Raw genomic sequence first — 576,716 nt, forward strand, 5'->3', positions numbered from 1 at the left:
GACTTTCTCGAGGGCTCGGCAGTTCTTCTTGGAGCTCTTGAGTTCGTCGGTGAACCACGGGGCTTTCTTGCTGCCGGGTCTGCAGGGCGGGGTCCTCAGCGGGGCGAGCTCGTCCGCGCAGATGCTGATCCACTTCGTGAGGTTGTCGGCGGCCTGGCTGGGGTTCGCTGAGCTGGCAGGAGGGTGCTGGCTCAGGGAGGTGGCGAGCTGGTCTGCTGTGATCTTGTTCCAGCTTCTGCGGGCGGCCTGTTGCTGGTGGTGGTGGGTCGTCGTTCTCTTGAAGGTGAAGTGGACGCAGCTGTGGTCCGTCCATTGAAGCTCTGTGGCGTGGCTGAAGTCGATGTCTGTGCTGGAAGAGAAGACTGCGTCGAGTGTGTGTCCGGCGAGGTGGGTGGGGGTGGACACCAGTTGCTTGAGTCCAAGATTGGCGAGGTACTCGAGCAGGGTGCTGGTGTTGCGGTCGTTGTTGTTCTCCAGATGGAAGTTGAGGTCCCCCAGGAGGATGTAGTCAGCGGAGGGGAGGGCATGCGGGCTGACGAAGTCGGCGACGTCCTCGCTGAATTGTGTGCGTGGTCCAGGGGGTCGGTAGATCAGGGTGCCTCTGAGGGTGGTGTTCGGGTTGGTGTGGATCTGGAAATGCAGGTGTTCGGCGGTGGTCAGGGTGTTGTCGGTGCTGGTCGTGAGGCGGATGGTGTTCCTGTGGATGATGGCGATGCCTCCTCCCATCTGGTTGGCGTTGCGGTCCCTCCGGACGATCTTGTAGCCCTCTGGGATAGCGATGGCGATGTCGGGAGCTGAAGAGGCGTTCATCCAGGTCTCCGTGAGGAAGGCAACGTCGGGGGCTGTGGCGTCTAGAAGGTTCCAGAGTTCGATGGCGTGTCTGTGGACGGAGCGGGTGTTGAGCAGGATGCACTTGAGGTGGGTGCTGCTGGTGTTCGACTTGGCGGGTGCTGGTGCGAGGCAGGTCCGGATGCAGGTGAATTTGCAGGCGTGGCAGCTGAAAGGTCCGTGGGTACGTCGTGGGGTGGCTTGATGGCAATCTGGGAGTCGGCCGGAGTTAAGTGCGGTGAGGGTGGCGGCGGAGTACGTCAGGCGGGTCGGTCGGGGTCTTCGGGGGCCAGGGGTCCTGGCGCTGGTCGCGATCCGGTCACGGACGGGCGCAGACGGGCTTACCTTTGGCGCGCCTTCGGCGCACAATCGGCGCGCCCGCTGCGCGTGACCGCTGCGCGTTCGCACGGTCGCCATTTAAGGCGAAGTGCGCGGGTGGGCGGATCAGCTGGGAGGCGGGAGCGGGGAGGGAACAGAAGAGAAAAGGGGCGGGGCAAATGGCGGTGGCGGGAAGCGGGAAGCGGGGAGGGAGATCGGAGGGCGGCGAGTTAGGCGGGCAAACAGGAAGGAAATTTAAACACGTCACAGAGGTTGCATGAAATAAAACAGGCACAAATGGAGGGCACAAATAATAGGCAAAACAGGAAGGAAAACGAAGACGATGTCACGGCACAAAAATACAGGCACAAATGGCGGGCAAAACAATGAAAAAACAGCTGACGAAACGATCACACGGCACACGAGAAAACAAGCACAAATTCAGGGCAAAACAGCTGGCGAAAGCCAAGGGGAGCGACCAAGGCGGCAGCGAGGCCGGCGGCGAGGCAGAAGGCAGGCAATGGGGCACACGCAGCAGCTGGTGGCCGTGCGGCGCGGGGGTGTCCCACAAGTGGGTCACACTCACCTGCGTCGCACGGTCGCCATTTAAGGCCAAGTGCGCGGGTGGGCGGATCAGCTGGGAGGCGGGAGCGGGGAGGGAACAGAAGAGAAAAGGGGCGGGGCAAATGGCGGTGGCGGGAAGCGGGAAGCGGGGAGGGAGATCGGAGGGCGGCGAGTTAGGCGGGCAAACAGGAAGGAAACTTAAACACGTCACAGAGGTTGCATGAAATAAAACAGGCACAAATGGAGGGCACAAATAATAGGCAAAACAGGAAGGAAAACGAAGACGATGTCACGGCACAAAAATACAGGTACAAATGGCGGGCAAAACAATGAAAAAACAGCTGACGAAACGATCACACGGCACACGAGAAAACAAGCACAAATTCAGGGCAAAACAGCTGGCGAAAGCCAAGGGGAGCGACCAAGGCGGCAGCGAGGCCGGCGGCGAGGCAGAAGGCAGGCAATGGGGCACACGCAGCAGCTGGTGGCCGTGCGGCGCGGGGGTGTCCCACAAGTTGTCCCACAAATTTCTGATATTTATATGTTTCTCTCATCTTCATTGCTTGATTTTTGCTCCAGAGAAAGTGTCACTCTCAGTCTTTGAAATGTCACTCATAATTAAACTCAAATTATGAAAATGTCACACATAGCAATCTGAAACCATGGCAGCTATGAGCTCTATCAATTTACCCCATCCTGGGAAGCTTAGCTCTCAGCAGAAAGTGTGACAAAGTTTCTTTTAAAAGTACACAGGCAGGCGCACAACGCCCAGAGGACGTTTTGTTGTTTAAACAGCCTATAACTTGCTGGTCCTGACACTAAATATGGTTATAAATAAAAAAGTATGTCTACATTTATAATGTGACTTTTTTGCCTTTGTTCCCTTTTATCATCAATCATGGATCATTCAGGAAACCATAGAACACAAGCAAAAGTGCTTTCTATTTATATTTGAGGTTCAAAGTATGCACAGACAAGTGCTGGCAATGCATCTTTAGGTGCCTGCTCATTTTTGTACCGCCTGGGACATCAAAATAATGAGCTGGCAACCCTAACCATAAAACTGGAAGTTTATTGCAAGATCAGCACATTTATTTCCTCCACCCTGATCCCTGGTTAATGCCATTATAACATAAGTTTAACTTATATCTGAAACCCTACGCCGCCGTCCACAACATGCTGAGTTACTTCAAGTGTCTGGGAATGCATCCTGCATTCAGACAACTCGCTCCTCATACTCGCCCTTCACTTTCACACTCACTCTGCACACACAGAGATCACAATGCCCTCACACTAATCCCGGAGCACTCACACTATTCACTATTGTTAATGCTTTCTAAAGAAGAATTGTTTCTCGTGACTGAGCTAGGGAGCGCTCGAAAAATCTGATAACACTGTCTCCCTTACAGTCACCGTTTTGGCTGAAAATGTTTGCAGAGTATTCAGCTTTGAGAGAAACTGCTATCAAAACCCTCTTGCCTTTCAGCTCGTCCTATTTATGTGAGATTGGGTTCTCAGCAATTGCGTTATTAAAGACTGAGTACCGTTTAAGACTAGATGTGGAGCATAACCTGAGGATGGCAGTAGCAAAAATCCATCCACAGATTGACCGTCTGTGGTGAAAAACATGCACACCCGTCACATTTATGTTGGTGGTGTTATTATTAATCTATGTCATGTGTGGAACAAAGCATCCTAGTAAAAACAATTTGCACACATTTTATCTTGGAAAATTGTGTTTTGAACTGTATAAGAAGCCTCTGTCATTTCACCACACCCACTCACAAACCTGTAGTTTACTAAACATTCTTGTTGTGTAAAACATTATTTGACGGTTATGACTCGTGATATGCGCGTGGCAGTCGATTATGTAGTGTCCCAGATTCCACAAATTTTTATCAGGTGGTGGGGGGGCCCAGCATCTAAAAAAATTCAGCTGGGGGGCTCAACCTACAAAATTTTGAAGACCTCTGCTCTACAAGGAGCTCTAACTTTATTTCAGTGCTGCTTTGCTACAGATGATCATATTCCTCTCCAGTTTCAGTCCTAGATGTGATACAGAGCTATTAACTCAACTTGAAAATGCATGTGTCACCCACAATCAACACCTGCAAGTAGTTCTTGTTCACTCGCATTTATATGGGAATTGCAGGAGACTGGTAATGTGCATGGAGTGACTGAGCCCAAATATATAGCCCTGTTTTGAAGGACTATACACTAGAACAGCAATAATTGGAAGAAGGAGAGGGGGCAGAAGTGGCCATTCTCACAGTGTGCTAGTTCAGGATGAGCACTGGTGGTAGGGTCAGGTGGCTACACACTTCAAACTTCAAGTTGTTGCTGACTGGCACTTGGTGCAGGCTGAAACCAGCCTTGATCAGCACCATTAAGCTAATCAGGTCAGTGGTTGTAAGGAATTGGACTTGCTTGCCTTTTATTAGCAAAGTGTTCATGTATGGGAGGCACAGGAGTACTAGGATACAGAAGCAATTGAAGGTAGGAGAAAGGAAAAAAGGATCTGTGCTGAAGGAAGTCGAAAGTAATAGTTGCTTTGTTGGGTTTGCAGGAGAGTAAGAAGTGTGGACTATTTTAGCAAAATAAGACCTTAATGAAAGCAGTAAACCAGCACCAATGTCGTCCCTAGACAAGTAGTACCAAAACCGGTTCTTATTAGGGTGCTGTAGGCCCACTTTAGAGCTGGTGCAACTTCACATGCTCTATTAAAGTAGTTGCGTGTCCCCCAAATAACGTCTCCCAAGTAGGCCAGGTAAAACCATATAAAATCTTGACACAACCACTGACAACAGTTACATGAGTACCAACGGTTTTATTTGCAAAGTCACTGCATGGCATGAGCTGATCAAAATATAAGGGAATGTATGAAAAAGAGAGAACACATTAGTCTAGTATGCTCTAAAACACTGTTTAATTGTAATTAGCAAATGGGAGAAGCCCCCAATTCCCACTCTCCCTGCAAAGGTATTTTTAAATTATACTTATGTTAAATTCAGCCTATTGTCACCAGTCCAGTGTGTGTTAAATTGCACATTGGCAAAATACTTCTTGAGTGGCGTTCTTTGCTCTATCAGCCGTCTTTCAGCAATATACAGTTCCGACTAATGTTTCGGACACTTTGAATTAGAAAGAACGTTGTAATTGCATTTGAGCCCTGTACTGAAAAATAGTCTTCTTGTCGTGCATTTTACACTTAGAGGTACAGCACAACGTGCTTTCAAACGCACCATTTCCCAGCAAGACTTTCCATAAAGCGCCCTATGAAGTGCTTTTAAACAATATTGTTTCTGACCCAGTAGGATTTAGAATTCACCTTTCCCTACATCTTAAAACAACAAGCATTGGAAATGCAATCAGTCTCACATATGAGTTAGAGCTAATGGCATTTAACTCAGGAGATGGAAACAACTGCAAAATCACCAGCATTCCTTTCCCTGTAGCTTCAGCCAGAATTCTCCTTTCCGGGTTAATAATATATTTCTAACGTCCATAGTCTCAGCATCTAGCATTTTTTCAAGAAGACAAGCGACACATACACTATTAATTGCTATGGTAACTCACTGTCAAAACGTCCTGGTGTCTTGTCATCTGCTACAATCTATTTGCCTTCCATTCGCGCCCTGGTATTACCAGAAGCTTTAATAATACACTGGGTTTCCGCTGCTCTACGAGCTGAAACGTGTGAAGCTTTTTTCTAGTGGTTGAGCAACGGGAGGAGGTAAGTCGTAGAATAGCTTGGTACTCGTACACAAGTGAAATCGGAACTTTTTTAATTTTTATTTAAATTTTACAAGAACAGATACAATCAATACAGCATATGCAATTTATAGGTAGAAAACAGGATGACCAAAATGAAAACGGAGGTGATTAAGGACGGTACTTTAACATACATTTACAGAGCAGCACGTAAAGTAATAGACCATACAGAGACCATTGTGCAAGGGTTCATACACTAGAGGTTGCTACTACCCCGGGGAGACCTATATGTATTGGCGGTATTTCCTTCAAATCTAGTAACTTGCAAGCGACAGAGACGAGTAAGAAAGCGTGATTTAACTTTCTGTGGTACTGACATCCTGGGTAGAGTTGGTGTCATCAGTCGGGTGAGAGAGCAACTATGCGGTAAAGGGGCACCAGATATCACAGGCCGGTGAGGTAAGTGGGAGGAGTTTGGCAAATGTGTATGTTTGCTCCTCCCAGAATACCATGTCATTAATCCAATCCTTGAATTTGGGTGCCCTGCCCCGACCCCATCTACATGTAATTCGTCGTTTAGCCAAGAGGAGGCTGAAGGAGACGAATTTCCGGTGTGTCACAGCTAATTTCTAAGTGTAGCCTAACAAGGCAAGTAGAGGAGAAAATGGGAGTTGCAATTATGTCATTTGTTCTAGGGATGTAAGGACTTGGCGCCAGTACTCTTGTACAGCGCCACAATTCCAGGCAAGGTATAGGACAGTGCCCACCTGCACAACAGAATCTATGTTTAGCTGGAAGAATTTGGCGATATCTGTACCCAGCTCAGTCCGGAAAACGGTATTGAGCAGGGCCTCTGGCATCAATCTCCAAAACCTGGGGGTAGCGATCGAATTGAGTGGGGCAACCGTTATGAGCACTGGGGCGTGATCAGAGTATGTCCTGGCTAGATGGTCGGCTTAAGTGACCCACAGGACAACCTCTCGGTAGACAACCCGGTAGTCTAGACGAGCCCAGGATGAATGTGCTGCTGTGTAATGGGTGCCCTCCCTACCATCTGGATGCATGTGACGCCACACATCCGTGAGTCCATGAGCGGAGAACATGTCCGCCAGTGCTCCTTGTGTCTTAGTGTAATGTGAGGGTAGGAGATTAGCCCTGCCTACAGCGGGATGGAGTGCGGCGTTGAAATCTCCCCCTCAGATGACATGAGTAGAGACTATTTGAAGTATACGCCCCCAGAGTGTCGTGTAGAAGTCTGGATCATCAATGTTTGGCCCATAACAGCACACCAATGCGACCGTTTGGGTACCTAGTGTGCCCCAACGCATGCAACTCCTCCCCAGAGCGTCTTGTTGTGTGCCACCCAGTATCAAAGGGGTATTCTTTTTTACAAGGATCACTGTACCTCTGGAGTAAGTGGAGTATGAGGAGAATAAACGTACGGCGGCCCACTTGCTGGCAAAAGTAAGAGTGCGAGTCGGATCTAGGTGAGTCTCCTGTAACATTGCTATATGAACATGATGCCTATTAAGGTATGCAAGTACTTGTCTGCATAATGTTGCCGCGTGCTCTGAAAAAAAAAGGAAGGGTGCACCTCTGAATATGAAATTCTAAGTCTACATGTTGGAGAAAGAATGTAGTGAAAAACATTGCGAATGAGTCCCAACCCACACCCACCCACAACAGCACCCCAATCGTGCAGGAAACATTTTCTCTACCCAGAATCGAGCAAAACTTTGACATTACAAAGTGGAAACAATTATACATTGAAGACTAGGGGAACACTGGCGTGCAACGATATCCTCCCCTCTCCCATAGCCGCGAAGCTACTTCCCCATGGGGAAATAAGAGGAAGGAGGGAGGTGCTTGGAATAGTTTGGATTGTTAACAGAAAAGAGCAACAAGAGAAAGTGCTCACTAATGAAAGCAAATGACTTGTACAACTTCCATATCAAATTATCTGTCGATGTGTAGCAGTCCAGTGTGTGGCAGTGAGATTATGAACCAAAGAAATTATAATGACAAGAACCACTACTCCCTGCTAGTCGCTCATGTTTCACCAATTGCAAAGCGGCTGGCCTGAAAGGAAGTCCATGGGCGTCAGCATTCCAGTACAACGGGTGTAGAGAAAGTGAGGCAGGTGATTCAGATTATCAATCCGAGCCAAGCGATGGGGATCTTGAGAGGCGCTCCTGGGATTCTCTGGGTGGAGAGTTCTTTCGAACAGCTTGAAGAAAGTCGTCGACCTGCTGCCTGTTGGTAAAGAAGTGCTGCTTGCCTTGGTGTGTGACTCGCAGACAGGCTGGATACAATAATGCATATTCGATTTGCGCCTTGCGAAGTTTTTGCTTAGCCGGTAAGAACTTGCATCTCGACTCCTGGACAGCGGCTGTGAAATCTGGATATATGGTGAACTTGTTGCCTTCAAAGTGAAGATTTTACTTATGTCGGGCCAGTTTCAGAACGGCGTCACGATCAGGGTAGTTGAGAAGGCGAGCAACTATCGGGCGCGGGCTACCTCCCGGGGGAGACCTAGGGCCTAAAGAGCAATGTGCTCATTCCACAATCAGTTGAGTGGAGAAGGCCTCCGCTCCAAAGGTGGTGCACAACATGTGCTCGATGAAGTCCTCCATGCGCCCGGTGTTGGTACTCTCTGGGATCCCAATGACTCGAATGTTGTTGCGCCTACTGCACGCCTCCAAATCTTCATTTTTGGCCACAATTACCTTCAGACGTTTGTCCATTTGTGCCACTTGCTGTTCCACTTGAGTCGTGGCATCTTCATTGTCAGAGATTAGCTGCTCCGCTTCCTTGACTTGTTTACCGTGTTTCTCCACCTTTAAAACTATATAGTCCATGCGATTGTTCATGGAATCCATTATATTTGAAAGGTCCGCGAGGCTGCGTTGCATTGCCAGGAGTTTTTACTTCGTCGACTGGGGTAGGCGGAGGAGCCAATACCCGTTCATCCATGGGTGCCTCTGGTTCGTTGGAGCTGGAGCGTGTGGCCACCTTTTTTGTGTCAAAGAGGAGCTTGGACTGGCGACCATCTGGCTTCCCCATGATGGCAAAAGTGCGAGATGTCGGAGGTGAAGCACCAGAAGAAGTCAGGGTTTGATCCATGTGCAACGATCAACACCAAGGTGAGCTCCCCAGAGAGACTTTCGTGATTGACAAATGCGTAGGAGGTGACCACCAGGGGTTTTGGCCTCACCAGAGTTTAGATTGCGTAGGGAGCGCGAATTACGTGCCTTTTGGCCGCTAGCCCGAGTCCGCAGGAGTTTCCAAGTGGAGAGGCCATTCAACCCCCACGGCGATATCAACGATAAGGAATTGGTCAAAGAGTGGACCAGAAAAGGGAGAGACCGTAGAGTAGTGTGGCACAGGTGAACCAGTTTGTAGGGTGCCTACAATACCTTGCCACTATGGACAGTAGACGTGTGATTCAGGGGAGAAATGCTGCTTGGCCTCTAACAAGTCCTGTAGGTTTATAGTGGATGTCAGGCAGTGATGTCTGTACGTTTTACGCCACATGAGCGACCTCTACTGCTCTGCCCCCCACCGCCGAGTAGTCAGTAGGAGAATGGCAACCACAGTGGCCTGCTCTACCAGAACAGACAATCGTTGTTGGCGTTAAAGCGCTCTTGGCACAGAAACAGTCTCCAGCGCGGCTAGGCAGGAGCGGTACTGTTGCAGCAGCATCGGAGGCTGAGGTCACAGGGAATGCTCTGTGAAGCAGCGGGAGCGTCAGCCAGGGTATTTGATTAGTGTTACAAGTTCAAGAAATAACTTTCAAGGGGCACTGCACAGGTAATTTATTTATTTATTTAAGGGCTTATATAGCGCTGGACTTCGACTCCCGAAGGAGTATCTCTGCGCTTGGTTCGCCTCCGGCTACAGGACAATGCTCTAAAGATATTACAGAGATTTAGGGAGCCTGAAACAGGAATATCTTCAGTAACTTTCTAACATTTAGGAAGTTATTACATTGTCTCAAATTGAGGGGTAATTTATTCCACAGACTAGGACCCAAGAATGATAATGCTCGACCTCCCATTCGTGCTTTTTTGATTGATGGAATCTGCAGCAAGAACTGATTGCTGGAGCGAAGAGTACGACCTGGTTTATACGGAATAAACTTTTCGGCCAGGTACAGAGGAACTGACCCATGGATGCTTTTATAGATGGTACAACAAGTTTTAAATTTAATCCGTTGTCGGATGGGTAGCCAGTGGAGTTTATCCAAGAGGGGCGGGATGAAGTTCTAGGCGGAGCATTAAGGACCAGCCTGGCCTCGGTGTTTTGGGCCACTTGCAGCCTACTAAGCACGTTGTCATTCACTGATAAAAGTAGGCCATTGCAGAAGTCCAAGCAGCTAATTACAAGAGCTTGAACAAGGGTCTTTCTAAAGATGTCGGGAAAGAAAGGGAACACGCGTCTCAGGAGACCAATTACCCGAAAACAGGATCCAGTCGTCTGATTCACGTGTTCCCTTAAAGAGAGACCCTGATCCAGGCATACGCCGAGATTTTTCACTGTCTGCTTGGGACCGGGGACAGGCCCCAAATCCAGAGGCCACCAATCTGGTGCCCACAGAAGTGGGGCCTCCCCAAACAGCATGACCTCGGTTTTCCCCACAATACATTGTAAGAAATTGGAGGCCATCCAGCGAGATACTGCTTTCATCCCCTCTGCAAAAGAATGTTTAATTGCAGGAGTGAGAGTCTGGAATGGGAATAAAAGCTGAGTATCATCGGCGTACGACACTGGAATAAATTCATGTGCTCTCACCAGATTAGCCAGGGGGGCCACATACACGTTAAAAAGTGTGGGGCTCAAACACGAGCCCTGTGGAACCCCCTTAGTAAGGTCCACCGGCGAGGAATGGAAGGAACCCAGGTTGACACTTTGTTAGCGACCTGATAGAAAGCTCTCAAACCATTGCAGGGCCAGACCTCCTACCCCAACCTTCTGCAGACGACTGAGCAGTATTTCATGCGATATGGTGTCGAAGGCTGTGGATAGATCCAACAGCACTAGAATCATGGAGCCCCCCTTATCTTGCGACATTCTGATGGAATCGGTCACAGAGAGGAGCGCCGATTCAGTGCTATAGTTGGGTCTAAATCCTGATTGGGAGTGCTCCAGCCCTCCCAACACCTCGAGGAAATTTGATAAGTAGGTGTTAACATGCTTTTCAGTCATCTTGCTGAGATGAGGCAGAAGGGAAATGGAGCGGAGGTTGGATAAATCTGACCAAGGGAGAGCAGCGTTCTTGCGGATGGGATTTACAATGGGCCTCTTCCATTCTGCGGGTACTCGGCCCTCCTTGAGGGAGAGATTCATTAATGAATACCAGCTCCGAATTCCACGACCTCGGGGGACCGTAAGGGCCGGCCCGTCATGGGATGATAATGAGTGCTGGTCGTGAGCTCCGCCGATCTGCATAGCGCTTCAGGCCGTGGGATTACACCGGGCAATGCATCTGGCTGATGAGTGGGCAGAGCACTGAGGTTCTGTAATTCTCTAGACTGACTCCATTTTATATTGTGCCACCGTTATGTGTTGCCCTCACGTAGGCCTGTGAAGGTAGCCTGGCGAACAAAATGGCCTGGCCTTCTTAGTCCATGTACACATTAACTAAGGTTACTTTTTGACTCTGAAATGAACTGTAAGAAACTGACCTCTTCACCTGAAACTGACCTCGCAAAGCCAATTTCCCTGATCGATCTTTGTCTGAGATTGCCAATCAATGTTCAGGACATCGCTAACTTTTAGTTTCCTTGCACATGCCTTATCTTGTTCATCATCTGTTACTGTTTCTTTTTATGTTTCTTCATTACATGGGTTATGCTTTCAATTATAGGTTTGTCCGGCTTTTGGAGGTTGAATTTGGGACATTCTTAATGATTGACTTTTGGGTTGGGATACTGTACATGTAATCATGCCATGCCCTGCAGTGCCATCTAAATCAGATTACCCTTTGTGAACTATGTAATTATAATGTTTTGCCCATATCCTGCTAAAACCACAAAGGCTACTCGCCTGCTGACCCTCCAGATTTTCCATTTATTTAGGAATGTAATTGGTACAACTCCCTTACATGCCTGGGGCAGGATAAAGATTATATAATATGTGAAGTGAGACCATTCTAGCAGACTGCCTCATTCAGTTGCTTTCCCGGCTCCAGAGAACACATGTCCAAAGAATTTAAGAGAGGATTGATAGAACTCACACTTGCCTTTGTTGAGGGTAAGATTGGCTTCTAGAAGGGCATGACACACTCGATCCAATGCTGTGTCATGTTCCTGGACATTCGATCCATAGACTAAGATATCGTCACTATAGTTCAGTGTGTTTGGTATGTGCTGGATGGTCTGACGGATGGCTTCTTGGAAAATTTCCGCAGCAGAAGAAATACCAAAACTGAGACATTTGTATCGAAATAACTCCAAGTGAGTGGCAAATGTTGTGATGTAGAGCGATTTCTCATGCAGTTCCAGCTGATGGTATCCTTTATTTAAGTCGAGTTTTGAAAACACCCTCGCGCCATTTAATGATGAGATCATGTCACTCAAGTGAGGTCCCGGATGACGCTCCCTTTCGATGGCAGTATTGGGGAGCCTCATGTCCACACATAGGCGCACCTTTTCGGGTGTCCCTTTCTGTGGCACGATGACCACAGGTGACACCCATGGTGTCGAACCGTCTGTTCGTTCAATAATGTCTGTTTGTAATAGCTCTTGAATTTCATCCTCCACTGCTTGTTGAAGGTGAAAAGGTACCCGCCTGGGATGTTGCGCTACAGGGCGTACTTGCTCATTAATGTGTAGTCGAATCAGACATTTGTTCATCTTTCCAAGCCCAGTGAATAACTTGGGGAACTTATGTATAATGTCTGGATCATCGCTGACTCTGTATAAGATCTCAACTAGATGAAGGCGCTCCGCGGTGGGGAGACTGAGGAGACAGTCAGCTTCCGGACCTTCGATTACATGAATGTATGCCGGCACAGAGGTGGTTTTATGTTTGAGCGTCGTTGCAAACTTTCCCAGACAGGGAAGAGGCTTCTTTGACATCCATGTGAACACTATGACGTATGCCGGGCTCAAAGGGGGTGGTGATTTCATTTTGTTATACTCAGTCACAGGGATGTAATTCAGTGATGCCCCACTGTCCAATACAAACTTGGTTGCGTGAGTTCCCACACAGATATCCAGTCAGGGATATTTCTTCAACTGATCTGGATCAGCTACCATGCTGACATACTCATCCGTGTATTCTGATTCCAGGGATGCTGATCTGGACTCTCTAGACGGTGACCTTCTCATCCATTGCGACTTGCGAGAGTCTCTGCTGGAGTGCGAAGAGCCGGAGGATGATTTGGGCCAATCCTGTACTGCTTTCGCATGATGTCGCCTTGTGTCGGGGCGAGAGGACCTGGTTGTTTCATTCATTTTTTCTCTGCGATACTCTCCACACATCGCCTCAAAGTGATTTCGTCTACCACACTTCCAACACTGCTGACCCATTGCCGGACAGCTATCTGTGTGTGGGAAGTCATATCCACACCTATAGCACTTTCGAGGGCGGTCTCGTTTCTTCTCTCCTCTGCCAGACTCTTGGCATCCGTGCCTAGCGTACTGGTGACGGGATGACGGCCTGGATCTTCGCCGTTGATCTCTCGAGTGTCTGCAAGAGTTATTGGCCTGCAAACGACATGCTTGCTCTCGCCTTTTACCACGTCCTGTTTCCATTCTTTTGGCATGCTCCTCTGCTTGGTCATGCACTCGAGTCATTTCTTCGATTTCGTCAAGGTTATGGCTCTTCCGTAGCAGCCGTCTTCTGAGCGTCTCTGATTAACAGCCATCAATTATTCGCAATCTGATGGCGGCTTCCGTTGAAAACGTGTCGAACTCACAGTATCGAGACAGTCGGTGTAGCCTCGCTATGAATGTGCTCATCAATTCCTCCTTTTCTTGACGAGCTTGGTGAAACATGTACCGTTCATAATCCAAATTCCTTTTGTGTAAAAATTTCTTGTTTAACGCATCTCGCACCTTGTCATATGTTCCTGTATCTACTGCCGGCAAGTCCTTGATCACCTTGCTAACTTCTTTCCCAACAAGATTGCTCAGTGTGATCAGTTTGTCCTTATCTCCCGTGATTCTTGATCCCTTGATATAGTCCTCAAAGTCTTCGAACCACTCCTGCCATCTGGGGCCCATGCCTCCTCCAGCTATCAGAGTCAATGGTTCCAGGGATGCAGATGTGACACCCCAGTTGTGATTGGCGTGGTCGCTGCTGCACCTCCATCATTCCGGGGCGGTGAGGTTGTCATTGTGTGATGAGCCTTTGTCCCTTTTTGTTCCTTTGCACGTGCTTGTCGATATCACTCTTGTGGTTGCTCGTGCTTATTTGTTGTTTCACTCTTGTATTTGCTCGTGCTTGTTTGTACTTTCACTCTTGTATTTGCTCGTGCTTGTTTGTTATTTCACTCTTGTATTTGCTTGTTTGTTATATCACTTTTGTATTTGCTCGTGCTTGTTTATTGTTTCACTTTTGTATTTGCTCGTGCTTGTTGATTCTTGGCACTGCCTGACTTCACATAGGGGATGTCTCTCTGGCCGCCTCACTCTAAGATGGCCGCCGGTCTGGAAATCTCGTCCTCCACAAGATTTGGATTCATTCACTTCAGGCTCACATGAATTCACTCGGCACTCACCGGCAGCCGGTTATCATGCAGTATTGCCTCGTTGATGCCTCAGACGCTCCTTGGACACCGGAGCAATCAGGTAGGATCGGGATGGGCTCCCGACCTCGTTTCTTTCTTCACGTGCCGTTTTGCACGCATCCGGGGTGAGCTCCTGACTTTGGCGCGAACCGGCGCTTTTCTCCAGGCACTTCCACGCTGCCTCAGCGACGCCGCACACGCTCTTTGTACACCAGCGCGACCAGGTGGGATCGGGGTGGGCCCCCGATCTCCTTTTCAATCGCGTGTTGTTTTGCACACGTCCGGGGCGATCATCCGATTTTGGTGCGTAACAGCACACCTCCTCAGGCACTTCCAGCGCTCGACCGCGCTGATACAGCAGGGCTCCACGCGACTTCTTGCAGAGCAGTGGCTACTACCGCTGGCCTTTTATCTTTGGCGGCGGCTCCCACAGGGGCACACGTGTCGCGACGGCGACTGCTTCTCGTGCGCTGCTCGGGACAGGACGCTTCTTCTCAGGGGTGGCTGACTGCACCATCCCACCCTCGTCCCCAGCTGTAGTGTCTGGCTTACAATGACGACAGACACTTAGGTTACTCACGAGCTTTATTCTTTGCTTCTTGTCTCGTCCCTGTCCCTACTCTATTTGCCCTCTTCCTGCCGTTACTCCTCATTCTTCCTCTGGCCCCCTAGCTCCGCCCACACCCAACTACTTGACTGCACATTATTACACCTCTGTTATCGAGCTTCCCCTAAGTCAGAAGGCAGTCAACACGGACAACAGGAGGGGAGATGGGAATTTGCAACTTGAATGGCATGCAGAGGGGAGGGTGAGGCTAAAGGCATCACAACACTGGCTAAATGAAAATGATAGGAGCTAAGAGCAGGGAACATGAGCAGGAAATTAACAACAGAAGATAAGGCAAAAGAAAAAGTAGTGCAGAACAGCAATGTATATGGCCTATCGTGAAATAATGCATGTAACTGGGGCAGTCTCCAAGGCGTGACCAAAACAATAGGAGGGACAAATGTAAGCTATTGACCAATGAAAGAAAGGGATTTTTGAAAAGCACATGAAGGAACTAATCAAAAGTGAATGCCCATACACTGGATACAGCATGTCTTGAGAAACAGCACATGAGCTGCCTAAGCCAGACCTAAAAACATTACGGAATCCACCCACCAGCCGCCCCTCTGTCCTAGCTGCCTGAACGCCCGTGAGCACTGGTGATTAGATTACCAACAACCTCATTTTGGTTTTAAAAAGTTTACTAGTAGGGTGAAAACCAGCGTACTTCTGAAACTAGGAAGAAGCAGCAAACCCTGTGTTATTTCGGAACGTCTGAAGAAAGACCACTCCGGTCAACCTCGCCTGCCGCCTACTAAGCCACTATGGTAGGCACACCCCCACTCCTACTGCCGACAGATCACATAAGAGCTTCCAGCACCAGCGCTGACATGTCCTTTAACCCTTTACTGAAACGTCTGACTATTTGTCTCTCCGTGTTTACTTTTTCACGTACTTGCGTCGCTGCTGAACGTGTGACGTCACGCGTACAATGCTTCTGATTGGAGGGGAAACACGACATTCGGAAATATCCCGCGAGCCGCCGTATGCTGCTGAGTGTGCTAGTTCGGTGTCGGAGTTCCTTCAGAAATGGTAATGATGGTATCTGGGGCAGTTCAAGCCGTGTACAGCAGAGGAAAGCGCCGACTTATTAGGACTGTGGGATGAGGCGGTATCTTTTTCGAGGCACGAATTTTATATCTGAATTGTTATTTGAAGGTTCCAAGTATTGACATCGTTTTTAAGTGATCGGTGTTGGGAGTCATTGTATGTGTTTTCGGATTTTATAAAAACACAAAAGAACTCTAACTCTATCAGCCAAGATTGAAACAAATACCATAATGTGCTTTAAGTATCACTGATAGCCAGCTGCGGCTCGTTGGGATTGCTTTGAAGTCTGTTGGAGGTCCAAGCCTGCCAGACAGCGCAACTGTCTGGTTTGCTAAAGACGTCTTGGGGACATTTGGAAAGCTTCCCTGGGAATGCATTCTGCCCATTGCTTTCCATTGGCTATGTGGTTTGTAACTCACATTTGCTTGCGTTCTATTTGCTGACTTTATTTGTTTTAGGCTGCCCAGATGCAGTCCGTTCCTTCTGTGGAACAGTGCCGGTTTACATTTATTTATTTGGTTCTTTCATGATTCCTTTCTGTAAACAGGCCTTTAAATCTTGTTATCGTCACATTTGCGGTAAATTCAGAGACAGAGGTCAAATGTCAGGCTGTCTTCCAGGGACAGTGGTTTTTACTTTTCTTTGAATTCAATGTGAGATGATTTTTTTTTTTTAACCAACTTTATTATTACTATACAGCAAGTACATTCCACATTATAAATAGGGCTCCCGGTTTTATGGTATTTATTTTTTTGCCATTTTCGTCTGCATTTATCCATATTTATTTTTTGGGCATTTTTTCTAAATGTATCCACATTTATTTTTGCTACAAGCAGAAGACGACGCTACAGCTAGTCTTTTTCCACATTTATTTAAATCGACAATGCACACATGCGTTCGGTTGTTATGTGAGGGCACTGCCACTGTCAATGTACAAAAGGAGAGACCTCGGAGGGCAATAGCTGCTTGCATGGATGAGGGAATCCATTTTGAGGAATTTCAATCAATTGCTTGGCTAGGCCTCTGCTGGAGGGGATTAGTGTTCTATTTGGTCGAACTGTAAGGATTAATGTACAGATCTGTAGGTAGCTGTCTTCCCTGCATTGTTTCACACATCAGTCAAAACATCCATGCCAAGCACTCACATTGCGCTGACTAGTTTCCAAGTGATCAGACTTCATTAGTATGGATTGTACAGGTTCCCGGGTTGCACATTGGGGCCATCTCTCCCACCAGGCGCGCAACACCCATTTGGCTCAAAGGACTCCAACCCCCTCTCCCCCCTCGTGTGTGTCAGCCTGGGCTGAGACAGCTTCCCGGGCTGGTGTCCGTCTTCTTGCAGCCGCACCCTAGTACATCACAGGTCTTTAAAAAGACCCATTAACTTGTTAACAAGGCTTTGTTGTTTTTTTCACCCCTTCTTAGTGCTCCTGCATCTCCACTGCCCTCAAACTTTCCTTCACAGCCCTTTGCCCACAGCACGCTCCGGGATGATTCTGCTAACTACTACTCACTTAATGGTATCTATTTTCTTAAAAATAGCCCTGAAAGTATTCAAAAGCTGTGAGACGCTGAAAGTAATAATATGCAACTGAAGTCAGAGATAATTGATATGATTCAAAATCTGGAATCTGTTCTGAGTGGATAATAAAGTTGCACTGCCTAGTTGAATCACAGTGAAAGCAAGGACATGACTATTGAACAATTGGCGCAAGATCACACAGCCAGTGGTATAGCAGCGGTACCTTGGGCCTTAAGCCTTAATGCAGGTTAAAAAAACGCTCCCTCATCCATGTCCGAACTTAAAGTGACACGACAGCCATTAAGGGCATGTGCTAGATAACTCATATGTCTGCCCCCACCCCCGTGTTGTGTGTCAGCCTGAGCTGAGACCGCTTCCCAGGCACACACCCACAGACAGTGTTTGAGCTGCCAGCCGCACCTAAGTACTTCACAGGTCTTTAAAAAGACCATTTACTTGTTAACGAGGCTTAGAGCTCCTGCATCTCCACTGCCCTCAAACTTTCCTTCACAGCCCCTTGGCCACAGCACTCTCCGGGATGATTCTGATAAAGACCGGCATCGCAGCATTGTGCGCATTCCCTGTGTCTGGCATTACACGTGATGTACACGGTCTTGTGCACTGAAGCACGGCAGCGCTGCAAAATTTGCTAGTATTTTGCCGTTCCTAAATATAAATACAGACAAAGGAAATATAGTTTTCCGTCTGTATTTATATGTAAAAATCCGTAAAAACGGGCCACTTCTCTCTTGGCCACCAGACAGGCCACCCAATGAGAATTAGTTCGGCACAGGGCCCTCCCAGTTCCTCCATCAGCCCCAATAGGGCAATATGCTGGATCAATCTAAGGGGGCACCCAAGGACCACCAAAAGCTCCACACACACCCCATCCCAAAAGGAATGCAGTGTCGGGCAGTCCCAGACCATACAGAAGAAATCAGTGGCGGGAAGCTCGCATTGCCTACAAGCGGCTGGGCCTCAGGTAAAATTCGGTGTAGGTGGAGGGGGAGAGAGAGGTCACATGGAGATACTTTACTTGAACCATACGCATACTAGATGAGATTGCCAATTCCAGGGGTGCAAGGCAGGCCTCCCTCCAGTTGTCTTCGTCAAGATCACCCACCCATTTCTGCCTGAGCAGATCAAAGCCATCAGGGGCATGGATATTCAGGGATCGATAAGTGGTAGAGATAGCTTCCTTACCCAAGCGCACTAGGAAAATCTTGGTTTCGAGTGGGATGTATTCAGGAAGTGGAGTGTTGGGGGGAATGTGTGATTGCAGTGCATGCTGCAATTGAAATCAGAAGAACTGTGAATTGGTTAGTGCATAGTGATCCTGAAGGGCACTACATTTTCTCCCTTGTGCACGTCTAATAGATTTGAGATGGCAATATGATCCCAGTGAGTGAACCCCTCAAGGGTGGAAAGATGTTGGAGCCACGTACCTTACCACAGAGGAGTCATCGCAGTCAGGCATCGGCCCTACTGTATAAGACACAAGGCTGTCCTCCAACAGACAAGCAATACGTGGGTGCATGGTGACCATGTTGAGGGTATGTCCCGTATAAAAGGTCAAGAAGTCCCTCAAATCCCAGCTCCACATGGTAGACGGGGTCATCCCAGCACCCATTGGACCACTGATTGATGGGCACCAAGTGCAATACTAGGTAATAGATGTAGTCAACGGACAGCCCGAGGCCCCCGTCAAAGGGAGATTTGCATGCTAAGTGGAAGCCAACTTGATGACGTTTGATAGCACATATGAAGGTTGTACGTTTAGAGTTAAGGGAATAAAACCGCTTATGGACAATGGGATAGGGAAAGATTGCTAAGGTATATAGGTAACGGGGAAGGCATAACACTTTGAAGAGCGCAATGCACCCCATTATATAAAGGGGTAGATTGTTTCATGGACCAAAGTCCCGGTCAAGGGCCTGGGTCAGTCATTGAAATTTGAGGTTCCATGCCAAGTCTGGCAGATGAGACACTTGGATTCCCAAATGCTTGGAGGAATTTCGCCAGATAGGGATTTTAGTGCACCAGTGTCGCCGTCCAGCATCCCACCTCAACCAAATTGGATTTGTTTGAGTTGATTTGGAGGCTTGAGGCTTTGCCATAAAGATGAAGGGTTTCAAAGCATCGGGGCCCGGAAGTCTGATAATCGCTGATGAGCAGAAGAATGTCATCAGCACATAATGCTATGCGGTCCTCAAATGTGTCGCTCCCACTTCCTGTTGCACATCTGTGCATCTCAGTGTATGAGATTCTTCAGGAGCTCTACAGCAAGAGCGAATAGTAAAGCAGAAAGAGGCAGCTCTAGCGCATACCTAGTTGGATAGGAAAGGGAGCAGACAGGAATCCATTCCCACGGACCTAGTCCACAAGTTCTTTATAAAGAAGGCAGACCTTCTTACAGAACGCAGCTCGCAGACCCGCCCACCAGAGGATTGCATCTAGAAAGTCCCAGCAGATTGTGTCAAAGGTCTTAGAAAAATCTATAAGCAGGAGGGCAAGTGTGCCATCTAGAACCTGCGTCTGGGAGAGAGCTGCCTGTACTCTGCAACTACAGTGGTGGGTACTCCTACCTGGCATAAATCCACACTGGTCGGGATGGATAAGGTGTGAAAGAGTGCGGGTCAGTTGGACTACCAAAGCCGTGGCGTAGATCGTAATGTTTGCTTTGATAAGTGAGATGGGGTGATGGGAGGAGCATTGATCTGGGGAAGGCCTTCCTTGGGAAGGACTGCGATAGTGGCACTGTCTAGGTCCGGTGGAAAGGACCCCTGCTGTATCGCAGCGGTGTAAAAATGTAAGAGATGAGGAGTTAAGATATCAGGGAACATTTGTAAGACTTGATGGGGTACCCATCAGGCCTGCGGTTTTCCACTACTGAAGGGCCCTTATAGCAGAGTCTATCTCCTCCATGGTCAATAGCAGGTCTAATTCAAGGGACAAAGACGTTGGAATGAAGGGCACCAGGATGTCTTGGAGGATGGGATTTTCTATCTCTGGCAAGGGTGGTGGGCACAGAGTGTAGAGAGTTTGATAAAAAGATGCAAAGGTTTTGACGATTTTGGGCAATTCATCCTGAATGCCACCGGTTGAGTCTCAAATGGCAGGCACCGCTCTGTAGGTTATACTGTGGGTTGCCAGCCAGTATAAAAATTTATCAGATTTTTCGCCCAATTAGTAGACTCTTTGGGTTGTGGCCCTCCAGCATTGTTTTGCCTTCTCTATGGCGATCTGCCGTAGCTCAGAGCGTGCCAGGGCCAAGAGGCGACGAGTCTCCTCTGTGTTGAAGCGACACGAGCAGGCTTCCAGTTGAAGTATCTGACTATCGAGGTCAGCTATCCATGATTGTTAGCGGGACTCACACTGCGATACATAACGCTTCAGGAGACCTCTCAAGGAAGGCTTGCTCGATGCCCATAGTGTGACCGCCAAGGATACCGAGCCCTCATTGAGCTGGAAGAAGTTTTACAATTCCTCCTCTATGAATGGGACGCACTCAGGAGCCTTCACATGCCAGGCGCTGATTCTCCAAACAGGTCTGCAGGTTTGGGGCAGGCACCCCATTCCATCAACAGAGGTACGTGGTCAGAAATACTGCACGGAAGGAAGCAAATAGATTGCAGAGAAAGGAGGTCTGCAGCCAACTACCATAGCTGGTCAATCCACAACTCCTTATTGTGAGCTGTAGATTGGTGTGTGTAGGCCTGCGCTGCATAGTGCCAGGAGCGTCATGCGTTGCACCGACCCATTGAGTCAGCCCAAATGGATAAACATGCCGATTGGGTGTGTCAGTTTGGGTGTAGGGCAGTGCAGGTGTCCAGGTCGGTGTTGGGGAACGTATTAAAGTCCCCGACTATCACAGTAGTTCCTAGAGGGAGGGTCAGGACAAAGGATCGTAGCGCCTGGAGGGCGGGCTGCAGCAACAAAAGTGATAGGATTTACTTGACAGTCATGGGTGAGTGCTTGAGGAAGATTGTACGATGCACTGTATGATTCTCTATGCCACTCCACTCTACCCTGCACCACTCCACTCTACACGACTTCACTGAAATAATTCACTGCACCACTTCACTTTATGCCTCTGTACTCTACACCACTGCAATCTATGCTGCACCACGCCACTTTATGCAACTCTACTCTGCACCACTCCACAGTGCGCCACTCCACTCGACACCAGGTTACTCAAAACCAGTGCAATCTATGGCACTGCCCTCTGTCAGTCTACTTTGCACCACTGCACTCTACTCTGCAATACTCTACGCCACTGCACTATACACCATTGCACGCTACGTCACTGCACTCTGTTCTACTCTGCACCACTGTACTTCACTCTGCTCTTTGCTACTGTTATATTATGTTAAGTGGACTTGTAAAGCGCATGTACACCAGACTGTTTCATGGCCCTGGAGTCTAGGGAATGCTGCAGCAGTGAGAGGATTAAATTAGTTGTATGCCTGGCGGAAAAGCAAGGTCTTTAACTGTTTTCTAAAAATGTAGCTTAGATTCTGACTCTGAAGCTCTTATTTGGAAGGCCTAACAACAATGCTTAGTATAAAACTAGGTTTCTACCTGCAGCCCTCCAAAACATTAAACCAGACAAATATATTTTGATGGAAAGCTAAAGCAGACTATCCTTGGAGTTTTAGAATAGCCCACTGTCATGTTTCCTGCGAGATTGTTCTGCCAAGTGGGGCAGAAATTTTCACCCTCACTTCGGATGATGCTTTGAAATGTTCCTCATTTAGAAGGACACAATAGTATTGGGAGAAGACTATTATGTTTTGAGTAGCATGGTCAATCAGGCTGGCTTTGCAAACATTCTGAGACAATTATTTTTTATCTTAGTCACTGGACACAACTTCCCCTCCCACTGTGAATCCCTTTTTATGTAACAGTTCTGGTCCTCCATATACTTTAGCAACTGCTGACACAGTCTCTTGCCTTTATCTTTTTGAGCTATTATATCTTTCCACTAGAGTTCTTGTGTAGTAGTGTGCTCCTACACAGATAGCAAAGCACATGAATGAGTGGCATATCAAACTTAAGAGTCTATTTTCCATCAAAAAGTTAATTGACGGCTGCATAAAGGAGCCCACCCTCTCCGGATACACATTTAAATTATTCATTAGTACCAAGCTTTAAGAGCAAGTATGGAAAAAAGGAAAACCTAACACACAAACAATCCTTTAAAGTCCTGAAGAAGTCCACAAGACCTCATCGCAGGGGCTCAAAATATGCCACTGCAAATTAAAGGCTTAAACTTGATATGAAAAGAAAGTGGAATGGGAGTCCAAGATGGGAATTTGCTTGATGCTAATGCAAGCTAGACTATGTGACCCTCCAATAGACCAAGACAAGATGGCTATGCCTAAGTTCTCGAAGGACTAGAACTAATTTAGCAGGATAAGTACAATGTTTAGGTTCCGTGTTCGTTTGCTAGTCGTTGTTCAAAAAAGCTTTCAAAACACTTTTTTAATTGTTTCATCTGTTTCGAAAGCTATACTGATAACATTAGTTATTCATTAATTTATTTTAATGTGCTTTGCAGATCATGTTAGTCTACGATCTAACTGCTTTTCTTCCAACTTGCAGATGGGAAAGTTCACATTAAGCACAAAAATGGGTGGGAGGGGAAAGAAGACCCGTGCAGGTTGGAAGAGTGATGGTCTTTGAAATGTGAGGATCAGCATGAAAAAATCTGTCTTAGGAGTCAGAGTTGTCTTTAAACAACTTTTTCTTAGGTGCTTTTCTGAATGATTGTAAGGTAGGAAGAGATCATAGTAGAGGGTCCAAGGAATTCCAAAGAGGACTCTCATGACTTAATGTTTTCCTCCATGTTGCTTTCTCTTATATAATAGTTTGCAGATCAGACTAACACTGATAGGTCTGAGGTTGCAACCAGGTGTGCACAGGTGGTCAGTTTACAGAGGTAGATAGGACTGTCTCTTCAAAAGAATCTGTAGATGGTCACCAATTTGAGTATATTTCTTTCCTTCAGTGAAAGCCAGTATATTTCTATATGATTGGAGTGGTGATCATCCTTACTCCGGTTTGGGCAGTTTTTCTGTTTCATCAACCTAATTCAGTTCTCAGGGATGTGGAATTCCTATAGCCCAGCGCCAGCGACATATTGTTTGGGGTCAAGGACAACACGGTTTCAGGTGTATTTTATCCTTGGGACAAATAGGCCCAACCCCCTGCAGCACAAACCCTTTGGCTGCCCGTTTGCAGTGTCACATTATGTATCCGGCAGGGGCACTGTCTGTAGGTAAGGTAATATTTTTGTCCACATGTCAATGCTGTTCAAACTTGTGTTTATGGTTCATTAATTGAAGCCTTTATTATTAGGGTGAGCTCTATCAGTAGATTTATTTATTTATTTTTAGAGTTTTCTATAGTGCGAACAAGATCCAGATTAGGGTATCAGAGCACAGATGTTGTAAGCTCCGACTGCACTACTGACATTGGTTCCAGTATAAAAATGTGTACACACGTTTTCCAAGTTTAGAAACATGAGGCTATATATAATGCTCCTTGAATGCTCTCTGATTTGTTGCAAATATTTGCAGAAACTTGAAAGCAAGATTGATGATTCTTTGCTTTCAAAATAAAATGTTCATAAAAAATGAAAGCATGACAAAAAACATTTTGCTGAACTACTGTAAAATTTCAGGTACCATTTCTTTGCAGCATCATTTAGTAACGTGTTGATGCATGCTAGTATTTCCTAAAAATATACATAATGGAAAATCAGTGTAACCAGTTTCAATAAGATTATGGGAAACCAAAATAAACAAGCATTGGCAAAGTCAGTAGGTCTGAAATTGGTGGTCAGCTTTTTAGTTTTGTCAATGTGGGACTTGTTTTGGCATGTTTTTTTGTAAAACCTTATTCATGTGGGAGCTGCCGGGCCCTCGCCATTATAACAAACACTGGCAAAAGCAAAAATGTTTTTGGTCTCATAAAGAACACACTGCCGCAGTAGTTACTAGCACTGAACAAAACTACTTTGTGTGCTTATATGCTCCATGTGAAAGAACACAATGCTGTCACTCACAGTGAAGCCAGCCAATATATAGAGAGACAGAATTTTAATTAACACTTCTTTCCCAACTCTGGAAGAAGGTTTACATTTGCCATGGTCAGTACATTTTCAACATTTCTCTGTGTGGGAAAAGATTTGAGAAGAGTTGTTGAAAACCCTTAAAACATGCAAGTTAGTAGGTTTGCACAGAATCAAAAGGGCATTCTAACCCTGGAACTATTGCTTACCACTACCTTCAGCTCAGTATGTATATCTGCGGAAATGTGGCAACATAAGGGGATTGCCAGTTTTCAGAGAGGCTATATCAGCTCTTATATAATGAGATTGCTGCCATAATTTGTTGACACACTACATGGCACCAAATGGACAAGTGGATTTTGTTACAGGGCAAGTAGATTTGTGAAGCAACCTACCCCATGGACAAGTAGATATTTTATTAAATTCCACACCCCTGAGTTCTACTGAAATACATCTGAATATTGTTGAATTTGTGATCAGAAAATATATATTATGTAGCAATAAAACATATTAAACATTAACAGTCTAATAGCCCAGGCCTCGAAAAATGATACTACACCTGCATGTCATGTAACTTAATAATCTACTCGACCCAACTGTAATGATCTTCACCCGTAAACTGGTTTCAGATTTTGTGATCATCGGCAAATATTTTATTTTACAGTCACCCTTTTTTCAATCTTACATATGACTGCTCCCTCAAATATGTGAGGCCAGTATTTCTGCAGTACAAGCAAAACTCTTTTTTAAAAAATTGAATAGACTAAATGTTTGCTCCATGTTTAATAAAAATCTAGCCCACATATAGGGTACTCATTGTGGTATGATGTTATTGTTTGGAATGATGCGCGTGAATGCATGCGCGTCATCTACAAACAATATGCATGCTGTGTTGAGATTTAAATGTGTGTCGCGTGTTGTGGTTCGCGTACTGTATGAATGTAGATCCTGTGTCTCGTGTGTGTGTTGTGGTTTGAATGGGAACGGCGTGTATTAAGTATGAGGACTGACAATTTAGCGGTATTCTAAAATATACGCTCCTGGAGATCACTTGTAAAATAAAGCTCCGCTTTACCTTTCCGACAGATTCTGTCTTTTCTTTCTTCTGGAGATGGATTAACTATTTTGCAACACTGGCGACGATCGGGAACACGTTCCTACGTGTGTTTACAATGGATTTTTGAAGAATTTTCTGAATTTCGTTCATACCGTGTTTTCATTGGCCACTTACACAGAAGACTTCTCTTTTGGCTTTCCCCATTGGATGTCGTTTTTTCCTTTTTATTGGATGATAGCAGCAATGGATTTCATACGAATATCTTCATTGGATGTTGATCTGTAATGCTGCATCTGTGAGGAATCTGCTTTCTATTTTCAGTTGACCATCAATTCAACAAGGAATTGTAAACAATTCAAGTATATCTACTGTGGGAATATTTACAAGGAGGAAATGCAAATAATCATCACTGCCACGATATGATGAACAGTAAGTGACTTCTGTGATTCGCACACAAAAATTGCGAGTCACATTTCTTTTATATTAAAGGAAGGAAAAACAGTACAAATAACTTAATTTACATTTATTTATTTACATTAATTTGTTTAATATAAATATTTATATAACTATGACGGGGATTCAACCTCCTCCATCTTTTTTAACTATTGAAGGTGATCCTCCAATTGAATGGGACATTTGGGAACCTATGTTTTTAGCTTATGTTGAAGTTCTAGAAGAAGAAGATTGTGGAGCAGAAAGGAAATTAGCTTTATTAAAGCATTGCCTTGGAGGGATTGCACTTAAAGAATTTAAAAGTTTACCTCCATTAAGTGATACTTCCAATTTGAATGTATATCAAATTGCAGCTAAACAACTTTCCATTAGATATGGGAAGAAAATTAATATGGTCATGGAAAGATTTAAATTCTACTCAACGAAACAACAAACAGATGAGTCTATTGACAACTATGTTTCTGCATTGAGAGCATTAGCGGTTACATGTGACTTTGAACACATTAGTTATGACCAAGTACTAAGAGATCAAATTCTCACGTGTACCAACAATAAAAAGATACAACAGAGGTTATGGACAACTTCTGACATGACTTTGAATGCTGCGATTGAGATAGCCAAGTCAATAGAGCACTCTGAGAAATTTGTGGATGAAATTCGATCACAAAACAGCAATAAACCAGTTGTGTTAATTCTTAATAAAGAAAATGACAAATTTAAGGATTCGGATAAGTATAAAAAGACTATTAATCCAAGGAATGATAACCAATACAAGGGTGAAAATAGAAGTAGATGGCAAAAACCTGATCAGAGAATGAATAATTGGCAAAGATCGGATCAAAGGATGAATAACTGGCAAAGACCAGACTCAAGAGTGTACAATATGTATTGCTTTAGATGTGGAAGTGGTTGCCACCTAGGGAACTCAAAGTCATGCCCAGCTTTAGACAAAGTATGTTCAAGATGTGAAAAAAGGGGCATTTTTCAAAAGTCTGTAGATCAGCACCAAGAAAAATCAGTTTAGTTCAAGATCAAGAGCAAGAGAGTTCAAGTGATTGTGAATTTGATGTTAACACTATAATGTGCATAACTAAGGAACCTAAGGTCAAAAAATGTCCTTCTTGTGATATCAATATTGATGGAATATCTACTAAAGTTTTTGTAGACTCTTGCTCATGGTACACTATTCTACCTGATACCTTATTTAGATCCAATTGGCCTAATGTTAATCTAATGCAACCAGATATTACACCAAGTGGCTATACAGGCCATAGATTGCAACTTATTGGTTATTTTATAGCTGAACTTAAATTCAAGAGTCGCTCTACATATGGAAAAGTATATATTACAAAATCTGGTGATTCACTCTTAGGTTGGCCACACCAGGAACAACTTGGAATGAAGCTTGATCCAAATGCTGATCCTCCTCTGATTCTGAGCCAAGTAATTCTGTGCTAAGTAAAGGGAAAGAAGATATGTTGATTTCAGAAATTAAAGGAAAATTCCCTAAGTTATTCTGCAATGATTTAGGGAGATATAAAGGATTTGAACATCGGATAAAAGTACATGCAAATGCCTTGCCCATCCGTCATAAAGTCAGGAATGTTCCTCTTTCATTTAGACTAACATTAAAGGAAATTCTCAATGATATGTGTGAGAAGAAAATAATAGAACCTATTGAGTCATCTCCTTGGGTTTCACCTATTGTGATTTCAATTAAATCGGGGGGAGATCTTCGTGTATGCATAGACCTACGCAGTTTGAATAATGCTATTTGTGTGGATTCACATCCCTTACCTAACCTACATGAAATGGTTTCCACTTTGGACAATGCTAAAGTATTCTCCTGTTTGGATTTAGCAAGTGCGTATCATCAGGTGGTTCTACATGAAGACTCAAGGGACTTAACCGCTTTTATTACACCTGAGGGTTTATATAGATTTTGCAGGATGCCTTTTGGGCTAGCAAGTGCAGCTGCGGTATTTCAAAGGTTGATGAAAGAGACTTTGGCTGGCTTAACTGGAGCAATTGCGTTTCAAGATGACATCCTAGTTTTTGGGATAGATGGGGTTGAACATGACAAAAATGTATTTAAAGTGTTAAATGCTCTGTCAGATAACGGTCTAACACTTCGTGCTTCCAAGTGTAAGTTCAGGAGAGAGGAAGTGGAATATCTTGGACATTGCATTAGTGGAAATGGAATTAAACCTAAAGCTTCACATTTGGAAAACATTAGCAAAGCACCTATTCCTTAAAACAAAGAACAGTTGGTAGCTTTTTTGGGGCTTGTAGAATTTTATGCTAAGTTTATTCAAAACTATGCAACTGTAATTGAACCGTTTAGGATGCTCTTGAAGAAAAATGCTAAATTTGAGTGGACAGATTCTATGACAGTAACTTTCAATGCTGTGAAGTCAATGATTATTAGAGCACCTTGTCTCAAACCATTTGTGATTGGGAAGAAATGTATTGTGATGGTTGATGCAAATAACTGTGGATTGGGTGCTGTGTTGATTCAAGAGGAATGGGGCAAAGAATGGATTGTAGCATATGCTTCAAGGACATTAAGGGAGTCGGAACAACATTATTCTGTAATTGAAAGAGAACTTTTGGCGTGTGTTTGGGGAGCGGAACATTTTCGACCTTTTTTGTGGGGAACAAAACTTATCATTAAATCGGATCAGTGTGCTGCCACAACAGCATTCTTTTGGCATAGTGTTGATACATTACTTTTCAAAATGGCCGGAAATAAAGATGGTCAAAGAGGTTACCAGTGATGCCATTATACAATTCATGGATGATATTTTTTGTAGAGAGGGTATTCCTCAAGAGGTAGTAACGGACAACGGCCCACAGTTTGTTAGTAAACAAATGGAAAGTTATTTTAGTAGGTGTGGTATTTCTCATAAAAAATAGCGGTATTCGATCCAGAGGCCAACGGCCAGATAGAAAGATTCAATAGAGTAGTCAAGGAAGCTATTCAATTAGCTGTCAAAGGTGGCTTATGTTGGAATAAGGCGATACAGTCCATGTTATTGTCTTATAGAACTGCTCCTAATGCAGTTACCTCGTTATCTCCTTTTGAGTTGCTGAGAGGGTGGAAACCCAGTACCAAACTTGTTCCTTGGTGGTTAAAGAACAAGGATAGTGGTCGCATTGATTTTGCAGAGGTTGATTTTGGAGAAATTCACAAGAAAGTTGATGCTTATAAGGAGAAAATGAAGAATGATTTGTCAAAAAAGGAGATAAGAAGTTGTTCCTATTCAAGTAGGAGACTTTGTGAGATTAAAAAAGGGAAGTTATGTACATAAGGGGTTGGCAAAGTGGTCTGATCCAATTGAAGTAATTGAAGTATTTAAGAACGCTGTAAGAGTACTAGATGGAAGTGTTAGGCATTTTAGTAGAGTTTCAAAGTTTAATAATAGCAAGCACTTTTCTGAAGATGATTCATCTAATGTGTTTTTGGATGTTACTACTGATAGTTTAGGGTTATCTGAATCACCTGCTGTGTCGGATAGTTGTGATTCTAATACACAAGAATTATTGAGAAGTTCAAGAAGTCGCAGGGCTCCAGATTGGTTCAGAGACTTCATTCTTACTTTATAAAAAAAAAAAAAAAAAAAGAGGGAGGTGTGTGGTATGATGTTATTGTTTGGAATGACGCGCGTGAATGTCATCTACAAACAATATGCATGCTGTGTTGAGATTTAAATGTGTGAGTGTCGCGTGTTGTGGTTCGCGTGCTGTATGAATGTAGATCCTGTGTCTCATGTGTGTGTTGTGGTTTGAATGGGAACGGCGTGTATTAAGTATGAGGACTGACAGTTTAGCGGTATTCTAAAATATACGCTCCTGGAGATCACTTGTAAAATAAAGCTCCGCTTTACCTTTCCGACTGATTTTTCTGGAGATGGATTAACTATTTTGCAACACTCATGATCCCGGACTTGCCTCTCAGTTTACTAATAGCATTGCCATCAGGGCAAGAGTGTTTCTCAATTCATGTTTAAACACTCACTTTTAATAAATATATTTGGTTGATAGGGAAATTTGTGGTCTCTGATGGAGGCAGCTGGGGTGGACTCGCCACCATTAAACCTTATTAGGCGGTTACACTGGGACACTACTACCAAGACCTGCTATTTGCTACAAGGCATTTGTACACAACAAATAAAGGTAGTCAGAGAGGTCAGACATGGCTGTATAATGGCATCTTTTCAGTTTTTATTCTATATTAATTCCTTAGACAAAGTCCTGAGTGTATGTAGCAATGATACCGCTAGAATCGCCTCTCGTCTAGTCCCAATTCATGTACTAAGGTTTCTTATTTCAATTATCTCGGTATCCTGTTTAAAGCAAATTTGTCATGGGGCAGAATGGCTAACCTGAGAATACAGAAAATGTGAGTAGTGTGTGAATCGATTTTTAGATTTGCAATAAAATTGTGGCATAAGCCAATTAAAAAGATGGTCCAGTTATATAAATGTCTGGGCATGGGAACATATGGGGCTGGCATGTGGGCCAATGAAGCACCAACTAGAATGCAGGCCTTTGAAGATAAGTTCCTCTGCCGTATACTGGCCATCCCTAATTCGACCCCAGGTTAATTGGGTATGGGCTATTTAGAAGGTCACGTTAAAATGTCCCCCCCTCTTACTCTGAGTTCACATTTGGTGTACGCCATGAGCAGGCATTCTGAGCAATTGCCTGAACTTAGACTATTGATACCCTATCTCTTGGCTGGCATATATCTGATTTTACCTTTTTTAATATCCAGATGGCATTGGACCCCACACTAAAGCCATAGCTAAGGAAACATTTCTCACGAGAGATTAGAATCATAAGATGAAGTCTTTTAACTACAGTGATCAACTATTTGCCAATTTCCACATCGTCTGGTATAGAGCAGTATCTAATGTGGGTGGAAAAGCCAGAACACAGGTTTTACCTTCTGCTCAGGTTACATTCAGTTCTATATTTGATTGCTTTCCCCGATTATGGCTCCTGGTTTGAATCCCTTGCAGGTTGCCCATGTTACAATTCGGTGCCTCAAACAGCCCATTTAATGCTTTTTCGCACTTTAAATAGCAGCTTGAGAAGACGCTTCTTTCAATCAATCTTAAAGCACAAGCGCCTTACATCGCACCAAGAGGGGCATATCTTTTATTTAAATTATTAAATACTTCTCCAATTTGTTTTGCTGTTCTTAATTACATTTTGTCTGCAGTAAACCTGAGGAGGAGGTATGCTTCTTAAGAATATCTATTTTATCACTGTTGAGAGTGATGACCCTCAAAATCCAAACTATATAATTAGAACATCTGCTATTCATGTCTGGATATTCTCCATGTGATGCTATAAATCCTTCTGTATAATTTTATATTTTTAAGACTTTTTTTTTTCTTTAATTTGTGCTTGTTGACCCATGGAGTTGTTCTTAAAATCTCCGACTCTGGAAACTATATGATGTAAAATGTATTTTTTAACTTTTGTTTTTATGGTCATTGTTATGACTGAATAAAGACTATTAAAACTAAACTAATACATATATTACTAAAGCATGATGTGGTAGTGCACTGTCATTTATAGACAGTAAATTTCCAAGAAATGGCCAAAAACCTTACCACTACACTGCAGCTTTACCGATAAAACTGAATAGTTTATTAACAATAATCTGAGACCTTTTGGGTTTGTTTCAGAAAACATATTTATCATTTGCACATCACCAAGTAAAGTGTTCTGATTTGCTTTTTATCCTATTAAAATAATTTTTCATCACACAGATGTACAAAAAATAGGTTTTCACAACTACTGAAATATATTTTGAAATATTTTTCCAGTTGACTTATTAGCTATTTAAAATGTGTGTTAGGGAAAACCTGATACCCTACAGCCTTTCATTTCACACTTTGGACAGCAGATCATATAGTTCACTTTACAAAATCCTGGAACTCTGAAGTCAAAGAAGGAAAAGCAACTGTTAAGTGACTTTTAACCTCTGGACGCAGAGAAAATGGGACAAGATAAAAACAAGATTTAAAGGCATCTTTGTTGCTCCTTCACTTTCTGACTGAAGAGAACACCTGTTCTGTGTCAACTACCCAGACCGGGGAGTAGCTCCTAAATATAGCTCGTCCTGATAAAAAGTAACTTGCTATAGCAAGTGGGTGAGTAGATTTTTCGAGGCCTGAATAATTCCATAACAGTTACTCTGTTTTCTTTAGTTTGGTAAAACTATTATCAAAAACACAAAAATATTGTCTGAAAGCAAAAAAAAAAAATGTGGAACCCTAATGATATATATTCTAAGATAGAAGTAGATGTTATAGAAAAGTATTCTCACAGAGACTTTTTATTCTCTTATATAAACATACTTATCACAGTTCTATGAATTTTAATAGCAGGAGTTTAATGTTAGAGTCTTGGAGTTTAAGCAGTCCATTGTATGGGCCTTTGATGAGGGATGCTTCATTTTCATTTGTGAATAGTAATTTTTGATTAGGCATCGCCGTATAGATTTCTGTGTACTCGGTGTGGCAAATTTAACATGTGCTGTGTGTTCCTTTCCCCCCCGTCGCCCCCACTTGCAGTGTTGGTCTCCACCCCTCTCAGCATTTTTGTAAATACACAGCAATAGGGAATTTTTGTTGTGGTATGGCTGAAGAGCATTCTTTTAGGGTTGATTTTGGTTTGACTCCTGCATTCCACATATTGGATGGAAGCACAGGCTTTGGCACACAGAGGCGTTTATGAAGCCTATGGTAGGGTTATCTGCTGCAGTTGCTCAGCTGATGTCCGAGGCAGAATGTGTACTTTTGAATGACATTTTTCCAAAATCCCATTAATCTGCTCTTTAGGCTAGTTTACAGACCGAAATGGAAAAACATATGGAAAGTGAATTAGGCCTTAGCAAGCATTTCCATTTACAGTTTTACACTCCCTCTTACTTTTTAAACTTTATTCTGAGTTTCCTCTGTGAAAATATTTTTAAAACATACCCACACCATTTATTAAAATCCAATTGAGTGGGCGTTTTTGATATACCATAACAGGTTTGCTTTTCCTCTAGTATTGTGTAATGGTTTTTTAGCAGCATTTTACAGTCAAACATTGGCAAAGCCAACATTTCACACTCTCATTATAAAGACGAGACCTATGGCTTTGTCTTGCTTGTTTTCTGCTAGTTGAAGCTCAGTGAATTTATAGACCGCACACCTTGAGGTTTGCAATCTCTTTTCTTCTCCCAATTCTTCTCTCAATTGGAAATCCTTATTTTTTTTCACTTAAAGAGTAAATAACCCCACCCCCACATCCCCCCTGTTGAGATTTTGACATATGCAGAGTGTAAGGAAAGGCCTATTTATTTATTATTATTATTATTATTATTATTATTATTAATATTATATTTAAATTTATATGGCGCAACAGCCACCCGGAGGTTTCCCGGCGCCTACAGACACATGAATAAAGAGGGGAGCAGCAGGTCAAAGCTCAGGCGTTGAATAACCACGTTTTGACGCTTTTCTGAAATTTAACATCATTTTGTTCAAAACGCAATGAGGGTGGAAGCGAATTCGATAGAGGCGGGCCAAGTAGGCAAAAGACCGTTCGCCCATGCGGGCAAGTCAAAACCTAGGGACTACAAACTTTGCCTAACTTGAAGATCTAAGAAGGCGAGAGGGGGTGTACGGTTGAACTAGTGCATTAAGGTATCTAGGGGGGAATACCGGCATTGATTCTGTGCATACAAAGGGCTTTGAATTTAGACCGGTTTTCAATCTTTAGCCAGTGTAGATCCCTGAGAGACCCTGTGATGGGAGCCATTCGAGGTAACTGACAAAGGAGTCTGGCCGTTGAGTTTTGGATCACTTGAAGCCTCCTGATTACATCCTTGTTGGCACCTAGATATAAAAGATTACCGTAATCCAATCTGGATACGATTAAGGCTTGAACCACAGTTTTTTGAGTCATAAGTGACAGCATCCATGGGATTTTTTAAAGCCACTCCAAAATTCCAAAGCAAGTAGATGCAACCTTGACCGCTTGTTGGTGCATGGACAGTTGTTTGTCAACTATAATGCCAAGGTTGCGAACAGATTGCGAAGGTAGGGGAAGGGCACCCATTTGCAGAGGCCAGTGCTGCGGCCCCAGAGAGCTTTGTTTCCGCCGAAAATTAAAAGCTCTGTTTTTTTCCTCCATTCAACTTTAACTTATTAGTATGCATCCATCCAGCAATTGCTTGTAAGCCTGATCGAAGAGAAGAAACCTTCGAAGAGTCTTTGGTAGATAAAGAAAAGATAAATTGGGTGTCATCAACATAGGAATAAAAAGAAAGCCCAGCTTCTTCTGCTAGAGATGGTAGAGGGCTGATGTAAATGTTGAAAAGCAGGCTTAAGATAGAGCCCTGGGGCACTCCATAGGGGGGAGTTATGGGATCTGGAACTGGCTGTTGGGGGGGAAAACCTGAAACATTCGGTTAGTGAGAAAATTCGCCAGCCAGTTCAAAGCAGAGCCAACATTGCCTTTAGATCGTAAAACTTGAAGAAGGGTCTCATGGGATACAGTGTGGAAAGCGGCGCTCAAATCTAGTATTGTGAGGGCCACTGTATCACCCATATCCTATCGTTGGTGGATAGTTTCTGTGACTCCTAAGAGCATTGATTCAGTGGAAAAGCCTGTTCTAAAGCCAGATTGGGATGGGTGCAGAATGTTTTGAGAGTCCACATATAGTTACAATTGACGATTAATGTGTTTTTCTAGAACTTTGGAAAATGCGGGGAGCAGTGAAATAGGGCAGAAGTTCAAGAGAACATCTGGATCAGCATTTGTTTTCTTTACCAAAGGGATGATCGTGGCATGCTTCCAGGTGGCTTGCAGTGCGGCTTCCAAAAAAGAGACATTAAGAAGTTCCATAATAAGACTAAGAATATTGGGGTCCAATTTTTTTAAAACGGACATAGGAAAAGGGTCCTTGGGGGAGCCAGATTTGATACTAGTAAATATATGTTAAATGACACATTATCAAGGGGTAGCCAGCTATGAAGTAAACCCTCAGAATAAGCCTTTTTGTTCAGTATGACAGAAGGCGAGGTGTAGTCGGATAATAAATTATTGGTCTTAGGAGGTTCCTATCCCTTAGTATCAAATTCCGAACACATTTTTCAATCTTGTCCGTGAAGAATAACGCTAGAACTTCACATTGAGTTTCGGTTAATTCTGGAGGCTCGGGTTGGTGCGCAGCACACGACAGTTCTTGCACCATCTTGGACAGAGTTTTAGGATTGTTTTGAGACAACAAGATGTTTATGTATTCAGCGCGCGCAATTCTACAAAGTGCCTGGTAATCTTTGATGGCCCGGTTGTAAACCTGTTTCGCAGCCAGAGCAAAAACTTTTCTCCAGTGTCTCTCCAGCGTTTTGCACTTAGATTTTTCTGATTTGAGCCTATCTGAGAACCATGGGGCAGGAGGTCAATGACTATGAGTTTTATTTCTAGAAAGAGGAAGGCATCTGCCAATGGACGATGTTAGCCAGTCGTGAATAGTGTCAGCGTCAGAGGTGCTAACTGTATTAATAGCCGGCCTAGTGTTCAGGAGGTGAAGATTGAGATCGTCAGCGTTGAGTTTTTTACCGTTTCTAGAACCAGATTTGCCTACTGTGGAGGACGAAGGCACATGCCCTTTCACCTGTTTTTTAAAAAAAAATGTTTAAATCTTTTTATTGAAACAAAACCGCTCCATCAAAAGACACATCAGGTAGTAGGGAAAGTGCAGTGGTATTTACACACTAAATGATTAGAATAAAGCAGCCATCAGTCGACAGAATAATGGTCTACCCCCAAGTCATGCCTCCACAGGTTGTAAGTGGGTCTGCTAATCCGTCCCCCCTCCCCTCCTATCCCCCCCTGCCTGGCCAAGGCCCTCCCCCCTACCTCCCTCCTCCCCGTCCCCCCTACGGAGTGTTCAGACTCTGCTACCAGCCGAGGCACATGGCCTCCCAGGGAGTGGGTGTGTCAAAGATATGTAGTTTGTGGTACCCAGTGGGGGAGACCCCTACGGTGAAGCATCCAGGGTATCCATCCATCCATTCTCCCCTATATCTTCTCCATGCCTGCCATATCTTTTCCCATTTTTTGGGGCATCCTCTACTATTAAAGATGACTTTTTCTGCCCTCTGGCACCAGTCTATATCTCGTTCCCATTCTTCTATTTTCGGTATCAAGTCACTCCCCCAAAGTCTTGCGATGTTTCTCTTGGCCACCATGCTCGCAAAGGCCAACCATATCTTGTCTCATTTGGGCCACGTGATGTCCCCCATGACCCCCAAAACGTGCCATCTAGCCTCCAGCGGTACCTCCGCCCCACCACCTCCTCCATTGTGTCCTTCAGCCTGACCCAATATGTACGGATTTTAGGGCAGTCCCAGAGGATGTGGAAGAATGTGCCCTCTTCCCCACAACCTCTCAGGCAGAAGTGTGATGCTGCGTTTCCCATCTTGAATTGTACCGTTCGAGGGGTATCAGACCTGTGGAGGATGCGCAACTGCACCAACCTGAATCGAGCTCGAATAGCCACCTCCCTAGGACACTGCAGGGCCTCATTCCAGTCATCGTCCTCTAACAAACCAAGGTTGGATTCCCACTTCTCCCTCAGTGGCCCCAGGACATCTGGAATATTATTAATGAGCTTCTTGTAGGTGACTGATATGGCCTTATCAATCATGGGGTCTAACAGTAGCCTGTCCTCGAGAAGGGCATAGTCGGGGACCTGATCCCCCTGTGTCAGATGCATGTATAGGGCGTGTTTGAATTGTTGATAGTGCAGGAATTTGCCATCACCCATTTGGAATTCAGACTGAAGAGTTGTGAACTCCACCACCTGCCCCCTCTTCCAGACGTCCCCCAGCATATCTATACCGATCAGGCTCCACTGGCGCAGGTCGCGGAGTTTCACCACCTCCCTAAGGAAGCCTCCCGCCATCGAAGCAGTTTCGTTGCCCGCTTCCATATTTCCACCACTACCGCAGTCAGGGGAGGCAAGGACTGGTCGCGCCGTGGTTTGGAGTAGAGAGCCGCTAAGTAGGAGCCCGCTCCTAGAGCCATAAGATCCACCCGGTACGTCGGTTCCTCCTGTGGGGCGAACACCCACCCATTGATATTAATCAACTGTGTCGCCCAATAGTATAGGCGGATGTCGGGTACTGCCAGTCCCCCCTCATAGGGACCCCGTTGCAATTTCCGAAGAGCGATCCTCGGACATCCTCCGCCCCATAATAAGGAGCATTGCTCCGCCTCCACTGTTGTAAAGATCTGCTCCGGGATCGGGAAGGGCGAGCTCTGCAGCACATATAGCAGACGGGGCAGGGCCATCATTTTGAATAATACGGCTCTGCCCATGAGGGAGACCGGGAGGGTTCGCCAGTGCTGCACATCACTGTGCAGGCGGTTCAGTTGTGCCTGTACATTGAGCTGGAAAAACTCAGTGGCGGACGGCGTGACCCATATCCCTAAATAACGAAACGCTGCACGCCGAACATGGCCCTCGCAGCCGAGCACAGTGTGCGGCTGAGGTCCCGCCAGAAAATAGCCCAGGGATTTCCTCCAGTTGATACGGTACCCGGAGTATTACCCGAACGTGCGCAACATGACCATTAGTCATTGTATGGACTCCGACGGTCGCTGGGTGTAGAGCAGTATGTCGTCGGCATAAAACGATATGCGTTCCTCCCATCCGCCCCCCATGTCTATGCCCCACACCCCAGGGTCCATCCTCACCCAGTGCGCCAGCGGCTCCAATGCCAGGTCAAAGAGGGTCGGGGACAGGGGGCATCCCTGCCTCGTGCCGCGTCCCAATTGAAATTCCCGTGACATAGCCCCGTTGACCCGGACCCTCGCCAGTGTCCCTGTGTACAGTAGCTTCACCCAGGAGCAGAAGTTGTCCCCGAAGCCCAGCCTCTCCAAGACTGCGTAGATGTATCGCCACTCAATACTATCGAAGGCCATATGGGCGTCGAGAGAGAGCAGTGACGCTGGCACCCCCTAACGCGCGGTCACCATCTGTAGAACCCCGAATAGGCGACGCAGGTTGAGTCTCGTGCTCCTGTGGGGCATAAAGCCCGACTGGTCCGGGTGGATCAGCGATTGGATCACCGCACCCAGGCGCGTGGCCACGATCTTCCCCAAGACCTTTGTCTCGTAGTTAAGGAGGGAGATGGGCCGGTACGAACTGCAGTCCCCCTGTGGTTTCCATGCTTTATGGATCACAACGATCGTGGCCAATCGTAGGTCCCTCGGGAGCTGCCCAATCTCCCGCGCCTCGAGGAACATGCTGCCCATATGGGGTGCCGTGCGGCTGGCCACACATCCAAATGCTTCCACTGGGAACCCGTTGGGTCCGGGGGCTTTCCCTGTTTGCAGGTCCCCCATGGCCTCCTCCACTTACTTGACCGTGATATCTGCTTCCAGCAGATCCCTGTCTGCAGGTTCCAGTACCGGGAGCTGCAGGGGGGGTCAGGAAATCACGACACTCCTGCTCGCCCCTCGCCGTGTGCGACCAATAGACCTCCTCGTAATATCACGCAAAGTCTTCCCAATTGCCGCGCTTGTGGTGCTCACTGACCCATCCGGTCGCTCTATCTTCGGCACCCAACTGCGGTCTCGGTCTCTCCTTTCCAACCAGGCGATCATTTTATTCGCCTTGTCCCCAAGGTCGTACACCCTCCGCTGGGTGGCTAACGCATGCGATCGCGCCTGGTCCGTCAGGATATACTGTATATCTTTGCTTAAGAGGCATACCTTATGCAGCCTGTCTCGCTCCTGATCTAGAGTGAGCCCCGCCCCGCTTTCCAGAGCCATAAGCTCCGACTCCAATTGTTCCACCTGCGCATGTCTGTCCTTACGCCTCCGCCCCACCTCAGCTTGTACAAAATCTCTGGCTACGGTCTTGTATGCCTCCCACACTAACCCGGGGGAGTATACGGAGCCTACATTGTCTTAGAAGTACAGATCTACCCTCTCCTAGAACCTCTCCTGAAAGTCTCTGTCCTTAAATAGAAAGGAGTCAAGCCTAGGTGGGACGCTCCAATCTCGCTGGGGACCCATCAACTGAACCCCCACTGGCGCATGGTCAGAAATCCCTCTGGCCTTATGATGTCCATCTCGAAACAGGTTCATGCAGTCTGCTTGTGTGAATATATAATCGATCCTAGAAGAGGACCCATGGGCTGCGGAGATGTGTGTGTACTGTCTCATGTGTGAGTTATGTGTTCTCCACAGGTCGATCAAACCCAGTGCCTGTACAAAATCCCTGAGGTGGCTCACCCCTCCCCTACCCAGTGTACACGGCGATCTGTCCAGTTCTCTAGCCATCACATCGTTCATGTCCCCACCCATGACCAGCGTCCCCCGAGGCATTTCCAACAGCAGCTTCCCCACATCAGGAAGCGTGGACGCATGCAGCTTCGGAGGTATGTATAGCGAGCAGAAGTTTAAGGTGCGACCCTCCCATTGCACAGACAGTGCCACATATCGACCCAAGGGATCCGACCAGCATCGCCCCAGGACCAATGGTAAGGAGTTCCTAATGAGTATGTCCACTCCCCTGGATCCGGTTGTGAAGCCAGAGTGAGCACGGAGGGTGTAACCAAATCTGTCTAAGGCCCTGCAGTGGTTTCCCAGCAGATGAGTCTCCTGTAGGAGAACAACATCCGGAGCATGTCTGCGGAGGTACAGCAACACAACAGTGCGTTTGATCTTATTCTGCAGGCCGTTCACATTCCAGGATAGGACGTCTGTGTTGCGTCTTAGATGTGTGTGACCCTGCCATTGTCCCTGTCAAATCGAATGGGTAGTGCCCACCTCTCCCCCCACCCACCATTCTCCTGCGTGTGTCGATGGAGTCAAAACCTTCATACAATACAAAAACAGGAAATGACAACCAAAACATTCCACCCCTTTCCCCCCCTGAACAACCCCCCACCCTGCTACCCTGGCCAACCATGCCAGACATCCCCAACAAGCAGAGCGCCTGTAGCCCTTGAAACGATAAACTCAGGGGTGAGCGGTGCAACCAAGTCCAGCATCCAGAGCACCCCCCGACCCCTCATTACAGTCCAATAAGTAGTCCGACGATCATCCCAATCTAAATCAGTGTCCCATATTAGAGAAAAATCCTTCCAGCCCACAAGCATTGCCCCTCAGCCAAATTGGAAGCTAGCAACATTTACAAATACCCGTGCGTGCCGTCTATCAATTCTCGCAAGACTCACTAAGCAGGTCGAGGCCTCCCCCCAGTGTTAGCCAACCTGCAGGGTTGGCATTCATAGTTCCTCCCTACATTACAGGTCTACAAGATCCTACCAGTGCGAATCCATATAGTCCACCTCCTCACTCCAGGTCTGGTGACGCCGAGAGGCTCCTTTTAGCCTGTTGGTGCTGGCTCTCCCGTTGTCGTCGCGCCCTCCCTGTCGACCCCACTGACGAGGCCGGAGACTGGGAAGCTGTGCTCCTCCAGCTACCTTCAAGGTCCTGGCCCCCTCGCTGTTGATTGTGCTCTTCCAGCCAGGCAAGTGCCTCCTCCGGGGTATTGAAGAAGACGGATTTTCCCTCCGCCAAGACCTTAAGCCGCGCCGGTAAGAACATCATGTAGCGGAGGCCACGCTCTCGAAGTTTCCTCTTGACTGCGTCAAACAATCGGTGCTCCTGCTGGACTTTGAGCGTAAAATCAGGGAAGAAGCGTATCGTAGCGTCTTCCACACGCAGATCTCCGTGCTGTCGTGCCGCCTGTAGGATTGCATCCCTGTCCCGATAGTTAAGTATCCGCGCAATGATAGTTCTCGGCGGGGCCCCCGGGCACGGTGGTGGGACTGGTGCCCTGTGCGCTCGCTCTATGACGAAGAACTTAGACAGTCTCTTGGGTTTCAGGGTGTTCAAAATGAGATCCTCAAGGAACAGTTCCATGCTAGCCCCTTCCATTTTTTCTGGCACACCTACCACCCTGAGGGTGTTCCTTCGGGCACTCCCATTCTGGTCCTCCAGCCGTGCCGCCATCTGCCTCTGTTGGTGCGTGAGCTGTTGGACCTGCTGTTGCAACAATTTGGTGGTCCCTTGAAGGTCCGTAATGGCGGCAGCGTTTTGCGTAGCTTTCTCAGATGTTTTGTTCAGGTCCGCCCGCTGAAGCGTCAACTCAATTGACATTTTGTCTATTTTAGACTTGAATGTAGTGCCCAGGGATTGTATGGCCTGCATAATGGAGGAGAGAGATGGCTCCCGGGGCTCTTCAGATGGCCCGGTTTGGGGTAGACTACCACCGCCCGGGTCCGCCGTATAATTATCCATAGTGTTGGATTGGGTCGTTGTAGACTTCTTGTTCCTCATGGCCTCGGGAGATAGCAAACGGTAACCTTCGGGCCCTCCGCTGGTCGCTCGAACCCGATTGTCCCGGCGAGGAGCGGGATCAGCCCTCTTTAGTCCAACACTGCCCACACGCCCCACTCAGCCGGGCACAGTTCACTTGCACCCCGGGCCCCTTTTCTCCGCCGCCGCAGGTCTCCTTCGGTGCCCTGATGTCCAGGGGGTCGCGTGCTGGAGGAGTAGGTCTCGCCGCCCTGTAGACGCTTCTCGCGGCAGGCCAAGTCTGGTCTCCACGTCCCGCACCCTCTGCAGAGGGGGGGCAGCTGGTCACGCTACAGCTGTGCAGGGGAGAGAGCAAAGTCCACACCACTCCAGGACACACCAGCGCCGAGCGGCACTCTTCGCCTCCTCTCTGTGTTCTCACCGCGGCTCACCTGGCACCCGAGGCCGGCGCCACTCCGAGAGGCCCCCACTGTGCACGCCACGTCCGGCCCGCAATTACCAATCTCTGGCTCCTGGGGTCCTGGGCCCGGATTCTCTTTTCTTTTGACACCTCCAGGCAGGATATCGCAGGGGCCCCGGCAGGTATGGGCCCGCCTCCCAGCGTTATAGGCCTTGCCGCCTCACCACAGTTCTTCGCAGCTGGTCGAGCCCGTTCTCCACGTCCCCACTCCCTCGTCAGAAAAGGGGGGGGGGAGTCTGCGCCCGCCGCCGCAATTCAGGGAAGGGAGGGAGGGGGGTCACACACCCTGCCACAAGTAAGGGCCCCCTGGGATCGGGTGTCACCGGTGGCCGTCGTCTCGCGTCCCCGCCTCGGCCCACTTCTCACCCGAGGCCGGTGCTCCACAGATGGGTCTTCTCCGCGTAGGCCGCACACGCCAATCCCCGTTTCTCCGCCTCCCGGGGTCGGATTAAGACCGGGAAGGCAGCTGCAGGCATGGGGGGAGAGGTCTCTCCGATTCCAGCATGGGGCGTCGCCTATCTGCCAGATAACTGACGGATGTTAGGGGTCATCGGGATCGCCACCGGAGCGCCGCGGCCATCTTGGTCGCTGCCAGGCCACGCCCCCGACCTTTCACCTATTTAAGCTTAAAATCAACTAGAAAGTGATCTGACCATAGCAAGGGAAGGGCTGTCTGACAGGTAATATTTGCTAAATTAGAGAAGACAGAATTGAGTTGATGGCCTGCCTTATGAGTAGGGTCAGAGTTATGTAAGATAACGTTTAAGGCAGCTAAGTCGGCAATTAAAGTGGAGCTAATAGAGCAGTTAGGAACATTAGGATGAAGGTTTAAGTCTCTTAAGATAAAAAAATTGGCATTTTCTAGTATGAGGGGAGCAATTAAATCTGGAAGCGCAGCTGCCCAAGCTCCAGCCGGACCCGGGGGGCGATAAATAATTCCTATGCCCCCTCCCGTTTTATTGGCATGATCCAACCTAAAAATAGTGTAGTTGGGGGGTATAGATGTGGCACTATCCGGTCCAGAACTGGTGTTAAGCCAGGTTTCAGGAAGAAAGATGGCATCAGGATGGGTAGTCGAAAGTAAATCATGAATATCTTCTTTGTTTTATTTTATTGTAAATCTTTATTATTAAACAAATCGTCATTATATATTTTGCGACATGAGCAAGAGACTATACATCTACCAATTGTCCGACTTGGGTTACAGTGAATCAATCCACAGTATACAAAACATGACAATTAGGGGGTTACAAGAGTCTCATCGCCATTCAGGGGTGCTGGGGGGATACAGATATTTCCTCTATACGAGTTCCAGGGCCCCATACTTTGCTCCATTTCTCGGGACAACCCCTCGCCACATAGACTGATTTTTCCTGGAACATGCACCAGTCCAAATCTTCCTTCCAATTTCCTAGCATTGGCAGTTGATGAGACCCCCAATTGTGTGCTGTGTTCCTTTTGGCCACCATTACTGCCGGGGTCACCCATTGCTAAGTATAAGAGGTAAGGTCTGTCTGCTCCCAAATGTTTAGGAGGCACCTGCGTGCTTCGGGCTGCAAATCGACCGCGAGTACTGTTGTATTTACTCTCGCTGCTCAGCTCGGAATGTTGGTGTGAGGCCTCCATAGAATGTTCTGAGTGAAGGTCTGTCAGTTGGTGAAGGGCTGAGCGGCAGGAGGCTGCTCCTGGTGGGGCCTTTACTAGTATCTTATCTACCTACCATCTTACCTGAATAAAGATACTTCAAGCAAGTACAAGGACTCTGCATCTTTTCATTACCACATTTTGGCGACAGTTTAGAGAACCTACAGCGTGCATGAATCTACAAAACTAAAGAACCTACTAGGAGAAAAGAAATTCAAGAAGTAGAACAGAAACAGATGATTTAAAGAAACAAGGTAAAAGACTTTCTACTTTTGCATGTGTTTAAGCTAACTGGCACTAGAAGCCCCTACCAGTGACCCCAAAATTGGTCGCCCTTAGACCTAAGTGTGCCAGATTAAGCTGTCTAGCTCAAGGTCAAAAGCCACTGTAATTGTACTGGCACATTATGATTAGAATTTTTATTTGACCTTTAAATTAGTGCTCCGAGTGGGATTAGTTATCATTCCTTTGCCAAATGATACTTTGTAATTGAAACCAGCGCTGCATGTTGAGAGAACCATCACTTCAGTGAAGTTTTACACGCAGAGTTGGTAGTAGTTTGGCTGCCGGGGAGGAAGCTGAAGCGTCAGTGCCTTTAACATGTACAAGAAGGGTGATTCTGCCGTTTACAAAACTTACATTTGAGATTGTTAGACCTGACATCATTGGCTTGAGTCTCTCCTCCATTTTTTCTGTTTGCCTCCACTGTTGACAATGTTTTTGCTGGTGTAATGCTTTGGGCACTGTGCCACTGCTGATCAGTGCCACAGTGCAAGTGCTCCCTATGTTAAATTACTGTATTGATTGAATTCCATGTTTGGCTTATTTGGTTTACTGTCAGTCCCTAGTCTAGTGCACCCGGAGTGCCAGGGCTTGTAAATACAAATGCTGCTCGTGGGCTTGCAGCACGTGTTGTGCCACCCACAAGAGCGGCCTAGTAAAAGTATGTCTGAGGGTCTGCCATTGCCAGACCCCCGTGCAGTCTAGTACTGTCACGCTGACTGCGCAAGTACACCTACTTGCCAGTCCCTAAACCTTCCCATAACTTCATGTTAGTCACCCCTATGGTAGGCCCACGAGCAGGGTGCATTGCAAGGATAAGGTAGGACAAGCCTGACCAAGTTGGCATGTCCTAATAGTGAATTACAGCCATATTCGTTTTTCACTATTGCAAGGTAACCTGCTCTCCATTAGTTAGAATGGGCTGCCAGGATTATTAATGCTATAATCCTAGCTAGCTCGGGGAGCATGGTGCAATGTCGAGTTTGGTATCCCTGGACTCGGGGTTTAATCACGCATCCGTTTGTGTGGATGGTTTTTGGACTCTGGGTTTGAAAATAGCACTTTTAGAAAGTGGCTATTTTCTTGTCTAACTATTTCTGGTTTCTGCTGGTTTGGTGTGTGTGTGACAGGAGCTGGGTGGCTCCAGAGATCTGCTGAGTCAGTGTGGGATGAGTGGGACATTTGCATTGAGAGTAGGGGGAGAGTAGCTTCTGATAGCCTGCCCTGCCTCATACAATGCTGGCTCCACCTCCTGCCAGGCGACTGATGGCTCTGTGCCTGCCAGGGACGATCCTGGCCCCACCTCCTGCCGGGAGGCTGATAGCTCTGCTCCTGCCAGTGACAATACTGGCTCCACCTCCTACTGGGCGGCTGAGGACTCTGCCCTGCACAGTGAATAGGCCAGGTGCTTCTGCCTGGCTACACCCACAACAGACCCAGGATGTTGGGAAATTCCCCTGCATGGACAAAGGGATCAAAGCCAAAAAGGGGTATAAGAGAAGGACCCCTGAACCAAGAATTTAGATCCCTTCTGACAAGGAACCCTGAAACCAAGGACAAGAAGCCTGCTGATCCAAGGACTTGCCTACCCCTTCTGCCAGTGTGCTGTTTGCTGGGGGGAATCCTGCATTGCTTCTTTATTTTTGCCAAGGAACCAGGAGAGAGGAACTGTGTGTGTACTCTCACACTTGCTAAGAAAATCTCCAAGGACTGGAAGAGTGCCAGTCTCCTGCTGAAGTCACAGGGCTAAAAGACTTCACCATTTGCTTAAAGTGCTGTTTGCTGAAACTTGTGAATCCAGCACCTCTGAAAGAATCCAGCAATCTCGACGCCGACGGACGCCGCCGAATCCAGCTCGACATCGTGAGTAACGGCTCCAGTGTCCCGCTTCCTCGACGCCGGGCCCGATCGACGCCAGCAGCAACGCCAGTGAGTAGCGAGTTCGGCTCCAGCTCCAAGTGACCCCGTGTCTGCACCGCTGCTGATCGCATCGACTTCGAGCCCTCTCGACGCCGTGAGCGCTGCTCACTCTTGCAACATCATCGACATCGACGACGCCGTATCCTGCTTCGCCTCGTGAGCGCTGCTCCTGCCCGACATCGATCGACGCCGCTGCAGGTCGCCCAGACTCCGAGGCCGGATCGACGCCGAAGACGCGACGCCGGACATCTCGACGCCGCTGATCATCGTGTGCTTCACTTTTCCAAGGTACTGTGTTGTTGGGGTCTGCTCGACTCCGGGCTCGACGTAGCGCTCCTCGCGGTCGACGCCGAACCTTTGGATTAACTTTGCCTCGACGTCGGGTGACTCCCGTGTGGGTTACATTGTTGCCAAGAACTGTGTTTTAAAGAAGAAGAGTTGCTTTTGTTACTAGAGACGTTGTGCTAAGAAGAAACTACATTTGAACTATTATTTTCCCTTCCAAGAGTATTTATTAAGATTGTGTATATTTTTGTCGTTATTTGGTCTTGTGCTAAGCCTTATAAAAATCCTTATTTTTATAATACTACTGTGTCGTGTCCATTTGTAGTGTATTCACTTTATTACTGTATGTGGTCATAAATGCTTAACCAACAGCCTCTGGGATAAGCCTGTCTGCTCTGCCAAGCTACCAAGGGGGTGAGCAGGGGTTATCTAAGTGTGTGGTCCCCTTGCCCTGACTAGAAAAGGTGTGTCCCTATTTGTCAGAAGTGCATACCTCTGCCAACTAGAGGCAGCCGGTTCTAACAGAGATGAAAATGAAAGAAGATGAAAATGAAAGAAGAGCGAAGAGCTTGTTTTCAAGTGCTGCTCATTTAATTTTCGATATATATTTTTTTCCATACATTTTATTTTAACTGCGCAACTGTGGACTGTTTAACTGTCATGTTTTTGTTTTTTTTAAAGCGTGCACGAGCGCTTGCCTCTTACTCAATGTATCAGCCGCGAGGAAGAGTTCCACTTTCTGACGTCGTGGCTGATCCAATGCCGCTCATCTTGCCTTCCAGCACCGGCGTGCCGATAGCCCCCCGGTGCGGCGTGTGCTGCGTACCGCCATTTTACCGCATTGTGGGAGTGTTCATGGCTTTCAGCCATAAGAAGATCGTAGATGTTTGTGGAGGTGTGCCGGACATCTTTCAAGGATGCAACATTTGGGAGCCATTTGGTGTCCAGTACGAAGCAAAAGCATGTCCGACGATAACTTTATCAACGCTCCACATCTATTTGAGGAGCGTGATGCGACCAATCAAGTGGCGTGTGTTTCCTGTTCTAAAGCAGTTGGGACTGGACTTTGGACACTGACTTTGGCCCTGTGATGCTTCATGTGTTTGTCTTTGGCAATTGGAGTGAGATTTCGCTCACTGGTTGGTCGCATCAAAACTTCGGGTGAGAATCCGCTCACCGGATCATGAGTCTTTTACTAATTTTTTTTAAAAAGTTTAATGGGTTTACTACCTTGGTGCTTAGTGGCACCGTGCCATTGACTAGGTTGAATGTACGTTAATTTCTTTCATTTTAGTGATGGTCATCCCTGTGTGTGTGCTATAGGTGGATACCCTAGCTTAGTTGTCAATGTTATTTGAGCTTAGTGCTCCATTTCCCCCCATATACTAGTGTTTTTATTTCACAGTTTATCGGGGGGTATTGTTAAGTGGAGTTATGGGAGCTGTGTGTCTCAGTTCAGTTTGGAGAGGTCTTGGCAGTTATGTGCTTCAAATTTTTAGGGTGATGAGTACCCTTTTGCGATGAGGTTTTGTGAGCTCATTTGTTTGTCACTCATTATGTAGTATGGGGTTTTACTGCATTTCTCATTACTATGCTGTTATTCGTCCAATGACTGTTTTGGAATGCCAGTCGGTTTTTGTTGATGACTGTTTGGAATGCCAGTCTGTGGATAGGTCACTTCACTTTGTGTGTGGGTGCTTCCTCTTTGTGGTTGTGCGTGAGGTGCTTGCTTAGTGCGCTCATTGCTTTCTATCGTTCATGAGTTGACTAAGTAATTGCTTAAGTCACTCATTACATTGTTTTTAGATGACTGTTTGGAATGCCAGTCTCTTTTTATTGATGACTGTTTGGAATGCCAGTCTGTCAACAGTTCACTTCACCTTGTGTGTGGTTGCATCGTGTTATGGTTGTGCATGGCATGGTACTTTTATTACTTTCTTTTGTTCATGAGATGACTTTCATGTGATTCTAAGTCACTCATTCCATACATGGTGCATGGGGCGGGGGTGGTTTATTACGTCTCTCATTGTGTTGTTGTTTTGCATTCTTTATTGACTGTTAGGTATGCCAGTCTAGGTACAGGTCGTCCTAGTGATGTGCTTTTCGTTGAGGTTTCCCTGTCACGCCGTGAGGGTGCACCCTTTCTGCCTCCGTCTGACCTGGCCAGTCAGTCTTTGGTTTCTTGGGCTTTGATTGTTGTATGTTGGCGTGGTGGCGTGTTGGTCAGTTCCTATTGCCTCTGGGCGGTTTCTCCTTGTGTTTGACGAAGGGAGAAGGTGGTGGTTATTGTCCTGGTTTGTGTGATTTGTGATTATTTGCTGGTTTGCGTGTTTTGCGTGAGAGAATGTTAGTTCCTGACTTCATATTAATTTTCATGTTGCGTGATTTAACTTCTTCTCCGCAACTTCGTTTCCTTTTCTTGTTATTCCAGTAAGGAAAGGAGATGTGCTGTATTTACTCTTGCTACTCAGTTCGGAATGTTGGTGTGAGGCCTTCATAGAATGTTCTGAGTGAAGGTCTGTCAGTTGGTGAAGGGCTGAGCGGCAGGAGGCTGCTCCTGGTGGGGCCTTTACTGGTATCTTACCTACATACCATCTTACCTGAATAAAGATACTACCAGCAAGTACAAGGACTCTGCATTCTTTCATTACCACATTTACCTCTCGGAGAGTATGATGTAAGTCCTCCCAGTATGATTGTATGTGCACATGTGTATGTGTATGTGTATGTCCCTCTTGACCTCCGTGACCAACACAATCTCCTGCCCTTCCGGAAGCTTCTAAAGACTTGGCTGTTCCCGTAACTTTCCCCTCCCGCTCTCGCCTGATCTTCTGTCAGCGCTGGGACGCTCCCGGGCAGCCATGCGCTTTAGAAATCCTCTTACATTTACATTACATTACATTTACACATTCCTATATGATGTGGATAAACGTACCCACCTCCCCACATCTACGTCTGCACTCTACTATCCATTCTGCCCATACGGACCAAACCTGACCCAGTGATGTAAATTCTGTGTAGAATCTTTAGCTGCACCAAACGTAACCTTTCCTGGACTGCCACTTCCTTTGGGAAGGATACCGCTGCTTGCCAGTCTTCGTCACCCATTTTTCCTTAAGGGACTGGAGTGGGTCTTCCATATTGTTTATATCAGTTTTTTGTAGATCAGAGGGATAGAGTTCTTAGGGAGATGGCCGTCCAGTATTCTATCCACGAGGGGGGATGCGTCGGGGGGAGGACTTACTAGTTAGGTGAGTTTGGAGTGCATGCCAGACCTGCAGATATCAATAATAATCACTGCCTGCCAGGTTATATTGCTGTTGAAGAGAGGCAAACTGGAGGACTGCGCCCTTGACCCACAGGTCCTTGATCTGGGAAATACCAATAAGGTCCCATTTATCGAACCCTTTAGTTTGCCAGAGGCTCCCCAGCCTTTTGGACTTCCAGAGAGGAGTCGCCAGTGTGACCCTACGGTCCCATCCCAGGTGTTTGTTGACTTCATGCCATAAGTGAACAGAGTGCGTGGTCGGACCTGTGACGAGGTATTTACGGGGTGTAGAATAGAGTGCTCTACTGTAGTCCCCGCCTGGGAGGAGCCAACTTTCCATGGCGTATCCTGGGTCGTCCGGACGACCATACATCCCCTGGTTTATCGCGGTCAGATTGGCTGCCCAATAATATTTCCTAATGTCCGGGAGACTGCTGCCACCATCGTACCAGTTGAGGGTAAGTTTAGCTAGGGCAATCCAAGGTTTGCCGTCCCATAAGAGAGTTCTTTGTAGAGTTTCTATCTCTTTAAAATATGACTTGGGAACTGGGTCCATTGAGTTCTGGAGGGTGTAGAGAAAACTGGACAGAGCCATCATTTTAAAAAGGACGGCTTTACCCAATAAAGAAAGAGGCAACCTCTGAATTGGTGGTAGGAGATTGCGAGTGAACCGGAGTGTAGCGTTTAATGTAATGAATATTCCGAGGTAGCGAAAACCATCTGTGGCAATCCGTATCAGGCAGCCTTTCGGAAGAATTGGCCGTTTTCCATGCAAGACATAAATCACAGATTTGGACCAGTTTATGGTAAATCAGGATTATCTGCCAAATACTGCGAGGATGTCTAGTAAGCATATCAAAGAGGCCCTCTGGTGGTCAGATACAGCAGTACATCGTCTGCATATAACGATATCCTATCTTCCCAGTCTGGGGACCAACGCATACCGCGGATCATTGGCTCTCTGCAGATCCACGCAGCCAAAGGCTCCAGTGCTAAGGCAAAGATGAGCGGTGATAAGGGACATCCTTGACGCGTTCCACGGCTAAACTCAAATGCCCCTGACTTGCGGTTGTTCATGACGACTTGGGCCATGGGTTTTGAATATAACAACCGGATCCAGCTGACAAACGGGCATCCAAATCCTATTTTGTCTAAAACAGCAAAGAGATACGGCCACTCCACCATGTCAAACGCCATGGTGGCGTCTAGTGACACCAAGACTGCGAGTTCTAAGATGGTTGTAGCTCTGCCCAACACCCCATGGAGCCTGCGTAGGTGTAAGGCGGTGTTACAGGGTGGCATGAAGCCAGATTGGTCAGGGTGCACCAGGGTATCGATCACTTTTACCAGGCGTTTAGCCAGCATTTTAGCTAGGATCTTGGGCTCTGCAATGAGTAGTGATATTGGTCTAAAAGACGAGCAACAGGTTTTAGGCTTACCTTCTTTATGAATGACCACAATGTTGGCAATTCTCTGATCTATAGGAAGTGTCCCTTTATCCCTGCTATCCATAAGCATTGAATGAAGGTAAGGAGCTATCTTGTCTGGTCTCAACTTGTACAACTCGATCGGGATGCCATTAGGGCCCGACACTTTACCGGAATTAATCGCTCGTATAGCTTGAGTCACCTCGTCAATGGAAAAAGCGGACTCCAGGTACTCCCGATTCTCGTCAGTCAGGGTGTGGAGCACAATATCTCGAAGTAGGGCAACATTGTCTCCCCTGCCCCTCTGCTCTGTAGACTTCCTGATAATGGTCGGCAAACCGGTCTGCTTTGCGTTGCAGGTCTGTGATTGGATCGGCTCCCTCTCCAGTTAGTTTGGGCACCAGTCGTGGTGCCCATTCCTTCCTATCCAACCATGCAATCAATTTCCCTGCCTTGTCCCCATGTTCATAGAGTCTACTCTGCATTTCTCTCCCCTGTGCTCTAGCTCTATCTGTTGCTATGCCTTTGAATTTGTCTTGCTTTAAGCTTAGTAGGTGCACCTTTTCAGGGTCACTGTGTGCTCCAGTTCTTCCTCCAGTTTAAGCACTTCGTCCTCCGCCCTCACCAAGCCTTTTTGTTTGTCTTTTTTCTTACCCGTAATAAGGGATATGGCATAGGCTTCCCATAACGTTTGGGCTGATTGCACTGTTCCCTTATTTTCTAGGAAATAATGATCTGTGGTCTGAACTATTTCCTTACGGATGTCAGGGTCACGTAGATACCACAGATTAATGGGAGCAATTCTCCCTACACTAATTTGGCCAAGGACCATTTGCGTCCAGACAGGAGAAGGATCTGATATGCCTCTGACCAGATGGCTGATCTCTCGGATATCACAAGCCTGCGTTGCCGGGAATAGGATATAGTCGATACGGGACAGAGTATGATAGGCCCCGGACCGGAAGGTGTATTGGGCTCTATCTAGGTTTATGTATCCTCCATCCATCTACCAGCCCCAAGGCCTCAAGGAAGTTAGATAGCCACTGCTGCGCGGGTCTAATGTCTTGTGGGGGGTGACGGTCCAGCTCACCGGATACTACAGCGTTAAAATCTCCCCCTAGGATGAGGAGGCCTGGCGGGAATGACAGCAGCACTGCACCTAAGTCTTTATATGTCTCACTCTGAAGGCCGGGGTGAACATATACTGAGAGACACATGATAGTCCGACCTTCCCACAGCCCTAATATTCCCGCGTATCTACCCCGGTTGTCAGACCATGTGGACTGCACCGTGAAAGGGAACGATATTTTGACTAATATGCCCACCTCTCTGGAACCTGTTGTAAAGCCTGCGTGCGCCACTAATTAGTACCCCCCTCTATTCATTGCTTGGCACGTGTTCCCAATCAGATGAGTTTCTTGCAACAGGTTAACGTCTGGGGCCTGCCGTTTGATATACTGATGTACCATGCTACGCTTAATCTTATTGCCCAGCCCATTGACGTTCCAGCTAAGGACTCTAACCCCTACATCCCACTGTGCACCCATCTGAAATTGTATTTGTACATTGCTCCCGCTCTGTCATCATCCAGTGTAGTCGATTGAACTGTTCCTTCAATAAAATTAAATCCAAACAACATGAAAATTTCCTCCCAACCGCCCCCACCCTGCTCCCCTGCACCCTGGGCTTCAAACTGCCCATGATTAAACTTGCAGAGTGCCTGTTGCCCTACCAAATAACTAAAGGTTGAAAAGTGGGGTACATGGTACCCCCCATCCCCTCACTCAAAAATACAATCGCGCAATCTGATATAGATAGCTCAAATTATCACTCAATGATATGCACGGAGAAGGGCCCAGAATGCCTGAATTTACCCACTGGCGTGTTTTCTCTTTAGGTCCCATTCCCGACCCGCTTAGTTCTGCATGGAGGCCCACCCGTAGAACCCCCTCACCTTCCACATCCAACCCCTCCCCTCTACCGGTCTCACCACTGAGTCAAATGTAGCACTGATCAGCGATTCTCTAGCCACTCCGCCGCTGATTCTGGATGCTCAAAAACCCAGGCCCTACTGTCTGCCTCTACTCGAAGCCTGGTTGGAAACAGCATGGCGTACTTGTAGCCTTTACCCCTCAATGTCTTTTTGATCCCCAGAAAGGAGCATCACTGTCTCTGAACTAGCTGAGTGAAGTCTTGGAAGAATGTAATGTCCGTGTTTTCGTACTCCAAGGGTTGTCCTGCCCTGGCGTGTTGGAGTATGACATCCCGGTCTTGGAAGTTGAGTACCCTGGCTAGGATTGGACGAGGGTTGGCCCTGGGTTTAGGCCGACCTCCAGGGACTCTATGGTCTCTCTCGATAACAAAGAACTTTCCTAGCCCATTGGGTTGCAGGTGTTTCAGGATAAGATCTTCCATGAAGAGATCTGTAGACTGCCCCTCTGATTTTTCCGGGACGCCTAAGATCCATACGTTATTGCGTCTCAGGCGTCCTTTATAATCATCCAGCTTGGTTTCTGCTAATCTTCGGAATATTTGTAAGTTTTTGACTTCTTGCTGCATTTGGGAGGCGTCTGCCACCAGACTCGCAGTGGTTAGTTCAACTTGCATGACACGTTTCTCGTTATTCATATCTGCCCGGAGCAGGATAACCTCCACAGTAATGGTATCCATCTTGTGTTCTAGGGAGGTCTTAATATATGCAATCGCTTCCAGGACGCCTTTACGTGTGGTTTCCGGCGTTACTTCTCCCTATGCTGCACCCCTCTTGCCAGCAGGGGAGGAATTGGGCATCGATGTCTTGGGGAAAGTGTACCTGTCAAGCTGGTTCTGCTGCACTGGTTTGTTGCCCCTTGATGACGACATTGTGCCGCTGGCTTTTTCCAGGTATGGCAACAGCGAAACTGCACCCCCAAGGTCGCATGTCACTCCGTTACTCCACCGACCCCACCCCTGCGTTCACGTGGGGGGCCTGCCTCCGAGTGAGCGACCGGGTAAATGGGTTCTAGTAATGTCTATGTCCAGCACGTGCCCTCGTCTGGTGTCCAACAGAGTGTGCTCACGCCGCATTCCGAGGGGGCAGGGTGTGCAGAAGTGGTACTAATTTACACCCCTAGAGGGGCCACTGTGCACGTCCGGCGACAGTGATCTGCATCAGGTCTCACCGGGGGCCACAGGTCAAGCCCGATTTCAGTCTCAATATCTGCGGGCAGACTGCTATCAGGGCAGCTGTCGAAACAGTCAATAAGTTGACTCACCATGGAAGTGACTCTATACAAAAGACGACCGGCACAATGACAAGTGTACTGGTGGCGTTTCAGTTGCAGGTGTTATGTGCCAGCAGATATTGCGAGTATCTCCACACTCAAGATAGGCCTTCACTCAGGCCGTCGCGGAGCACTGTATCAATTGCAGGCGGGTGCACGATTTCGATGGTGTGAGTGTTTTGGCCTCCAGAGGATCACAGGCAATGCGTGGGCCGTTCACACTCCATCCAAGGCGCCACTCCATTTTCCAGGCCTCAGTCGTCCCCCAGGTTGCCGCCACGATTCGCCGCTGTCCAGCTCATGGGATTCACCTCAGCAGCATTATCTTCAATGCAGGGTGGGGGGGGGGGGGTGGGAGGGGGGGGGGGAAACGTGAGTGGACCCCGGTCGGAAGATCGCGGTCCTCGGTGGGGCAAATCGGCCAATTAACAGTAGCACCCGGGCCATTTACCTTCCACCTCAGTACTCTAGGCCCCGGCGCCTACTTTTCGTCTAAGCCCCGGGTGGTCCAGGGTCAGCTCCGGGTCTCCCGCCGATGCCCCACGTCGACCGTAGCAGGGACACACCTCAGATAGACTCCGGCACCAGACTCCCAGCAGCGGGTCCACCAAGATGATCTTTTTTCCCCGCCTCCGCTGCCACTCGAGGCCCCGGTCTCTTCGTCACGTCAAGGCCGCACAGCACACACGGCCAGATCTCAGCCCCCGATCGCTCCTCGAGGTTCGTAGTAGTGAGATCGTGTACCGGATACTTTCTCCTAAACAGACTGCGCAATTAAATTCCGGATGATTGTGGTGGATAGGGATCGGCCTGGCAAATAAAACATTTTGCCAGGCCTAAACCTTCCTTTTTAATAACCCCTAAAGGAGGCACTAAATGCCCATAGGACAGGATGCATGCATTTAAAAAGTACGACATGTGTTCTTAAGATTTACATGCACTGACACTGAAACATCTCCGAAGTTGTTTTTTCACTGTGGCAAGGCTGGCTGTCTCTTAGAAAAGCACTGAGTTACATATAACACCTTATATTGCATAACTTCACTTTGAAATAGCTAAAACCATGTTTCAAGGACTCAAATTGATAGGAATTTAAAATCCAATCTGATGGGCAAGTCGGATTTTGAAAATACCACTTTTAGAAAGTTGGCGATTTCCTGTGTAAAGCATCCGGTGGCATTTTTAGAGTTAATACCCAGCTGTCTCCTGGCAGCCTGCTGGGGGGGGGGGGGGGGTGTATGACTTCCAGGAAAGGGAACAAAAGTGCCTTGCCTGGGAAGAGGTGTGACCTCCTCCTGAGAGGACGGCCCACCCTTAAGCTAGTGCCAGGATACCTTCCTCAGAACATTTCTGGACCTGAGGAAGACAAAAGAAGGACTGCACCTACTGTAACATGTGGGGAGAAACGTGCAGGGCTGGACCTTCTCCCACTTGAACCGTGGACAGAAGAGTTGGCTGGCGTCCTGGTAGGATACAGAGACACACCCGTTGTAAGAACTTCACCTTCCTGAAGGGCCAGGCAGACCAGTTCCAACTGGACTTGCCATGGACCCTGCTGCTGGCTTCACTTGGTCCCTGACCCATAAGTGGTCTTCCTATGGTTCTTGGACCCTTGGATAAATGTCAGTGTCTGCTTCCTACACTTAGAAACGTTTTCAAGGATTTTTGCCATAAGATCCCAGGGGCTACCACTGGTCTGCTGCCCATCTGCAGCTGCCAACATCAAACTGCTTGTCGGACTCAACTTGCTGGTTTGCCCCAGTGAAAAGATACTGACTTCCAAAAACGTTTCTAAGCTTGAAGGTAAAAATCTTCACCAGACAAATATGCCGATGTATCTGGCCGGTGAGGGACCTCTCTTGGCCGCAAATTTCAAATGTATCCTGCTCTCCGCTTTCCCGCCAAAACTCAGTGGCTTCACCAGGACTTGGTCCTACAGCTATCCAGCCTCCTGAAACCCATCTCAACTACATCCTTTTGCTTTGCCCCGCTGAGGATCTTTGGCAGTGTAATTAATTTTTAACAGCGATTTCACAATTTTTTTTAAGCCCTTGGTCATACATGCTGGTTTACTCACTTTAATGCTAGCAAAACCAATAGAAAATGCAAAAACAAGAATTGATGGACAGAATGCAGAACAAAGTCATCCATTCACCCCAGTACAGAGATATGGGCCTAAATCCATCATCTTTTTTTGCTCACCATGCCATTCCAGTTTTAACCCAGCCATATGCAAATCAGTCTTGACCCTGTGCCCAATGGGAACAGTCCAGCCTAAACTGTCAGTCCAGGTCCTCCCTGGAATGTCACAAGCATCCTAGGACAGGTTTCGGGGTTTCACCCCTCATCAGCCAGGATAGCTTAACTCCAGTGGCATGGAGAGCATGGAACTCACGTCTGGGCATACCCAACCAACTCAGAGTGACAAATATAAAAACAAAAATTGATGGACAGAATGCAGAACAAAGTCATACATTCACCCCAGTACAGAGATCTGGGCCTAAATCTGTCATTTTTTTGCTCACCATGCCATTCCAGTTTGGACCCAGCCATATGCAAATCAGTCTTGCCCCTGTGCCCAATGTTTACAGTCTAGCCCGAACTGCCAGGCCAGGTCCTCCCTTGACTGGAAACGAGCATTCTAGGACCAGTTTCGGGGTTTCACCTCTCATCAGCCAGGATAGCTTGACTCCAGTGGCATTGAGAGCACAGGACCCACGTCTGGGCGTCCACGTCCAATAGAAGCATTAGTTTCAGTGTTAGGAAAAGTGTGTTCACAGGCACAGTTTTCCTCCGTCTTTGAACTTGATCTTCTTTGAGGCCACAAACAAAATGGGCAAAAACGTTAGTACTCAAATTAGAACCACTGCAACTCCTTCAGTGAATCACTGGTTCCCGTTCATGGGCTGCCTCCTTTAGTGTCTGTACCTGCAAGGGCATCTCCTCCTTTACGGCTGCACAAAATAACAACATAGTGTTTGGTAAAATAGAGGCCGACTGTGGCAACACCATTTATGGTGCACTTGTTGCTAGCCACAGCCTTGCCATCTACTACACCTAGAGACTTAATGGACATCGTTCCGAGCCAGAGGGTCCTGCATGTTGACTAGCAGTAGCAGTTCGTCCCTTTTTCCAGGGTGCCCATCTAGCGCTCATCTTCATATTTCCCCACTCTTCATTTGGAGATTTTGAAGCGGGAACTGGAAGGTCTTACTAACAAATACTCTAGCGAAAGAGCTGCTCAGAAAAACACTTGAGGGTGTTAGTCCGGATACTTCATGAAAGTGTAGGGCTTCATCTCACTCTAGATTTGTCAACAAATGCATTGAGCAGGATTTTTTTTATCCTTGCCCCAGATTCTCCAGAAGTGCTGCTTGGCTAGATAGTGTCTTCACTTTTAGGATGCATGCGTCCATGGAGAGAAGTACCATTTTGCAGCACTGCCTTTTGATTTGACCTTTGCCCCAATAATATGCAATGAATTGATGGACGGCTTTTGCAGCTAATCTAATAGACAGTGTGTGTGTCACCCATTCCCTGGACGACCAAGTAATTAAGTCACATTATCCTGCAAAGATTGTGGATCATCTGCACAAGATATGCACAATTCATACATTTGTTGCTCTCCAGCCTTATAGACATCCCATCACGACTGCCGTTCAGCAGTGTAGTACAGGACTGAGTTCAATAGAAAGCTTTGTATCCACATGAAGAGTGCCAAACAACTTCCCAAGAGAACCTCCATTTAAACCGAGCAATCCTACTAGAAATTGTTTTCCTCCATCTGTTCGGCCTTGTTACATTATGCATCTGTGTGATAACGAGTGAGAATAATGCAGTGGAGTCGTCCTTCAGAGAATAATGTTGGAGATGTAATCTCAGATGAAGTGTTGCTCTGTTTAATTTTTAAGCAGGGATTTGGAGTCCTGTATCCTCTGACAACATGTGTTTAGGAGTATCTCTCAGTCCAAAATAGCCTCAAATAACATAGGTCATGAATGACTAGTTTCAGGATAAGAATTTGCCTGAAGAATATGTTGATAGTGGAATGGAGGCTTATCAAGAGAGGAGCGAGGGTATCAATCTTTTGGAGTTGTGGGTCATGAGTTTACCAGAGTCCCGCCTCAGTGCAGAGCTGGTTGATGCAGCTTCATAGGGACCAAACGTTACCTCATTTAACGCAAGGAGAGCAGTGTGGTCTCAGACTAGGCAGTAAGATACTTTAGACATGAATGGGGACATTTGCTCGCAATGTCACGATCTATGCATACCATGTATCGGATACGGAGAACACTTAAGTAGGTGTGCTTAGCAGAATAAGCAGAAGTGAGGCTGCACCCACATACAGAAAAGGTATTTCTCCTCTCGAAACACTTCTCACGATTGCCGCTCAGGGCAGATGAATTTGCAACCTGTTCTGTTTATTAGAATGTCCTCTGAATAAATCTGAGGGTGAAGCATGAAACTGTGGCAAAGTGGTTAACTAGTGTTGGAAGTGGAGGTCCCTGTCGCTTACCGGCGCCACCAAATGCTGGAGGCGTGCGTCCCCGACCACTCGCTTCAACGTTAGGCTAAGTAAGGACACCGGTTGAGATAGCCCTGCTGACCCCCTTAGTAGCTTGGCACGAGCAGCCAGGCTTATCTCCAAGGCACAAGTGTTCAGTATGTGCAACCCTGCTCACAGTAATCCCATGATTTCATCACAAATAGACCACACGAGTATTGATAAAATGAGTATAATCTTTAAGCAATTATACAATATGACCACACAATAAAAAATCAATATATAAGAATGGGTAGTATTCTCTCCGGTGGGTTGGTAGGTTCTAATCCCGACCACCATTTCTAACCAACAGTTAAGCTCACTTCTAAACGTTTCCCAAAAGGTTAGGCAAGTCGTATAGAATTACACACGTTGCAAAAGGAAACAATACTGCAATGTGTAACAATAGTCTCTTATACTGTGTAATAGAGAAACAATGCCATACATAGCGCTACAGTGGTTTTCTTCGCAACTGAAGAATTAATGCAATGCGTATCACCACCAGCATGCCCTGTACCAGGAAAAAACAAAGCAATGTATCACGCTACAATCTTGTACGGTGCAATGAAGAAATAATACACTGTGCCACATTGTACTCCGATACTGTGCACTGAAGAAATTATGCAATGCGCCACGTTACAATCAGGTAATATCAAAGGGAGAAATAACGCAGTGTGTAGAGCACCAAGCATAATGTTTGTCAGGCACAAATGAGGTCTGGCGTCATCCGACAGTAGCGTTATTGTAATACAACAGTTTTACGTGCTCTGTTAACAGTGCCCCCGCTATGGATCAAATGATGAGAAACAAAGCACTGCTTGCCACTCTGGCCCCAGGACTGCCCTGTCTTGGGTCAGCACGGGCCGGTATCCGAGCCGAAGAAACAGCTCGCGCAGCTGACTAAAGCGGGAGGCCGAGAGAGTGTCCCTCCGGTCCCGCGCCCCACCCCAGGTTTTGATCCACGTTACCATGGGGGTGCAATTCCCCTCCCCTCTCCTCTCCGAAGTCAGCGGGCCTTGATCCAGGGCTTTGATCCAGAACTCCGTAATGGGCTGCGCACACTCCGGCTGGTGGCTCAGCTCTTCCATTGCTGCCCGTCCGGGTCGCTGCTGATTGACTCCAAGGGCCCCAATAACTTAGCCCTCACTCCGCACACACCGCGTTGCTTTGGACTTCTCCAGAAACTTTTATGATCCTGTATTTCTAAACAGCTCACCTCTGGCCCTTTGGGTTACAAGACACAGCACAAAGCACAGTCTTCTTCAAGCAGGGGGACCCAGCGCCTCCAAGCACAGTAACCAGCCTCTTCCTTAGTTAGAACATCAAACTGCAGACCAGCCCCAGATCACAAAGCAAGGATTGTTCTATCCACAGCAGTCTCTTCAGTTGTTCCTTCATTAGCAGAAGTTCCTCTTGACCACAGAATGGGTCTAAGCCTTTTCAGTCTCGAACCATATCTGTTTCATTCCAACGTTCATGGGCTTCAGCTCTCATAGTTATACCCCTTGATGTCTTTGACGTTTGTACGTGCTCAGGGGTCCCTGACTCCTTCCTAAATCAGTTCTGGGTGTCTCCCTATCAGTGTCAACTCTCTCCCTATGATACTGGGGGCCTGGATACTTAATCACTCAGCAGGAGATGGGGCAATTGGTTTAGAGCACCAGCCCAGGCCTTTTCACCTCCTGGGCTTCTCCTCCCCCTACTATCCAGATGCAGGGCAGCCTGGTGCCATCTCAACCCCTCCCTGGGTCAAGACTTCTCCCAGCTTCTCTCACCTTTCAGTTCCACACAGGCAACCCACATTTGACAAACACTCAGAAATGCTCAGAGCACAGAACTCAACCACTTTCTAAAAGAGTGGTTTATAAACACACAGGGACAAAACCACATTCACAGAAAGATGCATTATGACACTGTGAGTCCATACATACCAAACTTCACCTCTCCATTATAAACTGACAGGAAACTAGGCTAACAAACACAACACCCAGCCTTCCCCATTCTGTCCTATGGGCAGAATGGCCTTTCAGCAGTGAAAAACGAAATGGAGAGTTTTTCACTGTTCGAACATAACACACAACTCAGTTTATGTTCTGCCTTTTACCTTCACTGCACACTGCCCAGGGGTTACCTGGTATCTACCACAGGCGTGCCCCATGTGTATGTAAAAGGGAAAGTCAGGCCTGACAAGTGGTTACATTTGTCAGGACTACATGCTAACTTAGCATTCTGCGCGCAGGCCCTACACTGAAGGCCTGAGTTCCCTTCTCTGCGCACCCTTGCATTACTAGCCCTTGCACACACAGTGCACATCACTAGGCACTTTTACTATTAAGGCAAACCTGCCAATCATGGCCAAACAATCATAGGGAACTCCTGTACTTTGACACTGATTCGCAGTGGCAAAGTACCCAAAGCATCTAAATTGGCATCTCTAGGTCAGGAAAACGGTCTAGGGGGGAAGCAAAATGTTTAGGGAACTTTAACTAAAAAGGCCAAGTCCTACAACTAGGCTGTGCTTTCACTACGGATCCATCAGAAACTGTGTCCAGGTCGACCCCACCTTGCAACCCTTTGGGGAAAACTCTGCCAGTCTGGATTCTTTGCTGGGAATTGTAAGGCGAAGAAGCAGCATAACAAGGGAGAAGAGAAACTAATCTTAAACTACAGGAAGGGTCGAAAGTGCAGTCCATAAAGTGTCATGAAAAGGATGCAAAAGCCCGGGCTGCGAAAGTTAATGTCGAAAGGCAAGCAGGTTTATTAGTTTAAAGCCAGCGCCTACTCTACAAAGGTCTGCTTGGAAGTTCTTACATACTACATACTTGCATACTCTGGCATGACTAGCAGAAAATAAAGATCTGCATCGTAGAGCACTGAAGCAACATCCGCTGCAACAGAAAGAACACAACAATGACTGACCACTTTATCAAAACAGGACATATTCCAAATGTTATTCAGTGGGTCATCATAGAACAGATCGAGGCCACATCTGGAGCAGGGGAAAACCAACTACTGCAAGAAGAGCAACACTGGATCTATCGCTTCTCAACTCATCAAAACGGGTTGAACCACAACATCCCATGGAATGCACTAAATAACTCTTGAAATTAGATATATTTGGTTCTCTGTAATATTCTAAAAAGGGTACAGCAATCTATACCCGGACAGGGGACGCAAATATGTCTGTGGCAATAATCTAATACCTGACATGCACCCCACACATGGTAAGGTTTCACCCAAGTAATGTACATTTGATGCTGAGCACATCAACCCCAAGAAATATCAGTCAAAGGGACGAGCAGCATTCACCATCATTAAACCGGTCCATTTAATTCTTATATATTTAAACCACCCTAGCACGCAGAATGCTGGTACTGTACTCATAACCCAAAAGATGCCTGCGTGAAAGTTGTACACAATTCCGCCAATAACACTCAGCAGCATATGACAATCAGCATATGCTGATACGAACTTGCTACAATGAGTTAACCATAATTTGCACATAATCACTCCCAATGTCAAGCAGCCCTTTGGGCACCCTAAGGCATAGTCTCTTCTCGATTTCAAGTATTCACCATCAATAAACGGAACCATTTTTTTCACTACCCAACACGCAGAATGCTTGTACTGCACTTGTATACCAAAAGATACTTGAGTCATGGCTCTCCCATTTGACGAAATTTGTACACCATTCCGTCAACACACTTAGCTGCATATGACAATAGGCACATGCAGAGACGAACTTACTATTATAATTTGCACATAATCATTTCAAATGTCAGACAGCCCTTTGGGCATGTCCTTGCGCTCTGAGGCATAGTCTGTCCTCGATTCCTAGTGACCACGCCCCCGTGTGATGACGCAATCACTCTCCCTGGGTGATGAGGCGATCACGCGCAGACCGGGAACGGATCGCGGAAGACTGCACATTTAGATGCGGGTCTCCGAAGTGGCCAAACCTACTCGGAATCCCGGACCAAGGCCGCAACCGGTATTAGCAGAGGGCAGTGGACCTTGAAGTAAGTGGAACACCCGGGCTCACATACTGGAAAGCGCGATACGCCGAAAACGGCACCCGGGTACTTACCTAGTAACCCTCTACTTTGTAATTTCAGTATGCGACTACAGGCATTGCTCCCTTTCGGGATTCAAGTCATCTATGGCTAATCTACCATAGTAAGCATTATCTAACAATTTCTGAAGCCATACACCATGCCGTAAATTAGTTGCTGCAGATATTTTTACTGTGGCGCATACAACCTGATAATAAACCGCGATGCACGCATGGGTGTAACATTTTGTCATCACCCCATAGATCGACTAAGGATCAAGTCTGACACTGCGTGTGGCACACACGTGCATGAATTTCTCATGTTTAAACAACTATATGTTTTATGTATCTGTGTTTGTGTTTTGTCCTACTTCCTTTGCAGATGACAACGGCACAATCTAAGGATTATTAAGAGGAAACAACTGGTTTTCCTCTACTTTTCTAAGCGCACCTTAGCGCATGCAACACTTTTTGGGCAATCTGGTCTGGAAGACTCAACCTTGACCAGTTTATACACTTTTTCACACTGTTCCTGACGAAAGCCAGCATATTAAATGACTGGCTGAAACATGTAGACCTACCCTTAGGATATTTGAGTCTAAACCTAAAGCTCTACACATATCCGCATCCCTTTATTTTTTACCCTGTCATAAGGCCCACTATTAAAATTAATTCATAAAAGGGACTCTATAGATAGTTTTAACACCACATTCACTGACCACACTACACAAAAAAGCCCGCTCTGCTGTAGTTCAGGCATCGCAGCACACCCGGGGTGCACTCAGCACCTTGGGTGGGACCCGATGATGAAGCATGCCACCAACTAGGTTGGTGATTGAAGATTTTCTTAAAAAACCTATTGGTTTCTCTCAAACTTGAGGCTTCATACTACAAGCCTGTCCTTTTTGATTACATTTAGGTCATATCGTTACCTAGTGCACAGATCAGTACAGTTCTTTATTGTTTGGTTCAAAACCTCACAGATGAGGTAAATCAACATATTTCCTGTTCAAATCAATTTTTTTTCTTCACAATAAAATACCATTGTTGCAATTAAAAAGACAATCCTTTTATATATATATATGTTTGAAAAACGTATTTTAAGTTAAAATAACTGTCGCTTGCATTTGTAGATGTATAACTAAGTAGCAAATATTTTCTTAGAGATAAACAGAGGGTCAGGAACTTACTTCATGCTCTTTTCCATTTTGGAAAACAGTAAAGTGAATGTGTGAAGTCCTGACTCTGCTTTGCACAGTGGATTTACACATTGTTTTCGACTTAAACCAGACCATTTCCCTACTGTAATTTTCAGCGCTAGCTCCCTTTCTTAACCCCTTCGCCACGGGGGTAATTCCCCCACGACGCGGGCTCGTCATAAGCATGGAAGGGGTTAAAGGAAATAAAAACCTTTGAATCTTATCTTTGTTCGGTTTTACACATTTTCCTGAGGCGTTCTGAAGATTGCAGAGTCCGCTACAAATTTGTATAGTGTGAGATCTCTGTAACCTTCACAATCTGCTACAAAATTAGAATTAGTAATCCTTGACTTTAGTTCATGTTTCACCTGCTGAATGGATTTCCATGTTAAATCTTACCCCCTTTAGTATTTAAATATCATGAGGTTCAATCCATTTTTGAATAATTCTTTAATGTGTTGTCCTTGCTAGAATGGGTACAATACCCGCACTAGATGAATGCATCTAAAGCTTTATTAGCATCTGTTGATCCATATTACAATTGCTGTGCCTCTACTGGGTTTGAATTATGCAAATCATCTATACTCTCCATTATTTTACCTTCACTCCAATTGAAGACTGTTAGCCGTAAGATATCTGTGTTTGGCAGCATCTAGAAGGGTTGAAAGGATCTTTGTATGTATGTATGTATAAACCATTTTATAACGCGCTCCGTTACTTGAGAGTATCCTGGCGCGAGTATGGGAGAGGCAGAAAGCAGAACAGCGGGAAGGCATCTTAAATTACGCTCTTGAATAAATGTGTTTTCAGGTTTTTCTTGAATAGAGCCACAGTTTGCATAGAGCGCAGGTGGAGAGGGAGAGCGTTCCAGGCCCGAGCAACGATCACGGAGATCGATTGGCCACCGAGCCTAGCTCGTTTAAAACGGGGAAGAGACAGTTTGAACAGTGTGGATGATCTAAGGGTACGTGCGGGGGCATAGCAAGTGAATCTCTTTCTCAGATACAGGGGGCCTTGATCATGGATTGCTCTGAACGCGAGCACCAGAGATTTAAACAGTTTGCGCTGCGCAACAGGAAGCCAATGAAGAGTGCGCATCTCAGCGCGTACGCTCTTCCATCTAGGGATGTTATGTAGTAGACGGACAGCCGCATTCTGAATAATTTGCAGGCGTTTCACCAGGTAGGCCGGAATGCCACTGAACAGTGCATTCGCGTAATCCAGCCTTGCCAGTATGAGAGCCCGAGCAACCGTCTCCTTGGCATCCCTAGGGAGCAGAGGGAAGAAATTGCGGAGCATTCTCAACGTGGCATAGCAGGTGCCTGTCAGCTTTTTTATATGGTCCTCGAATCTAAGGTCCTCTGCAAACCAGATGCCAAGGTTTTTTGCAGGTCTCCCCATCTCTTTAGGGCTGGGAATGTTAGGGGGCCAGAGTGTGTTCTTGAACGAGGGGGGAAAGGAGCCATAAAAAAGCACTTCGGATTTGTCCTCATTGCATTTCAGCTGGGCCTGGGTTAGCCAACGAAATACAGAGGACAAACACAGATGTACTGCCGACGTATCCAGATTGTCGTCTGGCCAGGTGAACAGCAGTTGGGTATCATCTGCATACCCTATGATCTTAGCCCCATACTGTTCCGCTAGATAAACCAAGGGGGTGATGTAAACATTGAACAGTAAGGGACTAAGAGTGGATCCCTGAGGGACCCCCGTGAGAAGTGGTTTAGGCTCAGAGGTGTGGGGAGGCATCCAGACCTGCTGAGTCTTGTCGGAAAGAAAAGAGGACAACCAGGCCAGAACAACTCCCCCGATACCAATAGCAGACAGCCTGGCGAGGAGAAGCTCATAGGGGACGGTATCGAACGCGGCAGAGAGGTCCAATAAAATTAGGACCGCTCTGCCGCCTCCGTCTAGACAATCCCGAATCGCCTGTCATCTCCACCAGCGCAGTCTCAGTGCTATAGGCAGCCCTGAAGCCATTGAAGGTTTCTACAAAGTTCTCCAATTGCTGAAGAACCACCTTCTCACAGATTTTCGTGAGTGCTGGCAAAAGGGATATGGGACGATAGTTCCCGGGGACCGTAGCGTCCAGTCCCGGTTTTTTCAGAAGTGGCAGAAGTTTGGCTCGTTTCCAACCTAGAGGCACCTCGCCTGAAGCCAGGGAAAGATTCACTATCTGCGTGATCTCGGTGCAGACCGTGTCCGCCACCTCCGAAAGCACTCGGGCTGGGCACGGATCAGCGGGAGAGCCGGATTTCAGGGACTGGAGGAGAGGCAGAACAGCACACTCAGCAACTTGCACAAAGTTCGTAAGCTGCTGTCCGGAACATAGACATAGTGTGGGACTCATGTCGGCCGCTGAGCAGTCAGCAGGCAGAGCCGCTAGGAGGTCCTGCTGAATCCTCGCTATTTTGCTGATGAAAAAGGTGGACAGATCCTCGCACCATTGCGCAGAGGACGGGAGAGTAACAGCATCAGCAACAGGGGAAACAAAGCTCTTAACAATAGCAAAAATCTCTCTGCTATTGTTATCTGCCTTAGCGATACGCCCTGCATAGTAGTTCCCTTTAGCTACCTTGATGGCTGCGTAATAGTCTTTTTGGGCTAGACGTAGAGCGGATTATATACATACAGAAGAAATACAAAATGTTTTACTACAAAATCAGTAAATCAAATTTAAGCCCCCACCTTGTGCCAAAGTCTTCGCGCTTAGGGGCTCAATATGTGGTAAATGGAAAAGATTTGGGAAAACTACCATCTTGAGAGTCTTTTTGTTAAAACATTATTTTTCCTTTTAAGTGAACTTATTTTGTTTTTTTAAGGTATTGTTTTGAATATGTAAATAGTACATTTGGCCTATGTTGTATTCCTATTGCGGTCTCATCAAAAATGATTAAACTTCCTTTAGGACGAAGCCGGAATCACACTGTGCCTTCACAGTGCCGGCAACGGAACAAATGTGTCTTTAGCACGCAATCGTTGTGCACGCAAGTCATTACAACAACTTGCTTTAGGGGGGCCAAGTGGTGGAGTGGTGTTGGAATTAAAATCCAACACCTTCCCTACTGTTGCGCAAACTGGTGTTGGAATAGTAAGTTAAACTATTCCAATATCCAATGCCCCCCTAAGTCAAGTCGTTAAAATGACTTGTGTGCAGAACAAATGCGTGCTAAAGATGCATTTGTTCAAATGACGCAGTACCTAAGGCATGCAAAGTTCCGTCATACATTTAAAAAATTATCACATTATGGGTGTATTTATAGGGCAAGAAGCTAAATAGGATGGAAATGTTCTAATGTTTTTAAAAAGTAGAGGAAAATCATATGTACAAAGAAAAGAAAATAGCGGTGCCAAGAAGCATCCCTGCCTTAGGCCATTTTTTTGTCTCTCTTCTTTTTGTTAGACCATTAAATTCACTCCCCCCTCCCCCCCGTAGTTTTTTTTTGCTAAAACCCAATTGTTCCAATTGAAAAATGTTCTGAGCTAATATCCATTTTTTCAAATGCTCTAAACGATGCCTTTCACAGCAGACAACAGATACGCTGTCTAGTAGGCGAGACCTAAAAAAGGGGAATAAAAATGTACTTTATAGTCGCCATTGTATTTTTAGCATTCTTGATATTTTTTTAATTATATTATTTAATGTTACATTGAAGAATGTTGTCAAATTATTTGGCGTGCAACTCAAACTCGCTATATTTCCTAAGGAAGAATAAAGATTTGTGACATAATAAATCCATAGATTTTCTGTCATCATAATAGCTTGTCTTTCAATTTTCGTGCTTTAATATCTCAAAACGTTTTACAATGTATTTTCCTGTGGCAGCAATAATAAGAGACATCCCCACGTTATCCTGGTTACACTTATTTTTGCCTTTCCAATATTTTTGTATTTTCCTGCAAAGTTGCTTCATTTCCAGCACTCTTATTGGAAGATAATTTTAATATTGATTTTGGCCACCATGATTCATTTTCGCTATCTGCATATTTCCTCCCAGAACTTTGTTTCATACTATGCAGTATTGCTGTAGTTAATCTTGCCACCACAGATGTACAACATTCCAACCCCTTAATTTCCACGTTCTCATTCACATAATTTAGCATGCCATTAATCACATTACACACATCAGATATTGCCAAATGAGACCAGAATAAAAGGCCTTTGTAGTGATCAATTAATACCATATTTCCGGGAATATTCCAGTCCACACTTAACATTACCTTTATAGAATGTTGATAGTGCACTAGACTGTAATCACTATGGTTTGTTGTAATTATCTTCATATGTTCAAAGCATTTAAATGAATTAATATAGTCAATGATAGTTATTAGCACTGCTCTAATTGTATAATTAGCAGGAGTATCTTCCATCAGGCGGCTGTTGACAATAACAAAACCTGTTTGAAAAGCTTATCTAAAAGTGATGTCCGTTTTACAATTTTTCGAAAATGCCATTCTAGGGGTGTTCCAGGCCTGTTGTGTTTTTGTTCCTGAAAGCTTTTAGGATTTTTAGCAATTAGGTTGCCACAAATAAGAGAACAAAAATTATCTTCCAACAGCTCCTAGGTTAAATCCGATATTGTGATTAACATTTTATTATACTCTTTTCCAGGAAGAACATAAACACAGAAAATGAGTCTCTCAGATCATCATATTGTAACCTAATGTTTAAGGTCAAAATTGTTTCATTATTTATTTCTGTTAACTCATAAAGCTAAGCAAACTCTCTAGACAGAAGAATAGCCAAACCATCATTACAATGACCTTTTCCTTAGATTTTATTTTAGTATTAGAGATGACAACATAATCATACAACTGAAAGCCTGAATCTTGGCCGGTTTCCAGCCGACACTCTATTTAGCTCATATATAAAACCACTTTTAATGATGTGCACAGAGAAGCCTGATGTATATCCATGGGACTAAGGATAAAATCCTGCTAAAACAATTTCATGGGACATTGATTTATTGTATTATTGTTTATAGCAGCTGGCAGCAAAGAACAGGTTTGCGAAACTTCCGTTTTTAGGTCTCGCCTACCGACAGAGCATGCACTGTTGCTGCGAGGGCTATTGTTTACAATAAAAGGCTGGAGCCTGCCCGTTGCTTGCCATTCATTGGCTTTTTCACTCTTCTTTTCTGCTTCCTAATTGGCGAACGCATGCTGGGCGTCCCTTCCATTTCTTTCTGTCAAGCATGGACCAAGCTTAGATTGCTTCCTCTCTATTAATGTCCATTTGCAGCTTGTGCTTTTGTTGATGTACTATTTCTTTTTTCCATCCCAAACACCTCTTCTCAGTGTTGCTTCATCAACCTCCCATCCACCACTTCTGTGTTGCTTCTTCTACCTCCTGCCCACCCCTTCTCTGCGATGCTGCCCCCGTCCCGCCCACCCCTCTTCTGGTTTTTGCTTGCCTGTACCCCCACCCCCCTTTCCCTGTCCTTGCTTGCCCATCCCACTTGGGTAAAAGTGATATGCTGTGACGCCAATGCTGGTTGCATCATAGCGCTCGTTTTTCTAACCTTACTTTTGGCAGTGCTGCTGGATATCATTACTAAAAGATAATGGAAAAGCCACTCGCTCTTGTGTAGACGAGACCTGTTGGGTTTACCAATGCTTGTTGTGTTTACGTTTTTCACAGTACACAGCATATTCACAATCCTGCCATTGTGACCATATTGGGTTTGGTTTAGTTAGATTCTCTTTCTCTTGAACAGTGAAAGTTCCTGTGATGCTTTTTAAATGCTTTTCTTGTGGTGTATGATTCATTGATGGCATTTTAGTGCTAGCAGCAGGGCTGGCAGATACATCCCTCCTTGGTCTGACCTCAGTGCCTCTTAGCACATAGAAGATCCAACCTATTAAATATCATATTGGCAGCAATAGTTGAAGTAAAGGTTACTGTAGAAGCTGATAAATGATATTCGTTTTTTTAGCATTTCGAACAATTTGTATGCCACTCGAATTTAACAGCCTTAATTGTTTGATCATATATAAAATCTCCAAATGTTTTTTTCTATTAATTTATGTTTAGAAGTCATTGAATAGTTCGATAAAATCCAGCACATCCCTGTTACTACCAACAACCATTTCGTCCATACAAAAAACGAGTGAACCTATTCTCCATATAATAGATTTGAGTGATTTTTTGTTATACCGTTCACTGTAGTTCCAGTTTCTTGTAACACGATGATTTGATTCTTCTGGTTTCTTTTAGAGAACTCGGCATTCTGCTCTAATACAGAAGTGTATAGTTGAGCTGTGGCTTTAAGGAAAGAGAGTATCTCTAAATTATATCTTATTGTGTATTGTTGAACATCAGGCGCAATAGTTATATTGGATATCGTATTCTCATCGGATTCTGTTTGTGGCCTGGGAGGGACTTCAAACTTATATTTTTTTAACGTTTCTTATTGATGCGCCTTATTTTGTTTTGTGCCTTTTTTATTACAGTTTGCTTACTAGTGGTGGGAGACAGCTTTTTATTATCAGTTCGTGCCGTTTTCAAAATGGGGTAATCTCAGAATTATCTACTTCTATTTTCTGTACTATAGGGACGCTCACTTAGCTTCGTCTTAGTGTTCTTTACACAAGAACTTAAATAAACTGCCTCGTAAAATTCTTGGACAAAAGTTCCTGATTTGTCTTTAAGTTTCTCGCATTTTCTTGTATTGTTTTTTTTTTTTTGTGTGTTTTCAATTACAGAATGACTTTGTAAAGAATGGTCTGTTGCTTCGGTCAATTGAGTCATAAGGCACACAGTTGTTTCCCTTACAGCTTGTCGCTGGTTCCCTGGCAAATGTTGAATGATCCCTCAATAATTCTCCATTTGGCTTTTTTTTGTTGTTGTGTGCGTCCCCTAGTCCTTAACAGATAGAGCTTTTTGTGTACAAATAGCTATATGGAAGGGGGGTTGATATGTCATTTTTATTATTCAATATATCCCAGGACAGATGTCATCGTTGTTTAATATATGAACCGAATTATCTGCTGATTTCTTCTTCAGCCTTATAATAACACATAACATCCTATTAAATATGTCTGACATTTGTTAATCTAATACACAGCCCCCAGGGTGACAATATGTATTTTCTGGATAAGAATATGAGGGGCTATTTCAAAGTATTTTCATCCAGCGGATCATCATCAATCAAGGTATTATTAATTGGTATTTTAATATATTAACTTGTGAGATGGATCCTTGGATGGAGGACTGTTGGACTTGGCCCGTCTGACAGGTCCACCCCTGAAGTTTTGTGCTCATTATATGTGTCCGGGGAATGGTGATTCCCCTTCTGAGTGTGTGTGTGGTGAGAGAGACCTGCCTACCATAGGAATGCATGGGGAATGTATGTGGCTCGGGTAGTTCCGGGTCCGTGGGGCGTGCCGGGTCGTGTTTGGTATGTATGCGCTCGTGAGGTTGAATGCTACAAGATGATGTATGCGGCAGGTGTGTGACTAGAAGGGAAGTGCCACTTCTAGACTTTGGTGTGTGTGTGCAGTAGGTGTGCTGGCGCCTGATTGGCTGAGGCTGGCCGGGCCTTCCCCCACCAGGCTGGCTCCACCCCCCTGGGGTGCGTCCAGTGTCCCTGGCCTGGCCAGTAACCTGAAACTCCTTATAACCAGTTCTGGCTGGTTCTCTCCCTGCCTGCCCCTTTGGGAGACAAAGGAAGCTCCTGTATAAAAGGAGGGTGGGCCCTCTTCTCTCTCTCTTCTTCTTCCTGCTTGGGACCCTGCCTGGGTCGTGCTGCTGCATGGGCTCAGGGAAGGGAGTGCCCCCCTGGGCCCTGCTCTGCTCCTGAACTACGGACCTCCCGAACTTCCTATGGCTTCTGCTTTCCGTGCCCTAGCCCGTGGGAGCGCTTCCCTGCGGTCCTAGCGCCCTGGGGCGCTTCATCTATGCTCCCAGCGCTCGGGAGCACTCTCTTGCGCCTTGGGGCGCTTCATTCATGCCCTCGCGCTGGGAGCGCTATATCCAACAAGACCGGTGCCCACCCGGCGTCTGCCTCGTGCTACCGAGGCTCTACAACCCCAGCGAGTGCCTACCTCGCTTTATCCCCTCCCTGGCTGCCTTATCGAGGGAGCCGGGCCCTCGTCAATTTCCCCTGTGTGTCACCGCCGCAGCCCGGGACCCCGCGTGAAGCCCGCCCCCGGGCCGCGCTCTGATTGGCTGGCGGCCCGGGCTGAGCTGATGACGTTTCCCCGGGCCGCGCTCTGATTGGCCGGCGGCCCGGGGAGCTGTGGAGAGAGCCGCGAAGGCAGGGGTCGGCGGGAGCCTACTCCGCGCCCCTGCGTCCCACCAGGACCACTGCCGCTTCCCCCCCGGGGCCCCCAGGAGCGAGAGGGAGCCCCGGAGAGCGAGGAGGACCGGCGCGTCTGCCCGTCACCGGTGAGTGCTGCAGGCGGGGAGGCGGGGCGTCGGAGCACATTGTCGGTGCTCGCCCCTCCGGCGCGAGCACGCATGCGCCCCAGGGCCCGAGGGGCCCCCAGTGATGCCGGGTCCCCCGAGGGGGGGGGCCCCGCGAGGCTCCGTCACGGCCCCCTGGGGCCCCCATTGATGCCGGGCCCCCCGAGGGGGGCCCTGCCTGCCACAGTGCTTGTCCTGAGCCCCGAGGAGGCTCCAACGTACCTGGGCCCCGAGAGGCCCCACCACGTGTCCTTACCCCTGGGCCCCGAGAGGCCCCACCATTTGCCCCCGAGCCCCGAGGAGGCTCCAACGTGTCCCTGGCCCTGCCTGGGCCCCGAGAGGCCCCACCACGTGTCCCTGACCCTGCGAGAGGCTCCACCATTGCCCCCCTGTCCCCCCGAGCCTGCAGGGCTGTGTCCAAGTCCCTCAGCGGCCCAGCACTTAGTGGGCCGCTGCCACGTTTAGGTTTGCCCCGGGCCCCTTACAGCCCACTCTGGACATCGAGACTCTCAGGCGCCCTCGCCCAGGAAGGCCATCGGGCCTAGGGGGCGCTACTGACTATTACCAATGGGATGCTGAGAATTCTTATGTGTTGCCCTGCTGATGGGGGCCTCTGTTGTGTTATGTACCTTGCCTCATGTATGTCTATGCTGGTTAGAGTGAGTTCTATTGCTAATCCTATGAGACCCCGGGGCGTGACGTATTCTAATGCTAAGCTCCTGGCGATTATGTGTCTAGTCCTAGTCCGAGGAAACTCCCAGTTGTTATATGTTCTAAATGCCAACTCCATCATGTGCACCTTCCTGGCAGTGGCCCCTTGGCCCTGGCCTGTACCTTTTCCCTTGTAACCCCTGCCGTGCCTCGAGCCCATTGTAAAGTGTATGTTCCTATGTGTCCTTCTTAATACAAAGACTATTTTCATATATACTTGGTGTGGAGTTCCTTTTGTGGGAGGCCTGGGATGTTGCTGTTGGTGGGTGCGTGCGCAAATGCTTCACACATGTCCTCCGAGATAGGCCTGGCTGCCCGCGCCGCGTTACCTAGAGGGCGAGCAGGGGTCGACTTTATATAGGAGTGGCGGTCTCTGACTGGCTGTGGCGCAAGCCCTGGCCGGCCGGGGGTCCCATTTCCTACAAGGACTAACATCCGGAAGAGTATAATCCCTTATCTTTATATTACTAGTCTCTGGGCTTTCGTAAGAATCATACACTACAACTGAGTGAGCTATATTAATTTAATTTCTTCTGGTCTATATTAACTGTTTCTGAAATTATATTAGTGGCTGATTCTACCAAGGTGGAATCTAATAAATTGTTTTACATTATCTTGGGCACAGGGAATCTTTTATATTAGGTTCAAAGGGTACATGTGGACTTGTCTCTGTCCTTGCAGTTATGGCATTCCTCGAGTATGTACGAGGTTTCAGAATGCCTTGCATTTTTGGGGTATAAATGATAAAAATGGGAATTTAATTACTGCCACATTGGCATGCCCTACCCTTCTTTTAATCGCTTTTGATCCTTGGTTGTGAGATGCATTTTTAAATTCAATTTTTATTGAATACAAGTTTTAATGGTAATTTTTTATGTGCTAGAGCTAAAAAAAAATAGGAGCCCCCAACGGCTCAAGAAAAGGATAGTGAGACGACACCTCTTGTTATAAAATTAAGTAAACTGAGAACCAGCTTTTCTGCAGTTTTTACGAACTGGGACATAAGGTGCAAATTGCACAGTAATCAGCAGTTCTTTGATCAATCATTTATAAAGTCATAGATAAAAAGACGTATGGTGCATCTAGTAAGGGTCTCTGTTGGGACGATAGTGTGTTGTGCGGTTTATAAAAAAAAAAAGTGCAAAACATGTATAGCAAGAAAAACGACGGCTATTAAAAGTACTTTGAGAAGCCCTGCCTGCCCTTAAATTATTAACAGTATTAAAAGTGAGTAAGTTCCTTCTCCAGCAGATGGAGCACGAGGACCAATAGCACAGTAATTCTGCAACTCTTCGCTTGTGAAGAGGCTTGCAGTCCAAAAGCTCGAACGTTCAACGAAATGAACCGTAAACAGCGCCGCCTCGCCTCCTTAATTAGCCTTGTATTCCTCGTTCATCTTCTGCTCCGGCATTAAACGATAATGCAGGCAAACCTCACCGTCAAAATGTCCACGTTCATTACCTTATGACCCGTCTCAGCTGCAGACAGTCTTTCACATAAACGCTTATAATAAAGCGAAGCACTAAAGACGCTGGTGCTAGAAAAGTAATATTCCGAAAGAGTTGTGATGTAACTCCATAATTGCAGGCCAGAGCTCGAGGGCCACCCCTAAACGCCCCCTTACTCCCACGGATCTTGCGTGGCCGCAAATGTCTTCCTCTCTGAGCTTTCTCGTCATGAGTCAGTGGCTTCACCAGTTCTTCCCCCACAGTTATCCTTCCTCGTGAAACTCATCCATACAGCCTTCTGCCTTGCCCCGCATCTTTAGCAGTGGAATTCGTTTTGAAGGGTGACGTCAAAGTTCTTCAAGCCCTTGATCGTACATTCTGTGGTAACTTAATACCTTTGAGGTGTGCTAGAATGGTGTCTTGTAGGTCATTGAGCAGGGCGTTGCCTGTCGCTTTTTTCAGGAGGTACCATGCCGTCTTCGATTTCTAGATAACAGGGCACACGCGAGTAGACCGTGTTTACCCAGTATTTTACCCGGCCAAGAGGTTGGCACCACAGAAATATGGTAAACTTGACCCGGCGGGCTGCAGGTTATCTGCTGTCCTTCTGAGCAGCAACATACAGGCCAGGAAAGGGCTTATCAGATTCCAGATTGGTCCATAACAAAGGCCAAAACTTGATGGACCATCAGGCCTACTTTTGTTGGCATGTCCTGGGGGAGTCTTGCATCTAAATGCAATGGAGGGGAAACAAAGGCACGCAGGGTATCACTTCACAGGTACTTAAGATTGTCATGCTTTTACATTTATATAGTGCTTACTACCCCTGACGAGGAGTCCCTTATGACTTTTTTCAGTCCCTGTATGGAACTGAATCCATGCATGCACTGTAAGAATGTCAGATGTATAGGTCTGTCCCAGTATTTATTTACACAATTAACAATTACATTTTACTTTTTTGTTTTATTTCTTTTATAGCGCTATAGTGCTGCGTGTCCAAATGTGGCGTGTCAGAGGGCTTTACATCACATGTTCACATTGTACACCGAAAATAAATCATGTGTGTGTGTGAATCAGTGTACATGTGTTACATAAGACAGTGATGGTTACAAGATGCATGATCTTTATAATTCACTGTTTTATTACAATGATTACAATTTATGAATTACACATAACAAAAGGATCTCTGTTAAAAGCAGTAACCCACTTACCCATTTACTTAAAATAGACATCTTTCATCTGTGTTTTACATAATGTGCTTTGCAGAAGACATATTAACCCTCTGTGCTACTTTAATGTAAAACTGGGACTAGACGAAACACAGATCTCTCCAAGAAATACATGAAGCTCCAGAGTTTTCTTACCATTGTTATTATTTCCTGCGATTCAGCTGGCACACAAAGAACTCTGCAGCAGATGCCTAAACCCCATAAGATATTTTAAAATGCAGACTTTGCAAACAATTAAGCAGAAAACATTTACTGCTAGGTTTCTCCTTGTTGTCAATTTCTTTGTGGAAGGGTTCAAAAAAATTAAATGTATAAGTTGAGGCCCAGATTTTGCGTTAGGGCAGTCACTTTTATGGCACAACACCAGCAAAATCGAATTTGTTACAAATTGTAATGTGCTCAAATGTACTCATAGACCTGCTAAACATATGTGTGAGGTCATAAGATCTGATGTCACTTCTTATGAGGTAATGGGCTATGATGCCACTTCCTGTGATGCCATGTGTGCTGTGATGTCACGCACCATGATGTCAGTTGCATACCGCCTAACTTGGTTAGTATTCCCATGTCGTTTATTTAGAACTTGTGCTCTGCTTCATAATATGATCTTAGAAGTGGAGATCTGTTGTAGGGGGTGAAACTAAGTGATTTTAAGTTGCCTGACAGCCGAGGATTGTAGCATGTAGTTTCATGTCAGATTGCTTAAGTAGGAGAGCGAAAAAAAGGGGTCTGCCTTTTTCACAATCTTACTAAACATTTTCTAGCTCTTCACAATTGCATTAGGAAAGAACAGCAGTCCAGAATAACAACGCTCCCCCCCCTATGGTCTTTTTCAAGATATATGTACCTCTCAGCGGCCGCATCATTTGCACCACCAAAGCTGCTGTCCTCATCAGATAAACTCACTCTAATGCTAGGACTATCATTGAATGCATTAGTTTCAATGCTAGGAATACTGCGCTCACAGGCAAAATTTCCCCCACCTTTGACCTTGTCCAACAGTGACCTAATATGAGGCCACGCTCAAAATGCTCAAAAATGCGGATTCTCAAATTAGAATCACTGCTACTTTCTCCTTCCAGTGTCCGTACCTGCAAGAGCATCTCCTCCTTTGCTGCTGCACAAACTAATAGTGTGGTGTTGGGTAAAATAGAGGCCATCTCTATCAACAACGTTTATGGTGCACTGGTTGCTAGCTTCAACCTTGCCACCTACCACACTTAAGAATTGAGTAACATCGCTCCGGGCCAGAAGGTCCGGCCTGTTGTCTATCAGTCATATTTTATCCCCTTTTCCAGGGATCCCATTTAGTCCCTCCTTTTCATACTTCCCCACTCTACATTTGGAGATTCAGTAGCAGGAACGGGGGGGGGGAGGGTTACTAATAAATCACACTTTAGTGAGAGAGCTGCTCAGGAAACACTTGAGTGAGTTACTCCAGATACTTCATGAAGGGGGAGGTCTTCATCCCACTCTAGATTTCAAAACAAATCATCGAGCAGGAAAAAATAGTTGTTATCCTCGGACAAGATTCTCCAGAAGAGCTACAGGTAGATAGTGTCTTCACCTATCGGATGCAAGCGTTCATGGAAAGAACTACCATAGCTATGTATCCACATTAAAAGAGCCAGACAACTTCCCAAGAGAACTTCAATTCAAACAGATCAATGCTACTAGGGATTGTTTTCCTGCATTGGTTTAGCCTTGCTGCATCATGCATCTGTGCCAGAACGAGTGAATGTATTAGAGTGGAGTCCTCGTTCAGTGAATAATTTTGTATGTATATTGTCAGATGCCAGGTTGGTCGCTTTGAATTTAAGCAGTGATTTGGAGTCCTGATACCATAGCTCCATAACTGCAGGCCAGAACGCAACAGCCACTCCTAAACACCCCCTGCCTGTGATAAGGACCTATGATCCACAGCACCATTAGTGGCAAGACCTGTCCTCTGGTTCCCTGACAGCCAAGGACAGAGCTGCAGGGAATCCCAGCAGCGGGGTGTCAAAGTGGAAGTCCGAGAGTGTTGAGTTGATGCTGTATTGAACCTCTGGTCATGTTGTGAAAAATCCCCCTGCTAATTGCTTAGATGGGCACTGTGATAAAGGTTTTAGCGTCCTGGCTAAAGAGGTGGAAAGGCTTGAGCATCTAGGCATCCCGAAGGTATAACCAGCGTTGTCAATGTCAGTAGGTCTTGCTTATGAGAGCTATTGGCTTTACCAATGTTTTGTTGCCATGTTCTACAGCAGCGCAGAGGCTTTGCAGTGGGGCTAAAACTAATTTAAAAAACTGCAATGACTCAGTGAACGGTAATGTGCTTTTCCAAGTGCACTAGTGCTGGATGCATCATAGTCCTTTTTTGTATTGTGATTTTTAGCCACGCTACTAGAAAGCATGGCTACAAATCATTGCCAAAGTCGAAAATGCCCATGCAGTACAGCCTGACTAAAGGACAATAGCAGAGCAAAAAGCCTCAAAGACCAGCCCTAATGGCTTTGCCAATTCTTGTTAGGTCTTAGCACAACACTCTTGTGATTCCGCATAAATCAGTTAATTCTCCCCGTGCATGGAAAAAAAAAAAATTGACATTTGGCAAAAAATCCTTGCACATAAGGAAAGCATTTGCGCCCATGTCCATGTCTTAGTGAAAATAAATTTGGAAGCAGATAACCTCTGTAGTCCCAATAATAGCAGATAACATCTGTTGTCACAATAAACATTCATTTCAAAGGAGGAAAGGGCTTCTTTGAAGTGCGTGTCGCATATTGAAACATATCTGCAAATGGTAAGAGGTTCACTAAGGAAGACAGGAAAAAATAAAAGTAGTATCTCAATCACAGCGCGATCAGCAGAAGGACAAAAATTTAGCTGAAACAATCAGTACTTGGTCCATGCTCCAGTCTAAAGAAGAGGAAATGAAGCCAGTCTACGCTGGACAATTAGAAGGCAGCAAATAAGAGTGACAATGAAGCCAACAAATGTCTCTTGCAAGTGAGAGTGCATGCACTGTCCTATCGTGTATATTTATAAAGTGCACGTTCACCCAGAAGGGTAACTTGGCACTGAATAACAGATGTTTATTGTTACCCAACTCAATGGTACTCTTTTTATCAACCTCCGAAGGATGAAAGGCTGAGTGGACTGGCAGGGGTTTTGAAACTGTGACCATGAGGTCAAACACAGGTCGGCTTAGTCCACTAAGCCACCAAGCTCAGACGCAAGACCTAAAAATAGGCACGCCACGCTATGGTGATGACTTCCTGAAAAGAGTGACTCTTTGCTACCTTCAGCTTCTCTTATATTTGATCCTTCTGGTGCCCTAGTATTAAAGCTGTAAACTCCATTAGAAGGTCAACCCCTTGATTGATTTGGCATGTGATAAAATCAATGTACAATACATGTGTATATAGTGATACCCAAAGGAATGCGTAGGGAAAGAAAAGCAATACAGACTCTGCTGTTTTATGTAATAATGCCTGAAGGCAGCAGAGCGTGGAAACACAAGGATCAGGCATTATTTACTCACCAGCGGCACGATCCAATACACCTCCGTGAGGCGTCCTCCTCAGGCTGGGGATCACAGGAAAAATACGGTCCTGAGGGGTTTGAACGTGCGTTCCATTTCCCTCTGCCTCCCTCGCCCCCTAGCAGCTGGAGGTCCGCCAGCGCACCTGAAATCAGCCGTGTAGGAGCGGAAATGCTCCCGCGGCTCTCTAAGAAAAGGACGCGGCACTCCGTCCAAACATAGAAAGGAGGCAAGTTTTGGCACGAACCAAAGGCGGCAGTGAAGACCTAATTTGTAAAACTGGGAACGGGGCAATCGCCTCACCACCGCCCCAGCACCGTAGTTACGTGCTAACAAACAAACTCAGCAGCAGTAAAGGGCATATATGAATAGGAAATGCAAACAACAATCAAAGCGGTCTCCTCATCCTGCTTCAACACCCTCCGCATGCTTCGCAGAATGATCCCCGCAGAACCGAGAAGGACAGTCACCCAGACCCTCGTCAGCAGTAGATTAGACTATGGCAACACACTCTACGCAGGAGCTCCAGCCAAACTCCTGAAACGGCTCCAACGTATCCAGAACACCTCCGCACGCCTGATCCTCGACATCCCCCGCCACAGCCACATCACACCCCACCTGAGAGACCTGCACTGGCTCCCCATCCACAATAGGATAACCTTCAAGCTCCTCACCCACGCACACAATGCACTCCACGACACCAGCCTCTACACCCCCACCCCCACCCGCCAGATCCGGTCCACAGACCGCGCCCTCGTCACCGTCCCCCGCACCCAAAGAGTGACCGCCGACGGCAGATCATTCTCCCACCTCGCCGCCAAAACGTGGAACACCCTCCCCATCCACCTACGGCAGACCGAAGACCTCCTAACCTTCAGGAGACTCCTCAAGACCTTTCTCTTCGAACAATAGCAGCATCCCCCCACCCCTAGCGCCTTGAGACCCTCACGGGTATGTAGTGTGCTTTATAAATGCTATGATTGATTGATCAAATCATTAAGTAATGATAACGAAGCAAACAAAGCAATTAAGCCGCATTAACCCGCGATCAACGCAAGTGACGCATTCAATTATATGTAATTAAGGAAAAACACAATGAAAATGTAATCCCACAGAGTATGAAAAAAACACTTAACTCGGCTGCGCAGCAGCGAAGAAAGAGGATGAAGGGCTAGTGAGGACAGACTATGTTGAAGATGAGGTGACCTGATTGGAGGATCCAGGACTGTTCCTAAATGGACACTTTTCTTTTACTACAATTTTCCCAAGGGTTCATGGGAAATGTAGTCTTGTTGTTTTCAATTGGCTGCTGTTAATAAAAGTGAAGAGATAAGGCATAATACTCGCCTCCGAGTCCTTAATAGAATTGAAACTTTCCTTTACGATTGCTAGGACACTTTTCACTCTATTGGGATTTTATTCCTTCTCCCAGATTTCCTTATTAGGCTCTTATTCTGCCAGTGTAACAGATGAGTTCAGTAGTACATCAGCGTTTCGACAGGCCGTTGGTGGCAGTCCCACTGACATACAGGCTATCAGTCCAACCGCCGCATTTGTATGTCGGCAGTCAGAGCACATAGGCTGGGGGGAAAGACCACCGCATCCAACAGGATCCATGATCCCATCTGGGAGACAGTCAGAAATATATCCCTTCAATGGAGGCGGTGCCTGCACAGGCACTGCTGTAGGGATTAGGATGTCCATATCCGACTGCCTTTTCATGGCAGTCCAACCGCCATGAAAGGCAGATGGAAACGGCGTTTGCGGGCCCCACGCATGCCCCCCGTCGGACACTGCTAAGTAGTCCGAGGGGGACATGTAGTGCCCTCCCACACATTTATACACCATGTGCCAGGTGCCTAATGGGGCCTGGCACAAGGTGCATGGATGTGCATAAAGTACTTTTTTTTTCTACTGTCGCTTGCGCCGTGGCCCTTTTCCTGGGCCGCAGCACAAGCCGCAGTAGAAAAAAGTACTTTCCAACCACCTGCACGGTGGTTGGAAAATACGGTATCCTGCCTAGTGTGATGGTGGTCGGCAGTTTGTCTGACCGCCATCGTAATTAGGGCCATAATTCTGTAGGCCTTGCCTGACTAGTTCCCAAACTCTGGTACAGCACCGGTTCTGAGTGTGTAACATCTGTCCAGCGGAGTTATAAGTGGTTTCAAACTGAGTTTTATGCTGCTCAAAGCAGGCAAAATCTCTGTATGAAGCCCAATAAAAAAACGCAGGAATTTCCATTTGTTATTTCTCTACCCCTGATTTAAGGCCACAGGAAAATAATAGGGATTGCTCCGGGACACTCCTTAGGAGGGCCTAAAACGACTGTTGAAATTGATCTTGAAGAGCAGAAGTGAAATAAGTCAGTCATTATATTGCTGTCTGCAATTTTGTTCACTGTACTTCGATGACACTACCCTGTTTCTTTAAATAGCACATAGGTGTAGCAAGACTTTGTATTTATAGACCTTGTTCATATTTACCTTATGAATATTTACTTCATATTATTTTAATAGGGTATGTAGGATGACAGTGTTACTGTAACCACACCATTGCATACTTAACACTGTGGTATTTAAAAAAAATATTAGGTTTTAAACATATTACTAATGCATTAAGGAAAATGGGTTGCATATTTCGGATCAGTTGTATGAAAGATAGTTTCAAAACTACATAGAAACGACTTAGTGTATCGGAGGTTTCTGAAAATAAATATCTTAACTGTAGTTTATACAGATTCATTGATAGAAGGCAGTCCTTGTGTGTATACATTCATATATTTTTTGACATACTGGTGAAAATAAATTAAAATGTTATTTAGAACAAGTTTACGAATGAACACAGAATCTTACATTTATTACTATTGTGCAAATATATTATTACCACACTATAGCATAAATGACAACTCGGATTCATCGCTCAAAGGTCAATTCTAGAATCACATTACTGAAAAAAACCGGGCCATACTCACAAGGCCTAGTTATTGTGAATAAACTTCACTCACTGCATATATTTAACCCCTAGTTCTAGTTAAGCACCTTTGTTTATAACTGCGGAACATGAAAACCTGCATAGCATAAACCATATATGCAGATGCCCAGAGTTTAATATGCTATTTATTACAATTATTGAGGGAGGGAAGGGTTAGCTTTACTCACTCGAGGATTTCCCGAAATTAAAGAATGGCAATAAAGAGGGGGCGTGGCTAGCAGCCGAACATGGCAGCAGCCTAGGAGACGAGCTCCGTGAGTCGAGCGGCCTCTCCTCCGATCCGAGTATTGATCCGTGCACCTACAAGTCTCCAGAAGAGGGACCCGACGCCCGGGGCCGGGCAGGAGCGGAGGCAGAAACTCTGGTAAACATTTAAGCCTGGGTACGAAAGTTCTGGCAGGGCGACACAGCGGCCTGGGGAGTGGCTAAGATCCGGGGACTGTGGTGTCCCAATAAGCTGACAGGAAGTGTCGCCGGACCGGGAGAAGAATCGCCGGAAGTGCCCTATTAATGAGGAGCGGAGGTCGCGGAGAACTGGGGAAGGTGGAGATAGCAGAACGACACGACTGCCCGGGGCATCCTGAAGTGTGACAAGGGGAACGCAATGCAAGCACCGACCGTGACAGCCGGACTGCGGGCTGCGGTGTAAAAACAGTGGGACCGCTGCGAGAGCCGTCGCCGTCATCTGAGGACACATCGATCCGCTAGGAGGGTGAGCTTAGCATTGCCGCGGTGATACTGGACAAGGCATTGAGACGGCTAAGCGGGCGCAGGGGCGAAACGATCAGCTGCTATATTTAAGACTGCCCCCCAGATGCAGGCTTTCAATACCGGACGGAACGCGACGGCAGACACACCATAAATGTACCACGCATGGGAAAGCGCGCTAACGTAGCGCGAAGTGCCGGACAGCAGCCTGGCTCAACTGACTCCTCGCCGCATGGACTCTGCGGACGCTCGGCTGCGGGGGTGATCAGCTGCGCATAGCACCGGCAGCCAGTAAAGAGTCCCCTGGTCCTTTAGCATACGTTGGGACCCACTAGGCACAGTGAAGCGGCAGTGCGGAATACAGCCCTGCGCAGATCGATGGGGGACAATGACCAGGGCGTAGGTGCCCACTGCCTTCAGGAGCAATAGCGCGGGGCGGTATACAGTCCATGCAACACCCCTGGTGTTGACTACAACTGGTGAGCAGCTTGCGAACTGGGGACGCCTCTGAGGAGATTGCAAAGTGACCGGAGAAACGCAAGCGCAGCGTATTATTGCAACATGACCTCTGAGGAACGCTAGGGTCTGGCGGAGGCGCCTGAGCGGCAGTAAAACTCGGAGGCTACTACTGTGCGCAGGTGTCTCCCACAGTGAATTGTTGAAGACACAGTACACGCAAGGTTACCCCCGGCGGACTAAGCTGTGGGAGGCGCCAGAGTGAAGGGTGGTGGCCCAAGCTGAACCTGATCCAAGTAATACGCCTGGCCCTATAACGGTGGGGATTGACTGCTGGTCTGGAGGGAGGTTGTATTGCACTGTAAATCCCCACGGTTCACGCCGCATTGACTGACCATTGTAAAGTGCGCGCTACATCGCAACTCCCTAGTGGGCGACACAAGAATACGGCGAACAGCACCTCAGACGGCACGTGCGACTGTGTGTCACTCCTTCTACATACCCCTCTATACCAACATCCAGGAAACCAAGTGAGACCGTGGGAGAAATAGGCCACAGTAGAAGTTACCATGGCGGGTAAAGGCTCGAAGGGTGGTACAACGCAGACCCGCATTGAGAAATATGCCTGTGATAAGGGCGCCTCCTCCCCGGCAGAAGGAAGAACACCCGCCGGAAAACCAGCAGATGGAGTAGGAGAGAAAAAGGCGACGTTGGACGATGTTATGCGGGCGCTGACGCAGCTTCAGGCGACAGTGGGCTCGATCTCTACTGAGATTACCTTGATAAGAGCGGACTTCCACAAAATGTCGGAAAAGGTGAGCTCTATGGAGGTAGTAACAAAGTCACTGGTAGAGGATGTGTCTGAGCTACAGACCGCAATGGAACGAATGACGGCGGAGAACAAAGCCCTGAAGGAGAGGCTGGATGACCAAGAAGGACGCTCCAGGAGGAACAACATCAGGATCATTGGCGTTCCGGAATCAGAAGGTACTAGGGCGATGGACCTCTATGTGGAAGACCTGATCAAAACGGATCTTCAACCTAAGGGCCTATCCACCTTCTTCTCGGTTGAAAGTGTAGTTTATTTTAATATGATCTAAATAAATTAGCACACTACAGGCGTGGTAAAGGCATATGCATCGTAAAAATTATGGGTGGTATTGGCTATGCGTGGTAACAGTGCATGCGTTGTATTGCATGCATGGTAAAGGTACTGTATGGTTAAAACTGTGTTGTAATGGCTGTTTCGCTTTGTGTTCTGTATAGGTTTATCAGTAAACTGTATGTGTAAAAGTGATGTTCATTTAAATTGAGAATGTTTTGTCTGTAATGGCAGTGCGCTAACTTACCATTCATACTCTACGCCACTCTATTCTACTCTAGTTCATTCTACGCTATTCTATTACACTCTACTATACAACACCCCACCACAAGACACTCCATGCCGCTTCACCCTAGGCCACTCTACTCCACTCTCTGACACTCCACTCTCTGACACTCCATACCACTCCATACCACTCCTTGCCACTACTCTACGACACTCCATACCACTTTACTCCACTCCACTGTAGACCACTCCACTGTAGACCACTCCACTGTAGACCACTCCACTGTAGACCACTCCACTGTAGACCACTCCAATGTAGACCACTCCACTGTACACCACTCCATGGCACACCACTCTACTGCCCCGCCACTCTGCTATCCCTCCACTCTATGCGCCTCAACTCTGACACTCTACTTAACTCGGTGCTACTCCATTCTGTGCCATCATACGCCACTCCACTCTAGGCCACTCTATTCCACTCTACTCCACTCTACCTCGACTCCACCACATGCCACTCCACTCTATGACTCTTCTACACCACTCCACGACACCCTGCTCAACGACACTCCAGTCTACGATGCTTTATTTCACTCTTCTCCACTAAGCAACACTCTCCTTTATGCAACTAACCTTTAGGCATGCTGAACAGCATCCACACTTTTGTACAACATGACCGAAAAACTTTGGCAAAGTCATTAGATCTTGGCTTTGCCAATGCTGGTTTGCTCAGTCAGTGCTGCCAGTGCTTCCTGCTATTGGTGGTCTAACAGTGGCTTCATTAAGATGAGTTTCTGTCATTCCTGGAGGGAAAACACTCTTTTGGTGATTTGATGATGCATCCAATGAGATGGTTGGTTCTCTCTTGCTCGTTGGGGGATTTTGTACTCAATTCTCTCTTTGAGGTTATATAGTGCTTCCAATGCAGTGCTTTTCTGTCTCTCCTGTGGGACATCATAAGGTACATCCTTTGCAGTTTAACAGTTCTTAGTTTATAATACCACTATTGGCACGGGCCTCTTCCATTCTTTTGTAGACTCCATATAATATTTAATTGGTGGGTTATCAATCTTTCTGGTGGGAGGGTCCTCTGCCCCTCATGTTCTATTTTTTATGTATTTATTACTATTGCTATATACAGGCTACACAGCAACAAGTACAGCAAGAATAATTAACAAATACAAAAAGCACTCACTCTGCAAACAAACTCTGTACTCTTCTGGTACATGTCTTCAAACCATTTTATGTATCCTAACAACAACGAAATGTGTAGAAACGGTAGGTCTCATTTAAGTAACTCCATTGGTGGTTTAGCAGTGCTCCATTGGTTTGACATCAACAGCATTTGATGGATATTATATTGTCTACCCTTTTTTGTTTTATAGCACCTAGTCTTACATCCTGCACCAATTCAGCAGCATAATGCACCTCACCACCTCATACTGCATGTAGGCAGGGCAAATGGAATTTTGTAGTCACTGTATTTTTTCAAATGTATGGGTTTACCAGGTTTTCCTCCTAATCTGCCATTTGCTTCATAATTTGCAGATTTCAACATATGGTTCAAAAGTTACTTAAAGTGCACAAAATATGAAGGCGAACAGTCATAAAGCCTTTGTAAAAGTTAACTGGGTCACTTTTCAGTTTCTATAATAAGACCTGTTCCCAGACAGGATCAATATGTACTAAAATGAGAAAATAGAGAAATTATACTGCTTCAGAATGTACTACATTATAGCCACATAATGTTCCCTTTTCTTGCATAATTTTATGAACCTACACACATAATAAAACTCCACTTTGATATATAATTCTACAGGCTCTGCATATAGGCCAAACCACACAGTACACCCTCCATCCATGCACTCAGAACGGCGCCCAGAAGACCAGTGCAAATCCGATATCTTCTGACTTGCCAGTGGTATGAAGTGCTGTTCAAATAACAAAATCAGCCCAACCAGAAGCGCTTTGTGTCTCGCAAGCGGAAAAAAACCCAGTATATCCGCCATCGTCCACAAAAACACCATCCGCATCACGACCAACTTCGACAACACCCCTACCGCCGCTGAGCACCTTCACTTCCAGATACACACCAACCCCAAGACCACCCTCCGAGGTACTCTCATCTACAGACCCCAAGGACCACGCACACAATTCAGCGAAGCCATCACAGACTTATTCAGCCCGCTTGCCCTCACCTCCTCAGACTACATCCTCCTGGGGGACCTCAACTTCCACCTGGAAAACAACAATGACAACACGCCACCACCCTGCTGGACAACCTCTCCAACCTCGGACTCAAGCAACTGGTGAACACCCCTACCCACTATGCCGGCCACAGGCTTGACCCAGTCTTCTCGTCCAGCAACCACATCTCCTTCAGCCACTCCACCGGACTACACTGGAAAGATCACAGCTGCGTCCACTTCAACTTCAGGAAAACCACAACCCACCACCACCCGCAACAGGCTCCCCGAAGATGCTGGAGTAAGATCACCGCCGACCAGCTCACCACCTCCCTGAGCCAGGACCCTCCCACCAACACTACAGACTCCAACGAAGCAGCCCGCAACCTCACACAGTGGCTCACCAACTGCGCCGATGCCCTTGCACCGATGCCCTTGCAGACCCGGCAGCAAGAAAGTCTTGTGGTTCACCAACGACCTCAAAAACTCCATGAAAATCCTGCCGTACCCTCGAATAAGCCTGGCGCCACGACCAGTCGACAGGAAACATGATAGCCCTCAAGAACGCCATCCGCAAACACCACTAGTTGATCTGCACCACCAAAAGGACAGCATTCAGAGAACGACTGGACAACAACACCCACAACAGCAAGGAACTCTTCAGCATCGTTAAAGAGCTCTCCAACCCCAGCAACGACGACATCACACCCTCGCAAGACTCACTCGCCTCGTTCTTCCACCACAAGATCACCGACCTATACAACCGCTTCGGCGCCCAGACCACGCACCCAACCACCGAACCAACGCCCCCCCACCACCACCCTCTGCACCTGGACCTCCGTCAGCACTGAAGACACCACCCACGTGATGAACACCATCCCTTCCGGCTCCCCAGCTGACCCCTGCCCACACCACATCTTTAACAAAGCCGACTCCATCATCGCACCCCAACTCCGGAACATCATCAACAACTCCTTTGCATCTGCCACCTTTCCGGAGAGCTGGAAACATGCAGAGATCCTCGCCCTCCTGAAGAAACCCACTGTGGACCCCACAGACCTCAAGAACTTCCGCCCCATCTCGCTCCTCCCTTTCCCCGCCAAAGTCATCAAGAAGACCGTCAACAAACAGCTAACCGCCTTCCTCGAGACAAACGGCTCCCTCGACCCATCGCAGTCCGGTTTCCGAGCAAACCACAGCACCGAGACCGCCCTCAATGCAGCCACCGACGACATCAGGTCCCTGCTCGACAAGGGGAAACTGCTGCCCTCATCCTCCACGACTTATCAGCCGCATTCGACACAGTCTGCCACCGCACCCTAAGAACTCGCCTCCACCACGCCGGGATCCAAGGAAAAGCTCTGGAATGGATCACCTCCTTTCTCTCCGACAGAACTCAGAGAGTCCGCCTCCCCCCCCCTTCCGCTCAGCGGCCACCAAGATCATATGCAGCGTTCCTTAAGGCTCCTCGCTCAGCCCCACCCTCTTCAACGTCTACATGAGCCCCCTCGCAGCCATCGCACGCCAACACAACCTAAACATCATCTCCTATGCTGACGACACCCAGCTGATCCTCTCCCTCACCAACGACCCCGCCACTGCCAGAGCCAGCCTCCAGGAAGGAATGAAAGACATCGCGGAATGGATGAAGCTCAGCCGTCTGAAACTGAACTCGGACAAGACGGAAGTTCTCATCCTCGGACCGTCCCCCTCCGCCTGGGACGACTTCTGGTGGCCCCCTGCACTGGGCATCGCCCCCAAGCCCACGGACCACGCACACAACCTGGGCTTCATCCTGGACTCCTCCCTCACGATGACCAAGCAAGTCAACGCCGTCTCGTCATCCTGTTCCAACACCCTACGCACGCTCCGAAAGATCTTTCGGTGGATCCCCACTGTAACCAGAAAGACGGTCACCCAGGCCCTCATCACCAGCCGACCGGACTACGGGAACGCCCTCTACGCGGGAACCACAGAAAAGACTCCAGCGCATACAGAACGCCTCTGCACGACTCATCCTGGACATCCCCCGTCACAGCCACCTCTCTGCCCACCAGAGAGACCTGCACTGGCTCCCCGTCAGCAAGTGGATCACGTTCAGGCCCCTCACCCACGCACACAAGGCTCTCCACGACATGGGCCCCAAATACCTCAACAACCGCCTCACGTTCTACACACCCACCCACCCACCCGCCAGCTCCGCTCCGCCAGCCTCGCCCTCGCCACCGTCCCACGGATTCGCAGAACCACCACCGGAGGAAGATCTTTCTCCTACCTGGCGGCCAAGACCTGGAACTCCCTCCCCACCCACCTACGGCTGACCCAGGACCAGCTCTCCTTCAGGAAGCAACTCAAGACCTGGCTCTTCAAGCAGTAGCAGCACCACCACCCCCTCCCAGCGCCTTGAGACCCTTGCGGGTGAGTAGCGCGCTTCACAAATGTGCTTGATTGATTGATATATAAATAGCAATACAATGCATGAAGATCTACTTGCTGTCTGTAAATGTAAAGTGGTGAATATTTTTGGCAATAAGCAAACCTGTGTTTAAAAAGTAGTGTATTGATTTTAAAACATACTATCATGTTGTCATTTGCAAATTAAGGAATCTGCTCAAGAATCTGTGCACTATTAATGTTATCATGTTGAACTCAGGTATGAAATGAAAGGTGATTAGTAGATTAAAAAATGGGAAATTGCAAGTTGTAATCATGTTTTAACTTCATTCTGTAGTGGTCTCCTCACTGCACGATTGCCCTAAAAATAACAAAAAAACATGATCACACATAGAAATATGAAAAGGACATTTTTATTTTAATATTACTTTAAAAAAATCACTTTTATATATTCCGCCTGTCTAGGGAACCATAATTGGTTTATAAAAAGTGAAATGCAATAAAATGTTTCTTTCACATTTCTGTGATTGATTTCTTTTATGTGTCATCATGCTTATAAAAGGTTCACTCAAATTAGAAACCTGTAACAAAGGGTAATACTGTGGCTAAACAAATTGGTGTTAATTGGTACTTAAGTTTAAAAACTCATCAGTTTTCACTAAATAAATAAAACGCGGCTGGTGTTTTTTTGTTCTTTCAAAAGGTCCATTATTTGATGTTCCTGTCTTTGTTTCCTGCTTGTGCGTTTAACCGCCCTGAAACAAGACACGTTTCCATATAATTAAGAAAAATTATATTGAGTTCCCTTGTAGCATCTCTTCAGCCCTCCTACTAATGGAGGATGGTGCCTGGGGGTTAGTAACACCCCTTGAGGCCACGTTTCAAGTGTATGCAAAGGGCAGAAGAGCAAGGCGACGACAGGAACATTCGGTCCACAGGGAACGGGAGACTTCCAACCCTCCCTCAGTTTGAGGCTAAGGAAAGGCGACGTCTTCTCTGCAAAATAAACCCTATGCCAGCGTCCAACCCGGCTTGTGCCCATATGACAATGCTAACGCTACTACAGAACTGCTCCGAAGTCAATGAAACAAAAAAGAACTCCCAAATACTGTGCTTCCCTCCTTAGTACTACTGCTTAACTACTCCTACATGCCAAACTTACGTCATTTGCAAATGCATATTTAAGTTGGTGTGCAGCTCGCTCGTCTTAATATATTCAAGATGTAATGTTGCTCCCGAGTTCCTGTGCTCAGCGGCTAATATATAGTGATGGAATCAAGTTAGTGCGCGTAAATACAATCACTCAGGTCAGACATTTTGGAATATTGATTCTAAAGTAAATTCCGTCACAGTTTTGTTTCAATTTCTCTTTGAATTGGTGACTCCAATACAAGTAACCTTGTTAAAAGAAAATGGAGTTGAAATAATGTTATTTGTTATGTTGCAGTCTAAGAAACGAGGGCTCAGCGTCGAGGAAAAAAGAACACGTATGATGGAGATTTTTTTTGAGACTGTAAGTTTTATGCATGCGCCTTCACTTCTAAACCATACTGTTGGTATCTTGTCTTAAATTTGTCTCCAAGTACAGAGTTTTTGAACATTTATTTAGCATCCTTTTATGGGCACACTCAAAAGTTTAGGTTTCAGTAAACCTCAATGAACCCACATATATTGTCGACAAATGTTTCTGCTCTTCTCACAATCTAGGCTTCTTTAAGGTGTGGGATAAGTGACCTCAAAGTGGGTCTGTGGTTTATACTTTATACTTTCCATTATACACACCACTGGTGTTGGAAGCTTTGTCCAGTATAGTACGGTAAAGTATTGTCAAGCTGAAAATTCTGCCCTTCTGATTATCTACTGATGGTAAAATTACAGTCAGGGGTATTATCTCGAGTTATAATAAAATCGCTGTTAATAATCGACCTTACGTGTAGTTATAATGCCTGACAAAATGGTTTTAATTTACGCCTTTAGTACCATAACATTGCGAGCTGATCTTACAAAGGGCTAGAACTAGCTGTTGCGTCCAGAAGCTCCGATTTGATGTACTTCCACCAACTCACTCCAGTTTCTGACCGACAGTTGTTTTCCTGCCTATGACATTTGTAAGCTGAAAAGAAATAAAGGGAGTAGCCTGCATTTTTAGTTCTGGAACTAATACGTTCTGCCATTTTTATTATGCAAATAAATTACAGCGAAAATGACTAGCTGGTACAGGGGCAGTCACCTCAAAATGGAAATTTACTGATGTTGGTACTTCTTCTGGAACGACCACGTTTGACCAATGTTCCTTGCCTCTTCTACGGAGGTGCCAAACTTTATTCTCACCCATCTCTCCAGATCTTATCTGCCACTCTCTAGTCTCTTTAAATATAGAAAGTCGTTTTTATGCTTGAAATATCAGACACGACTGTTAGTCTCTAGTCATATGCTTAATTCCATGTAACGAAGTGCAGAGAAAAATATTCACAAAATGGGTCGTTGCTTGCTCTTTTTTGGCTTCATATACCTCGAATTTCTGTGTAACAGATCCCGAATTGGCATTTAGCCTCTATCTGCGATTTACCAGCCCAGTTCATTTGTATAATTTTAGCACTGATCTATTTTCCAGCGGAAAACATTGGGTGCCCTCCTCTCTCGAGATAACAAGGGGGGCAGGGGGTAATAGCTGCATGCTTTAGAAACACAGTTCAAAATTGGAGAAGCATTTGCTTAACCTAAAACAAGTTTGGTCGTGGACTTAAATTGCGATGTAATTACTGCTTTGACCATTATCAAATTGACTTCCAGTGATGACAGCTCCCAAAGATTGCTTAATAACTAGTTGTTTTGGCAAGCTATGTCTTTCACAAGGCTCTACTCTGCCCTTTCTGGGTGAATCGTGTAGAATACTGTAAATTCTGGTGCTTTTTAGATCTGGCTTGACAGCACAGCTGGCACATAAGCTTATGTGATCAATAGAAAAAGCTTTAAGAAGAACCACTGAGATAGGGGCTTTGCCTCCTACCATATTGTGGGTGCCTTGCATTTGATTAATCGGATTTTGTGGTGCTCCCACTGAAAAGTAGTGCTTTTATTGCACTTTTAGCTTTTGAGAAAGTTTATGCTCAGTACAGCAAGACTGAGTTAGGTGCTGTGGCGAAACAATGAGAAAAGCAATGGACGTGATATGTTTATTATTAAAGAGTTAAGATAATTGCAGTAGGCCAACTATGGTGAAACTGGTCTTGGTTGCTTGTGTTCCGGTTCCGAAAGAACCTGGCTTGACAGTTTATGCTTGACTGTCCCTACTGGAGCAGGATCGAGGCTGGTTTGCATATATATGGCTGGGTCTAGTCTGAGGTTTTATGGGGGGGGGGGCAGAAAACCAGGGCCTGACCTACCAGGAGCTGAGATTAGTTCAAGCATCCCACCTATCACTTTTTTGTTTACTCCAGTGCAATGTCCAAAGTACGCCAGGCACGTCCGGACTTTTGTTCCCTGCTCACTGAGCTACTGGAACCAAGATGCTCTCAACTGAAGAGACTGAACTAGAGCGAAAACCGGTCTTGGGTTGCTTGTGTTCCAGTTCCAAGAGGACCTGGCATGGAAGTTCAGGATGGACTGTGCTCAGCCCCTATAATGTCTGACCACAGGATTTTGGGGCTTTTGTGACTGTGGCTGACCGGACTGCCGCCGATGAAAGCTAAAGTCTCTCAAGAACACCCCAAAAGCAGTGAAATAGGCCTGTAGTCCCACTGAGTCCATTAAAGGTGCAGGGACCTCGCTGTAGCTTTGCTAACCTAAACCTCTCCAGGGCTAAATCAGCTTTTATCTCCAAACAAGGGGGGGCAGTCAGAGGTAAGGTCCATGACAGTGGCTTGCGTATCTGTGGAAAATCCCAATGTGCAAAGTCAAGGATGATGGCCTACCATGGCATAGGACTCCTACGGGGGAGCCACTTAATAGTGTCCAGGCCTGATTTGATGACCTTCCTTAATAACTCAGAAAAATGAGCCATGATGTCATTTAAGATCGAGGGACAAACAGTTGGGCCATGTTCCATAAGGTACGAGCGTATCTCTCCAAGAGGCAAGTGGTGTTCAAAGATTTTAATGCCATATTTCCGGTAGAGAAATTGTTCTTGTCCCAAGTTTCTAGGCATTTAGATTCTTTGTTCGACAGGATTGTTGGAAAAGTCCCTGACATCTGTCTCAAACAAGCAAGAAGCTTGTTTGACCAATCTAGCTGGAGAGAGATGAGTGGACTGGAAAGGGGAGGTGGGAATCCTTAGGGGCAGATTAGTAGCGCCTTATTTCCAGTCTATTCATTGTGAGTCCAGAAGCCGGTTTCTCCTATGATGTCAGTACCTGCTCCAAAATGGTATCATGGAAGGGAAGTAAACGTTCACGGTTAGGAATGAAGGCAAAAGAACCTCAGTAGGCACATTTGTTTTGATGTCAACGGAGGGGAGCAGTCATTTCAGTACCTCTGCTGCCTTGCTCACCGCTGTAAGGAAGACGCGACTTTAGGACCTGGAGGCCCAAAGGGAACTCCCATCATCACGTCTGGTGAGGTGTCCAGGCCACTAGCCTGCAAATTCAGCTATTTGATCTGGGAAGCCCTGGTCTGGTCCCTCCACAGTCCCTTATAGATTGAGGGGTTTCGAGTTCAAGCCAAACAGCTTGTGAATTGTAGAGCCATTTGGTATTTACACTCCTGTTCCTCCAAGAACCTTTAGGCTATCTCCTCAAACTGTGTTCTTGTATCGGGTTGGACACAGGGGGATCCAGAAGCATTAGAGGTGGAGTCACATTCAGTGATAGCAGACACGAGGACGGTTGGGAAAGCGGTGTCAGTGGCTCGGGAGAGGGAGGAACTGCCATGGCAGAATGGGTTCTATTGCTGGCTCCAGGAGGGGTGGGGGGTTGCTTGCTGAGCGGCATCCGGTGGTGCAATGAAGACTAATGGTGACTCCCAGGATCAAGAGGGCATGTAGACAACTTGCCCTTCAATGAGTGCTTCTTTTCTTTCATGTGTTTTTTCTCTTGCCAGAGGAGTCTGGGGCCCGGGCCATGGAGTCACTGACCCATGCCATTAACAGTTTAACCTCCCGTTCCTGCTTTGTTTCGGGTTTATTCTGTGGAACGTCTTAAAGAGTTCGAGACCTGGTCTGACCTCAAGCACCAGAGACAGAATGCGTGTGGATTGTGATGGACATTTGTCCCTTTAAGTCCCTACAAGGTCTAACAAAATGCAAAAACTCTCTGAGAGCGAGAGAGCTCTAGATCCATATTGAAGACCCAGAAAAAAAGGGATCTGACTTTGTTGCACTTGAATGGGTGCTTTAAGGCTTCGGTGACCGCATTGGGTATCAGTTCTGGTGCCCATACAATGCCAGCAGTCTATTCCGGCATCAAAAAGCTTGATGTTTCCAGATCAAGTCTGACACAAGGGTTTATTTACAGCAGGGAGATGCAGGGTCAGCAGATGGCATCTAATTAGGCAGACTGGCCCTCTTAGCCTAAGTACACCCGTGGTTTTTTCCCCTTACCAGGGATGACTAGTGAGTCTCCTGCAAATCGTGTACAAGTGTGCATGTGTGTGTTTAAAAAAAAAAGCTACAAATTATGAATCACAACAGATTTGTGTGAATATTGTTTAGGGATATTCTAATCCTGACGAAGGCCACTTGACCTAAAGTGGCAACCTATTGATGCCCGTCACATGTAGACCTTATTAGTGACTGGAGGACTATAGAAAGCTTCCAGCATTTAGGTACAGTACTAATGTGTTTTATTAAATGACAAGGTAGGGATACGCCCTAGATAATTTTAGCATATACTCTATCCAAACAATATTAAAAGTTCCCTGAACATGGTTTAGACCATCCATATGTACCATCATTCTGTGTGTGAGACCCAATGATGAAGCATGCCATGAGATATCTGTGGGCGAGGGTCCCTTCATAACCCTGATGCGTTGTCTTAGCAGGGTTACATACCAGATTTGTTCTGTTGTTCTAGTTTCTATTAGGGTACCTTATCCTGTCTGATTAGGACTTGGGGGTTATTCAACTGACAAGGAATCTGCAGGTAGAAGTATCCATCAGAAATGATGGGTTGGAATACTACCCAGAGTGATTACCAGTGGTATAGACTACATGAAAACATTCCTCCCATCACCTTTTGTGTGTCCTGAGTGGTCAAGGGAATGCCCAGACGTGAGTCACTTCCTTGCTATGCCACAGGATCCAAGTTATACCTCACTGACAAGACCTTATAAGGTTGAAACTGGTCTGGGGCTGATTATGTTTCTTTTTGGAGGTGGGCGCATCTGGCTGTTCAGGATGGGCTGTTCCCATGAGGGTCAGTACTGATTTATGTAAGACGGCCCTCTGTTTTGAGTGGCACTATAGGTGAAAAACAATGGGCTGAAATGCTGCTCAGAGTGATTGCTAGTGGCCTAGACTAATTGCAGGCATGCTTTCTTTGGAGCATGATTCTTTTACACCTACACGGTTTTGCACACCAGAGTTCCATCAGGATAGGGTGATTTTCCATACATGCTCATCCTTAATACCTCATGTATTTTGTGGATTTCTAAGTCAACAAAAGGATTATAAAAATTATTTTTCCACGTCCCTACACCTCCTCAGCCAAGGAGGTCTTGCAAAATTAGGACGTCAACGGTGCCTTGCGCTTTTTTCTCGCCCTAAGTGCGTGGGTATGCCCAGACGTGGGTCCCGGGCTCATTGTGCCACTGGAATCACGCTATCCTCGCTGATGAGGGGTGAAACCCTGAAACCGGTCCTAGGATGTGTGTTTCCGGTCCAGGGAAGACCTGGCTTGGCAGTTTGGGATGGGCTGTTCACATAAGGCACAGAGTCAAGACTGGTTTGCATATGGCCAGGTCTAAACTGGGGTGGCATAGTGAGCAAAAGAATGATGGATTTAACCCAGATCTCTTGACTGTGGGTGAACATTTTGATTTGTTCTGCATTCCGTTCATCAGTTGTGTGCCTTTTATCTAAAGTTAGGCATGAGCCGAACCATGGACCTAAACTTGACAGACTTTGTGGACTTTGGGGTAATGATGCTGGCATACCGACTTCTGTGGTCACCATTGCCAGAAAGATAACATCATGCATCTCCATCGCTATGCTGTGCATTGAGCCCATCTGGTTTTGGTGCATTTCATTCGAACCAAGATGATATTGGTGGGATGTTCCAAGCATGTGCCTATCCAGGATTTATAGCTGACGGCTACATAGGCTTATTCACCCACATTCTGCCAACACTACTCTTTGAAGCTTCCTCCCTTATTCTTTATTACTGTGGTATATACCCAAAGTTTGAGGATGGAAAGATTCAGGATAAAAAAATGGAAAAGGTTAGCTTCATTCTGACTCCATTGCTCTCACTATGTAAGTGTTATCTCCTCATCATTCCCCTCTTGCTGAACTCTCAACCATATGACCAGTCAGTTTTCATCAGTTGTCCTATTTTTAAATTAAGTGAACTGCCAACATTGCACATATGTGTGAGATGGAGTTGTTGAGTGCAATGCACATTTGTACATTGAAGCTATATGCAAAGCTTTGCCTTAAAACAGTAAGAAAGAGACTTCTAGCTGCAGATTTCTTACCTCAGAATATTATCCACGGATTAGGCTGGATCCATAAAATCTTGAGAGGTGCCTCTGCAGGCTGGTAGATTGGTTCTGCATTGTCCTCTCCAGATGTAACTTGTGGTGCCTATATAGGTGCCACCACAGTATGCTGACATCAGTTCTTTTCTTTCAGCGTCATTAGCACAGTTTGGGGAGCAGTACCACAGTCATTTTTTTTTTACTGGTTTTTCCAACTTTTTGTGACCATTTTTGCAGCTTTAGATCCCAGTATGTTTTAGGGATGTTTCCTTAAAAAATAGAAACCTCGGAATTTTAAACCTTATGAAGCCTTTCAAGGCAAATGTCTGTGTAGACCCCCTACCTTGTTTGCTTATGGTGGATGGAGCCAGGCCAGCCTAGACTGCAGTACGATGAATCCCAAGGCGGTCCGGAAGCAGGTCTTGAAGCTCCTGGTCACTTGCCACCGGACGACTCTGCATTGCTCCAGGTCACAGTCGCTTGGATGTCTTAGGTCTGCTCTCTGAGTCGCTCCTATCTGTCATTTTTGAGATTTAAATATTCATCAGGTAAGCCCACAAGAAGAAGAAAGCCAAGAAGCTGAAACACTGTTCAACTTCACCTCGCCAGTCCAAGTCATCGGACGAGGCACAGGAACAATGCCACAAATCTAGGCCCCGGTCCCACATGCAACCCGCAGAGCTAGAAGCTGGTTCTGCGCCTTCCTGAATTTTCTGGAGCCGGAGCGATCCTTGACCCACGGAAGAAATTTCATGAGGCCTTGCATCTCATCTTTGGGCAAGCTAAACCCTCTGGAGTGCCTTTGGCCCTATGGGTTCGGAAGGTGCCCCAGCTGAATATCCACCGGCGGGTTTGCCCTCTTCTTCACTTGGGCCTTCTGGATCCGTTCACAAATCCATGACCTTTACCAGAGTCAATTCCAGTGGCTCCGTTCCCAACGCCCGACCCCATCATCATTTCCGACTCCGATACAGAGCTGGACAGTGTCTCCCTCTTTAGCCAGGCCTTGTGGAGAATATGATTGGGATGGATCTGAGGATCCTATGGTGATCCTGACTCCCTTGAGGCACCCTTGCCTGAGTATAACTAGTATGAAAATTGGCTCATGCCAGTGGTCTGGACACCTCACCTGACACACGCCTGGTCTTCTCTCCTAACGTGGCTATAGAGAAAGGGGCCTCATTTGCTATGGTAGTGCGAAGTAGGGCTGATGGCCTGGACCTTATGCTGCTCTCTTTGGCAGTCAAGACCAATGTCTTGATGAAGGTACTTCAATCCAGGGTAGCCCCCACTGAACCTCTTATGGACTTTAATGAAGCAGTCACTGGGACCTGGGCTAAGCCCTATACAGGCGCGCCTGTGCACAGGACGATATTTGCCACTATTGGCCGACTCCTAGCGATCCAGGATTTCTTACCCAGCACCCCAACCCAGACAGCGAGGTCATCCAGGCCTCCATATCCAAAGTTAGCCTTGCATGTTCCTTACCACACCACCATTTAGGGAATCCAAGAAGTTGGACACAATTGGCAAGATAATTTTCTCTTCAGACACCTTTGCAGGGCAGTGAACATGGTTTGATTCTTGTGCTGGCATTCCCACTAGTTTGGGACTCATTTACACATGTGCTGCCCATGGTTTCGGAGGAGGCCTGAGCCATCTTGACCCATGCTATTGCAGATGGCAGAGACACCGCAAAGTACACGATACGCTGCAACTGGACACAACAGACTTGCTAGGTAGAGCAATTGATTTGTCAATGACTCTACATCGCCATGCCTGGCTGAAGTCAACTGGCTCCTCAGGGGATGTCTGTCATCCCTTATGGACATGCCCTTCGATGGTGCTCATCTATTTGGTGATAAGGCAGATTCAGTGCTTGAGCCCTTTAAGGGTAGTAGGGCCTCCACCTAGTTGTTGAGACTGTTCATGGCTCCACACTAGCCTCACTCTCGCTCCTTCCATGGCTACGGTACGGGCTACCAGCTGCGTCTAGTTCCACTCAGCCACCACTCACAGCAGTCTTCTCAGTTCTTTTGTGACCACGGATGCAGCTACCACAAGCCTCTTGTGACCTAAGCACAGATATTTGCCTAGTCCACCACCTCTTCTGCAGTTGCAGCCTCCAAGCCCCTTTAATATGCCTTCACAATATCACGGAAACCAGTCAGCGGCAGGATCAAGCACCACCTATTAGGCTGGCAATCCATAATGTTGAAAAAAAAGTGATACTTGAGATTGTTCTGCTGGGTTATGCCTTTCCATTCACTGAAACCCTGCTACCCGTGCCACCATCCTTAGATTGGCTGATGGAGGAACATCTCTCCCTGCTGCATGAGGAAGTGCAGGCTCTTTTGGTCAGTGGAGCCATCTAGAGGTTGCCGAGATCAGAAGTATGTCGTGCTTGTTATTCCCGCCACTCCCTGGTGCCGGAAAAGGATGAAGCTTCCCTCCTATATTAGCTGCACCCTCTCAACTACTTCCTGAAAAAGGAGAAATTCAAAATGCTCACGCTGGCTCAGGTCCCATCTGCCCTGCATCCTGGAGACTGGATAGTAGTGTTGCACATGCAGGATGCTTAATTTCCATATACCCATTCTGCTGGCCCTAAGACATTACCTGCAGTTCACGGTATGCCAAAAGCACTTTCAGTTTGCTCTGCTCCCCTTTGGCCTCACAATCTCACTTCGGGTGTTCACAAAAGTGATGGTAGTAGTTGCAGTCCATCTGTGAAGGTCAGAAGTTCCAGTCTTCCCCTACCTTAATGGCTGGCTATTAAAGGCGGGCTTGCACCAGGCAGTCGTCGCCCACCTCCAGATTATGGCTGACCACCTGCATTCACTGGGGTTTTCTATCACTGTCACAAAAGTCACACCTGACTCTCTCTCAGACTCTCCCTTTCATCTGAGCCATTCTGGACACAGTACAGCTCCGCGCCTATCCTCCAGAGCGGCGAGTCCAGGATATTGAGGCTATGATTCCAATGTATCAGCCTCTATCCTTGATTTTGGGGAGACTGACTCTGAGGCTGCCGGGTCCTCTGGCCTCCTGCATCTTGCTGGTAGAACATGTCCACTGGTATATGGAGGCTCTGCAGTGGTATCTGAAGTCCCAGTGAGCGCAGCATCATGGGAATCTCTTGGACCTAGCTTAGATATTAGAGCACAACTGCACAAGACCTGCAGTGGTGGCCCAGGACCAAAGATTGGGTCAGTGGCAGACCCCTCTCCCTCCCCACCCAGATCTCACAGTGGTGAGAAATGTCCCTCCTGGATCGGGATGGCCATCTGTTAGAGGTGGAGATCAGAGGACCCTGATCTTCAGCGGAGTCTCATCTCCATATCCTAAAGATGGAGTTGAGAGTGATTCAATTGTCACTGAAGTCCTGCCTCCCCACCATCAAGGGAAGCCTAGTGCAGTTGTTAACTTGCAGCACCCCCGCCATGTAGTTCTGCAACAAACATGGTGGTGGGGTCCTGGATCCAATTCTAGGAGGCTCTGCGCCTTTGGACATGGATGGAAGATTAGGACATTTTCCTGGTCATGCAACACCAGGTAGAGTCTCTGAACACCAAGGCGGGCTAACTCAGTTGTCGATGCCTCATGGATGATGAATGGCGTCTAAATTCGGAGGTCGATCAAGGTGTCTTCAGTGACTGGAGAGAACCTTGGTTAGACCTGCTCACCACCGCCCAGAAAGCTCAATGTCAGCACATCTGCGTGTTCAAGTCTCAAGTGGGGCTTAGGACTCCTGTACGCCTTCCTGCCTATACCAGTCTTGCCTTGAGTTCTGAAGGACATCAGGAGGGACCATGTCCAAGTCATCATTGTGGCTCCAGATTAGGCATGAAGAGTATGCTATCCAGAGATTCTCAGCATGAACATCAGTCCTTCTATTAGACTGCCCCTTTGGAAGGCTCGCCTGTTGTAGCAAGAGGGCAGTGTTCTGCATCCAGTTGAGTCTTGGATCTCCTTCCTGAAGTCTGTGAGGTCGTTTTGGCAGGCAGGGTCCCTCCACTTAGACTGTACATGCCTGCCGTTGGGAAAAGTTTGTGCCTTGGTGCACTGACAAACATGTTGACCCTCTGTCAGCCCCCTTGTCTGAAGTATTACTGTTTGTTTTGCCCTTAGCTCTGCAGGGCCTTGCTCAGGGCACAGTTGTGGGGTATCTTCTGGCCATCTCAGCTTTTTTTTCAGTGATTGGATCAACAGTCCCTGTTCAAACCACATATACAACAGGTCCTCTAAGATATGTTTCCACCTAAACCATGTGTTATGCCTCAATAGGACCTTAAGTTTGTCCTAACTTTCTTAATGTGTTCAACCTTTGAGCCCCTGCACAGTTGCCACTTAGGACTTCTGATGATCAAGACCGTTTTATTGGTGGCCATCTCTTCAACCAGAAGGGTGAGTGAGCTGTAGTCCCTTTCTTTTAACCCTCCGTACACTAATTTCTTCCCAGATAGACTGGTTCTCAGCACCAGTGACACCTTTTCACGTTGGGCAAAGCATCAAGCTGCATACCATATGTGCTTCACTTCACAACTCCAAGGAGGAGAGACTCTATAGCTTGGACCCGAAAAGAGAGTTGTAATTCTGCATCGATCGCACCAAAAAACTCCAGGTTGATGATTAGCTCTTTGTTAGGTTCACGGGAGCGAAGAAGGGAAAAGCCATGTAGGAAGGGACCATCTCCAGATGCATTATACTCTGCATTAAGATCTGCTACATATTGACCTAAAAGCAGCCTCCTAGGGCTTGCTGGCTCATTCCACCAGAGCCAAATCTGGAACTACTGCATTAGCTTGTGGAATCCCCGTTCTGGACATCTCTCAGGATGCATATGTTCACTAAACACTACTGCCTTGACAGTCTGGTTCTTCTTGATGAGCACTTTGCCCATTTGGTCTTCTAGGACTTTTTGATCTGAATTAGTTTGCAGACCCATCTTTTGGGAGTATTGCCTTGGCATGTATTATAAGGGAAGGAATCTGCGGTTCAAAGTCTCTATCAGATGAACAAGTTACTTACCTTTAGTAACACCTTATCTAGTAAGGGCTCTACCCGCAGATTCCTCACAGACCCCCCAACCTCTCAGTTTCTGAGAACAGGTCTTCCTACCTGTAAGGTCCTTGTGACCCTTAATATCTGTATACTGGTAATCCTTCTGGCGTGGCTCTGTGCTTCTAGTGCGGAAAGAGTCACGTAAAGAAAATGAAATCTGAGCACTGAGGTGGCATCTATATAGGCACTATGCGTGTCCCACCCAGTGCGGCCGATGCGGAGCTGATCGGAGCCACCTACCAGCGTGTAGAGGTACTGCTCAACATTTTTGGGATCCAGCCTGACACCTGGAAAATATTCTATGGTAAAGAACCTGCAGCTAGATAGCCTACCCAAAAAGACATTGGTAAAGGTAAGTAACTTGTTCTTCTAGTTCTTCTAGTCCCGCCCCTACATTGCTGGGATGCCTTAAAGTTGATAATGGAAGAGAGTCTATGGACTTCAAGTGGCTGCATAAATGTGACCATAAAACAGTACTTTTCTGTAATTTGACCCTGTCGACTGTTGGAAATTAATAATCAAATAGCTAATGCGGACAATCACAAAAGGGACAACACTTTTCCCCTGTTTTTTCAAATATCTATAAAGTGCACATCTAAATACTTTCCCCACCGAACATTGCTGCTGAAATTTAGTTTTTCCATTGGGTAGTTCTTAGAATAACATTTGAAATGTATGTCTTAGTAAGTAAAATTATAAAATAACCTGAGTGCTTCCCATAATGCTAAATAAACCATGTTTCTTCTTTTTGGAAAATAAATAGCTTCCATTAAATAACCCTCCTGTTTTGCTATCTTTGTTCTAGAAAGATGTTTTTCAGTTAAAAGATTTGGAGAAGATTGCACCCAAAGAAAAAGGAATAAGTAAGTATTGGTAGCTTCTTATTCTGACTAATACATGACAAAACTCCCCTCGATTTTCGAGTGTGAATTCTCATTCTGCAGATTCCAGACTTGAACTGACAACCTAAGTTGAACGTGGATGCGGAAACAAGGGGAGAATCATGTCTGAGAGGAAAACGTTTGCAATCTGAAAAACAATAGTGATGCCGATGCCATTTATATGCAAAACAGTGTCCAACGTGGGACTCTTTTCAGACTACTATAGGCAACCCTCTTACATCAGTTTAGAGCAGCCTCCATTAAATGTGGTATTTCTAAACACCAAGGGCCCGATGTAGGTAAATTCATTTTACCACTTCTTAAATACCGAATCATACCGATTCGGTGTTTAAGAAGTGGTAAAATGGAGGGGGGGGTTGTATGTAGGTATTTCAGATTCGGTAAATACCGAATCGTTGAGATTCGGTATTTACCGATTCTGTAAATACCGATTCGGTAATGCCCATTGATTCCTATGGGCTTTGAAGCCCATAGGAATCAATGGGCATTACCGAATCGGTATTTACCGATTTCGGTAAATACCGATTGCAGCAAGGGTGCAGGGGGTGTCACTTTGACACCCTCTAGCACCCCAAATACAGGCATGTGTGCGTGCCATGTGACGCACAGACATGCCCTAAGGGCATGTCTGTCTGTCACATGGCATAGGTTTGCATGCACACATGTGCATGCACACCTGGATTCGGTATTTTACCACCCAATTGGATTGGGTGGTAAAATACCGAATCTGACAGGCCTTTGGGACTCAGAAGAGTCCCACCTACATATAGAAGTTACCGAATCGGTAAAAATACCGATTTGGTATTTTACCGATTCGGTAAATTTACCGAATCGGTAAAATAGGCCCCCTACATCAAGAAAACCCATTTACCGGTCGGTAATGGCCGAATTGGCCGTTACCGGCCGGTAAATGGCGACCTACATCGGGCCCCAAGTGGTACCTACACACTTTGGTAATCTTTTATATCAACATGAGTGCAAACAACGATCAAGGAAAATATATATACTGACACTGGTTTTCGTGGTACTTATTGTATTATTTGCAAAAAGTTCTATATGCAGATAATAGTATATTGAATAACGTAAGTGCAGGCGACGTAGTACTCAAGTGTGACAACGATCTATCAAAATATACACCTAAGAAACAAGATATAAAAGTTTACTGGTTATGTATTTACAAGGGCGAAAACGTGTATATTCCATATCTGAAAGAAACACATTGGTGATAGATTCCTTACTTTAGAATAAACCCCAGGCGTCAGACTGGATCCGGAAAGCTTTCGTCAGGAGTACCCCTGCGCGCCATAGGCGTCGTCGTATGGCTCCCCGAGCTACTGAGATGCGCCAACGCGCGCTGTTGTCCGTTCTTTCTTTTTCCGCGCCAGCAAGCGCTGATCCGGAGAGAGCTTTACCCCCAGTCAATTTTCGACTGACCTTTTTTGGGACTTTTGTCTGTTTTTTTTTACTTTAACACCTGGTGTGTAGGGATGCTCGGTTTTAGGTCCTGCGTGGCTCGTCTCCGCATGATGTCGGTGACGGATCCGCACCGTGAGTGTCTCTACTGTCTGGGGCACGGCCAGGACTCCGAGTCGTGCCTCGAATGCCGGGCCCTGGCTCCAAAAACTTTGCAGTAGCGGTCCCGAAAGTTGCTGGAGGCCCAGGAGTCTGCTCCGCACCGTTCAAGGTCTCAGTCCTGTGGGGGATTCAGGGACTGGTTGCGGAGCGGCCATCACCATCGTTCGACAAAGTCTTCGCACTCAGGTAAGGCGAAGCACGAAAAGTCGAAGAAGTGATGTTGCTCTTCGCCTTCCCCTAGCCTGTCGCGTGACACGGCTGAGGGTGTGTCTGGCTCAGGCGGAGCCTACGCAGTTGCCGGTGGCCTACCCGCCCTTTCCGGGTCCATCGGCGACTCCGTCCCAGCTGCAGGAGTTCCAGTCAGCCCTGGCACGCGTCTTTGGCCCGTCTGGCCCCGTCGACACGCCTTTGGGCCTGCTGGTCCAGCTAGGGGTCCTCACTCTTCTAAGTTGTCAGCTCTGGCCCCATGTCGTCGACAACTCAGGTCTCGACGCTAAGAGACCCCCCATGGATCCGTGCTTGGATCCCAGCTGATGTCGGCTGGCCTAGTACGACCTCCACCGACTTCTCCGGCGTCGGCTGGCTCCCCGACCAACGCCGTCCCCGGCCTCCACCCCGACGTGGGGACGGTGCTGGACCAGTGTCGATCAACGCTGATTCTGACTCTGATGGGGAATTTCTATCCCTTTCTCCATCCACCTCCATCTTTTCTGCCTGCCCGGCAGGTTGTGGAGGATGGGGAGGACTGGGAGGGGTGGGAGTGCGAGTTAGACCCCGACTGGAAAGAAGAAATGGAGGATGCAGGTAACCTGGAATTTACTACAGAACCTGGCACACTATCTCCTCCTACCGTGGCTACGTAGGAGGGTGGTACATATTCTGTGGTGTTGCGTAGGGCGGCCGCAGCTCTCCACCCCGATATCCCTATGGTGGCTGACCGGACTAACCTCCTAACTGATAAGCGTGGCTCAAATCCACCCGAGTGACTTACCGCACTCACCTATAATCACTATATAGGAAGTCAGCCGGACAGTGGAGAAGAATGAACAAAAGTCTTTATTAGGCCAAACAACACTCATATGAGAGGGCCCTGTCCGACCTCACTCCTAGGAGTGCGAACGAGAAGACTGACTCTCCGCATCACAGCAATACATTATAATGCAGAACAAGCAGTAGGGGTACGCCCCTTATGGAAAATCACCGAAACTCGGAGCAGTGAACAATGCCATCATACAGCAGGCATCTGCACCTGCAAGGGATACATCGCTATCTCTACTCAAGGCCATGGAGCTAGGCTTCGGCGTCTCTGGGCATGAGAACATTACTGATAAAGAGACTTGTTACTTTCGGCCACAGCAAGCCGAGAAAGGAAAACTGCTGTCTTAGTGAATTTCTGTATTCCTGCGGGAGGGGCATATGAGCGAGCAGGGCCCGCAGGCACAGAGGGATACACAAAATGGTGGCACACAGGCTAAGCTAAGAAACTAATATGGTCACACGTACATTTGAATATAAGTAAGGAGCAAACAAAATAATTCAGCATAGGTGCATATACGAACTTCATCAGTTAGCCATATGATGCTAACTCACACATCATCAATGGGTAATTAGGGTATCGAAAAGTGAATTCTATCAGACCCTCCTTTTAGCATCATTGGCTAACTATGGCCTCATTTATTTGCCAAAAGGTAGTGCCGACATCCATTCTAGGGGCAGGACTTTTTCTATACCCTTATTTATTTCTTTAGTCTAGAACATCCTCTGCAATAAACATCAACCAACTTGCATCAGCAGGAATTTCAGTAATCATAGAAGTTGTATATTGACCAGGTAACTTCTTTTTCGGACGTAAATTCGTAGCACACATTGAGCAACATGGAGGGAGGCAATATACACAAAGGCAGCAAGTCAGAATTACACTCACCACACCAACCAAACCCATCAATATTTTCCAACCCCAGGAAGAGAAGGCACCCCAGAGCCACCGCTTTAAGGACCATGTCCCATTATCCTGATGTAGTTCAGTCGCTAATCTATGTAATTTCTGTACTGCCAAGTTAACAGTCGGGGCTGAGTCAGGTATATAAACGCAACAAGACGTCCCGATGACGCGACAGGCCCCGCCCCTATCAGCCAGTATGACGTCAAGCACCATCCTGTTCTGGATCGTAAATAATCTCATAGCCTGAATCTCGACAGATATGTTAGTCGTAATGTCAGCTTCAGTGAGAACTACCTTTTCCATCACCCTGGACAGTCGCCTAATAGCCCTGCTGTTAAATATCGGACCCCAGAAAGGCAGCAAACCCTTAGAAAAATCAGTCCATTGTTGGTACGAGGTGTCCGTCTGATCAACGTCATCTACCTGAAGCTCCTTCCTTTTACGCTGCTCTTGTGGACTGGGGAATCGACGATGAGTTCTGTGATAATCAGAAGGGGCCACATATACAGGAGGAATCATGTAGGCTAGGTAACACACCCCACCCCAACCCTCGGGCAACCATAAGTATCCATTATCTCCGCACACGAAATAGATACTGGGTGGGGCAATCAAAGAGGGGCTGAGAGGCAAACGTATCGATGCAGTCACATTACAGGAGCTATTACCAACTTTGATGGGACCCCTTCCCTCTATACAGAAATATGGAGAAGGACCTACCACAGCCAGGGGTATTAGAGACTTGGCACTATCGTTACCCTTCGGGGGGTGTCTGTAAGACTGAGAGGCATTCAATTTCATGAAACTTTCCCTAACTTTGTCAGTATCATTTGGTATCAGAAACCGGCCCAACTTTTTCTCACATGTCTCTATAAATTTCTGATCAAAACGTCCATCAGTATATATTCGTCCAAGGGAAGATGGAAGTAGAGGGCGTACTCGCATAGTCATTGTCCACCCCCTATTCTGCAGTCGAGGAGTCAAGGAATCTGGCTGCTGGAAATATTTAACAAGACCTATGAGAGTATACCACCCCACACAACTATTCACAGGCGTCAAAGGGAGGGCAAGAAATCTGTCTTTCTTATAGGCAGCAGAAGGCAAGAGCCCACAAACCCAACAATCTGTCAAGTTGGTAGTGGCGTGTGCATGGTGCAAAGTCTTAATAAAAACATTTTCTTTATAACCTTTTCTCAACATTCTTTCACCATAATCGACAGTAATCATATTATGTTCAGGAACGGCAGTGGGTGTGGGTGCAAACACATGAACGGGGTAAGCTTTATCCAGGAAAAACAATATTCCAAGAGTCACTATAAAAGTAATCAGAATAATAATGATGACCACGATCTTTCCTTTTCGGGGAAGAGCCAACCAGGGCGAATCAGGCACAGGTCTCGGAGGAGCCGCAAAGGGCTGCTCCTCATCAGGAATGGGGCGTCCAAAAGGATACATTCTCAAGAACGTTCAAAATCTACCAATAAAACAAAAATGAAAAAAAAAACACTTCTACTAGAAAAATAGTCCCAGACAATCCTCAACCGGCCAGAGGGGTTCTTCAACCCTTAAAAAGGGATCTTCTCCCTGTGTCCTTCAAAGCCTCACAGGCAGGCTTTTACCGTCCATACCTTATTCCAACGTCGCTGTTCAACAATTGAAAACAAGAGAGCACTTAATTCGGGCCCCGCACCACTCTATAGTCTCATAACACACAATCTTCGGCTAAACACCAGGGCTCTTACAAGTCCATCCCTACCACTAAATCTTCGTATTCAGAAAGTTCACTAAGCCCCTCTTCCAGTGTTTAGTCCATCATATTTCAGCACTGTTACTTATTTTCTTCGGGGCCGCAAATTGTATCGAGTGCTCCCTGGCACTTCGGGGTCAGTGAACAAAGCAGGTGTATCCGTGACAGATGCTGAACTCTCTGGTGTCTCTTCACTAGTAGCAACAGGAGTAGTAGAGCTCACTGAATTCTCTATTCCGCTTCGCTCTTCTCCAATCAGTGAAGCATCCGAGAAAGGAGCATACCGTGGTATATTCTCATGCTCTTCGTCAGCAATGCCGTCCTTTACCCACTGGTCATAGGGCAACGGGAGCGGGACCCTCTTCACATGTGAGGCGTGGGTCCACGCCTTCCTTCCTTCCACCCGAAGCGCCGTACGCGTGGTGAGGAGCACCTGGCGCGGCTCCGACCACCTTGGCTCCAGACAGGACTTCCGCTGATATCTTCGGACGACAACCCAGTCCCCTGGGTTGACGGAGTGTCCTGGCCCCTCCGGCAACGGCTTCAGAGTGTCTGCTACCTGCTGATGAATAGAACGAAGATCTTTAGTCAAAGCATACAGATAGTCTATCAACAAAGGATACGGTACTTCTGAAAAACATTTAGGCCTGGGCACTCCCCAGATATTGGCCGGGCGGCCGAATACCACTTCATGGGGGGGGACACCCGTTTTTGAGTTCACTGTTACTCTCGTGGAAAGCAAGGCTAAGGGAAGGGCATCTGGCCAACGGAGACCTGTACTCTCACATATTTTGGCCATTTTTAATTTGAGCGTGCCGTTAAATCGCTCCACAAGTCCTGCTGCCTGAGGGTGTAAAGCTGAATGAAATTTCTGGGAAATCTGTAAGCCTTTGCATATTTGCTTGACTAGTTCTGCATTAAAGGACGTAACATTATCACTCCAGATACTCCTTTATCAACATTTTTGCAGTAGAAATGGCCGTACAATCTTTCGTTGCGTACGCCTCCACCCACCTACTAAAGGCGCATACGACTACAAGGACATATTTTAAGTTGTTGACCCTTTCCATTTCAATGTAATCCATCTGAATCACCTCAAAAGGGAATGAAGGAGGTGCAAAGTTTCCCGTTGGGACAGGAGTACCCTTACCAGGATTATGCCTCAAACACACCATGCACTGTCGAACCAAGTGAGTGGCCACTTTAGAGATATTCTTATTGCTCCACACTGGGTCTAACAATTTACAAATGCCCTTTGCACTAACATGCGCAGGCCCATGCGCCATCGTCACTACTGGAAGAACATATGCATTCGGGAGTAACCATCGTCTCTTATCGGTCACATCTGTCCAACATTCATCCACATCCAATCGTCCCTGCCCATCCTTCCATGCCCTTAATTCATCTTCTGTCGCTTTTCCCTGTATGTTCTTTACACTCTGTACAGTGTCCGAGAACATATGAACATCTGGGACCCATCTAGCTGGTCCTGCCACAAACATTCGTGGTAATTTTTCTCTAGCAGTCTCTTTTGCTGTTTCATCGGCGAAGGCATTGCCTCGTCCTACATCATCCACTATTGTCTTGTGTGCGCTACACTTTATCACAGCCAATCTTTTGGGTAGTGTCAGTGCCGCTAGCAGTCGTAATATCAGTGGGCCATGTTGTATGCGTTGTCCGTGAGAAGTCAGAAATCCCCGTTCTGCCCAAAGTCGCCCATAATTATGAGCCACGCCAAAGGCGTATTGGCTGTCAGTATAAATGTTCACGTCTAATCCCTCACTCAATTCACATGCTCTCAGTAGGGCTATAATCTCAGCAGCTTGGGCAGAATTGTAAGGTATCCTAGAAGTCTCCACTACTGTCTGTAATGTTGTTATTGCATATGCTGCTGTCGATGTACCGTCTGGCAATTTAAAACAGGACCCATCCACATACAACTCCCCGTCTGGTTCGTCCAAGGGCCTGTCTGTCAGATCCACCCTCCCCTTTGTCTCCTCTTCAGTCCTAAACAGACAGTCATGTATGTCATCGTCTTTTGTATCTGTGGGGATAGGTAACAATGTGGCCGGATTCAGTGTTGCGCACCTTTTGATCGTAACATGGGGTGCAAAAAGAGTCATCTCATAACCCGTAAGACGAGCACTAGTTAAGTGCTGCGTCTGTGTCCTGTTCAACAAAATGTCCACAGCATGCGGTACCATGACCGTGAGATCTGATCCCAATACGAGCCCTGCCGATTGTCTTATGGAGACCGCAGCAGCCGCCGTGGCTCTCAGACAACTCGGCAGCGCTCTTGCCACATTGTCAAGCATTGCAGAAAAATAAGCGCAAGGTCTCTGTTTCCCCCCGTAACACTGAGTTAAAACAGACAACGCGCAACCTTCCGCCTCATGTACGTAAAGAACAAAAGGCTTCTGGTAATCAGGTGTTCCAAGAACAGGCGCAGAACATAAAGCCGTTTTTAGTGACTCAAACGCTTCTTGACATGCGGGGGTCCAGGGTAGGGGTTTGCGCACTTCCTTGGTAGTCAGATACAATAGGGGTTTTGTTAGTAACGCATAGTTAGGTATCCACTGGCGACAATACGATGTTATGCCCAAGAACGCGCGCACCTCTCGCTGCTTGTTAGGTACCTTCATGTTATTAATAGCTTTTATGCGCTCTGGCGTCAATCTCCTCCCCACTTTCGAAAGGAGGTGACCGAGGTATGTTACCTCCGTTCGACAGTATTGAAACTTTGGAAGGGACACTTTATGCCCTCTTTTAGCCAAATGGTGGAGCAATTTCACAGTAGCATCCCGACAACCCTTCTCGTCGTCCGATGCTATCAGGATATCATCCACATACTGCAACATGACGTTGCCAGGTGGAAGTTCCAGTTCATCCAATTGTGCCTTCAATGCTTGACTATATATGCTCGGACTCTCAGTGTACCCCTGAGGAATTCTCTTAAAGCGGAAGCTTCGGCCAGCCAATGAGAATCCGAAGAGATAACGGCTGTCTTCATGTACTGGAATACTGAAGAAAGCATTTTTCAAATCTAGGACAGAGAAATATTTCGCAGAGGGGGGATCATTGTCAATATTGTAGTGATGTCCGAGACCACCGGGTACTGTGGCTCCACTACTCTATTTACGTGTCGCAAATCAATCACAAATCTATAAACATCAGGAGTATTATCAGTAGCTTCAGGTGATCGTCTTTTGAGGATGGGTAAAATAGGGCTGTTACATATGTTCGAATCAGTCTCTTCCACTACCCCAGACCGTATTAAATCCTGTATTATTTGTAACAGGGCCTTCTCTCCCTCCCTAGGAATCCTGTACTGTGGAACCCTGGGTAATTTCGCTCCCACCTTCACTCTTATGGTCACCGGGGCAATATCCATTTTACCTACATCTGTATCATTGACAGCCCACAAGCTGTCGGGTATGCCTTGAAATTCAGGTGGTAATGGGTCATCTTTCGAAAAACACTGCAATGGTCGGGCGACATTCGGGCCCAAAGTGAGGTACACGCCATCCGGGGAACAATAGATGGTGGCGTGCAACCTTTTCAATAATAATAATAATAATAAAACATTTATTAAGCGCATGGCTGCACAGCTGTGTATCCCCGCGCTGATTGCTGAAAAAACTCACAGAGAATCAAGCAGAGGAAAGGAATGACAGGATTATTGAGGAAAGAGGTGGGTTTTCAGGTTTGCTCTGAAAAGGGTTTCCGAGGGTTCCATTCTTAAATGAATCGGAAGAGCATTCCAATATTTCACTCCTAGGTAGCGAAAGGAGCGGCCACCAATTTTTGCTCTGTGGACGCGGGGGAGTTTGAAAAGGGACATTCCTGAGGACCTAAGGTCTCTGGTAGGGCGGTGGATGGTCATGAGGCCTCTTAAATAGGTGGGACCCTTGTTGTGGGCTATCTTGTGGGCATAGCAGAGGCTCTTGAATTTTATTCTCTCCCTTACGGGGAGCCAGTGCAGTTTGGACAATGCCGTCTTGGCAGAAGTTCTTTTGGGAAGGCCTAGTACCAAGCGGGCTGCCGCATTTTGTACGCATTGCAGCTGGTGAAGATGTTTTTGGTTGAGGCCTAAAAGGAGGGCATTCCCATAGTCCAGGTGAGGTGTAATAAGTGCATGCACGATAGTTTTCCTGGCTTTGATAGGGATCAGGTCAATGATTTTTCTAAGAATTCTTAATGTGCCAATGCATTTTCCAATGATCTTGTTCACTTGGGATTTTCCTGATAGATCAGAGTCGATCATGATCCCAAGGTTCTTGACCTTCTCAACAGGTCGAGGGCATTCGCCAAGAGATGTGGGCCACCACGCTTGAGACCATAGAGAGGTTTTGTTCCCTATCACTAACACCTCTGTTTTGTCTCCGTTAAGCCGGAGGCAATTACTGTCCATCCACATGGCAACAGCAGCCATGCACTCCGAGAAGTTGGAGGCATACTTCTCGGTATCAGGGGTAAGCTTAAACATAAGCTGAGTGTCATCGGCGTAGCTAACAATGCCAACCCCAAAGTTCTCTATGATCTGAGCCAGGGGTTCCATATAGATGTTGAACAATGTAGGGCTCAAACTAGAGCCCTGTGGAACCCCATAGCTCACAGCCCGAGAAGATGATTTAAAGGGCGGGCAATGAAGCTGGAAAGATCTATTCGTGAGGAAAGATTTAATCCACGCCAATGCATAGTCTTTTACTCCGATATCTGAAAGACGGGACAGCAGCGTGGCATGTAGCACAGTATCGAAAGCGGCGCTTAAGTCAAGCATGACCAACGCTGCTGTTTCACCCTCGTCCACCATCTTGCGGATATATTCCGTGGAAAACAAGACAGCTGTCTCCGTGGAGTAGTTAGGTCTGAAACCGGATTGAGTGGGGTGGAGAATGTTTTCTGCCTCTAAAAACGCCATTAGTTGGATGTTAACTATTTTTTCTATTATTTTGGCGCATTGAGGCAATAGAGATATTGGCCTGAGATTTTGGAATTGGGTGACCGGAATGTTAGGTTTTTTTTTCAGGGGAATGACCTGGGCGTTTTTCCAAGCCTCCGGGACATGGCATTCTTTGAAAGAGAGGGTAATGAGTTGGCTTATTTGATCTATAAGGGTATTGTCCATGATGTCTTTGCATTTATCTAACGGACACACATCATTAGGGGAACCAGAGTGGATGCTGTTGATTATGCTGGACAGTTTTTCTTTGTCGGGAGTGTGAAAATGGGTGAGAATGTTTTTGTGAAGAGGGGGTATTATCTTACCGGATGTGGGGGGAGTGGAGAAAGTGGCATGAATTTTTTCTACTTTATTGACAAAGAAGTCTGCAATTTTTTCGCATAGCTCATTAGAATACGTATCCTGCGTATCCAGGCTCGACGTGTCTGTTAGTTCCTTATAAATCCGAAATAATTCTTTAGAAGGATTTATAGCCTCTTCAATTCTGTTTTGATAGAAGAGACTTTTTTCCTCTCTTATAAGTCTCTGATAAGACTTTAATTCTTGTTTGTAGGTCTCCTTCAGTTCCGTGGAGTAGTTCTTTCTCCATTTTCTTTCAGTCGCTTTACAACGGGCTTTAGCTACCTTTAATTTTTCTGAGAACCACGGTTCAGATTTTGTTCTCCTGGCTGGGGGCTTACAAGTCCAAGGAGCAATTTTGTCAAGTGCCTTACTTAACCATAATTCATAAGAGTTCCAGGTATCTTGTAGGGACTGACCTTGGGGAGGGAGGTGGATTTTTAATTCGTCAATCAGGCGTTCTGGGGTATAGTTTTTCCAGTTGCGCCGCTTGGCATACAGGGGTTTGTGGACAGTATTCTTAGTCCTGGTTTTAGGTATGTTGAACATGATCATGTAGTGGTCTGACCAAATGATTGGGACCGGCGGTTGTATATCAATGCCTTCCCAAGTCGCAAAGATAGGGTCGAGAAGATGGCCATGTTTGTGTGTGGGAGAAGTGGAGAGCAGAGTAATCCCCAAAGCATGAAGGGCAGTCCTCAGTAGTTGGGCTTCCTTAGCATAGGGATCTTCAAAATGAAGATTAAGATCGCCTAGAATCATAAAATTGTTGTATTTGATAGCTAGTTGCGTCGCCGTTTCTATTAGCTGATTGCAAAAAGGAGTGGCATTACCAGGGGGCCGATAAATGAGAAGCCCGGTAATGGTCATACAAGGGGTCACTTTAATGGTGAAAGTGCCGCTTTCACTGTTAGTGATGCCCTTGTTAGTGAGGGTGCATTCCAGTTCTTTTTTAAAGATCATTGCAAGACCTCCACCGCGCTGTATAGGCCTATCAATTCTCAGTAAGCTGTAGTTCAGCGGGACTGTCTCAAGTATTTCGGGGGATGAGGATTCTTCTAGCCAGGTTTCTGTTAAAAACATTACATCAAAGTCATGATTTAATAGTAGGTCGTGAAGTTCCAGTTTGTGTTTGACCATGGATCTACAATTAAGTAGCATCAATTTAAGATTAGATGCAGGGTGGTTAGGGTTGGGATCGTTAACAAAGCGAAAGTTGCATGAGTTGCATTGTGAAAGCAGCGCATTGGGGTCTATGGAGTAATAGCATGATTTAGTAGGGGTCTTACCGATTTCAAGTAGAGTCTCGCGTGTGTAGCGGATTTGCTGGTGTAAGGGCGCCATATCGGGTGCCTGCGCGATGACATTATGACCAGAGTCCCCTGCCCCGCGCCCCGTCTGGTCGCGGACGGGCGCAGACGGGCAGGACTCTGGCTTGACTCCGGCGCGCGATCGGCGCGCACGCAATGCGCGTCCGCTGCGCGGAGCCATGGACGTATGTTTTTAAGCGCTCGAAGCGCGACGTGCAGCGCGAGCCCTCACAAAGATGGCCGCTGCCTGACTCACTGCCAATCTAAAGTCCCACCTGATGCCGGTCTAACAATCGACCGCTTCCCAGGACAGGCAAGAGTTGAATCTAGCTATTGAAAATAGTCCAAGTACAGATCAGCGAGCAGCGCTAATGTGGCAGGTAATTCTATTCTAGAATTTAGTGCGAGGGGGAGGGAGCGGACACACGGGAATAAAGTGAAAATTCAGCACACAATAGTAAAAGCAGCCTCCCGGCTCAAGCCTCAGGAGGATTTTAAAAGCAATCAAGTTCCTGCTCGGATTTCCTGGTTTTAAGCGCTCGAAGCGCGACGTGCAGCGCGAGCCCTCACAAAGATGGCCGCTGCCTGACTCACTGCCAATCTAAAGTCCCACCTGATGCCGGTCTAACAATCGACCGCTTCCCAGGACAGGCAAGAGTTGAATCTAGCTATTGAAAATAGTCCAAGTACAGATCAGCGAGCAGCGCTAATGTGGCAGGTAATTCTATTCTAGAATTTAGTGCGAGGGGGAGGGAGCGGACACACGGGAATAAAGTGAAAATTCAGCACACAATAGTAAAAGCAGCCTCCCGGCTCAAGCCTCAGGAGGATTTTAAAAGCAATCAAGTTCCTGCTCGGATTTCCTGGTTTTAAGCGCTCGAAGCGCGACGTGCAGCGCGAGCCCTCACAAAGATGGCCGCTGCCTGACTCACTGCCAATCTAAAGTCCCACCTGATGCCGGTCTAACAATCAACCGCTTCCCAGGACAGGCAAGAGTTGAATCTAGCTATTGAAAATAGTCCAAGTACAGATCAGCGAGCAGCGCTAATGTGGCAGGTAATTCTATTCTAGAATTTAGTGGGAGGGGGAGGGAGCGGACACACGGGAATAAAGTGAAAATTCAGCACACAATAGTAAAAGCAGCCTCCCGGCTCAAGCCTCAGGAGGATTTTAAAAGCAATGATCTAAGCCCAGCAAATTTTCCCCACAATTCGATGTCAATAGAAACGGTGAATCAACAGTGAAAGGGCCAATCGTTAACGTGAGAGGTTTAGAAATGGGGCTAATCACCGGAGTTCCTGCGAAACCCACAGAGATGTTATTTTTGCCAGACAGAGCCACCCCTGGGACCCGAGAACGAGCCACTGAACTTTTCATTGCACCCGTATCCACTAGAAATTTTTGTTGAGACCCCAATAAGTCTGCTTCGACATAGGGTCCCCTCTGATCAACTTCCATAAGTACTGGTCCCATGCTCTGTCCTACGCTGTCCTAGTTGTGGGAGAACCCTGTCAAATCGTCCACTGAGTAATCATCGTTATAGTACTGACCACCACCCCTCTGCAACTGTTGTCTGTCTGTACCGTTGTCAAAATAATTTCCTCCCGGTCTCCCGCCTCCTTCTGACCGTGTAGCCTGTCTCCCGAAATCGCCACCACCTCTTCCTCGTCCCCTCCCTGGACCAGCGTTCGACTGAAGCAGTGGGCAATCCCTCCACCAATGCCCCTCCTGCTTACACTTTGCGCACTGATTCGGTCCCAGCCTTTCCCTACTCTCACCTCTCCCAAAGCCGCCCCCTCGACTCGGCGCTACACCCCTTCCTCTGCCTCTAGCCACTTGCTGCAACAAAACTCTTGTCTTTAGATCCTTAGCCTTCTTTTCCTGCTTGTCCTTACTTTCATTTTCTCTGTGTTCATAATACTGTGCCATACTGAGAATACCCGAAGGAGAGGACGTTGTCCACGTGCTCTCCGACGCTTGCAGTCTTGCTGAAATTTCAGGCAATAAGTTCATGACAAACCTATTAACAAAAAGCTGTAACCCGCCATCTTGTGACACATCTTGCCCACTAAAATCTATGAACGTTTCCTCAAACCTCGTAAAGAAGTCCGAGACTGCCTCATCCTTTTTCTGCTTGCAGGCCGTCAACTTGTCCCAATCTACCTTTTTCGGGGGAATGAGAGAATGCATATATTTTATTATGCGCCCTGGTAAAGCTAAAATCTCAGCCTTCGGCTTCTCCCCTGGCTTACGCTCCTTATCCCAGTCCTGCAACTCCTGCCACGTACCTCCCAACTCTTCCGCATGATCAGTACCCTTCACTTGCCGCCACACATCAACTGGGACCAAAAGCCCGAAAAACAACTCAACATCAGCTAAAGTCATTACAGTGGAAGACGCGGCTTCTGTTAGCTCTTTGTAGTAGGCAGTCGGGTTCTTTCTAGAATCTGGTAGCTGAGCCTTCAATGATAGTACCTCACTTCTCTTCCATGGCGTATACACCCATTGCTCCTGGAAATGTGCATCTATCCTGTCCCTAGTGACAGCCCTTGTAATAGGATCTACCACCTCGGGAATCTCGGGATGGAAAATAGGGTGCACCTCGCGCATAGGATGTAGACCTGGGAAATGGGGCATGCCTGTAGAGGGTAATTCATTTCTGTATTGTAATAGGGCACGTAAACTACTCATCACTTCCTTCACCCCGGTATTCGTTCTATAGGCTCCGGCCTGTATGTCTCGTAAAACCGCTGGAGCCACACCTCCATACCCCTGTTCCCATAGCGGTATCAGTACATTTGACATATGCCACAAAGCGTGCTGTTGCATCAAGGGCTCAAAATCCTTCATAGTGGACCAAATATCTTCAAACGAATAAATATTATTCCTGGCCCACTGACATGCCTGATTAGCCACCATACTCTTCTCATCTAAACCAACCGTAGAACGCGTAAGCAACTTCCGTACCTGCGAGAGTAATCCACTACCTGCGCCTCGACTCGGCGTTAGCATCTCCTGACTGGGGGTGGTACTAGCTGAAACAGTAGGGAGTGCTAAAGAAAAATGAGAGGGTGCGGGTGAAGTGGTCTGGAGTAATGAAACAAGGGGTGTCGAGGGCGAGAATTGTTGGGGGGCACTTGCTGAAGGACCCGGAACTCCACTACTGGGGGTTGGAACTGGCAAGGAGGGATACAAGGGCTGTGGGGCATAAGGGGGAGGGGGTCGGGTATTCAAAATGTCTTCCATCTCATCTGGGTCGTCCTCTCGCACTACATAACTTTTATTTTCTTTCAACCTACAAAGTCTATCTGAGCGCTCCATACGTAGCGCATTCTCATTTCCAACCTGTTCTCTCGCCTTCTGCGCCATAGTCTGGGTGGACTTCTTATAAGCCTCTTTCTCGTCTCTCAGCTTGCGTTTCCTGGCCTCTTTCTGCCACACTCGCAAAGAATCAAACATACTCTGACGGCTATGCCTAGCAAACAATTTGTCTTGCAAATAATCCAATTTATCTTCATCGAAAGAACCCGTCAAAGGCCATTGTAAATCCACATTATCGGCAGTGTACCGGTGCCACAAAGTACCAAACAAAATCGGACCAATCCATGCTTGACATACATATCAAAGCTTGGAGTGCCTTCAGGGGGTGCAGGTTGGCTCTCGGCCAGTCGAGTATCTGAGGGTCGACAACAACATCCAAAGCATCGTAACTTACTAAAACACGGCATCTCTACTTCAGTGTGAAAGAAACACTTCACCACAGGCTACGTTACCTTGAGTCGCTAGCTCGAGCTCGTTCATACACACATATAGACATACATTAGGAAGCCACACACGCACATATACAATACCTCCAAACACGTGTTACCAAATGGGACAAGGCCCGTCGACCAAGTCCTGGGGAACCTGGACTCTACCGCAGACCGAACAGTACACTAACTGTTCTGAGGGTGGGGAAACGAATCCGCTCCCCGTGCGGCACTACGGATCACTGTGCACTTTACCACGGGAGACCCAGGACTCACCTCCACTGAACCGCCACTCTAGGAGTTCAGGGCAAGCACCGGAGTCCACCCGCAATGAGCCACGCCTTCACCACAGTACCACCCGGTCGGATCTCTACAAACAATACATCTAGATATTTCCCCAACCTCGTCAAGTCTGTCAGAGCGCCTGCTCGCACTCTGAGTTCCCCGGAGCACACTAGCCCCAGGAGCACACCGGCTCCTCAAACCACTGGAGACACTCTAGTCTCCCGGAACACTCCCGTTCCTGCAACAATCACAGGCGGACCACTCACCTTCCGTAGGCGGCACCGACCTCTACCGTTCTCCACCTCCGGCTGCCAGGACCAACACGGTCAGCTTCAAGTTCCGCCTTCTGGACCCCGGCGTAAGATCCGAACCGGGACCTCTCCCGATCAGCAGGGTGGGGCAGCGCTGCGAGAACCAAGCTCGGCATCAGATGGGTACCCGGGCCCACCGTGCCGACCAGCGGGTCCCCGGTCTTCTGCTACCCACTTACGGGTGAGAAAGATCCTTATCGCGGGGTCCCTATTCGGGCGCCATCTGATAAGCGTGGCTCAAATCCACCCGAGTGACTTACCGCACTCACCTATAATCACTATATAGGAAGTCAGCCGGACAGTGGAGAAGAATGAACAAAAGTCTTTATTAGGCCAAACAACACTCATATGAGAGGGCCCTGTCCGACCTCACTCCTAGGAGTGCGAACAAGAGGACTGACTCTCCGCATCACAGCAATACATTATAATGCAGAACAAGCAGTAGGGGTACGCCCCTTATGGAAAATCACCGAAACTCGGAGCAGTGAACAATGCCATCATACAGCAGGCATCTGCACCTGCAAGGGATACATCGCTATCTCTACTCAAGGCCATGGAGCTAGGCTTCGGCGTCTCTGGGCACGAGAACATTACTGATAAAGAGACTTGTTACTTTCGGCCACAGCAAGCCGAGAAACGAAAACTGCTGTCTTAGTGAATTTCTGTATTCCTGCGGGAGGGGCATATGAGCGAGCAGGGCCCGCAGGCACAGAGGGATACACGAAATGGTGGCACACAGGCTAAGCTAAGAAACTAATATGGTCACACGTACATTTGAATATAAGTAAGGAGCAAACAAAATAATTCAGCATAGGTGCATATACGAACTTCATCAGTTAGCCATATGATGCTAACTCACACATCATCAATGGGTAATTAGGGTATCGAAAAGTGAATTCTATCATAACAGAAGTGCTTCGGCCGACGTCTTCTCTACGGAGCCGCTGCTGCCCTTCAATGAAGCACTTTCGGATGTTATTTTGGGCACCTGGTTCAGGCCCAACACAGGGCCTCCTGTGGATAAGAACCGTGACCCCGTGTCATCGACCGGCCCTGGACGACCCCATTTTCCTATCCCAACACCCTACCCCTGAGACCTTGGTTGTCCAATCCTCTGCGTCCCCTAGCGCATTCTCTTCTGCACCTCTGTACAGGGAATCCAAGAAACTGGAACAATTTGGGAAGAAATTTTTTACCTCTGCCAGTTCAGGCCTGCGGTCTGTGAACACCGCATGCCTCTTGGGCCATTATTCCCTTTCTTTCTTGGACACGGTTGCACAGGTGCTGCCTCAGTGTCCGGAGGAGGCCCGAACTGTGCTTTCCCAAGCTATTGCTGAGGGGAGAGATGCAGTCACGTTCACGATTCGTTGTGGCCTTGACACCGCTGACTCGCTGGGCAGAGCGATTTCCTCCACAGAGGCTCTACGCCGCCGCACCTGGCTGAGGACGACTGGCTTTTCCGGGGATGTCCAGAACACTCTGATGGACATGCCCTTTGATGGCACTCGCCGTTTTGGTGACAGGCAGACAGTGCGTTGGAGCGTTTGAAGGACTCATGGCCTACGGCCAAGTCCTTACGCCTTTCGGCCATGCGCACTCCTTCTGCTTTTTGTTCCTTTCGTGGCCAAGGAAGGGGTGCCAAAACATGTTTGTTTTAGAGCCAGAGGCCTGCACAGCAACAGTCTCAGCGCAGCTGCGGATGTGGGACCCGTAGAGGTGGGTCACGGGGCCAGCGGGCGGGTCAGTCCACCACCTTCTCTGCAGGAGGCCAGAAATAGGTTGTGGTTGCTACTCCCACTACTTCCTGGTTCCGAAAAAGGACAAGGGCCTGCGTCCTATTTTAGACCTTTGGAACGTCAATCACTTCTGCCGGAAGGAGAAGTTCAAGATGCTCACACTTGCTCAGGTCTTGTCTGCCCTAGACCCGCAAGATTGGATGGTAGCGTTGGACTTGCCGGACGCTTACTTTCATATCCCCATCCTGCCGGCCCACCGCCAATAACTGCCGTTCATGGTAGGCCACGAGCACTTTCAGTTCACGGTGCTCCCTTTTGGCCTTACCAGCGCCCCTCCGGTGTTCACGAAAGTGATGGCGGTGATCGCAGCTCATCTGCGCAGATCAGGGGTTTCACTCTTCCCCTATCTCGACGACTGTTGAAGGTGGGCTCGCCCCAGGCAGTTGTCTCCCACCTCCAGACTATGACTGATCTCCTGCATTTGCTGGGGGTTCTCCAACAACGTTCTGAAGTCGCACCTGATTCACTCCCAGACGTTACTTTTCATCAGAGCGGTTCTGGATACAGCGCAGTTTCGGGTTTATCCTCCCGAACAGATTCTGGTCTTTCGGCCCTTGTCCTGGGTTTCGGTCAGGATGACCTTGAGGCTGCTGGCCTCATGCCCTCCTGCATCCTGCTGACCAATCATGCTAGATGGCATATATGGGCTCTGCAGTGGGACCTGAAGTTCCAGTGAGCGCAGCATCATGGGAACCTGTCCGAGTACGTCCAGATCTCGGAGGGCAATGCACAACTGTTGTAGTGGTGGCTCACTTACCAGCGTTGGGTCAGCAGCAGATCCCACTCTCTTCCCCAACTGGAGCACATAGTGGTGACGGATGCGTCCCACCTGGGATGGGGCGGCCACATGGGAGAGGCGGAGGTCAGAGGCCTCTGGTCTTCGGCGAAGTCCAGGCTCCATATCAACCTTCTGGCGCTCAGGGCGATTTTACTTGCACTGAAAGCATTCCTTGCCTCTGTCAAAGGGAGAGTCGTGCAGGTGTTCACAGACAACACCACCGCCATGTGGTATTGCAAGAAAGAAGGCGGAGTGGGGTCGTGGACCCTATGTCAGGAGGCTCTGCGCCCCTGGACATTGCTGGAACGTCAAGGCATTTCCTTGACAGTTCAACATCTGGCAGGTTCTTTGAACGCCAGGGTGGATGAACTCAGCTGCAGGTGCATGATGGATCACGAATGGCGTCTTCACTTGGAGGTGGCGCAAGGTCTCTTTCAACAGTGGTGAGAGCCTTGGTTAGATCTATTCGCCACCGAAGAGAACGCACAATGTCATCACTTCTGCGTGTTGGTATTTCCAAGGCGGCACTCGCAAGACGACGCTTTTCATTACGAGTGGAGCTGCGGTCTTGTACGCTTTTCCACCTATACCACTTCTACCCAGAGTGCTGAAGAAGATCAGGCACGACGGGGCCCAAGTCATTCTTGTGGCTCCGGACTAGGCTCGAAGAGTTTGGTATCCCTAGCTTCTCAGTATGAGCATGTATGCCCCGATCTGACTGCCTCTTCGAAAGGGTCTTCTGTCGCAGCAGCAGGGGACGGTCTTCCACCCGAACCTGTCCATCCTCCACCTACATGTGTGGTGATTGAGCGGCGACAGTTGATTCCTTTTGATTTGCCTCCTAAAGTCTGTGATATCATTCTGGCAGCCAGGCGTCCCTTCACTAAATCGGTATAAGCCTGCAGGTGGAACTAATTTGTGGCATGGTGCACAGCAAAGACTGTGGATCCCTTTTCCTGCCCCTCTCTCAGAAGTGCTTTTGTTTCTTCTTTCTCTGGCCCAGCAGGGCTCTGCTCTGGGTACATTTACATCTTTCTGCAATTTCGGCATTTCTCAGGCTCCCTGTTCAGCCCTCTCTTTTCAAGTCCCCTGTTGTAAATAGATTTCTCAAAGGCATTACTCACCTTTTCCCTCCTATTCTGTTTGTAATGCCACAGTGAGACTTGAATCTCGTTCTTACTTATTTGATGTGCGCTCCCGTTGAGCCGCTCCACAACTATCCTCTTCATTTATTAACTTTGAAAACTGCTTTCCTGGTTGCCATCACTTCCGCTAGGCGCATGAGTATGCTCCAGGCGCTTTTCTGTAAGCCTCCTTTTCTGTCAGTCCATCCGGACAAGGTTCTGCTTCACACTTGTCCTTCCTTCTTGCCAAAGGTTGTCACTGGCTTCCACGTCGGGCAAACTATCACCTTGCCCACTTTCTTTTCGTCTCCGCACCCTTCCAGAGAGGAAGAGAGTCTCCACCGTCTGGACCCAAAATGTGTGCTCTCCTTTTTCCTGAATCGCACACAACCGTTCCGGGTGGATGATAAGCTCTTTGTTGGCTACGTGGGCGCCAAGAAAGGCCGGGCTGTAGACAAGAGGACTATCTCCCGCTAGGTCGTCTTGTGTATCAAGGCCTGTTATTCTCTGGCTCAAAAGGAACCTCTGACGGGGTTGTGCACCCATTTTACCAGGGCTACAGCAGCTACTACTGCACTGGGACGTGGTGTCCCCCTGCAACACATCTGTCTGGCATCCACGTGGGCCTCGCTGCACACTTTTATTAAGCATTATTGCCTTGACAATCCAGTTCGGACAGACGGCTTCTTCGGCCATTCTGTTCTCAGTGACTTTCTGGTGTGATCTTTTTTCGCAGACCCACCACCGGGGTTGGTATTGCTGGGGTATCTAGTCTAAGGTAAGGAATCTTATCACTAAGGTGTTTCTTTCAGATGATCAAGTTACTTACCTTCTGTAACAATATATCTGTGAAACATTAGTTAGTGATAGATTTCTTAGCGTCCCACCCATCCTCCCTGTTCTGCGAAATGATTTCTAGGGTTAAGGTCATCCCTTTCAAGGCCCTAGTTTCAATGCACCAGTGGTCAGTATCTTGCATGGCTCTGCGTTCCTGGCGCGGAAAGTCATGTACAGAACTGACGTTCACGTGTGTGGGCGTTTCTAAGTAGCTCCAGTCATCTCGGCGACTACGACGCCAGCGTTGTACCTACCAATGAGCAGGGGTACTGCTGATGAAAGCTTTCCGGATCCAGTCTGACGCCTGGTGGTTATTCTAAGGTAAGGAATCTAATACTAACTAATGTCTCTTACAGATATATCATTATCGAAGGTAAGTAACTTGTTCTACAGCATTTGAAACAGTTATTTCTCAAAACAACCAAGTGAAACCTTTTGTCGTCTGACTTATTACCCGCAAGAGTATTTAAGAGACAGAAACCAAAAGGGGTCGTCAGTCTATTTACACGTCATTTACCAAGTATATATGAACCATATCACACTAACTTACCAAGAGATATCTATCCACTGATCACGGAATAGCTCAACTGGATACTCGTCTAGATGTTCTGTTTGATATATCAGTGGAAAACTATTGTCAAGGAGTAGTGCCAATGTCACCACCACTACCAGTGGGCATTTCTCAATCTGCCTGTGTGTGCTTCTGAAAAAATACACACAGTCAATTTGTCTTACATGGTACAAAAAAATAACACTGAATGATGCATCCTGTGTTCACCGCATCACCATGCACTCCCTCGGTCTAGTGTGCATGTGCCTACACTATGGGGACGCACAGTGGTCAAGTCTCAGAAGAACATTGCATGCGAAGATACCTTGCAGGTAATAAGTCAGACGACTATTGACCTGAGGAGACCCCGAGATTCTACAGGGGTCGAAACGTCGACAAATGGTTTCACTTTTCACTTGGTTGTTTTGAGAAATAACTGTTTTAAATGACGTAATGGAATATACACATGTTTTCCCTTGTAAATACATAACCAGGAGCGTTTATATCCTATGTGTATATTTTAATATATCTGTGTTACACTGCGTCGCCTGCACTTACATTATTCACTATACTATTATCTGCATCATAGCTGCCAAGGTTTCAGATTGCTATGTGTGACACTTTCACAATTTCAGTGTAATTATGAGTGACATTTCAATGACTATGAGTGACACTTTCTCGCGAGCAAAATCAAGCAATGAAGTCGAGGGAAACACATAAATATCAGAAATGACAGCCATTTGAGCAATGAGAAACTCAAAGAAGATCTTAAAACCGCTCCAAAGCACAAGAAATGGAAGCACAATAACCAGAGATAGACTGCGTGACTGCAGTTCTCAGTAACGGGGGGCAGGCAGGCACAGTAGCTGCTCAGAAGAGGATCTTATAGATCTGATCATTCATGACTGTGCAATAGCCTAAAAAGCAAAGTTTACAGCATAGCATATTCACAGTGCTTTCTGTAGCAGACTGGGACCCTGTAGCACTATAACACAGTGGCCACTGTGCCAACCAGTACTGTATTATGTTTCTATCTGGTTAGGCACAAAACGTTTGCAGCGATTGCATTAAAATTGAGCAGCGCCATATCATATTTTATTGTATATTGACAGCTTGGCTTTTGGACTCTGGCGCAGACAGAAATTACCACACATCATTCACACACATACATAATATTCATTCCAACTGTGAAACAAGTTAACCCCTGGCATTTTGGAAGAATAACATGCCTTGGGTGTGTAAACTATCTGGAGTAATTGCACTGACCTAATACATAGCTGTCAAATTTGAGACTGCATATGTGTGACATAGCCATATATTCAGTCTTCTGATGTGTAACATATAAATGTCTTACGTGTAGCAGTTTTAGTGATGCATGTTAGAGAACCAAAAACTGAATCAACAGTTATGCCTATGCAATAAGATATTTTCCACAAATTAGCCCATGCTATGGTATGAAAACTGCCTCAAAACTGCCCAATGTACCTAAAGTGCCTACACAAGATCACCAACCTGCTTTCTTTTGCCAATAGGGTCATGTGGCAGATATATTTGGCATCATAATAAACAATAAAATACATGTTTGGGAGCATGACTATAGTTTAATAAAGTTGAATGTTTATGTCTAGTATACATTTCAGTTAAAACAAATGGTTTGTTAAGCCATAACAGTTAATCAATGACAATGAGTGGTAATCTCAGAGAGCAGCCACCAAAGAAAACTCGGAATCCCTGTGCCACATTCATGAAAGCAACAACTGGTCCATCACCACGGATAAACTGTACAAGGTTACAACATACGCATTTTAAAATGGTAATGATTAACATGGAAAACTAAATCTGAAAGTTTATTTTAAGAATACATGCGTTTGCCAGTTTCAAGAGAAAACTATTCAACGGTGGCGCTGTGCAGAAGGTTAATGATAGATCATCATGTATAGTGGCATTAGTAAAACTGTCAAGTGAACATTTGGCCAGCATAGCGAAATCCTGTTACATCAGCCTACCGGTCTGAGAAAACTGTTGTGCCGTAAATGTTGTGTGTGTCTGCGTGTCACTGACTGGCCACGCTATGTGCAAGTCTGTGTGTGACTTCAAGTGTAGGTGTGACTCTTGTGTGCGTGGAACTTGTAGGAGGTCGGAAGGGAAGCCGAGCACAGATTTGCAAGTTTATTACCACAATAACTCTTCTTTTATGCCCCTCACTGACTCCAGGGCTAGGCATACTCTTATTTGAAATGAATTCAGGGGAGGACAGCTCGAGAACAGCTGCATTTAATGATTTCGCGCGACGCCGGCCTGCTCCCCTCTCTCTGGTGTCTGGCCGACAGCATCAGGCTGCCTCGGACCCTGCCAGCTCTTCACAGAAGTAAGACTACAACTTGAACTTCACAACACATGACTACAACGTACAGTGGCGGCTGCCTGGCCATTTATTACCTACTTGTTCTATCTCTCTGTCTCAGTCACACTGCCGGCGGTGAGCCGCACGGCCCAGGTCTCCAGACTCGAGTCTCCCGCAATCATCAGGAGGATTACGATGCTTGATGCGCGGGCCCATTTGCTGAGACTGTAGTGACAGTCACAGTGAATCACTGCAGGTGACTCAATGGATCATGATGTTGCCGTTAGGGTCTCGTCTCACCCAACCACTTAGGCGGCCGGGCGGTAAATAATAATATTACATTTTGTATGCGCAGGCTGAGGCAGCGAGGCTGTGAGAGTGAGCAACTGAGGAAGCCCGCACGCTCTCACTCTCAGATTCCCCCGCCGACCGTACTAACTTCCTGTTGGCGGCTGGACGACGTGAAGCGGGAGTACCGCACATCTGGATTTAGGACCCGGCCCCCTGGTGACACGTTGGTGATCATCATTGGCTGCACTGTGGAGGCAGCCCGGCCCCTGCGGTGTCATCATGTGCCCGCATTCTGTTTGAGCTGTTTCCAGGGCAACAGGCAGCTCTCCTGGCAGACAAGTGCAACTCGATACATTTGTAGCGCCCGCCGCCGACTCTCAGAGAGCTGCGCAGTCTGATACTTACTGTTTGGGACACAGGCGGCACCTCGTGCTGCAGAGAGCCACAGTGAGTGACGGGCACAGTGACAAGCGCCGTTAGCTCGCCTGGCAGGTGCAAAATGCGTGACATTTCATTTCAGTGCGGTGATGGGGATCACCGCACTGAAATGCGTGGGCGTCACACGTGTTGCGTGACGCTTGGCAGGACCGCTGCATCTAGAGCTTTTTTACAAATAATACAATAATTATCACTGAAGCCAATATCAGTATATATTTTCCTTGCTATTTGTTTGCACTCATGTTTATATGAAAGATTACCAAAGTGTTTAGGTACCACTTTATGTTTAGAAATACCACATTTAATGGAGGTTGCTCCGAATTGATGTAAGAGGGTCTGAAAAGAGTCCCACTGTGAATACTGTTTTTCTTATAAGTAACATTGACCCTGGTCCCCGTGCGCATAGAAGGGTTGTCCTTTTGAGAATACATGTTTATGCCATGTAGACCCCGATGTCTAGACTAGATATATATAGAGAGAGAGAGATGAGTTCTCTATGGTCAGCATAGATGAAGTACAAAATATCTAACAAACGCCATACCTTTTCTTAAAAGCACACATCCCGTGGTTGTTTGCTAATGAAGTGTCCATTTAAACCCATTTATTGTGAATTTGCCTTTAGTAAGCATGGATGGCAAAAAACGAATCTTAACTATTGAGCAGACCTGGCTGCTAGCAACACGTGTTTTTCCACCACTCAAATATCCATATGTTCTAGTAACTACTCATTGTTTTATAAATGGTTTGTAAATGCAGCATTATATTTTTCTTAATGTGTTATGTAGGATATTAGTAGTCTAAATACACGTTCAACTAGCTTGATACATTAATTGTTTAAGAAACTGAATAATACATGTCTGTGAGTGTATGGTGGCTGGACAACGCCACAACCAAGGGAATTGTAATACTACGTCGTATTAATCTGTTTCTCTTATACCTCGATTTTGAAAGCAGAAGAGACGTTTGGAGTGTCGTTATAGCAACAAAGCTCATATTTCAGTTGTTGTTGGCAACAGTTGTGCTCGGCTGTTGCATCAATATTATCTCATGTCTTTTGACTATATAAATGTTAGATGTGGGCGAGGTCACCAAGAAAAGCTCTTTCAACATGTTGATAAATAGACACCATTGTCACATTCCTTTGTCTGAGCGCTGATTATTACTTTGTGTAAATTATAATATATATATCTGTTCTGTTTATTTGCACACTAAAATACTTTGTTAATGGCAAATTAGTTTCTTCTGCTCATAGCAAACATTTAGATGTATGTTTAGAATCATCTCTGAAATACCTTTGAAAACATTTTAGTAAGTTACACAAACCATAACGGATTACCTCACTTGAAGACCATAACTCTCCCACCAAATGCACTGCTTATGAATTCATATGTAATGTAGATGTGACAGAGACTTTACAAATGATTACATCAGTGGCATCATCACTGATGACAGTTTTCATCACCTTAATGTTGACATTATGAATCATGTCAGAATTAGCCATATCTTTCTAATTATGGAAAATTGGTTTTATTCAATGATGTTAGGTTGTACATTTCTGTGATTTATTAGTTTGATATTTAGAGGTTGTAAACTATGCATTTGGTGGGCAGTCTCCACGAAACTTGACATTGTACCGAGTTTTGGAAAGTTCTGTGCCAATTGGTCAAACGGCAATAAAGCAAACCTACAAACATATTACTTGTCCGAGAAACTATTCATTGTAACTACAATACTGGGCAATACATAGAATGTATTGTGGGTAACTTTGTAGCATGGCCTCGAGTTATTTGGTGTATACGGCAGAGTTGTTTGCAAATGTACCCCAAACACTGATTTGTCAATAATAAAGGAGCATATTACCCGTTATGAATTATGTACAGTACAGATTTGTTTTGGGGCAGTTAGTGTGACAAGGGTCTTTTTTTACAACAGTGTAGTTTTTATTAAAATCAATAAAAAATTGAGCTATACCGTTTAGCTGTCTGTAATATAATAAAAAGTATTTACATTTGTGGTTAAGAATGTAGTGTTTCAGAAAAAACATACAGTTAGTTTTGCTAAAAAATACACATTCTATCTGTGGGGTCACATATTGTTAGAGGTGTTGCATGCTCCCTACAACTGTTAATACGTCCTAATTGCAGTTACAATATTCAGGTTTTGATTACTTTTCTTGAAGAGAATCCTTATTAAACATATTCTATTCTATTGTTTAGGATTTATAAAGTGCATGGATACCCATAATGGCTTACCAGCGCTAACAGCTAAAGAATCGGATGCTGCATCTCGGAAATTAGGAAAGAACTGTTGTGCAGCCATACTTTGGAATAATTAGCTGCCCACAAGGGAAACTGGCTACGACCGAACGTCCCTTTGGAAAACATTTATATTTCACTGGAATGATGTTGTACCCAGGAAATATTTTCAATGTATTGTGGAAGTGATATAATTCCGGAGAAATAGGGATTTTGTCCAGTGCTAGGTCTCTGGGATCAAAGTTGCCTTCAAAGGCAGGCAAGGTTAACTCCCTTAAAATATTCTCATCGATTAGATATAAAATAAAACACATTCCCCGTTATCCCTCTCATAGAGTAAATGATGAAGGAAAATAGATGACAGGACTTACTCCTAGGAGAACACCTTCAAAGAACAAGTCTGTGCCACCTACTCAAGAAAAAACATACTCAGATTTGTGAGAACCCCATACCAGAAAGATTTAACCCATGGGTAACCACACTTAGGAAAACCCATGCTCCTAAATGAAACATGAGTGTAAAGTCTTCCTGATTAGCATACTCCCTACTTTTACCATCTGGATCACTGTATATAATATCACCTTTGGATAGCATACAACATTTAATGAGGTTCTGGCTAGATGAGCTAGTGTTCAAATCTGGCTGTACATGATTTTTGAGACTTAACACCACAGAGCCTGCAAAGTCCCAAGTGCTTTGAGTTTCACGTTGATGGAATCACTCTTCAGCAGTTTCTTCACTCTGGGTACCGCAAAGTCAGTGACTCCTTGCTTCATCAAGAAATTTAGGCCTCAGAAAAATATTCTACATTTCGAAGGTCACACTCACCCAATTTAGTCATTGTTTCTACAGAAATAAACCATTGCACAACACCCCCTTACTGGAAATGACCCTCTTTTATGTGGTAATCCCTAAGATTTGCGCCTTCACTACCCTATTTTTGCTGAACACATTTTTGTTTGCAATATGACTGCTTAGTTTACTCCTGCTAACCAGTTTCAAGTGTTTGTGCTCTCCCCTTTAATAAAACATGGTTGAATGGGCATACCTTATTCGCACTGTTAATTTACGTAGTATAAGGTACTATATATACCCAGGGCCTGTAAATTATATGTTGCTAGTGGGCTGCAGCACTCATTGCGCCGCCCACTAAAGTAGCACTGTAAAACATGCCTCAGGCCTGTCACTGCAGCCTATCTGTGAAGTTTTAAAACTGCCATTTCGAATTAGCAAAATAAATGTTTACCCAGGCCTAAACCTACCTTTTCAATACTTATAAGTCACCCTTAAGATAGGCATTGCAGGTTAATAGAGTTGAGTACATGGTAGTTAAAGAGTAGGCCATTTATATTTAAAGTTTCACTGTGGCAAGGCTGGCATCTCTTATAGAACACCGGTTTACCAAATTACATCTAATAAGTACTAAATTCAGTTTGAGAACAGCTGGGGAAATCCTATTTTTGCTGATTTTAATAGTAATTTAAGCACCTCTCTAATGGTGAAGTTAGATTTTAAATTACTGTTTTGAAAGTGCCACTTTTGGAAAGTTGTCATTTTTCGGACTAAGCCAAATGTGCCTTTCTGCCAGTGTCCTAGATCACCTTACTGTTAATGACTTTCCTGTGGTGCGATGTGTATTCCTCCTAGACAGTAAACAAAAGGGCCTTAGGTGTCAGGAAGGTTGTCCTCTCTCTTAAGCAGGTTGGCCTGTGGGGTTGAACCCAGTCCCTTCTGGAGCCAGAGGGCTTTACCCAGCCCCTTCCCAACGTCGAAAGATACCTTCCCTACCACTGGCAAATTAAGCTTATCCCTGGCCAGCCTGCCCTTTATTTCACTGGACAGGTTGTAGCCATACCCAGGGAAAAGGAAAGAACTAGTTTAGGATTAGACAAAGAAGATGTCTCAATTACAGCAATCCACCAGCTAAGAGTGCACAGCGAGCTATTAGGTTCTCTAAGCTGAGTCATGACAGAAGGTAATAAATGTATCATCTGCAACTCAATTCTAGATCTTGGCCTCCTTCATTTGCGAAAACTTCAAATAAACCTTTTGTTGAAAGGAAAGACAAATATTTAGCATCCAGTTACCAAAAGGCCAGACTCATATGCAAGAGTCTAGATGAACTGGGGAAAAAAATCAAATTCTGCTTTCCCACAACCCTCCTTGATCTTGTAAGTTACCATCATGCTGCAACAGGGTAAAAAAAGAGTGATCTTCAGTGATCAAGCCGTCTTGCCATGCCATTTGTGTTTCATGCATGCTAGAACAACCTCACAGATGTTTTCCATGGAAAAGCAACCTTCTTTCAATAATGTAATGCAGAGTTATAGAGTAACCTAATTTCTGAACCTGGCTGCTGTGCTTTTGAATTTGGACACACAAATGTACCTCAAGATTGCATGAACATCTTAAAGGGGGACTCAATGCCTTTCACCAGATCATTCACATTCAAGTAGAAAATACTTTGCATCTGATGTGTGAGGAAGTCATTTGGAGCTGTGATATGAAAGGAGGAAACATTATTCCAGTACAGCATATATTTGTCAAAGTCTGATTCACAGTTCCATAAGGGTTCACTGGGCAGCTGTCACTGTTTGTTTATTATCAGTTCAGCACACTTTGTGCTGAGCATGCAAACTTTAAGCCAATTAACAAGAACTCTACAAACATGAAAAACAGACTACCCTCCCCAATATGTCCAAGTCTCTAAACCAATGAAAGCAATAAACACATTCCAACAGAACATTAACTAAGAGTTAAAAGACAATGAATATATTTTTTAAGGTAATGAAGAACCGGTGCATTCAGCCAACATATCACAGGTATATTCAGTAAAGAACGCTAACTCAATAAAGTGTCCTAACCATACCAACATCCAGCGATAAAAGTTCTGTAAGCTGAATTCAACCATAGAAAGAGCCCTTCACAATCCATTTTTGTGCGTACCAGGAATAAAGAGAAACTTATTTTCCATGGTAAGAAATTCGGGATGCAACCTCCCTTCTCCGATGAGCCTTACACAAAATGTCTAAGTATCGTTGCTGGTTTAAAAAAAACATCCAACCGTAATCCATCAAGTGATGTGAATGTAATTCAAATGATATCAATCCCAATTTTTTTCCAAATCCCTGCTTTCTGGCTGGAAGGTTAGTTGTAAATCTTATTCTAAATAGGGTTTTCTGCTAGCTCATTGGACTAAAATAGTCCTTCAGAAACACTTAACAGTAGTCTCAAATATTTTCCATTAGTGCAACTGTGGTCCGCCTAAGCAGGGTAGCCATGTGGATTGTGTTATGTAAAATAGTTTGGTGGAAAATGAAACAAAGATGTCTGAGCAATGCATAGTGCTTATCTAACAAAGAGAAAAACAGATACTTCACTCTTTCTCGTCAACATCTCTATAGCAGAGATTTGCGGAGACTCTGGCTCAGAACAGATATCCAAGTGATCCCCCTTCTCTGTGGAACCTGTTAGATTAGCTGGGATTTATCTGGTCGCCGTCCCGCTCTTTTTCACACTCTCAATTTTGACTTTCCCATCAGAGGGAAATAGATCATACTTGCAATTTTTGCATCATTCATAAATATCTGTTAAGGATCCGAAGATGTAAAACTTAAATTTCTCCTTCATGGTAATGTCATCTGAATTATTGAACAGTCCATCCTGCTCCGTGAAAAATAAAGAAAGTGGACTTAGGTTGCCAGCCCTTCATCTAGAACCTATTGCCTTATCTCGTCAGCAAAATTAACGGTCAGTCAACTGCCACAGAAATTCCTTCTGGGATTAGAAATTCACCTTGCAGTCTTAACAGTACTGTGTGTCTTTCTCAATTTAGAGCTGCGCTGGCTAGTTACCCACTTTATTTACATTTTCTGTATCATAATACTAAGAAAACCAGGAAACCCAATCAATGGTTGGGGATGTCATTTTCTGTTTTGAAACTCTTGCCTTTCCTCAAGGCCTTGTTTCTTCCATAATTCTGAATATCTGCAATGCATACATGATATGTATTTTGTCTGTGGTTATTTATGATTTCGGCTCCTGGTTCTGAAACAACTGAAGATGATGCAATTCTCTGTTGGGAATCATTGTAAATATGTTATCATTTGACAACCTTAAGTCTTTGACTAAACATCGACCTTCATCTGCTTGGATTACACATTCCAAAGCTAATTAAAACCACTACATGTATTACTCGTAGTCCCTTTATACTCTTTGGCATATCCCTGTAATATAGTTCCCAAGGAGTCATCCACTGGTAAAAAAAATGTTTGGGAGCGGTTTTCTGTAAGTTATCCTTGGTTTATTTTCATCATATATTGGCATTTCAACAGCATTGTATAATTCATTAGTCTCTCCCTCATTATATCCCTCTGTTTCTTAACGACCTTATCTTAAACTCCTTTTAATTTTCCGCACGTGGGTGCACTTGCAGAACACCTACATGAACAGGTCTTTGTCATTGTGCAAGGCTGTTATAAAGTAAATAATAATAATAGTAAAAGAGTTTGTAAAGCGCCTGGTTACACTAGCTAGTGTGTTCCCGCACTGCGGCGGAGGATGCTACATGAGATGCAATAAGAAGAAAGCAGGCTGAAACATAAGATCTCTGTCTGGAAGAGCCATGTTTTCAGTTTTTTCCGAAAGAGTTTTTCAGATTGTTCCATTCAAAGATCCAGGGCAAGCGCGTTCCACTGTTTAGCGGCCAAGTAGCGAAAGGATCGGCCCCCAATTCTCATTCTCTTTATTACTTGGATTTGAACCAGCCCGAGCCCCAAGAGCGTAAGGCCCTGGTAGGAGTATAGGGGGACAGTAGGTTGTATAGGTAATTCGGGCCATTCCTCATCAGGATCCGTTGACTAATACATAGGGCTTTGATTACTATTCTTTCCTTCACTGGGAGCCAGTGTAGAGTAGTTCGGGCATTTTTGGACGAGGCTCTCCTAGGAAGCATCAGGACTCTGGGGGCAGCTGCGTTTTGAACGTATTGTAATCTTTGCATGCTCTTATTACTGGCGCCTATATAGAGTGCATTCCCGTAGTCCAAGCGAGAGGTGACAAGTGCGTGGACTAGGGTTTTCCTGGCAGCTACCTGGAGCTCATCTAAGGTCTTCCGGAGGCCTTTCATTATGCCAAAGCACTGCCAAGCCATAGTCCTGGTGTGGTGATCAAAAGAGAGATTAGAGTCTAGCCACATCCCTAGGTTCTTTTACTCCTCCTTTGGGATGGGGGTGGTACCCAGAGTCTGCGGCCATCATCTTGGTGACCATATCGAGGGAGCCTTACCCACAATTAGGACCTCGGTCTTGCCACCATTCAGCTTTAAGCAGTTGTTAGCCATCCAGACTGCAAGCTCTTGTAGGCATGTGAAGAAGTTAGCGGCAGCTTCTTCCTGAGATTGGGACAGAGATACTACAAGCTGCGTGTCATCCTCATATTACACGACACTGATGCCGTATTTTTCAGTGATTTTTGACAGAGGGGTCATATACAGATTAAAAAGCGTAGGGCTAAGTTTAGAGCCCTCGGGAACTCCCTGACCTAACCTGATATTCTTGGAGTAGTACGGCCCTTGGGATACTTGAAAGCTCCTGTCCTGTAGGAAAGAGCTTAACCATTTCAGAGCCAGGTTGGTCAGTCCACTTTCCTTAAGGCGCTGAAGGAGTATGGGATGGGCCACGGTATCGAATGCAGCGCTAAGGTCCAGCAGGATCAACACCACCGTTTTTTCCTGCATCGACCTGTCTGCGGATGGTTTCAGTGGACAGAAGCAGCTCCGACTCTGTGGAATATGTTGCCCGGAAGCCCGATTGCTTGGGGTGGAGTAGACTGGCCTGGTTCATGTGCATGGTTAACTGAGCATTGACTGTCTTTTCCGCAATCTCGGCGAAAAAAGATAGGAGTGATATTGGTCGAAGATTCTCCAACTGACTGGCGCTAACCCCAGTTTTTTTTTAATGGGGACAGCCACTGCCTCTTTCCACCTTTGGGGGACTACTTCTGCCTCAAAAGAGAGTCTGATGAGGTGCCTAATGTAAGGACCCAGAATGTACATACTCTCCCTCATATTTTTCGGTTTCATAGGATCTCTCGGGGAGCCTGATTTGATGTATAAAGCTATGGATTTGAGGTCGTCCAAGGAGGGAAGGCTAAAACTGGAGAGGCAGGAAGCCTCCTCCATGTTACATACTCCCGTCCTATCAGATTTCTTGCTACGTGCCACCTCCGGGAAGGTTTAGTAGATCCTCTTTACTTTGTCAGAGAAATAATCTGCTATCAAGTTGCATGATTCAACAGAGTCTTTACTAGGGGCGGAGGTTCTAGCAAGGGACGAAAGCTCTTTAAAAATCACAAATAGCTCTCTAGAGGAATTTTCGGCTAGTTCAATCTTCATATTGTAGTACGCAGCTCGCGTTTTCCTTATTAGAGAATGATACTGCTTAAGACAGGTTTTATATGTGGCCTTCCTGTTTTCTGAGAAATCTTCTCTCCACCTATGTTCCAGACGTTTACAGGAGGACTTCACAGCCTTGGTGAACCATGGTGCGGATCTAGACTGTCTCCTTGGAGCACTGGTGGCCCATGGTGCCACCTTGTCAAGCGCCTCACTAATACGTTGATCTAAAGCACTACAGTCCGTTTCAACTTCGCTCCCTCCTGGTGGTCCCCCCTGCTGTAGAGCAAGATTGAACTTGGTTGCCGAGAAACTGGCCCATTTCCTCTGGGGTCTACCTGTGTCTGATTTTAACACAGCTTGGGCTTTAGGAATAACAATTCTAAAGGGAATGACATAATGATCGGTGCATGGGACTGGAATTGGAGTATCAACCCTAAGCTCTCCCCAATTGTCAAAAATAGGGTCAAGTAAGTGTCCATGCTGTTGAGTCGGGAGAGTACATTGTAGCACTAATTGAAGCGTAGCCAGCTCCTGGCGGGGCTCTTGCGCCGGGACATTATCCCTGTTGTCAAAGTTTAAGTTGAGGTCACCCAGCACCAGCACCTTGGCATATCGTAGTGCTAGTTGTATGACATATTCTCTAAGACTGATAACGAATTGTAAAACTGGACCAGGTGGTCAGTATATCAAAAGGCCTTTAATGACATGGGTATTGTCCACTGCAATAGTGAAGAGACCCGCCTCACTGGCCTCTACTGCCACCCTCTCCAGGGAGCATTCTACCGACAGTTTATGGATCATTGCTATCCCACCCCCTCTGCTTATAGGGCGATCCAGTCTTAAGATCTCATAATTCAGGGGGAGGGCCTTGAGGAAATCGGGTGCAGAGTCCTCGTTCAGCCATGTTTCGGTTAATAGCATGATGTCCGGTTGGTTATCCATGAGAAAATCGTAGAGCTCATGTTTATGCTTGCTTAGGGACCTTCAGTTGACCAATGTCATTTGGAAGTTGTGTTCCTTTCCAAATTTCCCCTGGTTAATCATCAGTGCATAGGGAGAGTGATCACATTTTTGCCCCTTGAGACCTATCTGTATACTATGCGCACATAAGTTGGATATGGAGGGGCGCATTGTGTGAAGTTCTTCAGAGGTGTAATTGTAGGCGGTTGAAAAATGGGCAGGGATTCTGGCCCCGGGATCCGGACGGGCGCAGACGGGCTTGCCTTTGGCGCACCGGCGGCGCGCCTGCTGCGCGCGTCTGCTGCGCGTCCTTCCTGGCATACGCCCTAAGTAGTCCCCTCCCGCCTCCACACTAGACCGCTGACTGGGTCTAGACCTGGGAGACCGGAAGCACTACTCCTTCCTTCCCTGCACTTCGTTCAATCGGCACTGAAAACCCCGTGACGGACCGGGGCGTGAGGAGTTGCACAGGATCAAGCAAGTGAGTGGTTTTTAAAGTGCAATTCACAAAACATTCAGCTCTTACAATGCCCAGTTGGTATTACCGCATGTCAAAGCAGCTCCCAACAGACTCTGCCACCATCTGTCTTTGCCGCAGCGTGCACTTCCTAGCATGCGCCCTAAGTAGTCCCCTCCCGCCTTCACACTAGATCGCTGACTGGGTCTAGAACTGGGAGACCGGAAGCACTACTCCTTCCTTCCCTCCCCTCCGTTCAATCGGCACTGAAAACGCAGTGACGGACCGGGGAGGGAGGAGTTGCACAGGATCAAGCAAGTGAGTGGTTTTAAAATTTTTCAAAAGTGCAATTCACAAAACATTCAGCGCTTACAATGCCCACTTGGTATTACCGCACACAAGTAAATACAGCTTTTCCTGTTGCTTAGTCAATTATTGAAGAATCACAGTAAAGATTTCAGTGCTTGTGAGATTTCTACACATATGTGGAGAAGTGTGGCTCAGGGGTTAGAGTGGAGAAGTGTGGCTCAGGGGTTAGAGGCGGCAGACCTGGAGCTTGAGTTCGGCCCGGGACCAGGGTTCAATTCCCCGCCTCGGCGGGTCTTGGGCTCAAAAATTCCACGGACTCGTTAATTCTCGCTCCGGTGCCTTCTCGACTCACGGGTTCACACTCTGCGACTCTGGGCAATAGCTTGCTTAATCTCCACAACGGCCCCTCGCGGTGGGATGCCTGGCTTTCACCTTGTGGATACCCTGCCAGGGTTATCTCACAGGGGAATACCAGGACGGGTTCCCTAAGCAAGCGCTGAGATGCCCCAGGGTAAGTCGTGCGCTATATAAGTCTCATTCATTTCATTTCATTTCATCTTCTCCTTATGGAAACATTTCCATGCACAGCTATTAAATTTCCGTGTGTCATCAGGACTAAACAAGTGAGTTTTTTTTACTACTAATGTATCTTATTGTTATGTGACAAATGTTTTTCACCACTTTGGATAACTATTTGATCCTAAGTGTTATGTAGGAGAAACGTAGTCTGATTGTCTCAGTAGAAGTCTTAATAATATTTTATTTAATCGACCAATAGCATGATCATACACATCATAAAATCTCAAATACATAGTATTACATTTATAGCATCAATACCGATGTCAAACATGATTCAAAACAATGATTTGAAATATGATTGGTCCGACTATCAAATGCACTTAAAACAGATTACAATTTTATACATCTAAAAGGACAGGGATATTAGTTTAAAAAAAACAACACATATATCCAGACTAATTGAACACCGGCACTTATTATGATACAACTTTCGATCTCAGCCACCAAGCATATAACGGGAATGTGGTTATAGAAAAAACAAGCCACTTTGTTGTATCTGACCTGAATATGCGTAAGGCTTCGGAAGGGCGTGAGAAGGAAAGCCATCGACAGGCTGGAATAATCCATGATTTCGTTAGACTTGCATACGCAGGGCAGACGAAAATAAAGTGCTCAGTGGTCTCTGCAGTAGATTTACATAAAGGGCACAGAGAAGATATAGTAGCATTTGCACAACTGTTTTTCCATTCGTTCAGTGGAAGAATCCCTGTCCTAAACTGTAAATAAAGTGCTTGTGCCTGAGGTGGTTCAATATCAATCATATACATATCAAATTTAAAACAACTTTTCACTTAACATTGAAGAGTTAAAGTGCCTCGTGCTACAGTAACAATATCCTTTTTTTTTAACAGGGGGGCCATTTTTTTAGCAATAGACTGAGGCTCCTCCCACATGGCAGCCACACCCAATCTTAAGAGCCACACCCTTACCCTATTGAGCCATGCTTGTTGGCCAGTCTGTCTTTGGGGGGGTTAATAGTTCCACTATTGCTTCATTTACCGGGATCTGGGTATTGTTGGTCCAGATTCTAACCCAGAACATTAGGGCTTTGAGAATCGCAAAATGAGAAATGGACTTTAGACCTAAGCCAAGGCGTTGTGGCAGTATGGGTTTATTGGTCGGAAGATTGAGGGTTACCCTTAGGAATTTGTTTTACGCTACCTCCAGTTGTTTCACATTTTCCAGCCCCATACTTCTGCCCCATACAGGGCCCCACCTAGCCCTTTAGCCCTATGTTTTTAAAGTATGGGAGAGATTGGCCGGAAGATTGAGCGCTTTACCCTTTTTGCTGTGGCGCAGTCCACATGTTGCAGTGCTAGTTCGCTCTTCTGGATTTGGGATGACCATGATAAGTTATCGCTAATTCTAACTCCCAGATAGTCAAAAACCTTGACCTGTTCTAGGAGTTTGGTACACAACATCAGTTTCCCCTTGGTCGATTTGTAGGGGTTAAAAACCATGTATTTTGTTTTAGAGCAATTAATCTCAAGCCCCGATTCTTGCATGCTCTGGCAAACTTGTTCAGGATATTTTGATTGCCTATCATGGTCTTCGAGATGGGCAATGTATTATCTGAGAATAGCAGGGAGGGTATATAGCTACCTGCTAGTCTGGGCTGATTAACTCCTCAATCATATAACTCTTCTATTAATCCATTTATATAGAGTAAAAAGGGTTGGGGCAAGCACACAACCCTGGCGCACCCGTTTTAAAATTTGTACATTGTTAGAGAGGCTACCATCAGACTTCCATCTAACTTTGGCGAAGTTGTCATGGTGCAAACAGACCAGTAGGTGGAGTAGATTGCCTGGTAGTCCTACGTTTCTAAGTGTGGCCCAAAGCTTGTTGCGATCTATGGAGTTGAATGCCATTTTGAGGTCAACAAATACGACATATAAGTGACCCTTCCAGATCTTCACTTCCTTCCAAATCTTCACTTCCTTCCAAATGAGCAACAAAAATCTAAAAACTTGCTCTAGAGTTCTAGTGGATGGCCTAAAGCCTGCCTGCAGGTGTGAGATAATCTTGTTTTCCTCTAGCGAGTTTTGGAGACTTAGCAGAATTACTTTGCAAAAAACTTTTTGGGAGACATCTTTAAGACTTAATGGTCTATAATTTGAAGGGTCCTCTGTGTCTCCTTTTTTAAAAATGGGAATTATTTCAGCCCCTTTCCAGTTTGGAAAAATTTCCCCACCTCGCTGAATGGCATTAAAGACACTGTGAAACAATGGGCCCCAGATATCAGGCTCTGCTTGTACAGGTCTCCTGGAAGTCTATCTAAGCCAGGAGCTTTCCCTGCCTGTAGTAGGTTGATTGCTATCATAATTTTCATTAGGGAAAACCCCTCACCATATTCCTATATTGTCATTGGGATACCTTCCCCTGCTGCTACTACAGTTCCCTTCTCTGGGTCATGGGCCTCATCAATATAAAGCCTATTAAAATATTCTTCCCAAACGTGGTTGTATATAATAATCATCTTCACTGACTTGCTTGATGGAACCCTTAAAGAGCAGGTGCCAGAAAAGCTGGCCACCCTTCTGTTTTGAAGCCTCAGCTAATGTACGTCAGTTTTCAGCCTCCCAGCTTCTCTTGGCCCTATCTTGGGCCCTCTTATACAACGTCCTTCTATTTGTAATGTCAGGTCGTATTCCCTGTTTTACTGCCACTGTTAATTTGTCCCTGGCTAATTTACAATCTTTGTTGTACAATGGGGCGGTATTTCTTTTCAACACGTTAAAATTGGACGGTTTCCTATAATAAGGTTTAATGCTATTGGTTAGTTTTTGGAAGATGGCCACAATGAAATCATCCTCTTTATGGTCTAAGTCACTAAGTGCCATAAGGGTCTGTGACACTTCTTTATACATTTTTTCGAGTATTTTCCCATCTGCCGTGACCTCTTGCCATTTAATTTTCCTAATGTTGTTCATAGTTATAATTGGAGTTGTTGTTCGATGAGTTTCATTTTGTGCAATGTGGAGGCCAGCTAGTTCCATAAGAAGGGCATTATGATCCCTGTCCTCCCGATTTTGATCAGTCATATCCTTAACATATGGCCACAGGTCAAGATCCACCATAATATAGTCTATCCTACTTTTAATGTTCCCCCTCTTGAACGTAAACCTGGCTTCCTTATCTGAGGATGTCTGCCCGTTACAGGCACGCACCCCATGGGCTAAAGTAAGAGAGAGTACCTGATGCCCAACCTTGGTGCATCTTTCAATGGGTGGAATCTGTAGCTTGTTTACTCCCCTTACTTGCTCTTCTTCCTGCACTAGTTCTTGTATATTCTCTACTGGCTCATAAGTTGTGTTAAAGTCGCCATCTAAGATGAGATAGTACTTCTCTCTGCAGGTTTCAAGAAAGTTAACAAGCGTTGTAATTCGTTTCTGAGTGCCTATAATGGCTACTGAACCTATATCATATCGATGCCTAGAATTTCCTGGGAAACTACGTCCAGTAATTTAATTTTACAGTCCATTGAGGACCTGGCCCATATTCGCAGCCCTCCAGCCAGGCGGCCTGCTGTTGACGTCCTGGCCTCAATACTAAATGTAGTGAACCCCACCCTAAACACCCGCTCTGTCGCCCAGGTTTCCTGGAACACATGTACATGGCAGCTATCCACCATTCTACCCCACTCTGCGTCACTTAACTTCGATTTTATCTGGAAAGACTGTTCAGCCCCCTTGCTTCCCTGTAGCGGGCGACTCATTACGGAATTTAAAGGCGTTGGTTATTGGGCTGGTACGCAAATATTTAATTGGGTAAGTAAGATGCTATTCGCTAACTCTTTGTAGATGGTATCACCAGTATTTGTTATTCCCGCTGCTGGGGGGATTGTAGCTACGGAGTAGGGCAGCATTGTTTTTTCGTTCCCTTCATTCAGTCAATCTGGGATGTCCAAATCAGTAGGAGCCTCAGATCTATTACTGATTTCCATTGGGAAGTAAGCCTTTTTATTTAATAGGTTCTGGGCAGCGCGGATATTCAGTGGAGGAGATAACCCGGCTGGCTTAAGATGTTTATAGAAAAAACTGAGTGGCACTAGCTCAATCCCATGTACGGAAACCCACTCAGATAGCTTCCTCCTGCTCTGGAGTAGCTGCCCTGCAAGATCTGGGGATCTGCAATTAATTACTATGCAGTCTCCTTTGCCAACTTTTCGCAAGGGACCAACCCAGCTCACTCTTCGAATAAATAGAATATTGTGGAAGCTGAAATTGGAAAAATCAGTGTTCCGTGATAGCCAATGGCATACTTTGTTCCTCAATTGGGTGGTGGATTCTTTTTGATTACCCATAAGCGGCGGAACTTTGGTTAAGATCACTACATATGGGCAGCATTCTGGGGGGGGGGGGGGTACAGTGTCACATCATTACCGGTTTCTACCCCTCTTGGTAAATTGCCTATTTGTGTGTTAAGTTGTCTAGAGGGTTCAATTCCTTTCACGTTTGATGAAGGGCTACTAGTGTTAAGTCTAGAATGAATGCCAAGATACCCCTACTTAATTGGAGGATGGTTGTGGGCTGTAGCTTTATGTCTAGAAGGGACTTCCCTTGTGTCGTGCCAATTTTCTTGAGAAATGGACACAACAGAGGGTTGTTTTGAATTGCAATGATTAGTTTCTGCCGTGGCATTGTGGTTCCTATGACTTTTGTCCCCCAGTTGTGCTGCAGATTCTGGACATGAGTGGGCATGCTTCCCTATCTCTATTGCTAGGGCAGATGGCGTCTTTTCTATATTTACCACATTACCTCTAGGTTTTCGAGCCTGTTCATAATGGGTGATGGACTATTTAACATTATTCTTTCGAATTCAATCATTAAAACGTAATATCTTGCGGAGATAAAACTGCCAGGACAGGTGGCACAGAATGAGAATGCAATACGACTGATGGTGTGGTGTTATGTTGGAGCTATTACGATCCACAATTGGGGCCTCCTTAGTTTTTCTCTTTGATCTAGTATTAGCTACTAGTAAAGGCTCCAAGTGTTTTTGCTTCCTCTTCCTTTTAGCTGGTGGACAAGGTATAGGAGATACTCGAGGTCGGGCCAGGTGCTCTACTGGGGTGGAAAGTTCCAGTATCGGTTGTTCTACAATGGAGCTCTCTAACACCATATTCTTTGCTTGGGCATTTGAAGAGATATCTTGATTCAAGCCTATGGTTGAGCCCCCATCTAAGGATAGCCGGCATTGCACTACTAATATTTCTATATCTATTGCTTTTGCAACCTGTGTTCGATAAGTCATGGGTAGAATTCTGGAAAGATTTAGGGGTACCCTCCATCTCCCCGGTACGCTTCACTTTCGCCATTGGGCAGACTGGATAAAGTAACACTAAATAGAACTAGTATCAGTACAAATTTTCTAGCAAACTTACTTAACAGAGGGACTGACACCTTTCCAGGCTATCCGAGTCCAAGGGAGAGGGGGAAAAAATAACAAAAAAAAGAATACCAAGAGGGAGGGCCCAGCCCATCTTCCTCTGGGCTCTGACTGATGTAGACGGGCTCTCCCTTGGCCCGGGTGCGGCCCGGGCTCGCCCGAGCATGTCATGCGCTGCGGGAGCCCTGGCCGATCTTTAAACGCCTCCTGGAGCTGGCAGCAACAACAGCAGAGTATCGGGTATGAGCTCCTGCGCTGCTGGAGCCCTGAATGCCTCCTGGCACTGGCAAGGTGCTGGTAGCGGCGTCCTTGACGCAAAGCAGGCTGGGGAATGTGGTTCAGCCTCCCCTTAAGCCCAGCAGGGTAATGGTGGCGGTGATAGGCCGGTAAGCGCTCGGGCTTCCCCTCGGCCGGAAAACAACAGCAGAGGATCAGGTATGAGCTCCCGCGCTGTGGGAGCACTGGACAATTTTTAAACGCCTCCTGGCGCTGGCAAGGTGCTGGCGGCGGCATCCTTTACTCAAAGCAGGCTGGTGAATGTGGTTCAGCCTCCCCTCAAGCCCAGCAGGGTAATGGTAGCGGTGATGGGCCGGTAAGCGCTCGGGCTTCCCCTCGGCCAGAAAACAGCAGAGGATCAGGTATGAGCTCCCCAAGTCTTAATATTAAAGTTGCTGCTTAAACTCCTATTGTTTTGTATGCAATGTTGAAATTATTACATTTGATATTGTGGTATTCTACTTGCAAGTCTTCATTAATAATACATAAATATTATTTTTAACTTTTATATGTTCAATATTATAGCATCAATGTCCGTAAAGGAGATCTTACAAAGCTTAGTTGATGATGCCATGGTGGACACAGAGAGAATTGGAACTTCAAATTACTTTTGGGCTTTTCCAAGTAAAGCCCTTCATGCACGAAAGCGCAAGTTGGAGACCCTAGAAACTCAGGTAATTATAGAATGAGTGATAAGGCATACCTCATTTTAAAACAATGAAGTCAAATGGACTAGATGATATGTTCTTGGCCTTTCTGTTGCTTTTGTGGATTTATTTTTATTTTTCATTGAAAAACATATTTCTTTAGATAATCTATCATGTCATAACCAATGGAAATGTTGGGGGTGGAATTTATTTAATCTTCATTTTTAGTGCAAGGATGTGAAAGGGAGCTATCTGTTTTAATATGTAATAATTGGCCTAAGAATATGCTAGAAGATACAAAACGTTTGGGCAATGAGGTAATTGGAAGGCTGTGGTTGTCCTATCAGTGGGGATAGGAGTTGTTTCAGCAGTAACACTAGGCTACTCTAGGTTTCTAAATGAAGATGTTGTGCATAGATTCCATAAAATAACCTACAGAGTTGAACTGTTGTGAAATTCTAGAGCATGTGAGTTCTGTTTTTTATATGACTTGTCTTTCTATGTTTCATTCTTACACGGGCACCTTTCTTTGGTCCTATACAGTCCAAGCATGTTGGCCATGATAGTACATACATATTTCTCATTCTCTGCATGGTCATACAAACTAAGTAAATATATGCAAACGTTGGCAAAATAAAGCTTTATTAATGGAAAACCTCCCTCATCTCATGTGCCCAAATTAGTTTGGTTTGTTGCAAGAAGGCCAATGTTAGATGATACAAAAACAGTAAGCTACTAAAAATTTTTTTTTAAGTAGTTCACCCTGCAGTACTATGAATGTTGGATGCTGAGAAACTGCTTAACAGAGTAAATACAAGCTTTATCTAAAATAATGTCCGCAATGGCAACTTTTGAAACTACAAATGAATAAGTAGGTGGAACCTACTAAAGGATATTAATTAAAGGGGAGGTACTACGAGTCCCAGAATGCTGGATTTAATCTGAGGCCCACCAGAGGGCGATAAAAGAGACTCAAACCTTCGCTTATCTCTGCCTCATTTCTATGCAATGCCCGTGAACAAGGAGAATGGACTCCAAAACGCGTAGGGCTTTCTGTTAATTATCTGGACACTGCATCGGTTTCCTGAAATAAAAAGCGCTGCATGCAAATGTGGTACTTGCCTGATTCCTGAGTGCGTTCTCGCAGGTGGGGAACCTTTGTGTTGAAAATGAATAAGTATGCATGCTAAAACAGTGAAAAACGACTTTGGTGTTTTTACATTGCCAGGACATGTGAAACTTAATTACACATGTCTTACTTTTTAGACACAGTGTATTGTCTAATTTTGAACTTATGGTAATTGCTAGCTACTCTGTCCCTTAGCCTTCTCCCAAGCTTTGCTCTCAATTCGCTAACCTGCAAATAGATCATCTGCTCCCCAGTATCCTTTAAAGCAATAGCTCTAGCATGTTGCTGCTCTAACTCTATGTACTGCCTATTTTCCTTCCTCACCAGGGTTGCATTTTGCCGATTGTGTTTGATAATATATTGTAGTGTTGCCCCTCTCACATACGCCTTCAAACAATCCCAGACTATAGTACTAGATGCCGTACCTTGATTATTCTCTAGGTATTCCCTAAATATTCCTTGCATATATTCCACATAATCAGAGTTGTTAAGGAGATGTCTAGGTAAAGAAAATTCCCTAGCTTACTATTTCCCCCCAGACTGAAGCTGACATGTCAGCATAACAGGGTTGTGGTACGATGTCATTTTAGGACATACATCTATGGATGCATTTTCTAGCATAGTTTTATTAGTAAAAATCATATCGATTTTGGAATACTGTTTATGCGGATTTGAAAAAAGAGTATAACCTGGAACTGTTGGAAATATTTTCCTCCAAGCATCCTCCAATTGATGTATGTGAAGTAAGTCAAATATGGCTGCCCTCGTCTGAACCATTCTAGCTCGTGCTAGGGTATTCGTGGTGTTGATTTTTTTAATCTAAAATACAATTAAAGTCTCCCATAACTATGAGTTCGCCATGCCCATTCCAGTAATTCAGAGCATAAAAAAGAAATAATCTCCGGGCAGCCGTATTAGGGGCATATACCGTACATACTGTGACCTTGCGCCCAAAAATAAGGAGTTGGGCAATTGCCCATCTCCCTTTAGAATCGGCCATTGTTCGAAATACCTTAACTTTGCATTGCTTGGACTTCAATATGGCTACCCCTCGAATAGAAACCGATTGTGAGGTACACACAACTCCTATCCAAGTTGTTTAAAAAGGGCTCTATCCTTAAAGGCGATATGTGTTTCAGCGAGCCCTAACATTTGAGGTTTGAATACCTTAAATTCTTCCATTACCAATCGTTGTTTACTGACCTGATTAAGCCCTGATACATTCAAACACATGTTCTTAACACACAGCATTTAACAAAATTTGTAAATTCAATCCAGTCTCCTTCGCCCTCGATATGTGCTCCTTACTCCTGTGCTCCATCTGTGCATCTATTGCTAAACTTTGGCTATTTATCCCCCTCCCTCCCTGACACGCCCCCCCACCTCCTAAACCGAAAAAACGAACTCAGACAGCCGACTACCATACTCTACCCTTCCAGATCCCCACCCTTGTGTCTGAAAAAAGGAATCGCCCCCTTCCTTACTGTCCCAAGTTGACAGTATGCAGAAGACGCCACCTTCGCTCCCCCCTCAGAAACCCCAGTGAACCCACCACACCCCGCCCATTCCACCCCTAGTAAGCGTATAGTAGTATCAAAAACAAATCAAAACAGCAAGTCATAGCAGTACTTTGAAAGACTTATAGCTTAAGCAGTCTCTAGTTTAAATTGTTGTCTATTTTCACAAGAATGCACCCTTTACACATCAAATCAATCTTTAGCAGTGGGCTGCCACTTAAAAAGTGCTTGTTTAGCCTCCTGCTCATTGAAAAAGAAATGCGTACGACCATCCTTTATGATCTTTAGACAGGCCGGCTCTTGCAAGAACCTGTGAGCACGCAGCTTTTAAGGGATCCATAAGTTGACGCAGCCGCCATCGCTTGTCCATTGTTTATTTTCACAGGTCAGACCGCACAAATATGGACATAGTATCCATTTTGACAGGTGCTGATGGACGCGCCTTTAAATAAATTGCTTGACGAAGCAAAAAATTACTCTGAAACACTAGGAAAGGCAGTGCAAAATTAGGTCCAGCACGATTGTCTTGGGAAAGAAACAGAGGCAATCTGGTCGGTAAAGGTTTTCTGAAAAAGATTTACGACGAAGGCCGTGGGTCCGAGCCTTCCCTTCCTTCCGGAATACCAAAAATCCTTAAGTTCTGGCGCTGCTGCCTGTTCTCAAGGTCTTCAATCTTGACTTGCATAAGAGTCATTTGAGAATCTTGCGTTTTTACCAAATTCACAGTATGAGTATTGACCTCCTCTACAGCTGCAACTCGTTGTTGAAGATCAATAACCTCGGAAGAGAGCTGTGTGACCTTGGAAGTCACATCTAACAAAGCTTGCTTGATCTCTCTATTATCAGCCTTGGCCTGCTGATAATAGTCTTGAGCTTCGGCTCTGTTAATGACTAGCACCTGCATGATTCTAGAGAGTGAAGGTTTCTCATCAACGCTAGCAGCAGGTGGAGCCTTATTAGTAATTCCTTTTTCTAATGCAGGCATCATTGTGGGAAACAATGTGGGAGATATTGTACCACATTCATCGTGAATACACCCTCAGAGATATTTGCTACCGGTACTGGACGTTCGTCGTCTGTTGAAGCAGATACTATATTTCCAGGATTAGATAACCTAGAGATAATAGCTTTTACCTTATCCTTTGAAGAAACCCATTTCCGCAGAGGGCTCACCCCAGGACTGACATTGGCAGAGTTTACTACTGTTTCCTTGAAATGACCCAGTGTGTCAGTCACTTGCGTTTTTACTCCAACGCCCCGGCCTTTACCTCCTTTACCTGCCCGAACAGTTTTGGGCCTTTTCCTTTCATACCTTTAAACCCCCCCCCCTCCCCCCCGCCGGCGGTGTATTGGGGGAAAGGTTGGTGGTGTGCTGGCCTATCAGCTAGCTGATCAGAGGGCCAACTCATATATTAAACAAATTAAAGGGGCAGATGGTTCAGTTTATAACAGATACACCGATATAGTGGAACAAATCATGCTATTCTATGCTGAGCTCTATAGTGATTCAACATATTTTAGTCAGCAAGCAGCTATGGATTATATACAAAAAAAGTGTAATATCTGTTTTGAATCCACTCCATTCAGAGCCAATGTAAAAAGATGTGGATTTAGTAGAAGTAAACAAAGCAATTAGCGCATTACCTATAGGTAAGGCTGTTGGTGAAGATACTATTCCTCTAGAATTTTACAGAACTTTTAAAGATATACTGGTTCCAGTTCTGCTTGAGTTGTGTAATAAAATAATAAAATAATGCATAACCTGAAACTGCCCCAATTACATTAGGAATCACAAGACTGGCTATATATAGCTGTCAAACTGATGATTTGATTGATCTAAATTACGAGCTACTGTTAAAAAAGCTGGTTGTAAATATGCGTAGTTGGCATAGGTTACCCCTCAGTATAATTGGGAGGTGTAACGCAGTAAAAATGAGCATCCTTCCGAAGTTTTTGTACCTGTTTCATTTTAAGCGGTTAGTAAGTGCTGTAGGCAGTTTTATGTGGGGCTACCGGTGGGCACGGAGAGCTCTTAGGTACATTAAACTATCATACGAATAAGGCGGTTTTAAACTCCCAGACTTTAAAGTATATTTCTGGGCTGCTTTTGTTATTCGAATTCAAACTTTACTCAAGGGGCCTGGTTCCGGAAGGATTTGGCTTTCATACCAGGAGGCTTGTGGTCCAAACACATGGTTTTTATTGTATAAATGGCCGACCCTAACTATTACAAGAGGGTTTGATTTAAGGTAGTTAGACACATTGCTTGGATCTAACAAGATATCTGCAAAGCTTTTACATTGCCTGAGCTGCACGCATATACCAATTTATGCGGAAATCCGAGATTTTCTGATATATTTCATGATTATGTGGGGAGAGGGTAGCAAAGTTGTGGTATAATACAGCTTGGGCAGTTATATTATGGACAAGGATTTCGTTCATTTACATCATTTAAAGAAGAATTTGGGATATTACAGAGTACATTTTTTTAAGTACTTGCAAGTTAGGGATTATTTTACCTGCGGAGAGGGTTTATTAGAATTACCCAGCCCGACAGGTATTATCTGCAATCTTTCAGATTTCTGGCCGGGCTTGTATTGGTAAAGTTCATCAGAAATTGTTAGCGGTCGCTATTGATGACTGCATACAGATCGCAATCAAACTGAGCTCGATCTTTGGAATTGACACAACAGAAGAGGATGTATATTAATCTTTGGCAACTATAAATGCTGCAGTTACCTCAGTCAATTTGAAACTACAGAAACACCGGATTATGTTTACGCTGTATTATACCTCGGAGCTTATCTCTAAGTGGGCTAGGACCCATGTCTCTTTAAAGTCACGTTGCCCGAAGTGTCAAGAATATAGCGCTGATCTCCGCCATATGTTTGTCACATGTCTAAAGTTGAATATGTTCTGGTCTGATGTAACCCATGAGCTTTTAATACTATCAGGCTATGATAATCAAATAACAGAGAAGGAAATTGTATTGGTGGTAATATCAGATCAGGGTAATCTAACAAAATCTTTAATTTCAATTATTATAGCATGTGCTCGTCTATGCATTGCTCGGGCAAGGGTTAAAACAGTGTGTCCAAGTATTGCTGAATTTTGGGTATTATTGAGAGGAATTTATGAAATGGAACTGGCCTTAGCCAAAGCCCGGGCCCACGCTCTTAGGCAAACTTTAAAAGGGTGTGGTTGAGTCTTCAGTGGGACTAAGAAGCGGCATGGTCTCTGACATTTAGTTTGTTATTTTGTGTAATTAATTGATTTAATGTCATCTTCTATTTTTGTCAATGTATGTCTTGCTTTCTGTGCTCTCATGTGTCTTGATTTCGGTTACTTGTGTTGTTTTTTCTGTGCTATTTCTGTTCAAGAGTATTATACTGATGGCTAATAAAAATGTAAAAAATAATTTAAAAAAAAATAGGCACAACCAGTCTGAGCCTTCAGTGCCTACAAGTATTAACAATGAAGGCTTATGCTTGGGAAAATGTGTTTTTGCCAGGTTGAAGTGGCAGTTTAAAACTGCACTTCAGGCTGCAGTGGCAGGCTGTATACATGTTTTACATTGCTATGTTATTGGATGATACAGTGAGTGCTGCAGCTTCTAGTAGCATTTAATATTTAGGCTCTGGGTACATGTAATACCATTTACTATGGGCTTGCAAGTAAATTAAAGTAAATGTTCCGATTAAATGTAGGCCAATCTTACACTGTTTGGAAGAGTGGGCACAAGCACTTTAGCACTGGTTAGCAGGGAAAAAGTGCTCAGAGTCATAATGCCATCAAAAACGGGTTCAGCAACGAATATGTCTTTCCATTCCGCCAAAAAAAATCCCGCATACCATCACTCCGCATTTTAAAGTCCGCAAAAACCATTACTCCTCATGCCATGATTCCGCAAATTTTCACAACGCATATGACTTCACTCCGCATGCAATTATAACGCAAATGCATGTGTGGTGAAGTCATATACTTTGTAAAAGTACTTTATCTTTAAAGATATATATATATATATATATATATATATATATATATATTATATATATATATATATATATATATATATACACACATATATATAATTTTAAATAAAATGAAGAATTAAGTCTTTAAAATTACATTATATTTAGAACTATATTAATAATACACACACACACATATATATATATATATATATATATATATATATATATATATATATATATATATATATATATATATATATATATATATATATACCCTAAAAACGAATTCCACCCTAGTCCCTTTAAATATCCCAGCACCCTTAAACACTAACCCATCCTGACCCTAAAAATACCCCTGTACCCCAAAACCCAAACATACCCCTGAACCCTAAAAATACCCCTGTACCCCAAAAAACAAAACAACCCCTGAACCCTAAAAGTACCCCTGTACCCCAAAACTCCAAACAACCCCTTAACCCCAAAAATACCCCTGTACCCCAAAACCCAAAACAATCCCTGAACCCTAAAAATACCCCTGTACCCCAAAACCCAAACCTACCCCTGAACCCTAAAAATACCCCTGTACCCCAAAACCCAAATCAACCCCTGAACCCTAAAAATACCCCTGTACCCCAAAACCCAAAACAACCCCTGAACCCTAAAAATACCCCTGTACCCCAAAACAACCCCTGAACTCTAAAAATACCCCTGTACCCCAAAACCCAAACCTACCCCTGAACCCTAAAAATACCCCTGTACCCCAAAACCCAAAACAACCCCTGAACCCTAAAAATACCCCTGTACCCCAAAACCCAAAACAACCTCTGAACCCTAAAAATACCCCTGTACCCCAAAACCAAAAACAACCCCTGAACTCTAATACCCCTGTACCCCAAAACCCAAAACAACCCCTGAACCCTAAAAATACCCCTGTACCTCAAAACCCAAAACAACCCCTGAACCCTAAAAATACCCCTGTACCCCAAAACGCAAACCTACCCCTGAACCCTAAAAAAACCCCTATACCCCAAAACACAAAACAACCCCTAAACCCTAAAAATACCCCTGTACCCCAAAACGCAAACCTACCCCTGAACCCTAAAAATACCCCTGTACCCCAAAACGCAAACCTACCCCTGAACCCTAAAAATACCCCTGTACCCCAAAACGCAAACCTACCCCTGAACCCTAAAAATACCCCTGTACCCCTTAACCCTTAAATACCCCTGCACCCCATAACCCAAACCCACCCTTAAAATACCCCTGAACCCAAAAAAAAACATATACTTACCTTACAACTTACCTTAAAACATATACTTTTACCAATCATGCTTTTAAAATGATTTTCGTCATAAAAGCATGCGAGATAAAAGCATATAATATATGAAGGCATGCGGTATGAAAAAATGCGGAGTAAAGGTACCTGCGTACTAATGGTATGAGGAGTGAAAGTATGCGGAGTAAAAAATGCGGAGTGATGGTATTTTACCTTTCAGCAACAGAAGGCAAAAATCTGGGGATGACCCTGCGAAAAGCGCTAGGTGTTACAAGTCCTAAATTAATACTGTGATTAACCATAACCGCCTGAAAGTTTTTGAGGACCTTGTCTTTCAAGTTGATATATATTCTTATTTTAAAGTCATAGATATAGCATATTGCTTCCACTAGTCTGTTCTCAAAGTTCCCTTATCTCATCCTGGGAGCATGAATGAGAAAATGTTTGGCTTGCGTTGCATATATGTACTGTGACAGGTGGTGTTTTTGTGGTTATTACAGAAAGATCTTGCCTTCGTTGTCCAAACTTATGTAGTAGCGTAACAGAACTATATGAAGGAAATGGTGTAGAAAGTGATCTAGGCAGGGAGTTTTAGCAGTTTGGAGGCCTGTAACATGCAAGTGCTGGAATGCTCAGAGTAGTTTATGTGAGGTCCAGGGATGTGTCTGAATTGTGTAAGTGGGATGTGCAGCTAACTGTTTTGGGTGGGTTGTTGGTGCTTGAGTGCTGTGTGAAGGCAGGTTGAGCATGTAGAGTAGGGACTAGGAGGAGGTACTGGACATGACAATAAGAGAGGTGCTCAGCATAGAGAAGGGAGAGTGAGTTTGATATATACAGATTGGTTAACCAGAAAATCTGTTACGACGTACTAGGCTGTTGTAATTGTGACTTTGCTCTTCTGATGTCTTATCCCACCAGTTGACTCAGTTGTATGGAGACAGAAATTATCTATTGGTAGGCACTAGTGTAGTGTTGGTCCACATTGTGGTGCTTTAAAGTTTTGCTTCTCTTAGGCTTGTTGCATCGGTTACTTCAGTTGTTTGGAAACAGTCATGTTTTATAGCAATACAAAATGTCAGATAATCAGGAATAAGTTTTCATAATTTTGATATCTGCATGGAGAATGCTAAACCACCAAGTCAATATCTGGTGTATTTCAGAATGTCGGTGTGAGTGTGGGCATTTAAGCAGAGACTGTGTCTGGTCTTATAGGCTTGCATTTTCCTATAGAGGAAAAGGGGTTCTATTCATGTGTCTAGAGTTTTTCTTAGCAGCCTTTTTTGATTGCTGGGGTTCCTGCTGTAATCTATGAAGAAGATATTCGAAGTACCAGAGGTTAAAGATATTAGCCTTGTCCAGACCTGAGAGCCTGTAACCATAATAGAACCCCCACACCCCAAAAAAAACATTATCCTGAGTTTTTTTCACGCAGCAGAAGGAGGACTTGACAATCTTGTTGGTTTGGGGTTCACACTGGAGGGTGAGTTCAGGGTAACTCCAAGGCATTTCACAAAATGTACCGGCTTGGAGGGCCCCTAGGCTGGGGGCATCATGTGTCCCCCTGATTGATTTCAGAATACGATTAGGAGAAAGCACGGCATATTCTATTTTTCTCATGCTGATGTACCATTTTGTATGAACGCGTGGCAATTTGCTAACTAGAAATGTGATAGGAAGTAGAACTGAACAACATAGCCTATGCAAGTAACTGTGGTTATAGGTTTCTGGAAGGTCATTACACTGATAATTGTCTATCCGATTTAAATTTGATTGAAGTTTCTACGTGGTCTAGTTACACTATAGACCTGTTTACTCTTACATTAGGTTTTGTAACATCATTGTTTTGTAATCCTGAGTGTAGGAAAGTACCCCTTTTGGCATGGTTACGTCCCACTTTTTGCCTGATTCTGATGCATCTTTGACTGAGTGTGCACTGGGTTCCTGCCAACTAGGTTCCCATTGCCTGAGTTCTTTCCCAAAACGGTACCATCGTTTCCACAATTGGCACACCTCTGGCTCACATATAAGCCCCCTGTAAAAGGTATCAGTGGTACAAAGGCCCTTGAGACAAGAAAGGGTCTCTAAGGGCTGCATCATGTATTGTGCCATCCTAAAAGACCCCTCACCAAACGCAGGCATCCTGCCACTGCAGCATGCATGTTTTGGTGCCGATAAAAGTGATAAGTCCACCTTGCACAAATCCCTGTGTGCAAGGCCTACCAGCTATGCAGGAGGCCTAGGTAAGTCACCCCTACAGCAGGCCTAACAACCCTAAGGCAAGGTTCACTATACCTCATGTGAGGGCGTAACTGCATGAGCAGATATGTCAATATAGTGTTTAAGTCAATTCGTAGACATTATAAGTGCAAAGTAAATCCATACTGAGTACACGGGCTGGGAGCTTGTCATTATGAGCTCCACATCTCTTTAATGGCTTCAATGAATTCCAAGATGTTTGGTACCAAACATCTCAGCTCAATAAACCCACACTGATGCCAGTGTTCGACTGATGCCAGTGTTCGATTTTTTAGGAAATGTACCCAGAGGGCACTTCACAGCAGGAGAGGACGTCGGAGGGGTCGGCCTCGGAGGAGGAGGGAGGGAAATCTGGAGGCGACGATTCGGAAACGGGGAGTGCCGGGGGACCGGTGGTTACCCCACAGACTTCGGATGGAGTGTTTAATGAGTGACGTTCCGAAGAATCCGGTAACTCCGGGGCACCTGTTGGGACTGACTCTCCGGTCTTTTGATTTGCTGTCAGGTATGGGGCGGTGAAAGCAGGGTGGGACTGGGGGCGCGGGGTGGGAGCTCTGCTGGCCCTGGTTCGGTGCTCTATCGCCCCCTTGTGGCCCCTAAGGCCTTCTGTGGTAGCGACCACAGATTAGTGTGAGTGTGTGGTTTTGATGGTTTGGAACGGGGCTGAAGCTGGTTTATTAGGTCCTGTCCTGGGGAGTGGGGTTTGGGGTGTTTTGGGGGGAGATTGGGAAGGGGGATGCAACTGCTGCAATGCGGGGTACAATTGTTTGACGGTGGAACTGCACAGAACTATCTACTACGGGGTCGTTACCTAATGTGAAATGTATTACATGGAATGTCCGCGGCATTCAGACGATGGTGAAACGCCACAAGGTGCATGCATACCTGGTGAGGCGGGGAGTGCAGATAGCAATGCTTCAAGAGACTCATTTAACTGAGAAAGAATGTGGAGCTTTGCGGAGGAGATGGCGGGGTCAGGTGTTTGGCACAACCTATTCAGCATTTGCCAGAGGGGCCCTAATCTGGCCGAGAGCAGGGACTCCGTTCGAAGCCACGTCACAGCGGGTTGATCCCGAGGGTAGATATGTGGTGGTGGAGGGGCGGCTTTACGGGAGAGAGGTGGTCCTGTGTAGTGTGTATGCCCCCAATTCTGATCAGGCCCGCTTTTTTGACGGCTTAACAAGTTCGCTGGCTCACCTTTTGTCTGGCCCGGTCTTCTTAGGGGGCGACTTTAACTCGATCACGGATGTGGTCCTGGATAGGTCGCACCCGCCGTTGGTCGACTCCCCAGTGCGCAGGCTGGCGGCTCATAGGAAGGATTGGCAGGAGAAGTGGGGATTGCTTGATGTGTGGAGGGTGCAGCATCCTGAGACAAGGGATTACTCCTACTTTTCTGCAATACACGACCTACATGTTAGATTAGACGCAGTGTTGTGTAGTGGCACTTTGGCAACGACGGTGACGCAGACTGAGTACCTGGCTAGGACCATATCGGATCATAACCCCTTATTGGTATCAGTGCAGTGGCAACGGGCTAGGTCAGCGGTCCCATCGTGGCGGCTTCGGCCGGAGGCGCTAGAGGATCTGGTGTTCAGTGACGTGGTGCAACAGGGCATTGACCGCTACTTTGCGGAGAATGAGGGCTCCGCAACGTCGCGATCGATAGAATGGGATGCGATGAAAGTGGTGGTGAGGGGCGTGTGCATGGGTAGGTTCTCGAATGCGCGGACGGCTGTTCTGAATGATTTAGCGAAAGCTGAAGTGGCGTTGCGAGACCTGGAACGTCAGAGGCCTGAACGGCCGGATCTGCAGGAGAGATTGGTGGAAGCTAAGGAAGTGGTGGCGACTGAGACTGAACGGCTGCGGTGTTATGACTATAAGTTGTATAGCATCAAGGTACATGAGGAACGGGATAAAGTGGGCGCGCTCCTTGCCAAGCTTGCGGATCCTGATCCTAGGGGGTGCCCGATAATGAGTATAAGAGCAGAAGGAGGGGAGGTAGTCTATTCGCAATCAGCTGTGTTAACGTGCTTTCAGTCCTATTACACGGGACTGTATGAATGCCACCTGGAGGCGGGGAGGGATGAGATAGGTGAACACCTGGCCTTGCTCCCGCTGCCCATGCTGGATAGTGAAGATGCTAAGGAACTGGGAGGTCCCATAACGCTAGCGGAAGTGAGAGTGGCTATTAAACAGATGGCCCGGAATAAAACCCCAGGAGTGGACGGTTTGCCAATAGAGTTCTATGCCAAATTTATTGACATCCTAGCGCCGAAACTATTGGTGGTGTACTCGGAGGCCAGGCAACAGGGTTGCCTGCCTGAGTCAATGAGGGAGGCACTAGTGGTGCCACTGTTGAAGCCAGGCAAGGATGCGTTGAGTGTGACATCTTACAGGCCCTTATCGATGCTGACAGTGGACTATAAGATCTTGAGTCGAATCCTGGCCACCAGGTTGGGTTTATCCCGACTAGGAATACCTCCATGAATGTACGACGGCTGGTCCGAATTTTGGATAGTGCCGGGTCTTCGTCTCTTGACTCTGTGGTGCTAGCGGTCGATGTCGAAAAGGCTTTTGATAGCCTTGAATGGCAGTATTTAGATGAGGTGCTGCTGAAGTTCGGAGCTGGGGAGGGATTCCGGAACTGGACGAGGGTCCTTTACACGTCGGCTAGGGCAAGGGTGCGCCTGGGCCCACTGATATCTTCGGCCTACCCGGTTTGTAGGGGGACGAGACAGGGCTGCTCACTGTCCCCCCTGCTGTTCGCATTGGCGATGGAACCGCTGGCAGCGCAGGCGAGGATGGGTACAGTGTATGGAGGGATCACGCAAGGGCCGGAGTCGCATTATATCTCGTTATACGCTGATGACTTGCTGCTGTACTTAGCGGACGCTGAACGGTCTCTGGAGGGAGCGGTAGATATGCTGGTTGGATTCGGGCGGCTGTCGGGCCTTAAGGTGAACTGGACTAAGACCTGCATATTTCCATTGCAGGCAGGTACGCCCTGTCCCCCGTTAGCAAGGGAGGTAGTATGGGAGCCTTCTGGCTTCACATACCTCGGGTGCGAATTTATCATGAGGCAGCTGACCTCCTGGAGGGGAACGTAGGGCGGTGCATGCGTGCGCTGAAGGGCTGCATGGCATTTTGGGCCTCTCTCCCTCTGTCGGTGCTGGGCCGAGTAGCACTGTTCAAGATGGTGGCGCTTCCCCGGCTGCTTTATTACTTTCGAACGCTGCCGGTACGGATTCCACAGCGGGTCTTTAAGGAACTGAAGATGTTGGTGACTGGCTTCCTTTGGGGCGAAGGTCGGCGGAGGGTGGCGTTGGAAACTCTGATCAGGCCTAAGATTGAAGGGGGAATGGCAGTCCCCGATTTTGAGCTGTATTACCTAGCGGCGCAACTGCAGACCCGAACGCAGAATGTGGCTAGAGAATTCAGGGGTCCTGAGTGTGACCGTGGTACTGGTATTCCGAGGTACATCCTTTCTTATATAGTTATGCAACAGAAACTGGATTTGAGGGAGCTTACGGTGGAGGAAAGGACGCTTAGAATGTGCTGGCAACGGAGTCTGAAAAGAGCGAGGAAGGTCCGGCCGTATGCACCGGAGATACCGTTGGGAATGTTGACCGCGCTGCCGCATGGGGGTGACTGGTCCAGGCTTCTGGAATGGGAGGATTTGGGACTGCAGATGGTGGGGGACCTGTACATTGATGGAGCATTGGTTCCCTATCAAGTGCTTCAGGAGCAGTTTGGTTTGCCGGACGGTACCTTTCTATTGCACGCGGCGGTGGTGGCGGCGCTGCAAAAGCATTGGGGAGCAGGGCTTGCCGAGCCGGAAGTGACCATGGCATGCCAGTATGTGGTGATGGCTGCGGGCACGGTTAAAGCGGTGACGTGTCTCCACATGAGAATGCTGAACGAAGGGCTAGCTCCACTGCTGGCCTTGAAGTCGCGATGAGAGGATAGCATAGGCAAGCCCATCCCGGACACGGTCTGGAGTCAGGTCCTGAGGCGGACGTGGAAGGGCACGAGGAACGCACGGTTTCAGCAGGTGCATTTCTTTATAATACATAGGGCGTACTTGACTCCGGAAAGGATAAAACGGTACTTCCAGGTGCATGACGCCGTGTGCCCACGATGCTTGGCGCCCGAGGTTGACTTGGATCACATGTTATGGGGGTGTCCGACACTGGGGGCGTACTGGCAGGAAGTGGGGGTGCTCTTGAATGCGGTAACGGATAGGGAGGTGGACTTTGATATGGCGGCATGTCTCCTGCTTTGGTTCCCGCATACTAAAAAGACGAGAATCACCAGTAAATTTATTGATTTGGGACTTATATTGGCACAAAGAGAGAGAACCTGGCACTGGAAGTCTAGAGAAGGCCCTTCAGTGAGGAGGTGGATGAATGAGCTGTTGAAGTGGGCGGGCTGTGAAAGCATCATTAGAATGCGGCAGGCTACCAGGCTTGGCAAGGAGAGCTGTTTGGACATGGCGAGAGCTTGGGAGATGGTGGTGCAAGCGTTGCGTGATGACATGGTGGGGGATGACGAGGAGGAGTGATGATCCATGCGGCTTCCATGCACTTTTAGCGATTGCGAACGACTCCTGGTAGATAGCGAACCTCTGAGATAGCACGGATTTGGACAGCCCGCATTAGCAGCAGCAGCAGTAGTTGGGGGGGGGGGGGCGTTTTGAGGAGGGTAGTTCGACTTAGCGGCCCGGAGTAGTACGGGAAGGATAGCATGTAGGTTGGACCCAGGGAACCGGGGCTCCCGGGACGGTAGGCAGGTATTATGACACTGATACTGGGGAGGCCCGGGAGGGGGACTCTGGAGCGACTTGACCGGAACGGTGTTGGGCGAGGTATGAGCGGTTGACAGGTTCTCCCTGAAAATTCTGAGTTCGCTTGTTGATGTAGGGGGGGGGAGTTTTAGGGGGGGGTAAAAGCAGATACTAAAAATGATGCTGATCGAATACCTGGGTAAGGAGTACGCGGAAGCATCTTACTGAGAAGGGTACCCTACGGCGCCGCCCAGCCTCCGGGATGTGGGCCGAATGGCTGTGTACAATATATCTGTAACTCTTAAGATTGTGATGCTGCAAGTGTACTGATTGGCGTAATATGTGGTCTTGTTTCTAATTCTGCAATAAAAATATATTTAAAAAAAAAAAAAAATGTACTCAGAGGGCACCTCAGAGGTGCCCCCTGAAAACCTACCAACTCGCTAGTGTGTGCCTGGAGGTTGCCCACCAGCCTGCCATCTCTAGACATGTTTCTGACTGCCTGAGGTGGGAGCCTTTTGCTCTTGTGTGTCAGAAACAAAGCCTGCTTCACACCTACTCCCAAGCAGGAACAGTATAGGAAGGTGGTGAGCCTCAAAAGCTTTCCGTCCTCGTTCTGCTGACCAGGGCCTCTCCAGCTACTGGAGTTGCCTACCCTCTGACCTAGCCCCACTTTTGGCAGCAGAGGAGAAATGTCTACTCTCAGCCAGGAACACCCCTAAGGTGTCCTGTGCTGAGGGGAACCCCTCTCTTTTGAATCCTCCATATTGGTTTGGAGGAGACTAGCAATACGGTTAGGGTTCTGAACCCTTCACAAAGGGAGTGGACATACAAAGGTTTTAGTACCCCTAAAGGTAAGTAGCCCATTGGCTATCACCTACTAATCCCTGTAACACCCTTAAATTGAGTATTTAGGGCCACCCCTGAGCCTTAATCCTCGAATTTACAACGACCTATGAAGAACATGACTAAGAAGAGTGGACCCCTGCATGACAAGGAACTCCAGCGCCTGCAGTGGCCCCAGCCCTGCTAGCTAGTCTGCGTATTCTGAACTTTACAAATTCCCATAACTCGTCCCACTGACCAGAGGCATCCAGAAACCTTGGAGGACTGGCTGCCTTCCATAAAGGCTCCAAATCTCCAGTGAACAGCAGACCTGTCCAGAAGAAACCATCTTTAAAGACCAAGAGCTCTGCTCTGAGGAACCGTGAAACCGCCTACCGGATTCACCTCTGCATCCGACGCCCGAGTCCAAGTGGCCTACCTGTCCGAAGGTTCCCCAGCGACTCCGAGCAAGGGTCCACTGTGGGTTGACCCCTGCCGGATTCCACGTTGACGCCTGTAGCCTCTGCACGACGACCCCCCCACAACTGCGACCTGCACCGGTAAGTCGTTCCAGACGCAAATGTCACCCCTGCACCCAGAGCCCCTGGGCCTTGGGGAGATCAACCAATGGTGTCCCAACGCTCCAGAACATCTCAACTTACCTGTGTACCTATAGGTTTTCTTCGACAGGCCTCCTGGCCTGAGCCTGCAGGTTTCCCTTTGGTTTGCATTGGACGCCTGATGCTGTGTAGGAACTCTGCACCCAGCCTCCCCTGTGCCGCTGGAGATGCAGATTTGCTACTTACCTGGACTTTGCCTGGTGTTGATTCCTTATTATAAATAACAATATTGTAAGTCATTTACGTACCTGCAATTTGTTTGATTGCGTTTCCTCCCATAGGATGATATTGTACTTCTGGATATTACACTGTGTCCACTATTTATCCTGAAAAGTTATTCTATTGCAAAACTTATTTACATGCAACAAAGTATCTTTGGTTCTCTAAAATAAATATACTGAAAGTATTCGTTTTACAAACCATTGGTCTCGGATTTAGTAATTGAGTGTGTCTCATGTATTGCCTGTGTGTGTACAGCAAATGCTTAGCACTACACGCTAATGAGCCTAACTGCTCGCCCACACTAACGCAAAAAACAGCATTAGTATTATCTACTTGAGCCTCTGCAAAGCCTCTGGGGATCCACTGGACTCTGTGCACACTATCTATACTTTACTTTTGTATAGGATATACAAAGACAGCTTCCTACACGGAGTATTTTAATACGTTGCTGTTTGTGTGCTTCAGTAGTGTCAGTAGAGCTGACGGCTCAACCGCTGTAAAGACCCAAATGCCAATGTCCTAATTGAACTGTTTCCTTTTCTTTTTCACGTATTTATGTTTTTTGTGTAATGAAAAATCAATGAAAGTATTTAAAAAAAAGTAGCATTAATGTATACAGACACCAGTCTCATAACCTGCTGACATTACTATACTTAACAAATGCACAGTATTTTTTTTTGTAGTTGCTGTCACTAAACATATTTGAGGGTATGAATATGGAATTATATGCTTAAAGTTTTTAATCTTCCTGTACTACTGAGGTTTCCCTCTCTCCACACTTTTTTTTAGGGGATTTCTGCCAACTATCATACCACAGCGCCGACTACTAAACTACTACAAAAGCCGCGAACCTCCAAAGAAATAATTTATTTTCAGCCAGACCTAAAATTGGGAGCAAAACACACATTGTATTGTGCAGTGGGAAATACCAACTACTGGCTAAGCATCACACATTGTCTTATTCTGCCCTTTATTGAGGAAGTTTCATCCCAGAAATTAAGCAGTACTTTTTGGTTTCACTTATTGAATTTATAAACTGAGAATAATGAAATATTCTCGAAGATAGGCAAGATTAAATATTTGTTTATTTAGTCAAATGCAGACCTCTTTAAAAAATGTTACCAGATGTAGATTGTGTTCTCGACTCGTATGATGAATTTTCAAAATCAGTAGGATTTTAAAATTAGTAGGCTTTTATGGGGTGTAGATGTTAATCTAGAATCTTTCTTTTCTGTTGTACCTCACAGGACTTGTTTCTCGATTTTGTGCACATAAAAATCAAGATCATTAACCATTTGTTCAGTTTGAAAGTCCAGGTCTGAACTATTCCTTGACCATTACTTGAGCTGTATTTATTTGACTGACCAGGCCATTTTTACGTAGTGTTTTTCTATGTAAAGTACGAAAAAGTGAATTTGGGTCTCCGCAGCTTCTGCTTGCATTTTTTAAGGGTTTAAATTAGGACCTGGAGAAATTTACATCACACCAGTGTCATTTGTGGAATAATGCGTTTGCTTGCTATGCGAGACTTTCAAAATTGCATAATTCGACTTCAGTTCTTGGCTAAACAACTTAACAGCATGGGAATTACCAGAACACCAGTGATTGTTGTTGGCGGCAGTTGTGATTTTCGCACCTTTTTATTCTTCATTCTTTCGCGAAAATGTTTCTTCGGCAAAAATGTCCACTAGGATGCATTACGAGGTAAAATATAAGGCTAATGATTACTTTGAGCGCTGCATAATTTCGTGTAATCGTGCTTAATTCTCCCAAAATTTTGCATATTGATGCAACCGGCAAAATGGCGGGAATGGGAATAATGAATTTCACATACCCCTAGTTTAAATGCAAGCAAAGGGGCTGATTGTTGGATTGTTTAGTGGTCTTGGGAATATATATTTTCTGCTGTGTTATTTATGGTAAACGTTTACGTGCTCGGGGTCAGTCTCGCCGAAGGATACACGTTCTTGAGTGCTGTCAAGTGGTAAACTTCAGAAAAGCTGTTTATGCAGCATCCTTATTTGCAAACACACTAAGTTTTGAAGAACTCCGCATTTGCCCTGCGAAATTAGCACATGTAGGTCATCTGCCTCAAAACAAGTGCTGGCTGATTAAGTTGCTGAGAGCAGAGCTTTCAAATAATGTCTTATTCCTAGCACTTATACTTTCTCTTGCACAAGCGCCTGCTTGCCCAGGTTTCATACTTGTTTCAAATTCAAGAGCCAAGCAAGCACTTTGCGAACCTGTCCTGACAAGATCAGAAAGCCCTTTCTCAGCATAGGACGCATCCCAGTAACGTAGAACTGCCCTTACAATCTGCTGACTCGTATAAATATCCAGCGTGCAGCTTCTCCTACACTTTTTACTTGGATCACTCACACTTTCCCTTATTGTTTCGGAAATACTTGGTGAAAGCATAAATGTTTTAATTAAAAAGAAGATTTTCATTTATGCAGCTGCAACAACGTCTCGCATATTAAGTTGAAACACGCTGCTTACGTGCCATGCTGATTCTCTCGAGGATTCATTTGCTCCTAAAATTCAATGTCGGATTAGCTCTTCCGGTAGGGAGACCACGGAGTCATTTGCCAAAGTTCCAGGCCGCCATAGGTCATTTTTTTCCTCCCGCTCTCTCGCCTTACAGTAATTTGCCGTTGGAACCAGGTTTCCACTAGATGATCTCTTGGTAATTTATGGCACACACCTTGGAAATTTGTTAGTGTGGAATGATGGTCCTGTCTCATAAAAGACCCCGCGATCAGTTCACAGTTTTAAAAATACTAGACTACCTGGTAGCTAGCAAAGGTATCTTAATATGGGCAGAACAAGGCCTCTTTCTTGTGACATTGCCAGATGTGTGGCTACGTCTTAAATTTGCTAGAATAGCTGAGCCTTGACAGGACCATGGCTGATGTCACGTTGTTCTGTTAGGTGATGAAATTAACCCTACAAGCATGTCTTTGATATTGCATTACTATGGGCAGTGAAAGTAAAAACTTCATGGAGTTCAAAGGGGGTCCAGTGGTCAGGTAAAAGGCAACCGTTCTATTCAGCGCTGACCTTAAGACAATTATATTGATTAAAGTAATTTACGTCTGTTTAATAGGTTTGCTTTTGATCTTTGGGGTGTTCACTTTCTCCTAGAAGTGCAGGAATATCCGCCTATCATCACCTAGGAAGCAAGCTAGACAGCTGATAGTTGTACATTTGCATTATAGGGATAATGAAAGTGTATACTGTCACACCCTACAGGTGTTCTTAATGAACTCTTAGGAACCGAAACCAAACTTGACTATTTGACTGTGTTTCAGTAGAAAAGATACAATACACCTTCTTGCAGTTCTCTCTGTTGTAGGTAGTAGTCTCACTGCGTCTAATAGAGCTAATAATGCCAGTGTTGCAATCAATCCACTGACCTTCTTCGTTCAGTCATCTGAGATCAACATCACTACTTCTGATGTCTGTTCCAGACACAGCCTTACCTGCAATGCATCCAGGTGTTTTGTCTTTATGAACATTTGTATTTGTTTTTTCAAAGGTGTGATGATTGGGTTTTACTGTGGTAAATCTCCTAGCAAGGCATAGGAGCTTCTTCAGCACCAGAGTAATCGATCGTTTCCTCACTTCCTTATGGGGGATTTCTTGTAAACAGAGGAACTAATGAGAAAATGGAGTTCACTCCTAAGGTTACTGCTAATGAAGGTGATTTTCAAGGATTTTTGTTTTAGGGAGAGGCATTTCTAGGCAGCCGCATAAGTTGTTAACTATAGAGAGCCACCAAAATACCCCTCACAGGCATAAAATGTGAGCAGAATTCTTGTACACAGTAAATGTTGTCAAACAACAGTAAAGGTTCAAGTTCATGTGAAAAATGGTGGCTACCTGGGGTGGATCGTGCTGTATTTTAGAGGAGGCACATATTGGCACGTGTGAGGACACGGTTCAGCGAACCGAAAGAGACAAAAAAATAAAGTAACTAATACTGCATCAAAAACATAGTAGCATCCTTACCACCTTAAATGTACTTAATATATTTTTAGAAAATCCATTCTATTCATTGAAACGTTATATCGCTCATACATTTATTATCATTTAAACAATGACGAACCTTGCAACCCATTTACATTCTGTTTCCAGAGAGTTAGCATTGGCAGAGCCAATAGGATAGGCTTGTATGTGTCCCTTGCTGTAATAGCACCTACATGCATTGTAGTTAATACCCAGGTGTGCACATATGCACGCAGACAGGCAGACCCTCATACTTAAATCAAGTCCACCAGCCTTAATCAACTGTCAATAATTGCACAATGTTAACCTGAACCTTGTTCCCCTTTGAACAGGCACACAAGCTGCCACCGACAGGTCTCAGCATAATTGGACCTCGTCTGTGAGGTATTGCTAGAGTCCTGTGACTTGTCTGGGGTTGCTTGTGTTCCCATTCAGTGGGATCTGGCTTGATAGTTCTGGCTGCAGTCTTGCACTTTGAGCAGGACCAATGTTGATTTACATATGGTCTTCCGATGTCTGGATTGACTTAGTGAGCACAAAACATTTAAATGGAATGGTTCATCCTTTAGAATCCCTGTGATGTTGGAAGAAAAAGACACAAATTGGACATGGATATCTTATGTGGTCAAAAAGTAAAAGGGCCTAAGCGTGAACTACCCCTAATAGACAAAAAAGGCTTAGCACAGGGGGGAGGGACAGGGGGGGGGGGGCGAAGGGGTTAATTCCTGACCATATCTGACACCATGCAGTCTAGCCAGTATAAGAAATAAAGGGAACTAGACATTGTCTAGCCAGCCATTTACCTATATTATCTAGTCAGGCTGTGGTGCAAACTGAATGGGACTGATCCTTTTATTTCCTCCTAAAAACAAGGGTCAGTGTATTGATGAATGCAGCAGAGGTGACCTTGGCCCAAGAAATGTAACATTCAGTCACTGTTAGGCCCTTGAATGTCTGTTTTGGGGAAGACCATACATTCTATACACCTGGTAGCAAGTCCATCTACTTTTCTTGAGGTAGACAGTAGGGGGTAGGTACATAGAGATGCAAAGATGTTGATATAGAGGGGGTAGGGACATAGACATATTAAGACAATTAGATGGCGAGAGGGGGGAAATGAGAATAGTGAGGTCAAGTAATGAGAGAGAGAGACAGAAAGATTATTTGTCTGACCCAGTTCCCTCCAAATGCCTTTAAAAGGGAGAATCCGCGTAAAGAAGGTTACCTGTAAATAATTCGCCTTGGGATCGGAGCCTAGAATGCGAACAGCCTAAAATATCAACTTGAAAGCAATGATTTACTGTACTTGCTGACAAAAGCGATAAATAAAGACTAACAAATGTCGTTTATTCCCGAAGCACGGGCGTGGTAGGCGTGCTTCCTTTGTTTTTCATTGCGTGGCTCAAGACAGCTGCCAGGAGTCTCGGTTTCTGAACAACAGTCTCGTCCCCTCGAGGCGAGCGTTCCTTCCCCTCGCAGACACCTCTGGGCACAGCTGAGACCCAATGGCGTTCCCTCCTGGGGACTCGCGCGCCCCTGCTGCCTGCACCTGTTCAGTGAAGAGAGGGGATTTACAATCCCTGGGCTGCTAATTCTGAACCGCTCCCGGCGGAGAGGCCGCCCTCCCTTTGCAAAGTTGTTTTTACTTAATTACTAGAAATAGATCTGCAGGAGAGAGCAGCGCGTGCGGAGTGAATGACTTTGAATGGAATCATTATGCTTTACTTTTACCATTGAAATGCGTATTTCTGGATAGCTGCTATTGGCAGAAAAGACCGCAGTCGAATGCAACTATTTTTCGCCGCCATGTTAACTAATCTCCTTTGTCCTTCACTGTGTAGTCCCTGATCTCTCAGTTTGATTGCGCCATGTGAATGTGTTATTTTAAAGTGCGAATTTTTTAGAAATATTTTGTTAAAATAGTTTCTGAGAAACGATTCTTACTGATGAGTCAGAGCCCTCATCATTGCCTCTGGGTGTTGAACATTAATGTTGGGTGTGGTTCAGAAGTCCCTGCAAGATAAACCGTAGTAAGAAACAGTTACGAGTAAGCTGCAAAACAAATGCTGTTAATACAGGTAGAAATATATTATTAAGTTGCAATGTTTTGGAAATATGTGGCACTTGTGGACGCCTCATTCATCAGAAGTCTATCTAAGTGCGGGAATACACTGTTTGCACAGCAGGAATCTGCGCTGTTCATGTGAACTGTTGTTTGGGAGTGCCCCATTCAGACTTACTGCCCTGAGTGAGGTCAGGAACTTGCCCGCGCACCTGAGAGCAGTGAAGCTGTCATTAAGCAAAAGTCTTTGTTAGAGTACAACACTTGCCAATCAGCCCTCATCATGATTTGAAGAATTGGTTGAAAAACATCTCATTCCTATTGATGCTCCAAGAGGTATTGTTCTCCCGCACCGTTAGGGCCAATGTGTCGATTCAGCAAAAAAGGAAGGTACATGTTGACATAGGTTTGATTTGACCCCACATCACTTCTAACTGGTATGTCCGAGTCCCTTCTTACCACCCTCACTGACCCCAATTCTGTGTTTTCCTTATTTAACAATTTGGTGATCAATGCACTCCTTTTTGTCTCCCCAAAAATCAAACTTGTGATTGAGTGTAAGGGTATGTAAAGAAAACAATATCTCAACAGGTGTTATTTCTTAGGCTCGTAAATAAAGATGCACATTTAGTTGCAAAGGAACCAAGTAGGGAGTCTCAAAGTTTTAAAGGAGTGCCAGCGGCATATTATAATTAGAATAAGCAAAGTGGAAACATAATATTTAAAACAAACAAAGTGGAAACAGTAGTATCAGCAGTGTTGACAGTAAATGTAGGAGTAACCCGACAAAACTTAGTGCAAATAAGTGCTCGTGACACACATGGTGGACGGCGCAAGTGACACGTGGAACAGCGATGAGCGGCGCAAAGTGAACAATGGTGACAATATTTACAAGGTACTTAAGGTTCACAGGTAGCTAAATACAAAGGATCACACAGGGTTTGGCATTTTGGTGAACCAGAGATTAGCCCCAAAAGTTGCACTGGAAAGTCAATGTGTTTCGACCTGTTACAAGTTAGGGTCATTATTAGGACCCGGTTAACATTTGGATAGTGCTGATATTAGATTGGAAGGTTAATTCACGGGTAGGAGGTGGAGGTACCGAGGTTTCCACTGATTTCAAGGAACCATCAGGAGGTAATTGAGATTGGGCGCAGTGGGCTGCCCGAAAGAGGGAGCGAGCGCTGGATGACCGTCCAGGGGATCTAGGATCGGTGTCCACAGGGGAAGATTATCTGTTGAGTAGATTAGCCCGGTACTGGGATTGCGGTGAGCGACCTGCGGCGATAGTGAAGAACGCCGGGGAAGTCTGAGGTCGGCATGGGTGGGGCAAGTCCAGGAGCTAGGGAGTAGAATTCAGGTTGTATAATGAAGGTGCACAGAGATCAAGGCAACGATCCTCTGGGGGCCGTCTGAGGAGATCGACTGTATATCCGGTAGGGTAAATAACACCTGTTGAGATATTGTTTTCTTTATACACTATTACTACTCAGATTTCAACTGGGTGTACTCCTGTTGTTCGTTCTTATACTGAGTGTAAGTGTAAGCACTGGTTGTCTGACAATTTACCATCAAAGAAGCATACGCTTTCCAGGTTGGGGAGTAAATGGAGAATCTCCTACTTTGAGGAGGATTGAGTTTGCGTTACTTCCCAACATAGATGTGAGAAAAAAGGGGTTCTGTTGCAGTACCCACACCCTCCCCCCCACATACTTTTTGCCTAGCTTTTGATGCAACTTTGACTGTAGAGTACTGGGTCCCTGTAGTCCCGGTTCCCAGTACCAGTGTTCTTTCCCTAAAAACATGTCCACAATTGGTACTTCTGCCCCCGTAAGTGCCTAGTAAGTGAGACCCTAGGTACCCAAGGCCTGGAGACTGAAGAGGGTCCCCTGGGACCCCCTCACTAGGACCATGCCACTGCAGCTGGTATGTCCCTGTGAGGTGAAAAAAATGACCAAGTCGACATGGCACACTCATGGCACACTGCCTGCGTGCCAGGCCAGCTAGCACTGCCTAAGAAATAGGTAAGTCACCCCACTAGCAGGTCTTACCAGCCCTAAGGCAGAGTGAGCTATATCCCAGGTGTGGGCATATCTACATTAGAAGATATGCCCCTTTAGTATTATGATCTATTGCTTAATAGTATAAGTGCCGGGGAAGTCAGAGAGTACAGGGGCTGGGAACTTGGCAATTTGAGTTCCACAGCACTATGATGGCTTCACCGATCCCAGGAATGTTTGGTAAAAAACAGCTCCTTGTAATATATCCACACTGATGCCAGTGTGAGATTTATTGAAACATGTACTTAGAGGGCACCTCGGAGGTGCCCCCTTAAAACCTACTGACCCTGGTGTGGGCACTGACTGGCTTTAGGCAGCCTGCCACACACAGACATGTTTCTGGACCCCTGGGTGGAGAGCCTCTGCTCTCTGGGACTAGAAACAATGCACATCGTGGGCAGAGGTGTCAAACCTCCTCCCCCCATGATTGGCCGGTGCTCGAAGGAGAAGCTTTAAAAGCCTGCTGCCTTTGTAATGCGACCCCAAGGCTCTGCTGCTAGTAGTAAATGGCAGCCCCTGGTTTACACTCCTACTTTGGACAGAGGAGGCGGAGTTAAGCACACTTTTCAGCCACCCCCTATCTTGAAGTTGAGGGGGCCCCTCCAATTAGGGCTAGGTCTTTGCATCCTTCCACAGGAGGGTGGCATAATTGTGGGTGTAGCCACCACAGGTAAGGTGCCTATTGGCCCTACCTGCAACTTCCCAATAACACCCCTAAATTTAGTATTTAGGTGGCTCCCCCAGACCAGGAAACCAGATCTGTGACGACCTAAGATGAAAGAAGACACCTTGCAGCAGAAGCCAGGAAACAACTACCTTGGCCCCAGCCCTACTGGCCTATCTCCAACTTTGACGGCCCGCAACGTGTCTTACAGCCAGGAACCTCTGGGATGACTGCTGCATTTGAAAGAGACTGTAATCTCCCGCGGACAGTGGACCTGTCCAGTGGAAACCTATTCCGGAACCAGGCCGATACAGGTCTCCTGCCCACTCTGCAGCCTATGTCCACAGCTCGAGTCTGAGTGGCTCACCTATGCAGTGAAGTCCCCCCGGAGATCCTGACCTTGTGTCGAGCACTGGCTGACCTTTCCTGCCCTCCACGATGGCGGCTGCATTGTGAATCCAGAGGCTCCCTGACCATGACTGGCTCCAGTAAGAAGACTCCTACGTCGAAAGGTACCCCTGCATCCGAAGGCTCCGGGCCTTGTTGAGCTGAACTGACAGTACCCCTATAACCCCTTACATCCCAACTTACCTTTGCTGTTGCTGGTCTACCTCTTGCAACCTCCGGTGCGACGCCTGCAGCCTCTTTTCTGTCATTAGAATCCTCATTGAAAAGCATTGGGAGCCCGACATCGAATTTGCATCCTGCAACTGGTGGCACCTGTGCTTCTGGTGGTGTATGTTTGGTGCTGCTTTGTGGCACCCGGTGTTTAACCTAACCCCAAAAGCTTGGTCCCTGCAACCGATCTATTTAACCTGCAAGCAGTGTGGCTCCAGGGACCCCTTGTCTATTGGAAAGCATAGGATCAAAATCCAATTTTGTCCTCTCACCCGGCCTCCCCATGGCCGCTGGTGGGGGAGTTTTGCTGCCTACCTGACCCGACCCTTGCTGACTTTTGGCTCCAAAGACTGCATTGTAAGATAAACTCTTACCTGTTTAACTGTGATATTATTTTCCCTAAAGGATGCCATTAGATTGTGTGAAAAAGTGTAAAGTATTTTTTAAGAAAAACATACTTACCTTATTATGAAGACCTGGATCTTAAAATAAAGTACAGACAAAGCGCTTTTTCCCTAAAATTGGTGTGGATCTCCTTTTAGAGTCAATGTTGTGTCTTAAATGTCTTAAATTCCTCTGTGTTAGGCCTAAGGCTGCTCGCCCACACTAGCACTAATATCGCACTTTAAGTTTTACATTGAGCCCTGTACACTTTTGGGAAACCCATGGACTCTGTTCAAGGTATTACCACCTAATGGTAATACCATATACTGAGCCAGCTTCCTACAAGAGGTTATTTAAAAACGTAATAGTCGTGGCAAAAAAATCACTCTGTAGCTAATTCCAACAGACAATTTATTGATATTTAAAGCCCCATTGACTTCCTCATGTGTTAGATCCGTCAGCCTTAGGGTGGTCTTCCCTTAAACTTTTTGCGTTACTCCTCCATATTGTTCTGATAGTTTTTTTGTTGGGATTAGGACTGCTGTGCTGACCTGCTGCCCTTTTGCCTGGATGAGAAGGACTGGACCTGCAACCTGTGCCCAGGACCACCAGAGTGACTCCAGGGACTAGTCTCTTGTAACCAACAGCTGGACTCTGCAACAGTGACTTTTACTCTGCCAAATGGTACCACCACAGTCCTGAAACTTTAGAAATGGACTGAAAGGTGCTCTGCCAGCCCAACTGTAGACCCTGCAGAACCTACGCGTCTCCTCTGCTGCGCAACGCAACCCCGAGCAGAACTGACACATTGCCTCTGCTGCATGGACTTTCTGTCACAATGACTTTGCATCACAGCTTCATTGGAACCGCCACAGCGCGACGCATCCCCGACGTAGGCGCTTAAATCACAAGCCCCTCGTCGACAGCATCCTCGACGACTGCTCAGGACTCCGCATCACAAGACCCACAGCTACTCCAGAACAAGCCTGTGCATGCCACTACCTCCACATAGGACTTCGCATCGCAAGGCCCCTGCTCGATGGCATCCTCCGCAACGACGCAGAGTCTTGCATCACAGCCTCGCAGTTCGCCAGAACTAGTGCTGCGCAAACCGTTTCACACCTGGACCTCGCATCGCCTTGGCTGCACGACCCATCCTTCGACATGGGACCTCGCAGTGTTCCACAGCCAGGACTAAGGTACTTTTGTCCAGTGGTTCTAACTTGGGTCTGTATAGCCTGCACATGCTCCATCGCTGCTGGCCTGAACTTGTGACTTTGCGAGGTCCGGCATGACCAGATATCCACAGTTGGCACTTTGTTCTTTTTGGCGCTATTTTCACTGAATTCTTTAAATTTGCATATCTTCGGTTATACTTATTGGATTTTAGTTTTTTTGGTTTTGATTTATTTATTAAAATGTGCTTTATCTTGCTACTTTGGTGTGAGATTCTTCCTGTGTACCGTTTTCACATTAATACTGTTTGAAGTGTTGCACAAATACTTTACATATTGCCTCGTAGTTAAGCCTGACTGCTCTGTGCCAAGCTACCCAAGGGTTGAGCACAAGTAAATTTAGTGTTTGCTTGTGACTTCAACCTGACAAGGATTGTGGTTGCTGCTTTAGTAGCATTTCACCCGCCCCCCCACCAGTTACCCAATGTCTTACATCATGGAAACGTTCTTCCTAGCTACTCCACCACTCAGGATGCATTCAACTTTAGTGGTGGGGAAGATATTTCCTCCACTACCACCAGTGAACCTTAATGATCACCAACTCCTGTATCCTCCAGAGGATTTGTTTCCTATATACACTTCAGCTCCCTCTCCCACCACTTTTGATGCCACCTATGCTATTTCTCACTTGGTAGCTAAATACTCCTGCCGTTAGAAGCTATGAAGTACATCTTGCCTTCAGACAGTGGGAGATTTACTGCTTCCACATTGTTTTAATTCATTAAAGGGATTAGGCTTCGTCCAGTGCTAGATGTATGTGACCTCATTATGTTGTTTCACATCCAAAAATTCAAGTTGCATAGTTGCTCAGGTGCTGGCACCCTGCTAAGTTCATCTACTGGATTTGCTTTGTGCACCTGCAGGATGTTTATTTCTATGTCTATTTAATTAAAACCCACAGACAATTCCTGAAGTACATCATGTGTCAGCACTACCTACACAAAGCTCTGCCATTTAGCCTTATACAACTATACCAAAATCACCCAATGCAGCTTTTCTTAGTGTTACATCTGTACCGAGATCTGTGCTGAAGGTATTTCCAGGAGCTTACCAGAGAGCACAGTGACAGATGCTTTCCACTAGCTGTTGTCAGTTCTGTTCTTCTTGTTTTTGTTCCTCAGGTGAAATATAGCTTCTTTACAGTCCCTCTGATTGAATGACATGTGTCCTTCCCCAGCTGTTATCAGGGAACTACTTTTTTTCTTTTTGGTCCAACACTTCATGGGAGACTGTTTTCCTGGTCTCTCCTGTGTGCTGCACCTTCCTCGCCCCCCACATCTCTACCCTGCGCTCTTGTTGTTGCTCCCCCTATTCTTTTCAGATCTTCTCTTACTTATTCTGTCACTTTTTTTTCCTCTCGTTCTTTCATGCTCCTGCCGCTCAGTGGCATTGATGTCCTTCCCAACAATTCTCCACAGTTCCTCCATTTATCCCCTCTACCTCCCTATTGTGTTCTTTTCAGCTTGGATATCCTGTACCTTCTTTGCAATGCAAGCGGCTACAGTTCTGTTCATTGGCCTTACCTAAGGGGATTTGAACCCTTACTTAGTATGTTGGCCATGTTATCTCCTTTGCCAAACACCTGGCACAATCAGGACTCAAGTGACCTTTCTCCTCCCTTTTTTAGGGCTCGGCCTACGTCACCACTGCGTCAGCAGTGGGGCGGAGTTCCGAGCCGTATTGTTAAGGGGCTCAGAATAGTGTAGCAAAAATTCCTCAGTGCGCGAGATTTTCAGTAGTTATTTTTGCCATCTGCATGGTAATTGGTCCTCGCGCTGCCGTGTTTGTAGTAGCCTTGACGCTATAGGCCATATATATTTTATGTTCGGCACTTCTGCATTTTCTGTGTGGTTATGCGCAATGGAGTCAATACATTTCAATTAGGAGCTGTCAGGGTGCCGCGGTAATGGAATCCAGATGGTCGGGGCGCGTTCACCATTCTGCAGTTAGTTTGGCTTGATGCAAGAATTCATTCCTTGTTTTTTCAGCCGTGTGCGCGCGCATGCTGGCTCCCTGCCAAAGCTTGTGGGCCTGTGGTAATTGAAGCCAGGTGCCGGCTCGCAGAGGCCTCTGACATAGCCTCTCCCCGCCTGCTCCTCACTGCAGCCCCCACCACTGGAAACGACAGGCTGGGAGCTCACAGAAGCCTCTGACATCGGCTCTCCCAGCCTGCTCGTCCTTTCAGCCCCTACCGCTGGAATTCATATTAAAAGCATGCTTTGATATACATAGATATGCTCACACATCAATGACCATTATTGTGAAGAGGCGTACTTAATAGACCCATTTCACTGACGACCGTATATGTGGACCACTGGTGCCCATGGTCCTTATATAATCACGAGCAATACTGCACTGTAGATACCAAATACATCATAACAGTGTATAGGAATTGGTTTGATTTATGGTGGATGATCCGTCCAGCCAGCAGAGCCTCACTAGGTGGTGGCCATCTTGCACCTAGTGACAAGATGCCCCCAACCCCCACCCCCCCCCTCCGTCAATGACATCCTTAATGACATCACTAATGACATATCAAGTGACATCCTTGATGAAATCAATGATGGCATCATCCGGAGAATGTGAGTGCAGAGTGCGGAGTGCAGATTGTGTGTGCGGAGTGCAGATTGTGAGTGCGGAGTGCAGATTGTGAGTGCGGAGTGCAGAGTGCAGATTGAGAGTGCAGAGTGCAGCTTGAGAGTGCAGAGTGCAGCTTGAGAGTGCAGCTTGAGAGTGCAGCTTGAGAGTGCAGCGTGCAGAGTGCATTTGTGAGTGCAGATTCAGAGTGCAGAGTGCATTTGTGAGTGCAGAGTGCATTTGTGAGTGCAGATTCAGAGTGCAGAGTGCATTTGTGAGTGGAGAGTGCATTTGTGAGTGCAGATTCAGAGTGCATTTGTGAGTGCAGAGTGCATTTGTGAGTGCAGATTCAGAGTGCAGAGTGCATTTGTGAGTGCAGAGTGCATTTGTGAGTGCAGATTCAGAGTGCAGAGTGCATTTGTGAGTGCAGATTCAGAGTGCAGAGTGCATTTGTGAGTGCAGAGTGCATTTGTGAGTGCAGATTCAGAGTGCATTTGTGAGTGCAGAGTGAGTGTAAAGTGACAGTGAGTGCAGAGTGAGTGTAAAGTGACTGCAGAGACAGTGTGTAAGGGTGCAGGGTGCACATTGTGTTAGTGTGCAGAATGAGTGTGCAGGATAAACAGTGTGTGACTATGCAGGGTGACATTGGGAGTGTGCGGGTGATCAGTGTGAATGTGTAGGGGCAGTGTGTGAGTGTGCAGAAAACACCACATACACCACACACACATACCACACACACACACACATATACCACACACACATAACACACACACATAACACACACACAAACCACACACCTCACTCTCAACACCACACACTTGTCACCACTCACCACAACACACTCACCACCACACACTCACCCCCCCAGGCTCACCCCCACAGACTCACCACCACACACTCACCACTACACAGAAAACAACACACACAACAACACACCCCCAGCCGTCAATGAATGCTTTCACCAGGCACAAACACCAACAACCATCAATGTACGCTTTCACCAAAAACAAACACGACCATGCATCAGTGCCGCTAAACACTCACGCACACAACAAATAATGTCAGTGCAACTTTCACTAAACACACACACACACACACACACACACACACCAACAGCTGACAGTGCACCAGCCACTCTTTCAATTGGCACAATCATCAACAGCTGTCAGTGCACCCTTTCACCAACCACACGCATTACCATCCAGCTCTGTACGCTTGACAGCCACACTCACTAACAGCTCTTACTGCACACTACCACCAGTCATACACACCTCAAGCCACCACTACCCGCTTCCACCAAACACACACACCAACAGCCATCACTGCACAATTCCTACAGGCACACACATCCACCACACATCAATGCACACACCAATTGATAACGCATCCACCAATTAATATTGTACCTATCGCACTATGCTGCACTTTACCTTTTAAAGATATTGCGTTAAAGTGCAGCATGCCACCATTGATAACATTCCAATCCAACACACATATCTCCAACACACAGCACATGTTTCCACTCCAAAACACATGCCTAAAACACATTGCCATTTACAATGCCATTATCTCTAACTCAAACAAACCCGAGCCCAAATGCATTCCTAATGCTTGTTCTGACCATGTTTTTGTTGGCCTTAGGACTCTGAGCACTTACCACTGCTAGCCAGTGGTAAAGTCCATGTGCTATCTTCTCTAAACTTGGTATATTTGGTTTACACCTGTTTGACATCTTTAATTTACTTTTAAGTCCCTTGTAAAGTGTTATACCATATACCCAGGGCATGTAAGCTAAATGCGACTAGTGGGTATGCAGCACTGATTGTGCCACCCACATAAGTATCCTTTCAAGCCTGTTTTAAGCCCGCCATTACAAGGCATGTGTGTGCAGTTTACTGCCACTTTGACTTGTCATTTAAAACCCTTTGCTAAGCCTTAAAAACCTGTTTTATTACACTTACCTCACCCCTATGGTAGGCCCTAGGTAGCCCATGGGGCAGGGTGCTATATAAGTAAAAGGTAGGACCTACTTTTAAGTTTTGCGTATCTTTGTAGTGAAAAACCCATACATTCGTTTTTCACTACTGTGAGATCTACATCCGTCATTGGTTAGCATTGGGAATTCCTTAATGTACATTTAAGCGGTAATTCCTGATTAGAAAGGAGTTCTTTGAGCCATGTTTCATATCTTTGGAATGGCAATAATAAATTCTCTTTACTGGTAAAGTTGGATTTCACTTTACTATTTTAGAAATGCCACTTTTAGAAAGTGGGCATTTCTCTGCTTTTAATTTCTGTGTGTCTGCAGCCTGTCTCCAATACACATCTGGGGTAGATAACAGGTTCACTTTGTGCATTCCTTATAATCAGCCACAAACACACGAAGGTTAGGTATGTTTGAGCACTCATCTGCATTTTGATTGCTATTCCTGGTCAGGAAGGGAGGGGGGAGCTGAAACTTACAACTGAATAGGTAGTATCCTATCCCTACACAAAGGGCTGATTGCCCCCTACTGATAGCCTGGAGCTAGGACTGGAGGGGGGGGGGAGGGCCAGTGTGCACTTCAACGACCCCCCTTTGAAGTCACCCCACTTGAAAGGTACAACTGGGCAAAAGAACGGGGCTCTGACCCTACCAAGACAATACACTACTGGGCCTGTGAAGAACTGTGCCAGAAAGGACTGCTGTGCTGCTACAAGGTCTGCTGATCTAGAAGAAGAGCTTTCCTGCTTTGCTCTGCTGCCTGTTGCCTCCTGCTGCTGTCCTTTGCTCTGCTGAGGAAAAGGACTGGAACCATCTTTCTTGAATCCACAGTGACTAAGGGCCTGCTGGCATGTCTCATGTTCTAAAGTTTCAGGGCCATCAAAGACTTTCTCCAACCCTGCAACTGCAGCTGGAATCTGCCATCTGAGAGTCCTGTCTTGCCAAGCAGTGCCAATACAGTCCCGGGCCTTTGGAAGTGCCTTTTTCTGTGCTGATCCAGCAGGCCCCATGCACCAACATCTTTGCCCTGATCGGAACCAACACATTCCCTTCGAAGCTGATGCAGCGGCAGCAGCACGACATCGCCTCAACAGACTGCGTGGCTCAACACCGACAGATTGCACAGGCCGACGGCGCATCACCTTCATCACCAAGGGGTTCTTCGACAAAGTCTTGTTGACTGTGTGGATTGAAACCAGTGCATCGCCTCTATTCACTGGATCGTTGTGATGCCTCGTCACATTGTGTCTTCAACATCACTGCTTCCTCCATCCAAGGTACTTTTTCGGCGATATATGTGTAAGTCCTGTAGCCTGCCTGCCCTCCATCGCGGTCGATCTGAACTTTGAATTCACCCCAGTCTAGCGCGACCAGATGACCCCAATTGGCATTTTATTATTCTAACCAATATAATTGGATTTAATCTTTAGGAATTCATAACTCCGGTTCTACTGATTTAATTTTTTCTCTTTTGTTTTGTTATACGATCTGTTTATTTAACTCTGTGTAGAGTATTTTTGTGTGTGTGTGTGTTTTGCACAAATACTTTACATACTGCCTCTTTAGATTAGCCTGACTGCTCTGTGCCAAGCGACCAGAGGGTGAGCACAGGTTCTCTTTTAGTGTGTATATCTAGCTTAACCTGACTAGAGTGATGCTTTCTGCTTGGACAAGGTGCATACCTATGCCAACCATAAACCACATTTCTAACAGGGACCCATCAGTATAAAAAGAAATGGAGTGGTGGGATCCTTTTCTAGGTCTAACAATCATATTGATCACAATTGGACTGGGATCTCTTTCCACTCTCTGAAGAGGCCTACAGTGAGATGGGACCTTAACACCTTTCTCTGCCACCTTTTCTTCAGGTTTTATGAGCTTAGAACTGTCAGGAGAAATCCACCCTTATGCTCTTTTGGACCGTAAACAGTTTTCCACTGCAGTTGGAGAGAGAAATGCTCACAGCACATCTTTCTTTAGTCCTAACGTTGGTGACTGAAGCACATCTGAAATATATTTATTTAATTTCGCCTAAATTAGATATTCTTCCCCCATTTCTTTCTGCGCCTACAGTTCTCTGTTGATGAAGTGTTGAATAACATTGATGTCATGCTTTTCCATAAAGCTTCGAATGTGACATATGGTAAGCTAGTGACAATGCTGTGGACTACTACCCCTATTGTGTAGCAATGAAAGGCACTTGCCTTTTGTCAGAACATGCTTCTGGCCATTGTTTCTCACATAATCTTCCCCAGTCCATCAGACAGGACACCTTGAGCTTGACAATTAACACACATAAAGATATTGCTACCCTTGGAAAAGAGGGTCCAGAAGAGGGACATAGACAGGCAAGGTGCTCAAGGTAAGGTAGCTCAGCACGTATCGGGAATGCAGAAGGACTCTCTAGACCCTCAAGTTTCTATATCAAAAGCACACAACACATTATAAACAAACTTATAACAACTAGGAATCACTCAAAAGCCCAGACTCCTTGTGATGCTTATCGAGTTTAAGTAGGGAAAAGGCCTGTAAATAGCCCCCACACGGCTATAGCCTGAGAAGTTAAAGGGAAGGGAGCAGTGATCAATCATAACTTTGGTCTTGGAGCCTTTGGTAAGCAAGTAGAAAGTCTTAAAGGGTAACAACTGGTGAGTAGCACAGGACAGTAGGGTGAACCAAGGGGTAGAGAGGAGCTAACCGCCAGATTACCCATAGAAAGGGGAAACAAACAAATGTGTGGAAATGCCAAATGGGTGCAAATTGAGTCTGAAGCAGAGAAAGCTCAACAACGCATGTTGCTATGCTTAGTACCATGTGCTTGGTGTCCCTTTAACTGGCTCTGCTCTCATAGCCTGTAAGAGAAATCAGTAGCTGCCTTCTCTGGCCAGCCTTTGCAGCCCCAGTCATAAAAGGCTTTCCCAGTTTCTATCTACCCACTCCCCAGCACTTCCAGGCCTGTGTACGTTTGTGCCACTGCTGTAACTTGTAAGGACCGTTACAAAAACAATGTTGTAACTGGCTGGGAAGGTTTTATGTAGTCCTGACCCTTGGAGAACCCCAAGTATGAGACTGATTCCTGACCCTTTTAACTACAAACCTAGAACCCCGAGCTAACTCCAGAATCCACAACATTGGTATCTTTGTGAAAAAAGAATGAAGGAATGTGTTGTAAATAAACTGGATACACTTGGTTTGTGCCAACACATACAGCAGTGGTTTATTTTCTGACACTGTTAAATAATTATACCTTGTCATTTGAGATGTCATGAGTGATGTCACTGACCATGTCATTAGTGAAGTAATATGTGAGATCATAAGCAGTGCAGTGCAGTGTAGGGGCGCCAGTTATAATTAATCAGCTAACTATAACGGCTGAATTTCTCTTGTTTTGTTTGAGTAAAATCTGACCCGAACTATAACGTCTCTTTAACCTTTGTTTTTTTTGGTGAATTTCTAAGGTTTTTTAACCAGCTGTCACGTTTGCAGAGTGGTGGAGAAAGGGGGCTGGGTCTCCAACCAGCTCTCAGGAATTCTGCTGCATAGGAGTTACAGGAGGGTTTCTTGACCCCCAAGCTCCCTCTGGAGCCATGGGGACTTTATCCCCCAACTAGTAGTGCACTGAAAGGCACATTTGTCGAGTGGTGGATAAAGAGTGCATGCCTCTGACAACTTCTCAGCAATCCTGCTGTGTAGGACCTACTTGAGGTAACAGGAGGGGTAGGTGGCTCCCAAGGAAGTCATTGGGGGACAACTACCCCTTCTATTACCTCCATTAGGTCCCACACAGCAGGATTGCTGAGTTCTGATAGTAGGCCATGCCCCCTTTCTCCACCACTTTGCAAACGCGCTTCCTAGTACACTGTTTGTTGGGGGATGAATTCCCCTTCACTGTTGAGGGTCCTTAGGTGCCAACTAACCCACCTGTTACCTCCAGTAAGCCCCAATAGGTAGATTGCTGAGAGGTGGTCAGAGGCCACACTCCTTTCTCCACCATTCTGCAAACGCGACTCCTGGTGCACTCCTGCTTGGGGGATGAAGTCCACTTTAGTCCTGAGGTCCTCAGGACACAAGGGGACCTTGGCGCCCCACCAGCAGTGCGCCAAGAGGCGCATTTACATAATGGTGTAAAAAGGGGCGTGGCCTCCGAACACCTTTCAGCAATCGCACTGTGTGGGGCTTACTGGAGTTAACAGGTGGGCTAGTTGGGCCCTAAGGACCTTCAGTAGCAAAGGGAACTTAATCCCCCAACCAAGAGTGTGCCAGGATGCGCTTTTGCAGAGCGGTGGACTTTTTTTTTTTTTTGTATTTTAGAAAGGGGGCTATCACCCTTTTGGGCCCCGGGGACCACATCCTCTGGGGCTTGACCCATTTTTAATTTATTAAATTAAAAAGGGAGGGGGGCCATGGGGCCACCCTCCCTAGGCTGATTTCGCCCAGAGGATCCCATCCCCCGGGGCTTGGCCATTTAAAAAAAAAAAAAGTATTTTATTTTAAGGGAAGGGGGAGGTGCCCCCTCCCTCCCTCCGCAGGCTGATTTTGGCCCTGGTGACCCCATTCATCAGGGCCCGAACATTTTTTTTTTAAAGTAAAAAAAAGGGATGGGACTTGGCCAGGTTGTGGTGGACCGTGGGGGCCTCAAGGCCCCTGCAGTCCCTGAAGGCTGCCAGCCTCCTGCAGGAGCCGGCATTGCTTTTGGACAGAGGGTGTTGCAAACATGCAGCTCCCTCTACCCAAAAGCAATTCTGCTCTGCTTCATGGAAGCTAGAGCATTTTTCAATGCTCTCGCTTCCATGAAGCAGTGTTTGCTATAGCTTGGCTGGAGCAGTGCTCCCGCCAAGCCATTCCAAACTGCAATGTCCCGGCTTGGGCACCCAGGGACATTGCTGGAGCTGGCCCTGGGTGCCATTTACGGCCCCAGCAGGGGAGCTGTGCAGTTCCCCTCCCATCTTTGAAATAGCCCTGTTGAGGTGGTGGTCCGGGGCTGTGCGTGGGGGCTGGAGCCCCCCCCACACATTTTTAAACATAGCCCCAGGGAGGTGGCGTTCCCCAGGGCTGCAGGGGGGGCAACGTGCCCCCCGCATTTCTAAAACTTTGCCCCTAGGGAGGTGGTAGTCCCGAGAGCTGTCGGGTTCCCTGTGGGCCCCAATCACTATTTTTAATATCCCCTGGGACCTGGCCCACCCAGGAGCCTAAAAAAACAAAACACGGGAGCCAGCAATTCATTAAAAAAAATTCATATTAATTCAGCTTGAATCGTGGATCCACCGCAAATCCCGCAGAAAATGTAAACACAAAAATGCTTGTTTGTACCCTGGGGATCCTTGTGGGACACCCTGAACATGCCTTGGGGGTCAGGGTGTTTTAATCCTGCCCTTTTTATGTTTTTTAACCTTTTTTTTTTGTGACTCGGTTCCACCAAGTCACAAGATGAATGCCAACACTTCCAGGTTTGAAGTTTTGTCAGGCAATCGGATCTCAGGCACAAGATCAGGAAGGTTTGCGGATCCACCGCGGCCACAGTTGTATATCTGAGAAATCGTAACATTTCTCATGAACTACTGAACGGATTTACACCATTTTACAAAAGAGTGCTTTCTGAACCAAGAGCTACCTTTTTGCCAAATTTAGTGTAATTCCGTTCAGCAGTTCGGGCTGTAACCGTGTCTAAAGTTTCCTATGGAGGGGGGCGTGGCCAAGCCAAGCAACAAGATGGGCGCCTAATCTGTCGGCTCTGCCGGCAGAGCACAAAATCCGCCAGATATCCGCTTAAAACTACCCAAACTGGTGTTTCAATAACGTAATCCATAATCGGAAGTGCTGCTGAGCAAATTAATACCACCAGCGGCCAGAAAGGAGGTGCGTAGTGGAAGCAGCGAGAGCTGAGCCAATGTGGCAAAGCCCGGAACGGGACGGAGGTGCATCGTGTGGCCTGCTGGCCGAGTGTATCATCTGCAGCATACGCCCATCGGAATAACCGCCTCTGACAACTGGGTGGTTGACCACCAGTAAAAGTTATTGGAAGTTGGTCGAGGATGGCGGAGTAGTTACAGAACTCACATAAGAGCCACACCGAGTCAAGCAGGAAGACGTGGACCGCGGCTGCCACCATCCGATTGCCGCGATTTATTGTAGGACACGTCTGCACTGCAGAGAAAGATGGATGAACTGCAAACACACAATGCGAAACTAGAAGTGCAGTTGGATGACTATGAGGGACGCTCCAGACGCAACAACGTCCGCATAATTGGGGTAGCGGAAGGGCCATCGGCGGACCTTTTCGTGGAAGACCTGATCACTACTTACCTCAAGCCAAAGAGTCTCTCCAACTTCTTCTCAGTGGTACGAGCGCACTGGGTGCCTGGAGGCCGACCGAGACCTGGAGCCCCCCGGCGACCACTTCTTGCCAGGATCTTCAATTTCCGTGACTGTGATGTCATCCTGCAATGTGCCCGCTCCGCCCCGCCAGTGGAATTCCAAAACAGTCGCATCACTTTCTTCCCGGATTTCACCCTCCAGGTGCAGCGACGGCAACAAAGCTTCCTGGAAGTGAAAAAAGTGCTCCGCGACAAGTAATTGAAATATGCTATGATTTTTACGGCCAAGTTGAGGGTGGAATCGGAAAGGAAGTCCTGGCTCTTTACCACCCCGGAGGAGACCTGGGACTGGCTGGACGGCTGGCGTTTGGCGGGCCGCCGCAACAGCCATGCCCTGGTCGTGAGGATGGACAGAGACGCCCGGGTCTCTGGTGGCGGCTCGCCACTACAGGACTTGACTGAGGCAGCGGATGGCACTGAATAACTGGTTTGTATGTTTTCCCTTTGGGGGGTGGAATGATTCCTAATAGACGGAGGGCTGTGAGGATAGAGTCGTCTCCGCCAAATGCGTCAGACTTTCGTCGGCTTGAGTTAGACTGTCTCCGATGGCTTTGTTGAATTGATCTCCTCGGGACGTGCCTGTTCCCCTGTTAACCATGTGGGCATCGTTGGGTGTATATTAGGCCCTTGCAGATGCTCTCAGCATATCCATGTTGGGTTATTAATGTCAATGTCGGAAAAGCAAAATTTGTCAGGGACGGGTGCTCGGTTAGGCTACACGTACCGGTAAGTTCTTGAAAGGGTGGGCGATAGGCCCTTTGCTAGTTTGGGGGGCGGGAGGTTTTGTTACCGCCGAGCAGGGAGGCAGGGAGGGGGGTTGGGGAATGTGTGTTGGGTCTGTGGGGTGGGTGGGGGGGATTGCATGTGTGCTTTGGTATTGTTCTTGTTTAGGCATGTCACATCTGATTGGTCTCAAATGCAAGTTGCAGCAGGTACGGTGTTGTGACGCTCTCCTTGATTAGGAATGTAACGGAATCTTGCCTCATCTGCCCCTTGACATGCTCCTCTTTGGGTTACCTCACACCTTTAAATCGGAGTGATGGGTACCATGAGTAGACAGAAACTCACTTTGCTCTCCTGGAATGTGAATGGGCTGGGGACAGAATAAAGAGAGGGGTGGTTGTCCAATTCCTGAAAAGGTACTTGCCAGATGTTGTGTTCCTACAGGAGACCCACTTGTTGGGCAATGGTTGTAAGGCCCTGTCACGCGGGGGTTTTCAGTTGGCACCTCACTCCGCTTTTGGCTCTGGTTCCCGGGGGGTGGGCATCCTAGTCCGTAAATCCTTCCCCTTGATTATCAATATGGTCTGTACGGAGCCACTGAGTGGATTAGCAGCTCTGTCTGGGATTTGGGAGGGAGGCACCCTTTACTTGGTCTCCGTATGCATTCCACCAGGCCTACATACGCAGGCCTTTATTGATCTCGGCGATCTTCTCCTGGGTCTGCCGGATGGGCGATTATTGATTGGGGGTGACTTCAACTCCATTGTCTCATATTCCCTCGACCGTTTGGCCCCAGAAGGACCTGCCACTATCCCGCAAACGGTTCCATCGTTTTTTGGGTGCTATGGGACTTGTGGATGTCTGGAGGTGCCTGCACCCTGTGGAGCTCCAATACACGCATCTTTCGGGTCCTTATGGCAGCATGTCACGCATTTGTACTGCAGTCTTGGTTTACTGACACTCCTAAAAAGTAAAGGGAGCAATGACAATGCAACTGCAAACATGACAGGTGCCATAAAAACCTTAAAAGTCAAAGCAGAACCTTCTCTGAAGAATTCAGAGTGGAGGACAAAATTGGTACTTTCCTATCCAAACAAACCTGAAGTTCAGCTTATCTGGCACCTGAAAAACACAGTGATCTTGTCAAAGCTACAGGAGAAGAATCGATCTGCAATTGTGATTCAGCAAAGCGTTGCACAGGCTGACTGCCACAAACTGTGACTAATTCACTACTATGACTTCTTTGGAACTGCCCCCGCCAGGCTCCCAGATTACACAGCATTAGAGGACATCATACAGTTCCACATTGTAGGTAAGATTGCTTTTCCTGATTGTTTGTTATTTGAGCTGCATTACAATGATTATTTCTGTGACAGCTATTGAAAGGTCTTCTTGATTTTTAATCTATTATTGTGAAAGGTCAGAAAGTGGTTTGACAACACAACACAAATCCAAAATCAATCCTTTCAGTGTTTCTAGGGAACTTTTAAGTATTGTGTTCAAACCACAGTATGGTGGGCTATTAAGAAAATAGGTTTTATAACCTTTAACGTAAATGAAAATGGGCGTGGGCGGTCACTCGGAAAAATGCGCGAGTTGCTTGGGGTTTGGTAGCTCACGACCATTTTCACTGACCAGAAGTAGCTCTCACTACACAAAAGGTTGGAGACCCCTGGACTATGTGCTCACACTCACACTCACACACCATCTCCACATTGTCATAGATATACGACACTTGGCCAGGGGAATTTCAGATCACTCCCCCGTTCTGTGCAGGCTGGAAGTAGAGGAGCTCACGATTGGCCGTGTGGCAACGATTAATTTGTGGTATCTCACGACCCCCTCCATCAAGGAAAAGGGTTCCGACTGAATCTGACCTGTATTTCCAAGAAAACCTGGGATTTGTGAGCTCATCCGTCTCACTCTGGGAAGCCTGTAAGACTGTTGTTCGGGGGTAGTTTTGGGACAAATCGCTGGACAACGCAAAGAGAGGGCTGCTGATATGACACGTTTAGAGGATGAGATCCTAGAACTGGAACGCAAATTCTAGTTCGGGGGAAGTGAGCCAACGGATCCGTATTAAAACCAAGGAGCTCTCAGACTTAGCCACAGACGCGGCTAAGGCACAATACTGGGCTACCCTTAGCAGGATCTATGATGTGGGCGATAAAGCAGTCAAATTGTTGGCCTGGCTAGTCCGCAGAGATGGGGCACGGCGCGTTGTGGTCGAAATTGCCACTGACCCATATTCCCGTATAACCGCTCCACAAGACATTGCGGACGCATTTGATAGATATTACCACTCCCTGTATACCTCCTGCACAACCCACTCAGAGGAGGAGTCTTCTTCCCTCCTACGCAATATCCTGATGCCAGTTCTTACCGAGGAGGAGAGCTCTGACCTGGACCGAGATATTACAGTAACCGAAGTGGAGAAGGCCATCCATGATCTGCGCCGGGGGAAAGCATTGGGCCCCAACGGGATCCCCATAGAATTATTTAAGCTAACGGCAGGCATGACCGCACCTTTTATCGCCGCCATGTATCGGAAAAAGTAAAGAGAGAGGAATTCTTCCCGAGGATCATAGACTGGCCAACATCATTGTCATCCAGAAAGCGGGTAAACCCGCCAACTTGTGTTCCTCCTACAGGCCCATCTCGCTGCTTAACTGCGAGGTCAAGATCCTTGCAAAAGTCCTTGCCACTTGTCTTTTACAAGTTCTTCCCAACCTGATACACCCGGATCAGTCCGGGTTCATGCCGGCGAGAAACAAATCTCTGAACCTCCGCCGACTGCACGCAATACCTTGCAGGGCAGATACGATCCGAGAGGATGCCATGGTGGTATCTCTGGACGCCTCTTCAGCCTTCGACACCATTGAATGTCCCTACATGTTTGCTGTGCTTCGCAAACTAGGACTTGGCCCGGATTTCATTAAATGTGTGCGACTCCTATATTGTCAACCGTTGGCACAAGTGGTTGTTAATAACCGGAAATCCCCTGTCTTTTCTCTTGGCAGGGGCACCAGGCTCCTCTTTGCCTTAGCCTTGGAACCTCTGGCAGCGTGGATCCTTTAGGACCCCGCCCTTATGGGCCTTAAATGGACATACGGGTGGGAGGACCGTATTTCATTGTATGCTGACGATAACCTGCTTTATCTCGCTTCCCCTGCAGCGTCTCTCAATGTGGTAATGGACTTATTCCAAATTTTTGGCAGGTTTGCTGGCTGCATAATAAACTGGTCCAAATCGGTGCTCTACATTCTTAGTGGGAAGCGACCTCGCCTTCCCTGGGGTTGCCAGTTGACGGAGGCCGTAGAAGGCTTAAAGTATCTAGGAATCTGGGTATCCAAAATCCTGTCGCGATGTTATGACTCTAACCTTTGGCCATGTCTTAAATCGGACGTCCAGTACTGGAAATTGCTCCCCTTGACCCTCCTGGGACGTGCGGCCCTATTCAAGATGATGTCCCACCCCGACTTTTGTACATGCTACAAAATACACCCCTTCCGGTCATGGCGCTATACTTCAGAGAACTGGAGGGCACAGTGCGGGATCTGCAATGGGAGGGTAAACCCCCCCGCATCGCCACACATAAACTCACACTGGGGTGGTTTGATGGGGGCATTGGGCTCCCAGACATGAAAAGATACTACTGGGCCTTGCAGCTCGCTTCCATTAACCAATGCAGTTATAGACGGCATAATGACCCGGCATTTCGGATCGATGGTTGGCTCCTCCCTGGGGGTGGGTTTGAGGGAGCGTTTTATACAAAATCTCAGAAAACCGTCTTGTCCAGCCCAACCAAACATGCCGTGCAAGTATGGAAGGATGTTACTAAAAGCCTGGGTTGGCAGGGCAAGCTCACTCAAGCTACGCCGCTTTGGCATTACGACCAGCTGGGTCGGCTGTTGCCCTCCTTGGGTTTTGACAAATGGGATATCATTGGTATCTCCAGAATTGGGGACCTTTGGAAATCGGGCGATGTCATCCCCTTCTCCCAATTACGTCAAGAGTTTGAAATTACCAACTCTGAACAGTTCCGGTAGCTCCAAATCAGGCACGCTTTGCTCGCAGTTCTCCCTAAAGGTACGGTCCTCCCTGATTCCTCCCCTCTGGAGGACAGGATCCTAAATGGTGACTTGCCAGAAAAAGCCATATCTCTCATATATAAGAAGCTTCTTAACAACATGACCGATCCCCTGACCCGCCTAAGAGGTAAATGGGACCATGATGTCGCTGGCTAGGAGGATGAGGAGTGGCGGGCCGCAGTGGCTTCTCCCCATTAAGTTGCCATTTCCTCCAGACTCCGATTGGTCCAGCTTAAAAACCTCCATAGGACGTATTTGTCCGGACCCTCGTTGGTCCATATGGGCTACGCCCAAGACAGTGGATGTGCACGACAATGCAGGTAAGAGGGCACCTTCAGCCATACACTCTGGGAATCTGTGACTATTCAGAAATTCTGGGAGGGAGTGGTACTCATGATGGAGGAACTATTAGGGCAGCAGATGCAGTGCAACATAAAATTGATTTTGTTGAACAAATGGCACCCCACTGACCTTACTGTTGTGTGGCGTTTAGAGCTCTGAGTACATTTTCCAGATTCATGCCCTTATATAGGTACAATTCACATTGCCCTTATATAGGCATAGAAATCAATCCCTTATTTAGGCATAGCCCATGCTACCCAAATACAGGCATGGCTACTTCCACCCGTACCAAACTTCACAACGATTTCTTGGAAAATTGGCTTAAGCTGTTAGGGATCTTCCCCTTGCTTGAATATTGATTTGTCCAACATCTCATGCACTTTAAAAAGAACAACTATTCCCTAGGGGTTCTTTCCTAACATTCATATGCCTGACTTTACGTCAAACTATGGCATTCCTAAACACCTTCAAGGTATAAATATACCTTCACTTGCTATAGCAAACCATGGTGGTTCGGAGCAGTTTGACGATCTATCTTCCCGGCGCAGCTCGCTACAGCAAGTGCCGAAGGAAGCGGACCCTCCAGCTGACGCACTGATCAAGAGGCTGCCCTTCTCTCGGCGAGCATCCAGCTCCAGTGTTTCCAAACTTCCCTTGTGGGGTGTTGGGAAATCGAGTCCCGAGATTGAGATACCAGACCTCCTTCATTCTAACCAAGATATGGAGCTGATTAGAACCTAGAGAAACCTTTGGTAGATTCTTGGCAAAAACAACTGAACCTATGCTACTCAATACTTACTTCTTCCCGCGTACTTGACTTAGGTTAGGTACATTGAGGTAGGCGTATTTAGAAGCACCAGTTGAGTATTTTAGCCTGTGTATTTATGTATGTATTTTTATATGGCTTAGAAACCATACAATGCTTTTACAGTATTATTTTATAATACTATTCTCGCTGTACGCGTTATACTTTGCAGTCTGCATAACGATTGTAGCAGTTCACTTCTCTTGTATGAGAAAGAAGACTGTTCAATAAACCTTTTTATTGAAAACACCTGTCTCTCTATTTCTCTACAAGCAAAGCATGCACGATTGACTGAGTGAAATACTTATCTATTGTTTCCGCAACTCTGAGAGATGTATTTCTTATTCTTGGGAAACAAAGTTGTCATGTTTATGCAGTTGTCAGAAACTAATCTCTTCTTGTGCATTCGAGAAAGTTTCTAGTGACCTCCGAGTTAGCTGACACTCACTATTAAGTTTAGTATATTCGATAGAGACCTAGTCGACCTCAGTCCTACGTCTAATCTATAGGATATATTATTCAAATGCGCTGAGCCTATTGGGAATATAGGAACTACACTACATGGCGCCCAACGTTTGGTAAGGCACTAATTTAACGCTAGATACTAAAGTCACTCAGTCTTGCTTTTCTCAGAGACCCTTTTTTCCGTAAATGTTCCAACAGACGTTTGGAGTGGGTAAGAGGATAATATCCGCCATAGCTGAGTAGGACGAAAATCCTATGTATTAGTTTTTGGTTGTTCAACGTTCAAGGATACAGTGTTCCAAAAGATTGCGCACCTTATTTTTGTTTCCTTGAAACTTGCTCTGCAACTTTCATTAAACAAAATGTCACAAAGACCGGTAGAGCTACAGCCAGCAACACCGTACAAGTTTTAAACTTTACAGGTCTCCAAGAGACTGACGCGGATGCCATAAGCATTCCAGAAAATCTAAGGAGAGCCATCACTATGAAGCTTATAAGAAATGGCCTATCAGCAAGGGTGGTAGGGTAGTTTTTGTGATAAATGCACATGAATATCATCAGACAGAGGTATTCTATTCATGGATAATCTTCCCTGAAGCAAATCCAGTAACTAAATTGTTTCACTCCTACAAAGACGATGAAGCTCCAACAGAATACATTCCTTTCGAGGATGTTGAAATTCCACTAACCTACCAAGAGCATGCGCTCTGGTTTAAAGGTGCCCTAAAACATTCACATCACATTACAAGGCTCGGTCCACTAGGTAGACCAGGAGCAACAAAGCTAGCTTTAGCAAACTACAGACCTGACCCTGATATTGAAGCAATGTCAGACGATGAATTACTAAGTAATATACAAAATTTAGTAGAATTATATAGTTAAAGGTCTTTATTAAAAACACACATACTCCTCTCAAAAAGAAGTTGGAGAACACTAAACAAACTTCTAAAGAGAAGCGTTCTCAGTCCTGAGGTAGGTCTCCTCAAAATGAGCCCTCTGAAAGGAGGTATAACCTCAGGAATAGGGATAATTTGAGAAAACCTGATAGATATCAAGATACTGATACACGTTCCTCTCGTACCTTTCAGACTTCCTCACAGAAATCCGAAAGAAGAGGACGATCAGAACAAAAGGAAAAATGTGTGAAGTCCAAAGACGACCAGAACGTTCCAAAAAATAAGAAAACTCAATTCACCAAAAAGAAGGTTGCAGGTCTAAAAATCAGACATGCCGAGGATCTTGAGGACACAACTCAAGAACGGGGAATGGTCTCAAACGATGTTGGACAGCGCAGCAGAAGTCACCACAGCTCGCAATAACTTGAAGGATCATCTGGAGACAGTGGACTTGAATGAGTACATCCAAGTTGAAACTGAAGATACCAGGATTAGTGTCCCACATAAGGTATATGAAGTAACACTCCGGATGGAGGGGAACATAACTAGAAAAATAAGAGCACTCTTTTGGGAGAGACTCTCTCAGGGTTATGACATTCTTTTAGCTGAACACGACTGGCCACCTGAATTTGTCAGGGAGTGCCCACATGGCGAAAACATCATTATGCCAGCTTTCTCCAACCAAATTCCAATTCATAAAAAATAAACCTATGCCAGGAAATGGGCAGTAGCCCTGGCTCCTGCATTATATAAAAATCATGTAGGATGGGATGAGGATTCTCTTCAAAATAAAATCCAGTTAAAAAATCAACCAACTGCACAAAGGCAGTACCCAGTTAAGCAAGAAGCTAAAAAACAAGTCAGGGAGATATTAGATCAACTTGAATACCAAGGGGTGATTGAAAAATGCACCTCGTCCATGAACAATCCTTTGTTTCCTGTCTCCAAACCAGACAATACATATCATCTAGTTTTGGATTACAGACATCTAAACTCTTGTTGCAAAACCTTTGCAGTACAAAATGCACACAGCGCAGCACTAATGAATAACATTGTGCGTAAAAAATATAAAACCACATTAGATATTTCTATCGGTTTCTTCTGTCAAAACATTGCACATGAAAGTAGGTATTTGACCGCTTTCTCAATTATAGGGGCACAGAGTCAATTCTGTTGTCTCCCCCAGGGATTCAAGAATAGTCCAGGGTTATTTTCAGCCAGAGTAACAGAGTTACTACAAACCTATGATGATGAGGCATTATCATATGTCAATGACATCTATCTGACAGACGATGACTTGGATAGGCTCTTGAACAGGGTGAACACCATAATACCTGGCTTCGCCTCCAAAGGGTACAAATTCAATTTCAAGAAATCGAGAATTGCCCACCTCAAGGTCCTTTTTCTAGGATATGAGTTATCAAGTGAAGACAAAAGCCTGGCAGCAAACTTTCTAGAGAAATGTGCGCTGCTCCAATCTCCAAAAAGGCTGAAAAACTTAGTTGATTCTAGGTTTCCTAAATTTCGGAAGAACTTGCATTCTAAACTACGCAAAAAGGGTTAAACATCTCTACAAATTAATCAAACCTGATTTTAAAACAATTAATTGGACTCAAAAACACACAAATTTTGCGTTCAGTCCAAAAAGACATGTTAGCAACAACACATTTACAAACGTGCGTAAACGTATGCAACTTAGTGATCCGAATCATTCCAGGAAGATGCAGATTAACGTACTTAACCTTTAATGAGGGAAAAAAAGTACCAATAGCTTACAAATCACACTTGTACACACAAGCAGAAATGAAATTTACTACTACAGAAAAAATTCTGACAGCGGTTCAAACTGCAGTAGCAAAAGAGAGAGCCCTCGCACAGGGTAAGCGCATAATGGTCGTTACTCCTGTACCTGCCTTAGAGGCTGTGACGAAAGCGAGCATTCCGAATGCAAAAGCTTTACATCCGAGATGGATATAATGGGTTAATTCTCTTGCTGCAACAGACGTTGAATACGTTTTTGACCCTTATTTGAAAACACAAGCATTTCTACAATATGAACAAGAATGTCCTCTGCCTACTGAAATTCTGCCTCTAGAGCAGTATGAATGTATCATTTCTACTGACGGAACAGCACAGCCCGCTTTTGGGGGTAAACAAGCTTATAGTGCTGCGTGCGCGATTGTTAAAGGTCACTGATGCAATGGTAAATTCCAACCTCTGGTCACTAAAACGCAATCTCCAGGAGATTGTACAGCTCAGTGAGCTGAACTACAAGCAATCAAGATGGCGCTTGAAAATACTGATCGCGAATTCCCCACACTTCTAGTGTGCGATTCATATCCTTGCGTTCAATCTTACAATGAATACTTTCATAACTGGATTGAAAACGGTTTCAAAGATGCAAAAGGTGGCACAGTTAAGCATAAGTTGCTATTGGAACAAGTAGTTCAGTTACGACAAGAACTACAAAAGGTTCACATGATACATATACTGAATCATCAACCTGATGGCGTTCACGTTGCAGGGAATTCATTGGCTGACGCCGCGAAGGCAGCTGTGCAAACGGCTTCCGTAGCTGCAATCACTCATTCAAAAACGAAAATAGACGGCAAAATAATGCTAGCTGTCCATGCCACAAGCAAAGGCAGCGGTGCAGCGTTACCTCAAAACTATCCCCTCAAATACTCATACATAATTGGCGCAAACTCTGTTCCTTTTGCTCGAATTCCTGGAGTGGGGGATAGAGTAATTCCAAACAGGAAATGTAGAGTAGCTTTGATACACGAAGCACATTTGGGAGAGGGTCTTGTAGCAGGGTTTCTGTTCTCCCACAGAACTGTGCACAGAGATCTAGAACCTGGGTGAGTTAGGGTGACCCAAAACTCACCTTAGTGTCAGAAATCCCCTTACCGAGCTAGCTACAGTGTCTCATTGGTTCTCATAAACTCCCAATGACTTAGACAATCCAGAACATGAACTTAGGGTACCTCAGGTATCGTGGAACACATGAACACTCTTTCGTTATATAATCATTACAAACCAAAACGGGGAGTCAAAGAACACACGTGCAAGTTTTATTTTTCAATGCAAGGTTCTCAAACGCAGTATCTTATATAATATCAACATACATATTATAAAAATCAGAGTTATCAGCATAGTCACTAGTCCATAATAAGCGAACGGTGATAGCATATTATAATGCAAAATCTATAGAAATTCTGTATCACCTATATTTCGCGCACCCTATTTAGCATACTATATTATATCTAAGAAGGTCTCATTTGGGTTTTTAGCAGGGCGGGCCCATACCTCTAATGGTCAGTAGGAGCAGATCACATCAACAGCTACCAGCTCTCTGTATGCGAAGCATCAAGTGTGTCGATTCATTCCCTGTAACTCTATCTTAAACCTGCGTAGAGCCCAATGTTGGCAGCAACATTATTTGTGTTATGTCTAATGTAGTGCGAGGATCAGGCCTTCAGCAACCTTGTGTTAGGTTATTCTTACAGGGTGCAGTTCTCAGTGTGCAGACAGTTGTACCAAGTGTACCAAGCACAACTGATATCAGAGCAATAACATATTATTCTCAAATAAATCACATCTTTCGTCTAGGTTGAAAGCTACAATAACAATTAGGTGTCGTGTGCAAACTGAAGCCGAAGGAAAATATGCTGTTTAAACATTTAATAAACTCATGCTAACTTAACACAATATATAGAAACGCAGTAACCATATGACACCCCCCGCAATGATCCGAGGACGGTCAAAAATGAGAAAAAAAACTCAAGCCAATACTATAAGAAAGGCAAAACATGAAAGCAGAGTCCAACAATATTGAGCCACGCTAAATGTATGTAGATGTGTATAAAAAATCAATAACAAAAAATATGTATGAATGCCTATAGTGGCCACACAAAATATAAAAATCTTGAACTTGAGGCCAAGTATTAAATCATAGGCCCAGAACATATAAACGTCGAATGTTCGTACAAGAAAGGGCACCATTCAGAATTACTAAAAAGTCACGTGCCATAATAGTGAAAGTCTTCAAAGCCACTCACGGGTGGATAGAATATGCAAAATAGGTAGCCACAGCTTCCAACATGAAATCACTGTCATCATCCGAAAACAGTTCAGCAATCCAATTAAGCAATGGGAAAGAACATACGTGCTCCTCCAACACCGATTCCTCTAGCAACATCAGAGGACAACTCAGTGGGTTCTCGAGAACGCTATGTGCCAGAAAGTCATGTGCCGCTGCGGGTACATCCCACTGACCCATTAGTCCATGCATCGCTGCCACGGCCATAACCCTTTCGCCAGAACAAACCAACTCGTGAGCAACTACGGGGCCCATCAGCTGATCAAAATCGACGTCAGGAGAAGTCGGTAAGCAGAGACACAAATCAATGGCCCAGTCGAAATCACAGCTCAGGCAATGAAACACAGGCTGGACACATGTGAAATAGGAAAATCGAAACGATAATCCAAAAGCCGTGCTTAAAGTCGCAAGCGGTAAGGTGCCATAGTAATCAAGCATCCGGTTGCGAAACAGCGTCAGTAGGGGCTGAGCGGCTTCTTGCGCAGGATGGGCAGCCATTTTTTATAAAGCAAAATATCACCAAAACTCCTGCAGCCAAAGCCAGCAAAACAGGGAATCCGCCAAACAAACTTGCGAATATAGAATGAAAGAACGCAGGGATAATACCAAATACTTTTTCAAACGTAGTCACGAGACCACTGCTAACCAATTTAAAAAAATGTGCGAGTCCAGACGTGGAGGAGGCATTAAAGATTTGATGAACCAGCTCGCAGAAATGAAACGGCAAGTCAGTATTTAAAAGTGCCTGCACCTCTGTGCGTGTGTTAGCTATGTGAAGGACATAAGTTTCACGGGCCGAGCTCAGAGCCACTTCTTTTTGAGACAAAAGAGCTCTTATTCGGCTCAAACCGTTGAACTCCGCTCTCAAGGTTGGGATTCGCGGCCAAATGGAAACATCTGAATTCCCATGCGTGGGGGGATATAACACGTTCTTGCAACACACCACACGTTCTGATACAGTAACCACATAGGCGATACCGACCATTAACCCACAACACTCCTCGTTATTCAAAAGTAAATAACTACCGTTAGACAACAAAGTGAATGTGGGAACTATTGCAGGAACCGGTGTGCCTTTTAAAACACAGGCCAAATTAGGCCGGTCCTGATTACAAGAACCATGCAACTGGATGTGTCTGCATATCAGTGAACGGTCAGGCGACTGTGTGCATTCTTCACCATTCAGATTCAATTTCTGCCCTTCTTTCAGACATTGTACGTGTATGGTAAAGACCATGTCTCATGTAGGAAAGCACTGCCTAGTGGTTCATATCGCCATATCGCAATATATCGCATACAATTTGTAAATTTATACAGAGCAAACGGTAAAGTAAAAATACCATGGATAAGCCATGTAGCAGCAGCTGCCTCAGCTACAGAAAAGGGCAAAGATTCTAATTTTTCAATGTGTAACATAGAAAATGATGCATCTCGCATGGAAAGCATGCGCTACTTTTCAGTCAAATTAAATGGGGCAAAAAGCGATGAGACGTTCATGTAACTCCAAGGCACTCGGCCAGCTTTCAGAGTCTGTAGTGTCCAAGCAAACTGCATAACAGAACGCAATTGATTTTGACCATGATATAGTACGGACACTTCATCATGCACAATGTCAACAACAGAAGAGACAATATTGTTCAACGTGTAAATTCGGGAAGAAAGCGTGTTAATACTGTTATCGACAACTGCAAGTACTTTTTCCAAATTTGCTTGGTCAATTGCCCTTAGGCGCTTAGCAGCCTCAATTTGAGAAACTTTCCAAATTTCATTGTAAACTGCATAAATCCACCGTTTAGATCTACCCTTAGCCGGGCCTTTTATAAAATCATTTAAATCCACATTTTCAGTTAACTGGGACAGATGTAGTTTAACTGCAGATAACGTGGAATGTTGTAACCAATTCTGACACAGTTTCCCCACAGAGTAAGTGGTGACAGTATAATCAGTTTCAAAACGGGGATCCGGTCTGACTAGTGTGAACCCTTCAGCCAACCCCAGAAAGCGACGTTGGCAAGAATCAGCACTTCTTTGCCACAACAGCCAACCCTTTGGATCCAAACTAGATACATTAAAGGACGAATTGTGTATTAGAGACTGTATCTCACTAATAGACAAATCAGAAAAATTACCCCATCCTGAATATTCTTCTAATTCGGGGATAATTGGTGTATTCAATTTTTTAGAAGTAGCCAATCCAAAGCATGTTGTTTGGGAAATGGTAGAATTTAGAAACAACATGTGATTCGGGATGAGACATGCACGGTGCAAAGCCTCAGTGCCTTGTACCTGCCAATCTTTGGTACCCCAAACCGATTTAAGGTCAATTATTCCCTTCCAGAACTCGTAGCCATCTACAGCCAACTTGTCTAGAAAGGACTTCGAATACAGCAACTTTGTATCGATAAGTCTAACTTTGGACATGGACTTTTGTGTCATTTTAAAATAAAACGACTCGGGATTAGATTGATTAAAGTCTGTAAAATAAGTGTATTTTTTCAGAAATGTATCGGAGCTGCCTCCCACTGGAGCAGGGCAGTGTTCCCACTGTGTATAATTAACAGCAACCCTCCTGGAGTTTGTCTTATGTAAAAAATGATTACCATAATGTTGAAAACAAAACAAATCACCATAATTAATAGAATCTAAATACAGATCCTCAGCATCAAAGGCAGCATAAAATTTCAAATCAGAGAACAATGCTTCTACGGCCTGAATATCCCAATCATCAGAACGTATATTTTGTTTAATCACATCTCCCATGTTTACTCTAAGCACATTTGGAACATTAATCACTTCAGAAGGCCCATGTATTTGAAATCTAACCGCATCCCACACAATCCCATCAAGGACAGGCCAAGCAGTAATGTTAACTGTATTTAAGTTTCGTTTCAGTCTGTGCGCTGAATGTGAAGAGGAAAGAGGGGCCAATGTTCCATTAAGGTACCGAATTCCTGTTCTTTCTTTAACATAGAGACCATCGATCAGGCGGAAAAAATAAAACACAAAACCAATTGACATAAAAAGGTAAAATGAAAACAGGATCAACCAGGATCAACCAAATGTATGTCCAAGGGGGAATCAAAAAATGTTTCTTAAATAAGGTGGCATATTTTGCAATAGTTGAGGGTTTCTTTGAAAGTTCCGAAACAGAGTCAAAAGAGAATCTGGACTGGTCGGCAAATCAGGCATTGATAAATAAGCAGGATAGGTGTAGTTCAGCTCATCAATGTTAGTAACAGGAATAGTATTTAATAAACGACTGGAAATAGCAGGCATCTCGAGGGACACCTCCGGTTCTGCACCAGAAGTAATAGCCAGCACAGAATGCCTCACCATGGAAGGACAGGATACAGCCGGTGCCATGCTATTAAGGATCGGCCACCCTGTGTGTCTTGACATTGTCAATAGAAATAAATCTGTTTTCCTTACGACCTGGAAGTGGTGGTAAAACGACTGTTCTTGTGCCCTTCACTCCAAGAACTCGAACCGGTGCACGATATGAGGGACCAAACTCTTTCTTGTTATCGATCTTCTCTCAAACCAGTTCTCCAACTTGGGGTAGCCAGCCAACTACCGGGATCTGCAACGCATCATCCGATGTGGAGGGCAAATGTTCCTTAGCTAGACTGTCTCTGGTCTTTTGTAGATCCTGTAAAACATTGCAATGTTCATCTACGTCAAAGGCCGTGGCCTGGGCTTTGCAGTCTAGACCGTCGAGGTCAGGGACGTACATCTTGATACCAAAGAGCATTTCGTACGGGGTCCGCCCACCCAGAGACCTTCTAGGGAGATTATTAAGCGCACGCTGCACGCCATTGAGGTGGGCCAGCCAGTTTCTGCCAGTGCCTATAACTCGAGCTGTCAAAGATTGCTTTAAGTCACGGTTCATTCGTTCCACTACACTATTACCCTCGGGTCTGTACGGACTCGAAAATTTGACTTGGACCCCCAACGAAACCATAGCATCCTTATACGCCTTAGAGGTGAAAGCCGTACCCTGATCCGAATGGAAGGTACCACAGCCAAAAATCCCTATAAAGACTCGCAAATCCTTGATGACAGTTCGTGAATCAGCGCTCCGATGTGGCCATACCCACACAAAGCGTGTGCATGAATCAACTGCTACTAAGATGTACTTGTACGCAGTATCAGAAGAAAATGGACCGCAGTGATCCAAATAAACGCATCCAAGCGGTTTATTCGAGATGTACAACTGTGTCTGAGGCGGACGCGCAGCAGTTGAAGGCTTAATCTGCTGGCAAATGTCACATTGAAGGACATAATTGCGCGTCTGTTTGTACAGTCCCCGCCACCAGAACCTCTGTTGTAGCTGAGTTACAGTGGCTGAGACGCCCGCATGCGCAGACGCCACACCTTCATGAGCCGCTGTAATCAAAGCAGCTCTGCGATCCGAGCTGGGAACTAGACGTTCGCCAACATCAGGAATTTTCACATAAGGAACCTTATCGGGACTTAAGTGGTATGTGTATTTAGAAGGGAACCCCGCAGGATATTTACCTCCCTTCTCGGTGGCAGCAACAGCCGCCAAGATGTCATCATCTATCTTGCTTTTGGACCTCGTGACTGCTGCAACTAAGTATTTTGATACCGCTGACTTCGCTGCTTCATCAGCAAGCAAATTACCAACAGCGTGGACCCCCATGCGCTGATGGCCGAGAGTATGAATCACAAACACGAGTGGCAACTTCTCTTTAAGTTCCGCCACTCGGACCCAGATCATTTTATGTTTTTATTGTGCTACCTTTGGAATCACGAAATTCATTCTGAATCCAAAAGAACAAGTTCTCATTGTAAGACTGGACACAGTAGTAAGAGTCACTTACGATCAAAGTCGTCACACTAGGATCTGCGTTCTCCAATGCAAGCATCAGAGCACGAAGCTCTGCTAATTGTGCGGTGCAGTCTCCAAGCGTCTGCGTGTGCACGACACTGGACTTGAACTCATCGTTCACCATGGCACCGACCACAATGGCGCATGCGGAAACGTAGGCATATTTAGAGCCATGTGCAACCTGCGCCGAACCATCAGTGTAAATGATGCAATGGAAATCCTCCAACGGCCGCATTGCTAAAGGAGCAGGATGAACAAATTCATACTGTAAATACTCCTGCGACCGTAAAGTGGCGTCAAAAATAAACGTGACATCCTGGGATGTCAAGGATGCAGCCCACTGAATCCACCTAGGATGCAAAGCTTTGGAATTAGGTACACTGGCTTTCGTAACTGCCTCCAAGGCAGGACACGGGGTAACAACCAACATGCGTTTTCCTTGTGACAGGGCACGTTCTTTAAGAATTGCCATCTGCACAGCCGTTAAAACTTTCTCCACAGTGGAAAAACGCAGTTCAGCCGAAGTGTACAAGTGCGACTTGTAAGCTATAGGTACTGTATCTCCTTCATTAAAAGTTAGGTACGTGAAACCTACCGCTCCAGGGATAATTCTTATCACCAGGTTGGTCTGGTTATCACGAGTCTGTAAGTATTCAGAAGCGATCAAATCAGCCTGCAAAGACTGCAGAATGGCTGAATGCTCAGGCAGCCAGCATGATTTGGAAAAGAAGATGGTTGTATCAAAGCATATAAAGGCTTGATACGCTGGGCATATTCCGGAATGTAAGTCCTTCCGAAATTCAAAAAGCCCAGTAAAGACTGTAATTTTTTCAGTGTTGTCGGAGAACGCAACTGTGCGCATTTTTCCAGGAAGTGAGGTGCCAACCCCTTTCCCTCGTTGTTAAGCTCGTAGCCGAGAAACAACACTGTGTACTCTGCAATGTGCGACTTTGCAAAGTTAAACTTGTAACCTATGTCTGCAAAGTTACAAATTATGCTATTTACTCGACACAGATGCTCCCAAAGATCGTCGTCTGTGAGATAAATGTCATCCACATACGAACAAGCAACTGGGTCGATGCCCTCCAGAAGAGAGACAATGCGGGCGGAGAATACTCCAGGACTATTCTTATAGCCCATTGGGAGACGCCGAAACATTTTTTGCACACCGCCGCATGTAAAGCTGGTCCATTGGGAACTTAGACCGTCTAATCTATGGGCATAAAAACCATTGGAAATGTCAAGCGTGGCTTTGAACCGTTTACGCTCAAGACTATTCACTAAAGCAGAGCCATGAGTATTCTGTACTGCGCAGTTACGGCAATGCGAGTTCAAATGCCTATAATCCAAAACCAAACGATATGAGCCGTCCGGCTTGTTCACAGTAAAAAGGGGGTTATTCATTGGTGACACACACGTTTCAATTACACCTTGATATTCCAATTGTTCAAGGATAGCCGCGACTGAAGCTTTGGCTTCACGCCGTATGGGATATTGAGGTTGAGGCTGCGGCTGAGACCGCAAAGGAATCTCGTGGCTTGGAGACAATTTATCCCAGCCACACTGATTGCGGTACACAGCCGGCGCAAGCGCCAGAGCCCACTCTTCTGCAAAATGCAGCGCTTCCACTCTCGATACAGTGTGCGCGAAACTGGGGAGGATCACCTCCTCCCCTCGCAGAGCTGCGATAACAAAAGGTGGGGGCCAGTCAGCCTCCGAAAGCAAAATGTCATACGTAGACGAAAGATTTTCCCAAAATACCCCTTTTACAGTTCGCTGCATGTCACCTTCGATTAACAGGACAATTTCAAAAAGACGTTCAGGGGGAGCAACATGCGTATCAGCAGTTTCAATTACAACATAAGTGTCAGTCGCTGTCACCTTCAACAGTGGACGGAGGGCCTCTCTCACTATGGTAATCTCCGCCGCGCTGTCCAGCAAGGTCAGAGCCCACGTCAGATTCCGAAGCCGCGTTCTCACTATCTGGGGCATATCGATGCGCTGTCAGGGCGGCGACTTTCTTCGTGGCAAACTGTGGTCTCTTGGGCGTAGTGCCTTCCTGCTGATCTCCACCGTTACGCGGGCGGGGCTGACCACGTCCTTGCTGGCCACCCCGGCCCCTGCCGCCCCCTCCACCACCGGTTGACGGAGCCGATGAGTCCTGAAAGGAACGAGGAGAGCGTTGGTCAGAAGCCTGAAACCTTTCAGGTGATTTAATCATCGCGCGATCGCGCAAATCATAAACTCGATCCGACTGCGCAGGCAACGGAGACACAGGAGCAGAAACCTGTGTTTGTTGTTGTTGTTGCTTACCCTGATTCTGCTTTTTAGGCCAATTCTGTTTCTTGGACTTTTGTTGACCACTAGTTTCCGAAGACTGACCCTGTGGCTGCTTTTTCTCTTTATCAGAAAAAGCTTTAAGACCCTTTGCATTGCGGCCAACCGTTTTATAAGCCGCCACAATTATCCTTGCTAACTGACGGGGTTTCTCGGCATCGGGAATTAACGCCAAAGCGTTAGCCACCTGAAAGTTCACTGCATCCCCCTTGACATTCGCAAGGATCAGATCGCAAACTATATCAAAGGTGCCACACAGGCGCATACCCAACTCAACCGCTGACTCCGGTCCGTGATCATCCTGAACACGTTTAAGGACCGCTCCCAGATTGGTCACAGACGGGGTGCCATAGCACCTCGAATAGACCGCTGCAAAAGTCTTACCCCAGGTCTCACAGTCAACAAGTTCAGGTGCCAAATCTTTCGGTAAAATAAGTGTAAGAATCCTGTGTTTGTCTCCAGGATTCGTATTGGGAAACGCAGCTTCCAGCTGGCCGAATTTCTCTGCAAGCCAGAACGGAAAATCATCCTTGTCCTGAGGCTTTTTGCCCATCACGGAATTCACCATGACAGGATTGATTTTCAAACCAGCCTGCTCTGCACGAAGCTGCACACCCCTAGGGGCCGCGTCCTGAACATTACGGCTCGTGTAATGAACAAGCGCTCTAATCACTGCCACTGCGACTTCATGAAGCCGCCGCAGATCAGCCACGTTACAAGTGGCGCGATTAGGGTGAGGAGTGAATCCAGCCAAAGCGGGCCAAGGTGTGCCCGGAATGGACAAAGGACCCAACCTCGGAGCGGTTAAAGCGTGTGGTAGGGCGCCACCAAACCAAACTCCATGCTGCCAAGCGTCAATAGGAACCTCCAGTGCCCTGTACGGAGCATACGCAGCCGGTACAGCCGAAGCAGTGTATGAATGGAACACTCCAGAATTAGCGTCCACTGCCGGAAATGTCACCCACGAATAAAACAGTTCGTATGGGTAAGCATGTTCCGCACTCACCACCAGAACCACAGCCAAGCCTTCTACAGGGACATTAAACGCCCGCAAATGGTCACGCACCGCAATGCGACTATGCTGCGGGATGTCCACGGCTTGTGCCATGTCAGCACAGGAGATTGAAAAAACAAAGATTACTTTGTAGCACAACTGGGTAGTAATTCAAGGAAACCGTTTTTAGATAGAATCAAGCTTGAAAAGACCTATTTCAAAAATAGGTAGGTTTTTCCGACACTGCCGTTTACCGGAAACGGGAATGAAGGTGTTAAGGATTGAATGATATACTACTCGAGTGTCATGATATAAGGCCAACAACGTATGGGCGCCATGTAACAGGGTTTCTGTTCTCCCACAGAACTGTGCACAGAGATCTAGAACCTGGGTGAGTTAGGGTGACCCAAAACTCACCTTAGTGTCAGAAATCCCCTTACCGAGGTAGCTACAGTGTCTCATTGGTTCTCATAAACTCCCAATGACTTAGACAATCCAGAACATGAACTTAGGGTACCTCAGGTATCGTGGAACACATAAACACTCTTTCGTTATATAATCATTACAAACCAAAACGGGGAATCAAAGAACACACGTGCAAGTTTTATTTTTCAATGCAAGGTTCTCAAACGCAGTATCTTATATAATATCAACATACATATTATAAAAATCAGAGTTATCAGCATAGTCACTAGTCCATAATAAGCGAACGGTGATAGCATATTATAATGCAAAATCTATAGAAATTCTGTATCACCTATATTTCGCGCACCCTATTTAGCATACTATATTATATCTAAGAAGGTCTCATTTGGGTTTTTAGCAGGGCGGGCCCATACCTCTAATGGTCAGTAGGAGCAGATCACATCAACAGCTACCAGCTCTCTGCATGCGAAGCATCAAGTGTGTCGATTCATTCCCTGTAACTCTATCTTAAACCTGCGTAGAGCCCAATGTTGGCAGCAACATTATTTGTGTTATGTCTAATGTAGTGCGAGGATCAGGCCTTCAGCAACCTTGTGTTAGGTTATTCTTAGAGGGTGCAGTTCTCAGTGTGCAGACAGTTGTACCAAGTGTACCAAGCACAACTGATATCAGAGCAATAACATAATATTCTCAAATAAATCACATCTTTCGTCTAGGTTGAAAGCTACAATAACAATTAGGTGTCGTGTGCAAACTGAAGCCGAAGGAAAATATGCTGTTTAAGCATTTAATAAACTCATGCTAACTTAACACAATATATAGAAACGCAGTAACCATATGACAGTCTGATACATCAGGGGATCGCTAAATCTATACTAGTATTAAAAGAGACGTACTGGTGGCCAGGGATGAATGGTCACATTCACACATTTGCAACAAACTGCCATAACTGCAACAGAGATCGCAGCAGAGAATGCCCCCAGATACCCGACTATAGCATAGCCAGCCCAGTACAGACACCATTGTTAGACAGTATTAGACTTTCTACACGGAGACGTCCCTATGGACAAATGCGGTCCCACAAATATTAAGAGTAGATTCATTTGGATGTGGCCTCAGCGCTCAGTTAACGCTCAAACTGTTATAAAAGATTTGCGAGTCTTTAGTGGCACATACGCAGTCTGCACGCTACATTCTGACCAGGGTCCTGCGTTTAGCTCTCGAGCTTACAAAGAAGCCATGGCCAATATGGGCGTTGCATCGGAGACTCTAGTCCATTCCATCCGGAGTGAAATTCAGTAGTGGAGAGAAAAAAACAGGACATAAAGCCATCTATAACAGCTAGGGTATTAGGTTCAGGTGATGGGTGGGTCAAACATCTAATAAGTGTCCAATGTAGTCTTAACAATCTGCCAAGAAGTTCTCTAGGGGGTATCACTCCATATGAAATCCTTTTTGGAACTAAAATGATTGTGCCGGACCTCGATTGTCACACTTCAGTAGTAGAACAAAAACCCTTTGATATCAAAGATCGTTTGGCTGTTTTGCAGGACTTAAATGAAATAAGATCCAGACAAAGTAACGTACTCCTGAAGCCAACAACCACTGAAGAGAAACCATTGGTCCAAGCAAGACCTGTCTGGATTCCAAAGATTGGGGATCTAGTCGGAGAAAAGATTGCGGACAAGAATGAATTTGGGCCTTCTTACAGACAACCAGTACCTGTCCTAGCCATCCACGCATCAAGAACCGTATTACTGCCACCCCTTGCTGGTAAAAAGGAGAACAGGTTTGTGTCCATCGACCTGGTCAAACCACACCATGTGGCCGATCATAAGCAGTAGGCCAAGTGGACTCCAAAGATGTAGCAGACGCCCGATTCTGGCTACTATCCCAGAGGTTCAAACTGAGAGACTCATCACCTTTGAAGAATCTGTAGTGCGAAAAGAAGGACTATGCAATAAGCCATGGAACTTGTACCTCTTGAGACCCAAATAACAGTTCGTCAAGAAACGCCTGTCTACAATGAAATAGCAACTGACTATACAAATGTAACAAGTGATCAAGTGGTTCCAGCGATTACATCGAATCCTGAAGCAATCCCTACAATTGACAGAACCGCTTCTGGCTATTTCATTAACTTTGATATGTTTTCCAGGGAACCTGAAACAACGCCAGTAAAAAGAACTTTTAAAAAACAAGCAACAGAACTTTTTCGTCAACTGGAAAATACTTATCTGGTTTCACCATGGATTGAACTTTGGATTGTGTTGGGTGTACTTTTTCTTCTACTTTCGTTGACTCTTGTATTTACTTTGGGAATGCTGATAAATGGAAGATATGATAAAAAGGAAACAGCAAGTAAGAACATCAACTTACTCCTCAAGCCACACAAATCATCTCATTGTGAACAAAGAGACTTGTCATCAGTGAATATCACAGCCGTTCCTATACCTGGTGGTATAGCTTGGGACAGAACTGAATATCACATTCTTGGTCTGGCAGAGATTTTGACGATTCCACACCAATTCAAAATTTCCTTGAGTGACTTTGTTTCATCTAGTACCTTTTCTGATGATTGGGACTTCGAGACTGTTAATAATATGATGTCAGACTTAGAAATGTCAGCAAAGTTTACAAATCATGAATACTTAGAGGGTTTATCAGATTATGAACAAATGTATTGTTATAATCACTATGGTCATAATTTTTGCACAAATCTGCAAATCCTAGAAATGTATTTACTTATAACCAATGGGAACATTGTCCTACGCCACCAAAGGGTAGCTCAAAAACATTTAATGGCAACTTTCCATACTTTTCAGGGTATATTGTTTCAAATCCAGAATCATTTTACTTTTAAAATGCTAATAGGACAGGAATGAAAAGTATGATGACAAATACAAAGCAAATTTATTCTGTGGCCTTTTATGCTCCGCTGTCTACATTAGGTTTTGACTTTTGGAAAGACACCATTGAGACAAAAACTGTCTGGGGCACAAAAGACTAGCAGGTGCAGGGATTAGAAGCTTCATTTAGAGCCTACATCATCCCAGAGCAAATAATGTTTTTGAATGACACTGTTCAGCAGACTCTTTCTTGGGTTAGCCAAGATAAAAAATGTAAACAAACTGTCCATACCTACACCTGATAGCAGTAACACTTCAGTGGGGAGGTTGACGTACATACTATTTTGCTTCACATCCTGATTGGAAGAAATGGTTAATCTGGCCCACAGACACAAACAACTGTCAAGATAGATTCCTGAATAAGACACAAGGGTTCACATTCACGAGGCCAGATCCAAGATATGTTCAAAGACAGCCTCCAGGGATAGTAACATCATACAGTGTAGGGAAACTGTGCCTTGAATGGCTACACAAGTCTACACTAAAGGAAGTAAAAGAACACTTATCTTTACTTAAAGACAGTGCTGACCTGAGGGACTTCTTACAAGGATGCGTCATAAACGTTTTATATACGCTGGTATCTATGCCATGTATAATGAAGCATGGAAGATTACGCAAGCAGAGACTGCAGAACGAATACGAGAGATTGATTGTATTAATGTAGAGAAATCTCTCTCTGTAGTTGACAATGGGTTAACAACTCTGTCATCCAGGATATATTCTTTGGACCGCATAGTATCCTCTGCCATAGACATAATGGAACAGGACTTGGTCATGTTGCAACATGGTCAGTCGCAATTATGTTCTATAATGCTATTAGGCTGAACGTTACAATATCTTCGTTCAGGCTATGTGCCTTCGTGTTTAATCAACACTACGTCACTGTTTTCTGAATTTAATCTCACCGATAAACAAATCAAATTGGCACAGAGAGGAGCAGACTATACGGTGCTTAGCATTGAAAAACTGAAAAGATTGCCATTTACAGTCGCTGAAAAAACAGCCATTTAATGGATAATACACGGTACAATCACTCTGCCTGTTACATTTTTCCATTTTCAGTATTGCTTAAAACGTATACCAGCAGGCCTATATGAAAGGTTGGGTAAAGAATGCATCAAGACATCCTGCAAATTACCTTACACACACAGATGTTGGAGTGGAGGAAAGAAGTGTTTCTTAGTGGTAATAATTGTGAAAACGCACTAAGCGGTTCTCTCCTATGTCAGGGTATAAACGTTCACGGGGCCTGCGATGGTTCCTCTAACAATTTATCCTGCCACCTACAAGGTTCCCCAGCTGCAGTGATTGAGCCAATTTGTAGGCAACTTTCTAACGGAAGTTACCTCATGTTGAATGATCACAGCTGCTGTGGCATGTTGCCAGGGTTACCCTATCTCGTAACTGTGTCAGCCAGGGTCATTTGCTGTATGCAAGTATTGTTTCCAAATACCAAGACAGACCGGGAGTCGCCGTTATGGCCTTCACTGAACATCTCTTCTATACGAATTGATACTTTAAGCAGAATGAAAGCCATTCTTTTGCAAAAAACGGTGCCATTGACTTCGGCCTAAGAAACGTATGATCTGCAAGTCGCAAGGACTTCTGCAGAGATGCACACCCTATTAACTACAAACTGCCCTGTACATTTCTCAGAAATGTTAGGTCGTATCTTAAACATGTCTGATACGAGTGGCAGTGTACATGTATTTAAGACAATTTTTTCGGGACTGCTAGCACCTTTTGAAGCAGTCTTAGGCATATTTCCAAACTTCGTGCACTCTGTGTTTGGCGGACTGCCTCTCATTTTTGAACTTAAAGCAGGGATACTATTTGTGCTCCTTTTGCACCGATATGGCAAGCCAAATCACCAGCGATACCCAGTTCACCTTGGAGAACACTCTTCTGGCGATGAAGTGTCGTGAGCGCATAGTCCAAATTTTGGGATTAACTCGTTTAAGTGAATGAAATACCACATGGTTTATGTCATTCAGACCAATCGGGCAAGATTGCATCTTACCTGTTCTATGATGCCTGCTATGTGGAGAAGAATGCGTGTTAGACATCTTTCTCACACTCCCATCAGTCATGCCAACGGATGTTGATGCTTTGCTGGACCCGGTAAAGGCCCATGCGCTGTGTTGTCCACAGTGGCTACCAATTCTGATGACTGCATTCATTGACCTCTCACAGACGCAAAATGCTGACGGCGAGGTACAAGAGGGTAGCGGCACACAGGTATCCAATTTGAACATTGCTAACATGACCAACGCGGACGGCAATGCTTCACATCTGTGTAAAATTAATCTTAACGAGGTAATCCAACTTTCACCTACAACGGTAGACAAATTCTTTTCAGACTTAGAAGATTTTATGTTTTCTCCAAACAATAACACTGACTTTTGAATTGGCACACAGTGTTCTGAGAGACTGTGAATTCGACCTTCATTTTTTCAAAACAAGTTTCTAACTTTGGAACTCTATTTTTTCTATGATCAAACTTTTGTTTTTCCAAATTTGTACTTTTTCATTTTTGGCACAAAGTAATCTGCTTAAAGTAGAACTTTTTATAGAGAACTAGAATTCTTTGAAAAACGTCCAAGAGACAATACTTGACCTTGTCCACATTCAAACAGTTTTATAAGCTGCTTGACTTTTTCGTCTGTAATTAAGAGCCATTTCATAAATGTATTTTCGTGATTCATTCGGATAGCATTTTAAAATGTCAAGCTATATGCTTTGAATGACACATTGCTTTAAATGCGTACAGCACATATGCTTTTCGTGTACAACCAGTACCAATGCATTTTTATGTATTTTGGGTGGGGTTTTAACACATCAGGTTTACATATGTTTTAATGTGTTTAGAACTTAGTAATGTCGAACATAAGAAAGTGGAGTCGGTGTTGTGTGGCGTTTAGAGCTCAGAGTGAATTTTCCCGATTCATGCCCTTATATAGGCATAGAAATCAATCCCTTATTTAGGCATAGCCCATGCTACCCAAATACAGGCATGGCTACTTCCACCGGTGCCAAAACTCACAACGATTTCTTGGAAAATCGGCTTAAGCAGTTAGGGAACTTCACCTTGCTTGAATATTGATTTGTCCAAGAACTTATGTACTTTGCAAAGAACAACTATTCCCTAGGGGTTCTTTCCTGAGGTTCATATGCCCGACTTTACGTCAAACTATGGCATTCCTAAACACCTTCAAGGTATAAATATACCTTCACTTGCTATAGCAAACCACGGTGGTTCGGAGCAGTTTGACTATTTACTTGCCCGACGCTGCTCGCTACAGCAAGTGCCGAAGGAAGCCGACCCTCTAGCTGACGCACTGATCAAGAGGTTGAGCTTCTCTCGCCAAGAATCCAGCTCCAGTGTTTCCAAGCTCCCCTTGCGGGGTGTTGGGAAATCGAGTCCTGAGACTGAGATACCAGACCTCCTTCATTTTAACCAAGGTATGGAGCGGATTAGAACCTAGCGAAACCTTTGGTAGATTCTTGGCAAAAACAACTAAACCTATGCTACACAATACTTACTTACTTCCCACGTACTAGACTTAGGTTAGGTACATTGGGGTAGGCGTATTTAGAAGTACCAGTTGAGTATTTTAGCCTGTGTATTTATGTATGTATTTTTATATGGCTTAGAAACCATACAATGCTTTTACAGTATTATTTTATAATACTATTCTCGCTGTATGCATTATACTCTGCAGTCTGCATAACGATTGTAGCAGTTCACTTCTCTTGTATGAGAAAGAAGACTGTTCAATAAACCTTTTTATTGAAAACGCCCGTATCTCTATTTCTCTACAAACTCTGTTGAAGCGAAGCATGCACGATTGGCTGAGTGAAATACTTATCTATTGTTTCCGCAACTCTTGAGAGATATATTTCTTATTCTTGGGAAACAAAGTTGTTATATTTTTGCAGTTGTCCGAAACTAATCCCTTCTTGTGTATTTGAGAAAGTTTCTAGTGACCTCTGAGTTAGCAGGCACTCACTATTAAGTTTAGTATATTCGATAGAGACCTAGTTGACCTCAGTCCTACGTCTAATCTATGGGATATATTATATCAATGCGCAGAGCCTATTGGGAATATAAGAACTACACTACATTACGTCCAAGGAGAGGATCTGGGTCACTTTGGGTTTCATGGTGGCCAAGCGGAATATCGCACAATTGTGGAGAGCTCCGAACCCACCGCGTATTGCTGACTGGGCCAGGCATATTGATTGGTGTATGATGACAGAGATACCTATTTATGTTTCCAGGGGATGCCCGAAGAAGTGGTCGCAAATATGGGGGCCTTGGAACACCTTCCGGGGGTAGATATGTGTACCACTGAGGAGCCGAAATGATATTGTTGCTAATGTTGGATAGTGTGGCATTCCCGAGGACATTCATATTGTTCTGTGGTAAAGGAGTTTTTAATGTCTTATCACACTGTGTGTTATTGCTTACCTGTGAAGTGCTGTGGCCTAATTGTCTACATCACAGGTGTATCACCCTAGGCACAAGCATAATGTGCTGGAAATCAGCTCTATTAAATGATATTGTTCATTCAGTAGTTCGATTAATCAAAGTTCTTTTATTCTTATATCCACATGTTAATTTACATTTAATTCTTATTTGATCATGTTAGGCGTAAATATAAATCATTCCTCATTCCAATGCATTTCGGTGCATTCGGCACCTTCATCAGGGAACGCCTGAAAATTAAACAAATAACATACTTTGTAATCATAAGGTTCCATTCTATCTCACTTGATAACTTCTATCGTTAACGTGCAAATTAAATGCTATACTTTCTCTTCGGTATTTCTATGTATACTCCCTTAATATATGAGATATGCATCCAGTGTGACACCCGCTATGTTTGTGACCTTCAAGTTCTAACTGTCGGTTAGTATATGATGCTGCTAAATCATCCTCTGTTCGTTTTGCTAACCGTTACGCTGCTAGCTGCTGCCCACACGGGCGTTCTATTGTTAAATTATACGTTCGATTTTTACGCTTGACCAGCAGTTAGTAAGTATCTGCGCCCGGTGTTCGCCTCTCACCTTAATCCCAGCTCTTAGAATCTCTGCTACGCGAAGCCCCTCCGCTCCGCTAGCTTCAACGCTGTTAGTTCAAACGCGAGTCTCGCGCATGCGCACATTAAAGGTGTCTCAGCTTTTTTTAAATTTATTTTTTTATTAAAAGGCTGCTTAAGGCTAACACGTTGAGCGCTATCACTAGTGACATGCTCCTCAGGCTCTGTACATTCGCTTGCGGCGCATCAATCTCGCGGGTCCTGCACTATAAAAACTAGCAACTGTAATGTATGCCTACATCCATGGTCTCATTGCGTGGCAAATTCTGTTTCTAAGATATTGCTGAACAATTACTGATAAATTCACAATACAAAATAAACTCTCAACATTACAAATAGCATGTAAATTCCACTCTTTCATTTAGCCCATTCGGCTTAAGGCTACACAAGTGATAGATCCAATGATTTTCCCTCTGTAAGAGGGTTTTTTGTTCAAGGGTCCTTCTTTTTTAGGAACTATTTCCAACACGCAGGCCCTCAATTGGCTTACGTTGTGCTTTTTATCCATAAAATGCGCTGCCACTGTTGATTTCATTAGCCCTGTTCTTATATTGCTTTTATGTTCGTTCAAACGAGTCTTAAGTTTCCTTTCTGTGTGGCCTACTTAACCGTATCCACATGGGCATTTCAACAAGTATACAGTGTTGGTTGTATCACATTTTGCATTGAGGTTTAAGGGAATTTTGTAACCTTTCATCAGGTGAGTAATACTTGCACCCTTCATGATGTTATGGCAATTACCACAATTTAAACATGGTACTGTTCCTTTGAATGTCTGTTTGTTTATCGCGTGTTTGGGAGTTTTCAATAGTTCACCTATGTTTTTCCCTCTGGTGAACGCGAACAGTAGTTCCTTCTGAAATATTCCTTTGAAGTCTGGTTCCAATTTAACCATTTGCCAGTTTTTACGGATGATTCTTTTGAAATCCGCGCTTACGTTGGAATATTTACTTACACACGTAATTCTTTGTTCCTTAATTTTTGGTTTTGTTGTAAACAAATAACATACTTTGTAATCATAAGGTTCCATTCTATCTCACTTGATCACTTCTATCGTTAACGTGCAAATTAAATGCTATACTTTCTCTTCGGCATTTCTATGTATACTCCCTTAATATGAGTTATGCATCGAGTGTGACACCCGCTATGTTTGTGACCTTCAAGTTCTAACCGTAGGTTAGTATATGATGCTGCTAAATCACATGGAACATAAGTAAGGATGTTATACCATTTTTGGATGTAGAGATCACAAAAACAGGCAAAAATTCAACACCAACATATATCGCAAACCCACAGACAGAAATAATCTTTTACAATATAAAAGTCACCATCCTCAATCATTGAAAACGCATCTACCCTACTCTCAATTTCTTAGGGTCAAAAGGTTGGTATCTGAAGAAAAAAGTTGTCAACAACAGCTAGACACAATGGCCAAAAGGTTTGAGTCCCAAGGATATCCGGAAAAAATAATCAAAGAATCAAGGGAAAGAACTCAAAGAAAAACTAGGTCTGAGTTGCTTACAACGAAACCAAAAATTAAGGAACAAAGAATTACGTGTGTAAGTAAATATTCCAACGTAAGCGCGGATTTCAAAAGAATCATCCGTAAAAACTGGCAAATGGTTAAATTGGAACCAGACTTCAAAGGAATATTTCAGAAGGAACCACTGTTCGCATTCACCAGAGGGAAAAGCATAGGTGAACTATTGAAAACTCCCAAACACACGATAAACAAACAGACATTCAAAGGAACAGTACCATGTTTAAATTGTGGTAATTGCCATAACATCATGAAGGGTGCAAGTATTACTCACCCGATGAAAGGTTACAAAATTCCCTTAAACCTCAATGCAACATGTGATACAACCAACACCGTATACTTGTTGAAATGCCCATGTGGATATGGTTATGTAGGCCACACAGAAAGGAAACTTAAGACTCGTTTGAACGAACATAAAAGCAATATAAGAACAGGGCTAATGAAATCAACAGTGGCAGCGCATTCTATGGATAAAAAGCACAACGTAAGCCAATTGAGGGCCTGCGTGTTGGAAATAGTTCCTAAAAAGGAAGGACCCTTGAACAAAAAGACCCTCTTACAGAGGGAAAATCATTGGATCTATCACTTGTGTAGCCTTAAGCCGAATGGGCTAAATGAAAGAGTGGAATTTACATGCTATTTGTAATGTTGAGAGTTTATTTTGTATTGTGAATTTATCAGTAATTGTTCAGCAATATCTTAGAAACAGAATTTGCCACACAATGAGACCATGGATGTAGGCATACATTACAGTTGCTAGTTTTTATAGTGCAGGCCCCGCGAGATTGATGCGCGGCAAGCGAATGTACAGAGCCTGAGGAGCATGTCACTAGTGATAGCGCTCAACGTGTTAATAAAGTTAGCCTTAAGCAGCCTTTTAATAAAAAAAAAAAAGCCGAGACACCTTTAATGTGCGCGTGCGCGAGACTCGCGTTTGAACTAACAGCGTTGAAGCTAGCGGAGCGGAGGGGCTTCGCGTAGCAGAGATTCTAAGAGCTGGGATTAAGGTGAGAGGCGAACACCGGGCGCAGATACTTACTAACGGCTGGTCGAGCGTAAAAATCGAACGTATAATTTAACAATAGAACGCCCGTGTGGGCAGCAGCTAGCAGCGTAACGGTTAGCAAAACGAACAGAGGATGATTTAGCAGCATCATATACTAACCGACGGTTAGAACTTGAAGGTCACAAACATAGCGGGTGTCACACCTGATGCATATCTCATGTATTAAGGGAGTATACATAGAAATGCCGAAGAGAAAGTATAGCATTTAATTTGCACGTTAACAATAGAAGTTATCAAGTGAGATAGAATGGAACCTTATGATTACAAAGTATGTTATTTGTTTAATTTTCAGGCGTTCCCTGATGAAGGTGCCGAATTCACCGAAATGCTTGGAATGAGGAATGATTTATATTTACGCCTAACATGATCAAATAAGAATTAAATGTGAATTAACATGTGGATATAAGAATAAAAGAACTTTGAATAATCGAACTACTGAATGAACAATATCATTTAATAGAGCTGATTTCCAGCACATTATGCTTGTGCTTAGGGTGATACACCTGTGATGTAACAGGCGTGCTACCAGTGGAGCAATCACATACACCTCAGGAGGGAGGTGATACCCCAGAGCACAGTTTAAAACAAATATAAAAATCAAGGAGCGGTGCACAACCCATTGTCTAGAAGCTAATTGTCTACATGCCAACATTTTTCAATAAAAAGAGTTTAAAAAAAGTTTCCTATGGAAATTAACATGGAGAAAAAGCGTTTTGGGACCTCCGCTTTGTCTCGGACCCCCGCTTGATGGATCACCCCGAAACTTTCAACACAACAGTTGAAGTGAGTGGGCCAATTATTTTGGAAATTTTGCAAGGATTCTTTAAACGGCTCCAAAGTTATCGGCAAATCAAAAAAACGCTTTTCTTATGGAAAATAGATCCTAACTATAACTAATATATATATATATATATATATCACAAACTGTATGGTATGAAATACTACGGGCTTTTATGCATCATGAGCACTGGAGAGACAGATGTCAAGGGAAGGGCCTCTCCAACGTTTGTACGAGGTCTAACACAGGAGAAAAGTATCCATCGCCTTCTAGTGATCAGTTGTCAGAGTTGTGACGTGATACTTCTTCAAATATGGTACTGAAATGAAAATGAAATACCAGCATTTTTAAAGCGCACAGCTACCTCCAGAAAAGTGTCCCGGCCCCGGCGCTGAGGGCCGTTTGGAAGATTAAGCGAGCTATTGCCCAGACTCACCTTCTCACTCCTGTTTGGTTTGAGTGAGTATCCACACAAACGTTAGCACTGAGGCTCCTACAGTCCAGAAATGAGTAAACTCCTTGTGTGATACAGTAATGGGCATGATACACTAAGCAGACTCGCACTATTTATCAATTTCCTCCTTAGACATCTCATCAAGCACACTGTTCCCCTTGTTTTAGTAATTCAGGGATGTTCCTATAATTGTGCCTAACAGATCTTTGCTTTAGATGGATACGATGAGTAAACACTTAAAACACATCCAATATTGGACTCCAAACTCTTACCAAACCACTAACTGGTATATGTATCAGTTGGTCCCATCTCCTACGTAACCTGTTTCAATCCTTCCGGTGTCAAGACCATCTGAGAAGTCCTCTGATGTCATTCTAAAATGCCAAGCTACCTTGTCTTCTCACTTTAGTTACCTTTCCTTTAACTCCTTTTTTTTTTTTTTTAAACTCCATATTTATTGTCATACCCCTGACCTGCTCTGCAGCTTCACCTCGTATAGTACAGCCTTACTCTAGGGTAGCAGAACCCATAACCTGGCAACCAGCACCTTCAATCGTTTTGTCACAGAAATGGTATTCCTTAGTCCTTTGTACCGTCCCATATTGAGTGAACAACCACTCAGTAACGCATCCTCATGGCTCAGTCCCCAGTTTTTATTTTTTTTAAATTATGAATGTACACACAGATTTTTTCCACTGAAAGTCTTGTACACAAGACCTATTCTGTACCACGTTTTTCCTTTATCCCTCCACTATGCCCTTTATTCATGCTAAATACCTCTCCCTAGTTTTTGCTAACTAAAAAACGAATCTGGTGTTGGGTTGCCAGATAGCCCCCCATTTTCCTGTGTTCTCTATTTTGTTACAGACCATCAACTGATTTCGTAGAACTAAATTTATAGGGAAACCAAAATCACAGGTCACCCACATCAACCATATACTCTTCTGTGATCTCACCCGGTGATCTCAGTGGATTAAACATGTATGCTTTTACAGGACATTACTGATCTTTGATGTTAAATGCATATTCGCATCCCAATGAAAAACGTTTACAAGATTTCCACCATCCACCTCTGGAACATGAAGAAGATGTCCATAAAGTGCCGCACTTCTTAGCCCAAAAAAGCAACATTATTTATTTCTTGTACTGCATGTTCTTGATTTAGACTATACCACATAAACAAAACAAATTCCATAACACACAAGCAATTAATTGCTTCTGTATTAAGACACATACAGAAAAACTAGGAACATTCTATCATCTCAGTTAATTTCTACTTTACATCAGTATCCATAATCCCCTCAAAACGTTTTCTTTGCGATTGAACTTAAAGTACCTATAAATGAATTTCATTTGACGATGACAGCATTACGAGCATTCCAGTACAATCATAAAATAACAACATCCAATGTAAAAGGTTTGAAAGATTCTTACTCCAGAGTCTACACTACCTACTTCAATCTTAAGTGTTACAATGTCTAATCCAAAATAATTTCTTGAGCATGCTGGGATATTTAAATTGTAGCAATGTAATTAAATGGACTTGGTAAAAGCAAAAAGAATAGCCTAATGCTTATTATCAGCGACAAACAATACGGTACAACACATCTGCTGTTTTAAATTTTGGAGAATCACGTTTTCCAATATGCACCTTATTTCAGAAATTGTTATACCTTGATTGTAAAATTCAATATTATTTGAATTTCCTGCCTGTTAGACTTGGCATCCTTGGTGTGGTCTCCCCTGACCCTTTGCCTCTACCACCTGTATTTTTGATGGTATGCTGAATTTCGTTTTGCGGGCTTAGAAGTTTTGGGCACTTTGCCACTGCTAATCAGTGTCAGAGTGCAAGTGCTCCCTAGGGAAATCGTTATTATGGTTGGTTATCCATGATTGGCATATTTGATTTACTGGATAGTTTTTAGTAAAGTTAACTGAGTGTGGCACGGCCTGTTGATCAAATGCTACTAGTGGGCCTGCAGCACTGATTGTGCCACTCACATAAGTAGCTTGGAAAAGGTATCTCAGAACTGCCACCGCAGTGTTGGTGTGAAGTTTTGAACTGCCATGTCGACCTGGTAAGTGCACCCACTTGCCAGGACATAACCTTCCCTTTCCTTACATGTAAGCACCCCTGTGTTATTCCCAAAGTACCCCTTTGGGCAAGGTGCAGTGCATGTAAAAGATAAAAAGAACAATTGAAGGACAAAATGCTGCACAGTGTGCTACATTCACCCCAGTTCATAGATATGGGCCTAAATCCATCTTTTTTTTTGCTCCCCATGCCATTCCAGTCTCAACCTGGCCATATGCAAATCCGTTCTGACCCTGCGCCCAATGGGAACAGTCCAGCCTGAACTAACCAGGCCAGGTCCTCCCAGGACTCGAAACAAGCAACCTAGGACTGGTTTGGGGGTTTCACTCCTCATCAGCCAGGATAGCTTGACTCCAGTGGCATGGAGAGCACTGGACCCACGTCTGGGAATACCCGTCCCTCTCGAGGTGACAAATGCAAAAAGAACAATCGATGGACAGAATACAGAACATTGTCATACATTCACCCCAGTACGGAGATCTGGGCCCAAATTCCATCTTTTTGTGCTCCCCTTGCCATTCCAGTATGGACTGTTCCCATGAGACACAGGGTCAAGACTGAGTTGCACATAGCTGGGGCTGAACTGGGGTGGCGAAGTGAGATAAATAACGATGATGGATTCAACTCAGATCTGTGACTGGGTGTGAGGGTCTGAAACGTTTTAGCCCTCCATCCATCATCTCCATGTGTTTTTGCTGTGTATGTGAAAGGTAGCACATGTACTGGTGTTTGTAACATGTCCTGATAGTGAAATACTGTGTACTTCGTTTCTCACTATTGAAAGGCTGCCTGTCCCATAGACTAACATCGGAGTTGCTTTGTAACATCTGATAAGTACAACTTTCCACATGGACAAAACGGAGAAGTGGAGTTGAGGCTCTCTGAACCCAGCATTTTATAACACCTCTTTTAGTAAGATGGTTTTCAAATTGTGTATTTAAAAATGCCACTTTTAGAAAGTAGGCATTTTCTTCTTTAGCTACCCTGCGTGCCTCTGCTGTTTTGTGTATTGACTGTCTGGTTTTGGAGTGACTAGGGCTGGGGATGTGTATTCACTTTAGACAGCCACAATGGGGATAGAGGTGTGTCCTGCCTTTCCTGGGTGACTCATAGCTGATCTGAACAGACATTGGCTGCATTTAGAGTGATGAGAATAGGCTGTGTCCTGAATAGGCTGTGTCTCATTTTCACAATGCTGTCTCCACCTCCTGTGGTCATGCTGGTTTGACTGGTCTCCGAGACACTTGCCACAAAGAGGTCAAAGACAAAATGGGGTATAAGTAATGAACCTTAAACCCTGGAGAATTAGTTCACTTCTGGACTCGAGGGACCTCTGCCAAGGAGAAGAGATGGAGAGCTGTAAGGAGGAGTACTGCCCCTTTGCTATGTGTGACTTTACTTGGTTGACCTTCAGTTGCTTCTTCTGCCAAGGACAGGACAAAGGGTGGAAATGTGCTGTAAACCTGCTTGAAGAAGAATCTCCAAGGGCTTGTGTGTGCTGGCCTCCTGTTCTGAAGTCTCAGTGCCAACTAAGACTTCACCTGCAACTCACTGGCAAACACTTGAACTCCTGTGTGAACTTCAGCATTCAAAAGGGCGCCAATTCCAGTTCCTGGGCTCTGAGAATTGTGTGGGTGGTGCTGCAAAGCAAGAAAAACGACTAGTGATGCCGCGACCTGCACCGAGACCAGGGGCACAACTCGTGAAGTGCACAACGCCCTGTCTGCACTGCAGCTCCGATGACCTTTGACACCTGCAGTTATCGGCCTTCCTGACACCAGTGCTCGGACCAACGCCGTCACCACCAGCATTCCGTTATCGCGTAGCCGATAACCAACAAGGGTGACTTTATGAACTCTTCGACTTTGCATCTCCTCACCGCCGACTTCCCCTGTCCCTGACTCTACACATCGCCTCCTCATGGACACATTGTCTCGCCTCCCCGTGGCAACCAGGGAACCGGCCTAGACCTTGGCACCAGCGCCTCATCTCCACAACACCGTGCTTCATCCAAAGACTTTGTTTCCAAAGTACTGTTGTTTGGGGGTCCGTGTGACTCCGGGCTCAACGCCGCGCACCTCACGTTTAGCGCAGTACTTTGTATTTATGCCTGTCATGACATCGTAATAGCCCTAGGTGGAGCTATTTTGTTTCTATAAGTTCTATTCTTGAAATTCTAAAGTGATATTTTGATACCTGTATGTTAGATTATTTTCGTTTTGGTCTAGTTTGGTTTAGATAAAGATACTTTATTTTTCTAAACTGGTGTGGTGTTCATTTGTAGTGTTTTCACTGTGTTTCTGTGTGTTTTGAGTACAAAGACTTTACAAATTGCCTTTGGGATAAACCTGTCTGCTCTTGCCAGGCTACCAAGGGGGTAAGCAGGGGTTATCTAAAGAATGTATTCCCCTTACACTGACTAGAAGCAAGGGTCTCTACTTGGACAAAGGTAACTACCTCTGCCAATTAGAGACCCCCATTTCTAACACTGCCGTTCCAGAGTAACATTTAAAGTTGTAATTAGCTCAGAAGTCCAGCACTTATTCGAAAACGATTCCAAGCTCTTGCTGTCGTGAACTCCAAGTTATAACCTTGCTCTCTCGATTGGTATGTCATATCTCAAGAGCATGTAAAAGAACTTCTTTCTGGTCAAGAATAAGCCTAGGTCATCTATGGCATCCAAATATGCTATAGCTTCCCTGCTGCACAAGATCTAGGGAATCGCAAGATTTGTTTCTGGTGTCCTGGGATCTGACAGAAAAATGTATATATGCATATATTACCAAGTCAGTAATCTCTAACATATATATTTCTGGGTACACACAAGAAAAGTATTGGAAATGAGCACACAGAACAAATATAGAAGGGTCAAACAATGTCCTGGTGTAGACCAGCCTGCCACCTGACGGACTATGTGCCAGGCATAGCAGAAGTAGCCCATAACAAATGTTGTTCCTCATGTGCATGGTGCACATTCGATAGATGGTGCCTCATGAAAACGTACATGACACAAAGCAGAGCACGTACCCATGAGAGAAGAGAGTATGTTATCTCCTTATGCAGACTACTGCGAAAGTTGGCACTCTTAAAAAGCCACGGAGTATCAGTGCAGTGCAGCCTGCCATATAGTTTGCATGCATGCACAAGCAAGTCCTTTGAAATGCAGGACACATGGCTGTTGAAGTTACTGTCGCTCTGCATTTAAAGTGCATGTGAAGCAAATTCCTGCAGAACCGTGGCCAGAGCAGCCGTCACTCCAGTATGGTTACACTGACGTTTCGCAGAGGAACATTCAGGCCAAATACCACATACAGGTTACAGACCAACCCAATACTGTGCACAGCACCACAACATGGTGTGGTGCAGTTAGACCTCTGCGACCTGATTTGCATAGACAACCGTACACTTAGTAGTAAGTCTACTACTTTCTCAAAATTCACGAACTACGTGCATGGTTTTGCGCCTCCGCACTCTCTATACTTCTCCACCAAGATCTCCACACACATAAGTATAGTTAGTGCGGAGTCGTACAATTCTACACTTAGTTTGTGAATTCCATTTTGTAGTACGTTTTGTACTGCTACAAAACACAGTGTTTTAAATGGGCTGGCACTGAGTACCTGCACTTCTTTAATTCGAAGAGTAGAGTACCTGCACTTTTCAGGAGAAAACAGGTACTCTAAATAGGGAGTACTTGCACTTCTATGTTTCTATTTAAAGTACCGACAAATCATACTAGAATGTGCAGTTTGTGAATCAGGCCCTTGGTGACCTCTTGCCCTCCGTTCAGTAGTGTGTGCTCGGAGACCACGTATGCCAGAGTTTTAGCATGCGGTATTGTTGAATGCACTATGGTGACCAACGCAGTTAGATCAGGTGGCAGTGGGAGATCAGAAGTAAGAAACTGTCTTGAATTTCACCTGTTGCACTTTTTACCCCGTCCTCATCCCCCAACGAAAACGTCTTTGATTCTTATGAAAAACCTAAAGAGTTGTTTTTGTTTAACTTATTTATTGCTACATACACAAAACAACAGAGGAGTCTCTCAGACAGCCCAAGCTGCACACTACCAGTACATTCTGAATGGTCCTTTATCTGGTCCAGAGGTCTGACCCTCCACAAGTAGGGCTGTGGTTTACAAGCTCCAATACAATGCACCTTGAAAATACTACAGTCCGCTCCTGAGCAGTCTCCCTACTTTAAGCCTGGTCCTTCCTCCTAAGGGCAGTGTGCAACAGTCCAAGCCACATTTTTTTACATAAATTGCCAACAAGCAAATGGGAAGCCATTGTAGGTATATTCCAAGTTACAAACGCATGCAATGTTCAGTCAGCATTTATTGGGAAGATTAACATATAGCGTGCAGCCTAGTAGACCATTTGAATGACTGTATTCAGTGATCACCATGTCTGCACATTTATATTATGTCCTAGTACCCCCTAAAATGACTGCCAAACTAGTTAAGTTTAGCTTGGAATAATTTGTGATTTCATTTTTTCTTGTCACTTGTCCAGGCTGATGTTTCACTAGCTCTGAGGTAAACGTACTGGAAATCGGTCAGGATTCCAAATGATTACTCTGCACTCTGAAAACAAGAAGGTTGCTGGTTGATCCCACGTGTGCCGCAATAAGAAATGCAAATGGTTGCTCTCGGTTTCTTTTCTGACAGTCTTCACAGTACCTCTATAGGAATGTTAATTGTACAACAGCATCAATTTGCCTCAATGTTGCTTATAAGGTAGCTGGAGAAGCTCTTATGTTATGTCATTATGTACAGCACACTTCTAACTCGTGAGGGTTTCCAGACGCTTGTGCAGGTGTGTAGCCATGTGGTCCCCATAGAGGTATTCGAAGAGCCAAGTTTTCAATCTCTTGAAGAATTCCATAAGTGAAGAGGAGGCTCTTATGTGTCATGGGAGGTCGTTCCATGTTTTGGGTGCGATGTAGGAGAATGAGCGATGACCTGTTCTGCTTTTGTGAATGTGTGGGGTGTGCGAGTGAGAGTAGGTGTCTGGCAGGCTGATGAAAGTGCATGTTGCTGTTCAGGTATGCTGACCCACTGTTGTGCAAGGCTTTGCATGTATGAAAACTCAGTCGTTGATTTCAGTGGAAGGCCGAACATGGCGCTGCGGTCTGTGCAGTGAATTCTCGGCAGCTGCTTGCTCAAGAAAGAATTATTTCCTGTGAAAGAGGCAGACGCACTGTCCTTAGCAGCCGTCTTGCACCCTAGTTCAATGCTAGGTGACAACCCCTGAACCTAACTGCTTGTGAAAAGCGGTGTCGTGCCAAGGTTTTGAAATGTTGCTTTGGGCATGCCCCATGCAATTAAATCTCGTCTATTCTCTTCATGAGCGTGGGATTGCTGTTTCAGCTGTTGTGCAAACTATAAAAACATTGCATGACGGCATGCTGCAAAAAGCTGCTCGTAATTTCATATTCATGGGTCAGCATGCAATTGAGAACTGTGCACCTTACCTTGAGGCAGCCGAGGAACCAATGCACCATGCCTGAGAGAAAACATGCACTTTGATGGACATGGGTCTTTTGCGATGTGTGGCTAAAAGAGAGAATATGATTCAGAAAAGGGGGTGGTGATGAACAGAGTGTCTGAATCAAGCAGACCACTCTTACCCAGTCCAAAGATCAGGGCTTGATCCATCACCATTATTTATCTCACTGCACCATCCCAGCTCAGAACCTGGCTATATGCAAATCAGTCTGTCCCTGGCCCAGTGCATCATGGGAACAGGGCAGACTAAACTACCAAGCCAATTCTTCACCAGAAAGGAGACAAGCTACCGGGGACCGGTTTCTGGCATTTCAGCCGTCTTCGGCCCGGCTTGCTTGAATCCTGATGGTGCAGTGAGAAAGGGACTCATGTCTGAGTATACCCTGCCACACCTATAGTGGCCAAAAACGATTCAGAAAAGGGGGTGGTGATGAACAGAGTGTCTGAATCAAGCAGACCACTCTTACCCAGTCCAAAGATCAGGGCTTGATCCATCACCGTTATTTATCTCACTGCACCATCCCAGCTCAGAACCTGGCTATATGCAAATCAGTCTGTCCCTGGCCCAGTGCATCATGGGAACAGGGCAGACTAAACTACCAAGCCAATTCTTCACCAGAAAGGAGACAAGCTACCGGGGACCGGTTTCTGGCATTTCAGCCGTCTTCGGCCCGGCTTGCTTGAATCCTGATGGTGCAGTGAGAAAGGGACTCATGTCTGAGTATACCCTGCCACACCTATAGTGGCCAAAAACGATTCAGAAAAGGGGGTGGTGATGAACAGAGTGTCTGAATCAAGCAGACCACTCTTACCCAGTCCAAAGATCAGGGCTTGATCCATCACCGTTATTTATCTCACTGCACCATCCCAGCTCAGAACCTGGCTATATGCAAATCAGTCTGTCCCTGGCCCAGTGCATCATGGGAACAGGGCAGACTAAACTACCAAGCCAATTCTTCACCAGAAAGGAGACAAGCTACCGGGGACCGGTTTCTGGCATTTCAGCCGTCTTCGGCCCGGCTTGCTTGAATCCTGATGGTGCAGTGAGAAAGGGACTCATGTCTGAGTATACCCTGCCACACCTATAGTGGCCAAAAACGATTCAGAAAAGGGGGTGGTGATGAACAGAGTGTCTGAATCAAGCAGACCACTCTTACCCAGTCCAAAGATCAGGGCTTGATCCATCACCGTTATTTATCTCACTGCACCATCCCAGCTCAGAACCTGAAAAGAGAGAATATGCCATCCTGCACTGGCATTATAATACACACTCCTAGTGTGATTTTTTTTTTGTTGCATTTACTCAACCAGACACAGTAGACATGATTTTATGCACTGGAATCAACAGGAAACAATCTTGGTAATAAAACGCAGTTGTGAGTGCTGGACCGCTTGCAACATGCTTCACGTATTTGCCACCACCACATAGGTGAAGTTTGAATTAAGTGAGATTGAGCAGGCTTAATCAATTTCTTTATTCATTCGTCAATTTGGCCCTGTCACATCCATATCTGATAGAGAATTCTAGCTGAAGATTCCTTACACACACGCACTCATATATTTTTCACTGAAACAATGAAAAGTTACATTAACGTTTTAGTTAGGTGTGATAAAAGTTTCTCTTTTTATTTATTTATTTATTTTTAAAAGGAGGAAATTCACAGAAAAAAACAAAGGTTAAAGTAAAGTTATAGTTTGGTGAATTTGTCAAGAACAACATTAACGGTTTGAACTAAAAAAACTGAAATTTACCATGTCATAAGCAATGCATAGCGGGGCGCAAGTTATAGTTAGCGCTGCTAACTGAAATTGGTGAATTACTGTGTTTTTTTAGTTCAGAAACGTAATGTTGTCACAACAAATTCACCTAACTATAACGTTACTTTAACCCCTTCGATGCTCATGACGGAACGGTTCCGTCATGAGCATCGGTTGAGCTGTGCTCATGACGGAACCGTTCCGTCATGAGCCCGTTGGCTCATTAGAACCTTCAGCACAGCGCGAGAATTCGCGCCGCGCTGAAGGTGTTAACCATTGTTTTTTTTCCAGTGAATTTCTAAGGTTTTATTCAAATAAAAAATAACAACCTTTTATCACACTTATCTAGAACGCTACTTTAACCTTTGTTTTTTTCAGTGAATTTCGAGGGTTTTTTAAATGTGAAGTAATACCTTGTTACCATAAGTAAATGCAGCCCCCTGTATGTGGATTGGCTGCACCCAACACCACCAACCCCATGCTGCGCACCGCCTTTGGGTGTGCGAAGTGGGGGTTTGGCCCTGGCCATAGGACCCAGCCCTGGGGACCCTATCTCCCGGGACCTTTGTTTAAAAATGTATTACGTTGGGAGGTGCGCGGCCCTCCCAGTCCCTGATTCAGTATCAGCCATAGGGGACCTCATCACCCGGGCCACTTATGTAAATAAAGGGGAGAGGGACCTGTGGCCCCACATTTCCCAACCCCCAGGGCCACACTTATATCCCCATCTTCAGGGGCTCGGCGTGCTTGTTTGGGGAGGGAAGCACAAAGCCTATCTCCCTGGGCTGATTTTAGTGTTAGGGATCCCATTAACCGGGGCCAGCGATATTTGTTGGAAGAAGTGACCACCCTTCCTGAGCCGATTTTGGCACCAAGGACCCCCATCCACCATGGCCTAGTGCAATTTTGATCGGGAGGTGGGCATGTGCTTCCCCTCCCAGTCTGGTTTTTGTCCCTAGGACACCTTCCCCTGGGGCCAGCCACAATGTTTATGGGGCGAAGGACAGTGGCCACCCTCGCTGAAATCATTTCGGCCCCAGATAACTCTTCCTTGGGGCCAGCTGCAATTTTTATGAGAAGTGGGGCATGTGGTCCCCCTCCATGGAATGATTTTCTCTTTGGGACCCATCCCCCAGGACCCTTGCACCATTATGAAGGGGCGAGGGGCAAACAGCCCCATCCTCTGGTCCCATTTTGGCACCAGGGAGCCCGTCCACCAGTGCTTGGCTCAACAAAATGTGGGTGCCCTGCTGCCCACCCAGTGTACCCACCACACTGTTACTGGGGGCGGCAAAGGGATACCTATGTACCCCGTGGCCCCAGATGGCACTTCACATCCAGTGGGATGCGGCATTACTCCCGCCCTCAGGTAGCAGGTAATAATATTACTTCCAGTGGGCGGGAGCAAAAGTAAGATCTGTTCAGGCAGAGAAACAGATCTAAAGTCTGCTCCTAGCAGGTGGTAACTTTTTTGAAACTCCCACCAGCTGGGAGCAGATTTAGTGTTTGCGCCTGCTTGGCGGTAGATTTAAAAATGCTAATTTCAAGCTAGAGAAAACACAGGCTTTCTCGCTGCACCGCTGTGGGCAGGGAAACTGCTTTGTCTCGGAAATGGGCTTCCCAGGACATAGCCTGTGACGCCATTAATGACTTGGGGGGCACCTCTCCTCATTTGGTGAAATTTCGGTCTTGGGGCTGGGCTCCCCGGGGACTTTGGAGGCTTGCGGAGGGGGGGATATGTGGCCAACATCCTTATAGAAACTGTGTTGGGACACAGGGGTGGGCTCCACATGGCCTCTAACTGCTCTGGGAGGGGGGAGGCATGTGTCGTCCCCCGATATAAACACAGATCCGGGGCTTTTAATAAATAAATGGAGCCCAGACGCCATTTTTTGGGGGGTACCCCATGAGACTCTCATGAACGAGGTGGCTCTGGGTCCGCCCCCTCCTGCATGGGGCCAACGGGGTTAGGGTATCCCGTAGGGGTGGGTGGAGGTAGCGGATTACCACTATGCGGAATTCCGCGGAGTTGCCAAAAAACTCTGCTGCACTAGTCGAAGTTCCACATTTGGGCGGAGTTTACATCCGCACACTCCAAACCGTGCAGGAATGCAGCAATTCAGTCCTGAAGTGTGCTCACCTTCTAAATCACGCTGGAACAGCACCACACAGTCCTCATGGGCACGGCCATCTTGTTTTTCTGCTCTTTGTTATGGTGCAGAGCCTAATTTTTAATCTCTTGTTAATCTTTGTTATCCTCCTACTTTTCTACACCTACTTTTGACGTTTTACAATAGTGTGCTTCTTTGTGTTTGTGTATTTTACGTTTTTGCTTAGTTTAGCATCTTTCCTTATCTTTCTTCTTTACTTTCCCTTCCTTTCTCGCGTTAGTTTGAATTCTACACCCAGCACCTTGGCAAAGGGGTGGCTTCCATGCTGACGACAACGCCGCCCAGGTGTCCAGCCCCGGGTGATCTTTGAAGAGGAGGAGATGGCAGCACTAGTTGTTTCTGTGCAGCTCCATCTCCCTCTATGCTGGCAGCAGGTGGCAGGCCTGTTACTGGCTACTCCCTGCGGAAGCGTCAGCGGTGCTGGGGGACGGTGCGCCGGTGCCTTTGGCTCCACACTGAGGTTCAGCGTAACGCCCAGCAGATGAGGCACCGCTGGGCTGACATTCTCGACAGGGAGCAGGACCTGCTTGCCCTCCTACGCGTCAAGATTCCGGGACAAGGTAAGTATTATTTGTTGCGTTTGTGTTCTACAATGCTAACCAAAAATCAGATTAGCATGCTGCTCACACTCAGAGGTAAGTTATGTGTTTAGTAGAGTTTACGCTGGTATATTATTGTTATTGTGTGATCCAGTTTCTAGTTTCTGCTATCAGGTACTGCTACCTTATCGCATTCATCAGGCGCTCACTTTGGCTGATTAATAAAGAAGCCATTGCAGACTATTTCTTCTGTCCCTATAGTGAATCACTGAGTAGCACTTTCTCTCTGTGACTTTGTTTATGTAGCTCCTACAGTTCCAGGTTATTTATTTAATTGAATTCACAGCGATGAAGTCAAGGATTCATCTATACATTGCAAAAAAGGAGAGTGAGTTGGCCCATCAAGGGTGTTGAGAAATGGGAATAGAATAAAATCAAAGATCATTAACTGCAATATGTAGTTTTTGTTAAGGAGATTTGGAATATGGATTAATGACCGTTGATAGACTTGACTTGAAAGAAACTACTATTACTATAGGTGATCTGTTTTAGCTACTGCGTTCGCTTTTCATAAATCCTTTTGTGGAGTTTATTATCAGAATCACTAATCTATTTTTATTTATCTTCTTAATTTCTTTCATCAGCACCCAAGGGGAAGAAGAGGGACAATTCCGAAGGTCCGGGGCAAGCTGGTCAGCCGGCACCGACCACCAGCGCTGCTGCAGAGGGATGTACAGATCCCAGTAAGTTCTGTTATGATTGTTGTGGACTTCTTAGGGTAGAACGGTAGAATCTTGGGGTATTTTGTCTATTGGAATGTTGGTACTATCTATCGTGATTCATGAAGATTCAGATAGCAGGCCTAAGTAAGCTAGTATTTTAACTTTTAAAAAAATCACCATGTATGTTTGGACAAAAGGCATTCCTTTTCCTGCTTATGTCTATCTCTACCACTATTCAGTTCATGAGACAGTGGCCATGGTCATCATGGACCACACACCCCTCTTCAGTGTAGTGTGCTACAGACCCGTTCATTTATTGTTACAGTACACCACCAGTTTCCAATGATAGTTCAGCAAGGCTGGAAAAAAAGTATGAGGTCCCACTCTCATTGCATTTGCCACCCAACCCCATAGGTTTTTCATTGAGCGTTATTCCATGCCTGGCTTGTCTAACTTTGTGAACCAACCAATCAAATGCCCAGAGTGATTTTTGGAAGATAAAATCTAACTGAGCTGTAGTGCTGCATTGCTGTTGTATTTGGGGTTATGTATCTGGGATCTAAACCTAGTGTAATGTCTTATATCCTAGACACACAGAACATCATGATGCCAGCTCCAGTGCCACTGCAAGAGGAGACGGTGACGGCTCAGTTCTTGCAGGGGGAGAAGCGGCAGCAGTGCCGGGCACTGGTAAGTCACATATTTCTTGCAATTACTACGCTCACTAGCTATTACCATGGTATTGCTCATGGGCGTCATAAAACATGACTGTGAGGTGAAACACCCCCACCCCCCTCCACAGCCAGTGTTACCAGCCATAGCAATGGTTGAATTATTAAGGACTCTTCTAACTAGCAAAATCTCACATAATCTGCTGTGATGGCTTGAGGGAGACATGAAAGAACAGAAGACAACTTAAAAGAAAGGAAATGGTATATGAGTGAAATGGTGGGTGGGCCATTCTTGGTATGTGCCACATTTAATCATTAGATACCCATGTGAAGGGATTCCAGAACATAAATCATGGTTTCCCATAACAAATTAATTTACACTTATTCAGTTATTTCCCTTGCGAATTGAACCACGAGTGAATAAGCCAAAGATGATGAATCGATTATCAGTGTAGTGGGCCCTTTATTATATGTTTAAAAAAAGCTCTAACCTACCTGTCCCTCTACCCTACCCCCTGCAGTAGAGAAAAAAAAGTTTCCTTTTCTTGGCTCTTGCCCAGTGTTAGAACTGGGGGTCTCTAGTTGGCAGAGGTAGGTGCCACTGTCCAAATAGGGACCCTTGCTTCTAGTCAGGGTAAGACTAGAAGCAAGGGATAACCCCTGCTCACCCCCTAGGTAGCTTGGCACGAGCAGTCAAGGCTTATCAAAGGCAATGTGTAAAGTATTTGTACCAAAACTCACAGTAACACAGTGAAAAGACCACAAACTGACTCCACAACAGTTTAGAAAAATAAAGGTATTTGATCTAAACTACACAAGACCAAAACGACTAAAATTCAACATACACAGTTCAAGAATATGGTTGCAAAAGAGTTCTTAAGGTTAGCGATAAAATTATCCACAGTTGTGTCATGTTTTAGCTACAGTACCTTTGTTAGCGATAAAAAGTTCCAAGCACAGAAGCTGTAGCTGTGAAAAACAAGCGATGCGTTGCTCCTGAGACCCTGGGGAGGCGTTAGCGACAGCCCCGCTGCAGCAGCGGGCATGTTGCGACGAATCCGGTCTGTATGGGGAGGAAAGCCACTTGTATGGATTCCGGTGCGTAGGTTCTGTAGGAAGTTTTCTCCCGCAAAGGCACGATGCGATGATTCTCAGGTGTTGCTAAGACCACTGGGCTAGCCCAGGGGCTGCTGGAGGACTCAATTACCCCTAGCGCCAACATCTTGGAAACCTCTTCCTTGATGCTGGCCCTGACCCTGTCAGCTATCCTGTAAAATGTCTGTTTCACAGGCAGACTATCTCCAGTGTCCACATCATGGACGCACCAATTGGTGACACCTGGGGTCAGGGAGAACAGGGAGGAAAACTGACCCAACACTTGGCGACAGTCCCTCTGATGTTCTGGGGTCAGGGTGGGCGAGAGGACCACACCATCCACTGACCCGTCTTGCTCCTTAGCTGCCAGGAGGTCAGGGAGAGGATCACTATCCTCTTCCACTCCGGCATCTGTAGCCATGAGCATTGGTACTTCAGACCCATCAAAGTGTGGTTTGAGGCGGTTCACATGCAAGACTCTCAGGTAGGTTACTTCGCTCTTGCGCTCCACCACCTCATATGGCCCAGCCCACTTGTCTTGGAGCGCACAAGGATCCACTGGCGCCATCACCCACACTTTCTGCCCAGGTTGAAATTCGACCAGAGTGGTATTCTGGTCGTACCATCTTTTCATTTCTTCCTGGCTAGCTTCCAGGTTCTCCTGAGCGAGCTTCCTGAAGCGTTGTGTCTGGTTGCAGATGGCCAGCACATAGCTGAACACATACTGGGGGGTTTTCCCACAGGATTTCTCCCACCCTTCCTTCACCTGTGTTTGTGGTCCTCTAACAGGGTGGCCAAACAGGAGTTCAAAGGGACTGAACCCTAAGGACTTCTGAGGCATCTCCCTGTAGGCAAACAGGCATGGTAACAAGACGTCCCACTTCCGTCTCATGGGCTCCGCTAGGCCCATAATTATACCTTTCAGGGTGCAGTTGAACCTTTCAACCAACCCATTTCCTTGAGGGTGGTAAGTAGTGGTGAACTTATAAGTTACCCCACACTCCTCCCACAGAGACTTCATGTACCTAGAGATGAAATTGGTACCCCGGTCGGAGACCACCTCTCTGGGGAACCCCACATGGGAAAAGATCCCTATCAATACACGGCCCACCACAGGTGCTGTGATTGTCCTGAGAGGGACTGCTTCCGGGTACCGGGTGGCATGGTCCACCAAGACCAGGATGAACCTGTTGCCTAAGGCTGTCTTGGGGTCCAGGGGCCCCACAATGTCGATGCCCACCCACTCGAAAGGGGTGCTCACCACAGGAAAGGGTTGGAGGGGTGCCTTGCACTTAACTCCAGTCTTGCCACTGGCCTGACATGTTTGGCAAGATCTGCAAAAGGAACCAACGTGCTTCCTCGTCTGGGGCAAGTGGAAGTGGGTGACAAGCCTTTTTAGGGTCTTGTCTGCCCCAGATGTCCTGCGAGAGGCACGTCATGAGCCAGACCCATTAGGAAGTTCCTGAAGCGCGTGGGTACAACCAGCACAGGGGCTGCACCGGGCTCAGCAAACTTAGGCTCGCTATATAACAAGTCATCTTCCCAGTAGATGAAGTGATCTCTGGACGCACCACCTACTGCCTGATCTGCAGCCTGTTGCCGCATACCAATGAGAGAAGGGCACTCTTTCGGCTCCTTGCAGAATTCCTCCCTGGAGCGCCCACCTTCTTGCTGCCAATGGGTCAGCTCGGGCAGGTCGCCCAGTTCGGCCACTTGTTTCCCTGTAAGTTCCAGGGCATCCCCCTCAGGTTCTGCTCCTTCCTGGACCGTGGGAACGGCTGGGGCTGCTTTCCCGCGCCCTCTGCCTCTTCCTCGCCTGGCAGGTCTCTGGGCCACTGTTTCAGGCTCCAGTGCTGCTGAATTACCCCTACTGGCTGCCATAGCACGCGTGGTCACACAGATCCACGCAGGCAAACCCAACATCTCCAAATGAGTTCTGTGTTCTACATCCTTCCATGAAGAACTCTGCAGGTCATTACCTAGCAGACAGTCTACAGGCAAGGCATCACTGGCAACAACTTTCAAGAAACCAGAGACCCCTCCCCATTCAAAGGGAACACGTGCCACTTTGGAGAGGCGCACTGAGCTATCAGCTGCAACTACCGGGCGGAGTACATTGGGGATACACTGCTCTTCAGACACCCACGGATGTCACGCTGGCTCCTGTGTTTCTCAGAGCCTCTAACTCACTCCCATTGATGATCACCTTCTACCCGTATTTCTTAGTGTTAGGGGGCAGTAAGGTTTCCTGGACCATCTCTTGGTCTCCTAGAGAGACAAGGGTCATAACTGCTAGTTTTCCTTCCCCACTAGAAATCAAATCCCCTCCCAAAGCTACACTTGCTAACCCTGGGGCGGGAGCACCAGCGAGTGCTGGGGGTTTCTTGGGGCACCTGTTGATAACATGTCCCACCTCATTGCAGTGAAAGCAGGTAGGGGGACCTCTGTTTTCTCATCTGCCCCTAGGGGGCCATGGCTGCTTGGGTCTGGGGGTTGGGACTCCTTTCCCTGGGAACTATTTTGGGGCCCTTGAGAGAACTCCTTTTGGTTACTCTTGTCCCCCCCACTCTTCTGCTGGGGACCCTGCCCACCTTTGGCTGTGGTACTAGAAGCAGTGCGTTGCAGTAGTCTAACCTCAGTAGGTTAGTCTACTGCAACGCACTGCTTCTAGGAGCCCCTAACATCTTGGTTTTTAAGCTGCAGAGGATTCAGAACATGGCTGCCAAGCTGGCCCTCTCTCGTCCACGCTCAGCGTCATCGTCTTTGGCGCTTTCGGACCTTCATTGGCTGCCTGTTCAGCAACGGATTCATTTCAAGACCTCTTGCCTTGTTTTCAGGGCCTTACATGGGCTGGGGCCAGTGATGTTACAAGATCTCTTCTCCTGGTACTCAGCCTCAAGACCGCTGAGGTCTTCCTCAGCCTTCCTGGTAGTTGTTCCCAGGATTAAAAGGGTGAGGATGGGCGGTCGGTCGTTCAGTTTTGCAGCTGCAAAACTTTGGAACTCCTTATCCCTGCCCCTGCAGAGCTGCCAGGATTTGGCGGCTTTTAAAAAGGGTTTAAAAAGCTATCTCTTCCCAAGAGTAGTGTAGTGCGTAACATCTGTCGGTAATGTTTTGGTCACAGCGCCAGGATACCCTTTTGGGTGACAGTTGCGCTCAATAAATACGTATTACATTACATTACATATTACATTACAATTCCTCTGTGGACCCTGGTACTGGTCCAGCGGTCCGCCTCCTTAGCAAGCTCAATGGGGTCTGTCAGCTTGCTGTCTAAAAGATGCTGGCGCAGCTCTGGAACACAAAGACTACTCAAGTGCTCCCAACTAATTAAATGCAACAACCCCTTATAATCAGTTACTTTGCTGCCCCTCTTCCAACCTCCCAGTGCACGTGAGTACAAATTTACACATTCCATCCAAGTCTCAGACTCTCTCTTCTTGGAGTTTCTAAACTCCATTCATTCTCAATGCAATTTCATAAGAAGTAAACCAGGCATAAATATCCTCACTCCTATTGTAATTCTGTATCAGATCCTTGGAAATATATACTTTACCCCCTGCACTGGCTGTGCGCTGCCACCATTTGAACTGGCATCCACCTTCTTGGCTTTAAGATCCAGTTCTCTAATGCTCAACTCATGAGCCAAAAGCTATTTATTTTCCTCCATGGCATGGGCATTTTTGTACTCTCCTCCACCGCCCTTTCCCTCTCAGCTCTTTGATTCTCTTTTTCCATTTCCAATTGCTTCATTTTCAATTTCAGGACCTCCAAGTCATGGTCCCTTGCTCTTTGATTTTCTTCTAACTCTTCTTGAGTGAAACCCCTACTGGAATGGTTACTGCCAGCCCTTGAGCCTACTCTGCTCACAGGCAGATCTGTGATCTGAAACCCATTCCCTGTACTTGCATCATTTCCCTCTTGTGCCTCCCAATGGGCCTTCAAGATTCTCTGCAGCTCCTCTTTCCTGGCACCGCTTTTTGTGGGGCACCCAAACTCTTGGCAGAATCTCTTAAGATTTTTTGCTTTGTAGGAATACAAATCCTCAATGACAAACTCCAATTCTACTTCTGCCTCCTCACCGAGTGCCTTTCCATTCACAGATATGATGTTTTGAAGACTTACTACAAAATAGAACCAAAAATCAAAAAAACAGTAGTATGCGGTGGCGTAGTGGTCTGCACTCACTAGTGATGTACACCAATCACTGTGGGTCTAGTACAAATACAAGTTCAAATCCCACCGCTGACCAACAATGTTAGAACTGGGGGTCTCTAGTTGGCAGAGGTAGGTACCACTGTCCAAATATGGACCCTTGCTTCTAGTCAGGGTAAGGAGGAAACCCGTTGAGATAACCCCTGCTCACTGCCTTGGTAGCTTGGCACAAGCAGTCAAGGCTTATCAAAGGCAATGTGTAAAGTATTTGTACCAAAACTCACAGTAACACAGTGAAAACACCACAAACTGACTCCACAACACACAGTTCAAGAATATGGTTGCAAAAGAGTTCTTAAGGTTAGCGATAAAATTATCCACAGTTGTCACGTTTTAGCCACAGTACCTTTGTTAGCGATAAAAAGTTCCAAGCAGAGAAGCTGTAGCGATGAAAAACAAGCGATGCGTTGCTCTTGAGACCCTGGGGAGGCGTTAGCGACAGCTCCGCTGCAGTAGCGGGCGTGTTGCGACTAATCCGGTCTGTATGGGGAGGAAGGCCACTTGTATGGATTCCGGTGCGTAGGTTCTGTAGGAAGTTTTCTCCCGCAAAGGCACGATGCGATGATTCTCGGGTGTTGCGACTATCTCCGGGGCGACGATGCGTGGTCCAGCGGCGATATTTCTCTCGCAGCTCCTCAATGCGATGGCTCTGCGACGATTCCCGCAGCGACATGATGTGGTGATTTCACCCAACGATGACAGGCTCTGCGACGATGTTCCAAGCGGCGGAAATCTTCCCACTAACGAAGGGTGCGACGTCTTCAGGCAGCGGCGACAGGCGCTGCGACGATCTCGGTCTTCGCAGCCGGGTTTGCTATAGATTTTCTGTAGCAAAGTCTTTAAAAGCTTGATTTTCAGCTCCCCAACACAGGTACAATTTTCAGAGGCACCACACATGGGCCAAGCACTCCAGGAAGGACATAACTTTCTCAGCAGAGCTCAGGGAAGCTGGGGGTGAAGTCCTTTTGTTCATGGGACTTCAAAACAGGGAGCCAGCTCTTCTCAGGCCCTTGGAGATTCCTTCAAGCAAGGGGACACAGCACACAGCAAAGTCCTTCCCCTCTCCTTGGCAGCAAAGCAACAGCAGGTCAGTTCAGCTGAGCAACAGCAGGACAGTCTTCCTTCTTCAGTTTCAGCTTTTTCCTTGGCAGAGGTTCCTTCTTGATTCCAGGATGATCTAATTTTCTGTAGTCAGGGGTCCTGTACTTACACCCCTAAAAGTCTTTGTTCCCTTTGTGCAGGAGGGCTGAACCAGTTCTGGGTGTTCCTTGAGCACTTTGGTTTCCTGGCTTCTCCTTTCCTTTCAGATTGAGGGGCAGGGTCGTCAGCCGCCCAGCAGGAGGTGGAGCCAGCATTGTGGAAGGCAGGCACAGCCCTATTCAGGCCCAGGGGCTATCTCCTCCCACCACTCAAGTTGCAAATGCAGTCATTCAGCCTCAGGCTGACTCAGCCAGCCTCCTAGGGAATCCCCAGCCCCTGTCACTCTCAAACCAGACAGTCATTTCACAAACCGGCCAAGGCACACACAAAGGTCAGACAAGAGAACAGCAATGTTCTAAACGTCCTATTCTCAAACACAGGAGTTAAAAACCAACTTTCCTAAAAGATGTGTTATTAAATTCTGAGTTCAGGGATACCAGACTTGTATGTCCTATCTTGCTCTTATGGGAAGATATGCTGGTAGCCACTGTAGCCAGCATCCCCCATGATAGCCTATGGAGCAAGATAGCCTTGCAGCAGTGAAAAACGATAATGGCTGTAATTCACTACCAGAGCGTGTCACCTGCACAAGTACATGCTCTACCTTTCACATACACTGCACCCTGCCCAAGGGGGTACCTTGGGCCTTCCATGGGGGTGACCAATGTGCACAGAAAGGGAAGGGTTAGGCCTGGTCAGTGGGGGCACTGACCAGGAGGACATGGCAGTTCACAGACTGCACACAGGCAGCGCGGTGGCAGGCCTGAGACCCCATTTTAGGGCCTCTCATGTGGGTGGCACAGTCAGTGCTGCAGGCCCACTAGTAGCATTTGTCATCACAGCCCTGGCACACCCAGTGCACTTTACTAGGGACTTCTTGGTGATACAAATATACCAATCATGTATATCCAATCACAATAACAATTTACACAGGGAACACTTACACTCTGACCCTAATCAGCAGTGGCAGAGTGTCCAAAGCATCTAAACCAGCAAAAACGAAATCCAGCACAGCATCAAAAATACAGGAGGTAGAGGCAAAAAGATAGGGGGAAACCACACCAAGGATGCCAGGTCTAACACCCAGAACATAAATTTGTTGGAAAACGTGGTGGTGGGCGAAGCCACCGAGTAAAGTGGGAGTAAGTGCATGGTTTGATGTCAAGTTTGGCATATGTGGTACACCGTGACGAATGTGCCAGATAAAATCTATATAATAATCCATTCTTTCACCTGAAGTGCAGTCCATTACATTAATTTTCCTCAATGTCTACTTATGGCAGACAGGATAATATATTAATATCTGCATTTCATACAGGAGGTGTGTGACTGACGTAGTACCTTATTTATTATTCCTCAACCTCTTTGGAGACAGGGTAGAAAGAGAAATGCATTTGGCAAAGAGCAGGGCCATTGGAATTAAATAATTGTCAACTACAGCTGCATCCAGTAGCAAACTAGCAGAGGCGCTGGCTAGCAATGAGCGTGGCTTTCATTATTTTACCACCATACACAACTTGTACTCCATAATTGTGCATAATGCCATACTCATCAATGAGAAGTCATTTATTTTTCAACTCAAAGTGTCTGACTCTGTTTATTATAGTAACTTGAAAAGCCTTAAGAAGAAAAAAATATTCCAATCACTGTTTTTTAATCCTGTGATATTATACTCTGCTAGTCTGCCTGTTACTTTTCCTACGCAGAGTTGCCGCTTTTTAATGTTTGGCAACATGTTTGGGTTAAAGAAAACATAAAATTGGCCTTGTGATTCTCCTAATCATAATCATCACATCAAATAAATTCCAATGGCTCTAGGGGACCAGCAATTTACTGCTACTGTGCCACGCTGTTATTTAAAACAATTGTTTGCAAAGAGCATTATTTACAATTTGTCTTTTTTCTTTTTCTCAGTATAGCTGCTCCTGCTGGTCTAGCTGGACACCTGACAGGTAGGAGAGGGTGACCTGTTTGCAGCTGCAGAGGCTGGAGCGAATCCAGCTTGAATACCGGAAGCTGGAGGCCGACATAGGAGGAGTAGGAGATCAATGCTCAGCTCCCGGGCCCCAGTGCAGCTGGTATCCCACAACCTCCAGCCTCCTGGCCATCCCATTGCCGGCGCGGCTGCCAGCCAACTGCTGGCGCCCCCCACCAGAATAGCAACAGGCCGTTGCTGCGCCGCATCCTGCAGCAGTTGAACACTATCGAGGGCCGACTCACCTCAATGGAGTAGAGCAGGGACCAGCTCCGGACCGACATCCATAATCCTCTCTTCTAACCTGTTTTTATATTTTGTTTTATTGGGAGGGATTTGTTGTTTGTTGGGGCTGGGTGGAGAGGGTGTTTTATGGAGTTGGGCATTGGACTCGAGAGACTTTGAACATTTTGAGTTTTGGGACTAGGGACAATTTTGTTTGGGAGAGGGGTGAGCATGTTGTTTGGGTGGAGAAGGTGGATTGCATTATAAATAAAGGGGCACAATATTTTTCATAATCTAAATTTATGCTTGAAGTAGTTTATTTTACTTTTACTTTGCACTGCTGGCTTCAAGTAGTTTTTACACTGCCAATTTATGTGCTTGTGACTTAAGACTAGAAAATTAGTAGTCTAGGCTTCTACTTCTCTAACAGTCTTGACCATTATGGGGAATGCTGCCAAGATGAGTTGACCTAGGCTATATTGTGTCGAGGGTCTGAACTATCTAGATAAAAAACAGTAGCAGTTAATTAATTTCTTATTACCTTAAATTGCATCCATACTATTTGTCTTACCTGAATACGTGCAGCAATTACAGGGAAAGCATTACAACTTCACGAGCGAGGTCCCACCTCCAGTTCCACCGGGGGGAGATCCAAATGTAGGATTGTTCTGAATGATTGATTGATAATTATCCATCGTAGGCAACTAAATGGAAATGGAAAGACTGAGTAAGTGGGTTGTATATATTTATCAAAGATTTACAAACAATTGACACCACCTGAGTAGTACGTGATGATGAGGAAACAATGAGAATGCCTGATTGTTCTAAAATAGAAAAAAAAGCTATGCTAGTGAGTTTTGGCTAATGTGGAGCTAGCAGTATTATTTGTGAAATTCTGAAGTTATCAAAAATGGTCTCAAAGTCTGGAGTCGACAAGATTAGGCTTTTACGGTTAGTGATGATGATGCTGACGACTGTTCTTTATTCTATATCTAAAAAGCTATGGGTCAATTTTGATGTGTGGATTGGTAATGGGCAGGTGTGTGCTACTGCTTTGAAGATTCTACAGTAAGTAGGTGTTGCTTTCACCACATCCGCCTCACCAAGTGTGTGATCCATTGAGCCACAGCTCAATAAATCACACAGCTCGGGGGAAGAGGGCTAGGGGTTTGATGAATGGATGTGTAATGGGATTTGGGGAAAGGTTTGAAAAAGACAAACACTACAACACAAGGGCATCTGGGCAATCCGCAACAGCACATCATTCGCCATCAGTCTGTTAGAAGGAAACAAAGAAATGAGTATGACAGAGTACAGATACATACTTGGCAAACAGTCCTTCGACCCCAGTCCGAGACCCAATTTACCATATATCCAAATGTTCTGTCTCCTAGGTTAGGGAGTGAACCCACCCACCCACTGTGCTTGGTTAATATGATTGTTAAAAGAAAAATGATACTGTATTGCAAAATTGGGTGGTGCATCTGCATCCTCCCCGGGAATGTTCACTCTTTGTGGCCTCTCTGCACTAGTCCGGTAGGTAAGCAGGAGTGTTGTTGAGCACATCTAGCTTTCGCCTTTCTTTCGTGAAGGAGACTAGAAGAAGGCCTGAGGATTGTATAATGTAATGTAATGTAAGTCGGAATTTATAATGCGCAAACTGTCACTCCGCAAAGAGTATCCTGGCGCTGGTGGATTGGAGGTGAGAGGGGGTCCTAGACGTAGTAGATCTTAGACATGCTAAATCAGTGCTAGACAAAGTGCATCTGAGATGTTCTATATCCATGCCTTCAAGGCCTTCCTGAATAGAGTTTCGGTAGTCTGAAATCTTAGATTGATTGGTAGTGCGTTCCAGGCTTTGGTCCCAAGTACGGCCACAGTTTTTCCTCTTTGTTCTGCATCTAAAAATGGGTGGGTTAAGGAGGTTGGCTGTTGAAGACCTAAGAGTCCTAGTCGTGGTTTAGGGGGAGAACCGTGCTGAGAGGTACTTAGGTCCTACTTTTAGGGTGGCTCTACAGGTGATTAGAAGAATTTTAAAAAGGATTCTCTGTGAGCCGGCAGCCAATGGAGGACTTTGAGTGCTGCTGATGCACAGGCTCTATAGGAAAGTTTCAGGACTAGACGAGCTGCAGCGTTTTGAACAACTTGGAGTTTCTTTATGGTACTTTTGTTGGCTCCTGCAAAAAGACTATTGCAGTAGTCCAGCCGCGAAAGAATCCGGGCCACTGCTACTGATTTCTTTTCCGGAAGTGGAATCGGGTCAAATACATTTTTTAATGATTTGATAAGGCTGAAACAAGTCCCAGCCATGGCCGAAGCGTGCGGAAGGAACAAGAGTGCAGTATCAAACTGTACCCCTAGATTTTTGGCCACCTTGACCCTGTCTGGGGGGATGTAGTTCCTTCTGGCCACCACATGTCCGGCTGGAAAGATACATCTTTCCCGATGGGGAGGATTTCCGTTTTATCGGTGTTGCTTCTAAGGTGGTTATTCTTCATCCACTGGATGACTTTCGATACGCAGCATTTGAGATTCCGTTCGGCATCTATATTGTTGTTATCCAGAAATACAATCATATGAGTATCGTCTGCATATGACGTTACTTCAATCCAGAAGGAGCTTATGAGAGAAATGAGCGGGGTCTTATAAATGTTGAACAACAGTGGGCTCAATGAAGAACCTTGTGAGACTACTGTTAAGTTTCTCTCCATCGAAAGGAAGGTACCCAGGGTCACTGCTTGTCTAAGGTTGGTAAGGAATAATTTGATCCATTCCAGAGCCGTACCTGAAATGCTGCCGTGTTTGAGTCTCTTCAAAAGGATACCATGTGAGATGGTATTGAACGCACCCGACAGATCGAGTAATATCAGGACTGATTTCCTGCCTTTGTCAGTAAGAGTTTTTAATGATTGAAAAACTTCCATAAGAGCGGATTCTGTTGAGTGCTTTAGGCGAAAGCCCGATTGTTGTGGGTGGAGAATATTAGCATCTTCAATGAACTTAGTTAGTTCATTGTGTACAAATTTCTCAGTGATTTTACCTAGTAGGGGAAGTAATGATGGGCCGAAGCTTTGAGAGCTCAGAGGAAAAATATATATATATATATATATATATATATATATTTTTTTTTTTTGGGGGGGTGATTTTACCAGAGCGAGCTTCCACTCATCAGGTACTATGCCCGTACTTAAAGAAGAATTGACTATCTGATTTATGACTGGGTTAACTATGTCAATGATTTTATGGAGAATCATTGGGGGGACAAGCATCTAATGGAAAGCCTGATTTACAGGCTCTGATGGCCTTGTAAGTCTGTTCTAAAGATACAGATGCAAAAGTTTTGATGCAGGAGGTGGTAGCGCCGGGAGCTGATTTATTGATATCATCCCAGTCGTGGATGGGATTGGTAAGGAAGTCCTTTTGAATATTAAGAATTTTTTCTTCAAAATAGTCTGAGATGTCATCACACAGAGCTTGTGAGGGAGGTATTTCATTCTGCAGTGCTCCAGGGTTAGTAAACAACGTTACGATTGAAAAGATGATTTTTTAAAATCTAAGTTGGCCTCCTCTATTTTACTTGAGTGGTACTTTTTTTGTTGTGATTTTGATCTGGAGGTGATAGAGCTTTCTGCTGTATCTATAGGCTGTTCTGTCTTCATTGTTATATGATCTTCTCCACTTACGTTCCTGCTGCTTACATTTAAGGTGTTTTAGTGCTAGATCAGGTGTGAACCAGGGGTCCTTCGGTGTTTTTTAAATTTTCTTATTTTTGCCGCGTGTCTCTGGTGGCATTAGATCATTGCATACAGCGGTAAGCCAGGAGTGGAGGAGACGAGAGTCCCACCCTGGATTTCTTATTAGAACGGGTGTATATACTTGTGCATAGGCAGCTAGCTTAGGATTGTCAGCTAGTTGTGCTCATTTGCGTCTGGCCTGGGAGTCGGGGGTGGTTTCTCCGGACGGCTTTTCTGTGGTATAGTAAGTGAGAGCGGAACAAAAAAGTGATCAGTTCATATTTGCGGGAGAGGAGTGTCTACTGAAAGAGCAGTGAAATTGGTGCAGACCCTGTCCAAAGTATGGCCCGCCTGAATCGTTGGTGCCTCCACTAATTGGTGTAAAGCTATTAATTCTGTATTTTGGAGGAAATTGTCAAATCCTGGCTTAGTTCTACATTCTAGATGAAGATTAAAATCACCTAACACAGTGAAGTGGGCGTATCTGAGCAGTAGATGACTTAAGGAATCCAAGTGAATCTGTGAAGGTTGTGCTCTGACCAGGGGGATGATAGATCAGGGTTCCTGAGAGGGACATGGAGGCATTTAAAGAGATGCAAAAGCCAAGGCTTTCCGTGCCCTTAAAAGTTTCCAGGACAAAATTAGAGCAGTGTAATTTATCACATAGAATAATTGCCAGACCTCCTCCTCTGCCATTATTTCTGTCTTTCCTATAGATTTTATAATTAGGCGGAAGAGTGACTTCCACATCGGGGTTGCACCAGTCTTTCAGCCAGGTCTCAGTAATGAATAGAATGTCAAGTTGGTGATCTATAATTAGATCCCTAACATCTTGGCAATGTTTGCTGAATGATCTGGCATTGATTAGGCCTCCTTTGAATTGGACAATATGTGCTGGGGTGGGAGGAATAGTCCTGTTCATTGAAATGGGAGGACCGTTCGGCAAATAGAGCAAGAACAGGCCCCCCAAATTTTATCAGGTGCGATCTGGCACTGACAGTGCCCCCTGGTATTAAGGCCTTTCAGTGCTTTAGCAGTGTAGACTATTTCTGGTTTAGATCGGGCAGCATTTCCTGGCCATGTCGCGTCCTTGGCGCGGACGGGCGCAGACAGCCATGCCTTTTGGAGCGCCCGCTGCACGCTTCCGCTGCGCGTCCGACCCAGCGTGAAACTAAATAGCTGGCCGGGCGCGGGTTCTGGCCTATCTGCTGGAAGTTGACCCAACCGGAAGTCAGGCCGGCTTAGTGGGGGTGTATCCGCTTTCCTCCTATGCTGTGTGTTGATGAGGTAGTCCTGCAGCTCCCAGTCCCACCCAAAGTTCTGCTCCCATGATACTCCTCCAGTCCTAAGTGATTCTGGGTAACCCCGTACCAGAACAAGACCAGTCTTCATCCTCATCATGAATCGCTAGGACCCAAGCAATATAGACGTGGAGTGCAGTGCACTTCTGTTGAAGAACAAGTAGAGAAAGAAGCAGAATTGCAGTATTTTGCATAGGTTTTTGTTTGATAAGTAAATTGACTGTTCTTGTGTCTGAAGAGCCAGAAAAAAAGGAGAACACCCCTGCAATTTAAGTGTGAAAGGGTTGATCACCACCTACAGGGAAAATAAAATAGGCGCCCATTGCTCAAGCCCCAAACAAAGCAAATCAATCATCAGTTTCCCATATTACAGTTCAATACACACCCTCCCTGAGTGTCTGCCACATCATGAATCATCAATCAACTTAAATCATCACTCACACAATCAATCACTCACTGTTGCAATAGTTGAAGTTACCTCATCCAATCCAAGGCAAGCACAGTCAGTTCAGGTATTGGGTATTTAATCATCTTTGATGCGGGCAACACATTGGAATTTGGTATTGGCAGGCAGTCCTGTACATAATAAATGATTTTATGGGGCAGCCGTTCTAGTACTAAGTGATGCAAAAGGGGATAAGCATTAGGCAAGTGAATGGGGCAGGCATTTTCCCCCAATGTCGTGAAGGAATTGTGGAGACTTCTTCAATGCACACTGGTCTAAATGAAATCCAGCAGTGTATATGTGACTCATAAAAAAATGTAAGGGCAGCATAAATCTAACAAAAATAATAATGTTTCCCTAGCTAATTTTTAAAAATGTTTTTTGCTAAATAAAAAACTAAGGTCAATGAGAAAATGTTAAGTTATTTTGGGGCACTGGCATACTTAGTCCGGGAAGTAAAGTTTGTCCTCAAACTCTGGTGGTTCACCCTGAAGTTGGTCAGCTAACACATTTGATTCAATTTCGGACCAATCACCCTCTTCATCCTCCTGTGCTGCTGTTTCAGGAACAGTGCAAGTGTGTGGTATCAAATGTTGGCTCATTTTGATCACAGTCAATCTCTCCACATTTTGAGGCGAGAGACTGATCTTTCTCACTGTGACGACCGCACCAGCCGCACCGAATACACGTTCAGCAGACACACTAGTGACAGGACAAGTCAGATACTTTATTGCCAGCCTACTGAGCTCTAGCCATTGGTGCATCTTCCCATACCAATACATCAATGGATTTTGATCCACATAGACCTCTTTTCCATCATCCAGATACTCCTGGAACATCCTGTGGAGGGTCATTGGTGCTGCCACTTGCTCTACCTGTTTTGCCATCTCCTCTGCATTGGACTTGAGCCCTGCCAGTTGAAACCAATAAAATGCAGAGATTTGGTCTGGTCCTTCTTTTGCTGGTGTTCTGGTTGATAGTGTTGTTGGCTGCTGTGAGACAAAACTGCCCTCCCTGGAAGTTGAAAGCGGCACCCCAGAACAGCGGGGTGGGACTCGAAGTTCCAGCCGTTCTTCTTCCAAGTCTCTGGCTTGCTCTATAATCCACCTCTTGTATTTTAAATCATCCCATTCAGAAAAAGGGATGAAAGTGGGCAGAATGTTTTTGTACCGTGAATCAAGTAGTGTGGCACATATGTACTCTTTGGACTCAATGATGTCATATTGCAGCCTTATATTAGAAGCCAAGCGCAGGACTAAGCTCTCAACCAAGGCATGTGCTTCTGTGTTTCCATTCACACCTGCAGGGGCGAACCTTTCAGACCCCTTCTTTACCTGGTCTTGTGGGAGATGCAGCAATGGGATAACTTGGCCCATTGTACTGTCCTCCTGGCTAACTTCAGGTGTGAAAACCTCAAAAGGGAATACCATTTGTGTTATTTGACAAGGCCCCATTTGTCCGCATTCATGGTCATAGCTTTCCCAACTGCTTCCCCTCCTCTTTGAATGACATAGTCATTGATTTGTTTGTACTAGTCAAACAGACGTTGCAGAATGTAAAAGGTGGAGTTCCAACGTGTTGGCACCTCCTGTATCAGGGCTTAAACTGGTGCTCTATTATTAGGCTGAATAATCCGCAGCTGCTTCTGGGCTTTAAAAGAATGGCTGAAATGGGTGCAGATTATTCTGCCAGTGGTCAATATGTTTCTGATTATATCTTCCTTTTTGAGGACGTTTTGCACCACCAGGTTGATGCAATGGGCTAAACACAGGACCCTGAAATAGCCTCTATCTGACATGGCCTTGACTATGTTACTTGTGTCAATGATGGAACCTCGTCAGGTCCCACTCTAGGATGCACAGCGAAAAATAAATTTGTGAACAGGTCAGTTCCAACAGCTTTTTCATTGTTATTCCTTTTTAATTTTCTCCAGTTTCATCAGTAATCCACAGTTATTCAAATAGTTTTTAGTTGTATATATAGTTCATCCAAGTTCAATATTTGCCTATCCAGACTTTTCTTCTGAGCATATCGGAATTCACCTTTACTCACTCCACGGCGTAGTTTAAAGTAATCCAATGCATTTCGGGCAACCAGTGCCCTTCCTCAGGGGTAACTACAATGAAAAAGATTACATATCACTAACAAATCCCCATCCCCGACTTATGGATGTAATTCTCGCACCCTACTCCCATCCACAAGTGTAATTTCACATCCATGCATCCAATAATCAAACCCACAAGTGTCACCATTATTTGCAAGAAAAAAAATTAATCAATAAAATGGAATAAGACGCTAACGTGTGCCTTGAATCTGCGCCAAATCAACAAGCTCTGTCCCCAGAACCTTAACTCTAAACTAAACCACTGTGCCTCCCAAAAGAAAAACATTTTCATGCCTAAAACATGTAAAAAAAAAAAGATTTCAAATCTCCTTTACCTGCGTCCATATAACTTACCAGACTTGCCAAATGCCCAAGTGAATGTGCTCAATAAACTGACCTTAATTTTCAAGAGCATTTTAAACACACCACGTGACGAAACTAGATCATGTGACACTAGAAGAAAAAGAACTAAACAACATACTTTGTGCTTCCCCAATACACAAAAAATAAATGGAACATATGAAACAAGAATATCTATACATCGGAATCCCCAAAATGCCATCTTCAAAATCCTCATCATTTACATAAACATATCATTACTGAAAAATAAAATACATGACATCATAATGAAGCAGATCTATAAATATAATGGATGGATTAATAAATGTGCAAGTCAGAAGCCTGCTAATGTAGTCAGTGCATGCAGTTAAACCAGAGTGGTGAACCTACGATATTCTGTTGTTGACTATGTTACTGCCATTGTCCGTTGCAACAAATGCAATCTAAGACCTCTGGGTCGCAGCAATTCATACACCTTGCTGTTAAATTCCTCCAAGATGTTTACAGCTGTATGGGATTTCTCCATGGCGAACATGTCCACTGTTGCATGCAGCTGAATGCTCTTAAAACTTTCTTCAGGACCAAGACCTGAAGATATCTTTTGCTTTACACCTGCAAAAGAGATCCAGTGTGCAGTGATGCACATGTAATCAGTTGCCTGACAGCTGGCCCACATGTCTGTTATCAGGTGGATGGTGTGAACAACACTGCTGCAAAACTTGTCCAACCAACTGCAGCCCATCGTGTTGCAGGGCTGGAACAGCCACTCTGGCAAAATAGGTCCTACTTGGTATCTTCCATTTTGGGCAGATGGCTGCCACAAATTCTAAAAAACCCACTCCTTCCGCAAATGAAAAAGTCCAGCGCTAACATATTTGACAGCTTCCCATTGAACAAACCTGCAGTGGGGTGGTTTTGCTTGTCGGAGCCCTTTTGCCTAAACATGCCCGTAATTGTGGCCTGGATTTTCTTCTTTTCTTGGGGGGTTTATTGAGACGTAGATGCTAGTGGGAGACTCAATGTGAGTTGTTGTTGGGCAATCACTGTATGCCGCGGTGTGTCTATCATCTCACTCTTTAAGTCTTCTTGTGCCATTGTGAAGTAGCTGAGGTGGGTGATTCTGCTGGGGGCGGGGCTGCTTTGCGTGAAGATGTCACCCTCTTCCTCATCATCACCTTTCGCTGTGATTGGACTTTCAGCTGAAGCTCCCCGGCTCTCCCTACCACCACCACCAACACATTCAGCAATATATTTAGGTGCTCCTCCCACTTGATTGTGTGTTTTTTTTCAGATGGGTTGTCTGGCCTCCAGTACCATAATGTGTACCAGGCTTACCTTGACGAACATTTGTGTGGTAAATGGTGCATACTGCAATGTCCTTCCCCTCTTTGCTTACTGTCAAAAAGTCCCCAACTGGGGAGGAGACCTTTTTACCGACCCACTGCCAATGCTTGAAGACAAACTGGAGGTAGGTGGGCATGTCATCGATTGCCTCTCTGCTTCTCCTGAGGCCAGGGTGGGTACAGGTCTCAGCCTGGGCTTTTCAAATATGGGAGCTGGTGGCTGTGCTACCTCTGCCACATCCCTCGGAGCTGGTTGAATAGCAATGTCATTCCTCTGTGTCACCTTCCATCATGACTAACCCTTCATCCTCCTCTTCATCCCCATCCATAAGTCTAGGTCTTTCTGTAACTTTTCTTTTTCCTTGCCTCTCGTGTTGTCTCCTGGTCTCTGTTGGTGCTGCTTGAAGAAGATGGTGCTGCCATATCCTTCCTTTTCCTTGCTGAAGATGTGGGAGCCAATGATTCTAAAAGAGGAGGTTCAACTTCTTGCTCCGAAGGAAGCTCAGCCTCCTGTTCTGTTCCAAAATCAGACATATCCATTGATGGCTGCAGCTGCAGTCCACTTTGCTGTGTTTACTGAAGAGATTGTGTACTACTTTGCGAAAGGGACAAATCCAATTCAACATCGCTACTCGTCGGCGTCAACATGATTGCACTGGATGCCTCAAAGACAGACATGGTCCTGGACTTAGGTTGGGGAGGTGGTGCTGTTGATGGAGTAGTGCTGCTCTCTTCTTGCTCACCAGAGGCCGTACGGCAGGCATAACTTTCCTGAAAAAGGTTGCAGTCGACATTCCAGTGGTGGAAATCTTCTTTTGGTGCTCCCAACTAGCCACTTTGTTTGCAGCACCTTTCTTTGGGGCCATCTTCAGTTGGCAGTGGCTGTCAGTTGGCAGTGGCACTTAGCTTCACGACAAGCTGAAGAGATGACCGTGTGGCGTAGTCAGTCACACATCAAGTCATGCAGAGGCCTTCTGTCAAGCAGTACTGTGGGTGATGTCTCTTTTCTTGTGAACCTAAAAGCAAACCAGCTAGAAAAACATCAGTGAAATGTGGTATTGTTGCAGTTCAAGTAGTAGTACAAACAAACAATATCATTCAGTGTGGTTACTTAAGTTATTATAAATAATTAACAATAGTATACAGTGTTTATTTCTATAATGGAAAACTATACCAACACAACATTTCATGGTGACTGTACACAGGATTAGAAAGAGCAACAACAACAACTAAACAATACAGCTGTAACTGTTTGCTTTGTGTGCTAGCTTGAATCCAGTGGCAAAGTGAGCAAGGGACCCATGTCTGGGCACACCCTGCCAACTTAGGGCGAACAAAGCAAACACAATGAGATTATGGGCGGAGCGCTGAAACAATTCAGACACTCACCCCCAGTCATAGATCTGGGCTGAATCCATCATCATTCTTTAGCTCACTTCGCCACCTCAGTTCAGACACAGCTATATGCAAATCAGTCTTTTGCCCTGTGCCTCATGGTAACAGTCCAGCCCGAACTGCCAAGCCATGTCTTCCCTGGACCAGAAACAAGCATCCTGGGACCGGTGGCTTTATCCTAAAGCATATTATTTGTTTTTATTTATTAAACAGCTATCTCATTGCTCAACCACTGATGCAGGGTCCACTCCCAAGGGCCACTCTGGCTGGACACACAAAATGGCTGCCTGCCATTGCCACATGGTCATCAAAAACAGAGTAAAAAGGCATTGGGAGCAAAGAAGACATGCGGATCTATGGCAAAAGCACACTGGCTACGTACACAAAATGCCCACCGACCAACCACATTGTGGAGCAGCAAGCAATGAGGCATGGACGCAAGAAAATCATAGAAGAACAGCACATGCATTGCAAAAGCACACTGGATGCCTACGCAAAATGGCCACCAGCCACATGGCTAGACAACAATAACCACCAAGGGGGCTTGGCAACAAACAAAGAAAAAATGCTGGCCTCTGGGGTAAGCACACTGGCTGGCTACACACAATGGCCGCCAGCCACATGGTCACATCAACTAGCAAGGGGGCATGGCCACAAACAAAGAAGAAATGCAGGCCTTTATAGAAAGCACACTGGCTGGCTACACAAAATGGCTTCTCATCAATTGGAAAAAGGATCACTTGTCCTGCGTAAACCTAGGTCTGCAGGTTGGTAACTGGGTGTCTCCCAATAAAATGACCCTCATACACGTGTTTTTTAGTTCTTTCTTGTTTTCGTTAGCGGTATATGATGGGTCCCCGCTTCTTTCACACGTGCGTGCGTAATCATAGGGTCAATTCATATGTGTGCACCCTCCACCAGGAGGTTTTACCTTAAGTTTAAGGCAGTAGTGATCGTGGAAAAAAAGGGTGATCGGGAAAGTGGTGAGTGATTTAAAAATAGTCCGGACAACCAGTACTTGAAAATTTAATGAAATCTGGATTCGGGCTATACTAAAAAGTAGTTCGTGCTGCTGTGGAATCAGTTATGGATTCTAGCACACTTTAATGGTCTAATAAAATGGTCGACATGTTTCAGCTCTGATTGACAATTTGTCGGACAGCTTTCTTCAGGACCAGGGGGTGAAAATGGTGAAAAAAGTGAAAGAATAGGTACATTTGTAACCTGATTCTTCAATGTGTTGAGAGGTCACAATGTACCTGTAAAGAAAAAACACACACAACAACAACCAATAGGGAGACGGGGGGAAGAGGGGGAAAAAACAAACAAACTTAGTAATGTACAAATATGTACACATTCAAAATCACTTGATTTCGAAGAAAGAAACTTTAAAATGGCAATACTTAGCGCAGAATCACTCTCATTTCAGGCGTCAACTCATCCATTCTCATGCCTTAACAGCGTGAGGTGATTGTGCTGTACTGTTGAATAGTGCTCTTAGTTGTTACTGATAATAGTTGTCTTCACATTTCTCTTGCATAGTGATGTGGCATGCTTATTATAGACACAGTGTGCTGAAAAAGTGGTTTTGTGGGAAAGAGTGGTATTTTCGTTTTCACGTAATTTACACTAAATATATGTAAAATAAACAGATGAATACTGCACATCTCATTTTCCCGTGTTTTTAAGGTATTTTTGAAGGTGGAAACCCCTTTATGTTCCCTCCGAAACTCTGTTGTGAAAAAGACGGTTTGGAACTTAGACCGATATCTAATTGGGCGTGGACCCATATCGGGTCTTTTGAATAATGCCTACCTCCTTTATAGTAGCGAATTGCTTCATCGGGGAAGGGGGTATTGGAGAGGAAGGTCGCGCTGAAGGAAGAAAAATATAAGTTAATGTGGGCCGCGTTGTACTTGCGCTTTTCGTTTGCCAGATACGCGAAGCCTTCGTCTTCTACCTTGCGCTTTTTCCTCCTCGTCTGCAGCATGTGCTGTCTCTACCACCGTCCACCCGGAAATGGGGACGGCTGCTAGACCGGATGTTTTTAACCGGTATGATGTAGAAATAGAAGAAATCTTTGCAAGTCGATTGTTGTTAAACCGAACTACTTCTGTTTATGTATATTATTATGTGATTACCTTAAAAAAAGGAGTCTTGTTAATCCTGCAGTATTTTGTGAAGGAAGACATATTTTTACACATTTTAGGGAATGTCATGGGGTTATTTTAAACTACGGAAATAGAGATGGTATTTATCTCACAAAAATCGGCAAATTAATTGACAGACTGTTGTTAAAGGGTCTGTAATTGTGAAAAAATGATTATTAGACTGGGGAGTTTAAGTGTGAAGCCAAGTTATTTCATCTGGTAGAATTCAATTGTTTATTAAGGGAAAGCCAAGTTGTAATTGCAGAAAAATGATTATTATGGTGGCAAGTTCAAGTGTGAAAAGCCAAGTTATTCTAGACCTCACAAATTAATCTTGTGTAGTTAAATTATCTATTTAGGGAAAGCCACGGGATAGAATCATTAAGGCCCAGGGTGTCTGTTTTGAGTCTGTGCACCCAGCGCTGTTCTTTCTCGAACAGGATTTTTGCGGCATTTCTATCTACAGTTTCTAGGGTCTCTAAGATGACCCACTGTAGGTCATTGACCGTGTGTCCCAATTCTTTGAAATGTGTGGACATCTTAGTAGTTGTTCTTTTGCAGTTAACATTGCTGCGATGTTCATACAATCGTTGTTTTGCCTTGCGGCAGGTCATGCCGATATATCTCATTTGACATGGACATGTTATCATATATACAACATTGCTGGTATTGCAGTTAGTATGTCTTTTTAATTTCCAAGTCAGATCAGGGAGTAATTGTAGTTCCTTGGTAGGTTTTGTAGTCCCACATGCTGAGCAAGTTCCACAACGGTAATGTCCTGTTACTGGGACAGTGTTCCATAATCCTGGTTGTTCTTTTTTCTTCTTAGGTGGAGGTCTAGTGTGTACTAGCAGGTCTTTTAAGTTCCTGCTTCTTTTGTTTGCAAAACGGGGTTTTGGCCAATCAAGGTTGTTCGATGTAATTATTTTCCAGTTTTTGTTAATTATCTTTTTGACCTTATTTGTGACTGGACTATAAGTAGTGACACATGTTGTCCTGTTGTCCTGTGTCTTTGGGTGTATCTCCAAGAGAGCTTCTCTAGGTTGATTTCGCGCACGTTTTTTGCACGAGAGAATTACTTTTTGGGGATATTCTCGAACTGCAAGTTTGTCACAGAGATCATTTGCTTGGTCCTTGAAGTCACTAGTCACACTGCAGTTTCTCCTAAGACGGAGAAATTGACTGTAAGGAAGATTCTCCCGTAGAGGTCGAGGGTGGAAACTCTTAAAGGACAGTAAGCTGTTTTTGGCTGTGGGTTTAAAAAATGTTTTTGTGTGTAGGGAGTTGTTCTTCGCAAAGATGGTTATATCTAGAAAGTCTATTGTCTCTTTATTGGCAGTGTACGTGAATTTTAGACAGTCCTCTTGGTCATCAAGCCACCGATGGAAGTTGTTAAGGGTCTGGTTGTCTCCTTTCCAAATCAGTATGATATCGTCTATATATCTTTTCCAAAAGATAATATTGTTATGGAAAGGGTTGATTTCATTTTGGATGAACTTGCTCTCAAAATTGCTCACATACAAACCAGCCACGCTGGGGGCAAATGTACTGCCCATTGAAGTACCATGGCGTTGGAGAAAGAGGGTATCTTTGTACAAGAAGAAATTTTCCATCAAGGCTAATCTGCAACATTCTAGTATAAAATGTCTTGGGGTTTTGTGTGGCCAGTCAATACTGAAAAGAATACTCTCTAGAATGTTTAATGTTTTTTGTTGTGGTAGGCTCGTGTAGAGACTCTACATCTAACCCCACCAGGAGCATGGATTCTTCAGAGTATTCAAAGGAGTCAAGTAGATTCAGGAGATCTCTCGTATCTTTGAGGTACGTGGGGTTTTTTTGAACTAGAGGTCTCAAATACTGGTCAGCGAATTCAGACAGCGGTTCCAAAATAGAATTGATTCCGGAGACAATTGGTCGTCCTGGAGGCGGTATCCTTCCTTTGTGTGTTTTGGGTAGGGAGTAGAAGTAAGGTGTTGTTGGTGACTTAGTTACTAAATAGCCCGCTTCTTTTTTAGATAGCCAATTATTGGCTTCAGCTTCCTCAATCATGAGTGATATCGTCTTTTGTAAACGTGCAGTGGGATCTATTGTAAGAACTTCATAAAATTTCGTGTCAGCCAGTAGGTCTGTGCATTGTTTATCATATCCTTCTGTTGTTAGTAGTACTATACCTCCGCCCTTATCCGCCGGTTTGATTACTATCTCTTTGTCATTCCGAAGATCTGTTAGGGCCAGTTGTTCCGCTTTGGTGATGTTTTGGAAAACCTTCTGGGGTTGTTGGTTTAGGTCATCCAGTTCCTTCATTACGGCCAGTTCAAATGTACAGATTTCGATAGGGACCTGGGAATTCAGGGGAAAGAAGTTAGATTTGTTTTTCAAGGTTGTATCTCCTTCTTGGGGTGGTGGTGCTTCATCCTTAAAGAAGGCTTTTAGTTTGAGGGTGCGGCAAAAGTTGGCTATTTCACATTTTGTTTTGAAGATGTCCGTTTTGGGAGTTGGTACATATCCAAGACCTTTGTTTAAGACACTTGTTTGTTCCTCTGTGAGAATTTTGTTCGTAAGGTTTATGATGAGGTCGTTGGACTGGGACCTGTCTTGGCTTTGGTCACACTCCTGGTCTCGACCTGTCTTGTCTGGTCGGACCAGGTTACTCCTTTTTGTTTTGGTCGACGATTGTTTCGGCCATTCCCTAAAAAAGGAATTCCTTGTTGGTAATTCTGACCGCCTTGTGTCTGCATTTGGTGATTCAGAGGTAGCTGGAAATAGGGATTTGGCCATCCTTGGAATAAAGGATTGAAGGGATGGAAGGGCATTCCTTGTCCGCTGTTCTGATAGTATGGAGGGCGTCCTGAAGTATTATAGCCTCTCCTGTATCCTCTTTTATTCCGAAAATTCCCTCTGCCTCGATTTGACTGTTCATCTCCACTCTGGTCTGAACTGTCATTCGATGAGGCACTACCAGAATCTGAATTTGTGGTATTTTCATTGGGTTTATAATCTTTACTGCTGTAAGGATGAATTTGTTCTAGTGAGAACCTCTTGAGTTCCTTCGCTAGTTTTTGTAATTTTGTTTGGATCAAGTATTCTTGACTTTCCTTCATCTCTTTATTGATCTCCTCTAGGCGAGTTTTGTAGATGGTTATATTGACTGTATTATTCAATTTTGTCTCAAGGATTTCTATTTTTACTGTTAGTTCATTTGTTAATCTTGTAGCAGTTTTTATTATTAGGACTAAATAGTCTCTGGTGCACTTCCAGGAGATGGCGGACCAATCTATCCTGAAAGCAAGATCCTTAAGAAAAATCCGAGGTGCATTTGTTACCCATAGCCCTCTTGGTGCTGCATTGACCCGAAGATATTCAGTCATTATTATCCCATGTACGGCCGTGCGTACTTGTTCTTTCTTGGCTTCACTTAACTCATCCCATTCCGCTGTCGAGGATAGAGTCTGGGTGAGGTCACCTTCCATGAGTAGTGGTGGTCTGGCAAGTATTTCATCAATGTCCTCAGAAGTATAACTGAGTCCGAAACTTCCTGCCATGGTGAGCTCGTTAGGCAGGGTGAGTATTTTCAGGGATGAATGGTTATTCAATTCCCTATTTTGCAATCTCCCACAGCTGTGCGCTGCTTGACACGAATAATCAATTTGGGGTGGGGGGGAGAAAGAGATTAGATCCTTTCAGTCTCCTGTTGAATTACGTCTCATCAATTGGAAAAAGGATCACTTGTCCTGCGTAAACCTAGGTCTGCAGGTTGGTAACTGGGTGTCTCCCAATAAAATGACCCTCATACACGTGTTTTTTAGTTCTTTCTTGTTTTCGTTAGTGGTATATGATGGGTCCCCGCTTCTTTCACACGTGCGTGCGTAATCATAGGGTCAATTCATTTGTGTGCACCCTCCACCAGGAGGTTTTACCTTAAGTTTAAGGCAGTAGTGATCGTGGAAAAAAAGGGTGATCGGGAAAGTGGTGAGTGATTTAAAAATAGTCCGGACAACCAGTACTTGAAAATTTATTGAAATCTGGATTCGGGCTATACTTAAACACATTAACTTATATTTTTCTTCCTTCAGCGCGACCTTCCTCTCCAATACCCCCTTCCCCGATGAAGCAATTAGCTACTATAAAGGAGGTAGGCATTATTCAAAAGACCCGATATGGGTCCACGCCCAATTCGATATCGGTCTAAGTTCCAAACCGTCTTTTTCACAACAGAGTTTCGGAGGGAACATAAAGGGGTTTCCACCTTCAAAAATACCTTAAAAACACGGGAAAATGAGATGTGCAGTATTCATCTGTTTATTTTACATATATTTAGTGTAAATTACGTGAAAACGAAAATACCACTCTTTCCCACAAAACCACTTTTTCAGCACACTGTGCCTATAATAAGCATGCCACATCACTATGCAAGAGAAATGTGAAGACAACTATTATCAGTAACAACTAAGAGCACTATTCAACAGTACAGCACAATCACCTCACGCTGTTAAGGCATGAGAATGGATGAGTTGACGCCTGAAATGAGAGTGATTCTGCGCGAAGTATTGCCATTTTAAAGTTTCTTTCTTCGAAATCAAGTGATTTTGAATGTGTACATATTTGTACATTACTAAGTTTGTTTGTTTTTTCCCCCTCTTCCCCCCGTCTCCCTATTGGTTGTTGTTGTGTGTGTTTTTTCTTTACAGGTACATTGTGACCTCTCAACACATTGAAGAATCAGGTTACAAATGTACCTATTCTTTCACTTTTTTCACCATTTTCACCCCCTGGTCCTGAAGAAAGCTGTCCGACAAATTGTCAATCAGAGCTGAAACATGTCGACCATTTTATTAGACCATTAAAATGTGCTAGAATCCATAACTGATTCCACAGCAGCACGAACTACTTTTTAGTATAGCCCGAATCCAGATTTCAATAAATTTTCAAGTACTGGTTGTCCGGACTATTTTTAAATCACTCACCACTTTCCCGATCACCCTTTTTTTCCACGATCACTACTGCCTTAAACTTAAGGTAAAACCTCCTGGTGGAGGGTGCACACAAATGAATTGACCCTATGATTACGCACGCACGTGTGAAAGAAGCGGGGACCCATCATATACCGCTAACGAAAACAAGAAAGAACTAAAAAACACGTGTATGAGGGTCATTTTATTGGGAGACACCCAGTTACCAACCTGCAGACCTAGGTTTACGCAGGACAAGTGATCCTTTTTCCAATTGATGAGACGTAATTCAACAGGAGACTGAAAGGATCTAATCTCTTTCTCCCCCCCCCCCCCCAAATTGATTATTCGTCCCTACACAAAATGGCTGCCAGCCACATAGTCACAACAACAAAAAGCAGGAGGCCTGGAAGACAAAGAACACATGCAGGTCTAGGGTGGATGCCGACTATACACAATGGCCCCTGGCCACATGGCATACTGATTCTTGATCAACAAAGGCAAATGGTGGCCTACCCCAAACACACACACTGGCCGGACAAAAGAGGCACAATAACACAGAGAACACAGCATTAATTCAGCAATGCCAAAAACCAAAATTAACCGGGCTCAAAATGTTCACAACGATGCACATCCTCCAAATGCATTACCCCACCTAAACACTGTTTGCATGGAAAGAACGTGAAAAACCACAAAATATCCACATTTTGTTATTTAATCCAATGCCATCCATGGCCTAAATGATGTTCCACTTCTAAAGACACCACATCAACAGATGATTCATGCACCCATGAACAGTACAGGGTCTACTGGCTGGAAGGCTCATTGGAAAACTAGGCGACATAGTGAATTAATTAAATTAATCAATATTGCAAACTTTTTTAAAAAAACATTGGAGAAGAAAATTTACTGAACTGTTCAACATTTTTCCTTTACACTAGAAGATACATTTAATGCACAAATAAACTAGGCCCTTACTAAAAATACAGGCCATCCACCACAATTAATTAAAAAATCGAATAAAAGTACAAATAAATCCAGGTGCATGCCCCCAGTCAAACAAACAACAACCGTATACACCAGTTTTTCAACTTGTGATATCTCAAAAACAAAGTCCTTAAATTCAATGGCATATTTGCAGCAGTCAAAGAGAGTGATCCTTCCAGCTCCAAATCCCAATGAAAAGTGACCGGAGAGGGACAAAGCACTAGGAGGAACCTGCTGGACAGGAACAGGAAGTGGAGTCTCTGGGGCACTTCCTTATGGCTTAAAAGAAATGGCTTCTTGCACAAAATAAAACCGCTCCAACTGCTAGTATGAGAAGAAAATCCACTCCTAATGCTTCTCAGCTGCATTCTGAAGCAGAAAAGCTGCTTGACCGTTCCGTGTGCTCTCGTGATCGACTCTAGGAATGCTAAATTGGTGCAGTCTCGGCCGGAAGGCGTGTGAGTGAGCGCAAAGTCTAACGGGAGCTCTCTAGCGGTGTGAGAAGTATTGCGCGCATTTGCAAGCGGCCTGGGAGTCTTGGCGCTTGCGGTTGAGAACCAAACGAAAACACGAGTGCGGGAACAGACAAAAAACTCCACTTCGCACCCGAATGGAGGAATTCAGAAATTCTGTGTTCCTCCGCGGAGCGCGGTGTGCCCTAATTCTGCAAACTCCGTGAGCGGAGCTGAGTTTACCGCCTGGGGTTAGTATCATTATCCTGCCTCATATATCTTTTTTTGAAGATCTTCAGGACAGGGGACTTAGGGCCAGATGTACGACGATTGAATTTTGTGACTCGCAAATTGCAACAAATTCCAAGTCACAATTTGCAAGTCGCAAAATTCAATGTACAACAGTGTCTCAGACACTGTTTGCGATTCCCTTTTTTAAATTTTTTTTATTGAGAATTGACTGACACAGTAAAAAAAAGAATGACTTCATTGTACAAAAGATAGATATCATCCGACATTAAGATAAAACACTTAAAACCGCTTGAAGCCTTAAAAGAGAGACATCATAAATACACAATCCTACATTTACAGATTATACAATGATCGAAAAGAGTATACCATTATATACATCTTTATGTATTTCAGCACTATATTATTTACTGCTGCAGCCTAGTGGCCCTCCATTTATCCACGGGTGCCCAGATCTTTAAACCCATCTCCTGTGCTTTTCTGCCCTTAAGCTCGTATAGGGCAGCCTCTAGATTGTGTATGCCTAAAAGTCTGGTCATCCACATCTGGAAAGACGGTGCAACCGTATCTTTCCATGCTGCTGAGATGAGAATGCAGAGTACTGCCACTGATATAAAGACCAGGGCTTCCGTCTCAGCTTCAGCTTACTTTCGCAACCTAAAATCATCAATGTTGGGGATAGACTTATCTTGATGTCTAGCATCCCCTCCCAGAATACCTCAATTTCACTTTTAATCATTGAGTTTTTCACACTGATAAAACATGTGAATAAGATCAGCTGGACCCTCCAGGCACCTGGGACATCTATTATCCTCCCTCTTCCCCCATTCAAACAGTTTAGAGGGTGTATAATATAGATTAAAAAGCATTTTAAAATGTTGCGCTTTTAGATTAGAGGAACATAAGAATCTTTTAGCCAGCTGTAGAGCTCTATCCAGGTCCACATCTGAGACTTCCGATTTTGTGGCCCGTGAGACCTCATTTTTTTCCATATCATCCTGGATTTCCTCCATTAACGTTCTAAATATGCCTTTAGTCCTACGCCCTCCTCTTATCAAGTAATCCAATATGCTACACCTTTTACCTGAATCGATACGTGGCCTCTTTGATTTTATTGTATGGGTGACTGGAGCAAACTTAAAGTCTTGGTTTCCTAGCAGGGGGTATCTCTGTTGAAGATCTTCTAAGGTTCTAACCTCTTCCCCAACCATAATATCCCGAATGTCAGAATACCCTGTCGTTCCTAGTGTTTCCATATACCTTCATTACATAAATTTGGGAACAACCCCGACTTCCACAGGGGTGTATGGTGGTTATACTTAGGAATTCCCAGAGGTTTCTGCACTGCCCTCCAGACCCCCCAAATACTTTCTATTGTCTTGTATCTCATTTTCTTATAATAACATTGCTCTGTCCTTCTCAGTAATACCCCAATTACCTCCCTTCCTAATATGAATTCGTATATTGACGGGGAATTGTCGTTTCTATAGGAAGCATTTGGTTCATTCACGGCAAGGTCAAATGGGACTCCCATTTGAGTTAATAGGCAGGCCCAGTGATAATACCTTATGTTTGGGATCCCCAAACCTCCTTTTTCCTGTGGCAGTGACATCAATTTTAAGAAACGTCTGACCTTTCCGTATTGCCATAGAAAATTCATGAATGTAGCTTCTATTGATTTGATAAGTTTTTCATCTATTATGAAGGGAATAGCCCGAAACATACATAAAATCTTTGGAAACAATCTCATTTTAAGGACGTTGGCGCGCCCTACTATTGACAAATGTTATGTATCCATTCTTTTCAGATCTACCTCCATTGATTTCAATACTGGGGTAAAGTTGTCTCTAATGATGTGATCAGGTTGGGCTTTGATCATTACCCCAAAATATACAGCTGAATCGAAAAATCTCGGATCTGATTTAGCTATATTCTGGGAGCAAATCACTTGGGTTTTCTTCTCATTTGGACGATAACCTGAATACCTCCCAAATGACTTGGTGATGTCAACCAAGGCCCGCAGAGCTGCATCAGGTTCTACGGAGATAACTGCCAAATCATCGGCATATGCCAGGATTTTGGTTTCGAAGACCTTTGTGATGACTGGTTTTATTATTGGGTTGTCCATTATCCGCTGTATCAAGGGATCTATATAGAGCGCAAACAAAATGGGTGAGCTGGGGCACCCCTGCCCTGTCCCCTTTGTTATAAAGATCTTGTCTGAGCTTTCACCCATCATTTGGATCTTAGCAACTGGATCTGAGTACATCGCTTTAATACCATTCTGAATTCTTGGTCCGAACCCTCTTCCCTCCAGCACTCCCCACAGATAATCCCACCTGACACGATTGAATGCTTTCTCCGCATTGAGGAGGATCATTGCCATCCCCCCTCCCCGGCAGCATGGATATCAAACAGAGTGTTTGCTCATCTTATATGGTCCGTAGTGCCCCGGCCTGGAATGAAACCATGCTGCCAGGGAGAGACCAGACTCCCAATGATCCTCCCCAATCGGTTTGTCAGGATTTTTGCATAGATTTTATTATTCGTGTTTATAAGGGATATGGGCCTATAGGAGCCAGGGTTGTCTTTTGCCTTCCCTTTCTTATGGAACACTACTATATTTGTATTTTTCCACGATTCTGGTATTTTGCCCGTATTTATTATAACATTAAATAAGTAAAGAAGCAGTGGGGCTGTTTCCTCTAATACCTTTTTATATACTTCTAGGGGTATGCCGTCTGGGCCTGCCGCCTTACCCAGTGCTAGCTCTTGTATGGCTCCCAGTAATTCATCCATAGGGATATCCTTTTCCAAGGATTCCCTGCCCCCCTGATCCAGTTTAATTCCTGCCTCCCCCAGCTCCCCTGGTGGTATCTCTAGGGTTGACTCTTCCTGATATAGTGTTTGATAATATTTTTTAAAAACATTCAGAATTTCCGAGGGTTCAACATATTCCTGGCCCTGCTCTACAATATGGGTTATTACGTTTTTGGAGGCAGCCTGTCTGATGCGGAGTGTAGCGCCCTTCCCGCCTGTTCACTTGTCTAGTAGAGCCTACCTCTCTGCGCTTGATATTCGGAGGCTGCTTTTTTTGCCATTTGTTTATGTATTTCCCCTTTAATAGAGCTGAATTTTGCTTGACTATCTGTCCCCTCTCTAACCTGCAATATATCTCTCCCATGTCGTTCCTCCGCTTCTACCAGTTTATTCACTAACTGTTCCCTCTCTGAGCGGATTCTTTTCCAAGATTGAGCAGCATAGCTGATGGTCTCCCCCCTTAATGTTGCTTTGTATGTATCCCAGACAGTGTTTTGTGATGCACTAAACCTGTTTGCGTCAAAGTATCCCTGAGACCAGATCTTAATATGTTCCACATAGGCATTGTCTGCTATTAACTTTCTATCAAACGTCCAAGGCCTATGCTTCCTAGCTGGCCTGGGGAAGTCCAGAATCAACGTTAGTGGATTGTGGTCTGAGAGTATTTTTGGTAGTTTCCGAATCTTTGCCTTGCTAAGTTCTGTAGATGAAACCATAAAATAATCTAGTTTAGTGTACTTCTGGAATGGACAGTAGAAGTATGTAAACCCCCGGATTTCCTGGTTCCTTGTTCCCCCACACATCACTTAATCCATGCGATTGCATCATGGAGCAGACAGCATGGAAAACCCTGGGTTTATGACCAGAATATGGAGTTCCCCCCCCAAAATCTGCTGCAATATTCAGAACCCCACAGACCACAATAGGCATTTTTTGCATTTTGCATTTTTTCCCCTCCACGATAGCATCCCCCCACCCCCACCCCTCTCCCCAACCCCATCTCCTCCCCTCCAAACCTCTCCTCCCCCCTGAACCCTGCACCCTCCCTCATGAAGCGCTGAGACATTAGTCTGTGCACGTGATGGTCTGCAGTGAAAACAGTGGGGACTATCTTAAAAATTACTTCAAAACGTGATACCCCTTATTACGTTTAGTTTCCAACAGCTAGCCGTACTTTACCAACCTTACTATACTATAGGGTGGACAAAATAATTCACTGACTGCCTAGAGAGTCCAGATATTCTTGCGCTTTTACTTCCGATGCAAAATATTGTGTCCGCCCTTCATTGATTATCTTCAGTTGCGCCGGATTTATAAGATAGGCTTGCATTTTCTTGTCCTGAAAAGGCTTAATCAGCTGCCTTAGCCTCCAGCGCCTCTCAACCGTCGTGTGGCAATAGTTTGGGCAGACAAAGAATGAGATTCCTTCACTAGACCTCTTCGCGTCTGGTCTCGCTTTTTCAGCGATGGCCTGCCTCAAGATAAAGTTGCCCAGGAAGATTAAGATTGCCCTTGGTTTGTCCCCTTTCTTGCATTACGGCGTATTTTGAAAGGAGTACGATGCGCCCTCTGGATTTCTCCAGACCAGTTCTAGCTGGATAACTCCGGGAATGCCGACTCAAAGAGCTTGATGACATAGGCTCTAACATCCGTCCCTTCTGCTCCCTCGGGTATTCCCAGGACCCTAAGGTTGTTTCTTCTGAGCCTGTTCTCCATGTCCTCTAGCTTCCATTGGATGTCGTTAACTTGGGCTTGTTTAGACTCTACTTTACAAGTAGCCGCGGCAACCTCTGCTTCCGTTGAAACTACCCTCTCCTCTAGGTTCGAGACTGTCCCCCACATTAACACAGGCTTTAGATAATTTCCTGACCACACCCTGCATCTTCCTCATTGCGCTTGGGATTTGCGGCTATTCTGGCACGTTTCCTCCCTATGCGCTAAAACTGCCTGATGAATCACCTCCAAGAGTGGGAGTTGGGTTGTTTCCAAATTAGGGCTGCCCTGGAGTGGCATTGAGGAGGAATGATCCCAACTTAGATCTCGTTGGGGCTGCTCATGTGTTTTTGATAGGGTAGGTCTTATTGCAGTCGCCAGGAACTCTTGTTCATGGTAGCTCTCAGACTCCAAGTTGCTGTCCCCCATATAAGTGCCTCGTTCATCCTCCTCTTCTGACCATTCCGCCCCTTCTGATACGGAGTAGAAGCACTCACTGGGGACCTTCTCTTTCTCTGAGTCCAGAGTACTTTTACTGCTCCCTACGCCCAAGGAGTCTGAGTTTCCAGTCTCTCCCCCTATAGTCAGGTCTCCATTTTTATTCTATAGCGGCTCCAAGAACTTGCTGAGCCTGCAGAGCCTGCGGATCCCTAATAAGTGCCATAACCAAGCCGATCTGCTCTTGGGGGATGCTGACTCCATTCCCCACCTTGCTCATAGCTTCATTGCTAGCGGTTAGCACCCCGCTGTCCGGCCTCATTAGGCTAGCCACCGGCTGATCTGCCGCTCCAGGGGTTGCGTGGGTAATTACCAATGCGGGGAAATCATTGGGGTACATCCGGGGGGGCTTGCATAGCACCAGTACCAGAGTCTGCTTTTTTTCGCCCCGTGCTTGAACCTTCAGCCTCCTGAGCGTTAGCCCCATCCCTCACATTCATGGCCTCCACTGTCTTTGTACCCTTCTCCTTACCGCTTTTTGTAAATATCTCAGCAATTGAGGCTGTAGCCTGGCGGGTCCTGACCGATGTCTGTTTGCTTTTCTCAGCTGGTTCCACCGGAGGCGTCTGCACCCTCCGTGGTGTCTCTCCCTCATCAAGTGCTGCCTCGTCATTTCCAACCTTCTTTCTCGCCGCCGCCACAGCCTTTGTACAGGTAATTACTTTCGAAGCCATGGCGCCCCCGCTCCGCTACTCATTCCGCGAACTCCGCTTCTTGCTCCTTTCCCCAGCCTCTCTCTGAGCCTGCTCCGTCTGCTCCGCCTACCGGCCCTCGCGCAGGTCCAACGGCAGGAAGAGAGGAACGCTCCGATGAGCACTGCTGCCTGACTGAAATGGCTCGGCGGCCCCTGCCAGAACACCTGACAGGTAAGGGCTCCCAGCATCAGGTCTTTTTGCCAAATTCAGCCAATTGTAGACAGTTGGTGTACGGCTGTAGAGACGAGGTTTGTAATACTAAACCAGGTCCTCACTGCAGCGCTGCAAACGGCCACCACTATGCAGCCGCCATCTTACTTGCCCGTCGAAGGCTGCGACTGTTTGCGATTCCCAATGGGGGTCGCAAATTGCATGCCTCATGAATATTAATGAGGCTGTCGCAATTTGCGACCCCATTGGGATTGGCTTGCACTCCCAGGGATGGTGGCCTGCTGGGGTCAGTAGACCACGATGTCTGGGACTGCTTTGCCTGGGACCACTGCCTCGTCTTAAAAAATATTTGCGCATCCAGTCACAAAGCGAAAGAAGTCCCCTGGGGACCCCTTTCCGTTTGCGAGTGCCTTACCACCCTTCTGAGAAGGGTGGTAAACTGCTAGTGTTTTGCGACTGCAATTGCGTTTGCAAAACAATCATAAATTGGGTAAGGACTCGCTATTAGGAAGCGATGCTCCTAATAGCGAGTCACTAACCCTATTTCTCTCTGGATCTCTTGGCGGCGTTCCACGCGGTACACCACACTCTGTTGGTGGACCGCCTGGAAGAAATAGGGGTCAAACATAAGGCACAAGTGCTCCTCAAATCCTTTCTTTCTAACAGAACTCAGATGGTAAAATTAGATACATTTGAGGCGGAAGCTTTTACCCTACCTTACGGAGTTCCCCAGGGATCCTCCCTGAGTCCCACACTTTTTAATATTTACGTTTCTTCACTTGCCCAGCTCATTGAAACTTTTGGGTTTAATCTCACGTCATACGTGGACGATACCCAAATTGTGGTCAATCTTCGACCCAACAAACACTGTGACACCGCTTCGAGGCTGCAGAACTGTATGCATTCGGTGAGTGAATGGATGACACAGAACTGTTTAAAGCTCTACTCCAGTAAAACAGAGGTGGTACTGTTCGGCAACAACCCCTCCTTCTGGTCCCCAAACTGCTGCAAGGATCTGGCTGTGACTTTCTAAAGCAACAATTCCGCTGGTACATTCCCAGAGGAACACTTCGTTCTTCCGAGGCTAAGCTGGTAACAACGACGCACATCAAGAAAGCAAAGTGGGGGTGCAGAAGTTTCATTACCAATGCAGCAAAGGCCTGGAACATGCTTCCTCTATATCTCAGAAGCATGACCAACCTGTTGGCTTTTAGAAAGTCCCTAAAAACGTGGCTCTTTAACAACTGACATATCTCTCCCACGCTTACATTCCACAGGTAGGTTTTCACCATAGCGACGGGACACCTCAGGGTATCAGCTGCGCTCTATAAATCTAGTTAACATTAACATTTTGCGAGATGCTAATAGGTTAGCGACTCGCAATATTGGGTTAAAACATTTGGCTGACCTATTTTGCGGTCGCAAGGGGGCCGAATTCCCGTTTGCAACCGCAAATAACTGTCGTACATCGGACCCCAAGTCCTCGAGTGCAAAAATGGCTGCCAGCAACATTTATCTCATGTTGCTGGCAGCCCATCAGAGCACGCACGAGAGTTTGATTCCCTCTGGAGCGAGATAGCCAAAGGGAAATAAAACTCTCTGGGCCATCAAAATGCTCGATTTTTAAATTTGTGCTCCTGGTTGGGCTTGAAAGAGTCTTGGAGACTCTTACAAGCCCAACCATGCAAATATATATATATATTTTTGGACCCTTAATAGCTCAAAACTACTTAACAAATTTACACCAAATCACAAAAAGCACAATCTGTGGATCAAGTTTTAGCTTCCTGCCAAATTTGGTGTAAATCTGTTCAACAGTTTTTGCTGTAGCCTTGTCTAGAGAAGACTGGAAAATGCATGGGGATTTTGTGTTTTGGAAACCCTTTTTTCTCACCCCACTTAACTAGTCAGCGCTAAACTTTCCAAGAAGGAGTTAAGGTGGATGAACTTTTTTTATTGTTCAAAGTTTTGTGAATTTCCAGGAGCCGGAACAACCCCACCCAGCTTAAAGAGTTCTGTGAGACCATACACCTCATCTTTGGGCAGCCCAACCCCTCTGGTGCGCCCTCAGGACCCCTGAGAACAGGAGGGGCCCCTACTGGTCTTCTGCCAGCATGTTCGCTCTCAGCGTCAGTTGGGCATGGGGATCCACTGACAGAACCGGAGAGGTGCAAGTCAAGCCACTTCGCCAACCCTCTACACATGATTCACTGCCAGCGCCCCTGTTGGGACAAGCCTGCTGCAGGCACCATTCCATCAGCATTCCCGACTTCGATAATGAGCCAGATGAGCATCGTTTGGCACAGGGGTCAGACCGCTTATAGGAGCTAGCAGCTTATTACTATGATAGGCCTGGATTGGGTGGTGAGTAGGAGGGGTCTGTGGATCTTTATGGTAATCAAATATTAGAGGATCCCAAGGACACCTGGTATGAAGATCTGGCGGATGCCAGTAAACTGGACAGCTCCCCAGACACTGGCCTGGTCTCTCCCTCTACCGTGGCTACGGAGGAGGGTGCCTCATTTGCAATGGTGGTGCAGAGGGCGGCTGAGGTCCAGGACCTCATGCTACTCTCAGTGACAGTCAAGACAAACTTCTTGTGGGAGGTGCTTCAGCCGGGTGATGCCCCCACAGAGCTATTACTCCCATTTAATAAAGCCCTTACAGACGTCCTACTCTGGGCCTTGACCATGCCCTACACATGGGCTCCTGTCCTCACCCAACACCCACCCGCAGAGCTTGGTGGTCCTGGCCTCCAGTTCCAAAATTAACCTCCGTACATGCCTTACCACACCACCAGATTGGGAATCCAAAGGGCGGGATAACTTCAGGAAGAAGATGTTCTCTTCTGTCAGCCTGGCATTGTAGTCGGTGAACACCACATGACTGTTGGGCCCCTTCTCCCATATGATGTGGGACTCTGTTGTGCAGGTGCTGCTCATGGTCTTGGAGGAGGCCCGAGCCTCACTCTCTCAAACGATTGCTGAAAGGAGATATGTGTAGGAAGCTGGCTGTGTATATACTATACCAAAATGAGGTATAGTTTGCAGAGTCCAGTGGAACCCAAAGGTAGGCAGAGGTAAATGTAGATAGCACCTTACTCTATTTGTGGTGGCGTGGGCAAGCAGTAAGGCTTTATTACAGGGTAGTGTTAAGCATTTGTTGTACACACTTAGGCAAAAAATTATGTCACACACTCAAAGACTGAACTCAGACCAATTTGAATGTATTCAAATATATTATTTAGTTATATTTATTTTCTAGAACCAAGCATGCAGGTTGAACAACACAAGCAAGCTGAATGAAAATGACTTTGTTACAGGGTTGCAAATACTTTCAAAACAGTGGAAATTATTGTTTGATTACTTTTGATTACTTTTCAGATTACTTTTTCTACTGTGATATGCCTAGATAGCACACTGGGACATTTCCTAGAGAAAAGGTAATTAAAGCAGTTTTTAGATATTTGCCGATCTCATACAAAACCAACTCCACACAGAAGAATTTTCACAAGAAAGCAGTCAATGCAGTCCTATGGTAGGAAATTAGAATATCGGTTTCAAGGTCAGTACTTGGGTTTAGGAGTTGGTTTTCTGGGGTTAGAACCAGGGTTCATCCAAGGTCAAGGGTGCACTCTCAAAGCACCCTCAGCGGCACTAGGACGGCCTGGTGCAGAGTGCTGAGGCCCTATGTTATCCAATGGGGAATAGAGAGCCTCCAGTTGATGGCTGCTCACGAGCAGGCCACAAGGTTGTGGGAGCAAAGCTCCTGGTGTTAGGCTCAGGGCAAAGGGGGATCCAAGTTAGCACCCAAGGTACACTGGCAACGGCGGCTGGGTGCAGGGTGCTGTTTTGGCGTCGGGTGGCCGGTTGTTTTCAATGGCGATTCTCTGGTTGCAACAAAGACTGCAGGCTTGGGGACAAAGATCTTCTGGAGGTGACCACCGGTTGGAGAGGGAAGTTGTAATGCCTGGGGATGCTGCGACAGTCGGTTGGGTCACCCAAGGCCGTGGGACGTAGAGTGCCGGGGGGTCTTTAGGCGTCAGGTTTTCAAACCAGCTACGATCGCGGTCAGGGAGATCCTCCAGAAAGAACCTGCAGGCATCGATTGGAGATGCGAAACAGGTCAGAGATCACCAGATCTCAGGTCTGGATCGGCGGGGAGACCTCCTTGTGGTGTTGGGCCACTCGCTGTTGGCATCGGTTGCAGAGTGGTGCAGACTCGCGGATTTGGCCGGAGCCAGAGTCGGTTGGTGAGCAAATCCGGTGCTCAAAGGATGCAAAGTCTTGAGTTTAGAATGCAGGGCAGGTCCTTCAGATTGATGAGGGCTTCTGGCTGCAGAAACACCGGGATTTCGCTGGAGCAGTATCGAGGTGCGGACAAGCCGGTAGGGCTGAGGCCAAGTCAGTGGGCGTCCTCCTCTTCTTAGTTCAGCACAACTTCTTCTGTCCTTCTCTTCTTCCGGTCAGTTCTTGTCTGAGGAGGCAAGGTTCGGGGTTGCCCCTAAATACTAGATTTAGGGGCATTATAGGTAAGTAAAGGTCTGGACCAATGGGTCCCTTCCTTGGGGTGGGTACACCCCCTATTTTGCCACCCTCCAGTGGGAGGGGGCATATGCCTCTCTCTGGTTGGCCGGGTCTCCCCCATCTGCAAGATGGCAGGGACTGAGTGTTGTGCTTCACTTCACCTACCCCACCTGATGGGTGGGGTTGGCAAAGGTGGGCACACCTCCCTTCCTTACTTGGTTTTCCTGATGATTCTCCCACCCAAAGTGAGGGTTACAACCGGTGGGGGCCAGTTGCTGGAAGCAGCAAATACCTGGGGTAGCTTACAAAGGCGACAAGCCTTTGAAGCTTCCTCTTCGTGGACCCTGCACATCCTGTGGGGAGGAGGTTTGGCACCTCGTCCCAGGATGTGCATTGTTTCAGACTCCAGAGAGCAGTAGGCTTTTGACCCAGGGGTCCAGAAACTGAGTGGCTGGCGAGCAGCCACTCAGCCAGGGCCATAGTTTTAGGTTGTTTTTCAGGGGGCATCTCTAAGATGCCATCTGAGTGCATTTTTCATTAAATCCCACACTGGTATCAGTGTGGGTTTAAGGTGCTGAGGAGTTTGATACCAAACTTCCCAGTTTTCAGTTAAGCCATTATGGTGCTGTGGAGTTCGTAATGACAAACTCACAGCACCATATACTCTTAATGGCATTACTGCACTTACAATGTCTAAGAATTGGCTTAGACACTGTAGGGGTACAGTGCTCATACACCTATACCCTCACCACTGATATAGTGCACCCAGCTGTAGTGTGGCTGACCTATGCCAGGGCAGTGGGTTGTAGGCATGGCATACAGGGATGTGTGCCATGTTGACTCTTCACTTTGTTCTGCACCAAAACACACAGCTTGCACTGGCAGTGTGTGTGTGTAAAGGTACAGGGCCTCTAAGCGTGGCACAATAAGTGCTGCAGCCCTTAGAGGCCTTCCCTGGCCACAGTGCCCTTGTTACCTATGGTACCATTTACAAGGGACTGACATGTGGCCAAAGAGTGCTAATTTGGTTTTGTCTTAATGCAGTTTTAGTGAACGATAATAGGCCCAGGGTACCTGGTTGGCAGGAGCCCAGGCCACACTCAGTCAAAGTAAATTAACAGTTTGGCAAATAGAGGGCACTTTCTTACAGATAGGCAGCTAACTTCTCCATAAGATGTGGGTTAGACATGACAGACTCGCTGGGCAGAGTGATTTCATTGTCAGTGACCTTTAGGTACCACACCTGGTTGAGAACCACTGGCTTTTCGGGGATGTCCAGGCTTCGCTCATGAACATGCACTTTGATGGTTCCTGTCTCTTTGATGAGAAGGCGGACACAGCGCTGGAGTGTTTAAGTACAGTAGGGCTAATCCAGGTCCTTGGGCCTTTCTTCGGCCTTTCGCCCCTTTCGTGGCCACAGAATGGGCTTCCAACTGCGTCTCTATACTCCCAGCTATCATGGCAAGCAGGTTTCATAAACTTTACGTGGCCAAGGACACGGTTCCCACAGACCACGTGAGACAGGTAGCCAGAATTTGTGCCAGTCCACCATCCCCCAGAAGCTGCAGCCTCCAAACTCCTTTAGTTTGCCCGACTGCCATCATGGGAATACAGTGGGGGGTAGGCTATGCCATTTCTATCACCACTTGAGGTCTATAACATCCGACCGTTGGGTTTTGCAGGTTGTTTAAAAGGGCTAATGCCTACCACCTATGAAAAGCTGACTGAGGACCACCTCTCCTTGGTCTGTCAGGAAGTGTTAGCTTTTTTGGCCAAGGGAGCTATAGAGCGGAACCCGTCATCAGAAGTAGATTGTAGATTGTGGTTCAAATTCCTGCTGCTTTCTAGTACCCAAGAAAGACGGAGGCCTTTGTCCTATTCTAGACCTGCGCCTTCTCATCCTTTTCCTGAAAAAGGAGGAATTCAAGTTGCTCACGCAAGTCCTGTCTACCCTGGACCCAGAAGACTGGATGGTAGTATTGGACTTGAAGGCTGCCTAGTTCCACACGTCTGTCCTGCCTCCACATGGATGATACCTGCAGTTCAAGGTGGGACAAGACCACTTTGTTTGCCATTAAAAGCACCCCTTGGATGTTCACTAAGGTGATGGCAGTGGTTGCAGCTCACTTCCAGAGGTTAGGAGTCCCCCCACTCCAATGCCTTGACAATTGGTGGTTGGAAGCGGGCTTGCCACAGGCAGTTGTCTCCCACCTCCACCTATGGCGAACCTTCTGCACTTCATCGTGCTGAAGTCACTCCTGACTCCCTCTCAGATGCTCCTTTTTATTGGAGCCATTCTGGACACAGTGCAGTTTCAGACTTATCCTCCTACGTGGCGAGTCCAGGATATTTAGGCTATGATAGCGATGTTTCAGCCTCTCTCCTGGGTCTTAGTGAGACTGACCCTAAGGCTGTTGGGCCTCATGGCCTCCTGCATGCAGCTTGTGACACATGCCTGTTGATATATGTTGGCTCTACAGTGGGACCTGAAGTCCCAGTGGGCGCAGCATCAGGGTAACTTCTCCCCATGGGCCCAATCTCGGAGCAAACTGCTAAAGACCTGCAGTGGTGGCTGACGAACTGCGATTGGGTCAGTGGCAGACCCTTCTCCCATCCCCAACAAGAGCTGATTGTAGTGACAATGTGTCACTCCTGGGCTGTGGCGGCCTTCTGGGAGAGGTGGAGATTAGTGGACTCTGAGCTCCACATTAATCTGTTGGAGCTTCGAACAATGCGGTTAGCATTGAAAACCTTTTGTCCATCAATCAGGGGAAGGCTGGCACAGGTGTTCATGGACAACACCACTGCCATGTGGGATTGAAACAAACTAGGCAGAGCGTGGTCGTGAACGCTCTGTCAAGAGGCTTTGCATCTCTGGACATGGCTGGAACACCAGGGCATATCCCTAATGGTTCAACACCTGGTTGGCTCTCTGAATGCCAGAGCAGATTAACTCAGCTGTCTATGTCTGGCGGATCACAAATGGCGTCTTCATCTGGAGGTGGTGCAAGGTATCTTCCTACAGCTTCCTACAACTCTTGTCACTGACTATCTGGAAGAACTCCCCAGTCCAAAAGGGGTAATAAAGAGCCTTGGGATGTGGCTAGATTTCAGCCTCACCATGGGTCACCAAGCAAATAAACTGCCAGCTAACTACTTTGGTGCCTTGACGCCACTAAGGAAGGTTTTGAATCTACTAGGAAGTGAGTTCAATTTAAGCCTCCATGTATCCTACATAGATCACTCTTCAAGAGAGGTCCTGTCTTATTAAAAAGCTGGCTACTCATTACATTCCTGGATGGTCACTTTGTTCCTCCTCAGCTCGTTTGTTACAAATTCCCAGGTTTGAGAGATCCCAGTGATGTTGCCGTTCTTTTTCTTACCAGGCCGCCAATCTCTGGAACACCCTTACCTTTGCACTTTGCCAGTGGTCTAATGAGCTTTCCTTTCATAAGGCCTTGAAGACCTGGCTGTGTGGTAGATAGCTTGCTAGTTATGTTGGCTTTTAGTTGACTGACGGAGCACTGGGCGGCCCTAGGGTCGCTATGTGCTACATAAGACTACTAGACTAGGCTACAGAGGGGGATCCTTACTTAGATCTGTTCGCCTCTGCCAAGAATGTGTACTGCCAGTAGTTTTGTATACTGGAGTTTCCAAAGCAGCTCTCGATCAGAGATGCTTTTCATGTCTAGTGGAGCTCAGGCCTCCTGTACGCCTTCCTGCCATTACCAAACCTGCCCAGAGTTCTCTTGAAGATTCAAAACGACCAGTCCCAAGTTATTATTGTTGCTCTGAATTGGGCACCTACCTAGTTTCTGGTGTCCTGACCTGTAAGAATGAGCAGTGTTCCTCCAATCAGGCTCCCTCTTTGGGAGTATCTTCTGTTGCAGCAGAAGACTGGGTTCTGTACCCCAACTTGAAAATGCTTTGCCTTCATGCGTGGAGATTGATCGGTGACAGTCGACTGCTCACCTTCAACCCAAAGTCTGCAATGTTATCTTGGCAGCCAGATTTCCCTCTACCAAGACAGAATATGCAAACCTTTGGAGCACGTTTGTGACATGGTGTGCTTATAAACATGTTGACTCTCTATCCGGTCCCACCCCACCTTCCCAGGGTATTTTATTTAGCCCAGCAGGGCTCATATTAGGGCACGTTAAATGTTTACCTTTCTGCCGTTTCGACATTTCTGCTGTTGCCACATCAGCCATCCATTTTTAAATCCCCAATTGTATATAGTTTTCTGAAATGTCTCAACACATGTTCCCACCAGCACCTTTTATTATGCCCCAGTGGGACCTTAACCTGGACTCCTTTCCTGATTTTTCTTTTGTAAACAAAGTTGTATTGATTTCCATACATCCAAAAAGGAAGTCAAGAAAAGGACATAGGGGGTACGGTTACATCCCCCAGACATTTAGCGAAGACACATTTTACAGCAAGTTAATTAAGACACAGTTATGGTTCCCTAAGATGTCCTTGTCAACTGTCCGGACCAGTCTTCTGAATCTTACCATAAGTGATTTCCAACAATTGAACAGTCCCATCCCCAACTAACCCCCCTCCCTCCCTCTCCACCCTCCCATGAGTGTCATTGAATTGCTGGCTGCCAGAGGTCAGAGGAACTGTTGTCGCAGTGGGGTGAGTTATGAGAGCAGTGGATAGTTGCAGCTGAGGGAAAGCAGGCTTACGTGTCGAGCGCCACCGCTACCCACAAGATTAAGGAGCAAGGTGGGCACATAGCTGTCTGCACATCAGACCATGGCTGCCCCAGGGGCACCTTCAGCTGCATCCTCCTCAACTTCTGCGGGAGATTTGAGTGCTACAATGAGCCTTTCCCAGGCTCGCTCCCTATCCAGCACCTTTTCACTCCCCGTGCAATTCACAATTTGTAACCTAATCACTCCCTCACACTCGGCCCATTTTAGGAACTCTGCTCTCCACTTGGCGATGCTAGGGCCCTGTTTCTCCTTCCAATCTGTGGTGATATTCCTCTTGGCTAGGAGCAGGCCCAGATCTAAAAATGTACTCTGGTACTCCCTTTCCTGATGTGCGCTCCCTTTGAGCCGCCTCACAACTGTCCACTTAGGCCTTTGACCATCAAAATGGCCTTTTGAGTGAGCTATAGGTGCTCTCTGCTCATCTTCCATAATTTACCTTCTACCTGATAAACTCGCTCTTAGAAGTACGGTATCCTTCTTACCAAAGGTGGTTACTCTTTTCCATGTAGGCTGGTCCATCAATTTGCCTGCCTTTTACGCTTTGCCTCATTTTTCTAAAGAAGAGGAGAGACTGTACTGACTGGACCCAAAAAGAGTGTTGTCATTCTACCTTGATCACACTCGGGAGATGATTAAGACTTCGTGGGGAATGGTGGAGCAAATAAATGGAAGACTGCTAAGAAGTCGACCATCTCTTGATGGATTGTTCTCTGCATCAAAATTGTAATTGTAATTTCTATTTGTATAGCGCGTTATCACCAATGGTCTCTAAGCGCTGTGAGAGGGGGTCTGCAGTTGGTTATGATGAGTAGTGGGTACGCTACCGTGTGCTCCAAGCCTCCTGGAAGAGTCTGGTCTTACGTTTTTTTCTGAAAGGCAGCAGGGAGTGTTCCTTTCGAATGTTGTCGGGCTGCTTGTTCCAGATCTGTGGGATGATTGTGGAGAAAGCTCTACCTCCAAGGGAGGCCAGTCGGGAGCGGGGGCAGACCAGGAACCTGGCGTCTAAGGAGCAGAGCGCTCTGCTAGGGATGTAGTTAGCTAGGCTATTTTTGATGTAGCTAGGGGCCTGGCCAAAGATTTATTTGTGTGCAATGCAGGGACTTTTGAACTTTGTCCTTTGCCTGATCGGGAGCCAGTGGAGCTGGCAGAGGAGAGGAGTGGCATGCGTGCGTCGGGGTACTTTGAACACCAGCCTGTCCGCATTGTTCATTACAATCTGAAGTCTGGCCAGTTGTTTTTCTGTAAGTCTTAGGTAAAGCGAGTTCCCGTAGTCCAATCTTGATATTATGAGTGCTACTACCACTCGTTTCAGGGTATCAAAGGTGAGGAGGGGGGGCCAATTTCCGCAGCTGCCTCAGAATGCTTGAGCAGGCGCCCACTATTGCTAACACCTGTTGGATCATGGACAGTTTGTTGTCAATCTGGATGCTAAGGCTTTTGACCGCCACGGCTGGCTCAGGGTATTTGCCTAGCTTTTGTGGCCAGAAGAGACTGCTCCATGAGTTGGTGTCTGTGGTGACGGCCACCACCTCTGTCTTATTGGGGTTGGTTTTTAGGGAGTTGGCCGACATCCAGTTTCGCACTGGCCAAAAAGCAACCCACTGATTGTTTGCTTGCTTGCTCGCTCTATCAGCCAAAGCCACAGTGTTAGCTTGCAGAGTTCCTTTCCTGGATATCTGTCATGCAGCACTGTGGGTTTCCTTACACAGATTTATGAAGCACTACTGCCTACAGCCAGGTCCGGCGTGATGGTCATTTTCCCTGTTCGGTCCTAAAGGACTCCTTACTACACACACATCATTCGTTTTTAAAATTGTTTTGTACTGGGGAAGGTACTTTTTATTGCTTTTGTCAGCCCTCAAATACAGACGTTCTAAGAAAATGCTTGTTATATTTTTTACAAGAACAATCTGTTGCCTCTAATCCTTGCTTCTGGCGTCATGTGTTAATTCTAAAAAGCGAATGCTAAAAGCGCTAGTCTTTTGTAAGATGTCTTAAAAAGTGATATCAAGTGTGTTTTCATAGCGTAAATGTATGCGCATAATTTCTTGTTACAGTCAGAAAATATTCTGGCCTTGTTTTGCATAATTTTAGATTGCTTTTTTGCCTACAGTCAAGGTGGTAAACGTAATTATATTCGGTCTAGAAATAACCCATAAGTGCATAACAAGAGCGTCGTTCTTTCAGCTGAGACAGAAACTCGCAGTGGTTGCAGTAGCAGGGCAGCGTCTTGTTGCTTGAAGGCATTTTAGTAATACAAATTTAATTATACCATAACACAAATGGTTTCCTCGTTGCTTCCAGGCTTCTTAGCGCTCTGTCCCACCGTGTGCGTTTTCAGCACTTCTAGGTCCATTACTTCTAATATTACCTACAAAGCACTTGAGAAATTCGATAGTTTTCATCTTATTGATGCGTGTTTCTCTGCATCTGTTGTGGTTTAAAGTCACCTCCACTACCTCTGAAGACAACTGTGCTTTCCAGGAAAGAGGCGCTGATGCTCTTGGTGTACTGCGAGGGCTTTTTGTTTGATGTCAACGAGGATAGGATTTTAAAACTGGCCAACTAGCACAATAAGAAACTTGGGAGAAAGGCCTGGTTATAGCTTGTCCATTTAATCACAATTCCTAGGCAAACACATGCTTATGCATGGATTGCAATCATGAGTATTGATGTTTAGCACACCTGATAATTATCATGTGTGATAAATTTCGTATTCTTCCTTACATGTCGATAATTCAACCCTGACAGAATTTTTTTAAACATCACTTTATTTAAGATTTTATAGATAAGCAATGACGTTTACAATTTTCATAATCACATACACAAAAATTTCATATCAGTGGATGGGTTTTCACCCCCCCACCCCCCCCCAGTACTTGTGTCCGCCCCCACCCTTTCGTTAACTCAGTCTGGAGCCTCCGCTGCAAAGGGAGTATCATGTCTGTCGATATGAGGTGTCCGCTCCTATCCTGTTGGGCCAGTCCACGATAGGATTCCCAATTATGCCGGATCTATTCCCATTTCCTGGGGCAGCCTCTGCCTTCATTTATATATTACTATTTCAAACTTGCCCGAATTTAACAAGGAAAAAAGCTCGATATTTAGCAGTATATATCAAAATCAACATGTCAGAGTGTTCATGACATCCTCGGAATGATGATTGATATAGGATGCATTTAAGACATTCAGTATATATAAAATTATATTGAAGATTATATGCCCATTGACAAACCAAAAAGGCAAATTATTTCATTGTTTTATTAGAAAGGCTCGATACGAAAGGAATGTAAATACAAAAAGTTACAATTAGGTACAGACGGTACTTTTAGTGCACTTCATTTCGTTTCCGAAAAGTAGGAAGTCTCTTTTAGGTCTTGCCTACGCAGCGCACATGCGCTGCATATGAGGGGACCTTTTGGAATCAATCCGCTTTTTGGGCAAAAAAGTGCACCTTTTGCATTACTTTGTACTGCAACGCGTGCACATTTGGCGTTTCCCTTGTGGGAGTTCGCTTTGGCAGTGGCTGCACCCGCACTTTAGGTTATGATGATTACAGCTAAAGAGCGAGACGGCGATTGTAACAAAAGTCAACAAATAGGAAAAAAAGGCGTGGTCACGATTTTTTGTTTTATTTCCTTACTTTTTTTACAGTCGCTGGCTCGCGCTTTAGCTGTAAACACCATAAGCTAAAGCGCGGGTGCAGCCATTGCTTAAAATGTAAAGAAATAGAAAAAAATATTTTTCTTTACATTTTAAGCAATCGCGGCACCCGCGCTTTAGCTTGCAATGTTTACAGCTAAAGCACAAGGGCAAAAAAGGTCACGCATTTTTTTCATTTTCCCGACAGTTTAGAAAATGCTAGTGCCGATTTGCACCGACATTTTTGGCTAGATAGCTTGCACAGCTGCAACTTTCCATCGACAAAAGCACGGCCTGAAAGTTGTAAAGCTAGTTTTTATCTCCCGTTGTTCGCATAATGTGAAAAGTAACGATTTAAATTCTAAAATGTAGAGCTGACCTTTCTGAATTCAGCAAAATAGGGTGTTGTTTTGAGGCATAAATGTGATTTGAATTTGTAAATGAGATGTATTTCAAGAGATACATGCTAATTAGGGAGCACACATCTCAACCTGAAGTTTTTTGTGTAAACGGTATAAATTCATGTTGTGTGTGCCACCGAGTGTGGAGTATCGCAACAAACGGATCGAGTGCTATCGACTGTACTATTTAATTCACCAAAGAAGCTCATAGTCAGCAAACACATTGGCACGAAAAGTGCGTGCAAATACCTCACAAGCACAACATGAAAACTTTAGTTTCAGGAAATTATGCTCCAACATTGCCAACGGAGGAGTTGTTTCTTTTACCCAAAGTACCATGGACATCTGGTTTGTCAACATTAGCAGAGCTGAGAGCACACCATGGAATAATATAACTCCTTACCACTTATCACGTTTTTACAACTAAAACACGCAAACGCACCTGAGCTTCTCATTGGTAGAAATTTGTAATATACAGTAATCGTGTCCGAGTGAAAGTCACAGAAAGAGGGGCACGGAGAATGAGCGCATAAAAGAGAGACCCTAGTGATTATAGTAAAGGCCTAGGGGGTATAAGAAACTATTGGACTTAAGCCCATCAGATAAAACCAAGAGGTGATCTCCACCTTTAATTTGGGAACAGGACAATTCCTACAATATGAAAAGATATCGAGAGTAGCACAAGACATTTTGGCATCATTCCCGGACGAACACCCCAGTACTAATACACTAAAAGTGATTCTATATATGGCGCAGAGCAGGCAATTGGTGTCCCACCTTTATCGAGCCTTACGAGACGATGTACCTTGTGGGGCTCTGCCAGTTCAGTTAAAATGGGATGCAATGGCTGAGAAGTCTCTGTCAGAGGGAGAATGGGTAAGAGTGCATGACAGGGTTCAGAAAGTAAGCTCCAATGCACGGTTTAAGTTTGTTCAATAAACCTTGTTCACCAGGTATTTCTCTGCCCACGAACATTACACATAATATATCCGGCTCGCACAGATGAATGTCCAAGGTGTAGATCACGGGCAGCAGATTTTCTCCATATGATTTGGGCTTGTTTGACACTACTCTCTTATTGGGACAATGTACTTGCACACCTCCGGATGGCCACACTAGCTTCGGGGACTCTGGAGGTTGCCGGGGAGGGGGAAATGCAACTAGTGCCGGAGAATCATGGTAAGTAATAGCCCAGAGGCGATGGCTAAATTCACAATGGGCAGCCTAAGACAACCATGAATATCCTAACGCCGTTCCTGGCTTGAGGACCTACACGGTTTGTTGGGCGTTACTATGTTGAAAGGTGGCATGGGTCCCTGTGGACAGAATGAAGAGGCACATTAGGAATGCCTATGTATAACCATTGCTAAAAAATCGAATGTAACGTTGTTTCTCTCCCTTTCCATATCCTCATCTGAGAAATGGAGTGCCCTCTGTATATGGAATTGATGGATTGCTGTCCTTCCCTTCTCTCTGCCGAGGGGGAGGGGTTGATGGGTCTGATTTTACTCATGTGTATTCCTTTGAAATGGTGTCTGCGTAACTCCGAAATACCAATAAAGATCATTTATTTTGAAGTACATTTTCTTGCTTAGGCATTTGACACCTGAAAACATTAACAAACATATTTGTAATAATAAAAGTAGTTGTTAAATGTATCTAACTAAACGGGCTACCAAATTTGAATTTTTTATTATCTAAACAACATAAATATTTGCTCCGATGCGGTATTAAATCAATGAAAAAGGCTGCATTCCCTTGCTACGTTTACAGAAACTAGAAATACCAAATTCTTGTGCGTCCACCCTATTCTTCTTCTAACAGATATATAACGATAATTCTAAAACTTGTCAAATACGAACCTCGTTAGAAAATTGAATGTATTGTAACTGTGAGTTTATAGTCAAATAGTTCAACTGAAATGCATGAGATGATATGGGCGTGTGCATATGTGAATGGAAGTATCACATCATATCCTCTTTCCCTCCTTTAGAATTCGGAATGCATCCAGAAGAAAAAGGCCTTACAGCAGAGCATTGAAAAAGCTAAAGTTGGACGCCAAGATACAGTAAATCAGAGCTTCTCTCCTTTGAATTCATGACATTAGACGTAAACTTGTTGTATAGAAATTAATAGAACTCTTTTATCATATGCACAACTCTGTAAAAGTACCTTTCACCGAAAAGACATGGGCGGACAGGTGCTAATATCAGAAATGAACCTCCATATACAAAGCTGAACACAATTCTTTTTTTCTTTTCAGCTAGTAAATTGTCTGTTTTTTTCAGGTTCGCCTAGTTAGGTTCAAATACTTTCACTCGGAAGTGCGGTCTAGCACATGATACCTGAAGAATGGGCATGCATGGTTTTCTGTGATATCATAAAAATATCTGTTATAGTTTCGGGACTCTGAAACTTCATAATTCCCTTATTAATTCTGGGGACCTTTCCATTTTCACGAGATCGTGTCCCCAAAGTCACTATCCTATGTTAGGTTTCAATGTTCATGCTTATCCATCAGGTTAGCTGTGTAAGAGTTGTCTTTGTATTGTCGTTGATTTTCCTCCTCTGAGCATGATGCTAGCAAGAGCCCAGCCTTATACTGTGCCTGTTTTTTATTTTTACTTAATACTCTCGGAATGAACTCTCGGTATATAAAGATTTTTAGGACAGTAGGGTCCCCTCCCCCAAGTGCTCTTGTACCAGTACATGATGAGGTTGCCTCAGTCGTATGTACCAATCCATTTACATAGATCTTTTTTTTGTTTACTAACTGGTTGCCTTCCTATGTATTGCCAAACTATGAGAGGGTGCCCCCTTCCAAGGAGCACGCTTCTCTGACTAATTTAAACTGCTTTTCGGGGTATCAAATTTAAATAGCTTGCAAACCAAACTGTGCATGCATGTCCTTTAGTAAAGCAGGAGACCCACTCCTACGAACAAACTGCACACTTCCTCAGTACCGCGTTTCCTTCGAGAAATCGTTTATGAACGTTCTCTGATTTGTTCTGTGCATTCAGACACGTTATTAACTGTTTGCCTCGTGTGCATCACTTGCCAGCACTTGGAAGGAGTCTGCACGTTGTGTCGAGCACCTATCTTCTCTTCCATCAGTTTTGTTTTTCATGCTGATTGCCAACGGAAGCTGACTTCATATCATGCCTCATTTGTGGGAAGCTGTTTGCAGCAGCTTACCTAATGAAGTCATGCGCTCTTGATGTCAGGATATCGCAAAAGACACGCTTTTATTTCTAAGCAACGAATGCTCTGTATTTTTTGTTCTGGATCTTCCTATGGGTTTTCTGAGAAAAAGCCTCTCCACTAAGCGGGTTAGCGTGGTTGCTGCAGGAACAGACACCTTTCACATGCAATGTGCTAGCACCAGAAAACTTGTTTCTCCTGATTCTGTCCCGTAGTCCTGGTAAAGGGCAATGGTTACTCCAAAGGCCACTAGTGCCCTTGGATTTATCAACTTTCTACCTGTCCTGCTCCTCACACTTTTGCTGATACCGTCCTTGTATCATTTCACTGGGCTGGGTGAATCGCCACTTTCGCCAGTTGTACCAATCATACCTTGCTGTTGCTTGTTCTAAAAGTCTTTTGGGGCTTGATGAGATCCTTCAAAGGCGTCTCCTCCTGCCCGGCTCCACTACAGCAGTTAGAAGGGTGTATGGAGTGCTGTTGAAGGTATCAGGGGGTGCAGAGTCTGGATTGGCCCTCACATGTAGCGGACTGGGCAGCCCTTGCACTATTTTAGCTTTCTTTTTTTTGCCCTTTCATGCTAGCACAAGGTCTGCCAAAAGGGAAAATATGTATAATGGAGTATCTTACTGATCAGTTCTATGGTTGAGTCTGATTTCAGGTTATTAAAATGTGATTGCAGATTGAAAAGCATGTTGGTATTCATAATGGTAGATGGCCTTTAAAACAATAGTCACAAAAAGGTAATATTCTTTCTCCTACTTTAGGCTCTCTACCATGCCTGCCTTGTGGGAACTAATTGCACATCCCATCTGCATGCAAACGTTTTTTTTTTATATGTTATCCCGAAGTTCTTCTTCTAGAGCAGGGTTCTCCAGTGTCGGTCATGGAGGGTCGGATCCATGCCAGATTTTCATGACAACTACAATTTTTTAAATGTGGATATGCTAAAAAATCTGGCATGGATCCAACCCTCCAGGACCAACATTCGAGAACCCTGCTCTAGAGCTACACTTGCACAGTCAAAGACATATTTATAATCTGGGATTCAATCGTCCTATCTGGATAACCTGTGGGGGTTCAGATGCACGTGGTTAGGTTTGATAGGAATTTCTAGACAGAATGTTGCTTATTAATGTTATGGCTATAAATAGCGACATGTGGGCATTTCTTTACAGGCCAAGCAACTTCTGTAGTTTTCCATTTTCTTTAAGTCATTGGATGCTCATTTGAGGTTAACGTGAGCTTCTCAAACTTTCTGCATATATATTAAAGCCTGGGTGCCTATTTCAGAGCTTCTCTTCACATTGACCAGGAGGTTCTCCACAGTGCATATGCCTCTCAGAGGTTTATTGTTGTGCAGTGTGTTCCTTCTAGCAATACCTCCAGTTCGGACAGACTGTCTTAAATTATTAATATTGTCATATCTTCTACTCTTAGTATTGACCTTTGGTCTTCACGGAACAGTTACAGGAAGAGAATTAATAAAGGCCTGGTTTACACACTTTCCTGCCCATTCAAGTGTATCAGCTCGAACAGGCCTGATCCAGGAAAGGTGGGCACGAAGAAATGTTCTTTCTCAATTGAAGGTGCTATAAATTCAAACCTGACACATACTATTTTCTTACAGTGTATTCTACTGTCTCTCATCAGTAGGTGGGGAGTAGGAGCAACATAGGGGTCATGCAGTGGAGTGGAGGCATCACTAGCCAACCCTTTCATTGATCACTTAAAGGTTTGAAAACATTATATCAATTATATTTTCGTAATTGGGAATGGGAAAGAATCTCTCGCCAGTGAATTCACAAATTGATTGAATTAGAGGAATGATTTATTGAAAGTTACTGTCACTATCAGTGTAAGAGAGCTCTCTTTCTTGGACTTCAGGATCTTCACATGGGAAGATACCGTGAAGTCCTAAATCTATTATAATCCCAAAGAGCGTAGCAGTTTCATACTGTTTGACTTCTTTCATTCCTGGTCCTTAACTGAGAATCTACCCCATGGCTTGTTCCTTCGACTAAGGAGAAACTGCACTGAAGAACCCGATTTCAAGAAACATGCCAGCAAATTAACAAACTATTGAACAAGGGGTACCCCATCCAAGCTTTCAATAAAGCTCACAGATTAGCACTCAACAGAGTGGCCAACTCTTACAGTCCTTTGACAAGCGTCCAACGGACAGACTCATTTATGTTGCTACATACAGTCCCCCTATCTAACCTTGTCAAAAAGACAGTGAATAGAACTTGGAGAATACTAGTGTCAGGGACCCTCACTTTTCAAACACCTATATTCTCACTTAAAAGAGGGATGAGTCTATAGGATAGTCTCATATACGACGCCTTGTCAGGGGTAGTAGTACGTCCTATATAAATGCACTTAAAATACTATACAATATATACAAGACAAGATAGGTTAGGATATGTATAAACAAGCACAGACGCACAATCCGATGTAAAAAGCCTTTTACTAAATTCACCAAACATTTCACAGATAAGAGCCACACTGAAAAGAAACTTGGGTGGTATGCTATTGAGAAATGACCCACACACTGGATTTACATAAACTCGAGGTCGCTCAGGTGCGAGCATCTCTGTATGTATTGACTGGGCACACACTACCCGGGTCTCAAGAATGATATCCCCTGGGCCCAGCTGCAACAATGAACTGACATTTTGAGCAAATAGATTGTGTTGTTCTTTCTTCAGAACTTTCTTTAAAATTGCCTTCTATGTCAGTATGATATACTAAATCTGTATCCATCGAAATGGCAGTATTCTTGACAAAAGGTAACCACAATTATTGCGCTCATAATGATGTAATAACTTCCCTCCAACACTATACATAGCTCTCTAGTGTATCAGGCCACGTCCTCCACTTTTGATAACTTACAACTCCCTTACTAAAGAAGACAACTCACAATACTGAATTTGCCCACCTTCTTCGAACTACCGCTGCTGCATTTCTGCATATTTTTCAAAAGCGAGTATATGGGCACCACCCATCCACGGGCTGGTACGCGTGAATTGCTCCATTTCCCATCGAGGAGTGGGGAATATGCAACGTGATGATGTCACAGGCCCATTTGAGCATGCAAGGTCGTGCGCATGCACGCAGCATCCCTAACAGTGGATGCATGAGAGATCTCAAATATTCCTATATTACGGTGGAATGAGGAGAATACTAGGTTAATACTGCCGGCATCATATTTTTAACACAGTAAGTTTTTAACAGCATGCCTGTATGCTGTGTTAGATGTGCCTTGGCAACTGCTGCATCACAATACTCTTAAAGGGGCCGATGGCTACATGGGAAAGCAACTGTCTTGCATGCACGAAACATAGTCTAATACCGTCAAATTACGTGTGATTGGCTCATTTTTCTATCCCTTTGTGGCCTGATTAAAATTATGAGAGGAAATTAGCATGAGCCTCGCATTTGGCATGTACCATGAATTAATTTCAGTATGCATATGTCAGAATGAGTCAGTTACCATCTGGACAACGATGTTTGAGGAAGTGAGTAATTCACTAACCCATCAGAACACTAACTTTTTGCCACATATGGCGATTTGCTTGTTTAAAAGAACGGGTTTGTATGATTTACATATAATAAAGAATGACCAGGGATGGGCAAGTGCAAAATCTACGTCTTGTCATATCTATGGCTAAACATTATCTGTCATAAACAGGAGTGTGGTTACAGAGAGTGACTTCCTCTTCATGGCCATCAAGTTATTTTGACCCTTAAGTTGGGTATGTTGAATGTTGAATGCTGGAGTGAATGTATACCCACGTCCCCCATGTGTACTCTGTGTTTCTGCAGTGACCTCACCATTTATCCCCTTGAAAACATCACTGTTTGTTTTTCTTACTCACGTCAGTGGTGCATGTAGAATCAGAAATTGTTTTATATAGTTGCGTTCTCAAAAGCCTTTTATCGATAGGTTTGCATGATTTGCTACTTTCAACTGATTAAGAGATTAACGTGTTTCTCCCTGTATGCTTGATTGCAAATGCTGACCAAGCAGGGATCTAATTCAGTCCTGATAAAGGCCTTTGACCTGTATGGTCATTCCAGATGGCCAAAACATGTTGGCACTAGGTAATGAATGTATGAGTCATTGACTTTAAGGACATCCCCCATTAAAAAGGTTTTAAACCTATCTAGGCTACACACTTAGTAAATAAATTATTTGGGTTTAACTCGAAAGCAATTTTATTGCTCAGGGTCTGTGCACCGACAAAGCGCTTTGACGCCTCATCGGGGTAGTAAGTGCTATATAAATGCCGTTACAATTACAATCACCTATACAGTAAACATTTATTAAGAACTCCAACAGCATCGATGTCAAGTCTATCCTGGTTGTACATATTTACTAGGATGAGGTAAGGTTACCAATAATGAAGCATCCCACAAAAGAGTGGTGAGGTTTCCTTATCGAGAAATCCCATGGGACTCCAGTTGTTCATTACAATAATATATAGATATGGTTGTTGCATTTTGTGTGATAAGTAGGGACATCAGTCTTCTGTCTCTATACCTATGAAATAATCTATTGACTACTGGACTATGGTGGGTACCCCACCATACTTTTTAGTTTAAAAAATGTTATCCAATTTCAGAATCCACCGGAATGTACACAATGTTTACAGACAACAAAACTATATTTCACTGTTTCAAACTATTTCATTAAGTTAGAAACAACTTAAATATAATAAAAGGTCTATATTCACACATTTACTGAGTCACACAAGGCTGCAGCTAAAAAGCATCATATTTTGTAATATTTTGGGGAGCAATAAACATTGGTTTTAAAAATGTGTTGCATTGTTCAAACCTAATACATATGAATAATACATGTATGATATCTTGCACTGGCCATACACAGTTATCACAAGGGGCATGCTTGACTAAGGATTCGAACCCAGTCCAAACTGTCTCTGCAGTTGGTAATCCACTCATCTTAAAATGTGTGCATGTGTGTAAAACTGGCATATTTAATGCTTGACGATGAATAGACGTGCATAACTCCCATCATTTTTTTTTTTAAATCTGTTTTATTGAAACACTTGACATACAGTTACATTTCTTGTGTGTGTAATTCAAAGGGGAAACAACAATTTGAGTAGCTCGTACAATATCTGAGCGAATGTTGACGACGGTTGAAAACCCAATAAATTCACTCATTAGCAAATAACACCATCAGCTGTCATGGGGACAGTCACTGCATTCACCATAATGGACACTCCATCATTGTATTACAGCTTATTTCGCAGTGTCGATCCTACCAGAATATCGGGCCCTACCCTTCAAGACGGGCAGCCTGCTGGCCAGCTGTACCCCTGCTGCCTACAACCCTCCGGCCAGTGATGTAGCGTGTTGTTCCTCAACAGTGTAAATAACCAACCAGGCCCCGTTCCGGGCGACGTATATGAGTGCCGTGGGCGGCTAGAATGTTCAGAGTGTTGTCGCAGTGTGGTAGAGGGTTGCGGCAGGGGCTGCCATGTGTGCTACAATCTCGTGTTTGGTCGCCGTGTGCAAAAAAGTAAAAAGTTTGCATGAGAAAGGCAGATCCAGCGTGGTCAACTGGGGGGCGACAGTTGCTGCAATTGCCTCTGACCCAACCGGGGGAAATAGGAAAGAAATTGGGGGTGTAATGAACCTTAACTCGGGGAGGGGGGAGGGGGTGCTGCAGTATGGGTCCTGACGTGTTAGGTCCGGGTAGAGTGGCCTCGCAGGGTGCTGGCGTCTAGTGTTCGCGGGGCGGCGGTTCGGGTGTGCATAACTCCCATCATGGTGGTTGATAGTCATTTTATGTTTTGTCATTGAGTGACATTGTTTTGAAAACATTTTATTGGTATAGTCTCCTTTAACAATGGCTTCATTTTAGAACTGTAACGTAATCCACAGCGTCGACATAGCACAACTTGCAGTTTCTCTGAAACAATGACATGTCCACATTTTTTTTATCAAAGACTTTTCAATGTACCAGAAGGAGTGCTGTGAGGACTGAGCTAATGCCAGTCGATATGCGCACATCCATGGTGTAGTCAGCCCACTATCCCAATGCTAGTTCCTTCTATTAAGGTATCAGATCAAACAGCTAAGAAGGCCATTCAAGGAACCCTTCACTCTAGTGATAATTTTAAGTGCCTCCAAAATGTATACACACTGGCCCATGAGGAAAAATAGATGTGATTTTTCATTATAAACTTGCATTAAAGCTTCAACGGTTTGTTGACCCTGTGATGTAAAAGATTAATTAAACCTGAGCGCAAGGATGTTGTTTTTGCCACCTACTTTCGGAGGTTAGAGCACCAAAACAAAGTTCCAGAGATCAGTATTATGCAGATAACTTTGTAGCTATCTCATTTTAGCTTTATTTAATACCCTCTTCCTAGGAATTGATACCAGTGACCGAGAGCCATGATTTTGACATGTGCAGGCAAAACTGTAATGTATAATTCACAGCATAAGCATACAAGACTGAGAGCTCTCGGTGAAGACTTATAGAAGTTAGATTAAGAAGTGCTGCATCATGTGTTTTTAAGCTAGTGGCACGAGGAATAACACCAAGAAGTGAGGCGACCAGTGTACTTTTTCAGTGGTTTCAGGTAAATCTGCAATATTGCCTGAAAACGTCATGGGTGCCAATACACACTCCTACTTCAGTTTATTACGAGGGGGAATTTTTTAAGTGAATTTGTTTTTTGACTCAATCACAACCCCGGCCCAGTTTTTTGCATCATCAATGAAGATTTACATGCCCTTCTGGACAAGAAAATTCCGGGTAGACTGCCTAGAGACGTTGCCTCTTCCCACCTTCTTCCTAGATATTGTTGTTAAGGCCAAGATATTGTCGGACAGTAAATTTCCCAGAAACCAGATTGTTCAAGCAGCTTCAATTACACTTCCTTAGCCTGTAGTTGAAGAATTCTCAAAATAACTTAGACAAATAATTTTCTGTATGTATCGTGCAAAGCTACTGGGTAATAGCAATGTAATATATGTATCATTTCTCATATACAGGCAATAAACTCGCCCACCAGGCAGTGAAATTTTGGTAGTTGACAAACATGACTTGAACTGTTAAACATTCTACAAAACAAATCTTTGCCCAAAGACCAGCAATGTTTTGATAAATGGTATCAAGAAATCCTTTAGGACCTTAAGCCCTAGATGGGTTGCAGAGGCCTATATGTTTTTTTGAATGTCAACGGCCGCCTTACAACTCTATATGGCCATATTACCCTGTCGCCTCTGCCTCATACAGCGAAAAATTAATTGTATGTTTTTATCTCACTGGGATCAGCTTTATGTATAGTTATATGCCTGTTGATGAGGCAACATATGACCAGAAGTCACGCTGATTTCTCGCTATTAATGCCTTATGAATCTTAACTAATATCTTACATGCCTCTTCTTTCGAAGGACGAACCCTGGATATACAAGGTGTTATTATTTTTTGAGAATTTACTGTCTACATGTATGTTTGCTACATGATGAAAACCAATTATACTCTAAGCAGGACCCATCCCAGCTTCCCAATGGATTTTCTAGTCATGTCTCACTTACCTCTCATAGCCATATCGTTAGTTTTGATTAACACCATGTTATACTATCTAATAACGTTCTGCTTGAAGGAGGTTTATGAACCTTATACTTTCTGTCATAATAAAGGTAACATTTTCCGGTCATAGGTTTGTGGTTGCTCACTCAAGTACTAACACATTAAGATGCGAGATATTTTGAAATGAGTAATAGGAGTTCACGCATAATCAATAGTCGAACTAAGGCTAAGTTTGCTCTTGCTCACGATCACACGGATCTCACTATTCCTATATCCAAACGAACCCTCTCACACCTTCTATACTCGGCGGAGATGGATGGGACCGGAAGTTACACAATATATCATATGTGTTTTAAATAGCTTTGGCCAGTAGGCAAGACTGCTAATAGAAAGAGGCCCGAAAGGCCAAACTTCTAAATTGATTGTCATCACCTGCCAGTCGTTTCATAAGCTGGTCCTGTGAATGGTAATTACCTATCATTAAAGAAGTACCTTCTACGTTGGATGGACTCTTACAAGCCAACAGAGCCTTGGGGGCCCTGTCCGCGAGCAGCATGTGGAATTGCGTCGAGCACGGCACCCATTGGCGACGTATGGCACGAGTCTTCTGCACAGGAAAACACACTGGGTCCGCTGCAATGCTAAGATAAGGAGGAGGATGGCACATGGCAATGACACGAGCGACCTTTGACCCTAAAGTCTTCTTTTCTTACTCCCAAAAATATGAGGAATTAAGAGTCAAAGCAGTCTGTTTTTGTTTGTTGAATGGACTTCATCACACAGCTAATTACACTGTTATGTTCTCACTCTCAAGTACTGCCATGCACGGGCACGCGCAGCGTCCACTCCTAAAACAGCCGTGGTTCGTCGGAGAGGGTAAATACTGGCAGTTGGGAGTTTCAAACCACGAGCGTATATTGAAACGAGAACAGAGGGTGCTGGAATGACTCAGAACCATTCACGCCTTCACTGAATCACGTAGCCGCCCCCGGCCACGCTTTTAATTTTACGTGACATTGGAGCAGGGGCATTTATAACAGACTTTATGCTGTAACAAAATGCTGTTTGATTCAGCGCCAAGGGATCATTTGTGCTACATACTCCTGCCCTTGTCATCAGAAGCGCGGCTCACGTCTGCACGCCCACGCACGCTCTCACATGTTCATCTGGTATTGCCACACTTTTTAGTGTTTTGTTTTATTTAACATCTACTGTCAGAAACTGTTCGTTATGTGTGGTGGTAGTAGTTAAATGACCCCCTCCCCGAATGATTTGTTTAGGTTAGGGCCGAAGACAACTTAAATGCGACCTGATGTGTTTTGTGACGTAATAACTTACACACTCCGCTTTGTTTAGTGTTACGCCGAGGTGTGCACTTGTGTAGGGGCCTTTGTATCTAGGCATTGCAAGTCTCCAGTCCCTACGTATCAATTCAGCAGTATTCCCACCAGCAGACCCAGATCTTTCGATGTTTATGGGGCAATCCTTGGCTTTATTAAAAAAATTTTGTGAGGGCTAACAATGGTCCATTCCCCTTGTTTATTCTTCATTTGAGGGGGGTGTTCTCGAATTTCCATTTCTATGCAGTGTATCACTTTGCTATTAAACTGCCCAATTTATTTAGTGTACCACTGCTTCTAGAGCCTTAAATGTCGTCCTAAAAGGGTAATTTTGGGTGTCCGGTTATTAGGCCTTCCCTTCACTTTAGACAGGCAGTTTTATCCACCTCAAGTATGGATGAATTTCGGGGCAGTCCCATGTGAAGTATATGAAGGTGCCACTTGCATCTTGGCATTGTGTGCAAGTAAGGGGTGCTGCCTTTCCCATCTTTCCTAGTATGTTGTGGTGTATAAGGTATCTTCAAAGTAGAAAAACTGTAAGGCAAACACAGACTGGTATGACCAGAGTGTGTGTGTGGCCATCTTACCGTCATCCCATTTACTCTCTTCAGTGAAGCCCAATTCTTCCCAGCTGGTACTTAGGGCTCTGGTGAGGTTGGCCACAAGGGTAGTGTACAGTGGTGACATGACTCCCTTACCTTATCTTATCTTATCTTAAGTGCTATTTGTAAAGCGCGCTGTCGCTGAAGCTTCCTGGCGCTAGAGACAGAGTGAGTGAGGAGGAAGTACGGAATGCGGGAAGCCTAACTGAGGGGGGGGGGGTGCGTTTTTAGCAGTTTCCTGAATTTAAGAAGGGATGTAGAAGATTTGATTGAGAGGGGGAGGAGGTTCCAGAGTGCAGGAGCCAGATAGGAAAAGCGGCGGCCGCCGAATTTTTTAGTTTTGCTTTTGGGGGTGACTAGCAGATCACGGTGGGCTGATCGTAGGTTGCGTGTCGGACAGTGAGGATGGATAAGGGATTTGAGGAACCCGGGGCTGGGGCAGTGAAGGGCTTTGAAGGTGAGACAGGCCACCTTGAAATTAGACCTCTGGTCCACAGGGAGCCAATGGAGGCTGCGGAGCAGAGGCTTGGCTGATAGCCATCTAGGGGATCCGTGAATCAGGTGAGCCGCTTGATTCTGGACAACTTTGAGGCGGTATATCAGAAATAGAGGGAGACCGTGATAAATTGCGTTGGAAAAATCCAGTCGGGAAAGCACCAGTGAAATAACAGTTTGAGTGAGTGCTTCGGGGGGGAGAAGATGACCGACTTTGCGAATCCTCCGGAGTTGGTACATGCTGGAGGATACTACAGCTCCAACTTGGGTTTTGAGGGAGAGTTCGGCGTCGAGGATTATGCCCAGGCTTTTTACAGCTTTAGCTGGAATGGGGGGAGAGCCGAGCTATGGAGGCCAGTACTGTGGGCCCCAAAAGGTATGGCTGAGTCCCGGGAGGAGGAGCTCAGTATTGCCGGGGTTTAGTTTTAATTGATTGTGGTTCATCCAGAGCTGGATGTGAATCATAACCTCATGAAATGTTTTAATGGCGTGAGGAGAGTTGAGGGGGAAGATGAGTTGCAAGTCGTCTGCGTAGTTAAAAACTGTGATATCCCATTTCAGAAGAGATTGGATCAGTGGCCGAAGATATAAGTTGAAAAGGAGCGGGGAAAGGGAAGAGCCCTGGGGGACACCACAGGAAGTGAGGGTCTTGTTGGCAGTGTAAGGACCCATGCGGACTGCCTGTGTTCTTCCAGTAAGGAAGGACTTGATCCACTCATAAGCTGTGCCTTGGATGCCCGCCTGCCCGACACGGTGGAGGAGGATGTTGTGATCCACCGTGTCGAACGCGGCCGACAGATCCAACAGGACAAGGGCCTGGTGACGTCCACAGTCCGCGTTGCTTCTGAGTGTGTCAAGGACTGCCAGGATGACAGCCTCTGTAGAATGGGCAGGTCGGAAGCCCGCCTGATTAGGCTCCAGATGGCAGGAGGATTCGATGAAATTTGACAGGCACCGAGTAACATGGGCCTCCAAGATTTTGGAAAAGTAGGGAAGGAGGGAAATAGGACGATAGTTCGACGGCTCTGCAGGGTCGGCGGCAGGTTTTTTTAGGAGGGGTAGTAAGATGGCCTCCTTGAAAGAGGTAGGAAAGATGCCGCAGCAAAGGGATCTGTTAAGTAGATTTAGAATGTCGTCAGGTAGGTTGAGACATACATTCCGCATAACGGATGGTGGACAGCAGTCATAGGGGGAACCGGATTTGACACGGGTGGCAAGTTCCGCTAGGGAGGTGGAGTTCAGAGCGTGAAGGGTGGAGAGAGTCATGGGGTTTGTGGAGGAAGTATCCAGTGGGGATGACTGGGGAGGGGGTGGAATGGACATTTTAATTTTTATGATCTTTTCCAGAAAGAACAAATTTAAGGTATCGCAGGCCTCCTGAGTAGGGGTCTGAGTCGGGAGGGTTCTGTCATCAGTGGTTAGCTCATTCAGAACTCTGAACACCTCCTTGGATTTGTCTTCTGCCAATGAGATCCTTTTAGAGAAGTGATCTATCTTTGCCGATCTGATGGCTGCCTTGTATTCTTTGCGTGCAGTCAGATAGGATTGTCTGGCTTGGTCTGAGTAGTTGCGTCTCCAGATGCGGTCCCACTGGCGGGTTTTCAGTTTGTGGGCTTTGAGCTCATCAGAAAACCACCTATGAGAATTGCGGTGCCTGGTGCGGGGGAATTTGACTAAGGGAGCAGCTAAATCGCTGGCCGATTCAAGCCAGGAGCCTAGATTTTGTTCTAATTTGTCGATATCGTCGGAGGGATCTATGCGAGAGTCGGCAAGAGCAGTAAGAAAGCACTGAGCATCGTAGGTGCTCCATTTCCGTGACAAGCCACCGGCCATCAATGGGGCAGGGATCTCACCGGCCATTGTTATGGTGGTGTCCACCAAGTGGTGGTCTGACCAGACACAGGGGAATATGTCTGGTGGGGACAGGGCCAGGTTACAAGACCAAATCTGGTCCAAGAAATGTCCCTTGATGTGGGTGGGTTGGGAGACATGTTGAATAAGATTCAGGTTAGTAAGGGTGTCGAAGAGTTCAGTGGCATGAGTGCCAGCGTTGGTGTCATTGAACCAATAATTCAAATCGCCAAACATAGCGAAACAGGAGTGCATTGTTAACAGAGAGGACAGTTGTTCGTTTATAGTGGAAGAAAAAGAGGGCATTGAGTGGGGGGGTCGGTATAGGAGGAGGAGAGTGAGGGGGCCAGAGTCCGTTTGCACACTGAAGAGTAGATACTCCACCTCGGGGAGGGGGGGAGAGTGAGAGGAGGTAGATATCAGACGTTTGGATATAATGGCTGCCACCCCGCCGCCGGGCCGGTCGTCAGGGCGGTCGGTGTGAAGGATGTAATAGTCAGGGGGGAGGGCAGCCAGTATATCAGGAAGGGACTCTGAGGTTAGCCAGGTTTCTGTGAGCAGGAGCAAGTCAGGGTTAGAGTTAGATAACAATACGAAGATGTCCTCAGCGTGTTTCACTAGTGAGCGAGTGTTCAGATATAAGATCCTAATGTGCGTGGAGTTCCTGGTTGGCGAGGCTGAAGGAGCGCGATCGCCGAAAAGGATTTTGTCGGGGTGCATGAGGCCAACAACGGATATGCGACGAAGGGTCGTTGGCGAAGGGGGGGTGACGGTATTTTGTAAGTCTCTGAGAGAGTTAGCCGAATACGTGATGATTTGGCCAGCCTGGCGTGCCCTAGGGCCCGTCCTGGCGCGGACGGGCGCAGACGGGCTTGCCTTAGGCACGCCTTCGGCGCGCAAACGGCGCTCCCGCTGCGCTCGTCCGCTGCGCTTTTAAAGGGGGAGGGTAGAAGGGCGTGGCCTAAAAAGGGGCGTGGCCTCTCTCGTGGCCGGGAATGGCGTGTGTGTTTGGCGGCGCGGCAGCGCTAGGATCCGCTGTGCGTGCCTGACGCAAAAGAAGTGCTCTCACTAGCTGGTGAGTGAATTTAAAAAACAGTTGTTTGTGAGTCAATTGTCTTTTAAGTGGCTACATTCTGGGAGCTGTCAGGCCACGGTCATGTACAAAGGAATTGGGAGTGTAGCATGAAATGTGTTTTAATATCTTCAGTTGAATTAATGTGGTTTCCTTCCTACACATTGCCTAGTTTGGAGATTTCTGTATCATCCCTACCACTAAATACATGTAGCTTTGCGACTTCACAGCGCTAGACTCCGTGCCACAGAGGGGTCTCCTGTGTGAGTTTCCTGTGTCGCCTAAAGTGTTTAGGGCAATGTAGCATACCTTTACTCTAGCTTATGTGACCTCAGGGAGGATATCCACATACATAGTTCCATAATAGTGAGTGCAGACATGTAGTATGAGGAAGAGGACCAACTCCAGGAGATGGGCATGGTTGTCTTACTCCCTAAAAAAACAGTCACTGATTGTAACTACTTGGGATGCCCACTAGTAGAGTTGCATATATGGTAACCCCAACATACCTTCGTATTTGAAATGGGTGCATCTAACAAAGGAGATGCTAATGTGTTTACCTGCCAACTGGTAGCTCCATGTGTCTGATTGCAGTTTTTTGGAAAAAACATTTGGGAGTGGTATATGAGTAATTTTGAAGGGTATAGAGTACTTTTAGCAGAGCAGTTATTTTATACAGCACAGGCCTGGTCATGGGGGTCCTTCTTGCGTGGAAACATAAGATAAAGAAAAAGTCAAGACTCCTCTTGACAAGGCAAAGCAGGTTTACTGTAGAGGCAGGGAGAGCAGCAAGTAAACCGCGCAAGTAAACCGCGCAAGTAAACGCCTGTCTCTCTTTGCTGCACACAGACAGCCACTTAAATAGCAACATGAGCAATGCTCTTTGGAAAAGGGCATATAATAGGTTACTCAGCAGTTCTACGTTTGTTGCAGAAAACATCACATCACCTGTGTCCCTAATCTCTGAAGCTATTTCCTACACATTATTCATTGTAATTCAAACAGTGGTTAAGAAGTCATGTATTTACTTCGTTTTAATGCATGTGTATTTATGTGTGTATTTCATTGCTCCGCTCCCAAGGTTTCTGAACAAATCATGTGTACCCATGGCTAACTCTATTGCCTGCTCCTATTCTTCAATCTTGTTTTCAGTTTACTGAGAACACAGACTGCATGCTTGTTGTGCAGTGATCATAAATTCCTTGAGGCTTACAAACACGGGTTTTCCTTTAACTAGGTCCTTGCTGATCATGCACTTTATTTTCTAGTGAACTTCACCTCTTTTGCATCAGCCTGGAATTTAGGCTGCACTGCTCTTTCACCACATGTAGCTCTGTGACGCTCTATACTGATATCTGCTGTCGCGTAATTTCTCCATGTTTCATTTCTTCTCCAACATTCCCCCCCCTCTAGTTGATATTTCAACTTCTGGCTCTAATCCTTGGTCTGCACTTGTCACTTGGTGAAATGTATTGCCCTGAGCATCTATTGCTCGTGTTGGTGTCCTAATGGTAAACATCCCTCCCGCCTTTGTAATGATCCTTCTACAACATGCTAAAATTAATCTAATACCAAAGCATAGCTACAACAAGGCAGCAAGAACTTGCAACAAGGTCTTTAACAGACCCGACATCCATGATGGTAGTAAAGAAAACCACCTTCTAAGCCAATTATCTGGGGCACCTCCTTAAGCTACCATTTTCTTCTGCAGATTATGCAAAGTTTGTATAGCCTCCGACAAAGTTCCATTGTCCGCATCATCTGCTGGGACATAAGTACAGCAAGCAATCACAGTTTTTGCACATACCCCTCCTTCCATGGCCGTCATAAGGTCAAGTACATACCTGCTTCATTATCATCATTCTCATGATATGCAACTCTTCCTTTATGGCATTAAATCCATCTTTGATGGTATTTATGCATTTCAAAAGTTCCCATTGAGTTATCTGTAAGCATCAGGCAGTTGCTTTTGTCTGAACAAACGGCAGAATACTTCCAGAGACCTGTGCATCATTAAACAATCTGTACTCTTGGGGAACATCATTGCAAGTGGTAGTGCCGTAATTTTCGTCAGCTCATTTCCTTCAGTTATGATGTAACAAAGTCGTTAGATGGTTCATGGGGTGTTCTTGTAATATTGATAGATTAACACCCAACATTGCCAAAACAGGGGCATGTTGAGTGACCAGTGTGCAGAGTCCTCTCTAGTTCAGTGGCAACTGAGCATACAGTAGTTCTTCACACTGTCAATAATAGTCCATGAGGCTGGAGGTGCCTCCCTGCAGGTCAGCTTTATCTATTGTGGCACTGAAGTTGATATTGAAACCTACATTAACGGTGCAGTTTCCTCTGAAACATAAAGAAAGACGTTAATGTCATGACTGTCTGAGGACTTATTTTCCTATCCATCCAAGTGTACTGACCAACATGATCATCCCATATACGCACACACTTTCTTACTGCATCTGTACTATTATCAGTACCGTTCCATGAAGACATGACCCTACAGGAAAATTTGATTTCAGAATGCTGTTGATCAAGGGGATAAACTGATCAAGTAACTCTAAAACCTGGCTTATAAACTATCTGGGGGTAAAGGATTTACTAAATAACTATTACCCTTGGTATAATATAAAAAAAACCTTAAACCTTAGACCATTTGTAGCCATTCTGCTGTGTTAGGATAAACTGTTTTCTTCCTTTGTGCTATCTCATCCTTAATATACTTTGTCTGTAAGGATGCATAAAATTTCTGCTAAAGAGTCATATTTTGTGACATTAACTAGAAACTGTACTACCCTAACATATGTTGGCTACATTCGGGCCTTAAAACTACATCTCAGCAGAGAGGCTAGAGCTGGCTAAACCAACCTCCAGGATGGCTCATCTCCATAGACTCCGTCCCTCTGGCATCTGCACATTCCGTCCTTAAGCTTACCATCTGACTGGGTTCCGAGGGGAGGGGCGTAAATGAAACTGGTTTCTTCTGCCTGTCCTCTCCTCCCTTTGAAGATAATGTTTTACAATCCCTCCCCCTTGCTCTGGCATTCCTATGCCGCTGATCCCTCTCCTCCCAGAATGGTTCTTTCACCCCAGGAATTACTTATCACCTCATCAAAGCAGCCTGGCTAATACACTTAACTCTGACCAACCAGGGCAGATTACTGGAAGGCTGAATTTTGGCTTAGACAAGAAAGTCTTATAACGTCCTATCTGTAAATGTTAATATAAATTCAACAATAGCATATTGTTTATATCATCAATACCATTCTACTAAGTACTTGAATTATAGTTTCTGGGTTTCCTGGCAGGAATTACTAATTAATACCTTTTTGCCATGTTAACTTCTGTGGCTGGGGATCTGCAGTGGGGAAAATTAACTGGGCAATTTCTCCAACACCAGGGCCTATAAAACATATTTTATATGGATCCTGCCTATATCTACAGGATCCCCACCCCTGGAACACCTAGGGAGACGTTAGTAGTTCTGAATATGTGAAAATATTGCAGATCCTCACTCCACAGTGCTCCTAGCAAAAAAGTTAATTTTGGGAAGCACTTTCCTACAATGGGGAAGTGAAATGTGCAATTTCACTAAACCCAAGACAACTAAAACCTATTTTATAAGGGTCCTCCTTATAAGTACCTGCTCCCTACCACTGGGACACCTAGGGGAGACCCAGGGAATACCTAATATGCCAAAATATTGTAGGTTATTGATTTTTAATTGCCCCAAACACCAACGTTGAGTTTGGGCACAATGTACATGTTGAAAGCAGTCCTGCAACACAGGGCTGCTTTTAAACTGACCTCAGGCCTCATCAGTGCACACATGCAAGTGCAAGTGCTGCTGGCCTCTAAACTGCCATGACCTATTATATATTAGGGACTTAAAGATAGTTTTGACCCCCCTTCTCTACTTTGTAGTAGGGCCTTTTAGGGGAGGTCATGCCAATCATAGGGGTACGCTACTCCATAGTGTACCCTAGTGTATGTAGGTGTTTTCGCTGTATTTTAAGTGTGTTTTCTGCAAAGCACTGTCCCTGGGCCTGGTTAGACTGAGACCAGGGACAGTAGGAGTCGGTTACCACCAGTACTAGTCAGCAAAAAATGGGGGTGCCCGGGGCACGGGATGACTTTGAAACACATAGGGGTCGATTCCGATTCACGAAAAACCGCACCGAATAGCTGTTCGGATCATTTTTCCCACACAAATCGTACCCTGCAACGTCCCCCGTACGTACGACGAAGTACGATTCGTACCAGGAGCTGGACTTCGTACGAATCGTACAGAGACCGTACAAATCAATTCACCGTACGAATCTCCCTCGGAACCCGCTGTACGCGACATCTGTACGGTTCGCGGCTGGTTTTTCCGACCCAGCAAGTACGATTTGTGTCGGGTGCGCACCGTACGACCCTTTTTCTACGGGAGCTGAAAACAGCCGTAAAAGCAGAGTTCGCCCCGAAACAGGTACGGAACGGCCCCCCTGGGTACGGTGCTTACAGCCCATGATCGCAGGGGTACGGACCGTACCCCTGCGATCATGGGATGTACGGACCGTACCCATGTAAGCTGGTGTATGGTGCGTACATCCTGAGATCGCAGGGGTACGGTGCGTACACCCCTTGATCGCTGGGGTACGCACCGTACCCCTCGATCTTGAGGTGTATGGACCATACGGTGTGTATGTGATTGTGTGCTTTTCCGTACGAATCGCCTTTACCTGACGTGGACCGTACGAATCGCTTCCTCATACCCCGGTCCAGCTCTTATTCGTCGGCATGTTTACGATTCGTACGGAGAGGGCTCCGGATACGAATCGTACGGACGTTTTTTTTCCAGAATCTGAATCGACCCCTTATTGTATACCACACATTATTTTTCTGTTTGTTCTGTGTCATTTTCTTTTGCAGGTTGTCCCTGGTTGTGTTCTTCATTTCTGTTAGCAATATCAATTATATTTTGTTATTGCTTTATCGTTTTTCATTGTAAGGGAAGGGAATATGTGGGGTTTGTATTATGCATTTCAGCGTGTGTCTGCAATGAAGGGAGTGTGAAATGTAAAGGTGGATTCCGTGGTCAGCAGTTGCTGCTTGGCTCTTGGTGTAGCCGAACGTGTAAACGTGCCTCTGGTACCAATTTCTCTGCGCCGTCCTTCCATTCACTGTTCTGATGTAGTTCATAATTTAGTGTGCTTTTCTTTTCCTCCATAATATTCTGCAGGGTTTTCCTTTCTTCAACCTAATAGAATGCAATTTTGGGCATGTCAAAGTAGTGTGATTTGTCCATTGTGAAACACCTTGCGCCTGGCAGGGAATAACTGCATGTAAATCAGTTGCATAGCTTTAAGTTTCTGCTTTAGCCCTGCAAATGATTTATGTAGCTGTTGGATTTTGAGTATGTAATCTGGAAAAATCGTGAACTTGCATGATTCTTGATGAATAGTTCCTTTCTGACTAGTTGCTCTTATGATCGAATCCAGGTCCATATGATTAAGGATGCAGATGACAGGGGGCCTTGTTGTGAGGGTCTTCGGGGCGAAGGATTGATGTGTTCTCGGTACCACAAATCACCAGGACAATTCTCTGTTGGAACCCATCTTTCTAGTCACGTTGATACAAAGCGGGCTGTTTCATGGATTGCTCGCCGGTCTAGGTTTTTTTTGGTTTTTTTTGCATGTGCTTTCTTTGTAAGTGCTTTTTGTAACTTTATCACATAATTTGTGAACTATTCATCAATAGATTCTTCTGAATAGGATTGTCTGTCTTGCAGTGGAATGGTAGGACTGGTATCAGAATTTACCATGGTATAGATTGTGCAGGAACTTATACAGTTGTAACGTTTGCTGCAAATGCCATCATCTGTGTTAAAATATTTCATGGATTGGTAAAATATTTCATGTATTGTGTTTATATGGATCACTGAAATAATATCGAGTACAAAAATATAGACATACAAAAATATCGAGGATAAAATATAGACTACAAAAATATCGAATTCCTATCTACAAACAGGTAAGTACAAAAATATTGTTTAAGAATAATAATATAGTTAGTCAAAATATCGAATTTTTGTAAATGTCTGAAAAGTAATGAAATATTAAAATAATTAACTAAAAATACTTAAAAATACTTAAATAACCTTAAAATGATAAAATAATTAATTTAAGCTAAAAAACATACAATTTTATTTTTTTAACACACACACACACACACATATATATATATATATATATATATATATATATATATATATATATATATATATATATATATATATATATATTCATATGATATTATTAAAAAACATACAATATTTTTACCATAGGATAGTGGGAGGGTAAAATTTACTATTACCACTCCAGTGAGTGCAACAGTAGGGAAAGCGTTGGATAGCGTAGGGGTCAAAATTACTATTCCCACTCCAGTGAGTGCAACAGTAGGGAAAAGCGTTGGATAGCGTAGAGGTAAAAATTACTGTTCCCACTCCAGTGAGTGCAACAGTAGGGAAAGCGTTGGATAGCGGGATGGTAAAAATTACTATTCCCACTCCAGAGAGTGCAACAGTAGGATACGGTTAAAAATTACTATTCCCACTCTAGTGAGCTTAACAGTAGGAAAAGTAAATATTTAATATATTAATAAAAATAAATTAAATACCAATAACAATAAAAAATAATTAAAAGTAAATACCAATTTAATATAATATAATAATTAATCAATTAAAAAAAATAATTATTAAAATTCGTCAACTATTAATACAAATTAATTTATAATTTACAATTAATTAATTACCAAATAAAATTTAATTACCAATTAATTCAAAATGAATACTAATAAATAAATAAAAACGTTTAATTATTTACAATTAAGTAACTTCCCACCCTATTCCCCTATAAACCCACAACGGAAAATGAATTAATAAAATTCACATAATTATCAATTAATCAATTAATAAAAATTAATTACCATTTAAAAATTAACTATCAAATAAAAATCAACAATTTATTAAAAATAAATACCAATATATAAATTAAGATATTTAATTAATTATAATTAAATTACTTCCCACCCTACACCCCTATAAACCCACAACCCACTACAGAAAAGTTAATAAAATTCACATAATTATCAATTAGTCAATTAATAAAAATTAATTACCAATTAAAAATTAATTAATTGCCAATTAGATATTAATTAACAATTTATTCAAAATAAATACCAATAAATAAATTAAAATATTTCATTAATTACAATTAAATTACTTCCCACCCTATTCCCCTATAAACCCACAACCCGCTACATAACTAAAACGCAAAATTTAATTAAAAAATAATTAATAATTTCTAAAAATGAATATTTTATTTAATATAATTAAATTACTTCCCACCTTATTCCCCTATAAACCCACAACCCGCTACAGAATTAAATTAGCAAAAATTAAATAACATAAAATTCATTACTTAAAATAAATTACACAAAAAATATACACTTTTCACACATATACTAACTTACAAAACACTTAAAAAAATTCGATATTATAAATTCGATATATTTTAATAACCTATATTATATACTTCGATATTTTGACTTTCTATATTTATAAAAATCGATATTACATTACTTACCCTAAATTCGATATTTTTGCTGACTATATTCTGTCCGTTTGATATTTTGTCCATTCTATATTTTGAAGTCGATATTTATGTAATTCGATATTTTTTACTCGATATTTTGTCTGTATACCCTTTATATGTCATAAATATGTTAGTTAGTCAATCAAATAACTACTATAATTGCATGACAAAGGGTGTCTTTGATAATCATTTTGCTTATTGTAGTGTATCGTTTCACATTTAATATTTGTACAATATGACTGAAATTTGAATGTATACGTTTGTATATGTTAAAATGAAAATTGATGGACGAGGAATATAATGATGTTAAAAATATGCTTTCAGCAGTGATGAAAAATTGTTTCTAGGCTAGCATGCAAACCCTGGTGATGGTCCTGGCTAACACAAAAGTCCTGGTGATGGCCCTTTTAATTTATTAACGGGACTAAAACACCAACCTTTGTCGTAACCAATTGAACTATAATTATATGGTCTACTGTACATTTTCCTACAAGAAATGTGCATACAAGCCCAACAATGTCTTTTCAACTATAAACTTTTTGTGTAAGAGGCTTGAGCACCTTTGGCAGAAAAATTATGACCCCTATTGTAATGTGAATTATAAGATGGCACTAAAAGAGTATCCGCTTATTTCTCAGTCCCGACGAGCATATTTCTCACAGAACTCAGTTACTAATAATCCTTTGAGTGAAATCTTTCAAGTTGTAAACACTCTCACGTCACTATATTCTGTTTCACCATCCTCTCTGCCCCCTGAAGATAGTTGAAATGCACTAGCCTCCTTTTTCACTGGAAAAGTAGCTAGAAGCTAGGTGTCACCTGGAGCTGGAATGCGTTTTGACCAGTCAGCCACCAGTGTTGAGCTACAGCAATTCTGTCCAGTGTCTATTACTGAACTGACTTCCCTCTGCCCCATTGTTTAATCTGGATCTCCAGCTGATCTAATTTCCCCCGCCATTCTGGAACAGGGCTGCAAGAATATTCAAACGGTCTGTTAAGTAATTAATCTCTCCCTGTCCTCTCACCGTGTACCCCAACAATGGAAACACGTCATGTTTGTTACTTTGCTAAAAAACGTTACTGGATTTATCGAGACCTGAGAATTATCAGCCCATAAGACTGCTGCCTTTTGGCAAGCTAACTTAAAAACACGTACATAGACGGCTCTCCAATTTCTTGGAGGACAATAGGCTCCTACATGGTACCCAATCAGGCTTCCGCCCCTCTTATAGTACAATGTCAGTCTTGCTGCTTGCCTCCGAATCTGCAAGACGTATTATGGTTGAGCGTAAAACTGCACCCATTCTTATGCTTGACCTCAGTGCCATGTTCAGCACTGTATCCCTCAATATTCTAATCAAGCACTCTGGAACAGTGGCATTAGTGGCAAAGCACTGCGCAGGCTAACTCCAATCCCGCAGGGATGCATCTTCCAGGTGTCGTAAAAACCATTTCAGCCTTCGATTCGCTCCCTGCAGCAAAGAGTGCCTCATGACTCCTCAATGAGCCCAACTCTTATCTGGTCCAACATTAGTAGCCCGATAACCATGGTCCTTAAGTTTAGTTTAGTTTTTAAAATTTGTATAGCTCAACAGCTACCCAACGAGGGTGTCCCCTAAGCCCAATGTCAAGAAACTGGGCATCTGGTTCAATGAGAAACTTTTGTTCGATGCCCAGATCAATACTCTTGTAGGAAAGTGTTTTGGGATATTGAGATCCCTGAAAATAATTCTATGTCAGGACTGGAGGCGAAGATTTTGCCTTCTCTCTTCACTTTAATCAACAGCAGCCATTCAAAACAACAAGTCTATATTTCCCATGAACCCTAGGGAAAACTGTAGTCAAACAAAATGTCCAATCCAGAACAGTCCTGGTTCCTGAAATCAGGTAACACCAGCGTCCACATAGTCTGCCCTCACTGGCCCTTCCTCCTCTTTCTTCGCTGCTGCGCAGCCAAAATAAGTGTTTCTCCTTATCCTGTTTATTGGAGTGTCTGCTCTTTATTGTACCATTTAATAGCTTTGACGGGTACTCATATTTTACACATTGTGTGAGTTGCTGCTTATGCTGTCACAATTTTTATTACCTCAAGTATTTTGTTTGCTCACGATTTTCATTATTACCCTTACTACCTCATGTATTTTTGGTTGCTCACAATTTTTACTACCTCATGTTTTTGTTTGCTCACAATTGTCACTATTACCTTATGTAACGCAACGTATGCTTTTGTAGTCTGCTCTTTTGTAGTGTTTCTCATTATGTTTCATTTCTGTTCCTGATGTGAAGCGCTCTGACGCCCTCGGGTAAAGTCTGCGCTATATAAAAATGCATAAATAAATAAATAAATAAATAAAGTGCCCAGGAAGCGGCCGCGCAGAGCAAGCAGTGTGAGGGCGCGAGGGGGAGGGGCAGACACCCCCCCACCCCCCAAACACAGCGCGAATGCGCTTCACTCCCAAAGCTACTCACTGTGAGAGATGCTGCAAAAGAATCTGTGAAATTCCCTGAAAAAAACAAAGTAGTACAACCTTTAAGTTAAGAGCGATTTAAAGATTTAAGAAAACATCTTTCATAAAAGAGGGCGTTATAAACTTCAGTTAATGGAATAATAACTAGACATTTATTTTATTTATTTATTTGTTTGTGCGTTTTTGTTTAGCGCGGACTTTACCCGAGGGTGTGGGAGCGCTTCACAGTAGGAACAGAACTGATACATGAGAACATTGCAAGTGAAAAATACAAAAGCAAACGTTACATTGAATGAAGCAATCGTGAGCCAACAAAATACAGGTGGTAGCAAACGGTGCATTACAGGAGGAGAGAGTGGCGTGTGCGGGTTACAGAGGCGTGCAGGGTAGACGTGGGGGTATGGTGCTGCAATGTATGGAGGGCCCTCGGGCACAGGAACAAACGTTGCGTGGGCCATGGTGGCACTTGTGCTCAGGGTCGGATTGGGATCACAATTCGGCCCGGACACTGACGAAAAAAGTGGCCCACATTCAAGAGGCGTGGCCCATATTTAAGGGGCGTGGCCCACATTCAAGGGGCGTGCCCTTTCATGAAACACCATTTGCACAGACAAGGAATGAAAGTGGGAGAATACTGTTCTTGCACAGGACACAGGGCCAAGGTGACAATGGCCTACATGCTGAGCAACTAAAAAAAATAGCTAGGCCCCTTTTTGTCACAAAATTATTCCAGCCCTCCAGCACAGGAGCACCTGAAAAGCAGCAAAGCCCCTGCTTTTACTAACCTACTTAGCCCTCCCCAGACCTTCAGCTCCAGAGCACATGAACAGAGGTAAGGCCCCTGCAATTAGTAAATTAATCAGCCCTCCAGGCCTCGGGAAAATGTCCTGGCAGGGGAGCACAAAACACAGCTTTCTGGGTCATCCAAGGTAGCCAGGTAGCCAGGGGGAGGCTGAGGTGAAGCTGGTGCATGGGAAGTGCCTTCCCAGTGTGTTCTGGCAGTTTGAGTATTTACCATTTACTGTAGTATTACCCTTGTACCTGTGTATTGTACCCTTTTGTAACTTGCACACGTCACTTTTCTCTTGTAACACACTGTTTGCTACCTCTCACTTTTGTTTGCTTTAGATACTTGCACAAGTGCCACCATTGCCTGCGTAGCGTTTGTTCTTGTGCTGGAGTGTCTGCCATTAATTGCAGTATTGTACCTCTACTTGTATTTTGTGCGCTTTTGTAGCCTGCACACATATCTCTTTTTCCTCCTGTAGTGTATCGTTTGCTCCTCTTGTGTTTTGGTTGCTCACTATTGTCACTTTTGATTCTTGTAACTTAACGTTTGCTTTTGTAATTTGTCCACTTATAATTTTCTCCTCATGTATTATTGCTGTTCCTAGTGTGAAGCGCTCTGACACCTTCGGGTAAAGTCCGCGCTATATAAAATCGCATAAATAAATAAATAAATAAATATGCTTGGTAATGTACTTGCCCGTTTGGAAATTCTGTCACGCCTTGTGCTGAGACGGTTTATTTGCACAGTTTGCTCCGAGGCGGCGAGTTCTCGCTGGATAATACTTGAGAGACCGTCGCTCCCGCCTCTGATTATTGCTGCTTATTTGCTTTGGTTTTCTGTGTTTCGGACGAGTGCCGCGTCCTAGTGAATTGAGCAGCGGGAACATTTTCGCTCCTACGCGGCTCGTTTGGTGCGCTTGCGGACCTCCCGCCGTCACAGGGCGTGAAAGGCTGTTCGCTATGGCGCGCGCATTCAAACCTTGAAGGGTTTGTTCAGCGCGCTGTAGTTGCGAGCGCTGGTCTGAGGAGGACACCTCGACTGAGGTGTATTGCTATCACGGTTGGGACGTTACTATCTCCAGGCCGAAACGGCATTCTACGCTCTGCTTGGCACTTTTAAAGCAAAGTCGGTATTATTTCCTCACACGCCCATCTGGGTCCGTATAGAGCGCCCTAACTCTCCGTGGGCACCTGTCCCAGGCCATTTTGTATGTTTGTTCTGTAATTTTTAAAGGTGCTAGACACATGTGCCTAGGGTTCGCCCTTCATTGAAACTGCGAGTTTGTCGCCCTCCGTTTCAGCTGACACCGAGCCCATAATAGTGTTTTTTCCCCAGTCAAGCCTGCCCCCCAGACTTTGCACTTTATAAACTCATCACTTACATGTTTTGTTTTTGCCCTCATGCACTATGGAATTTGAATATGAGGATGACTCCCAGGGAGGGGAAAATGCCCTGACCAGCCTCCAGTGGGATGATGAGTTTTACGAAGCTGTGGACACTTAGATTTACAGAGCTGTGGGTGAAGCTATGATCCCCCTAGAAGAATTGCTAGCACAGAAGATTGACCAAGTGCTTGCGCGCCTAACCAGCCTCTTTATGGTCCCTGCGCCTCTGATGACCCCTGTGGTCCCTACACCTCAAATGGCAACTCCGGACCCCTCCTTCCTCCCAGCCAAATGCGGATGCGACGCTCGGATGGATTCCAATGCCTTTGACCGGCTGAAGCAGGCCTTTTTGGATACCCAACCAATTTTGCCCCCAGGAGACGCTTTTCCTCTTCCCCAGGGTCCTGCGGGGAATAACGATGGGGAACCTGGGACTTCCAGAACCAACCAGTCTGCACCACCTGCTGACATGTCGGATATGTTTGATCCAGATGATATAATCCATCCCACGCTCCTCTTACTGGGCCCCAGCAGATAAGGTAGCAGAGTACGTGGCCAGGCGTATCAGGAAGCCCTTGGAGAAGGACGCTCGTAACTGCCTCTGGGCGGAATGACCACGTCCTTCCTTAAAAGGCAAAGTCGCATTTACCCCAGAAATTGATGCCTGGATGGCGACTTTCTCCAAAAGTTCATGAGGGACTCCAAGAAGGGGATAGACCGATCCTGGGGAGTTTGTTAGGATTAACTCCTAGACGTTTTAGGCCTGTTGACTACAATTCTTGACATGGCTGAGGAGGCCAAGTCGTCAAGTTCACTTATCTCCCCTGACTCCCTTTCCGGTTGGGCACAGAGAACCATTGTGTTTCTTGGGGAACGCGAATTGTGCTATATCCACAGATCGGCGCCGCTCTATGCTTATCAGAAGGGACCCCAAACTCTGGGATCTAGCTGATTCAGAGACTGGAGCGGTAGCCCAGGGAGGTCTTTTTGGCGACCCGTTCGTTGAAGAACTGGGAATATTTGTTAACACATTCACCTACCGCGATAAGGTGCAGACCACTACAAGAAGGATTTTCCCTGGGTTTTCAGAGGGGCTGGTCGAGGTAGGGGCCGCTCGACCGGCCACGCTCCCAACCAACAGCCTAGAGGGCAAGTCTCCAAAAGAGGCCAATACTAGGACCAGTCTCCTTTTGGTAACTTTTACCCTACAAAGGCTCTCCGCAGCAAAGGTCGAGGTTACCAAGGAGCTGCAGCCTCTTCCACTGGTGAGTGTCCTCCCTTTTTCCCACTTAAAAATAGGGGGGAGGATGGGAAATGTTTTCCAGGCATCGACTTCTGTCACTGGGGACCTGTGGGTTTGACAAACCATTTAGGGCTTCCAAATAGAGTATGTAGGGGACCCCTGCCAGCGGGTCAGACCCGGCCTATTACATTTTTCTAAATGGACTCTGCCTTGGTTGACAAGGAAGTAGCTTCCCTCTTGGAGAAAGGGGCGGTGGTGCCAGCTTCGCTCCATCAACAGGGTTTTGTCAGCAAATTATTCCTGATGGACAAGAACGAGGGGGACAAGCGCACTCTGATCAATTTAAGCAAATTTAACGAGTGGTTAGTCTATCGCCACTTCAAGATGAAGGGTATCCATATATTCAGGAATTTTCTTTGCCCTTCGGACTGGATGGTTCATTTGGATCTGAAGGACTCTTATCTGGTGGTTCAGATTTTTCCCCCCATTGGCGTTTCCTCCGGTTCTTTTGGCGAGGTCAGACTTTCAAGTTTGCCTCCCGCCCGTTCGGCCTGTCATCGGCCCCTTGTTGTTTTACCAAGGTCCTCAAGCCGGTGGTGGAGTGGTTTAGAGCTCGGGCATTCTAGGTTGAAAAAGTTGCTTTATTCGTTTAAAACTTTAAAACAATTAAAGCATTCAAATGATCGTCTACCTCGACGGTATCCTCCTTATGGATGCGTGTTCCCGGCAACTTCATCAACATCTTCAGATGATGGGGAATCTCCTCCAGAGTCTGGGATTTATCATCAATGAGGCAAAGTTGATGCTCTTCCAGTTACAATGTGTGATGTTTCTAGGTTTCGTGATCGACTCAAGGTCCTCCAAGCTCAGCCTTCCAACAGGGAAGATCGCGATGATCCCCCACAAATTGAGGCGGACTCTCGCCAGGAGTCTGGTACCCCTCCAAGATCTAGCTCAGATAGTGGGACTGCTCTCAGCCTCTATCCAACCGATCTTTCCGGAACCCCTTATAGCGCGCTGCAACTACTGAAAGCATTCTACCTTCGGAAGGGGTGCCCCTACTCCCACAAGGTGGTCCTTTCGGAGGACGCCCAGGAAGAGATCCAATGGTGCCTTCAACACATGGAGGCCTGGAACTGTCGGGCAATCTTTGGCTCGGCTCTAGACTTAGTCATAGAGTCAGACGCCAGAACCGTGGGTTGGGGAGCCAGGTGCGGCAAATTTTCTACAGGAGGGTTATGGTCTCCAGATGAACGCAGATTACATATCAATTGTCTGGAACTCCTGGCCGGCTCCTTCGCAGTGGGTTGTTGGACGAGAGAGTCCATTCAGTCCTCAGTTCTTCTCAAGCTGTACAACGTTTCAGCAGTCCGCTATATCAACCATTTAGGCGGAAAGAGGTCCAAATCCCTCTCCAATTTGGCCACCAGCTTCTAGCAATACTGTCTGGATCACCATTTGTCGGTGACAGCGGAGTACATCCCTGGGTTGGAGAATCTGATGGCGGATTTCCAATCTCGCAACTTTATGGGTTCAAGTCTGTGGAATTTGGACACAGACATTTTTCAGAGGTTGAAATACCTTTGGGGGACGTTTTCAATAGACCTGTTTGCTTCGTGGCTTGGCCATCAACTTCCCGTTTTTGCAGCTGGAGGCCGGACCCCCTGGCAGTGTCCACGGATGCCTTCCTCTAGGATTGGAGCCTAGAGAGGGGGTATGCGTTTCCCCCCCTTTGCGATGATCACTCGTGTAACGGCACTGGTTAGGAGGCAAGGGGCGGAGCTGGTGATTCTCTCCCACCTTTGGAGATCTCAAGTATGGTTTCCGGTTCTTCTGGAACTTTCCTGGGATTCTCCAATCCTACTCCCCCTGATTCCAAATCTTCTTCTGAATCCCAACCGAATTCCTCATCCTCTAGTCCTGCAGAACTTGTTACGGCTTGTAGCATGGCGGATTACCGGAGACGCTGTGAAGTCCTAGGCCTTTCGGCAAAAGCTGAGGAACTCATGTCTAGAGCGTGGGCAGACAGTACTGACAAACGCTACAGATCCGCTTGGGGCGGATGGTCCCATTGGTGTATACAACAGGGTATCAACCCCTAGGACGCAGATATAGTGTACGTCCTGAATTTTTGGGCACATTTGGCCTCTGGGGGCTTGGCCTACAGGTCTATCAATACTTTTTGTTCAGCTATATCAGCTGGATATTTGCCACTTAATAATACCGCTATTGGGAAGCATCCTCTTGTCTGCAAGCTTCTCCAGGGCATTCGACTCTCCTTACCCCCAGAACCTAGTTATTCAGCATTATGGGATGTGAACCAGGTTCTTAACTTGGTTTTATCCTCGCAACCTAACCGTTTTTTGTCGAGAAAAGAGTTGTCGGCTAAGCTGGCGATGTTACTTAGTCTGATTTCTTGTCGACGTGTGTCTGATTTTAGAGCTCTGGACATCACCTCCAGGTTGTTTAGCCCATCTGGAGTGACCTTTACATTGCATAGACAAACTGTCATACCAGAGTGATCTCTTACCCAAAGTTCCCAGACTCTCCCAAGTTGTACCTAGTCCACTACCTGAAATCTTATGAAGAGATGACATAAGACTTCAGGCCTCCAGGGGAACGCCAACTTCTCATAGCTCTCCGCAAACCTTCAGGGGCTATCTCCTCTCCTACCATAGCCCGGTGGTTTATGCAGGAAACTGGTATAAGCCTCAAGGATTTCGGAGCTCACTCAGCTCGAGAAGCAATGGCCTCGAAAGCATTTGGCTTGGGAGCCCGTTTGGAAGATATCCTTAACGCGGCTGACTGGTCTTCGGGCTCTACCTGTAAGAGGTTTGACTTCAAGCCAGTGCTAGACATGGTTCACCTCGTAGTGAGCAAGCTTTGAACTAGCATAATCCTCGCCTCCAGTCCTGACCTAGAATGAAAAATTTCCTAGCTATCGTAACGGAAATTTTAATTCTATTAAGGACTAGGAGGCGAGGATTATCACGCGCTAGGGATCGCTAGAGGATGTCCCACCCCGTACGACAGTAAGGAAATCAGTTTGGTTTCTGTTTTCTTGGGAAAGATGGCTTATTCGTCATTATTGGATGCCAATGGTGCTATTTTATGGCTGTCTTGTTGTTCTCAGATGGCAGCATCAACTGCTCTGACCTTTGATTTACAGTTACGTCTGCCTCGGTCTATTGTGACTGGTTACATCAGATTCCTTTTGTGTATTGATGATACCTTTGCCCTTGTAGATTTCAATGCGAATAAATGAGACGTTTGAAGATTTGTTACCCGCTGACTTTGCACAAAGAAATAGGAGGGCCAGTGAAGGCAGACTATGTGGACGCTGGTGTTTACTGATTAGAGAATCCAGGACTGTTCCGGATTGGACATTTTGTTTGACTATAGTTTTCCCCAGGGTTCATGGGAAATGTAGACTTGTTGTTTTGAATGGGTGATGTTGAATAAAGTCAAGAGAGAAGGCATAATCCTTGCCTCCTTAATAGAATTGAAACTTTCTTTTACGATAGCTAGGAAATATTTCATTCTTCATCTCTTTCCTGAATCCACCCAGAAAACAGTGGTCCAGGCTCTGGTCATAGCCAGATTAGACCACTACAACATTCTCTATCTGGGTGTTACTCAATCGTGATTAAATGGGCTTCAACGCGTGCAGAATGCAGCAGCTCGGACATTGCTTGGGCCTACCAAGACGAGCCTCCATGAGCGCCACACTGAAGAACTGCACTGTTTCCCAGTGAAACAGAGAATCACTTTTAAGTCTTTGTTACTGTTACAAGGCGCTTGCCTGCCAAGGTCCTGCCTATTTACAGGCTATGGTTACCCCCTATGCCCCAGCAAGAAATCTGAGGTCAGCCACTTCCAAATTTTCCCTCCGTTCCCAGATTTTAAAAAGGAAGAATCGGTGGATGTGCCTTCAGTCATCTGACTCCTAACATCTGAAACTCGTTACCTGTGGAACTTTGGCTAACCCCCTCCGAATTATTATTTTTCACTTAATGTCTTTTTCACATATGTAGCCTGCCTCAACTTGCTACACATTATTATTATATAATATTTTTTAATTTGATATTCGAAATAATAAATTGTGTTGTTTTTTTTAAATATTGGATTACCCTTATTGCGATTGATTAATTTGCAAGTGGCATTACTCATAAATCTGTACGAAGTTTAGTGATTTTTCTCAGGGGTATTCATAGTGTTGATGACTTGTTGTGGGTCAGGCATGCCACTGGGCTGTGTGTATCAACATCCCCAGCGTTGTTGAAAGAGGAGAAATTTGTTGGTGTCTTATCATTAGAAGTAAAGGATTGCTTTATTGACGATGACAATCTTCGTCCATTGAGGCGACCACATGCAGGTCCGCTCCTTCAGGTTTGTTTGCGAATGGGAGATTCCACATACCCAACCCCACCCGCGGCATACGACATTACTCTAGACAGAAACAGCATAGAGGAATAGTAGACGGTTTGGTTATAGAGCCCTTCTTGTTTGTTCTTGAGGTTTTTAACCCAATTTACATGATGCAGGAGGATGCAGGGGGGGTGGGGTCTACTTTCCTTCCCAAGTAACAGTCCCACACTTGTTGCAGTCTATGGACTATCCGTACTCTGTACATTCTGCTGCCAGACTCAGGTCCACCACTTACTCTGTTTGGTCTGCCACCTTCTTGGCATTTCTTGGTTTTTCCACTGGTTTGAGGCCTATTACTCAGCACGTGTTTTACCAGCTTCAGTTGTTTGTCTACTGGTGCCTGTCTTACACTTGTGGCAAAGGCCTTGTCAGGCGGGACAGCACGAGCAGCCCAGTCTCTTTTCCAGCTCACAGCTATCATCTTGCTCTCTGAGAACACTTCTCTGATGCTGTCGCTCCTCTGCCTCAGCCCAGCTTTCACCACTGGTGATGCAGCATATATACGGATCCCTGGAGCTCCGCCTACATTTCAGGTAAAGCACACCTGGGCCCTGTGACCCAGCGTGTCCCAGCCAGGATTAAGCAAGCAGGGGTCTCCTTGGGGCCAATTCGGTCCACCCGGTCAGGCTATCTTCAACAGTGAGCATGAGTCCGAACTTCACTGATCCCTCTGATGACATACTGGTGCTGCTGCTTCTGTTTTGTAGCTCTTCCTCTGGCCTCTGAGCCCACAATAGGGGTGTAGGCCTCCTCAGTGCTGCCTGGGGGTCCCAGGACACTTCCAGCCAACGTGGCATGATGGCACATCCAGCCCGCCTCCCGCCTGCCCCTCCCTCCCACGGACTGAGAAGGCTTGCCTTGCCTGCTGTTCCTCTGTGACCTCTCTTACTCCGTAGGAAGCGGTCGCTCCCATTGCCTCTGCTCGACTGCCATAGCGCTTTGCTCAGCTGAAAATTGGTATCGTAGCGCTATACGCCTGCCTGCTTTTGCCGCATTGTTTTGCCTGCCACTGCTGCCGCCTTGAAAACGTGCACTTTGGGTCTTTTAAATTACATTCTGTTATGGTGCACTTCGTGTCATCTGGAATCATTTGGCTCTGCATTTGCAGCTAGCGCTCAGATTGTATTGGTGTTTGCTTGGAGATTGAATATTTATTTTCTGTTTGTGCCGGTGCCACTGCCCTCAGCGTCCCTCCTCCCTGTGCCCCAATCGCGCCCAGGCTCAGTTTCGATTTCCCCACCATTTTGTTTGTTGTGCCTGAACCAGCACATCCAGCCCGCCTCCCGCCTCCCAGCTGCCCCTCCCTCGCTCCGCCCCCCCCCACTATCCTCTTATGACAGACACACCCGCGCGCAGCGTTCACGCGCAGCGGACGCGCCCCACGCGCGCCGAAGGTGCGCCAAAGGTAAGCCTGTCTACGCCCTTCCGCGCCTGCACCGCGCCCAGCGCCAGACCCCCTGGCCCCCGCCGTACCCAGCCCACTAGATTCACATATGATGACGCAACTCTCCTCGCCCTCAACCCCGGACGCACACCACAATGCTGCGAAGCCACCCCAGGACGTACCCACGGCCCATTCGCCTGTCACACCTGCAAGTTCACCTGCTTCAGGACCCTCTCCAAATCCACTTCCTCCAAACATAGCTCCGACTCTAACCACCTGAAGTGCATCCTGCTAAACACCCGCTCGATCCACAGACACACCACTGAACTCTGGGACCTACTCGACACTGCGTCACCGGACATCGCCTTCCTTACAGAAACATGGATGAACACATCATCAGCACCCGACATCGCCATAGCCATACCGGACGCTTACAAGATCATCCGAAAAGACCGCACCGTCCAAACAGGAGGAGGCATCGCCATCATCCATAGGAACACCATCAAAATCACGACCAGCTCCGACGACAATCTTGCAACCGCCAAACATCTCCACTTCCAGATCCACACCGACCCTAGGACCACACTTAGAGGCACCCTCATCTACAGGCCTCCAGGTACCCGCACTCAATTCAGCGATGACATCACTGACTTCGTCAGCCCACATGCCCTCGCCTCTGAGAACTACATTCTATTAGGAGACCTCAACTTCCACCTTGAAAACAAACACGACAGCAACACCAACTCCCTTCTGGACAACCTGGCCAATCTCTGACTCAAACAACTTGTGGACACCCCCACCCATGTAGCCGGGCACACGCTCGACCCTATCTTCACCTCCAGCAAGCACATTTCCTTCGACCGCACCACAGCTCTCCATTGGACGGACCACAGCTGTGTTCACTTCAGCTACAAAACCACATTGACCCACAACCGCCCACAACCGCCCACAACCTATTCCTCGAAGAAACTGGAACAAAATCACCTCCGACCAACTCCTCACATCACTCAACCAAAACCCTCCCACCCTCTCATTGGACCCAAACCAAGCGGCCACCAACCTCAAGCAATAGATCACCCACAGCGCTGACGAATTAGCACCCCTGAAAAAGCACCAGATCAATTCAGGCAGCAAAAAGGCCCCCTGGTTCAATGATGACCTTAAAAAATCCAAGAAGCTATGCCGCACCCTAGAGAAAACATGGAGAAAAAACCCAACCACCGACAACATGGCCACCCTCAAGGCGGCCACCCGCAAACACCACCAACTGATTCGATCCACCAAGAAATCAGCTTTCAAGGATCGTCTCGACAACAACGCCCACAACAGCAAGGAACTTTTCAACATCGTCAAAGAATTCACCAACCCCGCCGCAGCATCTAACGACATCACCCCCTCCCAAGACCTCTGCGATGCGTTATCCTCCTTCTTCTACAACAAAATTGCCGACATTCACAACAGCTTCGAGAACACTCCCTGCGAACAACCCTCCCCATCCCCCTCAGATCCTACACCGCCAACTAATAACCTCAGCGCCTGGAACCCAATCACCACCGAAGACACCATCCGCCTAATGAACTCAATCCACTCTGGCTCGCCAACCGACCCCTGCCCCCACCACATCTTCAACAAAGCCGACTCCTTCATCGCACCCCATCTCCGTGATGTCATCAACTGCTCGTTCAGCTCTGCCACCTTCCCAGAAAGCTGGAAACACGCCGAACTCCGCGCCCTCTTGAAGAAACCCACAGCAGACCCCTCTGAACTTAAAAACTACTGACCCATATCCCTCCTCCCCTTCCCCGTCAAAGTCATTGAGAAAGCCGTCAACAGCCAGCCCGCCGCCTTCCTTGAATCCAACAACTCCCTCGACCCCTCACAGTCCGGCTTCCGAGCCAAACACAGCACCGAAACCGCCCTCATCGCAGCTACAGATGACATCCGAATGCTACTGGACAACGGAGAAACAGTGGCCCTCATCCTACTCGACCTCTCCGCCGCCTTCGACACAGTCTGCCACAGCACCCTTATACAACGCCTCAGCAACATCGGCATACAAGGAAAAGCCTTGGGCTGGATCATCTCATTCCTCGCTGGGAGAACTCAGAGTCCGACTTCCCCATTCTACTCAGAGGCCACTGAAGTCATCTGTGGAGTACCACAAGGATCATCACTCAGTCCCACCCTCTTCAACGTTTACATGAGTCCACTCGCCTCCATCGCGCGTCAACACAACCTTAACATCATCTCTTACGCCAACGACACCCAGTTAATCCTTTCCCTCACCAAAGACCCTAACACCGCCAAAACCAATCTTCACGAAGGCATGAAAGAAGTAGCCGAATTGATGAAACATAGCTGCCTAAAACTCAACTCAGACAAAACGGAGGTGCTCATTCTAGGATCCTCCCCCTCTGCCTGGGACGACTCTTGGTGACCTTCCGCTCTGGGCACAGCACCCACAAACCACGCAAGCAGCCTGGGCTTCATCCTAGACTCCTCTCTCTCTATGTCCAGACAAGTCAACGCAGTCTCATCCTCCTGCTTCAACGTACTTAGTATTCTCAAAAAGATCTTCCGCTGGATCCCCCTCGAAACAAGAAAGACTGTCACCCACGCACTGGTCACGAGTCGACTGGATTATGGTAACACACTATACGCCGGAATCACTGCAAAATTACAGAAAAAACTCCAACGCATCCAAAACGCATCAGCGAGACTCATATTGGACATCCCTCGCCAAGATCACATCACCGGACACCTAAAAGACCTCCACTGGCTTCCCGTCAACAAGAGAATTACATTCCGTCTTCTCACCCACGCACACAAGGCCCTCTACAAACTAGGACCCGAATGCCTCAACACTCGACTGTCCTTCTACACACCCACCCGCCAACTTAGATCGTCCAATCAAGCCCTCGCCGCAGTCCCGCGCATCCGAAAATCCACCATGGGTGGCAGATCCTTCTCCTTCCTGGCGGCCAAGACCTGGAACTCACTCCCCACTCACCTCCGCCTTACTCAAAACCACATCTCCTTCAGAAAAGAACTTAAAACCTGGCTATTCGACAAAAATTGAACCCCCCTTCCCCAAGCGCCTTGAGACCCACTGGGTGAGTAGTGTGCTATATAAATCCCTGAACTTGAACTTGAAGGAGGCAGCAGACCTCCGATGCCCACCAGGACCTGTAAGGGGCTCTGGCTGCTCACAGGATGGTGCCACCTTCTGATGACTGGAATGCATTGGTTAAGTTTGATACCTAAATATTTTGGAGGATGTTTTGGCCTTCATAGCAGAGCTCAAAAGAGCCATCAAGATATCTTCAAAGTTCTAATATTCATGGAGACCTTTTGATTTTTCGGATACTAAAGGTTTCATGTTTTGAGCCGAGTGGCTTCATGGGGAACTTAGTGTAGGTGTGCTTAGAGTATGGTTTGCGCACCTTTTTTGCAAGCCATCCACGGAAACTTGAAAAATAACCGTTTCCCTAAAGTCTAGCATTCTTAATAAGGCTGAAGTTTTATTTTCCACTCGAGTCAGGTTGTATTCTGGAAACTACATTCAGCAAATCCTGGTAAGTGGTGAACAGAATCTCATCTCATCTCCAGAGCACTTCTATTCCATAGCTAAATCGAAGATTTATCTTAACTTGTGTAAAGGTCGGATGGTTTTCAGGTGTCTGATGTTCTGGAATTTGGGTGTTGAAGCTAAAGTTTACCACTACGTTGATCGGTGGAAGTATGGTTGCTGGTATCTAAGTTAATGTAGTTGCTCGTGGCTTTTATAGGATTTGTTGTGCTTATAATGGGAGCGCTGCACGTCCATGCACAGTGAGCTCTCGTTTCAGGGCATGGTGTATGCCATGCAGCCAGTCTCCCTGCACTTAGGTTCGATTTCATCACTGTGGGCTTCCAGTTTTTTTATATAATCCTCTGATCTCATGAGAGCTCAACTGATCAAAGATGGTGATTACCATGATTTTGTCGCTGGCACAGCTCCACTTCATCCACAGGCCTCTAATTGGATCTTGAGATCTTTTTCTTACTAACAGCAAGCATGGATGCATTTTACATCAGTAAAAAAGCTAATTAACATGTCTTGTTGTAAAATCCTTTGTGTTCCGTTTTATATTTTGCCATATTTGTAATTAGACCATCATATTTAAGCCCTCCCTGGTGCCCCCTATCAGGGTTTGTGCAAAATTCCTACAGCCTTTAAGTGGCGGCTTGCACAGATCGGGGGTGGGAAGGCGGGGCGGGAGAGGGGGTCTCTGCTTTTTAGGTTTTGCCTGGCGAAAGCTGCGCTCTGCGCAGCTTTTTCGCGCAGGCGAAAACCTAATGAGTACTGTAGTGTGGTTTGGAACGGCCCCCGTCATTTATTGGCTAGCTCCATAAATGGAGCCTAGCCATTGGACGATGGGCCTGCCCGTCAATGCCGGACCAGATTCGGGGGCGTTCCCGAGATTTTGTGGCTTTTGCCGACGTCACGCGACGTCAGCCAAAAGCCGGGAACGCCCCCGAATCTGGTCCGGCATTGCCGGTGTTCCTGCCTTCCTGCTTCTTCTCCGTGGTGACGTGTCGGGTCTCCTTCTCCGTGGGTCTCCTTCTCCGTGGCTAAAGACTTTCAGGTAAGCGGGTTCCGTGTGTGTCTGTTCGCGCCCCCCCCTCCCTCCCCCTCCGCTGTCAGTGTGTGGCCGTTCCCGCCCCCCTCCCGCTCTCCGTGCCTTTCCGCCCCCCCTCCGTTGCATTGTAAATGCTTGTTTCTAATACATTTCGAGAGTCAAGATTTAAAATGTTTGATATCTGTATGATATGGGAGCTGCATCGCTTTGTCAAAGCTTTAATCATATTGCAATAAATATACAGGAAAACTGAGGTAGTGTGTTTTAAGTACACGACTCGGAAAATGTAATCTTACCGCCTTATCTGTTGAGAGCATGAGAGTTGTAACCCAAGTACAACTCGGAAGAAAACTTTAAATCTCAGGACATTAAGTTTGTGCCTCCATGTGCCCCTGTTGCCTGCTTGTGTCTCTGTGTGCCCCTGTTGCCTGCTTGTGCCTCTGTGTGCCCCTGTTGCCTGCTTGTGCCTCCGTGTGCCCCTGTTGCCTGCTTGTGCTGTGTGGGTGTGTGTGGGGGGCTCTGTGGCTGTGTGTGGGGGGCTCTGTGTGGGTGTGTGTGTGGGGGGCTCTGTGTGTGTTTGTGTGTGTCATTTGCGAGAGATAAAGCTAGTGGCATTGTAAATGACAATGCCATTTATTTATGTTAAAAAAAACAAATAAAAATAATGTCAAGAGCAATGCCAATAGCTCTAACTTTAACAAAGGCAAAACCATTGCATTGTAAATGCTTGTTTCTACTGTTGTCTCCGGAGCAGGAGAAAAGCACCCAGGCTCCCCTGAGCCAATCACAATGCGGCAATGCAGCGTTGTTTGGTCTGAGCGCTGTTATTCGGCGCACAGACGGGGACGAGGGGCCTGGGCACGTTCTCCACCCAGGCTGTAATGCAGCCTGAGTGGAAAACATACAAAGTGCGCATTAAGGGCCGGCAAGACATTCATGCACACTTTAGGGAGTGCAAACCACTCCTCCCGTGCCCTGCTCTGTCAGCAGAGCAGCCCCGCCTCGACCACAAAGCTGCGCAACTAGGGAAAAATAAAATGATAATATTTATTATCATTTTATTTTTCCTTTAGTAACACTTCTTAAAAGCAGTGCGCCGACACTCCCCTCTGCAGCCTTTGAATTCGTTCTGACCTATTAATGTCAACTTATTTCTTAATTCATAAGGCTCTTTTAGCCAACGCACTAGTACTTTGGTTTGTGCAGTACAGTTGAACATATAACAATTTAGTCAACAGCAATTGAAAAGTAGACTATTCAATCCAGAGTTTATTTCTTCTCAATGATAGTTCAAGGAAAGGAAAACATTTGCAGTGTCAAAACAATGCATAATAAAGGGTCTTTCAAATACCGTTTGAAGGTCAAAGTAGCAGACCGACAAATATCTGGAGAAATAGAGGTTCCTAATTTAGGTGTTGAAGTGCAAGTAAGGAAACCTGGAAGCAGCAAAGGGTGTTCGAGGACAACTGAGCATGGTAAGAGAGATTGAATTATGATTGCATGCTAGCTGGTACCAATTAGATTTGCTGGATGTAACAACTACTCCAATAAATAGGGATCCGCGGTATGTCGCACATCCCCTCGCTGACTCCCAGTTTTGTTGCAGTGGAGGTAATAGAAGCGCAGTGACTGCAGCTGAAACGGCTGATGGGCACTGCCTATGGCACTCCCATACGATGGTTTCACAATAGCAAAATGTAGAAGTTGGAACACTCTAAGGGCCGCATGCATTAATCATTTTTGCGGTCGGAAACGGCGGATCAGTCTGTTTCTGACTACAAAAAATTATTTTCCATACGCATAAAACACAAATTGTGATTCAGTAATACGTTATCGAATCGCAATTTGTGTTTGCGATTCAGTATTTGGAAGGGGCGTGTTTAGGGCATCCCTTCCAAATAACGAATCCAAATGGGATGTATTAATGTTTTGCGACCAAATTACGGTCGCAAGACATTCATATTTTACCGACTCCTTGAAGGAGGTGATAACCCATTCTCAAATGGGAAGGAGTCCCCAGGTTGCCCCTTCCTCTTTGAGAATGGAAAACATTTTTTTAAAGAGAAGTCAGTGGTCTGTCAAGTCATCGAACACTGCTCGAATTCATACAACTCGGCAGTCACAATCATGCTTGATGCAGAAAAGGCCTTTGACAGAGTCTCCTGGCACTTCCTAGAGAAGTGCATGCAGGCATACAACCTGGGAGACAACTTCCCAAAGAAGGTCATGGCCCTTTACAAAAACCCCAAAGCACAGATTGCTACCAACGGAACGACTTCGACCCCTTTTAACCTCCAAAGAGGAACTAGACAAGGCTGCCCACTATCCCCACTGTTGTTCCTACTAGCACTAGAACCTTTGATCAGGGACATCCTAGCAAATAAGAACATAGCAGGCATAACCATTAATAACGCCACAGCTAAACTAGCCGCCTACGCGGATGACTTACTAATTGCAACAGAGGATCCTGTCAAGTCCACACCGGCTCTCATGCACACAATTGACACCTACGCATCTCACTCCGGTTACAAACTAAACAGAGATAAATCAGAGTGTATGCCATTGAACATACACACAACTAAAGAGGTATTGGGAGACTCCGGACTAGCTTGGCAAACTGGATCTGTCAAATACCTAGGAATCAATTTGGGGAGGAACCTAAGAATAACCCTCGAACAAAACGAGAAAAATACCCTAGATAAGATAAAAAGGCTGCTGGAAAACTGGTCGCCCAAGTTTATCAAGTACAAAATATGAAGAGGGTCCAAGGGGAAGTAGTGTTTATAGACCTGCTTGCATCTTGTCCCTCAACTGAACAATTAAATAACACAAGAAAGATGCCAAGGGTCTGTAAAGATCCTATAGGAATACTAAACACTCAGTTGTGGTGTATAGAAAAAGTCCAAAGGAGAGAGGGAGAAGGAAGTGTGAAAATACCCATCAGCCCACCCATTGGCGGATCCTCGTCATCTGGGTTTTTGAGAATAGAAACTGGTATCCGCTAGACACCTCATCAGATATTTTCCGAGGAGTACTAGTGTCGGATCCTCCAGCAAGACGGACAGCCAGTAGTTGGAATACGTAAGCTGAAAGGACAGGTTGCAGTGCTCATAAAGTGTGAAAAGAAAATGTGGTGTTTATTTAAAAATACCTGTTGTGATGTAAAAAAACTGCTTTATTGGGTGTGACCATCATAACGGCATGATTAAAAACAGAGTGAAGATAGTATGAAAAGAATTACTATCCATCATAAATGTTTAATGGTCGACATGTTTCAGCCTAGACAGGCTTTCATCAGGACCTATGATGTGCACTACTGCAACAGTGATTCCAAAATAAAATACACAATGATTATGTAGACCTACCGGATTTTTTTCACTCAGAGGTAGTCTCATATCATGATATCACAAACTCTCCTAAGGAAAAGAAAAGAACAAAAAAACGAGACACACGAAACAGAGCAGATGTCAACATTTTAGAAAACATCAGATGTATTTAAATCAGTGTACCAAAATTCAGTATGGTTGACTCACCTATATATGTTAGGGAGATGACCTCACCTCGCCTGGCGCTCGCTCAGGGCAAAGAGGCCACGCTCTAAACCAGGGTAAGAAAGCATGTAAAGATAACATATATAAACTTTGCCAGAAGGTGCAAAAAAATTTTTTGGTGTAACTCTACATAGGCAGTGACTAATGGCAGGACTGCGGAAAAGGCAAATGATGGAGACAAATGAGCGCTTCTGATAGATGTCATTTTCAAGCACTCTTATGTAACAGGAAAAAATCTCTTATGTGAAAGGAAAGAATCTCACACATCTCTTCTAACGAATGTGTGTAATTATTGCGTGAAGAGTATGAAAAGGGAGAGACACACAGACCCCTAGACTAAGATCTTTGTCTCAAATGGCATGTCTGATAAGTATTGAGGAGAAAGACAGACCTGTACTTAGATCTCAGGCAAAGTATCTCAGAAAGCATGTCCCGTATACTCACAAATGCATTATTCGTGAATATGGCACAAAATATAGGGTGCGGCACTGAGGAGATCTTAAGCCCAAAGTAAAAGAGAGTCTAGATAGTGTCTCACTCACCTATCCGTCGTTGCCTCGGTCTGGCATCTGAGCCAAGGGGAAGGTGGTGAGCCTATCTATTGTTGCGGGTTTTAACGATCCTATGCGGACCAGAGAGAAACCCTATGTGTTCCCGGAAGTGTGCAGTGATTGGTTCTTAACATGAACCAGAAACCGGAAGCACAAGGCACATCCACTGCAAGTCCGTCTGATGGAAATCAGACGGAAACGGACCGGATTGACAGACCAATGGACAAGTGCGGTTAATGATGATTGGTTGCTCTGTGAAGACCGGAAGCCAGTCTGAAAACCTTGAATGATGTGTTTGTAGTTGAAACAGTAGGAAATCGAAAAAATAGGTTTAGGTTTAGATCAATGAAGCCTATGTCAGGTTAGGATGTAACCAACTCACTCCTGTGATGCTAAGTTTACCACGGCATGGGTGGCATCTCGGCAAAGGAGGAAAACGTTTTTGTCAACTAATCATCAAAAGGTTGCCGGATTTACACATTAGGCTGTTACGTTTTCAGATTTATATGGATAATATAAAGATATTATTAAACTGCGGGGATATATCCGTATTAGCGGGCCCTGACGACCATCTGCGGACCAGGGGGAGACACCCACAATGTTGCTAGGAGTGTACAGCGTTGATTGGTTCTTAGCATAAAACTGGAAACCGAAGGCTATGACGATCATATACAGACCGGAGAGAGACCCCATATGTTGCCGGGAGTGCGCAACATTGATTGGTTCTTAGAAAACACCGGAAACTGGAGGCACAGAGCACATCCACTGCTACTCCATCTGGTGAGAATAAGAAGACAAGAAAACAGGACGGAAGTGGACCGGATTACGAAACCACTCGAAAAATATGGTTCAAGATGATTGGCTTAACTGTGAAGACCGGATACCAGTCTGTGAATCTCGAGTCGTCTATTTAGAGTGAAACAATAGGTCTGAGGTTTCGGTCAAATGGGCTTATGTCCGTTCAGTATGTAATCGCTGCTAAGAAGCTTAAATCTCCACGGCATAAGTAGCGTTTTGGAGAAAAGCGTCTTAGGCAATTTATCATAAGAAGATGCCTGCTTGTCACGGGGGCTGCTGCTTTTTTCTGATTGGAATGAAGATACTTAAACCATAGTTTGTTTGTTGAAACAATGTTATCAGAGCTGGATCCACGGTATTGCATCGTTCAACCCTTCAGTATCACATTTAAGTTTAAAAATCCATTTTTGTTCTTTTCTGAACAGGAACTGAAAGATGTCACTGACATGTGGAGGTATGAAGGGCTGTTCTAGTACTAGCCATTCCAGGTCTTCAACAGAATGTTTCATTATGAGAAAGTGATTGGTCATCCGGGTCGCTTGTTTATTGCGCCTGAAGGTGCTTTTGTGTTCTTGTATCCTTAATTTCACTTTTCTCGTCGTCATGCCTATATAGCGAAGGGCACAGGGGCAGGTGATTTGATAAATTACCTTTTCGCTATTGCAGTTCGTGTGTCGTTTTAATACCCAAGGGCGCGGTGTGCCAATGTCTACCGATAATGTTTTCTTTGTTTGTGGGCACACAGAACAGTTACCACACCGGTGGTGTCCTTGCACGGGGGGAAGGTTCTACAATGAAGTTGTTGTATCATTTGGGGTATGAAGCGGCCTGGTATGAACAAGTTCATCTCTTAAGTTGGAGCCTCTTTTGAAAGAAAAGAGTGGCAATGGAATGTTTTCACCCGCAGTGTTCAATATGCACCAATTGTGTCGGATGATCTTTTGGACCGATGTTGAGGCAGTACTGAAAGTGGTGACACAAGTCAGTCTTTCAAGAGGGGGTTTTGTCACGGGGACTGTAAGTAGTGCCTCCCGATGATTGTTAGAAGCCCTTTTGCAAGATTTCTTAATCAAATTGCTCGGATAGAGTCGTTGTTTTAGTTTGTTAGACAGATCTCCGGCTTGTTCTTGAAAGTCAGATTTCTCAGAGCAGTTTCTTCGAACCCTGAGAAATTGTCCAAAAGGTAAATTTTCTCTCAGGGAGCGAGGGTGATGACTGTCGAACCTGAGCAGGGAATTGCGGGACATAGGTTTCCGGTACAGACTGCTTGTGAGATGTCCTTCCTTGGGAATGACCAATATATCCAAAAATGGAAGTTCTATTTTGCTGTATTGCACAGTAAATCTAAGAAATTGGTTCTGGTTATTAAGCCAAGTTTGGAAAGAGAGTACAGACTTGACTATCTCCACGCCATACCACAAAGACGTCATCTATGTACCTCTTCCACAAAACCGTTTGATGGTAATACGGGTTGTTGTGGTGGAGGACATGACGGGTTTCAAAAAGATGGACGTATAGATTCGCCAGGCTCGGCCCAAATTTACTGCCCATCGAAGTTCCCGATGTCTGTAGATAAATTGAGTCTTCAAATTTGAAGAAATTCTCGGTCATGGCGATCCTCGCAAGTTCCATGATGAAATGGATGGGTGTTATACTCTCATGAGAGGTGGTTTCTAAAAGTTCTCGCACGGCCTGTAGAGTATCCTCTCGCGGTATGCATGTGTATAAAGATTCTACATCGGAACTGACAAGAATGTCAGTCTTGATATTGAACTCACCTCTGGTAATAGCCGAAGGACATCCTTGGTATCTTGGAGATAAGTAGGCATGGTTTTCACAAGGGGCCTCAGAAAGACGTCTACAAAGGACGAAAGAGGTTCGAGGAGCGATCCGATCCCAGAGATGATGGGTCGTCCTGGGGGTGCCCTGGCTGCTTTGTGGATTTTAGGCAGTGCATAGAAGTACGGAGTGACTGGATGTGGTGTAACCAAGAACTTTGCCTCTTGTGATGTTATCCAGCCCTCCGCACTAGCTTCTTCCACTAGACTCTTGATTTCAGTGAGAAGCCGTGTAGTAGGATCCACAGACAAGAGTGTGTATGAATTGGTATCGCTCAGCTGCCTAAGACATTCGGCTCGATAAGAGGCGGTGTCTTGGATGACTATCGCGCCACCCTTGTCGGCTGGTTTGATGGTAATATTAGTATCATTAGACAGGGTTTCCAATGCTAGTCTTTCTCCTTTCAATAAGTTTTGAAAATTGCCGGTTTTTGATAGGTTAAGAGAGTTTATCTCATGTACCACAGCAGTTTCGAAGGTGCCAACTTTTGATGGTACCTGTTGAAGGAGGGGAACAAAGGTTGACTTTGTTTTGAGGCCTGTGTTTGTTTCCGAACTCGATTGTGTAGAATCTTTTCTGCTATCTGCAAAGAAGAAATGAAGTCGGACTTTTAGAAAAAATCTCTCGACTTCACTCCGAAGTTGGAAAGCATCTCCATTGTTCGTAGGTACAAAGCCAAGGCCTTTATTTAGCACTTGGTGTTCTGTGGGGGACAGTGTGCGTGAACTCAAATTGACCACAAGGTCCTCATTGCTTCCAGGTATGATAGTTACTGGCCTCGCTTGCTGCGGGTGATTGGGGGGTCTTGTTCGTCTGCCCAAGTTTATCACCTGTTGGGGCAGAATAGACACAGTTAAAATTATGATCACCCCAATAGTGAACTACCTAGTTAGCATGCATCCCCTAGCACTAACGGACGACTTCCACAAGAAAATAGTCCAAATACTTAACAAATTCATCTGGAGAGACAAAAAGTCGAGAATAGGCCTCCCGAAACTGAGATTGAGGAAAGAACAAGGTGGCCTCAATGTAGCAGACCTGAGAACCTTCCAGACAGCCTTTTTGGCCTGACAGGGGATACACTGGGTACTCCAAAATCAGCAATACACTCCTACCTGGTTAACTCACTGTGGGTAGCACTCTGGGCAAACCCCAAAATCAAATACAGAGGCAGACCCCTAGACATAATAACATGGGAAAAAATAGGCCTCTTGCACCCAGCTCAGCTGGAGGAGAAGGGTATGCCCCACACGTTCAACAACATGAAGGAAAAGCACGCCCTCCCAGACTTAGAGCTATACAATTTTCTGGCTATCAAATCGGCTATCACAAAAGCGAAACTAAACAAGCTGACTCCCTCAATCTTCCAATACATGGAAAACATAAACAAGACTGGTCACCAAGTATCCCACCTGTACAAACTCCTCCGCCCAGCATCCTCAAAGCTCAACGCTAAAAGTACAGACTACTGGGAAACACAGATAGGCTCAAAACTCACAGAACAAGAATTACATACCATGTGGAGGTCCCCAACACGTAACATGATATCACCAGTACTAGCCCAAACGAAATTCTGGCTGCTGCATCAAGCATACTGGACACCAGTTCGACTAGCGAAGCTAGGTCTGAGAGATAACAACCGCTGCTGGAACTGTGAGAGAGGAAAGGGTGACCTAGCCCACCTCATCTTCTATTGCAGCAAGGTCAGCAAATTCTGGAGGAAGGTGTTCGACTTTACTAACAAGGTCCTAGGCTGCACCCTGAAACAAGAATTCAGCACTATATCCACAGTACACTTCAAAACAGACGTTACCTCAGAGCTGACCAAATGGAAAGACACCACCAAGGCCACTTTCAAAGGGTGGCTGAATTGGGTGACGTACCTAAGAGGGGCAGACATCACTGCACTAAGTCACACACCTTGTAGAAAGCCCAATAGAGAGATGTGGTCATCCTTAGATAGTTTCCTAGACCCATTCAAACCACCTTAAACAGCTGTGGGTAGGCAAAATTGCAAAAATCATCCACAGTGTTCAACGGTCGATCTACAACCAGCTGCCAAACGCCTTTATGTTATATGTTTACGTTATATGTTAAAACTAGGTACAGGGCAGATAGACAAGGGGTCCTTTAGAATCAAGCCATGAAGGCCGCAAGCTTACCGGGATATTCTAACAGCCATTCGACAATCATCTACCAAACGCCTTCATGTAATTTGTGTATGCTATATAAAACAGTGAATTGTCTAACTGTTATATGTATGCGTGTATCTTGTCAAAGAAAAACAATAAAAATATATTTTTAAAAATGCATCCCGTTTTCCTTTAAGAAAAACGGGCTGCATTTGAAAACAAAAAAGACTGATGTATTTAAAAGCAATCACAGACATGGTGGTCTGCTGACCTCAGCAGGCCACCATCCATGTGATGGCATGGATTCCTAATGGCTCTCTAATTACGACCTACCTCATTAATATGCATGAGGTAGGTGTATTTGCGACCCATTAAGATTCGCTAACAAAATTGAAAAGAGTTTCATACATTAGGATTAGCGATTACCTAATTGCGATACGGAGAAAATCCCAATTAGGTAATCGCTACATGTAATAATGATACATGTGGCCCTATATGTCGGACAATCACTAATTAGAGTAAATTCCTTAATTGTGGTGTACAAAGTAACCATTCTTTTGAATTAGTCCACTTAAACTAAAGTCACAATATTCTACAAAGTTGTAAGTAATTTACAGAATATTGTAAAGCTTGGTTTAATTGACGTAGTTCACAAAAATGGTTATTTTGTACTTGACAGTTAATACTTTGAATTTACTCTTTTGATGATTAATATATAGAGTGAAATATCTGCTACATACTAATTTTGCTAGATGTGTGAGAGACCGAGAATTAAGACATTTGAAGACAATACCGAGGACGTTAGATTGAAAATGATAGCACATAGGAAGTCAACATGACGTAAATAAGGAGTAAATTGAGCAGAATGCTTGAGACTTAAAAAGTACATGGAATATATTTAAATACCAACACTGGAAATACCAGCATAAATGGAACAGCAAAAATGCAAAGGGTATAGGACTGTTGTTTGAAGTTGAAAATTGTTTTTTTATTTTTATAAATCGTTTTATTATGTCAGAAATAAAGAAAGTGTATGTGTTTTTGATCAATTCTGCTGAATAGAACCTGCTGTTATTTTAAGTTTGTCCTGCAAATTTGGACACAGTTGTGGTCCACTCTTATTGAATCGATAACAATGAATCTTGCATAGGCCTAAAGCAATGATTCAAATGTCTAAATTATTTGTACATATAAGATATGGACTACAAAAGTCGACGTTTTGGCCTTGTGGTTGTTATATCCCTAAGGCCATCTTCAGGACAAATCAATCTTTAAAGAGAGTAGAGACCCCCTGTATGTTTCCTAGATCCACTCAGTTTCTGGAAAATGTGGTACAAATTGGGCTTCAACTGTCCTTCTCTTGTAAGTTAATTAAGCAAGGGAAGTTGTTGAAATCGGCGTTTTGGAATCAGCGTTTCCACAGTGTATTTGTTTCGAATATTTTCTCGGGCGTGGCGTATATATAAAAAGATATTGTCAATCAAACTGAAAATCCGTGTAGCTCCTTTTGTTGAAGTATTTTGTTTACTGTGGCCTTAAAATAACAGCAGGTTTTATTCAGCAGAATTGATCAAAAACACATACATTGATGAGATCAAACACCTGTGAAACAACTGTATATAAAAAATTCCCTTGCAGGCAACTTAATTGTATTGTATTTTAGCCCAAGCTCGCAAGGGTTATTGGGTCACCCATCTCAAATATAACCAGAAATAAAGAAAGAGCAGCAGGAAAACATTATATAAAGGTCACAGTGCGTAAATGCATATCTCAGATCAGTTGACCGTCGGGAATCACAATACATCTCTTATTATTTTTTTTTTTTAAGACCAATGGTCCCAGATTTTATTTAGTTTCACAAGTAATAAGCCAATTGATCACATAATGTCATAAAAAAACTACAAACATTACCCAGCTAGTAACATGTTTCGACATGTCGGTCTTACATAAGTGAAAATAAACAGTAGCCAGGGGAGATGCATTAGTCCGCAATTATCAGTGCCAGGAAAAGTCTTGGGTTGCAGTGCCCGTAGCATGCATCACTGCAAAAGGACCAAGGTGGTCATGAAAGCCAACAACTATTGTTCTAGGCCGTGCTCCCTGGTCGGCACGGATGTAGTCAAAGGCAGGAGTCACATCCCATATTGCCATATGGGTCGCTGGGTTACAGTCTCCTGATCGTGGCAGTGTCCGATAAGCATTGTGTAAAGGGTAAACGGGGAGGGGAAAACAAACATCATCGTGAGTACAGCAGAAACAAACTCACTGTCAACCAAGAGATACAACAGGGAAATAACGAAAGAAGAAAAAAAAAAGAAAGGAGGGAGAAACACTTCAACAACAGTTGGACTAGTGTTAGCGCGTACAGTAATGTATCAGTGATCCTAACTGTGTACGTTACGCCCTATATGGACCGTGTGGGGGTGGGGACGGCTGTGGATGTAGGGTTGCTGTGGCCGCAGGGCGGGGGGGGGGGATGATAGTAAGCAGCCCTTGTCGTGTATTACCTCGGTGGCGGGGGGGGGAGGAGGGGGGGTGTCATGACGGGACGGTGGATGACTGGTCCCTCACTGCTTCGTGTCAAGGCGGTCACGTTATTCCGGCCTGGGTGCATGCCCGGTGGTATGCGGTCAAGGTAGTGTCCCAGTCTTGGGCAATCGGGTACATACGGAGGCCCGCCGTCTCTTCCCTGTGTAGAGACACACTCTCTGCGCGAGCCCAGTTGTCAAATGAGCGACGCCAGTCTGCAGGGCGCGGGGGGGCGTCATTCTTCCATCGCTTATCACAATACATTTCTTATTACACAACCACATTTGTACGAATTGTATTGTCCATTGGGTGGAAGAGGGCCTTTGATATCCAGGGCGATATGTACGGCCATGGCATCCCATAATCAATATGTATGTTATTAGCATTAGTCGTTGCCATGTAAAATGTTATGTTATGTTATGTTAAAGAGTTTATACCGTGCAGGTACACCGAGACGGTTTCTTGGCGCTCATGACAGACATAGCTAGCCAGGGCAGAAGGTTTTACTCAAAGGCCGCCTTGAAGAGGAAGGTTTTTAAGGTTTTTCGGAACAGCTCATAAGAGGGACAATGACGAAAGGAGGAAGGGAGGGAGTTCCAGAAGGTAGGGCCTAAAAAAGAAAAGCGCAAACCGCCGTGTTTTTTGCGGCGGTTTGATGGGATGCATAGAAGATTGTCAGCAGAAGATCGTAAATTGCGGGTTGGGAGGTATCGCTTTAGCATGGAGGAGATGAACTCAGGGGCGTGGTTGTGAAGGGATTTGAATAAGGTGCATCCGAGTTTAAAGGAGCACCGTTTAGCCACTGGGAGCCAGTGAAGGCTCCTCAGAAGGGGAGAGACATGCTGGTGTTTAGGTTGGTGGAACACCAAGCGAGCGGCCTGGTTCTGAATTAACTGAAGTTTTTGGAGCTGGTAGGCAGGAATCCCCGCATACAGGATATTAGCAAAGTCAACCCTGGAGATGACCAAAGCCAGTATGACTAGTATGAGTGCCTCTCTGGTTAGAAATCTGCAGATCTTGCGGATCCTGCGCAGCTGGAAAAAGCAGGATGATGTTACTGCTGAGATCTGAGATTTCATAGATAGATCCTCAGAGATGATCACTCCTAGGCTTTTCACAGAGCTGACCGGGCGAGGGGGGGGGGGGGCAAGAGAAGGGGGCCAGTAATTGTCATCCCATGGATTGGTAGGACCACCCACCAGAACAAGTTCCGTTTTAGACGGATTCAACTTGAGCTGGCTGTGAGCCATCCAGTCAGAGATGAGTAACATTGTGGTTTGGAAATTAAGGCGGGAGGAAGGTGAAGTGTCCAGAGGGAAGATCAATTGCAAATCGTCTGCATAATTATATATTGTAGCAGGGGAGTGACGAAGGGAAACCATAAGTGGTTGCATGTATAGATTAAAGAGAAGAGGGGAAAGAGCTGAGCCCTGGGGAACACCACAAGTGAGGGGGAAAAAAGGAGCAGAGAAGGTGGAAAGGTGGACTGCCTGGGAGCGACCTTGCAAGAAGGATCGAACCCAGTCAAGGGCGATGCCCCGGATACCGGCGTTGCTGACACAGTCGATCAAAATAGTATGATCGACCGTGTCAAAAGCCGCCGACAGGTCCAACAGTACAAGGGCTTGGGGGATATTGTTATCAGCACCGGTTCTAAGAGTGTCCATTACTGCCTCAATCACCATCTCTGTGGAATGAAGGGGGCGAAAACCAGCCTGTTGGGGGTCCAGGAAAAGAGAAGTCTCCATAAAGGTGCTCAGACACTTAGTTACGTAAGTTTCTAAGATCTTTCCCAAGAAAGGGAGGAGGGAGATAGGTCTATAATTGCTCAGCACAAGTGGGTCTGCGTTGGGCTTTTTCAAAATGGGTAACACTACGGCCTGCTTGAAAGCTTCTGGAACAACTCCTGATGTTAAGGAGGAGTTGAGAAGGGCCAGGGCAGGATCAGGGCAGGTCAAAAAGATTTCTTTGAGAATATGTGGGGGGCAGCAGTCCTTGGAGGACCCGGAACTGACTGTGGAGAAGACTGTGAAATTCGGTGATGGAAATGGGAGGGAAAGTATGGAATTTCTGAGGGCTTTCAGAGGGGAGGGGAAATGATTTGGAAGGGGAAGGTAAAGAGATATTGTTTTTAATTGTGGAAATTTTGTCTTGAAAGAAAGCATTGAGCTCATCACACAAGGCCTGGGTGGGTACGGGTGGGAGAGTAATGCGATCGGGAAGGGAAAGCTCATTGACAATCGAGAAGATGTCTTTGGCTTTTGAAGCCGACTCCAAGATTTTACGTGAAAAGTAGGAAGTCTTTGCCTCTAGTATGGAAGATTTATATTTGTTAAGTAAGGTCGTAAATTCTGTCTTGAGTACGGGATCATACTTGTGGGGCCAGCGACGTTCAGCCTGTCGGAGGGCTAGTTTGTCAAGTTTAAGCTGGTCAGTAAACCATCGCTGGGCGTCATGGGGGCGCAAGACTTTAATAGTCTTTAGAGGAGCTACAGTGTCGGCAGCTGCCTTCAACCAGTGCTCAAGAGTGGAGGCTTGGTGAGAGACAGATTCAGAAGCTGGTGGAACTGAGGCTGCCAGAAGAGAATGAAGTTTTGTCAAATTGGCATTCTTCCAATTGCGGGCCGTGATGCTAGCAGGGCGCGGAGGGCGGTGAAAGCTAGGAAGGTCAACAGAAAAAGAGATAAAGTAGTGGTCTGACCAGGTGCAAGGGGTGATCAGTGGAGGCGAGAGGTCGAGGTTAGCCATCCAGACCTGATCAAGTATATGACCCTTGCAGTGGGTGGGAGTAGAGATCAATTGCTGACAGTTCAGGCTAGTAAGGGTTTCTGAGAACAGCTCAGACAGTCGGCTTTCTTGGGGGTCGGTAGGCCAGTAATTAAAATCGCCCAGGATGAGAATTCTGGAATGATTTATAAGATCACGTTATCGAGATCTAAAACATTCGTTAATATACGTCATTCACGGCGTAGTTCAACTGTCGGAGACAGGCATATGTCTGCTCTGTGTCTGTTCCACCCACTCCATTTGTGATCCTATTTTTTGGGGCAGCCTCTGTTTAAAAACATCTTTTCCAGCTATCATGGCTTTATCCATGTTGGCAGCCCAATCGCGTAAAGTTGGAACCACTCCCCATCTTTGAGCAATATTTTGTTTTGCAATAGCCCATCCCAGTGAGCCCCATGTTTTCTCAGTCTGCGTAAGGTCAGTGGCATCCCAAATATTCAGTAGACAGAGCTGGGGGGAAGCAGTCAAATTCTTACCTAGCACCCTTTCCATTTGCTTTGTGAGCTTATGTACTGTAATGTAATTTGGCATTTATAGCACAACTTTCACTCCAAGGAGCATCTTGGCGCTGTGCGGAACCCGGAGAGGCAAATTAACCAGTTAACTGCAAACGATAAAGGCAGACAGGGAGTCAGATCAGAGACTTTCACAGGGTGTCAGAGGCAGTAAAGATCCAGGTTTTTAAGGCCTTCCTAAAATGGGATTCAGATGTAATCCGACGAAGATGAACAGGAAGTTTATTCCATGCCTGTGAGCCTATCATTAAAAGTGATTTTCCTCCCAGATTCAATCTAAAAGCTGGTATATTCAACAGATTGGCGTTTGATGATCTTAAACTACGAGAGGGAGTATATCAATGATATCTGGTTTGAAGATATTGAGAGCCCATGGAGTGGAAGGATCTAAAGGTGATAATAAGGACCTTGAAGAGGACCCTTTTATTATTTGGCAGCCAGTGAAGTTTTTGTAACGCCGCCATTGCGGATGGCCTCCTTCACCACCTCAGCACTAATCATGCTGCAGCATGCTGAACCATCTGCAGGTTGTGCAGGACTGACCTGTTGGTGCCTGCATATAAGCTATTGCAGTAATCTAGCCTAGAAGTAAATAAGGCTACAACAACTGTTTGCCTTGCTGAGATGGGCAGCAAATCAAAACATTTCTTTAAGCTTTTGATAATGTGAAAGCATATACCAGCCACTGCCAAAGATTGCTGTTTAAAGGAAAGGTTGGTGTCAAATTTTATTCCCAAATTCTTAACGACGCTTAACAACGCTTACTGTGTTAGGAGGAGCAGTGGTGTTTACTGGCCACCAAAGTTTGGGAGAGAAAAAGGTTTCTTTGCCCAAAGGTAAAATTTCTGTTTTTTCGGAATTACACTTAAGATGGTTTTTTATCATCCAATCAAAGGTTGTGGAAAGACATAAGCGGAGATTTTCTTCCGCCTGGGTGGTATTGTTGTTTAAGACCAGAATTAGCTGCATATCGTCCACATATGAGATGGTCTCATTGTTAAAGGACGATATTAGCCTGATTAGTGGAACCATATATGCATTGAAAAGAGTAGAGCTTAAACTTGACCCCTGAGGAACTCCGGAAGATATTGCCTTTTCTTGTGACTTCTAGTTTCCTAGCGTGATCACTTGTCTGCGATCTTGCAGGAAATTCTTTAACCATGCTAGGACAGTACCGGGGATGCCAAAATCTGCGAGACGGTCTACAAGGATGGTGTGTGAGACCGTATCGAAAGCAGCCAACAACTCCAGGACTGCTCTTTTTCCTTGGTCAAGTGCTGCTCTGAAGGATTCTGCTGTGTGTAATAGGGCAAACTCTTTAGAGTGCTGAGCTCTAAAGCCAGATTGATTAGAGTGAAGCAGATTTGCTTCTTCCAGATATGTTGTAATTTGGATATTAACAAATTTCACTGCGATCTTACTCAGGCTTGCAGGAGTGAGATGGGCGTAGATTGGAAAGTCTAGCAGGATCTACCTGTTGTTTCTTTTGGAATGGTTTTACAGCTGCCAGTTTCCAATCTGCCGGGATCTTGCTAGCGAAGAAATAATTATGTTATCAATATTAGAGTTAACAATATCAATAAAGGCATGTAGTAGTGTGGGGGGGACATGTGTCAAAAGGTGAACCTGATTTCAAATTAAGGATTGCCTGACGCGAATCTTCCAGATTTATTGGGTAAAAAGTTTCCACACGTGTTCTGGCTAAGTCTGCTGAGACCTCACTATTAACGGGTGGAGGGCCGGGTGGGGGTGAGAATCTATTTATAGTGTCCGTACTTTCTGTTAAAAAAAGTCTGCAATATTGTTACATAGGCGTTGAGAGGGAGGAATCGCTTGTTGTAGCGATTTAGGATTAGTGAATAGATTGACTATTTTAAAGACCGCTTTATGGTTGGTTGTAGTGGAATTAATTGCCTCAGGATAATAGTCTTTTTGTCATCTTAATCAATACATGATATTCTCCGACAGCTGTTTTAAAGTTCTTTGATTCTGTCTCCTCCTAATTTCTACGCCATTTGCGTTCCAAGAGTCTGACAGGAATTTGCATTTCTTTCAAAGACTGTGAAAACCATGGGGCAGAGGGCTTCTTGCTTGGGTGGTCATGATGTGGAATCGAGGGTATCAACCGATCTCTCAGGGTGTGTATCCACTGTCCAAACTGCTGAGTGTCTATTATAGGATCTCCTGATACATTGGGTCTGTGTGCCAGAGCATCTAGGCATAGATCTGGATGCGCTATTAGTTCTTTCCACCTGGGCTTATCCTGTTGATGAGCCCAGGCGCATTCCTAAAGCGGCGTCCTAGTTTTTACCAAGATCTCAAAAGGAATACATTTATAATCTGTCTAGGTTTGTGTGACTGGATGCTTGGTCGTAAGTATTTCCAAATTGGAACAAATGCAGTCCAGCGTATGGCCGGCATTGTGTGTGGCGGATAAAGAACATTGTTTTAGGCCACGTTTGTCCATTGTCTCCTTGAAACAGATAGCCCCTAGGTCATCCTGAGAATCAAGGTGAAGATTAACATCACCTAACAGGGTTAAATTTGAAAATCTAAGAGTCAGTGCGCTAACCATCTCATCAATATTATCTCGAAAAACATTATGGAGTCCTGGAGGGCGGTAAAGTAATGCCCCAGAAAATTAAAAGAAGTTATGTAGTTGTAAGCAAAAACTGATGCCTTCCTCTGCAATAAGATCGGGTAGTTGAACTATTATGCACCTAAAAGTACTGCAATATATAATTGCAAGGCCCCACCCCTTTGTTCTGATCTATCTAGTCTCTGAATGAGATATCCTGGGGGAAGGGTATTCACAATGCCAGTATATACACATTTTAGTGCAGTCCCAGAGGATGTGGAAAAAGGTCCCCGTTTGATGGCATTGTCTAAGACACAAAGAGTCTGTTCTCCTCCCCATCTTGACCAAGATCCCCGCATCTAAATATATGCGATGTAGGATCTTCAGTTGGACCAGACGTAGTCTCATGGGAATATCCACTTCCCTGGGAGAGGCGAGCGTGTCTCGCCAGTCCTCATCTTCGAGGTCTCCCAGGACTGTCTCCCAATATTGCCGCAGGCATAGTAAAGGGTCTGGGCGGTTATTCAATAACTTTTTATATGTGAGCGGTATGGCTTTTTTGTTCATTGGCTCAAGCATCAATCTATCTTCTAGCGGGGAGGCCTCGGGTAGAGGGCTGTGTTTGGGCGGCCCTGCTTTGATTGCGGGACTTATTTGTCTATATATCGGAATGCTTCAGCCTGTCCAAGGTGATACTTCTGTTGGAGATCAGTGAAGGTGGCCAATTTCCCCTCTATCCACATATGTCCAACCGTAGAGATACCTATAAGGTCCCATTTATCGAAGCCAGGGCATGTGCCGCGGTGGCCCAGGAGGTCTGGTGCGCAAAGTAGTGTGGCACGCATTGGTGTGTTGTGCCAGCCCATTTGTCTACTCACTCTATGCCATATGTCTACTGTACGTGCAGTGGGCCCAGTGAGGTTCAACTTTCGAGGGTTTGTGTAGAGTGCCCTATTGTATCCCCCTTGTCCCATGAGCCAACGATCAGTGCGTAAATTTGGATCATTGTGATCCTCGTAACCCATCTGTTGGATCACGGCTAGTTGGGACGCTTGGTAATAGTCTGTCAGGCAGTGCGATGCCCCCGTCATGCCATCCGGAGGTCAGTTTTTTCAGGGCTATTCGGGGGGCACGGCCGTCCCACAGCAACACACGCACGGTACTTTCCATGTTAGTGAGGTAGGAGTCTGAGATTTTATCAGGGGTGTTTTGCAGCACGTATAGAAAGTGTGGTAATGCTCCCATCTTAAAAACGATTCAGAAAAGGGGTGGTGATGAACAGAGTGTCTGAATTGAGCAGACCACTCTTACCCAGTCCAAAGATCAGGGCTTGATCCATCACCGTTATTTATCTCACTGCCCCATCCCAGCTCAGAACCTGGCTATATGCAAATCAGTCTGTCCCTGGCCCAGTGCATCATGGGAACAGGGCAGACTAAACTACCAGGCCAATTCTTCACCAGAAAGGAGACAAGCTACCGGGGACCGGTTTCTGGCATTTCAGCCGTCTTCGGCCCGGCTTGCTTGAATCCTGATGGAGCAGTGAGAAAGGGACTCCGAGCCGGTCCTAGGCCTTCTGAGGCCTTCTGAGGCCCCGGGCGAAAGGGAAGATGTGAGGCCCCTCTAAGTGCCTTACTGCCTGCGCGAGTGCGCTTTTCCCTACTCTGCGGGGCCGGCAGGGGGCCCCCTGAGCGCGAGGCCCTGGGCAGCTGCCCATACCGCCCATGCCTAGGACCGGCCCTGAAGGGACTCATGTCTGAGTATACCCTGCCACACCTATAGTGGCCAAAAACGATTCAGAAAAGGGATGGTGATGAACAGAGTGTCTGAATTGAGCAGACCACTCTTACCCAGTCCAAAGATCAGGGCTTGATCCATCACCGTTATTTATCTCACTGCCCCATCCCAGCTCAGAACCTGGCTATATGCAAATCAGTCTGTCCCTGGCCCAGTGCATCATGGGAACAGGGCAGACTAAACTACCAAGCCAATTCTTCACCAGAAAGGAGACAAGCTACCGGGGACCGGTTTCTGGCATTTCAGCCGTCTTCGGCCCGGCTTGCTTGAATCCTGATGGAGCAGTGAGAAAGGGACTCATGTCTGAGTATACCCTGCCACACCTATAGTGGCCAAAAACGATTCAGAAAAGGGGTGGTGATGAACAGAGTGTCTGAATTGAGCAGACCACTCTTACCCAGTCAAAAGATCAGGGCTTGATCCATCACCGTTATTTATCTCACTGCCCCATCCCAGCTCAGAACCTGGCTATATGCAAATCAGTCTGTCCCTGGCCCAGTGCATCATGGGAACAGGGCAGACTAAACTACCAAGCCAATTCTTCACCAGAAAGGAGACAAGCTACCGGGGACCGGTTTCTGGCATTTCAGCCGTCTTCAGCCCGGCTTGCTTGAATCCTGATGGAGCAGTGAGAAAGGGACTCATGTCTGAGTATACCCTGCCACACCTATAGTGGCCAAAAACGATTCAGAAAAGGGGTGGTGATGAACAGAGTGTCTGAATTGAGCAGACCACTCTTACCCAGTCCAAAGATCAGGGCTTGATCCATCACCGTTATTTATCTCACTGCCCCATCCCAGCTCAGAACCTGGCTATATGCAAATCAGTCTGTCCCTGGCCCAGTGCATCATGGGAACAGGGCAGACTAAACTACCAAGCCAATTCTTCACCAGAAAGGAGACAAGCTACCGGGGACCGGTTTCTGGCATTTCAGCCGTCTTCGGCCCGGCTTGCTTGAATCCTGATGGAGCAGTGAGAAAGGGACTCATGTCTGAGTATACCCTGCCACACCTATAGTGGCCAAAAACGATTCAGAAAAGGGGTGGTGATGAACAGAGTGTCTGAATTGAGCAGACCACTCTTACCCAGTCCAAAGATCAGGGTTTGATCCATCACCGTTATTTAGCTCACTGCCCCATCCCAGCTCAGAACCTGGCTATATGCAAATCAGTCTGTCCCTGGCCCAGTGCATCATGGGAACAGGGCAGACTAAACTACCAAGCCAATTCTTCACCAGAAAGGAGACAAGCTACCGGGGACCGGTTTCTGGCATTTCAGCCGTCTTCGGCCCGCTTGCTTGAATCCTGATGGAGCAGTGAGAAAGGGACTCATGTCTGAGTATACCCTGCCACACCTATAGTGGCCAAAAACGATTCAGAAAAGGGGTGGTGATGAACAGAGTGTCTGAATTGAGCAGACCACTCTTACCCAGTCCAAAGATCAGGGCTTGATCCATCACCGTTATTTATCTCACTGCCCCATCCCAGCTCAGAACCTGGCTATATGCAAATCAGTCTGTCCCTGGCCCAGTGCATCATGGGAACAGGGCAGACTAAACTACCAAGCCAATTCTTCACCAGAAAGGAGACAAGCTACCGGGGACCGGTTTCTGGCATTTCAGCCGTCTTCGGCCCGGCTTGCTTGAATCCTGATGGAGCAGTGAGAAAGGGACTAATGTCTGAGTATACCCTGTCAACACCTATAGTGGCCAAAAACGATTCAGAAAAGGGGTGGTGATGAACAGAGTGTCTGAATTGAGCAGACCACTCTTACCCAGTCCAAAGATCAGGGCTTGATCCATCGCCGTTATTTATCTCACTGCCCCATCCCAGCTCAGAACCTGGCTACATGCAAATCAGTCTGTCCCTGGCCCAGTGCATCATGGGAACAGGGCAGACTAAACTTCCAAGCCAATTCTTCACCAGAAAGGAGACAAGCTACCGGGGACCGGTTTCTGGCATTTCAGCCGTCTTCGGCCCGGCTTGCTTGAATCCTGATGGAGCAGTGAGAAAGGGACTCATGTCTGAGTATACCCTGCCACACCTATAGTGGCCAAAAACGATTCAGAAAAGGGGTGGTGATGAACAGAGTGTCTGAATTGAGCAGACCACTCTTACCCAGTCCAAAGATCAGGGCTTGATCCATCACCGTTATTTATCTCACTGCCCCATCCCAGCTCAGAACCTGGCTATATGCAAATCAGTCTGTCCCTGGCCCAGTGCATCATGGGAACAGGGCAGACTAAACTACCAAGCCAATTCTTCACCAGAAAGGAGACAAGCTACCGGGGACCGGTTTCTGGCATTTCAGCCGTCTTCGGCCCCTTTTCTGAATCGTTTTTGTCCACCATAAGCGTGGAAGGGTATACTCAGATGTGAGTCCCTTGCTCATTGCACCATCAGGATTCAAGCAAGCTGGGCCGAAGACGGCTGAAATGCCAGAAACCGGTCCCCGGTAGCTTGTTTCCTTCCCAGTATAAGAATTGGCTTGGTAGTTTGGTCTGCCCTGTTCCCATGATGCACTTGGCCAGGGACAGACTAATTTGCATATAGCCAGGTTCTGAGCTGGGATGGTGCAGTGAGCTAAAAAACGGTGATGGATCAAGCCCTGATCTTTGGACTGGGTAAGAGTGGTCTGCTTAATTCAGACACTCTGTTCATCACCACCCCCTTTTCTGAATCGTTTTTGTCCACCATAAGCGTGGAAGGGTATACTCAGATGTGAGTCCCTTGCTCATTGCACCATCAGGATTCAAGCAAGCCTGGCCGAAGACGGCTGAAATGCCAGAAACCGGTCCCCGGTAGCTTGTTTCCTTCCCAGTATAAGAATTGGCTTGGTAGTTTGGTCTGCCCTGTTCCCATGATGCACTGGGCCAGGAACAGACTAATTTGCATATAGCCAGGTTCTGAGCTGGGATGGTGCAGTGAGCTAAAAAACGGTGATGGATCAAGCCCTGATCTTTGGACTGGGTAAGAGTGGTCTGCTTAATTCAGACACTCTGTTCATCACCACCCCCTTTTCTGAATCGTTTTTGTCCACCATAAGCGTGGAAGGGTATACTCAGATGTGAGTCCCTTGCTCATTGCACCATCAGGATTCAAGCAAGCCGGGCTGAAGACGGCTGAAATGCCAGAAACCGGTCCCCGGTAGCTTGTTTCCTTCCCAGTATAAGAATTGGCTTGGTAGTTTGGTCTGCCCTGTTCCCATGATGCACTGGGCCAGGGACAGACTAATTTGCATATAGCCAGGTTCTGAGCTGGGATGGTGCAGTGAGCTAAAAAACGGTGATGGATCAAGCCCTGATCTTTGGACTGGGTAAGAGTGGTCTGCTTAATTCAGACACTCTGTTCATCACCACCCCCTTTTCTGAATCGTTTTTGTCCACCATAAGCGTGGAAGGGTATACTCAGATGTGAGTCCCTTGCTCATTGCACCATCAGGATTCAAGCAAGCCGGGCCGAAGACGGCTGAAATGCCAGAAACCGGTCCCCGGTAGCTTGTTTCCTTCCCAGTATAAGAATTGGCTTGGTAGTTTGGTCTGCCCTGTTCCCATGATGCACTGGGCCAGGGACAGACTAATTTGCATATAGCCAGGTTCTGAGCTGGGATGGTGGAGTGAGCTAAAAAACGGTGATGGATCAAGCCCTGATCTTTGGACTGGGTAAGAGTGGTCTGCTTAATTCAGACACTCTGTTCATCACCACCCCCTTTTCTGAATCCCATCTTGAAAAGGGCTGCCCGTCCCAACAGAGTGAGGGGAAGCGAGCGCCAGTGTTTAACAACAGCATGTAAACTTGCCAGGTACTCGAGCAGATTGGCCTCATAGGAGAGGGCTGGGTTGGGTGTGACGTATATACCTAAATATTTAAAGCCCCTCGATGCCACCGGTATATCGTATCCCCTAGGACAGCACAGAGGCGACCCCCACAACACATAGAGCTGTGACTTAGTCCAATTTAAAGTGTAACCATAATTAGTGCCAAAGATATGAAATATGTGTAGGACGCAACAGAGGGACTGTGATGGAGAGGTCATGTATAACAGAATATCATCGGCGTGTAATGAAATATGGTCTTCATGGCTCTCCGCCCACTTCAGGCCGCATATCAGTGGGTACCCACTGACCCATGTCACCAGTGGTTTGAGCACCAGGGAGAAAAGCAAGGGTGATAAAGGGCACCCCTGCCTGGTTCCTCGTCTCAATTGAAACTGCTCGGAGATATGGTTATTTACCACAACTTGTGCGGTTGGGCGGGTGTAAAGCAATTGGATCCATCCAATGAAGTTAGGACCAAAACCCATCCGCCTTAATGCGGCAAACAGAAAGTCCCATTTGATTGTATCGAATGCCATCGTGGCATCCAAGACAATAGGGTTGCGTCCTCTCTGATCGTGGCCCCTCTTCCCAAAACCTCATGTAAACTCAGTAAGTTCAAGGCTGTATTCCTCCCCAGCATGAATCCAGACTGCTCTGGGTGTAACAGTCCAGTAATATATGGGATTAGTCTATTGGCTAGTAGTTTAGCTAAGATTTTCGCCTCGAGTGTGAGGAGTGAAATGGGTCAGTCAGCCCCACACTCGTTTGGTGGTTTGCCGGACTTATGAATAACCACTATAGAGCCTGTCTTGATATCTGCGGGTAGGACCCCGGAATATTGTTTTTTGAGAATGGTAGAAGATGTTTGATTACTGTAATATAAATGCACTGATAGGTATGTGTTACAGTGGAAATTTGGTTATGAAAAGAAAGAGGAATCACTCTGACTACGGGTGGATACTATTTATATAATGGAAGAAGGAGTGAATATAATTAAAAGTTGATTAAAGAAAAGGGAAGCAAAAAGGTTTTGAAGGGGATCGAAGCAACCGAAGGCTGTCCATCCGTCAATTACCAATACACAAGCATATATACTGAATTTTAACCTTCTCTAAATAGTCCTTATCAGAATCATAGAATAACTATTTCCTAATAATTGGTATTATAGGCAAATTATAGTTTTCCGATTAACTTTTTTACTCTACTCTGCTTCTGTGCCATGAATGTAACGTGGTGTGAACATTTGGGTCTTCATTTATTAAACCCTCAGCAATAGCGCATTGAAGCAGTCACATCGCTAATTTAAGGCCGCTGTAGAATTAAGACCCAGTTCAAGTCTGAAACGAGACTGGGGTGTGGTATTTCTCAGACTGAACAATTTTTGGATAATTTTGATAAAAATAGTATTTAAGAACTCGATCATTTAAAAAAAACGTTTTTTAATTATTGCTCTGTATAAAAGAACAGGACAAACGTTCATAGTGAGAACTGTGTGTAGGGCCAATTGCCCCTCCTCCATAAAGACAAGCAAAGTCCGAAATAGCTTGTGATTATATCATTAACCTATTTGTAATCAGCGCTTTGTGAGAGGAACAGTTTAGTTTTAAGTCAGATGCCAGGCCGTATAAGAATACTGTGTCACTTCCTCAATTTTCTTATCCAATTCCCAAATATATCTTGATTTCGACGTTTCCCATGCCAGCAGCAAGCTGCTGTTTCTTTCATAAATCAAGGGGGAGGCAGTATGCTCAGTCTTTCCGACTATATACGGCACTAGTGATTTACTGTGGACATTCGAGTTACCCTCCCAAAGTCCAAGGTGCAACATAATAAACGTGGTGGGCATGCTGTGTGACAGTAAAGATATCCAGCCAGTACCTCCGCACACAAAGCAACCCAACTGTTTGCAGCAGTGATGTGCACAGCCTCCACTCTGGTAGAACGTTGTTCCAGGCTTGAGATTCTGGCTTCAACACATGAAAATTGAGAGGATAAAATAGAGGGTCATCCCTCTATTAGTTGAAGGACACCTTTTTCACAAAGTGTAGTTTCAGCATTTAGCCACATTTCCTCTCCATTGTACTTGCAGATATCACAATGCACTATCTCGCAGCATACCTCTTTTCTTTTACCATTTATTAGATTCTCTGTTATGGGGATGATATTGTTCTTTCAGGGTTGAACATGGACATCCTCCTCCAAAATTAGTTCCTCTCAAAGCACCTCTCTCATCAGTCCACCAAGCTATGATAGCAGTTTAGTTAACCAATGAGAGGCCAGAGGCAGTGCTCCGCTGAAGCCGTTTCAGAAGGCCTACATCCGGCACTTGTACACACAGCCCCTCAACCTCTCATTCAATGGGCAGAACCTGTATCCATCCCTGCAGCCCTACCATTCTCTATGTCACTGCACACACTTGCGACCTTGCAGCTGGGTGCAGGAAGTCCATCATCCATTAGAATACATTATTCAGTTTATTTTGCTTTGTGTAGAAAACAGGATTGTGTAGGAAGCTGGACTAGATTGGAGCAAAGTCACAGTCTTGATGTGTACTCTGGCTGAGCTCCCACAAGTCAGAATAATCTAGCACCTACTAGTAACTGGTTTCTCTTAGGAATCCTAAGCTTGCCCTTGGTCACAAGGCCTTCCTCAGCAAGAACACTGCATTTTGTGCATGAACAGTACCATCAAAGCAACATTAGCGTTAAGAAATAAGTAGGTTAAAATTCCCAAACCAATTTAATTAAAAAGAATAAAATGTAATGATTATCAACACCGAAATGATTAAAACAGGTTGTAGACTTCAGGAGTTATATAATCTTTAAAAAGCATTTGGAGAAAACCATTAGAAGCTAATAAAAATCTTATGTTATCCAGTGGATTACTATTTACTGGACAGTGGTCGGCTGGCATCTATGGAGAGAAGGGGGCGGGCGTGCAGGCAAATAAAATAAAAAAATGAAACACCTACCTTACACGTCCTGCGCTCCTTTTGTTGTCTTTCTCGAGTGCCAGGCTGTAGGCAAGAGCAAGCTCCCTTGCCGAATCCTGGCGCTACTCACATGCAGCATCTGAGCAGCGCCAGGATTACAGGGAGCTGCCTCACTCGGTGCTGCACAGCGCATTGGAGGCCTGCACTTACTATTAACCCAGCTGTCTTCAGACAGCTGGGTTGAGAGGTTTAAAGTGTGCATGTGTGGCTGGCCATCCCAAGACAGCAAGCCAAAGACACATGCACATTTTAAACAGTGCAAAGGCAGCCCTCTGTTACCTCCTCCGTGCTGGCACTCAGCAGGCCCCGCCCCGTCCTGACGTTCAGTTCAGGACGGGACAATAAAAAATTTAAAAAACAGTGAATTACCATTTTATTTTTCATCTCTGGAGGGGTGGCTTTGGGGTCATTTAAGTGGAGTGATGCTCCTCTGCTCCAAAGGAGGAGACTCCCCTTTCCCTACGTACTAGCCCCCTCCTCAGTCGACCAGTGAGGAGTGGTCTGCCAGTGGCAAACAGTTCGCCCAGGTCATGAGTTTTACCTTTGCACACAATTATTTTATAGGAAGGCAGAATCATTCAGCTTTGTCCAAGCATGACCGCAGAAGGTCAGATACTTCATTTTTGCTAGCCCTCTAAAGTCTCGAACCACGCTGCAAATGTTGTAAGCATTAGTACCTTATAGATTGTAACCGCAGAGATTGGAATGTTGTCAAGCGCATTTTGGTAACTTTTCTCACTCTTATAGTTATCTTCTGACTCACAAACTTTTTTGGAGGTATGGCTTGAATCCATGATGGGCAGGTCTTCACAAAGACGAAGGCCACTCGTCCTTGAATCTTACTCTAAACATCTATGAGAACAACAACCAAGGGCTTTTTCCTGTCAAGACTGCGTCTTTATCAGATACATTTGCCACTTTGCCCTGGCGCTCCAGAGGGAGGGAACATTTTCTAAGTCTAAATTTCCAAACTTCTACCAATTGTTCTGTAACTTCTCTGCTGCTCTGAAACTTCCATAGAATGTTCCAATGTCATCAGACCACGGTGTCAAGTGGGGGAAAAATTCCACATCTAGAAATCCAGTTATTATTGATCTTGTTGTTTGTTTTTGCCCGCACTTGTTCTTGTTGCCAGGATTTTTTTCACTTCAGTCCCAGGGAAGGAACGTCCATAGCAGACAGAGAGTCACATAGATCCTGGGCCCTCTTCTTCTTGAGCATCAGCAACAGCCTTTCGGGTCCAAAGATTTAGGATGAAGCTGCATTCACAATCATCAATCCTTCACCAGGCAGAGAAGACTCTTTCACCACAAGTAGTGCATTTGTTCTCCTCAGTCCCAAACACCTCTCAGCCTGTGATGGTGTTTGTTTTTCAAAGTTAACACTCCAGTGATTATTGAATTTCCCTGCATGAATATTAATTTCTTCATCTGTTATATCGTTCTGTACAGAAATCAATCATTTCTGTTACTTTTTCCCATTATTGACAAAACCAGTAGGGCAGGATTTAATGTGATCAATAGCATTTGTGAACAACTTTGTTTTAGTTACACATTAAATCCAGGCCTATTGACAATGCGAATGCTTAATTTACTGTTCTATTTTTTCAAGATTGTAAGTGTATTATTAATCAGAGTAAGACTACAGACTCTCCCTTGGACCTTTGCACAAGGAATCCATTAAAACTGTGAAGGAAGAAAGGGGACTCTATGATCAGTCTAACTGATATGCAAGCCCAATATGACTTTGGATCCATTGAGTCTTTCAAATGCACCCAACTCCATTGTCCGTTGCTTACACATACTTTCCAGATTCTTCACCCCTGGACCCCTGGAGGACTGGGTCCTCCTAGAACCCTTACCAAAAAAGGCTATCTTGCTCATATACAAGAAACCTGTTAATGATTTGCCTGACACCCTTGCTGCTTTATGGTCTAAATGGGAGACTGATGTTGGAGAATTTGAGGAGGGCGATTGGGAAGGAGCCACTGGGTCCTTTTGGAAGGTGGCTATCAACGCAGGGTTCCTTCTTATTCAGCTACACATCCTACACCATTAATACTATTCCGTACCGCCATTCATGCCATGGACAACAGTCCCACAGACTTCTGCCTTTGGGACTGTGAGGAGAGAGGCAATTCTTCCATATCCTATGGCCCTGCTGTATGACGCTACCCTACTGGTTGGCACTACAGAAACTAACTGGGGAAGTCTTGGGTATGGAGGTACCGGATTTAAATTAAACATGCCTGCTGCATATCTGGTGGGGATGACTCACGGCAGAGATATAACGAATTTGGTTATCACTGGGTCTGTCCGTGCCAAAACATAACAAAGCATGTATGTGCAGTGCAAGGGATCCACCAACTTTGGCGGGGTGGGAACAAGACATAGACTGGTGTATGCTAGCCCAAATAACTATACTCCTGGGCAGAGGGTGCCCACGAAGGTGGGAGAAAATGTGTTCCCAATGGCGATCCTACCGAGAGATGAAGGAGAAATCCGTTGAGGATCCCAGTGTCCATAACTTAGATGCTCTTTAAACATTGACGGGGTATTGTTTATGGTTTTATCACTATGTTGCCCTTATTATAATGTTAAATATGATGCTTGGTTGTTACATTGATGTTTTGCCCTCTTGGGGGCACATGATCAAGCTGAATTGCCTTTTTACATGTTGTATTTCACTGAATCCAATAAAAAGATTTATATATTTTTTTAAAAGCTTTGAAGAAAAGTATTGTGCATGTTATTACTTATGCTGTGAATGCCTGATTAGTGTCAGGAACAATTCCTGAAGAGTGGAAGTTATTTGTTAGCTGCACGCTCCCTAAAAAGCCATCATTCAGTCTTGAGTCAGTGGCTAGTTTTCGGATGATTTTTCTCCTCCTCTATGTGTCCAAAGTGTTATGGACCAGTGATGGGACTTCGTTAAATCTAAAAGTATTCTGGATGACAAGCAAGCTGGCTTTGGACCAGGCATGGGTCTGAAACAGTTGTAGTTTCATTTATTGACAATCTTGGATTATCTTGAACAACAGTTATGTTGGTGCAGTGATAAAGTAGGATCAGTCTGTCATATTCACCACCATGGATCCTGCTATCATAATCAATAGATTTTCATACTATTGGCTGTCCAGTACGGTACTTACCAGAATAACTTCCTTCTCATTTGAGCATACTGATGCAGTTTAATTGGGATCTTGTATTTCTCTTTAGAATTGATGAGACCTATAGGGGCAGCCATTTCTATATTTTTATTTACTCTATGTTATGTTAAAAAAAACTTGTAAAGCGCAGCTTATACCCGGGGGGTGTCTTGGTTCTAGTCAGAGAGCAGAACAAGTACAGAAGAAAAGTACTGATTAAAAAGCCAGGTTTTTAGGGATTTCCTGAATTGTAGAAGGGAGGGGGCTGATCTGATGTGCAAAGGGAGGAGATTGCATTGTGTGGTCGCGCCTACCTGGAAGCTATGTGCAACACATTTAGATTTTCTATATCTAATGGTATTTATTATGAAGGATCCCAATGAACAGAGATTTCTGGTGGGGTGTACCATGAAAAAGCTTTCTTCAAGAAGAGTGGCCCAGAGTCATAAAGAGCTTTGTGTGTAAAACACAGATATTTGAATTTAATCCTATTTTTTCTGTGTAGCCAAAGACGCTCTTTTATAGCAAGAGAGACCGAGTTACTTCTGGGCAATCCTAGGAGTAATCTTGCAGCTGAGTTCTGCAAAACTTGAAGTTTCTTGACATATTGGACCTGCAAACAATTATATTGGCCATTGCAGTAGTCTTATTTTGATAGTATTATGGTGGAGAAAACTATCTTCCTGGCACTGATGGGGAGGAAGTTTTGAATTTTCCAATGGATTCTAAGGGTATGATAAGATGAAATGACTGCATTGATTTGTTTACCAAGATTTAGTTTATCATTCAGGATGACCCCTAGACTCTTAGCTTTGTTTGTGGGGACGGGAAGTGGTCCCATTTCAGCTGGCCATTAGGGTGCTGACCAGAATTTGGGATTATTTCCAAGCAGGATCACCTCTGTCTTCTCAGAATTGAGTTTAAGACAATGCGCGCTCATCCAAGAACTGATTTTACCCATACAGTTCTGGATTCGATGGCTAATATTGTTAGATTTGTTGGAGGTGGAAAACACTATATGCGTGTAGTCTGCATAGGAAGTGAGCGAGAAGCAGAAAGATTGAACAAAAGGGGCCAGTTCAGCTACATAAATGTTAAAAAGGGTGGAACCGAGTGATGAACCCTGTTGAACTCCACAGGGCAGCGAAAAGGGTTTAGATGAGAAGTTGTCTACTTTGACCATATTTTTCCTGTCAGAGTGGTAGCATGTAAAAGGTTTTAGGGCTCATTTATTTATGCCAGTCGCCTCCAGACAATGGATCAAGATGGAATGGTCCACCGGGTCGAAGGCTGCCCATAGATCTAAAAGGATCAGAGCTACTGAGCCACCCTCATCTGTGGCCATATTGAGGGCTGTCTCGATGCTATGTTCTGATCTAAATCTAAATTGAGTGAGATTGAGACCTTTATTTTCATTAATGAACTGATTCAACTCTGTATTCATGATCTTTTTGATTTAGATGGAAAAGGAAGTTTGGAGATAGGCCAATAGGTAGCATGGTCTTCTGGGTCAAGATTAGGTCCTCTATATGCGCAATTTCGCTGTTAGCAGCGAAATCGGCACTTTTGTAAAAATGCAGCGATTTTTACAAAAGTGCCTGCAAAATCGGACGCTGTATGAAAGTGGCGTGAGCAGGTATTTACAAAGCAACTTTGGCATCATCTTGAAGTTGTCAGAAGACCTGGTAACAAAATGGCTGTCCTTTCCAGCATCCGAGCACGTGCCCATCAGCCAGCACATGTTGGGCTATGCCATGAAGTCTGTGACGCAGACAGCTATGGGGAATAGCTCTGAGGATGAGTAGGAGTTGATCCTCTTCCGCAAGAACCACTGTGCTATCTGGGAAGAAATTGGGAAACGTTTCCTGGATGGGTCACTTGACAAGAACACAACAAGGAAAAAGCTGTATGAGAACGCCCTGATGGAGATGGAATCTGTCCTGAAGAAGCTGGCGAGAGAAAGGCGCGGTAAGAGCATCCTTCGACAGATCTTCATGGATGCCTTGCTGCAGGGTAACCTGAGCTACAAGCAGGTACTGGAGGACAGCATGATCTTGTCACTGGCAGGATGTGTTATCACAGCTAACTTGTGTACATGGGCTTTATATTTCCTCACCACATCGGAGGACGCTCAGGAGAGAAGCTTTACAAGGAGAGGGCCCAAGTACTAGGCAAGGGGCCCATCACACTGGAGAAAGTTGAGCAGCTCAGGTATTGCCGGCAAGTCCTCTGTGAGACAGTATGGACAGCTAAACTGACACCCATTGCGGCACGGCTTCAGGACCTGGAAGGCAGAGTTGACCAGCATGTCATTCCCAAAGAGACCCTGGTGCTTTATTCTATTGGTGTGGTGCTACAGGACAGCACAGCCTGGCCCTCAGCCTACAGATTTGATCCTGATAGGTTTGACGATGAGTCTGCCCGGAAAAGCCTTTCTTTGCTCAGCTTCATGGGGAGTCAGGAGTGCCCTGAGTTGAGGTTTGCATACGTTGTGGCGACAGAGTTGTTTAGCATGCTGGTGAGAAAACTGTACTTACACCCAGTGCCAGGGCAGGTCCCAAGACGGGGTATGAACTAGTGACATTGCCAAAGGAGGAGGCGTGGATCTCTGTTTCCAAAAGAAGCTAAGAACAGCCAGCTCCATCCAGCAAGTGCCTACATTTCGAAAAGTACTGCTCCATGCCAAGTGGGGTGCTGAAGCACTCAGGGCTCTACTTTGAAAAGTCAATGAGGAAAAAAATGGTGGCCAGCAGTTCGGGTGATGGACTTTGCCACCTGCAATCACTTATTCCTGGGTCACAAATAGACAAATGAAATTGACAGAGTACAACTCTAACCCCAATAAATGTCAAACTTGAATCCCCTTTTACACTATAAGTAAATGGAGGATTGCATTTCCAAGGGATAACAGCCTTCGCCTATGGGCTGCTTCCTCTGTTCCATATCCCAGGTTGCCTATTACAAAGCAGAATACTCTGCTAAAACAGTTTCCATTGATTTAAGGCTGAGAATAAATGATTATGGGTAAAAGAAAGTGCCTCAAAAATGCCTCTAAATTGACATATTTGTGCGCCTAAATTTCCATATTTGTGCCGCTAAATTTGCTAATCCATGCCACTATATCATGGGGGTCTGGTATATGTATTTAAATGATGAGCACACATTGTTAAATCTACAGAAACTAGGGAGTAATTAACTCCCTTGTTACCTGTCACAAGCCTTAGAAGCGACCTGTCAATGGAAGGAAAAAGCGTTCTTAAGTGTAATCCATCCAGAAGTAATGAGTTGGGGATTACATTACCTTGTGGTCCTTACTGTGGGTCCTCCACTGTCCGATGCAGACTGGAACTTAGGGATCATAGAGTGTAACCTTACTTTTGACCAGCAGCTTTCTTTTGAGTCTTATTTTATCACCTTCTGGTGTCTCGTAGAAAACCTCGGCTATTCCTGTTTTTCTCCCTTTGACATACAGTCTTGCTTTGACTTCGGAAATTTCTGGAGCTCGGGTCTAAATAAATGTGAATATGTCACTCCCCATTAAATACACATGCAATGTCTCCTGGCCTACAAATAAATTGTATTAAAACGCCTTGCATGATGCTGAAAATGTATATGTGAGGAATTCGTAAAACATATGCCAAACACTCTCAGGGATCAGGTGCCCACCTCATGTTTCAAGTGCCTAATCTCAAATTTCAGGGGGAGATATAAAGCTTTTCGTGTCGAGGGCACGTTAACATGGAATGTACAGATATTTCTTGAGCATTTTTCCCCAGCAAAATTATTCAGGCTTTACCTGCCAAACTTTACTTGCAGATTGTGAGGCTTGTGGTAACTACCACATAGATCATAATTCCGGATCATGTGCAAACAGTAGTTTACACAGGGATTGGAAAATAACTGGCCACTCATGAGGGCTATAGTAGTGTGTCATCACTTAGTTTGCAAAAAAAGAAAGAGGTTTATTGACATCTGTAATTGTTACTCATTATTATAAACCATCTTTGGCAAATTAAGTTATCCTAGAAAGCAAGCACATAGCATTTAAATAGCAAAAGTGTGTATGCAAATGTGTATGTTTAAACCACACCCCCTTAGCTTGGTAATGGTTATTTAAAGCAGTTGCATCTGACTTGAGTAATACCTTAGTAAAGACTGTGGAACTGCAGGAACATGAAAGAATTTCAGTGCCTTTGCATCTGACTTGAAGGGGACATCTAGAAATGCCTTGAGGAACTGCAGCTCTGTGAAATAATTTTCAAAAATGTGCATCTGGCTCAAAAGGTGTATATATATATATATATATATATATATCTCCCAAATCCAAAGTTTTCCCTGCGCGGATGCAGCTCGTCTTAGCTCGCACCAGGAACACAATGCACGGACCAGTTTCTGCGGTGCTCAAAATTACTTTATTCGCTTGCCGGCTTCCTCATAATGTTTCGGCACACAAGTGCCTTGCTCACATGACAGCGAACTACGGTGAGAGTGATTAATTTAAAGTTCTGGTGCTAAGTTCTGATTGGGCTCCAACATATAGAGCTAGAAAACAGACTCAATTAGTATCATCGTCTAATATAAAGCGATCAAAGTCCTTCTGGTAAAATACACATTAATATTCTGTAAAATACATTAATGATACAAAAAGGCATGTCGCATATCTCATATGATAAGTCTCAAAATAACAATTATCATAAAAAATGGTTGCTAAATAACTTTAAAATACATTAGTTCCTAAAAGTCCTTCCGGCCACCATACTATAAAGCGGTCGAATTATATTCTAAAACAATTAACCATAAATAAGTTCATTTTTCCATGTCTTTTCAAGCAAAAGTATCATAATAATCGACTGATGTGGAGCCCACATCACATAGAGTTGAAAGAAAAGTGCTGTTTAGTGTTTCAACGAAAAGTGCATTGTGCATAAAATTCATATAATGAACACATATACCCTTCTGAATACCCAGTGCACCTCACCGACTGAACCCAGTCAGCGAGGTGGAATGGATGAACATCACACATTCCTTGATAAAATACACATGAATAATATGCAAAGATTCACTTATCTAATATGGCATAGATCGCGTTAAGTAGAGAAACGTCAGCAATTAAATTCAATTCAATTGACATCATCCTAAAATCACCCGAGTGATTCAATTATTCAACAGTCCCAAAGTCACTTGAATCTAAAAGTCAAAAAACTCCAAACAACTCAAAGTAAAGGTAGAAGTAGATCCAAATTTTGCAGCCAATAATCTAGGGGAGGTCCATCATATAATTGACCAAGCTTCTAAAATTTCACAATTCTCCTGTTTATCATTCTTATTTGTAAACAGTACTGTAGAGGAAGGGAAATAAAATCCTCTTATTAATTTGTATGATAGACCCAGATCTTTTTTGAACATAAGTTGAAAGAGTCAAAATACTTTCATTCGCTAACAACCTTACGAAAATGTTCTCATAAACATTAAAACCTCTATTTACAATTAATTAAATCCATCGTAAATAAGGAAGTAAATAATATAGTAAAAACCATCATATGTATAGCTTTTCTATTGCATGACTAATGGCTCATACATGGGTCCTAATAGTATTGTTATAAAAACTGTTAGATGTTTTATATTTGATATTCTGTTCGTTTTTATGCAAACAAGTATAGAGGTCCTCTGCTATATTCAAACCATTGGGCTGTTCACTATTGAGTTGTAAAATATATCTCGTCTCTAACTTTCTGAGATTTGCCTCTCTGTCACCTCCTCTCCTGCTTGGCATAATATAATCCACCACAACATATTTTAGTTCTTTATTATTACTGTTGTGGTGGGATCTAAAGTGAAGCGCCACAGGGTAAGTATTATCCTGTGACGTAATGGCCCTCAAGTGCTGTAGGATTCTCTTGTGGACAGGCAGTTTTGTACTGCCCACATACTGTAGTGGGCAAGGACATTCCAAAATGTATATCGCAAAATCAGTTTTGCAGGTTAATGTTTTAGTGATTTTATGCTGCCTGTGACTGAACCCATCCTGATAACTCGTACGGCTCACCCCATGTGTGCATGCCTTACAAGACTTGCATTTGTGGAAACCTCCTCTTGTGTGGTACCACGATGTTTTTGTGAGTACCTCAGGTCCGGTTTCCACCAACCTGCTTCTCATATTGGGTGCCCTGCTATATGTTATAGAGGCTCGCTTGGGCAATATATTCCCAATAATATTATCCTTCAGAACTATGGGCCAATTCTTATTAATAATTTTTCTCACCTCCTTGATGTTGAGAAGAGAAACCTGTAATAATTCTGAAGGCTTCAGCCTTAGGTTTACTAGCAGGATCCATTGTTACAGCACTTGGTTCCATAATTGACAGAGAGTTATGTTTTGTCAATAAAAGAAGACGATCTAGGTTTTTACTTTTATGGATAGCTTCATCAATGACTTTCTGCGAATAGCCCCTATCTCGGAATCTAATGGAGCTGGCCTGCTGTGCTTCCGCTAAATCCTTCTCTGTGCTACATAGTCTACGAAGTCGCAGCATTTCACCATAAGGTATACTCATGATGAGGTGGCGAGGGTGTGCACTGTCAGCATGGAGTGTTGTATTCCCAGCTGTTTTTTAGCGATACAACTTAGTTTCAAGTTTGTTGTTGTGTACGTAAACTACGGTATCCAAAAAAGGGACCTGTTGCTGACTAAGTTCCCCTGTGAATTGTATGTTGAGAGCATTGTCATTCGGATGATCTATAAATTCCAATGCTTCTTCCTTGCTCCCCCTCCACACCACAAAAAGATCATCAATAAAGCTATGCCAACTAATGACATGATCCCTCATTTCCTGCTCAAAATGTGTATGGAGGACCAGTTCCTCCCAAGCTCCCATGTGCAAACATGCGAAGCTTGGAGAGAAACTGGCCCCCATCGCCACTCCTTGTAATTGTCTAAACAGCAAATTGCTGAACATAAAAACATTGTGTTCAAGGCAAAACTGAAGCATTTGTATCAACATTGTGTTGTGTTCATGAAAAACAAAATCCCTCCTCTCTAAGTAATACTGTATTGCCGCAATGCCATCCGCATGCCGAATACTAGTATAAAGGGATGTAACGTCGAGGGCTAATAGCCAATCTCCCTCTCGTACCTGTATGTTTGCAAGTTTAGATAAAAAATCCCCTGTATCCTTAACGTAAGAGTCCAAGCCCTTCACATAGTTTTGCAGAAAATAGTCGATATATACTGACGTTTTTTCCAATAGGCTGCCCCTGGCAGAGATAATAGGTCTACCAGGGGGATTGTTACTGTCTTTATGAACTTTGGGGATGAAGTACATAGATGGTATTACCGGAAAATCGTTTTTCAAATAATTATATTCCGGTTCAGCCAAAAGTTTTGCCGCTTTCCATTTCAACAACAATTTGTGATATTCATGTTGCATATTTTTAACTTCATCACCTTTTAGTTTTTCATAGTGTTCCCTGTTGTTTAACTGTTGAAACGCCTCTTTGTCATATGTAGTCTTGCTGAGAAGTACAATGTTTCCGCCCTCATCACTAGGGCGGACAATGATGTTGTTGTTGGCCTTGAGCTTTTGTACCAAGGATTCATAGTCAAATGTTCGTTAGTCATATTTGAATTTAATTTTACTGATTTTACCATGTAGCTCCTTCAGATCACTAACAATGTTCTCATGGAATACGTCAATAGAATCACGTGGCATAATTGGACAGAAAGTTGAAGGAGGTTTGAAAGGGGTACAGGGCTTTGTACTTGTTGACACTATAGGAGATTTTCGAGATCCTGATATTGTCTCTGATGTTTGGATTTCACTAAATTCCATAGTCATGCTATCATTACCTAGCATTATGAAGCTAAAAACAAAGCCCAATGGGACTCTTTCAAGCTATTGGACCAAAACTACATTGCCAAAACTCTACGGGAAATTAAACCCAACAACCACTACAGTGATCCACTCCCATCGAAATACTTAAAGGAATCGACCAGGCCGTGATTCCCATATGGACAAAAATTGTCAACGCCTCTTTATCACAAGGGATTCTTCCTGGATGCCTAAAAACAGGTCAAGTAGTCCCCATTATCAAAAAATCGACTGCGGACCCAGACGATCCGAACAACTTCCGCCCGGTAACTAACATTCCGGTACTTGCCAAGCTAATAGAGAAATGTGTGCAGGGTCAACTCAACCAACACATAGTCAATTTTTCTCTTTTGGATGAATACCAGTCGGGTTTCAGAGCACGACATAGCACTGAAACAGCGATCTTACAGATAGTTGATGATGCGTTACAAGCCCTAGACCAAAATAAATCATGTCTACTCATCCTTCTAGACCTATCAGCGGCATTCGACACGGTGAACCACGTGAAGCTACTAAACAGGCTACAGGATAGGATGGGAATATCCGGTACGGTGTTGAAATGGTTTGAATCTTTCCTGCAGGACAGAACACAAAGATTCTCAGTCAATCAATCACTTTCAACATCTCGTCCTAACACGATTGGAGTACCACAAGGATCCACTCTATCTCCTGCACTGTTCAACTTATACATCGAACCGCTCACAGTAATTTTGCGTAACTCCAAAATCTCCTATCACATGTACGCAGACGACCCGCAGATATACCTCAAGATCTCGTCATTGGAAGACATCAGGTTAATGAATGAGGTTTTAGAAGTGACGTTAAAATGGCTAGCAATCAATCACCTAAAACCAAATGCTCAAAAAACTGAATTCCTTCTAATTTCTCCATCTAAGAAACACACAGAAGTTAAGGACTGGGCCAAAATGATCACTGCGCTAAACTGTACCCCTACATTGGTCGACTCGGCTAAATCCCTAGGAATATCATTAGATGAGAATCTGGATATGAAAGTACATATCAAGGCCATGGCAAGAAACGCCAGCTTCCACCTGAACTACTTAAGAAAGGTGAAACCCTTCATTTCAGAAGCAGATCTCAAGCTAGCTGTACAATCACTGGTCATCTCTAGGATTGAATATGGATGCTCTACACTAGCAGGCTTGCCACAAATCTCCACTGCTCCGCTAAAAGCATGCCTCAACGCAGCAGCAAGACTTCTAACCGGCTCAAGGAAGTTCAACCATATCTCTCCACACCTCAAAGCTTTAAACTGGCTACCCTATGAAGCCAGAATTCAGTTAAAAATAGCATGTATCACCCACAAAGCTCTTCACTACAACACTCCAAGATATCTTGCCCACAAGATAGTTCTATCGGGAGGAGACAGACCTGCTAGGAGTGCTAAGGAGTTGGTACTGAGACCACCCATATTCAAAAAGAAAAAAACTTATGATAGAGCATTCTCCGGAGCTGCCCATAGAATATGGAACTCTCTTCCGCCAAACATCAGAAAGATAACAAACACAGCAACATTCAAGAAGGAAAAAAAATATTTCTAATGAGCAAATTGCTGCCTTAACTCTAGCTGGCTACTCTATAACTTAAAAGCAGAGTTATACTACAAGGGCGGAGAAGATGGAAATTACAAGCCCAGATACAGGAATAATTGAACTTAATTGTCCAAAATCAGAGTACCTCAGGCCACGGAAAGAATTATGTAAATATTGTAATTAATTGTCTTGTATTGTCATATATACTGTTACTTTTAATCTGTATAAGTTGTATCTCCTTACTACCTCATAATAATATGTAAAGCGCTCTGATACCCACGGGTCCTGTTCGCGCTATATAAAACTCTTTAAATAAAAATAAAAATAAATAAAAATAAAATAAATTACCATCGTTAGTCCATAGTGTGTTGAGTTCTTGGGTTAACGATGGGTTCGCATGTACTACATTCTCAACCTCCATTTCATTGGCTTTCATTTCATGATATTTTTTCAGTTTAAGTTTGCGAGTGGCTTTGTAAAAGTCAGTGCGAGTGGCAGCATTGTTCAAATTGGTTCTTGGAGCAAAAGATAACCCCAACCTCAAGATGTTTTCCTCTTTGGCTGAAAGGGTCATATCAGTAAGATTAATAATTGTCTGTTGGTTGTGGCTATTTATTTCTTCTGCCACTGACCCCTGCCCTTCCTTTTCGGCGGACCGTTGCTTGCTTGACTCTGCCCGCGTCCTCGCCCTGCGCCTCCTCCTGCGGACATAGTTTTTCCACTTTCTCCGTAGTACTTTTTCAGCCCTGGTCTCAAAGTTTGGAGGCGCTCCTCGCATAAAAAACTGATCTCTTCACCTGGAGATGGTTTTTTGCCAACATTACCCACTCTTGTTTGCCTTTGTTCAGAGTCAGTATCGCTTCCTGGACTTGAGCTAAAATCGGATACCTCTGATTCTTCCGTATTGGGTTGCATTTGTTTGTAGTTTCGTCTGCCCTGTGTCTTTGTTTGAGTATTGCCAATGGTTCCGCCGCTGGCCTTAAGGATACCATCATATTTCCTCGAAAAAGTGAAGATTTGCCCTAGGTCATAGTCCTGCCTATCTCTGGCAAATTTATAAGTTTTTCTTGTTATAATTTTTTCCTCTTCCTTTTTCAATCGGGCATTCATTTCCGCCAGAAGCTTAGTTCTCTCTTCTTCTGTACCCAGGGTTTCCAATTCCTGATATAAAATTGCAATCTCATCCAGCAGTTTGGTTCGATCTATCTCTGCGTATTTGATTAGAATCAATACCAAAAGCCTTGATGCCTCTAAATTGCTGTCCGCCCATTCTCGTATTAGTTCCGGATTGGGGTTTTCGTACGTGGGCGATGTTAATATCCTAAGTCCCCTCGGTATCCGGTTTACCTCGATGTATTTTTGCAGGGACTTAGCCTCCCACCATTTACTTTGTTCCTAGAGAGATTTTTTCTCCAGGATTTTAATCTTGCCATTAAGTGTGTCCGTGTTAGGTCCTCCTTGTGGGTTCGAGGTGTTATTTGCGTTGATGTTAACACTAGGGGGGTTCGTCCGAGAACATAGTCGTAGCTCTCGCCTCCCTATCCCTCACGCTGTCAGCCGACATATTTGTTAAGCGATTGATTTAGTGTGGACAAAACAACAAATGTAAATTATAACAAAATAACGTGTTGCCACTATACCGCGTTGCTTTCCGCCTCAGTTCCGATGAATTGTTTCTCCCGGGTGCAGTGTTTAGCTCGACTCCGACGTCTCTCAGTACTCAGCAGACGCCGTTCTGCGAGGACACAACTACTTCCGGTTCAATCCAATCGGCATTCGGGGGTCAAATGTCCTTTCTCTTCCCAGAGAACAAAAACGCCGAAGAGACCTCTGGTGGGGATCCACTTGTGGCGACGTTGACCTCAACTTAATTTTAGTTTGGAAAGGGTCTTGTGTCTGGTCGCGCAGATCCAAGCGACCACTTATATAGCAAATCCAAAGTTTTCCCTGCGCGGATGCAGCTCGTCTTAGCTCGCACCAAGAACACAATGCACGGACCAGTTTCTGCGGTGCTCAAAATTTCTTATTCGCTTGCCGGCTTCCTCATAACGTTTCGGCACACAAGTGCTCTGCTCACATGACAGCGAACTACTGTGAGAGTGATTAATTTAAAGTGCTGGTGCGAAGTTCTGATTGGGCTCCAACATATAGAGCTAGAAAACAGACTCAATTAGTATCATTGTATACATATATATATATATATATATATATATATATATATATATATATATATATATATATATATATATATATATATGTGTGTGTGTGTATGTGCGTGCATGCATGGGTGAGTGTGTGTGTGTATGTATATATATATATATATATAATTTTTTTTCAGTCACCTCCTGGTTGTAAATCCTTCACAAAAACCAGAGTTGAGGCCCCAATAGTGCGCAGAAAAGGTTTATTGGCACAAAGAAAAAATACCCTGCGCGTTTCGAGGTCAGCCGACCTCTTGCTCACGGGTGGAGTTATCATCCATTGCCATTCCTTTTAAAGTGGTAGTGGCATATTTTGCAAACGTACACGTGATCAAACAACATAAACAACATACTTTGAGCGTTACATTGTTACTTATTCAAAACCTGGTGGTATTCAATAAAGTTGCAGTTTTCAACGAAGCGGATTTCACATTGTTGAACCTCACATTGTAATTATTATTTAAGTCAATGTATCCATGTCCCTGGAAAAAATCCATTTTTGAAAATCCATTAAAGCCCCAGTGGGCAAATATTGATTCCCGTATTCCGTAGGGGACGAATGGCAATGGATGATAACTCCACCAGTGAGCAAGAGGTCGGCTCGGCTCGAAATGCGTAGGGTATTTTTTCTTTGTGCCAATAAACCTTTTCTGCGCACTATTGGGGCCTCGACTCTGGCTTTTGTGAAGGATTTACAACCAGGAGGTGACTGAAAGTTTATGGGTCGGCAACCCTGCCGAGCGCCCGCCGAAAAAAAGAGGCAAGAGCACACCGCTTTTTGTGTTGTGTGTTTGGATATATATATATATATATATATATATATATATCTATCCAAGAAATCCACGCACGATTTCCACAAGGTGAGGCGTCCTCCCACACCTCAGAAAGACGCAGACACAGTCCAATTATGTGCAAATCAATTTATTTCGAGCAAGCACATCGCATGACGTTTCGGCTCCTGGGAGCCTTGTTCACATGACAGTGTCAATCATCACGAGCCGTTCTTTTAAAGAGACAGCCACTGGTTGAAAAAAAGTATTTGATCACATGCTCTGTTTAAGAATAGACATGGAAGAAATGTTTTCCGCTTAGATTTGCATACCAACGTATCACATTTGTATAATAAATGGCAAAGCAAAAGCACAACTAATTTTTGTTATCACGGTAAAATACTCTTTGGTCCATAATGGGTAAAGATCATCTGAGCTAGAATATCATAAGTCAAATACAAAAATATATAAATCACTCTATAATAGAAAATTGCCTCATGAACGTTCTATATAAAAAATAGAATAAATACTATTATTATACATCCATATCTTTACATTATTACATATATACATTATTTACATTAAAGTGCTTGTGCTTCAAGGCTTGATTGCCTAATTGAAATTTCTGCATTTATGCAAAAATAACCCCCTTTTGATAACTATCCAAAGATAGATTATAACATCGGTAGTGCAATTTAAAGCAGATTTATAATGTAAATGTAAATATGTTTACTCTCTGAGGCGCCTCATTTAATTGCTCTTCGTAACCCATTTGAAAAACATTATTTAGTCATTTAATCATTCTTCAATTATTACACATTTATAAACTTCCATGTCAATAATAAAGTGAAAATTAGTGCAAGATAAATCAAAAAAGTTATTATGGATCAAATCAGCTTATCAGGAATAAGGACCTGTTGGCTGGACCATTCTCATTTGTGTGTATATAGTGCGTATTTTCTTTTTGTATTTTCCTTATTTACTATTTTTATAATAGTTTTTTTACTTTCTTTCTTTTTTTCTTTCTTTCTTCGCTATTGTTTTTCTGTTAAGTAGCAGCTACAGATTTACTTTATAGTATCTGAATAGTTAATAAAGGACATTATTCGTATTCATATAGATCCAATTATGGTAGATATCTGTCCCAGCCCAGATTTTCCCATATTGTTGTAAGGGAATGATGTAATGTCCTAGGTATTATAATATTTGATCATTTACAGTAAACATGTATATAAGTCTTCAGTGATGTTCAATCCTGTTGGGGCCTTTGTATTTAACATGAGGATGTATTTGGTCTCAAGTTTTCTCAATCTAGTCTCTCTGTCGCCTCCCCGTCTGTTTGTGTTAACACTATCTATTACTAAGGACGATAATGTTTTATTGTTGCTTTGGTGTACTTCTCGATAGTGGCGGGCAACAGGATAGGTATTGTCCCCATTTGAGATCGCCCTGAGATGCTGGAGAATTCGTTGATGTACAGGAAGTTTTGTACTTCCTACGTACATCAATGGACAAGGGCACTGTAGGACGTACACCGCATGGTCGGTTTTACAAGTCAATACCTGTGATATTGGATGGACTGTATCACTAAAACCGTCTTTGTAACTTTTGGTATTGACACCGTGGGTGCAGGCTTTGCATGTTTTACATTTATAAAAGCCTTTGCCTGTTTGCCACCAGCTACTGCCTCTGATCGGCTCAGGGTTAGTGTCCACAATTTGGTCCCTCAGCGAGGGTGCCCTGCTGTAGGTAAGAGAGACCCTAGTAGGCAAATCCTTGCCTATAATAGGATCTTTCGTAACTAACGGCCAATGTTTATTGACAATCCTATAGATTTCCTTAGATTGTCTGCTAAAGCCTGTAATTATTCTGAAATCATTTTTGTTAAGATCAGCTGGTTTTTGTCTTTTTTGATAATTGCCTGTTAGTAACTCCTCCCTGGACAGTAAGTCAGATTTGGCAATAGCTTTGTCCACGATTTTAGCCGAATATCCTCTGTCTAAAAATCTCTTTTTACTTTCTTGTTGTGCCAACTTTAACTCAACAGGATCACTGCATCCTCTCTTCATCCTTAGCATCTCCCCGTAGGGGATGCTTGCTATGAGGTGCCTAGGATGGCCACTCGCAGCATGTAGACTGCTGTTCCCAGCAGTTTGTTTTCGGAAAGTTTTAGTATGCAGTTCGTTATTTTTAGTGTATACCTCGGTGTCTAAAAAGGTTACTTCATTTTGACTGAGTGTTGCAGTGAATCTAAGATTTAGTTCATTTACATTGATTTCAGTGATTAATTTCTCAGCAGATTCCTTGTTACCCCGCCAAATAATAAACAAATCATCAATGAAACGAAACCAAACAATAATATTGTCCCTCATTTCATGCAGGTAGGTGGTTTCAAGGACCAGCTCCTCCCAAGCTCCCATGTGCAGACATGCGAAGCTTGGCGAGAAGCTGGCCCCCATTGCCACCCCCTGTATTTGACGGTAAATCAATTGGTTGAACATAAATATGTTGTTTGACAAACAAAAATTCAACATGTCCAATAACATAGTATTATGGGCTTCACAATCTTCAGATCTCCTAGAGAGGAAGTATTTCACTGCTTCCATACCTTGAGTATGAGATATGCTGGTATACAGCGATGTTACGTCCAAGGCCATTAGCCAATCACCCTGTCTCCAATCTGCCTCTTTAAGTTTCAACAAAAAATCACTAGTATCACGTACATATGATTTTAATTTTTGTACCCTGTAGGAAATAATCAATGTAATTTGATGTCCGTTCCAATAAACTGCCCCTGGCAGAGATGATCGGCCTGCCAGGGGGTTTGAGGGGATCTTTATGAATTTTTGGGATGAAATATATGATTGGTAATACCAGATTATTGACCTTGAGATATTTGTATTCTTCTCCACTGATTAAGTTGACTGATTTCCATCCAGATAGTTTTTTGTGATACTCAACTTTGATTGTGGTCATTTTTTGGGGTAGAATACGTTCATAGCAGTTCCTGTCGTTGATCTGGGTATAAGCCTCTTTGTCATAGTCTGATTTAGTCATTAATACTATGTTACCCCCTTTATCACTACCACGGATCACAATGTTTTTATCCTTGGTTAGGCGGGCCACAAGTGTTTTATATCCATGGGACAGTCTGTTGAATTTCCATTTAGGCATGTTTGACTTGAGATCTTTTAAGTCACTTACCACGTTCTCGTGAAAGATATCTATTGAGTCTCGCGGTAGAATTGGTGTGAAGCTTGATGGGGGTTTGAATGGAGTGACCTTCACTATACGATTACCACCTTCATCTATGTCCTCCTGATTTATTGTCTCCATATTTTCACCATATCCTGCCCCATCAGTTTCCCAAAGCTCAGTGATATCACGAGTGCCCTGGCTTAACATTGATTCATGCTCATTTATGGGGTCAACATTAGCAGATGATATTTTGTCTCTCTGTTTGGTTTTGGTTGCAAAGAACTTACGTAGTTTTAATTTTCTCACTGCTTTATACATGTCGCACCTGGTCGCTGGATAGTTGAAGTTACATTGTGGTGCAAATGATAAACCAAGTTTTAGTATTTTTTCCTCCTCTAATGTTAGTACTGTGGGAGTTAAATTTACTATGGTTCTGTTATTGTCAGTAGTTAATTGGACTGGTTTCCCGGATTCCTGTTTTGGCCTTTCCCTCGCTTTTTCCCTTGATAACCTCTTTTTGCTGGCCCTTGTCCTCTGGCGCCTCCTGAGGTTTGCTCGCTGTTTATATGTTTTTGCTGCGTGCTTGCCCTCAGTGTTTGCAGTCTTTGTTGACATAAAAAAAAACATCTCCTGTCCAGGTGACGGTCTGATGTGGCCAGCCCTTTGTGCTTGGTTTATGCGTTCTGATTCAGAGCCTGAATCCGGGTCCAAACTAAATGTTGAGTTCGTAGTATCATTTTGCTCCCTTGGTTGTTTATTAGGCTTTCTTTTGGGTTGTGTTTGAGCTTTATTTCCTCCGCCGCGCAGGGCATCGTATTTCCTGGCAAAAGTGAATATTTGACCAAGCTCATAGTCATTACGATCCCTTTGGAATTTATATGTCTTTCTTTCAATAATTTTAGCTTCCTCCTTTTTCAGGCGGGCTTGCATGGCTTTTAAAAGCTGCTCTTTTTCTTCACTTTCACCCAAACTCGCTAATTGTTCGTTGATGTTATCTATTTCAACTAGCAACTTAGCGCGGTCGATATCTGCGTATTTGATCAATATTAATACCTGGCGTCGAGAGGCGTCTAGATTACACTCCGCCCACTCTTTCATTAACTCAGGGTTGGGGTCGTCGTATGTGGGTGTTGTTAATATGCGCAACCCCCTCGGGATTCGATTGACCTCCACATACCTTTGTAATGATTTCGACTCACACCACTTGGACTGTTCGCTTCGGGACTTCTTTTCCAAGGTCTTGATCAGGTCCCGTAAAGCATTACTGCTGCTGCTGCTGGCTGCAATGTCAGGTGTCTCCCTGCTGTCGGAAGGGAGTGGAGAACTGTCGGAGAACATTGTAAGACCTATATATATTTCCCAACAATATGTTTGAAAGCGCTTGACTTCACAACCAGTGACTGCTCGTATCTATACATACTAGATTGTCTTTACTAGTCTTCCATAGTAAACAAGACATTTATTGAGAGTTGCAATATTGATTCATCAGCATATTCTGAAATTGACATATTTTCTTATGCTATACAAAACTAGCACAATTTATAAGAGTAGCATAAGTGTATATGTACATTTTTATGTTGAACCCACAAGCCTCAACTTTCTTAAGGACATTTGAAGCAGTTGCATCTGACTCAAGGGGCATTTAGTGACACTTGAGTAATTGTAGCCATGAGACAGACGTTTAAGCAGTTGCTTCTGTTTTGAGAGGGACTTCTAGCAAAGTTTTGAAGGACGCCAGCCATGTTAAAGACTTCAGGATGTTGCTTCTGACTCAAGGACATCTAGTAGTTATTTGAGGTACTGTAGCTATGTTAAAGGCTAGACCGATTGTCTTTGCCAATGCTTGTTACCTAAAGCAATGTCAACTCATATTTTAAGGTTCGCTGTAACTACAGTTTTAAGGAGATTTGTTTTAGTCTTCCATTTAGCAAATAAGTGCTATTACAAAAAATACATTTAGTGTACTATGCAGCTTGTGATTTCACACTCACCACTCACAAACACTCCATGGGTGAATAAACAAGGTATTGTTTTACTTCAGTTAATAGCCACCCATAGTTTGAGATGCTGCAATGAAAGGCTAAGTTCAGTCATACCTCATAAGATTCAGGCACGGCCAGCACAGGTAAGAGAGGTACGGTTGTGGGGTGGGATGGGGCGAGGTGGGTATGCAGCAAGCGCAAGGTATGTGGTTGTATTATTTTATTTTATTTTTTTACCTATCCCGTCGACTTCTGCATCGCCCCACCATTCTTAGCTCTGCGGTCCGCAACTAATAAGATCCCAGTAGTATATTAAGACTTCTGGTGGCCCGCTTAAGTTAATACATTCCGGAAGCTGCCGCCAGAAGCTACCGCCGCGGGTGCTGCAGTGTTCGCCTGTGCTCTCCTGTGAGCTCCGTGAGCAGTGAAACGCGAGCCGGGCTTCAAAGAACAGGACCCCTGAGCCGCGATTTAATCCTTATCGCGTTGACACCGCACCCCCCGGGCGTTTCCGAACGCGGCTGAGAGTCGCAAGTTTGCCCCACTGTGCGATGTAAAGTAAGATGTAAAGTACCTCTAAGAGCGTGAGGAGCTGTGAGACACCTCTCAGCATCGCGGGCCCGTAAAGTTGCCGCCTAGTCACGTTTTTGTGCCCTCTAGTGCGGCAAGAGCCGCAAGTAACCTCCAAGTGCAGCGGGGGTCACAAATTACTCTGCATAAGAAAGCAGCGATTTGTTCCTCACACGCAGTACCCGCAGAGCAAGGATCCTGAGAAAACGTGGGCAGGAGCGGTGCAGGATTCAAGGATTCAAGGAGAGTCTGGAAAAAAGAAATCCAGAAGACCGAAAACCTTAAATGGCGAGCATTCAAGAAAGCTGGAAATTGAGCATTTTGTTCCTGGACGTGTTGTCCATTGTTTTTTAAGTGTCAAGAGCAGCTGTTGGCTTTTGTTTCACATTTTATCTTCAAAAGCACACTTGTGCAGTGTATAATACTGTTTTTAAAAAAAAGTGTATTTTCTAACCGGGTGCCGCTCGAAGTCGCCACGAGAGGACGCAAAGGACTGCTGACTGTCAGAGGAGACAGAACACCAATTCCCTAACACCGGAGTTGCTGGGGCTAATCACCGACGGGTGCCAGGAACAACAGGCGGACTGCGAGTCCCAGGAGCCGCGGCGTTCTTGGAGCCGCACCTGGGGCTCTTCCGCCTGACCACGCCTCCTGCCCCCTGGGTTCCACGCCTCCTTTCCGCCAATACCAGAGGGGCATCGGACGCGCATCGCGGGACGAAGAGCGGGGCGAAGACCGGGCAAAGAGCGGGCCGTTTGAGGCCGTTCGAGGACGGCAGAGACCGGACCGGGCCCCCCCTGCCCGTTTATCCCACACGAAGAACGGAGCAACCAGCTACTGCAATGTGCACCAGAGAAACCAGGAGTAAATCTTCCATGGCTGCAGCTGGAGCCGCTAAAGGTACCATTGACAATTACTTTGTTAAAGCGGGGTCACTTCTGATTGAGGAAATTGAAGTTCTGGAGAGACGAATTTCCCAGGAAATAGACTGGGTTAGGAGAACTTCGATGGGGCCAATGGCCCAAGCTAGAACCCCGGATGGGAGACTAGAACCCACGAATTGTGAACTGGGGGATCGAGGGGCAAATCAGCTACCTAGTCAATCATCCACTAACCCAGACTTCACAATTGAGGCCCCCAGTGATCTTGAGGACATGAGTCTAATGGCCCTGCCCATAGGCCAAACACCCCAAATTCCATCTGAAACGCCGCTCCCAACCCTTGAACTCAATACAGTTGTAGTTAATGATAATGAGAATAGCCCCGACCCAACAAGGGGAGCTAGGGAAGGTGCTATCCAAAAAAGGAGGAAGGGGGGTCATCATAAGGAAGGTAGTAAGACAAAACCCCCCAAATCTAATCCACCGAGGGAAAAGGGTGCTAAAGGCAGTATCACTGATACTAACTCGGATAAGGCCAGTGTAATAATCTCACCACCAGCCACCATTCTTATGGCCATACCATCTGGTTCAAATAATATCTCCGTGGAAAATTCTAGTGACGACATCACACTGGCAGATATAGGCACACTTTTTAGGTCCCTACTTAGTCCCCTTGAGGCTCGTCTGATTAAGATCGAAGCTAGGTTGGTTAACATTGAAAAATCTACAGTCCAACTAGCAGATTCCATGAAACTCGAATTGAAAGGAGCTAAAGGGAGCACAGATCCAAAGCCCAAAAGGGGAACTGAGTCTACTACAACCCTGAAGAAAAAGGGCCCAGTTACTGCTACCCAAGACCCACAACCCAAATCGAACCAAAATAAGATCCCCAACCCCCGGCCAACCCTAACACAAACACTGCCCCTCCAAAAACCCAGCAGGTATCGATCCCATCTCCAACTACTACTGCACGACCTAAAGACTCTGCTACAATCCCGACTGTAACACAGAGCGAATCAACACCTCCGGGGAAAAAACAGAATATTGCCCGTAAAACTAAACCTGTGAACTTACCACCAGAGGCGTCCCCCTACACGGTGATCTTGGCAGGGGTCCCTGAACTAAAACCTATGGCAATAGAATCAATCCCTTCCCTTAAAAATAAAGTCATTAGTTGGCTGTCTATATATAGGCCGCTCCCACAAGGCACAACTAGTGGCATTATTATGGTCAGACGGGTTACCTGGGTGGGATACACTAGAAAATCAATCAGAGAAGACTGTGTCCTGGTTACTTTTAGAGAGCCAAACACAGCCTCCTACATCTGCACTTGGGCCCCTGACGTCCAAGGTAGTAACATCCAGGCCCTCCCTCTCTCGTTCTTCTATCCTTCGAACTTATATACTTCAGAAAATCAGAGATGGGGGCAACATCAGGAAATGATGGAAGACTGGGAGAGCAACCGTAGGGAGAGAAGGAATCCATATCGTCACAAAGAGCAGAGTCCCTGAATTCTTCTTACCGTATGGTGAGGAGGTAGGATGGGAGTCCAACATTAGGAGGAGGGGCGGAGGGGGGGGGTATGAGAGGAGTTCCGGGGCCTCATAGAATGCATTATCCAGCCTACATCCCAACCTACAACAGATATAGCAGCCTCAAAATGGTTGATTGACAGTCTGAGTCACAAGTGAGAGATCACTTCCCATTCCATCGGATAGAAAATAATATACCCCTTGAACAAGTGCAGGTTCCATGGGTACAGAGTGAACTAGCACCTCATCAAGATCTAGAGCATCCCTTAGTGGACACACCTGAGATTAATACCAACACAGGGTTAGTTCAGGGACAACTGTCCCCCCTCCCTATGGTCAACCATGAGACTAACGAATCTAACCTCCCTGACATAGAGCCACCTCCTATCAAACCCCAATCCTTGACTCTGATTTCATGGAACGTTGCTGGGTTGGCCAACAAAATTGATTGCCTGGAGTGGGTTTCCTTTATTAACTCAAAGTGTATGCCTTTTCCAAGAGACTTGGGCGCGAGAAGAACTTACATTCCAGGGGTTTGCAGTATTTTCTAAACCAGCTAAGTGGGGGGGACCATCTGGAGGACTGGCAACTTGGGTAGCATCAATCTGGGCTGCCATGCCAGCTGTCTAACGACAGACTCAGATGACATACTAGCTGTCCTCTTAGAGTGGCCAAACTCCATGAAACTGGTGGTAGTAAACGTGTATTCAAGACCTGTACTCACGTCACGTGAATCAAACACTATAGAGGAACTCTCTGCTTTCTTAAGTGACATCTCAGGGGAACTTCACTATGTGGTGTGAGGCGATTTAAATTCACACTATGAGCCGCTACCAGGCCTCCGTGATGGACCCTCCTTTGAGGAGGATTCACGGTGGCTGGTTCCGGTCACGGTGGCACACCCACCAAGAGCTTGGACTCCCCTTACTTTGCAGATAACTGCCCTTACTTTAAACCAAGGTCTAAGGGCCTGTAATGGGCGTTGTAAATCAGACATCCCAAGTAAATGCACTTATAATAAAGCCGGTAGCGAATCAAGACTAGATTATATTCACGTCAAATTACCACTGTGGTCACAAATCATCGACTTCAAGGTTATTGATAGACGGGATAGTGACCACAACGCCCTGGAGCTCGAATACACCCTACCAGGCAACGAGGACATAGGCCGGGGTCTTAACAACGACAAGTCAGGCCTGCTACTGGAAAATAATCGGAGGAGAGTAAGGTGGGCGAAACTGGCCACTAGTGGCGAAAAGCTACCCAAATTGTATGTCAGAATGACTCCGTTTTTAGAGAGGGCATTTTCCATCGGGGAGAAATTAGGTGAAGGGAAAAATAGAGACCTGCTAGGGCAGATTCATGCAGATGTAATCAATACCTTGGAGTTGGACCTGTTTTCAAGGGGGGGGGGGGTAAAACCGGTCCAATATCCAAGAGAACGTGGTACAATGCCACATGCAGGGACTCCAAAAGCGAATTGCTATCTGCAATAAAGGCGCACAAAGGCAGGGAAGAGATTCAATCCAGGAGAAGGGCACATAGGAAGCTCCTGGTGAACGCCAAGGCTGAGTGGGACCAACAATATTGGGAGGAACTTTCAAGGACACTCGCCATTAGAGATTCAAGCAAATTCTGGCGTATAGTGTCTAATGGAACGGAGGATTTATCCTCTGCAATTGAGCCCAACATTGCACCCAGTATATGGCAAAATCATTTTCAGTCACTGTACGCTACAGAGGAAGGGGTTTTGAATGAATCACACAATATGATAGCGACTGATTCTGAAGGAGAACTTTTCACAGAAAAAGAGGTGAGGGTGGCCATAGCTGGGTTGTCAACAGGGAAAGCCCCAGGGCTCGACGGGGTACCAGGCGACCTATTTAAGCAGGAACCAGGGATATGGGCCCCTTACCTCATGCTGATATTTAACGCTGTTCTTAGGGGGATGGAGGTTCCGGATACTTGGCTGGGAGCAGAGGTGGTTACTATCTTTAAAAGGGGATCCCCTCTGCTCCCAGCCAACTATCGCCCGATCAGCCTCATTGACGTATCCCAAAAGCTTTTCGGCAGACTGATCCTGGACTGGTTACAGAATTGGTTGGAGGAGACTGACATCTTGACTCCTTACCAGGCGGGATTTAGGCGAGGGGTGTCCACAATCGACCAAATTTTTAGGCTGAACCTATTATATTGGAGGACAGCATTTATCGAGGGCGGCACCTTGTACACGGTTTTCGTGGACCTTCGATTTGGTCCCAAGAGCAAAATTGTGGCAGGTCATGGAGGAGATGAATGTCCCGGGAGACATTTTGGCAATCCTGATGAGATTACATCATAACAACTATGCGCGCGTCAGGTGCGGTAGAGGTGGCAATTTAACCGAAAGGTTCCCTGTTCGCAGAGGGGTAAGACAGGGCTGCGTGCTTGCACCGACCCTGTTCTGCCTCTTTGTGAACGGGGTAATCGCGCACCTCACCAGGATTGCCAACACTGATGCCCCAAAACTGACTGGCAGCAGGGTGCCCGCAATCATGTTTGCGGATGACACCCTGCTGTTGTCCAAATCCCCGATGGGCATACGAGTCTTGGACGGTTTTCTGGAGTTCTGCACAGAAAGGGGACTCAAAATCAATCCTCCGAAAACCAAATTCATGATTCTCAACCCCATGCCCCTCAACCGCCCACCCCCCTTCCTGGGTACGAGAGCAGAGGACGGCCCGGGACCAGGGTTCGATTCCCGGCGCGGCAGGTTTCTGGACTAGGGTCAGCGGACTCGATAATTCTCTCGCCTCGGTGCCCACTCTGATCAGCGATCACACTCGGCAACTCTGGGCATTAGTTTGCCTCATCTTCATTAACGGCCCCACCAGACCGCCGGGGATGCCTGGTCTCACCCTGGAGATACCCATTAAGGGACCATCTCTCAGGGAAGCCAGGAAGGGTTTCGCAGCGGTCGAAGCGCCTTGGGACCCTACGGGTAAGTAGTGCGCTATATAAATGCCTATACATTTACATTTACATTTACAGTTCGACTGGAACGGGTCCACACAATTGAATACCTGGGGATAACCCTCAATGAAAACTTAACGTGGTCGGCACACCAGTCAAAAGCAAACATCAAATTGCCACAGTTGGCGGGTGGTACTATGAGAATAGCGAGCAAATCACCCTACAGTCCACTCATCCCTGTTATCCAAATCTATAAGGCACAGGCCCGGGGGGTGTCACATATGGGGGCGAGTTGTGGGGTCATATTCCATCGCCAAAATTATTGACCACCGAGAACAAATTCCTGAGGCAGATTACTGCTCTTCCGTTGAGTACTCCAATTCTGCCCCTTAGGCTGGATATGGGCCTCCGGCCCATAACGGAGGAGCTGGGGCTCAAACCATTAGCATTCTGGCGACGCCTATGGAGCAGTCCAGACCTCTCAACTTATAGAGCTTAGCTACAGGAATTTCTATTGTTGCCCAACGCCACTAGAACACCTTGGTTAAACTATATCAAGAGAACTTCCGAGGCAATTGGTCTTCCTGAACTATGGTCGGATCCAGCAAGCACAAGTAACAGGACCCCCAGAAAGGTGCTATCTAGAGCCTATTACGATCTAATGCTCTCCCGAGCTGTTGAAGGCACCCGTGATGGATCACTGACCAATCAATTTATAAAAATTAAAGACTCCTACCAACTGGAAAGTGTCCTAGATGCCATGACTCCGGTATTAACTAGGAAATTATTCCTGCAATGGAGATATGGGACTCTTCCCCTGGCATCTTTTACAGCAACATGGTCTTGTCGCCCTCCCACAGAAATCTGCCCTGCATGTGCCCACACAAAGGAGAATGATGTACATGTGGTCTTTTTCTGTCGAGCCTATGAGAAGAGCAGGAAATACTGGCTCGTCCCTTTGCTTAAAAACATGGGATTCAGAACGTTTTTACCCGCTTACAGAGTTTTAAAGACAGACTTAGCCCCATCTACTGTATTTGCTCTATCTAAATTTTTAACTGCAATGTGGTACGCCCGAAATCGCTGCATTAAGAGACTTGGCGACTCTGGACAGACTTGAATTCCCGGCACACCACTTTCTATTTTGATCACTAATGTTGTTTAATGCGTTTTTAACCATAAAATGAAATATTCTGTGATGCTATGTATATCTTTTATGATCATGTGATCGAAATAAAGATTTTTTAAATGAAAAACAATTCAATGGACCACTTTATTTAAAAAGTGATCCCAGTTGGCTTATTTTGAAGATGGGCACTATATTTCTTACTCCCAATCTGTTTAGTTGTTGGAAGGGGACATTAGCACCCAGTCTGGTGTGTCAATTCCCATATCCAGTTGTCCACAGCACGTTCGCAGGCAATGTCAGTGGTAGGCTAGTCTGAAGAGTTAAATTGTCTAGAGTTTTCTGAACATTATGTGGTAGGCAGGTCAGCAGAGCTTTGGTGCGTGCGCTTACCAGAAATCAATGATATTTGTTTTGGCATCTAGTTGAGCAACGATGCATCAAAGAAACGGTGGTAAGAATAGCATGCACCCATGATATAGTGCTAAAATGTAATGCCTGCCTCTGGCTGTTCCGGAGAATCATGTGATAGTACCCTTTGAGAAGCTAAATGTCTCATTTATACTGCCCTACATTACAAACCAAGAGCTTAAGTGACTTAATAACGATTTGCCATCTGTAAATATACTACTCTGTATTCTGACACCACCCAGTGTGTCTTAGGCTACCTATGGGATGACGTAAATGCAATTGTTGTATGTACAAAATGCCCATTTCGCGTGTGAAACTCTTTGTCTCATTGCTTATGCAATCGTGTTACAGGAAGAACGTGCAGCGCTCGTGAAAGAACTTGCAGCGCTCCGACAGCAAAAAGAACAGCTGCAGGCAGAAGTGGAAAAATACAAAGAGTGTGACCCAGATGTGGTTGAAGAAATACGTAAGTTCTAGCTAGTTCAATCGAATGTTATTGCATGTTTGTGTAAGTAACAGTTTTTCAGCGAGCCTTAAACGCGATATACAGATAAACAAGAGAGGCATTAACGTCTCGTCAGATCACTTGTGGTTTCCACCCGTCATGCACTGTTCTCTTTTTCAGACACCTCTGACGCAGCGCCAAGTTCACCAGCGCGCGATGTGTTTAACAATGGCTGACATGCCGTACAAATAGAAAGGCTTTGAGTCCATAAGCACCCTCCTCCGGATAATTGATTGATACTCAAAAGGCTCTGCAGCTTTCCAGTAGGGACTAAATCCTGTAATTAGCTGCGCGGCTAAACATAGGATGAATGAGAGGTATAATTGGTTTCCGCTCATCGGCTTCGCTTTCACTGCTGGCTGGGGGCTGGGGTTTGAAAATACTGAAAGCCGTCTGCTTTACACTTCACTGGCCCAGGTGTATCTCGACAAGCCAGTGAAGCCACATATTTACGTCGTATACTAACTGAAGCATGTATTGTCTTTATCACTATGTTGACGTTGGGCGCCCCCCTTCAGTTAATCGAGCCCTCTTAACGCCTGCGCAACTTTAGTTCGATATGTTGTTTTCCTCATGTGAGGTATTTTAATTCCGTTTTGCCCTCGTCACAGTTTCTGTGCTGAAAACTTCCCTGGGGAGGGGTCGTCACGAAAAGGCAACCCTTTGTGGTGGCTCACAAAGCCTGCTTGACAAATCCTCTATGTTTCCATATATTCACCATTTCGGCAGTATCGGAAAAGGATTATTTAAGAGATGCAGCTTAGTATAAGCAGAAATTGGCATTGGGGCATTCAAGTAAATTTGGGTTTGCGCACTACCCATGTTCAATCAATCAATCAATCAATCAAAGCATTTATATAGCGCACTACTCACCCAGAGGGTCTCAAGGCGCTGGGGGGGGGGGGGGGGGGGGGGGGGGGGTCCGCTACTGCTCGAACAGCCAGGTCTTGAGTTGCTTCCTGAAGGCGAGGTGGTCCTGGGTCAGGCGGAGGTGGGTCGGGAGGGAGGAGTTCCAAGTCTTGGCGGCGAGGTAGGAGAAGGACCGTCCCCCTGTGGTGGCTCTTCAGATGCGGGGGACGGCGGCGAGGGCGTGGCCGGTCGATCGAAGCTGGCGTTTGGGAGCGTAGAAGTTGAGGCGGCTGTTGAGGTAAATAGTGGTAAATAGTTTTCTAAATTTTCTGAAAGCAGTTATATCAGGATAAGACAAATTTATGTGCCACTGTGTAATTATAGTTAGGACAACATTTCCATAGGGAATTGATTTTTTGGTTTGATAATAACTTGGGTGGTGTTTGACAAATCTTCACAAAACCTTCAGGAAAAACAGTCTCATTCACCTCAGATTCTTACTGGAAAGTTTCGGGGTAATATGTTAAGCATGGGGCAGAGAAAACGGGTAGTGCGAGGGGTCCCAAAACACACTTTCCCCATGCAGTTTTGCAAGGGAAAATTGAACAGCGATACCGCAAAAACTGCTGAATGGAATTACACCAAATTTAGTAGAAAGCTAGACCTTGATCCAGAAAGCAAACTTTTTGTGATTTGGTATAATAACGTTCAGTAGTTTATGAGAAATGAAGGCTTAAAATGTATGTATATATTGTATTGTAATTGCATTTGTATAGCGCTTACTACCCCTGATGAGGCGTCAAAAAGTTTTTTCGGCGAGTAGCACATTATTCCGGGACTCATAGAAGATTAGTGCTGAATTAGTATAGTGAAACATGCAAGTACATTTTAAGTGGTGGATATGTTAGTCAGTTTTTTGGATTCGGAAGGATAGCAGAAGAATAGAAGAGGAAAGATGGTTTGTATTTATATAGCGCTTCTAACCCCTGATGGGGTGTTGAATCGCTTTTTTTGGCAAGTAGCACGCTACTCTGGAAAACCATAAAGGATTAGTGGTGAATTAGTATGGTGAAATATGAAATTAATTTGCGTGGTGGATATTAGTCAGTTATTTGGAGTGAGAAGGATAGCGGAGAGATAGAAGGGAAAGAAAGCTTTGCTTTCATATAGCGCTTGCTAATGGGGTGTTGAAGCACTTTTCTGGCGAAAAGCAGGCTACTCCGGAACCCTTAAAGGATTAAGGTTGAAAATTTGTATAGTGAAATATGAAGTAATTTGAGTGGTGGAATTGTTAGTCAGTTATTTGAGTTGGGGAGGGGTAAAAAGTTTGCATTTATATAGCGCTTGTAACCCTGATGAGGTGTTGAAACGATTTGTTAGTGAGTGACACGCTACCCTGGAACCCATAAAGATTAGTGGTGAATTAGTATAGTGGAATATGGAATTAGAGAAGTGAACATGTTAGTCTGTTATTTTGATTGAAAAGGATAGTGGCGGGATAGAAGAGTGAAGGATTTTGGATGAGTAAAAAGGGTTTTTGGAGGGGAAGCGTCAGAGAGATGAGTTTTGAAAGGTTTGTTTTTTGCGGATCGGTATGGTAAAATTGGTGTCAGATGATGCAAGGAGGGGTATATTAGGAGAGAGTCAAGAAAGGGTTATTTTGGGGAACATAGTAGTGGTATGGGGTTTGGGATAAATGAGAGAGTGGGTGTAGAGGATATAATGATAGATGTATAGGATAAGAAATATGGTAGTGAATTGGAAAGAGTAGTAGAAAGAAGTTTGAGATGGGTCAGAAATTTGGGCTAGAAAATATATTGAGAGAAGTATAGGCTGAGAAATAGGGTAATGCTAAATTAAAAAAGTGATAAATATATAGATCGATAAGTACATTGAAAGTATATAGATGCATAAAGGAGTTAAGTATATGCAGATTAAAGATATTCATAGAAGTGCAGGATGAGAAATGGGGTAGTGCATTGGATATGCTTTTTCAGGAGAAAAGTAACAGACACACAGATCCAAGTACATGGAGGTACATAGAGACATAGAGCATCTATGGACCCAATAGATCGAAAGGTAACATATGATTGGCTGCCACAACATCAACAAGGATTTTTTGCTAAACTCCTCCTCTATACTGCAAAAAGAATACTAAAACAATGGGGGGGTGGGGGGGGGGCAGGGTAGGGATACCCTGCTACCCTAGGCTTGGTGGGAGGGTGGCCAAATAAAACATTTTTTCGGGGGCTCGGTGCAAGTAATAATTTTGGGGAGGCGGGCATATACCCCCCAAACCATTTTAATGCCCTGGGGACCGCCATCCTTCAGGGCTGCATTAATTGTAATGGAGGAGGGGGTATGCAGCCCCCACCCCATATCCTGAGCAAATGTAAGGACCCGGGCTTCCCATCCTCTGGGGCCGATTTGAGTTATATTGGAAGGCGGCCATGTGACAACCCTCCCAAGCCATAATATGTTCCTGGGGTCCTGGGGACCCGTACCCCGGGGCGGAATTAATTTTTTTAATTGGGAGGGGCATGTGCCCCGAGCCATAACATAGCTCCGTAAATGCCATCCTCCAGGGCCAAAGCATTGAGGTTGGGAGGCATGAGGCCTCCCTTCCCGAGCCATCCAATGGCCCCGGTGACCCTATCCCCTGGAGCCAGATGAGTGTGTAGGGACCCCATCCCCAGGGACACTGTATGGGCAAGGAATGCAAATCTAATTCCCTGCCAGCTCTCTCCCAGGCAGAGAACACAGATTTGCTCTTGCCCAACGGGGGGAGAGAAAAATGCTGGGCAGGGACTAAGCAACAGAACCAGCTTCATCACACCCTGAAAGATGTGGATGCTCTGAGTTGCACCGGGCCACCCACGAAAAAAATGGTTGGTTCCCACTGCCACCCTTAATGGGTGCTGGCTGAGCAGCCGGCCGGGGATCATGGAGCTCCCCCTTTGGCCCCAATGTGTACATAGTGTGTGTGTGACCCGGGTGGAAACGGGAAACCTAAAAAAAAATACAAAAAAATGCCTCTCATGTATTAGTCACTGCTCCAGGTATGAAGCGCCCAATAATCAGGGCAACTGTAACTATGCAATTCTGCAGCCACTGCTTTATTCGCATAGTTATGGATTTGCTACATAATCCATCATCTGCTGCATAATCAACTGATTTTAACAAAAAAACCTATTTCTAGCTCAAACATATCAAAGGTTACTAAAAATGCGGCAACGTGTTCGCACACAGTGAACTACTCTTCGCAACAGTTAGCTTGTCAGCTTTCATTTGCTTATTTCTGTGTTTAGTTGTTAAACTGATACTAATAACGTGAACTCTTTGCCCAGACAGTATTACAATAAGTAAAAAATGACAAAATAATGAATGCTATCAAAAAAGATGTCACATAATTTGGCTTTTCTTGTCGCAACTATAGTCAACCCTACTGCATAATTTGGTGCTCACCTGCTGCGTAATTCCTGTGGCACTGTCTATAATGCCCTGTGAGGTCTTTTCAATGATATTTTTTGATCCTGGTGTTGCCCCTAGTAGGGTCACCACAATGAATTTTATTTTAATGTTGTTGAGGGCTGCAGGTAGCACAGCAGCCCCCCCAACTACATTAAAAAAACACAGTAAGTCCCCGGGGTCATTGATGACGCCAGGAAAGCTTACAATAATATTTTTAAGCACTTCAATCTAGATCTGCATTCTGTTCAGCTAGGGTGCAAAGACCCCTTGTGGTTGGTTCTCTAACTTAATGTTTTAGCCTAAAAAAAGTTTTAAAAAAAAATCCGACCGATCTATAGTTATTCCTTTTAAAAGAAATGTTTTACTTAAAAGTTTTATGACAATAAGTATTATTAAGCAGTGCACTGCGTGTATTTATAAAATATGTTGTGTTATAATTATTGATGACTTTCTAAAAAAGTCAATGTCTGCTTTATATGTGTTGATATGCCCACCTCCTTATAAGGCCAATAGGACCGCCTTTTATATTTATATATTTCAGAAAGGGGTTGGGTGCCTGCTTGAATTGGATGCAGGGCCTGCTTGTAAAAAAAAAACCTGTGTCTAACCCCACGTGTTCCCGGCCAGAGGCCCTGTGTGGTGGCGGGGATTTGGCGCAGAATTGTCCACAGGCCAAGGTAGGGATACCCTGACCCTTCTAGCCCTTTTGGGGAACGTCCCAGTGGGACCCCCTCACCGATGCCAAAATGATTTTATAAAAATATTTAATGGTCCAATAGTACCCCAGCTGGACCACAATTGTATATATTTTTTTTAACAGAGGGCGACGTGCCCTTTTTAAAATTAAAATCTCCCCAGGTGGGCAAGGTTTCTGGGGGTCAGCGCTATATATAATTTTGTGTATATTTATTAAACTCCGGAGGGGGAAATGTGGCGGATATAATGGCCCTGTGGACCAATTCCCCAGGACACAAAAATTTATTTATTTACTTTTCCCCTTCTCACGCACGTGCAAGCAGGGATGCTAGATTGAAAGAAAAGTTGCTAGCTGGGCAGGAGCACACAGCAGAGTGGGCATCTCCCTCCAGAACCTGAGGTTGTCTTCCATTCAGTGAATCTTGGTAATGGTATCAAGTAATGTGAATCGAAATTTGCCTAGCTTACGTAACGGTAAGTTTCAATTCTATTAAGGACACGGAGGCGAGGATTGTGCTATATCTTCCTTCGCTTTATTAACATAAAGACTCCACAGCAGCTTAGGAAAAGATATAATAAGAACAAAAAAATGCTTTAAACATAAAGCATTGACGTAATGTTCAACAAAAAATAAACAACAACTCCCAAGAGTCTCTTTGCGTAACAATAGTCCATAGTCCTTTCACACTGTCCATTATCACTATATAACCGGACTTCTCATCATCTTCCTCCTCTTTCTTCGCGCAGATCACGCTTGAGCCTCATTGGTCCTGTTTAGCACCGTCGTTGCCTGTCAAAAAAGGAACAGCATCAGCGAGGTGGCCCAGGAATGCGACAACAAGGCGAGGAGCATTCAGTGATTAACACAGTACTGAAAATGTAAAGGAAAACGCTTTACTTACTGCCATACGGGTGGGTAGAGACACCACTGTGGCCTGGGTGGGATAATCCTCGCCTCCGTGTCCTTAATAGAATTGAAACTTACCGTTACGTAAGCTAGGCAAATTTCGATTCTATGTCAGGACCGGAGGCTTCAGATTATGCTAGTTTAAAGCTTACTTACCACCAACTGAGCTAAATCCACCACCGGCTTAAAATAAAACCTCTTGAAGGTGGAATCCGAGGACCAATCCGCAGCTCGCATTAGGTCCTCCAGACGAGCACCCACCGAGAATGCCTTAGAGGCCATGGCCCCCCTGGCGGAGTGTGCTCCAAAGAGAGAAGTATTGATGCCCGCTTCTTGCATGACCCATCGCACCCACCGAGCAATAGTGGGGGAGGAGACAGCTTTGTGTGGCTTCCGCAGGGCAATCAACAACTGACGCTCGCCCGGAGGGCGCAGATCCAAGGTCAGGTCCTCATATGCTTTGAGGCATCGCACAACACACAACTTAGGAGTGTCAGTAAAGGCTGGATAAGAAATGGAACGCGACGACGTCTTAGTACGTCGGCCCACGGTAAAAGTAACCCCATCTGGGGAAAAAATGCGTGCAGAGACATCCAGCGCGCGCACGTCCGAGACGCGCCTACAAGAGACCAGACATAACAACATGGCCAACTTCGCCGACAGCTCATTAAGAGACAGATAAGAATTGGCTGGCCACGACAGGAACAAATTCAGAACCAAATTGACGTCCCAAAGGACGGAGTACCTGGGTTCTGGCGGCAGTGCGAGGCGAACAGCTCGCAGAAGCCGGCACACAAAAGGATGTTCCCCTACCGGACGGCCATCGATATTATCATGGCCCGCAGAAATCGCCGACCGGAAAGCATTGATCGTCCTATACGCTAGACCCTTGTCGGCCAAATGTGCCAGGAAATTCAGCACGGGAACAAGGCCTGCGACCATGGGATCCAGATCCCTTCGTAAACACCAACGCATCCACTTAAGCCAAGCGGATCTGTAACGCTTCGTCGTACTATCGGCCCATGCTTTGGAGAGCAAGTGCTCAGCTGACCCCGAAAGGCCTGGGAGCGCCCAGCGTCTCCTGAGAGCCTCCACGCCACGAGGTGGAGAGTGTTCTGCATGACGAGAGGGTGAGGTTCCTGATCCGGGTTCGTCAGGAGCAGAGGAAACAGGGGGAGTAGGATTGGAAAATCCCAAGAAAGTTCCAGAAGAACCGGAAACCATACTTGAGACCTCCACAGCGGTGTAACCAACACCAGCTCCGCACCCTGGCGGCGTATTTGAGCCGCCGTTCGCATGATCATGGAGAACGGGGGAAACGCAAACGGCTGTTCCCGACTCCAATCCTGCAAGAACGCATCCGTGGCCTCCGCTAGAGGGTCCGGCCTCCAGCTGTAAAACCGCGGCAGCTGGTGGTCGAGACGGGACGCAAAGAGGTCCACCGAGAAGGGGCCCCAGAGGGAGTGTAGCTACCGGAAGACTTCCGGATCCAGTTTCCACTGGCTGGCGTCCCTGAGATGTCGAGAGTGCCAATCCGCTACCTGATTGCACTGGCCTGGCAGATACTCCGCCGTCACCGCAATGTGACGAGACAGGCAATAATCCCAGAAGTCCTTCGCTAAGTCCGCCAAGGCGCGGGAACGAGGACCTCCCAGGTGGTTCACATACCGAACCGCCGAAATATTGTCCATCCGTAACAGGACACAAGCCTTGACCGAATCTTTGGTCCAACAGCGAACTGCGAAGGAGCCCGCCAGGAGCTCCAAACAATTGATATGCAATTGTTGTTCTTCTGACGACCAGGCGCCGCCGGTGGAAAAATCCCCGCACCGGGCGCCCCAACCCGACCTGCTGGCGTCGGACTCTATGATCAGGTCCGGAGCCGAACCGAAGATCGCTCGACCATTCCATGCCTCCATGTGAGACAGCCACCACGACATTTCCTCCTTCACCTCGTCCGTGAGGGGAACCCACTGATCGTAACTCATCCCACGGCGCAGATGCTGCGCCTTCAAGCGTTGAAGAGCCCTGTAGTGCAGCGGGCCTGGGAAAATCGCCTGGATGGAGGACGAGAGAAGGCCCACCACCTTGGCGATATGACGCAGTGACGTACGATCCCTTGCGATCGTCTGCCGAAGCAGGTGTCGTATCTTCGCGACCTTCCGACCCGGCAGGCTCAAGACCGCCTGCACCGAGTCCACCACGAAACCCAAAAAGGTGATCTGCTGAGTGGGAACCAAAACTGACTTGGAGCCGTTGATGACGAACCCTAGTCTCTGAAGCAGGCCGACAGCTTGACGCAGCTGGCCCGCCAGCACCTCCGGGCACTGCCCCATGAGGAGGATGTCGTCTAAGTATACTAGCATCCGGATCCCCTGACTTCTGAGAAACTCCACCACCGGGTGGAGGACCTTCGTGAAGCACCACGGGGCCGAAGAAAGACCGAACGGCAGGGCGGTGAATTCGAACACCTTGCCGTCCCACAGGAATTGCAGGAAGCGACGATGAGGGGGGTGGATGGGAACGACCAAGTAGGCATCCTTGAGATCCAGTCGCACCATCCAATCCCGGGGGAGGAGCACGTCTCGAAGGAGGTGGATCCCCTCCATCTTGAAGTGACGGTAGACCAACCACCCATTGAACTCTTTGAGATTGATCACAGGCCTCTTGCCCCCATCCGTCTTGTCTACTAAGAAGACGTTGCTGAGGAACCCATGTGGGTGGCGCGTTGATAGACGGATGGCTCCCTTGCGCAGCAAGTCCGAGACCTCTCCGTCTATCAATCGCGCGTCGGAATCTGAAAAAACCATCGGGCGCGGGGGCCTCGCCTGAGTTGGCTGGTCGTAAAACTCGATATGGAAACCTCTTACAGTTTGCAAAACCCAAGCGTCGGCAGTGAGCAATTCCCACTCCCCGTAAAAGCTTGCCAGCCGCCCCCCAATCGGAACCCGATCCAAGCAAAGTACACTTACCGGGGGCATTTCCTTGTCCGGGGTTCTTCTTGAACCCTCTGCCACCATAGCGCTGTCCCCTCGTGGGGTAGAAGTTGGTGTAGTTGGCTGAGGTCTGGTAATGACCTCTTCCGGAGCCTTGTCCTCTGTTGTTGGTCTGCTGACCCCGGCCGATCGCGCGGCCCCTGCCGCGACCGGCCCCTCCAGAAAAACGCTGGTGGAACACTTTCTTGATGCTGGACTGAGCCTTGTCCAGCGACGTGAACGTATTCACGAATTTTCCCAGCTCGCGGATGAAAGGCTCGCCGAAGAGGCCACCCTGAGCCACAGCACCTGCCTCCGACGAGGCCAGGTCCCCCAGCTTCGGATCCAGCTTGATCAGGAGCGAACGCCGCCTCTCCGTGGACAGGGCACAGTTGGCGTTGCCCAAGAATACGATCACCCTCTGGGCCCAGTTGGAGAGCACCTCCGGTGAAATGGCGGTGCCATTCGCTCGAGCCTCCTCCGCCATATCGAGGATCTTCGTGGCGGGCCCGACCGCATCCAACAATTTGTCCTGGCAAGCCCGCCAGGACCGATCGATCCCTTTCCTGGGGTCCTTCATAAATTTTGCCAGGAAGGTGGCCATCTTGGGGTCCAATTTTGGTGTCATGGCCACTTTCCCTTCCAGAGTAGGCCGAGGGCATTCCCCACGCAGGCAACCCCTCGCCTCCTTTTCCAGGGGCTTGCGCAGCCTGCCCGCGACAAACTTCGCCACCGTCTCCCCTGGGGCCCAGGCCGCGGATCGGGGGTGGACGATTTCGTCCGGGTCCAGCATGCCCGACTCGTCCCGGGGCATCTCCTTCGCTGAAGGTGTCGGAAGCCAAGAACGGGTCGACTCCCCGTCGTCATCCGTGTCCGGAGAGTCGTAGATCGTGGAGGCGGGCGCCGTAGACACGTCGCCAGAAGTGCCAGGGTCCACCAAGGGTGCAGGGGGCACCGCTGACGCCTTGGCCAGGAAGGCGTCACGAAGACGCTCGAAAGCGCCCCTGTCCACGCCTTGGGCCTCCGATGAAGGTCCCTCCTCACGAGGTCTCTTCGGAGCGGGTGGCAACCCGCCGGACGTCCCCGGGAGTTCGGGGGACGGAGGCACATGCGCCGCTGCCAGCTTCGCGCACTCTTCCACGATGCGGGCGGAAAGGCGGTCCTCCATGGGCCCTACCACCTCCGTCACGCAACGATAGATGGAATTGTCCACCGCCTGATAAAACTCGTCATCCTGCAGATAGGGGCAGGCTTCTTCATCGTATTCCCCTTCCATCTCGGAACCAAGGGCAAATGCGGGGCACCCAAGAGGGCGGCAACCGAGAAAGTTCTCGAATGTGGGCAGGCCAAGCGGCTGCGATCACGTTTTGGGCCAGCTGACGTGGCAGGTGGGCTGCACCAACCCCCAAGCGCGCAGACCCTCCTCGCCGGGACCGGGTCTACGTACCCCTCAAGCGCGCTAGGCCACACATGGGTAAAGAGGTGCACAGATCTCGCCCGAAGGCGATTCACGCGGTCAGAACCGCTATACAGACCCCAGTGGGCGTCAAAAGTGGGCAAAAGTACAGACCCGGATCACCAGGTGTCAGAGGGGTACGCGAGGGTCGGCCCCTGCGCAAGCAGACTCCATGGCGCGGCTCCTTGTACTGCGGAGGCGCGCCGGAGGGTCGGCGAGATGACAGGCCGCCCCCTTGCGGTCTATGTACACACCGCACACAAGTGGGAATAAAGTCGCGTAGGAACGAAGAACGTTCCCGCAACTGGGGACTCTGTAAGGGAATAAACCATGCAAGGAGTCCCCCAACGATCGTACACAAGACAATCAATCACAATGAAAAGAAAACATATAGAAAAGCACTTATCTGGCTGCGGGAGCAGCGAAGAAAGAGGGGGAAGATGATGAGAAGTCCGGTTATATAGTGATAATGGACAGTGTGAAAGGACTATGGACTATTGTTACGCAAAGAGACTCTTGGGAGTTGTTGTTTATTTTTTGTTGAACATTACGTCAATGCTTTATGTTTAAAGCATTTTTTTGTTCTTATTATATCTTTTCCTAAGCTGCTGTGGAGTCTTTATGTTAATAAAGCGAAGGAAGATATAGCATAATCTGAAGCCTCCGGTCCTGACATAGAATCCCATACATTTTTAAAACACTGAGTTTCAAAGGAAAACCTACTGTAATGTGTAGTTTTATAAGAAGGTGTATGTAAAGGGGAGGTAAAAAGTCAGAAATGTAGAGTTACATTTTTATTTGAAGTACTTTGTCAAAGTTCAAGTTTCACTGTACCAGGTATTGGTATCACAAAACCACAACATGCCAGTCTCAGCCATGCCATTTTTTCTGGGTCCACGTAGGTTTTACAAATCCCTTTAGATCATTGCAAAGGTTTGATTGGTTTCTTAGTGTGTATTCATCCTCATTCAAATAGGCATATAGTAGGGGATTTTGGAGCCAGATTGGAAAAATGAGCAAGTAACACTGAGTTTTATTTATTTTGAAAACCTTAGAAAAACGACCTTCTTCGTTAATGTCCATACTTGAAAATTCCCAGTGGCTTATGATTAGTAAACTTATGTTATAGGGCCTTCGCTACTGCGATTGCTGAACAAAAGGTTTATTTTGTATATCTTTTTATTAACAAAATAGCAAAGAAAATGAAAGGACATCGGGTGAGTTAACAGTTATATCTTGGTCAAGAATACAATGTCATTTAACAGAATTATAAAGCAAATATGTCAATATGGATCACAGGGATTCTGGCGCTTCCACCTCTATTCGTCTCGCCGGAGGCACACACATCTCTCCTCGATAACTATTCCAGGCTCCCCACACCTTTCCCCATTTTGCAGGACAACCCCTGGCCACATACACTGACTTCTCCCTGAACATACACCAATGCAGGTCCTCCGCCCATTTGGCTACCCGGGGTGGCTGGCTGGCCCCCCACAATTGCGCAATATTTCTCTTTGCTACCATACACGCCAGTGTCACCCATTGCTTCCCATACGTGTTCAAGTCCTTGGGTTCACACACATTCAGTATACACCTCCGTGCATATCTCCACCCCCAAGGCGACTCGCATCTTCTCGTGAATCTTCTTCTAATATTCCTGTACTTCCGCGCAGTGCCACAAAATATGCATGAAGGTGCCCAGCTCTCCACATCCCCTGCGGCACTCCCCACTCTCCATTCGACCCATTCGTACCAGACGAGGCCCTGTAATGTACGACCTATGCAAAATCTTTAGCTGCACCAGTCTAAGTCTCATCTGGATCGCAACTACTCTAGGGGAGGAGACCGCCTCCTTCCAGTCCTCATCGTCGAGCTCCATGCCTTCCGCAATCCTCTGTGTTCTAATAAGCCCAGAGGGTTTTCCATATTATTAATTAGCTTTTTATATATTAATGGGGAGGTATCCATCCAACACTCAGTCCTCCAGGGGAGAGGTCTCTGGAAGCATAGAGTCCACGGGTATGTGTGTGAGGAGAGCATGTCTAATCTGGAGATAACGATAGTACTCACTATCGTGCAGGCTATATTGCTGTTTGAGAGAGTCAAATGTATGTATTGTATCCCCACTCCACACGTCTTTAATCTGTGTGATCCCAATGAGGTACAACCTGTCAAATCCCTTAGATTTCTACAAGCTCCCGAGCTTCTCCGAATTCCATAGGGGGGTAGCCAACGTTAGCTTCCCTTCCCAGGAAAGACATCTATTGGCTGCATGCCACACGTGGACTGCATGCGCCGTGGGACCCGTCAGGAAAACCCGCTGAGGCCTGGCGTTCAGCGCCCTAGTGAAATCGCCACCTGGGGCTTGGCCGCAATCCATGGCATATCCTGGATCCCCTGGGGGTCCCTATATTACCTGGTTCACGGCCGCAAGCTGTGACGCCCAATAATATTTCCGCAGGTCTGGCAGTCCAATCCCTCCGCCATACCAGGGGAGGGTGAGTTTAGAAAATGCTATACGGGGTCTACCGTCCCACAGTAGCTTCCTCTGGAGGGCCTCTATTTCTTTGAAGTAGGACGCCGGCACAGGGTCCATTGTATTTTGGAGTACATACAAAAATCGAGGGAGAGCCAACATCTTAAACAAGACTGCCCTACCCAACAGGGAAAGCGGCAGGGCCTTCAGCGCTCCACGTCCCTTTCAAACCGGTTGAAGGGGAGTCCCGGATTATTGGCGTATCTCAACTTTGTATCAAGTGTAACATAAATACCTAGGTATTTAAACCCAACTGGCTCAATTTGTATAGGGCATGACTGGTGCGTATAACTGGTGGATTGCCCTTGAGGACGAAGAGCATCGATTTCGACCAATTGATCGCAAATCCAGAATATCTCCCATATATGGCGAGCACATCTAGAAATCCGATCAGGGATTCCCTAGTGTTAGTGAAATAGAGCAATATATATCATCGGCATAGATAAAAATGTTATCCTTCCACTCCGGCGTCCACCGCAAGCCACGTATCGTCCGGTCCCATCTGACCCATGCCGCCAGAGGCTCCAATGCTAGAGTGAAGAGAAGCGGGGACAAGGGGCACCCCTGTTTCGTGCCCCTGCTGAAGGGACAGTCTGCCGACCTGCAGTTGTTCACAGCTACTCTGGCCAAGGGATCAGCATACAGTAAACGACCCAACCAACAAACTCCGGACCAAAACTCATCTTCGTCAGCACCACAAACAGATAGGACCACTCGACCCTGTCAAATGCCATAGTGGCATCCAAGGACATCAGCGCCACCGGCTCATGAATCTTCAGGGAACCACCGAGTATCCCATGCAACCTCCGCAGATTGAGAGCTGTGTTTCGGTGTGGCATAAAACCCGACTGATCTGGCTGTACCAAAGAAGTAATTACCTTGACCAATCTAGTCGCAAGGAGCTTCGCCCGCATTTAAGGCTCGGCATTAAGCACTGATATAGGCCTATATGAAGAGCAATGAGTCTTGGGTTTGCCTGCCTTAGAAATAACCACAATATTTGCCATCGGCTGATCATATGGGAGTCGACCTTTCTCTCTACTTTCTGCGAACATGGTTTGAATATACAGGGCGAGTTTATGCGCATTTAATTTATACAGTTCTATAGGGATTCCATTTGGGCTGGTCGCCTTTCCTGATTTTACCTCTCTAATGGCTTGTGCCACCTCGTTGTCAGTGAAAGGGGAGTCTAGATATCCCTTATCCTCCTCCGACAGCTTGGGCATACCAATGTCCCTAATCATGTCGCTGTTTTCCGCCTCTGTATATCCCCCTACTGAGGTATATACTTCTCTATAGTAGTCAGAGAACACATATGCCTCGGCCTGTGGATCCGTAACTACGGCAGTGTCCTTCCCCTGTATCTCAGGCACCAGTCGCGACGCCCACTCCCCACGTTCCAGCCACGCAATCAGTTTACCAGCCTTGTCACCATGTTCATATATGCGACTTTGGGTTGCATTATTTTGAGCAATCGCCCTATATCTGGCTAGGCCCTTATATTCATCCTGCCGGTATTTTAAAAGGTGCAGGTCCATCGGAGCGGCCGTCTCAGCCACTCTTTCTTCCAACCTTATCACTTCTGCTTCTGCCCTCTCAACCTCTGCCTGTAGCTTCTTTTTCTTCCCAACCACCAAGGACAGAATCTCCCCGCGTATCACCGTTTTATAAGCTTCCCACAGGAACTGCGCAGATTCAACCGTGCCCACGTTTTCTTGGAATTAACAATCTGAAATCGTAATAACCTCTTTCTTAGTTTCGGGGTCTTTGAAGTGCTATGCACTGATCAGCGCGACTCTACCCACTGCGGGCTGCCCAAGCCCCACCCTTAACCACATTGGAGAACGGTTGTAAATGCCCCAACCAAGGTATCTTGCCTCTCTGACCGTGGCTGCCTGTGCCACCAGTATCAACACGTAGTCTAGTCTGGACATGCTGCGGTGCATGGCGGACACATGCTTGAAGTGCGTCTGGGTCGGGTTATGTATCCGCCAGCTATCTACATTCCCCATTGTTTCCAGAAAGTCTGAGAGCCATCTGTGAGCCGGCCTAAGTGCTCTCGCAGGGTGTCTATACTTTCAATAGTAATATCTCCTAGGCAACAAAATACCTATCTAGAATCCGGTTTAAACAAAGAAAGTTGATACACAGAGCCTCAGTATACTAACAACAAAGTAGGTAAGAAAATGTATATATTTTTTTTATTTAAAAGTATTACATAAACAATGATATTCCCTTTTTATAAAAACAATGACATTAACACATACACGACACAAAAATCTTACAAAATGACAAATATTTCAATAATGTATAAAAACATGCATCTCAAGGTAGGAAATGTTATGTTATGTTATGTTAGTATTATTTATACAGCGCACAGCTGCCCCAGCAAAGGGGCGTCCTGGCGCTTGAACAAGTGCTAAAACACAACACACGGGGAAAAAGGAAAGAGACGGCTAACCAAGTACAGAAAACAGGAAAGTTTTGATAGCACGCCTAAAGATGGACAAATTGTCCAGAGCTCGAATGTGCACCGGGAGAGAATTCCATAGCCCAGCGGCAAGCACTCAGAAGGAGCGGCCACTCATCCTGCTAAATTTAAAACGAGGGCAGACCGCAAGATGAAGAGCCTCCGATCTCAAGGACCTCGAAGGAACATACAGGGTGAGCAAGTTAGCGAGTGCAGGCGGCGAGGAGAGCTTCATGATTTTAAAGGCCAAACAGAGCGCCTTAAACTTAATTCTTTGCCTAACCGGCAGCCAGTGAAGGGGCAGAAATAGTGCTGGAGACCGAACAGTGCCTGGGAAGACCAACAATGGCCCGCGCCGCAGCGTTCTGTACCCTTTGTAGCCTAAATAACTAGGGTTTTCAAGAATTGTAGTAGAAAAGTTGACACTTTCTGCGTGCGTTTCGGCGTAACACACGCCTTCTTCGGGAGAACCTCTTAAATTTCTAAACATGAACAAAATATGAACATACATAATGTATAACAGTAAAGTACACTGAGGCTGTTAAAATACATTTATGGTGCAATAAAGAGAAGGTGATGTGCTACATAGTTACTCCTCATGTAATTTAAAGGTGGCATAACCCATGAGAAGAGTGGATAATCTGATAGTGCTAGTCTTATCTTTTCTCCAGTGAAACTCAGTAAGGAAAAGAGTGAATTAATAGCCAGACAAAAAATTGTAAGCAGAGCCCAAGAAAAGAAATGGAAATAGAAGATAAAGGGTAACCCATGGTGACAAAAGTCAAGTGAAGTGCAACCAAGTTACCCAGATGACAGAAGCGGGTATAATACCTTACCTCTAATTGATAAAGATAGATCCCTTACGAAGGGCTCAGCAGCATGTTCTGACTAATAAAGACACTTGTTAATACAAGAAAACAAAGGTTGCAATGAACCGTGATGACACACTACCAGATAGAGAAAATTAACGTGACATATTGTAGATAGCTAACTGATGTGGTGACAGTGCGTGGTCGAGGATAAGCGACAGCACGACAAACATGTAACCACAGGAAATCTAAGGGGTTATATAATGCAATCTATCCATAAATCAAGAAAATATGAAAATCAATCTATAAAAAAGACAAATGCAACAGGTATAAATACCTAATCTATAACAATGTATTAAAAATTATTTTGGGGGGAACCGTGTGGATTGTAATGGAGCACTGATATTGCCAATTAATGGAAGAGAGGAGCTATAGTGGATAAATGAAGCCAAAATGAGAAGAAAAAAACTCTATATATCGCTAATAATGTGCAATGTTCCATGAACAGGATGAATTGGCGGAGAATTGCTGTTAAAGAGAACACACGTCAAAGGCACCTACATATGATGATCTGTAATAAAATGAAAATACAAATTCAAGCCTAGCTGAGTTACCGACTGTTGACAATGTGAAAATGTACACAGTATGCCAAAAGTGCATTTGCTCGCCTAACGTGTCAAGAGAGCTACAGGGTTCGAAAGGTTAGCTACACAATGCACATGGTACCTATAAATATCGTCTAATGCAAAGCATGCATTGCGGATGAATAATTTCTACATTTAGGTGCTACAGTTCATAATGTAGAGGGTTACTGCAAGGTTTTCAAAAGACAAATGCAAAGCGTGCATTGCGGATAAATAATGTCTATAATTAAGTGCTACAGTTCATTATAGTGTAAAGGATTGCTGCAAGGTTTTAAAGAAGATTAGCTCCATGATAAGTATAATGCTCAAAATGAAATGACCCGGGACGTTCATTGCGGATAAAAGGTAACTACGATGAAAGTAATAAAGTGAGTAACAAAAGGGCACCGATGTTAGCAAACAAGTTCTCCTTACGATATATGCTATCTGTATTAGAGCTATCAACCAAGGCCACAAAAGTACTTACTAGGAGCATTGCGTTTAGTACGACCATCTGAAATCCACTGCAAAGGGTAAACACTCAAAGTAAGTGAGTGCACAATATTTAAACGTATTGGAAGCCTATGGCGTGGGTCGATAGAACGCGCGCGAACGGCATTACGTGAGCCGCGTAATGGACGATACTATGTTGAGAAGACTAGAATGCTAAACACACAAGATGATGGACGGAATGTTGCACAATGGCAAAACATTCACCCCCAGTCACGGATCTGGGTTTAATCCATCGTTATTTTGCTCACCAAGCCACCCCAGTTCAGACGTGGCCATATACAAATCAGTCTTGATCCTGTGCCTCATGGGAACAGTCCTTATTATATCAAACAAAAGGCTCAGGGGAAAGAAATATTAAAAATTGGAAAGATGTCCAATATGTAGATTAAAGAAGCCCTTCACAACAGCCTAGTAGTATCAAAATTATACATATATTTATTTTGACATTTCAAAGGTTTCATTTCAACATATAAATAATCTCAAGCAAGAAAAAAACGCTGGTGTACAAAAGACAATACATATAAACCAGACAGGTGGCAACAACAATACAAATCACAAAAAAGGAACACCATAAACATGAATACTGTGTCCTTATAAGAAATTTTTTTAAGCCACAGAGAAGCGTCGACGGCGTTTCGACCGATGCATTATTTAACGGTCATCTTCAGGACTCAAAATTTGTTCTTGAGCAAGAGATCTGAACAATAAAGGATATAATATTAACATTAATTCCTAGTGATTTTTACAGTAATATCAAAGTAGGCATCTCATGGAGAAAAGGGCGGCCGAGTGAAGGAAGAAAACCGTGAAAGAAAAAAGATTTTAGAAAAGATTTATAACCTTATTCCACACCACTGAGTGAAAGGGAAACCTTATCCCAATACTCATAAAAAGAAGGCAACATTACCTTCAACTTTAAAAAGTGAGGAGGTAAACCAGTTAAGAATTTAGGGCCTCCAGAATCACTGTTCAATAACTGAAAAATGCCAGAAAGAGACAAAAATCATATGAACTAAACATTTATACCAGAAACAAATCAATGCAGCCAGAAGACTGTCACACTTACCGCAAAAAAGCAAGTAAGTTCGCAAAGAAATTTGTAGCTACTGCAGAATAAGAATCGTCAAGTAATTCATCTGGTCACCCAATGACCCGACTGGTTACACAAGAACTTATCACCAGCTCATCGCCTGTAGGCTATTAGAAATATAATGCGTAAGTCCAAAATAAGGCGATAGATATTTCGAAAGAAAACAGTGATTCATCAAATGTAACCATTAACACATAAATAAATAGCCTCTAACAGAAAGTTCACGTAAGTTTATAAGTGCAGCCAGTATCTAAAGCAACCATGCATCACAAAAGGTAGGTGCCAAAGGGGACGCCAAACCTTTATCAGATGAAGACACACAGCGTATCTGTATCACATCAAGACACAGCACATGTGTTAAAAGCGTGTGTATCAAGCCCAGGCATTTACAATGTTAAACCCAAAGAGTCAGTCGCAACAAGTCGGGCACTATTTACGTACTACATTCAGAACACACACAAATGTGTTACACACCGAAAATCAATCGCAACTAATCATGCACTGTTTGCGTGCAGATTCTGAACTACAACGGCGTAGAGACAAAACTTACCAGCTACTTGATTCAAACAACTGCAAACAATTTTCACGTGCATGAAGCCGGAACTACGGCAAGCACGATGAGCAGGATAGAAATACCTTGTGTTGACATGGGAACAGTCCAGCCCGAACTGCCAAGCCATGTCTTCCCTGGACCGGAATCAAGCATCCTAGGACCGGTTTCTGGCTATTAGCCGTCTTCAGCCAGGACAGCTGACTCCAGTGGCTTAGTGAGCACGGGACCCACGTCTGGACATACCCTTCCCACATAGGGTGAACAGCAAAACACACAAGATGATGGACGGAATGTTGCACAATGGCAAAACATTTACCCCCAGTACCCCCAGTCACAGATCTGGGTTTAATCCATTATTAATTTGCTCACCAAGCCACCCCAGTTCAGACGACATGGCCATATGCAAATCAGTCTTGACACTGTGCCTCATGGGAACAGTCCAGCCCGAACTGCCAAGCCATGTCTTCCCTGGACCGGAATCAAGACTAGAATGCTAACCTACTATGAAGCTCATGTCAGATGAGTACGTTAATAGAAAGCAACAAGTGGATGAGCTAGCTTAGCGCACGCCACCAAAGATGAACATGAAAGAGGTAGGAATGCCATAAGTTGATTGTGCGTGAGCTAAGCCGTAAACTACCCGTTACTAGGGCCTGAAGGAGGACCTCAACAGCGGTAGGGAAATAATGAGGACTACGGTTAAGCTGTACACATGAGAATACCTAAGTAAAAAATGAAAGCTGAACAGAACTGCCTAACAATAAAAAGTGAGATTGCTATAAAAAAACATGCTGAAAAAAATATTGAATAAAGTAGGCTAAAAAAAAAGGGGTTAGAGAAATGCCCTAAAATATTACAAAGAATAAAAGGGCCAAACTATCTGGTATTATATTTGATTGCATTCTCCCACGGAATCTCATTTTTAAGTCCTGTGGTATTGTCTGCCAAAGAGAAGATCCAAAAAACCTTGCGCTTTTTGCGATAGTTTTCTGATTTATTTATTTATTTATTTGAAAGTTTTATATAGCGCGAACAGGATCTTTGCAGATATCAGAGCGCTTTACACGGCTGGGAATGCCAGCAAGAGATTGGGGTTACACATAGGTAGAACAACACATCAATAATACAGATATAACAGTTAACTGTGTGCATAGATAGTCAGTAGCATCGATAATGCCAGCAAGAGATTGGGGTTACACATAGGTAGAACAACACATCAATAATACAAATATAACAGTTAAATGTGTGCATAGATAGTCAGTAGCATCGATAATACAGGTGAGATACATAGTCATAAAGTTCGAACAGCGATTTAAATGTGTGCGTAGATGGTAGTAGCAACAATAATTCAGGTGAAATACATAATCATACATGATCATACATGCATAGAGTTCGAGCAAAGTAATACAGGTCGGAGTAGGGTCTTCCGAAAACCATGCTAATCGGTCAAGTGTATTTGGCCATAAAAATGGCTTTTACTTCTTTCTTAAAAAGAGTGAAGGAGGAGATGAGCCTAGTTTCAGGGGGGAGTGAGTTCCAGATCCTGGGTGCCATTCCTGAGAAAGAGCGTTTATATGTTTTTACCTTCCGGAATCTTCGAGGTTTTAGCAGAAGGTTGTCTGTGCCTCTAGTGATTCTAGAGCCGCCAGAGATTGACAGCTTCTGAGTGAGGTATCTGGGAGAGCTCAGGTGTAGAGCCTTGTGTGTCATGCAGGCGATTTTCAGATGTATTCTGGCTTCAAAAGGCAGCCAGTCCAGTGTTTTCAGATCAGGGGTGATGTGTGAGTGTTTTTTTGATCCAGTGATGAGTCTGGCTGCAGCGTTTAGAGAGGCTCTTAGGGGTGCAGTGCTGGTTAACGGGAGACCGCAAAGGGCGATGCTGCCGTATTCAATTCGAGGGATAACTAGAGCTTGTACTGCAGTTTGGAAGTCTTTGGCTGGCAGGAAGGGTTTAAGCTTCCTCAGTGTATTGATTTGGAAGTTTGCTCCCTTAGTAGCCTTGCTGATATGATGTTGCATGTTAAGGTTGGAGTCGAGGGTTATGCCTAAAGATTTCGCTGAGTCCACTATGATGGGTTGGACATTGAGTGCAGTTAACTGTTTAAGCCAGGTTTGCGTGATGGGGATCTTCGCCGGGGGTGAGATCAGCAGGAATTCTGTTTTCAGAGCATTGAGTTTGAGATGATTATCAGCAAGCCAGGATTGAGTGCTTCTGATCGTAGAGTTCAATAGTAAAATGTCGTTGGGGGATTGTAATTTGAGATATAGTTGGGTGTCATCTGCGTACATGTGAAAGAGTACATTGGATGCTTGGAGCAAGGTGGTGAAAGGTTCCATAACTAGGTTGAACAGGGTTGGTGATAGGGAACATCCTTGTGGGACGCCTAACGATACAGGTATTGGAGAGGACATCCGGTTGTTACTCTTGAATTTCTGCGACCTGTTGTGTAAAAAGGAGGTGAACCACTTGAGAACAGTCCCAGAAAGACCCATTCTTGTGCTCAGAAGCTCGAGTAACTTCTCGTGTTTGACAGTGTCGAATGCTGAAGAGAGATCAAGCAGGATGAGGAGGCAGGTATCACCTTGATCTAGAATTTGAAGGGCGTCGTCAATTATGTGCGTCATAGCTGATTCAGTGCTGTGTCCTGCACGGAACCCTGATTGATGCGGGTTGAGGAGATCAAACTGGTCGATATGTTTAGTCAGTTGTAGTTGAGCGCATTTTTCCAGTAATTTGGCGAGAGTGGGAATATTGGTAATGGGACGGTAGTTGTTTAAGTCGGATGGGTCGGCAGTAGGTTTCTTTAGCAAAGGTGTGACTTGTCCAATTTTGAGGGAGTCAGGGAAAGTTCCTTCTTGGAGCGAGCTGTTGATGATTTTAGTCCAGAGGGGAAGGAGCAGTGGGATGAAATCTTTGACAGCGTTGGCAGGGAGGGGATCCGAGAGGTGATTGGAAGGTTTCAAGGTGCTGAGCAGTTTGCCTATTTCTTCTTCGGAGTAGGTTTCAAAGGTTGACCAAGTTGCATTGTTTTTAGGTTCGGTGGGTGTTATGCAATTGAGAGTGCTGTGGAGTCTTGCGCCCGCGCGGAGGTCATTCTTTATGTTGTCAGTTTTTTGGGTAAAGAAAGTGGCGAAGTCATCACATGAGGGTGCTTCGTGCAAGGTACTGAGAGGTTGGGGTTGTTCCTTGGCTTGTGTTCTGATTAACTCAAACAGTTTTCTAGGGCGGTTTTTTGCTTGGTCAAGCTGGAGGCTGAAGAAGTTTGCTTTCGAGCGCTTTATTTTCCTGAAGTAGGCGTTTCTCTTTGTCTTCAGGGTTTTTAGGTGTAGTGCAGAGGGAGCTGTCCTCCAGGTGCGCTCTGCCAGTCTCATGGCTCGTCTATCTTCATTGAGACTCCCGTCGTACCATGGTTTGGAGATTTTAGCGGGGACTCTTTTTAGCTGCATGGGAGCAGCCTCATCAATTATTGAGGTCACTGCACTAAGATAGTGGTCAGTCAGAGATTGGACATCTGTAACGCCAGTAGGGGGGAGTAGGAGGTCGCGACTGTTCTGAGGTAAGGATAATGGGTTGAGTCTTTTCAGGTCTCTTTTCCAGACTTTAGGTCTGGTGGGTTGAACAGAGTTGAGTTTGACTTTTTCATTGATGTGAAATGTAACAATATGATGGTCTGACCAGTCACAGGGTTGAATAGCCTCAAGTTGAATAGCGCCTTCTTTGGCGATGATGAGGTCGAGGATGGAGCCTTTCACGTGGGTCGGGCTGTTGCATAATTGTGTGAGGTCCAGGGCGCTGAGGAAGCTTTTAAGACTATTTACCACCGCATCGTTAAGATCGTTCCAATGGAGGTTGAAGTCGCCCAGGTATATTTGGGTGAGCTGTCGTCCTGCGTTGGTTGAAATCAGGTCCATCATTTGCTGGGCGAAGGTGAGGTGGTCTCTGGGAGGGTGGTAAATGCTATGGAGAGAGCAAATCGGTTTGCCATCACTGATGATATCGAGGCAGATGTATTCGTAGGAAGTTGGAGAGGGTAGGGACGGCATGGGGACTTTCAGAACAGAAAGGCTGTTCCTGTATATGCATGCGATTCCGCCACCTATCTTGCCAGACCTGTCAAGCCTAATGATGTGGTAGTTAGGGGGGACCAGAATGTCCATTATAGGTGTAGAGGATTCGGTTAACCAGGTTTCAGTCAGGATGATTAGGTCAAGGTCCAATCTGAGGATGAGATCAGCGATGGCGGCGGAGTGTTTAGAAGCCGATCTGCAGTTTATGAGAGTGCATTTGAGACGGGGTATGTCTGGAGAGGAAGAGGGTGCTAGAGAGAGGGGGACTTTTCTAAGGTTATTAGGGACGGATATTCTGTTGTTGAGAGTGGAGGATCTACGGGGGTTTGAGTGTATTGTGGGGATGGGGAGGTGCGGAGCCGTTGTGAGGTTTAGGGGAGCTTGGTCGTAGGAGCGGAGGAGGGAGAGAGTGTCGAGGTCCGAGTGGGAGTTGCATGAACGAAGGGGGCGGTTGTTGCGATTGTGGGAGGGGATCGCAGTCCAGTGAATGTGGCGGTTGTGCTTGTTGCGATTGTGGGCATGGATCGCGGTCCGGTGCGTGGGACATGGCTTAGGAGCGTCGTCCGGGCGGGAGGGGAGCATGTTGAGAGGGGAGATGGTGGTGGGTGAGGCGAGTCTATGGGGTGTGGTGATCAGCTCTTTGATGATGTGCATGTCTTCCTTGATGGTGTGAATTTCTTCTTTGAGTTGTAGGAGGAAGGACATAATCTTGTCTAGCGTGGGGTGAGTATTAGTGCTGGGGGTGGAAGTCATGGTTGGGTGGCTGACCTGGGACTTAGCGTGCGGGTGGGGGGGAGGGTTAGTGTTCATGCAGGGCTCCGTGTTGTCGTTAGGGTTGGTGTTAGGTTGCGAGGGTAAGGGGGCGATGGGAGTGGATGAAGTATGAAGGAGATTGGGGGCGTGGAGGCGGGGATTCATGGCAGGCGGAGAGAGCGGGGTGGAAGTGGAGTGTATGATGGTGGTGAAAGGGGAGCCTGAAGGGAAGTGAGGGCTGAGAGTGGGGGGGGAGTCGAGGTTGGAGATGGTCCTGTCGTGGGGCGGGGGGGAAACGGTAGTAGATGTGGTGTGCTCTGTATGGTTAGTTAGCGTGTGGAAGTGGGGGCTGAGAGAGGGGGGGGACATGGTGTGGGATTTGTCGCGATGTGTGTCGATCTGGTGCTGAACTAGGTTAGAGGGGTTGTGGGCGGGGTCTATGATGTCAGGGGGGAGAGGATGGGTGGGAGTATAATGAGTGGGTGTCACCGGGGTGGGAGTGTGGGGTCGGCTGATGTGAGATGGGAGGTTATTTATGTCTGTGATTGCGGAGTGTGGGGTGGTTGCAGCAGGTGGGTGAGTGGCTGTTGTGTTGGGGGAGGAGGTGAGGTGTGTGTCGTTCTGGTGCTGAGCTAGGTAAGAAGAGTCGTCGGTGGGGGCTGTGAGGTCTAGTGTGATAATACTGGCGGGGATGTGAGTGGGGGTCCGATGGTTGGAGAGGTACTCTTTGAAAGTGGGGAACAGGTTGTCTAGTAGTTCCAGGTTCCTGTCTGTGGATTGAATTAGGACAATCCCGTTATTGTAGATAGTAATAGTGGTTCTGCCTAGGAAGAGTTGGGAGGGTGTGATGGAGAGAGTGAAGCAGTGAGCAGATTTCCTGGTGGTGGAGACAGTGAGCAGTGTAAGGAACATTTTTCTCCATTGAGCTCTGCGAGAGGTGTGGAAGATGATATCGATGTTAAGGGATCCATTGACTGGTGAGAAGTAGGTGTCGACAAAGGGGATTTCAGGGTGAGACCTCAGGAAGTTGTGTTTAAAGCGTTTAGCGGCTTTTTTGGTGAGTGCGGGTGGGTAGTTGATTTTAAATGTGTGCCTGCCGATGGGCTCCATGCTAAGATGGCGTTATATGTGTAGGTGAGTGTGGCGGTGAGGTGGGTGTGGGAGGGTAGATGATAGTGCTACACACAGTGTACACTAATGAGTGAAGAAATATGTGTGCCTGCCGATGGGCTCCATGCTAGGATGGCGTTATATGTGTGGGTGAGTGTGGCGGTGAGGTGGGTGTGGGAGGGTAGATGATAGTGCGACACACAGTGTACACTAATGAGTGAAGAAATATGAGGTAGCTGATGGTACAGCTTAAATAATGTAGCGAAATATGAGGTAGCTGATGGTCCAGCTTAAATAATGTAGCTAAATATACAAGAATATAAAGGTATGAGTGGTGTCAAACGGTGCATAATGAGCAATAATAATACTAGTTATTCACCAGAACAATTTGAGGTAGTGCTATTACATTGACAGTGAAGAAAAGTGAGAAATGTGCAAGTTTACAATAAACGAAAATGTACACAATACAGTATATGCGTCAAAAATCTGAATCAAAGAATCGAAGGTGACATTAGTTAGTAAACAACCATAAATGGGGTCGTACTCTGAGCGTTATTATGTTCAGAATATAGGTGAAATTATAATACTGCAATAATAGGCAGAGAATCATTCATATATGAGGTCGCAATCTGCATTGCAAACGTTCAGCATATAAGTAGGATTATACTGCTGCAATAATAGGCATGTATGAGGTAGCAATCACAAGCCGTGCATTACAAAACATTAAAATACAGGTAGGGGAATAATAGTTTCATATATGAGGTAGCAATCTGCATTAACACTGTTTAAAATATAGGTAGAATTATAATACTGCAATAATAGGCAGACGATAATAGGCAGCCTGTTCAAAATATAGGTAGAATTATAATACTGCAATAATAGGCAGCCAATCTTTCATGTATGAGGTAGCAATCAGAGGCAGTGCATTACCGAGTAACCAACAAACCAACAACCAACAAACATCCTTTCACCAGATGGTGTGAATACACAACTGAGCACTGAGGTAGAATTATAATACTGCAATAATAGGCAGCCAATTTTTCATGTATGAGGTAGCAATCAGAGGCAGTGCATTACCGAGTAGCCAACAAACCAACAACCAACAAACATCCTTTCACCAGATGGTGTGAATACACAACTGAGCACAGTAGTTGGTAGTTGAGATTAGTCTAATATGCTAGGTTCTTAGTGTCTGTTCAGATAATGATCCCCGCCCGAGAGAAACTAGTCAAAAATGGCCGCCAAATAACTGGGTTAGACAGTAGTCCTCTGTTTGTTGCTGTTGCTTGGAAGAGCAGTTTCCCTTCCCCTACATGCAAGCAGTGGAGGAGGGGATATTAGTCCTCTGTCTGCTGCTGTTACTTTTTAACATAGGGGAAGGAATTTCACTCTCCGTCTAAGCCAGCAATGCTCCAGCTCGCTGGGTGGAATGCTTATCTCTGTGTGGGGGAGTTAACTGAGGAGCCTCGTGGACAGAGGTACCGGAGGGGATTTATTGCTACAGGTTTATGGCTCCAGCCATTTTGAACAAAGGAGGTATTTTTTAAAAAGTGAGCAGGCGGGAAAGAGAAATAAATACCTTACGTCTCTGTGTGCCTTTTTAGTTTGCCACCAGAACTTTTGAAGCAGTTGTTTAATCCATAACGTGACTCAGACCCTTCCGATATATGTAAATTGTGTGTAATTAACCTCTTGAAGCAGTTGTTTAATCCATAACGTGACTCAGACCCTTCCGATATATGTAAATTGTGTGTAATTAACCTCCAGGGATTAGAACATGGCTCCAAGTCTATTTACCGTGAGGGCAGCGCAGGCAGTGGCCCTGAATCCAACAGGGCCGAGGGGGGCAGGCTCCGGTCTTCAGTCGCATCTACTGCTCTCGTTGTTGTTACTCCCTTCAGATGTTCCTCGCTGGGTGGCGGCGGCGCCTCAGCCTCCGGTCGCGTCCCTCTCTTGAGTCCGTGTCCTATCTCCGGTGCTGCGGTGCGAGGGGAGGGATTTAATGCTGTTTTCATGCTCCAAATTTTCAATAATAAACCAACGTATTTCGTTTGATTTATGTTGGCATTCTCTGAAATGTTTAACTAGGGGGGCATTTATTTTCGAGGTGTGAATCTCTGAGCGATGTTCAGTTAACCGGGTGCAAAACGATCTAGCTGTCTCGCCCACATATCCAAGTCCGCAAGAACAGACCAGTAGATAGATGATATTTTTGGTTTTGCAATTTGAAAACTTGCGTGGGCGGATGGTATAACCCTGATATGTGAAATTGGTACCAACAATTGCCATGTCACAAGCTTTGCAGGTGTTACACTTATATGTGCCAGTGATGGGGGAAGTGCCATCAATAGTTTTTGGAACAAAAGGAGTACCTTCAATGAATCTAGAGCGAGTAATGTAATCCTTTAAATTCTTGTTTCTCTTATGAGCAGAAATCGGTTTGGGTATTTTATCTTCTTCCTCTGAATTGCTATTCAGGATATGTCAGTTCGAATTGACTATCTAGCGAACCGTATTGTTCATGGTCGAATGCCTAGTGACACACACAAGTTGGTTTGTGGTTGCTTTCAATTTAGGCTGAAGAAGAGTCACGGTCATAGAGCCGGACATGCTTATGTGACTCCCGGACCAGTCCGTGAGGATAACCCCGAGCAAGGAATTTTGCTTTTAAAGTCCCTGCTTGGATATCCAAATCATAGATGTCTGAACCGTTCCGTCGAAGACGGAGGAGTTGGCTAAATGGAATACCTTCTTTTTGTGCCCTGGAATGGTAACTATCAAAATGAAGTAGAGTGTTCCGTGCTGTAGGTTTAACTAACAAATCTACTTCAAGGGCACCTTCTTTATGTCTTATAAGGATGTCAAGAAACTCTACTTGAGAATTCTGCGAGTGCCTGATCTGTATCAGTCCAAATAAAAAAATTTCATCAATGTAGCGTGATCACATGTAGATGGATTTAAAAAAAGGGGCCACTTCATTGTGAATATGTGTCTTCTCAAATTCAGCCATATAAATATTGGCCACCGAAGGAGCTACCGAAGCTCCCATACTTACCCCCTTTGTCTGCTTGTATAGACTGTTACCAAATTGAAAAGTGTTCTCTGTTAGAACAATTTGTATGCATTGCAGAAGAAAAGTTTTAGGGCAAGGGACCTGGTATTTATCAATGAACCAATCAATGGCAGTGTGAGCTTTATCTTGCGGGTTGTTACTATATAAAGCCTCAATGTCGAGGGTGATAAGAATATTGGTGGCCTGATTAAATGGAAGTTGTTCCACTTTGTTGATGATAGATGTAGTATCCATTATGTATGACGATATTTTAGATATAAAAGGTCTTAAAAGAGCATCTGAATATTTTGAGAGAGGTTCTGTGATAGAACCTATGGTGGATACTATTGGACGATAGGGAGGATCTAGTATATCTTTGTGGATCTTCGGTATACCATATATACATGGCATCGTAGGTTGAAGCTGATTTAGGTAGTCAAACTCTTTATTACATATGTGACCGTCATCCAAGGCTAATTTAGTATGATTCTGAATTCTGATTTTGACTGAGGGGGTGGGATCTTTTTGTAACAAAGAATAAAAGTTGGTATCATTCAAAGGGACTTCATTTTGTGTTCATAGGCTGAGGTATCAATGACTACTATACCTCCTCCTTTATCGCACCCTTTAATAGTCAAGGTTTTTTCCATAGATACATTTTGGAGAGATTGGAATTCTTCTCGATTCAAGTTATACAAAGGTCTTGGTATAAATTGGTGGCTTTCTTCAGACAATTAAGAACAGTGTGTTCAAATACCTGGACTTCAGGTCCAAGAACCTCTAAGGTCGGAGTGAACAAAGAGGGATTAGACATGCCTGAAAGGTTAACAATAGGATTACTGGCGTCTTCTCCATCCTGAAAGAATTTTTTTAGTTTAACTTTCCGGAAAAAAGTGACTATCTTGGTACAACTCAAAGACATTTGTTTTAGAGTGTGGAACAAAGGAAATACCTTTAGATAACAAATTAGTACTGGCTGGATCTAGAGGTTTAGAGGAGAGGTTAAAGATTGGAATTATGTTCCTCATCTCCAATACTGGGCATTGCGTGTTTCCAACATGTGGTTGCTGTTCTGTGGATGATATACATTCTGATATTTGCCCCAAGATTGATTCTGGAATCTGACTCTGGCTCTTTCCCTGCGGGCACAGCGCTGTCCTAAAAAAGGCTGTGGGGCAGTAAGATTAGGATTAAAATTTCTATGTTGTCCCGGTTGTTCATATTGATGTGCAGTGTTCTCGCCCTCAGAATCCGAAGTATCCCAGAATGTATGAACACAAGACTGCTTAGAATTGTCCTCATTGAGATAATGGTTTTATTTATAAAAATCATCCACTAAATAGGGATAGGTCTTTTCTTTAGCGTTGTATCTAATGTCTTTTTGTAATTTTTAAAAGACAAAAGTTCTTTATCAGCTTGTTCTATTTTCTTTTTCGCTTCTTCTAAAGCGTTATTTTTCCTAACCTTATCTTCTAATTCAAACATGTTAATTTTTTAGGGTCGCTATCAGTTCCTTGGCTGTTTCTACTATTAATATCATGAAGTCAAGTGAACACCTATTCGCGATAAGGCTCCATTTCTCAAGGAACTGTTTAACATGTACAAACAGCCCTGGAATATTATGTATACGTAGGCCTTGAAGAATAACTCCAGCTTTGAGGTATGCCAACATGAAGTCACCATGTGCCTCCATTCTGACTAATTTCTATTTATTATACTCTCAGGGTGTCTATCCATCTCCCCATCGAGCACCGCATTAAAGTCGCCTCCCAGCATCAGGAGGCCCAGGGGCAAGGTAAGAAAGACCGTCCCCAGGTCGCGAAAGGTATCCGATTGGAGGCCAGCCGGGACATATATCGACCAGAAGGTGACAGTCCTCTCCCCCTCCCCCTCCACTGCCCAGAAACCCCGATATAACTGCCCCGTTGATCGGACCATGTGGCTTGGATTGTCAAGGGGAAGGAGTTTTTCAGCAAGATCCCTACACCCCTGGACCCTGTGGTAAACCCAGCGTGAGCCACCAGTTTATACCCCCCTTTATGGAGAGCCATAAAGCGGTTGCCGACTAGATGCGTCTCTTGAAAAAGCACTACATCCGGAGAGTGCCTTCTCACCAATTGATTAACCATTCCTCTCTTGATCTTGTCCCCCAGGCCGTTCACATTCCAGCTCAGCACCTTTATCCTCGATCCCTGTCTAACACTTGACATCTGACCAATGTGTGTATTATTGAACTGCAACATTACCACCCAATGCGTAAAGGAAAAAACATAAAGAAAAACCCAACAATGTAAACATTACTGTATACAATAGGATCACCTAACTAGATCTCATTAACCACCCCACCCTCCACCCCCCCTCCCTGCACCCCTGCATATGGCTAACGCCCAACCCCAACTCGCAGTGTGCCTGTTGCCAAGTTCCCCCCCCCCCCCCAATGGCTAACTAAAGGTAGTAAGAGGAGGTAACCATTTCCCCGCCCCCTCCCCAGCCCCGAAAGGAATCTCTTGTGCCCTGATTCAGTTCACAACCATGGTTTAATCTAACAGGATGAGGAGAAACAACCGCTGGACCACCCCCACATCCAAGTCTCCCCAGCAGATCAAACAGTTCCGTTACTGCCGACTGTGCTGCCCAAGCCGCTACTCGCCCCCCATCAGGTTCCTGTTCCGCCGCCCCATCCGGGGGTCTGCTGTCAATCCAGTCCGAGGCCACTTCCGGGTGGTCAAAAAACCAGGCCTTTCCTTCAACCTCCACCCGCAGCCGAGCCAGATACATCATTGCATAGCGCAGTCCCTTGAGTTTCTTCTTCACTTGGAGGACACTTTGCCTTAGCTTCTGTACTGCTTGGGTGAAGTCCGGGAAGAAGGAAAACGTCGCATTTTCATATTGCAGGGCAGCCCCCGTCCGCACCGCCTGCAGGATAGGAAATTAAGTACTCTGGCGATCACCGTGCGAGGGGGTACCCCAGGTCGCGGTCTCCCTCCCGGCACTCTGTGGGCCCTTTCAATTGTGAAGAAGTTACTAAGACCCTTCGGCTTAAGATGTTTAAGGACAATGTCTTCCACAAACAATTCAGACGTCTGTCCCTCTGACCTCTCGGGCACTCCAAGGATACATATGTTGTTGCATCTTGCCCTCCCTTCATACTCATCAAGCTTCCGGTCCGTGGCATCTCGGGATGTCTTAAGGTCACGCACCTCCCGCTGCAGCTCCACCACATCATCCGTCAGACTAGCCGTCTTGATGTCTAGTGACTTCACCTTCTCGCTGGCCTTCGTGAGATCTGCTCATATCAAGTTGACCTCTATTGTGACCTCGTCGAGTTTATTGTCCAGTGATTCAATTTTTCCCGCCCAGCGATGACTAAACGCCGTTTATCGCCACCATAACACCTGTCAACGTTGGTTCCAAGAGGGCGCCACTTGCGTCTCCCCCCGACGACATGGAACTCCCAGACTCCACCGTGGACCCTTTAGGCAACTTGTAGCGGTCAAGCTTGTTGGATTGTACTTGTTTCGAAACTCTCGAGGACCTGGGCAGAGTCTTATCCGAGTCCTGCTTCGTTGCCATCACAGTGGTCGCCACCCCTCCGTGGGGCCTCAACTAACCACCACAAAACTGAGAACGCATATGTTCCGCTGAGGGTCAGGATACACAGAAGCCCCTTGCTATGTATAGTGTCTCTCTCAGCGCACCTCCACTTTGATATGTATATATTGATAGGGTCCTCTTCCAGGTGCACTATTGAGTGATGATTGTCTCAGCAACCTCACCTCGCTTCAGGTGCAAGCAGCAGTACATCAGGCAGCGAGAGGCAGCGAGTATGCCTCAACCAAATCACAACCTCGGCAGCGAACGCCAGGACAGCACCAGGTGGCACCTGCCGCTTCCAGCATAGGAGTTGTGCATACGGCTTGCAGTTACTATCCCAGCTCTCTCTAGCATCCGCTTCCGCTGGCGTTCAGGTCTGGTCTAACAGCGCCCCATCCACTCCCAAGCGCGCCAAACCAACTTCATGCTCTAGTCCCGGCAAAGTGCTTCTATCGCCCTGTCTCAGTCCCCGATGATCTCCGAAGCCATTTCCCACAGTCACCACACCTTTGGCACCATTCCGGGAACCCAGCGCTTCACTAGCAGTGTCTGGAGCTCTCAATCCCGCCACATCCCCTATAGGTCGCCTCTCCGCCTGGGGGAGTGGGGGGGGCATACACCATTCTCTGCAGCCCCCGGGGGCCCCAGCTGCCGTATGTCCCACCCAGCGGATGCAGCGAAGCCACGCAGCCTCTCTTCGAAAAGGATCCTCGCTGGGCGGCGCACCTACGCTGCAGATCTTTGGGCCGCAGCTTGCTCCCGATGGTTCCCAATCGCCTCGGGGAGGTGGGTGGGGGCCTCGAGCGGCCCGAAACAAGACCCCTACAGACCGGGTCAAAACACCCAAAGCACTTCCTCGGCGGTGACTGGCTGAGGGCCGCAAACTTCCGGGCGACGCTGCTCCGTTCCCTGACACCGGAGCAAGCCCAGAAGCGCAGCGCCCGGCGTCGCTTCCCTTCCGCCACCCGATATTATCCTCAGGGCACAGGATAGTGTAGGAGGCTGCCGGGGTCTCGGAAGCTGAGAGCTCACGCGGCCATCTTGGTTCCGCGCACGGCTCCTCCCTGCTGAACAATGGTTATTGCTCTGTTTAATGGTCTCCATAAAATAGAAACAAGGAATTCTGACACTCATAGCTGAATGAAAGGAATCTAGATGTCATCCACTGCACCAGGCAGCCCACTTAGGCAAGGATCACAGGTAACCCTGCTTTGGCAAAGCAATCCCACATGAAAGCCATATTTTATGTGAAGTGTTCTCGGAGAGCTCAGGTACACACAATGTTTTCAATGCTATGGGCTGAGAAAAGGATGTGGGACACATAGTGTTTTTTAAATGGTTCTTCCAACTCTTGAGCAAAAATGGACTGTCTACAAAAGCTGAAGGAGGCAAGCCAAGTCCGGAGTAGCCATACTGGTGGTTCCAGTAGCACTAAGGATTTCACACAAACTAATTGAGTTATACTTGTCGGGATCATTGCTACTGAATGGAATGCATGGTGCATCCTGTGACTTGCATATTAAAAGTAAACATCCTTTGCTGCTGTTTAGAGATATTCCACCTGTGCAAGAGTGGACGATGAGTTTCAGCTTGTCTGCGTACCTACTCAGTACATACTGTACTAGACTAGTTTGATTACGTGAAAGCTGAACCTGGTCTCCATAATGTTAGACTCCACAGGAATGTATGATTTCCTATACAAAGCAGAAGTGCAAGCCAAAATTCCCCAATCTAATAAGCTAACTGAATCAGGGCAAGAGGCCTGAAGCCCATCCTTCTCACTGGTGAATCCTATATAAGTAGGCTAATACATTACCCTTCTTGAAACTTTTGCACGAGAAGCATGTTCTTAAGTCATTCGCTAATGTGACCTTTAGAGGGTTTCATCAACCGTTGCCAAGGCTCTGATGCGGCAGCTTTTCAGAAAAGAGCAACCCCTTTAGCTCCTTTTTTGTGTCTGCCCCATGACCTGAAGGAAGCCTGATACACTGAGCCTATATTTTGAAGCCTTGAGAAATGTGTATTTTAAAAACAAATTCAACTTTATTTTACTACATGTTCGTGAAACAATGCCGATAGAAAATCAAATCATTCCCCACATAGCACCAAGATTCCATGACCACAGCCCTCCTCCTACATCAGCAGTGTGGAAAAAATAAAGCATCAGTAGCTTCTTACATTAATCACCACAAGAATAGACAAGATTTAACAGGCAACCATTGAGGCTGACATATTTTGCTCAACATGTTAATTGAAACCATGGATTGGGACGCAGCCTTGAGTGATCGCTAGTGGCTGAGATGAATTCCAGCATTCCATCCATCACTTTTTTTAAATTAAAATATTTTTATCGGTAGTCAATGCACATGCAGTAAACACCCAAGCACATATTAGTACCCATCTTGACTTTCCCCTGCTTCCCCTCTCGGCCCATATGGCGCAAATTACTAATGTGAATGCTCCCGGCACCTACACCGGCATGGTTACTGTTAGAACTGGGGGTCTCTAGTTGGCAGAGGTAGGTACCACTGTCCAAATAGGGACCCTTGCTTCTAGTCAGGTTAAGGAGGATACACTCTTTAGATCACCCCTGCTCACCCCCTTGGTAGCTTGGCACGAGCAGTCAAGTCTTATCAAAGGCAATGTGTAAAGTATTTGTACCAACACTCACAGTAACACAGTGACTCCACAACAGTTTAGAAAAATAAAGATATTTAATCTAAACTACACAAGACCAAAACGACAAAAATCCAACATACACAATTCAAGATTATGGTCTCAAAAGAGTTCTTAAGGTTGCGATAAAATAATCCACAGTTGCATGAAAAGTTCACAGTTGCGTCACGTTTAGCCAACAGTACCTATAAATGCGACAAATTTCCAAAACTGAAACTGGTGTGGTGGAAAAGAAGTGATGCGTCACTCCTGAGACCCTGGGGAGGCGATGCGACAGCCCTGCTGGATGAAGCGGGCGTGATGCGTGACTCCGGTCTGTATGGGGAGGGATGCGATACCTTGTATGGATTCCGGTGCGGAGGTTCCGTAGTGAAAGAAGCTTGCAAAGGTATCTTTGGAGTTGCGACGATCTCCGGGGCGATGATGCGCGGACCAGCGGTGATCTTCCTCTTGCAGCTCCTCGATGCGATGGTTCTGCGATGACACTCGCAACGACGTGATGCGGTCCGCAAGCAAGCGGTGCGACGATGTCACCCAGCGACGACCGGCTCTGCGATGACACTCGCAGCGATGGTAATCTTCCCGCACCGGTCTGGTGCGTCCCGCAAATGAAAGATGCGACGACTCTGCCAGCGCCAGCAGGCACTGGCACGATCTCAACCTTCGTAGCGGCGGGAATTTCCTCGCTCTGTCAGGCATGCGCTCCGCAAGTGAGCGATGCGACAAAACTTGCAGAAAGTCTTAAAAGCTTGGTTTCCAGCTGCCCAACACAGGTACAACTTCCAGAGGCACCACAACTGGCCCAAGCACTCTAGGAAGGACAGAACTCTCTCAGCAGAGTTCAGGGAAGCTGGGGGTGAAGTCCTTTTGTTCCTGGGACTTCTTAACAGGGAGCCAGCTCTTCTCAGGCCCTTGGAGATCCCTTCAAGCAAGGGGACACAGCACCAAAGCAAAGCCCATCTCCTCTCCTTGGCAGCAAAGCAACAGCAGGTCAGTCCAGCAGAACAACAACAGGACAGTCTTCCTTCTTCAGTTTCAGCTTTCTCCTTGGCAGAGGTTCCTTCTTGATTCCAGGATGATCTAATTTTCTGTAGTCGGGGGTCCTGTACTTATACCCCTAAAAGTCTTTGATCCCTTTGTGCAGGAGGGCTCTGATCCCGGTCTGAACCAGTTCTCGGGGTTCCTTGAGCACTTTGTTTTCCTGGCCTCTCCTTTCCTTTCAGAGAGAGGGGCAAGGTCGTCAGCCGCCCAGCATGCATTGGAGCCAACATTGTGGAAGGCAGGCACAGCCCTATTCAGGCCCAGGTGCTACCTCCTCCCACCACTCTAGATGCAGATGGAGCTATTCAGCCCAGGGATGGCCCACTCAGACTCTGGGAACCACCCAGCCCCTGTTACTCACAAACGAGACAGTCAATTCACAACCAGGCCAAGGCACACAGAAAGGTCAAACAAGAGAACAGCAACTTTCTAAAAGTGCTGTTCTCAAACACAGGATTTAAAAACAACCTTTCCTAAAAGTTGTGTTATTAAATTCTGAGTTCAGGAATACCAGACTTTTATGTCCTATCTTGCTCCTATGGGAAGATATGCTGGTAGCCACTGTAGCCAGCACCAGCATTCCCCATGATAGCCTATGGGGCAAGATAGCCTTACAATAGTGAAAAACGAAAATGGCTGTAATTCACTACCAGAGCATGTCACCTGCACCAGTACATGCTCTACCTTTCACATACACTGCACCCTGCCCAAGGGGGTACCTTGGGCCTTCCATAGGGGTGGCCAATGTGTACAGAAAGGGAAGGGTTACTCCTGGCCAGTTGGGACACTGACCAGGAGGACATGGCAGTTCACAGACTGCACACAGGCACTGCGGTGGCAGGCCTGAGACACCATTTTAGGGCCACTCATGTGGGTGGCACAATCAGTGCTGCAGGCCCACTAGTAGCTTTTGTTATCACCAGCCCTGGCACACTCAGTGCAATTTACTAGGTAAGTCTTGGTGACACAAATATGCCAATCATGGATAAACAATCATAATAACAATTTACACAGAGAGAACTTGTACTTTGACACTGAACAGCAGTGGCAAAGTGCCCAAAGCATCTAAACCAGCAAAAACGAAATCCAGCACAGCATCAAAAATACAGGAGGTAGAGGCACAATGATAGGGGAAAACCATGCCAAAGATGCCAGGTCTAACACGTGTCCCCTCGAGCAGAGAGTGGGGAGAACTACCCACCCTCTTGGGAGTTCTCTTCACTAAGGCGGAAAAACCTGGACAGACCATCAGCATTGGCATGTTCTGTGCCAGGGCGGTGTTCCACCGAGAAGTCCATTCCCTGTAGGGAGATGGACCATCCCAACAGTTATGGGTTCTCACCCCTCATCTGCATTAACCACCTGAGGGGCCTGTGGTCTATCTGAACACGGAAGTGAGTCCCAAACAGGTAGGGCCTCAGCTTCTTCAGAGCCCAGACCACAGCAAAAGCTTCCCTTTCAATTGCACTCCACATCTGTTCCCTGGGGAGTAGCCTCTAGCTAATGAAAGCTACAAGTTGGTCCCAGCCCTCGTCAGTGATCTGTGAGAGTGCTGCTCCCACACCATACTCTGAAGCGTCTGTCTGCACTATGAACTCACTGGAGAAGTCAGGTGCCTTGAGCACTGGTGCTGTGCACATGGCAGTCTTCGGGGCATCAAAAGCAGTTTGGCAGGCTTCGGTCCAATTCACTTTCTTGGGCTGCTTCCTGGAAGTCAGCTCTGTCAAGGGGGCAACGATGGTGCCATACCCCTTGACAAACCGTCTGTAATACCCGGTGAGACCTAAAAAGGCTCTCACCTCTGTCTGGGTCTTGGGGGCTCCCAAGCCAGAATGATATCAATCTTCGCCTGTAGGGGCGCCACCTTGCGACTCCCTACCTGGTGTCCTAAATACACCACAGATCCCTGCCCTGTCTAGCACTTGCTGGCCTTGATAGTGAGGCCTGCTCTTTGCAGAGCCTTCAACACTTCACAGAGGTGTTGCAAGTGTTCTTCCCATGTGGAGCTGAACACAGCAATGTCATCCAGGTATGCGGCGCTGAATTCCTCCAGCCCAGTCAATACCTGGTTAACCAGTCTCCGGAATATGGCAGGGCCATTCTTCAACCCAAAGGGCATGACTCTGAACTGGAAGTGCCCCTCTGGCGTTGAGAATGCAAACCTCTCTTTGGCCCCCTCAGTTAAGGCAATCTGCCAGTACCCAGATGTTAAATCAAATGTACTGAGGTACTGGGCAGCTCCTAACAGATCCATGAGAACATCAGCTCGTTAGTCTTCGTGACCGCATCGTAGTCCACACAAAACCGGAGTTCTGGAGTGGCACCGGGCGCAGCAGCTTTTGGTACCAAGACCACTGGGCTAGCCCAGGGCTGCTGGAGGGCTCAATCACCCCTAGCGCCAACATCTTGGAAACTTCTTCTTTGATACTGGCCCTGACCTTGTCAGCTACTCTGTAAAATGTCTATTTCAGGGGCAGGCTATCTCCAGTGTCCACATCATGGACGCACCAACTGGTGGCACCTGGGGTCAGGGAGGCGAACTGACCCAACACTCGGTGACAGTCCCTCAGCTGTTCTGGGGTCAGGGTGGGCGAGAGGACCACACCATCCACTGACCCATCTTGCTCCTTGGCTGCCAGGAGGTCAGGGAGAGGATCACTATCCTCTTCCCTTCCAGCATCTGTAGCCATGAGCATTGTTACTTCAGACCTCTCAAAGTCGTGTTTGAGGCGGTTCACATGCAAGACTCTCAGGGGCTGCCTGGGAGTCTTCAATAGGTTACTTCGCTCTTGCGCAAAGCGTAAATCACTCTTTCTGCCTCCATATACCTATTTAATCCCATCACTTTGTGTATTTTGATGCCCTAAGTGTGATTAGTATGCTCAGAAAGGGGTCCCGTACCCACTGGTGCTACTGGATTCAAGCTGTCCCTAGCTGATGAGCCCTAACTAGGCCGAAACCTGTCCTGGGTTGCTTGTGTTCCGGTTCAGTGAGGACCTTGCCCGGCAGTTAGAGCTAGACTGTTCCTATTGGAGCAGGGTCAAGGCTGATTTGCATAAGGCTGGGTCCAAACTGAGGTGGCGTGGTGGGGGAAAAACAATGGATTTGGGTCTGGCCCGTGCGATTGCCAGTAGCTGAGATTAATTAAAGCATCCCATCCATCACTTTGTTTTTCATGCACATGTTAATACGCTTTTAGGAGCAATTTTCTCTCCATGTAATCCATGTCATCACCATCATCAGAGGAGTTCGGTCTACATGTGGCCAGGCAAATAGCTTCTATAGTTGTCAAAAAGTCCTTAGGGATTTGTGCTGATTGGACAAGACACCAAGCTCTTCATGCTTGTGACACTTAGCTAAATAAATTAGGATTGCGCAACCTTTAATTTTGGTAAGAGTCCCAGTACTACGACTCCTTGGTTACTTGGCACAACTTTGCCAGTATTTAATTAGTTCTTGAATCTTTCTATAGCTCTACATGTTGTCTTTTGGTAAATTCACAGCGCTAGCCGGTGAAAATAGCATCTTGATTGCTGGTAAGTGTAGTTGGCATCGAATTGGGCTCTGTGTTTGCCCATGTCCAATATTTGACAGCACACTCCTAAACAATTTCATTCCAATACAAGCCTGAAACTTTCAGTTGCCCAGAGTTTTCTGAGCTGCACATGATTGGCTTCAGCTCTTAGCGTAAGGGCAAATTGTTTGAAGTATCATATGTTCAGTCCAGGATAGATTTGAGGGCGGGGAGTGTTGCAAACCGTTCCTCGCAACCTTCTCTTCTCTTCCACAGGAAAGTGCAATCAATTCTTAGAATAGAGTAACACATGAGGTTTTAAGAGTGCTGGCCATGGAGAGAGGTGAAAGTGCCCTGACAAACTTCCTTTCTCTTCCAGAGGCAAGGGTGGTAGATCCATGAAAGGAGTGAAGTGTGAGGCTAGGTAACAGAGGGAGGCAAGTGTATACTAGCTTCCGTACTCTTCCACTCCGAGAATCAGCACTGAAGGTCAGCCAATGAGTACATTAATTAAAAAAGATTTTCACACAGGATGTGTGATTTGGGTTTTGTAGTGCTGCCACTTTCTTGTTTGATTTACTGAAGTGAATGACATAAAATCTATTGACTGCAGACTTTCTTCCATAAGAACGGTCTTGCTATCCCCAACCAACTTTAGGATCATGGTAGTGTCACAGAAGAGCAGAGTCAGAATTGAAAAGCCATGTGAACTTCATGTCTAGTCTTTCCAGAGAAAATTAATCCATCAAAGTGCTTGTCCTCCATTTGAATTTAAACATAAAGTCCTTCAGTTTTACATTTCCAAATTGTTCAGCCTTGTGAATGACCTTTCTAAGGACATAAATGTACTCCATTTTGTTAAAAAAAACAAAAACGATTGTGTATCCTCGGATTCATCGCCGTTCTCCTCCCTTTTTTCCATGTTCTTGACAATGAATAATCTTCTGACAAAACCAAGAATAACAGTAAAATAACTTCCTTTCCATACCTTTCCTCAATAAGGTAAGCAACTCATCTTTCAGAAAGTGGGCGTTTTCCTTGCATCATTATAGCTGTCCTGGAAAAGAACTGTAGCTCTCCTCAAAAAGAATGCTAGAAGGAGATTGCCGAATTCTCCAATTGCATCCTGGAATAGCCTAAAACGTTCACTGTCTCTCTGTGTAAAAGCCCATTTGTGCAAAGCAAAAAAGTTTGTCTTGCCAATGGGACATGCATAGGTAGTAATTCAAGGATTTGAGGCCACTGAATGTGGTTTGAATGGGTTCTACACTTTCTCATTAAGTTCCCTGGAGAATTCAAATTTCTGGAGCCAAGGAGTCAAGTCAAGTCAGATAATTTATATAGCGCACTACATACCCAGAGGGTCTCAAGGCGCTTAGAAATGGGAGGAGGATTACTTGTCAAATATCCACGTTTTAAGTTGCTTTCTGAATGCTAGGTGGTTCTGGGTGAGGCGAAGGTAAGCGGGGAGTGAGTTCCATGTTTTAGCAGCCAGGTATGAGAAGGATCTGCCTCCCATGGTGGTCTTGTTGATGCGAGGTACAGTGGCGAGGGCTTGGTTGGAAGAGCGAAGTTTGCGGGAGGGGGTGTAGAAGGATAGTCGTGAGTTGAGGCATTCTGGTCCGATGTCGTAGAGTGATTTGTGTGCGTGGGTTAGCAGACGGAAGGTGATTCTCTTATTGACGGGTAGCCAGTGGAGGTCTTTTAGGTGACCAGAGATGTGTTCGTTGCGCGGGATGTCTAATATGATCCTGGCTGAGGCGTTTTGGATTCGTTGGAGTTTCTTCTGGAGTTTAGCGGATGTACCTGCGTAGAGGGTATTTCCGTAGTCCAGTCGGCTCGTGACTAGAGCATGGGTGACTGTTTTTCTTGTTTCGGTGGGGATCCAGCGAAATGTTTTTCTGAGCATGCGAAGAATGTTGAAGCAGGATGAGGAAACGGCGTTGACTTGTCTGTTCATTGAGAGTGAAGAATCCAGGATGACGCCTAGGTTCCGTGCGTGGTCTGTCGGGATGGGTGCTTTTCCAAGGGCTACCGGCCACCAAGAGTCGTCCCATGCAGAGGGGGATGTACCTAAGATGAGGACTTCTGTTTTGTCTGAGTTCAGTTTCAGACGGCTTTGTTTCATCCATTCGGCAACTTCTTTCATTCCTTCGTGTAGGTTAGTTTTGGCGGTGCTGGGGTCATTGGTGAGAGAAAGGATAAGTTGAGTGTCATCCGCGTAAGAGATGATGTTCAGGTTGTGTTGGCGGGCGATGGCCGCGAGGGGGCTCATGTAAACGTTGAAGAGGGTGGGGCTGAGTGAGGATCCTTGAGGTACGCCACAGATGACTTCAGTGGCCTCGGACTTGAATGGTGGGAGGCGGACTCTCTGTGTTCTTCCGGTGAGGAACGAGGTGATCCATTCAAGTGCTTTTCCTTGTATTCCGATGTTATTGAGGCGTTGTAACAGGGTGCTGTGGCAAACTGTGTCGAATGCTGCCGAGAGGTCGAGGAGGATGAGGGCGACTGTGTCTCCATTGTCCAATAGAGTTCGAATGTCGTCTGTTGCTGCGATGAGGGCGGTCTCAGTGCTGTGTTTTGCTCGGAAGCCGGACTGTGAGGAGTCGAGGGATTTGTTGGCTTCGAGGAAAGCGGCGAGCTGGTTGTTGACGGCTTTCTCGATGACTTTGGCCGGGAATGGGAGGAGCGAGATGGGGCGGTAATTTTTGAGTTCGGTGGGGTCCGCTGTGGGTTTTTTCAGAAGGGCGGTGAGTTCAGCGTGTTTCCAGCTTTCCGGGAAGGTGGCGGAGTTGAAGGAGCAGTTGATGACGTCTCGGAGGTGCGGTGCTATGACGGAGTCTGCTTTGTTGAAGATGTGGTGAGGGCATGGGTCTGTGGGGGAGCCTGAGTGGATGGAATTCATCAGGCGGATTGTGTCCTCAGTGGAGATTGGGTTCCAGTCGTTGAGGGTGTTCACGGGGGGAGAGTGTTCAGCAAATGGTTGGGTGGGTTGGTCTCCGGGTTGGTTGTCGAAGCTGTTGTGGATGTCTGCAATCTTGTTGTGGAAGAATGAGGCTAGGGAGTCGCAGAGGGCTTGAGAGGGGGTGATGTCGTTGGAGTTGGCTGAGGGATTGAAAAATTCCTTGACGATGTTGAAAAGTTCCTTGCTGTTGTGGGCGTTGTTGTCAAGTCGATCCTTGAGTGCTGTTTTCTTGGCCTTTCGGATTAGTTGGTGGTGAGTGCGGGTGGCGTTTTTGAAGGCGTCCTTGGTGCTAGTGGTTGGGTCTTTTTTCCAGGCCTTTTCAAGGGAGCGGCAGAGTTTCTTGGACTTCTTAAGATCGTCGTTGAACCATGAGGCCTTCTTGCTGCCAGGTTTGCTTTGACGTATTTTCAGTGGTGCTAAGGTGTCGGCGGTGTTGGATAGCCATAGGGAGAGGTTGGCGGCGGCTTGGTTTGGGTTAGAAGAATGGGCTGGGGTGTTTAGAAGGAGCGATGCGGAGATCTGGTCTGTGGTGATCTTGTTCCAGTTTCTTTGCAGAGATGGTTGGAGGTGGTTAGTGGGTTTTGGCTTGTTGTAGGTGAAGTGAACGCAGCTGTGGTCAGTCCAGAGGAGATCCGTAGTGTGGCTGAAGGAGACATGATTGCTGGAGGTGAAGATGGGGTCGAGTGTGTGACCTGCGATGTGGGTGGGGGAAGTGACTAGTTGTTTAAGTCCGAGGTTGGCGAGGTTGTCCAAGAGGGTGGTGGTGTTGCGGTCGTTGATCTTTTCGAGGTGAAAGTTGAGGTCTCCCAGCAGGATGTAGTCTTTGGAGGGGAGCGCGTGTGGAGTGATGAAGTCCGTGATGTCTTCACTGAATTTTGCGTGGGGTCCTGGTGGTCTGTAGAGGAGGGTGCCTCTGAGTGTGGTCTTGGGGTCGATGTGTATTTGGAAGTGAAGGTGTTCAGAGTTGGCGAGGTTGGTGTCAGAGCTGGTTGAGATGCGGATTGATTTCTTATGGACGATAGCGATGCCTCCTCCTGTGTGGCCGGTACGGTCCTTGCGTGTGATCTTATAGTCTTCAGGGATGGCAATGGTGATGTCTGGGGCGGAGGAAGCGTTCATCCATGTTTCCGTTAGGAAGGCGACGTCTGGAAAGATGGTGTCAAGTAGGTTCCATAGGTCAATAGCGTGCCTGTGCACCGAGCGGGTGTTGAGGAGGATGCATTGTAGGTGGTTGGGGTCGGGAATCTGAGGTGTGGTCGTAGCGGAGATGTTGTCGGTGCCGCTGAATTTGCAGGAGTAGCAAGAGAAAGGTCCATGGGTGTGTCCGGGAGCGGCTTGGACGCAGTTGGGGGCGCGACCGGGGTTGAGGGCTAGGAGGGTGGCGGCATCGTAGGTGAAGCGGGAGGGTTGGGTTGCGCGAGGGGCAGGGGGTCTGGCGCTGGGCGCGGTCCAGGCGCGGACGGGCGTAGACGGGCTTACCTTTGGCGCACCTTCGGCGCGGATTGGGCGCGGTCGCTGCGCGTGGACGCTGCGCGCGGGAGTAACTGTCATATATGGAAGGGGGAGGGGGGGGGGCGAGGGCGGCTCAGCTGGGAGGCGGGGCGCGTTTACAAAGAGCAGCACAACAACAAACAAAATGGCAGCGGAGCGCTGGGGGCTAACGCGCTACCACTGACAAAGTTACACCGGTACAATATAGTGCTATCTAAACAGAGCAAAAGCGGCGCTTTTAAAATCAGCAAAAATGAAAAGCGGCAGGCGAGGCAGAATGCAGGCAATGAGAGCACAACGATACCAATAGCAGGGGAGCGCCCACTCGGCTCGAGAGCTGAGAGCGAGTCACAGCGCTAAGTGGGATTGGAGCGCTGGAAGTAGTCTGTGGGAGGGCGGCTCAGCTGGGAGGCGGGGCGCGTTTACAAAGAGCAGCACAACAACAAACAAAATGGCAGCGGAGCGCTGGGGGCTAACGCGCTACCACTGACAAAGTTACACAGGTACAATATAGTGCTATCTAAACAGAGCAAAAGCGGCGCTTTTAAAATCAGCAAAAATGAAAAGCGGCAGGCGAGGCAGAATGCAGGCAATGAGAGCACAACGATACCAATAGCAGGGGAGCGACCACTCGGCTCGAGAGCTGAGAGCGAGTCACAGCGCTAAGTGGGATTGGAGCGCTGGAAGTAGTCTGTGGGAGGGCGGCTCAGCTGGGAGGCGGGGCGCGTTTACAAAGAGCAGCACAACTATAAACAAAATGGCAGCGGAGCGCTGGGGGCTAACGCGCTACCACTGACAAAGTTACACCGGTACAATATAGTGCTATCTAAACAGAGCAAAAGCGGCGCTTTTAAAATCAGCAAAAATGAAAAGCGGCAGGCGAGGCAGAATGCAGGCAATGAGAGCACAACGATACCAATAGCAGGGGAGCGACCACTCGGCTCGAGAGCTGAGAGCGAGTCACAGCGCTAAGTGGGATTGTAGCGCTGGAAGTAGTCTGTGGGAGGGCGGCTCAGCTGGGAGGCGGGGCGCGTTTACAAAGAGCAGCACAACAACAAACAAAATGGCAGCGGAGCGCTGGGGGCTAACGCGCTACCACTGACAAAGTTACACAGGTACAATATAGTGCTATCTAAACAGAGCAAAAGCGGCGCTTTTAAAATCAGCAAAACTGAAAAGCGGCAGGCGAGGCAGAATGCAGGCAATGAGAGCACAACGATACCAATAGCAGGGGAGCGACCACTCGGCTCGAGAGCTGAGAGCGAGTCACAGCGCTAAGTGGGATTGGAGCGCTGGAAGTAGTCTGTGGGAGGGCGGCTCAGCTGGGAGGCGGGGCGCGTTTACAAAGAGCAGCACAACAACAAACAAAATGGCAGCGGAGCGCTGGGGGCTAACGCGCTACCACTGACAAAGTTACACAGGTACAATATAGTGCTATCTAAACAGAGCAAAAGCGGCGCTTTTAAAATCAGCAAAAATGAAAAGCGGCAGGCGAGGCAGAATGCAGGCAATGAGAGCACAACAATACCAATAGCAGGGGAGCACCCTGCCTCTGTAGGAGCCGCTTTGAGAGAACCCTGGGGCCAAGGGCACAGAATAATCCGTTTGTTTGAAAGTTGGCCTCGAAAAGGAAGTTGGCAACGCTATATTTCTGAGGATAAGGCTTTGTTTGCATTCTCCAGTAAACACAGAGGCCTTTTTGACCTTTGGCTGACAGGTTGTTGCACAAACCGTATGCTGCCTCTTTTGAATTTTCCTGTATAGTTGTAAGTGACTGATTCAGACTTTTTGTGAGGTCTTCGCCAACGAAGGCAATACACTTTGGTTCCAAGAGAGAAGTCCTCTCTGCTGTAGAAACTAGTTCAGATCAAAGAGGCTCTGCATTCTTAAAGTTGTGACAATATGGCTTGGTGAAGTGAGACCATTGTTTCATCAGAAATATTCTGAAATAGGGATCCCACACCCTGGATATCTGATAGCATCTGTGGAAAGGTTTGTGTGGGAACTTGTTGGGCGCTCCACTTCAATCATTATTACTCTGCTCAGATAGTGACAATGAGTCTTTTACCTCTGATTTTTGGAGCTTACTCTGTCATAAACCCAAGACTGATAACCAAGTAAACGTTTTTAGCACTTGAGCCTCTGGTGGCCTTAAGCCGACTTAGGGAGTTGGTGTGGAGTAGAGCCTCGGAACTCAATCTGCAAATAACAGCATCCAATAAATCAATTTCCAATCAGTGCTTTTACTTGAAGTGACAAATACTTTTATCATGACACTCAACCAGGTACTGTACACAAAATGTTAAGGACACAGTAATGCACACAGTTATATTTGGGGAGCGTTAGAGACCAGCTGGTCAAGACTTCGGCTGTTCCAAAACTCCAATAGGTAAGGATGTCATAAAGATAGTCAATACAGGATAGGGAAGGGTGCCCCCCCCCATGGGATTGGTATGTTGTAGTCTCCTGTCACTACACTAGGCTTGTACCTAACCCCCTCGTCCCCAAGATGGATATGGAATTGTTATCTAGAAACCTAATTGTCAGTTGCTGCCCTGCACCATCTCAGTTACTGATTGTACCTTTAAGAAGTCCAGTGTGGGATTGGCCTGCTTTTGCCGAAAGAGGGCTGGTTTTGCGGCTCTCCTCCTGGTGTGTTTCCACGGAAAAACCACAGGGATAGACCCCAGTGACTCTGCTCCTGCCCTGTCAACTCCATTCACGTCTCTGTTACCCACTGCAGTGGCGCTTCCAATTTGGGGATGGTGGGGCTGCAAATGTTGGGAAGGCCACACTCCAATCACACAGGCAGCAGGGTTATCTTCTTACTTGGCTCTTCTTCAGGCCCAAACCGAAGCACACAACACAACAGAACACAACTGCCCACCCATTGTCCCAGTGGTAATGAATGTAAATATGTAAATGTAAGTGTTTTGTACTTGTATAGCGCACAGCTACCCGGACCGGGTCTCCCGGCGCTTGTACTCATACCGCTAAGGAACCCTTCCTGGCTTTTCCCTGTGAAATGTCCACTCCTGGGCATCCCCAAGGTGAAGCCAGGCATCCCAGCACTGTTGGGGCCGTTGTGGAGATTAAGCAAGCTATTGCCCAGAGTTGCAGCGTGGGACCCATGATTGGAATAGGCACCGAGGTGAGAAATAAGGTCCGAGGAAATTTAGAGCTCAAGACCCCGCCAAGGCCGTCCGAGGCGGGAATTGAACCCTGGTCCCGGGCCAGACCTCTGCATCAGGGTCTGCTGCTCTAACCATTGAGCAACACTTCTCCACACTCAGTTCAGTTGTGAAAATGTGGCCACAGTATACAGTTACAATCTTTCATAGGGCCAAGCAATCACAGGCTCTTTGTGATCTTAAGTTAGCACTGCCTACTGAGGTTGCGATACTTGTCAGCATCAAGACACTTTGTGGTTTTGTCTGTCATTTGTAGTGAAGGTGGACCTAGCCTGCGACCTCTCTGCAGAACATTCAGGGGACATGCTCCAAATGTCCTCATGCATGAACAGATTCAGGGGGTAATCAGTCTCGAATTGGGACACATTGCAGGGGAAACTGAGTAACAAGACATGTGTTATAGACCCTTTCCTAGGCTACCATGGGCAGTTCTTCCTGCACTGCTGCTCAGTGTGATCTTCTTCTAGGAAGCCTGTTCTTCGTGAAAGGGTACTGCCAACACCCCTTGTCAGCAGTAAGCGGGTTCCTCCCCTAATGGTGGGTTCAAGACAGCTCTTCCTAGCATATTGCAAAGCTACCGGGTTTCTATTCTCAAACTTGGTATGGGGAGTTGTCAGTTTCCAACCCCGAATCTAGGACGATGTTCTCAGTCTCCACTGGTGGGACCCCTGGCCATGGTCAAGGATAAATCCTGGCAGAATGATTTGAGGATGATGCCCCATACTTACATTTAGTTTGCCGATGGAAATTGAATATACCACATGTCTAGCTCTGAGACAGGTTTCAGCAGGTGCCGTCTTTTTACATGTTCCTCCTAGGCTGGTCAAGCCACAGCCTTTGTCCTCTGGCGTTAGAAGGATGAAGGAAGAGAGTTCCCTGTCAGGGAGATTCAAAACAAAGGCACAAAAAATAGAAAGGCTTCCTCAGCTACCTCTCCGTTTATTAGACAACGACCGTTCCCATACTTTAAAGGGGCCCTCTGTCTCCTATCCTCCACAACCTAGTGTCTGGTCCATTTAAAAAGAACCTCAAGAATGCACTTGAAAATTCATGCTATTCACACAGCTTTCTGCCTGCCAGGCTCTCTAATGCTTCCATCTTGGGTACCATTCACATAAAGGAGATCCAAAATCCATTACTGGGCACTAGCAGTACACACAAAATTCACGCTTACCCTGCTACAAATACACAGGTTAAATCCATGTTACTCCCAAGTCCCGGCCAGATGAAGTTATGGACCATGCAAACGGATTCAAGCCCCAGAGGCCAGTTTACAACTCTCCTTTTAAAGGACTCAGGTAAACAATCACCTATCCTGCAGGTATCATCAGTTGCTGCCATTAGTGTTAGTCTCCCTTAGCTACATTCAGAAAAGCAGTTGTGTACTACGTGTTTCCCTCCAGACCCGAGAACCCAGCTCTGAGTTTCAAAGCTTTTCACGCAGACCCTCAGCATACATGCATGATTGTCATGTGCACTGAGGCCACAAAGCAAAAATTATCCAGCCACTCACTGGAAAGTTCATTGCGGGAGTGCTCACTTTCACAAGCCACAAAAGGACATTTTCTGTCCAACCAGAAGGGGTGCTTCTTTTATACATATTGCTTTTGTCATTCTTCATACATTACTTCTTTCCTGATAGCCATTATTCCCCCTAAAGTTGCGATACCAAATTAGATAGAGCAATCCTCATAAGGCTTTTAGGGAACTGTGAACAATCTTGACCTACTGACTAAATGCAGATTGAAATTGCAGAAAGCTTGGCCATGGACGACTCGTTATCTTCCTCAACAGAATATTTTTTATGGCAATTGGTGTGGTCGACCCCTCTTGGTATATCATGCTAATCACATCCATCCAGAGCACTGCAAGCTAAGGGGAAAGAGAATATTAAAATGGGGATTGTTGAGTAATTTTTGATTGGAAAGCCATTTTGGTTGAGAGTGGAAGGCTCATCTAGTAAAACACTCAGTATAGCCCCTCAACCATTTCTGGGGAGCTACTACAGCTCTTCTCTTTCCTTGCCTCCGTTCAACCCTTCTCTGATCCATTGTGCCCTATCACCATGCTTTCTGCTAATTTGTCTCTACCTCTCTCTCCCATCAACAGTGCTGTACACCAATGTTCAAGTGCTTGTGTTCAAGGGTGCAATTCAGAAAATATGAAGAGCTGCACACCTCAGCAATGGCAACCCAAACACTTTCCCCACTATTACATGACGAGCGCTGTGATGCTGCACCATGGAAAGGCTATCGCTCTAGAACTCAGTTGTGCCCAATCTGTGGCAGGAAAAATCCCATGGCATATGTTTTTTTGCCTCTTTGTTTTATAGAGAAGCACACAGAGCTAAATCCCAGCACAAATACCACAGGAGACCTGCAGCTCAGCCAGCATCCCTCCAGCTTATTGCTGCAGTGAAAGAACCACATCAGGCTTTTTTGCCAAGAATGTCAGTGCCTTCTAGTGGCCCTTCCCCATACCAGATCCTACCACTAGCGTTCTCGAGATTGACTTGGTTGGTCTTCATCACCAGTGTTTAGTGGAGGTTTGGGACATTCTGTACCTTTGAAAATCGTTATAAAAACTCTGAAATCCTGAGCTATACAGATTTGTTTTAACTGCTTTGACTAGCCGTAGGTGGATGACTTTGTTAAATTTATGAAAGCAGCTTCACAAATAATTAAAAGTAGTGACAGGAATCCCACGTAGTGCTTAAGACTACAGTCAATCCAAAGGGTTGCTATGTGTTCACCAAATTAAAGATTCATGGTAATGTTTTATGCACAGGTTCAGTGTTTGCGCCCACGGGTTCTAAGCGTGCCTTCCTTCTTTAACTCATGCGAGTATATACGGCGACAGATACCGTAAACATCCTTATAGGCGAAGGTTGGATTTGGTCCAGGAAGCAGTCTTAGACTGCACCGGTCCAATTAATGTATCTAATAAGGTGGACAGAGCCCTCCTAGGAGATCTTGTGGCTGACCATGGCCTCCGCGACATTTAACGTCTTTTGCCCCCAACAGGCCAGGAATACACATATTTGTCCCCAGTCAATGATGGACCACTATTTACTTCCTATTCTCTGCAAGAACTCAGTATTAGAGGGTGCACTTTCGGACCACTCACCTATTACCCTAGAGACTGATCTGGGTCTGTTGCGGCCAATTCCCAAGCCCCGGCATCTCAACCTATTATGATACAACCACCAGGTAGGCAAGGCACAGCTTACAGCCCATGTGCATACTTACTGGGAGAACAGTGATGGTTCGTTTGACTCTGCCCTGACATTGTGGGTGGTAGTGGAGGTGGCAATCAGGGTACAGCTGATAAAGGGATGCAACCCTGTCCAACAAGCAGAGGGAGGAGCATCAGAAAGTATTGAAGCGGATGTAGCCCACTTCACGCTTGCTTATAAGGACCACGGTTCTACTATCACGGCGTACAGCCATCAGAAGGCGCTGCATAGACCTCAATACCTTCTTCACCTCTAAAGCTGAGTATTCGCTACAGAATCTGGAATACCAGCACTATGAACAAGGAGAGAAGGCGGGGCGTCTTTAGGCGGCGCAGCTCAAGTAGAGGAAGGCAGGAATGGCCATTCCTGCTATCTGGGGCGCTGGTCACTAAGCCACAGGAAATTTCAGATGTGTTTGCATCCTATTACAAGACCCTCTATTTATTCGGAAAGTGTTCAAGAAACAGATCAGATAAACACTTTCTTGGAAGGTATTCACTTACCTTGCCTCTCAGAGGATGACAGGCAGCGGCTTCCTTGCGAGATCACCAAGGAGGCGATAGAGCAGGCCATCTCAAGTTTACCCTTTCACAAAGCCTCAGGTGAGTATGGTTTCCTGGCAGAGTTCTATATATGGGCCAAATCTTAGGTAGTGGATATTCTCTATGGGGCCTTCACTGAGTCTGATTGCTCGACCTCCTTAGGTATATTGTCCAACAGGGTCTGATTTTGGTCCTACCCAAACCAGGAAAAGATCCTCTCCTTTGTTGAAGTTATCACCTCATACCCCTGCTTAAAGGGGACGTCAAGATATTGGTAAGCATTCTAACAACTCACCTGAAGTGAGTCCTTCCCTCTCTTATTCACAATTCGCAAGTGGGGTTTGTCCCACACTGCCCATCACACAATCATCTCGCGTACCACCTCCTGCGGTTTGGCTAGCAGCGGATCTTCCGGATGAGGTCTTGGCACTGTCATTGCAGAAAAGGCCTTTGACAGGATAGAATGTGACTCTTTGTTTGCCACGCTTCGTAAATTTGGCATTGGTGAGGACTTCATCTCCAGAGTTAGATGGCTGTACAAATTCCCCTCAGCGCAGGTCTATTGTGGAGGCTTGCTTTCTGAGCCCTTTCCAGTCTGTAGGAGTACCAGCCAAGGTTGTCCACTCTCTCCCCTGTTTTTTTTCCTCCTTGCAATGGTACCTGATGCAGTGTCCAGGCGCCAATCAGATAGAATTATAGTTATTCCAACACCGGAGGTCCCTTGACACTTTATCGGACTTACCTTCCTCTATCCATGAGGTGCTAGAGACTATTGTTGCCTTTGAGGCAGTATCTGGCTACTAGGTGAACTGGGAAAAGAGCAGGCCTTGCCGTTGTCATGGATCACCACCTGCACCGCCATAGCAGATTACCCATTTCATTGGAAAATTCCCACCTTATGTATCTGGGTATTGTAGTAAATAGGTTGGTCGGATTGCTGATTTACTGGACTTTGATGCCATATCACAGGTGTTGGGTTCTTGCGTAACGCCTACTGTTAGTCTTATCCTGACGGAATAAATACTCTGCTACACCATAGAGAAATACTCGCCTTGGTATCCAGATATACTCTCTGGGACCCCTTTTTTTAAATCTTAGATACATCTTATATGGAGGCCATATATCGAGCAATTCCCCTATCTACGATCGAATTTCGAATTATTATAAAGTTTGAACCGTCGTCTTGATTACATAGTTGGGGAATTGAACAATATTGGTAAATGCCAGAACTGGAATATTCTAGGACGTTACACCCCTGATGGTTGCCTTTTGAGAACAATTTCGCTCTTACCAAGATGATATGATTATGCAATCTATATTTATGCCCTGATGAAGTTCCCGTGGTACTAGGGGATCGAAACGCGTTGGCTGTGCCCTTGTTTAAAAAAAATAAATTTTTTAATAAAGAGACATTTTTCAAAATATTTTCTGTGTAATCGACTTCATTGGAGTGACCTTCCATTTGTTTATGTACATATTGTAGTAAATAGGTGCCTGGAACGCATGATGGCATATAATCTGGAACCATTAATGGAGCAAATGCGACTGGACTAAACAAAGTGGTCCCACCTACATCTGTCTCTCTGGGGACGGACTCAAGCAATGAAAATGGTTATCCTTCCCTGGATCACATACGTGTTAGGCATGCTTCCCAAATGAATACCCCTCTTGACCCTCTGTCGGATATATAAGGTCTTCATCTGGGGCTCAGTGAGACCTGGTCTGGCAATTCAAAAGCTAATTGCCCACAGATCAGCAGACGGATTAGGCCTTCTCTCTGTGGAACATTATTATTTAGCCCTATATTTGACACAAATGGCATACATGCACCACCGGGTCCAAGGCCCTCCGTTGTGGGTTATGTTTGAACGCAGACTCCAGGAGGCATCATTGGGTCTACAGGCCCTCTATCTTCCTGGCCCACTGCTGTCGATGCCCCCAATCCCAAGCTGAAAGCCACGTATGCTGCCTGGATGCGGACCCACAAGATTTTTTCAGTTGACGTACATCTTCATGACAAAGCTCCCAGCTGGAATAATACAAGCATTCACATCGGAGAAACCATGCTTGACTAGGGTCCTTGGTGCAGAATTAGGGTTCTGATTTATATGCATTTGATCTCTGGTGGTGAACTCAAGTCCTTTGAGATACTACAGGCTGAATTTGGCTTGTCGCATACCCAACAATGGCAATATATACAATTGCGTCATTGTCTGCTGAGCAAATTTGTTATATAACCTCCTCATTAGTAATCTTTATTCTCTAGCCTCAGGATGACCTCGCAATCTTGTCTACAGGTGGAATATGAAGAGGAAGACTGGAGAGAACTTTTGGAGGCCCTAGAACGAGGAGCCTGTGAGGCACGGATGAAACTCAGTCTTTTTAAGATCCTTCAGACTGTCACTGGAATCAGCTGCAGGGTTGCTCCCTCATTCTGCATTTTGGCAATTTAATCATGCATCCTATGATATTGTCCATATTTTGGGAGACTACTCCACCATACACCCCTTCTGGATGTCAGTAGACTACACTTTAGGAATCTATGGATTTGCCCTCCCCACTTCCGGAACCTCTAGTTCTCCTCCATGACTTATTGGTCATTCCCGAATTGACCCGCTAGGCTTGTTGATTGCTATTTACTGCCCTTACAGCTGCCAAAATCTGTGTTTTGTGACTTTGGCGCTCTACACAATTGCTGTCACATGAGGAATGGTGATGGAATGTACAAGACCACATCATATGAAAAGATCATTTACAATTTAATGGACAAAGCAGATACTTTTCTCCTTATATTGTCCCCCTTTTGTGCAAGATGCTCCTCTTCGCTCATAGTTTGCTTGGACTCTTGCTTCTTCCTCATTACCATCATTGTACTCACTACCCCTCCCTCTAGCTCCCCTCTCTTTCTTCCCTGCTTTGTATTTTTCGTCTTTCTTCCTTTCTTTATCTCTGTGCCCTTCTTCCCTTCCTCTCTTTACTTTCTTCCTTCTATAGCTTATTCTGTCACCCCTCCCTTCCCTTTTCTATCTCTCTTCAATATTATATATAAGTATTGTTTGTTATTGGTGCATGTATCATAATCAATGTTTAAATCTTAATATGGGTATACACTGGACTTGTATGTCACTGTATTTGCTGGTATTTCTCAATTCTTAATTTTATCAATAAAATAATTGATATACCAAAAGAAAGAGAGCGGTGATAGGAGGTGAAATAGCTGATTATTTGATTAGTAAGTTGAATTTATGGTCTTTTAATGTTTGACTATTGAAGCAATGAAATAACTCATGAGCTCATTGTAACACTTCACAAACATCAACTAAACATAAAGGGACCATAGTAAGAAGATTTGAGGGAAATTGATAGTGTTATTTTTAAAAGTTTATATTTAGGTGGTGGGGCGAGTTGCATCCGCGATGTCTGCTCTCGCTTAGACCTTAGTGTAGCCCCACAGGGTGGCACAGCCATAGAGTCTGATGTGATAAGGGACTGTGGCAGACAGGCAGCTTCCAGGAGCTGACTGATAAAAAAGAGAGCCTCTGGCAGAGGCTCTTCGGGTTTGTGTAATGGATTCCAGTGCCTGGTCACTCTTTCTTTGAGATGCGAGTGTCTTGTCTGCCCCTCATTTTACTTTCATGGGCATTTATTTGGACCGCGATCTGTTACCGGTCTTACAAATTTGCATGCACTCAGCGGGTCATCATCATGTGAACTGCTGGGCGTGGGGATGATTTACTGCATTCCTGTGGAGCCCATAGACGATGCTGTATTTTTTATAAAACATCCCCATGAGTAAAATACATCCGGCTCTTGCTGGCTTCAGACTATTAATGCTCAGACTTTACTGCTTGCAGATGGTACACATTAGCCCAGTCCTACAACTTTTAAACACATACGTTGATGTTTTGCTGTCCCACAAAATACAGTGACATCGGACCCCAGTGGCAAGGACCTTGCCAGGCCCTTCCTTTGAAATCTAACCTACTACATGCTTAAGCCTAAATTGTCATGCCCATTTAGTAGCAGTGGTTGAAAATCAGAAGTCTGACCACACCTCAGATGCGCCTGCCACAATGTCCTAGTGGACTGACTTTACTCTGGATGGCCATGGACTCAGGGTTAGAGCAACAGACTCTGCTGAGCCATTTGCTTTATTCTTGCGTTCTTCTAATCCAGGTTTGACGCCACAAACAGATGACTGGAAACCATGCAAGCTCAACTGGACCCCATAAATGACTAACTCAACTGGGCCCAAGAACTCTAGAACATACAAAGAAAAGTGACCAATATGGAAGACAGTCAGGACAGTGTCAGAATCCTAGTTGCTTCAGAGGGTCAGGAAAAAGATGACATGCTGCTCTTCCTGGCAACGTTCACCCCAGAATTGGCACACTTAACCTTGAACACTCTCTGACATTCAAGAATTCCAAAGGTCACACAGTATACTGTCCAAGTGACCAGTGAACTGAGCTTCACCCAGATTATTGATTGTGTTTTTCCTCAGGCATTAGTAAGCTAGACTGTAGCAAAAAGAACAACGGTTCCATTCTGTATAAGAATCACAAAAATATTTGTTTTGGCAGACTTTTCACAGGATACAGCCTCAAAACCTATTTGCCCTTAGACCTTCACTGAGGAAGTGATACATCAGATATAGCCTGCTGGAGTCTGCCACTATGTTAATCACAATGGCAAGCATAGATAGTTCCACAAACCCAAAGACTTAGAAAGATTCTCAGAATCACAGGACTCATGTGATGGGCACAAATTTGTGCAGTAGTGGCGCAGCAGGAGACATGCCTTATCCATTGCTCAGAACAAAGACAACAAAAATGCCCCTACCTCACATACGGAGAGGGAATGATTAGAGTCTGTCACAAGAAGTAGGGCGGACAGAGACACCTCTGCTGGCGAACACCAGTGTGGCGAAAAGTCTAGGTCCCCCTGTGCCTAATCCCCCCCGGTAAAGACTGAGTATCTCTCCCTGTCTTCCTGACCCAAATTTTCAGTGGCCATGGTGCCTATAGTGTTCTGCCTGACTACTGTATGCTATGTGCTGAAAGTGCGCAGCTCTGACAGGTTGACAAAGTTTCAGGGTGGATTGGACATGAAGATGGGTTGGGTGTCAAGTAGGGGTGAGCTTCCTTTTACTACACTCCATAATGAAGTCCTCTTTCTGTGAGATGCTGCAGCTCACAGTGCAAAGGCGTGTGAGATCACTGTGCCTGTTTAAAGTTTAGGTTAGGGATTGGTGAGGTTTTCCCCGCGTCTTTATTCCCCTTCGTTTAGTTCTCTTCAATTTCCCTTATGTTCACCTTCAACGTCTCTGCGTTGACCAACAAAACTTTCACACCTTTTTGGCATTGTGCTTGTGTTGGGTGCACATCAGTACTCTGATGTTTTTGCCTGAAACTCTGAAATCTGATCCTCTGAGACATGCTGGGCTTTACTTCCGCTATAGTTGCCTACTGGAGATTTGCACCATTAGTGTCCGCTGAATCAGACACTTTGCTACCACTTCTTTGATGGTGCAAGCCTTGTGCTGTAGCTGGGTGGCATTAGTGTTAGACCGAATGCTCAATTTTGCTCTTGATGGGCGCTGAGATTTGCTATGTATACTGTTAAGTAGTTCTGTGTAACATTGTCCGACAAGCCTAAACACATTACTATTTTATATCTTAATGTGGACAGTCTCACTCATCGTATCAAGAGGAAGAAAACCATCTGTTTCCTGGCCTCTAAAGAGGCGGGCATAGTTTTTTTTCATGAGACACATCTTCAGTCTAGTAAATCAGACAAACTGAGCAGAGAATGGGTAGGCATGTTATTGGTGCGGGTAGGGGCATATTTGGTCTCTACAACTAGTCTCGTACCCTAGCTTGACTGTGGCAGACTGTGAATCAGTGATGTACAAGAAGGGAAGGGTGACATCACTAATACAGATCTCTCCTGGTTCAGATTTAAACCGAGGTGGGACCCTAAGGACTTCTGGAAGTTTGCCAAAATATACATGCAGGGAAGGAGCGTAGTTGTAAATTCAATATACGACCCTACTAGCACCAGGGTTGACTTCTTACTGCCCTTTCAAAGACACTGACCACATTTGGCACTGCTAAAGTTTCTATAAGAGGGAACAGCAACTTGACAATCAACATAGTGCTTGACAGATATGGTCAAGGGTAGGGTCATGGGCCTCCTGATGGACATGATGACTGACCACACACTTCAGGAGGTCACTGAGATTATTAATATGTCATAGATTACTATTTGACATCTGGCTTGTTGGTGCCTAATGACTCAGGGTAGTATAGCAACCCTTTCTATAATAAGAGGGACCCCACACTACAAGGGAACAGGGTGCCACTATACAGTAGCTTGAACAAATTTCCCTTTGGGACCAATATACAAGCTAACTCAGAGAATTATCTATCAAGATGCACAACCTTTCAACCAGCATTCAAAATTACTTACTCCTCATGAATGAGGACCACAACAGATTTTGAAAAATACATATGATTTTATTAGTATAACTCTCTATCATATAAAAATGACTTATACATTGTTTTCTCTTTATTTGAAGCATTAAGATTCTTTTAAAAGGTTACAAATATATGTTTCACTCCAATTAAATGTAAACAAATTTGCACTCAATGTTTTTCTCAAAAACAAAACAACACGGGGGAGATTAATTAACACACATCAGTATGTCTATTGAGCATCTGCAAATGTGCTATTACTTTTAATAGGGATCCCTGATTATATCAATTTATCATGTGGAATTTCCCTGTATACAGTGGATTCTGCAATTATTTACATTGAGACGTTTCAGTGGAAATGATTTGCAATATCTTCTACTTATTTGACAAACTATCTAGATGTGATATCTCTGGGCAACGTTGATCCTAGTGTTCTCATGGAGTTAACATCTTTTAATAGAAAATCATCATAATAATTTCATGGGATACATGGGAAGTGCATCTCTCTCCTCCACTAATTACATGTTCTGCCGGGTCTATTGTAATTACTCCATTCCACCCTCAGACCGGAGCCATAGTAGGAAACCTTCGCTCTCTTCCTTTCTCTTATGATGAGTTCCCGTAAGCACGTTTATTTCTATGTTTCCTGGGTAGAGCTCCTGGGTATAGAACGTCTAGACATCCCCAGAGGGAGTTTTTCACTACCCTCAAACTCTCCATCTGCACTTCTCCCAAGTTCCCATAAAAAAGCCTCCTTTTTGGCTTGCGTTTGCTTCTATACTGTTCCCAGAGGGAAGTTTGTCTAAGTTACTGCTTAGAAGCAGTATAGCAAACCACTCCCTGATATTACTCATTCTCTTCCTAGGTTTTCGGTTCCCTCATGCTAAACTGTGGCAAATGAACACCTCTAGTAACGAGCACTCTGAAGAGAAAATAACAGCAAACACCTATCTGACTTACATGTCCACAATGATGGATTGTCCAGCCAGACCAAATACTGTGGGCGGGAAGGAAAGTGTGCCTGAGGAGGTCAATGATATGCAACTCTGTGTAAGAGGAAGGATGCTTACCGCAGGACCATCCTAAAATGTCAGATCTTGCAGCTGAATATTTTCCTTCACCCCAAACCTGTCTTCTGAGAAACTTAAACTCAATGCACACTTTACCCACCTAGCTGAAATCTCTGTCTTGGCTGAAATGGAGGCATTATGAAAGTGGGCGGAAACCTGGAAGGCTTTTGGCAGCATATTACGCCAACAGGAATCATCTGCAATCATAGCAATAAGATCTAAGAAAGGTGAATTACTCGCCCTCCCTCTGGGCATAATTAAGGAGTTTGCACAGTATTTCAGACTTAACAGCACATACAGAGTGCCAACAGAAGGGTTGAAGGAAAGCTTACTAGCAGATTGCAAGGTGCCTGCATTGCCTACAAATCTCAAAGATGCCATGGACAGCAAAGTCACAAAAGACAAAATACTGAAGGCAGTTGAGGACACACAGTCCAGAAAAATAACTGGGGAACACAGACTTCTTATTACATTTTAAAAGACCCACAAGGCCAAAATGTTGCTATTTCATTGTAAAGTGTTTAATGATGTGAAGTCACAGGGATCTATACGCCTTGAATTCAATGGGGCAATTGCCTCTCTCATTCAAAAACCTGGGAAGGACCCACAGCTACAGTTCTATCTTTCTCCTCTGCACTGACATCATGATTTCACTGGGATCCTTTCCAGTAGACTGCAGTCATTGATTCCACTCCTAATTCACCAATTGCAAGTGGGGTTTGGCCTATGCTTCTCTGGAGACAACATGCTTCCCTTATTGTGTTGAGTAAAAAACAATCATGACAGCAAAATGACACTCTTCTAAAAGCGGCAACTGTGTGCATTGCAAGTACCTTTTCCAAACATTTTGATGAGATGGTCTGGGCAGTGGCTTTGTCAACGCTTTCTTTTATCAGAAAGGGGGGATCTGCAGGACCAGTGGAATGCAAAGTGATTGCAAAATGTAACCAAAAGGCTTTCACTTGATCTTTTCATTAGATATATTCAGTGAATATAATTAACGTCACATCAGCAGTATAGCCAGCAAGAAAAAAATACAGAACAGAAACTCTGTTGTTTGCTCTTGACCCATAAATTATCAAACAAAACCATACATGATCCTTTTTTAAAGGAATAATTAAATAACCTGGCCACTTAGAATAGCTAACCAATGATTAGCACGAGAAAACATATCATGTGCTTAGAGAAAAAGCCCATAAATGGTGCACATTGAGAAGGTTTGATATTAAGTTACAGCACAGGGGCTCCAGTGAATAGGACAATTGCCCGCCACCACCGCCCACTCCAGGCAACCTAAGCTTCCTCACTACCCACCCTACCTCAGAGAGCTTGGTGGTCCAAGCCATTACCTCCCATGGCCTTTTACATCTACTTCTCTAGACAGGGAATCCAAGAAGCTGGATAGTTTGGGTAAGAAACTTTTTTCTTTCACCAGCCTTGCATTGTGGTTGGTGAACAACGCATGCTTGTTGGGCCATTATACCCACTCCCTGTTGGAAACACTTGTGCAGGTGCTGCAACAGGCCCCAGAGGACACCCAGGGTGTCCTCTTCCAAGCAGTGTCAGACAGGAGAGATGCAGCAAAGTTCACCATCCGTTGTGGTCTCCTCATGACTGACTCGCTGGGCTGAGCGATTTCATTGACGATGGCCGTTTGACACCGTGCCTGGTTGAGAACCTCTGGCTTTTTGGGGGATGTCAAGGCCTCTCTCATGGACATGCCCTTTGATGGCACCCGTCTTTCGAGAGAGCGCTTTGACTCATGGGTTGCAGCCAAGTATTTCGGCCTCTCAGTGGCCACATGTCCACAGTCTGCCTTTCGCCCTATGGAATAGGTTTTCAGCCACGCCAGCCCTATCCCAGCCACAAGACCATGCAAGTTCCATAACCTCCGCACAGTCTAGAGCGCTGCTTGTTTTGACCTCGTGGGTCGGGGGACCAGAGGTCGGGTCAGTCCACTGCCTCCTAACCCCCGCAGCCTCGGCTTCCAAGCCCTCCTGGCCTTGCCCTTCTAGACCATGGGGGCAAATTGGTGGCAGGATCAGCCATCACCTCCACCACTGGCAGATCATCACATCAGACAGGTGGGTTCTCCAGATAGTCCGAAGTGGTTACCCCTGTCCCCTTCATGTCTACTCCCTTCCAAGCCTCCATCTTGCAATTGGCTGATGGAAAATCATATCATTTTGCTTCAGGAAGAAGTCTTGACCCTCTTGACCACGAGCCATAGAGCGGGTTCTGGTGCCAGAAGTAGGCTGTGGTTGTTATTCCTGCTACTTTCTGGCACTGAAAAAGTACAAGGTCCTTTTTCCTATCCTAGATCTACGAGCCCTCAACTTCTTCCTCAAACAGGAAAAGTTCAAGAAGCTCACATTACCTCAGGTCTTGTCTACCCTAGACCCGAGAGGCGGGATGGTAGTGTCGGACTTGCAGAACGCCTTTTTCCACATTCCTGTCCTGTTTGCTCATAGGCCCTACCTGCAGTTTATGGTAGGCTACGAGCACTTTCAGTTCACCGTGCTCCCCTTTGGCATTACCAGCACCCCTCAGGTGTTCACCAAGGAGATGGCGGTGGATACAGTTCATCTTCTCCTATCTCGACAACTGGCTGATGAAGGTGGATTCGCCCCAGGCTGTAGTCTCCCAACTCCAGACTTTGGCAAACTCATGCATTCGCTGGGGTTCACTATCAATGTGCCAAAGTCAGAACTGAATCCCTCTCATATGCTCATTTTCATTGGAGCTGTTCTGGACACTGTACAGGTTTGAGCTTATTCTCCTGAGCGTCGAGTCCAGGATATTCAGGCTCTGATACTGATGTTTCAGCCTCTATCCTGGATTTTGGTGAGAATGACTCTGAGGCTGCTGGGCCTCATTGCCTCCTGCATCCTGTTAGTGACACATGCCAGATGGCATATGCAGGCTCTGTAGTGGGACCTGATGTTCTACTGGCACAGCATCAGGGTAATCTCTACCACATGGTCCAGATCGTAGAGGAAACTGCTCAGGAACTGCAGTGGTGTCTGACAAACCGCCCCAACCACATATCACAGTAGTGACAGATGGGTCACTTCTGGAATGGGTTGGCCATCTGGAAGAGTTGGAGAGCAGAGGACTCTGTTCTCCGGTGGAATCCAGACTCCACATCAACTTGCTGGAGTTCCGAGTGATTCCTTTGGCATTGAAAGTCTTCTTTCCATCAAGAGGAAGCTAACACAAATGTCCACGGACAACACCACCGTCTTATGGTATTGCAACATGAGGGCAGTGTGGGGTCGTGGACCCTTTGTCAAGAGTCCCTGCACCACTGGACTTGGCTGAAACAGCAGAGTATATCTCTGGTGGTTCAAAACCTGGCAGGTTTACTGAATGCCAGGGCGGACAAATTCATCGGTCTGTGCCTAGCAAATCACAAATGGCATCTCCATCCGGATTTGGCGTACGGTCTCTTTCAGCAGTAGGGAGAGCGTTGGTTCGATCTGTTCGCCTCCGCCAAGAACGTGCAATTTCAGTAGTTTTGCACACTTGAGTTTCCAAGGCATCTGTAGGTCGGAGAAGCTTTTTGTCTCAATTGGAGCTCAAGCCTCCTGCACGCCTTTCTGCACATATCACTCCTATACCACTCCTGAGCTCTCAATAAGATCAGGAACGACCGGGCCCAAGTCGTTCTTGTGGCTCCCAACTGAGCACTAAGAGTCTGGTATTCTGAGCTTCTCCAACTGAGCATGGATCCTCTGATCAGGCTGTCCCTTCAGGTGATCTTCAATCACAGCAGCAGGGGAGGGTCCTCCACCCGAACCTGTCAACTCTACACCTTCTTGCATGGAGATTAAGCAGCAGCGGTTGACATCATTCGACCTTTTTCCCGTAGTCTGTAATGGTATTTTGGCAGCCAGGCATTCCTCCACCAAGAATGTATGTGCCTTCCTATGGAACACATTTTTTAATATATTGCACTGAAAAGTCTGTCGATCCTCTTTCTCCTTCCCTTTCTCATGTTTTGCTGTTTATTTTAATCCTTGCCCTGCAGGGCTCTTCTCTGAGCACTCTTAAAAGGGTACCTTTCAGCCCTGTTTGCTCTTCTGCGGCTGTCAGATCAATTCTCTTTAGTTCACACATCCACCAGGGGGGTGAGCGAATTGGAGGTTTGGTCACCCAAGCCTCCTTACCTGACAATATACCCTGACAAGTTGATGCTTGGCACGAAGACATCTTCCAAAAGTGTTAACACCTTTCCATGTAGGGCAATCTGTCATCTTTCCAACTTTCTATGCTCCACTGTATCCCTCTAAGGAAGAGGAGTAACTCCACCGCCTGGACCCAAAAAGAGCGTTGTCGTTCTACCTTGACCAGAAAAAAGAATTCCAGGTGGACGACTAACTCTTCCTGGGCTGCGTTGAAGCAAAGAAAGGTTGTGTGGTTGTGTGGTGCAGAAGAGGACTATCTCGCAATGGGTCATCCTCTGCATCAAGATTTGCTACCCTCTGGTAAATAAACAGCCTCCTGAAGACTGAAGAGCTCATTCCACCAGAGCTAAGGCTACTACTGCAGCATTGTACGTGGGCTTCCAATCCTCGACATTTGTCAGGCAGCAACATGGCAATCCCTGCACACATTTACCAAGGATTACTGCCTCAACTGCTCTAAACTTGTCCGCAGTCCCTCCTCCTGGGATGGTATTGCTTGGGTATCAATTCAAAGGTAAAGAATCTGCAGCTTCATGTCGCTCTCAGATGAACAAGTTACTTACCTTCGGTAACGCCGTATCTGGTAGAGACATGATCTAGCCGCGGGTTCCTTATTGACCCACCCACCCATCCTCCCCGCACTTCGGACAGGTTTTCTAGGTCAGGGTTGATCTCTTTTAGGGCCCTAGTTGTTCAAAACACATCAATTTCGGTGCACTTCATGGCGCCGCGCTTCTGGCGTGGAAAGTTGTGAAAAGCGCACATAGGTCATGCCTATATCAGTGACGCGGATGTGACTACGGCACGGACAACGTCACAAGGAGCTGACCGACGCCACCTACCAGCTTGCATGGGTATTGCTTGAAGAAAAATATTACAGATTCAACCTGATGCCTGGGAAATTCAAAGGTAAAGAATCTGCGGCTAGATCATGTCTCTACTAGATAAGGTGTTACGGAAGGTAAGTAACTTGTTCTTTAGGGCAGTTATGGGTTGCAGCAATTTTTTTCATATAGAACGAGGCTCTGTCCTCACAATAAGTTTTTGGGAACAACTTTAAAGCGGATTTATCCTTGTTGTCATTAGTATAGGTTTGCGCCACACCCTCTCTAGCTGTTTGCATGACTTTTTCTTTTCGTACAAGGTATCATTGAACCATGGGGCTGGGGGGAGCATTCTATGATGCTTTTTGTTAGAGAAGGGAATTAACATATCCTGTGAGGACCTGAGCCAGGAATCTATGGTTAGTGTATCTGGCACCGCTGATTTGCACAGCAAGGGGGGGATTGGCTTCTATGATGGCATTCCACATGAGGACATCCAATCTTGACTAGCTCCTACTAGAGACGACTAGGTAATTCTCACAGGTCTGTGACCTCATGCCTTTTGAAAGTGTGAAAGGGACTGCAAAATGGTGAGACCATGGCATAGATAAAGGAGGGTCTGATTGCTGATTCCTCCAGTTGGAAAATATAAGATCCAACTAGTATCCAACTTTATGAGTAGGAGAATTATAACTGTTATTAGTTAGTACATCTGACAATGGCTTTCTGCATTATTCTTGAACTAGAGGTTGATCCAGTAATTATTCAATGTATTGACCACCCCATCTCTTCCCAAGTGTGTAGGACCATGAAATAACCCAACCTCTGTGGTAAAAATGAATTTGGCAAGACTAGTCTTTTATCATTACCTTTCCAAAAACCATCTTGCCTTTCCCCATTCTTTATTTTTGTCATCTGAAATTGTATCTTGTACTCACCTCAACTCATCCTACATTTGTATTGACACTCAAGCAAAAATGAGTGCCATGTGATTATCTGCCCCCATTGGCAATGCAGTAACCAGTTTTGCATAGTATCGTGCAAGTGCCTTAAGTGACAGAATCACTCCCACGTTCATGTGCTGAGCATTTCACAACTGACATTTTAGATGGTAATCTCAAAGATCAAAATAAATCAATAACATCCTTTTCGAGTACGTGTCATACCGGAGGTCATGAAGCTACACTGTGACCACAACTAGACAAATTCATAACACAACTCCAAAGAAGTACTGTTTACAAGTGTAAATTGCAACATTTTGTGCACAAGCAATACAACATACTCTTGTCAGCCTGTGCAGGAAACACTTTGTACAAATATGATGCTTCAGCAATGTACGTTACTGTGTAAAAAGCATAAGCTGTATGCAAATTTCCTTCAGTGTCTGTTAAATAGGATCCATCTGCAAATAGACCAAAGCAGTTGTATTCAATGGCATGTCTTGCAAAATCAGATTCCCCCATGGTCTGTCATTATGACATACTCATGACCCGCAAAATCTCTACCAGCACCAATTGCAAAACTGGGCTCTTTTTTTTCCTTTTTAAGGGCACAAAAAAACTGGGGAAAGTGTGAAGCTGTGCCCCTATACCGAGGAACCACTAGAGCTTTCATACATGAGCTTCCGTTTGAAATGTGTCCAACGATGTATGTGTTAAGTGGGAATACCGCTAAGTAGAGGCTTTGAAGGAGTGGTGGTGTATCTTACCCCCTACAAAATGCATACTGACTTCGAAAAGTAGCCCAAACTATACTTGTTTTTTGGGTTAGAGTTCAAGCAATCAAACTGGTGCCTGCACATCGGTTTAAATAAATACTGGGAAAAATGAGTGCAAAGACACACCTTTTTTGAGTATAGTGCGCTGTACACAAAATACCAAATTAATAAATAACCTTACTTCTGAAAAGAACTCTCATTACCTCTATTGACTCAACTATTAATAATTTCATCTTAGGGATTCAAAAATCAAGAATGAGCAAGTTAAACACCCACACTGAAGGATGTGGACTATGTAAGCATAGGGTCCCCCAACTCATATTTACAATACTTTATTACACCTTCTGCAGAAACCCCTTCCTGGAAACATGTAAAATATAGTATTCCTAGATGCGAACAAAGTATAGATATCTTATGCAACAACTGGCCATCAAGTTGAGTAACTGACAACCGAGGAGGGACATGCATTCTCCAAACTTGGAAGCCTCACCGTAAACATCTACTCATTGATCTGTGGCTCCATATAGTAGCCCCCTTATTGATTAACCGCTGGCTGCTATGCCATCTCATGGACTAAATGGATATCTGGCATTAACAAAATAGATTTTGACACCCTAGCAGCAAGCTCCCATTTTACCCTGACACAATATTGGAGATATTGCCATGTAGTACATAGTATTTGTGCCAGAATAGGCAGAAGCCTGTTGACAAATGTTCTAACTTCTCCAATTGAAAACCTAGAAACGTTAAGGATTTATAATGGTTATCTGGTCAATTCATAGACAACCGTTATTGTACCGCTATCCTCCTGATAGCCAAACTCTTCTGGTAAGATAAATTACACCCAGAAGACTGAAAAAGGTTGTTAGTTATGCACAAGTAATATCTCCAAGAATCCCGTCTCAGATTTTTCTATTTCAGGATGTTATTCTACTGGAATTGGTCCCCCATCCCACTCCTCAAAGCTAAACTTTTTTATTACTCCGAACGTTGAGGATGCAAACGAGGGATGTGATTTGACTCAGTCAATGGGCTAGCATGAACATTATTGACGTATGGACAGAAGGCTGAACAATCTTATCCTCTACCAATGGTTTATTGATAATCTCGTGGGAACGGCTAGCAATTGTCCATGATGTGTCAAACTGCACAATATTCAGCAGCCACAGACGGGTCTCAACTTGACTTGCTTCTGCAAAAACTTATATCCTTCGGCACTGCAGAAAACATGCAGTACTTACCTTAAAGAAATGGCTGATCAACCTGTATAGCAGACTGTGAATGAGCAATCTATAAATGAAACAACTGAATGTCCTTTATCAAACTCTACAATTTCTGAGTCCACAAAAACCAAGGAACTATACGGGAGTGAAAGCCCCTTACGGGAATTGAACAATTGTTTGACTCTGCTGTTTGTCACACATTGTGTGTAGACCTAAGCAGGGCTTACATATGTATGAGTTGGGAGCGGAGGTGATCTATGAAAACTACAGACAACCCCGCTTACAAATTGGAACCACACAGAGAATCAAACTATTGTCTAATTTGGACGAAATTTAAATATTTCTTTGAAATCCTTAGGTATCTACTGGGTGGGGGTGATATTATGTATACTAGCTCTCGACTGACTTCCGCCTCTCCTATCTTAGTATTTCCCTTCAGTTAAATAAGACTGATTTGATTTGAGTACTGTTAATGTATAATGCTGATGGATACTAAGGTGACATGTCTACATTGTACTGTTTAGAAAATGTCAGTTTATTGCAACAAAGAACGAAGAGACATAATTTACACTTCGTTTGCTCAATGCTGTTTGTATTTTTTTCCCCTTGAAGGTCAATCCAACAAGATTGCTAAAGACGCAGTCAACAGATGGACAGGTATGTACAACTGCCATTAAGCATGCACTGTTGGGCACAGCATTAAAAAACACTTTTATATCCTTTGCTTTTTGTGCCTTTGCCATCAACCTCAACACTCTAAATGCAAATTGTTTGATTTGAAGCAAGCATATATCAAATTATTGAAAGATAATTATCCTCTGCAAATCCTAAATGTAAATGTTTGTTGTGCCTGAAAGTTAAACTACTCTGTGCTGTACTCAATTTAAGTTTTTAAGAAAACCTATGTTTAAAGGAAATGTAAAAAGGCAATCAGTAGTAAGTTGTCTTTCTTTAATTCTTCCCTTGATATACCTTGGATAGATTGTCATGTCACAAGGATGGTACGAAGTTTATGCATGCAATGTACTTATTTAATATTTGTAATGTATAGCTTAATTGTGCGGGAAGAAATACTTGCTAGCTGGATTTCATGGCCCTCAAATGTCTCAGAGAGTTTAGAAGTGATTCACTGTGATTCGTGGTGCAATCTAAATGTCAAAATCTCTGTCTGAAGTACAGCCCTGCGCTAAAAACTATGTAAGAGTTTCAGATTTTTCAAATCTTTGCCCGAAATGGCAAAATTGAGAATTCTCACCTACGATTTCCAAATACTTTGGGTGTTGCACATATTTCTACCAAGTCGTATTTCTTAACACTTGTGTGCCCCCATACACAATAAATTGTTTACCAATTAAGTTGTGCCGTCACAGCATTTGGCTGCCTCTTTGGCAAGTGCCCTTCATTCAGATATATTAATTAGATCAATATAAATGTTTTTGAGTAGTTTCCATTCCGAGTACTGCAATGACACTGCCTAGCACAGCCATCAGTGAATAGACTGGGGACTCAGGGGAAATCTTCTGCCTCTTCGGAACCTGTTGCTGAAGCAAGAACCGGTAGTGTTGCATGTTCTTTGGTCCGGTGTTGCTCTGGAGCAGTTGTACCTCCCAGCAATACTAATCTGTGTGATTGGTAGTAGAGGTGGACTTGGTGGAGGACAAACTATGGCTGTGTCTGTCCTTATTATATTTGTGCTTTGGGGAAGAGTGGGCCCTAACCCTAACACAGGGAGATGCTGGCCTCCTGTACTTTTTAGGTCTCGCTCCTAGCGTTGCACTGCGTAGCAGTGCTTCGCACAGCGCGAGGCATTTTGTAATCGAAAACGGGGTTTTCAGAGCCACTTATGACTGTAAAATGCTCGTGCGTGTGCTTTTTTGTTTACTGTTACCTCATTGGCCTTGGTGTTTTTTCGATAATGAAAGACTTCACACTATTGGCTTTTTGCGCGAGCATTGCTCCTCCCATGGCCTATTGGTGTCTATTCCGCGCATGAAGCTCATAACCGACATCAATAGGCCGTGGGAGGAGCAACAGAGCTACGGGCATGCTAATAGAAATGACACGCCTTGCTGTAGCGCGTGTGTGTTTTTAGCAATTACAGGTTGTTTATGTTGAACGGCTTGCTTTGAGGAAAAGTAATAAAAATGACACGCCTTGCTGTAGCACACGTGCGTGTCTCTTTAGCAAATACAGGCTTTTTTTCGTTGAACGGCGTGCTTTAACGAACAGTAAAGGAATGCCATCTCCTCCTCGAAATTCGGCTGTACTTGCGTGCATTTAGCGTGCGTTTACCAATTACGAGCTTTTTTTTTGTGAACGGCGTTTTTAATCAATATTAAATGAATGCCATCTCCTTCTCAAAATTAGGCTGTAGTTGGCTGTCTGCACAGAGAAGTATAAAGGTAGGAGGAGTGATATACATGCAGGAGTAATGCGCGCGTTTACCAATTACTTTATTTATTTATGCATTTTTATATAGCGCGGACTTTACCTGAAGGCGTCAGAGCGTTTCACAATAGGAACAGAACTGATACATTAGGAGAACATAACACGTGTGAAGGGCGTGCTTTAAGGAACAGTAATAGAAATTACACGCCTTGCTGTAGCGCGCACGCGTGTGTCTTTAGCAATTACGGGCTTTTTTTCGGTGAACGCAGTGCTTTAAGGAACAGTAAAGGAATGCCATCTCCCCCTCGAAATTCGGCTGTACTTGCGTGCGTTTAGCGTGCTTTTACCAATTACGAGCTTTATTTTTGTGAACGGCGTTTTTTTATCAATACTAAAGGAATGCCATCTCCTTCTCAAAATTAGGCTGTAGTTGGCTGTCTGCACAGAGAAGTACAATGGTAGGAGGAGTGATATACATGCAGGAGGAATGCGCCCGTTTACCAGTTACTTTATTTATTTATGCATTTTTATATAGCGCGGACTTTACCCGAAGGTGTCAGAGCGCTTCACAATAGGAACAGAACTAATACATGAGGAGAACATAGCACGTGAACGGATTACAAAAGCAGACGTTAAGTTGCATAAGGTAAAAGTGACCATTGTGAGCTAACAAAATACATGAGGTAGCAAAAAGTGCACAGGACGAAAAAGTGACAAGTGTGCAGGTTACAAGAGAAAACACAGTACAATTAGAGGAATAATACTGCAATATATGCTAGATACTCAGGCACAAGAACAAACGTTACATAGGCAATGGTGGCACTTGTGCAAGTTTTCTTATGTTTTCAGTCCTTCTCCCAGGCACTTTGTCTATGATTCTTAGAATTAGCCTCCCTCCCCTGAAAACAATTCCCTCCTCTCCTTAGGCTTTTCTTATGGATACGCGCGTTTACCAATTACGATATTTAAAACACCATTTACTTGTAAATTAGGCTTTTGTGTGTTTAGCAATGACAGGCTTTTTTGGGGTGAACGGCGTGCTTTAAGAAACAGTAAAGGAATGCCATCTCCCCCTCGAAATTCATCTGTACTTGCGTGCGTTTACCAAAAACAAGCTTTTTTTTGTGAACTGCGTTTTTTAATGAATATTAAAGGAATGCCATGTCCTTCTCAAAATTAGGCAGTAGTTGGATGTGTGCACAGAGATGTACAAAGGTAGGAGCAGTGATATACATGCAGGAATAATGCACGCGTTTACCAATTACGTACTTGCAGCCGTACAGGAGTAGTGATGTATACTCGAACAAATAGCTGAACACGCAGTGATGCAGACACTGACAACAATGTATGTACAAAGACACACTCACAAACAGGAAGGTATACTGAAGCCCCCAGCGTACTCGCATATGCAATGTTGAGCTACAAACCAACAAACAAAAGCAAGTTTTATCTTATTTATGTCATTGCTATATTACAAGATAAATCACCGTATACAAAATATTGTTATGGTAAAACCAATAACCATTACATTTTAACCACTGTATGTAATGTAACACCAATATTGAGATCATAAAAAATGAAATGTTTATATATTTTGTATAATCAGCATTAATACATACCTATTTCTACAAAAAAAAATTGACAAAACAATTATAACTTTAGTATTGCAAGACCTATTGCATTGTAAATGCTTGTTCTTCCAGTGAGTCCCTTGCTCTCCAGCTCTTTTGCATTCTCTTATGTATGAACCCCTGCTCTGAGAGAGAGGAAGGATCAGTCGCAGAAGAGGTGTTAAATTGGCCAGCCTTGTCCGGCTGAAACTGTGATGGAGAACACCCACAGAAAGAGCCAAGCACTGCTTAACATTGCAACCCCAACAAAAACACTGGAACAAACCATGTTCTTCACTGCAACCCAAGCAAAGACACTGGAACGAACCAGGTCCCCTAACATGCATCTACGGTGGGAATATGCTTCACTTCCCAGTGCATCTAGTCGGTAGCAAAGGACCAAGAAATAAGCATGCAACAGCAACTCTGTATCTCGGTATCCAGGCATAGCGTGAAAAGCAAACTGATGGTGCAACAGAATCGCTGAAGCAGCTTTGGGTTTGGTCCCTGACTGGCCCTCTGCTCCGAGATCCTTGTTACCCCTTGACCCAGGTGAGACATGGTGTCAGCGTCCCCCTGCGCCCAATAAAACCTGGATAACAGAAGATCAGTGGGCTGGAAACTGAAGGATTTGTAACTGAAATATGGCTGGTGTTCTGTGGTAAGATTTGCTGAGCACGAAGGAAGCAGTTTCATTTCATAATAAAGAATAGAAGAAAGGATTTGATGAGGCATCTGACCCATGGAGAAGAACAAGCATTTAAAATTCAATAGGTCTCGCCCTCGTTTAAGTTAAAGCAATTCTGTGGGTAATTAGGTGGCTTTTTAGGTTTGCTTATATTAGTGTTTTTCAAACTTTCATGTACATAACAGGCATATGTATGCATACATTTATATGAATGCATGCCATTATATTTATATAGGTATGCAAATGTATATATATGTTTATAGTATGTATGTGTGTGTGTGTATATATATATATATATACTGAACAACAAGAGAGGAAGGTGAAAGAGGTAAACACTCCTAGCTTCCCTCGGGATCAATCAAACAATCAACAAAGGAGTGTTCTATCTAAGAAATCGAAAGAGAAGAATGTAATTAATAAACACAGTTGTATGTTCCCTGTGAAGAAAACCAATTTAGGTATTTCATAAAGCCCTCACTCCCCAACCTAGGTGGTGACAGACATGCTTCATTATCAGGCCCTACCAGGAGTGGCCGAATGCCATCCTAGTGTGCTGCAACGCCAGTTTACTGCAGAGCTGGTTTTGTGATAGTGAAAAGTGATTTGAGTGGATTTAAAAAATTTCCAAATTGTGTCAAAAATAAATATTTTATTGGTTTTGCCAATTGGACATAGATTAAAACATAGTGTAGGATGATGACTAAATTAAAAGTTCTTTTTCATCCTAGGAGTGTGGTCAACATGTTTCTGCCTATGTGTGCGCGGTTCCTCAGGTATTCGTCGGGGCCAAAAAGTGTAATGATGAACCTCAGTGGTAGGGGCGCACTAAGGCCCATGCTAACTAGAGGTTACTAGTGTTAAAAATGTTAAAACTAAATTAAGATTCCGTCAAAGTTAGAGAGGAACCGAGTTTACTTCTAATTTGAAAAGGACAGACAAACATCTAAACAGAAAGAAACAAAAAAAGGAGATATTTCAGTACGTTCCTATCTGTTGTCATCTTTCTAATACACATGCTGTAAGTGCTCTTCGAGTGCACTTGTAACTATAGCAAGGACATATGTGCCACTAGATGTGAGCTTGTGCACATATAATACTCACAGCTAAGAAACATCGTGAGCCAAGAGTGCAGGGCAATAGTCCTTCTTCTCTCATACATAGCGTGATAGTCTGAACACAGAATAAATCAAGAGGTGTCTCAATCCCCATTAGGTATATAATAAGTAACAAGTGGACTAAAAGTAATAAAAACGAACACACACATAAAAAGTGCTTTTTGGGCAATAACAAGGGCTGTAGTGGCTCAGCAATCTTACAAATGGTACAATCTGTCAAAGCACCATGGGTCAGGGGAGGGGGTGAAAGTGACTCAGCACACCCTAAGGAGGATAGTAAATGGAAAAATAAGCGAGTGAGGATCAAAACGAACATACTAACTAATGATAATACTTAGCTGGAGGTCAATCTACTCACGCCCACAACGCTCAGCACCCGTTAGGAGCCTACGTATTACCTCATATTACCGGACCCCGATGATAGTCATGTCTGGGAGGTCCGTGTTAATAAAGCTTGTTCAGAGGTGTCAACCCTGAGCTGATGCGGAACCCGGCAGTGACATCATTCGGAGGTGTTATCTCGAGAGGCCAATGGCATATGGGTAACTTCCACACTAAGGCAGAAGGACCGGTCACAAACAGGAAGCTGTAACCTGCCAGCTATGTCGCGAGCCTATCAGAGGCTCCAATCTAACTCAACGCTGTACCCCCTCCTATTAGCGCTGCCGATACAAACACTATGACTAGAAAACACGGACATGAGCGTAAATGATGGTTTCCAAGGAAACCACTCTAAACAATCTCACGGTCCTAGTTGTGAGCGAGGAGCTCCGTAAAGGAGTGGCTCCTCGTTTAATACAAAGCGAAGGCGTCAGCTCATTGTATAATGTAGAACGAGTGGGGAAGAGAGTCCCAATGCAATGACCAACTGATGGCAGGTATCAGCTAAAATAAATAATTTGGGCTAAAGTAAAGATTTTGCAACAACTTTGGCAACTTTATGACATGCATTAAATAAGCATGAAGGGGAATAAAGACAAACCCTAAATACCTCCTAAGGAAAAGTTATTATGTAATTAATTTAGAGGAAATAGCATATCGCTAGGACTGCCCACCCCCAAAGAAATGCAGGGGCACTATACAGTAGATTCAAAATAGAAGTAATAGTAGTAAGACTTGTAACTAGAGGTAGTTGTCAGGTACTAAAAGACTAGAGAGTTCACCGGCAGTCAGACTTTTAAAACAGTGGCCCAAGGAATACTATAGTTTAATCCATCTGTGTATGTCCCAAGGCGATACACCCATCTCTGCTCTTTTTCAAATTTATTTATTTATTTATTTATTAATAAAAAAATTTAGAGCGCGAACAATGGACCCTGGGCGTCTCGGTGCTAGGATATCTGCAAATTTTAACCAATGAGGGGAAAAGTGGGTCTACTGATTAAAAAGCCAGGTCTTGAGTTGTTTGCGGAAAGACCAAAGTGAACGGCTTGATTTGATCGAGGGAGGCAGAGTATTCCATAGTTTGGGGGCTGACACAAGAAATATTCTATCTCCCCATAAAGCAGATTTGTTGCGAGGAACCACGAGATCATTTAGACTGGAGGAACGTAAGGTTCTAGAAGGACAGTAAGGAATCAAATTTTGAATGAAGAAAGCAGGTCCCATGTTGTGCAAGGCCTTGAACACTATACAGAGAGCTTTGAATTTTATCATATTCCTGATAGGTAGCCAGTGTAATTCTCTAATGGTTGAAGAAGCAGATTGGTATTTGGGGATTCTGCCCAGAAGCCTGGCTGCTGAGTTTTGGATTATTTGCATTTTATTCAAGACTCTTTCTTGTGCATTCAAGAACAGAGCGTTGCAGTAATCCAAGGTCGACAGTACCAGTGATGTGACCAAGGTTTTGCCAGCTGTATCGGGAAGGAAGGGAAGGATTTTCTTGATTAGTCTCAATTTGTGAAAAGCTGCGGACGTGATCTGGTTAGCATGTGGGAGAAAGGTGAGACGGTCATCAAAAATGACTCCCAGATTCCTCACCTTGCTAACAGGCTCAGGAGGAGGGCCTAATGATGAGGGCCACCAACAAGAGGACCATTCCAGGGTCAGATGACCGAAAATAACTACTTCTGTCTTATCGGAATTTAATTTTAGGCAATTGGAAGCCATCCAGTTCCCAATTGCCAACATGCCCTGATTGAGATCATCAGCTTTTTTGTGGCCGTCATTCTTAATGGCAAGGACCAACTGAGTGTCATCTGCATAGGAGGTAAGGCTCATCCCATGTGCACGAATGATATTGGCAAGGTCCAACACGTAGATGTTAAAAAGTGTCGGACTAAGGGATGAGCCTTGGGGAACTCAGCATGACAGAGACAAGGTGGAAGAATGGAAAGATCCCATTGTAACCTATCGTCTAAAAAGGAGGCCAGCAGTTTCTTGGCATTGTGTTGGACACCAATGTTTTCGACACGGTTGATCAAAGTAACATGATCGACCATGTCGAAAGCCGCCGACAAGTCAAGCAGTATCAAGACTGCTGTCCCCCCGGCGTCACGGATGGATCTGACATCATCCGCGGCTTTAATCAAAGCCGTCTCCGTCCCATGATATTGGCGAAAGCCAAACTGGGAGTCGTCAAGTAGATGATGTTCCTCTATGAAGGCCGAGAGTTGTGAGTTCAGTGCTTTTTCAGCTATTTTTGCCAGAACTGGAAGGCTGGCGATAGGTCGCTAGCTCTTTAATTCTTCCATGTCAAGATGAGGCTTCTTTAACAATGGTTTAATGAGAGTCTGTTTTAAAGTGGCTGGGTAAATACCTGAGGTGAACATGGAGTTGCAGATTGAAGTGATGGCAGGAAGCACCACTTCGATGACAGGAAGTAATACTTTAAGAGGACATGGATCAAGAGCAGAACCCGATCTTATGGTGGATATAATGTCCGCGACCTGAGAGCTAGAGATATCTGTAAACTGAGAGAGGGTGGGTCCAGTCCGGGAAATTATCGACGAATTAGAGGGGGTTTTAATGTTATTTGCGAAGGCGGAATAGATGTCGTTAACCTTACTATAAAAGAAGTTGGCCAGGGCGTCACATAGCGACTGAGAAGGTAGGGGAGTCACGTTAGGAGAGTAACCAGCTAGCTGCTTGGTAGTCTCGTACAGTGCCTTGTTGGAATTTTTGGCTAGTTCAATTCTGTCGCTAAAGAACTTTTTCTTAGCCTCGCTAATCATGGTTTTGTATTTAACCAGCGTTTCTTTATACTTAATTTTGGCCTCCGCAGAATAGTCTTTCCGCCAGTGCCTCTCTTTATTCCTACACTGTTGTTTCTGAGTTCTTAAAACCTCTGAATACCAGGGGGCCGACGGGGCAGATCTATTACGAGATCGTTGTTTAACAGGGGCCAGATAGATGGCCGCGGAGCCCACCCACTCATTAAATTGTGTAATGGCGGTGTTAGGATCGGCTGATAGGAGGGGAGTGGAATTAGTCAAGAGAGTTTTCAGGCAGGCAGCGTCTATGTCGTTCCATGCCAGAAAAGGCTGACGGGGGATGGAGGGTTGTTTAGGAGAACCAGAATCATGAGTAGTCAGCGAAGCCAAGATAACATGATGATCTGACCAGGTGAGGGGGAGGATTTGAGAAACATGTAGATCCACTAAATTAGTGAAAATGCCGTCCAATATATGGCCCCCATCATGTGTGGGTGATTTAACCAACAGTGGGAGACCAAAGATTGTCATGTCAGCTAGGAGGGCTGCAGTATCCTTGTCCTCGGTTTTATCAAAATGAAAGTTGAAGTCCCCAAGGACAGTTAGAGAGCTATCAAGGGCTGAAGATTCCAGGATGGCCCTGAGATCCAAAATGAATCCGATCCTTGACCCAGGAGGTCGATATAATAGAATCCCTTTGAAATTATAGGAGGGAGTCAATTTGATGGAGAATTGTAAAGCCTCACATGATGGTAGAGAAATTATATTGGTTCTGACAGTAAATGCATCACGTAGGATGACTGCGATTCCACTGCCTTTCTTACGCTGTCTGTCCAATCTGTGGATAGAGAAGCCTTTGGGAACTGCAATCACTAGATCCGGATCGGACGAGCTGTCCATCCAGGTTTCGGTCAGAAATACCATGTCAAGTTTTTTGTCCTCCATCAGATCAGCTATGTCCTGTCGGTGATTACCGAGCGACCGGACATTAATAAGGGCCATTGAGTAAGATTTATGAGATTTAGAATTAGTAGTGAGATCTTTTGAGTATTTCTCTTCGTGATGACCTGTTCAATCACGGTCCACCACAGATCATTAGTCGTGTGATTTTTATGTAAACAATATTCACTCAATTTAGTAGTAACACAACCACATCTGATGGTACTACGATGTTAGTATTCGTAGTTTGATTATGCGAGTAGTCATGCCAACATATCTTAACCCACAGGGGCAGGTTATCAGATATACCACGTTAGTGGAATTGCAGTTGGTATGAGCTCTCTGCGTCCTAACTTTGTTTGGTTCAAGGTTCAGAGATTTTGTATGTGACGTTAAATGGCAAATACTGCAATTGGAACAAGGGTAGTGTCCCAATACTTTTGGTAGGCCCCAGGCATCAGTTACAGATGGTGGGCCTAGGGATATTGTCTTTCTGGGGCGGGTGTTAATAAGAGTATCCCAAAGACTGCGACCCTTCTTGAAGGAAAAAAGGGGTTATATATATGTTGGACTTGACCCTTTTGGCAGGTTCACCCCTGAACTTTTTGCCTTTTAATATGACATACTGGTAGTGATTTCTGGTCTCTGTGCACTTTGGCACTGTAGGCCAGTGTAAAGTGCGTGCGCGCTTTGAGTGCGTGTGGTGAGATTGGCCTGCCCTCCCATAGGAATGCATGGGGAATATGTATGTCCATGGTAATTCCTTATGCGAGAGAAGTGCAGGGGCGAGTTTGGCATGTGCAAACTCATGAAATTAAATGCTGCGCAACAGTGTGCGCAGATTTATTGTGTCTAGTGGAGAAGTGCCACTTTTAGAAGTTGGCATTTCTGTGTGCAGTGTCTGTCTGCCTGCCTGATGTGGATTGTATGTCTGGCTTGTGATTGACAGGGGCTGGCTGGTGTGCTTGGGTCCAGGAGCCAGGATGGGTCTGCCCGGTGGTGAATAGGGAGATCTGCATGCAGATGGGAAGGAGGAGTTGCACCTGGGACCTGAATAGGACTGGGCCTCCCCTCCACAATGCTGGCTCCACCCCCTGGAGTGTGTCTGATGTCCCTTGCCTGTCCTGTGAGGAGAGGAGCTGAGCAAAACAAAGTGCTCAAGTGCTCCTGAACCAGTTGTATCTGGTTCCCTCCTAGCCCTGTGCTGTGTCACAAAGGGAAAAAGCTGTATAAATAAGGGGCTGTGACCCAAGTAAATGTTCTTGCTTATGACTTGAATCTACCAGGAGTGTGCTGCTGTAGGGGGCCCAGGGGAAGGCTTGCCTCCCTGGGCCCTGCCCTGCCCTGCCCTGCCCTGCCCCTGGATGCCTGGAGGACTTCTTGGGACCCTTCTTCCCTGCTTTAATTCTAGGGCTTCTTATGCTACTGGGGCACCCTGGGAGTGCTTTGCCTTCTCCCTGCAGCGTTGGACTGCGTGCCGCTACTGAAAAGGGATTTGCCCTGCCTGGGTAATCCCTCCTCCCTGTGAGCATTGCGGGTGCCCACCCCGCTTATTTTGGTATTGACTTGCAGGGCCCCACCCTGCATTGTGTCTGCTTGTTTTTTTATATTCAATTTCGGGTGCCCACCCCGATTACGGCCGCTTCTTTATTTTATCTCTAAAGCGGGTGCCCACCCTGCGTTTCACCGCCGCATCCCGGGAGGAGCACCTGAAGCCGAAGTCTGGCCTGCCACCTGATTGTGGGCGGGGCTGACGACGCAAGCCGGAGCCTCCCGGGCTCCACTTCGCTTCCCCCCGGCCGGGGAGAAGCAGCGCAGAACCTTGCAGGCTCCATTTTCCAAGTCCGGGTCCCAAAACGGGGGACCGAGTAAAAAGGCTCCCCTTCCTGGCGCGACACATTTTGTGGCGGGGCTCCCTGGACTGAGGGAAGCCCCGGAGGCGGAGTCTTGCCGCTGTCCCCAGAGAGGAGATGGCACCGGCGGAGAGAAGAGCCCAGGTGAGTGGGGCTCACAGCAAATAGTATCGGGCAGAGGCACCCGGTCAGAGCGGCCCCGTGGGTGCAGGGGGCCCCTCCAACATTGGACACAGGTGTTTAAAGGGCCAGCGGTCCCCGTGGGCATTCCGCTAGTAACCCACCAGAGTGAGGATGATCTTAGCGGCGCCGCAGTTGCAGGCCGCTGCAACAGTGATGGCATGTTTATTTTAAGAGCCAGATGGCTCCCGACATTTGGCGCTCAGTCTTTGCCCAGGCCCAGAGGGGCCGATGCTTTATTAGGGGGGCATAGTTGTTTTCAGAGCCTAGATGGCTCCAGCCCTAGCCTACTCTCTGTTTACAGCACCAGTGCGCTCCACAGTGTTTTGAGTGCATCATTTACTTTCAGAGCCCTGTGTGGCTACAACGTTTGGCGCATTTTTGTTAAAAAGCCCATGCCGCATTTCTACTCCACAGCTGCCCAGCAAGTAGTGGGCAGCTGCACCGTTTAGGGGCAATTCTTGTGAGAGTCCCTGAGACGGACAGAAGTGGCACAGACGTGCCAGGCCTTCCCCAGCTGTGCAGCAGTTAGTGCCAGCTGCATCGTTTAGGCCCCCATGTTATGGTTTTCAGCTGCCCAGCAAGTAGTGGGCAGCTGCAACGTTTAGGTTTTGCTCAGTGGCGCACCCTTGACCTTCACTGCCCAGGCAGCAGCCCTGACTTTGTGGACATAGAGCATTTGCGCCCCCTTTTATAATGACCACTTGGCCAGGGGGATTGTTATCTCTATAGGGCTCCAGGCCCTAATGTGATTTATGTGCTAAATATGCTTTTGATGCTAGGAAATGTATTGTGTATAGTATGTTTTACGCACCCTATTTGATGCCTCTAAAATATAGTTTATGATTAGGAGGTTGGTTTGACTATTTTGGGTTTGTGTTAGTGAGATTATACTTCGTGTGATTTACGCCCCTATTGTGATTTATACTTAGGTGGTTAGGGTCTAATGTATTTAGACTTGTGTGATACCTTGCATAATGTAGTTTATGTCCCGGGCTGATGTAAAGTACAGTGATTACGAGTGTTTACTGGTTGTACGTTTTATGATCTATTTTACTTTTACCAAGTTATCTATTTTACTTTTACCAAGTTCACCTTGTGATGGTTCTGACAGTGCTCCATGTGGCCCTGTCAGGTGTACATAATCCCTTGTAAATATTGGCCAGTGCCAGTCGGCACAGTGTACAGTATGTGTTTACTATTCTAATGTGTTTTGAGAATACAAAGGGTATTTTTGATATAACCTTGTGTGGAGTTCCTGTTGTAGTGTGCCTGGAATGTTGCTGGTGTGTGCGTGCGCAAATGCTTTACACATTGCCTCCGGGATAAGCCTGACTGTTTGCGCCAAGCTACCAAGGGGGTGAGCAGGGGTTATCTTGGCGTGTAACTTCCTTGCAATGACTAGAGTGGTGGTCTCAGCCTGGCTTCGGCGCAAGCCTTAGCCAACCAGAGATCCCATTTCTAACAATATATATATATATATATATATATATATATATATATATATATATATATATATATATATATATATATATATATATATATATATATATATATATATATATATATATATATATATATATATATATATATATATATATATATATATATATATATATATATATATATATATATATATATATTCACTGAAAAAACCATAGGTTTGACACCAGTTATAGTTAGCTGGAAATTTTACTGACATAAAACCATTGAAATTCCCACGTTATAGTTAGTTGGACTCACTATAACTTGCGCGCCTGCAATGCACTACTGATGACGTCACATATTACATCACTCATGACATGGTCAGTGACATCACTCATGACATCACTGATGACACCGTCCTTGTGACAGAGCGACAGACCTCCTTTCAGTGTAATGTAACCCTTGAAACACATATTCAAAAATAGAAACTGACATTTTCAAAAAAATTGAGATACCCATACCAGTTACAACAACCAATTCAGTAATTTCACCATCTATATACACATCCACTCATTCACCAACAGTTCTATGTAGTCACTCATACATATACTCACTCATCATATGTAGTGATACACCTATACATCCTTTTACACGCTGACAGTCATCTAAAAGTTACTCACACACATACTCAAACATGCAAATAAACTATTGGACATCCATTTATTTGCATATACAGCTATACACACACACTACCACCTTACTTCTAAGGAAACTTACACATACTTACTCTCTTAGACAATCACTTCTAGAAACACATACTTATTTAAACAGGAACTCTTACAATCTCTCACTCTCACATATACTCACTTATATACATCAATACTCACATATACTAGATTAAAACATATGTAGTTACTGATAAAGACACTAGTGAGACAGTCATTCACTAACTCACACACACATATACACACTCATCCACCCATACAGTCCTGCACATATGCTGCCTTCAAAACACATACAAACAGTGAGTCAGTCATTGATGCATCTATGTGCGAAGTAATACCCCCACCAAACCAAACAGAAACTCAGACGGATACTAAAAAATACATCTAATAACCCATATACACACACAAGTAGCTACTCACCAACCCATGCAGCCACTTATACACAAAGTGAAACACTGATACATATATTTAAACATTATTCGCTAATATATGTATTCACTAAGATACACTTAATAAGCCAGTTATCCAATAATTTTTTTTTTAAATCCATTTAGACACTTATTTAAACATTTATTCTTCCATCAACCTTTACATATACATATATAAAACATATTTCTTTTTCAGAGAGACACACATTCACTGGATGGTGTCATCAGTGATGTCATGAGTGATGTCACTGACCATGTCATGAGTGATGTAAAAAGTGACGTCATCAGCAGTGCATTGCAGGCGCGCAAGTTATAGTGAGTCCAACTAACTATAACGTGGGAATTTCAATGGTTTTATATCAGTAAAATTTCCAGCTAACTATAACTCATGTGAAACCTATGGTTTTTTCAGTGAATTTCAAAGGTTTTTTAATAGCAAATCTCTATAGGTATGAAATGTAATATTTTTTATAACGAATTCTATATTGTATAATTATGTAATAGTTTTTTTTTTGTTTGTTTTTTTGCCCCGGGGCGCGTACCGATGCGCTCACCGGTAAGCGCAGTGCTTCAGCGTGCCCCGGGGCGCGTACCGTTGAGCGTCCTGTTAGCGCTATTCCCGCAAACGAAAACAACATCGTGACGTATCGCGTAGCCGCGTGATGTGTCATATGAAGCACTGCGTAAGCGCACCCGGAAGCACACGAGCGCATACGATCGCGCAACGTAAGCGCCGCCGGGCGCGCCCCCGGGCACGCACCGGGGCGCGTAGTGTAAGCGCGTCGGGTCATGTGACCTGAAAATAACACTTTTGATTGGTTCAGAACACTTTGTTTCCAAATGATGAGAAAGCCCAGGTCATGAGACCTGAAAATAACGCTTTTGATTGGTTCACAGCAGTTTTGTTTTCCAAATGACAGACCTCACCTTTTTTCCTCATTTTCACTTTGTTGTTTTAGTGAAGAAGACCTGCATTCATTCTGTGAGAAATGGCTTCACTAGTAGCAGCTGCAGGTGCATCTGCACCACCACCACCACAAGGACCACCACAAGACCACATTGGTGGTCAAGAAGAAGAGGAGGACGAAGAGGAGCAGGAGGAGATGCAATTTCTGCCTGAGTACAATCCCCCATACAGACCCAAGGAGCATTTTATTTAGGAGTTTTACAAGATGCCAAGGGGTGCAAAAAAAGTGAATGCAGCTAAGGTGACTTGCCTCATCTGTCGCGAACAACTGTCAAGAGGGAACCCAAACAAGAAGTACTCTTTTGGGAACCACACTATGATTAGACATATGCAGAGGAAGCACCCGAACAATTATTCGGCAGCAGAGGTCAGGGAACTGACCGAGAACCCTCCCCATCCTTCTTCTTCAAGCACCTCCAATCAACCCACTCCATCGGGTGCAGAGGCTAAGGAGATGGTCCCTAATGTACAAACCAGGTTTGCAAAATTTAGATTTCTTTGCATATATTGCAACAAAACAATTTCATATGGTGAGCAAAGCATCACTTTACTCAATCGTGCTGCAGGCAACCATCACTGCAGCAAGCAACTTTAATTTTTTTCTATTTTTTTTTTGCTCCAGTTGAGCTGTTTGCAATTCCCTGTGTTTTGTTTAACCCCAGAAAAACTACAAAAAAAATATAAAATTGTTCAGAAAAGCCAAAAAAATAAACAATGTTCAAAAAAACAATAAAAAAATATAAAACAACAAAAACAATAAAAAAACAGTTCTTTTCAGAACTACTTCCAATTTATATAAAAATGCTACATTTTTAAAAAACTGTCTTTCTTTTTTTCTCCAGGGGACGCGTACCGGGACGTGTACCGGTGTAGTTCCGTAGTTCGAGGGTCTGTGGTTCGGTGGTTCCGAACCCGTTCAATAAAGGTCGTCGGAAATAGATGATTTTGGTGTCAGTAGACCGCAAATCACGAGTGCGGTATGTACGAGTGTTTTCGTCTTAATCGATCAATGAGAACACTACGTATTCAGGGATTTCGTTTGAACCTTCGGGTTCCATTTTGTGTACGGCAGCCATTTTGTGTGGTTGCCCTCACATAGGCCGATGACTGCGGCCGAACGATCTTTGGGACACGTACACCTTAGCTGACTTCTGAATGACATGGCCGAACTGACTCCCTTGCCCGAGGCTGACCTCGTTGAGCCAGTTCCTTGCTAAGCAGCTGGTCAGATAAAGATCAAAGAGCAGGGCATGCCGAAGTTTACAGTACACTGCACCCACCTTTCTATCTTGCTACCGATCTGTTTCTGCTCCTTCCTTTACAACATAATCACTGATTTGGGTTAAGGGTTTTATGATGGGTTTGTCCGGCCTGACTGAACAGGATAATGGAATGTGCGCGGTCATTTCTGGTGGGCTGGACAACGGAAAAGTGGGATTGTCCTCATGCACTACTTTTGAAATATCATGTTCCTATTGGTCAGTTTGTATAGAATCGATGTTAGTCTGGAATGTTGCCTAAGGCTTGATTTTTGGCATAAAAGACCATGCTACGCTCATTGAATTTGTGCAGTCTCTAGCGAACCACCCGTGTTGTGCTTCGTAGACCTCTGTTCCTGGTTGCAGCCAATAAACTTTGGTCTTTGACGTCATCAAGAAGTGTCCCGTGTCTCTGTTTGCCAAGGCAGGGGAACTCGAAGGCATTGGGCGTTTTCTCTGACGCCGCTGGGTTCTAAAACCCGGTCCTTCAGTTGGCGCCCAGCGTGGGGCGACTTCAGCGGTACCGGTCCAAGCCCGAAGATCGTGGAGAGCTTCGTGTGAAAATTCTGGAGGAAGGCCAACCACTTCATCGACCCCTGTATGTTGTCGTGGTCCGAAAGTCTTTGCTGCGAGGTTCCCCGCTTTCCAACGGCTACGAAGGACTGCTGCCCTGACTGTCGCCCTGTCTTGGAGCCTTAGACGTTTGTAGAGCGAGACGATTGATGGGTCTTCTGGTGACGCCATCGACATTTCAGTTAAGTATGAGTGGAGCGTCTCCTAGTCCTTAGTTTGTTTTGGTATCCCTTTAGTGGATCGCTTTGATTTGGTACCTACAGGCCCCAAAGCCAAGGGACTCGTGTATTCACGAGACTATCGCTTTGAGATTTCCCTTGTAGTTTGAAGCTAGACTAGGGAGCAAGATGCCTGGTCTTAGCAGACTTGGAAAGTTATTTAGTTGTGGTTGTTCTAAGGATTCCCGGTTAGAGGATTCGTGTCCGGTTCCTCCAATTGGAACTCCTACATATGAATTATACGTGAAGCATGGTGTGGGCCCTATTAGTTATAATGAGATCTGGGTGAAGTATACGAGGAAAGATGGTGTCCTACAGTGGCCCGTTACGGTAGCTTTGAAACTGAGATTCTAGATAATCTCGAAGTGAAACTGTTCAAGAAGAAAGCCCGGCCGGCAATGTTTGACTCTTTCTGCATATGGCACAAAGAAGCCAAACAGAAAGAAATTAAATTAGCGAAGAAGAATAAACGAGAACGAGGTTTGTCAATGGTGCAAGCTGCTATTGCGTATAGGGATAACGAGGAAGAGCAAGAGAGCGAACAGATGCTAAGAGTTAAGAAGTTAGCGGTAGATAGATGCTACCCAGTTTTGCCGCCTAAAGAACAGGAAGAAAAGAAAGATCTTGCGAAAGATCCTTTAATGTCGCATCTATTGAGTTCGCCACCCCCTTATGCACAAAGTGTTACGGCACCACCGCCACCAGTTGTGGCTGTGCAACCTCCAGTTGTAGTGCCACCTGCGATTCCCCCACATCCAGCTCCTCTTCCGTTGGCTACTGTTCCTTTGGCGCAGCCTCCTCATGGGCCGCCAACTTTGCTTCCTTCTTCGTCGGCTACTCCTACGCCTACCTATAATACTCCGTCTGTTCCAACTTTGGATTCTTCTACTATTGTTCCATCTTCTCTTATTCTTCCATCTTTTCCTTCTACTAGACAGAGAATGACTGCTGCTTTTTCTGGTTTCTTTTCTCCTTTGTAGAGTCAATTGGGTATGTCTCCTGTTAATGAGCGTAGACAATCACGTAGTCAATTGCCTGATACAGATGAACGTACAGTTTTGGATCACATGGCGCGTAGATGGGTTACGTATACCTCCCAGTATGATCTTGAGGGTATTATGGATGTTTTCCGTCAATGGAAAGCACCAAAGCAACGGTACGTCTTTGAAATGATGTGTATGTTCCTCCATGAACAATGGGTTGACGAAGTAGGTCAAGCTCCTACGGAGTTGTACCGTATACATTCCGAGTTTGCGAAAGGGACCATTGTGAGTCTCCTCGACATTGAGAGAGCAGTTGCGACATTGTTGTCATTCCGTCATGCCACTCCTCCGGAGCGATTGTTTTAGCCTGATTAGTCAGTTAGGAGAAAAGCGCGTCAATATCCGATGCATGAGGTTCCTCCAGTTTGGAGACCTACTGATCCTAATGCTGTTCCACCCACTCTTGCACACTTTCAGCGAGTATGGGTACATGTTCCTTGGAAGCGTGTTGAAGTTTTAGCTATTAAGCAGTCTTTACCTGATCCGCGCAAAAATCCGGCGCGATATTATAAAGAGCTCACTCAAACTGTGGGTTCGTGTATCATGAATTTAGCGGACATAGACATGTTGTTTGGTAATGTCGTCCCACAGCCTATCTGGAGTACGATTCGACATACGGATCATGATCATGAATTGGATGATACATGGGTTAATATTGTCGCTGCGAATGATAGACAAGTTGGAGGTGCTAAGCCTGAAGATCTTATCATTCAACTTCCTGGTAGGATAATTAACTATATGAAGACTTTGATGCCTGAAGTGCGTGTTAATTGGGACAAGTTGTCTGCTTGTAAGCAGAAGAAAGACGAGATGGTGTCCGACTTTTTCACGCGGTTTGAAGAGACGTTTGTAGACCATAGTGGTCAAGATATGGCTACTGAGGGTGGCCAGAGATTGTTCGTCGACAAATTTGTACATAATCTGCTTCCTGAGTTGTGCACTAAGTTGAAGGATTCCGAGAGTGCTTGGGCTGTTTCTACGTCAGCGCAGATTTTAGCTACGGCCCAGTATTCTATAAATAGGCGCAAAGATGAGTTAGAGAAAGCGGATAAGAAGACTAAGGAATTGAAGACTAAAGTTCTTCTACAACAAGCTTATCCAACCCGTACTAATAATCAGCGTGATTATCAGCAACCTCAGCAATATTCGAGAAACTCGCAAAGGAACGAGTCTTCTCAACAGCGTTTCCCGTATGGGCCTAATCAGTGTGCGTATTGCAAAGAAGAGGGTCACTTCAAGAATAGTTGTCCAAAAAAAAAAATGCATCAGAACAACGGGTCTCCTTAACACTGTGCTAATCATTGTACTTACATTTTGCTAAACACAAAATGAATTTATTATGCCTTTTTATACAACCCATGTATTCTCTGATTTGTATAATATTGTAAATAGTTTTTAATATGGTATGAAATGTTTTTATCTCTTTGTATGATTTTTAACTAAATCGAATAAAGATTTTTGACTGAATAGTTGTCCAGTTTTGTTACAGCGCACGAATGGTGCTTCTGGTATGAGAGGTAGAGGTGCTCAACAGGCGCCTAGAGGTAGAGGTCGAGGACAAAATGGACGTTCTTTGCCTCCACAGAACTCAATGAATAGTTTTTATCAGCAGCAAGGTTCGTCTGGTAGGACAGCACAGTACTATATGGATGATTACTATGTTGAAGGTGAAGGAAGTGGATGGTAATGATTGTTAGGACAGCCATGGACAAAGAGAGGGAGTTGTTTCAGTTCCAGTAGATCAGAGTGGACCTTATGTTGAAGTGATTGCATCAGGTGTGTCAGAGCCTTTTCTGCTAGATACTGGTGCTACAAAGAGTTCTATTATATGCTCTAAACTCCCTGGCGCACCTTTGTCTGGCTTTGAGAATGTTTCTGTAGGTTTTTCTGGCACCCCGGTTACGAATCCGATTTCTGTTCCATTGTCTCTTTCTGTTGGACCTCGTAAGTTCGAAGCACCCCTTCTTTTGACTACAGGTTGTAATGAGAATTTGCTGGGATTGGATTTATTGAAGAGATTGTATGCGATGTTGTATTGTTCTCATCTTACCATGGGTGAAAGTCATCTCTCCGATGTACATGTCGAAAGAGAGACTTCCACCTGAATTGTCTTTTTTACCGGATTCATTGTGGGCTACTGGTCGGAATGATGTAGGTCTTTTGGAGATTCCCCCATATGTTGTGACACTGAAGGCGAATGCTAAGTTACCACGCATTCCACAGTACCGTATCTCGAGTGATGGTGAGCGTGCACTTTTAGCGATCATTTATGATCTGATCGAAAAGGGTGTAATTGAGGAAACGAGAGGTAATGTGTGCAATAGTCCCGTTCTGCCTGTTCTGAAGAGAACCGATTCTTCACAACCTCCTGTATATAGGTTTGTGATCGATCTTCGCGAAGTGAACAAGATTGTTGTTCCACAATTTCCTGTTGTGCCTGATATTACTGCTTTGTTGACCTTGATTCCGGCCACTGCCACATGGTTTTCGGTGATTGACTTGAAGAATGCTTTCTTCAGCATTCCGATTGCTATGGAGAGTAGAGATATCTTTGGATTCTCTTTAGGAGGACGATGTTTCCGCTTTAAGCGCGCTCCTCAAGGCTATTGCGAGAGTCCATCGATCTATAGTCAAGCTTTGAAGACGCAACTTGATCTGTTGGTTCTACCTGATGGTGCTGCCCTTATTCAATATGTTGACGATTTGCCAGTCGCCGCTGACAATGAAGAGATTTGTAGGGATGCCACCTTGTCACTGTTACGTCACTTGTCTGATTTTCATCAAAAAGTTTCTCTCTCCAAGTTGCAATATTGTCGACAAGAAGTAACCTACTTAGGTCACCTCTTATCGAAGGAGGGAAGGAAACTGACCCCAGAACGAATTCAAGCTATGGCGAAAATGAGTGTTCCTACAACACAGAGAGAAGTACGTGCGTTTTTGGGTATTACGTTGTACTGTAGACAGTGGATCCCTAATTTTTCTTTGCTAGCGAAACCTTTGAGAGCTCTTACTGTTAAGGATACTCCAAATCCTATTCCTTGGACTGACGAATGTCAGAAGAGCTTTTCCGAATTACGCAATGCGTTGTGTTCGGCTCCTGTGTTGGGTACTCCCGACTACAGTAAGCCCTTCACATTATATGTCCACGAGAGAGAGGGATGTGCATTGTCAGTGTTGACTCAGCAGTTTGGCGATAAGCAGCGTCCATGTGCGTACTTTTCATCGACTTTGGATCCGGTAGCTAGAGCGTTGCCGAGTTGTTTGAGAGCAACAGCAGCAGCGGCTGTTTCAATTCGACAGTCTGCTGGTTTGGTTATGGACTGTACGTTAGTGGTAATGGTTCCACATGCAGTGGATACCTTGTTGAACCGTACCAAGACACAGCACTTAACTAGTGCTCGGTTGTCGGGTTACGAGTTGACCTTGTTAGTGAGTCATGTGCACATTAAACGATGCAACACGTTGAATCCAGCCAAGTTGTTGCCGATTTCAGTTGAGACAGATATTGAAGAACAACATGATTGTTTTCTGAGAACTGAGGAAGAAACGAAAAGGAGAATAGACATAGGGATACTCCTCTTCCAGAGTGTGATGGTACTTTGTGGGTTGATTGTTCGTGTTTTAAGTTGCTGAATGGTGATACGACTGCGGTATATGCTGTTACGACTTTGCATACGATTGTTGAAGCTGCACGTATCCCACTTAATTTAGCACAAGCAGCGGAGTTGATTGCATTGACGAGAGCATGTGTGTTGGCGAAAGGTAAACGAGTGAATGTTTATACTGACAGCCAATATGCCTTTGGTGTGGCTCATAGCTTTGGGCGTTTGTGGCGTGAACGTGGATTTTTGACTTCGCATGGAACGAAGATCCAGCATGGACAGTTGGTGAATGAACTTCTTGAATCACTTTCTTTGCCATTACAAGTAGCGATTGTGAAATGTAGTGCCCATAAGAAAGTTACGAATGATGTTGGTCGCGGAAATGCATTTGCGGATGAAGTTGCGAAGGAAACTGCGAGAAATGTGATGAGTCGAATGTATGTTGCAGGTCCAGCGAGATGGGTTCCAGAGAAGAGTATGTGTGAAGATACGATTGAGAGTGTGAAATCCATTCAAGCTAAAGCTACAGAGAAAGAGTTGAATGAATGGAGAGAAAGTAAGGGTAGATTGGATTCAAATGGTTGTTGGACTGATTTGTCCGAGCATCAAAGATGGTTGTTGCCTGACGCGTATGTGCTTCAGGTTGTTACAATGGCTCATGGCATGGCACATATCAGCGTGAAAGGGATTTGCAAGTTGTTGGCTCCGGTTTGGCAGAATGCGGGAATTCCAAGATGTGCAGAGAACTTGGTTAAGAACTGTATGGTGGGCTTGATGTATAATCCTAGTAAGGGAACTCCAACACCAGCTGGTCATTTTGCTCCTCCTACGTATCCGTTCGAGGCTTTGCAGCTAGATTTTATCCACATGGAAAGATGCAACAACTTGAAATATGTTTAATGGTTTTTTGCTCCTTTTCTAGATGGGTAGAAGCTTATCCCCTTAAGGACAACACTGCCTTGTCCATAGCGAAAGCCCTAATCAAGGAATTTTTCCCTAGGTTTGGAATGCCAAGAATTATCTGGAGTGACAATGGGAGTGAATTTGTGGGTCAAGTAATGAAGAGAGTATGTGCAGGATTAGGAATAAGGCAGAAATTTCATGCTGCAAATCATCCCCAATCAGCTGGTTTAGTTGAGTGCTATAATGGCACTTTGAAGCTAAAGTTAGCTAAAATCCAAGCGAGCACTGGTTTGCAATGGCCAGATGCTTTGCCTTTAGCGCTTTTGTCCACAAGAATGACTGTGCATTCGAGAATGGGTTTGAGTCCGTATGAGGTTGTGTTTGGTCGTCCAGCGAATATTTGGGGCGTACCAAGACCAACAAAGTTTAGCGACCTCGAGTATCCTGTGTTGCTTGATTACTTGCACGAACTTACGGCTAAACTGCGTGTTTTACACCAAAAGGTGCATGAAAGCTTACCACGAGCCTCTGAAGATCCAGGCCACGCTATTGAACCTGGCACTTGGATTTTTGTGAAGAATTTTCAGCGGAGCAAGAACGATCAGCCCCGCTGGACAGGACCCTATCTTGTTCTCCTGTCTACACGTTCTGCAGTTCGAGTGCAAGGCAAGAAACACTGGATCCACGGCGTACATTGTAAGCGGGCACCATTGCCCTTACCGTACGATCAGTGTGTCCAGGAGGGACTTCCAGACTCTGAAACACACTGTTCCACGATTCTTGCCATTCAGCGATGCCCGTCTGAGAGGTACAAACTCTGAGAAAGAAAGTGATGATATTTTGCAAGAAGCTGTGCCTCCTCCGAATCGATTGGACACTTCTGAGCCTGATCTTTTGTTCAAGGCCCAAACATTGCCTGGAAAAGGTCGTTATAATTTGCGACCGAGAGTCATGGGACAAATAAATAAAGATAAATAAAGTTTTTATGATTTTTCTGTTTGCAGGTTAACTCTCCACCGAGGATCTACTCATTTTTGTTTTTCGAACCACCATCCGGGTTCAGCTGTAGGGTCGCGGTTGCCGAAGTCTTTGAAGTGCAAGCCTGAGACACTAGGTCGAAGGTTCTGGTTAGCCTAAGGGAGTTGCCCTTGGTTGACAGAGGCATTCCCAAGCATAGAACACCCTAACATCGCGAGCAGCATATTAATTAGGATGGATTTCTTCGAGTTGGAGAGACCTGCAAGAACAATGACTTTTAAGAAGAAGATATATAAACTGATATAAAGGAAAGGTTTTTTAATACCATGTTTGTTTTTGCTATTAAGTTTAATAATATTTTTAATTGGTTATGTGACATTTTCTTTCAAAGTGACGTTTATTCCCACTGTGCAACCTACACCTACACCCACTATTTCTTCTCATTCTTTTCATCCTTTGCCTGAACATGAGGTATTTAGACGATTGGAATTCGCCAATAATTCGTTCATTCAACTTTTGCACTAACACCAGTTAGTGATGAACACGACAAACTGTTGGATTTGTGGTCTAATGCCCCATACGACCGATAAAGGTATTCCGTACTTGGTTTTGCCTTTTAGTTTAAATGGTTCTATTTGGGCTTACAGAACGATGTTTATCTATGCCCATAGTGTCTATCCTCAACGTTCACCGAAAGACAATCCGAAGAATAGTGCTGTAGCTAGAGGTATAGTCGATATGGTTAAAGGAACTAATGCAGTTGAAACTATTCCAACATATGAGAAACAACCATATAGTGGTTGGGATATTACTGGATATGGAGTTAGTCTAAGTGTTAACCAGCGAGCGAAGAGTTCTCCACCGATTTGGATAGTGCCCCATCAGGGCCGCTATTGTCTGCAGGGTAATGGCAAGAATCCGAGAGCTCAGCTAGGGAAGAGCGTTTGTACTGAAACATACGTATTTACGTCTCAGTCTTCCCCAGCATTCTTAGCTGCTAAGGGTACCTACTTTGTTTGCTATGACAAAGCGTATACATGGTTGCCCCCTGATTTTTCGGGCACATGTTTTGTTTCTTTCTTGTTGCCCCCCACCCTTACAGCTGCTGCAGATTACCATAAGACGAGAGTTGCCAGAGGTGTCTTTAGTCAGGAAGATACTGCAGGGCAAGAGTTGTGAGATTTCTTTAAGGGTTTTCTGCCGTTCTGGGGACCGATGGCTAACAGCAGGAATTATTCGCCAGTTGAAGAGAGTGGTTGAGTCCACCATAGTCTAAACTGCCGGTGCCCTTAGTAACTTGACTGCTGAGCTCCAGTCGGATAGACTTATGACACTTCAAAATAGGGTTGCCCTTGATGTCATACTAGCAGACAGAGGTGGAGTATGTAAACTGATTCAATCGAGCTGCTGCGTTTTCATTCCTGACAACGCTCCATCAGTCTTCCAGGCCTTTTCCAAGCTACATAAGATCTCCGATTCTGTCCATTTGGATAAAGGAGATTGGTCATTGATGGGATGGTTATAGGGATTGATATCCACTTGGGGTTGGAAGATTCTGATGGTCATTGGAATGGTTTTGGCTATCCTTTTCCTGTTCTGTCTCTGTGTACAGTGTGCTCCTGCTATTTGTGGCCTTTGTGCTACTTCGTGTGCAAGGAGACCTGTCCGGAGAGAGGTACTAAGTAATTGGATGATGCTACAACAACATATCGATGATCTGATGAATATAGATCCAGATTCACACTGACATGAGTTTGGGTTTTGGTGCCTATGTAAGGGCAAAAGGAGGGTCTGTAGTTCCGTAGTTCGAGGGTCTGTGGTTCGGTGGTTCCGAACCCGTTCAATAAAGGTCGTCGGAAATAGACAATTTTGGTGTCAGTAGACCGCAAATCACGAGTGCGGTATGTACGAGTGTTTTCGGCTTAATCGATCAATGAGAACACTACGTATTCAGGGATTTCGTTTGAACCTTTGGGTTCCATTTTGTGTACGGCAGCCATTTTGTGTGGTTGCCCTCACATAGGCCGATGACTGTGGCCGAACGAGTCTTTGGGACACGTACACCTTAGCTGACTTCTGAATGACCTGGCTGAACTGACTCCCTTGCCCGAGGCTGACCTCGTTGAGCCAGTTCCTTGCTAAGCAGCTGGTCAGATAAAGATCAAAGAACGGGACATGCTGAAGTTTACAGTACACTGCACCCACCTTTCTATCTTGCTACTAATCTGTTTCTGCTCCTTCCTTTACGACGTAATCACTGATTTGGGTTAAGGGTTTATGATGGGTTTGTCCGGCCTGACTGAACAGGATAATGGAATGTGCTTGGTCATTTCTGGTGGGCTGGACAACGGACAAGTGGGATTGTCCTCAAGCGCTACTTTTGAAATGTCATGTTCCTATTGGTCAGTTTGCATAGAATCGATGTTAGTCTGGAATGTTGCCTGAGGCTTGATTTTTGGCATAAAAGACCATGCTCCGCTCATTGAATTTGTGCAGTCTCTAGCGAACCACCCGTGTTGTGCTTCGTAGACCTCTGTTCCTGGTTGCAGCCAATAAACTTTGGTCTTTGACGTCATCAAGAAGTGCCCCGAGTCTCTATTTGCCAAGGCAGGGGAACTCGAAGGCATCGGGCGTTTTCCCTGACGCCGCTGGGTTCTAAAACCCGGTCCTTCACCGGTACGTGTACCGGCCCCCCCCCCCCCCAAATAAAAAAAATAATGTGTGTGTGTGGTGTGTCTGGGTTTTCCCCATGGTACGCTCCCCGGAGCGCGTACCAGGCGCACACCCCGAGCAAATCGGAAAAAAAATGTATTTAATGTTTTTTTTGGGCCCCCCGGGGCCCTTTTATGGCCCCCACATCAAACCTAGGGGGTCAGGGGGGGTCTACTCTGCCCCCTTATCGTCTTTTCCCCCTTTGTTTGTGGTACCTCTTGTGTCTCGATCCTACCAAGACACAAGATGGCGGCCACTCCCGACTGTTTGGAATGTTTACAGACACCCGAGAGCCAATCGGCTTTCTGCGCGCGAACTCGCGTAGCGCGCTGGAGCGCGCCCCGGTGCGCGTACCGGGGCGCGCTTATATATATTTTTTTGAACCTAAATTACTCAAAATCCACTGGAGCACATATCTTGAGACATAGCAAAGGCACATCGGGCTACCAGTCCCTACAATTTTGCCAAGTTTGGTGGAAATCCATTCAGCTGTTCGGGCTAAAAGTGAGGTCGACCGCCCTATGGAAATTAACATGGGGAAAACACGTTTTGGGACCCCCTTTTTATCTCGGCCCCCGCTTGACGAATCCCCCCAAACTTTCAGGGAAGTACCGGAGCGCCGCGAGGCAAATTTGAGGAAATTTTCAGCCAGATTCCTCAACCGGCGCTAAAGTTATTCCCAATAGAATGTTGAGATTTTGCATTGAAAAAAAATCCTAACCATAACTACCTACTGGCGACCGCCAGTAGGTAATATAAATGCATATATATATATATATATATATATATATATGTATATATATATATGTATATATATATATGTATATATATATATGTATATATATATATGTATATATATATATGTATATATATATATGTATATATATATATGTATATATATACATATATATATGTATATATATATATGTATATATATATATGTATATATATATATATATATATATATGTGTGTGTGTGCGTAGAGAAGTAGGTAGATGTAGAGAGGTAGATGTAGAGAGGTAGACGGGTAAAGAGGTAGAGAGAGTGAGTAGTAGAGTGAATAGTAGAGAGTGAGTAGTAGAGTGAGTATTAGAGAGTAGAGGAGTCGAGAGTAGTAGAGTAAGTAGAGAGTAGTAGAGAGTGAGTAATGGAAAGTGAGTAGCAGAGTGAGTAGAGAGTAGTAGAGAGAGTGAATAGTAGAGAGTGAGTAGTAGAGAGGGAGTAATAGAGAGTAATAGAGAGTAGTAGAGAGTGAATAGTAAAGAGGGAGTAGTAGTGAGTAGTAGAGAGTAGGAGAGAGTGAGTAGTAGAGTGAGTAGTAGAGTAGTCGAGAGTGAGTAAAGTGTAGTAGAGAGTGAGTAGTAGAGAGTGAATAGTAGAGTAATAGAGAGTGAGTAGTAGAGAGAGTGAATAGTAGAGTAGTAGAGTGAGTAGTAGAGTGAGTAGTAGAAAGTAGTAGAGAGTCATTAGTAGAGCGTGAGTAGTAGAGAGTAGTATAGAGTGAGTTGTAGTGAGTAGTAGAGAGTGAGTTTGACTTTGGCAAACGCCTACTTTGTTTTCACGAACACTGGTAAGAGAACAGGCTTTTCTTAAGTAATTGTTTTCTTCTTGGATGCGTTTGCTATATTCTTTTACATCAGAAGAAAAAAATGCCCAGTGTATCATGCTGCCAGTAAAGCATCCAATCCCTGCATGCACATCTTTTCTCTAGTTTATCTCCCCGCGTGCATGCTGGAATCGTATCGATTCCAAAAGTCCTCTGCATGGCAGAGCAGCGCATGCGCTCGTTTCGCCAGGCCGAGACCTAAAAAGGGGCCTGGCTGTGTGTGAGGTATGTTAGCTTGCATGTTACCCAGCAAACCTCACTTTGATCAAAAATCTATAAAAGCATAATCCAATCCAGTGGGTACGGGGCATGGGCAAAGACATGTTGAAAATGCGAATGAGTGAGATGTGTTTATAAATATGTTAAAAAAATGCCAAATTCCTTTAAAAACAGCATCTAAAAAGTTCCAGAAAGCCGAAGCTAAAGAGCCAAGTGTCTTGATATTTTCTACTGAAGGTGATGGAAAAGTAAAAAATGATGGATCCGTTTTTTTGGTATTTAGGTGATATCGTCAGGGTGCTAATGGTTCTCGTTTCAATGATTTGAAGATTCTTTAAAGCGTGTAACCATGTTTTAACATTTTTCTGGGCGCTTGTTAAACAATAGACTAGTCACTGCTAAAGGAATGCAATAATAGAGATAAAAAGAAACAGTGCTTTAAATGGGCCGGTTCGGAGTACAGGTACTATTTTATTTTGAGTGGGAGAGTACCAGCACTTCTCAAGAGCATTGTAGTACGTTTCATTGGAGAGTAGCAACACTTCTCAGAAACAAGCAGGTACTCTGGTTCAGAGTACCTGCACTTTTATTTTTCCATTTCAAGCTCTGAAAAGAAGTGAGTGAGTGAATGTTAGAATTACTGAACTTTTATCCAAGAATTGTGCGTGTCTTGGGTTGGGAAGTTTGAGGGGAGAGTCTGTAGCATGAGTGGGTGTGCATGTGATGGGGAGTGTATACATACAGAAGGCAGAAGTGGATCTTGTGTTTTGTGTGCAATTTGTAATGTTTGTTGTAGTTCTGTCAGCACATTTGTTTCTAACTTGGGTGTAGCGTTTGCATACTTTTCCACTGAGTATTCATTTTTGTCAAAAATCTAGAAAAGGGATTTCCATCCAAGATGGTGGCAGCATTGGAGCTTGGCACCTAATCTCCTGTTGGTTTCCTAATCTCACAACCCTTCTCCTCTGCCTACACATGGATTGTCATTCCATGTTCTCCATGGCTGAAGATCTGAGGCAATAGAGAGACCAGCAGATCTGATCACTACGGCCGGTCACTCCTTGAAAGTTGCATGGGCAAGATGGCTCAAAGAGTTTTGAATGCTATGATGGTGTCAACCGTTGAATTGAATTGTGCCACTGGATTCAAGCTAGCCTGGCTGATGAGGGGTGATGCCCTAAAACCAGTCCCAGGATGCTTGTTTCCGGTCCAGGGAGGACCTGGCTTGGCAGTTCGGGCTTTACTGTTCCCATGAGGCACAGGGTCAAGACTGATTTTCATATGGCTGGGTCTGAACTGGGGTGGCAAGGTGAGCAAAAGAATGATGGATTTAACCCAGATCTCTTGACTGGGGGTGAATGTTTGATTTGCTCTGTATTCCGTTAATCAGCTGTGTGTCTTTTGTTTTCTCGACCTAAGTGCGCCGGTTATTCCCAGATGTGGGTCCCAGGCTCACTGTGCCACTGAATTCAAGCTAGCCTGGCTGATGAGGGGTGATGCCCGGAAACCGGTCCCAGGATGCTTGTTTCCGATCCAGGGAGGACCTGGCTTGGCGGTTCGGGCTTGACTGTTCCTATAAGGCCCAGGGTCAAGACTGATTTTCATATGGCTGGGTCTGAACTGGAGTGGCATGGTGAGCAAAAGAACGATGGATTTAACCCAGATCTCTTGACTGGGGGGGAATGTTTGATTTGCTCTGCATTCCGTCTATCATCTATGTGTCTTTTGTTTTCTCGCCCTAAGTGTGCCGGGTATTCCCAGACTTGGGTCTCAGGCTCACTGTGCCACTGGTTTCAAGCTAGCCTGGCTGATGAGGGTTGATGCCCCAAAACCGGTCTCAGGATGTTTTTGTCAGGTCCAGGGAAGACCTGGCTTGTCAGTTCGGACTGGACTGCTCCCATGAGGCACAGGGTCAAGACTGATGTGCATATGGCTGGGTCTTAACTGGGGTGGCATTGTGAGCAAAAAACAATGGATTTAACCCAGAGCTCCTGACTTGGGGTGAATGTTTGATTTGCTCTGCATTCCGTCCATCACCTGTGTATCATTTGTCAACAATTGAAGGGCATGGAGTTGGTAGAGGCCCCAGTGGTAAAGTAAGGACAGGCTTTGGTTGAGCCTGCTACTTTGCAGTCATGGGTGGAAGTTGATAGAGGCCAACTTGACACGGTGGTGGAAGGTACTGTGTAGCCTGAGCAGCCTTGATAGAATACAAAAGTGTCACAGAAGAGTGGTGGGAGCACTTCTGTTGAATTGCTGGTGAATCTGCAAGCTTGTGCTCCTGTGGGGGCCCACCAACATCATGGAAGGCTCCAGGCCAAGCTCCTCAAGAATTCCCTATATAAACAAGAGCTAACAGATTGAATCACTAACTTTTCTTGCAGTAACAGGACAGGAGGCATCTATCTTGCCAATACTTGGGAAGACTTTTAGGCAATGCTATGGGTAACATTTATAACTTTAGTAGAAAGAGCTAAAAGGCGCAAAGGGGACTGTTGGAAGATCATCTGAGAGTGTTTGCTGAACTGGAAGCAGCAAGTTAAAAAAGATAGTTCCTAACAAACAATGAGGCAAATGCTAAAATTTGAGGGGAGCTAAATCTTCTCCAAAACAACTGGGCGGGAATTGGCAATGCTAAGGCTAAGGCAACACTTCTACAAGAAAGGCAACAAAGCTGAGAAACTCTTGCAATGAGATGGAGAACAGAGCAGAACAAACTGTACTTAGGTCAGTTTGTAGAAGCAAAGGTTCTGAGTGGTAGAGCTGTTCCAAGAATTCTACCACATATTTTACACGGAGCAAATATTGTAAAGAGACTGATATTTATGTACTACCCAGCACAAAGTGACAGAACTAGCCAGAGCGAATTGGAAGGATGAAATGTAGACTGTCACTCCCAACTTACATCCAATAAAGCTCCATGCCCAGATGAGTACACCTCAGAATATTACCAGTCATTAAAGAACATCCTGTTCAAACAGCTGCTGATACTATTGAACTGCTTCTTACAGGGGCAGTGTGTGACCAACAGCATGACAAAAGCAGATCCTACAACAATCCTCAAGCCTGAGGAAGACCCATGTAAATGCAAATCCTACAGTGCACTGTGTATATACATTACCACTAAATGTGTTGCCACAGTCTTACCAGAGTAAACTCAATTTTTGTTTTGTACGTAGCACATCTTTGTGTAATTGCACCTACATTTATTACATGTTGTAGTTTATTCGGTGCTTGGCGAGTTCCTGTGTCTGATACTAGCTGTAATTTAATTTGTCACAGACCACATCATACGCTTCTGATCCACTTGCGAAGTTGTGGGATTATTAAATTCCTTTGTTTAAATTAATTCCAAAAGCGCTTTTATTAAATAAATCCAAAGATTTTTTTTATTATTTTCTGTCTTTCACAATTATTTATTTTGTTTATTCTTGATTAAGTATCATTGTCTTCACAAAGCTCAAATGCTCCTTATGCTTAACAAATGTTGCTGTCTGCTAACTGAAAAGCAAGCAAAAAACTATTAATCAATGTCTTGAAGCCTATCTTTCATTTCTACATACTCGCAATATAAATCCCACATCTGTATTCAGAGATTGATCAGCCTCCACATCTCGTATACTGATCCATCACTCCATGTTACTTACAAATTGAAAATTTAAAAAATGTTGACCTAATGACTTCCTTGTGTTGGGGCCCTGAAAGTGTTCTCTTAGTCAATAAACTAAGAGTCAAAAATACATCAAACCTTATCTTTCATCTTTGAGGTCCACCACCAATTTGCATTCTCTTTAGAGCCTCCATGCATTTGTGTGTACTATGTCCACTTTTACGTTTCTCCCTCATGCTCTTATGCCTGAGTGAGTGGGAAAATCCATCCTTTTTGGGGTTACTGGATCCCAAAGGGTGTGCCCTGATCCATGGAAGCTCCACCTCTTCCGGGCCACGATTTCACCAAGAATTGAACTTCACTTCTGACTACACACACAAAACACCAAACCTTCCCTGAAATAAACTTTCTTATCCTGAGTTTCAGCAGCCTTCAGGCGATACTGGGTCCTGTCTACCCCTCCTATGACCCCATATGAACCAAACCTAGAGATGAAGACCTTGTTGTGCCAGTGCAACATTTCACCCGCTGTACTACTGCCTGATACTGTCTTCTAGGGAGCCTAGACGGTTTAGCTGTTTTACAGGCCATCACTGAATTCCCTTGTACACACTGTTTCTTCTGTTTCAGACACCTCAACATGTTGTAGTTGATAATGGCTTTGAGAATCCCACACAGTATTACCAGTGACCCACACCGTCAGTCAGTGTGGTGGCTGAATGAAAGGTACCCCTTGTGTATGTTGCACCTTTATTGCATTTCAATAGAAAAAGTTGGAGATTGGAGGGAGAGCTTTAGCTATCCCTTCTGTTTCATTATCTTGTGACTATACTCTTGGTTCACCCCATCTCAGGCCCTTGTACCGAGGATTACTCTCCACAACAAAGGTCATGTCAAAGCCTCCAGACCTGTCAGATTATCGTTGCACATCATAGGTCTATGTCCCAGGGTTAGTCTTGTTATAGGGAAACGAGTGCAAGTGTGTGCACACTATTTTCTCTATTGTGGACTATTGTGACCTGGACACAATGAGGGGGCTACTGATGAATGACTTAATAGCTTGTATGAATGGGAAGAGGAGAGCCATGTCAGTATATCAGCAATGGTAAATGGCTTTGCTTAAAATGGAAATATGAGAGTTATTCCATGTATATTGCTTAGTAATCGTATATTCAACACAGTTATCAAATTGTATTAACAAATGATATATTTGGAAATGTATTGCCGGGTCCTTATTATTTTTTTTCTACCTTTACAGATAATATATTTGCAGTGAAATCGTGGGCCAAGCGAAAGTTTGGATTTGAAGAAAGTAAAATCGACAAAACTTTTGGAATTCCAGAGGACTTTGATTACATAGATTAAAGTGGTGATTAGGAGTCGCTGTTTAATGTTGTAAGGTGTGCACTCCAACTGTTCTAGAAGGAGAATTCTTGTTCATCAGTATAAAAACACAAAATAAAATTGTGCCACCGCCCGCCTCATTAAATAATTGTTATGACCTAGAAAGAACAATCGATATGAATGGCAGTTTTTATTTGCAGAAACGCGTTGCACTGATCAATCAGAGATTTTGAGAAAATAACAAATCTCTAATGTTTTTGTTGGTTTTAGTTCACTTTTCTTGCGTTAAGAGACCAAGACTCAAACGCAGTACTTGGCCAGGAGTCATTGAGTTGTGATAGTGCATTCCTCTAAATGCGCAGTTGGTATTTCAAGTTCCCAGCGTTGACTGTTACTAATTTTGGGTGCTGTGCATGTTGGAGAAAGATAAGTCACGCCCTGACCTAGTTTTGCTCTCTAATGATTATTAAAAGCCCAAAACTTGCAAATGTAGGGCGTTGTGCCTTGCTTTTTGTGCATCATTTAACACTTGTTACATGCAAATATACTATATTTACAATCCAAACACCATTTTCAGTCCAACTACTTAGTTGTTTTTGATCATAAATAATTTTCTGAATGTAGTCTAAATTGATTTGTCTTCTTACTTTAATGAAAAGTTAGTGTGCAAATGACACACTAGACTGCACCAGCCCACAAAATTATGTGGATCTGGGCAACTGTTTTCATGTCAGATGTAAACAGAACTTTACATACTCAGACTAGTGTGACGTTAACACAAACAATTAGACATCGAAAACCTCTGATTATTTTGTTTTCAAAATGTTTTTGCAGCTTACATTTTATTCACCTGAAATGTACCTACCTAGTTTTCGCTTTATGATTGATTTATTTGCACATGGGGTTGAGTCATTTTAATAGGAGTGTTTCAGATTGCATATCAGCATTTTGTAGCCAAATCTCTGCAGGATTCCGTGAATGTGCCAACCTTGAGTTGTGTTTTACCTCGTGTACTGCTTCAGGTTTCTGCGGGCACCTGGTGTCCATTCTAGGCCTTCCCTGCTCCCTAATGTACTCTAAACTTCATTTACACTCAGCATTGCACTGTTATGCTGTTTACCATGTAACATCCATTCTCCTTAATGAGTGTCTGGCATGGTACAAGTTATATCTGCGGTACTATGTGAAGCACATTGTATCCAAGGTATTAGTTAAAGTTGAGAATCTACACTAATTCTATCAGTTGGCTCCCAAGGACTCAGAGTTTATTAAACTATGTATTCTGAGACTCAGAGAGTGAGTTGGTACAGAGAGTCTCAAAGATTGTTTAAATATGTAACCTGTGACTTAGAGAGCAGTGATTTGCAGAAACAGGTTCTTGATCTATACACAAACTGAGATTGGAAGAAATTCTACTTTTTGGTACAGCTGATAAGCAAACGAGAAACTATCTAATGAAATGTAACCCACATCTTTACTTCCCTTTTTAAATGAATGCAATTTAAAAATCATGAGAATTGCAATAATGTTATTTTTACAAGAACTGTTCATGAGAAAACAGACCAATTTTAGGTGAAGATCCACATTTTATTGATCTCAAAACCTTGTTAGTGCTATACCAAAGTACAGTGTTAATGTTATCCCCACAGCATAGTGTGCAATGAAGAATGAGCCCCAAATGGAATGAATAAAGTACGATAAAATACAACTTACCCATTATTGTCATCTAAGTGCGTAGCAGGCGCCAAATTTGTATTGTTACCGGTTTCCATGGTGTAGCTAAATTGAGAGATTTCATGAATATCTTGTGAATTACATTGTAAAACGAATCTTCCAAGAGATAAGCTGGAGCCACTAAGGGCCTCTCTCAACTCTGCTGCTAGTCGCATTAGAGGTTCAAAAAGAAACAATCACCTCATTCCTGACCTGAAATCTCTTAACTGGCTTCCATGTGAGGCAAGGATTCATTTGAAAATTGCCTGCATGACCACAAAAACTAGAGCTGTTTGGTGGTGGCAGAGCATCTAGAGTCACTAGCTACTTACTACTGAAACCACCAACATTTTATAAAAAGAAAACTTATAACCGAACCTTCTCAGGCATGGCCCTGGGAATCTGGAACGCCATTCCCCCTGAAATCAGAATGAATTGCTCAACTCCTTTATTCGAGAAAGAAGTTAAAAGGATACTGATGAACACATTTATGCTGGGGATCACATGAACCATACCCCAGGACATGATTTATTTCGTAGCCTGCACACATACAGACTATGCTCTAATGTTGTTCTGAGGGATGTTGTCCACCTGGAAACCTTGTTTTCTCTCTAGGGTATTCTCCCGTACCCTATCCCTCCTGGATGAGGCTTTATTTCTATACATGTCGCCTTGATTATTGTAAAGCGCTCTGGTACCTGCAAAGGTCATGTTCGCGCTATATAAAACTTTATAAGTAAATACATAATTAGTAAATAAATAAGCAGGTTCTTTTATTTTTATGTTGGTTTTGGTGTCATTGAAGTGCAATAAATATCAAGTTTGTAACAGTTTACAGCTTCGCCTGGAAGACAAAGTTGTGCTGGTTTTGTTAAAGCCTTAGAGTCACACACTGAGTAGGGTAAAGGCTTAAACTTGATTGCTATGTGCATTTTAATACATTAACAGATGCACATCCTGGAGATTTGTGATAAGCTCTCATACTATTTTGATGAAACAAAATAGCAGCCACCCAGGCACTTATCATGACACTAACTGTAGATTGGCTCACGCACTCCATTTTTGTATATGATTCATGAACAAAATATCCTGCAGTTGTAGTCTTGTTATCTACTGTTTGTGTGCACCAAGGTAGCGCTTTCTGATCAGAAGCGTGTAACAATATTTGAAAAATGCACTCCCCCACCACACACACGGTAGCATACCTTTAATGCACTGCTGGCTTCCAAATGGAGGACGGTAAAGTCTTTACTCTTAGTTTATAATAACCAACCGTACTCTGTTTTCATGGTTCATTCTATATTGAATTTCTTCATTCAAATATGCTTTTTTTTCATTTCAGATGTTTGATTTCCCAATGTGGATCATGTTTGCATGCTTACATTCATGACATGTAACAAATTACTTTTATTGTGTGTCCCAATGCATTTCGGGCTACATTTAGCCCTTCTTCAGGGGAAATGTTCCTAAAAGGAGAAATAGAGCGAAAAAGAGTAATCAACTCCTGAGGCATAGAGGAGTCCACCACGCTCAATGCGTGCATGAGTGTTGGTATATTAATGTAGTGTGTCGATAAACTTATTGTTGTTATGACATTGGCAAGCCCTTGTCGGACGTCGAAACACTTTGTGTCAGTCCTGCTGACACTGGGAGTAAAAACAACATATGCACCCGATAGGATTAGTAACCAAGAGCTCTTTGTTCGTACATTGCGCTCATGTTGATGCTAATGTGCCACCAGATATAAACCGCCGCTGATGCTCAATCTGTAAATGTACTCAGTGGCTAAACTTGATAGTGTACTCGATAAATCACAGGTCTCTAATTAATCGTGAACCCGAGTGATACACAAAACCTTGCACCAGCGTTTGAGGTTACTTTACTAGCGGTATTAGATAATATCAGACTACTGGTGGACCAGGGTAAAGCTGCCACCCTGATCCTTTTGGACTTGTCGGAGGATTTTGATACTGTATCTCATGGCCTCCTGATGAACATCCTACATGAAAAAGGACTACACTCCAAAGCTCAATGGTTTAGCTCATTTTTACATAACAGAACTCAAAGAGTACAAATGGGCTCCTTTTCTTCCAACCCAAAAACAATTGAGTGTGATGTTCCGTAAGGAAGTAACAACAGAGGAGGTACCCAAGGAGCCTTTTTGAGCCCAACTTTTTTAAATGCTTATGTCTCTCCTTTGGCCATGATCGGTAAGAGATGGGTGGTTAATATCTGTTCCTACGCGGATGACCCACATCTGCTGATAACTGTAGAAGAAAGATTTGAGGACACTAGCAGCAACCTGATCAACTGTATCAGAAACTGTGAATTGGATGACAGATCATTCCTTGAAGCTAAACGCTGAGAAATCAGATTTACTGCTCCTTGGAGGGGCACACCTAGTCTGGGATGCAACTTGGTCCCCAGTCAGTAGGTCCCGCCCCTGAGTCCAAATGGGTGTTAAAAAATGTATGATCCCTCGTGGATAATGCACTAACCATGCAAGATCAAGTCCGAGTACTGTGTGGTAAATGTTTTGCCATGCAAACATTTCTAAGGAGACTTTTCATATGGATCCTTTTAAACTGGAGAAAAACTATTTCCCTGGTCTTATTGACCAGCAAATTGGGCTACTGGAATGCGCTCTATGTTGGTATGGCCGACTACTTATTTTCTCGACTGCAAGTAATCTAGAATGCAGCAGGTATGCTGGTTTGTAGCAAGAATAAGTACAGCTCTGCTTCAGTGTGTTTGAAGGAGCTTTATTGGCAGTCTACGTGACAAAGGGCCAAGTTTAAACTATGGTGCTATGTGCATAGAGCTTCACATAAACTTGGCCCCAGAATCCTGCAGGACAAAGTTGAATTTTAGGTTCCCTTGTGAGACTTGAAGTCTTGCAATCGCGATCTGGCTAAAACTAGAAGCATTAAGAATGTCAGAGCTGGGGGTGGCTCCTTCTCATATCTGGCAGCCTCACACTGGAATAAACTTCCTTTAGAGCTTTGCCTCACCGACGACCATATGAGGTTTAGGAAGAAGCTGAAAACGTGGCTATTAATAGGACTCAATTGCTGACGCCTGGTGGATGGCTGTTTAGGACCTAATTGCTGATGTCTCGTGTAACTAAACAGCTCTCAAACAGGTTTTTGCTTTCCTAGCGCCGTGATGTCCCCTGGGATGAATGTTGCGCTCCACAAGTATTATAAATATTTTAATAATTACCACCATGTGAACCCATAACTAAAATCATGCTTGTGCGAATATTATTGATACACATGCCCGACATTAAAATATAACACTAATCCGACTTACGGAAAGCTGTGTGTTCATCAACTCGCATCCTGCTTCTTTTCCAGTGTTAGTAGGTGTGTACTTTTGGATGTTAAGAGCATGCATTAACACTAAAGAAGGACATGCATATACATGTGGTGTGAGCCTCCCATGTTGGAAATATAAGTGTCAAGCAGTTAATCATACATATGGGACAAAAGAAATAACTAATGCAGCTCTGAAAATTATATAAGACCGGAATGTGACTTTTTTTTTTAAAGAAGGATGAAAATATGTTTGCACAAGGCATTGAACGTTTGCATATTTGAAGAAAACAACTATATTCAATACGATCATTCAATCCATTTGGCAGAAAGGTACCCAGTTTTTTGATCCAATAGGTCTCACATTGCAGAATTTACTTCGGGTTATCTCTCCCATCTTTTTTTTTTTTTTTTTTTTCAATTCAAATAGGTTTTTATTGGGTGTTTCAGCATTAAATAAATACAAAAAAGTACAGACGTAAAAGCATATATTAATACAAATGAACAGTACAGTACAATAGAGCGAAAAAGGGTAAAAAGCAATACACAATAGGTTACACGATAATACATACTTCCGTAGGCGGTGTGTCTGGGCAGTTGCATGTAAATTAGAGCGCCAAAGATATGTAGGTGGGGCTCAGGAATTCAGGGTGAATAGAAGTAACAGATTAGCTCTACACTGTTGGATTGTGATGACGTCAAGTGGAACGGAGGGGGGGGGGGATAATGACTAAGGTGGTTTATGTGTGGTAAAATAACTGTCAAGGGTAGACCACATCTTTCTCATAGAGGGGCGCCATGGTGATTGTTGGAGAGCTATGTTATCCGCTCCCCTGAGGTTAATTATCCAGTTAAGCCAGCAAGCAAATGTAGCCTTGCTAGAATCCTTCCAATTACTGAGGACAATTTTAACAGCTGCAGTCAGCATGAGATCAAGTAATGCCCTGTCGTCGGCGTGGAGGGAGGGTTCTAGGGTGAAACCAAAAGCTAGGTATGGGAGTTCTCTGGACGGGGAGATGGGGAAAATTTTCCTAATGAAGTCGAATATCTTGTCCCAGAATTGGGTAACACAGTCGCAATGTAGAATAATGTGTGCGAGGTCGCCCTCCGCCCGTTTACAGTTCCAGCAGAAGGCGTCTTGGCTGATGTTATGGGCATAAAGATGCGCAGGAGTCCAGAAGGTTTTGTGGAGGAACCAATATTTGGTCTGGGATAAAGTCGGGCTAATTTTATGTCGCATGCAAGATTCCCAGGTATTGGCCCAGTCCTCCTCTGAAATTGGTCTAGATGACATTTCAGACCAAAACTGAGTGAGTGGAGCGGTGAGATTGGTATGTTGGGGGCGAATAAGTTTGTAAAGATGTGATACCTGATGTCCAAGTCTGTTTAATCTACTGAGGTAAGATGGGAGGGAGGGAGGTATTAGGGAGAGTTTCGCCTTAGAGAGTGCGGCTTTTATGTTTAGGAAGGTATAGAACTCTAGAGGCGCCAGGCCATAGGTAGTTTGCAGGACTCTGAACGGGATAGAGTATGACCCCTCGAATAATTGGTGCGGGAAGAAGATACCTTTCTTTACCCACTGAGAATTATGCAGATGTTTGCCTTTGTGCAGTATGTGTCGATTGTTCCATAAAGATTCCTAACCTGAGTGGCATATGCTGTGGTCTAGAAATTTATCGATTTTAAGAAGAGCTGTTTTCGTGTTGCGAAAGATCGATTTCGAGTGGGCTAGTTCATTTAAATTGAGTGAGAGGGCCGCAGCCGGAGTGATTCCGTTTAGGATCGCTTGTTCGACTTCCAGCCAAACTGGGGTGTAGTTTACCGTGGGGGCTAGCCAGTGGGCACCTTGTTTCGCTAGGAAAGCGGTCTCATAGTGTCTAAAGTTCGGCAGGTTGACCCCTCCTAAAGATTTGTCCAATCGTAATTTTTTAATGCTGATTCTCGCTTTTTTCCCTTTCCACAGGAAGTTGGCTATAGATTGGTCCAATTTATGGAAGAAGTCTTGGGTGAGTGTTAGAGGAAGCATTGAAATAAGGTAGTTTACCAGGGGGGATATCATCATTTTGATGGTTTCTACTCTACCCCACCACGTGATGAAGCGAGGGGACCATCCATCCAGTAGTTTTTTTATTTTATTTAGGGTGGTCTTCTCATTTTGTAGAAGGGTTTCCATAAGGGAGTCCCCAAACTCTATCCCCAGGTATTTTATAAACCCTGATTGCCAACAGAGACTAGAGTTCCCCAACCTGTCTTTAGTGGCTAGGATGTTTAATGGTTTGACCTCCGATTTCTCCCGATTAAGTTTATACCCTGAATGGGTGGAGTATAATTCAATGGTTGACATCAAGGCGGAGATGGAAGGTTCCGGAGATTCAGTCACTATCAGGATATCATCCGCATATGCGGCTAGTTTAACACAAGTATCCCCAAAGCTTACGCCCTTGATGTTGTCGTTCTTTTTAATGCTGGCGATGAGGGGCTCCATTGCCAGGAGGAAGAGTGATGGGGAGAGGGGACAACCCTGTCTGGTCCCCTGTTCCAGGCCAAAGGGATCTGACAATGAGCCATTTATGGCAATGCGAGCGGATGGGGAGAGATACATAGCCATGACCATATCTATAAAGGTGTTACCCAAGTTGAAGGTGGACATACAATGTTTAAGGAAGAGCCAAGATACTCTGTCGAACGCCTTCTCCGCGTCTAAGGTAATCGCCACGGAGGGGGCATCAAACGCCTTGGCCTTTTCTATAACATGGCAGAGAAGTCTCGTATTGTCATTAGACATGCGATGCTTTAGGAATCCAACCTGTGATGTACTAATTAATTTAGGTAAGATCAAGTCCAGTCTGGACGCGAGCACTTTGGCATAAATCTTGCAGTCTAGGTTTATCAAGGATATCGGTCTATAATTTTTTGTTAGTAGCGGATCCTTCCCTTCTTTGGGTATGATAATAATGGTGGCCTCACTCATTGATTTCGTTACTCCTTTTTTTGAGGAAAAGGACTGGAACAATTTTAGAAGGGTTGGGCTTAATGTGGGCCCAAGTTCCTTATAGAAACTGGCAGAGAAGCCGTCGGGCCTGGTGCTTTATTGCTTTTGAGTGTTTTAATGGAGTCCGAGACTTCTTGTAGGGAAAACGGGGAATTCAGTTTCAGTTTATCCGCGTCGTTGAGTTTTGGGAGTCCTAGGGAGTTCAGGTATGTAGAGCACGCATGAGGATCAAAGTCTAATTTATTCTTGTACAGATCCTCGTAGAAGGACTTGAAGGTGTGTAGGATGTGGTTATGTTTAGTTTGGATAATATTATTTTGATCCTTGATTGAGGCAATGTTGAATTGTCTCTTTTTATGTTTTAGATAGGATGCTAGTAGTTTCCCTGCTTTGTTGCCTTCACACAGCCTCAAGGATTTAAATGTATTAACCCACACCCCCGCTCTTCTGCTTAGGATCGCGTTGTATTCGTATTTCTTTTTAGTGAGGTCATTTAGAATCGAAGTATTATGGAGGTCCGCCGCATGGGATAATTCCAGGATCTTAATGTCCCTTTCTAAAGTAACAAGGTCTAGATTCAGTGCCTTGTTAGTTTGCGCTCTAATACCAATAATCACCCCTCTTATAGTGGCTTTAAGTGCGTCCCAGACATTCGCTATGTCTGAGCCCGGGGTATCGTTTAATTCAAGTTAGTCTCTTATGGCAGATTCAATTTTTTCCTTGTTTTCTGGGTTTGTGAAAATGTCGTCGTTGAAGCGCCATCTCTTTGGGGGAAGAATAGATCTGGAGCCTACTAGTTTAGCTTGGATGCTGGAGTGGTCTGATACGAGTTTGGGGGCAATGTTGGTTTCTTCAATAAGGTGAGTGAAGGGACTATTGATGAGGATATAATCGATCCTGGAGTAGGAGTTATGGGGAGTCGAGTAGAACGTGTAATCATGGCCATCTGGGTGCTGCAGTCGCCAGGCGTCTTGTAGGTCAAATTTTGAGCAGAGGCGTTTCAAACTATCGTGTGAGCGAGTGGGGTGGTAGGTACAATGAGACTGTCGGTCTATTACAGGGTCAAGAGGCAGATTGAAATCCCCCCCAACCACAAGCAGTTCGTCTTGGGGTACTGTTTCGAGTATGGGGGAGATGGAGTCCCAAAAGATTGGATCGTCTCCATTTGGGCCATAAATATTCAGGACATGGATGTGATCATCGTTCTTCAGGAGGTGAGCCATGACTAACCTACCATCAATATCTTGAGTATGTGAAACAACGGAGATATTGGAATTCTTTACAATAAGTGTAATGACCCCTCTCTTTTTGTGTATAGCTGAGGAGCATAGGGTGTGTGAAATCCAGTATTGGTTGATAAATTCAGCGTCTTCGTTGGATAATTTGGTTTCCTGGAGTAGGAAACTATCACCCTTGCTTTTGGCAAGATATTCTAAGACCTTCCTCCTTTTAACCGGGTGATTGAGCCCTTTGACGTTTAGGGAGACAATGTTAAGGCCTTCCGATATAGATTTGGTGTGGGTCATGAAGCTGCTGGGTATCGCCTATGGATTAATAAAGCTAGTGTCGTGAGAGTTACTGTATGGGTGGTTTCTGGGTCCAGAACTGGCCTAGCTTGGCGGTAAGTTCGGAATATGTCAGAAAAGGGCTGGAAGAACGTGTGGCAAACAATCAGCCGGTAGTATTTCTGTTTGTTAGATAACTGTACTGTTAAGCATGTATAGATAACACAAAAGGCAAAACAAGAGTACATAAGGCATACTGAAACATTCCCAAAGTTTCCCCCCCCTCCCCCTCCCACACCCTTTACCCGCACCCACAATACCCCAACCCTTCCCCCCACCCATCCCCCCAAAACTAGAACATAGGAGCAGCGACGGCAGTACCGTCCAAGCACAACGTAGGAGGAGTCAAAAATGACATCATAACAGGAGAGATCTTATAACTAGCTAGTATTTACTAACAGGGTATAACTAGGGTAACCCAAGCCATAAGAGAAGGTGACTGTTAATGAAGAAAATACTAATAATACTATACGGGGCTATATAACCATAGGAAATACAGTAGATCATGATGACAACACAGGGTATACTGGTGTGGCCATTACGTTTCAGAGCTAAGATAACAGAGTCAAAAACTAAAAACATGACTCATGAAACACTAACTAGTATTATGTATTTTCGTAGCAGTGTATAACTTAGGCTAGACTAAAAGATTAGTTTCATAAAACCATTGCAGATAACAAATAACCATATTGACAGTAGGCAAGTCTTTGGAACATAGTTCTTTCAGTTTCTCCAAGTATCAGTGCGAATAGACTAGTGACATGACGGTGGGCCCAAAAGTAGGTAAAAGAAGGGCCTACCTTTTGGTGAGGGTCAATTTGGGGACTGGAAACCAGCTAAATTAGCACGAACATAAGTTAGCACGAGCATAAGCACGGACTTACAGCTGTTAGGAATGTAAGCTGGCATATGTCGGCATACGCAGGCAGAATAGAGAAAACGGGCATGAACAAAATTACTGTCACGGAGAGTCAGAGGGCAGCTCAGCCATGTCCTGTGCTCGATTGATCAGATTCATGGCCGTCCGTCTTCCTTTTATTGGATGCGAAGACATATGAGTCCATTGCCTGCGTAGGTGAATCTTCCAGAAACATCGCTAGATCATTAGGGTTGGAGAAGAAGCGAGGTTTGCCATTGTTGATGATTTTGAATTTCGCCGGACCTGCAAAAGAGAACTGCAAACCTTTTGACCTCAGTTTTTCCCTTAGGGCTAGGAAGCCTTTTCTGACTTCCATCGTGTCCTTCTAGTAGTCCTGAGTGAAGGTGATTTTGTGGCCACCACAGGTGACGGAGTGATTACGTCTGGCGAATTGTAGGATAGCTTCAGTATGCTGGAATCGCAGCGGTTTACAGATCAGCGGGCGCGGGCCCTTGTATCCATGAGGGATGAAGGTTGGGACTCTGTGAGCTCGGTCAAGCTCGAATTCATGGGTGAATGAGATGCCCGTCACTGAGGGAATCCAAGCTTCCAAGAAGGCTATGCAGGATTCAGCATCCTTCTCCGCATTCTCAGGAACTCCAAAGATGCGTATGTTGCCCCTCCTATTTCTGTCTTCCAATTCCGCATTCTGGCGTCTGAGGGAGTCAGTCGATCTTTGAAGCTGGGAGATATTTTTGGCCGAGAGGTTGGATTTGTCTTCAACATCGCTTATCCTTTGCTCTGCTTCGTCTAAGCTCTTGTGGACTGAGTTCATGTCTGCCCTTATTGCAGTAAGTTCAAGCTGCATAGTATCTGTGTTGGTTTTTGTCGATTTTGTGAGATCATGTACCTCCGCTAGCTTTTTTAGGATCATATCCAGGGTACTATTAAGATCAGCTTTTGCCTTGATGGGCGAGTCAGATACGGACGATTCCCGTTTCACTTTCTTGATGTTCTTCTTATCAATCCCTTCCGCCATTTTGTTGGTTTTCCGTAGCGGGCTAGCGATGAGGCGGGAATTATCCAGTTTGGCTTAAGAGTTAGGTTCAAGAAGATGTTTGGGCCAAGGCCGCGGAGGTGTTTAATCACTGACTGAGTGATATATCCGAAGTGAGATGTGTCTGGTATTTTTGAAGTGTCACGTGGCACCTGAGAGAGCAGTATGGTTGCGGGGTAGGGGCTCTTTTAACTCTCCGTAACTCTGCAGAAGTGGTGATGGTGCCGGTCGCAGCGTTGCCACTTGACCTCAGGAACCCCCTCTGGTAATCTTGTGGTGGCAGAGTAGTGGCTGGGCGGAGAGGTGAAGGGCACACAAGAAGGCAATTACAGAAAGCATGGGCTCATTAATGATCCTTCTGTTGACTTCTGTGATCTGAGTGGCAATGGGAACAACAGTGACGACCCTGGTGGCTGTTTTAGGGTTTTCCCGGTGTATCTGGGCATGGATGGCACCCTCAAGCTACGAATAGCGCTTTTCGCGCTAAAAATGAGACTTTTCCGCCGCCATTTTGGGGTCAGGCAAGTCCCCCTGGGAGGTCCGGTCGCCGTAGGTCGAAGGGGCACACAGGGACAGCTTCTGTTACAAGGATGCAGGGTTGTAAGCGCATATCAGAATGGCACTAGAGCGGTGTGGCCGGTGGAGTAGAACTGCGCTGGTAGAAGCCCCCAGGGCGCCGTTATCGCGCACAGACAAGAAAGCAGGCCGCCATTTTGGGGACAGGCATTTCGGCGAGGGAACGCTGGAGCCGATCAAAGTTAGCAAAACTGTTCCTGTGTGTGGCCGGGCACTTGCGATGCACTGAAACACAGGCGGCTCACCTCCGAGGCTTCATTGGCAGGTAGGTGACGACCGCCGTGAAAGGGTAGAGCAGGTGCAGCGTATCTCGGGATTCCCATGCAATTGACCAGGCGCTGGCCGGCGCAGAGGCACGGGTGCTGAAAGGGGCATTAATCCGCGGATTTCAACTCGGATCTTGTCACCGAGTGTGCTCCATGATGTCAGGAGCTAGGATCCAGTGCCCAGAAGATCGGTGGTTCGAAGATTCTCTCCTAGGGTGAAGAAGTCGCTCTCCTACGCATGCAGGGATAGGGTTAGGCGGCCATTACCACCGCCGTCCAAGCCACGCCCCCATCTCTCCCATCTTTAAGATCAACTGTTTCCCATATCATACGGCGTAGGTGGCAAATGCTGTGATTGTGCTCCATGAAGAGTGTGGCTATCACTGACTTGGTATTCTTAGTTCTTATGTTGCTCTTGTGTTCTTTCAGTCTGACTTTGATTTTACGTTCTGTTTTGCCCACATAGACCAAACTACATGGGCATTTTAACAGGTACACTACATTCTGCGAATCTCAGATAGCTGTTGTGTGTATTCTGATCTTGGTACCTTTTAATGGGTGGTTAATGTGGTTTCCTTTAATGACACTGTTGTAATTGTTGCAGTTCAAAGAATGAACAGTTCCTTTGTATAGTTAATCAAAAAAGGACTAGCTGGGATGGGGTTGGTATGATATTATATTATAATCATAATAGTGACTCAGTATTGTTTTGTCAGAAGGAGATGGCACCTGTTGGGTGTCTTTAGGTACTACATGACATCCTGGAAGCATCACCCTGGCCTTACCACACTCCGAGGAGCTTTGTACTGGCATGTGCAGCCCTCGCCCTGAAAGAAAACTATTTCGAGTACGACGGCACCTTCTACCTGCAGACGAATGGAACCTCAATGGGCAGTGTTTTCGCGCCGAGCGTGGCTGGACTTTATGTACACCACTTCGAAAGCACCAACATCGCAGTGGAAACCAACCCGTTCAAACATCATATCCTGAAATGGCACAGGTATATCGATGATATACTGGTCATCTGGCAAGGTTCATAGCATGAACTGGACAACTTCTTGAACTGGCTCAACAGCAGAGACCCATATCTAAACTTCACAAGTACAGCCAGCAACTATCAACTCCCTTTTCTTGACCTACAAATAACTGCCATGAATGGAACACTGGTGACCACCACCTACTATAAACCCACAGCGAGGAATTCATTACTCCATTTCACCAGCTTCCACCCCCGGCCGCTCAAAGAAAACCTACCGTTTGGTCAGTTCCTTCGGATCAGAAGAAACTGCACAAATGTGAATGATTACAAATCACAATCTACGGATCTAGCTACAAAACTAGAAAACCGCGGTTACCCGAAGGCCATCATTAAGAAGACTCAGAAAAGGGCCAGAAACCAAAACCGGGAAGCACTACTGGAGGACATCATCAAAGAAGATGAGGAACAACCTACAACCTGTGTCACCACTTACAATACTGCCTCCAATGAGGTGGCGAAGATTATCAAGAAGCACTGGAAAATCATTAACTCTGGACAGAGAAACTGGGAGCTACCAAGGTTCGCTTACAAGAGGTGCCATAACCTGCGAGACCAACTAGTCAGCACCCGCCCAAAACCACCCCCAAAACCGACGGAGAACACCATACTCAATGCCTGGGGCATGCCCAGAGTCACAGGACATTACCCCTGCAATGACTGCAGTGTATGCCATCTCACATCCCACACTAAAACTTTAGACCTGGAACCTAACAAAATCTGGTCCCAAAGGAGCCACACCAACTGTAACTCCCGTAATGTGATTTACTTAATCACGTGCACATGTGGCCTCAGATATGTGGGCATGACCACACGTAAAGTCAGAACCAGGATCACCGAGCATCGCAGTACGATGCGATGTAAAAAGAATATCAGTAAACTGACAAACCATTTCATCACCCAATGCCACACACCCAATGACTTCTCCTGGACAGTCATTGAGCAAATCCCCGAAAGCCCCATCAATAATGATAAAAAACTGCTCAATAAAGAACAAAGATGGATATACCGCCTTTCTACATCCACTAATGGCCTGAACGATGCCATCCCCTGGAACTCTCTGTCTACCACGTAATTACCCACTCATTGAGTAACCCCCAGAACCCCTCAGCACATTTGGGTCGCATTTTCCCCTGAATACTGGGTCTTGTTGCTTGTCATCACCATGACACTCCCATTTACTACCAGCCTTCGTGACAAGCAATTTATTATTTTGTGCTTTATTATTTTATTATCTGTAACTCTCTGTAATTCTTTATTTATTGGCACCCCTCTGAAATAACCCAAAGAATGCCACCCATCCCGATGATTTCCCAGCGCCAACAGCATCTGTAACACAAGGGCGCCCAGAACAACTCAGACGCATGCGCGGCAACACTGCTTCACCGCGCATGCGCCCTTTCGGACTACCGCTTCGCGCATGCGCGAAGACGAGCCACTCACACGCGCGCATGCGCAAACACGAGCAACAATGACGCGCAACAGCGCTAAGCAACCGGCACACCTGCAGCGCGACTATGACTCGAAACTCGAGTCTTTCCCCCTCCAGGTGCCCTCACTTAGCCTATCAGCATCCATGCAACGCGACTATGACTCGGAAATTCGAGTCTTTCTACCATTACCTCCACCTCCAGGTGCCCTCACTTAGCCTATCAGCACCAGTATATAAACCAGCAGATCAAGCCATCATTTACCGGTTCTGCGAAGGAGGCACAACAGGTCCCACGCCGGCTCTGACCAGAAATCCTGTGAGTATGCTGATCTACCACCTCTACGCTGGGTAAGCGCTAACTTTCTCCCTACAGGTTTCCTAACCCCAGTGGTCCCACCTTTGTCTCCTATATAGGGTCAACCCCATGCCACTTCAATAACCTTGAAGCCATACCTACCTAAAACTAGCGTAAGCCATAGCCCTTACGCCTAATTTTTTCACTTTCTTCACCAATGTTTAACATTTCCGTTGTTTTAACCACTTCACCACCGAAGTTCTAGTGCGATCTTTCACCATAATGGTACCACCAGTACCATTACACTTGAGCCGTGAATAGCCTGCACCCCATCGCTATTTAGCCGGCTGTCAGTACCTATGACAAAATTTCTCCTAGTGACTCTTTTTCTCCCATGTATGTTTTGTCTATGTCCCTTTATGTTATTTGTACAGGTGATCTTGAGAAGGGAATCCCCCCTCTCACAGTTAGATACACTTTAGGGCGTGTAGACACATAGCCTGCACTACACATCCCCTATTTTAACTACACACACTTTTTATCAGTCCTGAAGAAAGCCAGATTACAGATAAGGCACTGGCTGAAACATGTTGACACATCAAAGGACGTAGGAGGTCGTAACCCGCCTCTAACGTCCCACTGCCTTATTTTTAACCGCTGGCGGAGGCCCATTTAATAAAGTGTTCTTACCCTTTGGGTACTGGGACCCCCGCCAAGCCGTTTTAAACTCACTTACTTAACACCCTTCACCGCACACACAGTGACATACCTGCTCCGCTGTAGTCAGGCGTCGTAGCACACCCGGGACACGCTAGGTGTCACTGGGTGGGCCCGATGATGAAGCATGCCACCAACTAGGTTGGTGGGTGAGGGCTTTCTAAAGACACCCAACAGGTGCCATCTCCTTCTGACAAAACAATACTGAGTCACTATTATGATAATAATATAATATCATACCAACCCCATCCCAGCTAGTCCTTTTTTGATTAACTGTACATATAAACCGGGGATCTGGACTAGCTATCTGGTCCTCTCTCTCCCTCTTGATACACGCGCAGTTCCTTTGTATGCCACTTTGTCAATGAGGTTCTGTTTATCCTCTCTTAGAATGTCCTTGATATTCTTACTGCGTTCATACACAAACATCGGAATTTTTTCAAAGATCCCTTTGAAATCCAACTCCATCTGTGACATTGGCCAGTGCTTGTGGATGATTTTCTTGAGTCCTGTGCTTTTGGTAGAGAACCAGAACTACTTTGTTGGATTTGGCTGGCACTTTGTGGGAAGTTGATAACTAGTTATGAGTTTGGTTGGATGATTTGGTTACCACTCTCTTTAATATTTCAGGGGTATAACATCTGTTCGTAAATCGTTCAGTCATGTCCAGCATATTAACTCCCACTTTAACCGGGTTAGAAGCAATCCTTTTGACTCTTAGCAATTGTGAGTATGGAAGGTGTGCTTTGAGAGAGTTCTGATGGGAGCTTTTAAAGTACAATAAGTTGTTTTGATCAGTTTCCTTCCTGTGGATGTTGGTCTCAAATCTCCGATTTACTATTTATATAGATACATCCAAGAAGGTAACATGTTCGCTACTGATATCCTAGGTGAACTCGATGTGACCGTTCATGTTATTCAATGGTTCAATGGCTGAGAATAATCTGTTTCTGGTACTTTTCCACTATACAAAATGTCATTGATGTTTTTTAAGAGAGTGATGAGTTTGTTTTTCCATAAGTCGTTAGAACGTGATCTATTTCAAATTCATACATTACCTTGGTAGGATCCAAGCAAGCAATTTTTGATAGAAGGTCGGACTCCCCAGATGGCCCATGCACCCTGAAATCTTAGTCAAAGCTCAACAGTCTGTTAATCAGATTATTCATTCTCTGCTTAACTCCTCCCTGATATCAACCTATGTCCAACAGATTTTGACGCAGGCTAACATCAAACCTCTGCTTAAAAAGCCTTCTGCAGATGCTGAGATTCAGTCTCATTGCTCCCAGCCAACTCAAAAATGTTGGAGAAGTTGGCCAATACTCAATTGTCAGAATACTTAGAACAGTTTACTTTAATCCAACAATCTCAATCAGAATTCAATTCAATTCTTTTTTTATTAAGATTTGACTCTCTAATAAGGTCCACATTAAAATGAAACAGAATGTATAGAAGATAGTCACAGATATACCAAAATAGTCAAATTACAATTATATATTCAAATCCTTTACCGCAATAAATACATTGAGTTAAATACTTAGGCAATTTGTTATTATTAAAACTTCAATATGCGAGAAATTCATAAAAGTTACGGTTTTGTTGCTAAAAGTCATAACCACATAGCAGCATAGGTTTATGTGCAAATTATTCTATAGAGAGAGGGATCAATAACCTTTGTGACCGAATCTATGTTTCCCCTTTAGCAGCAAAGAGTTGTGTGCAAAAAATATGCGAGAGGAGAATAAACACACTGAATGAAACAGGATATATAAAAGGATGATCACCATTATAATGGAATAGTCAAATTGTTACTGCAATAAATAAATTGAGTTAAGTACATACTCAATTTGTTAATATTAAACTTTTATATAAGAGCAATTTCATATATATTACAATTTTGTGCAAAAAACAACCATTTGCAGCAGGGGTTTATGTGAAAGTTATTATTTAAAAAGAGAAAGATCTGAAACATTTGTAGCTAAAACTTCCCTACCCCCTAATAGCAATAGTTGAGTGCAAAAACTATTCTGGATAGTATAAAAACAGCTGTAACAGTAATAAGAGTCTGCAAATAGGACCAATATTTAAGTACCTGGTCATGCCGTGGGTCCCAAAATGTAAGCAGGAATTAAGTTGGAATTTCCTACCTCCTGCAGCGGGTTCCTCCTTTCTGTCTATATGCAATAAAAAAAATAGTACACACTACTGAAGGGAGGGCCTATAGTAATAATTTCCTTCCTCTCGAGTGATGGTATAATAAGAGCTAAAACAGGTTAAAAAACTCCTTACATTTTTAAAAATATTTCTTTGCATACTATTTCATTCTTTCGGTAGAAGAGAAACTCGCAAGCTGACGCTACAGTTTTGATGGTATTCTATATAAGTAATGGCTGCAAACAGCCGAAGATGATGTGGGAACAGGGCTGGTAGACAAACACAATATGTTTGTGGTTCTAAATGCCCAAATTACACGTAATACTGTTTTTCTCTGTTTTCATAGCGAGAGACCAATTTGCTGTTAAATCATTTAACAGTTGTAAATGCATGCAAAATAGAATCTGCAGACAGCGAATACCTTGGTCCAAATGCCAGGTTAAATATTTCTGAGCCACTCTCGGTGTACTTGACTCGGCTATTATCTCCAATTTTTTCTTCAATCTACAATACTTGAGATGTCCCTGAAAACCAACAATACAGCTTGTGGTTTATAATAAAGATTTGAATTCTTAGAGCAGGAGGGAGATCACAGGCTCCTCCAGTGCGTCAAAATGGTTTAATGCCAGAGTGAAGTCACGGGAAAAGGAATATTTATCTTCTTTCACTCCAAACATTTCTTGATGTAGGAAACTCCTTATAGTGTTCTATTCACAGTTCTTCAGCTGGTATCCCCACAAATTACTCTGGCTAAGCCTTGGACAAATGAGCTTACCAGACCAACTTCCAATCTAATAGCAGGTGTCGGAACCAATGTATTAAAATTACATAGTTTGCGTAAAATCTGGCCTTCTGTTTTATCAAGGAAACATCAATCTTATACTTGGATGGATTCAATAGCATATAATAGTGTTGGGGAGACGTTTGCTTTAAAAACAGATAAGTGCATAAAATGCCTTCGACCCATTACGTTGTAGAATACACGTAGACTGTTTGCATGTGAAGCAGCTATGCAAGAGCTGTGTTCAATGTGGGATTTATTCTTTGTACTACTTGCTATTCATTTTCCCATATAGAGATAGGAATCAACAGTCCAGAGTTTTTCAAAGCCAATTCTCTAAACAAATTTGCTCAACTTTCCGCTCCTTCTGCTTTTTAAAATCAAAACGTAACTTTTGGAGATGTTTATCTTCAAATACTGTGCCATTGTATATTTCTGCAGTGACATCAACTTCTTATTCAACCCAATTTGAGTCAAATCCATAAGTGCAATATCATCTGCATACATCAGACAAGAAAAAGTTCAACCGCCTATATTCGGCGCATCTCCCTCTAGGGGAGAGAACCATTTGGGTAGGACTGCTACGTACAGAGAGAAAAGTAGCGGGGCTACAAACAGCCTTGCTTCAGGCCATTTTTTGTGGGAATTATGGCAGATAGGCCCTCATCTCCACCTAATAGCTCCTGGCACCACGTGTGGGAGTGCAAAGCTATAATTAGGGATTGAAGGGGAGCAGGCACTCCCATTTTTTGTAATGTATTGGCCGGTCTACCTTATCAAAGGCCGTTGAAAAATCTCTAGATGCCACATATACATTTGACTCGTGGATTTTAGTGTATTTCTCCTCTATTAATTTCAGCATACAGATATTATCCATGGTGGAGTGTTTTTGTTAAGTCCTGCTTGTTCTATGGGGAGAATTTTTTCCTCCATCACCGAGTCAGTGAGATGTTCCAAAACACTATGTGTAAATATTTTCCCTACTGCATCTAGTAGTGCTATTTGCCGGTAGTTACCCGGAATGTGTCTGAGACCCTTTTTAAAGAGTGGAATTAAAATAATACCAGACCAGTTGGGGGAAGTCTTTCCTTGCAAATAGCATTAGTTAAAAAGAGTAGTGAGATATGAAGCCCACAGTAAAGGCTCTTTTTTAAGTCTTGTCATAGGAATTTCATCAGGACCCATTGCTCCTGAAGCTCACATTCTTTTGATGAATCCTACCGCCTCGCTACTTGAAGGGCCATAGCTGCATTCAGGCATATTATTTAGTTAATGTGGTGGAAGACCAAGATGCATTAGGGTTAGCAGAATAAAGATCTGCGAGATAGAGTTTCCAGTCTTTTTCTTTTTTCGGAATTTGGAAGAATTTTATTCTTGAGCAGCAGGAATCTAAGATTATTTCAAAATACCTTTTGGCATCATTCTTTGAAGCCGCACCTTTTAACTGGACCCAGTTGCAGTCTTCCTTTTCTTGCCTTAGGGAACATTTTTCCTAAATATTTTTCTCTTTAGTAAGTTAATTCATTTACTTTGATCAAGGGAGAAATTCAGGAATTGGACCTTCTCTAATTTATTTATTTCCCTATTTATATGTAATAGCGGCTTTGGATATGGTCTCTGCCGGTATGGTAAAAAAATAATTTTACATGCATTAACCATGGTATCTATACTGGTACTAATATTTGTTTTTTAACACCTACCGATTTGTCCTCAAAATTCTCCTAGCCTCTTCTCACGTTTACAGGAGATCAGCATATGGTCGCTATAAGAATTTTCCAGAACTTCCTTATAAAACAGCCAATTGAAAGTATCTGTTGAAACGATTAAGTAGTCCATAATAGTAGTCCATAATAGTCCCACCAGAGGATGATTTATGTGTAATGTTGCTGGAATATCACTTCCTGATCTCCCTTTGGCAATTAATAGATCAAATGTCTTAGGCCTTCTTGTAAAATCACGCTTCTTTTATCAACCCGATAATTATTATTTGCGAACAAATCATGGGGGAATTTTTAAAGCTTCCTCTTTTGAGGCATTTGGGAACATCCTTATACTGGGTGTAGAGACTTTGGTGTTCAAATCGCCAACCAATACTAAATGCATACAATCTCCTCTTGCCTTAATAGTGGAAATAAATAGAAATCTGTTTTTTACTCGGTAAATATAGGAGGAATCGGTTGGGGGGGATGTAAGCATTTACAATAAGCAGGGTGCCTATACTTTCTTGCGCCTCCTAAAAATCTATCTTGACAGCCTTATTTAGGTTAGAAACTTGGGTATATCTTTATACACCCACCTAGAGCTAGTTCAAAGCAATGTGGCAATGCCTCCTTTCACGTGTCCTCTATTCACTGGGATCCAATCAGGGGGCCGCGGGGGCAGAGGTATGACAACGAGCTCCGGGGTACGGGTACATTATCTTGTACAATTCCCGGGACCCTCCCGCCCACCGCAGGCAAAGCTTCGAACAACGACTCACCAGATCTCCAGCTGCTAAGTGGGTGCTCCGGAACCGCGCTCTGGATCCTCCGCCGACACCGCTGATCCCCTCTTTGCTACGTCCTCAGGAGAAGGGATCGACCAGCTGGCTGACTCCATAGCAGTAGGTCCGAGATTTTAACCACACAAACCGGCCGTCGCAACTCAAGTCACCTCCCAACACCGGCCGTGCTAACTGCCACGGGAAGCCGAAAGCGAAAGCAGAAGATATCGCCGACTCGAGATTCCAGCAACGAGAGACTAAGGATCCGCTGGCAGCTGCTTGACTCAAAATGGTGGCTGATTACCCTCATTAATCCTCCAGAACTGTGCTATTCTATTCCCTTGGGAGCTCAACTGCCTCAGTCTCTTCTAATCCTGGTAAGCAGATTCCTGCCTGCTATCCCGCCATGGAACCTTGAAATTGGCATTCATCAACAGGAGACACAGGGCTCGCAAGTGCTCTGCCTGACTTAAAAGTGGCGGCCTCAACCTACTTAACCTCCCATTCGCCGAGTAATTTCGTCCGCCGGAGCCCTTTCCCATCCTCGCTCTCACCGTCCCTCCTGACAATTCTCGGTTCTTCAGAAGTCCAGAATCTCCAGACAAGTAGTCCCGACCTCGAAACGAACACGTAGGACTCCCTGCCTGTCTTCAAAATGGCGGCGCCCTGCTCTCACTAACCTCCCTACCGCCGAGCATTTACACCAAGCCGCATAACACACTACCACTTTCTGCCCCGTTTTGGACCATCCACCTTCGCTCAAAGCGCCTAACTCTATCCTGGCAGGCTCCGGCTGCCCACCAACCCCAGGCGTCACTCGTGCTCAACAGGCAACAATCTTGGAGGATCTACTGCCTGACTTAAAATGGCGACTCCTTAACTGCATCATCCAGCAAGCAACTCCGGTGAGTACCCGAGCCAATTCCAGAGGAAGGGTCTACTCACAGGCTCGTTGCTCCTGATACAGTCCCTCTGGAAGCGCTGTCCTATATTAATCAGTTTCATGTCCTGTGACTGCGATACCTGGCCCTAAAATGGCGGTTCCCAACCTATGCTTACTTGATCAATAATCACTGACCATCTCCTTCACATCTTCCTACCTCGCCTACTCCCCCATTGTGTCTCTCTGAGCCTGACATCTACTCCGCACAGTCACACAACACAGCACTCATCATCCACCCCTATTGCTCTGTTTCGTGCAGGAGGATGACCTCTTAGCTTTAATTCTCTTCCCAAGAGCTAAGGTACGTACTCCCTCCAGGGGATCACACTCATTCCTGTTCCATAACAACTCCCCCAAGGCCTCCCAGATCGACCACACAACCATGCTGAATCAGTGACTGAACAACCTTTACTCCAACAAGGCGGATACACTCCAGCCTCTCTTCAATGTCCCGTCGCTCCTTTTCACTTCTCCTCTAACCCTCTCCGAGGGTTTGAAACCCCAGCATCCAGTGGTTCAATTGATGTGATCTTGATTCCGCCTCCTGTCACTAACGCAATACCCATCGCCAGACTGCACTCAATTGCATTCCCAACCCTTCCCCATAATCGAACTAGCCCTTCCAAATTAGCCAGGTTAGATTAGCTGGCCTTGCTTACACCCCAACAGGCGGAGCTGAATCGTGAAAGAGCTCCCCCCCACCCCAAGCAGACATAATGTTGTCTACCACAACATCCACCCTCCGCTCCCCTGCTCTCAAACCCCACGGCCCAATCTCCTTCGCCATAACTTTCCTCCAACCTCTCCCCTAAAGCCAGAAGAAACCTTAAACACAAAGTAATCAAACAACATCCAGAAACACTCTTTGCGGACATTTACCACTGCTCCTCCAGAGGCCAGCTGAAAATGGACCTCATTTTCCACACAGACAGACCGGAAAACTGGAACTCCATTCTTAGATCACATCTCTCCATTTCTAAAACCACCAACACCCCTCCCAGCTGCAAACTGACTTTCTCATCCCCTAATCGCCCTTTGCGCAGCGGCAACACATCGGTGACCATCTACCTAACGGTACAGCCCTGATCCAAGCCAATAACGACAATCTAGAGGCATTAGACTCCCTCTTCCCCTCGCTATGTAACGCCCACTCTCACGTTCGCCTCCCCCGACCGACTCCCTCCCTATCCTTGGACAGTTCAAATAGCCATGAAACTCCGGAATCTAATCCCACGCCTGTCGCTGATAACAACATCCTTTCCCCCTTGACACCTACCCCCGCACCATTCCCCTCGCTCCCAACTTGCACAGTTCTTACCCCCACCTTTACACCAACTAATGGCATGACACTTCGGTGGTTCTCCAACCCCAGACCGTCCGTTGCCTACCCCCTCCCCCTCACAATGCCACCCTCAACCAGTAAATACTGACCCTATCCCACTAGTTATGCTTTCCTGCATCCTCCCTCCATCGACACACAAGAGTGCGCCAACACCGCAGCGCGATTCTTCGCTCCCCCCTCCCATGGCCTCACACAGTGGTAACAAGGACTCCGCTGACACCATAACACAGCCCAACCCGGACAAGCTCTCCCCCTACCGGGACCGCCCCGCTCAATCCTCCCCTTCACCCCACCCTGAGAAGATGATTCAGCGTCTCGCTCTACTAGAAAGCCAGCTAGAAACAATAATCCTGGGCCTCCAAATTATCCTACTGAACCTCAATACTCTTCGAGAGCTCATCCTTGCCCGCTTCCGTCCCACACCTTCTCCAGCCCTAATCATCAAAGACCTGCTAAAGTGCAATCAGAACCCAACCCTTCTCCTAAATCAGACTCAGAGACCCTACAGATCTAGACCTGCTATGTCCATGAGCGAAGCGTTGGAGCTTGCCTCCTCGTATAGAGACCACCTACCTCCCAGAGTCCTAACACCCCCATCCTTCCTCACAAACATCCCCAGGTCCCCCTTAATAAAGAAAATCAATAAGGAGTTGCCTTCCACCAAGTGCATGCTCCTAAACTGCAGATCAGCCATCAAACATGCAACAGAGCTGGCAGAAATCATCCTTACTCACGACATTGAAATCACCTTAATCACCGAATCATGGCTTAATGAGTTCTCCTCCCCATTCATGAACTTACTTGTTCACGCAGGCTTTGCGATCATCAATAAAGAAAGAAAAGTCCAGCGAGGTGGGGGTGTAGCTATCATACACAAAACCACCATACTTGTGACGGAAATCCACACCTTCAACTACAACTCCTTTGAATGTCTAACCACTAACATCAAGACAAGAGATAACAAACCACTTCTCTGCCACCTCCTCTACCACCCGCCTGGCCACTCCGCCGCATTCGGAGAACATTTATCTGACCTGATAACCAACTTCTCACTTCGTGACGACACCAACTTAATTCTAGGGGACCTCAACCTCCACTAGAATAACAAAAATGACCCACTGATCCAAACCCTGAATGAACTTCACAACAACAACCTGACCCAATATTGCGAAGAAGAAACCCACAACGGAGAAGCAACCCTTGATGCCATTATTGCCCATTTGGACTCCGCCACGATCTGCCCGGTGACTGGTCCGATCACCACATCATCCTATACAACACCAACCAAGTGCTCCGAGGTCAGCCCCTCATGCTGCACCCCCCTCAATGGGTGAGAAATTTTACTCAGATCCCCCTGGCGGAATTGGAAGTCAAGATAAGCTCTCTCCTTCACTTCCTCACAGGATCTCACCACAACAGAACTCCCCTCCCACTACAACTCCACTCTGACTGACATTCTAGACGAAAATAGCGCCCCTGAAATAAAAAAGGTTTAGAATCACCCATCCAGATACTGGTTTAACTCAGACATAAACTCTGAGAGAAGGCAACTAAGACCCGCTGAAAGACTCTGGCGGAACAACCTGTCCCAAATCCTCCGAGAAAAACTCAAAACAATACAGGGTATGTACAAAAAAACACATAAAAAATGAAAAGACTTCTTTCTTTTGCAACGCTTTAGACAATGCTGAAAGCAGGCCCAAGCTCATTCGCCAACAAACTTCCAAACCACCGACACCTTCAGTTCAGGCTTCCAAAGACTTGTGTGAGAATTTCACTAACTTCTTCAACAACAAATTTTCCAAGATTGAGCTCTCCTTGATGTCACCCGCAGTCCCCAACACAAGAGTACGCCCCTAGGGATAGGAGCTGCCACTCACGAGCTCCCACCTACACATTGGAAAGTTTTCAACCCCATCTCCATAGCCAAGCCAAAATGATCTCCACCGCTAACCCTCCTCTCACGCCTCTAATCCTATTTTGGCCCAGTTAGCCAAAAAGCTCAATCTCTCCTTAGCCCGCTCTGGACCAAGATCGTTAACAGCCTTTTCTCTACTCGAGTCATACCAGACTGCCTTAAAGTCTGCCAAGTCACGCCACTATTGAAAAAAACGGGCTTAGACACTAACGACTTAAACAACTTCAGACCTGTGTCTAATCTTCCTCTCCTAGCCAAAATCCTGGAAAGGTGCATTCTCCTCCAATTTACTCCACACACAGACAACACTAACCTCTTAGACACTCACCAATCAGGCTTCAGAAAAGGTTGCAGCACAGAGACAGCGATCCTCAATGTAATTGACGACCTACACAAATCTGTAGATGCAGGCCAATGCTCCCTACTCATTCTACTGGATTTATCGGCTGCGTTTGACACAGTAGACCATAACCTGCTCATCAAGGTACTTCATGAGAGGGTAGGGGCAGAAGAGGTGGTCCTAAAGTGGTTCTCCTTTCTCCAGAACCGCAGCCAAAGAATAAAGATTAGAAACTTTTCATCAGACCTCCACCCAGTCAACAGAGACGTCCCACAGAAATCAGTTCTATCACCTCAACTGTTCAACATCTACATGGAACCCCTCACTACCATACTCAAAAAGTCGAACATCCACTTCCACCTCTAGGCGGGCGACACCCAGATCTACCTTGAAACCTCCTCCATTGATGATATTTACAGACTCAATGACACTCTAAGAGTCGTCCAACACTGGTTATCACAAAACCACCTGAAACTCAATAAAGACAGAACGGAAATCCTCCTCATCTCTAACAAAGAGGAAAACCCCCAAATCACATAATGGCTAAACTCAATCGACACCCTAAACGATAATCTCACCCTGGCGGATTCTGCAAAATCGCTCGGAATCACCCTGGACCCCAAACTTGACATGACCAAACACATTAAGAACACCGCCAAGAGCGCCTTCCTTAACCTGAAGATTCTTAACAAAATTAAGCCCTTCATCCCGCCTAACCTCAAACTAGCCACTCAATCCCTGGTGCTGTCAAGACTAGATTACGGGAATGCTTCCCTCACAGGTACAGCAAAATCCCACCTAGCCTCCCTCAGATCTACGCTCAACGCAGCAGCCAGAATGTTCACTGGAGTGAAGAAGTTTGATCACATCTGGCCCGCACTCGTAGAGCTAAAATGGCTCCCCATTGGAATGCGTGCTGATTTCAGAACGCCCTGCCTCACACACAAAGCCCTTGATACAGGGAAACCAGCCTACCTGGCCGCCAAACTCAAGAAGGCTGGTCAGACAAGAAGCCCTAGAAGCTCCAACACTCTGCTCCTCATCCCGCTGAAAATACGTAATCAAAAAAACACTTCACGATCCTTCTCTGGAAATGCCCCCAAAATCTGGAACAACATCCCAGTTCATATCAGGACTACCCACTCCTTTCTACCATTCAAAAGACAACTCAAAGACCACTTCCTTAACCGGTCTTTCCCGAATGGATAGTCGCTGCCGAAAAACCTAAGCCTGCACTTCGCAGGACAACCACGGCCTCACCAAGACTTATGCCTCATCCCCCCTGGCTTGTGCTCACTATTGTGACTCCCTTTGTTTTCCTTTCCTGAAATGTTATTCAACACACAGGTCTTCCAGTTACGCCTTGATTCAATGTGTTTACGATCTCCTTAATATGTTGCATCAACCCATGTTGTGAAGCGCTCCAATGCCTTCGGGTCTGGCTAGCGCTATACATAAATATACATAATACTATAAATAAATAAATAAACACTACCCAGCATTCCAACTGTTCTGCTTGAAGTGTCTGTATCCATTATAACTACCTTGGATAAAGGTTAGACCACGTCCTAATATTGTTGGACTTGTCGACGGCACTGAAAATGGTATCACATTCCCTCTTGCTAGAGCATTTGGCTGATTTTGGATCCTGTGGCACCTCACTAAGATGGTTCCCACCATTTTTCTGCAACAGGAAACAGGCAGTGAGAATCTCTTCTTTCGGCTTAGGAGATAATACTCTCAAATATGGGGCTCTCTTTTACGTCCCACCCTGTTTATTACATTTATTATACAAGGCACATTTAGCCTTAGTCATAGAATCTTTTAGGACCACAGTTATCTCCTATTGTGACGATGCCCAACTGATGCTATCTTTAGACAAAAACTCTGTGGCTACAGAACAAAATGTTAAAACAATGTCTTGATCTAGTTATAAAAAAGATAAAGCATAGCCCCTTAAAATGTAAATCTGACAAAGCGCAGATTCTACTCTTTGGTAGAAATAAGGAATTTATAGCTTCTGATTTATGGCCAAAGGGCCCGGCCAACCCTCGAGCAAAGGCACTGGTGGCTAGACACCTAGGTGTTAAATATTTTGAAGACTTGTCTTTTCATCATCAAATTCTCGCCATGGCAGAAATGGGATTCTCTCTGATAGTCATTAAAGAAGTTCCTTGATCTGCTGCCATTAAATGCACAAAAATAGTGGTACATGTACTCATCAATTTAAAGATTAACTAAACTTAAACCTCTAATCAATAACTCACAACAACTGCAGAATGCAACAGCGAGACTGGTGCTTAAACATTCACACCAGACTCTTTTCTGAAACTGATATATGTGACTAAATGGAAACATTAAAACTTAGAAACCACATTAGAGGAAACTAAATAATGGAAAGCCAGTTTTGAGGAGAGGTAATTTGAAGGAAATATGAATAGATCGAAAATTAAAGGAGGCATTTTAAAAGATAATTTTAAGGAAACATCCAAAATCACACACCTGGAGAAGATTAGGGGTAGTGAGGGTTTTTGGGTGATGAGTTTTTCTTTTAGGGTTAGTGGATATTGTGAGGGGTTTTTAGTAGATTAGGCATGGGTGGAGTTTAGAGGTGGTAAGGTTTTTTTATTGCTAGGGATGGGTGGCATGTAGGGGTGTTGAGGGTTTTTAGATTTCACGGATGGATGGAGTTTAGGACTCGTGAGTGTTTTAAGGTTCAGTAATGGGTAGAGTTTTGAGGTGGTGGAGGGTTTTTTTGTGTTTAGGAAGGGTTCAATTTAGGGTGGTGTGGAGTTTTAAGGGTGCACGGATAGGTGGAGTTTTGGCATAGGTGGGGGTCATTAGGGTTCAGGAATTGGTGGAGTTAAGGGGTTGTGAGGGATTTTAGGTTGAGAATCGGGTAGAGTTTAGTAGTAGAAAGGGATTTAATGGTTCACAGATGGTGGCGTTTAGGGGTCAGAGGTGGACAGAGTTTGGGCGTAGTGAGAGCTTTTTTTAGGGTTTAGGTATTGATGGAATTTAGGGTTGTAAAGGGCTTTTAGGGTTCAGGGATCGGTGGAGGTTAGGGGTCAGGGATGTCGGTAATTTGTGTGGGGACCCATTTTTAGGGGAAGAGATGACAATGTTTAGGGGTGGTGAGGGTTCAGTCAATTAAAATCATCCAAAGTTGTTTGAGAATCTAAAAGATATAAATCCGAAATAATGTCCCCTAAAGGATTGAAATAAAGTATCTCAACAATAATGTTTCTGAAAGTTAGACTTGCAGCCTTTTCACTTACACATGAAAAATAAGTAATTCAGAAGACAATTTAGAAATAAAGACATTCTATGAACTGGTTTCTATTAAATCGTGAATGCCATTCATCCTGGAAATTTCAATTAAACTGATTAGATGAAATGGTTTCTCAGTAAAGGTATTCCATCAAATCTTTTTTCTATGAAATCACACACCACTATCTGAAACAACTGCACTAGTTATCAGTTCATAAGCTCATTTTGGGTAAAGCTCTTGTGTCGGTACATAGAGGTTTCATTGTGATAGGAAACAAATATCTCAATAACAGTCACTACTAAACACCTAGAATATTGATATCTTTGATCTCCAACTTCTGAGCATTTCAAAATTTAGATTGGCTAAGAGAGGGGTAGCTCCTTCTCTGTGCTTGCTGCAAGAACTTGGACTAAACTTCCTCAGGACCTCAGATTCATGAAAAAATTACAAGATCCTAAGGAACGAATAGAAAATGTGGCAGTTCATGCTGTCATAGTGCTTTGTCGTATAAATTGCCCTCTTCACACTGTTGTGTTACCACAAGCAGAGTATGTTGTTCTCAGGCAAGCGCCCGGATGCTGCTCAGGGCAACAGTTGCGCTCTTTAAAAAACAATTAATTTATTCAATATGCTAGTTGTCACATTAATACTTTTGGTACTACTTGAAGGGTGTTTTTTTTATGTGATCAGTATTGAAGCATATTTCATTATACATTTTTGCAGCTCTGACCTCTTAAGTTGCTCCCTGCAACTCCTGGCTCTTCCTTTGCGACCCCGGACCTCAGAGTAGGCAAAAGATTTGCAACTCATGTCAAAGGAAGTGCCAGGAGTAGCACGGAGCAAGTTAGAGGCCGGAGCTGCAACTCCTTAATACGCCCATATGAAGTCCCTGGTGACAAGTGCTCATAGACCGAAGACTTCGTTCCCTGGAAGTGATGAAAGATATGCTGAACATCTTAGTGGCATATTTAAAAAGATGTTCACATCTACTCAACACAAATCACTTGTGCTTACCTTTTTATTACATATTTAGTAGTTTTACATTGGTTTAAAAAGGTAAAACATAAATGCGATGTTTTAATAAGAATTTGAGTTATAAATTATGATTTGCTATAATGCTCTTTTCTGACTAATGTATATCTGATTGCTAACCACTTCTAATATCTTAAAGCATAAATAAAATGCCTAAGATTCATGAAGTTCTTTTTTCATACAATACATTCCTTTACTGTTGCAGATGTGCAATGTCTCTTCATATTTATATGGCCAACTTAATCAGTGAGCCCATTTTCAGTCTCTTCATGGTTTGACAACACATCACAAACCATTATGAAGACTACTATATTCAGTCTTCTTTATCAATTGTCAAATATATATTCCAAACATGGAACTGGGATTGTGCTATGTAACAAAATATATCTCTTTAAGAGGGACTCACAGGCCCGGGCCCCGGGTGGGTGTCTCCCTTGGGTTACGGACAGCAACACGCGTGCACCCGCCCTTCCACATATCACTCCTTTATATGTCCTACACCCTCAATAGGACTCTCCACATCCTCTCCTGGAATGTTAATGGCCCCCTCGACCGAATCAAGCGCACGGCCGTCCTCCGCACTGCCCACCGCCACACGCCTGACATTCTGTTTCTCCAGGAAACGCACCTCTTAGGCTCACAATGCAATTTCTTGGCCCGCTATCTGTTTGAGAGGGTCTGGCATTCTAGTTTTACGCTGGGTTCCCAAGGGGTGGCCATTTTACTTAGGAAGGGGCTTCCCTTTACCCTGGCTAGAGCCGAGACTGATGCGCAGGACCTCTATGTGGCCATGTCAGGGACGATTGAGGGACATCCTCTGAACCTCCTGTGCACTTATGTTCCCCCCACAATCATGACCTCCACCCTCCGTCATCTCACACTGGTGATTTCCTCCTTTCCACAGAGCCTGACTGTTGTTGGGGGGGACTTTAACGCCGTCCTGCAGCCTTCATGCGACGCGACGGACACCCCGTCAGCACATCATCTTGTCTCTGCGAAGAGCCTGTCTGGTTGGTCATCGGCCTTGGGCCTTTGCGACGTCTGGAGGGTGTGGAACCCCAGCAAAGAACAATACACCCACACCTCGGCGGCTCACCATACCCACTTCCGTATAGACCAGCTCCTGATGCCCGCAACGGACTGCCAATTGATGTCTGGGGCTACTAAATTGCCCAGGGGGATATCAGACCACTCCCCTGTCTCCCTCCGCATCGGAACTTCCCCTGCTGGCCCATGGGCGACTTGGCGGCTGAACACCTGGTTCCTGCAAGACTCTGCGCTGGTAAAGTCCCTCGGGCAGGAACTGCAACAGTACTTCTCAACTTATATGGGCTCAGTTCCCTCACCGGGGACTCTGTGGGAGGCCGGCAAGGCTGTGGTTTGGGGTGTGGCTAGAGGGCTGGTCCACGCGAAACGTGTAGAACAGGCCGCCCAGCTCGTGCACCTGGAGGCCCAGGCAGCGCGGTTGAAAAGAATCCAATTGACCGCTGGCAGCGGTGACTCCTCTCGACAGCTTGCAATGGTCTGCGACGAGATTAGTCGGATCTCGCTGGAGTCCGCTAAAATCAATTAATCAATCAATCACAGCATTTATATAGCGCGCTACTCACCCGGAGGGTCTCAAGGCGCTTGGGGAGGGGGTGGGGGGTCCGCTACTGCTCGAAAAGCCAGGTCTTGAGCTGCTTCCTGAAGGCGAGGTGGTCTTGGGTCAGGCGGAGGTGGGTGGGGAGGGAGTTCCACGTCTTGGCGGCGAGGTAGGAGAAGGATCTTCCTCCTGTGGTGGCTCTTCGGATGCGGGGGACGGCGGCGAGGACGTGGTTGGTTGATCGAAGCTGGCGCGTGGGGGTGTAGAAGTTGAGGCGGCTGTTGAGGTATCTTGGGCCTTGGTTGTGTAGGGCTTTGTGTGCGTGGGTGAGGAGTTGGAACGTGATTCTCTTGTTGACCGGGAGCCAGTGCAGTTCTCTCAGGTGTCCGGAGATGTGGCTGTGTCGGGGGATGTCCAGGATGAGTCTTGCTGAGGCGTTCTGGATTCGCTGGAGTCTCTTCTGGAGTCTGGCAGTGGTTCCGGCGTAGAGGGAGTTGCCGTAGTCCAGTCGGCTGGTGACGAGGGCCTGGGTGACCGTCTTCCTGGTCTCGGTGGGGATCCACCGGAAGATCTTACGTAGCATGCGCAGGATGTTGAAGCATGACGAGGAGACGGCTCGTCTCCTCGTCATGGAGACTGGCACTCTTTGGTGGCACGTATTTACGGATGGGGCGATAAAAACGGCAAACTTCACAACCTAGTGTCCTATCCCAAATTTAACCGCATTATTCCCGAGATTTGGACGGACACTGGGATGCACTATGTAACGTCTACTGCCATTGCGCAAACTTTCTCTAGCTACTATGCGACCCTATATGACGCTCGCACTCCTTGCACTTCCCTAGCAGACTCTCTGAAGGAGACCGGTACTCGACTGCCATGTCTCCTCCAGGCGGTCGCTGATACCCTGGACCACCCCTTTACCCCGGAGGAAATACACAGGGTAATTTTAAAGTTACACCCAGACAAGACGCCCGGACCTGATGGCTACCCCCAGGAGTACTATGCGACCTTCCGCGATGATTTGGTTCCCCATTTGGTGGAGCTATTTAATCACGTGGTGGAAGAGGGGTCCTTCCCACCTGAAACCGATGTGGCCACTATCGTAGTCATTTCAAAGACGCAACCGCCTTCCCTAGATTGCGCAGACTACTGCCGATCTCTTTGATTAATACAGAGGTAAAGATTTTTGCCACCGCAATAGCCCAGCGGCTCCGCCAACTCCTGCAGGACTTGGTCCATCCTGACCAGTGTGGGTTCATGCCTGCCAGGGGTACCCGTCATTGCATTTGTCGCCTCCACCTGGCTATGGCCAACCGTCATCACCTGACCCAGTACCTGGCGCTGCTTTTCATCGATTTTGAGAAAGCTTTCGATATGGTGGACTGGAGCTACCTTGAGGGCTTGCTGGAAAGGATGGGATTTGGCCTTCCCTTCCTCCGCCTGATCAGGGTGCTTTATAGTAACCCCAGGTCTTGTGTCCTCATTAATGGCGAGCTATCCGAGACATTCCCAATCATGAGGGGCACCCGTCAGGGGTGTCCGCTCTCGCCGCTCTTATTCACGTTGGCGATGGAGCCCCTGGCGGCGCTCATCCGGGGTTGGGCCTGGGACCAGAATCAGATTGACAAGATAGCCCTCTATGCAGACGATGTTCTGCTTTTTCTGGCGGACCCGGACCGTTCGGGCCGCAGATGCCTAGAGGCCCTTTCCGCTTTCGAGCGGGTCTCGGGGCTTCGACTTTACCCGGCAAAATCAACCCTGGTCCCTTTACATCCCTCTTGGGCGTGCTTTGACTGGCAGGCGAGCATCCCCCTCCATAAACAATCCTTAAAGTATCTAGGTGTGTGGGTTACCCTCCTGCCGGAGCATGATTGGGCCCTGAATGTCGCACCCTTGGTCAGTAAGATGAAGACGGCCCTCAAGAAATGGCAGACCCTCCCCCTTAACCCCCTGGACAGGAGTGCACTCTTTAAAATGATGATCCTGCCCCCTTCCTCTACATTTTACAAAATATCACCATCCACCTCCCAGGTAGCTGGTTCTGGGAATTAGATGGCACTCTCACCCGGTTTCTATGGGGAGGAGGGAGGCCACGAATGTCCCTGTCACACAGTTGTATTCCCCCCTTCAACGGAGGCATGGGGGTGACCAATCTCCACCTTAACTACCTGGCCACGAGACATATCATGATCCACGACTGGTTCGCAGGCGGCTGGTCCGACCCAGCGTACCGGGTGGAACTCAGGGCGATGTAATTCACGCAGATCCAGGCGTTTCTATATGACAGCCAGGTGCCGCAGGCTCTACCCCCTGTCACTAGGACGGTGCTCATGGCCTGGCTTACAGCCCTTCGCCACGTGCAATGGGACCAGAGGCTCACCAGGCAAACGCCGCTGTGGAGTGGTGCATGGCTGCGGGAAGTCTCGTCCTTGCGTGATTTCCGTCGCTGGGACCTCGTTAGGGATATCGCTGTGGGTGGGAGACCACATTTGATCTCTTGCGGACTTACAACAACGCCCTCCTTCCCTCCCAATTCTATAAGTACCTACAACTCAGACATGCCCTCCACAACCACATTCCATCCCCCACGTCTCTCCCAGAATTCAGTCCCTTGGAACCCCAGGTGATGATCGGGAACTTAGGGAAGGGAGGGTGGGCCCGAATATATCGGTCACTGGTGAACAGCGGTCCTGCGTCCCTGGACCAGCTCCGGGCTCTCTGGGAGGGATATTTGGGTCCCGTGGAGGATGCAGGTTGGAGGGATACCCTTATGGCACCCAAAACCTTGACAACTTCCTCCAAGTTACGTCTGGTCCAACTTTACTACCTCCATGCAGCATACCTCACTCTGGCACGCCTTTTCCGGGCCCGTATGCGATCCTCCCCGGCCGGCGCGTGCTGCAAGTCCGCTCCAGCAGATATCTATCACATGGTATGGCAGTGTCCGGCTCTGGCACCGTTCTGGAGAGGGGTGGAACTCAAGCTCACTCAGGCCCTAGGGAGGGAGGTTCCCCATGAACCGAAGCGCTTGCTGTTGGGGGTGTTCCACGGCCTTGATGGCTCCAGGGTGGACAAGCGTTTCCTGGGGACTGCAGTGGCAGTGGTGAAGAGGGACATAGCAGCGCTCTGGTCTCAGGCTAAGGCGCCGACTGTGCAGAAATGGAAGGGAAGGATGGATTGGTGTGGAGCACAGGAGGAGCCCCTCTTCGAGGCCCAGGGTTGCCCGAGCTCTTCGGTAAAGTGTGGGGTAAATGGTTCAATTTGTTACCTGCGTTAGGGTCCGACTAAAACTTGTACATGTACAGTATTATGTGATAGCCACACCCAGTCCAGTTGGGCCGCCTATGTTGTTGTCTGCTGTCTTTGATTGTATTTCATTTTATTACGATGCTTGCTCTGCTACCAGAGTGCTGGAACGGCCGAGCCGAGTAAAATGGCGGCCCGGCCGCGATGATCGGAGCGCGGGGCTGCTGGCTATCGGACGGCCTCCTGACGGCACCCTCCCCACTCCCGATCCAGGACTGGTAGATAGAGGACTGATCGAGATGCTGCGAGGGGACAGAGGGGGCGGCTTCTCTGGTCGCCGTCCTCGGGCGGCGAGGTGGTGTCGTCCCCGGTGCAGGGTGAAAATGTAGGCCCTGGCTTGGCGGCCTACCGGTAACCGGAGCAGTGAGGACGGCTTCAAGACAACTTCAGGGCCATAAGATGAGAGGGGTACGGGAAGTCGATCCGGCCAGTTGTTGCCTGCCACACACACGGCAGTGCCCCCACCGGCCAGAGCTCTGGACCTGCTTCCGGGAGTGTATTCCCCTAACCCAGTGAGTGCTTGAGGCGCGACCTCCTCTGCAAAGGCCCTGGTATACTGAGGTGGTGGAGGACCTCTGGGGACCCGCGGCGCACCGGCTTGGGCCTCTGCTCTGCCCTCCCCTCCCGACTGATGGGGCCTGCCTTGGATGGGGCGCGCCCAAATGGGCTGCCTGGCGGTAGCTTGCTGGATATTCCTGGCCGATTGAGCGGTGCGAGCGGCTGTGTCCCAGCTACAAAGGACTCAGGGGTGAGAGGAGAGTCCTTCGACGACCAGTTTGACGAGGGAGCGGTCATATCACCACGGCTCAAGTTTGGGAGGCACTTACTGAGGCACAGACAAAGTTTTTCAGAAACATTTCGCCGGCTTGAGGGGTGAGGATGGCGACGGGGGGCAGGAGCGCTAAGGACAACGCTCAGGCGAAACTGTCCAAATTTGCATGGTAGCAGGGCGGAGAAAAACTCGTCTCGCCAATGGGTGACAAAGACGGCACAAAAAGGCCATCATCCCAACCTAAGAAACCTACGCTCCATGATGTCCTGGCAGCCATTGGGGAGATGCGCACGTCTATGGACTCAGTAACAACGGAAGTTTCCCTAATGCGTGCCGATTTTAAGCAGACGAATGAAAAAGTGCGTAAACTCAAGGTAGTGACGGCGGCGCTCCTAGAAGACACTTCCCAGCTTCAGCGCCAAATGTCCGACATGGAAAAGAGACAGGCTCGTATGGCGCAACAGCTGGATGACTACGAAGGGAAGGCCCGTCGCAACAATGTTCGAATCCTTGGGGTCCCGGAGAAAACAGAGGTGCCGGCGGTGGATCTATATGTCAAGGAGTTAATTAAGTCACACCTGAAACCTAAGGCTCTGTCTGCTTATTTCTCGATAGAACGTGCCCATAGAGTACTGGGTGGGAGACCCAAAGTTGGGGCTCCTCCCAGACCAATTATAGCCAGAGTCTTTAATTTTCGGTACCTTGACAATATTCTACAGACCGCCAGGGCGGGCCCCCCATTAAAGATCGACATTTACGAGGTTTCATTCTTTCCAGACTTCACGGCTAGGGTCCAAGCACAACGACGCAGCTTCCAGGCAGTGAAACAAGAACTGCGAGGCAGAGATATTCAATACGCAATGCTTTTTCCAGCCAGGCTGAGAGTCGAAAGGGACTGTAAATCCTGTTTTTTTGACTCACCTGAGGCAACCTGGGACTGGCTGGAGGGCTGGACGACGGTTGGCAACAGGACTGCTAGGCGTCATGGCGCGCCAAAGCGGGGGACTGGAGGTGTTCCAGAATCCACAATGATGGGGGCCGACCCGGGGACGAGCGGCCTCTCTGAGCAGGAGTGAGAGACACTTGAGGCCACAGGAGGGACTAACCTCGATGGACACTCGCAAGTATTGGGGGGGGGGGGGAGGCTGTTAACGCAGGAGTTTCCGGGGTGAATATTTGACTTCGAGGTTTCCGGGTATGTAATGTGTTTAACTGGCAATTCTCTAGACATGTTATACAGATTTTCGTTAGGCTATTCTTATCGAATGCAGGCTGTACTGTAGTGTTGTCTTGCTAATTTGCTGCGGTGTGAGGGTAAAGCTTTACCTCTACACAGTTAGTATGGGTGGGGAAAGCATAGGCACTCTGCCGGGTTGGGGGGTGGGCAGCTTGCAGTCCACAGGCAGGGAAGCAGGGAGAAGGGAGGAAGGGAGTAAGTGGGTTGTTTCAGGGGTGGGGTGGGAAATTGGTATTGTTGATACGGATTGTGTTGACTGTGTACGATTTCAGATTGCAATGTTTGTGGGGGGGAAGGGTTGGTTGCACTTTGTTGTGTGCTTCAGTTTTAGGCTATACTTCAAGGACACAGGTGACTGCATGGGTGGAGTGCTGCTGAGCTTTAGCGGTTCTCTTGGATTAGATGGCGGATGAGGTCTTGGACGATGTGACAACATCCGATACTGCCCCAGTCCTGGATCCGGTGCCTCCCTTAACCCTGACTACTTAGAATGTACGCGGCTTGGGGGATAAAATTAAGAGGGGCTTGGTGTTGCAATATGTATGAAGGGCAGCCCCAGCACTGGTACTGCTTCAAGAGACGCATCTGGTGGGGTCGACTTGTAAAGCTCTGGACCGGTGGGGGTACTCGATGGTGATACATTCTGAGTTTTCCTCTGGTTCCAGGGGTATTGGAATCCTGATGCATAAGCGATTTCCCTTAATAGTACAACAGGTGTGGAAAGATAAGTTAGGGCAATTTGCAGCAGTTTCCTGTTTGTGGGAGGGTAGAAGATTCAATGTGGTTTCAGTGTACATTCCACCTGCCTTACATTCAGTTGCTCTACCAGCCCTCAGTGCATTTCTGCTGACACTACCTGAGGGCGAGCTCATATTGGGCGGAGATTTTAATGCGTTTCTTCACGAGGGTCTTGACCGTCACCCAAGTAGGAGGACATGGTTGCCTACAGCGCGGCTGGCAGGCTATGTAGAGGCTATGGGTCTTACGGACACCTGGAGGTTCAAACACCCCGGGGATCGAGGCTACACCTTTTATTCAGGGGTACACAATAGTCTATCGCGTATTGACTATTTTTTTGTCTCTGCAGACAGCTTGTCCCATATAACTGACGTAAAGATAGGCGCGGGGGGCATTTCAGATCACTCCCCAGTATCCCTGATATATTCTTCTCATGTGAGATCCCGGAGGCGTATCTTCCCTATCTCACCCCATTTTTTACAAATACCCAAAATCAGCAAGGACTTAGTCATGGCTACGAAATGTTACTTTCAAGAGAATACCGCCTCGGTGGACTCATCAGGGGTCCTGTGGGAAGCATATAAAACGGTGCTCAGGGGCCAGGCGATAGCCTCTATAACAGGGTACAAGCGGGCTGTGCAAGGGGCCCTGGCAACACTAGAGTTAGACCTTGAGGTTTTACAAACTAAACATGATATTGATCCCACTGAGGAGATTAAGGGTCAATTACGCCTTAAACAGACAGAATCCGCGGAGTATCAGCGAGTGCAGGTCAGACAACGGCTTATGCGCACTCAACATATTATATACAAGGTTGGTGATAAGGCGGGGAAACTTCTGGCGTGGCTCGAAAAGAAAGATACGGCCCAGAGGACGATAGCACAACTTCGTTCTGCCGATGGTGTGGTATACACTTCCCCCACGGAAATTGTTGACACTTTAGCCAACTACTATGAAGCAGTCTACACCTCCTCCTCGGGAATGTCCTCTGCTGAGGCGCAGACCTATATTAAAGATATCCAAATGCCCTCTCTTTCGGACGCAGATGCGGAACTTTTAGAGTCTGACTTTACGACGGATGAGGTCATGGATGCTATACACTCTTTGCAGTCGGGCAAAGCTGTGGGGCCAAATATGATCCCAATAGAACTATATAAGCGTGTTTCTAGTCAAATGGCCCCGTATCTGTTGCAAATGTTTGAAGACAGTTTAGCCACGGGGGAGTTGCCTCGAGATCAAAGAAGGGCTACAATTATAGCTATACAAAACCTGGTAAAACCCCGTATCGTCCTATTTCGCTACTGAGTGCGGAAGCAAACATATTGGCCAAAATGATCTCCATACGCCTAACCCCCCATCTGGAGACTCTGGTGCCAGTCCGGGTTCATGCCGAATAGAAGCACTGCTCTAAACTTGAGGCGAGTTCATGCGGTACTGGCGCAAAAATCGGCTGTATCGGAGCCGGCTGATATCTTGTCCATAGATGCGCGAATGGCCTTCAACATGGTCGAATGGCCGTATCTATTCGCGTTGTTACGACATCTAGGCTTTGGGCCAAAGTTTTGTGCTTGGTTAAAACTCCTGTACACACCCACTTGCACATGTTGTTGCAAACGGGCATATTTCCAGGGATTTTGGTTAGGCCGCGGTACGCGTCTGGGATGCCCCCTATCGCCTTTGCTTTTTGCTTTGATTTTGGAGCCATTGGCAGCATGGATACGGTGGGACCCCATGATGAAGGGTCTCAACTGGACCGAGTCCTGGGAGGACCGCATATCATTGTATGCCGATGATATTCTTCTTTACTCAACTTTCCCCAGGCGCTCCCTCAAGGTTCTTCTTGATATCTGTAGGATTTTTGGGCGGGTCTCTGGATACACCATCAACTGGTCCAAGTCGGTGCTATTTGTCCTTAAAGGACCCCCTCCGGTCCTTCCAGGCGACTGCCCCTTGATGGTCACTGATGGACCCTTTAAATATCTGGGCGTATGGGTGACACCGAATCTGGAGGTTTTTTATCATCGTAATCTGCTGCCACCACTTGAGAGGTTTCGCTCAGATGTGAGGCACTAGCCCACCCTACCGTTGACCCTTCTAGGCAAAGCTGCGTTGTTCAAGATGATGACTCTATCACGACTACTTTATATCCTTGAAAATACGCCATTCCTAGTGCCTCCCAAACACTTTCAGTCAATTAACGCACTGGTCTCTGGCCTACTCTGGGGGGACAAACCGGCTTGCATATCCCGACAAAAGTTGGTGCGAGGATGGTTTGACGGAGGCATCGCGCTCCCCGATGTCCAGTTGTACTATTGGGCATCGCAACTAAAGATCATAAATTATTGGCTCCACGCTACGCAGACGGAGCCCGCGTTCAAGGCGGATAGATATGACCTAGGGGCCGGAGGAGTGATGGCCGCGCTCTATTATCCTAGAGGTACGGCGGCCCTGCTGGGGCAAACGGCTCATACGGTGAAGCTCTGGCACATGGCATTGGCTCGTCTCAAGCATCACAACACGATCACGCCGATGACGCAACTTTGGGCATCGCGCCGCCTCGGCCATCTCTGTAATAGCAAGGGTTTTGAAGCCTGGGATTGGATAGGTATCTCGAGGGTAGGAGACCTTTATAGGTGGGGTGCAATCCTCACTTTTGAACAACTAGCGGCTCAATTTCATTCGGTGGATGCTGAGTGTTTTCGCTACTTGCAAATCCCGTCATGCCCTTAGGTCTGTGCTTCCGGCTGATGGACGACTGCCGGAGTCCACTCCTTTAGAGGACAGACTGCTTACGAAGCATATGCTGAAAAAGGCGACCTCATTAGTTTACCGTAAGTTGGTTAACATCATGCCTGACCCTATGGACAGACTTAAAGCCGCCTGGACTACGGAGCTAGGTGACTTCGACGAATTGGACTGGCAAACTACGCTTTCCTCGCCTCAGGAGGTCGCAGTGTCGTCCCGGCTCAGGCTGATACAATTGAAACTCCTGCATCGAATATATTTCACCAGGGTCACACTACACAAGATAGGTAGAATCTCACACCAGTACTGTTTGAGGAGCTGCGGGGAGGTGGGGACATTTTATCACACTATTTGGGACTGCCCGTTGATTGCGGGTTTTTCGTCTAGGGTTATGCGAACTGTGTCACAGGTGGTTCGCGTGTCGTTGCTCCCTGAGCCAAGACGTTGTCTGTTGAATATTTGGGAGCCGACTGATCTGAGCAACCCTCTGCAGGATTGGGCAACGGTTGCTATTATGTATGCCAAACAAAATGTGGCCAAGGCATGGGGAGCCTCTGCGGTGCCGGCGCTTAGTGCCTGGACTGCAGACGTGGACTCCGCAATGATTGCAGAAAAGACGGTATTGCTGCTATGTATTTCTCTTGGCGAGATGTATTCACTATGCTTCACCATTTATCTTCTGTACAACTGTTTTGCACACTGTAAACCTTGATAATGCCCATTGTTTAAGATGTTCTTCTTGACAATAAAAAAAAAAAAAAATACAAAGTTGATTATCAAAAAAAGAGGGACTCACTCCCACATCAATTAGATATGTATATACCTTGTCACAGTTATAAAGTTTTCTTTAAAATTCACGTACTTTGTGCTACCATCCGATTTGTTGAACAGTGTAAAAAATGTTATGACGTCCCAGTTTCAGAAGATCATATCAAAAACAGTAGCAGGGGATCAATATCAACATTCCCAGTTGAAATAACCACCAATGACTACATAAGTGCTGTGGGTTAATAAATTGTTGTCCACAGATGTCTCCTTTTAATCGTGCCCTCGGGCACTCGCCAGTGCGAACAAATTATCCTAGTCTTCATCGCCGTCCTTGCTACCTATCATTGGCTTCCCAATATAACCCGTTGTGACTTCAAGATGGCTTGTCTGAATCTATCCATCTTAATATTAACTAGTCAGCAACATTGATCTAGTTGACTCGAGTGTAGAAACCCCAATTATCTAGAAATCCTAGGCCGTCAATAGTTATGTATCAGCGTGCACAACACCTATATCAAACTGTCTCCCATCTGAACTTTGACAGGTACTTTCCATGGTCCTATTTAGAAAGCCTTCCTTTTTAACCAATTCCTCATTGCCATCAATTAATTTTCAATTTCTTGCCTAGTGGATTCTATACATTCTCCTATTACAGTATCTAAGAGTCCTCTGTTTTTGTTATCGAGATATTCATTCTAATGACCCCCAACTACAGGTTCCTTGGCAGATACAGCACCCCTCCTGCTGGTACATCGTCTAGATTTGGGCAGTAATACATCATAGTTAGAGGTTCCTTAATGTAAAATTTGTTGTTGCAAAATTATTTGGAAGTTTGATTCACCTAAGCCCTCTCAGTACTTTAGCTGCACAGAGACCTGCCTAGGGCCTCTTTTCTGAGCTTTGCTCACATTCCTTTGACTCTCAATAATATAGTTGGGTTAAAGAGGGAACTGACAGTCCACTAGGCAGAGGTGACCCTACTGATAAATGCCCACATGTGATATCTCTGTTCCATTGCCTTTCAGATGGGCATCTTCCACAGCTGTTTCAGCTTCTCCACTGCTTCACTATCCCCACTATATTTCAGCTTTATGTTATATAAGTCCACATAGTAGCAGTCATCTTTCTTTTGTGACTGTAGTATAACAGTGAATCGCCTCTCTTAATTCTGACCCTCTGAAAATTCCCTTCAGCTTGAAATCATTTCAGAGCACCTCACAAAAATCTTTAATCAGGTACTTAGTACTGGCTACTTTCCACTAAAATAGTAATTAGCATCCATTCTCCCCCTCCTTAAAAAGCCAAATCTGGACATTTCAAATTTAAACAACTTCTGTCCTATTTCCCGCATCGTGTTCCCAGCAAAAATGTATGACCATTTTGATTTGTCCCAGTTCTACTTTAGAAGCCATCACAATACAGAACTCGCCCTAATCACTGCATCGGAGCAAATACATCAGACCATTGATGGTTGAGGGAAATCTGCCTTGGTCCTATTAGATGTTTCGGCAGTACTGTTAATCCTTGGCCGTCTTATCCTCCATCGGCATCAAGGATCAAGCTCTTGCCCTTTTGAAATCTTTTTTTGCCGACAAAAAAGCAATTTGGAGCACTTGGAGAGTGTAATTCCCTCCCTTTCTCCTTGCCTTGTGGGTTTCCTCAGGACTCATCCCTGAGCCCTACCCTTTTTAACATTTATGTGGCACCTCTGGACAAACCGATCCTTTGGGTTCCCAGCAATATCATACGCAGACGACACCCAAATCGTGGTGTCTGTGGTGAGCGACCTGGTAGAAACTGCTTCACACTTTCACAATTTCATGCATCAGGCTGGGAAATGGATGACCCACAATTGTTTGAAGCTCAATTCTGAGAAAACAGAGGTTCCACTCTTCGGCAGAAACTAATCTTTGTGGCCCCCTTCATTGTTGCCGGCGGAACTTGGCACACTTCCGATACCTTCCTCTAAAGTCAAGAACCTAGGAGTGATCTTTGATAACAAGCTTTCATTTGAGGGTCATGTAAGCTCCATCACTTCGGCTTCATTCTTCACCATTAAACTTCTCAGGAAAATCGCCTCTTTCATCCCTAAAGACCTGCAGAAAACAGTGACTACTTCTCTTGTTCTCTCAAAAATGGATTATTGTAATGCCCTTTTCGTTAACCTTCAGAAAAAATGTTTGGGGAAAATTCAGATGTTACAAAATGCGGCAGCCTGCCTTTTTCTGGGAACTCCAAAACGTGAATCAGTATCCTTAGCACTTTTACGCTGTTTTTCTGTAAAAAAATAGATCGATTTTAAGGCTCTCTGCATTGCCTTTAGACCACTACATTGTCATGGCCCCGAATTCTTCAGGAAAAATTTCAGCTGGTACACTCCTTCCAGAACCCTCCGCTCTGCCTCAGCTTTTACTCCGTGGTTCCTAAATTCACAACATCTCAATTGGATGGAAGGAGGTTTATAACTAGCACCTCACATCTTTGAAACTCTCTTTTGATTGAAATGAAAAATACTACTGATCTGCTTTAATTCAGGAAAGCTTTAAAAACCTGGCTCTTTCATCATTAATCTCCAGCATATTCCTCTTATCAGCCACCTGTATTGAGCTCAGCACCCAGACACCTCAGGGTATTCGAGCTCTTTACAAATTTCATTTTCATTTCATTCATTTCAAATAGCCAGCCTCTCCTTTGGACATATGATATTTATTCCTTTACTCCAATACATCCCTTTTTCACCACACCACTGTATAATTAATATTGACTGTATAATCGCCCACCAAATAGGTACATTTTTAAACGCAATTATTAATGAGGTCTCACACAGTGCCACAGCAGGTGTGCACCCATGGAAGCAGAAGAGACAACTGACCTTATCAAAAGATTCATGACTTGGGATACCCCAGGCTAGTTCTGGCTTATTAGGCCATGAGTGACAGAGTTCCGTCTGGAGTCCTAATATTAACTGTGTAACCCCACTTGATAAAGCAAACATTTGTAGATCCATTAACCACTCCTCATAGAATGGAACTGAAGGAGAAAACATTGTCAGGTGGGTGAAATACCTGTGATGCCAAGGCGTAGCACGGACAAGTGGGCCAAAATAGGTGATGATACCAAGGGGGCTTGTGAATATGGGCATCCGGTTGCATTGGGCCAAACAATTTCTTGGCTTTGTGGTACTGGGAGAGTTGGTGGGAAATTAACCACCAAGGGATCTGATGGAAGAGACTTTAGGTGTCAGTCATGAGCTGCACAGTAGACAACCCAGATACGCAAAGCCCGATATCGGGGCCGGATGCTGGTGGGGATCGCTGCTCTGGACCACAAGGTGCTGGGAAGAACCACCCCAGGCATCAGAAACATCCGTGAAGAGAGCAGCTAATGCACGTCACTTTACTCCCTGGCATAAGAATAAAGTAGATGTCAACAAGCAACTGACTCCTATTAGGTGGCCAAAAATAAGGGGGGATCATCATTTCCAAGAAGACTGGCCCTTTGTTAAAATGTGCCTAGTGAAGTGGTGCAAGCATGGGAGTACTGTCCCATTCAGAAGAACAAGAGCAGAATCTGGTGCGGTGGTCTGCTATACTTTAAGGCTATTAGACAAGTGACAAAATGGCCCCAAGAAACATGTAAGCTAGCATGATGGAAAATTACATCAATGCATACTTACATAGTATCAATGTAATTGATCTGTCATGTTACGTTTTAACCAATGTGGGACAGTGGATGCTCAAACAGGTAGGTATGCACTATACTTATTAGTCTGTCTTCCATAATAGGTATGTTAGTCATCTACCATGTTACGTCTGACAAGATGAACCTGCAGTCAGGATTGGTATGCCTGACAATATGATGGACCGGTATTCCAAATTCGACATGATTTTCCTTCCATCAAAAAAAATCAGCTAGAACGTCTCCCATGCAAAATAGTCTGCGGTGTAATTTTTAACAAATATTGAACAAAAAATTAATAAAATATAACAACATATTTATACTTAATATTCTTGTATACACATAGATTCTTGTTACAATGAAATAGATTCTGAATCCTATTTGAATTGTAACCAAATTGTAGCTGTTAGACTAAAGTTACTATAATTTTCAACTAACTAGTTTGCAAAACAGATTAAAAAAATTAACAAATTAAATAAAACACCTAGTATGTGCAAGTATTTGTAATAGATTTTATGCATGTTGAGTTCAAAATATTTGTTTTTTTTAAAGTTTTTAAAGTCCAAAACCTGTGCGGAAACAAAATATTTTTTGTTTTTACATTCCACTTATATTTTGCAGATATGTCCATCCACCAGTACAGAGGAGAAGATTTAGACGGTGGAGTGAAGAAAAGTCTACACTGCATGGTCAACAGAATTCTCTAGAAACTCACACCCTACAACATACCTCACAGGCTGGATTCTGACATCAACATGTTACGGAAACCGCCCTTCTTGCAGTGGTTGAGGAATATTGGAAAATCCTCAACCAGGGAGGAGCTGTTGCCATCATTCTCCTCGACTTGAGCTCCGCCTTCGATACTGTCAACTATAGCATCCTTCTCAACAAACTTAGAAAGGTTGGAGTCTCAGGTGGCATCACAGCTTGGATCAAGTCCTTCTTACTTGACAGATAATTCCAGGTATTTGAAGGAATTAACATCTCTAAGCGTGCCACTCACATGTGGAGTTCCCCAGGGCTCCTCATTGAGCCCCACACTGCTTAATGTTTATATGAAACCCCTCGCCTAGCTTGTCCTGGCACATGGGATCCATATAGTTACATATGCTGACGATACACAGCTGGTGGTAGCTTTAAAACACCCCAATAACCTTCCATCCGACCTTGAAATTTGTTTTGAGACAGTGGCAAAATGGATCGATCACTCGTGCCTCAAGCTCAATGGAGATAAGACTGAGTTAATGATCATGAGCAATCACTCGATCTCCAATTTTGGACTGTGCTGGCCTACCTGTCATGGCCCTCCACTAGCCCCTAAATCTAAAATTAAAAGCTCGGGGTCTGGTTGGATAGTTCTCTCAAAGTCAACCACCAAGCAGTAAAGCTAGCAGCTACCTGCTTTGGCATCCTTGGATTGATCCGGCAAATCCTACCACTTCTTCTGATGCCAAATAGGAGACTCATGGTTCAAGCATTGGTTCTCTCCTGCCTGGAATATGGGAATTCCTCTACCTTGGTGCCCCTAAATCCACCATAAGGAAACTTCAGGTCATGCAGAATTGTGCAGCCAGGCTGCTACTCAATACCCTCTGCCAAGCACGCCCTTAAAATGCTAAATTGGTTGCCGATAAACTAACACATAATATTCAAATCATAGTGTATAGCTCACAAGACCCTCTGGGGGAAAGGTCCCACAAATAACCATTCCCTTATTACCTTCTATCCCCCTTTGAGATGGCTTTGTTCAACCAATCTGTTCTTAGCATCTGGCCCGTTACGGAGGCCGCTCTTTCTCATACAATACAGCCAGATTATGGAATACCCTTCCTCTTCATCTTCGCTCAACTGCTCATCACTTCTTTTCGGAAGCTATTGAAGACCTGGCTGTTTCAGAATACGATCTAGAACTCCTGCTGTTGTCTGCCTGTCGTCACTAGTGCTGGGATGCCTGCAGGTAGCTACGCGCTCAACAAATGTTAAATAATAGCAATTGTTTAATGATCAGGAAACCATGCAGGAAAGCCACATCATTAAGAATTATTGGCTTAACCGTTACACAATTCAAGCCTCAGCGACTCCATTTGGATATTACAGACAACTATTTCCGCTGTCCATCCTGTACCACCTGCAGAATTTAACATCCTGCTTGAAATGAAATGCGGCAACACTAAGTGCATTTTACTCAGATTATTCCTGATAACGAATGTCCCATGAGAAGCAAGAGAGAAGATGAAAGGCTTTGTCTGATCAGCGGTTTCCTCATCGAATGACTGTGCAAGAACACAACTGTACAATGCCAACTGGATATTCAAATTCTATTCAGAACATTGAACATGTAAATACTTATAACTAGAGTAAACACTATCTAAGTATAATTATAATACTGGTACTACATGTCTCACTTTTTTTTAAAGGAAGGTGGGAACATAATTTTTTTAAATAAAGTATAGATCAATATAGAACGAAAACTTTAAACTTCTTAGGCATTTTAACAGTTCTTTTCAAAGTTATTTCAAAGCTTCTTTCACAGCAAGTATCAGATGCACTAATATTCTTCTGAAGCCTGGTTTCATGACTAGCATCAGACGTTCTAACATCTTGGTTCCCAGTGTTGTTTTCCACAATCGTCTCTTGAATTTGAGCACCATCAGAATACTGTACAGAAGAAGTTTATCTTCATGTGAGGATGAATTATTGTCACACATTTTCACACTAGTAAAATCTTCCTCACCTGTAGAATTTACAAATATTTTGTATTTATGCAAAACTTTCTCTTATCCTAGTTTGAGGATAGCCACAGAACATTTGTTCCACCACCCTTGCTTTTCTAAGAGTATCACACCAGCTGCTACTTTAAGAATCTGAATTGGATCATTAAACTTTGATTCACGTTTCGAAACATTATTGGGCTTACGAATCAGTACCCAATCACTTTTTACAATATTCTTGGCTTTGTTTATATTTTCAAAATCATTATATTTTATGTTAATAATGTGCTTAACCTTCAACCTCTCCTTTACCTCATCAACTTCTTTCTTAACAGTTTCTAACATAACAAATTTGGACAACTTAGGGATCAGTAACATACAAGCATCTTATAGTTCCTTCGGGACTCAGGGTTGTCATGTTCTGAGGTTGCACATCCATTTGTTACTCTGTAGGGTTAGGGGTACATATGGTGCAGTGCGAGCTAGCAGGACGTAGGCCAAGATAGCCTGATGGTGTGCTCAGAATCAGTCTCGCACAGTACCAACTTTTATGTTGTCCAAACCATAAGTCACAAGTAAAAAAATCTTACCAAGAAAAGAAATGACCTCTTTCATTGTTGGATTACTGAAAAAAGCCTGCTAAATCATTCGGAATATTTATCAAGACATACAATCAAAAATCTTTTGTTCTGTTGTAATACATTATAGGGGTCTGCAAACTCTCTCTCGTGGTCTGGTAGGTACTTCTGAAATAGTAGACCGTTCACAAGATGTCTTCCAAATATTGTCAGAATTTAGACAAACAGCACAAGAATCCAAATGTTTTTTTAACTATGAAATCCATGGCTGACCCCAATAGTATTTTTAAGAAGTGTTAGACCTGGCACCATTGGTGTGGTTTACCCCCTAACATTTTAGCATCAACCCTCCTGTTTGCAGACTTTGATTTTGCTGTTTTTAGCACTCTTTACCACTAACCAGTGCTGGAGTGCTTGTGCTGTCTCCTTAAAATATAGTCAGTTTCACTCCTACCCAATTGGCATATGTAGTTAGCTTGTACACCCCTGGTAGGGTGGAACTACTTGTGCCCAGGGCCTATAAATTAAATGCTGCTAGCAGCCTGCAGCATTTATTGTGCTGCCCACTTAGGTAGCACTTTAAAACCTATCTCAGATCTGTCATTGCAGCCTGTGTGCTTAGTTTTAAACTGTCATTGCAACCTGGAAAAATAAACCTTTTGCCAGGCCCAAACCTTCCTTTTTAATATATATGTCACCCCTAGGGTAGGCCCTGGACAGTCCAGAGAGCAGGGTGCAGTGTATTTCAAAAGTTGGACAGGTATTTTGAAGTTTTATATGTCCCAGTAGTGAAAAACTATAAAATAATTATTTTTGTTTCCCCCCCCACAATTGCAAGGATTTCACCTCCCATAGGATAACATTGGGGTTACCTTATTTCATTTAATACACTGTAACTACAAAATGGGAACAGGTAGCTCATTCATGTTTGGTGTCTTTGAAATTGTCATGAAAAATCCTAACTGATGGTTAAGTAACATTTTAAATTACAATTTTGAAAATGCTACCTTTGGAAATTGGCATTTTCCTGACTTAGCCATTTGGTGTCTGCAGCCTGTCTCTGGGTCTCATGAGTGGGTGTAGTTGAGCTTTGTGCAATGGGGAGCTTAGGTGTTCCTGCATTGGCCATCACTGGGAGGATGGGACGGAGGAGCCGGGCATAGCCCCACCAACACTTGAATAGGCTGTGTCCTACCTCCACACAAAGGCAGACCCCCTGTAGCTAATCTGGAGCCAGGGCAAAGAAGGCAAATCACCTGTGCACTTCTGGACCTGTGTGTTCTCTGCCAGAAAGAAGGACTGTGTGCTGCTGAAAGGACTGTCACTCTGCTGGAGTGCTTCTCTGAAGGACTGCTGCCCTGCTGTTCTGACCTGCTTCCCTCTTGCTTGGTTGAGAAGGACTGGACCTACATGTGTTGAACCAGGTACCCAGGGTGACTCCTCAGGCTAGTTGCCTGGCCCCCTGACTCATGGACAGAAGGCTCCAACCACCTCGACCCCAGCACTTGGACGCTGCCATCTGTGAGTCTACCCTGTCAAGTGGTGCCACCCCATTCCTGGACCTTGAAAGTTGGCCTAAGGTGCTCTGCCAGACTCTGGAGATCCAGCAGAACAGACGCATCTTCTCTGCTGCATTGGGCAATGCCGAGCAGAACCAACGCATCACCACCATCTCAAAGGCTTGCATCGCATCACCACCCCTCGCCTCATCGGAACTGCTGCTGCTGCGCGACGCATCCTCGGCACAGACCCTTGCATCCCTCTTCGATGACAGGCTTGACGATGAAGCCGGTCTATGCTTCGCAACTCCTCAGAACCTATGCATCTCTCTTACTGCACTACGCATCCTTGATGTCGGACTTCGCATCGCAAGCCCTTGGCGACAAGATCCTCAACAATGATGTAGGGCTACGCATAGTATCCGTGCCAGATCTTGTAACCAACACATTGCTTCGGCTGCACAGTGCATCTTCAACACAGACCGTTGCAATGCTCCTCAAACAAGTAATTTGTTCAGTGGGCCTAACTTGGTCCCTGTAGCCAACCAGCGCTCCATCCTGGTTGGGTTGAACTTGTAAATTCATCCCAGTCCGGTGCAACCAGGTATCCACAGTTGCCTCTATGTGCTTTTTGCTGCAATTTTTCTCAAAATCTTTTTAAACTTGCATATCTCCGGTGCTACTGATGAAATTGTTGTTGTTTTAGTCTTGTTTTATTTATAAAAAATAACTTTGTTTTTCTAACTTGGTGTGGGATCTTTTTGTGTGGTATTTTTCACTTAATTACCGTTTGGAATGTTACACAAATTCTTTATGCATTTCCTCCTGATTCAGCCTGACTGCCTTGCGCCAAGCTACCGGAGAGTTGTGCACAGGTTAATTTAGGGTTGGCTTGTGCCTTACTCTGACAAGGGTTAGGTTGCTTCTTGACCAGTGCTCCCACCCTTGTCAACCAACAAACCAATTTCTTAAAAGACATCTTTTAGTATCAGATACTCCAGGGTGTCCTTGATGAGCAATTCTTATTAATCGTTGTCTAAGAGAGACTTCGGAAATAAGTTCATCTCATCTTAGCAAAATTCCCCCTTCAAAACTCAACTCTGCAGGCCTGATTCGTGCTTTATATTACTTAGCTACCTATTCACCAAATATTTTTCATTAGCCTACATTGGCTGTCAGACATTTGTCTGGCCACTCCTTTTCAGTAATGGCATATATTTTAACTGCATTCAAAACTGTAACTATGCACTCCTGTTATTCCAAAATAGTTTCATCCACAATTTTGCTTTGTGGTAATCTAGACAATCAGCTGTTAAGTTTTTACCACCAGGTATATGTCTTATTTAAAAAATTACCTTTTGAAAAGTAAACTCTTGCAACCTAGAAACTAGTTTATTTGACCGAGGGGAAGCCCTGCCAGAATCTTTAACATTAACCTCCGTACACTTTTTGCTGTTATTCACAGGATAGCCCCGGATGTTGCTGCGGCAGCTGTGCTACCCGATGCTGAAAAGCACTTTGACTCCTTGGAGTTGCCTTTTTTTCTAACTGTCAAGCAAAGGATGGGTATGCCAGAGGGGTTTGTTAATCTCACAGCACTGCTTTATGCCTCACCAACGGCAAGACTCCGACTAATCGGCACTTTATCCTCCCAATATCAGCTTTCTCGCATCACCAGACAAGGCTGTCCGCTGTCACCATTACTTTTTATTATAGTGCTGGACCCCTTGATCAGGCACCTACAGGAAAGACACTTACATAGGGAACTCCACTTTAATACGAGCCCCCTACTTATCTCCCTCTAGACGACATGGTACTGTATGTTTGTCACTCTAAGGAAAACCTAGATCCGCTCATTAGAGAGGTCATCTGCTGCGGTGGATTTTCAGGATTGCACATAAATTGGGGGAAATCCAAAATCTTCCAGTGGACACCCTGCACTGCTAGGTGGGAATGTGAATTCCCCCTTTATGTGGTGTAATGAGTCAACCAGTTACTTGGGAATACAACTCCACAAGGAGGTCGACCAGATCATCTTGCTGAACCAGCGCTAAATAAGCTGGAGCAACAGGTCGAATGATGGATAAAACTTCCCCTCTCGCTGGCTGGTAGAGCAGCTATCATTAAAATGGTGGTGCTCCCTAAATTTTTATATTTGTTTCAAAATATCCCCATCCCACTGCCCAACAGTTTCTTTTGCACAATTCGGTCCCATTTAATCAGACTGGTTTGGGGTGGGTGATTAGCTGGGACACGCTGACCCTGCCGTGCAAGAGTGGAGGGCTGGGAGTCTCCAATTTCCAAATTTATTATTTAATCACGCTATGCAGTTTTGCGCACTCCTGGTATCTCCCTGACGCAAGAATACCTTACTCTAGGCCGGAGGCTGACCTGGTGCTCCCCGTCCACTCAGAAATATACTACTGAAGGGGTTTCTCAGAGATCCTCGTGATATACAGACAGTGTCCACCCCATGCTGGGCTTGGAAGAAACTAGCACGAGTGACGGGACATCATACTTTATACTCCTCTGCCCTACCGGTGGTCAATAACTTATGGCTGCCCATTACAGAACAAAAGCTAGTACAGCGTACACTCAGTATATACTCATTAGACACGTTTGGGGATCTGTTTCCGGGAGGACATGTTTTTTCCAGCACTGAGGAAGACCGGTTTAGCGAGGCTTCCTTCATGGACCATTTCATACTCGGCAGACTCCACAGTACACTGAGGGCACAGATAACCGAGTTCCCCCTGGAGCCCTTTTCTTATACACCACTGACCCTTCTGATCACAAATTAAGATGGAGATCACCTAATAACCAAACTATATAGAGCCTCTACGGCATTAATCCCCAGTAAAGACACCAAGATACAGGAGACCTGGGAACGCGACCTAGGCCACCCAATAGAAGATGCCCATTGGGCCTTCTGTTGTACCCAGTCTAGAGAAGGGTCTTTGAACAGAAAACATAAACTAATTCACTTTAAATTCCTATGGAGGGCATGCATGTCCCCGGCTAAACTCCATTCCATAGATTCCTCACTCCCACACACCTGCCCGAAGTGTGGAGCACAACGTGCAAACTTAGTTCGCATGACCTGGATTTGTGTGAAAGTGGGGGGATACTGGAGGGCAGTATACAAAATTCTGTCACGTATGATACGTTTTGACATTAACCCTAAGCCTGAGGTATCCCTGCTGGGATACGTCCGTAACTTCTCCAAACCGGTGCGCAGATTCATTTCCATTGCCTTGTTATTAGCCTAGCAAAAGATAGCTCTACAGTGGGGCAATAAATTCACCCCAACAACTAAAGCCTGGCTTAGCCTCATTTATTTCATTACCAATTGTGGACTATTTGCTACCACTTTGCCACAGATGTCGAAACTCAGGGACAGTTGCGGACGTACCTTTAAAGATCTATTTGCTGGAGGTGGAGTCTGCCCCCACACCGCAGCCCGCTACGGGATTGTCCCCACCGGGGTGGGTTGTCCCCCAGTGGCCGTACAATTTATAAATATATGCTACACTCAGATGAAGTCAACATATATATTGTACAATAGAAATATGATGATTTGATCAAGGTGCTCTGTGTTCCGGTCAACCCCTGGCAAAATGTATTTCTAAGGCTTTGCTATTCAGTATTGGAGTTACTGTACTGCTGCATTGAGCAACTGTTTCATATGTTTGTCAACTTAACATGAAAAATGGTAAATAAAGTTACAACAAAAAAAAATTCTTTAACATCCATCATATAAACCAATGGTTTATTATCAGTCAATGAAACGTACACCTTCCCCCACAGAAATGGTTTAAGATTTTCCACATTGAATACGCAGGACAAGGCTTCTCTTTCAGTTGTGCAACTCTGTTCAACATATTGCTCTAGAGATTAAAGCTACTGTTTTCTCTTTACCAGCAACAGTTTGGTTAAAAAACAGTGCCCTACCCTAGTAAACTAGCATCAACCTTTACAAAGCTTTCTGCAAGAGGGTCACTGGTTTGAGTTCTGGAGCTCGAACAAGCAAAGTAAAACAAATGTAAAGCATCCGTCCCACATTTGCCTTCTCCGTCTCATGCTTGTCTGTACCAGAGCTCATTCATCATAACTGTTGACTTATTTGGTGTGAGGTGAGAGTGGTAAATGGTTTGTTTGGTAGGAGTAGTAGTTTTATAGTGTAAATTGCAGGTGTGCTTGATCCATACTCGTATTATAAAGAGAGAGCCCAAACCTTTGAGGCTGGTAAGCTCCGGAACCACAGCGCCAACCGGAACACCCAATGCAGCGTTGGAAAGGAGATTATCAGCAGATGGACATTGGCTATACACCAGCCCAGCATATACATTAGAAGGGAAAAAGAACATTTGGGAAAAAGTAGTCCGTTGTGGGCGTGTATGTGGTGCTGGAGGCGTGTGCATAGAGCGATGGGCGCTGCATTCGTCAAAACCCAACCCTGCTGAATTATACCGCTTGCGATGGACGCGCCATTCGTCAAAAACCACCCCTGCCAAAAGCCAACCCTGTTGAATTATACCGCTTGCGATGGGCGCAGCATTCGTCAAAACCCAATCCTGCTGAATTATACCGCTTGCGAGAAGCGTTATGCTGGGGGCGTGTGCATAGAGCGATGGGGGGCGTGTGCATACAGCGATGGGTGCGAGATTCCTCAAAACAAACATGGATTCCACCGCCTGCTAGAAGAGGAAGTTGCATTTGCCATTAGACGCGAGAGTTGCATTTGGCATTGTTGGCCGTTGACGTCATGTGGTGCATCTAAGTGGCGCTACAGCGGACAAACTTGTTCGCGGCTGCCGCGTCGCCTGGAGTGGACACACACGTTTGCATATTGCGGCAAGGACAACAAACAGAAGAGCACGCACTCACCTTCAACGGTACCGAACGAGGGCTTCTGAGCGGACGCACAGGCAAGTTTTGAAATACATTTGCCTTGCCTATTACAACCGTTGCAGGGATTCTATTTCATCCCCGGACAACGTCGGGGCGGGCAGCTAGTAAGTTGATATAGCGCTGCTGTGTGTGTGTTGGTGGATGCAGCCACCATCTGAAAACACGTCAAACCTTATTTTACACCATTTTGATGGTTCCCCATCCCACTCCGATGGCGGACAACTCTAAATATGGCAGACAGATTATGCCATACCAACGCTGATGGAGTTTTATCCAATATCAATGGATTGGGAAGTGGACGACCGAGTCCTGAGAATCTGCTGGTGGACGCTAATCCGTTATGACTGATGTTGGGCCTTCAGCACTTTCTTTAAACATGGCACACAATATTCACTCATCAAGAAGGGCAGATCAGTTCCACTGTTTCAGAGGAACGCAGTGGAATTCTTTCATAAAACATATCTATCTTTATGGTAGGAGGTTGAAACCACTATTGGGGAGGTAGCTCACCTTGTATTATCAAGCCTGGTAACAAAGGCATTTGTGCAAATACTTTGAACTGAGATGTTCAAATTATTTAATTTACCGGTAAAAGGATGCCATCCTTTACTGCTATAGACAAGCATAGAGACACCCTGCAAATCTATAATCGCAGGTTGTGGATTCTTCTTTGATATGTACGGCAATATTCCTGAATGTTTTAGATTCTTGAAAGAAATGTGTTAAGCTTTCCAAATTGCAGCTTTAGCAGCACTGAATTAATTATGTTGGAGTTGTTACGCTGCTGGAAATCAAGAACATTTCAGTGGGTTCATTGTAATGTAGCTATCTAGTTGAGCTCTAACAGGCCTGTCCCATAGATTTAATCAAATTATAATAAACAAATCAGAATTGTTAAGGCAGAATACTTTGCAAATGAAATTCTAGCAGCCTCTAATTCTGTCGAACTATTTTCTCTATCCCCAATAATCTGTCTAATCCACTCAGCATTCTACATGAGGCTACTCCCACTCAATCACTATGCAATGCTTTAGCAGGTTATTTTGAGAATAAGATTAAAGACATTCTCATAGCTTTTTCTCCCGACTCAATGTATTTGCCTACCCACTTTTTTGCAGCAGAAACTTGATCGACCTCTCTGATTGCAGACTTTGCACGAGCAACGTTACATGACCTAGGCCATCTATCAGAAATTGAGTTTCTAGAGGGTCCGAGGTGGTTCAACAAGGAATGCTCTAAAGCTGCCCGTGTCCTTAGAGCTGCTTTATTGGTAAAACCAAGAAACAAGGAACTAGTCCAGAGGTCACGCAAAGAGTATAAATCAGTCATCGCCTCACGGAAGGAGGTATTGAAGAATGAGGCCTGGACTGAGATCCTGGAACCGCAAACACTGAAAAATAGCGCCAGATTTTGGGCGGTGCTTAAGAAACCCTTCCTGGTGCAAGATCCGGGTGAGGGGTTAGAATGTGTTATGACAAAGGAAGAATGGGTTGCACATTTTAAACAACTGTATGGGGGCACTGAGGTTAACGCTATACTCTCTGAATGCACCAAAGGGGGCACATGTCTTAATGTCAGTATAGGAGAGGTTATAGTGGGGATAGAGGGACTCACAGCGGGAAAATCACCAGGCCCCGATGGGATACCCCCGGATCTCTTTAAATCTGATCCTAATTTCTGGGCTCTGATTATTGTGGCGGTTATCAACGCAGCCGCGAGAGTCGGATGTCCACTATCCTGGGGGCTCTCCACTATTGTGCCTATATTCAAAAAATGGGATAGGGATAGCCCGCTTTGTTATAGGCCTATCTCCCTAATTAACTCCATGGCGAAACTAGTGGGGAGAATTGTACTGCGGCGACTCTCTGAGTGGGCACGGGACAACAACATCATGTCTATTACACAATATGGTTTCTGTAATGGCCGCTTGACCACAACACAATGTTTAAATCTCTTCTTAATACTCAGCAAATACACCATTGCCCAAAAAGGTACAGTCCACCTGGCCTTCATGGACCTATCCTCAGCTTTCGACTGTGTGAACAGGAGGAAGCTGTGGGGGTCCATGAGGGATAAGGGAGTAGACAACGGCATTATAAACTTTTTAGTTGACCTCCATAGTAACACAAGCGCAAATATAAGGTATTTCCAAGACCCTTGCGTAACTGATGACTTTAGAACAGGGAAGGGGGTGCGGCAAGGCTGCATATTAGCTCCATTCCTTTTTAATTTTTATATAAATGAGCTGGATGGCGTTTTACAGGAGGTGAAAGCAGATAGTCCGAGAGTGGGGAGAAGAAGTATCCCTGTCTTGTTATACGCAGATGATGTGGTCTTGTTAGCTAGAACTGAAAAAGGCCTTCAATTATTACTTAATGCATTTAAAAAGTTCATGGAAGATAGAGATTTGTTAGTGAACAACTCTAAATCATACATCATGCAAGTTGGGAAACAGCCAAAGAGACAATACACCTTTAAACTAGATAAGGCAGTAATACCGTTTTCCAATACATTCTCCTATCTAGGAGTTCTCTTTGATTCTAAATTATCGTGGGGCCCACAACTTGCAAAAGAAAAGATGTGACGTGACTAGGGTTAATGCTTCGATTTTTAATTTTGCTTCAAAACTTGGTAAAAGCCCACGGCTGCAATGATAAAATTATATGACGCAAAATCTGTAGCAACTGCAGCCTATGGTAGTGAGCTTTGTTGCTACATGGCTGGGGATCAACTTCAGATCACAGAAAATTCTTTTTACAAGCGGCTTCTGTGTGTCCCGGCCTCCACTTCCAACTTTGCAGTTCATGAGGAGCTAGGAGGGGGGTATTTGAGCGATATCCTATCCCTACGACCTCTGACCTGCTGGATGAAAATGTGGTTGTGCGAAAACATCCCCTTAACACACTTAGGGCCATATGTAGGTGGCCAAATACCGGTCGGTAACGGCCGATTTCGGCCGTTACCGACTGGTATTCGTAATTCCAGATGTAGGGGGCCTGAAAATTACCGATTCTGTAAATTTACCGAATCGGTAATTTTACCGAATCGGTAAAGTACCGATTCGGTAAATGTACAGAATCGGTAATTTGGGATGTAGGTGGCACTGGAAACAGTGCCACAGGCCCTTAGAAATTCGTTATTTACCATGAAATACAATGGCATGGTAAATAACGAATTTCTGTGTACATGCACATCTGTGCATGTACACCTGTGCCATGTGGCACACATACATGCCCTAAGGGCATGTATGTGTTTCACATTGCACACAAGCCAAAATCAGGGGTGCAACAGGGTGTCAAAGTGACACCCTGTCCCCCTTGACAAATCGGTAAAATTACCGAATCGGTATTTACCGATTCGGTAATTGCCATTGATTCCTATGGGCCTCAAGGCCCATAGGAATCAATGGCAATTACCGAATCGGTAAATACCGATTCGGTAATTACCGCATATTACCGATTCGGTAATATTTACAGAATAATTACCTACATGGCATTTACCGAATTGTAAATACCGAATCGGTAAAATTCGGTATTTACGATTCGGTAAATGCCTTTTACCTACATATGGCCCTCTATTGTCAACGATTTTATGGCTCATGATTGGATGAAGTATCTAAAAACCTGCTTTTCAGAGATGGGGCGCCCTGACCTTTTTGAACACCGTCTGGAATTAGAAAGGGGGATATTGAACTAGTCAAGCAGACCTTTCTTCTGCGTAAGAAGGCTGTGAGGGAGGGTGTTGAGTTACAAAAAGCAAGTGTAAGGAAATTCATTATGGTTAAAACCTGTCTGACAACGGAGCCTTACCTACTCGGCACTCTTAGCACTCACGAAAAGTTTCTATTAACAAGATTCAGATTCAATCTGTTTCAACATCTGCTTATCAGACCCAAAAAGGAGAGTTTTTGTAAAAATCCAATATCCTGTGGCTGCGACGGAAAGTCTCCTTTTTTTTTTTTTTTTTTTTTTTAAAGTTTTATTGTTTTATTGCAAGGAAATACAGCAAAGCATTATAATAAACAACACACAAAAAACAAAAAAAAAGAGCAGAGTGTCATCAAAAAAAGAAGAACAAATTATAGGATACATTTTTAACATAGAACAGATTGGAATAGCAACTATAGAGTACATAAAATTAAATCAAATCCACTCGGCAATTGGTGCCCATATTTTTTCCTCCATGATTCTTTTTTTAACCCCCTTGAGCTTATAGATAGCAGATTCCATATTAAACATAAATAGTAATTTTTCCCTCCACATAAAGAACGTGGGGGGATCCTGACTAATCCATTCTTTGGTGATACAAGATCTAATTGCAGCCATACATAGAAAAAGAAAATAAGAGATTGGTCTAGGCCGAGTAGTAGTGTGATCTATACCAAGCAATACTAATTCATTAGTTAACTTTATATTACATTTCAAAATAATAGACAAAAAAGTTTCAATTTGTTGAAACAGCAATGATAATTTAGGACAAAAAAAAAACATATGCAATTCATCGGCTGCATACAATCCATATCGGCTGCAATTCGTGCCTGCCGACGTACTCCATTTAACTACTTTTTTAGGAGTATAATAAAGGCTGTGGATACACATGAAGTGTTGGGATTTCATCATCCCAGTTATAAGACATTCTGCAGCCATTCTAATTGACAATAAAATATCAACATCTACTATGCCTAGACTGTTGGCCCATTTAATCTGACATTGGCCTAAATCATCCGCAAATTCCTGCATTAGGCTTGAATATATAGCACCTATCCGAGGTTTTCTTTGTAAAAGCTCTAATAAAGAATTTTTAACCGGTGGAATTGCGGAATGGCCCTGTAAGAAGCTACGAAGTTGTAGGTATTTAAAAAAATAATTTCTTCCCACAGAAAAAATGGTCATTAAATCCTGAAACGAAATCATTTGCCCATTACAAAATAAATCACCCAGATGCTTTATTCCTTTCTGCTGCCACCTATACATAATTAAATCATAAAAAATTTCTGGAAATAGCTCCATTGATATAAGAGGAGTGTAGAAATTTAATTTCGCTAATTTAATATGTTTTCGAATTCTCTGCCAGACTCCAAAAGCTGATTTCAGAGTCTTATATTTGGTTTTTTTGTGATAACTGGGTTCTACTATTCTCAAAAAGCTACCCTTAACTTTCTCGCCCAGAATCATTTGGTAAATTGATGGGGTCTGGCATTCTGCAAGTTCAATTCTTTCACCCAAAATTAGAGGGCCAATGTATTGTAAGACAGCAGAAAAGTAATAAAAAAGAAAATACGGTACGTTCCATCCGCCGCATTCCTTGCTAAGAATCATTTTTTTAGCAGCTTTTCTATGGCGTTTATAGCCCCAAAGAAAGCGAAATGTGGTTCTTTCTAAATTTTTGAAGGAATGTAGTTGGAAATCCAGAGGAATTGTGCGGAATAAGTATAAAACCTTCGGTAAAACCAGCATTTTTAAGATGTTGGTTCGGCCAAAGAGGGACAACCGTAAATGATCAAGACGCTGTAATAAAGTGTTGATTTGGATGATAATAGGGTTTAAGTTGCGCTCTGGTATTTTTTCTATAGGTAGCGAAATTTTAATTCCTAAATAAGTGACTTCTAAAGTAGTGGGGATATTAGCTGGTGGGTTTTCTCCGGAGCACAAAACTTGAGTCTTTTCCAAATTAAGTTTATAACCCGAGAAGAACCCGAACTGTTTAGCAATCTGATCAATAATAGGTAAGGCTGTTTGAACATCTGCAGTAGTAATCACGATATCGTCGGCATAAGCAAGGACTCGGTAGATAATATTAGCTAAATGTATGGGTTTAATATTGGCTTCCGAAAAAAAACGATTAATTAAGGGATCAATATAGAAAGCAAAAAGTAAAGGTGAACAGGGACATCCTGGTGAAGATAATTGTCCGTTGATTCGAATATATGCTTTTGGGGTAATATACAAAGTTTTCAAAGCTTTGATGATCCCCTGACCTAATCCCTTCCTGAGCAGAATTTCCCAAAGATAATCCCAAGCAACCCGGTCAAAAGCTTTTTCAGCGTCTAAGAATACGAGTCCAATATTAGACCGAGTTGCTTGGGACCAATCCAAGAAGGAAATCACACGTCGAATGTGATCGGCGGTGTCTCTAGCTGGGATAAACCCATGTTGGTATTTAGAGACTAAAGGGGAAATAATATTAGAAAGTCTAACCGCTAAAATTTTAGAAAAAATTTTGCTATCAGAATTTATAAGTGAAATAGGGCGAAAAGATGAGGGCAATAAAGGAGGTTTACCTTTTTTAAGAAACACCGTAATAATAGAATCGTGCCATGATTGAGGGGAGTTACCTTGCTGTGCATTTAAACATAAATCCAATAATTCTGCTTTTAATACATTCCTAAAAAGTTTATAAAATTCTAGCGGAATGGCGTCAGGTCCTGCAGCTTTTCCTGAAGCTAGGGACATTAGGGAGAGTTCGATCTCCTCCCAGGTAAATGGCAGATCTAGTTTCTCCTTCTCTTCAGTAGATAGAATAGTATTCAATACTGGATCGACAAACTGATTGATCTGGTCTAAACAATCAGGACGATCATCATCCGTATACAATTGGGAATAGAAATCACTAAAAACTCTCAGAATATCTTCCAATTTGCTAACTGTTATCCCTAGATGGTTATCTATTTTGTTGATACTAGCAAAAGCTGCTTTCTGCCTTGCCCTCTTTGCCAATATTTTGCCCGAATTTTCTCCTACTTCATATAACTCTGTCCTAAATGCAGAGACTTGTTGTGCAAATTTTCGTAGCAAATCGTTGATAAATCGTATTTTTTAGAGCTACTAGTTTCTTTATAATGGTTTCCGTAGGTAATCCTCGCTTACATGACTGCATAAGTTGAACCTCTAAAGATCTGAGATTTTTAAGTTCAGAAGTTACCTGGCATCGGATCTCTTTTTGTTTGCTTAATGAATAACTAAGTGTTTCACCCCGAACCCCGCATTTGAAAGCATCCCAAACTATTTCTGGTGATGCAGTGCCTTTATTATTAAGAAAGAATTCCGGAATCCAAACGTTCATACGATCAACATAAACTGGGTCATACAGTAGTTTACGGTCAAAAGACCATGAGCGGGTAGTATTAACAATATTCAGTGCAAACTTGAGTATTAAAGGATTATGGTCTGAGATAACTTTTGGAAGGACCTCAAATTCTGAGGTGAAGCAAGATGGCGGCCGCTACTGCAGCCGTGTGAGGAGCTGCTCGTGTTCTCTCCGAGGATCTGACCCAGCCGGCGTGAGCGTGGCGCTGGCTGCCATCCATCTGTGAGCCGAGTGTTGGAGGTTACGCAGGAGAAAAGACCGCTCTGTTTTTTGGTTGCTTTTGTGTAAATTCGGAGCTGCTGGTCCGAGTTGCAGGACCGAAGTTGATTCATTCCCCGTTGGCTGGCTCAGGTGCTTCTGAGCGTCCGCGGTGCTTCAATTGCCTCAACCGCGGCGTCCCAGCCGCAACTTAATGCAAAACTCGAGTCTGCTATGAGGCAAGGCGAGGCAAGCCGAGTGAGCTGCTGTGAGGCGGGTGGAGGACGCTGCTTGGGCGTCTGTGCTGACGGTGTAATATTGTAGCAATTCCGCCCTGAAGGATACTGCTGGTGCTTTTGGTTATATTGCTAAGTTTAAAGACGCGATTAAAGACGTCGTCAGCGGTGCTTGAATAAATGGCTGGCGGTGTTATACTGTTGCAGTTCCGCCCTGAAGGATACTGCCGGCGCTTCGGTTACATTGTTTAAGTTTTAAGACGCGACTAAAGGCGTCGTCAGCGGTGCTTGAACAAACGGCTGTATTTCCAAATCGCAGCTAGCAATTGTAACAATTTTCCTCTTCCTGCTACAACGCTCAGATAAAGACACCTTGGTGAGTGGAGAACATATCTTTTTTTTTTTTTAATCTGCTACATTGTGGTGCTTGAAAACTTTCATTTAACAGCCAGCAAAGCCAGAAAGTATCGAACTCTCAGAGGTGATGTAAGTGACTAGGAAAGACGCCTCCTATTCCTCCTATTCTTTTTTCTTTTGGTATATTGTTTGGGATATATCGCTACCCATTTAAACATGGCTCCCAAAGGCAGAGTAACAAAAAAAATACCTCTAATTCAGCCAGCTCCACAAATGTTGTGAATTCTGCAAACGCCCCAAACACTATCAATACAGCAGACCCAGAAAACCACAATTTACAAACAAGTGGAGTTTCTAAAGAGCCCACAATACCTGAGTTATTCAAGAAAAAGCCTACAAATATCCCTAATAAAGGCTCTACAATTGAAATAACCCCATCAAAGGCTACAGCACGCTCTAACCCCGATAAAACCAATTCGAACCAATTAGCTAAAACTGATGCTGCTTTAGTTCCTGCTGATGAAGATGCTGGTGTAAGAGGGGAAGTCAACGATGATGATGCAGTATCTGAGCTCTGCCTTGCTGTAGAGGGAGTTAGAGTTTCACCTAGACCAAACGACCTACAACAACAATATGATGCAGAATCTGTTGAGTCTGGGGGCCAATTCTTTTCAATGTCTGATTTATCAGTTACATCAGAAGGTGATCTTGAGGAGGAGCTCCTAAATGAGGAACATTCTCATGCAAAAGATTGGGCGGAGGAGTGTAATCAAATCACAGAGGAAGATATGCTCGGCCCTGACTTTCTAACTAATGAAGGAGCTTCAAATACAGTCCGTAAGGTCACAGAGGAAAAGGCTAAGGAGAATATAACAGCAATGAATCAACCTCAATGGGATGGGGCTGATGTAAATAATGAATTCAATCATGAAAATTCTGAAATCCTTGAGTTATCAGAGGAGACTGAGGAGATCACCTTCAAGTCCATATATAAGTTACAGGCCTCAATGTATCGTATGATTCTAACTCACAGAGAAGAAACCAAGGCAGAGGGTCTTCGGACTCAGGGAGCAGTACGCAAACTTCAAAATGTTGTTCGACGATTGGCCAAGTCTAGTACGGACACTAATATGAGAGTGCAAGAGACTGAGACACGTATATCAGCGGTAGAGGATGAGTTAACGCTACAAAAGAACTCAATTAAAGACTTGGACAGTACTAGGCAAGATGTGGACTGGAAGCTAACCGATTTAGAGAACCGCGCTCGGCGCAATAATCTGCGCATCTTGGGAGTTGGGGAAAAATCAGAAGGGAAAGATACTCGACGCTTTGTAATAGACTTGTTTGCGGATGCTTTTCAGGATCTCACTGGATGGGACTGGGATAAGGAAATTATAAGAGCCCATCGGTTCCCATTTAACCAAAAAACAGACCAGGAAGGGAGGAACAAACATCCAAGAGCTATTCTCATCTGTGTGCAGAACTATCTTCTCCGCGAGATTCTTTATGATTTGGCAATACCTTCTAAACCCAGAAAAGGTTTGGGGCACGAATTTTTTGTGAGACCAGATTTTTGTGCTGCAACTGTTCAACAACGTTGGAGACTAAAACAGCTTATGGCACCAATGCAAGCTAAGGGGGGTCAAACCTTCTTACTTAACCCTGCTAAACTCAAAGTTGTGCATAAAGGGAGAACCATATTTTTTGTATCGGAGATAAAAGCGCAACAATACTTAGAGACTATGTAGTAAAATGTTATAGGAACAAGGTTATGTTCAACATTGCAGTTAGTTTGAATAGGCTGACCCCCTTAGCAATATGCTTTGATACTTAACTGTTTTTTATAGTTCCAGAAGCACTGTATTTTCTTTTGCTACTTTTGTCAGGAGGGTCAGACCCGGGTGGAACTCACAGCTGATACTCACATTCCATCAATGAGGGCAATAGCCCTTACGCTTCTGGTGGGGGGGGGGTGGGGGAAGGGAGGGGTGGGGGGGAACAAAGGGGTGGGTGGGTGGGAAGAATTTTTTCTTTTGGGGTGCAAGGTCATACAGCTGGAATATGTATTTGTCTTTTGTTTATGATTCATTCTTGGTAGATATCGAATTTCGGCAGTTGTTGCTCATATGTTTGTGTTTAGTCTAGTTCACTCAAAAATGCTTTATAATGGCTAAATTGTCAATATATTCTATCAATGTATGTGGTTTGAATGATAAAAGAAAAAGAGGTATAATGGCCCAGATGCTATCAACTATGCGGGTGGATGTAGTTTGCATTCAAGAGACCCATATTGCTTAGTCCAATAGAGGGACCCTAAGAGATCTTAGGTTGGAAGTGGTAGGGTGCTCTCGTCAGGGTGCCACAACACGTGGGGTTGCAATACTCAAGAGGCGTGGAATGGGGGAAGTTAAAAGAGTTAAAGAGGATTTATCTGGACGGTGGGTGATTGCAGAACTTAAAGTTGGAGGTTTGGTAGTTACCATATGTTCCTTGTATGGATCTATATTGGATGATTCTGGTGCACTTGATTTTTTAAGTGTAGAGCTGGCACAATGGTCACCCAATATTATTTTTTGTGGAGATTTTAATCTACATTTGGAAGAAACATTTGATATTCATAGTAGGATTCCATACAAGGGTAGGAAGAAGAAGGTATTTACAGCACTTAAAGGGATCATCGAAGAGTACAGACTAACTGATGTAGGCCATGAGAAGCGAGGAGGTATGTTTGGGCACACTTTTTTCTCTGCACCGCACCAAAGATTTTTTAGATTAGATTATTTTTTTGTATATAAGGGATTATATGATGATTTAGCGACGGAAAGTCTCCACAGGATATGTTGCACTTTATGTTTTTATGTAGATGTTATGAATACCCACGTAAACGCTTTTTAATTGCTCTTTTAAAGAAACTAAATTTTAATCAGATATGACCAGCCTTTTTATATTTACAATTGCTGCACAATGATAGTGTCCTCCAAGTTCTTGAATTTTTAAAACTGTCTCTTAAATTGCGAATCTGTTTGGACCAATGACTGATGTGATTACAATGAACTTGAGCTCTATGGACCTAATGTAGACAGTCTTTTTAACATCTGTAATCATATTTTATTTTATGTATGTACTGTATGTCTATGCACTTTTATGGTTGAAACAAACCGAATAAAGTCTCTTTTGAATTTGAATTTGAATTTGAGTTTCTAGCTCAATTTCATCTGGCTCACGATTGGACTCATTGGGCCAGATGTAGGTAAGTAACATTTACCGAATCTTAATTACCGAAAATTACCGAATTTTACCGATTCGGTAATTGAGATTCGGTAAATGTGAGGGGTTGGTATGTAGGGAATCCAGATGTTCCCTTTTACCGAATTGGTAAAATTAGGTATTTACCGATTCGGTAAATACCGAATCGGTAAAGCCTATTGATTCCTATGGGCTTCAAAGCCCATAGGAACCAATAGGCTTTACCGATTCGGTATTTACCGAATCGGTAAATACCGATTCTGACAAGGGTGCAGGGGGTGTCACTTTGACACCCTCTAGCACCCCCAAAAAAGCTTCGGGGGCCATGTGGCAGGCATACCTGCCCTAAGGGCAGGTCTGCCTGTCATATGGCACAGGTGTGCATGCACACATGTGCATGCACACCAGAATCGTTATTTTACCATCAAATAGTATTTGATGGTAATATACCGATTCTGTAATGCTTGTGGGACTCAGAAGAGTCCCACCTACATATCAATTTTACCGAATCGGAAAAAATACCGATTCGGTATTTTACAGAATCGGTAAATTTACTGATCGGTAAATTTACCGATTCTGTAAAATACAGGGCCCTACATCTCAAATTGCATTTACCGGTCGGTAACGGCCGAATTCGGCCGTTACCGACCGGTAAATGCCTACCTACATCTGGCCCATTATCTCCTAGAGTTTGGAAGCTGTTATCTGTCTATGTGGCAGGTCCACTAGTCGCCATATGCACTTAGTCTCTGCAGACAGCCACTGTGTCTCCAGAGTGGAACAAGGCAATAGTGCTCTCTCTATTGAAAAAGCCTTCTGCAGATTCGGCAGTGCTCAGCAATTTCAGACCCACTTCCATTCTGCCCTTTCACGGTAAAATGCAGGAAAAGTTTAATAAAAACCTATCCAGTTTTTTTGAGGAACATAATTTTCTTGATGAGGATCAGTTTGGGTTCAGCCCCTTTATGGAATGGAAGAAGCCTCGGTCACTGCAATAGATGACCTAAGCATGGCGGAAGATGAGGGTCATCCGGTAGCTTTGGTACTACTTGACTGATTTGCTGGGTTTGTTACTGTTAATCATGATGCTCTGCTCACTGGGTTATCAGAAACAGGAGTAAAAGGAAGATCTTTGTAATGTCTGGCTTGGTTCTTGAAAGGAAGAACACAGGCAGTTCATCCATCCTCCTTTTGCTCTTCTTTTAGATCAGTTAAGCAGGGAACTCCTCAGGGTTCTTCTTCGAGCCAGGCATTATTTATTGTATATTTGAGACCATTGTCTAAGCATATTAGATTTCATTGCTTAAAGTTTATGAATTATTCTGATGATACTCAATTAATCTTTACTCTGGATTGTACTTCACACTCTCCAATGGCATCTTTCCATGAATGAATGCAAAATATCTCACTGTAGCTTAGAGTCAACTCCCTCAAGCTCAACGGCTGAGGTAATGAACTGTTTCGCGTGATCGCCTTCGAGCCATCTGAGAGCGAATGTTGACCACTGGAGTATAATTCTGCTCCAATCACGGTGCAGTCTATTCGAAAACTAGGAGTCCATATGACAATGACCTTCCTCACTCCTTAATGCTGAGGTGGGCCAAACCAAAATGTAATTTACACTTGAACAGACAAATGTATTAAGAAGGCCGATCAAAAGACCCACTATGTAGAGAGGGTATCAAAAAATTATATATATATATATAAATGACCCAGTAGCCCTCACCACTGATTAGTCAAAGTTAAGATTGTGCTTCCATAGGAAATATCTTTTTTGTGTTGCTAATAACTTTGGAGCTGTTTATTGGATCTCCACAAACCTTTCCCAAAAAATGCAACTTTTTGATTATTTTGTGCATGGAAATTTCGAGGTGATCTTTCAAGCAGGGGACCGAGAAAAAGGGGGTCCCCAAATGCGTTTTCCCTATTAATTTTTCTATAGGACTTAAGACACAGCTGCAGCCCAAACTGCGGAACGGATTTACACCAAATATGACAGAAAGCTAGATCCTGGTGCTTTTTATGATTTGGTTTAAATCTGTTCAGTGCTCAAAAAAATTGTATATTTCATGCTGCGGACCAGATATCTCTTGTAGAGATCAGATTGGCTGCCACTTCATCAACAATTATGTGGCAGCAGCCATTTTAGGACTCATGATGCAGACCTTAGTCCTAAAAAAACAAAAAGTGAAAAAAGACATAGTAGGCAGGGTAGGGCTACCCTGACCCCCTAGCTCTGTTGGTGGAGCCCCAAGAGGGACCCTCTGGGCCCCAAACATTTTTAGTTTTTTATCTTTGCAGAGTATTGGCAAAATCTTTTTTTAAAGTGCGGGCCTCCTTGTATCTTTAAAAAAAGAAAGCCCTGGAGTGAGTCAGGCCCCGGGGGATGGCGCTAATTGTTTTATGGAGAGAGGAGGGGATGTGGCCCTTTATCCCCGAGTATTAAAAGGCCTTGGGCATCCCATCGCCCACCGCAGGCTCAAGTACTCTGTACCTATGGAGCCCACTCCCAGTAGTTTCCCTGCTTACACTGAATGGGTAGAGGCAGCTTGAAATAAACTTGCCCTGGTAAAATGGTGGACTCCCAAATGGACCCATCCATCAGCCCCCTGGTACTTGGAAGAATTAAAAGTACAAAAACAAGCCTGTAAACAACTAGAGCGATTTTGGAGAAGTGGCTCCCGCAGACCGATAAAGAGGCCAATAAAGAAAGTCTCTCTCTCTCTCTACAAGAGACTACTTAAGGACACTAAAAAGAGGTTCTTTTTGGAGCAGATAAATTTGGCAAAATCCTCCTCCAAAGAACTCTTTAGAACTATTGTTAAACTCACAGTCCCTCAAACGCCTAAAATTCAGAGCAGCTCTGAACTGTGCGAAAATCTTGCCTCTGCTTTTCAGTTAAAGGTGGAAGCTATATTTTCATCTTTAGCCCTCACACAACCTAATGAGAATGGTGAATCTATGATGGTGCCCAATGGGTCAAAGGCAACATTAACGCTAGACAGCTTCTCTCCCCTGGAGACACAAGATTTGATTAAACTCCTGATGTCTACTCAATCAGGTTCTCCGTTGGATCCATGCCTGGCCAACATAATGAAGCTAATCCCGTAAAACATTGCGACAGCTCTTGCTCCCTTGTTCAACCACATTTTTAAGGTGGGACACTGCCCAATCAAATGGAAAATGGCATCCATTCTGCCCTTGCTTAAAAAACAGAACCTCGGCCTAAGAGACCCGAACAACTACCGACCTATCTCCTGCCTCCCACTACCTGCAAAAATTACAGAGAAAGCCTTGAACGTGCAACTCAACTGGTTCTTGCAGACCAATAACATCCTGGACCCAACGCAGTTTGGATTCAGAGCGGAACAAAGCACCAAACTGGCTTTGATCAAGTCCACGAGGAGATTAGAGAGGCCATGGACCAAGGAGGTGCTGCGATTCTGATCATGTTAGATCTCTCAGCGGCATTCGATATGGTCCATCAAAAGGTTTTGATAGACCGGTTATCAGAAAATGGAATTCAAGGCATGGCCTGGAACATCCTTAAATCATTCCTTACTAACAGATTACAATCAGTGGATCTGGACAAGGCTACGTCCAAGCCCTTCTCCTTGCCATGTGGGATACCTCAGGGGTCCTCCCGGAGTCCCACACTTTTCAATGTATGCGTGTCACCACTGGGAGCCCTGATAAGAACATTCGGGTTCCAACTGACCTCTCATGCGGATGACACGCAAATAGTACTGTCTCTTCAGCGTGGCCAGGAATCGGAAACTGGTAGGAAATGTCACAACTGTATGAAAGCTATCTCGGGTTGGATGGCGTCCAACTGCCTGAGACTGAATTTTAGAAAAACTGAGGTCATCATTTTCGGGAATAACAATAATATCTGGACACCAGAATGGTGGCCAAGTGAAGTGGGATCAATTCCAAAACCAGCTGAAAAGGTGAAGAACTTGTTGACAAGAACCTCACCTTTGAAGACCAAATCAATGGGGTTGTCTCCTCATGTTTTTTTCTCCTCAAAATTCTAAGGAAAACAAAGTTTCTTCTTTCTGATGATAGCCTGAGGACTGCAGTTACAGCACTTATTATGTCACGCTTGGACTATTGCAATCGTCTCTATTTGAACATCTGAAAGAGACTCATGAACAAACTCCATGTAGTGCAGAACGCAGCAGCCAGGCGATTGACGGGCATACATACCTAGGTTTGTCTCAGTCAAGAGGGAACTAAGACAGCTTCATTGGCTCCCTGTGAAACAGCAAGCTCAGTTCAAAGCCCTTTGTACAGTTTTCAAGGCACTACATGGTAACAGTCTTGACTATCTGAAACAATGGTTTCAATGGTATGTCCCTAGTAGAACCTTGCACTCTCTGACAGCAAAACAAGTGACCATTCCTTGAGTTAAAAGAGCCTCATGGGGTGGCAGGAGTTTCATTACCTCCACCTCTAAGGCCTGGAATGACCTACCGTTTCACCTCAGAAATGCAATCTGACTCCTCTCTTTCAGACGAAATCTAAAAACTTGGCTTTTCACGGTATAGATGCCTCACTTTGGGTAAACCTTTAGGAAGCACTCAGCGCCAGGACTCCTTAGGGTAACAGCCGCACTTTAATAACATAACATAACTAATGAAGGTGACATGTGTTTGCTCTCTCCTTGCATGAGCATTTTTATATTCTACCATCAAGCAGGAATAAACATGCCTTCCCTCCCTGTTGCAGTGAGGGCAGAGCATGCATGGAAACACATATTACTCCCGGCCAGAGGGAGCATGCAAAAATAATACTGACGGTAGCAATGCCGGCTCCAGCAGTATGCCTGGGGGCTGCATGGGCCCTAGGGCTCCAACCGTAGCTCCCAATATGGTGCTTGGTGTGTGCCACAATTGGGCAATAGAGCAGCCACCTAATATTCAGAGAGGCCACAAAATGACGCAATGGGCATGGGGTGCAGTGTACCTCCATGTCCCTTTGTATTGATATATGGTCCCAGGTGATGGGGTCCACGGCCCTAGTAAGGCCCCCTCCCCTTAATATATATATTTTGGCCCAGGAGGATGGGATCCCCGGGGCCACTGTTGGCTCAAGGAGGGGAGTTGTGCACCCCCCAATATGCAACTTCAAGCATGCATTGTGATTATCTGGCAGCAACCAGAAGGAAAGGTTTCATCCGCCATCTTAGGACTCGGCCACCAGAGTTATATAAAGTAAAATAACATATAAGGAAACAGGGTAGAGGTACCCTGAGCTTTGTGGGTAACTATAACTCGTGCCCTCGCCATGCATAGTATTGTTAACAATGACTCCATTTCAGATGTCAGGGATGTTATCAATACAGTCTCTGAACATGACATGAGTGAGGTAATGGGTGAGGGTACAACCATAACTATAACTGGCGAATTTCTGTGTTTTTGTTATTTTAAAACATTATGTTTTAGCTGACATGTTCACCTAAATATAACGCCCCTTTAGCCTTTGTTTTGTCCCCTTGAATATATATATATATATATATATATATATATATATATATATATATATATATATATATATATTGCCTAAAAGCGAGCGAAGCAGTTCCTCTCTTCGGACAGGCACAATTTGCATTTCTGTTGCATTAAAAGGAGTGATTAACCATAACTCTGCAAGTTCCCAACATCACAATTCTAGGGCCCACCCGGCGTTAGAGTTATTAATAACTTTAATGTGTGGTTCTACATTTGGCCACTCTTATTACTTCATCTGGTTTCAGGTTCAGTCGGAATTCCTTTATGAACTTATTAATTCTGCATGAAATGTTGCCATTGACAGACTGTCAAATTTCCGTATCAAAACTGATTTAATCAATTACATAAGATAGTTCTCTACATTCTCCTCTGCATGTGGTGCCTTCATTCTTGGTACCTTTCCAAAAGATGTAATGATTGTCTTATTTCAATGTAAGTCCAGTTTCTTAAACATGACTCATATTCATTCAGCCCAGTCCGTTGTTGATCATTGATGTCTTCACATATTCACAATTGCTCTGTCCCTCAGATCCCCGCATAGCATTGAATATGCAGTTTTTTGTTCAGTTGCAGTATTTTAAGCATACACTATTAGCAAATAAAGATTAAACAGTTTCTTCCATTTCATCCATCTTAGATGCAGCTCCCTTGATGACATTATGGAAATGGTAGGTGAGGGAATGTTTGGTAATAGATATTTGCTTACTGTATTGGCCAAACAAAGAACGCAATGGACCACTGCACAAACTTGATTGAACAACACACACAAATGAGACACTCCGGTAACCAAAGAGGTTAACAGAGTTTTTCCTTCCTCTCGTACAGGTCATCACTTTCCAGAGACAGATATTCATTCAGCTCTTCCGCTTAAATTGTGCTGCACTTTGCTTGAACACAGGAAAAAATTATATTGTGTAGTGGCAGGCCTCCAGGAAGTAAGCAAACTACCTGGTGGTCGCTGTGCAGTGGCATATCTGTGAAGATGCTTTTCCACCTATGTTCTGAATTCTCACCTTTCTTGATACTGTTTTCTTGGGAAATGATGCAGGAACTGATCCGGACCAGATTAGGTTTGTTGCAGTTGGCCTACTCCCCTTTCAGCTCTTACCGGAAGTGAGTCTTCTCCTTAGCCCCTAGTAACTTTATAAAATCCTTGGAAGCACAATACTTGAAGCTCCCCATCCATAGGTGCTTCCACATCACCTCACATCAGTGCTATTTGTTGACAAGCAGGGAAATGGATTTTCCTTCCCCACCCTTGAAACCAGACGACTAATTCAGGAGGTGTGCGAAATATTTATAGTTGATGTTTTATGAGTGTAATCTCTCCAGGTAGTCATTTAACAACTGAACAACTGCTTGACTGAGAAGCCTTTCTCTTGGATAACTGAGCTGTGCTTCTCTCTGTTAATTGATGGACACTCTTCTTCCACGTTGTGTTGGGGTGTCAGTCCTAACCTCAACAGTTACCATCCACCACACAAACAAACATTGAATGACCTTTACTTGAAGTTGTATTGCGAACCAGTGGAAGTGGAAGAGAACTGAAAATACCAAAAGATGAAAGACTCACTTTCCAAATAATACAGCAGATTAGATTCCCTTTATTATGTTTTTGCATTTGTAAAGCCAGCTGCCATTGTTAAGGCAGAGCAGAAGGTTATCTATCTGATCCCACTTTCATGCAGATTTGATAAGGCCATCCTTCATAGTGGAGAAACCATTGTTTGTTAGTGTATATTTTGTTGAGGTTTGTGTGTGGTTGGTAGAAATGGTTCACTGTTTAGGTTTGAAGTGGTGTGAAAATAAAGTGAGTTTGAGCTTGAAATAGCTTTATTGTGTTTAGTGGGTATGCTTGTGTGTTATGAAGGACTGATCAACATTTCAGATCAGTTAATTATCCATTGCGTGGCTTAAACATGTTGCGCCAATGATGGCAAGAGGGTTTTATGTAGTGTGTGATGTGATGAGTTTAATCATTTGTCGGTGAGTTAGAATGATGTTATTTGGCTGGCTTTAGTGTGCTATTGGAGGCCCAGCGAAAGTCAAAATATTGTGTACCGCAGGTATTGGATGTTTGTGATTGAAACTCTTTATAATGTATAGCCTGAGTCTTTGCATTGCATGGTATATGATATTATACAGATTGATAAAGCACTCACAGTTACCCTGAAATGGTGTCTAGGCACTAAGATAAAACACCAGCAGCCACGTTTTTAACCCTTTGCGAAATTTCAGATAATTAGACCCAGGGTGTAAAACTAGAGGCACAGAATTCCAGAATTTCGAAGTCCAGTAAGGTAAGGCCTGCAACCAGTGCATGACTGTTTACTTCGAGGAACCTTAAAAAGAAATCCGAAGATCTTACGGTCTTATTAAGAGTGCTTCTCTCTAGTTCGGAATCTAAAAGCAGAGGGCCCTGCTTCTTAAAGATTCTGTGGGTTATAACATGGCATTCCACGTGGAGCCAAGGCAGAGATTTGTGGCAGGAAGTTACAGAGCAATGGCAAGGGAGTTGTAGCAAACTCTTACCAGCCCTATTCTGGACTCATAAGCATACCAGCGATTTGGATGGAAGATCTAGATAGAGAACATTAGAATAAACTAGAGGGGGCGTGGCCAAGATGGCGTCGGAGTAGGACGCATCTTTGAGCCTCTCCGACGCCGCATCGAATTAGCCTCTGATAGCGGGGTCCCGGGAGTGCTGCACGGCGCTGTCTTGCAGGTGAAGACTGGCGGAGAGCTCCGGTGCCGACAGCGGGGCGGCTTGGTGCCTGCGCATCCCCCCGGAGCCGAACTGAGCTGCGGCCTGTGGAGCAGCGGCCTCGCGTGCTGGGAGGTCCGGCCCGGCTGGAGCGTCGCCTGGCCCTTCTGGGGCCCACCCTGTGCTGACGGCCCCGGCGTAGGCCTGGAGAGAGCGGAGTGCACTCTGCCTGTGGCGGCGCTGGTCACAGCGCGAGGTAGTGGAAGACTCGTCGGCAACGGCGCTGAAGGGCCGAGGACGGGCGGACCGAGCTCCGGCGGAGGCAGCCGCCATGACACATCTGAGGTGAGCCGGCGCGACTGTGGAGTGAGCGGAGCCGGCGGATGGCGTGAAGAGAGTCGCAGCAGCCGTGACCTGGCCCGGTTGTGGATCTGAGGCGGCGCCCTCGACTGGCTGGGCGGTGGCTTGACCGGCGGCGGCTCTATCGACCTACCTGCATCCTGTGCTGAGGTGGGCTCACCCTGAAAGTTGCTGGGCATTGAGCGATGAGCCCCATGGGCTGGTCCAAGTGACCAGGGCGCTGTTGCCTGGAGTGGACGGACTCGGCGGGTGGGCCGGCACCGCCATTTTGGAGGTTCCCTGGTGGGCGATTGGCCTGCTTATCTCAGGCGCAGACTGCTGCCGAGGGGGAAGCCCGGAGTGGCCCCCCACGATCACAGCTGGCTGAGCAGTGGGGCCGCGGTGGTGACTCACGCGTCCAGGCATAGCGGAAGGGACTCGGCTGGAGAACGAGGGGACCGAACTGCTGGGGCCGGGGACCTGCTTCTCCCCGCGACAACACTTGAGACGGCCTCTTGGAGGGACCCTGCTTGGCGGCTGGTGGGGAAGTGCGCCACGTTATTGAGGTATCCTCATCCTGGGGGAAGATCGGTGCATGGAGGAAAAAATTTGGTGACTGCCTTCAAGGACGCTCCTCGTCCCATGGGTGCTGCCACGTGGGTGCCTACTGAAACAATTCACTAGCTTCCCTGAGAGTCCTTCGCTTATCACAATTTCTGCGACCAGGGACGCTCCCTCAACGCTGCTTGGCTTTGCCCGGAGGAGCACTTTGCACACACCGACGGTCGGGACGACTAGCTGCCTGAGGTGGGTGTCCCGCCGTGCGGGCTGGCGCCGCCATCTTGGTGAACCCCTGTTTGGCGCTCGTCCTCGCGGTCTCTCTGGCTTGCACTGCTGGCTGGAGACGCCCACCGCGTTCTCCCCACACCTGCGACCGGCTGACTGCTACACCTGTGGGTCTGCCCCTTGCACCCTAAAGTAGACGAGGGGGCGCGGCTGGAGGACACGGAGATCGGATGGTGGCGACCTGCATTCACGGACCACCGGGAGGAGGTCTCTTCCCGCGACGGCCCACGTGGTCCTGTGGGCGCTGGAGGTGGGTGCCTAACTCCAGCACCGACGTGCAGTAAACGCCCTGAGAGGAGGAAGCCGCCCTGCCGCCTGGGCATGCCTGCATGAACACGGGAAGAGGTGAACTGCACCGCCGACAGGAGGCCCGACACTGTGAGTCCCTTGTCTGTGACTTGTCCTCCCGACAGCGTCTGCCTAGAGCTTGGTGGAAGGAGTGTGAAGGAGTTCACGGCCATGTCCAATTCACAGCGCAGAGGTGGGAATAAGGGGAAGGAGGGGGCCTCCAAACCACCGCAGCAGCCTGCATCGCCGGGAGCCAGTGGTTCCTCTAAACAATCGGATGATGAGGCGCCAGCGACCAAGGCCTTCATGAAGGAACTCTTCGCTACTATCAAGGAGGATATTACCGAACTTCGTACACAGCTGGCCTCGGACCTCAGGGAGGTACGGAGGGATGTCGATGGGATCGGCGAGAGGGTGGCGACGCTGGAGGACCATGACCTTAGCATGGCGAATGATATGCACCAGCTCCAGCAGGACATCCTACGTCTCACGGAGCAGAATCTGAGCTTACAAACCCACACAGAGGACTTGGAAAACCGCTCCAGAAGGAACAACATCCGTATTAAGGCGGTACCATGGGATGGTGAAGCGGGGGACCTGCGTGGGTACGTCCAAGCCTTGTTCCTTCAGATCCTAGAGGATGAAGAAGTGCGGGATATCCTGATGGACAGAGTGCACAGAGTGGGGCTACCCAGGAGAAATGGGGGCCCCCCGCCCGACATCCTTGTCTGTGTACATGACTTTCAGATGAAGGAGAGGATATTGAGGAAGGCTAGAACCATTTCCTCATTACAATTCAGGGGCCACCACCCCCAGCTGTACCAGGATCTAGCGGCGACAACCTTGCAGAAACGGAGGGACTTCCGACCTGTGACCGCCTTCCTCCGGGAGCGCGGGGTGTCCTACTCCTGGGGTCACCCTTTCCGGATAGTCTTTCGGTGGGAGAATAGACTGAGGCAGATCAACTCCCTGCAGGAGGCGAAGGAGCTGCTGGGCATCGAAGAGACGACACCATCGCAGGAGGCGCGTGGCTCGCCATTCCGTAGGCGGCGGCGCTCTTCCTCATGGCACAGGGTGGGCCCATCCCCGGAGCGGCGGCGACCGGATTCGGCGGCTAGTGCACAGGAGAGGGATGCAGCGGTAGCATCGGTGGCCTCCGCCACTGTGGCGGACTCCCAGCAGAGCTCTGGAGCAGCTTGACCCCACGTCAGCGAAGTGGCGTCGGAGAGGGCTCTTGGCCTGAGGTCCTCGGGGTACTAAGGTACTTTTGGTGAAGACACCCCGGACTTCGGACCTGGGGGTCCCAAGGTGGACTCCCCTGCCCCTACCACAGTCCAGTGGGGGACTTTTGAACCGTGACCTGCTGGAACTGAAGACTGCGAGGTTCAGGTTAAGTGCCTTGAATGGCCCTTTGTTGTTCTTTGTTCTTGGGGGGGTGCTGGGGGGGTTTGTGGGTGCTCTGATTATGGGTGACATAGCAGGGTTTTTTGGGTTGGGGTTGGGTGTCCGGGGAGTGGCGGCGACACTGTGTGGTGAATGTGGGATGACAGGTTTATTATCGTTACTTTCATTTATGTTTTACGTAGGGTTCTGGGAACTGCCCTTGTTGACCCCTCTGTGCCTCGGGGATGTGGTTGCCTCATGGACCTCGCGGGGTGGCCGGGAGGACCTCCTGACTTGGCTGTGGCTGGGTTTCTTCTCTAGAGGCCCCGCGGTTGTTCCTTCTCTTTGGGCTTGGCTGGTGGGGCAAGTACGAGTCTGGAACGGGCCTCGTGGCTGTTTGACGGTGAGCATGGCGTGGAATCTGTGTGAGCCCTTATGCATGTTAGCGTAGGGACTTGGAATGTCAAGGGCCTTAACTCCCCACAGAAGAGGCAGAAGCTCTGGAAGTACATCATAGATCACCATCTGGATATAGTGGCCCTCCAGGAAACCCATCTGGCTAGGAAAGATGAACTGAGGCTTCGTCATCGGCAGTTCCCCCTTATCTACAGGGCCTCTGCGGCCACGAAGCACAGAGGGGTGGCCCTACTCTTTCGGGCTTCCCTTCATTTTCAGCCCCTGGGTGTGAGTGCGGATAGAGACGGCCGTTGGCTCCTGGTGAAAGGTCTGTTGCGGGACCGCCTGTGTACCTTTGCTGTCTTGTATGCCCCTAACGCGGGTCAGAATGGCTTTCTGCAGGATTTGCTGGACAGAATGGGGGGCTTTGTGGAGGGTCACTTAATAATGCTAGGCGATTTTAATATGGTGTGGGACGGAGGGCAGGATAGCTCTGGGGGCCGCAGGGCGGACACGGGCGTCTTTTCGGACAAAACTAAGCAACAGTTGAGAGATCTAGGGTTGTTTGACGGTTGGCGCTTTCTTCACACTCAGGCCAGAGATTACACCTTCTTTTCCAACGTACACCACACATACTCCCGTATTGACTATGTCTTACTCAGCCAGGCTCTTCGGGGAGATATACAACTGGCGAATATTTTTCCACTTTCGCTATCAGATCACAGCCTTGTTGTTCTGGGATTGCGCTGGGCCGCTGGGGGGGATGGTTGGCGTAAGTGGTACTTTCCGGCGGCTCTGGTCCGGGATGAGACGTCGTGTAAGGCACTACGTAAGGCGATTGGTGATTTCTTCCTCCTTAACCCACCTTCGGACACGTCGGTATATACCACGTGGGACGCGTGCAAGGCCTCCTTGCGGGGCACGTGCCTCGCTCTCAACGCGAACCTGAATAAACTGCGGCGCGAGGAGAGGGAAGCTCTGGAATTGGAATTGGCTACCTTGGAGCAGGCTCACAAGGCGAACCCATCCAGGGTGACCCTACGCCCCCTAACGGCGGTCCGAGGGAAACTGAGGGCCCATTACAATAACAGGGCAGAATTCACCCTTCTGCGACTCAGGCGTACCTCCTACTCCCAGGGCAACAAGATCGGGCGTCATTTGGCCCGACAACTACGGGACAAACACGAGAAGGAATATGTCGGGGGTATTCGCGATCAGGCGGGCTCTATCCGGCATAGAGACGCGGACAAAGCAGCCATCTTCGGGCGCTTTTACGCGGCACTCTATTCGAGTGACGCTCTCGACCCCGACGCACAGTCCAAATTCCTGGAGGGCCTGTCACTCCCGAAGGTTTCTAATGAATGGAACGAATTGCTATCCTCCCCCGTCACCCGTGAGGAGATCTTGGAGGCCATTAAAAACCTGAAGCTGCACAAGGCCCCCGGGCCTGATGGCTACACGGCCCTCTTTTACAAAACATTTGCTTCTGAAATATGCGACTACCTGGTTTCCCTCTTCAACGCAATGGCGATTGAGGGCAGGACTTCAGACTCTATGGCTGAAGCGCTAATCAGCATTATTCCTAAATCGGGGAAGGATCCTACCCTTTGTTCATCCTACCGCCCGATAGCACTCCTCAATTTAGACGCCAAACTGTATTCCTCCATCTTGGCGACTAGGCTGCAGGACTTGATGCCTGCCCTGATCCATCCTGATCAATCGGGATTTATCAAGGGCAGACAGACCCATGATAACCTGCGCCGCGTCATACACCTCATAGAGAAGGCGGAGCGCTTCCACATACCCGCGGTGCTCGTGGGGCTCGACGCGGAGAAGGCTTTCGACCGCGTCGACTGGGGCTTTTTACATCGGACTCTAGTGGCTTTCGGCTTCTCGCCCGCGTTCGTGAAGATGGTTGAGGCTAATTACAGTGGACCCACGTCCCGTGTATTGGTCAATGGCCATAGATCCACGGCTTTTCGCCATTCCCGAGGGACGCGCCAGGGTTGTCCCCTCTCACCCCTTCTCTTTGCTCTGAGTATTGGGCCATTAGCGTTAGCAGTCCGGGATAATGAGGGGATTTTGGGTCTTCCCTTTACGGGCGAACAGCACAAGATCTCGCTCTTTGCGGACGATGTTCTGCTGTCCATCAGGGATCCAGCGCTGTCGCTGCCACATGTCCACTCAGTGCTCTCGGCCTACGAGGAAGTGGCGGGCTTTAAGGTAAATTTCGGTAAATCCTACATCCTTAACCTGACTCTCTCGGCGGGGGAGGTGCACGCGGTCGGACTGCTCACTACTCTTTCCTGGGCTTCGGAGTCCTTGCTCTACCTGGGCGTACGACTGACCTCTACCGTGAATGCCCTGTTCCACGCTAATTTCCCCCCGATGCTATCCTCCGTGAGGGCTGAGCTGGAACGCTGGAAGCCTAAATACATCTCGTGGCTAGGCAGGGTGCACGCCCTTAAAATGGTGCTCCTTCCCAAACTGTTGTATTTGTTTCAGGCGTTACCTATTCCGATAGGGCTAGACTACTTCCGCCAATTGAAGACCATGATGCTCCGGTATGTCTGGCAGGGTGGCCGAGCAAGGCTCCCATTCCACGTCCTGAGGCGCCCACGTGCAGAGGGGGGGGTGGGCTTTCCGGACATGCATTTATATTACAAAGCCGCCCAACTGAGGGTCATGGTAGAGTGGTCCCAAAAGCACTCGGAGAAACACTGGCTCCACATGGACCGTAGCGTGGCGGGCCGCTCCATTTGGGACTTAGCCTGGAAATCCAAGACGGACCGCCCCAGGAATGCCTACATTAGCACCCCCACGAGCACGGTGCTGAAGGTGTGGGACACGGTGAGCGGTGACGACCGCTGGACCACGTTCCCGTCCCCTTTCACCCCAATTCATTTCAATCCGGCTTTTCCACCGGCTCTGGAGGAGGGACCGTTTGACAGATGGAGGGAGGGTGGCTGTAGAGCACTCACCCATTTGTTCCACGGCGCCGTACCCCTCACTTTCCACAACTGTATGAGGGACTATGGCGTCCTCCCGACGGAGCGCTTCAGGCATCTCCAGCTCCTGCATTGGGCTACATCGCCTGCAGTGGTGGGCGCGGCTACCAGGCCCTTGTCAAAATTTGAGTCCTTCCTACTCCACACTACTACCATGAGGGGTGCGATCTCCTTCTTGTATAAACTGCTATTAGACTCTGTCGTGTCACCACGCCCACGATATCAAGATCACTGGGAAACCACGCTGGGGAGGGACATCTCTGCTGTCGAATGGCGGACCCTATGGAGAGACGTGACAGCGCACAATCACTCTGCTGATCTCAGAGAAGCACATATGAAAGTCATCTTTGATTGGTACCTATATCCCTCCAAATTGCACCGCATTTTCCCAGCTACTTCGGATAGGTGTTGGCGGGGCTGTGGGATGTTGGGAGACTTTAAACATATTTGGTGGGACTGCCCTACCATCCAGCCGTACTGGGCTGAGATTCTATCCCACATTAGAGACATCTTGGGTTACCCGATACCGAACTCCATGGACTTTGTCCTACTGGGGCTTAGAGACCCGCTACTTGAACACCAGACTAAGGCGGATAAGCGGGTGATGTGGTTGTGTTTGGGTGCGGCCAAAAAGACCCTAGCGGCAGCGTGGAAATCCCCGTCTGCCCCGGCCATTTCCTTGTGGCATGCCCGACTGTGGCGTCTGTTAAGCATGGAACGCCTTTCTGACATTTTCCTGGGGCACTTTAGGAACTTCATGTATAATTGGGGCGCACTTGTGAGATTTCTGTCCCGAGGTTTGCCCTCAGCTGTGTGCCCGCCAACGCTGCGATCTCTCCATCTTTTCCAGATTTGATTTCAAGAATGCCTGTGTTGAGTGCTATGAGTGCTAGTCGCCGCCACTGGGGGGAGGGAGATGTTGGGGTGGGTTGTGGGTGGGGGATAGTTGGGGTGTTCGTCTTCTGTTCTCCTTTCCCCCCTTTCTCTCGCTGCGACTAACTGTGCCTGGGGAGGGCTGCGGTGCCGCGTGCGGACTTTGAACGTTGCCTCGCTCTACCACTACCTATGTTGGACTAGAATCCCTATTATGGATGGACTGTGGAGCTCTATTGCCCTTCCCCTTTGGATGAGTCCCTCCCCCTTCTTTGCGCCCCCTGTGTGGGGTTTCGTGGCGGTGTGTCGCCTTTTTTTTTTTTTTTTTTTTTTTCTCTTTTCTTCTTCTCTGTTATTTTTTCCCTTTACTATACTGCAAAATAAAGATTTCATAAAAAAAAAAACATATTTGGTGGGACTGCCCTACCATCCAGCCGTACTGGGCTGAGATTCTATCCCACATTAGAGACATCTTGGGTTACCCGATACCGAACTCCATGGACTTTGTCCTACTGGGGCTTAGAGACCCGCTACTTGAACACCAGACTAAGGCGGATAAGCGGGTGATGTGGTTGTGTTTGGGTGCGGCCAAAAAGACCCTAGCGGCAGCGTGGAAATCCCCGTCTGCCCCGGCCATTTCCTTGTGGCATGCCCGACTGTGGCGTCTGTTAAGCATGGAACGCCTTTCTGACATTTTCCTGGGGCACTTTAGGAACTTCATGTATAATTGGGGCGCACTTGTGAGATTTCTGTCCCGAGGTTTGCCCTCAGCTGTGTGCCCGCCAACGCTGCGATCTCTCCATCTTTTCCAGATTTGATTTCAAGAATGCCTGTGTTGAGTGCTATGAGTGCTAGTCGCCGCCACTGGGGGGAGGGAGATGTTGGGGTGGGTTGTGGGTGGGGGATAGTTGGGGTGTTCGTCTTCTGTTCTCCTTTCCCCCCTTTCTCTCGCTGCGACTAACTGTGCCTGGGGAGGGCTGCGGTGCCGCGTGCGGACTTTGAACGTTGCCTCGCTCTACCACTACCTATGTTGGACTAGAATCCCTATTATGGATGGACTGTGGAGCTCTATTGCCCTTCCCCTTTGGATGAGTCCCTCCCCCTTCTTTGCGCCCCCTGTGTGGGGTTTCGTGGCGGTGTGTCGCCTTTTTTTTTTTTTTTTTTTTTTTTTTTTCTCTTTTCTTCTTCTCTGTTATTTTTTCCCTTTACTATACTGCAAAATAAAGATTTCATAAAAAAAAGAATAAACTAGACAAAATAAAACAAGCATCTGAATTACCGATAGCAGAGTGTGTTGAGGCAAAAAAAAAATCTGTCTGCAGCACATGCGCATATACATAGGGCCAATAGTTAAAATTTCAGTATTATCCACATTCAGTTTTAGGGAGTTTAAATGCACCAATTGAGCTGCTACTGAGAAACGAAAAATCTGTGTATTCTCTGCTGCTACCAGTTTAACACAGGTACAACAATTTGGGTATCATATGCATAAGACCCCAAAGGAAAGGCCAAAATGTTAAATCAGCCTTGCTGGAGGAGAAATTTAAATGTGGAATAAATGAAGGCTTAAAGTAGAGCCCTGCGGTACACGACAAGGGACCTCTTGAACTGTCAAAATGAATGAAGGAGAAAACCACAGTCTGAGTACTATTTGCCAGAAATGAGCTGAGACATTTCAGAGCATCCCCTTGAATGCCAAAAGTGCAAAGTGCCTGTGGAAGTATAGCGTGTGAGACTGTTTCAAAGGGTGCACTATGGTCTAAAAACACTAGCACAGTGCTATGACTTTTGTCGAATAAGGAAAGGATATCATTAAGTGACACTAACAGTGTTGTCTCACTCTCAGTGCTATTTATTTACTTGAAACCCAGTTGAGTGACGTCTGAATTTCTGCATCCAAAAAGAGCTAATAAACTAGAGCTGCTCTGTGATTTTAAGCATAACCTCTTGAGAGGTCAATAGTCATTGCTCTAGGTCCAGGAGAGAAGAAAGGTAGATATGGCAGATGAACAGAGTGAAACATTGAGATTTTTGAAGCATCATAACCTCTCCAGCTGAGGACTCTTCATAAAATAAATCACGATTCAGATATAAGTACTGCTGTTGAGACTTGGATTCACTATTTACAGAGAAACATTGAGGGCTGGCCCATTCTATTGGAGAGTTACCTCAAGTGGGAGTATTACAAGCCTTAGATGTCAGGGAAATGCCAGATGACAAAGGAAATTCCATTGTCCAGGCCCACTCTACATATAAGCTGACACCACATGTCCAGTCCCATCTATGTAGTCTGTGGGAGATCAGATCATGCCTCTGTTCCCAGTCCAACACTCTACCACCACACCTCCCTGCCCACATTGTGAAACAATCCATCTTGCTCCCTCCGAAACTCTTTGCCAGAAGTGATGAAGGAACCATTAGAAGTGGAACATTTCCCTTGAAGACCAGTAGTGTGCAAAGTCACCTGTGATCCCAGAAATGCCTGATCACATTTGATCACTAATAGAGCTAACAAACTCCCACCTCTCCGTGAAGACCACAGTTACTTGCCTAGGTCTAACTGTAGGATTATGAACACCTGGAAGATCTCCACTTTGATGAAATTGTGTTTCCCATGCATGATAAACTGTACCGGACAACATCTAGCCGTAGATTCCTCATCTTTGAATTTCCCAGGCGTCAGAGTAGATTAAAGCCAATAGTTATGGAAACCGTCTTTAGTTTTAATACAAGAAAATGTAGTATCGGCTTTGAATTACTGTAGCCTGAAATATATTTGAAGCACACAAGGATGGTTTAAAAATTAAATAAAACCATAAAGAATGGAAAGGAAAAAAAACATTGCTAGAGTAAATGTTTGGCCCACCAGCCCTGGCACTGAAGTGCACTTCTCTTTAGGAAGATGTGTGCAAGTCATCAATGAAAATGCTATCACTCATAGTGCAAGGGAGCCCATGGCTGAGGTGGACTGACCCACCGCCGCATGCTGTATGCTGTGATGGGTGGAGGGAAAATGTGTATGATAGTTAAACAGTCTAATCGATGAGGCCTACTGTAAAGCCCCTCTATGCGTTTATTTATGTACGCATTTTTTATTTATGACTTACTTTTGAAGACATAAGGCTGACGATACAACTAAAGCCATCTCTAAGTCAGACTAAGTGTAGCAGCTAGGCTGAGGGCAAGCGGTAATGGTGGTGATCTGAAGGGCAAAGGAGACATATCTCCTTAGCAACCTTTTCTCTTCTTCCAGAATCAGCCTTCCCCACTTAATTGCCCATAGTCAAGGTTCCGAATTTCTTGTCTGCACCATGCTCACGGAACCCAACCCTATCCACACCTGAGCAGGGATAGCAGTCAACTCACTAATTCTTGCGAGTAGCTCTCTCCGAATGTTCACCCAAAAGTACATAGGCTGCCTTCAGACCTACACTGGTGTAGAATTGCAGAGGAGAATCATGTGTAGGAGAAAATTTCAAGGGACCACAATGGAGGAACCATGAGCCAAGGGAATTATTGAACCACTACTAGACATGAGTAGCATCTTGCATCCCAGTGACCTCTACTCTCCCAACCTCAGAACAGAAAATGGAGGCTACTTCAAGTCCCCAGAATCCCAAACCATCCACGCACTGCAACTGCTAGAGCAAAAAAGATGGTGGTTTACAGCTGTTAAGATGGAAGATGGCAACCATTCATAGTCTGGCCCCTCAAGGGGTACTTAAGTTGGACTTCCAGTAGGTTCTCCCTTGGCTTGCAATCAACTTGTTGACTTTACAGTACTAGATGATCTGCATAAATCCATAGTACAAGTTCCCTCTTCTAAAATCACTCTGATGTGGAAGAAAATGGGTGTCAAGCATACTCCTAAACACTCATTTTTATATACATATGGCACCTCTTCCTGCTTATAAAATGCTTTTGATGTACAGCAATATCTTATAGGGATGATACCCAACTGATTGTGATGCTTGATCTGAACACAGTCACTTCTGCAGCAAATGTTACGGCTTTCCAAACAGCAGTGCAAACTTGGGTGGGCCACAACCTCTTGCCAATAATGGTAGCAATACTGAGCCATTGCTGCTGGTAAACGACCCCATTAGATGGGAGGAGTCACTATGGCCATTAGTCTTAGGCCAGCCTCCTCTCCCGTGTTTAAAGTGAAATATTTTGGCTTTCAATTAGATGAGCACCTGCCCTTGACTCAACATATTTAGGCTCCAACTTCCTCTTGTTTCTCACTACCAAAGCACATTAGGAACCCCCTGAGGTTTGTACCAAAGGAGTTGCATAAATTAAAGGTATCCAACGTGTATTGTAACCTGCTGCAGCTTGGACTCATGGAAAGAACTATGGATACATTGCGATAGATTTAGAAGCTGGTTGTTAGAGTTGTTGCGGATTGCGCAAGTGTGAAAGAGCTTACTTTTAAGGGGCTCCGTCAGACAGAAAACAATGTGTCTGATGTTCAGGGTGTACAGAGGAATGTAAAAAACCTTTCTAACAAATACATTTAATTTGTATAGGTCCCAAATAAATCTGAAGTCTAACTTAAAATTATTATCCTTTTTGCTGAGACTTAATTAAATGAGTAGGGGATACAGAGCGTTATCTTATTTACCCTTTGTCTAAATTAAATATGTGGTGTCATATATGGATTTTCGAAATGCCTTGAAGACCATTTTATTCTGTTATTTGAAAATGAATCACTGTTGAGAGCACCGTTAAGAGCTTCTGCACGGCCTGGTGGGACAGTCAGCAAAATGTTGGGTTGATTGGGGATTAGGAGTGGCCAGATAAATGAGGCTGCAATGTATGGTTCTCACAAATCTTGCAGTTTTTAAAGGACAAATTGCAAGCAAAGCCCCAGGTTTTCTACAAAGACCTGTCGCCACCATCCTGCTCTTCCCAATCTGGGATTCAAAAGAAGCCACCACCCTTCTGTAACAGGCCGCTTCCATGTGCAGTAACCCATGGGCCTTTTGTTCTCGAAACAGCTGGTAAACCTGCCTTATTTGGGAAGCCAACTTTTCATATCATTGAAGCAGGTCACCATACAGAAGGCTTGCCATTGCAAACCACCAAAAGAATCCTGCTGAGCTCAGAGGGAGAAAACACTGCCATACAAGCATGACCCTTATTGCTTCAAAGGGATCTCTTGAACTGTTTGATAAAATGTTGCACGACAGATTAGTCAGTTGTCAGCCTCCTCTTTGAGACAAAGGTAATGAAACATGGCATCAGATTCAGAGAGACTGAGTAGAGGGAGATGACCAGTGCAGACAGACACTCTAAACATAGTTGTGAACATATGCTTTAGAAATTGAGTCTTTCTTAATAAAACCCATCATGGACTGTAAATTGTAAATGTATTGCGATTTATATAGCGCACGTATCACCCGAAGGCATCAAGGCGCTTGCTTAGGGAACCCGTCCTGGTATTCCCCTGTGAGATACCCCAGCAGGGTATCCGCAAGGTGAAAGCCAGGCATCCCGCCGCGAGGGGCCGTTGTGGAGATTAAGCAAGCTATTGCCCAGAGTCGCAGAGTGTGAACCCGTGAATCGAGTAGGCACCGGAGCGAGAATTGTCGAGTCCATGGACATTTTAGGACTCAAGACCCCGCCGAGCCGGGGATTGAACCCTGGTCCAGGGCTGACCTCTGCTTCCAGGTCTGCCTCCTCTAACCAGTGAGCCACACTTCTCCACATTGGGTTTGGATGTTTTTGTCCTGTGTCCACTCTTGCATGGATGTCCTCTCACTCTTTTCTCTGAAGGACATTAATGCATTCAAATACCAAGTTTCATTCCCTGGTCAAAATTGATTGAAGGATGTCTGCGCCTTGGCTGTAAGTGTGTGCAATGGTCAGTTCCTCAGTGTGGACCCTTATTCTTGGAGTTTCTGATGTTTGAGAGAAATATTTGCAGTCCAAAATTTCTCCTTTGTACGACATGAATTAAACAGTGTTTGAAAGCTTGTTGGAACTGTTGTTCTGTTTGTTGACGGTTCCTATCGCACAACAAATACAAAAGAAATAGTTTGCCTATACCCATTTTCTATCTAAAAAACAGAGGAGTGTGGCCCTATGGACAGAAGTGGGGTAGGGCCCAGATATGCCTTACAAAAAGAGAGACCCACACTTCGCGGTATTTCAAGAAGTCTTATTCTAATTGAAATGATAAACAAAACCTAATATGTTTATCTCGGCAATTAATTGCGCCTTTTATTCATACTTTTTTTGGAAAGAAAAATACTATTTTTAGCAAGAAAAGACAATGTTCTTCACATACATGGCCAAACAATCTTGATGTCTTAATTATACAAAAAACATTAGTCAAACAAACACCACTCGTACGGATAGTGACTAATTAGCTATAGGATTATCCTCTTAGGGTAATAGGATTCTATAGCCATCTTGATTAACTAATTACACTAGAAATACTAGTGATCAAAAAACACAAAACACCTACTCCTTAACCTAAGGAATAGGGGATACCGGAGACTCGATCAAAGGAGGGGTGGTGGCTTCCATAGTCACACACAAGCATTAGGAAAAAACATAAAAAGAGGAAGGACATCATAAGGTGAGTGAAAGTAGATATAAAGCAAAGCTAACACAAACAAGAGTCCGTACACCTTGACGCATATGAACAGGAAACGAAGATACCCCTATACGGTTTTGCCTGAGACTATTAGGTATAGGTCCAGAATTAATGCTGGTTCTAGACATATGTTGCAGATAAACGTATGGGAAATGATCATATCTGTCTCCAATACAAATGTGGTGCGTTCACGAGCTAACGGCTCCAAAGGGTGCACACTAGATTGTATGGTATCAAAGTTGCATGTTAGGGCATCTTATATTATCCTTTCCTCTTTTTATGTTTTTTCCTCATGCTAGTGTTTGACTATGGAAGCCACCACGCCTCCTTTGATTGAGTGTCCAGTATTCCCTATAATCTAGGGTAAGGAGTAGGTTTTTTGTGCTTTTTGACCACTAGTAACTCTAGTGTGTTTTATGTTTTTTGATCACTAGTATTTCTTTTTTATTTTTTTCTTTATTGTATTGAAGTTCATGGTGCATTTGACAAAACACATAATTAATTACAAGCAAGGTATAGGAACATCTGATACAATTACATGATCACTCAAATATAAACAGCTAAAAACACATTACATGACGTGGGGATAAAAAAAAAAAAAGATGCAGAAGATCTACCAATACATATATCAATACAGTACATTTCAAGTTCTTATTCTGTCCTCCAGCCATTTCTTAACCGGGGCCCATATTCGTCTTCCCATCTCTCGTTTTTTAGCACCTTTAAGTTCATAAAGACAAGACTCAATATTATAAATACCTAAAAATCTAGAGATCCACATCTGAAAAGAGGGGGCTGTAGCATCCTTCCATCCGGCCGAGTTCAAGATTCTGAGCACAGCAACCGACATAAAAGCCAAAGCAGCCTCATCCTCTGTTAAAACCAGTTTGGAATCTGAGCCAAATAACATCAATGTTGGGGATAGATCGATCTTATGACCTAGCAGCCCCTCCCAAAATATTGTTATTCCATCCAGAACACGGGCCAGCAACTCACAGGAGAAAAACATATGTAATAAGTCTGCTTGCCCCTTATTGCATCTATGGCAGCAATCATCATTCCTGACATCCCAGGCAAATAGTTTGGCCGGTGTATGGTACAAATTAAAAACTGTTTTAAAATATTGAGCCCGTAAATTGGATGCCCGAAAGATCTTTTTATTTAGCCATAATGCTAGGTCCAAATCTACATCCGGGTTTCCCAATTTGATTGCCCAATCACTTTCTACTTTCCCTACATCATCCTGTATTCTGGACACCAGTAAATTATAAACCTCTTTTATCTTCCTGCATCCTCTTCCAATGACCTCGACCACAGGGAAATCTACCAGGGGTTTAAGTTTTGGCCTATAAGCCTGTATGATACCCGAGATTTAGCCATATATAAGACACTGATTTGCAGGAAGGCCATATCTCCTTTGCAAGTCCTCAAACCCAATTATCTTGTCTCCTACCATTAGGTCTCCGATAGTCTTAACACTAAAACTCTTCCATATTTGTAGGTTCCTATCATTTCTTAGCTGAGGAAAAAGACTCGAGTTTTCCAAAAGAAGAGAAGGGTACATTTTTGGGACATGAAAGAATTTTAAGATTGATTTCCATACTTGCCATGCCCCCAGCAGGGTCTTAAATCGTGCCTTCTTATAGAACCTATATTCTAATTCCGTCAACAGTAGGCCCGTTGCTTTCCCCCCATCAGCAGTTTGAAGATCGGAGGGGGACCCTGACTGTCTAAATTAGTCACGCCAGTGTCGCAGTGGAACAAAATTGACATCTGAATCAGGAGACAAGACCAATGATACAGTCTCAGGTTGGGGAGTGCCATCCCACCCCTTTCCCTCGGAAGGGACATAAGGGTCGTCGATCGTCTAACCTTACCATACTGCCATATGAACCTAATGAACGCAGACTCTAATTGCTTCAGAATTTTCTCCGCAATGTATAGGGGAATGGCTCTAAATAGATACAGCAGCCTGGGAAACATCACCATTTTTAGGATATTTACCCTCCCAACCAGAGAGAGATGAAGAACATCCATCCTTTTCAGTTCAGTCTTTATGGATTTAATTAGGGGGGGGTAGTTCTCTTCCACTATCTTATCAACTGAAGCAATGATCTTTACCCCTAAATATATAGCAGAATCAACATATCTTATATCGGATCTTGGTATATTCTTGGAGCAAATTATCTGGGTTTTAGATTAATTCAAACGATATCCGGAACCTTGACCGAAAACTTTAGCCATCTGTACCAATTCCGGGAGTGCCTGCTGCGGATTTGTTGTGATAACCGCCAGGTCATCAGCGTAGGATAAGATCACTGGAGAAATTCTAGGGCACTCTAATATTTTCTGAATAAGAGGGTCTATGTACAGAGCGAATAGTATGGGGGAGCAGGGACAGCCCTGCCGTGTCCCTCCACTTATCTTAAACTTATCTGACTTCTCCCCCATAACCGTAATTGTTGCCACTGGATATATATACATAGCCTTGATGGCCCTAATGACATTCAGACCAAAACCTCTCCCGGCCAAAATACCCCAAAGGAAGCTCCACCCCACCCGGTCAAAAGCTTTTTCTGCGTCGAGCAGGATCATTGCCATCTCTCCCCCCGCGGCCTCCTGGGCATCAAACAAAGTTATCGCTCTACATGTATGGTCTGTCGTACCACGCCCAGGAACAAAACCATGTTGCCACGGGGAGACGAGACCGCCTATGATCCTGCCCAACCTCTTCGCCCAGATTTTTTAATATAATTTAGTATCGGAATTTATTGAGGATATAGGCCGATATGACCCCGGTTTCTCAGCTGGTTTACCTTTCTTATGAAAGACTATAACATTAGTTTCTTTCCACGAGTAAGGGACCACCCCCGAATACAATATCCCATTAAATAAATCTACTAACAGAGGAACGATCTCACTTTCCATTGCTTTATACACCTCCAAGGGGAGACCATCAGGGCCAGATGCTTTCCCTGGCGCTAACTCTCGCAGGGCAGATACAACTTCAGCAAACGTAATATCCTTATCGAGGGCTGTTCTTGTTACATCATCCAAGCAGGGTCCATTGTCGATAAATCCCTCCTCCTGATTGTTATTGGGAGGATCCTCCTCATAAAATTTCTTATAGTAGTTTTTAAACACCAACAGAACATCCTTTATCTCCGTATATGTTATCCCTTCCTCTTCTATACACACAATCGCATTCTTTGATCTTTCCTGTCTAATCCGGAGAGCGAGTGCTCTGCCAGCTTGCTCTCCCGTTTCATACCTCTTTGCCCTTGAGGATTGATACTCCCCAATAGCTTTCTGTGTAACCTCCTTCTGCAATGCCGCTTTTACTGCAAGCAAGACACCCTGACTAGCCTCACTATTACCACCTGAAGCAATATCCTTTATATGCTGTTCTTCAGCCTTAACCAATTTATCCATTAATTTCTCTACTTCGCTCCTATCTTCTCTTCTAAGCCTGGCGGCACAGCTGATCGTTTCCACTCTCAAAGCAGCTTTAAAAGCATCCCAGACCCCATTCCGAGATGTGCTGTATCTATTTGCCGCAAAAAATTCCCCAGACCATATATTCAAATGGTCAACAAATCTACTATCTGCCAACAACCTTCTTTCAAAAGTCCAGTTTGTTTTAGACCGTACTAACCCTCCCATAGCATAGTTTAGTAACAGAGGGTTATGATCTGAGATAACCCTTGGAAGTCTACAAATCTTAACTTTTTCAGATTCTAAAACATAAACAAAAAAGTAATCCAATCTTGAATATCTCTGGGCTTTATTAGAAAAGTAAGTATATCCTGCATTTGAAGGCTCTTTAGCTCTCCATCCATCCTGAAGCCCATGAGAGCCTAACATCGCTTGAACCGCCTTAAAAACTCTGTGTTTTCTCCCCTGATACGATATACCAGTCCCCCATTCAGAAGAGATATTCAAGTCTCCTGTAAAAACCAAAGGGGAGGGCCAATTTGCAAGCTCAGTTTCTAGGAAATCGTAAATTTCCGAGTCGTCCTCATTAGAGCCATATACCGTACAGATAGTAATGCCCAATTCCATCTCGATAATCACTAGTATTTCTAGTGTAATTGGTTTATCAAGAGGGATACAGAATCCTTTTACCCTCAGGGGATAGTCCTATTGCTAATTAGTCACTATATGTACGAGTGGCATTTTCCTGAAACAAAGTTGATAACACAATATTGTCACCACCCCCTCTGGCGCGCCAGGGGAGGGGCTCTCATGTTTTATTACACATTCACTCCATGACATATGTTGATCTACTGCACGTGTTGGGTGGTATCTATCAGTATGTAAGGATACTAAGCAGGTATATTCATGTAGTTCACAATAGTGTGCATTTAAACAACCATGTGCTGCACACTGATACATTTTTATGGACCTGTCTTCTTGCATTATTCTTTCCTTTCTGCTGGTTCTTCACAATCCGAGTATAAGAATATCCCAGGTAGGATTCACTTGGGCTTACCTTAGGTGTACTCCCCCACTTTAGCATGCAATAGATGTTGGAAACACCTTGATGCGTTTTCCTAGGGGTCCAACAGCCCTGACGAATGCCCCAGACCTTTTAGGCTCTGTGTGTGGGCAGAAACATGTTGGCTCATTAGAAGATGGATTAAGAGACTTTGGCCCACATGCATCAATATCGGCTTTTGCGATATCTAAATTGCGATAAATAGCGATTCGCAATTTAGAAATCGCAAAAGCCTATGTATGATAATTTTTTTCATTTTTTATGCAATTCGGTAAAAATCGCTATTTTTACCGAATTGCATAAAAAATGCGATTTTCAAATTGCGAATTCGCAATTGCCATTCATTCCTACGGGCCAAAAGGCCCATAGGAATGAATGGGAATTGGGAATTCGCAATTTGAAAATCGCAAATCCTGATTGCATTTCAAGGGTGGTGAGGGGGGTTCAAATGAACCCCCCCTGCACCCATGAAATGTTCTTTTCGCATTATGTTGCACACACACATGTCCTAAGGACGTGTGTGTCCGTAACATGAATGTTTAAAAAATGCATTTTCTGCGTTATTTACACTTTTTGCAAATTTACCGAGTAGTTCAACTACTCGGTAAATTTATCCCTCTAATTGCGAATTCACAATTTAAAAAGTATTCACGCATTGCTTTTCAGAAATCGCAAATTTGCGATTTCTTAAAAGCAATCGCAATTTTAGAAATCGCAAAAATGTTGCGATTTCTAAAATTGCTTGATGCATCCAAAAAAGCATTTTTGGAATCGCAAACGGACGATTTTAAGGAATCGCACCGTTTGCGACTCCAAAAATGCTTGATGCATGTGGGCCATTATGCTCTTTAGTCTCCATCGATGTATTTGCTTTTATCGTTAGAGAGGTCCTCACTAATAAAGGTGACAACCGAGGAACCTGAAGGTATTTTTTATTAGAACTGGATCCTAATTTTGTCCTGGAAGTTTTATGTAAGAACTCCCTCCTTTCACCAAGTCTTCGCAGAGGTTGTGTCCGCCCTGGCAGCACCATCTCACCAGCGTGGGGAGAGGATGCCTATGATGAAACATGACACAACACTGTGTGTGAGGCATACTCTTCCATTAAGGATGGCCTTCCCTTAGACCATTCATGAACTACTGCACTATAACTTTCAGATCCTATCACGATCTCTTTGGTCAGTTAATGGGTATAGGCATACTATTTATTTTGTGTTCGTTGTATTGTATTTTGGGACTGTAGGTTTGCCTTGTCTTCCCCTCGACTCTCTCTTTAGTGGTATAAAAGGCGGTTCCTATGGTGTCTAAAGGGAAAATAGCCTACATCTTCAATGTCTGTAGCCCATGGTAAATATGTGAGGCATGGCTTAGCAGTATTTAGTAGAACCCTGTGCACTGGGGGCAAGTAATCCTTCAGAAAAAAGGTCACATTCGGGTGCTGGGCATGCCGGGGAATCAAAGGCCCATGCAGGGAACTGTCCCTGGAAAACTGAATGATAGCGAGATATGTAGGGCCTGCCCAACACAGTTGGTGTAGGGTGGAACGAGCACACCAGGTTCCAGGCAGGGCGCTGCCTCTTGGTGCTCCACACTGTTGGTGTCGGGTGGAACAAGCACACCAGGTTCCAGGCAGGGCGCTGACTCTTGGCGCCCCGCCTTGGGTGTGGGTGTGTTGCCTTTTTGCCTATACAAACGTAACATCTCTATTTAATAGTGGACCAAACCACAGCTGTGAACTTTCAGGTTGCCTCACCTCCCAGCACTGAGGGCAGCTTTTCTCTACATTGATGAGTTGTGTCTATTTGTTTATAATGTGTTCATGTGTGGCCTTACAGTTCTGAAACCTTGGTCTGGGTTGGGAGTTTTGTGGTTCTCATTGCCACTGAAGTCTTGATATATAGTGGGTGATGGGGTGGGTGCTGCTCTTGTGCTGGAATGTACTTATGTTTGCTGACTGTTGTTCACTACAGCGGGGGAGCTATATCATACCCTATAGCCCTGCAACACTAGAATGTTCTTCACCTGATCCTGTACCACGAGCTACCCATTTATTTGTCTGTATATCTGGAATGCGTTTTTTTCCATCACTTTTTAGTTCCTGCTTTCAGATACTCTCCAGACAGAACAATTTGTCAGTATATTGCACATGTGATAAAAAACAAATCAAAAATTAAATCCATATGTTTTAGTTATTTCTCAGCTCAAATCTGAAGGGCCTTTATAAGTAAATACTCTGTTCTAACCAGTAAACATTGTCCAGTGTGCCCAATAAGGCAGTTTATCTAAATGAACAAGGTAATTCAGCATCAGTATGCTAAATAATGGCAGTAGCCTATGATCTTTGAAGGCAGTAGTTCTAGATGGTTTTTGAACAGATCCTGAAAAGATGGGGTCAATTTGCCTGTTTTACAGTACGGTGTTTACCACTGGTTCTGAAGGAACACTTAAGGAATATTCCAATATCTTCCTTGTGTACCAAGCAATCCCTCCTAGGTGTAGTTCAGGGGCACCCACCTCTCGAAAGATTTTCAAGAATGGTGCATTTTAAACAACAGTTTCTCAATAAATAGGTCTAAAAAGGCATAGAGGATTCGGGCAGATAAAACGACGAGGCCTATTCTTCATAGCCTCTTCCTAAACTTCTACATTTTGCTTCCTTTCATTTTTCTATCCTGTCTCTTCCAAGTAGATTCTCAATCATATCTTTTTACTGGCAATCTTCGGAGCTAGCAGGGTGGGAAAAATTACCCAAATCTCACTATGAGGAGAGCATGAAGTCAGCCAGTATAAAAACTCAGGAAGTACAGACAGATTTAAGGCTCTTACAACAGCCCTGTGACTGGAGTTACAGGTTCCTAGAGCAGACAGAAGTCATCAGTCTCACAGGCTAGTATCTCAGACAGCAATAGGGATTATCATTCAATTATCCATCTTCAATGGATATCTGGAAATGTAATCAATTTGTCTTTAAATATGGCGCCTTGAAATACAAGCTTTTTGTTAAAGAATTTAAACTCAATTCCCCCAAACAAAAGCTCCAAAACTTTCTCCTTAAATACTAACTTTTCAATGTTAGCAAATACATGTTTGATGAGCAAACATCAGTGTGGCATTTTCATCCAAGGGTTGGCATAATTGTGCCATTGATGCCCACAGTATAATAAGAGTTATTCCCTTTACAGGAAGGCCAGGATTATACAAAAGGTGGGGACCATCATACAGCTGATGTCCAGAACACGCCAGGAATTACCAATATTATTTGGTGACCAGGCTATCTCGCTTAGCTAATTGGTCTAATTAGTTCATTTAGTATGATCACCCAGAGCAGGTATCCGTGTAGTATTATCTTTTTCTACCACATGGGAAGAGAGAAAATGCAATGAAAAGAGGAACGTCGCTGCCTCAAATCTCTAGTATGGAATTCAGGTGAGCTGCAAGCTAAATCACAAATATTCTCCACTAAATCTATAAATCACGAACAATAGATGGTTGTGGGAGCAGGAAACAATTAATGTATAAGTTTGTTTGTGTAGATTCTCAATATCTTTTTGCAAACATGTGTGTAGTGGCCAAAACGCTGTTGTGCGCTACTATGGATATGGGGGTCCCTACCTGTTCGTGTTATGTTGCATCATCGGAGGATCTAAAACATGTAGTGTGCACCCTTCATCAAAACCTCATTCTAAACTCCGAACCTTGTTGCTTTTAAAGCATCTCTTCAGTTTAGAATACCAAAGTAGTAATTGATACTGAATGACATAGCCATAAAATAGAAGGGTCACCTCTGACATCATTAATCCTGTTACTGACACAAAATAGCACCTCCACTAATTTCAGAGCCTTTGTTCCTCGCTGTGTCCAACGCTTTCATTAGAGCCAAATAGGAAGGGAAAAAAACAAGCAGTGATGGATACTCAGCCAGTGTGGGAAACTAGTTATTATGTACTCTGGCGCACTTTCTGGAGTTATGTAAATGTATTTATGCAGTTTTATATAGTACCGGCATTACCCAAAGGCGTCAAAGCGCTTCACATTAGAAATAGAACATTACATATGTAAGACAAATTAGAACAGTAATAAATATTGGGCAACAGGTATGCACGTACAAGGCTCATGAAAGTACCAAAGGTAAGACAAAGGATTGTAAGTAATCGTCAAACATTTTTAAAGTAATATATTTTTATCAGACTACATTTCAAATTATATAAATCTACTTTGTATTAGTCAAAGTGAAAACTGTAAACTTGTTACCTCCATGAATATATTACATTTTTGCATTAGGCTTGGTATATTCCCTCTGGCATTGATAATTGTCCCTATTCATATAGCAGGACACTCGCAATCTGTCTTTACTGGCTTTACAAGTAATTGCCTACTTATAAACATTAGTCAAACTGTCTCTCATATGTCAGACTTTTGCCATCATTGATATGCTCTGTTTCAGAATAAAACAGATACCTTCCTACACCTACCTAGCTTTGAAGTTTCTACCATAGGCGTTGAACCAGTAGAGCACAGATCTGTCAATAGAGAATACCTAAAGGGTATTTATTCTTGGAAAATAATGATCTAGTTATAAATTGTGCTCAATAAATCCTTCTCCTTTATCATGAGTTGATTTCTAAAGTTATTTCCTCATAACTTGATAGCTGAAGTTTAGGTAAGGTCATGTAACACCAGCAAATGTGCATATTCTTCAACATTTGTATTGGCATATGGTATTTCTATAGCGGAAAAACAGTCAAAAGTAGGTACATGGTCAAAGACAAGCATAAAGTCAACTACCGACACAAAAGTAGAGGAGAGCATTAGGAGGTAGCTGTGGACTGTTAATGCATTTTGATGTAGTATTCTTTAAAGAGTTGCTTCTTCAACTCTACTAATTTGGAGGAGCAGTCCTGATGGCTGTGGGAATGTTGTTACAGATCATGAGTGCATAGATGGATAAGGCCTGCTGCATTGTTTTTTTCTTTCTTTCTTACACATGTTAGTTTGCAGCTGGTGATGTCCTGGCTGCAGGACAACCATAAATGGTGAGCTTGTCTGCTGGTGTTGGTCGTGTTGGCTTTGTAAATGATGCAACTGGCTTTGAAGATGGTACAAGCTGATAAGGGACACCAATGACGTTCCACCAGGATGGGTGTGATGTGATCATATTTCTTCACGATAAGCTGTGGTGGTCGTCGTGATGGCTTTGTAAATTATGCGACTGGCTTTGAAGATGGTACAGGCTGACAAGGGGCACCAATGAAGTTCCACCAGGATGGGTGTGACGTGACTATGTTTCTTCAGGCCCTAGATAGGATTTGTTGATGCTGCTTGGATGCTGAAAAGGGGTGCCAGTGTGGATTCTAGGAGGCAAAGGACCAGGGTGTTACCACACTCCAGATGTAAGATTAGGAGGTCTTGAACATTAGAAGATGTACCAAATAGTGTGCTCAATAATAATATAAATGAAAGTGTCAATATGAAACTGCATGTATATTGTTGTACTAGAAAGATAAGATAGAGAAGCACATTGTCCGCATAAAGCGAAATCTTCTCTTCCCATTCCGGGGACCATCGCAGCCCACGTACCGACCTATCCCATCTGACCCAAGCCGCCAACGGCTCCAGCGCCAATGCAAACAGGAGGGGCGACAGAGGACATCCCTGTCGCGTACCTCTCTCCAATGCAAAATCATCAGATTGACAATTGTTCACAACAACGCGAGCCAATGGGGCAGAGTATAGCAGGCGCACCCATCCTATAAGCTCAGGCCCGAAACCCAGCTTCTCCAACATCGCGAATAGGTACGACCATTCCACCCGATCAAAGGCCATGGTGGTGTCTAAGGACACCAACACAGCAGGTTGCAACAGATCACGGGCCCTACCTAGCACTCCGTGTAAACGGCGAAGATTCAACGCAGTGTTGTGGCGCGGCATAAAGCCCGACTGGTCTGGGTGTATTAAAGTGGAGATCACCTTGACCAACCTGATCGCCAGTATTTTGGCCAAGATCTTGGGTTCCGCGTTGAGCAAAGAGATGGGTCTATGTGAAGAGGGGGAGGTTCGGGGCTTACCTGGCTTGTGGATAACGACGATATTCGCAATCCGCTGATCAAAGGGGAGGCTACCAGCCTCTTTACTTTCAATAAATATGGCTTTGATATGGGGCGCAATTTTATAAGCATTCAATTTATAAAGCTCAATCGGAATGCCATTGGGGCCCGTCTCCTTCCCAGAGTTAATGCTCTTGATGGCTCCCGCTATTTCATCATCAGTAATATCGGAATCCATAAATTTCTGATCCTCCTCCGGCAAACTAGGCATAATAATATCTCTGATCATCTCAGCCTGTTCTGCGCCAGTATATGCGTCTGAGGATGCATAAACACCCTTATAGTGGCAGCCAAAGGAATCCGCGATCATCTGAGGGTCCGTGAGAGCCTCAGGACCGTCAATCTCAAGCTCCGACACCAACCGAGAGGCACGCTCTCCACGCTCCAGCCATGCTATGAGCTTGCCAGCCCTATCACCATGCTCATAAATCCTACTCTGGACATCATTGTGTTGCGTCACCGCCGATTCCCTAGACAGCCTATGGTACTCGTCCTGCTTGAGGTGTAACTGATGCTGATTCTCAACAGAAGCACCACTGGCAACCTGCTCTTCCAAATCGACAACCTCCGCTTCAACAGTATTGATCTCCGCCAAACGTCTCCTTTTCTTACCCGCAATAAGAGACAAGGCCTCACCACGTAGAACAACCTTATAGGCCTCCCACAGCGTCTGTGCGGAGTCCACAGTGCCCTGATTTTCCTTAAAAAAAAATGTTCCAAAGCCCTACATATCTCCTTTCTAATGATGGGGTCTCGAAGGTGCCAGGCGTTAATAGGCGCGACTCTACCCACCGTGGGCTGTCCCATCTCAACTCAGACCCAAACCAGGGAGTGATCGGAGACACCCCTACCCGCCTCCCGGATGGTGTCTGCCATAGCAGCAGGCAACAGAACATAGTCAAGCCGCGACATAGAGTCATGTGCCGCCGAAAGATGAGTATAGCTCCGTAAGTCAGGATTCAAAAGACGCCACACATCGACCAAACCCAAAGAATCCAAGAATTCGGGGAGCCACTGACGCGATGGAGGAGGCGATCTCGGCGGGACAAGATCTAAACTACCATCAACAACGGCGTTAAAGTCACCACCCAGAACTAGGCGACCAAGTGGGAGCGTGAGGAAAACCTTGGCAAGATCCTTAAAGGTGTCAGATTGGAGGCCCGGGGGAATATAGATATAGAGAAAGGTGACGACTTTACCCCCCATCCTCCCAGAGACACCCACATATCTGCCCCGCTGATCGAACCACGTAGCCTGAACTTCTAATGGGAAGGCCTTCTTCATCAAGATTCCAATTCCCCTGGAGCCTGTCGTGAACCCCGCGTGTGCGATCAGTTTATACCCCCTCTGTGAAGGGCCATACAACGGTTACCCACAAGATGCGTCTCCTGGAGAAGTACCACATCTGGTGAATGACGCCTGATAAGCTGACTAACCATACCTCTCTTGATTTTGTCTCCCAAACCATTCACGTTCCAACTCAACACCCGGATCCCTGATCTATGATTAGAGCAAGACATTCACTCCACTCCATGCGCGCACATTCACATCTGCTAACACCCAATGCATTTCAAAACGAAACTGAAACCACAAAGAGCCAAACAACTCCCCCCCCACACTCACAACTTCTCCCCCCACCCTGCACCCCTGCATCAGGACAACGCCCCAACCCCAACCTGTCGCCCTGCCCAACAATGGTAACTAAGAGTAGGAAGAGGAGGCGCCTGCCGCATAGCCCCAAACCCATTCCCCCATAAGAATCATGTCCAGGGAACAAACGTATTAGCCCAAAGCAGTACTGTTACACAATAAGAAAGGGTTATATCCACCCCGTGTCCAATAATCAAGTAAATCGTTTGGTGTGTGAAAGTCTCTCATTCCGGGCCCTGCCGCTCATCCTCAGCCTCTTGTCGCCGGTCTTCAGCCATCACAGTGTCCAACCAGTCCGATGCCACCTCCGCATTATCAAAGAACCAGGTCTTCCCATTCGCTTCGACTCACAGCTTAGCTGGATATAGCATAGAGTATTTCATTTCTTTGTCTCTCATCCTCCGCTTGACTTGGAGGAAACTCTGACGCATCCTCTGCACAGCTTGCGTAAAGTCCGGAAAGAAGGACACAGTGGTATTTTCGTATCGTAGTGGGCCATCCGTCCGTGAGGCCTGGAGTATGACATACCGGTCCCGATAATTTAGGACCCTCGCAATCATGGGTCTAGCTGGCGCCCCCACTTTCGGCGGCCCGCCCGGGACCCTATGCGCCCTCTCCACCGTGAAAAATTTGCTGAGTCCCTTAGGCTTCAGGTGGTTAAGAATCAAGTCTTCCACAAATAGATCAGGCGCACGATCTTCCGCCTTTTCCGGTACACCTAGGATGCGAACGTTGTTGCGCCGATTACGGCCCTCATAGTCATCAAGCAGCCATCGAGTCTCCTCTCGTGCCGCTTGCAAGGCCCGGACCTCTCTCTGTACGTCAGCAACGTCGTCCACCAGGCTAGTTGTTCTAATGTCTAGGGACTTCACTTTTTCACTATTCTTGGCATGATCCGTGCGCAAAAGGTTACGTCAATCTTAACCGAGTCCAATTTAGTATCAAGCACATCCATCCTAGTCCCCAGTGAAGCCTCAATCCTAGTGACGACATCCATTATGTCTTTCAGAGAAGGCTCGAAGCCGCCACTTGGGGAGGGAGGTCCGGTCGGTTGGGTGCTGCCTCTGGTCACTCGGAGATGCCTTGGGCAATGTATATCTGTCCAGTTTATTGGACTGAACAGCTCTCTGCGCTCTCCCACCTTTAGGGGGACGTTTCTCGATCTCAGCTCTCGCCGCCATGGAGGGTGATCGGGGAGGCCTCAAGCAATCGGGCGATGTCACCACTTCTCTACCACTCCCCTCCCTGTCACTTGTGGTGTCCCCCAGGGATCCTCTCTTTCCCCCCTACTTTTCAATCTCTATATCTTCCCTCTTATCTTTGCGCTCCAGCAGCTGGAGGTCACCGTGTACAACTACGCGGATGATCTCCAGCTCATCTTTGATCTGTCCTCCTCTCCTCTTTCTGTCTCTAACTTCCAGTCAACTATGACATTCATCAGGGACTGGATGAACCACAACCATCTTAAGTTGAACCCAGATAAAACTGAATTGGTTCTCACCGGTGGTTCATCCAGCCCCTGGAACTCTCTTTTCTGGCCCCCCTCTCTTGGGCCCGCACCTTCCCCCTCAACCACGGTCAAAACACTGGGTGTTAAAATGAATCACCAGCTCACTCTTCACTCACAAATCAGCTCCGTGGTCTCCTCTTGTTTCCTCACTCTCCGCACTATCCGCTCTGTTTCCCGCTTCTTCTCCCCTCAGGCACTCAAAATCATCATGGCCGCCCTGGTGATATCAAAGCTGGATTATGCCAACGCCCTCTACCATGGCATTCCAGCATATAGTCTGCGAAGACTCCAGTCGATCCAGAACCAGGCGGCCCGGCTGGTTTACGGCCTCCCACGCTATCACCATTCCACCCCCCTTCTCAGGGAGCTCCACTGGCTTCCCGTAAAAGAACGTTCCCTTTTTAAGACCGGTTGCATGGTCTTCCAGGCCCGTCAGGGCACTGCCCCCGTTTTTATCTCTTCCTTAATAAAACCCTATGTTCCCACAAGAGAGCTCCGGTCTTCCTCCAAGTCCCTTCTCCAGATCCCCCGCTTCACACGTAAAAAGTGGGGAGGGACCAACTTCTCCACCTTGGCCCCTTCTTTCTGGAACTCCCTCCCTGACCATCTTCGTTCTGCTACCCAGTACCTCTCCTTCTGTAAAGATTTAAAAACTTTTCTGTTCAATCAGGCTTTCCCCGCTTAGATCTTCATCCCTATCACTCTTGTTTTTTCCCTCAGTTGCCGATTCTGTTCACTAGCGCCAAGAAACCGCAAGGTGTACGCTGCGCTTTAGAAATGTTTTAAATTAGAAATTAGATGTCGCACAAATTCACACCACCGACAACCCTCCCCACTTCCTCCTCTCTCTGAGATCAAAACCAAAAGCAGTCAATTAGTACAGACGTTAGGGATAATTCCTGGTAGCAGTTCCAGGAGGAGGCACCACTTCCGGTCGACACAGCCGCTGTTGTCGCATTAGTGTCCGGCCACGACTGTCACCACGAGCCGCGGCTCAGGCGACAAGAAGGCCCAAAACTTCAGACGACGATCATGGAGGGTAGAATTGCACCTTTCGAGCCGCAATTTCACCAGGGTACAGCAATACTATTCTCCCATCGAATGCGGTGCTCCGGTCGCAGGATAATTGACAGGATAGACAATCGGAGGAACGGGTCTTACGGAGCTACACGATCACGCGGCCATCTTGGTCCCGTGCTAGGCTCCTCCTCCATATTACAAATATTTAATGTTTTATTCATGTCTCTTACCAAAGTCGCTATAATATTATGATTATCGTGTCTCATACTTGTTTCTATTAGTAAGTGCTTCTGTATGTATCTGGCAGCACCATCAGTACTCATGCAATGCTGCGCTTTCTGTAGGCTGATAGCAGCACAATCTTGAAACGGATTGAAAAAGTTTTAGTTTTGATGGTGCTGTGCTCTTCTTATATTATTTGGATTCTCTATGTATTGTTGGAAGCATAATCCTAAAGCCAGTTAAGAATTAGGAAGTGTGTTGTGTACAAAAGTCAATTCTATCCTAAAGCTTGTTTATACTTCTTAGTAATTGTATCAGTAGGTACTGGATCTGGACAGTCACACCATTATGTAAATAAAATTATATTGAAGTCATGGAGTATTATTCAGAAGTGTTTTATCTTCTCATCCCAGATTTCTAACGATGATATAACTCTTTGTTATGTAATGAAGGTGATCAATTATTTACATCTTATCTTTATGAGGGAAAGCACCACCTAACAGGCTAGCCTAAGCCATTCTATATCAACATTCAGCCCCTCCTTTCCAGACTTTAAATGGTAACTCAATTTTTGTCCCTGCTGAAGAAGGGTTCCCTCATTGACTTTCCCCCCGCTTATTTCAACATTTTTTATCTGTTTTATTGATTCAGCGATTGTGATGACTTTCCTGGAGATGCAGTACTAACTTGATAGCTAAGATGTCTCTCTTGGTGGTACTTTTGTGCTCCTGTATCTTTCTTAATCTTCACTTTTCTTCTGATTTTACCTAATACGTCTTTCACCAAGGCCAAGAGATTTACTGGTCAATGGTTGTGTGCATACATTACTATGGCAATAGGCAGGGTAGCCATGTGATGGAGGAAGATCCCATACCACAAAGTAGATTAATTAATAAGTGTGGGCGTAAAATCCGTTTCGTTCTCGAAATTTGCGTATTTTTGGCAATTTTGCGGTCCGCGAATCCTGTGAATTTGCCCAAAAATCCGCAAATTCGCAAGCTGGCGGATTTTTTGCTTGGTCGCGCTTAAAAAACTACAATCTCGCGCGCGCGGTGTTGACTTACCGTGATTCTGCGTTTGAAGAGTTGTTTTCCTCCCTGTTTGCATGTGCTGCGCCATTTTAGATCTTGCTACGTGATCGCGCGAGAGTTTTTCGACCGCGAGTACGTCATCGTGGCCCGCCATCTTGCACAGCGAGAGTTTGACAACGCGAGTACGTCATAAGGGCCCGCGATCGCGCATCGCGGGAGTAAACAATTGCGAACACGCAGCTGCGGCGCGCAGTTGACTTCCGGCGGGAGATTTGAACAGCTCGCTTTCCCGAACTTGCAAAAATTGCAATTTTGCACAAGAAATCCACCGCTGGCAGCATAAACCTTCTGAAAATGATGATTTTGATCAGAATAACTCCTCAGATTGACATTTGGCTGCACTTTTTTGTGCAAGGAGTCCATTTTTGAGTGGGTGGGAGGAAGGAAGTGCCCCAGAGTCTCCAACTTCCTGTTCCTGTCCAGCAGGCTCCTCCCAGTGCTTTGTCCATGTCCTGGTCACTTTTCATTTGGATCTGGAGCTGGAAGGATTACTTTTTGTGGCTGCTGCTGGATATTTGTATTTGAGGACTTTTTGAACTTTGGAGTTTGGATCACTTTTGGATTTGAGATTTTACAAGTAAGTTGGTGTTGTTTGTTTGGGTCATTGCAGTTGCTGCAACTACAATTTTAAAACTGTTTCCCAACTTTAAAAAAAAAATATTGTTCGGTAGCCACAGTATCCAGTAGGCCCAGGGTTAGTCATGGGTGCATGATACAACTGTTTCTGTGAGTTTTGTTGAACTTAAATCTCATTTATGTCATGGAATTGTAGCTCACTGTTATATGTGTTTTTTTTAAATTTTGGGGTTGCCTGTAAAGCCTCACTAGCCATAAGGCCCAGGGGTAGTGAGTGGTGCATGGACCAAGTCTTTCTGTGGGGTGTCTTGAATTTAAACATCATTTAGGGCATGGATGGCATTGGATTTTGGTGATTTTTTTTTTGTTTTTCGACTGTTTGGGGTGGTGTTGGGGCATGGCCATGTTGGTGGGGTCCATTTTGAGGTCTGGTCCAGGCAGGGCCTGGCCATGCTGCTGGGGGTCAAGGGTCCATTTTGAAGCCAGGCAGTGTGCTCAGGCCTGTACCCAGTTTGCCTTGCTTTCACCCATTAGGGCCAGGGGTAGTGAGTTGTGTATGGACCAAGTCTTTCTGTGGGGTGTCTTGAATTTAAACATCATTGAGGGCATGGATGGCATTGGATTGTGGTGATTTTTGTGTGTTTTCTTTACTTTTTGGGGTGGTGTTGGGCCTGGCCATGTGGGTGGGGGCCATTTTGAGGCCTGGTCCAGGCATGGCCTGGCCATCCTGCTGGCGGTCAAGGGTCCATTTTGAAGCCAGGCAGTGTGCTCAGGCCTGCACCCAGTTTGCCTTGCTTTCACCCATTATGCCCAGGGGTAGTGAGTGGTGCATGGACCAAGTCTTTCTGTGGGGTGTCTTGAATTTAAACATCATTGAGGGCATGGACGGCATTGGAATGTGGTGATTTCTGTGTGTTTTTCGACTTTTTGGGGGTGTTGTTGTGGCCTGGCCATGTGAGTGGGGGGCATTTTGAGGCCTGGTCCAGGCAGGGCCTGGCCATGTTGTTGGGGGTCAAGGGTCCATTTTGAAGCCAGGCAGTGTGCTTTGTGTCATAGGCCTGCACCCAGTATGCCATGTTTTCATCCATTATGCCCAGGGGTACTCAGTGGTGCATGAAACAAACCTCTCTGTGTGGTCTCTGTTCTATTATTGTAAACATCCATTTATTATTAGAAATAAATTAGCAATTTTTATTTTTGGTCTTTCCATTTTGGGGTGTGTTGTAATAATAAATGCCTAGTTGCAAACTATTAATTGAAGCACGACATATGCAACATTTATTTAACTGATGTTCCTCTGGCTTCGTTTGTTTTTAGGTTCACAAAGACGAATCAGCCTCATCGTTCATTATCAGTGCCAGGAAGAAGTCCTGCTGCGGTGTGTGCAGCACAACGTTACGTGTGGCCACAGACACCTCTGCAACTCGTGCAACTGCGGCCTTCTGTTCTGACATCTGAAGAAGATGACCCCCAAAAAAGGTGCCCGTAGCTGCTCTAGCAAGAAAGTTGCCAGTAAGGTGGAGCAGAAGAAGCAAGTGGCGCCACTTACCAAGGAGACTGGTGTGCCGACCGGCACATTTTTGGGGGAAAAAAAAACTACGCCTGCAGCAGCGGGGTCTGCCTTGGACCAAGCTGGGAGCAGCACCTCCACTTCATTGGGCTCAGTGCCACCACGCCAAGTTAGGTCCAAGTCCATGAGTGCTGCAGAGGCAGCCACTTTACTTGTTCAATGACCATCGACCAGTGATGTTGGCTCATCGCAAGAAAGTAGCATCCAATCAACACAGGTTGTAACTCATCTGACGAGTGTTCAACAACCACAGCCGCAACAACAACCACAGGTGCAGCAAGTAGAAGCCCAAGTACATGCGCAAGGAGAGGTGCATGGAGAGGCACAACTAGAGGCGCATGGAGCCGCACAAGTTCCCACAATGCTCGTTCCTCCAGAAGTAGGGGCACATCAGGAAATCGACATTCAAGCCAAGGTATCATCTGAGGAAGCCACTCCTACTGATGATTCATTGTCTTCCAGATCGCCAGCAACAAAAAGATCAAAGCGAGATACTACAAGTTCTTCTTCAAGCCCCCTTCTTTCTGATGACCTTGATGTCGACTGGAACCCACCACCAAATACAACAATGCATTCTGAGTCAGAGAGTGAGGCACGCCATGAGCCTACAAAGGTAGCTAAGTCTAAAAGGAAGGTTCCCGCAAAGCTTTTAATTATGGGTGAGGACGATGAACGAGAAGTGGTGTATTATGCTGAACAATCTGACGACGACCCAGTCATCACAGACGTGACTCCAGCCCCAGCAGGCATGCAGCAAACAGACATTTTTACCCTATCCCGAAATGCTGCTGAACGGGATGTGGGTGGCGTGGAACTGGTACCACCACCAATGCAGTTAACTAGTACACCAACACCACCTACAGCTTCCATATTTTCTCGTCAGAAGGTCCGGCAGGGACCTCCATCCAGCACGACCTCCATTACCTCAAGTAGTGGTGCTGTAATAAGTGCACAACACAGTAAAAGTAGCACCTCCACCACCAGCAGACATTTCCAGTCCCCAGTTTGGGACTTCTTTAGTGTTAGCAAAAAGCAGGAAAACATGGTTGTTCCATTTGTAATACGTATGTTAGTCGTGGTAAGCTTGGTACCAAATATGGCACCGGCGGCCAGAGAGGTCATCTAAAAAAACACCACCCTATCATTTGGGATGCGCACCTAATGAAGATCGAGGGAGCCAAAAGTACAACAAATCCAAATGTATCCGTTGAAATTGCATCTGATGATGATGCCGAGGGGCCTATCGTGCAGGGGGGGGGGACACCCAGTATCCCTGGCAGCAGCACACCCTCTACCCCTGCAACATTTGTGAGGCAGACTAAGAGTCTGGGAGAGACACCCATGCGAAAAAGTAAACCAATGAGCCTAACTGGGTTGAAGTCATCATCATCATC

At 45.4% G+C, this 576,716-nt stretch overlaps 1 protein-coding gene and 1 pseudogene across 1 annotated transcript; both read left to right on the top strand.

Annotated features, from left to right (window-relative positions):
* Positions 1-15,733: 15,733 nt before the first annotated feature.
* Positions 15,734-469,950, top strand: LOC147669866 (meiotic nuclear division protein 1 homolog). The gene is made up of 8 exons (XM_086948189.1): positions 15,734-15,794; positions 90,437-90,502; positions 102,491-102,548; positions 144,113-144,261; positions 277,488-277,562; positions 370,021-370,135; positions 436,464-436,508; positions 469,303-469,950. Exons 1-8 carry the CDS (start codon positions 15,792-15,794, stop codon positions 469,407-469,409), a joined length of 618 nt encoding a protein of 205 aa, XP_086804315.1. The 5' UTR covers positions 15,734-15,791; the 3' UTR covers positions 469,410-469,950.
* On the top strand, positions 346,332-347,253 carry LOC147669867 (cytochrome P450 20A1 pseudogene; annotated as a pseudogene).
* Positions 469,951-576,716: the final 106,766 nt, after the last annotated feature.

This window comes from Lissotriton vulgaris, unplaced genomic scaffold, assembly GCF_964263255.1.
Source record: "Lissotriton vulgaris unplaced genomic scaffold, aLisVul1.2 SCAFFOLD_431, whole genome shotgun sequence".
Lineage (NCBI taxonomy): Eukaryota > Metazoa > Chordata > Amphibia > Caudata > Salamandridae > Lissotriton > Lissotriton vulgaris.

Coding starts and splice junctions, on each gene's coding strand:
- LOC147669866 (XM_086948189.1), top strand. Junction 144,262..277,487: donor TGGAGACCCTAGAAACTCAG/GTAATTATAGAA, acceptor TCCCTCCTTTAG/AATTCGGAATGCATCCAGAA. Junction 436,509..469,302: donor CGCAGTCAACAGATGGACAG/GTATGTACAACT, acceptor CTACCTTTACAG/ATAATATATTTGCAGTGAAA.